We start from the raw sequence: 576,716 nt of genomic DNA on the forward strand, positions 1-576,716 counted from the left end.
TTTTCAAAAAGAGGGGAGTGTTCCTTTAAGAGAAAAAAAGAGGTTTCATTGATTTACCTGCTGCTTTACTATAACATAAAATTGCCTCTTCAAACTTCTCCTTTGCCACCAACTGATCTGCCTTTCGGCCAAAATGATGGGCCTATGAAAAAACAACTGTCATGCTTTCTGTGGAAATACAGTTACATGATATAAATCAAGATGATGCCTGAGTCTTAAACAGTGATTAATACCATGAACAGAAATCCAAAATAGCACGTGACAATTATAACATTTCATAATTCTTGTGATAAAATCCTGCAAGTGATCCTGGTTATGACAAATGTTTGTTAATCCTCTTTTTTGGAGGGGAGGGGGGTATATAAATGTAGCTAAATGTAGCTTAATTTATATATTTATTTATTTAGTCATAAGGGCCTGACCAATTAACATTTGGTAATCACAACACATTTATGATGGATATTTAAAAGTTTAAATACGTTGATCCTCAACAGAAAGACTTGTATTTAACTGTAAAAGCAAATGTTACCGTAACATTTTATATAATACTGTGATTAAAAAAAAAGACAAAAAGATCACTTACACGATTTAGAGGGGAATAACCATTACTTCCATTTCTATTTCTCGCAGCGTCTCGAGCGCTCTGTAGTGACGCGACACGTGTTCGAGTGACTCTACACAGTGTATGACGCCATCTGCTGGACAACACAAGACACGTCACGGATCTCTTATCACAAAAACACGCTGATAACCAAACAGCGTCACGTGTTCAGAATGCTTCACGTGTGTCACAGATAATGTATCTAAAACAACAGATACTGTACTCAGTCACATTATCTGATATATACATCTTTTTGAAGTGCTATACAAATATACGTTCCATCAAAATATCAGCCTGTGTGTACTGGTGACGTCCAGAAATTAAATGTCAAGCTCAGTAGTTTAAACTAAAGAGATGGTTCGCGCTAGAATGTATGTTTTTACAAACCTGTGTGAGTTTCTTTCAGCTGTTGAACACAAAGCAAGACATTCTGTAGAATGTTGGTAACCAAACACTTGCTGGCAGCCGTTGACTTAAAATCCTATGAAAGTCAATGGCTACCGTCAACTGTTAGGTGAAAATGATGATTGGGATTTTCATTTTTGAGTGATCTTATCACATTATCTCTTTACCTGGTGGGGAATGTGGTTGTTTACAGTTTTCTCTTTGCACAAAAAAAAATAATTTGTCACAACTGATCTGATCAGACTGAATGTCAAACATACTGTGACAAAGTTTAAATAATGTAATGTTCTACAGTTAAAGACAATAAACAACTTTTGGATTAGTAGTAATAGTTTAAGAAAAGTATAAGTAAATGAGAGCTGTTGTTCCAAGGCATGTATTTTATTTTTAGTCTCTTTTCATCTAACATGTGAGATTGGTTTAGTCATGTATATTGTGATTGTACTGAATATGTGTGCTCCAGCATGTGCTCATTCACTGGGGGTGGATGTTTGGTCTTTAACCGTTAAAGAATCGTTTGAGGAGCCCTGAGTAATATCTGCTGACTGAACAGGACAAGGCTGAACGTCTGAAACCAGACATAACATTAACAACATCTAATTAACTCCGCTTCTGTCATTCATGTTCTGAAATTGAAACACATGCTACTTTCACACAGATGAACAGCATGAAGGCAGTGTTTCAGCTGGTGATCCACGCTCCCGTCCTCTCCGTGCTGCTGCTTTCTGTCTTTGTCTCTTGCTGACGACATGGGCAATACCATCAGACTACAGGGGCTTTCTCATCCATCTTCCTGCTTTTTCCTCCTACGCTCGGGGAAGTCTGCGTGATGGGGGTTCACTGATCCCTGAGAAAAAGCTTCCTATCCAGAAATACTTGGCTTGGGTTATTATTGTATGCCTATATCTACTTAGAATTTGTTAAAATTATTCAACAATTCATCAGATATCACTACAAAATTGGATTCAGCATTGTATGTATGTATGTATGTATATATATATATATATATATATATATATATATATATATATATATATAAAAAATAACATTTCTAAATTAGTTATATTATATAGTTAGTAATATTTCTAAGCTGAAGTACTAAAATTATTACAATTAAAACAAATTTTGAAAACTATATTATTATATAAATTATATATTTATATATTGGATTTTTATAATAATAAATAAAAAATAAAAAAAGCTAAAGAGAAATATATATGTATGTATATATATATATATGTATATATGTATATATATATATATATATATATATATATATATATATATATATATATATATATGCTGTACTGCAGCTTCGACTTTTATTTCCGTTAGTAGGAAATAAAATCAATGACCAAAAATATAATTAAAAATATATATTTTAACTGTTTTAGTTCACAATTATATATGTATATATATATATATATATATATATATATATATATATATATATATATATATATATATATATATATATATATATATAATTGTGAACTAAAACAGTTAAAATATATATTTTTAATTATATTTTTGGCCATTGATTTTATTTCCTACTAACGGAAATAAAAGTCGAAGCTGCAGTACTAAAATTACTAGATTTTTATTGTATTTTATATTTTAGTAATTATAGTATTTAGTATTAATATATATATATATACACATACACACATATATAGATACATATATAAATAAATATAAAAAATTTATTTAAGCTAAAAAGAAATAAAAGAAATCCTAATAAAAATAAAAGCACTAAACTAAAAGTCAAATTAAAATGAAACCTGAAAATATAAAAATTAAAAGCGTATTAAATATTAACAAATACTATAATACAAAACACTGAAATAATACATTTTATACATTATGAACATTTATAGAAATCTTCATGCATAATGCATAAACTCTGTCTTATTTAATTTAACAAAACTTTTATAAAAAGGTACATTACATATGAGCATCTGTGCAACATTCACTCTGCCATATTTTATAGACTGACACTAAATAAATTACAATCTATTGCCCACCCAGTATAAACAACTAATGATTCTGGTATAGTAGTGTCACATGAGACAAATAATATGTATTGCTTCACTTCCTAATTGTTAATTACAGACTGTCCCTTGTTCTCTGGCAGTGGATTAAACAGTAATTTAGTCCCTGCATCATCTCCAGCTCCAGACATGGAAGCGGTTCTTTGTGGTTCTTGTTGGATGGATCAGCCAAAATCTTAATAAAGTAAATCAAGTAAATAGATTAGGCTATGTCTGAGTTTTTAGTTTATATATATATATATATATATAATTATCAGTATTTATAAAGCTCTCCAGTCAGGTGTTTACATAGAATGTTCTCCTAACGTTCTGACAACCTAAAAAGAACGTTCTATTTCCTTTAATGTAACTTTACTGGCTAAACATAAACAGACCCCCAAAACATGTTCTCAGAACATTCCGGGAATCAAAAACGAACATTCTCAGAATGTTCAAAGAACCAAAAACTCGTAGCTGGTTTGCTGTTGCCCTGGACCCCATCACTTGAGGGTCAGCTGTTGGGACGAGAGTAACATGCTTAAACCAAACCCTCACACCTACGCCGCCCCCATCCCGACTCAAAGAGATGCTCTCTCGCCCAATCCGCTGGCCTCGCCAAATCTCTCTCATTACCATACCAGCTCCAACTGTGCATGTGTTTGGAGGTGGGAACAAGTGCATTGTCCGGTTTCTAAATGAATGGAAAAGCTCCTCTGAGAGATGTAGAGGACTATATCAGTGTCGGCTGTGTTTGGGCGAACAGCAGAAGAAAGCCGTGAAGAACCTGCACAAGAGAAAAGCTCAACGCTGGTCATGAAAACCAAACACGCGTTCAGCAGAATGCAGCCGTCAAGAATGGTAAGCGTTAAACTCTCCTTTCAATTGTGCAATGTTGAAGGAGTGTATGGGTGTGAGAACTCTTCTTTTCTTTTCTGAGAGTTAAGAAAAAGTCAAAAAGATATACACTCAAAAGTTTAGGGTCAGTACTTTTTAACTGGATGTGTAATTCTGTTCAGCGAGAACTAACACATTTATAACATTACAAATTATTTATATTTCTAATAAATGTTCTTTTGAACTTTCTATTCACCTGAGCAATCCTAATATATATATATATATATATATATATATATATATATATATGTGACCCTGGAGCACAAAACCAGTCTTAAGTCGCTGGGGTATATTTGTAGCAGTGGCCAAAAAAAAAAATATTATGGGTCAAAATGATAGATTTTTCTTTTATGCCAAAAATCATTAGGATATTGAGTAAAGATCATGTTCCATGAAGATATTTTGTAAATTTCCTACTGTAAATATATCAAAATGTAATTTTTGCTTAGTAATATGCATTGCTAAGAATTCATTTGGACAACTTCAAAGGTGATTTTCTCAGTATTTAGATTTTTTTGCACCCTCAGATTCCAGATATTTGTATAGTTGTATCTCTGCCAAATATTGTCAGATCCTAATAAACCATATATCAATGGAAATATTATTTATTCAGCTTTCAGATGATGTATAAATCTCAAAACAATTACACTTAACACTGGTTTCGTGGTCCAGGGTCACATATATATATCATGGTTCCATCAAAAATATTAAGCAGCACAGCTGTTTTTAACATAGATAATATTAAGAAATGATTCTTAATTAGCAAATCAGCATATTAGAATGATATCTGAAGGATCATGTGACACTGAAGACTGAAAATTTCACAGGAAAAAATTATAAAATACATAAAATAAAAAATAGAATAACAATTTAGATGGAAAAAGTATTTCACAATATTATCTTTTTTCTGTAAAATCTGACCAAATTTTGAAATGCTCATTTTTGGATGTAAGAAACTCGAGTGTCTGTTTCTTTGTGAATAAAACTACTGATGATGTAAATGATCAGGGTCAATTTCTTTGGCTAGATTCAATAAGTGTAAAGATGCAGATGGAAGTGTGTACAGAACTGAAGGGGTGTTTTATCAAAAAAACTGTGCATTTAACAGAGACGTTTGGTTATTATAAAAAAGCAATAATGAGTTTTGGAGAAATCACAGAGTGACGTTTGATTAATCGTCGTGTGCAGGGGTCACCGAACCCCCACGCATCACCAAAGCCAACGCAAACAAAATGGGCTGTGAACCCATCCCAACGTGGCGCTGCGTGGGCGTGCGAGGCACAGAGGGCATGAGAGGGGGGCACTAAACAACCCGCCAAAATAATAACCATCTGCTATGAAGAATTCATTCACTTTAATTAACAATATAATATAATGATCAGTTTGATCAGGCTGAAATGGCAATAAACTTTTTTTTCATTATTCATTATTATCAATCTAATCAGTTATTTTTAATATTGTAATCCGATTTTTGATCATGTTTCTGCTATAACTGGTTGTCTTGTGAGTTATATAAGTATTGTGTCTTCCACAGCTGCAGTTAACTTTTTCTGTTGAATAGCAGCACTGACACAATGGCAAGAAATGTTTGTGTCTGTAGGCGTAAGACAAAGGGAGCAAACATTTGCGCTGCCTCCAACAATTTTGAGAGTGAATAGATGGTTGGCTTTTGTGATAAAAATGTGGTTCATTTAATAAGACACCTGAACTCACACACTGAGCTGAACAACACGATGATATCCTGTTAAAATGTTGCATTAGAGGGCATCAGATTTGGAGCAGGTTCTTGCTGACGGCAAACATCTGATTCTCTGAATGACAGCAGGCTTCTGTTAAACGGCTCTGACTGACTGCTGGAGGATGTAGCAGAGCTGACGTGGCCACGTTATCAGAGCTACATCAGAGATGACAGGAAGGCAAGTGTGTGTTTAATACCGAGGAACTTCATTCTTATTAATTAGACGTCATTCAAACAATGGTCCTCACCTACAGTGTAATCAGCTTTAGTAGACCGTCCATGTATAAAAACTCAAAATTAGGGTTCTTTACACAGTTCCAAAAAAAAACAATGAAACTTTTTGGCACACGAAAAAAAGATAACTAAATAAATAAGTTAATTAATGAATTAATAATAATAAGTCTCTAGGATAAGCAAGTAAGTAGATAAATAATACTGAGCTTTTGGCACAAAATGTACCTGAGACCAGTAATTTAATGAATGAATGAATGAATGAATGTTACATTATTTTAAGTTAATTTGTAAAAAAAAAAAATACACATATACATTGTATTTTTGGCACAAATATTAAAAAGTAAGCAAGTAAATAAATAAATAAACAAGTCTTTTTTTTGCACAAAATGTTCCTGATGTAAAAAATTTAAATTAGTAAAAATTAACATTTTGCAAAAAAACAAGCCTGAGCTTAAAAAATATATATATGAATGAATGAAACATTCCTGAAGTTAAAAATGAAACAAACAAACATAAACATAAATAAATAAATGAACAAACATGCCACAAAACATTTGAGGTTAAAAATTAAACATAAATAAATACTTAAATAAACATGCTACAAAACATTTGAGGTTAAAAATTAAACATACAAACATACATACATAAATAAATAAATAAAATATTTTGACAAAAGTTTCTAAAGTTACAAATGAAACAAACACACACACACACAAATGCCACAAAACATGAGGTTAAAATAAAAAGTAAATAGATAAATAAACATTTCTGAGGGTAAAAAAGGGTTTGCAAAACAAACAAGCAAAAAAATTGAATTTAGATAGATAGATAGATAGATAGATAGATAGATAGATAGATAGATAGATAGATAGATAGATAGATAGATAGATAGATAGATAGATAGATAGATAGATAGATAGATAGATAGATAGATAGATAGATAGATAGATAGAATATAGGTAGATAGATAGATAGATAGATAGATAGATAGATAGATAGATAGATAGATAGATAGATAGATAGATAGATAGATAGATAGATAGAATATAGGTAGATAGATAGATAGATAGATAGATAGATAGATAGATAGATAGATAGATAGATAGATAGATAGATAGATAGATAGATAGATAGATAGATAGATAGATAGATAGATAGATAGATAGATAGATAGATAGATAGATAGATAGATAGAATATAGGTAGATAGATAGATAGATAGATAGATAGATAGATAGATAGATAGATAGATAGATAGATAGATAGATAGATAGATAGATAGATAGATAGATAGATAGATAGATAGATAGATAGATAGATAGAATATAGGTAGATAGATAGATAGATAGATAGATAGATAGATAGATAGATAGATAGATAGATAGATAGATAGATAGATAGATAGATAGATAGATAGATAGATAGAATATAGGTAGATAGATAGATAGATAGATAGATAGATAGATAGATAGATAGATAGATAGATAGATAGATAGATAGATAGATAGATAGATAGATAGAATATAGATAGATAGATAGATAGATAGATAGATAGATAGATAGATAGATAGATAGATAGATAGATAGATAGATAGATAGATAGAATATAGGTAGATAGATAGATAGATAGATAGATAGATAGATAGATAGATAGATAGATAGATAGATAGATAGATAGATAGAATATAGGTAGATAGATAGATAGATAGATAGATAGATAGATAGATAGATAGATAGATAGATAGATAGATAGATAGATAGATAGATAGATAGATAGATAGATAGATAGATAGATAGATAGATAGATAGATAGATAGATAGATAGAATATCGGTAGATAGATAGATAGATAGAATATAGGTAGATAGATAGATAGATAGATAGATAGATAGAATATAGGTAGATAGATAGATAGATAGATAGAATATAGATAGATAGATAGATAGATAGATAGATAGATAGATAGATAGATAGATAGATAGATAGATAGATAGATAGATAGATAGATAGATAGATAGATAGATAGATAGATAGATAGATAGATAGATAGATAGAATATAGGTAGATAGATAGATAGAATATAGGTAGATAGATAGATAGATAGATAGATAGATAGATAGATAGATAGATAGATAGATAGATAGATAGATAGATAGATAGATAGATAGATAGATAGATAGATAGATAGATAGATAGATAGATAGATAGATAGATAGAATATAGGTAGATAGATAGATAGATAGAATATAGGTAGATAGATAGATAGATAGATAGATAGATAGATAGATAGATAGATAGATAGATAGATAGATAGATAGATAGATAGATAGATAGATAGATAGATAGATAGATAGAGCGCTTATAGTTGAATCTTTCATATTGACTCCATCTGTGATCTGTATATATATCTGAAGAGTTTGCATGGACTGTAATGTGTGCTCCTGGCGTGCAGGAGCTCAGTCAGATGCAGTGCTGCGTGTGTGTGTGTGCGTGTGTGTGTGTGTGTGTGTGTGTGTGTGTGTGTGTGTGTGTGTGTGTGTGTGTGTGTGGGCGAGTGTGAATGGGAGCAGGGCTGGGGGAGTCAGTACACAAGTAACGCAGATCTATTCAGAGAGGCTCCACTTTCGCTAGGACTCCATGGAGAAGGGGCTGTTCCAGAGTGTGGGTGGCTATGAATTAGGCCTCAGTCGCACATCCAGCACACGCTCTGTTGCTCATGCTGCCATGGATGAAAATAGAAGAACAACAAGTGACGAGAGAGATGATGAAGAGCCGAGGACGGCCTTACATGTGTCAGTCATGATGAGCGAGAACAAGGAGAATAAGACCTTATGACAGAGGGCTAAATTATAACCATGCTAAATATATAATATGCAATATTTTTAAACAAATGGAAACTAATAGTGCCTGCATTAGTTAACATATTTCTTATCTACTGTGACAGTTTCTAAATCTACTTTGAGATGTCCGAAAGCTTCAAAAATACAGGCCTAGTTAAATATTACAATTAAAATTGTTTGCAACTCCTACAAGATACACTCTGTAATTATCAGTATATATATATATATATATATATTAAACATTTTATTTTATTTAAAAAAAATGTTTTTGTTAATTTACCTGTATTTTGAGTTTTACACTTCATTGTTTTAAAGTGAATAGAAATGCTAGCTAGAAATGCTTAGCTAAAGTCTTTTTTTAGTAATCAAGATGTTTAATCGCAATGATCTTGTTACCAAGGGAAAACCCCCGTTCTGTAGTCTATATATAATAAATCTGTTTCCTTAACTCTCTAGAAACTAGAATAACTTTCCAACATATTCAGATATCAGTTTCCTGGATTGAGTTTTATTACGGTTCCTCTGTGGGACGTGAACTCGGCGTGGCTCGTTATTTTCCGTGTCGAGTTTCCCGGATGCGTCCCATATAAGTCAAAAAGGGCGTGTTTGAGATTACCGGATGATATCCATTTATGGGATGCGCCCTAACCGGAATTCCTGATAATAACATACAGCAAAAAGTCAATAAATATGAAAAGCCATCTAACTGTTTCACAGACCACAGATATACGTCGACGTATTATCAATATATGCACAACAAATTAAAGTTGTAGAAAAAAAGTCAGAGATCTGTCTAAAAAGAGCGCTCGTGTCGTCACACACACACACACACACACACACACAAAAGCCCAACCCGGTTTTTTTTTTTTGTCCTGTTCTGTCCTTGTATGGTCAGTGACGTCACGGGGCATTGACAGGCTCTTCTTAAATGCGTTCTACGACACAAAGTTTCACTTATCGCGGCGGCACAAATGAAGGAGCTGGTGAGCCGGTGCGCGCGTTTATGATGACTACACCGAAGTGAACATATTTACAACACATCACCTAGATCATTAAAGCTCTGAGAACAACTACATAAAATCAACTTCTTTAAAAAAAAAAACGATCAAAATCGAAATGACAGCGACAACTAGCAGGGATAAACTGAGCGCGTCTCTGAGTGATCTGATGCGCTGTCTGCCTTCATCACACGGACTCTGTCTGGATGCGTCCCCCGCGTCACGCTCGGACCAGTTCAGCGAGGCGTCGGGAGGTAAGACAATATTAGGATGCTTGCGAAAATAAAATGCTAACCGTAAGTTTTTGAGTTTAACAAAAATACCCGTTTGTCCTGTGCTGGTTTGCTTATTTTTGGTTGCTTGTTTATCAGACACCAAGTTTAAAACTTTATTGAATTGGAATATTTTCATAGTCTCCATCATCACATGGAATAGTTGTAGAGTAAACAAATGAGAGCCTGAACCGTTGTCCTCTCAATGCATAGGCTATGCTTTTTGTACATTTGCACAATTTATTAATTTCTACTTTTTACTTTTTCGTTGTTCTTATTAATTGCATGTGTTCATGTTGTATTGTGTAGGCTATGTATTGCGGTAAAAAGCCTAGCCTATGATAATCTGTTTTATATAGGGGCACGTTGTCGCAAACTGAACGTTTGTTCAATTAACTGGTTTTTTTTATTCAACAGTAAAATCCAATAGCTACTTATAGGCTATGAGGAAATATTCAGTATTTTTGTAGCCAAAACTTTAAGGCACGTGTCTATACACAAGCTGACTTTAAAAACAACTCACATTGGAGCAAAAAGGTTTTCATAAGGCTATAATCTTTGTATAAAACTCTGAATATGCTGTTTATATCTCCTCTCCGATTCACTTAGTGGAAGAAAATTCAGTATTAGAGACAAAAAAACAGACTATTTTACTGCGATATATTTGGTCCAACCAGAATATCAAGAGATACCCGCATAGCCTATATTTTGCCAGCTACTTTGAAAACAAATAGCTTACTGCCGAATGCGTAATTTGATGGAAACGCACGCAATAAGAGGGACTTGCTCAATAGAAATTGTTTTCGCTCCTACAGGTGGCTTGAGCACCGAGGGCTTCGGCGTGGATCAGCGGGGTCTTGAGCTGACAGACCCGAGCAGTATTTCTCCGCACAGCGCGCCTGTCGCCTATACAGGGAGGATCTCCATCGACGCGCAAGGAAGCTGGAATCAGGAGGGAATAATCAACTTTGTCAGCGCAGGAGTGCAAGACAGGCCGCCTTCCCCGGGATCATTCTCCACGGGCTCCCCCTCAGACCCAGACTGCTCCAAAATAGCTCAAACCCTTGCCAACATGGAGCACATGTACACAGCCCCGCCCCCTTACACCTGCAGCGCCGATGGTTACCAGGACCCCTCGGCTTACCTATCGACCACCACGTGCCCCATAACTTACACAACTCCGTCCTACTCCACCCCAAAGCCATCTATAGACGGGACGCTTTTCTCCATCATTCCAGAATATGGGGGCTTTTATCAGACCAGCAGCAGCCAAAGGGACAACATGGCTGTGTTTCAGGACATCAAGCCATTTTCGTGCGCTCTGGAGTCTATCAGAGTGCCTCCGCCTCTGACTCCCTTGAACACCATCAGAAACTTTACTCTGGCGTGTCCGGTTGAGGGGCCGAGGCCGCCTGTGGATTGCACCAATCCGCAAAGCGTCCCACTCAGGCCGATTCTGCGGCCACGGAAGTACCCGAACCGACCGTGCAAGACGCCGGTCCACGAGCGGCCGTACCCCTGTCCCGCGGAGGGATGCGACCGGAGGTTCTCGCGCACGGACGAGCTGACGCGCCACGTGCGCATCCACACCGGCCACAAGCCGTTCCAGTGCCGCATTTGCATGCGCAGCTTCAGCCGCAGCGACCACCTCACGACGCACATACGCACACACACCGGAGAGAAGCCCTTCTCCTGTGACTTCTGCGGAAGGAAGTTCGCCAGGAGCGACGAGCGACGGAGGCACACGAAAATCCACCAGAGACGGACAGATAAAAGTGGCTCCGCGCCTCCCCACAGCTCGAGTGCCGGCGGAACACCGACGTGAACACCAGTGTAACCCGCTCCGACTGCTGCGAGAGCCAGTCGTTGTCCCATTTAAACCTGGAACTCTTTTTGTGTGTGCGCACGCACAAATATACGAAGGCAGCTTATAATTTAAGTGTTGAATGTGGTCTGTTGTAGTACCTAGACTACGTCTTTACCAGAGAATATTTCATGTGGTGCAAATTGCAGTTGTTATAAATATAGTGTTTACAGTGAGTCTTTTTTATTGGCATTATTATCGTTGTGTCTGAATAAAATTATTATAATAAACAAGGTGTATTCTTTTGAGAATCAGTGGAAGGGATGCTGGCATTACGACGTTATAACACTAGAGGTCGCACTTTAATAAACTAAAGGCAGGTTGCAAGTATTTTAACATGATTCTTTTAGAAAGAAATTGAGTTTTATTCAGCAAGGTAGCATTACATTGGCAGTAATGAGATTTGTAATGTTACAAAATGTTTACATTTCAAATAAATGCTGTTCTTTTGAACTGAATATATTATGGTAAGGCTATATTCAGCAAAAATATTATGAAGCATTGATAATTATAAGACGTGTGTATGAGCCCCAAATCAGCATATTAGCATGATTTATGAAGGATCACGTGATTCTGGAGAATGGGTACAATTTAGCTTTGCTATCACTGGAATAAATTACATTTTAAAATATGTTACAACAGAAAACTATTACTGGAAATTCTAGTATTTTTTTAAAAAAAAGGAGCCTTGGTGAGTATAAGAGACCTTTGAACTGTAGTGCATGTTGGCTGTTAAGAATGTAAAATGTATTTAAATAATTAACAAGACCAGTTTCAATTGCATTATATATCAGCCAAAGTCTGTCTGAGGAAAAACAAAACTTTTAATTTTTTATGCAAAGTTCACATCACATTCTTCAGTTCATATTGTCTTATTAATTTCCATTAGTTAACTTGTCGTCCTGGCTAAGTGCTTTACTGTCATAATAACCAGGAGTGTTCAAATAAGTATCCAGTGTTGCATATGCCAATTTGTCAAGTGAGTGTTGTCAAGCCTGTTGCTAAACATTTCAGTGTTCTGATCGCTTAATGCATTATTAACATAAAATAGCAATGAAAACAAGATGAGCAGATTCATACTCTGATAGGCTTTAACGCCTTTGTTAAACCAAATCTCACATCTGCTGCAAATATTTAAATATTTATAACATGCTATACAAAAGTGGATCCCGGCAACAGAGAGAGAACAGAGACTAGTTCTTTTGTCAAACCTGTCACACAAAATCAGAACACAGTTTGCATGCAACAAACTGGAAATGTATGGACAAATATAGCCAAAGGACATTTAAAGTTAGACAGCAGCTCTGATAAGTGCCTAGGTATTTCAATTAAAACAGCTGTCCTCTTGATACGGTAGCCAGTCTGTCATGTAACGAAAAGAACACAGAATCTCTTGATTAAGGCTGAACCCAGTTTAAAAAGTCAGATCCATCATAGGGACACTTTAGGCCCCGGGAAAGGTTCCCCACCACACCAGAATTCACTCGGCTGTGGGATCTCCATCAGCCACAGGTCATCCGGTTCTTGGGCTTCACTCTCTCTGTCTGCAGCCTCTGAATGAGCATGCAAAACTTTATAATAATGGCAGTCTCTCCCTTCATCCGGATCATATGGCGGTGATAAGATGTCCAGGAAAGCCGTGGGTCCGTCAACAGCGTCTATCTGGTGGATATTGTCCTTTTGGGGTGAGAGCACACACGGGCCGTTCTCCTCCGTGTATTCCCCGACCGACCTGAGCACCGAGGGCCGAAGAGAGCTGCTCTGGAAGGGCACGAGCGGAGGGCTGAAGTGCGCGCCGCTGGCACCGTCTCGAGGTTTATCCAACACGTCGAAACAGCTGATCCGCACCTTGCCGTAAATCACTTTCAGCATGCCGTACATTCCCGGATGATCGTGCAGCGGTATGGAAGCGCCCGTTTTTAGTAAAAACACCCCCATGCTGAACGTGTCGGTCTCGTAGATGTGCATGTATGTGACGGGAGGCGCCACGCGCGGTGACGGCACCGGGGCGCTCTCCATGGTCCGGGGAACAATCTTCAAATCCGAAGCTCTGGTCTCCGCCATGAGGCTTTTCAGCTTGCTCACATTCTCCAAAAACGCTTTGTTGTGTTCTCCCACGAGCGAGGGGTGGCGGAATGTCGCGAGGGCCTGTCTGGCGATCTTCTGGACCGTGGAAGTCATGTTGTCTCGTGGCATCATAACGCGCAAGAGTCCGGCGTCAACTTGACTTTCAACTTCACGCGCCTTGCTCCTTCTGCGACAGCAAGTGCAAGTCCCGTTTTTAGAGATTACTTTCTTATTTAAGCCATCAAAATCGACACCATGCGTAAAAGCTTAAGCGCAGCCTTGGGAAAAGCGTTTAGATCAAGTAATTCCTGGCCATAACTACTCCATATACAGGCAACTGATTCACACGTACGCTATGTCAATATTGTTATACGTCATGCAGAGAATTATGGGAAGTGTAGTTTTTACGTTATTGTGAGACTTGAGTGAAACTACAAAACGAATGATGCCAGAACTCGCACTTTAACATTTGTAAGCATTAAGCAAACTCGTCTATCACGAATAAAAATATCTTATTAAGTTCATATACGGACGTTGCATGAGATATTACAAGTTAGCCGGTGACTACAACTCCCAAAACATTTCTCTTCGGGGGGCAACGACACTTCAATCTTTCACCGCCACTCAGACAAGCAATACTCTGAAAATGCTGTGCTAAGTGTTAGACTGAAGAGAAAAGGGGTCATGGACGATTTGTCACCACAAAAAAAAATTGATTTGGATGTATACAACTTTAAATACCATCGCATTAAACATAAAATAGCTATCAAACCAGGTTGTATTTATTTTTAAGAAAGACGGTACAAGCACAGAGTTTTTATTTCACAAAATACATTAAGGTTTCACCCACTTTAACAGGCTAGGCTAAACGACCTGTGCCTTTTTCTTTCTGGCCCAAACATTAGAGCACGGAAAATTAAAATTGAAAGGTATGACATATAAAAAACAATGGACTGGACTCCAGTTATGTTTGGTTGCCAACATTCTTCAAAATATCTCCTTTTATTTTCCACAGAAGAAAGAAAGTCTTTAAACTTTGAAACAACATGAGGGTGAGTAAATGATGATCTACAGAGTGAAAAATCCCTATATTGCAGTTATAAACTCCTTCCATGATGAAAACAAAAAAAAACTATTGGAAACCATCACGTTTCAACTACAAATACCATTACAAACCATCAACTTCTAATCATTAAAACCATAAAAAATGGTTTCTGTAGTGTGTTTTGGGACATATTCCATTAGGATTTACTGGTTTTAACGAGGCGACCAATTATCAGAAACCCACAGAGACCATCACAGTTTCTATTAAAACCATTACAGATTCTGTGATTGTGTCTGGGGTTTTTTTTCCATTAGGGCTGACAAAGGGAGACCTACTGTATTCACATATGCATTTAATAAAGGTGCCACTTAAGTTAATTATGCAGAAATATCCCTGAACCGCTTACAAACACTGTCACTAAGCAGTCTATGGAAATGTGACCGCAAAAGGTGAGCTGTTTCATTTGTTACATGAATCACATTCGAAATTACGGGCAAGAAATGAATGAAATGATGGACTGCGTTATAAATTGACGAACCAGTAATCTCATTATCAGTGCAGAAGCAGACTGTTGACACGCTGTCTGTTGCTTAATCAATCATGACTCACAAACATGTTTGCATGACATTGTTTAACAATATATATTTATAGATAAAGAGACATGTGGACAGTTTAGTCATCTGTGGTCATGTTATTCCTGCATACTTGGCCTAATCATTTGTTGGCATAAAAACAGAGCATCTATAAAAAGCTAAAGCTATGTAACAGGATGCAACACTCCCGCCTACTCCAGTCCTCTGAGCTCGGAAAACCACATACACACTGTGTGTGTGTGTGTGTGTGTGTGTGTGTGTGTGTGAATCACAATATGACTGTAAAGAAACACTTCAGATGACATCACAAGGACGCTCCACCATGTCATCCGAATTCACACCAGACATTAATAAATGCACACACTCTCCAGTCCGCATTATGTTATGACGCGTATATGACTGAAAAACACTATTAGATAGAGAAACAAGTGTGCTTTCTAATAATATTGGTCTGCTTATTCACTTTTTCTGTCTCCTTTCTAATAATGTGGCTTGTAAACTTTCTTCATAGCCAACTCAAACAAACAGAGGACTCGCAGAAAGAAGTTTACTGACTTGGCAGGGAACTTTTGCAATTTTTTTATTTTTTTTTTAGAAATGACCACAAGAGCTGTGATTCCCAATGTGATTAGATTAGTTTAGACTGGTTTCTTTCAAACTCATGAAACAATAAAATATTACAATAAGAGGACAGTAAAGACATTTATACATTTACAAAATATTAGTATTTCAAATAAATGCTCTTCTTTTGCACTTTGCATTCATTAAATGATCAAAAAAAAAATCTAAATCAAGGTTTCCTCAAAAATGTTAAATGTACTTTATTATGATTTAGTACATTAGAAATTGTCCTGTTTAAACCAAAAAATCTATATATAACATCTTTGACCCATATAGGCTTCTGATTAGAGTATTGAACACAAGAACATATCCACAAGTTGTACTCCATGTCAGGCCGAAAGGGTCATGAATGGCCTCCGTTAGACGAAAAACCTTCTGAATAATGTAAATCAGAGAGGTCATGTCCTCAGCTTTCTAAATGTAATGACTGCAGCCATTAGAGCCCTTAATATGCTCACAAAGATGACAATCAGAGCCAACCAATCAAAAACGCCACCAAGTGATTCTACAAGAACACGCAGAAAAGAAACGCTAACATGCACCATCTTCTTATTTCAGCTAGAACCACCACAGCTATTTATTACAAGATCGACACTTTTTTCACTCTCTGGCCTGTTCCTAGAGGATATCTTTGTTTGTAGCAGAGAGGTCTTCGCCCTTTGACCACAGATCTATGCAGTCTGGTTAATGTGTGTTTTCATTCGGGAGGTTTATTTTCCCTGAAACGCAGCCAAACTCTCTGAGCATTAATGGCCCCAAAGCTCTTCTCCTCGACAAATCTCTGAAGCATTCTCTGAACAAAGTCTTACTCAAAGAAATATTTCACACCAAAATGACATCATTTCAAAAAAAGTCGATTTTCTTTCTTCTGGTGAAAGCGACTTGGGTTTGTTGTGACAAAAATCATTCGGTTCCTCAGAAAGTTGTCACTTAAAGAAGACTTGGAAAATAGGACACAATTTCACTATAAAAATTTCTTTTTAAAAAAGGTAAATAAAAATTGTTAACAATTCAAATACTCACAATTGCACTCTGAGCTTGCATGAACAGTCAAATCAAGGATACCCTCTGGTGTTCATCCTTTGCATTGCAGTATTAAAAAAAAAAAAAACTGAAGACATGTGAACATGAATGTAAAATCTCATCTAATTAAGGAAAGTCCAAATTTGAGTACGAGTTAAAAATCTATTATAAATCTAAAACATCATATGGAAAGAAACACAGTCAAACTTAGTCAAAAGTTGATCTGATCTGAACACAGTCAAACACAGTCAAAAGTTGATCTGATCAAAATAAAAGACCATTCAGATTTTAATAATGCTGCAGAGATGAAAAACAGGAATAGCATTAACAAATCAATCTTTAATGATGAAAGCTAATCTCATTTCTATTATTCAGAATATCACATACAGCAGCAAGGATCGCGTGAGACTTCAGATCTCACAGTATCACAAGTGTAATGCAGACGAAAGGCACAAACATTCAAATAAATAAGTCTAGAAAACACAAATTCAATATTTTTGAACAGAAGACAACATGGAACAACATATCCATACTTTCAAAAGAAACAGCAAACAATAGAACAAAAGACCTTTAAGCTATTTAGCTTTGTTCTGCTTCTGATTGTCACATCTATAATGGCACATCTACATTTCCAGGGACCAACCTAGTTCACAGAACTATTCGTTTTAGAAAAGCATCATTATACCTATTTTTATGATTCAACAGCTGATATTTATTTTAACGTAACAATGAAGTACATAGGAACACTGTCTCAGATTCAATTATTAATAAATAAACAGATACATAAATAAAATCACGTGTGAAGTAGGTTGAGCCCTTGTTTGAGCCTAATATGTCTTTCAGATTTCTTCTGTACAGTAGCGTTTGAAAATCATGAAAATACTGTCACATATTGCACAAGCCACTGGTTTAAAGCATTATAGCATGCTCACTCACAATAAAACACTGATGGATGTGAACTACCTCATGCTCACACAGCACTACAGTACTTTAGATCTCTTTCAGACTGAACACAACTTAAACGAGAGACACAGAAACATGAAGAGACCACAAAATCAGATTCCAATCACAGTGTCAGAACTGAGCACACAATGGAGTGGATGAACAAAACAGCACGAGCAGAGTTTAAAACAAGAATTACAACTCGGCGTTTTTATACTTTCGTCTTCTGAACTCAAAGTCCAAGTGCCATTTTGGTATTTCTGCTGGGCTTTTTGTATGTACACATTTGTTCTAAAAAGGTAAAAGTCTCACACGTGAAGCCAAGAGGTCGTATTTAGCTGGTCACATGCAACTTTCAGAGCTTCAATTCAGAGCTTAAACTGAACAAAACAAGTAGCCTTAGCTCAAATGTAAGTTAATTTTTTCCCCCTAAAACTGACTGGGTTCTCATCAAGACTAAGGTGTGGTGAATGAGATCTACTCTGCGTCTCGCTAAAAATACATGCTAATATTTAAAAAACACTGATTTTGAATACCGTGAAGTCGAAGTGTTGTGAAGTTAAAGTCAAATAAAGGTTATACCTATTAACAATACCAAAAGCACTACCCTGTTGCATGCATGGCTAAGAAATTAATTTGGACAACTTTAAATGCAATTTTCTCAATATTTAGATTTTTTTGAATTTCAAATAGTTGTGTCTCGGCCAAATATTGTCCGATCCTAATAAACCATACATCAATCAAAAGCTTTTTCAGCTTTATTCAGTGTTCAGGTGATGTATAAATCTCAATTTCCCAAAATGTACACTTAAGACTTAAGGTTTTGTGGTCTAGGGACACATACGGATATATTGGAGAGGGGTGGAGTAGCCCATTATTATTTAAAGAGACATGCACTGAAACGTCAATGTGAACACAACTTTTTTATGAGGTAAAAATTTAGTCTCCTTTAATGGACTTTGGTAGTATGCCACTATTGTCTGAATTGTTATTTCACAGTTTTGCCCAGGATGAGATTAAGTGCTACTGGTCCAGTTGTATAGAGCCGAGAATGAACTGCCTGGGAATTAAAATGTTCAGTTTTTTGTACAAGTTAAGCTTTATGGTATCTGTAGGGTGGCCATTCATACGGGACACGTCCCAGCCAGGATTTTAATACTGCCTAAAATATCCAGGTTTTGGCTATTTGCACTGTGCAGGTTGATCGTTGTGTAACATTCATGAGAGCTATATGAGCAGAGCAGACGGCTCCTTATGCTTTCGAATCACTTACATGTGTTTGTTCGTTCGTTTGACATGAAGCGTTGTGGCACTTTGTTTTTTTGGATTTGTGCGCAGTGACGCTTCAAATCAATCGAACGAACGAACAAACACATGCGCATATTTGCATCGCTTTGATCGTTCCCTCTAGATCTCACCTTCTCACACGCAGCCCCACGATTGGTCGATTACGTACAATACCTGCATGTTATTGGTCAAACTGCTCTGGATGTCTTAGGCATTATTAAAATCCTGGCCGGGACGTGTCCCGTATGAACGGTGCATATGGTCACCCTAGGTATCTGTAACATGCTACCGAATGCCTCAAAAATGAATTGTGACTTTCCTTTAGCTTTTAAAAAGAACGGTAAAGCCAGAACAGCCAGAAGCTGTCCAGTTTTATACTAAATATTCATTTGATTTCAGTACTAGATGCAACTTAAGGACTTAAATACTTGTAATAATTATTATTTTAAGGGATAGCTTACCCCAAAAATGAAATTTCTCAAAATATCTTCACAGGGCACTATGGTGAGTAAATGATGACAGAATTGTCATTTTTGGGTAAACTATCTCTTTAAATGAAAGTGCGAAATAATTTCACAGTTCAGCCAAAGACCATAAGTGCTATTGCATGGCAAAAAGGACCTATAATCAAACTTCTTGGCAATTAATTTAAGAACACTTAAATTTAAACACTTAAACACTTCTAACGAGGCTGGCTAACATGAGCAAGGAAATGTATATTCATCCATTAAAATGTAGCACCACTGTTAAAAATACACAACAGCACCTACCTTGTTATCGGCTTTTGTAAAACTCATATTTACATACAGTGGTGTCCAAAAGTCTGCTTCTAGTGAAAATGTAACATGAATATCAACATTTCTTAGCTTTTGGCAACCTGAAATGATTTTTGCACGTAAAAACAAAGATACAGGCAGACTGCAGCAGTAAAGAAAACTAAATCAACATCTGACTCACCTCCTCAACTGCAAGTTATCATTACTTTAAATCGTTTTAATTGTTAGAAATGTCTTTACCGTCACTTTTCATCAAATTTAATGAATCCTTGTTAAAAAAACAAAAACAAGTATGTGCTACATAAATAATAATAATAATAATCATAAAACACTACCTACCTTATTGTAATTACCAGAAAAATAAATATGAATTTCAATCTGGTTTCAGACTTTTGACTCCACTGTATAATTATTAATAGATTCAACATAATTCAGTAATATTTGAAATAGTGTTATTTGCATGTACAGTCATTGCTGAGCTCCGCCTCTGTCCCTAAACCTCGTACCCATCTGACCTCCTCCTCTGGGACCAGCTGTCGTAACCCAGTCTCCCAGAAGCACCTTTCGACAGACCCCATCCAGACTGACCGGGTAACTGCTGCTCTTCGTCCTGCTCAAGATGATCTCCTGAAGACCTGATGACGAAGAACAGCAAAATAAGACAGTTATCATCACCCAGTGCACATATGAAGTGTTTTCAATATTTAAGACTGATGAAATGGAAAAGAAGGGTAATCATTATTTATGGCAGGGGAACATGATCTTCTACTGTCTTGATAGGATCTCATGAATTACTTCGAGGGGACATCTTTCTACTACAAGCCAAAGGACATGATTTATATAGAAGTGCTCTGAAAATGTTCTGCTGGTTGTGAAGTATAGGAAACTAGAGGTTAAAGGGTTACATGAATCACTCATAGCTGGGGTAATGTGAATTTGCTTCTCAAAGTAAAACCAGTAATGCAATACCTGTTTTGTGTTATTCTATGTGGACCGAGCTCTGATGGCAGAGGCACCTGAAATAATGACAAATTAGAGAAATGCATGGAGGACTGACATATTTCTGAAATAGAAGGTAATTATTGCAATCCTGGAAAATCATACAAGTGGGTCATATCAGGCGATTCATTATTGAATTTCCTTTTTTGCATCAGTACATGGCTCAATGACTTGACACTCTTCCTCATTTAAAAATACACTGAAAATGCAATTCATATAAACATGCATATGAAAATGCTTTTTTTATTATTATTTCTGAAATATAAGCCATCTATCATTTTTGGAGGTTCTGAAGTGAAAAATGGTGGTGTAACTTTGGAGATTGTAAAAAAAAAAAAAAAAAAAAGGTAAAAAAAATTTTAAATATAGGCATGGACTTTGTTTTATTATTAATTAAATTTTTTTAAATATTTATAAAATGTCATTAAAATTGTTTTTTTTAATTATCAGATTTGACCTTTTTATGAGAATGCATTTTGTTTAGGACAAATGGAATAACCTAAAGAAAACTTAATATTCAAAAATTAATTATATTTTAAAAACAAATTAAATAATTAAATAAATGACGGGTGGGGGTTGTTAGAAAACCATAAAAATATATATATATATATATATATAAATGTTATAAAAGCTGCAGTCTGTAACTTCAGGCGCTTTAGCGGTTAATAAACAGATCTGCGTGCGTCTTGTGGAAGAACATCGCTGCCGGATCTACTTCTCTCTGTTTATGTCTATGATGAATCACGCAGGTACTGGGATACTCCACAGCGACACCTACCCGAACCAGTCTAAAAATAGTCCGAATATAAACACTTATTATAGGTGTAGGCTACCGTAGTGATTCAGGATAAGCCAAATACACTGTTTGGAAAACAGATTAATGATGTTCTCGCTTATTCTAGAAATTTGTCAATTTTGGACACAAAAAAAGTTACGAATTGCAGCTTTAAGGTATGAGATACACATTTTTATTTTTATGGAAATGTTGGTGACATACAGAGTGAGCCGTGCAATAATGCCTGTGAGGGACGCTCTGATAATATTCCAGGAGTCTCTCAGCCAGAGAAATCCTCCGCAAGAGGCCCTCGATGAACCGACGCAGACGAACCTTCCCGCACATCTCGTGCTGCGCCGCTGCTTCCAGAAACCTCTGGATGGTCACAACTTCCCTGAAATTAAGAAAAAGGTTATTATTTTCCCCTAAACAGTCATAAATGTTTCCTTGTTTCTTCATCGCCATTTCATCATAATACACTCCCCCTCATGTTCCAACCTTATAACTTTCAATTTCTCTCACCACTGGAACACAAAAGGAGACTTTTCAAAGCGTGTACAGAGCAGCTCGTACAGTTTATTAAACATTTCCTGTTGTGTTCTGTCGAGGACATAAAGTAAATGTGTACTGTTCTTTTAACCCTGTTAATCCTGACATATGTAATAACAATCTAATTATTATTATTTTTTGTAATGGAACAGTTTAATGAACTGACAAAATACAAAAATATGGCTCATGTAATATGACACTGAAGAATAAGAAAACACTCACAAATATTCAGAAGTCCAAACTGAGCAAAAATATGCAATTTAATAGATTTGCTCATATTTACATGGGCAAAAAGTGAGCTGAAATTCTGATGTTTTGTAATCAATGAACTCTTTATAAAAGTATAACAAACTTACATACAATACATATAAATATCAGTTTATATCTATCAATAATATGTCTTAATGAGACAGTATTTAGTGCTTGGCTTTATGATCAAAGCTCTGTAGTTTTTATTGTGTATATGTGTGGAGGGAGACATATAATTCGATGCAATGGAGTGATGATTGAAAGACATAATTAAATAAACATTCCTCAATGGTCTAATGCATCACATCTGTTACATTTAACATGATTTGTTGTATGAATTAATCAAGAAAACTTAACTTGCTTCAGTCCAGTAAATCAATTTAAAACTTAAATGTAAAAGTTATTTTTACATTTACTTTCCTAAAATCTGTAAAGCTTTCACAGCAAAAAGACATGTGATATTTTTATATTTTGATACTTATACTAAATGAAGTATACGTATGATTACTTGCTACAAAGTACAAACTATCCAGCAGATGACAAAAGGCATGGAGGAGATTATGTACAACAAACTTTTAAACATTTAAATCTTCCACTCACTGTTCTCTCCTCTCCAGCTCGTGCTCTGAGACGCTGAGCTGTTGTCTCAGTGTGGCGATCACCAGAACGGCGGTGTCTACCTGTCTGCTGAGCGCCCGCTCTCGCTCCTGCACTTCCTGTTTCTCCTGGGCCAGGTGATGCGAGTGAGCGCGCTCACACAGGATAGCCGTGTCTGTCTGTGCCAGCTCTGAGCTCAGCCGCAGCAGACGTCGCTCCATGCTGCTATTGGCTGTCCTCATCATCCCCTCCAGCCTCTTCTCCACTGATGCCACAGGAGCCGAGAGGGGTCCGGCTCCAACGCTGAGGCTCCTCTCTGGGGGCGGGAGCTTTTGCTCTGCGGGCTGCTGCGATGGAGTTTGGTCAGCGCTGAATAAGTGCTTGTGCTCTCCTCTCGCAGTGGAGTTAGTGTTCGTGCCGACGCCACGTACTTCATGCATGTCCGTATTGGAGAGTTTGCAACTTTCCATGTGCTCTGTGTTAGAGAGATCCCTGGCGGACAGGAGGCTGATGTCATGTTTCGTGTGGAGTGGGTGACTGTATTCTAGGTGAGCTCTGAGAGAAGAGAGACTGTGGAAACGTTCATGCTCTCCACATCGAGGGCAGCGGAAAGGATGCTGAGGAGGGGCTCCAGCTCCACACACCTGCCCGTTCTTCACAAACAGCGCTGTGTTGCGTGTGCACACTTTCTGCTGCATGACACAGATAACCTAACAACAAAAATATTACATATTTAGCATCCCAGTGCTTGGATACAAAAATACCATATCGCAGAGATACCCAAACCAGGGGACGCAGGCCAAAGCTGATGACCTTTGATTAGCCCCACCACAATACAAGAGGGGAAAATTTGTCTTTTTGGTTGACCTTTGTTCAGAAATATAGAGAATATAAAGGGATTTGACATTCTAAAAAACAAGTATTTTAATGTAATAAAGTTGTAATAATGCAATAAAAAAAATGTATAATGCATACCTAAATTAAGCTTTGTAGTATTAAAAATGTAAAAAAAAAATACATTTCTAATCTACATTAGCAAACAAATATATCATGCAAGCTGTATAATTAATCTGTTTTTTGTGATAAAGTGTCTGCATAACTGATTCCGAGTCAATGCATATTGTTTATATATAATGCAAATATTATTTTTGAGTAATATATAAACAATTATCTTGTCAATCCACATTATTTGCATATAATACAAATATTAGTATTGATTTTGAATACAATGTTAAAAAAATTTTGTCCATGCACATTATTTTCATATAATGCAAATATTTATTGCAATTTTTGAGTAATATGTTTTTTATTTTCCATTAATACCAGTATGGGTGAAGCTGTCACCAACTGGTCAAGAGTTGGTTAGCAAAGAGCTGTTTAGCCTCTGCAGGTAAAAAAATAAATAAATAATAATAATAATACAGTAGCTTTCCATTTATGAATTATTTAAGACCTGGGTTCAGTATTAATTAAAGAGACGTTTATGTGTTTATGTGTCTTTTTTCCTAGGCAATACTCTGGTGGAAATGCTCAAGCGATTTTTGTAGCACATTCTTTAGTGTATGTTCTTATACAGAAATTGATTTAAAATGAACCTAAGCTGGTAAATATTTAATGGAGTAAATGTGTGACGGTTTGCTCCGGACAGTATAAATATTATATCGGCCAACACTAGATATCGGCATGGTCATTGAAAAACCCATATCGGTCGACAAAATCTCTCTCTCTCTCTCTATATATATATAGATATGTGTATGTGTGTGTGTGTGTGTGTGTGTGTGTGTGTGTGTGTGTGTGTGTCAGAATAAAACAAGATCATTTCCATCCTCTGATAACCACCAAATCGCTATTGAGTACCGTTAGCTCTAAAGCTTTAGCAAATCAAATTCATGCACCTCGGTGGTGGTGAAATCAAATGCATTTGTTTCAATGGTTTACTTATATGCTTAAATCAACCGACGATCGTGTCATCCCATATTTTAATGACTCCTAATTTTTCTATACCTTCTAAAACTGCCATGGAGAAATGTATGCAAATCTTCTCATGCAAGCAGGCGATCAGACAGGTAGTCTGCTGACGTTTTCCTATAACACCAAGCATGCGACCATACCTTAATGAACGAGCTCCAGTGGGACTGTGTATTGTAACCTTTAATCAAACTGTTGATCCTTCGGATTATTTGTTGCTTGATATTTCTGTCCGAACCTAATGGTAACCCTCTCTGATTGAGATAACGTTACAGTTAAGCGATATCTAGGTGTATGAAGTCATCTGGTACTAACGACGTTGTCAAGAATGAGCGTGACAGAAGCGAGAGAGGAGGCACTGATTTCTTTACATATGATGCTGAATGCAGTTTTCGTGTGCAAAATGTCATCGCATTATTTGTTTAATTACAGTCGATCTGAAAAGATTCAGAAGCCTCGCTCTCGCTGAAAGGATTCGGTCAGAAGATCGAGGATTCATTAGAATGCAGTGCGGCAGACCACCAGTTTAAACTATTTAAAGACAGACGGGGGAGATGAAAACAAAAAATAGTGATAATGCAAACCCACTTCAAGACCATTTTAATAAACATGCTTAAAATTTATTTTACGTGCTGATTAATTTGAATGTTACAAAAACGTATTAATTAATCCAACGTATAAATGCAAACCTACTTAGCTGTATCGCTATTCCAACCCTTCCGAATTTAAAAATGGTATCGCCCAACTGTTCGGAGCGCTTTGAGAGAAGCTGATTGGTCGGTTGGCGCTTGTGTTATCCGTTCATCCGTTGGTTTGTTGCACGAGAGGGGCTTGTCTCGAGGAAGAGGCCAGTATGGATCCGTCGCGGGATATTCAACATTTTAAACGAAACATCGCCACTCGGTCCACGGTGTCGTCGTGTTCCTCTCTCGCCATGGAGATCAAGAGAAAGAAAATAAGAGAAAGCGTGTTTCTTCAAAACGAGGTCAGTTTGTTTTGCTGAAATTCTCGTGTCTGTAATGTGTTCGTTATTATTCAAGACTAACCGACACATTAAATACCTTCTCAGGCCAAAGACAGACATAAGAAGCAACGCACAAGTGTTAATGACACGCAGCAGATGAATTTGTTGTAACGTTAACGTTACATTTCTAACAGACTAAAGGTAGTCTGTGTGTGTGGGAGCGTGTGATTATGTTTCACTGATATTCTGTGTGCTGTATTGAAATGCCCCAATGGGGTAAACAATTCAATTATTCGGTGCAAATAAAAACAGTCTTGCCGTATTTAATTATGAAACATCACACAGCTCTAACATTAAGATTCACAGAACCGTTCCGTTCACGATTCTGACTGAATCATTGCGAACAGTTCTCGGGTCAACAAGTCATCCGACTCATTTAAACGAAAAATCGATTGAAGTCTGATTCCTCTGGACCCAGATTTATTTTTATTAAAAATGACCATCTAACACTAGTGTCCTCTATTAATTTTCTCTTCTGTCTACTTGTTTTCTTTTTATGTGATAGTGATACTACGTATTTGATTTGATATTGATGATCTACGTTATTATTTTTCATTTCTATTTGCTTGTTTTCTTATATATATAGTTGTCGGTTTTGGTTGCTTCTGTTTTCCTCATTTGTAAATCGCTTTGGATTAGTCTCCGCTAAATGATTAAAATGTAATACACCAGGGTCAACATGATTATGGACAAAAGAATCACTGATCGAAGTTTTAAAACACAGTTCAAAAGAACCGATTCACAGAATGAGTCAGACTTTCATTACTTTCACTCACTTTCGTCGGTTATCAGAGACCCGCTTTTTCTTTTCTAAGATAAGAGCTAAGAGGAGAGTGAGCTCTCTTCTTTTCTCTCTTCCATCTGTTTGGGTGTTACTTTAATTCATCTTTTCATTTCTTCATTGTCCAGCGTCAAACCAGTGGTTCCCAATAACCATATCTCATCTCTTCATGAATCATTATGCACCTGCTTTAGGAAATATTGTAGAATAGGTTATTTGGTAGAGCTGTTCTCTCCCAGTACTTTCTTCCTCTAGTCTTTATACCCAGAACTGTGTTTTGAGAGCACTTGTCCATAAAGCTACTGACTGACGGATTGCATCCTTTCAATAGGACTGCGATATTCAGGAAAGGTTGGAGTTTGAGATGCGGATGAGAGCTGGGGCTTACAAGCTTCTGGTTGCCAGTACTAAAAAAGAGCAGGTGTTGGATGCTTCCAGGAGTCTGTTAACCTGTAACGCCCGAATTAAAGCTTACATGAGTGAAGCCCAGAGGAGAATGCAGCAGCAGGACATCAAAAGGTAAGGTTTTATTTTTAATGTGAATTATTATCAGACAGGCATATAAGAAATAAATGGATATTAAAATCCTTGTTTCTTTTATTTAAGGTCTTCAGACTCTCTGGACCAAATCCCTTGTAAGGGAAAGGTAGCCATATCTGGTAAGTTAACAACTTTTTTTTCTCTTTTTTTTTTTATAACCATGTCTGTTATATGTATTAATATATCAGTTTGTCTTAGGTTCATGTATTTTTCTTTTCCAGGTCTACGGATTCCATTGTTCTGGAAAGATACAGAACATTTTAACAGCAAAGGGAGTAAGCAATTTTATATTGTAATTATTATTAAAATGTTATGGACAAATGGTGCCTGTTTTGATTAATCGTAATGTATGGTTTTGCTTACCATTTTAAAAGTTTTAAGAAGTTAATAACAGGGCATTTAATTGATCAAAATAACGGTAAAGACATTTATCATGTAACAAACACTTTCTATTTTTTTAATTGAATGCTGCTCTATTCATCAAAGAATCTTGAAAAAAATTGATTACCGTTTCCTCAAAAATATTAAGCGGCTGTTTTAAAAATGAATGAGAAATATTTCTTGAGCACCGAATTAGCATATGAAAATATTTTCTGAAGCAATGTGTGACAATGAAGACTGCAAGAATTAAGTGCTTAAATATTAAAATGGAAACCAGGAATATGTTCATATAGCCGTTTATGCTGATGTCATGTGTATCTGAACCCAACAGATGTGCAGCGGGTTGCAGTTTTCTGTTTGATGAAGATAGGCTCAGAGATCTTTGACTCTGAAATGGTGATTGCAGATCCCTCAATGACTGATATTTGCTTTGAAGGTGTCCAAAGTTTGTAAGTTCTCAGCTTTCTCTTTCTCTCTACAAGACTATAGTGATTTGAGAAATGTATGAGAACTTTGATTAAACGAGCTTGAATGGCCTCTGAGCTCAGTTTCAATATTTTCAACAGCTCTGAAGCTAAGCCGGACTTTGAACTGACATTTGAGCTGTATAGCTGTGGACTGGAGGAGGAGACAACCTTCGTCAACACTCCAAAGAAACTGGCCAGGAAGCTGCGCTCCTCTTTTGGCAGATCCTCAAGCAGGAAACTCTGCCCTCTTCTGGATGGAGGAGACCCTGACACTTTCCTCCAGTCCAACCCAATACCAGTGTATGCAAGGATGGATATTATGCTCATTACCTTAAAAGTATTTTTCATGAAATTAGTAAAATATCTGTTTCTATTTTTGTGGCAGAGGTGCTCGATACTCATTGTTGGCATACACCACGCTGGGTTTGGAGCAGGCAGAGGGATCTTTCCAGTCTCATTCCCTTATAATCCTGCAAAACGGTAAGAGCAAACAAGTCACATTTTAATAATTGACCTGCATAGTGGTTCTGATTGACTTTCCTGCCATTGGTCTATCAGTGGAGGCTTCGTCATGGCTGCCGTTGTATGGTAACTTGTGCTGTAAGCTGGTGGCACAACCTGACTGCATGACACAAGACATGATGAGTGGATACCTGAGCCAACAGGTAAGACAGGAACTAGGAAGAATATATGCCACAACAATTCAAACTTATATTTCTAAATAAAATGACATTTGTAAAATCAGCATTTTGATTTTCCACTTAGCAAAGCGTTGAGGGTTTGCAGCGCCGCTGTAAGCTTTACTGTGTGCTGAAGGCCAGACAGATTTCATGCTATTATTCACCTGAAGAAATCCAAGCAAAAGTGGAGCCCAGCCTTATTATTCCTATAAATAAGGTAAGAAAATTTTTTTAAATGGCTTTTTTTAAAATTATTATTTCACAATGTGTTTTTCTTGTCTAAGATCGTGTGTGCTATTGTGTTTGAATTTAAAATCAAAGTAAAGCCTTTGCTTGTGAAAAAATCCAATGTTATCGTTTCTCTATGACTGTATCTTTATAGTATGAACCTATATTCTATTCTTTAATATTGAGAATGATTTATAGAGCTATATATCGTTATATTTATCATCCTTGGTGTGAACGGGTCTTAAAGGTCATGGCAATAATAGCAACAGACAAAGCTTTACCTCTTGGGATACATTGCTACATGATTCATTAAACTGTAGAACCATAATAAAATCTGTAGTACAGAGTTTGTGTGTGTGTTCATGCAGGACACCCGTATTCGTGTGGTAGGAAAGGACCACCAGAGTACTGGCACTAGACTCAACCTGATAAACCCGGGAAATGGAGACTCTACCAGTCATGTGTTCATTACTGAAACCCCTGATGTTTTACAGGAGTGGCTGGACGCCCTCTGGCAGCACATTTATGACCAGAGTAAGTTCACCTGACATCTGTCAGAAATCTTTTCTTGCTACTAAACTGTATGTCTAACAATTAATATGAACTTATTCTTTAGGTCAGTGGCAACACGCATGTGACAAGCTTATGGAAATTGAGGTTTTGTCCCCACGCAAACCCCCGCTCTTTCTCACCAAGCAAGCTGACTCTGTTTATAATGATCTGAGTGAGTGATGAAGGATACAGTTATCATTGATTTGATTGAATTGGGAGGAGTTATAGTCTAACTTCCTGTTATTTCTGTTAATTGCTTGTTTAAAAATCTGTTCTTTTCAGGCATCGTGTCTCCTGGGAAATTTGAGAGCTTGACTGACATAATTCACAATAAGATTGAGGAAACTGATGGGCGCTTTCTCATTGGTCAGGAGGAGGACACAGAGCCTCCTAATTGGGCAGCACTGTTTGAAGGATCCCGGCCAATGGCGGTACAAAAAACTGTTCTTTCACCAGGTAAAGAAAGCAATCAGTCTTTTACAAGTCCTGTCACGGCCAGCAAAAAGAAGAGGAGAGCACCTCCACCCCCTCCTGATAAATTACAGTTTATTCAACCTACCAGCTTATTTTCCAATCAGGAGAAAGAGAACTGTAAGGGGGCAAGGCCTCGGACGGGGCGACCCTCCCTCGATGCTAAATTCTCTGCCATCATTCAACAGTTGCAGAAAAGCCACACATCCACTCGCAAAACCGCACCCCTTGGACAGATCGAGCCCTGTCAGTACCCTTGTGTTCCTCAGAAAAGAGAAGATGAGTCGGATATACCTGAAAATCCTGGGAAAGAACAAAGTCAGGCCCCTCAGCCACCTGTGCCGGCCCCCAGGAACAAACTGAAGATGTCATTCAGAGAGAAAATCAACCCAAAAGCCTGGTGAATTAATGAGAAATCTCTATAATTAATGATCTGCTATGAAAAGATAAAATGTGCTTGGATTCATAAGGAGATAAACTCCCTCTTGTCCTTTGATTGATCATATCAAGGGGCCAAGAGAATGTATGTATGGCCTTCCTTGTTTGTTCGAGCTTAAACAAACACCCAGAATCAGACAAAATGTGCTTTTTATAAAGTCTTACTATTTTAATTGTTTTTAAAATAAGTTTTCAATTTTCATGATTTTATTTAGTTTTAAAATTCACTTGAATATCATGTCTTATAAAGCTAGCTTTCTGTAATATCTACTCATGATGTAACCACTACAAACAAGCACTTTTGGCCGGCAGCACCTGCATCAGGTGTGTGAGTTTTTACTTTCACCTTTATATGACCGATAATGTCAAAATATGTGTCTGTAGTATGAAAACAGGTGCATGTTTTCTAGTTTTTCTCAAAATATCAGTAGGTGAAGAAAGATGCATCAGGAACTGGTTAATTATTTTCTTTTATTAGATTTTATACAGTTAAAACCGCTAAACAGGTAAATAACATTTTTACTTTTTTATTTTTCATGTTAGACACTAAGAGTTTAATCTTAATACTGGATCAAGTAGTTAAAATTAGTAAATTTTTATACAAGATCTGAGCACTATGAAACACTGTACGTAGGATACAGTGTGTATGAAAATATCTTGTTGGGTTAATTTATGATTTGTTTACGATCATTGGTATTTATGTACACTTCTGAATGTTTAAGTAGCACATACACAATGCATTCCTGATGCATGATGTTGTAGACTGTTTACAAGATAATTCATTTTTTTATGGTACTTCTTGTGCAATGCATGGTTTCTGTTTGGAACTGTTCTATTTCAGTTGTTTTAGAGTAATTCACTCTCTGTCAGCAATTTTTCTTTGGGATTTAATCTTGGAAAATATATTTTTAGTCATTTTGCTAAAATGAAATACAACAATATTAAAAGTTGTACTAAACTGGTTTATTCTGATGTCCTTATTCAATATAGAGAAGGCCTTTTGTTACTGTAGTACTTTGATTAGAAATATTTCAGTATGGGAAAAAACTTGTGCAATCATTTAGTTTAATTTCCACAGCAAAAACACCATTCTCTCAACAGTAAATCTGCTTTTCTTCCCAAATCATTTGGGTAACATCAACCAGGCCTGTGTAAGATGACCTAAAAAGCAACTTAAAATATAGATAAAATGCTTTTATACCAAGTATCATTACTTTTTATATAGTTTCTATATATTTTAAAATATCGATTTCTTCTACTTGTTCAACAAAAGTATAATTTTACATGTATCCGTAAACTCGCCTGTGATTCTGACCAGCACCATTTTTTTTAGATGACTGTTGTAAGGTCCCGTAAATCTGTTGTTCCAAATTGCGCTCCAACTCCTCCCAATGCTGTTCCTCAAGAAACTGCTGCTTGTATAATTTAATGACAACATATAACACGATATTAAACATCTGAAGTAAGCAAAATTTGTGACACATGGAGTGAGGTCTAGTCTATTCTCACCTTTTTGTTGAGAGTGGTCTTCACTGTGAGTGGAAGCACCTGCTCATTTTTCTTCATACTGTATTTTCCGGTCTTTCTCTTTTGTCTTTCCTGTTGTTTTTGCTCCAGGGTCTTCTGTAGGGTCAGCACTCTCTCATCTCTACTGACAGCCTCCCGCAGTTCATTTCTCATCCTTTTCTCTTGACTGTGAAACAAAACCGAAATCAGTCAGACTATTTTTTTTAACATATTTAACTCTTTGCATTTTTCAAATTTGATAAAAAAATTTTTTTTAAAAATCATTGTATAGCAGCATAATAATAGGTAAAAAGTTAGATCGAAGAATTAACGTGAAATTTAGAACCAGATCTTTAAAAGGGCAAAGGACCCAATACAGAGCCTTGTGGCATACCATACTTTACCACTGTAAGATCAGATGTCTGTTCCTTTACCCAAACAAAGTCATAGTGATCTAGGAGGGGATTTCAGCCAGGCTAGTGCCTGTCCATAAATGTGATCATCAGTCTTGTGTCTTTCTCCCCCAGGTTTAAATAGAAAAAACAAACCTTCTCAATGCCCACTTTTTCTTTTGGACCAATTTTTATGTTGATGCAGGAACAGGGGACCGTTCTTTGTATGTCGCTAACTCAGTTAGCTAGATTTGATTGTTGACGATTTGGCATGATCTTGGATTGTTTGGTTCTTTGATGTTCATCCCGGAGTTGGTGTCATCGCAACAGGTCCGTAAACTTAAACCTGCTCTGGAGCAGGCTTATTTCATGTAAATGGGGTTAGATTGCATTTTTAAGCAGAACTGATGCTTAAAATCTGTCCGCTACCACTGCTATTTTATTACAAGAGTATCCTACTGATCCAGGGACAATAATTTAAAATAATAATCATGTAAAAATTAATTTCAATATAATATAATAATGTTGTTTAATCTTTAATAATATTGACATAGTCTGTTTTAATCACTTTAAATATTTATTTGTCATAAAATTATTACTTCATAATTGTATTGGAGTCTTACACACATGCTATACAGATAATGTAGAGTTGTGCATTAATTTGAGTGGTGACCGCTATTATGGGAGTGGCTTGATGGAGTGCAAGAGATGCAGATAACATGATTTTGAACCTTAAGAAAACTTGTTTTTTTAATGCTGTCACGTAAAAAAAACTGTTTAAAAATAAAATTAAATAAACTGCTAATTACTACATTGAAATAAAAACGTACAGCCTGTTCAAATATTAGAAATTGTGAATATAAATAATTGAATTGTGTAAAAAAAAAAAAAACAGTGCACATTTTAATTATCTATTGTAACATTTATGTACTTTTGTTCATTTGGCTGTTTCCTTATAAAAGTCTAGAAATTTGTCAAGTGTTTCGTCAGGTGTCTTTTTTAATTATATGATGTCATACATCTGGTTTCAAGGTTATGTGGTCCTGAGTATCGATACATAACCCCTTTTAAACCAACTCCTGAAAGCGCAATTATGTCAGATAACTCAATCCAGCCATACTAATCGTCAACAAAAGGTGTGTTCAAAGAACCAAATTAGCCAGATCCTGGTTAGCGCGATGATATAATCTTGGATGTGTCATTTGATCTTGGATGTAATAAGTGATGTATGAAAAAACGGGCCCCAGGTGCGGTAGGGCCAGTATGTTACCTGCGCAAAGCAGCCTGTTCTGCTAGACTTCTTCGTAGAGCAATATTGTCCAGCTGTTCTAGCAGTAGCTGCTCTTTGAGCTGTTTCTCCTGAAAGATGCGCTGTCTTCTGTCCTCCAGCTCACACTGCTCGAAATCTCTCAGACGTGCCAAACGCTCCCGCAGCTCCGCCAGAGACATCTCACACAGCAAATCATGACCCGCAGTCTGAGTTTATAAAGATCATGAAATGTAAATTGTGTCCATTGCATCAAAATCACTGACTTGTAGAGTATATAATACATTTTTTGGTAAATGTAAAAATATAATTAACTAACCTCAGTGTCATCCACAAACTTTTGTCTGACCAGAGGTACTGACTCAAAAGCACGAATCTGACGGATAAGCTCCATCTTCCTGCTTAGCTCAGCCTGGGCTTCCTCCAGAGCCTGACTGAGGAGTTCCCTGCTGTGCTCGGAGACCTCCTTAACTGTTGCAAAACAACATAGTATGTATTTATTATCATTTAATGTGTGGTGAAAATGTTATGCTATACGTATAACACTTTTTGTACCTATTCGTTGTTTAATTTCTTGCAGCTTAGCTTTGGCGGCTTTGGAGTTCTTGTGACCATCGGCCACTTGTTGCACCAGCTCTCTCATTTCCTTCTCCTCCTTCAGACGTTTCTCTGCATACTTGCGCATGAGCTCAGCAGTCTGAATCACACATTTAATCATCATAAACATAATAGACTGAGTCATGTATTGCTGTAAACACTGATGTTTGTTATGACATCACCTCCTCTTTAGTCTGCTGAGCTTTATTATGGTTACGCTCCAAGACACGTTCTCGAGCAAGAACTGCCTCCTCATGGCTAATCCGTCCCTCCAGTCTCCGACGCTCCAGCTCAGCTAGTTCTTCCTGCAGATCCTTTTCCTTCATCTCCTTCTGCCACTGTAGGAACGTAGACGGCTCACTTGCACCCTGCGATAATCGCTCTAATCTGAACACCCAAATACATATACATTAGAACACACAAGGATTTTTCCTACACTGTGGCATGAATGTTGTTGAAAACACTCTATGACTTTTATCTAATCTTATCTAATGATTTTCTAAGTAGCCCTAGAATAATCATAAATGTAGTCCAGACAACTCAAGAAACAATGGCCTATTGCGATATTGATGTCAGACTTGGTGTCCTAGTGTGATGTTTCCATGTGTCGTATTTAAATATAGGTATATATGAGATTTTAAAATATGATCTTTAAAAGTGCAAAGGTCCTATCTTTGAGCCTTGTGGTACACCTTAGATTACCACTTTAAGATTAGATTTTTGTTCCCTTACCCAAACAAAGTTGTACTGATCTGAGAGGATCTGTACCAGCAAGGAAGCTCCTATTGTACAAATGGGCCAATGCCATATATTTCTTTGATAAGTCGCATAGAAATATTAACTATATACTAGACAGTTTATGGTGCTTCTTGCCTTTTTTTAATGTCTTCTTTATGTCTAAAAATATGTTTTGTAAATGTGAGAGATTTTTTTTTTCTTGGGTTATTTCTTTAATATGCTGTTAGTTGCTTCTCATTTCTTTGGAATAATAATTTATAATTGTAGATAATTAGTCAAAATAATTTGGAATTCATTTGAGTAATTGCACAGAGAAAAATAAGAAAATCGGATTCCCATTGAAGAGTGTGACTCTACCTTTGTAACTCTTCTTCCAGTTGACGATTATATAAAGCTCCCTCTCGCAGTATGGCTGTTGTGTTCAGTCTAACAGGTAAGCTGTTTATCTGTACCATCATAAACAGAGACATTCACACACTTTTTAACAGCACATAAATCCGCAGTAGTAGAAAACAGGATCAAAAGCACATGGTGTATGTGTCAAGAAACTTTTATCAATGCATGTTTTATCTATTCCAAATTACCTTTTGGGTGGCAGGGCTTCCAGAAGTATAAAGCTTATCAAATTGGAGTTCAGCATCATGGCTTTGAAGAATTTGGGATATCACATTCTGTTTATCAGGAAATATAAACATTTATAGCTTTTGAATTTCGGGATCCTAAGGCATTGAAGAGAAAAACATTAGCTCAGTTCAGTTGTGCTATAAAACACTAACCTGAGTTTTCTCAGACTTCTGTGGATTTGCACATCTGAACTGCTGAGAGTTTGCTTCATTCAGGATTTGCTAATGGTGAAAGTAAAAAACATCATGAGGTAAGGCCTGAATGCAAATTAACGTAATAACTGCAACAAAACTAAAAGCAGTTTGCTTCCCAGTATCTCTCTGATTCGGCTTACTAAAGCTTTCTGCCTGTTCCTCTGCTTCATATCATCCAGAATCTCAGGTTCCTTTGGAGATTTGTGAGTGGTGGTTGGTACCTGAGGAAGGAGGCAAGCAAATGCCACACTCAACATCATTTTACCATCTAAGTGAACTATTTCATAATGCAGTGGTTCTCAGCCATTTTGACTCAAAGGCTCCCTTTGCCCAACACAATTTTTGAAAGCCACTCCTCATATTTCTGCTGTAATTATGACAAAGCTGCTTGTTTTAATCTTTTAATTAATAGAAACTGAGAGTATTAATATATCACATTTATGAACCATTATTTATTTTTGGATTCTAGATGTTTAATAAACCATATGCTCTTAGATAAAATCAATAGTTGTTTATTTTTAATTGTTAGTTTTGATGTAGCAGTTTGTGTTGGTCTAATATCTGTGTCACTGATTAAAAGACACTATGTGTCAGAAGGTTTTAAGTCACTTATGAATCTTTTAGCCTTTTACCAAACAACCAATCATGCAATAGTACAATTATGATTGGATTAATTGAGTGAGGTGGGGTTTTTGTTTTTCAACAGACTCATAAATTAAATATTCCATTATTTCATGCATTTATATACTTGCCGGCTTGGGCTTGGGCTTGGGCTTGTCCTGCTGTTGAAAGACTTCAGGAGCAGGGAGCGGTCGAGCTTTGGGCTGGGTCAGATCAAATTCCCTGGGTTTAGTGTTCTTCCTGGGAAATTTTTTTGGAAGATTTCCTCTGCCCATTTTTTGGTCAAGCTGATCCAACAGCACCTCAATCTCAGTGCACCATCTGATAATAAGAATAAGGACATCAGCACAATGCTTGCTAACAACTATTCATAAATAACAATAAGAAGTGCAAATCAGCTAAAGGTGTCATTGAACATATGCATCACTGTCACTGTCAAATAATGCGATATACAACACTAATAAACACTCTTTATTGTTTATTATTATTATTTTACCTCAGCAAAGGGGTGATCCAGTTATTATCTACAACAACAGCATCATAGATGTGACTCCATTCCCTCTGGATGTGTGTTGTGAGGTTGCTGATATTAAAGAAAAAACTCAGGAACTGAGACACCAGACAGAAAACAAAGAATGAGTAAATGTACAATACAATGCTGAAATATCAGTACTTTATACTCAGTTACTATTCATGTTCACTGTAAATTACATTTTCATTCTCTTTTTCTAGATTAATCTGATGGTCCATAATAATAAAATAGTGCACATAAAGGATTGTTGTGTATAGTATATGTTTTGCTTACTTTGTGCATTTTTGAGATGTCTAGAGACTTGATAATTCTACTGAAATGCTCCAGGCCAAGATCATCGAGACAGAACATGGCGAGATAACAGACGACTGAGAAAACCAAACACAAGACAAAATTAGATTCATTACCTTTCTTAATGCCTAAATCTAATTTAACTTCATAGCAAAAAGAAACCATAGTTGGGTTATAGTATATATATAGTATATTTGAGGGGGGAGGGGGGATATTATGTAATACAATTTACAAAATATATTTACCGATGAACAGGTCTCGATCCACTCTGAATAATTTTTTTCCATGGTGATTGTAAAAGATGCTGACCACAGCATCCAAAAGCTTTTTGTGCATGATACATCCATACAATGTATCAATAATAAACTTCTGGTCAGAAGCAGAGAGATTCTACAAGACAGAAGACATGAGACTATGATTAATATCAGTCTCTAGTGAAGAAGTGATTAATTACTAGCTACTAATGACATCTTCATGTACTAATTACTTAATATTACTGTTCTAATTCCCATATAAACCCCAACCAGTACATCAATACAAGGATAGGCATTAAACTGCTCTAAAATAAATCATAAAAAATAAAAGTGCATACATTAAACAGACCCAAGTTCTTAAAGGGAGAGTGGTACATTAAAAACATAACATTAATTGATGTTAAATACATAAATGGAGGAGAATAGGCCTGTGTTAGATAAGAATACCTTAAGATCCTTGGCAGTGTCCTGTGTAAAACTGTCAATACATTGTTTGTCCTCGTGAAACCCGTCCAGGAGCCTTGTGACCTCGCTGACAAGCTCTTTGTAGTTCATCCTCACTGGATTTCAGAGCCGAATTAAATATACTTGACCAGTGTGTTTAAAAAATATATATATTTCTTCAATTTGGTCTTGAACGGGTTTTCATATAAGACACAGTCCTGTGAAAAACACCCACCCGACAGTAGCGACAGTGTTTTGTTGTTGCCTGGCAACAGCGAGGCGGTCCGACTCTTCCTGAGAGGAAACGTCATTAGCCTATTCTCTTTTGTTCAAAAATTAATCATTTGGTGAAAAAAAAGTAATGATAATAAAATCAGTTTAAATAGCATTTAATTAACGTGAATCGCTTTACACACTAAAAAGGAAAGTTATATAAATGTGTAGTCGTGTAGAAAATAATATAACGAATGATGTGAATGACATGATAGAAGTATTATTTTTTTTACATTACGTGTTTATTAGATTGATTAAAAAAAATAAAGGCTACTTAATCATTTAGAAGAAAAAATTATAAGTGTTTGTCAACCCCAGCGTAATCGATCGAGCAGCGCAGCTTCCGTAGTGACACCGAGCGGCGAGCGCGAGCTCAAGAGCTTAGTCATGAGCAGCCTGTGTGTTTTGGGACAAAGACAGCCGCTCGCCTGCTGGATATAAGGGCAGAGTCCGAGCCCGTGGTTAACTAATACTGGATTAACACCGTCCGCGTTTATTTTTTGGCCCCTACTTAACACTGTCAACACGGTTTTGTGAAAGAGAGGCGCTAGCTTAGCTCGCTAGCAGTGTGTGTGTGCGGGTTTAAAGATCCGGTTCGGGTTTGTACGGAACTGTCGCTAAACTGGCCAGGTGACCAAGGATGAATCGGTTCCGAAAGTGGCTTTATAAGCCAAAGGTAAGCTTGCCATTAGTTAAATTGCAAAAAAAAAAAAAAATTACTCAACATATAGCTTTATGATTAAGTGTATGTGTTCCAAACTGTCTAGTTAGACTGCATTCGGGACATCATGTGACGTGGGCAGCCTACCTACACAATATTCTGGGCCGTCGTGTAATAATACAAGCTCTATAACAGCTATTTTGGCATCACACGATGCGAGCTGCCTACATAGGCAGCATTTTGAGCGTCATACAAAGTGACCAGCGTGCCTTTACAACAGTCTGGACATCATATGAAAAAAAATCAATCTAGATAGTATCTTCACTACGTTTTGAGACACAGCTCTTTAGTTTTTATTCAGATGAATTCGTCCCTTTATAATGAATGGGCTTGTTCACAGCTGTGTGGTATGCTTGTAGCTATTTAATTGTATTCTTTGTTAAAACAACACGTATGAAAACGTATATTAATATATTTAGATTGCATCAGATATATCTCTGTACATTGGCTCTTCTAAAACCACACTTCACTATAGTTAACATTGTGTTTAGTGATGAAAGATTATTGCAATCCACACTTTGGGCAACTGATTGTGTTTTTGTTTAATTCAGTTGTTGTTTAATGCCTTAAATACTTTCTGTTAAAAATTAAGGACACTTTTCAGTCCATTTCTGGTAATGTGTCTCACAGGATGTTAGAGCAGAAAATGTTTCGTTGGCATCGAACCCAAGGTATCCCTCAAGGTATACACTCATTGTCAAAGAAGCCTTGGCCCATGGGTGCAGTTCTGCCTCAATGACTGTGACTCACTACATTCTTCACAAACATGTCTGTTGTTGTCATCAGGAAATAACTGCAGTGTCAGACTCTCACTAAAATGAACAGTTTTTTACAACATTAGTTAAATAGAAAATATTGGTCCTTGATAAAATATTCAGGATGTTTGGTTGAGGCTTAGAAAAGTATGTCACTGTCAGTGCATTACTTGACATTGGTCTTCATTATCAGTGTTACCTTAATTTTACAACTGTAACCATAAACCTTTCTGCGGACGCCATTTTCATCACTTTGAAGTCTGTTAATGTACACAGCCCAAATAGTCACCCAAAGCGATACCGTATTGATTGCTTATTTTTTTGTGTAGGCCAAGTAGTTTCCTGTGCAACTGAAATATTTAGTTCCTCATGTGTTTGGTGGTGATTTTGATCTCCAGTGGTTTGATTTCTACTGTGTGGGAATGTGGCTGACCCGTTCAGATCAGTTTATTCTCCGCTCTGGTCCATGTCCCAGCCACGTGCCACTTCCAGGCAAAATCATGTGCAGATTATGAACGGCCACAGTCCAGAAAACAGAGGCTTCCCAAACTGGAAGCACTCCAAAAACTATATCACAGTGTGTGCAGATAACACTTGACTATAGTTAGGCTTCATTTATTAGACAGTGTTGTTTGCAGACGGGGTCCTTTATATTTCTTTATCTTTAGGGTTAGGGGATTGAGCAAAACTTTGGTTTGCCTAGTGGAAAACAATATATAAACAAATCCTAGACTTGCATTAAAAAAAGATACCTGGGGCTCGTTCTTAGTACGTTGCTTATTACATCCGAGATCAAATGACACATCCAAGATGATTTCATCGTGCTAATCATAATCCGGCTAATTGAGTTCTTCGAACATACCTGTTGTTTATGATTAGTATGGCTGGATTGAGTTATCTGAGATAATTGCACGTCCATGTGTTGGCTTAAAAGGGGATATGTATCGATAGTAGAAACATTGATCAGCAATGCTGCTATTGGCTGCTCAGCGTGGCCAAAGAGCGCGCACAGTTTTTCTCCTCAGCAGAGCAAGATAGTCGAAGTTTATTCGGAATTTTAATGTTTAATCAAAAGTCTGCAAAAGCCAGGAGAGAGGGCTGGCAAAAAGTAGCAGACATTTTAAATCCGTTAGAAGTGGCCATGTTATATGTTTTTTATCACTTATCAGCCTATATTTTTGTATTTTAATAATTGCATAATTATTTTGTTCATTGTAATGTCAGAGTCACCACACTAGAACATGGGAACAAATAAAAGTGAAGTACAAAATATTCTACATGGTATTTTTTTGTTATATTATAGTCTCTTCTCTTCTATAAAAGGCACTGTTAAATAAATGGTTGTCTGTTTATAATAGCAACCAAGAAAAAGGCTGAAAAGATCTTCGTAGCCTACACTGTAAAATATTTTGCTGCATTAAATTAAGGCTGTATAGTCATTTCAACTGTTAAATCTTGAGTAATGATGAATTGCTTTGACTTGTGAAAGTGAAAACTGATAAACTTATGTTAATGTAAAACTATTTATTGAAGAAGAGTTCAAAAGAGTTATTGATCACATTTTTCCCAAGTGTAGTTCAATGTAATGACATTGTGTTTTCCTCTTTTGTGCACTTTTACATAATACACCTACACTTGTTAACTTAAGTGGACATTTTCTAACTTTCCAAAGGAAAGAAAGTATAAGACTTTGTAATGTCTATTTGTTTCCATTGCACTGGACAGTGAATAAACCCTCTCAGATAACTGTCATATGGAGGAACTAGCCTACCTGCAAGTGCATAATAACTTTACTTAATTTATACTTGTATGCTTTATGGCTGCGGTATAAGTTGCAGGATTCCACATCTACAGAAAGGCCTACAGAATAGTCTGCACAGACAGAGGAGACATAGGCCTACAGGTGGGCAGTGTATAGCCAACTTTGCCTTTTTATTTGTTCCATGAGGCATGTGTCTAATATCTCTTGTTGCAGGCACTTGACCACTGGCTTTTCTTTACAAAGAACAATTGAAATAAAACTCAAGGAACTAAGCATATTTGTCTTTTATTAAACATTTAATGAAAAGTGTTTTTTTGGCAATGTTGTGTAATATGTCACAGGCCCTGTCAGGTGTGCAACCCTCAGACTTTTCAGACACTGAAATCATCCCTTTAGATAGCCAAAGTTAATCTCATTGTGTGCCCTTGTCCTGGAGCTGCAACTGGTTTGGGTCAGGGAATGGGGTCATAAAACCCCTGTCTGCAGGCAGGAACATGTCATAATCACCTATGAAATAATGCAGTTCTGTTAGGATCAGCATAAGTGTAATATAGCTCGATATTTAATTGTGGAACTTTCCTTACCACTTTTCAAATAATGTGCATAAATGTGAATCTCTGCAAATTCTTAAGTCATGCACAGATCCTGGCCATTTGCTTTCACATTTGTGATATGGAAGATTTGTCAACTGCCTTTTTTTATTTGATATAATATTATTAATCTGTAATATTAAGAATCACAATAGTAATTGGGCTGCACATTTACATTGTGAACCCCCTTTCTGTTCACATAATCTCCTTCATTGAGGCCTTGATGGCAGTCTATGGTCTAGCATAAGCCTGAGTGACATATACTGTAATCAGCATGGCCATGATTGCATGATCTTCATTAAAAAAATATTTAAATAGTCTAATAAATAGTATAGTCGTCTAATAAATAAAAAAATAAAAAACTGCTTAAAAAACTGCTTTACAACTTTGGGTCTAAAGTGGCTTGGAAATGTCACCAAAAAAAACTAAAACTGTTTTTTAAACCTAAAAGTACCAGGCAAACTCCGAATGTTACGACAGACAGCACTTTCCATCAAGTTCTCTGCATCTCCAATAGTAGGCTATAAAGGAAAGAGCCACTCGCAAATAATCTTAGGGTACAGTTTGTTCTGTAGTTAAAGCCCGACTCCGACAAGTCGAAAATAAATGTGCCTTTCCAACAAATTAATAATGTAAACGACAATCTCAAGAGGCACAAAAAAAAAAAAAAAATTATATATATATATATATATATATATATATATATCAGAAAGTGCACTATCGCGCTGGACTTCCCGTATCATCTCCGTTTATGAGCCGCAGTCTAATCCTGTTTACATGAAATAAGCCTGCTCGCGAGCAGGTTTAAGATTGCGCACCTGTTGCTATGACAGCAAGTCCGGGATGAGCTTCGAAGAACCAAACAATCCAAGATCATGCCAAATCGTCAACAATCAAATCCAGCTAACTGAGTTAGCGATGTACGAAGAACGAGCCCCTGGGCTATATTGAAGAATCAAAATATCACAGAGACTTGGACTCTTGACTAGGAACACAATTAAACACTCAGAACACTTTAGTAACCACATGGCAATTACCCATAGCACCCTACTATCATTTTGGAGATTTCGCACTGACATGTATTATAAAAATAAATGGAACAAAAATAGAAAAATATTGTCAGTCTGATCCCCAAAGCTGCATTTATTTGATCAAAAACACAGTGAAAACAGTAATATGGTGAAAAAAAATATATAATTTATAATTATTATAATTATAATGGGGTGGTGTTGGTGCAGTGGATAAGACACATGCCTTTGGTGTGAGAGACCCGGGTTCGAATCCACTGTGAGACACTTAACCCCTAGTTGCTCCAGAGGCGTGCGACCTCTGACATATATAGCAATTGTAAGTCGCTTTGGATAAAAGCGTCAGCTAAATGAATAAATGTAAATAATTTTAAATAATTATTATAATTTTATCACAATTTATTTCTGCCATTGCAAAGCTGAATTTTCAGCAATAAAATTACTGTCTTCGTTGTCACATGATCAATCTGAAATCATTATAATATGCTGATTGGGTGCTCAAGAATTCAGAAAATGTAATGCTGTTCAATATTATTCTGGAATCATGATATAATTTTTTTTTCTAGGTTGTATGAATGGGAAGTTCAAAAGAATAGCATTCATCTGAAATAGTTATTTTTTTTTTTGTGACAATGTAAGTCTAAAAATTTCTGTATAAAAGTAATTTAGATACTGTGACCTCAGCAGTAGTGTCTGTCAGCTTTTGAAATACACCTTTTAACTTATACAGTGTCCCGTCTATGACTGAATTCACAGAGGATGTTCCTTGAGTGCACAATGGAGCAGAAGGGCCAGTGCTGACAGCTATAGCTACAGTCATTTAGTATCTTACATGCTCTTCTGATATTTTCACATACAGCTCTAGGTGTCCATCATACTACAGGACTCTGATACTTGCTTACTTTAGAACTAGTTTTGTTTAATCATACAGTCTTTGATTAGATTATTCAGACCATCTGTTAAATTTTTTTTTTTCCCATACAGAGGTCAGATCCACAGCTGCTAGCCCAGTTCTACTATGCAGATGAAGAGCTGAACCAAGTTGCCACTGAGCTGGACAGTCTGGATGGCAGGAAGGACCCTCAGAGGTGTACATTGCTGGTCAACCAGTTCCGCTCCTGCCAGGTTAACCATTTCAGTCCACTTACTTATCTTACAGTACAGAGCTTAGTCTTGTTTGGTCATTTTTTTATCAGCAGCTGTTTGTTTCCATTCTGGAATGTTGAAGAATGAGTCTGTTAGAATTTACTATTTGAATATATTTTAAATGTGACCTATTATGCCCCTTTTTATAAGATTTAAAATAAGTCTCTGATGTCACCAGAGTGTATATGTTAAGCTTTAGTTAAAAAAAACCCCCACAGATACCTAATTTTTATAGCTTGTTAAAGTTGCCACTGTTAGGGTATGAGCAAAAATGCGCTGTTCTTTAAATGCAAATGAGCTGGTGCTCCCACCCACCTTTCAGAAGAGGACGGAGCTTCAAGAGCATACTGGCAACAACAGAGCTGGACAATCTTACTCACTGAAAATGTCAGAAACTCTCAGGCCCTGTCCCAAATAGGGATATGCCGGTATCAAATTTTCCTGTTTCGATTAATTGATCATGCTTTTATCACGGTATACGGTATTATCACGGTATTGAAATTTTGTTTTAAAAGGTGGTCATAATACAGTATAACAGGTTAAATAACTTTTTTTTCTTATAACAAAAATAACTAAACATTTAAAACAATAAAGCAATACAGAAAAATATATAAAAGTTAAATGTTTTACACATTAAGGTGCAAAAGAACTATAAAAACCAATAGGTATCACTTTACAGTAAGACCTCATTAGTTAACCTTAGTTAATGCATTAACATGCAAGGCAAGGCAAGTTTATTTATAGCACATTTCGTACACAATGGTAATTCAAAAAGAAAGTAAAAAAAAAAAAAAAAAAGTCATGAAGAAAAATAATCACAAAAATAAAACAAGCAATTCAAGAACTTGAAAATTAAAATGATTTAAAAATTGACTTAAAATGAATTTAAGACAGTTTAAAAATAGAAAATGATTTTACATAAAATACAGTGCAATATATAAAATATAGTGTAATCAGCTCGGACATCGCATAGTGCTCATTCAATAAATGCATAGCTAAACAATGAGCAATAGCTACATTTGATATAGATGTTATTAATCTTTGATAAAAAATCTTAGTTCATGTTAGCTCATTAAATAACACAGTTGCAACTTTTTAATTTTAACAATGTGTTATTAAATATTGGAATACCTAAGAAATGAATGTTCAGAATAATTTTTTCATTGGCAGTTTATGTTAACTAATGAAGCCATAATGTAAAGTGTGAATGAACAATTAAAGATCAAAACACTTTCAAACAATATCTAGGGCATTTGTAGTCCAGATTAAAAAAAAAAAGAATGATTGAAGATAAATAGCCTATTAAGTCTAAATATTTCAGTAGTTGGCTCTGTAATAAACACCATAGGGAAAACACAAATCTGAATGGTTATTTAAGATTATTTTTGTTTACAGGGTAAGACTGAATGTGCTTTCATTCAGCATCTCTCACGTGTTCCTCCATGTGCTTCTCATGCGTGCTTGTTTACATCAGAGCACACAGAGTCTTTCAAGCAGCATACAGCGATGTTGTGCATTTTAAGCAGCTAATGGGAATACTATTCTTAAAATGCATTCCAAATTCTGAATAATTTGTAATGTATATTTATTCACGATAACAATATCGTGCATATTAATCACTGCAATATATCGCATTACCGAATACCGGCACAAGTCTAGTCCCAAATGGAACAATTTACTGTGTACTTGCGGTCTTACGGACTTACAATGGCCGCCACATGTGCATGTCCATTATGTCCACGAGACAGTGGTGTGTAGGGCTGAGGGCTGTCACTTTTTATTCGATATTCGAATATGCATTCGAACATGACGTGAAATATCCGTAATCGAACTATAAATAAAATATCCGGTTTTTAAAATGCCATGTGTAGCGCTTTTTTTACAGTCTATGATTAGACCGTTTCATTTTTATTTTATTCTTTGCCATCTTATCCAGTAGAGAGCACTCTAGACGTATTGTAGCGTAGGCCCATGACCAAATCAAGTGAATAATAGCTAGTAGCCAGTAAGCCTGTGCGCTCCGAACGTGTGTTCTCCACCGCGGGGAACTTTGTAAATAAAAAGAGAGCCGCACTTGATCCAGATCAAGTTGATAGACTGGTGTTTCTTGCAAACAATATTAAGAATGAATTAGGCTAGACTACAGTATATGCCTTACTCCTGCTGCTGTTTAAGTTGTCACGTTATTGTTTGTGCCTGTTCTGAATCGTTTTTTTTTTTTCTTTTTTCATTTAGCCTAATGTGAGATATGCATAGTGGCACTTCATATAAGTTGATATTCTAAGTTGATAACCTGCTGTTGCAAACATCAAGTAAAAAAAAAAATCCACATAGTCCTGTTTATGACTCACTGTTAATACATTTGTGATTTAATCTCCATTATGCCAAGGTTTTTTTTTTTTTTTTAAATGCGCGGGGGGGGGGGGGTGCGGGCACATAGATTTTCGAATATATTCGAATACATTGCATGATATTTGATATCCGTTCGAATTAGATTTTTCTCAAAAGTGACAGCCCTAGTAGGGCTACACAATTAATCAAATTATGGATGCCACAATTACGTACTCGTTCAAACCGGCAATTAATCGTTCAGAGTCCACTTATGTTATTGATTTCTTTGATTTCATAATCACGCAAATATATTGTCTCCGAATGTTTTTTTTTTTTTTTTTTTTTTTTTTTTGGTGTAGCTTGTCAGTGACGACTCTGTGTAGTAAATGCTACTCCATCTGAAAGTACGTGATTGAGATTACTGACAAGATGCACATGACAGTCACATTCAATTAATCGTGCAACCCTACACATTTATGAACATTCTGGTAACACGTGAAGGCAGCATTAGGGCTGCTCCGATCACGATCGGCCGATCTGCGCATCTCGTCAGTAAAGCCGGTTCTCTAATCAGCGGTAAATTCCCTCAGGTGCGTGATTTCACATAGAGCAGCTGTTACTACACAGAGCCATTGTTAACTGAGAAGGTGCACAAATCCACCTCATTTTCAGCGTTTATTTGTGCATCTTCTCAGTTAACAAGGGCTCTGTGTAGTAACAGCTGCTCTATGTGAAATCACGCACCTGAGGGAATATAAAATATATAAAAGTCAGTTCAGTAGTGCAAAGTTTAGAGGTTACTCTTTTTTTTTTTTTTTTTTTTTTTTTTTTTTTTTTTTTTTTTTTTTTTTTTGAAGGATCAAAGTAAAGTTCTCCCACACTTTGGATGACTTCGTTCGATTAGTTTTATATTCCGCTTTTTTTCTTTTTCTTTCTCGAGCTTACTCCACTGCCGTCTGCCTCCACCATCTCACTGAATGCTGCAGAGAGCTGTTTGGGAAGCACGTGACATAAAACGAGGCCAGCTATTGGCTATTCGCTACTTCTTCTACTGTACTGGCTGAATAAAACCTCCAGTGGGTCATTACTGCCACACTTTGGTCTCCGCAGATTTAAAATATGCACGAAATGAGCCACTTACGGCAAATAAAAGTTATTTAGCAACTAATCGATGAACGAAATTAGTTGACAACTATTTTAATAATCGATTTTAATCGATTAAATCGATTAGTTGTTTCAGCTCTAGAAAAAACAACATAATATTTAAAATAATTATGAACAAATTATTATTAAGTTGCTTAAAGAACTATAAACAAAACCGCGTCATGAATGCATGCATTGTTAAATAAATGAAAAGAGTGGAAAACCAGTCACACAGAATAATTTTTTTTCATTTAAAAACATGAGATGCAGTGGGATGGGGAACAAAAACCCAACATAAAGTCTTGAGATATTTTTAGAAAATTAAATTAAATACATTAATTTTACATGTCTTTCTAAACATGCGGCTCTCTTGTGCGAGACGTGAGTCCAACGGTGTCCCTCTAGAAAATGCGCAAAATATGCGTTCTGTGTGAACGGCTTGGTTTCAGTTTTGATGTAAACAAGATCTTCTCCACATTGATGTTCTCTTTTTTTGTAGTGACTTCAACTGGATAGGCTAACATAACCTTATAATGCAATGTCACATACATCGTCATCGCATCTCGTGCGCCACTGATAAAGATCAAGTATACTTCGGCCGTCCGCACACTGTCTGCATTATGTCCTTTTCATTCATCATTTTTTGAGCGTACACTAGGTGAAAGATGAGACCGCAGATACTGTGTTTCGAGCTCTTCCGCCTTTGAAAGTTGAATGGAACATGGACTGTGAAGTACCGGGGCTCATAAGGCAGCTTCCTTAATGCACACCTAAAATAAAAAACCACATTCAAATGCAAAAACGTTGCATTCGAATGTGGATTATTATTTTATATTCAACGAATATTCGAAATTCGATTTTTTTTTTTGACAGCCCTAGAATCTCCTATGCGATTTTTTTGTTGTTGTTGACATTTCTAATCGTAAACACAGCCATGTTGTAGCCTGCAGTAAATGTTTTGCATTAGTCCACTCTGTCCACTCTGCTTATTGTTTTTCAAAAATGTTGCACTCCTGTTTGTCATTGTGCACGTAACTTCACGCCAATAAATCATTCATAAATATTGGTTGTTACATTCGTCCTGCCTGCTGTCCATGGATTTACCTATATTTGGTGTTATTTGCCATATAAAACCTATTTAGACATGCAAAATCGATTTTACAATCGATTCAATGAACACTTGTCTCTCAAATCAAACAGGATTTTTTTCACAAAAGTGACAACCCAAGAAAGCAAAGTAAACGGTCTCTCATTTGTAGGTTGCATTGATACGTAGCGGTGGATGCAAGTAAAACAGTATAACAGTACCTCATCTCAACTGAAATTCATGCAATAAACATGTTTTTGACAAAGATTTTAATTTATTTGTGGTCTATATAGCCTGCATCAAAATGAGGTTTGCAATTATGTGCCCGAAGGCACGGGTTGAAGACCCAGTCAGTGACGTCACGATATGCTAATTTGTTTAAATTCATACCTACGTCATCACCATCACCCAAATTTTCCTTTTTTTTTTTTTACATTGAAACTTGAAAAAAAAAAATATAGACCGACCTACCGACCCTTTTTTTTTTTTTTTTTTTTAAGATTACTGTTACTGCAAACCAAAATATTTTTATGGATGGCCTCATCACAAATGGGAGGGTTTTCTCCCTGCAATGATGTTAATGTAGGGAGGAATCTGGAATCGCATGTTCAGAGAGACTTTATAATTTATTAGGATTATAAATAATGAGTGGGTGGATATTTAATAGGCTGGTTATTTTCGCACACTGTTTGAACTGTTCATATACTTTATATAAGTGATTTTCGCATAATAGTTCCACTTTAAAATATAATATAGCGTATTCCTGTAATGGTAATGCCAAGATAGCCATTACTCCAGTCTTTAGTCATGTAATCTTTCAGAAATTGTTTTAATATGCAGATTTGATGTTCAAAAAATGTATTATTTTCTGCTTACTATTTTTTGTGGAAACTGTGACACTTTTTTTTTGATTATTTAAAAAGAAAGTTCTAAAGAAAAATATTTATTTGAAATGGAAATCTTATAAAAAAAATGTTGAAGTCTTCATTGTCACTTTTGATCAATTTAATGCATTTACTTTTAGTTTTTACATTTTTTTGTAAAACCTTACTTACACTAAACTTCTCAATGGTGGTAATTTTCCACAGCCAGGAAAATTGTAAATCCTGGAATTATCATTAAAATTATTTAAAAAAAAATATTGTTAAAATCATGAATTCTAGGCCTGGAAGAGTCATGGCAACTTGTTGAAAGCAAATCATGGGAATTGGTGAATGTAAATGTATTTAAAGCCTTTAAAGTAAATTTTCTAACCCAGCATGTCATGTTTCTTCACAATATTTGGACAGGACAATGTGTTAAACATCATAAATCAGATCATGGATGAATGCATTCCCGAAGACCGAGCCAACAGAGACTTTTGTGTGAAGTTCCCAGAAGAGATCCGCCATGACAACCTCGCCGGGCAGCTGTGGTTTGGGGCCGAGGTAGTGCACACTAACTGCTTACCTATAGAACAAGGCACCTTCCCTAGAGATCTTTCTTGTTAACTTTCAGTAGAACAAGACGATAAAGAACTTGATGATATTGATATTGCATTACAATATTTTACCAGCAGTGTATCATAGTCGTCAATTGTGGCACAGGGCGTAACCTATTAGAAGCAGTGATGATATTATTTTCACTCCTCTCTCCAGTGCCTGGCAGCAGGATCGATCATTATGAATCGTGAAATCGAGAGCATGGCCATGAGACCACTAGCTAAAGACCTCACCCGTAGCCTGGAGGAAATACGCAACATCACACGAGACCAAGCGCTACGAGATCTCAACAACTACACCGACCGCATGAAGGAGGCGCTACGTCAGTTTGACAGCCTCTTCGCTGAGTTTGAGCTCAGGTGCCTTAAAATGCTGTTTTGATTTCTGCATCCACTTATTTGACCTAGAGATGTTGTAATTATTATGATGCCTAGAGTGCCTTTATGCTTCTGGACAGTTCAAAAATTATTACAAGATACCTTTATTGGTAATATAGATTTTAATACACCAGATTATCTTTGTAAACCTGTCATTTTAGCAGCTTTAATGTCACAAAATGTGTTATTAATGTAATCATATCATGGATCTGTCTGTTGCCTGTTGTAGCTACGTGTCAGCCATGGTGCCTGTGAAGTCTCCTAAAGAGTATTACATCCAGCAGGAGGTTATGGTGCTCTTCTGTGAGACAGTTGAAAGGTGAATATTCAGATCTAGGATTGGGTATCACTTGCTAGCTCCCGATACAATGCACATAGTGATGCATTGCGTTATCAGTTGGGAAGAAACATGAAAATAATTGTACTGTATTCATGTTTATTTATTATACACACTATTAATAAGCAAATGTCTTGTTTTCCCATGTCAAGGGCCCTAAAGCTTGATTATCTCACACAAGACATGATTGATGACTACGAACCAGCTCTTATGTTTACAATCCCTAGACTTGCCATTGTTTGGTAAGTGATATGATCTTTTTGTTCATGTTTTCCACCTCTAAATCCACCTCAGAGTGTTAATTTTCATCACAATGTATATCTCATACTCTTTTCTTCGGTCTGCTCACCTGGTAATGCAACCTTTTGTCATGTTTTATCTTATTAGTGGCCTTGTTATCTACTCTGAAGGGCCTCTTAACCTCGACCGCAAACCAGAGGACATGTCTGAACTCTTCCGGCCTTTTCGTACTTTGCTGAGAAAAATAAGGTATGGTTACTGTTCAGAATAGTCATTCACTGACACCTCTAATTTGGTCATATTTAATTGTGTGATATTTGGAAGCAATGATGAATTGAAGGCTTACAACATGTCTACACCACACCAAAACAGCTCTGAACGGTCCATTTGTGCTGTTGTCAGAAGTAGCGCAGGCACGTGGAGTACGTCTGAAATAGTGTAATTAAGTGTCTCACTGAACCACATCCAATCTAGATTCATCCAATTCAAATGTCTTTGAAAGAACAACACCTTTAACGCTGGACACAAGCAGCACAACAAAATCAAATTCAAACAGTATACATTAGTCTTTTTTAGGTTATCAAAAAAGTGTTTTGATGCCTGAATTTATTTGTTCATGGATTATAGTTTTTCTTTAACACATAAAATTGCCTTTGTATTTCTTGTCAGCCATACCTTGAATATAATTTTCTTTGATGCCTTTATTTCTGTGAGAATTTAATGTGTCCATGTAGCTTAGCTTTGAAAGCACTTCCGCATGTGGAAAACTGTTGACTCTCACAGACGCGTCTTTATGCTAGTTGGATAGAACTGACATCCATATTTTAAAGGGATAGTTCACCCAAAAATTAATATTCTACCATTACTCACCTTCATGATGTTCCAAACCCATAAGAACTCCGTTCATCATCTGAACACAAATTAAGATATTTTTGATGAAATCTGAGAGTTTTCTGACCCTGCATAGACAACAAGGGAACTACCACAATCAAGGCTCACAAAGCTAGTAAGGACATCATTAAAATAGTCCATGTGACGTCAGGGGTTCAACCGTTAGGGCTGCACGATGTGTTGTTTAAGCATCGATATCGCGATGTACGAATCCACGATAGTCACATCGCAGGATGTGCGATGTAGGCTGTCATAGTTGATCCGTTATTCATTAACTGTACGGGCCAGCTACTCCCCTGCCCTTGACGAATGTGATTCGCAGATTAATTGCACAGCTTAACCATCATAGAGTGAAAGTTTATAATTGACAGGACTGAAAACCACATGCAAGTTTAACAGGGCAGAGAGAGAGAGCGCGCGAGAGAGACAGAGAGAGCGCGCGAGAGAGACAGAGAGAGAGCGCGCGAGAGAGACAGAGAGAGAGCGCGCGAGAGAGACAGAGAGAGAGCGCGCGAGAGAGACCGAGAGAGAGCGCGCGAGAGAGACAGAGAGAGAGCGCGCGAGAGAGACAGAGAGAGAGCGCGCGAGAGAGACAGAGAGAGAGCGCGCGAGAGAGACAGAGAGAGAGCGCGCGAGAGAGACAGAGAGAGAGCGCGCGAGAGAGACAGAGAGAGAGCGCGCGAGAGAGAGACAGAGAGAGCGCACGAGAGAGAGACAGAGAGAGCGCACGAGAGAGACAGAGAGAGCGCGCGAGAGTGCGCACGAGAGAGACAGAGAGAGCGCACGAGAGAGAGACAGAGAGAGAGAGCGTGCGTGCGCGAGAGACAGGGAGAGAGAGCATGCGCGTGAGAGACAGAGAGAGCGCACGAGAGAGAGAGAGCGCGAGAGAGAGACAGAGAGAGAGAGAGCGCGAGAGAGACGGAGTGAGAGAGCGCGCGCGAGAGAGACAGACAGAGAGTACATTAGAAGTACCATCAATGTTTATAGAAATGTATATGGATTTATTTTGCATGTAATTTTTTTTTCTTATGAATATATATGTATTTTTGTTTTGTTTGTTTCTATTCTGCTATGTACAATGCTTTGGCAATATGTACCTTTGTATGTCATGCCAATAAAGCAATATGAATTAAATTGAGAGAGAGAGAGAGAGAGACAGAGAGAGAGCGAGCAGTTTTCAAACAACACGAGCGCTGTCTTGCTCTCTCTCCCTCGCGCATATTAATCAATTGACACGATGGTGTCGATGTTTAAATCATTTAAAATGAGAATGTAAGTGTGCTCAAAAAATATCGCAATATATATCGCAGAAAAATAAAATATCGCAATGTCATTTTTTCCCAATATCGTGCAGCCCTACTATGAGAATACTTTTTATGCGCAAAGAAAACTTGTGGTCTTGTGAATTATGGTGGACTGACCCAGAAAAGAAAAAATTATTTAATGAAGTCGTTATTTTTGTTTTCTTTGTGCACAAAATGTATTCTCGTAGCTTCATAACATTACGTTTGAACCACTGATGTCACAAGGGCTATTTTAGCAATGTCCTCCTTACTACCTTTCTGTGCCTTGACCGTGGTAGTAACCTTGTTGTCTATGCAGGTTCAGAAAACTCTCAGATTTCATCAAAAATATCTTAATTTGTGTTCCAAAGATGAACGAAGATCTCGCAGGTCTGAAACAACACGAAGGCCAGCAATTAATTTCAGAATTTTTATTTTTGGGTGAACTATCCCTTTAATTGCTAAATTGCATCAGCGCTGAAATTTAAACCCTATAAAAGTTTTATGTAGCAACTGAAGAACATGGCAGATTTGTGTCATATACTTGTGCTCTTCATGTCAGGGACCTGCTGCAGACTTTAACAGGAGAAGAGCTCATGACACTGGAGCGCAGCCTCTGCATCTCCCAGGATGGAGAATTCCCTGCAGGCCCAAGTATTCCGTCGACCAATGACCAGGCCTCTTCCACTGGTCCTGAGAGCCATCTGGAAACACTGGAACAGGACGACAGAGTTGAGGAGGTGGTAGATCTCACACTTTGTGTAGCCCAGAAAGAAGATTCTGTATGGAAGGAGGATGAGGAGAGGAAGGGGCAGCCCGAGACGTCCAGTGAGTGTGAAGAGGAGGACGCCACAGATGCAGACTTGGCTTGCTCTGTGCAGTATGATGAAGAAGAGATAGAGCAACTTAATATAATGGTGCATCAAGTGGGGGATGAAATGTCTACGCTGCTTTCCCCTCCAAGTCAGAATCAGTCCCCAGCCCATCGGCCTCGGCCCTATAGGGGAAGTAGTCTTGAAGGTTCCAGTGCCGCCTCCAGCACTCAGGCATCTCCGCGGAGAGTCCCGGGATCCTACCACGATGATGAAAGAGTGTTTCTTATGGATGACCTGGAGTCTGGTGCCGAGCTGTGCCACGGACAGCCTACTCTTCCTACTCTATGCCTCAGATCCCCTGAGCACAGTCGTCCTGCCCCTTTGACTGACTCCTCATGTAACGGTTGGTTGACGGTCTGTCAATCAAGCAATGACACTAATCTGGGTTCCCAGTGCCAATCAGCCGAATCTGTGGGGAACTCCGAAAGGTCACCCATCGTGAACAGCTGGGAAGGATCTCAGGAAGAAGATAGCGTACAGACTGCGGATGAAATCGCCAATCGGACCGGTGGAATGAAGTTGTCCGCCACAGTTATTTTTAACCCTCATTCTCCAAGCTTGACTGACTTGGCCGTCGTCGTACCTCAATTGGCTGACGTTCCAGAACCCGGTGAGGGCGGGGCTTTAGTTGCCACTCAGTGCCTGCTTAACTCCTGCGTGTGCTGCACTGGCGGATGCGTAGACAACCATGAGGATGCCATGGAGCCTGCTGGACGGGGCATGGCACTGGGATTTGAAAAGCACAAGCTCACAATAACAAGCTCTGTATTCCAATCAGCAGTAGCTGCTGGCAGCCCAGGGAAGGGAAATGGACATTTACCACTCACTCTGCCCCCATCTCAGGCCCACCTCACCCCTTCTGTACCACACTGTTCGGTGCAGAACCAAGTGAGAGAAGATGAGGGCAGTCAGGACTGTTCCCACTATCCCTGCTGTGAGAAATGCGCCCCAGGGGTTCTTCTAGCTCAGGAAAGAGGCTCAGGACAAGGAGAGGGAGGACCTAGTTGCACCCACCAGGAGACAGGATGCCAGACGCAACCTAACACTACGATTAAAGGGAGATCGGAAGGTTTTGGAAAACAGCCAAAGGAGGATAACAGAAAGATCTCTAGGTTTGTTCACTTGAATTTGTTCAATTTCATTTTATGCATATGAATCAGGTTTTCTTGATTTGAGTCTTTTGAAAAGTTTTTTTTTTTTTTTTGGTTGCCTTTTTTGTAAATGAGTTGATTGTTCTTCTTTTTGGTTCTTGTATTTCATTTTCATCTGTTGCCCCGCATGTTTTTTTGCAATGGTCCGTAGCAGTTCTCAGGAGTCCCTTCTCAGTTCTGTCCCCAGCAGTGACATAGATGGTGTTTCTGTCACTACATGCAGTTTATCAAGTTCATACACACCCAGGTAAACATGTATAACTTTGGCTGATGGATTAAAGGGATAGTTCACCCAAAAATGAAAATTAGCCCATGATTTACTCACTCTCAAGGCATCCTAGGTGTCCAATAAAGTGCATCCATCCATAATAAAAAGTGCCTCACATGGCTCTGGGGGGTGTATAAAGGCCTCCTGTATCGAATCGATGCAATTTTGTAAGAAAATATCCACATTTAAAACATTATAAACAGTTGTCTCTAGCTTACGCTCACAATCATACACGCATTCATGAGAAAGTGCCTTTCTGTTGGAAGATGTAGGATGTACATGTAGCGCATGCACCGGTAATAAGAGACGAACATGAAAGTGCAGAGGAGGGAGTCAAACAAAACACCAGTCATGAATGAGAAGTACAAAATGAGGATTTGTATAAGGAAAAATTTTGGAGGATTTGCTAAAGTAAGGAAACTTTGCTTATTTTGCTCCTGAAAACAAATTTTGGTTCTCGCAAGACTAGCATATTCTCACTGGAGTTAACGCTATAATGATGTCCTAAGTCATCTGGCCGGAACGGCGATGAGATTACTATTTATAACGTTTTAAATCTGGATATTTTCTTTTGATTCGCAACAGGAGGCCTTTATTCACCCCCCAGAGCCCTGTGAGGCATTTTTTTAATTATGGATGGATGTGCTTTGTTGGACTTCTTTTGGACTATTGAACAATAACACCCACCTACTGCCATTATAAAGCTTGGAAGAGCTAGGACATTTTTTTTTAATATAACTCTAATTGTATTCAGTTGAAAGAAAGTCAGATACACCTATAATGCCTTGAGTAAATCATGGTAATTTTCATTTTAGTGGTGAACTAACCCTTTAAAGGTAGAATATGTGAGCACTGTTACTATAGAGTGCTGCAGGGATGGCGTGTTGTTGTATTCCAACCTGGAAGTTAGCGTGACTCTGGTTCAAAAGATTACAATTATTGTATGTTTTACATGCAAAATACATTTTGCAACTGAACACAAAGCTCATGAATTTTGAATCCTAAATACAGCTGGCAGTATTAAAAGCTAAAGGCTATAAATGGCAATAGACCACAGTCACATGATTCAGTGTCACCATGACTAAGGTTCTAACAACTTTATACATTTTTATTTAAAATTTACAAATCTGCAAGTTGAATAGTTTAGTGAGTAGATACATTTACCTGTTGAAAGTGATGGTTTAATGCCTCCACTGCCGTTTGTTTTATAGGCATGTAAAACTTTTTAAAAGTCATTAGTGATGTATTAAATATATCTTTTATGCTATGAAAAAAGTATAAATATTGAGTTTGTGTTAGTACAGACATTTCTTAGGCATCTAACCAAAAAACACAATGGAACAAGAAGTACAAAAACGCTAACTTGTATCTAGGTTTTAGGAATCATACTATACATACAGCACTCAATAGGTTATCTTTAGTTTTTGTGTGAGTGTGTAACTTTGGTTTTCAAACAAGTTTTTCTAATAAAAACTAAAATTAAAAAAAAAAAAACTCCCCCCTTCTGCCACTGGTAGTCCCACCCTAAAGCCAGTGGGGCTGTTTTGGTCTGATTGAGCTGTTCAAACAAACACAGCAATGTTTTATTAGCTCATATCACTGCCTTTCACCACAGGCAGTAGAGTATGATGTGAGCATTTGACTCTCAAATGCCTGGTCTGATTTAATGTGTACTTTAAAAGCTTTGGTTGAAGTTGGGGACTCTGGGGATGGGTTCTTTCGACTCTTTGACAACCGACATAACAATGCTATAAAAAACATCTCAGAACACTTGTTGCATAAAGGAATGCCCTTGTTATTACACTCAACTGCATTAAACTCATACACATATTGCTTAATTACATTTTAGCACCCATATAGCAGCACCTTGAAAAAACACCACTTTTGCTGGGGGAAAAGTGCATACTTTTTTCAGAAATGTTCTTTTAACATCATTGTGAATATCCTTAAAGTCTTAAAATTTGCTCTGTGAGTCCAGCAGGCTGTTGCACAAATCCCATAGTGTTCCTCAGACATAGGGTCACACTTTCTGGATTCAGGAAATTCAGGAAAAAACAGAGTTTAGAAATTGATTTGTATTTCAGTGAGTGAAATATGTATTTGATCCCCAGGCAAAACACGACTTAGTACTCGGTGCAGAAACCCTTGTTGGCAAGCACAGAGGTAAGACGTTTTTTTTTTTTTTAGTTGGTCACCAGGTTTGCACACATCTCAGGAGGGATTTTGGTCCACTCCTCTTTACAGATTCTCTTAAAGACTTTACAGTCATTTGGCAACTCGAAGTTTCTGCTCCCTCCACAGATTTTCTATAGGACTGAGGTCTGGAGACTGGCTGGGACACTCTCAAGGAGGTTCTCGTCCAAGACTTTACAGTACATGGCCCGTCCTCATTTGCCCCTCAATGCTGTGAAGTCGTCCTGTACCCTTAGCAGAAAAACAGCCCCAAAGCACAATGTTTCCACCTCCGTGCTCGACTGTAGGGATGGTGTTCTTGGGGTCATAGTCAGCATTTCTCTCCCTCCAAACACGGCGAGTCGAGTTAATGCCAAAGAGCTCAATTTTGGCCTCATCTGACCACAGCATTTTCTCCCAAGCCTTCTCTGAATCATTTAGCTGTTCACTGGCAAACTTTAAACGGGTCTGTACATGTGCCTTCTTGAGCAGGGGGATTTCAGTCCATAGTGTGTTACCAATGTTTTGCTTAGTGACTGTGTCCCAACTGCCTTAAGATCAGTAACAAGCTCCTCCTGTGTAGTTCGGGACTGATCCCGCACCTTTCTTATGATCATCCTTTCCCCGAGAGGTGAGATCTTGCACAGAGCTCCAGACCGAGGTCAATTGATGCCTATTCTGTATTTCTACCATTTCTGAATAATCGCACCAACAGTTGTCTCCTTCTCACCAAGCTTCCTGCTGATGCTCTTGTAGTTCACTCCAGCCTTGTGCAGATCTACAATCTTGTCTCTGACATCCTTTGACAGCTCTGTTGTCTCGCTCATGGTGGTGGGAGAAGCTGGGGTGGAAGATACAGACTGTGTGGACAGGTGTCTTATACACCCAATGAGCTGACATTAGGAGTAACTTCTTAAAGTGACCGGACTAAACTGTGTTCCACAGAGACACATGACCAATCTGTGGGAGCCAGGATTCTTGCTGGTTGGTAGGGGATCAAATATTATTGTTTCACTTACTGAAATGCAAATCAATTTCTAACCTTTATATAATGTGTTCTTTCTGGGGTTTTTTTTGGCTGGTATTCTGTCTCTATCCGTTAAAATAATCCTACTATAACATTTACAGACCCTTCATTTCTTTGTAAGTGGGCGAACTTACAAAATCGGCAGGGGATCAAATACATATTTTACCCACTGTAGTTGCACTTTATTTTTTAATCACATTTTATTTTTAATTACTGTTGTTCATTTTATAAAGATCAAGCTCAAGAAAATGATATCATAAAGTAGATTTGTTATTAGTTTTATTAGTATTGTTAATATTATTAATTTAACTTTTTAACCTAATAATCTTCCCTTTCATTCCTGTCGGTAGCCTGACCACCAGCTCGGACATGTCTGAGGATCTGGATCATCAGGAGATTCAAATGGCTTTGCAAGCTGCCAAACTTGCTGCTCACAACAAAATTCGCTCACGTTTCCATAGCAGTAGTGACCTCATCCATCGCCTTTTTGTCTGCATATCAGGTGTGTTACCTAATGATGTGTGAGATTTGTAGTCTGATGAAGGTTTTGCTTGGTAGCCTTTTTTACCGAATTACAGTGTAAATGAACATCCGAACGCAATAAACCTAGTTTGCATTTTCTGACTCTTTAATGAGATCCAGTCCTATAATTCACATCCATTTATATTTTGTTTAACATTTTGTTATTTCCTTCTAAGTGCACTGTAAAGCTAAGTGTAACATGTATCCTACTAAGCACACTGCCAATGCATAAAACATGGTAGGGTTGTCAAACGATTAATTGCATCCAAAATAAACGTTGGTGTTTACATCATTTATAGTGTGTACTGTGTATATTTTTGTATATATTTATAAATACACATAGTATCACTGTGAAGTGTTATCTACTAAGTGCAATATAAACTTTATGTATAACTAGCGCTGTAAAACAGTATTTGCCGTCTTTCATATATCTGAAGGTGTGGCTGATCAGTTGCAAACAAACTATGCGAGTGACCTGCGAAGCATCTTAAAGACTCTGTTTGAGGTCATGGCTACAAAATCCGACCAAGAGGACAATGAAAAGCCCAAGAAAGGTTGGGAGCCACACTTCTGAAACATAGATACTGTAACCACATGTTTTTATCACTCGATGTCAGACGTCATCAGTTTAATGTGCTGTTTGATATGCACCTCAGGTCCGTGTCTGGGCAGCGCTGTACTGGAAGACTGTGCTCTCTGTCAAGAGACCATCTCTTCATCAGAGCTTGCTGCCAAAGCCCGAGAGGGTCAGTTTGAAGGTCAGTTCAATACATCACCTATATGCTCACAATATAAAGAGACTTTTTATTTTCATATACATGATAAGACTCAGTTTCAAAACCTAGGCTGGCTCTGAAATTACATAGTCTCTGACTTGGCACTTTTTTTTTCAACAAGAATGTACTTTGTGACTGTTAAAAACTGTGACTGTAGAATGAAAGTGTGTAGGTTATCCATCCTCTATGAATCCTCACCCATGGCCATATGGGATAAAGTAATCTTTGTGTATTTCTCACCAGAAGTAGTAAGTAACTTTTTTTTTTCTAAAAGTTTTAAGATACACCATATAGCCAGATTATATGAACAGGTTTTTCTGTTCCAGTAATTTCTTTAAGGATAATACACTGCCCAATTATTTCCGGTTATGTATGTTTTCAATGTGCTGTAATCATCTAGTTGAGTTAAATGCTTATTAATATGAGAGTCCACTGGATGATTTCCAAATCCAGACATTTCAGAGACTGGAGAAGCGATATTGTGATGATTATTGAGAACAAAAATTTCCAAACTCGACAGAACTTTTATTCCAACACAAGCCGATCTGAGAAAGCGGTGGCTGGTAAACATACGTGATTGTTTCACCACCAGATGTCAGTGCTTTAAACTAATATCACAATACTGCAGTGTGTGCAAGATCTGATGAATAAGATCAGAATGAACCTTTATTTTTCTCTATTAAATATGATGTCACTATTCTGTCGTTTTTCATTCACAATCATGCACTGCAAAAAATATTAATAGCCTATTCAGGGTAGCCGAACATCAACAGTTACTTTTTAAAATTAATTAAATGTTTAACATTATTACATTTCTTTAAGGCAGTTACTGCACATTTATTCAGCCATTGATTTTAACCACTGGAATGGGCTAGTTGCATATCTCCGCCATCTTGGATTTCCGGTCTTGCGAGTGTGTGCGTAGATATTTCCGGTTGTGCTAAACGTCAGTGCAGAGAACCGGAGAAGTCCAAATATTACCTTTTATATGTTTACAGGATTTATAATATCACTTCAAATGCAAATAAGATATACACCGCTATTATCACTATACCATTAATGTTAACTGAGCCAGTGGATTTGAAACTAGTGTATGTTTGGGTCTGGTGAATGAATTAAATGCACTAATGTTCACTACTGTTCATGAGATTAAAGTTGAACTCGTGTGTATACACAGCTACATAATGTAGTTTTATCTTACCAAATATGTGAATGTACAAATTACTTATTTCTCAAATGTTTGCATTTTTTTTTTTTTAATGAAATATTTACCCCGTGAGACGTGGGCTGCGATTTATCTTCAGATGTATCCATTTCTCAATTGTACACATACATCAGTCTGTTTCATCGTTATTTTTACAACATATTTTATTATTTAACACAGTAAAAAAATAAATGACTAATTTTAATATCTGTTTTATCTGATAATTAATGCAAAAGAATAACAATATACATGGCTGCTCATAGACAGATAATGATTTATGCTGCAGGTCTTTCACAAAACAAATAAACATAGATAAAAACACACATGAATGCAAACAGCGATCTTTTATTTAATGCAAACCTACCATAATTATATTACGTTTAATTGTACAGTTATAAATTATCAAATAAAGTTAATAAAACATGATTTTTCAGAAATCTCTGTGCGTCTTGTTTGACAGTCAGAAACATTGATCTTACATAACAGTCAGAACAAAACCAGCTCGGGGTGGTGCTAGCGCAGTGGATAAGACACATGTCTTTGGTGTGAGAGACCTGGGTTCGAATCCACTGTGAGACACCAATGTGTCCCTGAGCAAGACACTTAACCCCTAGTTGCTCCAGAGGTGTGTGACCTCTGACATATGTGGCAATTGTAAGTCGCTTTGGATAAAAGCGTCAGCTAAGTGAATAAATGTAATGTAAAATGTCTTTGAAAATGAAAAGTATTGCGTATTTGGGTGGTTTGTGTTTGAAAGAAGAAATCCCTGTGGACCTGACCTGACGCTGATCCGCATAATCAACAGAAGAATAAAGCAATCTCCGCTTTGTATCTTGATGAATTTCCACACAGATGTACACAACAATGTAGGGAGGATGTTTCCCCATGTTTTTGATATACCACTATCCGCTGTTAAATTTGAAAATCATTAATTATATACATCTAGCCAAGTTTCGTATGCAAGTTTCCCTTACAGTCAATGCGAGCGTCGCAAGACCGGAAGTAAGAATGCACACACTCGCGTGGCTGAAGCTCACCGGCGCCATCTTGTGCACCTAGCCCATAAAGAAAACCAATGCACTCAAGCACTACAGCTATGAAAATGGACCATGGTTTTACTACAAATAAAACAAAAATATAGTTACTTACACTTACCATAGTTTAACCATGGCATTTGCAGTATAATTGTGTTTATAAAAACACAATAATGTTTTCGTAAGGCTGTTAAGTGCTGGACCTCTGCAGGTTAGTGGAGAAATATATATTTACAACTTATATAACTGCCAATTGCCAGTAGACAGCAAAGCAGGGTACTAGGTTTCAGAGCAATGCTAATATAAGAAAATAAACAGACAGTGCCTACAACACCTGACAGACTTTTATTCTCTCTTTCTCTGTTCTTCTATTAACATCAGACCCTCCAGAATGGGTACCAGATGAGGCCTGCAATTCCTGCATTGCATGTAAAGCACCATTTACAGTCATCAGAAGGAAACATCACTGCAGGAGCTGTGGAAAGGTACAGCAGTCCATCTTCAAGCCCTTGTCAGATTAGAGTCCAGTCATTTCCAGCCATAAAATCCCATTCATTTTCTCCATTGAGAAACCAATTTTTAACTTAGAATTCTTTCAAGACAGAGATATAAGGATATATAAATACACACACACACACACACACACACAGTATATATTTTGAAAATATTTACATGCATATACATTTATATAGTTTTATTATATATACAGTTGCAATCAAAATTATTCAACCCCCTTGACCTGCAAGACATTTTGCTGCAGAGAACAACATTTTATGAAAACAATTCAACAAAGGCATCAGTAAAGTATTAGAGAAAGTTTTTTTTAATACACTTTTGAGTGATTCTGAGAATGGAACATTGATGAATCATGATAAAATTCTAATTGGTTCTAAACATTCATGTTCAAAGTTATTCAACCTCCTTTGTGCAGAATCTTTTATTCTTTAAAATCACCAATAAACGCTGTCTGTAAGTGTTTAGAAGCTTCTGTCCCCTCTCTACTATAGTCTTGGCCCATTCCTCTACTGAAAAAGCTTCCAGATCACTGATAATCTTTGGTTTTCACATTGCCACTGCTTTCTTCAAATTCAACCAGATATTTGCAATAATAATTAAGCCTGGAGACTGAACAGGCCACTCAAGAACATTCTGTGACTGATCCCTGAACCAAGCAGTAGTAGATTTGGATGTGTACTTTGGGATGACTGTCCTAGGAAAGTCCACTGATCATCAGCTTCAGTCTTTGCACCAAAGGCATCACAATTCTTGTCAAAATGGCCTGATACGTCAAAGAATCCATGATGTCCTTCATACAGTCCTGACTTCCACTTCCTTCTACAGTAAAGAAACCCCATAACAGGACTGATCCACCACCAAATTTGACGATGGAGATGGTGTTCTGCTTATGAGCTTTGCCTTTTTTGCAGCAGACATACCGCTGATCCATGGGTCCAAAAATGGTAATATCACTTCATAAAACGTTCTTCCAGAGCTCCACGGGTCTACACAAATGAATTTTATCAAGTTCAAGTCTGCCTTTTGTTCTTCTTGATCAAGAGTGGTATTCTGCAAGATGTCTCAACATGAAGGCCATACTTGTCTAGTGTTCTTCTCACACACTGCATTGAAATGGTTTACCTTCTTTCATTGGAAGTCTTTGGCTGTACATTGCAGGTTTTTCTCAGTTGCTCTGATTAAACATTTTATGATATTGTGCTTTTTCTTCAACACCCTCAAAGGTTTTCTGGTACAACACATTTTAAGATAAAGAATAAGGCTGAGAGCTGTGTGTCTAGGAACTTTCAATGTCTTGGAAATCTTCATATAGCCTTAGCCTTTCTAAAGTAATACGATATTTATTCTCTTTAGCTTTTGTGAGATCTCGGTTGACATTTTTGCTACTCAACTTCAACACATGCATGGGCTAACTGTATGTGTAACAGCTCAAGCTAATTCTGTTTTTAATAGAGTTTCTAAAGGCTTAATTGTGTTTTCAGACCATTTTATTCCCCACCATGCAAATAAGTGATTTAAAAACAGCAATGTTGGATAGGGGTTGAATAATTATGACATAGCAGTAGTATTAAAAAAATATTATAACTCAAAAATATTACATTATATATTGAGACTCAGTTTTAATATGCCAGTGAAATGTTTATTTTATTTTATCCTGGATCTTCAGAAAAGCTTGTGTTTGTAAAGTACTACAGTCTCTGAGGGGTTGAGTAATTTTGATATTGTGTGTGTGTGTATAAACATATTTTTCTTAAATATAGACATGCATGTGTTTGTATTTATATATACATGATAAATATACACAGTACATCCAGTTAGTGAATAAAAAGAAAACAAGCAGAGCAGGGGCTCGTAACATGATTCCAATCCTAATGAGTTGATGATTTATTGCAGATCTTCTGTTCCCGCTGCTCATCACACACAGCCCCGTTGCCTAGATACGGTCAGATGAAACCTGTGAGAGTCTGCACTCACTGCTACATGTTCCACGTAACGCCTTTCTACAGCGACAGGACTGGTATCTGACCACAGCGCGCTCTCTCTCACATAAGCACACTACCACGAGTCTTACTGAGGTTTGAGACTTCAACGAGAACACACACACACACCATTTTCATCATCATCCAAAAAATGTAAATAATGCAATCACTTCAAAGTGCAAGAAACAGCCTTGACCAGGGAACAGTGAGAAGGACTATAACTGGACACTTGGAAAGACTTGTGCACATAATGGAAGTACCCCTTCTCTGTGGGAGCCAAAGTATTTATTTAGGGCTTTGCTTTCGAATAATGAGCTTACTTACAAATTTGCTTTAATCGAGCATGGAACAAGTGGGCTATTCAGTAAAACAGAACAAAATAGCTTGTTAACAGGATTTTGTGTGGCTTTATTAGCACCAGAGGTTCTATGGGCTCAGATTTCCAGAGTGATTGTAAACTGTGAGCACATTATTAATATAACCATAATAAAACTATGACATCATATATGAAGGTAATAATACTAACACTAACTGCACCATCAGTGACACCTTTGTGGCACAATATAGCACAGATGGGTTTTTTTTTCTCCAAATGTTAATAATGCTGCTTTCTGTAAAACAGAGAAGTGATATTTGGGGATTAGATGAATGGGCAAAAATTGATACGTGTATAGTTTGAAATGGATTTAATGTATCTTCCAAAAGAGGAGATTCTCTCATTTCCTCATGCAAATGAATGTGCAACATTTAGATCTTCTCTTCTTTATTTTTGTTTGTAACTTATATTGAACTGTAAAGTAATTGCCTTTTACAGCAGTTTGGGAGCCTTCTGATTTCCCTCTGGTACAAAAGAGCCCCTACCGCATCCCGTTTACCCCCTCACATGGCTCCGTCCCATTACATTATCCCTACACTACTGTCTCAGTCAGTCCTGACTGTGCTACACTAAGAGGCAGATGCCTTTATTTGTCAAGAATATGACATCTGGGTCATATTTTGCTGCAAAATAAGAAATTCTAAAAAAATGTTATTATTATTTTAATATTTCATAAAGAAAATTAATCCTTTTTTTTGGATTATTATAGAATATTAATTTTGCATTAGTATTAGGATAATTGAGCACCCTCTCAAAGATAAATATTCATATTTTATTTTAAATTGTGAAGGATTTGTACTTTACAGTATACTTGTGCTGAATTTAATTGATCCTACTTTAATTTAGAAAGAAACATAATAATCAGCCTGAAATTAGCTTCATTTTCTTTATGCAAAATATTGAATTTGTGGTAAAATATGACTTGGAAACTAACTTTTGACATTTACCAATGTAAGAATGAAAGATGATGTTCTGTTGGTTTCAGATGTCAGTATAATCAGAAAATAAGCTATAGTTAACTGCAAAACATCTGCTTTTGTAACATAGTCACCTTCTAGTAATCAAACAGGCAAGATTTGAAATTGCTATCGATGTAAGCAAGAACTGTGTAAATGCACTTTTGCGGTCGAGATCGTCTGAAATTGAGCACATGATATTGTGCTTCAAAACAGCTTTGCCCAAAACACTTCATATGAAATGTAATATTACAAACACTACTGGCTGGCATAAAATGCACTTTGTATAGCAAATAGAGGAGAATTTAAGAATGAGCTATAGCTGGCAAGCAATGCTACATTTGATGATTCTTCAAGTGTAATGATCTCAAGTCATTTTACAGTAATATTAAACCTGATTTCAGATGTTAACTACAAACAAAATTGTTTCTGAGATCTTACATAAGTGTTTAAACATTCTCTGTAGATACTGTTTTCCAACTCTAAAAATCGGATTGACACTGAAATAGTAATTCATCATTTATCATTTGTGTTATTAATCAGTTCCGAACACATTCCTTTTTGCCAAAGTTGTTATTGTAAATCATTGGCATCACTTATAACAGGTTTCTAGTAAGGTAAAGGTCTAATATGTTTGCATGCATCTTGTGAAGCAACATTGATTGATTGATTTGAGTGTGACTGGTTCTAGCAATATTGTAAGATACACACACACTTGAGGCAGTTTGATTTAATACTTTCCCTCTTTCTGTCTCATTCCCTAAATCTCCTCATTCCATCTACTGCTGCATTTACAGGACATTCACAACAGATATAAAGCTTTAAAACATACTGTAACTCTGCAAAGCAAACTGAGATTTTTGTGTTCCAATATATTTGCATCAAACATATTTAAAGGTTTATGTTCATGAATGGCAGGGTACAGTACATTTGGTTTACTTTGGCATAATTTGCAGTTAATTTGATTCTCTCCAGATTTCCTACTTTGACCACAGTTGGTTGTTATAATAAGATTGCTTTGGCTTTGTTCACCTGTAGTCAGCTGACCTGATTCTAGGACCTTCAGTATTGGTATAGAGGTCTACACCTGACACTGACACACTATGCCATTAAAAATACTGCAGATATAGCATTAGGATCACGACTGGGTAGATATGATATAGTGTTGTATACAGATATTCATTGTTATTTAGCGGTACGATCAAGTAGACATTTGCCAAATGGATCAAATCTGTCATTTTTGTGGTTGTTTCCTGTTTTGATATCATGACTGTTCCTCAGGATTGATTGATTGTACATCGACATGATACTGAGGGATTGATTGTATTTTGGTTTGAAGTGAGACCAAATGTCCAACACTTCCTCAGACGGCAGACTCAACTTCCAGCCTGTTGTGTTGATAAGCTCAGTTTCTGATTTGTGCCCTCTTACGATTCTCATTCTTTCTTTTTTTTTGCCTTGTTTTTATGTATTAATTGAAAAAAAAAATTATACAGATGTTTTATTTTACAGAGTACAAAAATAATGAAATTGAATGTGTACAAAATTATTTCTTCTGTATAAAGAGAATCACAATGAGAGAATTTACTCTATTTATTCAAAGCTTGTTCTTATTTTGTAATGGCCGGTTCAGTCTAATAAGATGTAAAGAAAAACTTTACGAAGTCTACAAAGTATTTATGTCATGCAATGAAAGTAATAAAGTTTTCTTTACAGAAACTGGACCTCTCTGCAATTTCTTGTTCTGAGTACAAATGGTGTCAAGATACATTATCTTATTCTGCAATATAGAGTACACCTTGAGATCACTTCCCCAATTTTTGTTGGACTATATGCTGAAATCATTATTGAGCTTTCATTAATGCACAGTGTTAGATTACAAGTTACCCTGTTTAAAATGTAATGAGTAGTGTAACTATTTCAGTTACTTTATTAATGTAACTTATTACTTTTTGATTAGTTTTCTAAATTTCTAATGAATGTTTTCAACTGTTTCAAACATTTAAACAGGCAAGGTAAACCTTACGGGCTTTAAAAATCCTTCTTTGCTTGAATTAAGGTTAAGTACGAAAAAAAGATGGAATTCAGTAGGATTTTCAACATCCTTGAATGATCCAGAGTCCTTTTAAAAATCTAATGAGTTTCCATATCTGTGCAACCAAAATTTTAACTTGTGTGTGTGTATACATATATATATATATATATATATATATATATATATATATATACACACACACACACAAACACACACACACACACACACACACACACACAGTACAGACCCAAAGTTTGTAAACATTAATATTTTTAATGTTTTTGAAATAAGTTTCTTCTGCTCATCAAGCCTGCGTTTATTTGATCAAAAATACAGAAAAAACAGTAATATTGTGAAATATTATAACAACTTAAAATAATAGTTTTCTATTTGAATATATTTTACAAAAGTAATTTATTCCTGTGATGCAATGCTGTATTTTCAGCATCATTACTCCAGCCTTCAGAGTCACATGTAACATCCAGTCTATCACATGATCATTTAGAAATCATTCTAATATTCTGATTTATTATGAGTGTTGGAAACAGTTCTGCTGTCTAATATATTTGATCAATAAAAGGTTAAAAAGAACTGCATTTATTCAAAATAAAAAATGTAATAATATATATTCTAATAATATATTTTCTTTACTATTACTTTTTATCAATTTAACACATCCTTGCTGAATAAAAGTATTGATTTTATTTAAAAAGAAAAAAATTACTGACCAGTAGTGTATATTGTTATTACAAAATATTTATATTTTAAAAACATAGCTTCTTTTTTTTTTTTTTACTTTTTATTCATCAAAGTATCCTAAAAAAGTATCACATGTTCTGAAACAATATTAAGCAGCAGAACTGTTTCCAACTTTGATACTGAATCATCATATTAGAATGATTTCTAAAGGATCATGTGATAATGATCCTCAAAATTCAGCTTTGCATCACAGAAATAAATGATCATTTAAAGTATAATACATTTAAAAACAATTATTTTAAATCGTAATAATATATCACAATATTACTGTTTTTTCTATATTTCTGTTCAAATAAATGCAGGCTTGATGAGCAGAAGAAACTTCTTTTAAAAAACATTAAAAATCGTAATGTTTCCAAACTTTTGGTCTGTACTGTGTATATAGATAGATTTGTTTTGCTTCAATTTACATATTTCTATATTTTATTTAGTTACATACTTCTGAAAATCCTGACCTTTCCACAAAAATGTTAAGCAGCGCAACTCTTTACAAAATTGATAATAAATATTTCTTGAGCAGCAAATCAGCATATTAAAATGATTTCTGAAGGAGACTGGAGTAATAATACTGAAAATGCAGCATTACATCACAAGAATAAATTAAGTTATTTTACATTGCAATCATACATCAGAATAAGTCTGTTTTACTGTATTTGAGATTGAATAAATGCAGTGTTGATGAGCGTAAGAGACCATAAGAGATAAGTCTTTCTGACCACATCTGTATAGTAGTGTATGAACTTGTTCATATTCTATTTTTGAGCCTCATGAAAATACAATGCACACAACTCAATATGTATTTGGAGTCATTATATGAGCTGCTCTTGTGCATTAGTGCTGATCATGAAGGGGTTTTCCTCTCTTATAGAGACCTTTCTGAGATGTGCAATTAGCATCAGATTCCCATAGTCCAAAATACATTTCCTCCATTTGTAGAGGCACTATGTACACCCACACTAGTCCCGGAAGCAGCAGATGATGGAGATGTGAATGTCGAACATGCATATCTAAATCAGTGTGTGCTCATCTGATTGCTCTTTGGGTTCTGCTTTGCTTCAGGGCAGGCACGTGCACACATAGACATGAAAGGGGGCTTGAGCACCTGTCCTTTTTATTCCTGGAGAGAAAGTGCCCTTTTTTCTGGGATGAAAAATAATATATATTTCTGTTTGCACACAGCTTCCCTGTCAAACAAATATATTTATTGAAACATAGTATCTAAATATCAGGTCAGGAGTTCTGAAGCGCTCCCTCTCCCTCTCCCCCGATTGTTAAACCCGATTGTATTGCTTCCGCTAAAGAAAATAGTCTGCTCCGCCTCTACGGTTAGAATCCTGTGAGTCCATAGCAACGCTCTGTTTTTCATGGCAACCGTCTGTTATGCTCCGCACAGCGGTCTGTTGGTTATAACAGACCGCATTCTACATTGGAATTCAACCAAGTCATGTAATAAAATAAGTTAATAAAATAAGCATATATCACCACCAGGTGATATGCTTTAGTTATTTTGTTTATCCTATTTACATGCATTTCCCTGTCAATTAGATGCAAATGTGCGCATTTTAACTAGTTGACGCCTAATTTGCATACAGAACGTCCCCAGTTATTGACTTACATCATGAGTCTTTCCCCCTGAAATGAAGAAATCTAAATTGGTGAATTTAGAAGAAATCTACAGATGCAAACAGATGGAGGATACACTCTAAAAAATGTAGTAAATCTGAGTAACTGCATCTGGTACATTAATAAATAAAACTGAGTAGAAATAAGTTAACATTAAACTTTAAAAATAACAATATTTATAAATTAACTATTTAAGTAATTTAACTTTTTTTTTATTTCCTCGAAACCTTTATAAAATAGTATTCCATACCACCACAAATACATACATGACATTGGCTTTTATTGAATTTTTACTCAATTATTTTGGTAAGTTTAATTTTAAAGTGTTATGTATTCTGATAACACCAAAATAATTAAAACGATGTAGTGCCTTGTGCAAAAATAAACAAATTATTAGTAAAACACGCCCCTCTGTTTGATGCAGTTATTTAGGTTATTCTAAATATGAAGAGTTCAGATGAAAAATCCTCTAAGTGCCATCTGAAATTTCCTTCAATAATGATCATTCTTATCAAGCTTGTATGTTTATGTTCACTTATTTCACATTACTGGCAATGGAAATTACCTATTAATTGTCATTTAAGTTAAATTACTGAACTTAAATACGAGCTTGAAAAAAAAAAGCTCATAAGAAAATTTCAGATGGCACTTAGAGGCTTTTGCATCTGAACTCTTCATATACTTGAAACTAGTAGCATAGAAAATGTTTTGTGGAACATGCACATTGTGGAATGGTTTCCTTTGCTGCTCTATAAACCTAGTGAATACTAAGGAGACCATGGTTTCTGTGAACTGATTATTTTGTAGACATCTTTTCAAAAAATGAAACAATTGCGTGAGTTTGAGGAAGATAAAATTAATTAACTTTTTAAATTATTTTTTTTTTAAAGGAAGTCAGAGTTGCGTTAATATATATATATATATATATATATATATATATATATATATATATATATATATATATATATATATATATACTTTTTTTTGTTTAAAAAAAAAAAAAAAACCTAATTATGAGAAGTGCCCTTTATTTCACTTGAGCCCCTGCCCCTCAAAATGTCTGTGCACGTCCCTGCTTCAGTGGATGTGTCTGCCTATACCAGTCAGTGTGTGTGTGAGAGGGTCATACAGAGCAAGGCTCTTCTGAGCATCAGTCTCTCAGCTGTTGATCATGAATAAACCACTAATGAAAGAGATGCACACTTTTGGGGAGCAGGAGACCAGTAACCAGTCGAGTCCCAGCAAGAAACCTACACCGGTGAGTCTATAGCCAAGTTCCTTGTAATATAGCGACATACAGTAGCTATCGGTTGTGAGTGAAAGCATTGAAGCTTGTGCTGAGCGCACCAGAGGTGTCTGCATTTGATAAGGGCTTTAAAAATACCCGCACCTCCTGCAGCGAGACACTGAGCAGACGCGATGACGCGAGCGTTTAGCTGCAGTGATGCTGCGGAGGAATTAACCTGTATTCAACAGCGGATCAGCAAACAGAATAACAAGGCAGCTTACAGAAGACGACAATGGACAGTGATAAAACCGCAGCGCAGACTTTGGGATGAGCGATTGAACGTTTATAGAAAAAAACGACATGAAGACGGAAGCACATGGGTAGCGATATTCAATTTGGAATGTAATATGCAAAATGACAATGCAATATGTAAAATGGCAATGCATTTCTGTATTTACATTTTCATTTTCCAATACATTTGTGCAACGTTTGGTGCAAAATGAAAATGAAAATTAAATTACATCATTTTCATTTGCCATTTTATACACCAGTTTTAATATGTAAAAAGAAAACTAATTTTAATGCTTTATAAGTAGCAAAATTAAAATGTATTACAGAAATTATTAGATATGTATAACATGTTCAAGCAAAAACTGTGGCAAAATTATCATTTAAATGCTATTTTTCTTAAATGCATTAACACTCAGTCAAGACACTTACGATTGCATTTTCATTCAGTGTCCCGCAATGAATGTAGCAAAATTCAATGTGCACATTGAAAATGCATTCCGAGCCGATCACGTGTCCGCCCCCTCTCGCCTTGTCAATCACTGCGTGAACAAGGCGGGGCTTGCAGAAGGTCAAGAGACTCAAATCTCAAGAAGAGGATTCAAGTGAGAGAACATGGACAAGACCGTTGGTCCGTGTACCTTTTGATCATTTCGGTTTATGGCTTCAATATTTCATTCGCACTTGTGGGCGGGGCTGAAACGCTGCTTTCATCTGATTGGTCGAATCGCTCCACAGGAGCAGGAAGCTTGGTGAGAAGGAGACAACTGTTGGTGCGATTATTCAGAAATGGTAGAAATACAGAATAGGCATCAATTGACCTCGGTCTGGAGCTCTGTTCAAGATCTCACCTCTCGGGGAAAGGATGATCATAAGAAAGGTGCGGGATCAGTCCTGAACTACACAGGAGGAGCTTGTTACTGATCTTAAGGCAGTTGGGACACAGTCACTAAGCAAAACATTGGTAACACACTATGGACTGAAATTCCCCTGCTCAAGAAGGCACATGTACAGACCCGTTTAAAGTTTGCCAGTGAACAGCTAAATGATTCAGAGAAGGCTTGGGAGAAAATGCTGTGGTCAGATGAGACCAAAATTGAGCTCTTTGGCATTAACTCGACTCGCCGTGTTTGGAGGGAGAGAAATGCTGACTATGACCCCAAGAACACCATCCCTACAGTCGAGCACGGAGGTGGAAACATTGTGCTTTGGGGCTGTTTTTCTGCTAAGGGTACAGGACGACTTCACAGCATTGAGGGGCAAATGAGGACGGGGCCATGTACTGTAAAGTCTTGGACGAGAACCTCCTTGAGAGTGTCCCAGCCAGTCTCCAGACCTCAGTCCTATAGAAAATCTGTGGAGGGAGCAGAAACTTCGAGTTGCCAAACGACAGCCAAGAAATAAAGGATTAGTAGAGAATCTGTAGAGGAATGGATCAAAATCCCTCCTGAGATGTGTGCAAACCTGGTGACCAACTAAAAAAAAAGTTTTACCTCTGCGCTTGCCAACAAGGATTTCTGCACGAAGTACTAAGTCGTGTTTTGCCTGGGGATCAAATACATATTTCACTCACTTAAATGCACATCAATTTCTAACCTTTATATAATGTTGTTTGGTTTTTATATAATGTTCTAAAATTTTGTTTGGTTGGTATTCTGTCTATCTGTTAAAACAAATCTACCATAAAAATTACAGACCCATTTCTTTGTAAGTAGACAAACTAACAAAATCAGCTGGGGATCAAATATTTTCCCCACTGTATCTTTCTGTCTGTCTGTCTTTTTGTTGCAAAATGTGAAATATATTTGATATAACACTCAAATAGTAACCAAAATTATATGGCCTATACCTCCAGTATGTAATATATTTATTCAGCCAAAGCCTCAGAATGCCATCACCATCGCCGTGTCCTCCCGTGCTCTCTTCAATATGGATCGAGAGCAGGACATTTATGAGCAGCAGGGAATGGAGGATTACCTGAAATATCAGATCCAACATGAGATCGAGCCATTTGCACCCGGACCTGCATTGCCCTTCATTAAGGTCAAACCTGTTCTATTGTATTCACACACATCAGTAATTAGCAATGATATCATTAATACGAATAATAATTAGAAAAAGTTTACAAACATCTCAACTTAAGGGAAGAAAATATTAATTTCTGTCATCCAGTTATCCAAGCTATGGATATAGAGGGAAATGTTCTTTTTCTGTGTTGTGTAGGCAGTGGAGGCAGTGAACACTCGACTCAGGGAGCTTTATCCAGACAGTGAAGAGCTCTTTGATGTGGTTCTGATGACCAGCAATCATGCTCATGTGGGACTTCGGCTCATAAATTCAATTAACCATTACCGTAAGTCAAAATATATCAGTATTTATCATCTAATTAGTCTTAATGCAGATTTCTTTCTTTCTGGTAAAAATGTGTATTAAGATACAGCATATCTGACAAAATCATTAATGGAATGTAGAGTAAGGGTTTATATATATAACAATGGCACAATGGGGTGTAATTCTACTGGGTACAATAATGGTATTTATATATTTATTTATATATATATACACATGCGTCGCTTTTGCCGCTGTCAGTAACAACTCAACGTGGCCGGAGAGAGTGTGTGAAACACGCATAATCGGCTCGGTAATAATTCAAATACAGTGAACAACACTTAATATACTCTCCTGGCTTCAGACTCTGAGTACTACTACAACAACACGGTCAGAATCAGATTACTCACTGACTGACACGTCCCCACCAAGCCTGAATGATATCTTTGCAGGTCAGACGCAAGCTAATGAAGTAATGCAGTAGCTCTTTCAGGTAGGGTGACCAGACGTCCCGAAAAATTTGGGACAGTCCCGAAATCTAAACTGTTGTCCCGAATCTGGCTCTAATTGTCCCGAAAGTTATTGTCTGATAAACATTAAAAACTGTCTGCAGAGGTTGAGTCGTCCTGCAACCAGCCCCCGCCGGCTGCTCATCAGCAGCAGCAACTTTTTTCTAAGTTCTAAAGAAAAAACGTAAGTGGCTAGGCACGAATTTAGATATTCATTTATCTAATTAATCTATATGCACAAAGATAATACGACCTTTTTGTCCCCTTTTTGTTTTAAAGCTTGATGAAGAGAGCGCAAGTTGCTGCAGCTGCGAGGAGGACAGTGATGCTCGCTGCACTGTGTACAAAAAATAAGTTTAAGCTCATTAGCATTAGCGTTACAGAAAGGTCTGATTTACGCACTTTTACAACAGTCATTGTTTTTTTTTCTTTTTACAATGACATTTGAGTTCATGATTTTAATGTTGTTGTTTCTTGTGGCAGACTAAAGAGTAATGACAGACGGTTGATCTTTGAATAAAAATATGTTTAATTAAGGTTTGAAATTCATTATCTTTTATTATAGGCTACGAAGTCTAATATCATAAGCCCCCCATCCCAAGTGTGTACGTCTGCAGACTGCAAGACGGGGGCGTAACTTGAAGTAGGAGGCGTAACTTGAAGTTGTCCAAATCACACAGAACATGCTATAATACAGCACCGGCACCTCTTTTGGGCCACTTAAAGCACTGGTTTAGAGACAGGAAACAGTTTGTAAAGTTGGGGGAATATTCATCTTTGTGCTTGAGCATTGCTTGTGGCATCCCCCAGGGGTCAGTACTGGGTCCAAAGTTATTTCTGCTTTATATAAATGATATCACCAAAGTATAAAAATGTGTAGAATTGAATTTGAAAGAGATATTGCAGACCATCACTTCAGAAATTACTAAATGAAAAATGTGGTTTTGATATAATTTTCATTATACATTAATAAAACTAAATTTATGTTATTTGGGAATTGTAAACAAATACACAAGTCCAAATACAGATAGATGAAGTGGATGTATAAATAATTCACTAATTGAGTTCATTGTAGTTATTAAAAGATATTATAAGATACTATCCTGTGTTGTTGTTTTTTTAATTTTATTTCCAGAGCTATTTATAGAGCGCTTTTGTATGACTGGTGGCAACAGTCTTATTGGGTATCTGAAAGCCTACCATGCCAACCTTTATCTGTCAGCTGATTCAATGAAAGTTAGAGAAGCCATTGAAGAAGGTGAGTGAAGTGGTTTGGGGAATTAATTAACTTTTAATGTTAGAATCATAAATATACAAATTTTGATTCAATATGAAATTCTTTTCTTATTAGGAATTGCAGCAGCAACAGTATTCTCACCTGGAAAAATCACAGAGTTGTCGGAGACTCAGCTGCGAGTGGCCTTCGATGGAGATGCCGTTCTCTTTTCAGATGAGTCAGAGATAATCTACAAAGCCCACGGACTGGACAAGTTCTATGAGCATGAGAAAGCCCATGAAAATAAACCTCTTGATCATGTATGTTCAACAATATACTGTGTTTAAACTCCACTGATGATGTGAATGATTGCTGTAAAACATCTACTGACACTTTTTCACAAGAAAACAGATATTATACATTTGACAACAGTGAATTATTATCTTACTATTTTTCATAGGGACCACTTAAGGGGTTCTTGGAAGCTCTAGGGAAGCTGCAGCAAAAATTCTATGCCAAAGGTCAGCGCCTGGACTGTCCCATCCGCACCTATTTGGTTACAGCTCGCAGTGCAGCCAGTTCAGGCACCCGGGCCCTCAAGACGTTACGCTCCTGGGGTCTGGAGACAGATGAGGCCCTCTTCCTAGCAGGAGCCCCTAAAGGCCCCATGCTGGAAAAGATCAGACCTCATATCTTCTTTGACGATCAAATGTTCCACGTGAAGGGAGCGGCAGAACTTGGGACTGTGGCGGCTCATGTTCCCTATGGAATTGCCCAGAAGAGTCAATCAAAGACAGCGAGGGATGTAAAAAAAGACATGCCAGAGTGAATACTGCTCTCCTCATCCTGAGTGTGAAAGTTTATATAAGGTTTTAAAGGGATGTTTCACCCCAAAATTTAAAATCTCTCATCATTTACTCCTAGATTTACACATCCAACCTGTGTGAGTTTATTTCTTCTGTTCAGCCCAGAAGATATTCAGAAGAAATGTTAGTAACCAAACAGCTGATGGTAGCCATTGACTTTCATAGTATGGAAAAAATAAAAGTACTATGGAAGTCAGTGGCTACCAGCCATTTTTGAGTTTTTTTGTAATTGGTTGGTTTCCAAAAGTAATTAAATAAAGTGTTAAAATAACCAGTGTTGCTTTTCCAGCTTCCAAACATAGGCCAGTTTGTTAGTGGCAGACCCTTTGCACTGAACATCATAGTTTTGAAGTTGTTTACTACATTATATCAAGCCATAAAAAAAGAAAACTAGGCAATAGTTGGTATTATACTGTTGAGTTAAATTGTTACACTTTCTGTTCTAATGTAATAGCAAATGTTATTTATTTTATTATGCCAGAGTCTAGCTAAAGCTAAAATGCACCAAATGCGTGTTGGATATCATAAATATAGCCTTTAGCCATGCACATTTTCAGCTTTTATATTATAATGGTCTGGTTTTGAATCACCATCTCTGTTCTTGTTTACTGTAAAGGGCTTTTTTACACTCTGTATTGAAACCTTTATGTGTGTTAAGACCTACATCAGTTCTTCAGTGTTTAAATCCATCAGTGTTACACATTTACACATTGGTTCATGTGTTTGTGAAATCCTGTGTGTTACTCAGGGCATGCTTAAGTCAGTGTTTTGCACTAATCACCATATTAAACAGTGAATAAACAGTATCTCTCTCTCTCTCTCTCTCTCTCTCTCTCTCTCTCTCTCTCTCTCATTTGAGTGCAAAATATTGAAGTAGTAGGCTAAGTAACAGACTTTCCCAGCTATCTGAAATGGAGCAGATTGGACAGTGAGAGAAAGTAATCCAGCTTTGATAGTTTTGCTATGTTGCTTGAGTAAACTAAGCAAAAGAAATGACCCTGTGGCGAAATGACAGAAATATCACTATTTCTTAACTTCTTCAAATAACCCCTAACGTCAAATTACCATTGTGTGTGTGTGTGTGTGTGTGTGTGTGTGTGTGTGTGTGAACTACATTTACCATAGTGACGCTGAGGTCCTGTCGCCCGTTTTAAGGGCGGGACTTCAGAAATGTCGTCGTCATTTCAGAAACTGTTGGACCTTTAACTGGCGTCGAGCTCGTTAATGTGTCACTCAAGTTAAATAGTTCGCTTAACTTCTGCATCGTGCTCAGTTTAGTTCATGTTTACAGAATGTTTGTAAATGATAGAAACAGCACGGTAACAGTGAATCGTTTCAGTCTTTGTTTAGGAATGTGACTAATCACATGATTAGTGTCATATGACATTGACTAGCCCACGAAAGAGGGAATGAGAGCAGAAATCTTCAACAGTTCACAATAATACACTAAGGATGTCGTCTGTCGTGATGAGTTCAGATGGATAGACAGATGTGGTAAACCGCTGGATCATGGAGCGATTGGGAGTTTGGTCTGTTCTCGCCACCGCTTGTGTTTTGGGTGAGTTTCCGATTCACAGCAGATTAACAGATAAATGTGACTTGACGCAATGTCAAAACGCATTTTAATATTTAACTTTTATCGTTGAACTGATATTTTAAAATACATCAAAATGTCATGATCGTGAAGAAAAAAAGTTAAGGTTTCACCTTTTGAACGGCAGCAACATTTCGCTTCGTGAATGAACCATGTACTGTACATATGTGTGTGTTTATATATATATATATATATATACACTGATTTTTAAAAACACCTAAACACAGTTTATCATATGTAGTCATATGTATGTATAATTGTGTTCAGGTGTTTTTAAAAATCAGTATCCACAATGCAAGTAAGTATTTGTTTGTTTGTTGTTTTTCAATACAGAGACACATTTATTACATCGTTGAGATATTTTACCAACAACATTCCTCCTGATTACTAAGACAGGCCAAAACCTGCAAATCTTTAGATCAAAATCAACAGCACAATATAGCTCTGCTGTTTAGTAAACATAGAGTAGTTGGGTTATTGGCATGTCATACAGTGACAGCAGTGTTCTGTAGACGTTTTTATGTTTATGAACTCTGATTCATTCATTTGTCAAACTACTACTTTATTAACAAGGCAGTAAGAGTAGCTAAACTATTTTCTTAAAAAGCCGTAAAAGCTTGGAGGAGAACAAACAGACACATGGTTTCTAGGTCCCTCACTTGTTCTTAGTATTTCTGGAGTGAAATCGAGTCATATGACCGTCTCCTCAGAACACTTGTATTTCTTCAGCGAGGAGCTTGTGTCGATGTGGGTGACCGGCCTCATGGCTAATGTGATTACATTCACAATAAGGACTCTGTTTGACTTTCTGCTGATTGTTAACATCCATGCGGTGCCATTTACAGTATACACCAACAGACAATAAACACACATACACAATCGAAGGAATGGGAGTATGATTCATGCGATGCTATTACAGTAGACCTTTTTAACAAAACACTCCAAAACCTTTAGCAGTATGTAGGCAAAATAGAGAAATCTTGTTATATTTACTAATAATAATTTAAAAAAACTCCTTTTCGCTTTATAAGACGTCGTTTACAGTTCACATAAGACTAAATTAGGGTCTGGTTCAGTAAAGATGACCATCAAAACAACAGTTTAAAAGATGGGTTTGAAACTGTTGTATATGTGTACTAAGGCTGCATTTATTTGATCAAAAATACAGTAAAAACAGTGATGTTGTATATAAGTTAATTTTTTTGAGCTTGTTCAGTGTCACATGATCCTTCAGAAATCATTTTAAGAGGCTGGTTTGGTGCTTAAGAAATCATTTATTGTTGTTATCAGTGATGAAAATGTTTGTGCTGCTTATTAGTTTTGTGGAAGCTGAGAGGAAAGAGGGAAGAATTAAAAAAATGTTCAAATAAAAAATATTTTGGTTCCATTCTTAGCACTAAATGGCTCACAGGATTTGTTTTTGTTTTTTTGCGCTTTGTTATCCTTTTTTGGTGCTTTAAAGTCACTGTCTGTATTCATTGTATGGAAAATAGAAGCATGAATAGAAGGTTGTTTTTTTGTTGTTGCTTTACATAAGAAATAAGACGAAAATAATTTGGATTTTTGAATCACATGTGGATAATTACACAATGACGGACTGTTTTGGGTGACCAACGCTGTTAAAAGCATAATTATGCTTTAAAGATGACTGTCATATGATTTATTTGAACCTAGTTTGTCCTCTATGGTTGTGTAGGAGTGGTGATGAGTCAGACAACACTCAGTCCTGCTGTGACCATCACCACAGTCAGTGTAAGCTTGAGCACTACAGGGCCCAGCTGCTCCGGCCTCAACACCTCCACCTGCACGGCCTGCGCTCCTGGCTCTTATTATGATAACGGTGGGTGCTTTTTGTGTGTTAAGAATGTGAATTTGGGTTCATTTTGGTTTCATGTTGCCTTAAAAGTTGAAGTTGACTCATGCACTTTCTCTCTCTGTGTTTTCAGAAACTCTGTTGTGCTCCTGCTGTCCCGAGGCAGGCCTGTGTGTGTTACCTGGAGCCTGTCTTCTGTGCGTCCAGGGTTTCTATCAGCCTCTAGCAGGACAGCAGGGCTGTGTGCCCTGTTCATCTGGGTTTTACAGCAAGTGAGAGGAGAAAGTATTACTCTGTTGTATATTTAAAGCATAAGCAATCTTTCTATGCCAAACTTGCTTTAATAATTTTTTCATTAGTGTCACTGGAAGCCCTGTCTGCCAGCCGTGTCCTACTGGGTCCTACAGCAATAACACAGGCTCTGCTTCCTGTACAGCATGTGCACCAGGTAACAAGTGATATGTCATTCATTCATTCAGTTATTTCTTTTTATTTTTATTTTTTGCTTTATGTAAATAAATTGACACATTGAGGGTGAAGAAAAAATATGCAAATACATATTAAAATATATTGTGGGGTAATTAGAATTTGTATTTCTTTTATTTTAATATATATGTGTTTAATATATACGTATGTGTATATATATATATATATATACATATGTATGTATGTATTTGTGTGTGTGTTTGTGTATTATGATATAACACTGGAATCATTAAAATTATTATTTTTCATATAAAAGTATACCTATCCATAAAAATATAAAACTACGTAAGTATTATATACCTTACTTTTATGAGATGTAAAATGTAATCTGAAATATTTTAATAAGCATTTGAAAATAAATAAATAAATTATATATATATGTTTTTTTCTCCTTATTGCTTCAGGTTTCTACACATCTTTGCAAAATTCAACATCCTGTAACCCATGTCCACAAGGCACATCCTGCAAGTAAGTTCCTTTTCTGAACATTGCAACATAAAAACTACATCTCAGGCTTTGAGTAATATGCACTTTTATTTTTATTTGTGTACACTTGTTACATTTTTTTTATGAAGAAATTAAACATTGTATATTTCATAACATTTAGTTATTGTATGTGTGCGCATATATATATATATATATATATATATATATATATATATATATATATATATATATACATACAAACTGCTAATAGGCCAATCACATGGCAGCAGCTCAATGCATTTAGGCCATAGGATTCGCATCATGGATGTGCAGCCGACAAATCTGCAGCAACTTCTTGATGCTATCATGTCAATATCCAACACCTTGTTGAATCTATGCCATGAAGACTTACATTTACAGTTACATTTAGTCATTTAGCAGACGCTTTTATCCAAAGTGACTTACAAATGAGGACAGTGGAAGCAAAAACAACAAAAGAGCAATGATATATAAGTGCTATAACAAGTCTCAGTTAGCTTAAAGGGTTAGTTCACCCAGATAGCAAAATTATGTAATTAATAACTTACCCTCATGTCGTTCCAAACCAGTAAGACCTCCGTTCATCTTCTGAACACAGTTTAAGATATTTTAGATTTAGTCCGAGAGCTCTCAGTCCCTCCATTGAAACACTGTGTACGGTCTACTGTCCATGTCCAGAAAGGTAAGAAAAACATCATCAAAGTAGTCCATGTGACATCAGAGGGTCAGTTAGAATTTGTTGAAGCATCGAAAATACATTTTGGTCTAAAAATAGCAAAAACTATGACTTTATTCAGCATTGTCTTCTCTTCAGTGTCTGTTGTGAGAGAGTTAAAAAAAAAGCAGCTGGATATCCGGTTCGTGAACGAATCATTCAGTTCACCAAATCGAACTGAATAGTTTGAAACGGTTCACGTCTCCAATACGCATTAATCCACAAATGACTTAAGCTGTTAACTTTTTTAATGTGGCTGACACTCCCTCTGAGTTCAAACAAACCAATATCCCGGAGTAATTCATGTACTCACACAGTACACTGACTGAACTGCTGTGAAGAGAGAACTGAAGATGAACTCCGAGCCGAGCCAGATAAGAAGAATCGAGGAGCTGATGTTACTGTGCATGTGTGATTCAGCGTGAAGCAGACTGACACACAGAGCGCATGAACCGAACTGATTCTTTTGGTGATTGATTCTGAACTGATTTTGTGCTAATGTTATGAGCGCGGGTAAACCGAAGGCTTGAATCAAGGGCAATCATCGCAAATGACGCCATTATACGTCAAGTGCAAAAGAACCGGTGAACCGTTTTCTTCAACCGGTTTATTGAATCGAACTGTCCGAAAGAAGTACTGGTGATCCGAAAACCGATGCCACCGGTTCTTGACTCGTGAACGAGTCAGTCTTTTGTTCATTATCTGGCTCGGCTCGGAGTTCATCTTCAGTTCTCTCTTCACAGCAGTTCAGTCAGTGTGCTGTTTGAGTGCATGCATTACTCCGGGATATTGGTTTGTTTGAACTCAGAGGGAGTGTCAGCCACATTAAAAAAGTTAACAGCTTAAGTCATTTGTGGATTAATGCGTATTGGAGACGTGGATCCAGACTGTTTTGTTTTGAACTCTCTCTCACAACAGACACGAAAGAGAAGACAATGCTGAATAAAGTCGTCGTTTTTGCTATTTTTGGACCAAAATGTATTTTCGATGCTTCAACAAATTCTAACTGACCCTCTGATGTCACATGGACTACTTTGATGATGTTTTTCGTACCTTTCTGGACATGGACAGTAGACCGTACACACAGCTTCAATGGAGGGACTGAGAGCTCTCGGACTAAATCTAAAATATCTAAAACTGTGTTCAAAAATAAACGGAGGTCTTACGGGTTTGGAACAACATGAGGGTAAGTTATTAATGACATAATTTTGCAATCTGGGTGAACTAACCCTTTAACACAGTACATGTAGCAAGGGCTTTTAAATAATATAATAAAATAAAACCGATAGAATCGAAAAAGAATAGAGCAAGCTAGTGTTAGAGGTCTTTTTTATTTATAATTGTATAATAAATAAAAAGAAAATAGAATACAAAAATATTAGAAATGTAGTTAGATTTTATTTTTATTTTTAAAGAATAGAATTAGAATAGTGAGTGTTAAAGTTAGAGGGTCAAATAAAGATGGAAGAGATGGGTATTAAGCCGATTCTTGAAGATGGCTAAGGACTCAGCTGCTCAGATTGCACTTGCAGAACGCAAGCTTCTAGAGGGCACATAAGTCTGAAGTAACAAATTTAGGTAAATGGGTGCAGAGCCAGTGTTAGTTTTGTAGGCAAACATCAATGCCTTGAATTTTATGCGAGCATCTATTGGAAGTCAGTGCAAATTGATAAACAGAAGTGTGACATGTATTCTTTTCGGCTCATTAAAAATTCATCTTGCTGCCGCTGTTCTGGATTAATTTTAAAGGTTTGATAGAATTGGCTGGAAGACCTGCCAAGAGGGCATTGCAATAGTCCAGCCACAGAACAAGAGCTTGAACAAGGAGTTGTGCAGCATGTTCAGAAAGAAAGGGCTTGATCTTCTTGATGTTGAATAAAGCAAATCTGCAGGATCGGACAGTTTTAGCAATGTGGTCTGAGAAAGTCAGCTGATCATCAATCATAACTCCAAGGTTTCTGGCTGTTTTTGAAGGAGTTATGGTTGCTGTGCCTAACTTGATAATGAAGACTTAAGGCAATTCTGAAGGCAAAAGGGGGTCCAACCCGGTACTAGCAAGGTGTTCCTAATAAAGTGGCCATTGAGTGTATGTGTGTGTGTGTGTGTGTGTGTGTATATATATATATGTATATATGTATGTATGTATATGTGTGTGTATGTTTATGTAGATTTAGTTTTGATGCAGTTTTGGAAAGGTTAAATTATATGGCTATTAATAAGCCACCTCTTTTTATACACTTGATGAAGTTCTCTTTGTTGACTTGTTAAATTTTAATGCTGTGCTTTGTATTCCTAGTATGTCAGTGGTCAGAATTTGTTGTCAAAGAGTTTTCTTTGTTCATTTGCTAGTTCCTCCAGCTGTACTCAGTGCCAGGTCTGTCCCGCAGGCTCAGAGGCTCTACAGACCGCTTCCAAAGAATGTACGCCTTGTCGCCCAGGTATCTTCTTCTTTTAGCCACATTGCTTACTCAAATTATATGAAAATCCAAGCTAATCAAATGTAGTTTTGTGATATAATCTCTGGAGACAGATAAATCCCAGTTACTCAGAAATATGATAGACATGATAAAATTGATCATATCAGCGTGATACAAGTTCAGTTCAGTGATACAAGTTTTTTTTTTTTTTTGGACAGGAATGCACAAGCCTTTCAAACAAACCAAGTGTCAGATCTGCCACAGTGGTTTTTATCAGATCCACTGGGGCCAAGAGAACTGTGACCTGTGTCCTGAAAACCACTACTGCCCAGTGAGTGATTAGTTCCTCTAAGCGCACACACACACATACACTCAGACAGTCTTTACTGTTAACACTGGACTTTGTGGTTTACTCTTTCTACATGCAATTTTATACTGTAGGTTTTTTTAATACTTCCTTGTTTATCCAAGAAAATAAATGTTCCTCTGTCTGTCTGTAGAGTCCTGATGTAAATCCGATCCTGTGTCCCACTGATGCGTTCTGTCCTGAGGGCAGCACGACTCCTGGTTACTGCATGGAGACCTTCTTCAGAAAGGCAGGGGAGACGTGTGAACTTGCTCCTGTTACCATTGCACTGCTTGTTATTGGAGGAGGAGGTATAAATGTTTACATCACACACCAAAATTAGAAAAACTTCAAGTTTCACAGATAAAAGTCTTTTTGCTAAGCTACTCCTCTTTATATACACACATCAGCAACATTTCGGCAGAATTTCAACAGCCACTGTGAAAAATCTGTGGTGTATATTGTCAATAGTGTAGCGATGGATAAAGCACAGTTCACACAGAAATCACTTTTAAACCAAGCAGCTTTTTGCTCGTCAATGAGTCCATGATTAACCGTTATGAAATCTGTTGGGAAATCTTTTGCTCTCATCATGCAAAATTACAGATCAAGAGTCCCTCAAACATTTGCTGAACAGTGGTGAACATACTCGGTCACACAAGCTGAAATTATTAAGTCGATCAGTATTAGATTTTAAGATTGATTTATGGTGGGGCTTAGCAAAAGATCAGTTGTCACTCTCTTAAATTCTCCTCCGCAGTGGGTCTTCTCTTCATCATCGTTTTGGTTCTGCGGAAGAGAAGAGATAATGACAGCGAGCTTTCCCTTGCTCGGACGCCCCTCCTGCGAAAAGACCACCCACCTGGCCACTTCTATGGGATCCCTTGTGATGCAGAGCCTGTTTATGCAGGCTGGTGACATTACCAAGTACACTGACCTGTTTTCAACTGCACAGACTTTGTTTGAAAGTTTCTATTTAGAACTTTATATTGGTAAGATACTATTAAATATTAAAAGAATGAAGAGACTTTTCTGCATTCCATTTTTAAAACCTGTTTACTACTGACCATGTTGTGGAGTTACGTCTCTTCTGATTCTGACTGCTTTTGGAGTCTGGAAATTATGATAAACCATTTGTTTTTGGGAGGGGGGTGGGTTGTGCACCAGATATGTTAAGCCATGGTACTGAAAGGATTTTGGACTAAATTGCTGGATTATGCTTCTTTTGTTCACAGATGTTTACTTTTTTTTTTTTTTTTTGGTACCACTGTTTGTTTACCTAGGGTCCTCAAGGTACATTGTATTATATTAATTAGCAGTATATCTTGTATTTAACATCTGATGTCACATTAGGCTACTTTTAAAACAAAATATTAAGGAAATTTTTCTAAAGTTGTACTGGAATAAACATCTTTTCACAACTTTGATATAAAAGTGTGATGTCTTGTTTATGCAGGTTTAATGGGCCATTCCTGAAACTTCCCTTCGGGAATTCCCAACATGTACTTTTAATATCTGAAATGCCATATGACATCATGTTACTGGTAATAGAGAAAATATCAAAGACACTTTTATAAAAACAGGAACATCATAAGGCACAATAGGTATATACAGTACACGTATATACCTATATAAAATGTGTAAAAACAAATGATTTTTAAGTAGACAATCTGCCATCGTCAGCAGTTTGTCCTGGATATGTTTAAGTATCCATCTACTCTAGGACAGTCAATCCAGACCTCTTCCACTGGAGGTCGCTCTGTTAACTCCTGCAAACCAAGGCCCCAGGGTTCCTGAAATCATCCAGTTTCTGGACTGGCACATGGAGCCTGATCACTGTTTGGGTGTCCTGAATTAGTTTGCCCTATGGCAAATTGTGACCGTTGAAGACAATAATAATGTGCTCACCATAGGACCACCATCATATATTAAACTTGCCTGATCATTAATAGAATAATATTGATTACTATATTATCGAAACAGTATTTTAACAATAATGGATTGGCCATATTCAATTTCATTGTAAGTGCCTGGCTGAAACCCATATTTTTGCTAAAAGGTGAAATAATTGAACATTTTGAAATCATTTTTGTAGTCATCAAATATTATGCCACAACTGCTCTCACAGGACTTAATTTACGCTGAATCTGCACTATTCCTTTGACAGCCCTGTGTGTTTGTCGGGGATGCTGGAGTCTCTCTACAGGGCATATCTCACACATCTGACATGTGACTTCCACTGGCTGATATTGCCTGTAACTTGTGGCTGTTTTGCAGTTGTACTTGTGAAAATCACTCGTGCTTGCTGTTCTGCCTGGAGAGAAACACCGGTCCTTGTCTGCTCAAATCCTGCTCTCCTAGTTCCCCTGATGCCATTAATCGGATTATCATAGATGTATGTCTGAGAGAAGAGATAGGAAAAAACTTCTCATTCCAGCAATACCAGACTGACTCTCTGAGAAGAAACAGTATAAAATATCAATGATTTAAAATCTGGTATCATTATTATTATTGAAACATGGGTAGGTCATGCCACTTTATGGATGTTTGAATTGGAAGTGGAGGAGTGGAGTGAAGTGGAACTGCTGTGTATTATTTGTAAATAATATAAAATATATTTATTTAGTGTGTGTGTGTGTTTTACATACCACTCATTAGCTGAACATCCTACATCACTGTGCTTTTATAAAAGAAAACCTAGGCCTATTATAACCGACCTTCAGTTTGTTGCAGCATCATTAAATGCTACCAAGCAAAAACGAGCATCTCAAGATCACCTCAAGCTGAATGGAATAGTGATAAAGCTTCGGGAGTCTGAATCAACTGAACCAATTGCTTCAAAAATTGATTCACTCTTTTTCAAAACGGAGTAGATGTAAACAGAGTTAAAGCGTGGGATCTGTAGCAGATTATGGATCAGTGGTTATAACAAATTCTATAAAACAAAAGTTTTCTGAAAAAGTGTAGCCTTTTAAATGAAGTATACAAATAATTGACTGCCATTAAATATGAAGAGTCCTTCTGTTATTTTTATATCTGATATATATTTTTTTAAACAGACACATGTTAGTTTATATTTGTATTTAGTTTATAATTCTGACTTTATTCTTGCATTTCCACGATTATATCTCAGTTTAATAGCCTATCATGACTGGCTTTTCCCCCTCAGAATTGACAAACTTGCTGTTGTTGAGTTAAATCGAGTTATAAAGTCCGAGCTAGGACATATAAATTTGTATTTGCAAGAAAAAAAAACATACATGTTATGTAAAATGTTAATAAGTAGGTTTAAAAATAATTTACACAATGCTGTCGTCAAAGATGGGAGCATTGTGTAAAAACGATTTGCATTCCGATTTTGATATTCAAAAGCATATTAGTAGTATTTTTTCCCCGTTTCCCTCGGTGAAGCCGTGACGTCTACTTTAAATTGGTTTACTAGTTGACTATATTTGGATATGGCATGGCATGGACCAATCATTTGATCACATTGTCCCACCATTGGCCACGCCCACTTTAATTTAGTCGCTTTACACCTCGTATTAGTAGTACAGGTCATTCGGGTTTTCAGAGTCAGACTTCGGAAGGATAGGAAGGGGATGGATGTGTTTTTTTAATTGCCCCTAAGGCCATTTGTTTGTTCGGAGGCATTTGACTGCGGATTGTTTTGTAAACGTGGTACAGTGATTGGAGAGTTCACAAAGAACCATTCATTGGTTGAAAGATGAAGAAGCCAACTGTATTGAATCTGACTGCAGCTGCATGCAAACCGTAAGTAAACTATTTCATAATGCTTTGTCTATAAATGACCGTTTTGTATGGACTTCTTTTTTAAACACTTATGCATGGATACAACTGGTCTATAACAGAGCTCATATTTACATTTAGGTAGCGGATGATACTATCGGATGACGTCAGACAATCATAACAGTGTCCTTTAAAAACTGATCGGAAAGATTCGGAAAGAGGGTCAGAATGACGGTTGAAAATAATAATGAGGGCTTGATTTGTTAACATTAAAGTGAATCTCAAGAACTATGTAAGTTATCACAATAATCACAGTTTAAAAGATGCGATTCTCGTCAACCAATCAACATCGCGAGAGAGAGGTAGACAATTTGAATATTAAATAAGAAGCTTATGCATTCTAAATTGTCTGTATGACGTAACGCGTCAGGCCGATTCACAGCAATGTAACTATTTAGGTATGGAAAAATAACGTGATTCAAATATGTTAACGTCCCGCCCCGCATCTGGACCTGTATGTCATTTTATACAGTTTTATACAGTTGACAAACGTGATACAGAACATCTATGTAGTCCATAAATGCAGTTATGTTTACCAAAAAATTATAATTATTATTTTTATTATGCAAAAATAGCGTTTATCACACGAGTGCAAAAGTGTTTTTACGAGTGATTTCATACAGAAGTTAAGTGAAAATAACAATACAGTGTTTTTCTCAGTTTGCCGACACAAATGTTACCTATTAAAACCACATCACATGTGTTGTGTGTCTCCAAGCACACAAAAACACAACATTTCTTAATAAGTCTGTGTATTGAACGAATGAGGTGAACTAATTACCCATTCATAAAGATTTACTTAATTCCTGAATTATCCATTTGAACAAATGTAATAAATAAATAATAATTGACTTATTCATATTAAGACATTTTACTGCCACCTACTGGCTGTTTTAGTTTCTTTTATAGCGTATGATTTCATTAAAAACGTGTTTACATAATATAAAATAACTATATTAATAAAAAACTAATAAAAGGGATTGTTCTCTCAAAAACTAAAGAAAGAAAAAAATTATTCAAATTTTTTGTAATATCGATTTCAAGATTTTCGCATGTAACACAATAATGGCTTTAAATTATCTATTGTGGGTAATTAAATGTGCGATTAATATGTGATTAATTAGATTATTTAATTGCCAAACTATGTAATTAATTAGATAATTTTTTAAAAATAATTGACAGCCCTAGTAGAAATACTGCGAACTCGATAGTCTTCAGTGACCTATTGATAATAAAATGTATAATAATACAAAAGCAGGACGTCCTATCAGAAGCCAGTGTCTCAGAGAATTGGTAGTTTTTGCATTACAGCTTCAATCATCACAGAGCTTGATGAAGCATCTCAGTGGGTGATGGATGGGCGTCTGTGTTCAGTTTCCCGTGGGATCACTGTCTTGGATGGTGATGTTGAGTGGTGTCCCTCCACACCATATCTATGGGAAGGAACCAAGGTGTCCGGTGGGGTGATGATCTCACTCACCCTTGCTCAGCTGAGTCACTCTTACCATAGCGAATACCTGCTTTATATCTCTCACTGACAGTGAAGATCAATAGTGAATGCCTCGCTCGGTGGGTGACGGTTGGGGTCCAGTTCAGCTTCTCGTGGGAGACTTACATGTGTTTGGGAGGTGTTTTGCTAAACCTGGTGGAGCTAGAAGGAGGCCAACACCTCCTGTGTGGTGGTGCATGAGAAATAACAACAACATCAATAATAATATATTTGCAAATAAGCTGTGATGCAGTGACTACCAATGGGAGAAAAGAAAGTGGTCGACCACCTGATACAGCTGGATATGGATGAAGACAAATAATAAGAACCAATAAAGAATAAGAATAATAGTTAAATAAGAATAATTTTAAATTATTAATATTAATCTGTTCAAACTTTAGTGTTTTTATATATATATATATATATATATATATATATAGAGAGAGAGAGAGAGAGAGAGTGTAGCTTCTCATATACTAAATGTTCACCAGCAATAACAATCTCTTTTGCTAAAAGCATCACAACAAGAAGGTTTAGTTGAACCCAAAGTGTATTTATTGACAGCTGGATCTATGCAGATATTGGAAATGGTACAATGGAAGGCACAACGGGTGAATAAATCAGGTAAAAAACACAACAGCAGGTGTGGGCAATGGTGGGATGAACAAGAAAGTAATTAAGCTGATAAACTGATGCAGGTAAACTCAATTGAGAGTGAAGTGTCCACATAAACAGTCCAGCTCAGATGTGAGTATACCGGAGATAACTGGAGACTTGAGGTGAGTACAGGAGATCATTCGAGACTTAAAGGTGAGTACAGGAGATCATTCAAGACTTAAAGGTGAGTACAGGAGATCGCTGGAGACTTGAGGTGAGTACAGGAGATTGCTGGAGACTTGAGGTGAGTACAGAAGGTCATTGGAGACTTGAGGTGAGTACAGGAGATCGCTGGAGACTTGAGGAGTACAGTTGAGATGAGTACAGCAGATCCCTGGAGACTTGAGGAGTACAGTTGAGGTGAGTACAGGAGATCCCTGGAGACTTGAGGTGACTACAGGAGATAACTGGAGACTTGAAGGTGAGTACAAGAGATCGCTGGAGACTTGAGGTGAGTACAGGAGATCGCTGGAGACTTGAGGTGAGTACAAGAGATCGCTGGAGACTTGAAGTGAGTACAAGAGATCGCTGGAGACTTGAGGTGAGTACAGGAGATCGCTGGAGACTTGAGGTGAGTACAGGAGATCCCTGGAGACTTGAGGAGTACAGTTGAGGTGAGTACAGGAGATCCCTGGAGACTTGAGGTGAGTACAGGAGATCACTGGAGACTTGAGGTGAGTACAGGAGATCCCTGGAGACTTGAGGAGTACAGTTGAGGTGAGTACAGGAGATCCCTGGAGACTTGAGGTGAGTACAGGAGATCACTGGAGACTTGAGGTGAGTACAGGAGATCCCTGGAGACTTGAGGAGTACAGTTGAGGTGAGTACAGGAGATCCCTGGAGACTTGAGGAGCAGTGTTGGGCAAGCTACTTGGAAAATGTAGTGAGCTAAGCTACCAGTTACTCTACAGTAAATGAAGCTTCACTACACTGAAGCTACCCCCTGGGAAATGTAGCAAGCTTAGCTACATCAACAGTAGCTTGCTACATCTAAGCTACTTTTAAAATTCAATTTTTATGTTGAACACGTTTTATTACAAGTCAATGCTATCTCAGTGCTCAAAACTGTCAGCCAAACAGATAGGCATGTGTAATTGTTTAGTTCAATTGTGTATTGTGTTCCTTATCAATTTGGCAACAAAAACAATCAAAATACATGTAATTCACGTAATAATACACACAAGTATGTGTACGCACCTGTTTGCATGGGCATGCTTAATATAGGCCTTTGGAGAACAAAATGCAATGTGAATGTCTTTGGAAACCCAGCCAAATTGATTTATTTTCTGATTTACTGTTTTCTACATTAAATCATCCTAAAGAACATTATGTGAAAATATAATCTTGATTACATTTAAATTATAATTAAATAATATAATCATATCAGTGATTTAAATCAAACTTTAATGGGGTTTTTAAATTCACAAATTCTTAATTTAGCACAAGGGCATGTGCTATTTTCCCCTTTGTTCACAATATATCTGAAATGTGATTTTCTTAACAAGGGAAAACGCTTTTTTTCTACCAACAGATAGAAAAAAAGATAGCTAGAAAGTGCTTAGTTTGTTATTGAAGACTGAATTGCGATGGTTGTATATTTGGGAATCAGTGTCATGTACTTGTCGAGGTACGGCCACGGTCGACTCGCTCCTCTGGATCAACTGTTCTCCGAACCTCACCCACTGCCATCATTTCATCAAGTAATTTTTTGCCTGACTGGCCAAGGAGTGGTACCGTCCGGAGCAGAAGGTGGCGGTAATGCATCATAAAGCTGTTTGGTTGCTATCCACCGTGAACAAGATGAAGTGGCGACGTCGTGTCACTTACTGATCCAGGATCAGTGATCTTAGCAGTTGTATTTCCCGATTTGAGTTTGAGCTTCAGAAATGCTTGCGAAAATGTAGCTTGTGTGGAAGCTACCGCGCTACTTGGTAAAAAAAAAAGAGCTTCGCTACAGAAAAGCTATTTGATTCAGAAAGCAGCGAAGCTACGACCACACTACTGAGGAATGTAGTTAAACTAGTAGCTTCGCTGCTTGTAGCGACGCTACTAGGGATGGGACGGTATGAAAATTTAATATCACGATTATAGTGACTAAAATTATCACGATTATCAATATTATCACGGTTTTGTTGAAACGAGATGAAAGTGTTCAAAAATAGTTGATGCTCACACTGAAAACATATCAGCAAGTTTTATATTTAATAATCAACAAACAACTAATAAAACAAGCAACTCTATGCACTTAATTTAAAGAAAGATTAAATTCTGTGGCATTTCCTTCCTTACAATGAAAAGTGTAGAAGCATAGAAAAGCATAGAAAAGTCACTGACTTTCACCATTCCTTCTCGAAAAAAAACAAAAAAAACATTGTGCGCTGCGCTTGCGTCAGACTGTTGCTGGCTGGACATGATTTAATAGTGAGTTATTAAAACCGCGATAATCAAACACGGTTTTAATGATAATTCATTTTTAAACGATATTACTAACCTTTAGCACATTTTATCACGGTTATCAATAAAACCGGTTATCGTCCCATCCCTAGACGCTACTGTCCAGCACTGTTGAGGAGTACAGTTGAGGTCAGTACAGGAGATCGCTGGCGACTTGAGGTGAGTACTGGAGATCGCTGGCGACTTAAGGTGAGTACAGGAGATCGCTGGCGACTTGAGGTGAGTACTGGAGATCGCTGGCGTCTTAAGGTGAGTACTGGAGATCGCTGGCGACTTGAGGTGAGTACAGGAGATCATTGGAGACTAGAAGGTGAGTACAGGAGATCATTGGAGACTTGAGGTGAGTACAGGAGATCGCTGGCGACTTGAAGGTGAGTACAGAAGATAGCTGGCGACTTGAGGTGAGTACAGGAGATTGCTGGAGACTTGAAGTGAGTACAGGAGATTTCTGGAGACTTGAGGTGAGTACAGGAGATCATTGGAGACTTGAAGGTGAGTACAGGAGATCGCTGGAGGCTTGAGGTGAGTAGAGGAGATCGCTGGCGACTTGAGGTGAGTACAGGAGATCGCTGGAGACTTGAGGTGAGTACACCGAAGATAACTGGAGACTTGAGGTGAGTACAGGAGATAGCTGGCGACTTGAGGTGAGTACAGGAGATTGCTGGAGACTTGAAGTGAGTACAGGAGATTTCTGGAGACTTGAGGTGAGTACAGGAGATCATTGGAGACTTGAAGGTGAGTACAGAAGATCGCTGGAGGCTTGAGGTGAGTAGAGGAGATCGCCGGATACTTGAGGTGAGTACACCTGAGATAACTGGAGACTTGAAGGTGAGTACAGGAGATCGCTGGAGGCTTGAGGTGAGTAGAGGAGATCGCTGGCGACTTGAGGTGAGTACAGGAGATCGCTGGAGACTTGAGGTGAGTACACCGGAGATAACTGGAGACTTGAGGTGAATACAGGAGATCGCTGGAGACTTGAGGTGAGTACACCGGAGATAACTGGAGACTTGAGGTGAATACAGGAGATCGCTGGAGACTTGAGGTGAGTACACCGGAGATAACTGGAGACTTGAGGTGAGTACAGGAGATAGCTGGCGACTTGAGGTGAGTACAGGAGATAGCTGGCGACTTGAGGTGAGTACAGGAGATTGCTGGAGACTTGAAGTGAGTACAGGAGATTTCTGGAGACTTGAGGTGAGTACAGGAGATCATTGGAGACTTGAAGGTGAGTACAGGAGATCGCTGGAGGCTTGAGGTGAGTAGAGGAGATCGCCGGAGACTTGAGGTGAGTACACCTGAGATAACTAGAGACTAGAAGGTGAGTACAGGAGATTGCTGGCAACTTGAGGTGAGTGCAGGAGATCGCTGGCGACTTGAGGTGAGTACAGGAGATCGCTGGCGACTTGATGTGAGTACAGGAGATCGCTGGAGACTTGAGGTGAGTACACCGGAGATAACTGGAGACTTGAGGTGAGTACAGAAGATCACTGGAGACTTGAGGAGTACAGTTGAGGTGAGTACAGGAGATCCCTGGAGACTTGAGGTGAGTAAGGAGATCGCTGGCGACTTGAGGTGAGTACAGGAGATCGCTGGTGACTTGAAGTGAGTACAGGAGATCGCTGGCAACTTGAGGTGAGTACTGGAGATCGCTGGCGACTTGAGGTGAGGACTGGAGATCGGTGGCGACTTGAGGTGAGTACAGGAGATCATTGGAGACTAGAAGGTGAGTACAGGAGATCGCTGGCGACTTGAGGTGAGTTCAGGAGATCATCGGAGACTTGAAGGTGAGTACAGTTGAGGTGAGTACAGCAGATCATTGGAGACTTGAAGGTGAGTACAGGAGATCGCTTGCAACCTGAGGTGAGTAAAGGAGATCGAAAATTTTCGCATGTAACACAATAATGGCTTTAAATTATCTATTGTGGGTAATTTAAATGTGCGATTAATATGTGATTAATTAGATTATTTAATTGCCAAATTATGTAATTAAATAGATTAAAAAAAATTATAATTGACAGCCCTAGTAGAAATACTTCGAACTCGATAGTCTTCAGTGACTTATTGATAATAAGATGTATAATAATACAAAAGCAGGACGTCCTATCAGAAGCCAGTGTCTCAGAGAATTGGTAGTTTTTGCATTACAGCTTCAATCATCACAGAGCTTGATGAAGCACCTCAGTGGGTGATGGATGGGCGTCTGTGTTCAGTTTCCCGTGGGATCACTGTCTTGGATGGTGATGTTGAGTGGTGTCCCTCCACACCATATCTATGGGAAGGAACCAAGGTGTCCGGTGGGGTGATGCTCTCACTCACCCTTGCTCAGCTGAGTCACTCTTACCATAGTGAATACCTGCTTTATATCTCTCACTGACAGTGAAGATCAATAGTGAATGCCTCGCTCGGTGGGTGACGGTTTGGGTACAGTTCAGCTTCTCGTGGGAGACTAACACGTGTTTGGGAGGTGTTTTGCTAAACTTGGTGGAGCTAGAAGGAGGCCAACACCTCCTGTGTGGTGGTGCATGAGAAATAACAACAACATCAATAATAATAATTTTGCAAATAAGCTGTGATGCAGTGACTACCAATGGGAGAAAAGAAAGTGGTCGACCACCTGATACAGCTGGATATGGATGAAAACCAATAAAGAATAAGAATAATAGTTAAATAAGAATAATTTTAAATTATTAATATTAATCTGTTCAAACTTTAGTGTTTTTTTTAAATATATATATTGAGTTTGGCAGTTTAGCGTCTCATATACTAAATGTTCACCATCAATAACAACTAGAGCTGAAACAACGAATCGATTTAATCGATTAAAATCGATTATTAAAATAGTTGTCAACTAATTTAGTCATCGATTCGTTGCTAAATAACTTTTATTTGCCGTAAGCGGCTCATTTCGTGCATATTTCAAATCTGCGGTGACCAAAGTGTGGCAGTAATGAGCCACCGGAGGTTTTACTCAGCCAGTACAGCAGGAGAAGTAGCGAATAGCCAATAGCTGGCCTCGTTTTATGTCACGTGCTTCCCGAACAGCGTCTCTGCAGCATTCAGCGTGATGTGGGAGTACTTTACTTTGAGCCTTCAAAAAAGAAGAGTAACCTGTAAACTCTGTACTACTGAACTGTTTAAGGGGACGTTCACATATCGCGTCTTTTGCGCGCTCAAGTTCGTTATTTCCAACACCGCACCGCATCGAGTTAAAACATTTCAACTTTTCTGAATGCAGCAAGCGCACCGCGGGTCATGTGACAAGAACTAACCAATCAGCTTCATCCTTTCCCGTAACAACGTTAAAAGCTCAGTCAAGATGAAAGGAACAGCTGATCATAGTTGTATATGGATTTCCATTTTGAAATAAATTTAGTAGCAGAGCTACTGCAAGCGATTTTTTTGAGCTGCAAATCCATTTATCCTTTGCTGAAATTTCCGCGTCTTCAAGGAGAGAGCACGTCATGGTTGCTTAGCAAAGACAGACGCCTCAGGGGCGCTTCTGCCCGAGCGCTTGGGAAAGGAGGAGAAAGCGGGTGCGCCTAGCGTTTTCCACGCGTTTTTAGGCGCGATATGTGAACGGCCCCTAAGACTTTCATTTGTGCAGATTCTCCAGTACAATGTTGTTTGCAAATGTTTAGTCGTAAAAGCTGATAACATTGCTTTTTAACAGTTAACATTTAAAGCTTTACAAACATGTTCTGTGATCAGTTTGTCGTTTACCAGTTCAAAATTCAGTCGTGCAGCCTAATTATGACTGAATGAGAGAGATAAATGTTTAAAGATATTTGAAATGCACTTTTTTCTAAGTATTCACTGCTCTTTTTCACACAGCAGGTTTTTTGTGTGTGTCCAATTTTTTTTTCTGGACAACCTTCTGATGGATTTTACTTTAAATTGTGAGTTCCATTCAGGTTTCATGCCATTGGCACTTTTTTCGAAGGATTGTTTACAATTTCACAGCAAAAGCTATAAAGCTGTTTTCCAGTAAATAATAAAATACAATGCACTGCAATTTTATTCTGTTTTATCTTTTTTCTTCGTGAAAATATGTTCTGAAAGATTCCTTAATAAGCTTTGTCCGGGATGTTAAACTACTTTAGGAGCTCTAAGGACTGCCATGGTGAAAACATTATTTGATATCTCCTTGTGAAATTTGCTAGAGTATGGGTCAGTGTTTTGATTGCAGAAGAGTTCGACAAAGGATTACTAACACAATAAAACAACTCCAGGTATATTTTTAATGAGGATATGACAATGCAAAATGGTTAAAATCTCTTAAAAATCTATGCTGAAGGATAAAGACCATTTATTAATAATTTACTTGGGGAAAAATGGGAAAAACTAAAATATAAGCACATAAACCGATTAATCGATTAATCGTAAAAATAATCGACAGATTAATCGATTGTCAAAATAATCGTTAGTTGCAGCCCTAATAACAACCTCTTTTGCTAAAAGCATCACAACAAGAAGGTTTGGTTGAACCCAAAGTGTATTTATTGACAGCTGGATCTATGCAGATATTGGAAATGGTACAATGGAAGGCACAACGGGTGAATAAATCAGGTAAAAAAACACAACAGCAGGTGTGGGCAAAGGTGGGATGAACAAGAAAGTAATTAAGCTGATAAACTGATGCAGGTAAACTCAAATGAGAGTGAAGTGTCCAAATAAACAGTCCAGCTCAGATGTGAGCACACAGGAGATTGCTGGCGACTTGAGGTGAGTAAGGAGATCGCTGGCGACTTGAGGTGAGTACAGGAGATCGCTGGTGACTTGAAGTGAGTACAGGAGATCGCTGGCGACTTGAGGTGAGTACTGGAGATCGCTGGCGACTTAAGGTGAGTACTGGAGATCGCTGGCGACATGAGGTGAGTACAGGAGATCATTGGAGACTAGAAGGTGAGTACAGGAGATCATTGGAGACTTGAGGTGAGTACAGGAGATCGCTGGCGACTTGAAGGTGAGTACTGGAGATCGCTGGCGACTTGAGGTGAGTACAGGAGATCATTGGAGACTAGAAGGTGAGTACAGGAGATCATTGGAGACTTGAGGTGAGTACAGGAGATCGCTGGCGACTTGAAGGTGAGTACAGAAGACAGCTGGCGACTTGAGGTGAGTACAGGAGATTGCTGGAGACTTGAAGTGAGTACAGGAGATTTCTGGAGACTTGAGGTGAGTACAGGAGATCATTGGAGACTTGAAGGTGAGTACAGGAGATCGCTGGAGGCTTGAGGTGAGTAGAGGAGATCGCTGGCGACTTGAGGTGAGTACAGGAGATCACTGGAGACTTGAGGTGAGTACACCGGAGATAAATGGAGACTTGAGGTGAATACAGGAGATCGCTGGAGACTTGAGGTGAGTACACCGGAGATAGCTGGCGACTTGAGGTGAGTACAGGAGATTGCTGGCGACTTGAGGTGAGTACAGGAGATCGCTGGAGGCTTGAGGTGAGTAGAGGAGATCGCCGGAGACTTGAGGTGAGTACACCTGAGATAACTGGAGACTTGAAGGTGAGTACAGGAGATCGCTGGAGGCTTGAGGTGAGTAGAGGAGATCGCTGGCGACTTGAGGTGAGTACAGGAGATCGCTGGAGACTTAAGTGAGTACACCGGAGATAACTGGAGACTTGAGGTGAATACAGGAGATCGCTGGAGACTTGAGGTGAGTACACCGGAGATAACTGGAGACTTGAGGTGAGTACAGGAGATAGCTGGCGACTTGAGGTGAGTACAGGAGATTGCTGGAGACTTGAAGTGAGTACAGGAGATTTCTGGAGACTTGAGGTGAGTACAGGAGATCATTGGAGACTTGAAGGTGAGTACAGGAGATCGCTGGAGGCTTGAGGTGAGTAGAGGAGATCGCCGGAGACTTGAGGTGAGTACACCTGAGATAACTAGAGACTAGAAGGTGAGTACAGGAGATTGCTGGCAACTTGAGGTGAGTACAGGAGATCGCTGGCGACTTGAGGTGAGTACAGGAGATCGCTGGCGACTTGAGGTGAGTACAGGAGATCGCTGGAGACTTGAGGTGAGTACACCGGAGATAACTGGAGACTTGAGGTGAATACAGGAGATCGCTGGAGACTTGAGGTGAGTACACCAGAGATAACTGGAGACTTGAGGTGAGTACAGGAGATCGCTGGAGACTTGAGGTGAGTACAGGAGATCGCTGGAGACTTGAGGAGTACAGTTGAGGTGAGTACAGGAGATCGCTGGCGACTTGAGGTGAGTACTGGAGATCGCTGGCGACTTGAGGTGAGTACAGGAGATCGCTGGCGACTCGAGGAGTACAGTTGAGGTGAGTACAGGAGATCCCTGGAGACTTGAGGAGGACAGATAAGGTGAGTACAAGGAGATCCCTGGAGACTTGAGGTGAGTACAGGAGATCACTGGAGACTTGAGGAGTACAATTGAGGTGAGTACAGGAGATCCCTGGAGACTTGAGGTGAGTACAGGAGATCGCTGGCGACTTGAGGTGAGTACTGGAGATCGCTGGCGAATTGAGGTGAGTACAGGAGATCGCTGGCGACTTGAGGTGAGTAAAGGAGATCATTGGAGACTTGAAGGTGAGTACAGGAGATCGCTGGCAACTTGAGGTGAGTACAGGAGATCGCTGGTGACTTGAGGCGAGTACAGGAGATCATCTGAGACTTGAAGGTGAGTACAGTTGAAGTGAGTACAGGAGATCATTGGAGACTTGAAGGTGAGTACAGGAGATCGCTGGCAACTTGAGGTGAGTACAGGAAATCGAAGATTTTCACATGTAACACAATAATGGCTTTAAATTATCTATTGTGGGTAATTAAATGTGCGATTAATATGTGATTAATTAGATTATTTAATTGCCAAACTATGTAATTAATTAGATTTAAAAAATTAATAATTGACAGCCCTAGTAGAAATACTTCGAACTCGATAGTCTTCAGTGACTTATTGATAATAAAATGTATAATAATACAAAAGCAGGACGTCCTATCAGAAGCCAGTGTCTCAGAGAATTGGTAGTTTTTGCATTACAGCTTCAATCATCACAGAGCTTAATGAAGCACCTCAGTGGGTGATGGATGGGCGTCTGTGTTCAGTTTCCCGTGGGATCACTGTCTTGGATGGTGATGTTGAGTGGTGTCCCTCCACACCATATCTATGGGAAGGAACCAAGATGTCCGGTGGGGTGATGATCTCACTCACCCTTGCTCAGCTGAGTCACTCTTACCATAGCGAATACCTGCTTTATATCTCTCACTGACAGTGAAGATCAATAGTGAATGCCTCGCTCAGTGGGTGACGGTTGGGGTCCAGTTCAGCTTCTCGTGGGAGACTTACATGTGTTTGGGAGGTGTTTTGCTAAACCTGGTGGAGCTAGAAGGAGGCCAACACCTCCTGTGTGGTGGTGCATGAGAAATAACAACAACATCAATAATAATATATTTGCAAATAAGCTGTGATGCAGTGACTACCAATGGGAGAAAAGAAAGTGGTCGACCACCTGATACAGCTGGATATGGATGAAGACAAATAATAAGAACCAATAAAGAATAAGAATAATAGTTAAATAAGAATAATTTTAAATTATTAATATTAATCTGTTCAAACTTTAGTGTTTTTTTAAATATATATATTGAGTTTGGCAGTTTAGCGTCTCATATACTAAATGTTCACCATCAATAACAACCTCTTTTGCTAAAAGCATCACAACAAGAAGGTTTAGTTGAACCCAAAGTGTATTTATTGACAGCTGGATCTATGCAGATATTGGAAATGGTACAATGGAAGGCACAACGGTGAATAAATCAGGTAAAAAAAATACAACAGCATGTGACGGCAATGGTTGGATGAACAAGAAAGTAATTAAGCTGATAAACTGATGCAGGTAACCTCAATTGAGAGTGAAGTGTGCAAATAAACAGTCCAGCTCAGTTGTGAGCACACAGGAGATTGCTGGCGACTTGAGGTGAGTACAGGAGATCACTTGAGACTTGAGGAGTACAGTTGAGGTGAGTACAGGAGATCCCTGGAGACTTGAGGAGTACAGTTGAGGTGAGTACAGGAGATCCCTGGAGACTTGAGGTGAGTACAGGAGATCATTGGAGACTTGAGGTGAGTACAGGAGATCGCTGGCGACTTGAGGTGAGTACAGGAGATCACTGGCGACTTGAGGTGAGTACAGTTGAGGTGAGTACAAGAGATCGCTGGAGATTTGAAGGTGAGTACCGTTGAGGTGAGTACAGAAGATCGCTGGAGACTTGAGGTGTGTACAGGAGATTGTTGGAGACTTGATGGTGAAGACAGGAGATCGTTGGTGACTTGAGGTGAGTACAGGAGATCGCTGGAGATTTGAAGGTGAGTACAGGAGATTGCTGGCGACTTGAGGTGATTACAGGAGATCGCTGGCGACTTGAGGTGAGTACAGGAGATCGCTGGCGACTTGAAGGTAAGTACACCGGAGATAACTGGAGACTTGAGGTGAATACAGGAGATCGCTGGAGACTTGAGGTGAGTACACCAGAGATAACTGGAGACTTGAGGTGAGTACAGGAGATCGCTGGAGACTTGAGGTGAGTACAGGAGATCGCTGGAGACTTGAGGAGTACAGTTGAGGTGAGTACAGGAGATCGCTGGCGACTTGAGGTGAGTACTGGAGATCGCTGGCGACTTGAGGTGAGTACAGGAGATCGCTGGCGACTCGAGGAGTACAGTTGAGGTGAGTACAGGAGATCCCTGGAGACTTGAGGAGGACAGATAAGGTGAGTACAAGGAGATCCCTGGAGACTTGAGGTGAGTACAGGAGATCACTGGAGACTTGAGGAGTACAATTGAGGTGAGTACAGGAGATCCCTGGAGACTTGAGGTGAGTACAGGAGATCGCTGGCGACTTGAGGTGAGTACTGGAGATCGCTGGCGAATTGAGGTGAGTACAGGAGATCGCTGGCGACTTGAGGTGAGTAAAGGAGATCATTGGAGACTTGAAGGTGAGTACAGGAGATCGCTGGCAACTTGAGGTGAGTACAGGAGATCGCTGGTGACTTGAGGCGAGTACAGGAGATCATCTGAGACTTGAAGGTGAGTACAGTTGAAGTGAGTACAGGAGATCATTGGAGACTTGAAGGTGAGTACAGGAGATCGCTGGCAACTTGAGGTGAGTACAGGAAATCGAAGATTTTCACATGTAACACAATAATGGCTTTAAATTATCTATTGTGGGTAATTAAATGTGCGATTAATATGTGATTAATTAGATTATTTAATTGCCAAACTATGTAATTAATTAGATTTAAAAAATTAATAATTGACAGCCCTAGTAGAAATACTTCGAACTCGATAGTCTTCAGTGACTTATTGATAATAAAATGTATAATAATACAAAAGCAGGACGTCCTATCAGAAGCCAGTGTCTCAGAGAATTGGTAGTTTTTGCATTACAGCTTCAATCATCACAGAGCTTAATGAAGCACCTCAGTGGGTGATGGATGGGCGTCTGTGTTCAGTTTCCCGTGGGATCACTGTCTTGGATGGTGATGTTGAGTGGTGTCCCTCCACACCATATCTATGGGAAGGAACCAAGATGTCCGGTGGGGTGATGATCTCACTCACCCTTGCTCAGCTGAGTCACTCTTACCATAGCGAATACCTGCTTTATATCTCTCACTGACAGTGAAGATCAATAGTGAATGCCTCGCTCAGTGGGTGACGGTTGGGGTCCAGTTCAGCTTCTCGTGGGAGACTTACATGTGTTTGGGAGGTGTTTTGCTAAACCTGGTGGAGCTAGAAGGAGGCCAACACCTCCTGTGTGGTGGTGCATGAGAAATAACAACAACATCAATAATAATATATTTGCAAATAAGCTGTGATGCAGTGACTACCAATGGGAGAAAAGAAAGTGGTCGACCACCTGATACAGCTGGATATGGATGAAGACAAATAATAAGAACCAATAAAGAATAAGAATAATAGTTAAATAAGAATAATTTTAAATTATTAATATTAATCTGTTCAAACTTTAGTGTTTTTTTAAATATATATATTGAGTTTGGCAGTTTAGCGTCTCATATACTAAATGTTCACCATCAATAACAACCTCTTTTGCTAAAAGCATCACAACAAGAAGGTTTAGTTGAACCCAAAGTGTATTTATAGACAGCTGGATCTATGCAGATATTGGAAATGGTACAATGGAAGGCACAACGGTGAATAAATCAGGTAAAAAAAACACAACAGCAGGTGTGGGCAATGGTTGGATGAACAAGAAAGTAATTAAGCTGATAAACTGATGCAGGTAACCTCAATTGAGAGTGAAGTGTGCAAATAAACAGTCCAGCTCAGTTGTGAGCACACAGGAGATTGCTGGCGACTTGAGGTGAGTACAGGAGATCACTTGAGACTTGAGGAGTACAGTTGAGGTGAGTACAGGAGATCCCTGGAGACTTGAGGAGTACAGTTGAGGTGAGTACAGGAGATCCCTGGAGACTTGAGGTGAGTACAGGAGATCATTGGAGACTTGAGGTGAGTACAGGAGATCGCTGGCGACTTGAGGTGAGTACAGGAGATCGCTGGCGACTTGAGGTGAGTACAGTTGAGGTGAGTACAAGAGATCGCTGGAGATTTGAAGGTGAGTACCGTTGAGGTGAGTACAGAAGATCGCTGGAGACTTGAGGTGTGTACAGGAGATTGTTGGAGACTTGATGGTGAAGACAGGAGATCGTTGGTGACTTGAGGTGAGTACAGGAGATCGCTGGAGATTTGAAGGTGAGTACAGGAGATTGCTGGCGACTTGAGGTGATTACAGGAGATCGCTGGCGACTTGAGGTGAGTACAGGAGATCGCTGGCGACTTGAAGGTAAGTACAGGAGATCGCTGGAGATTTGAAGGTGAGTACAGGAGATCTTTGGAGACTTGAAGGTGAGTACAGTTGAGGTGAGTACAGAAAGATCACTGGAGACTTAAGGTGAGTACAGGAGATTGTTGGAGACTTGAGGTTAGCACAGTTGAGGTGAGTACAGGAGATAGCTGGAGACTTGAGGTGAATGGTAAATGGTAGTGTGTGTGTGTATATATAAGTACAGTAATTTTGGAATGTCTTTGAAGGACATTGGTGAAGAGTTCTGGAGCGCAAACTAAGTGTGTTTAAGAGGACAAGGATCTCTTTGAGAAAGGACTGGTATGATTTCTGAACACAAAGGAAAAAGTGCTCTCTCCCTCATAAAGAGAATTAAACTGAATTTAGTTTTTTATGTTTTGTAGGCGCAGTTTGGCTGCAGGTAGAAAAAGATTGCCAAACTATTCTGCACTAGGACAGTTCTACAGGCAACGAACTATGCTAGTGAGTGCTTAAAAAAATGAGGTATGAATTTAGCCCATTTCCACATTACTATATGAATATCCATATGCTTTTGGTTAGGATATGTGGTCCTTTAAAATAAAATAAATATATATAAATATAGAAATCCAAGGGGGTATTTTTTTAAGAAGTGATTGTAATTGTGAAGTCTGTATCCAGATCAGATGGTCACTGCAGTGACCTGGATTCAGTCCAGATGCTGGATCAGCACCTAGAGATGACTGAATGTCAGAGGAGACCATGTCAACTAGATGAGCCCTGAAGACAGGTCTGTAGTAAAGACCTCATCATATATAGGATCATTGGCACAAAACCTCTGCAAAGACCACGATGAAAAACACCATGTTGGTTCGTCTGGCCAGAGGAGAACTGCCCCCCCCCCCCCAAACTTCAAACTGTTATTCAAACTGTTTTTCTCCATTTCTGTTGCCTTGGGCTTGCTTAGTTGGAGTCACTGCTCAGACACTTTGAATATAACTGAACTGAGCTGGTTTCACTGAACTGAGTTCACTTAACTGATTTCTTTAATTAAGACTACAGTATAATGCACATATGCACATTGTACATCCCTGTGTATCTTAATGTTTAAGACTACAGTTTACTTTCATGCACATTATTTTGCGTTCTATATTTAATTCTACAATACACATCTTTTTTTATATTTTATTCTTATATTTTTATTGTTTACTTTTATTTCATTCTTTCATAGCTATATTTATGTATATTTTCATCTGTGTTGTATTCTTTAATAATTGCACTGTACATGGATCGGACCTGACTCATATTTCACTGCTGATTATATATGCTCTATAGACGGTTTAATCGGGCGCACGCGCCTGGACCTAAGTTAACTTCCGGTCTGTGTTGTGTACATCGGTCTGGCTGCAGTGCCTTCTACAAACGCAGTTAAAGTCAAGGTGATGAGTAGACTGAAGTTGGGGTCAGGTGGTTGTGCTGCGGGATGTGTTTCCCATACATTTATTTATTTTTGGAGACTCGCCACAATTTTAAAACTGATCGATTTTAAAAAAGGCTTCTTTGAATAAACATGAGTGACGTTATTTACTGCACGTTTACAATAATAATTCCTTACATTTATATGTTTAAATATCAAAACGAGGCACAGGTGTTTTTATATCGCTGTATTTCTGAAGGAAGACTTGCATGTGCCTGATAAAGCAGCGTGTGAGCGTACGAGCTCTGCTTTGTTTACAGCTGTTACTGCGGAAACCTATTTCTCACGCTTTATGTCTATGCTTTAAAACATCTGCTGGCAAAGAATGAATTTACATTTTCATTAAGTCCGCCTGATCCACGCAGCAAACATATTTTGTTTGTTATCAAAAAATATCTACTCTAGAGGGACTTGGCTGTTGTTATTGATTCTATTTGGAAGTCTAACGGAAGTTAAGTTAGGTCCGCAAAAGCGCGCATGCGCAGTAACATTTGTTTATGTTGTTGCCGTTGAAACTGTCTATATATAATTGTGTATGTGACGAATAAAAAATCTTGAATCTTGACGTTTATTTGACTTGGGTTACAACTATGGACTGTATAAAACAGGTTACAACATACATTTCTGAAGGATCATGTGACACTGGAGTAATGGCTTGATAAAAATATCAAATTTAAAAAAAAAAAAAAAATTTGACACCACAGGAATAAATTATATTTTGAAGTAGAATAAAATAGAAAACTAAACGATAAATGTTCTCAATGGCGCTTTCCCGCCAAAATTATTGATATTATTATTTTGTTTGTACAAAGCCAGATCCATTTGCACGATGTATTATTCTTCACGGTTTATCCATAGCTAGTGTTTGGTGTAAGAAAAAGAGCAGACGAATTCAGTTATATTTCTCTTTTTATATTTGATTTCTGGAAATCAATTTAAGTTTTGGTAGGATTTTTTCCACTGCATATTCTCGCAGCACGTTTTGTTTGTCCTAACCCGGCCACTGTAGTTGATGCGTCGGCGGCGTTTAAAATGGCGGCCACCTTGACGAGAGGTTTGTCCGGTATGAAATGTGCATATTTACGATTTATGGTTAGAATACGCAGCTACATATGAATACGAGATTATATAGACGCCTAGAAGTTGGTGTGCGTTGGAATACGTAATCAAAGTTTCCTATGTCCGCTAAAGGACGTCTGTGTACTGGAATCGATGCTCCTCGAGTAGATGCAGTAACTGACCTTTCAGTTCATCTTGTATTATTCTTCATCTCATATATGTGTCTTTCTGTTGCACTGTGATTATATCATTGTGGTAGAATGTAAAAAATTAGACAACACAATATATCCAGACACTATACTGTGTTTTATCAGTATGTGTTGTTTTCATATAACGTTAGCTCCTCGTTTGTTGCTCAGGTTTGCTGAGAGCCCTGTCGGTTTCAGGCAGACACAGTCTCTCTCCTGCGGTCAGACTCACTCAGACAGCTCGTTTCTCAGCTGTAGTGCAGAGACATGTGTCCAGACCCCTGGCTGCACCCCCACATCAGACCGGCCTGCTGAAAAGGTGAGACCTGCTCTAGACACACCCACCTGTCTCTCTCGCACTCTCTCTTTCTCTCTCTGTCTGTGTACTACTCTGCAACAGTGGTGGACAAAATTATTAGAACATCGCTAGTATTGTCAGCAGCTAAAGATGGTTTCAAGTCAGTTATTTCAATCTTTTGCTGTAGTGTGTCAGTAGGAAATAATCAGTTTACATTTCCAAACATTATTTATGCCATGAATTGTAATAGTAATCCAGTGAGATTTTTGTCTGACAGCAGCCAGTGCTCCACACAGAGATCTGCTCTCTTCATCATCATAATCAGTCTGTGTGCAATAACATGAAGAAACAGAACAGAGACAGACTCAATCCAGAAGAACTGTGACAACGTCTCCGAGACGCTTCAAGAAACCCACCTCAGACTAGATTAGACCTGCTCTGACCTACATCAGCCCCTAGTATCAAAGGATATAGCTTATGTGTATAAAATTCATTTACTCCACCTCTGAGGAGCATTAGATGGTCCATGTAGAGACACCTAGATGTCACTTCTGTGCCACCTGTGCAATGTAAATTTAGCAATATTATGTTAATTTATTGTGGTAATTGGAGGTTCAGTATTTGTTACTGCATAGTTTTTTTTAAATGTTAAAATAACTTAATTCAGTGTTAAAAAATAAGGTGGATAAAAGCAGTACCACTACATGCTCTAATGCAGCGATAGATAGCCAACTTAGGTCCTGAAGTGGCTTACTCCAGCCTTGATAAAAACTCACCTGGCTTTTTCTTTCTAGTTACCCGTAGACCGTGATATGCTTGTTAAGGTGTGTTTGATTGTAGGTATTGAGGAGGGACACTGTCCAGGACCGAAGTTTGGCTTCTCTGATCTAAAAGTCCTGTCTGCTTTGCTGGCAGACACTGTATTGCATGTTTTGACTGAAGATTGTCTTGTTTTCTAATGGTGATCTTTGCTGTTCTGCAGAGTAACACCCCTCGTCCCTTCACTGAAGCTCCAGCCGGTCAGGAACTTAACATACTACAGTCTGAGGAAAGGCAAGAGGAAGTCTGTGAAGTCGGTTGTTCAGCGGTTTCTCAGGCTGCACTGTGGCCTGTGGGTGAGGAGAAAGGTAATCTCCTGCTTGCATATTATTCCGAAATATCCTAAAGTTATTTGGCATCGTGTTCGAAATCCAGTCTGGTATTTAAATCCAGCCTACACACCTGAACTGAAACTTGGTCTACATGTGTTAAAGAATACTGTTGTTGTTTTTTTAGGCAGGATATAAGAAAAAGTTGTGGAAAAAGTCAGCAGCCCGCAAGAAGCGCCTCAGAGAACATGTATTCTGTAACAAAACTCAATGTAAATTGCTGGACAAAATGACAACATCCTATTGGAAAAGAAGAAACTGGTACCTCAACGACCCATACCAGAAATACCATGATAGAGTGAATCTGAAAGTGTAAAACCCTCCTAACTTTATTCTGTTCATGAGACATAAAGTGTGTAATAAATTGACTATTTAAAAACATGTTGAGTATTCATGTGTAAATCAAAGCACCCAAATCAATTCTTTCAGTTATCATTTCAAAGTCCACCCACTGTTGGAGACACTGTTTTGCATAAATATGGAAGGAATATTTCTGCATTTGAATGAAGTGGTTTGCAACCGTGGTGTTTAGATTGATATAAGAAATTAATTCAAATAAAATTGATGAAACACTGATTATATGAACATTCATTTTTTTTGTGGTTCTGAGTCCAACTTTTAGCTAAAACTAATTTATTTTGGTACAACAAAATAAAAAATACATAATATAGATTCTACAACTCATTGTTTTGTAGTTTTTAATTATTTGGACTAGATCATGGACAGAAATAAAGGTTCATATTGTAATTTGGAGATTAAATAACTCACAAGACTTATTTCACATTCACCTTTTAATTGCTGAATGCCAAAACACTGTTTTTAAACAGCGATCATTTCACTCTTTAACATCAACTTCTGTCTTTGTCACTCGAGATTTATTCAGTAAAGGACTTTGAACAATGAGATACAGTATGTTCTGGCCTGCCAGACAAAACAGCTGTGGAATATGGAAATTTTCTTTTTTTTATGGAGATACTGCAAGCGGTTATGTTTTAAGAGGATAGTGAAAAGACATTTTGACTCTCCTAATCTGAACAAACTGGCACACACAGCTCAAAAGCACATGACAGCTCAGTTTCAGATGGATTTAACAGCTAGCCAGGACTTTTCTAGTTTTTAAAGGCGCAGCCTCTACTTAAGTCCCTGAATTTAAAAACACATCTTCACCCGATATGATTAAGCATGCATATGTATGTCTCACTTTCATATTCAAAAATTGACAATCTAGATGGTAGTCCACGAGATTCATAATTCACACCATTTTGTTGATATTAAAATGGGTTAAATTCATAAATAGCTGAATGACAGAACACCTAAATCCACAGCTAAACTGCTTTTCACATGGTATGAAATCTCAAAGCTTGTGCCCTTTAATGACCTGAATATTAAAAGAAGCAACAGTCAGATGTTTTTATATGCTGTAGAAAGCCAAAGATGGTTCCATACCGAGCACTTCAACGTCATACCAAATCACATAGAGATAATGCTGCGTTTTAATCTCACTGTAAATACTGGAAACACAAAGCCAACCAGATTATCACTATTCCAATGACTTCTTTAGTTAACATTGTAGATAATATAATCACAAGTCTAAATGAAATTGTGATAAAATTACGAAAACAGTTCCTGAGCCAGATATTTTTGTCAGTGAAGTTTGATGTAACCTTTCGAACAGCTACAAGATCTCAAATACAAATACATAAGATCTCAAATCTGTCATTTGGCAAAGCGTGTTTATGAGATTAGGATTGTCATCATTTTCACAGTATAAAACACACTGTAAAAAGCTTTCTAAATATAGGATGTTCTAAGATTCAGCTACAGTATGTGTTTGGATAGTTACTGCGCTGCACGACTACACTGATTAAAAGACCCGCTTTGTGTTGTACCAAATCACAACTAATGAGTGCTCATCTCTGATTAGGTACTTTAATACTAAACACGTTCAGAAAGTGGAGGCCAAAAATGTGAGACACATTCAAACTGTCAATGTGAATACATGTAACATCAAGCAACTGAAGACGTTTAAGAAGCCAGTCATTCGAAATGATAAAAATACTTTACATGCCTAATAATTCAGCAAGTAAAGTAAGAATGTCCATAAACGAATATCTAGGAAAGTTTCTAGTGCATTTATAACACAATGGATATTGATGAACGTTATATATATTTGAAGTTACAGCACAATATTTTAAGTTTATAATTGAACTATTGAACGTTTCAAAGAAGTGTAAAATCCATTGCACTTTGTCCATCTATTTTAAATCACGTCAGGTATTGTGGTTAATACCTTTTATTAAAAACTCCCTCTGTACAGATGATCCTTTGCATTTGTTGATAAATTATGAAATAAATGCAGTCAAACACACCTACCACACTAGTGCAGTACTTTTATACTAAGAACTACTGTTCTAAGAAAGGCTGATTCGGAAACACCTTGCTACTCAGTAGTAGTTTAGGGTGCTTTGGGTGACCCAAAATGAGTGTAGTCCCCCTAAAAATAAAGTATGCTCATAGACAGTAAGTATTATGTGCAATGATTATGGTTGAGTGACCAGAGGGACATGCATGTGTTTGTTTCTCCCAAAATCATACAAAGAAATCAAACAGTCTACACTCAAACATAACACAAATATATACAAAACAAGTTTAATAACCCCCAAAGAATCTCAGAGCAGCAGTAAGCACATGAACGTGTTACCTAAATGAAGCCCCGCCCCTTTGAGTGTCAAAGATCAGAAGCGAAAGGTTGCGCATCGCTTTGGTTACCTCATTACAGAGCAAGGCTGCTTTTGAATATTTCAACATTTTAGCTGCATTCCTTTACTCTCTCTCTGCCTTCTCTTGTTTCGTCTCCTCCTGTTGCAGGTAAGACAGCTAAAGCGCTCTCGGAGCATATGCACAGTCACATGGCTTCAGTGTCCGAAGAGAGGGCGGTCTTTGATCTGGATCTGGTGACGGGTCTTAGGATTCTAGGAGGAGGCTGAGAGAGAAAGAAGACGTATGTGAGAACAAATATAAATGAACGAGTCAATCAGTGAACCAGGAGGTCAAATCAGAGAGCAATGTAGCCTTCATGTTTACTGTTCACAATAAACATGATCACATGATCAGGTTAATGTGAGTAAGGACATATTTCTATTTCGTATATTTCTGTGATGTGTCAGTCTAAGGAAAGACTAACATGATTTGAGAATACATGACTTAACATGCTCTGTGTACAAAGGCCAGCTTTTAGTCAGTTAGGTTGGTTGTGTTTAAGGTATGCTCAAGGGTTAATTAAACTGGTCCACTAGCTTTGGTTCATGTAAGAATAAAATGATGTACACACAAAACAAAACAAAAAAGAAAAAAGCACATCAATACAAAATTATACATCTGTGGAAGCCTATTTCTCGCATATTATATACAACCACACACAAGCGATGCGGCGAAATCAAAGTACACCTATTATAATCAATGACAGTCTCCAGATTGGATGCGACACAGAGAGTAAATTAATGCCCCGTTTTATTTCTTACGTAGTCCACACACTTGCGCTACTAACGCCGACAGGACAAAATGCATTTGGGACTTTTGCTTTGACGCGTTTAGTGTAGACAGCCTCAAACTGTTGTGATGCAACAACAGTCCAGGCCAGTGTAGACATGGTATCTCATCTCAGTAAAAAAATAATGTAATTGTGAAGTTTATTTATAGATTATTAAAATTTAAATAAAGCGATTGTGAGATATACAGCCAAAATTGAGTGATTATGAAATTAAGAATTGCGAGACAAAGTTGCAATTACAAGAAATAATATCAAAATTGTGGGATATAGGCACAATTACAAAAATTTAAAATTGAAATTACAAGAAAGATGTTGTAGTTATATAACAAAGTCGCAATTACAAGAAATAATATCAAAATTGTGGGTTACAGTCACAATTACAAGAATTAAAGTTGACATTACAAGAAAGATTAAATTATATAACAAAGGTCACAATTACAAGAAATAAAGTAAAAATTGTAGGATGTAATCAAAATTACAAGAATTAAAGTTGAAATATCCAAGAAAGATTGTGAAACAAATTCACAGTTGTGAGATATAAAACTGCAATTACAAAATATATTCACAATTACAAGTACTTACAGAATATAGTCATTGTAAGAAATTATATGAAAAACGTCAGCATTGTGAGAAATAAACACTATAATGAGACATAAAATCACAAATACAAGAAAGAAAGTTAGAACTGTGTTTCCTGTAAGTGTTCCTACACACACGAGAAGTAAATATTTTTTATCATAGTGAGTATTTTTAGATGCTACTCGTGTCCTTCCACACATCTGTAAAAGGCAGCAGCATGATCTTAACTACAGGAATGTTGAAATGAATTAAAGTATGACATTATGGCATTCTTGCAGTCATTGTTACAGGACATTCACTCTTAAGAGTCACAACAGTGCTGAGCTGTCTCCATTTATAGACATTTACAGTGAAGTGATGAACATCATGGCCGTGAGAGATGCCTGTGTAGCTCTCCCAGCATTCTGCAAGTCAACAAGTCTTAATCTTAGGTGCACTGCGTTTTTGTTTTGTTCAGGACATGGTTCACATCAGACAAATCTTGTAAGCAGCAAACTCAGTTCTTTACAGGGCAGGGCTACTCTGACCATCATCTACAAATGAAATCCATTCCCATTTAATTCCTGGTCAGCTGACAGCTTCTGGAGAAGTCACAGTACCACCACCACCACAACAAAATATGGTCCACTGCAAGGGGGTGGTCAAGTCAAGTCGCTATTTCTACAGCACTTTATACAATAATGTTTGTGACATTTATAGAGATAATGAATTTAATCATGATTTAATCTAGCTTCTCTCTGTTTATAAGGAATAATTCTTTAAAATCAATAAATCTTCTACCAAGTGGTTTATTTAAACCTCCCAACCTGGCAACCATATGAACATGCACTAGATAGTCTGCTAAAATTATAGTATAATACAGTCTGTTTTCTTTCACACAGTTTGTTGTGACTAAATCTGCAAGTTGAGATTCTCTTGATTTGTACTTGTGTGAAAGTGCAATAATTCTGATGAAATAAACCGTTTTAAACAGTAAGATATTATGCTGTAACATTTCAGTTCCTCTCAGTGAATGTTTTTTATTTTATTTTATTCTTAGAGTGACATTTTAGTAATCCAAATAACCTTTTCCACTATAAAGAACTTTTTATCAGCAGTATAAGTAGCTAGCATTTTCAAACCTGACCTTTTGAGAGAATAAGTCTTATATTTATCTTATAAACACATACACTGTGTAACAATGTCTCTCATCCATCAAAGAGTCTTGAATCATCTTTCGCTGCCATTTTAGACAGCCACGTCTCTCCTATGACTCACCGTAACCGAATCCTAGTCGTGACCCGAGGTGAGAGTGTCTGACTCACTCAGCTGACTTTTACTGGTAAACAGCAGCACTGGTTAGTGATTTAAGCGTGTTAGTCACAACAAGCTAACAGTTAGCTCACCGCAGCCAGGCAAGTCAACAGCTAACCATCAGAAAACAGGGGTACCTCAGGGGCACGCCTCTTAAATCTGAATTGGACTGAAGCAGATGAGGCAAAGTCCTCCTTCTCCTCAGGCTCTTCTGATGCTACCGGTTGGGATGTGGGTTTATCCTGGAAGGACTCAGGAGTCGTGGGCTCAGGCTGGGGCAGAGTGGGCTGGGATGGGGCCGGGGTAGGTGTGGGTGTCAGCGGACCAGGAGGCTCAATGGGGGCATATTGCTCCAAGTTCAACATCTCATATTCGGTCATGTCAAAATCATGGCCTGTTCCGTTACAACAGCACATCAAAACAAATTGTGACTCCAACTGCACTTAGACTCTCTACTCTGAATATATTTTAATAATTAGCCAAGTATTTTTATGTGTTATCCATTACAGGCTAGACGTCATTATGGAAGACTCCAAAATCATGTAAAGCTGAACGACAGTAAATGTTTAGTTACTATAGTTAGTTTTTGACACTGTGTGAAGGACGATGCTGCTAAAAATGATTGGTGCAGCGGAAACAATGATAATCTGATACACTTTCTCATTCCTAAAGTGTGTTTTCACATGTGTAACTGGAATAGCAAAGGCCGGTTCAGACAAACACACACAGACACACAATAAAAACAGGTTTAACATCTATGATGGTGCAATTTGCCCTGATTTGCCATATATGTAAATGTGTGCAGACGAAAATGAGATTTGCGAGCTAGAGTGGGTGTGACAATTTCATTCTGTTCTTTAAACCACTGCATGACAACAGAGTGCTTGGAATGTTACAGACACACTACTTTTTGGATCTTTTTCTACAACATTTTGAAGCATTTTTGAACAACCCGTTGTCATGCACTTGAATTGTATGGAAAGGAGCAGCAGGAACATTCTGCCAAATTTTATTTTTGTGTGCTCCACGGAAGAAAGAAACTCATATGGGTTTAAAACAACATTAATTGTCTTTTTTCGGGTGAACTATCTGTTAAGCTAAATGCACGCTTCTCTATGATCCTTTCATTGAATCACAGTAATACGCAATATGTAAAGACTAGAGAATAATAAACTATTTCCTAATCAAAGATTTACCCGGGAAATTGGCAGGGCTACAACAGTCAAGTTAAAAATTAATTACATGTAAAGGATGATTGAGAGAAGCCGCTAAACCAAACAGGATTAGCAGAAATCTGATAGTAGCTGATAGTAGGATCTTCTTCAAAGGGTTAGGAGAAATCCAGTACTGACTGATCATTTGGCTTGGCTTTGCTTACCCTTGCTGTAACCCGTCTCTGATTTGCTGCGCATCATGGTGCGTGTTCTGTGCTGCGCGGCTGCAGGTTGAGTAGTTACAGAACTTGTATTCTTTGCCTGGCCCTCTGCCTGGAAAGATGACAGGTCCTGCATGCTGAAGCTGCGGAGGCGCTCGGAGAGGACACCTTGGCCCTGGTTCAAGAACATGGAGAGTCAGCTGGTCTCCTTCAGATGGTCTAAATACTGTCATGCTGTGTTTTAGACTATCATCAACAATCTGTTTTGTTTATAAAAAAATTGCCTGAAGATGTGGAAGCATGTTTTGTTTATCTGCTTAAATTATAATAAGGCATAAATATAGTATATATTCACTTCAAAAGAAACACATATTATCTAAAACAAACTAACAACCATTCGATATGGGATATGTAAACTACACCCAAAAGTCATATATCAAACTGATACCTTTAAGCAATAAATCCCATGTTCCCCAGATTTGAGTAATTTTGGAAACAGACTTAGGTAATTTTGGTAACAGATTCTGGTAAGTAATTTTGGTAACAGATTCTGGTAATTTTGGTAACAGATTTTGGTAATTTTGGTAACAGATTCTATTAATCTTGGTAACAGATTCTGGTAATTTTGGTAACAGATTTTGGTAGTTTTGGTAATTTTTGTAACAGATTCTGGTAATTTTGGTGACAGATTCTGATAATTTTGGTAACAGATTTTGGTAATTTTGGTGACAGATTTTGGTAATTTTGGTAACAGATTCTGGTAATTTTGGTAACAGATTTTGGTAATTTTGGTAACAGATTTTGGTAATTTTGGTAACAGATTCTAGTAATCTTGGTAACAGATTTAGGTAATTTTGGTGACAGATTCTGGTAATCTTGGTAACAGATTCTGGTAACCTTGGTAACAGATTCTGGTAATTTTGGTAACAAACTCTAGTAATCTTGGTAACAGATTCTAGTAATCTTGGTAACAGATTCTAGTAATCTTGGTAACAGATTTAGGTAATTTTGGTGACAGATTCTGGTAATCTTGGTAACAGATTTAGGTAATTTTGGTGACAGATTTTGGTAATCTTGGTAACAGATTCTGGTAATCTTGGTAACAGATTCTGGTAACCTTGGTAACAGATTCTGGTAACCTTGGTAACAGATTCTGGTAACCTTGGTAACAGATTTTGGTAATTTTGGAACAAATTTTGGTAATTTTGGTAACAGATTCTAGTAATCTTGGTAACAGATTCTGGTTATTTTGGTAACAGATTCTGGTTATTTTGGTAACAGATTCTGGTTATTTTGGTAACAGATTTTGGTAATCTTGGTAACAGATTTTGGTAATCTTGGTAACAGATTTTGGTAATCTTGGTAACAGATTCTAGTAATCTTGGTAACAGATTCTGGTAATCTTGGTAACAGATTTTGGTAATCTTGGTAACAGATTTTGGTAATCTTGGTAACAGATTCTAGTAATCTTGGTAACAGATTCTGGTAATTTTGGTGACAGATTCTGGTAATCTTGGTAACAGATTTTGGTAATTTTGGTGACAGATTCTGGTAATTTTGCTAACAGATTTTGGTAACAGAGTGACAGCCTTTGTACCATTTACATGGAAAGTGCCATTTCCTCTAACAGTATTAGATTACTACCTTAGTGGCAGCCATTACTGCAGCTGTTGCCGCCACATTCAGACCTTTCCTTCCAAAATGCATTAGGGTGTCGTAGCTTTTATCTTTTGCTTGGCAAAGGTATTCATCGATGTCCTAAGAAAGAGTCATAAAGAAAATTTCACAGCAGCTGTATGAAGAATTTTACGGTTTCATCCTGTTGTACATTTTCAGATCAGCATCATGTAAACCTTTTTATTAATCATTGCTCTTTAGTTGGTTTTGATTGCTTCCATTGTCCTCATTTGTAAGTGGCTTCGGATAAAAGCGTCTGATAAATGACTAAATGTAAATGTTATGAGTTTTCTTTTTCACTGTTATCAGTGTTTTGTGTTTGTCATATCCATTTGCACTTAGAGTGTACTCCTGACGAATTTCCTGCCCTAAGAATAAAAAGCAGAGGAAAGACTGTGGAAAATAACAGTACCATTTCCTTAACACCGCTCATCCTCGGTCAACCAGGAAAATCAACTCAAAAAGGTTACAGGAAAAGGAGTCAAAAGTTCTTCCTCCTCAACTCCAACGATTCGGTTTCTTAGCATTATAAAAGACTGGTAAGCTGAGAATTATTCACAGCTGTTAAGAATTATATTTTACATTTCAAATATTAGAATATGTGTTTTGCATTAGTGAAAGCTCTATTTGAATATTTATTCAGCCTAGACAGGATAAAAATAAATAGATCCTCACATCAAAAGGAGAAATCACATCAAATACTGTACCTTCTCCTTGGAGGATAGTGCAGGGTGGACAAATTTTCTATACAGAACACTGGATCCCTTTGTGTATGGGGAAAGTAACCACACCACAAAGGCGATTTTGAGTTCATAGTAGAATGGGAGCCTTCAAAAACAATAAAAGACAATCATACACTCATATGTCATGCTGGTTACCGCCCACATGCATCAGCAGAAATAAAAATATGACTAATCCCTGACAAAAGGATATGATGAAAGCAATGGCACCTTGTACTCACCAGCACAAAAATATATCCGTAATCACTTCAACTGTAGTAAAAAGTGCAAATATTATCCAGTACATCATCCATTTCACCTGTTTGAAACAGAATCAGTAGGCAAATAAACAATAAGGTTAATGAGCTCAACTGATGGAAATATATCAGAGCTGTACTTACATATTCTCTCACATCTTTTGATTTAACAGCTTTATAAGAGGAGTATGCCGGGTAAAGGGTACCAAATATGAGCCTGTAAGAAATGCAACAATCATACTTAAGATAAACATGCAGAAACAATTGAAATAGGTCAAGTGTATTTTTATTTTCAGTTTTATATGTTGTATTTTAAAATATATAATTTTATTTTATTAATTATAATTTATGCTGGCCACATAACAGTATGTTGCCTATTTGTTGTTTAATTAATTATTACATTTCACAGTTATTTAATAATAAATAGAATAGTCAACAAAGTAGAAGTACTGTAAATACTCTTTAAAATAGCTTATAAAGTCGTTTTGTCACATTTTATTTATTGATTACTTAAAATTTTATTGTCATTTGAAATATCAAATGTATTTTGTTCAGATCAGTGTAAATAAACAGCAAGTTCCCTCTGTGACAATTTACCCCAAATAGCGTATACCCCATATGCCCGGCTATATAATTAATTTCATTTTATTTTCGCCATTTAACTGATAGGATTTTTTTCATGGCCAATATCATGGGTTACTGACTTTCAGTAATACACTTAATAAAAAAAATTATACACAAAATACAGCAAATGCTTTTTGTCACCCCATCTTTGCATACACTCAAATCTCTTGAGAAAACAGTTAAGGTTAGGGTTGGTTTGTCACAGAAATTACATACATAATTCCCACCAAGGCCCTCCACTTCCCTGAAAGGAAACCGCTCCACTCCCTTTCCATTATTGATATTTGAGATAAGGGTCCTTTAGTAGGCCTAGAGTCTGATTTAATCAGCCCAAAAAATAATATTTCCCACTTCTTGCCTGTTGTAACGCCAGTGTCGCACGTAAACAGGCGGCATATCTGCACGACCCCGTTTATGCTCCAGGTTTACATTCTGCATACTTGATAAAAATAGACCTGACAAGTGAACGCTGGTCAAGGGCGCAAAGAAAACATCAGAAGCTAATGGGACGGAACGAATACCGTTAGCACGACTGAACGGGTTAAATATGAGATTGGAAAGTGCTAGATAACCAAAAGAAGTGCCCTGCACCTGTGTTAAAGCATTTCAGTTCAGTGTCCCCTCTTTCTTCTTCCAGCCCAGCAACAGCTGCCTCCGACCCGATCAAATGACCGACCCACAAACCCAATCCAGAGCCACCACAACACAAAACAAAACATTTCCTACTAAACAGAGCCCACTGCACACTATCTAGGGCACGCCAAGAAAAAACACCGGTTTGTTGTGTATTCTTACAGCTGGTTTACAGCACAAGGGTTGGCAAATGTGCAATGTCATTGGATATTGTGATCAAAAAAAGAATTGAACGGCTATTTAGAGATTTTGCACGCACAGCAAAGAGGACTGACAGAAGCCATAAAAAAAATTAAGACATTTAGGCTACATAAAAAAGGCTACATTCAATTAAATAAAATTGCGACAATTAAAAATAAACCTAATACTGGAAAACACATTGGAGATCATCAGATCCCATTGTTTTTAAGACACATCAAAGACCTGCTCTACTGTATGTACGACTCCGAACAATGACTCCATATTAACACCCTAAATTGTGCATTTCCATTATATTCAAAATTCTGCAATTAAAAGTGTTACATAAAATGAAATGCTTCAAAAGCTAAGCTATCTCCTGCATAATTGACCGTGCCACTTGGTGTCAGATTCTTATTTTGGAGAACCATCAATATCCATTAGCGTGCAAGCGTACAGTATCCTAAGGTAACCTTTGTAATAGCCATTCAACATGTAAACATAATAATCAAAAGACTAACCAGGATAAATCAGACCTGATACATAACCATATGTGATTTCATTCTGACTAGAATTAAGAGGTGCCCTAGAAACCCTTGCGTTTTTGCATTAAACAAGCGGGAAAATAACATACAACGTATAAACATTACACACTGAATTTCCATGCAACCCGATGAAAATGCTTTAGAAGAACAGAATAAAGACTTACACCACAAGCCTAGAAATGATCCAGGAGACCATTGCGCTGCTGAGAGCGGCGTGTTGTCCACAGGGAGGAGTTTCCTCGAGACTGACGGACGCGTCGGCGCAGGCGCTCTGCTCTCAACATGTGGGTTATAGATGACGGACAAAAATAATAAACACAACGGACAAATATATCACACGACCCACAAGTAACTGGAATGGTTTAATAACCAAGCGAGCTGCCTAACCAGACAGAATTTCCAAGTGCCTCAAACGCGGTTAACGTAGACCGATAATGTCACATGACGCTTAAAAATGCAGCCTGGGAAGGAAGCTCGTGAGGTCTGAGTAACAAAACTGTACCTGTACAAAACTGATAATAATCTTCTGACAACAAGCTGCAGAAGCATTCTGTTTGAATCATACTCGTAAGATTATAATACTCTAAACTCGCTTATTCAAGCTCAGTCATCTGTCTTTGAGACAAACACAGAGCTTCTATAGAGAAGTAACCTAGATTCAGTCAAAAGACATTAAAAAGATCAGGTTTCCTTCACAAAGCTGTGGATGAGTGGACAGAGAGGGAGTCAAAAGGAGAGAGACTGAGGAAAGTAAAATAACCCTCTGAGAGTCCCAAAAGACCTTGCTGAAGCAGCAGATCATAACACAGTTAATAACAACGAGCTGTATTACTGTTACTGAAAAACACATTAGCTATGCTAAATTATGACTTGTAGAGATCCTAACTTTTTAAACCATTGGTTTCAGCAGTGTTGTGAAATGTACTGTACTCCTTTTGCCTGTAAAATTTTATTAGTGTCATCAACATATTTTTCCACTATACAAAACACAGTTTTGTACAGATGTGAATGTTTTTCTACAACAGCAAATATCTGAAATGAAGCAGAATATTCAGTTTGGTTCATTCAGCAACATACGGAGCCTGGATTTGTACAAAATCTATGTACTTGTCACTCCAGACTGCACAATTTATGCCAAATAAGCAAATATTAATCGGTCATGCCATACTAAATTGGTCATGCCAAAACTAAAGTCAGAATACACCAAGAGTAGCTGTTTCATATGTAGACATAATAGAACTATAGCAAACGGACTATTCCACTGATATTCAACTTAAAATATAACAGAAGAAACTATAATATAAATTGTCAGCCATTTCCATCATCAGTGGAACATCTGTTATGTAAGCATTTCAGTCATCTAAGCAACATACAAATATATACATATGTGCATTTAAACCATAACAAAAGTCCAAAAGTAGCAGAAACAAAGACAGAAATGCGATAGAAGTCTGAAACACCTGGTGTGTAAATCCAGTTATTCCCAAAGCCTGTTTTATACCTTGCCGACAACTTTACTTACAAAACAACAATGCAAACGGATATATTTTTATGTTCAGTATTTGTACAAGATTTACAAGAAATGGCTTCCATGAATTTGTCTACCTACTCAGTAAAAACCAATGTACCAGATATAGGACAGAACTATTCACTTAGCTTTTAAATAAGGCTTGAGATAAAACTGCAAATTCGACAACACAGACAAAACGATAACGATCAACACTGATGTGACACAACTGCACTGCAATAGATTCATGGACAAGCTGCTTAACTATAGGCACAGATTCAAATGAGTGGAGTCAGAATATCTAGAAATAAAAGGGGCTTAAGTAAAAAGTCATCATCCACCTGCTACCACATAACAACTAAATATCTGACTTCACTGTTCTTTATTGTATGTCATATAGAGTTCATCTTATTTTTAATATCCACTATCCATATAGTTTTGTTCATTTTATGTGAAGTCCGAATTTAGTGCTGAATTTAATGTGCCAAAGTGTCTTCATGGGTGAGAAAAGCTACAGAGGAAGAAATATATGTTGTCTATGCCTATAGAGCTGAAGGGTTAAAAACACAGGTGTTTTAGCTCCTCAGCGCTGCTAGCCTGGACTGCATCTCCTCGATATTTTCTTCTTCTTCTTCCCCTTCTGAGGCTGCCGTGGCTCCAATTGGCACTGGATCAGGCAGGGCATCTGTGACTTTGCTGGGAGCTTTCCCAAGTGCACCTGTTATTAAAAAAAAGCAATAGTTTCATCTTTGGTTCATGTCATGAGTGCATAATGATGAAATGCTTTGAGCCGTAGGAAGTGAGATGAAATAGCCTTTTTTTAAAAAAAACAAACAACAAAAAGAATTTACCAACTTTTTAGGTTTTATGAAATGAACTTTATATACTGTCCATATTTCATTAAACTGATATAATATTAATATACCAACTTACTGAAGTACTAAAAGTAAATACAATTATTATTAAAGTATGTTTTATTACAATTTCATGTCTAATAAATGTGCTACCTGCCTTTTCTCTGTAATATTTTGTGTAATTTACTAGCAATTTCAGGGTGAAAATAGGCTAGTTTTTTTTTATTAGTGCAGGTGGTAATCATAAAGCCACGAGAAGAATCAAAATAAGTATCTTTTCCAGAAGCTGACGTAAATACATAACACTGACATTCACACTAAGATAACTCATTAAATATTTAACTATACAAAAAGTTATATATAACCTGAATGTACATAACTACTCAGAAAAACAGTTGTTTCAGTGAAGAACCATCAAAAATGAACCATCACACAGTGAATTCAGGGAATTTCAAAATCTTTTTCACTTCCAAAAGTGTAAATGTAACAGTATTTTACCGTACAATTTCCTGAAATTTTCCATTGGACTTATTAGTTTCCCACTGTATGTAATGAGGTAACTTCCTTTAACCCAACTGTATTTACATCTTTTATAATCATTTTTGATAGTGTGGGTGATAATTAAGTGGTTTCTTACCGGCTGTAATCTCAAAGAGGATCTTGTCCACCTCAGCCTCCGCTGCTTCCTCCATTTCCTCCTCATCATCCATCCCTTCCAGTGTATCCTCCAGCATCTCCTCTATGATTCCAGCCTGTGGAGTGTGAGGGCTCCACGTTAGAGATGTTACATGTGCTCTTCATGACTTTTCAATGCAGAATATTAGAAGAAGTGTTTATGTACGTACCTTCATCATCTCTTTTGAGAGTTCTCTCATGGTGGCTTGAATCTCTGGGATTTTAACCAGGCTGTGCATGGCCTTCATGACCTCTGTGCTCTTCTGCAAAGCGCCAGCCACTCTTAATACAGCTGGAATGGGAAGCCAATGAACGAATGCATGAGTGGCTATACATACCCAAAGCATAACACGTCCAAAAGAGACTTGAAATTATGTTCTTTTCATCACATTGATTCCTTTTTTTCCTTAAACGTACTTCTGATTGCAGCCAATTCAATTCAAGAATCAAAAAGGTTTTTCTGGGCAGTGACGAGTGTTCAAACTTCACATGCTTTTTTTTGTCTATTTAATGAATCCATGTCATCTGTCAATGCACATCTGTTGGGTCTCCAAATACAAACTAAACTCACACAGCTGATTTTTCATACTGAGCAGCACAGAGTTCATCTGAGCTTTGGAGGCATACAGCTTGTTGATGGCTTTCTTTGAGTGAATCATCTCTTTGGCGAGGATGATGCAGACATCTTTCTGTCCCTTCTTTGCAGCATCTTTGATCGACCTCTTCACCTTCTCCTCCTCTCTTTGGATATCTTTGGAAAAATTTAATATATACACACAATCAGAACTTCTGTTAAATACAGTTACCGAACTGAGCAATGCAATTACAAGAGACTGCATGTCAAACTGGTGTCTTAGGACCTCACCTCGAATCTGTCTGTCAATAACTCTCATTTCTTTCCTGATTTTGAGAGACCACTCGTTGATCTGTGGGAAAGAGATGAAGAAAGTTAGAGACCAGCTGCCTGTTGTGACTGGATTTGACCAACAGGCGTGTAAAATCATTATGGTTTTCCAAAACAACCCACGTGCACACCACGGGATTAGAGCAAAACTTTTTAAAGCGCTTCGTTTAAAGTGACATTCCGTCATATAACGCTAGCATGTTACCAACAAGTATTGCAAACGAGATATTTATAGGCCTGCTATTATTTACAATGGGACATTTAATATAAACCGTTAACTCCCGTTTCACTTAACGTACAAGGTCCTTCGGTGGTTTCTCTTGTGTTTTCCCAAAAAGGCCCATTTTGAGCTTGTAATTAGATAGTTGAACAGCGAGGAGCGCAATCAAAATAGTACATTACAAGTCCACTTCCTGATTCCAGCCTCTTCTTCTTCTTCTTCTTTTAGAGTTTAACTGGCGGTTGGCAGACCAACTTAAGGTGCATTTACCGCCACCTACCGGATATGAGTGTGGTCGTCGAGAATAGTCAGAGGGAATTATTCACCTATGCGCATTCCTATGATATAAATATTTACATATTAAATTCGGTAGAACAACCCCGTATTTTTGAGAAACCTCATAACTTGATTTTTAACACTTTTAGATACATCTCCTAATAGATTAACTAAAGTAAGCGCTTTCCCTTCTTTATATAGGACTGATGTTAAACAACTACGCTCTTCCATGTAATTATTACACTCTATTAGGACATGTTCAGCTGTTTCTGGCTGTCCGCAATAATCACAAACTCCTGTCTGATGTTTCCCTATACGGAACAAAGATCTATTGAGACCTGAATGGCCAATCCTTAAACGTGTCAACACTGCCTCTTCTCTCCGACTTCCATCCCTAGATCTACCCCCTCCCACATTTCTTTGCACACAGTAAAGATGTCTGCCAGTGTCATTACTATCCCACTGCTCTTGCCACATCCCAATCACTTTTTCCTGAATAATAGATTTTCCTTCAGCTTTGCACATAGGGACATTGATGTTAACCACATCCAATTTCAAGGCCTGTTTAGCTAGAATATCCACCTCTTCATTTCCATCAACACCTACATGGGCAGGGACCCAAACAAACTGAACACAAACATTCTCACTATGCAGCTGAAACAACATATGGTATATTTTGTATAATAGATCTAGTCTGCATGACTTTCCAGTTTTTATGCTCAATAATGCAGCTTGACTGTCCGAGGCAACTACTGCTCTGTTTATGCCCCCAATACAACTCATAAGCAACCAATTAAGAGCTAAAACAATGGCAGTGAGTTCCACAGTATACACTGAAAGATAGTCAGATGTTCTTCTTTTAATTTTGATGTTATACTGTGGAATACTCACTGCCGCTCCTGTTCTGCCATTGTTGGGATCTTTAGACCCATCAGTATACAGTACAAGGTGTTCTTTAAACTGCTCAAAATAATTTTGAACAACAAGCCATTCTGGGGTACCGCTACTTTCCTTTTTCAATGCCAGTTGTAGCTGCAAGTCCACTACTGGCATAACAAACATCCATGGAGGTATAGATGAACATGGTACAGTCGAACTGAACTTAAATTGCATCAGGCCTACATTCTGGGCTTTAATATCTCCGATCCACCCAAAGCTATAGTAGTTAGACTTCTGATGTTCCCAACAATCCTGCAACACAGCTTTTGCTGGGTGAACACAGCTATGACCCTGGAGATTGACCCAGTACGCATACATTAGCTTAACTCTCCTTAACCGCATCGGAAGTTCTCCAGACTCAACCTGCAAAGCAGCAACAGGAGACGTTCTAAAAGCTCCACAGCAAATACGCAACCCTTGTGATTGTTCTCTGTCCAACCTAATTAAGTGACTTTCAGCTGCTCCCATATATGATAAACAGCCATAATCAAGTGAAGACCTCATGAGAGACTGATAAATCCTCAACAATGCTCCTCTTGCAGCTCCCCAGTTCTGACCAGACAAACACCTCAACAAATTATTAACTTTTTTACACTTACTTTGAACATACTCTATATGCTGCTTCCAGGTAAGTTTCTCGTCAAATATAACTCCCAAAAACCTCACAACACTCACCTGTTCCAACTTTTGTTCATAAAGTTTTAATGTAATGTCTTTATGTCGTCTTGAAAAACAAATAACTTGAGTTTTAGTAACAGACATTCTGAAGCCCCACTTATTAGCCCATTCCTCCACCACCACAATTGCATCCTGCATCTTCTTTCCCAGGTACTTTAGATTACGTCCCCGCACCCAAAGGGCTCCATCATCTGCATATAAAGACTTGCCTATACTTCCGTCAATTCTATCAAAAATGTCATTTATCATTATGTTAAAAAGTACTGGACTGCAGACGCTCCCTTGCGGTGTACCGTTCTCTACAGCATATGTACTAGAATATGCCGTGCCAACTCTAACCTCAATTTCTCTTCCAAATAAAAAATCCAGTACCCAATTATAAAGCTTACCTCCAATACCAAGTTTCTCAAACTTCATCAACAATCCCTCCTTCCACAACATATCGTAAGCTTTCTCTATATCAAAGAGGACAGCAACCACTATTTCTTTGTTTGTCTGGGCTTTTCTCACTTCTGACTCCAAACATAAAATTGCATCCATCGTATTTCTTCCCTTACGAAAACCACTTTGAAAAGGACAGAACAAGTTTTTACTTTCCATATAATATGTCAGCCTATCTGTTACTATTCTCTCCATCGTTTTCCCTAACTGTGAGGTAAGCGCAATGGGCCTGTAATTAGAAGGGTCAGTTGCACTCTTACCAGGCTTCAGCACTGGCACTATAACTGCCTGTTTCCACCCACCAGGAATCCTTCCTGTTTCCCAAACCAGATTGAAAAGCTTCAGGACAACATTAAGAGATCTGTCAGTTAAATGTCCAAGCATAGAGTAGCAAATACCATCCTTGCCAGGTGTAGATTGTTTCACATTATAGACAGCCTTCTTCAATTCAAAAATTGAAAAAGGCATATCAAGATCCCGACTTGTGATTCTTTTCCGAACAATAACTCCTGGATTTTCAGCTAAAGCCTCCTCTCTACAGCACTTTACAGTATCTGACAATTTCTCAGAACTGTGTACTTTAACTAAAGTCTCCACCAACAACTCTGCTTTTTCTTTATTACTAACAGCAGTCTGCCCATTACAAAGCAAAACAGGCATAGAATGATTCCTTTTTACACCATTCATTTTCCTAACAACTCCCCATACATCTGACAACTTAGTTTCTCTCCCAATAGTATTACAATATTCCCTCCAGAAAGCCTTTTTTGCAGCTCTAACAGTCCTTCTAACAACAGCCTGTGCTCTCTTATACTGGACTAAAGCCTTAAGTGTATGATTCTTCCTTACCTGCTTAAATGCCTTACTTCTCTGTTTAATTGCAGCACTACACTGCTCATTCCACCATGGTACAGACTTTTTAACTCCTCTTCCACCAGTCTTTGGGATTGAAACCTCAGCCACCTGAAGAATATTAGACACAAATTCAGAGTTAAATAATTCCACATCCTTCAAACACCTTTCATCTAATTCACCACACTTCCTCTCAGCTAAAACTTGAAATAATTCCCAGTTGGCTTTATCTAACCTCCATCTCGGTACCCGCACTTCGTCTTCTTTAATTACATCAATTCCAACTGTTACAATTATAGGGAAGTGATCACTACCCATAGGTAATTCACTTAACACCTCCCATGATGTAATACCTGCCATTCCACTCGATATAAATGTTAAATCCAAATAACTCTCTGTGTTTCTACAACAATCATATCTTGTACCTCTACCATCATTAATGCAAACAAGCGAATTCAATTCAAGGAACTCCTCAATAATCACACCATTTGCATCTGTATTCAGGCTTCCCCATAATACATTATAAGAATTAAAATCACCGCACCACACTATCTTTCCTTGACTCTGCCCACTTACAGCACCTAGGTCCTCAATACTCAACCTCTTACTAGGATTATAAAAATTAACCACTGAAACTTGATCATTACCTATCCAGATTTTAACAACTACTGATTCATATTCCTGCCCCATATTTTCAACTTTATACCTCAGACCATCTTGAACAAATGTTGCTACTCCCCCACCTTGTCTATCCTTCCTATCATTTCTTATTGCTGTGTAACCTTGAATAATAAAATCTAACTGAGGTTTGAGCCATGTCTCCTGAATACATATTATATGGGGCCTATCTTCCAAATCAGAGATGTACTTCTTAAACTCTTGACCATTACTAATGAGACTTCTTGCATTCCACTGGAGGATAATTATCATGAGACAGACGGTACACCACTCCATGTTTGAGGTTGGGATGAAAATTGACTCTCATTTAATCTCTCTTCCACTAATTCCCAGCTAGTATTTTTAAAACCGAGGTACTTCTGCGCTGCTTTTACAATTATTTGAATTTTTTCCGTCTTCCTTTCAGCTTGAGCAGTACAATTAATAATCTCTACCATGAACAAAACAAAGTTATCTTTTCTCATGAGAAGAGTATCTTCTTTGATCTTACTGCATCCTTGACAAGCTGAACTACATGCCTCTACAGCCATTGTTTTGTTCACCTGTACAATTGGCTGAGCAGGTACTTTCCTAGCCGCTTCCGCAAATGAGACCCCAGTTTGGATTTTAACCTTCTGTACTTCTTCAGCTCTTTTGCTAACTGTACATCCCCTATAAGCTGAGCTATGCTCACCTCCACAGTTACAACATTTCAAGGCAGCTCCTTCCTCACACTTCCCATATTCATGATCCCCGGCACATCTCCCACACCTCTGCTTCCCCTTACATACTGCTGCGACATGTCCAAACTTTTGACATTTAAAACATCGAAGTGGTGGAGGGATAAACGGCCTAACACCATAACTCATGTAACCAACACAGACTTTATCTGGTAGAACCCTCTCTTCAAACTTCAACATGACTGAAAAACTATCACTCCTTTCCCCATTTCTGTTCATTTTTAGTCGTCTAACTTCTACAACCTTCCCTCCCGATACATTGGATTTAATTTCTTCGACTGGGACTTCAGGTGGAATGCCTGTAATGACCCCACGCAAATACTTTCCACTGTCAAGCAATTTTCCACTTACATTTTCACCCAAAACTTTACTCAAACTGAGTGCTCTCTCTTTGTGTTTGGCATCATTACAGATGATTAACAAAGACCCGTCCCGCAAGACTTTTGCACATTTCACTTTTCCAACCAGTGTGTTAATCTCTTTTGTAAGCTTAACCGGATTCAACTTACTAAACGACTCGCCCTCTTTAACCAATTTCACAACTACTTTAAACTCCGTTGCTACTTCTACTTCTCCTGCACTGTGTACCTCAGCTTTATCAGACTGAGACGATTCAGTTAACTTTCTAGTCTTTTTACGTTTTCGCCTAACTTTCTGAGTATGCCATATACCATCTTTTTCATTTTCCCCGCCACCGGCACCTACTTCCATTCCGATTTCACTTCCTGAAACATCACTTCCCTCTGCCATCTCTCCGACCATTCCCCCGGCTGCCGTTCTTTCACCAGCAAGCGACGACAACGGCTAATCGAGTCTAAATGGCGGCGTCTCCCATCTGATTCCAGCCTCTCGACGTGACAAAATAGGTGATTTCCGGTGTACTTTTCATAATAAAAGTACGGCTTGCTATGTGTGTTATGTCGAAATAGACAAACAGCATACAAAATAGATAATTTAAATGGTTTAAATCAAATATTAAGTGTATAATTAAATAATATATTTTTTTTCATACATAAAACATTCATTTATAAATACCATAGGCTAATAGGACAGTGATGTGAACAGTAAACATCAATTTGCAAGCTGAATACTTTTAAAGCTCATTTATTCTTTCTATTCATTCACTTTGTGTTATGTCTCATTGTGTGTGGCTCATTGGAAAATGCTTTGGACACAAGAGTGCAGAGCGCCCTTTGATAGAGAGACTTGTGAACTCTCTCCAGGCTTTGAACATTTGAAATGATCATCTGATTCTTACACGCATGAATTGTGATGAGGCACAGCTAAGCTGAAAAACAAAAAATCACTTCTGATAATAAGCATATTTAATAACAGATATTAACGAATTCATTTCAACCCGTAATGTAAAACACATCATAGAAAATAATCAAATAAAAATTGATTAATAAACCAACTGAGCAACGCATTTTTTTATTATAATCTCCTCTCAGTTATAGTTGTGTATCTTCGATTATAAAATTGACAGTGTTAAATATACCCTTTTATGTGCGTAGCCTATATGTATGTATGCATTTATTTGAATAACCAAAAAATAAACCCATTTGGCAACGCCTTCCTTTAAAGGGGTCATATGATGCAATTAAAATTTTTCCTTTCTCTTCAGAGTGTTACAAGCTCTTGGTGTATAAAGAAGATCTGTGAAGTTGCAAAGACTAAAGTCTCAAATCCAAAGAGATATTCTTTATAAAATTTAAGGCTTGTCCACACACCCCTAAATTGCCTCGTTTAACACGCCCCCACATCTTTACGTCACTATTTGGGAAATTTGCATAATGTCACCCAAATGTTCACGGAAAGAAAGAAGGCACCTTTTATTCTCGCTGTTGCCGCCGCCGCCATGTCATGGAGTTGCTGTGTGTTTCGTTGTGAAAGTGAAACTACTTTGTTTGGCCTTTCAAAAGAGGATAAGACTAGAAATTAGTTGAGTTGAATTTCAACACTGTTCCAGAACAGTCCAACCCAAATATTCAGATGTGTGCAGCACTTTTTATGGAGGATGAGGACTGTTTCCTGAACCAGTAGCCTGCAGTTCGTCTGTGGCACAATGGCTATTTCTATGAAGTTGGGCATTTCAAACGTTGTAAGGACAGTCTGGCGCTTCTGACTCACAGCCTGTAAGTATGTTTATTATATTTAAATAATTTGCCAATGATGATTCAAACCTGAGTTTTGAGCAGTTTGCAGTAGTGCCAGTTGTTTATTGTTTCTCAGATCACAAATGCAAACATGGTTTTATGTTTAAGCAGCGCTGGGAGACAGCATAGTATGTAAAGGGGTGTAACATTTCCGTAACATGCTTGAGACATTTGGCCATTCAGAACACACTGGATAGCTGGCCAATCAGAGCACACCTCGCTTTTTCAGACCGATGAGTTTAGTAAAAATCTACGTGTTTCAGAAGTGACATGACATTCAATTTACGTGACATTCAGCCAAGTATGTTGACCCATACTCAGAATTCGTGCTCTGCATTTAACCCATCCGAAGTGCACACACCCGGAGCAGTGGGCAGCCATTTATGCTGTGGCGCCCGGGGAGCAGTTGGGGGTTCAGTGCCTTGCTCAAGGGCACCTCAGTCGTGGTATTGAGGGTGGAGAGAGCACTGTACACGCACCTCCCCCACCTACAATTCCTGCCGGCCCGAGACTTGAAATCACAACCTTTTGATTGTGAGTCCAACTCTCTAACCATTAGGCCACGACTTCAAAATATACAAAATAATGTTCTTTTTAGATGTCATATGACCCCTTTAATATTAAAAATAATAATTTCCCCTCAGTTTATAGTCAGGTATTTTCAATCATAAAGTTGACAGTGTTAAAGATTTACTTTATTTATTAATTTGCCACCAAATAATAAACCCATTTGGCTACGCCTTTAACATAAAAATAATAATCTCCTATCAGCTGCAGTCTGATAAAGACGGAGGGGCAAATTAAATAATAATTATTATTAATATAATTCCTGTGTATTTATGTATTTATTTTCATCCGCACATCGAGTGATAGACCCCTGACTTTCTCATTTGTCGTTGAACTGCACGGTCATTCCCAGTGACGTAAAAATGCGAGCTTCTTTCGCCAGGTTCTAGATTTTTCGTCGTTATCTGAGATGCTGCGCCAATCGAACTGCTGGTTAGCGTCCAGTAGCCAATCAGAACCGTCCGTGGGCGGGGCTTGCCTGATTCCTAGTCTTTTGACGAATGGGCAGGTTTACCCATATTACCGGTTGACAATATCAGCGGAGGCTGCAAGGATGCAGTAGAATCATTCTCTGCTAGGATTAGAGAGGAAGAATTATCTATAAAAAGCCCGACTCTTCTAGCCACTCAGGCACATAACTGTAGAATAGGGGTGTTGTGTTCTCACCCAGCTGCACTGTTAAAACTGGACCGGAGGTGTTAAGAATAAAGAAATAAGGACTGAACATGTCTGTGGTGGGGATTGATGTGGGTTTCCAGAACTGTTACATCGCTGTTGCCAGGAGCGGCGGCATTGAAACCATTGCAAACGAATACAGTGACAGATGCACTCCGTGAGTATAGCATTGCCATCCCTGTAAAATGATGCTGTGTGTTGTTACGCAACGTTTGCTGTTGCCTAGCTGGCCATGTTCCCGATCCAGTGCATTTTGCTCCTGCGACTTTGTCCGACGGTTGCCAAGCCTCAGTGCATCTCCATTTTGCATGAAATCCCGAGCGTTAACCAAGTGCTATCAGTTTTAACTTACGAGTCTTATCAGTGTCTGCTACGCCCTGAAACGTGTCTCAGACCAATGCTAAAGTAGGCTTATTTGTGCTTTTATTTAATCAAATTATCTGATTATCACGAGAACGCCGATGTCCTTATTTGATAATAAAGTGAACACGAGACACACGGCGTAATTCCCAGCTGTCCTTCACACATCCAGTCGCTTGTGGAGTGGATAAGAATGAATGACTGTTTGTGTGTGTTCACTGCACGTGAACGATATGATCTGACACCCTTCATGGGGTGAATCCACGAGACTGGATGCAGTAGAAGCAGGTTGCTCGGTCGACAAATCCACACTCTCGCGTTTGGGCGCGGCAGCACATACAATCAAAAAAAAAAAAAAAGGTGTAAAACTAGATATTTTGTTGGACATGTTGCACGGACAATTGGTCTGAGAGGAAATCAGAACTGAGCTGTTGTAGGGGGTCACTGCGGTGCTCACTCAAATCGAATTATGTTGCTAGCGCATCCTCAGTTTCTCCTGCAGCACTTTCTTCTGAGGAACACAAAAGAATATATTTTGGAGAATGTTTATAACCAACTGGTTTTGGCCACCATTGACATCCTTTATGTTCCACAGATGAAAGAAATTCGCAAAGCTTTAAAAAGACGAGGGTGATTAAATGGTGGCTGAATTATATTTTAAGATCTTTTTTAAAATGTATTTTACCTGTTAGAATTTAAACAAGTCCACAATTGTAAAGGAAATGTTTGGGACAGCTTAATCTAAATGAATCCAAACAAGTTTAATATTTACATTTTCATAATTCTAGTGGTTATAAAATGCAGTAGTTGCTTTGCTGCCTCTTATATGAAATTATATTGAAGGCCTCTAGTTGCTAGCTGTCTTGATATGCATTTTTAAACCTCAAAAGCTCATTTCACACCATTACATGTTATGCGAGTCAGAAAAGACTTGTGATAAGCACTAGCGAAGACGCTGTCCAAGGTGCTGATCCAAACCCTGCACATCTACGTTCTATAATGCATCATTTTGGAAATAAAATATGGAGGGTGTCGTCACAATGTGTCGTACATTTATGAACATGTCATCTTTTCCAACAGAGCATGCATTTCTCTGGCCTCTAAAAATCGGACCATTGGCAATGCTGCTAAAAGTCAGGTACGAAATGCAGTTCATTTCATGCTTTCTAATTTATCAACATTTTAATTGTTTGCTAATCATAAAACTAGGTGGGATATTAACTAATAAACATGCTCCCTACAGATCATAACTAACTTTAAAAACACAGTTCACGGCTTTAAGAAGTTTCATGGTCGAGCGTTCGATGACCAATTTGTTCAAGGGGAAAAGTCCAAGTTGCCTTACAGCCTTCACAAACTGGACAATGGCAGCACTGGACTAAAGGTGATATACTGTGTTTTGCCATCACTTTGAAATTTTTTTGCCATTGTAGATCACAGTGCCAAAATTTAAGTTGTTCTGGACAAAAAACATGCAAAACATGCATAGACAGAACATGAATAGTTGTGTGCATATTAAATGATTCAGGAATCCGGTGTTCTCAAGAACACTGCAAAAAGCAATGGTGTTAAACGTCTTGAATGTTGGAGATTGTGTTACATTTGCATGGTCATAGGTTCGTTATCTGAACGAGGATAAGGTGTTTACCATCGAGCAGATGACTGCCATGTTGCTCACCAAGCTGAAAGAAACTTCTGAGCACGCCTTGAAGAAGCCTGTGGTGGACTGTGTGATATCTGTGAGTGCTTCTAAATCATTGAACCTAGTGTATTTCCAGTAGTGCTCTTGACATGGCTGTCATTTCTTTGACACCTTTGGCTTTTCTCTAGGTCCCCAGCTTCTTTACGGATGTAGAAAGGAGATCTCTGATGGATGCAACTCAGATTGCTGGGCTGAACTGTTTGAGGCTGATTAATGACACAACAGCAGGTCAGCAAAATTAAGCTGTTGATTTTGTATTTTTATGTTGTCATTATCTAACTAAACAGAAAAAAGATAACCTAAAAATGGTAGCATCCAAATGATCTGGTTTAATAAAAAAATATTATTTAACATCCATGAGTCAACCTAAATTGATTTATACCAACACAACTAATGTTTATGCATTAAATCAGGTAGAAATAACTCTTTAGAGGGATGTTTTTTCTTTAGTAGAAAGATTTTTGCTGAAACTGTGGTCCTTGGCGATTCTTAAATATCAAATGGCTACCATCACGTGAGTCAAAAAAAAAAAAAAAAAACATATACATCAAACATAAAATGAATACCTTTGTCTAGTGATGATATATTATGGTCCTATGACGCAAAATGATCAGTCTGTTCAAGAAATACAACATAATTACTTATGTTACATAAATACGTTTTTTAAAAAAATAATTCTTTTGAACTGGTTCTAGCTGAATCAGTTTGCCAAATCAGACTGAACTTTTTGAATGCAGCATAGATCGAAAAGTTACTCAATCAGTACTCACTTTCCGATATTTTCCATAATGAGCCAAAATACCAAAATAATATGGTCCTATGATGCCGGTTTTTGCCAACTCGTTCAGTGCTTAAGTTCCTCCAACAGTAATGGCACTGAGGAAACTGAGGAGACTTGGGCCCAAGACGAGCTGCTTATACGAGCAAGTGTGAACCGAGAGCTTAAATGAAGAGGTGAAATTAAAGTTTTCATGGTTTCTCCTGGATTATGTAAATAGGTGAGCAGAGAGTGAGTAAATTAACAACAAACATTCGTTTTCAGGTGAACTATCCCTTTAGGTTAACAAAAGTGAGGTACCAGTTTTTACAGTTTGCATGTTGTTGAAAAACTAACTACACAAATCAAATTTTTAACTACATAAAACAGGCTGCATGACTATTATGGAGATTCACTGTAAAAGTTGATTATTGTACATGTGTTAGGGGTTTTAACATGATATTAACTCTTCATGACTAAATAAAATAGATACACATTATATATAATAGGTATACATACTCTTTCTCTCTCTCTCTTGTTATTGCTTTCATGACAATAAGTACCTCTTCTTAGGTTGCCAATCCCCTGATCTAGCTAAATGTGTGAGGGTGTTGTAGAAGCAGAATTAATGCGTGATGACTGACAAAAATATGATTCATGAATCAAGTGATAACAGTTTCTTTCTCTTGTGTAATGATGTTTTCTTAGTCATTTTCAGCATCTTCGACAGAGTAACTGTTTGCAGTAATAATGCCGTTGGCCAGTGCAACTAAACAGTTGATTGTGTTATGCAAAAGTGGTTTTAATAACTGTATAGAGTGTTTTTTACTTCTAATTTCTCCTTCAGCCATCCTTTCATAAAAATTTTTTCAAGCAGGATATAAGCGACTACAGAAAATAAGTAATCATAAATAGGCTATTTAATGTTCATAGTAACTCAGTAATTTGAAACCAGCCAAAGTTGTTAAGGAATAATGTATCAGCTGGTGATTATCATAAAAAAGTTAAATATTATCATAAAAGGGAATAAATAGAAATTGTGACCACAAATTCTTAATCAAAGAATCATTTCGTGCCCAAATGGACTGTGTTCCAGTAGCGAAGTCAGAAAACCAAGATGGATATGTCCATTGTTAGCAATACCAGTCGATTAAGAATACATAAAAAGTGGTATTTTGTACATATAGTACAATAAAACTGTGTGCACCACTGAGTTTATTGAGAAACCGCCTAACTTAAGTGTTAATAAACAACATGTTGATGCCACTAACAGACACATTCGATTCTGAATTTGGAGTTGATGAAGATTCTGAGTCGGAATTCTTGGCTTGGGAGGGTGTTCCATTTAAAAAATTTCCTACGAGGTTTTATTAATTCACTTGTTTAGTGAAATTTAACCAAAAGCCACTTATCCACAGCAATTTAACCAAAAAGTTAATGAATTAGAACAAAGTGACCAGTAGTTCTATTTTGTTCCCTTGTTTTGGTTAAATCATGGCCCCTCATTGTAATTGCTAAATCGTGGCGACGTTGTGCTAATTAGTTCCCTGAATTTTTTTTTTATTATGACCACGTGAAGACCTTTATTTGGCTTCTATTGATGCTAATAGTACAATAGATGTACAGAATGGTTGTTTAAAATGTTAATTGGATATTTTGACGAATGAATTTTTGAAGTACTTTCACCTCTGTCTATTATTACAGTCCACAAGGCCTTTTCACACGCTGTTATTTTTTGGTATTCTTGTTGCAGTGGCCTTGGCCTACGGCATCTATAAACAGGACTTGCCAAACCCAGAGGAGAAACCCCGTAATGTTGTGTTTGTTGACATTGGGCACTCATCTTATCAAGTCTCTGTTGCTTCCTTTAACAAGGGAAAATTGAAGGTCTGTGTTGTTCTTATCTTTTCATGGGATATGTTTACTTCAAATAATTATGTTTAATCCTTCACAAAGCTGTTATCAAATGCATTATAAAACCCTTCTTTCTTTCAGGTGTTGGCTACAGCATTTGACCCATATTTGGGCGGACGCAACTTTGATGAAATGCTTGTGGAATATTTCTGCGAAGACTTCAAAAACCGTTTCAAACTCAATGTTAAAGACAACCCAAGAGCTCTTCTAAGACTCTATCAGGAGTGTGAGAAACTGAAGAAACTCATGAGTGCAAACTCTTCTGATCTCCCTCTAAACATCGAGTGCTTCATGAATGACATTGATGTCCATGGGAAAATGAACAGGTAGTTCAATTATTTTGTTTTAGTTTTTATGTTTTCCCCCAAAATTAGCATAGAGTTTAGACTACTGAAGTACTTTTACCTCAATGTTCACATAACCTCTGTCGTAAATACTAGAATTGTTACTGGCTGTTATAAGTAGGTGCAAAGGGATGGGAAATGAAATATGTGCAAATGAAGCATTTCGGGCTTAATAGAAAATAGTTGGATTGATGGTTTGAGCAGAAACATGTCATTGTGATTGGACACAGGCCTCAGTTTGAAGAGATGTGTGCTCATCTCTTGATGAGAGTGGAGGCGCCTCTCAAATCGGCCATGGAACAATCAAGTAAGCAGCAGCCGATGGCCCAGTTCACCAATGAATCAGTCACCACAGATGTACAATCTAAATCCATTGCTAATTTGCATTCGTCCTGGTACAGAGCTTAGCAGAGACGAGATCTATGCCATTGAGGTGGTGGGCGGAGCCACCAGAATCCCGGTCATAAAGGAGAGAATCTCAAAGTTCTTCGGGAAAGACATCAGCACCACACTGAACGCAGACGAGGCTGTAGCACGCGGATGTGCCTTACAGGTAAAACAGACTCTTAAAGGTGACATATCGTGAAAATCTGACCTTTTCAGTGCTATAATCGGGTCCACAGTCCATCCACCAACCCAGAAAACTTGAAAAAGAACAACCCAGTAATTTGTTTTCGGTAAACCTTTCTCTGCAAACTCAGTTTTCGCTCCCCCCGTAATGTAGAAAGGATGTGGGGAGCACCAGTTCATTTTAGGGCTGGGGGATATGACGTTATAATCGTATATCAACGATGTCTCATAAGTATCACAATGTGGATGTCAGCAGTCAGGTAACAGATGATTATCAACATTATCAGGAAAATATTTGATAATTGATAAACCTTGTAAGTTTATGCTAGTCACCGTACAGGTCTTTTTGCATGCAAGAATGAAATAATTTAGTAGGAGGGTTGAGAATCAAAAAGCTAGGCCTATTCCAATTTTGGAAATCAGATGCGTAAGGTCAGGAATCAAATTTCTTGTTATAAAATTACATTTTGATTCTTCTTCTCGATTTCTGTATGCGCATTTATTGTGATTTCAAAAGATTCAGGTGCAAGAAGACGAAATAGAACTCATTTCTGCTCTCGCGCGCTGTTTTCTGCGCTATGCACACACACACACACACACACACACACACACACACACACACACACACACACAAAATGCTCGCACAAAAGCCGCCTCTATACGCGAACACTGGACTGAGCTCTCTTTCTTGCATTCTTACACATTCGAATGGACAAATACACAAAGAATAATATCAAAATATTCCATAAATACAATCGGTAATGTCTTAAGTGAACGTAAAGAGTTGAGAAAGAAAACAAGGGTGTATTGGATCCATGCATTGACAGCAGCCGTTGCCGCCAGTCATTAAAATGTTAAACAAAGAACAAAATAAACCAAAATCCCCCACTGATCTTGGTTGAATCACTTTTGTAGCCTCAGTTTATATTTTATTTACTACTGTAATGGCAATGTGCATCTGTGTATTCGATTATTTTGGAGTTGTGTTCCAATATAATTTATCCTTATTTAGGGCATAGGCCTATTCTATTTTGATCTGCAGTTTAATAAAAGTTAAACAGAAAAAAAGACAAAAAGCAGCACTGCATGCATTTCTGAATATTTATTTAAACAGACTGTATAATGATGAAAAACCACAAGTATGACAGGTATAATTAAAAGATGCATCCTTCGGCGCACATTTCCATGTAATATTTTTTACAGATTTTTAAAAGAGTGTATAATATAATTATGGTTAATTAAGCTGAGATATAGCACTATAAACTCTTAATTCATTTGCAACAAAACTATAAAGTACACTAACCAGAACTGTGTTCTGCTTCCATTCAAAATAGGAATTTTCAAAATAACATATAGCAATAACAATATAACAAATGATCTGTGGGGTATTTTGAGCTGAAATTTTAAATATAAATTTGACACATTCTGGGGACACCTGAAACCCACTTTATGTTACATATTGTTAAAAGGGGCATAATAGGTCTCTTTTGAAGACATAAAATTCATAAATCCCTATCAAAAAAGACCATAATCTGAACAAATCAATCAATAGCACGCCTTGATAACAGGCATTATAGATGTCAGCACAGAAACAGCAGAGGTGTGAGAGTGTGATACAGAACAGTTGAACAATACTTGTGCCAGTTCCCCGGGGAGTCTGAAGAGTCTGTGGAAGAGGTGTAGAAACAAGATTAAATCTGTGTGATGCATGCTTGGATTGCCATGCAACGCTGTCTCTGACTCCATACACTCATACCCTATTTAGACAGCTAAAACTCCATTTGTTTGTATATCATAAATGCTAATTCTTTTTCTGTGTGTGTGTGTGGTTAGTGTGCAATCCTGTCTCCAGCCTTCAAAGTCAGAGAGTTCTCCATTACAGACGCTGTTCCCTTCCCGATTACGCTTCGCTGGAAGTCTCTGACAGATGAAAGTGTCGGGTAAGAGCCTTCATATTCAAACCCTTATACTGTCTGAATCCAGGGCAAGGTATCTGAATTAAGCATATTGTGTTCCACTAATTCTTTTTACAAAGTGATTATTTGTTGTGCTCACAAAGCAAAGCATAACTTAAAATACAGGATTTTAACAAACCACCAGCCTCAAGAATCAGTGAATATCTCAATGAATGATGCATCCAATCATGTGGCTTATTACATTTCTTGGCAATCACAATTTGATTTGCACCTGGTGGGCCATAAAAAGACTTACATGGCAGAAGGGACCCAAGCCATCTAGGCATGAGAAAATAATACAGACCAACAGACAAACACCTAGCAACCAACCATATCATCGTAGCAGATGAATATTAAAATGTGCTGTAAACCACAAGAAAGCAGCCACGCACTGTAGCAATGAAACAATTCAGCAGTGTGGCAGCATTACTTACATTTTAGTCAGGAAATTCAGTATTTATAGTATAGTAGTCAGTATTTATTTGCATATCTGGGGTAATTTATATACTGTATCTTATATTGTCTTAATAAAAACCTTAACAATAAATGTTTCTATCTAATATTTATTTATATTATTTTTTTGCAGTGATATGTATTATTTACACTGAAAAAAATTGTAACCTACAAATTTAAGTAAAAAACAAACAAAAACAAAACAACAACAAAAAACCCACCACTGATTCATTACTTTTGCATCAGTGAATTAATACATTATTTTATACCATCAACATTTGTATGGGTTAAATCTGGCAGAAATTACGAATTGACAGTTGCAGGTTGCCACTTTGTACAGTGTAGTATTATAATGCTGTAATGCTTAATATTTGAAACACAATACATTAAATATTAAATTAAATATTAAATTAAGTATTAATAATTTAATAAAAAAGATCATTAAAATGAATGAAATAAAAATAAATGAATGAATGAATAAATGTATTTAGAATGTTTTATCAAGAATTTGAATGTCTTTAAAAGTTTTTATTTTGAGCTAGAAAAAGTTGAAACAAATAAGGAAAAAGGTAAATAATTGGTACATCATTTTTGATTGGTAATTGCTGCAACTTGCACACGTGGGTGACAGGTTGCTTGGGGGAGATATTTAAACTTGTCTGATTGAAGATTATGAGGGCACATGAATTATAAAAAACAACAACAACAATAACAGAAAACAACATTGTTCATAAATATTCCACAAAAGAAATACAAACTGTTATTTTTGATTCTATTGTGACTCGTCTTCAGGGAATGTGAGGTGTACAGTAAGAACCATGCAGCACCTTTCTCCAAAGCCATCACCTTCCACAAGAAGGAACCTTTTGACCTGGAAGCATTCTATAGTTCTCCACATGAGCTGCCCTATCCGGATAGCAGAATAGGTGGGTATTATTGTGTGACATCTTCAGTACCATGTTGATTACATTCTGTAATTGCATTCTTAAACTTTTTAGACTTTATTTAAACTTCTTTAGGAATCAGTATGGAATGATTCATTAGTATGGAATGATATTGCGGACTTTATTCAAAAGGCATTGCAAATTGTATTTGCAATTGCGTTTTCAATTTGTGGACGCATAAAATGTGACATAATCCAAACGCAAATGCAAATCGCGCATTACCGTTTTCATTTTCGATTAAGTGAACGCACAGTGTCTGCCAAATTTAAAATGGAAATGCAAAGTCCGTTTGCAATTGTGTTTCCCATATCTTACGAGATATGAGCCTGTCATATTTAAATAGCAATATTAATTACCACATTTGCCTTTTCACTCTCTCTGCACTGTGCATGTAAACTGCCAAAACTCAAATGGAATCGCAATTCCTTTTGCATTTGAATTTCCAACGTCTACACGGAAACCTTTCAATCAAGTGACAGGGGTGGGGCCATTTTATTGGGCGTGTTTGCATTGGGAAGTGAAGATCGTACTAAAATGTACCATGTTTTTACTAGGGTAAATATGAGTTAACGATAGTGTTTATAATTAAGTCACAGTAGCCACAAATGTACAGTTGTCTGAGACGTTATGAAATGTTCTTTAACATCATGAACCATAAAATGTAGTCAGTGTTCTGCTATTGTTTATTTTCATAATAGGTAAACACAGGTCACAAGTTAACACGGTCACATTTCCTTGATTCAGTAGCTGCACGTTGTACAGCCGCGAGTCCTGTCTTGAATCTAGAGATCTGGTGCTGATTCAGTGTAGCTTGGTAGCTCAGTGGTTAGTGACTGTCATCTCTCACGGCATACTGTCTTTTAGCGCGTGTTCGAAAACCCGGGCCAACACAGACGTTCTTTATTTTTTTGTTTATCCTTCTAACTTCAGCCGCTGATTTCGGACTTGCATCCTCAGTAGTTCTGACTTTGTGCATTCGACTCGGGAGTGTGATGTCTGCGAGGACGCAGGTCCGGTAATTCTGCAAACAGCAGTGTACCTGATAACATGTCAGCTCGCCTTGACTACTGCAATTTTCCTCACTGTATGATCGCCCGTTTGGCGGCTGAAGTTAGTAGGATAAACAAAAAAAATAAAGAACGTCTGTGTTGGCCCGGGTTTCGAACACGCGCTAAAAGACAGTATGCCGTGAGAGATGACAGTCACTAACCACTGAGCTACCAAGCTACACTAAATCAGCACCTGTAGATTCTCTAGATTCAAGACAGGACTCGCGGCTGTACAACGTGCAGCTACTGAATCAAGGAAATGTGACCGTGTTAACTTGTGGCCTGTGTTTACCTATTATGAAAATAAACAATAGCAGAACACTGACTACATTTTATGGTTCATGATGTTAAAGAACATTTCATAACGTCTCAGACAACTGTACATTTGTGGCTACTGTGACTTAATTATAAACACTATCGTTAACTCATATTTACCCTAGTAAAAACATGGTACATTTTAGTACGATCGTCACTTCCCAATGCAAACACGCCCAATAAAATGGCCCCACCCCTGTCACGTTGGAAATTCAAATGTAAAAGGTATTGCGATTCCATTTGAGTTTTGGCAGTTTACATGCACAGTGCAGAGAGAGTGAAAAGGCAAATGTGGTAATTAATATTGCTATTTAAATATGACAGGCTCACAGCTCGTAAGATATGGGAAACACAATTGCAAATGGACTTTGCATTTCCATTTTAAATTTGGCAGACACTGTGCGTTCACTTAATCGAAAATGAAAACGGTAATGCGGATTATGTCACATTTTATGCGTCCACAAATTGAAAACGCAATTGCAAATACAATTTGCAATTCCTTTTGAATAAAGTCCGCAATATCATTCCATACATTAGCTCTAGCCTAATTTACGAACAAAATGAGAACTAATCACTCTGGTGCGAAGCATAGGGGACCCTTAAATAGTCGTTCATGGCCTCATTTGATTAAGAATGCCCTCAGCATTGTGATTCATTGTGTCCGAGCACCTGTTATATCTTTAACACACTAACTGAAGTGGGTTAGTGTCGGGCCTAATCTCAGGGGAGTGTCACACAGGTGTCAAAATACACCTGCCAGCCAGGTAATTAGGATTGAGACATGACGTCCCCAAAGCTCTCATTCCCTTCACATCATACACCCTCTTCATTCTGAGTGTGTGAGGGCCTAATACACTCCCCATATGGCAGGGTCAGAAATGAACTTTTCCTTTGTGGGGCAATATTTTCCCCAAACCTATTTCCATTTTGTTTTTTTTTAAGTGCAGGTGTTTGTTTATTTAGGAAATACATGTAAAATAACAGATTTTTGTTTCTATAAAACATTTAATAACAATTTTTATACAGGTTTTTACACTTTATTGAAATTAGGATATTTACCTTAATTTTAATTTTTTTGTTTGGCAGCTGTAGCTACCAGTCATTTGACCATTTTGTATGACTTATATTATTCAGTTGAATATTATTAGTTATTAGGATTTTTTCAACACGTTTCCTTAGTTTCCACATTTCACTTTAATCACTACAGTCATGATAGATGTAGTTTAATTGTGCAGGGACAATTTTTCCCCCCATATTGAATTTGGTGGGCATTTTTGTTAACATTTAACATTTAATCATTAAGCATTCACTTTTATCCAAAGCAACTTACAAATGAGAATCAGACCAATCAGACCAACGAGAGGACAACAACAGTATACAAGTGCCATGTCAAGTCTCAGTTATTCTAGCACAGAACACGTAGCTATGTATTTTTAAAAATTTTTTTCAAGAATAGAATAAAATAGAATAGAAAATAACAGGTAAGTGCTAGTATTAGTTGGTCAAGTGCTGGCGAAAGAGATGTGTCTTTAGATATTTTTTGAAAATGAGTAAAGACTCAGTTGTTCGAATTGAGATTGGGAGGTCATTTCACCAGCTGGGCACAGTCCAGAAAAAGGTCAGTGAGAGTGATTTTGAACTTCTTTGGGATGGCACCACAAGGTGTCGTTCATTTGCAGAACGCAAGCTTCTGGAGGGCACATAAGATTTAACCAGTGAGTTTAGGTAAGTTGGTGCCGTGCCAGTGGTTGTCTTGTAGGCTAGCATCTGTACCTTGAATTTGATGCGAGCGGCTACTGGTAGTCAGTGTAACCTGATGAGGAGAGGAGTAACGTGAGCTTTTTTTGGCTCATTGAAGACAACCCATGCTGCTGCATTCTGGATCAATTGCAGAGGCTTGACAGTACATGCAGGAAGGCCCACCAGGAGAGCATTACAATAGTCCAGTCTGGAGAGAACAAGAGCTTGGACAAGAAGTTGGGTTGCTTGCTCTGACAGGAAGGGTCTAATCGTCCTAATGTTGTATAAGGCAAATCTGCAGGACCGGGTCGTTGTAGCAATATGGTCTGTGAAACTTAACTGATGATCCATCACAACTCCTAGGTTTCTGGCTGTCCTGGAAGAAGTTATGGTTGACGAGCCCAGCTGTATAGAGTAGCTGTGATGAAACGATGGGTTAGCTGGAACCACAAGCAGTTTTGTTTTAGTAAGTTTGAGCTGAAGGTGATGGTCCTTCATCCAGCTAGAAATGTCACTCAGACAGGCTGCAATGTGAGTAGCTACCGTCGGGTCATCTGGTTGGAATGAGAAGTAGAAGTAGAGTTGAGTGTCATCAGCATAGCAGTGATACGAAAAGCCATGCTTCTGAATGACAGATCCTAATGACATCATGTACTGTACAACCCGAATTCCGGAAAAGTTGGGACGTTTTTTAAATTGTAATAAAATGAAAACTAAAGTAATTTCAAATCACATGAGCCAATATTTTATTCACAATAGAACATAGATAACGTAGCAAATGTTTAAACTGAGAAATTTTACACTTTTATCCACTTAATTAGCTCATTTAAAATTTAATGCCTGCTACAGGTCTCAAAAAAGTTGGCACGGGGGCAACAAATGGCTAAAAAAGCAAGCAGTTTTGAAAAGATTCAGCTGGGAGAACATCTAGTGATTAATTAGGTTAATTGATATCATGTCTGTAACATGATTAGCTATAAAAGCTTTGTCTTAGAGAAGCAGAGTCTCTCAGAAGTAAAGATGGGCAGAGGCTCTCCAATCTGTGAAAGACTGCGTAAAAAAATTGTGGAAAACTTTAAAAACAATGTTCCTCAACGTCAAATTGCAAAGGCTTTGCAAATCTCATCATCTACAGTGCAGAACATCATCAAAAGATTCAGAGAAACTGGAGAAATCTCTGTGCGTAAGGGACAAGGCCGGAGACCTTTATTGGATGCCCATGGTCTTCGGGTTCTCAGACGACACTGCATCACTCATCGGCATGATTGTGTCAATGACATTACTAAATGGGCCCAGGAATACTTTCAGAAACCACTGTCGGTAAACACAATCCGCCGTGCCATCAGCAGATGCCAACTAAAGCTCTATCATGCAAAAAGGAAGCCATATGTGAACATGGTCCAGAAGCGCCGTCGTGTCCTGTGGGCCAAGGCTCATTTAAAATGAACTATTTCAAAGTGGAATAGTGTTTTATGGTCAGACGAGTCCAAATTTGACATTCTTGTTGAAAATCACGGACGCCGTGTCCTCCGGGCTAAAGAGGAGGGAGACCTTCCAGCATGTTATCAGCATTCAGTTCAAAAGCCAGCATCTCTGATGGTATGGGGGTGCATAAGTGCATACGGTATGGGCAGCTTGCATGTTTTGGAAGGCTCTGTGAATGCTGAAAGGTATATAAAGGTTTTAGAGCAACATATGCTTCCCTCCAAACAACGTCTATTTCAGGAAAGGCCTTGTTTATTTCAGCAGGACAATGCAAAACCACATACTGCAGCTATAACAACAGCATGGCTTCGTCGTAGAAGAGTCCGGGTGCTAACCTGGCCTGCCTGCAGTCCAGATCTTTCACCTATAGAGAACATTTGGCGCATCATTAAACGAAAAATACGTCAAAGACGACCACGAACTCTTCAGCAGCTGGAAATCTATATAAGGCAAGAATGGGACCAAATTCCAACAGCAAAACTCCAGCAACTCATAGCCTCAATGCCCAGACGTCTTCAAACTGTTTTGAAAAGAAAAGGAGATGCTAACCCATGGTAAACATGCCCCGTCCCAACTATTTTGAGACCTGTAGCAGAAATCAAAATTGAAATGAGCTCATTTTGTGCATAAAATTGTAAACTTTCTCAGTTTAAACATTTGCTATGTTATCTATGTTCTATTGTGAATAAAATATTGGCTCATGTGATTTGAAAATCTTTTAGTTTTCATTTTATTAAAATGTAAAAAATGTCCCAACTTTTCCGGAATTCGGGTTGTAGATGGAGAAGGGAAGTGGTCCAAGTACTGAGTCTTGAGGAACCCCAGTAGCAAGAAGTTGTGACTTAGAAACCTCACCCCTCCAGGACACCCTGAAGGAGATACCCGAGAGGTAGGACTTCAACCACAGGAGTGCGTTTCTAGAGATGCCCATCTTTCTGAGGGTGGACAAGAATCTGGTGGTTAACTGTGTCAAAAGCAGCCGGCAGATCATTTTGGTGGCATTTTTGCATGTGGCTCAATCAAAAGAAAGTTCTAAAAGTATTACTGTCTGATTCTGATTAGCATGCTTTTCCTCTTGCGGTCAGGCCATTTCACCATACAGAATGTCATGGCACAGCCTGATGGGGACAGTTCAAAGGTCAAGGTGAAAGTGCGTGTGAACATGCATGGCATCTTCAGTGTATCCAGTGCCTCTCTGATAGAGAAACAGAAAGGAGAGGCAGAAGAGGTGCAGATGGACACAGAACCGACTGTACAGAATGAGGGCAGGCCTGAGGAACAGGTAGGTGACACTGATTGGCAAAATGTATTCATTCTTTAGATAAATAAGTTTAATTTAAAATGAATCTAATTCTGGGTTTGTGGAATTTTGCCATTCCATTGATGATGAGACTGCCAAGAGAAATATTTAAATGATTAGTTCAACCAAAAATGCTAATTTTGTCAACTTCTTGTTGTTCCAAACCTGAATGACTTTCTTTGTTCTTGAAACATGAGTAGATACACAGGCACAGCATTAGGGTTCTAACCAGGAGAGTGTTTTTACTCTTTGTCACTAATTTAAGCTCACTGCGTTTGGCACTGAAAATGACACCTCTGTCCTAGAAGAGGAGGACTATCATTCTTACTTTAGGGGTTACTTTATTTAGCTTACAAGGGTTCTGACATGCCATCAACAGCTGTAATTTGGCACAGCAGTTTTTAAACTAGGCCAAAATCTAAAATATCTTTATATGCTGGAAGGTAAGTTACTGGTCGGGTACAATTATAACATCAATCAATCATTACACACACTGTGCACTGTATTAAACTAATGCAAGATGTAACACATGTAGGCATAATTTATATCTTTCTAAAAAGTAGACATTTGGCATTTGAATTTATTTTTTATTTTTCATGAGAAGCCTAAAATCATTGTTCCCAAATAACTGATTGTGTATGTATTTAGAAAAAAATCTAATACACTACCATTTCAAATATTGGTTGGTATTGATTTTTTATGTTTTTGAAAGCATCTAAGGCTCATTAAGGTTGCATTTATTTGATAAAAAAGACTGTAAAAACAGTAATGTTGAGGAATGTTATTACAATTTAAAATAACTGTATAGATAATTTTATAAAACTGTAAAATCTAATTTATTCCTTTGACGGCAAAGCTGAATTATTATTTATATAATGTTATTGTTATGGAAATAATTCTTATTCTTATTAAATATCCAAGTATGCAATACAATACAGATTATTGCACAAGGCTATGCAAACTAATGACACATAATACATGAAGCCATGGCTTTATTTGTTTGTTTTGTGAATGCGACAGAAGGATGCCTGTATTGCAGTGATTTATATGGCTCTTAGCCTTAGCTGTTCAATGGTCCTTGTTTATGAAGAATATTTAAAACAAGCAAATACATTCAACACTTGTGACCTTTTAAAAATGAATTTTTGTGGACAGTGAAGCTGCAGGATCAGATCACTCATGCTGTGTTTACACTTTTGTTAATAGAATAAAATGCAGGTGGACCAGGAAGGCCAAGGAGAACAGCTCGCTGAAGAGGAACAGATGAATAACTCTGGTAGTAAGGTACAATTTTTCCTTGACATATATGTAAATTAGTCTATCTATCTATCTATCTATCTATCTATCTATCTATCTATCTATCTATCTATCTATCTATCTATCTATCTATCTATCTATCTATCTATCTGTCTGTCTGTCTGTCTGTCTGTCTGTCTGTCTGTCTGTCTGTCTGTCTGTCTGTCTATCTATCTATCTATCTATCTATCTGTGTTTCTTGATAACTGTGTATATTATCTTTTCAATTTTCTTATTTTCTTAAAGGATGGTGATAAACAAGATCAAGGTGCCAGCAGTAGCAAAGCGAAGTCAAAAGTGAAGAGTGTTGATCTGCCAATTCTGGCCAAAACCACCAGACAGCTGGATAGAGATGTGCTCAACAAATTTGTAGAATATGAAGTAAGTCATAATTCACTTTCAGTCTGTCAGTTCCCCGGAGAACATGTGGAGTGTTGTGAACTTGCGATTAATTTAACTCAGCTCAGTTCAAAGCAACACTCTTTTTCCAACCAGTGCATTTTTAATTCTCATCACAAATTGGAGCCCCATTTTTTGTACTTTAAGCTGAATTCATTTTGTTTATATGTACTCACTATATCTGTCTCTTGGTAGCTACTGTTTATAACACTTGCCAGCTGAACCAACTGTATCTTGTACTGTGCATGTTGCTAAACTCATATGAGGGATTTAGCGTTTGCCCTAAATATATATGACAGAGCTTAATTCAGACCTCAGGGAAAAGATATTAGTAGATCATTTCGTCAGTGATGCGACAGCACTGCTCTAGGCATTAGAATCATGTCCTACACTTACTAGTTCAGCTTTTAGCTTTAAAAAAACACACAGTGTGTAATCTCACTCATTAAAACTCTTTAAACGAGGCAGAATTTTGGCATTACAGCTTTATGCTATTGTATTTTTGTTAGTCTACAAAGAATCATGAATTGACAAAATTTCTTAATTCTGTACGCTCTTGGTCTTTTTGTGCACAATTCATCTGTGCTTGTGATTCCAAGGCAGAAAATGTTTCTCTCTGTCTTTTTTATTAAAAAAACGAAACTTGTCTAATGTCACCTAGTCCAAAACTGACAGATATTGATAAGGTTATTGCATACATACATATACACATTTACACATTGCATATACACATTTTTTCATTATGAAATTGCAATTTATAACATTTAAAAATGTATTGACTTTAAATGTAATATTGAATAACAGTACAGTTAAATTATAATTGAAATATTATTATAACAAAGCCCACTTTCTAAAAATGTTCTCAAGTGTAATCTCACAAGTTACAGTTTTTAAAAAAATATACTTTTAAGATGTGCACATTCAATAAAGTTCAGCACAGTTATTTTTCACAAGGGTATGTTTGATGTCTCATTTATAATCTGAATATTAGGTTATAGTTTATGCGAATTGTCCTTGTTACAGTGTAATTTCATATGTAAATACTGGGTAATAGTTCAAATGTACTTACTGTAGAGTTGGGATTAGGGTTTGATTTAGGGTTAGTTGCATGTAATTATGCATAATTTAATGTTATTACTATAGGAAGTACATGTAATATGCAACAAAGATACTGTAAAATAAAGTGTGACCCTGGATAATCTTAGCGTTTGAGAAATTTTTGTGACTTAATAGTGTAAAAAGTTACAATGATCCAGTTTATAAATATATATTCACTGCATTCTCTCTTACAGAAAAAAATGATCATACAGGACAAACTGGAGAAGGAGAGAAACGATGCTAAAAATGCTGTGGAGGAGTATGTTTACGACCTGCGAGACAAACTGTGTGGCATCTTTGAGAAATATGTCACTGAAGATGTGAGCAGAAAATCTCTTATGTTATGTGGAGCTGTTGTTCTCAGTCAGGACACTTGGGAGCTTATGCTTTGTTTTCTGTATAATCTACCCCAGTTCTGCAGTCCACAGAATCATTTTATACTTGGAAAAGTACTTAGCTAACAAAATGGAGCTCAGGTAAGACTTACTACGTATGTGTGTTGATGTTCTTCCTTTGCAGGAAAGTAACCGACTCACCATAATGCTCGAGGACACAGAGAACTGGCTGTATGAAGAAGGAGAAGACCAGGAGAAAGAAATCTATCAGGACAAACTGTCTGAACTCAAAGTGGGTGCTTTAGTGTTCGGGTCATGCATGTTTAAAACCTTTGAATGAATATGCACTTGTATCTTGAAAGTGCATCTTTAAAAACAGTACTTGCAGAAACGTATACTTCATATAAGTGTATGTAAAGAGAGTACACTTCATGAATGTTTCTTATACTACAATATATTTTCATTTATTTGCAATTAACATCCAGTTAAGTGTATGAATATCTTACATTGGTTTTGCCCTTAAGTATATTGCCTTAAAGGAACAGTTCACCCAAAAATGAAAATTCTGTAATAATTACTCACCCTCATGTTGTTCCAAACCCATAAGACCTTTGTTCATCTAAGGAACACAAATGAAGATATTTTTGATCAAATCCGAGAGCTTTCTGACCCTGCATAGACAGAAATGGTCCATCCACAGTCAAGGCCTGAAAGGTAATAGAAATAGTCCATGTGACATCAGTGGTTGACTTTCATTTTATGAAGCTATGAGAATACTTTTTATGTGTGAAGAAAACAAAAACAACGACTTCTCTTCCATATTTGTCATTTGCACACGCATATGTGGGACTGTCGTGAGCATGCATCGAAGATTGACACGCAACAGAAGAAACTGTTGAATAAAGTCGTTGTTTTTGTTTTCTTTGAGCACAACAAATTTCCATTTTTGGGTGAACTATCCTTTTAAATTACACTAGTCTTGAAAAAAGTAGTCTGTAATAAGGCTGATTAATCCCTTGAAATTGTTATTAAATTGTGATTAAATATGATTATCACTATTTATATTAAAAGAATGAATGATGTTTTGAATAGTTGTTATGCCATTGATTGATGTCAACTATACATTGCTTTGGGGTTCTTTTTTAACATAAAAATGTAAAAATATGCATGGTATTATAATGTTATACTAAAACTAAAATTAAAACAATGGTAAAAAGTCCCTTAAACTGTATAAAGAAAAAACATCTTAAGCATGCAAAATAATGCAACTAGACTTTTTCTTGAAATTGCTTCTAATTGTGTCACCTATAATTGCAATAACTATAGAAATTCAAATTAAAAGTTATTTAAAAGTATGCTAAAGTGTGTTTCTTTTGGGTCAGTTCGTTAAATGAAAAACTCATTTGCATGAAATGTTTTACAGCAGGGTGTTTGTCTTTGTCTTTTGTAGAAGTTTGGTGAGCCTATTGAAGAGCGGTATAGAGAGCATGAGGGTCGACCCAGAGCGTTTGAGGAGCTAGGCAAGAAAATTCAGCTGTTTATGAAGGCGGTGGATGTCTATAAACAGAAGGTAAGCTGCAGTGCTTGATGGCACAGTTGATATTAATGTAGCGTTTTGATACTGAATAGTTCTCTTAATAGAAAATGTTTTTCCGACTAGAAAGCACAGTTCTTGCCTTTTGTGGTTTTATTTGGGATTACTTCTTTGCACAGATCTTCTGGCCTACTTACTTTGATAGCATACACTTTTACACACAATCTACAAGTTATTTAATGTCTCCCACTATTTTAGGGGTAAAACATTCACTTTACAAAAAGATGTTTCGAGTGTTTGCATTTGTATCAGTTTCTTTGGTCATTTATGTTGTTATTACAAGGTGACATCTTTGTCAGATTATTTGTGTTTGTAAAAGCAATATTAAGCAATGTTCAGATTGGCTTATTTCTTCTTAAGAACATTTTACATTAATTAGAATTGATCATATATTAATGATCGTCATTGATATTGATGCACTTAAAGATAATATTATGTTAAGCACTGAAAATGATTTTCCTGAAATGCGTTAAATGGTTTGACCAGCAGGACGAGCGCTACCAGCACTTGAGCGCTGAGGAGATGGGTGTTGTTGAGAAAAGTGTGAGGGAAGCTTCAGGGTGGATGAATTCAAAGATGAACGCCCAGAGCAAACTCAGAGTCGCTCAAGACCCAGCAGTCCAAGTAGCAGAGATCATTCAGAAGATTCAGGTTTGTGCACTTTTACAGTAAAACTACAGTCAATGCATGTTACAATTACATCCGTCATTAGAATGATCACACCAGGTGTTTTTAAATAAATAATGAATAAGAGTGGATCTCACAAAATCACGTCCAAGCTACATTTTTAAAAAAAGGCATATTTTGCATGAAGAAAAAGCTAGCATTTTAAACATTTTCAAAATTACTTTATTGTTATTATCACTGATGATTATGTCTCTTTTGCCATTGTTCTGAATCATGACCGCAAGTTTAATATGCAATAATTAAATTAATTTAAACACTTACAGTATATATTTGTTATTTGCCCTGGAGGGGCGTGATTGGGAGGAACGGCCCCCCTGATCTGAACCCGAGCGGTGTTCAGTTATTGGACTTCTGTGCTAGTTACAGCTTGTCCATAACGAACACCATGTTCAAGCATAAGGGTGTCCATCAGTACACGTGGCACCAGGACACCCTAGGCCGTAGGTCGATGATTGACTTTGTGGTCGTTTCATCCGACCTCCGGCCGTATGTCTTGGACACTCGGGTGAAGAGAGGGGCGGAGCTGTCAACCGATCACCACCTGGTGGTGAGTTGGATCCGATGGCGGGGGAGGAAGCTGGACAGACTCGGCAGACCCAAACGTACTGTGAGGGTCTGCTGGGAACGTTTGGCCGAGTCTCCTGTCAGAGAGATCTTCAACTCCCACCTCCGGCAGAGCTTCGACCGGATCCCGAGGGAGGCTGGAGATATTGAGTCCGAGTGGACCATGTTCTCCACCTCCATTGTCGAAGCGGCCGCTCGGAGCTGTGGCCGTAAGGTTTCCGGTGCCTGTCGAGGCGGCAATCCCCGAACCCGGTGGTGGACACCGGAAGTAAGGGATGCCGTCAAGCTGAAGAAGGAGTCCTATCGGGCCTGGTTGGCTTGTGGGACTCCAGAGGCAGCTGACAGGTACCGGCAGGCCAAGCGGACTACAGCCCGGGTGGTTGTGGAGGCAAAAACTCGGGCCTGGGAGGAGTTCGGTGAGGCCATGGAGAAGGACTATCGGTCAGCCTCGAAGAGATTCTGGCAAACCGTCCGGCGCCTCAGGAGAGGGAAGCAGTGCCCTACCAACGCTGTTTACAGTAGAGGTGGGGAGCTGTTGACCTCAACTGGGGATGTCGTTGGACGGTGGAAGGAATACTTCGAGGATCTCCTCAATCCCGCTGTCACGTCTTCCATTGAGGAAGCAGAGGCTGAGGGCTCAGATGTGGACTCGTCCATAACCCAAGCTGAAGTCACCGAGGTAGTCAAGAAACTCCTCGGTGGCAAGGCACCGGGGGTGGATGAGATCCGCCCTGAGTACCTCAAGTCTCTGGATGTTGTGGGGCTGTCTTGGCTGACACGCCTCTGCAGCATCGCGTGGCAGTCGGGGACGGTGCCTCTGGGATGGCAGACCGGGGTGGTGGTCCCTCTTTTTAAGAAGGGGGACCGGAGGGTGTGTTCCAACTACAGGGGGATCACACTTCTCAGCCTCCCTGGGAAAGTCTATGCCAGGGTACTGGAGAGGAGAATCCGGCCGATAGTAGAACCTCGGATTCAGGAGGAACAGTGTGGTTTTCGTCCAGGCCGTGGAACACTGGACCAGCTCTATACCCTCTACAGGGTGCTGGAGGGTTCATGGGAGTATGCCCAACCAGTCCACATGTGCTTTGTGGATTTGGAGAAGGCATTCGACTGTGTCCCTCGCGGCGGCCTGTGGAGGGTTCTCCGGGAGTATGGGGTCCGGGGCCCTTTGATAAGGGCTATCCGGTCCCTGTACGAACGGAGCAGGAGCTTGGTTCGTATTGCCAGCTGTAAGTCAGACTTGTTCCCGGTGCGTGTTGGACTCCGGCAGGGCTGCCCTTTGTCGCCGGTTCTGTTCATGATTTTTATGGACAGAATTTCTAGGCGCAGCCAGGGGCCGGAGGGGGTCAGGTTTGGTGACAACACGATTTCGTCTCTGCTCTTTGCGGATGATGTTGTCGTGTTGGCCTCATCAGGCCAGGACCTTCAGCATGCACTGGGACGGTTTGCAGCCGAGTGTGAAGCGGCTGGGATGAGAATCAGCACCTCCAAATCCGAGGCCATGGTCCTCAGTCGGAAAAGGGTGGCTTGCCTACTTCAGGTTGGTGGAGAGTTCCTGCCTCAAGTGGAGGAGTTTAAGTATCTTGGGGTCTTGTTCACGAGTGAGGGAAGGATGGAACGGGAGATTGACAGACGGATCGGTACAGCTTCTGCAGTAATGCGGTCGATGTACTGGTCTGTCGTGGTGAAGAAAGAGCTGAGCCGCAAGGCGAAGCTCTCGATTTACCGGTCAATCTACGTTCCTACTCTCACCTATGGTCATGAGCTTTGGGTCATGACCGAAAGGACAAGATCCCGGATACAGGCGGCCGAAATGTGCTTTCTCCGCAGGGTGGCTGGGCGATCCCTTAGAGATAGGGTGAGAAGCTCAGTCACCCGGGAGGAGCTCAGAGTAGAGCCGCTGCTCCTCCACATCGAGAGGGGTCAGCTGAGGTGGCTCGGGCATCTGTTCCGGATGCCTCCTGGACGCCTTCCCGGGAAGGTGTTCCGGGCACATCCCACTGGGAGGAGACCCCGGGGGAGACCTAGGACACGCTGGAGAGACTATGTCTCCCGGCTGGCCTGGGAACGCCTCGGTGTCCCCCCAGAAGAGCTGGAGGAAGTGTCTAGGGAGAGGGAAGTCTGGGGTTCTCTGCTTAGACTGCTGCCCCCGCGACCCGGCCCCGGATAAGCGGTAGAAGATGGATGGATGGATGGACAGTATATATTTTTTCATGAGATATTTAACATTATGGCTATGAAAATGTGTGGGGAAAATGTTTTATTTTTACTTTTACTTTATTTTTCCTAATATGTGTAAATATTTTTGCATTAAAGCAATGAGAATGAGATTTTTTAAATATATATTTTTTCATTTTAATAAAAACATTTTGGTGAATTTTTTTTTGTTTGTTTGGTTAAATTTGCATGAATAAAGGGCAGCAAAACAAAAACAACCTTGATGTATAAATTCTCAAAACGAACTAAAGTTAATTACATTTTATAGCATCCTTAAGATATCAGCACACAAGTAAGACTTTTATTTTGACAGACTCTGTCTAGTTATATGTTGTAATATAATTAAATTAAATATTTGTTGTGTATTTATTTTGCATTAAAGTATTTTGCATTAAAGTAATGAGAATAATTTAAAAATAATATTTTGCATTAATTTTTTTTACATTATGGTAATGACAATATGCTATGACAATATGTTACTGTTTGACAGCACACTACTGCATCATTTAATAAAAAGTGATTTACCGTATATAAACATGAATCCATCTGTTTTGTGTTGAAATGCAGGAATTAGAGGATGTTTGCAATCCTGTCCTCAATCGACCCAAACCCAGAACTGAGGAGCCCATAGAAGAGGGAGACCAAAACAACGGGGCACACAATGGCCCCGCAGCACAGCAAGGTGCCGACAGCAAAGGCAACCAGCAGACGAAGCCTCCGCCTGGAGAGATGGAGGTGGACTGAGCTCTTCCACACTCAACCAACCATCCGTTCTGCTGCCATTCTCACTTAAGCCACAATTAAACCTTGTCGACTTACACTGAACCAGTAGCTGGAACCATTCTCTCTGTGTCCACCACTCAGTTGGCTGTATTTGTGCATCTGTTTGTTGAAGTCTGCTCCTCTGTTGGTTTTCTCTTGTACCTAGTAAAGGACTGGATCAGACTGTCCTTCGAATGTTACTGCTGTATTGGAAATGCAGTCCGCGATTAGACGACCATGATAGGATCATATAGAATAGATGTAGTTCATGACAATAGATTCTTAACAAAAAGCTTTCCCTAGAACAATGTGATGCATTCTGGGAGACCCGAACTTATGGGAACATGAATCAAAATACTGTTTAATCATTCGATAAGATTGAGGGAAAACAAGCAAATATGTATGCAATACATATAAATATATGGTTTATATTTGTATTTAATATACACATTTCCAAAAGATGTGTTGTCTAGAGCCTGTAAATATTATTTTAGTAATTTGAATTGATGGGTGCTTAGATATAGGGACATGGTCCTGTTGTTGACATCGCAATGCTTTCAGCTCCGAAATGTCATATGAAAGTAGAATGTACTGAGCCGGTCATTACATTTTTTTCCCAGTTTTCATGCAGTCTCATATCAAGTCTTGAGGTTTGATGATCACAAATAATAAAACATGCCTTTATGACTGAATGTGTTGGTTGCCATTTAAATTATTGTGCCAGTGCCAGAAATTTGATTTGATGTAATTCTATAGACACAAAATCTATACAAGAACAGGAGGGCTTGTAGAAGTGTTTATATGACTTTTATTTTCTTATTTAAATTGGATTTATTTTGTAAATATGGTGCAATTTTTCATAAAAATACATTACATTAATTTAAGTAATCAATAAGTCACAAGACATTTTTTAATTGATGCGCCTCAACAATTAAACACAAGGTTTCCCAAACTGGGATAAGTGCAGTGGAAATGGAGGGGGTTCTGAGTTCATGTAAAGCTAATATTAATATATAAAAATGTAAAATAAATGCTTATACATAAATGAATAATTTTACATAACTGGAAAAAAAAAGAAAAAGAAAAAGAAAAAAGGACTTACTGAAAAGGCCAACAATACACTATATGGGTCAAAATTATTGATTTTTCTTTTGTGCTGAAAATCATTAGGAGAATAAGCAAAGATCATGTTCCATGAAGATATTTTGTAAATTTCTCACCGTAAATATATAAAAACTTGTTTTTTGATAAGTAAGATTCACTGCTAATAACTTCCTATTTAGATTTTTTTGCACCCTCAGATTCCAGATTTTCATCTCTGAAAAATTTGCATCTCTGCCAAATATTGTCAGATCCTAACAAAGCTTATTTATTCAGCTTTCAGATGATGTGAATTATTCTTGAAATATAAAGTATAGGTTTTCAACATTGATAATAATACTACTACTAATAATAAAAGAATCGGCTTAAAACACATCTCTTCCATCTTTATTTGATCATCTAACTGTAGCACTCTATTCTAATTCTATTCTTTAAAAACCTTGTCCCTTTTAGACTTGCACATTTACTGCTTGTTTTCTTAAAAAAACATTTCTAATCTTTTCCTAATTTGTATTCTGTCTGTTTTTTTTTCTTTTTAATTATTATACAATTAACAAAAGCAATAAAAGGCCTCTAACACTAGCTTGCTCTATTCTTTTTTCTAGTTTATGTTTTCTTTTTATAGCACTTGCATATCATTGCTCTTTTGATAATTTTGATTGCTTCCATTGTCCTCATTTGTAAGTCGCTTTGGCTAAAAGCGTCTGCTGAGCTAAATGACAAAAGTTTTATTGTATAAGTACTGAAAACTTGATATAATCATAGTAAACATCGACTTTTACTTTGACAGACTCTGGCTGGTTCTGTAATCTGATCACCGATTGGTCAGTTTGCGCAGCGACGTCGCTCACGTCATCACGCGTGCTACGGGCGGACTTTTTCAAAATGGAGGAAAGGCAAACATTTTGGAGAGGAATACAAATATACCGATTAATTGCATTTTTATACATCATGTTCAAGTCAATCCATCTCACATTTACGGAAAAATAAGGATAGGTTGAAAAGAACTACCGAATCTTCGTTCTGAAGAGGTTATGAAGTGAAAATGAGTGTTTCAATCGGTGACAAGATTGAGGTAAGAAGCGCGGCCGCTTGCAGCCCTAAAGACTATTTAACTCAATTCTGAGGTTCTGTGTATATTTTAAGTCCCCCAAAACAGCTAAAAGATTCCCTTGTACGTCTTTACTTAGGTTTGTTTTACGTTACGTTTCGTTCTTTCAAGTTTTGGACACATTGAAACATAATGTTAAACAAAGACGAAACTTCAATTGATAATGTTAAAGCAGCCAGTCGTTCTGGAGCTCGCTTCTGTTCTTCGCTCCGCGGTTTAACGTTGTTGAGTGCATCAGAAGTGTTTTGGGAGTTGAGCGTGGAGACGGTTGCTAGGCGACGCGCGTCAGCGTCGGTTGTCAGGTCGAGTCGCGGGAGGAGAGCGGGAGAGTGACGAGCAGATGTCAGGTAACGAGCGACGCGTCAACAGAGACCGCACACTGTCGCCTTCATCCGTGATCGAAACACCATGTTGACAGCGATTCATTCATTCCTGCTAGATTTGACTACAAAAGCGAATGATCCACATGAGGACCGAGTTTTGTCTTCATCTGTGGATCTCAGAATCGAGGTAGGAGACTTAATTCTGAGATTCAGTGGCGAAGAGACTCTCAGGGGACAAGATCAAGCTCTAATCTCCCTCTGTGTGTTGTTCTGCCATCTAATGCACGCACTTATTTTGTGTTTCAGGACTTCAAGGTTCTCACCTTGTTGGGTAAAGGCTCTTTTGCATGCGTGTACAGAGCAAAATCTGTAAACACAGGCTTGGAGGTGGCAATCAAAATGGTAAGAGTACACTGTGCGGTTTAATTAACCTCTAGTGCCAGGGTTGTGGTGGTGCAGCATCTGTTCAGAACCGTTCACTGTGCCCCATGTGTATTTGCAGATTGACAAGAAGGCCATGCACAAAGCTGGCATGGTGCAGAGAGTCATAAATGAGGTGGAGATCCAGTGTCGGTTAAAGCATCCGGCTGTTCTTGAGGTGAGTCCTAGAGCTTCATCACAGACTCACTGCGGTTCAACTAATGCTTGTGTAATGTCGTGTACAATGAGTCGGATCCGTTGTAATGACAGTTTGTTTTACTTTTAAATGTAAAAGAAGAATTGTATAGTTCTATACAGGTCATTAAAATTCTAAAATGTCACATAAAATGCTGGAAAATTGTATATAGTGGTATTATTTTGCTTATTTCATTAGCTATAGTCGTGGTTTTCAGCCTTTTTGACTGTAAGGCCCCATTATCCACATAAATTGTTCCATAAATTACTTTTTAGGATGAACTTTTTTTAGAGCTGATTGTTTTTTAAGTTTTCCAGTCTTTTTAACCAATGAATTTGCATGACTTTTCCAGCTGTTGCTGTAGTAGTTTCCATGTTTCACTGTATCAATATCAAATCAATTTGACCGTGATTTAATCCCGGATGATTGTAATCACTATAAATTCGTTTGTCTTGGAAACACTAGCGCGTCTCCGACATTCTCGAGGCCGGACATCCGGGACTTTTACTCCCATAATGCACTGCGCGCGCATAGCAACCGCGGCGAAGGGTAAAACAAACAAGCGCTCGCCATTAAGCAACACGAAGCGGAAGACAAACGAGCGCAGAGCTGTCGAGAAAACTGCCGAGACTCATGCCTAAAAACTGTTGTGTTGTTAGTTGCACAAACAACAGCGTAAAGAATAACAAAATAATACCACTGCAGAGATGGCCACTCAATTTTCTGTTGCTATGTTATGACATTGCTATGCATAATGTTCGGCAGCTCTACACTGATAAGCAACAATGAAATGCACTAGTTGTGTGGGGAATAAGATACGTTTCTGCAGTTAGTCTATTTTTGCTTTTTTGAAAAAACTGTGTCCCTCACTGACACTGTACAAGCTGTGCCACTAACAGACTGAGCTCATTACAGCCATTGTGTAACACAGTGCTTTTGAATAAACATCTTTTTTTTTTTTTTCTAAATGAACATAGTTAATGTAATCGATGCTTGATGGGTATTTAAACATGACTGCAAGTGTAGGACACATGGTATGTACACATGGTGTTCACACCAGGGGATTTGATGAGGTAATTGTATATGTCTGGATACTCGAGCCTGGGCCATGTCTTTGGGTTGTTCTCCCAGGACTCAGCTGGATGTCGATAGGGACAAGATTGTAACGTTAAACCTACAAGCGACAGCTTTCTGTGGTACCTGGTCAATGCAGGCGCAAGTAGACTTTCTATATATTGATAAGACATTCTGTAATAGAAGAAAGAAGATCTGTATTTGTATAGCTGCTAGCGCCTTTCACATACATGTAACGTTAGCTAACGTTAGTCACAAAGCGCTTTACATGAGTGTTTTATTACATTCACTTCACTTCTCACCACCGACATACATTCGCATACACAGATATCATTCATCATTAATACAAAGTAGTCCGTTAGTATCCATAACTGACATAATCCACAACAAAACTTCTGTGAATAGATACCTTTTTGATTTTCCTCGGGCTTTGCCTTGATTGCCTTCGGTTTGTTTTACCCTTCAAACACGGCGGCGACTTGTTGCTATGCAGGTCACATGATTTGTGACGTAACGCCGACCAAGAGAATAGTGATAACACTCGTTGCCTTCTCTAGTGCAGCTTAACCAGGTCTCATCCCATTCGTCGGTTTTTGTGATATCACAAATCCCGGAAAATATGCGTTGTATTTCCAACGAGTCATTTGTCGTAGTTTTTGAAAAGTTTTTTTATGATCAAACAGCAACATTACAGACTAAAGTTGAAAAAGTGAAAAAGCATAATAGGACCCTTTTGATGATTTTGTGCCATATAATGTAAAAATCACTTTTATAAGGTGTTTGAACAGAGTTGTGTGGCCGCAGTGTGTGAAAACAACCGGCCTATAATGGTAAGAATCCACCCACTCACGGTTTTATACTTCTAATAAATCATAATCAGTCTCTCTACACGAGCAGTTCCAGATTTCTCACTTCTATGACGTCATATTCAGGAGAAGTCCCACCCATTTGTGACAGTCTTTGCCTTTTTAGCATTTACACAGCCCTGAGTGAGAAACTGGTCCGTCATTACTGTTTTCTTGCTGTAGCTGCTGGAGGTAAAATGTCAGCACAAAAGAGCCATTAAAAGTGTTGTGTTGGGATGCATCAACGAACATAGGAGTCTCCATAGACTCTGGGGACATCAGAGAACAATTTTAAATATTGTATCAATGCATTCTGTGGACCTTTAAAGAATATATATGTTTTTTTACTCACAATTTCTACCTGATAAAATGTTTTAGGGCTTGGCATGACTACAAACATTTTTATTAATCTGAAAATGTTAATAAAAAAAATAAATTATTTAAAATTATAAATGTATATATCAATGATATATACATTTTATATATATATATAGTACTTCTATGTTTTTTAAACACACAAGTATTATTTATAATAAAATGTATAAATGAGATAAAATAAGATTAATAAAAATAATGAATTATTCGATAAATAAAAATGATATTCGAATTTCGCAAAAAAAAAAAAAAAGTTTACAATAAAACCTAATTTGGTCACTTTCTGTGATTCTCCGCGGCATATTTGAAGGTGTATGCAAGCAAAAAATTAATGAATGAATGATTAAGGGGCCATTCACATATCGCGCCTAAGGCGTGGAAAAGGCTATGCGCTCCGCTTTCTCCTTCTTTCCAAAGCGCTCGGGCAGAAGCGCTCCTGAGGCGACGCGTTCTCTCAATGAAGACGTGGAAATTTCAGCAAAGGATAAATGGATTTGCAGCACAAAAAAAATCGCTTTCAGTAGCTCTGCTACTAAATTTATTTCAAAATGGCAATCCATATACAGCTATGATCAGCTGTTCCTTCATCTTGGCTGAGCTTTCAACGTTGTTACGGGAAAGGATGAAGCTGAATGTTTAGTTCTTGTCACATGACCTGCGGTGCCCTTGCGGCATTCTGAAAGTTGAGATGTTTTTAACTCGATGCAGTGCGGACGCGCCTGGAAAAAACGGGACCGCGTCGCACCGCGTGCGCATCGCCACCGCGTCGCTTCCATTATGAGCGCGCATACCGCGCGCCTACATTGGAAATAACGAACTTGAGCGCGCAAAAGACGCGATATGTGAACGCCCCCTAAAAGAACTGCGGTCTTCTACAGTACTTCAAATATGCCGTGGAGAATCACAGAAAGTGATCCAAGAACATTGTTGCAGCGTCTCTCGGCACAAACATCTCATGTTTCTCGATGAAAACATGAGAGAAGTAAGAAAAAAAAACTTTTTTGAACATTATCAGAACATTTCCCTTGATGCGAGTGGTGCGGATGCAGTCGCCACGATGAAGAGGATGCAATGCCCACTCGTCGGAAAAGGCTGAGCCAGTTCTCCAGCGATTATTACAGAGAGTCCAGCCGAGACGAGTGGGAACAGTTCTTGCTGGAGCCATGTATTCCACCAGATGAGGATCCCATTCAGTGGTGAAACGAAAACACGAAGCGCTTCACAAAACTTTTTCGCTTAGCGTATTCGCGTTATTTGTGAGTCCCGCCAACGTCTGTGCCGTCAGAGCATGTTTTCTCCGCGGTCGGCCTTATTGTTAACAGACTAAGGAGCCGACTTTCCCCCGATCGTGTTTACATGCCCATTTCTTAACAAGAACATTTGAAACAATAGAAAAAAAGCAAAAAAGATTTGCTGACAGTTTAAAAGTTAAGTGTAAACTACATTCTGTACAATAGCCTAATTGCTGCAGGCTGCTTTACGTTTTTTCTTTGTTCACTTTTTTTTTTTTGCTTTTAATCTGTACTTTTGTTTGTTTGCACGCATTGTTAAAGGTTTTCAGCTACAAAACACGATGTGTAATGTTCAAGCTTATTGTAAGCTTGTTCAAAATGACGAAAACAAACGTTGCTGAAAAATAAAGTCTGACTCATTGAACTTAATTTAAATAAACGAATATTCGAATATGATATATAATCTATATAATTTTTTGTGAGCTCAAATATTCGAATGTGATATTTATGTTTTAGCCGTTTTATATGTTGAGAATTAGTGGTTTAGAAATAGAACAATATCAGTCTTTGTGAGGATCTTATTGAAGACATTAGAACACTTATAATTATTTAAAATTAAAATTAAATTAAATTAATGCATTTAGCAGACGCTTTTATCCAAAGCGACTTACAGTCCATTCAGGCTATCAGTTTTCACCTATCATGTGTTCCCGGGGAATCAAACCCCCAAAATGGCACTTGATAGCGCAATGCTCTACCAATTGTATAATAAAATTATTCCATTGTCCTCATTTGTAAGTCGCTTTGAATAAAAGCTTGACTTTGTTTCTACTAGCAGCACTGCAATACTCTCATATCGTTATGGATTGAAGAAAGAACTAGATGCAGCATGTGCATAACTTATGCAGCAATTGTGGAATATGATATTATTGTGCATATTATGAATTTTGCAGTATTTGAAGGAATCCGCCACCCTGAAGGATTTTCATTCAAAAAGTAGATATTGGCTAATCCTCTTATTTTCTCTTTCCTGACTCCCTGAAGCTATACAATTACTTTGAGGACAGTAATTATGTGTACCTGGTTCTGGAGATGTGTCACAATGGGGAGATGAGCCGCTACCTGAAGGAGAAGAAGAAACCTTTCACCGAGGAAGAGGGTGAGTTACTCCCTTTTGAACAATCGATTATTAATATATTAAAATAATCAAAACTGCAAAAAATCAATACATTTTGTTTTAAATTGAAGGACGGTTAAAAAAAGCTTTGCCATAATTACAGCCAAAGATATTGCTCTGTCTTGCCTTTAAATACTCATTTCAGGTTTTATTTAGATTTTTGTGTATCAACAGCAAGGCACTTAATGGATCAGATTGTGAAGGGAATGCTGTACCTCCACACTCATGGGATCATGCACAGGGACCTGACCTTGTCCAACATCCTGCTCACCACCAGCATGAACATTAAAATCGCAGACTTTGGTTTGGCGACGCAGCTCAAGCTTCCCAGTGAGAAGCACTTCACCATGTGTGGCACTCCAAACTACATTTCACCTGAGGTGGCTACACGCAGCGCTCACGGCCTGGAGTCAGACGTTTGGTCCCTGGGCTGCATGTTCTACGCCTTCCTCACGGGCAGACCTCCCTTTGACACGGACACTGTGAAACACACCCTCAATAAGGTGGTTCTGGGAGAATATCAGATGCCCACTCACATATCAGCTGAAGCTCAGGACCTGATTCAGCAGCTCTTGCAAAAGAACCCGGCCCTCAGGCCAAGTCTCTCCACAGTGCTGGACCACCCTTTTATGACTCAAACGGGGCCCACCACAAGCAAAGACTCTGGGAGCAGTGACGGGGGGTCCATAGACAGCGGCATAGCCACCATATCCACAGCCTCCAACGCCACCAATAGCAGCAGCAGCAGCCGGCTACAGAGAAAAACAAGGCAGGTGATTGGACAGCCCTTGCCCAATCGCTTGGCGCCGATCCCCAGCCACTCCCATCATTCCACCAGCTCCAGTTTCAAAAGTGGGCAAGATTGGCAGCCACATTTGCAAGATGATTTATCACGGATGGGTATTAGTAGAGTTCCCACGGGTGCTGACAGCGGAAGGCCTCATTCTCGCTACTTGAGACGGGCTCATTCATCAGATCGATCTGGTGCTGGGTTCAGCAACACTCCACAGGAGGCGGAGCTGGAGAGATGCCACTCGGAAGAGATGCTTCCAGGGTCCAGACGATTATTTCCATCAACCTCCAGCTACAGAAACATGCCCCATGGCTACTCTGCACATGGGCTCCTGCCTTCTCCACCTGTAAAACAGCCGGCAAAGTAAGAGGCGGTGTGATACCATCAAAATGAATACAGTTTACTAATGAATTGAGTGCAGTTGGCATATTTGCATTTCAGCATTATTACATTATAAATAAGTATTTTTTTTGTAATTAGAGTTTTTGTGTTTATTCTTCCTCAGTCTGGGATCATCTTTCTCTACATCCACCCATTCACTGAGACCACAAATGTCCGATTCTCAATCGCAGGCCTGGTTCAGCAGTGATGGTAATATTCCCATCTAAATTCTGAGCTGTTCTATAGAACACAATGACTTCAAACAAAATATACTATAGTTATTTTATTTCAGCCAGTTGCCCAGAAAACACTTCTAATTTTCATTTAGTTTAACTTGCTCTAAAATGTGTACTAAAGCATCTAAAACTAAAACTGAAATAAATAAATCACTTTTTAATAATACCACAAAACTAATAAAATGAAATAAAAAGATTGTAAAAAGTTACAAAACAGTAACTAAAATTAACAGGAAATATAAAAAAAACTTCAGTAGATATTGTGGCCATAAATTAAGTATGCATGACTTTGTTATTAGTGGTATTAAAGTGGTATTTTAATTGTTTGATTATTAGTTTCCTTATTTAAAGGGTTAGTTCACCCGAGAATGAAAATGTCCATCTTCTACTCACCCTCGAAGCATCCTAGGCAGTGGCGGCTCCAGACAATTTTGATTGGGGGGCATTTCAAGGGGGGTCTCATGAAAACCAACAAAAAATACAGTGGACACCGCTAATAACTGCATATTACTGCTACTAAACAACAAAAACAACACAGCATATCAACTACTTTGTTTTTAATTAATTAATCAATTGCAGTTTGCAAACAATATGCTCAAACTTTTAAGGGTTGTTTCACCCAAAAATTGTAATTGTGTCATTAATATCTCACCCTCATGTTGTTCCAAACCAGTAAGACCTCCGTTTATTTTTGTGTAACGATATCAACCTTCATATTCATCCGGAAGAAGGAGGCGGGAACCGGCGGACAATCAAAAACATTTTAATAACAAAATAAACACAAAACAGCGCACCAGCCCCTCACGGACGACTGGTGCGCATAAAATAAAAACCAAAACACAACTAAAAGCCCAGGCCTGGTCCTCTCTCGTCCTTCACTGTCGTCGCTCCAGTTTTATATCCTTCCATCTCCTCCATGGGCCTCGAGACCGGTGGGACGAACAGGTGTAGTTCATCTCCAATCACTCCCCCGGCCTCGCTCCCATGTCCCTCGGCCCCGCCCCACTCGTCACATACCCCCATCGCCCCTCGCAGGCCGGGGGGTACTCCCGAGACTGCGCTCTACTCCCCCCCCCCCCTCCCTCCGGGGGGGCCGCTCCCGGGGACCTGCGGGAACCTGGGGGTAGGACAGGCGAGGCGAGAGAAAAGGAGATGGAAGGAGGAGCGACAGAGACGAGAGAGGGGAGAGAGGAAAAAAAAATAAAAAAATTCCAGTTCCCAGACGCACCGCTGCTCGGCCCTCCACCAGCTGGGTGATCTCCTCCGCGGTGCCTGGCGGTGGCACTGGACGGCCCTCGGCGGACGGCACGACACTCCTCCGCCGCCCGGTGGACGGCGACGGCTCCTCCGGTTTTGGGCAGCCGGCAGGAGTCCCCCGTTCCCTGCTCCTCCCCGTTCCGGCGGAGGCAGCAGGCTCCGGCCACCTGGCGAACGGCGCCGACTCCTCCGCTCCCTCACGGACGGCAGCCGTCTCTCCACATCGTGGGCGGCCGGTAGCGAGCTCGCCCGTCCCCGGCAACTCACTCCAGTCCACCGCCTCGAGCGTCCATGGCGGCACACTCCTCGCCAGCTCGATGGCACCGCGGATTCACCACAGCGGCGAGGGATCTTCAGCAGCGCGTCCCTCCTTCTCCCGGGCTTCGGCACCACTGTAACGATATCAACCTTCATATTCATCCGGAAGAAGGAGGCGGGAACCGGCGGACAATCAAAAACATTTTAATAACAAAATAAACACAAAACAGCGCACCAGCCCCTCACGGACGACTGGTGCGCATAAAATAAAAACCAAAACACAACTAAAAGCCCAGGCCTGGTCCTCTCTCGTCCTTCACTGTCGTCGCTCCAGTTTTATATCCTTCCATCTCCTCCATGGGCCTCGAGACCGGTGGGACGAACAGGTGTAGTTCATCTCCAATCACTCCCCCGGCCTCGCTCCCATGTCCCTCGGCCCCGCCCCACTCGTCACATTTTGGAACACAGTTTAAGATATTTTAGATTTAGTCCGAGAGCTCTCAGTCCCTCCATTGAAGCTGTGTGTACGGTCTACTGTCCATGTCCAGAAAGGTAAGAAAAACATCATCAATGTAGTCCATGTGACATCAGAGGGTCAGTTAGAACTTGTTGAAGCATCGAAAATACATTTTGGTCCAAAAATAGCAAAAACTATGACTTTATTCAGCATTGTCTTCTCTTCAGTGTCTGTTGTGAGAGAATTCAAAACAAAGCAGCTTGTGATATCCGGATCGCGAACAAATCATTCGAAGTAACCGGATCTTCTTGAACGAGTTCACCAAATCGTTTTAAACGGTTCGCGTCTCCTATACGCATTAATCCACAAATGACTTAAGCGGTTAACTTTTTTTAACGTGGCTTACACTCCCTCTGAGCAGGGCCGTGAAGAGACCTTTGGAAGGGCAGGTGCTCAAAGTATAAAAGGGGGACATGGAACAAGGCTTTAAATGGCGCTGTTCAAAATATCAATACAGCAATATATCGTGATGCATTCCTTGCTGATTTGCATATCAATATGGATGATTATGTATTGATACAGCAGCAAATGCTTTGATGCAGTTTTGAAAGAAACAATAGAGAAGACAATTTTAAGTTTAAAATAATAATAGTTCTGGGATTAGAAACTGAAATGTCTTAAATTGTCCCAACCTGATGGCTTTATCTTCTCTGTTCTACAGAATAATTAAGAACAGCGGTTATAGTTAAAACTATAGAAAACACTTGTGCCTCTACATTTCCCTCTTTCTCACCAGCCTCTGTCTCCTGGCTTGCTGTTCCCTGCTCCCTTTCTGTCACTTGTGCCTCTACATTTCCCTCTTTTTCTTCCTCTATCTCCATCTCCTCATTTCATCTATTACTTTCCACTCTCTGTCCATCTAGGAACAAGGCTCAATTTACTATTTCAGCATTAATCTATTATTTTAACCATCACTACTACTCTTGCACCTGATCAATAAGTCCACCTTAAATATTGATACAAAACATTAAAAAACTGATACACTGGAATTTAGTGATTAATATTATTATTACTGTTGTAGTTGTCTAAAATTGAACACCTTTGCAATGTAAACAAATGACAGGCTACATTTGTTATTCATATCCTTCACACTGCACTTTGATGTCAGATCAGGTATATTATGCATTTTTTATTGACATTGATATTTTTATTTTTATAATATTATGATTGGGCGTGGGCAGGCATTCACAAAAGGGAATGTTATTACAAAAAAATTCGGGAAAATTTCACTTTGACAAAAGGGCACTTAAGGGGCAAAGGAGCAGGTGCTCAAGTGAACCGGTTCTTTAGGACAGTTCGATCAAATAAACCAGTTGAAAAAAAAATGGTTCACCGGTTCTTTTGCGCTCGATGTAATGTCATTGGCGATGACTGCCCTTCATTCAAGCCTTCGGTTTACCTGCGCTCATAACATTAGCACAGAATCAGTTCGGTTCAGACGCTCTGTGTCAGTCTGCTTCACACTGAATCACACATGCGCAGTATCATCAGCTCCTCGGTTCTCGAATCGGACGCGTCCGACAGAAACGCTTCTCGGTTCAGTGTACGAATAAATGTCGAAATAATTATTATTTATTATTGTTCTGCGTAGTTTGAAGAGAAACATTTAATCTTTTTTTGGCAGGGTCTTGAGACCGCCCAAGACCCCCCCTGGCACCGCCGGTGATCCTAGGTGTCATGTTTAAATATATACAAACATAAATGAGATTTTAAGAGTAAAAAGATACTAACTTACATATTGATTTTATTCAAAGCTTTTATTTAGCTTCATAAGGCTTGAAAATATAATTCTTAAAACATATATATTGCGTTTATGGTTGTATGGAAAACATCACTTTTTTTGCTGAATGGAAGAAAGAAATTCATACAGGTTCAGAAGGACATCAGTGAAGGATGCTAGAATGTTTTTGTTTTTGGGTGAAGTATCTCTTTTTTTAAAACTTATTTGAAAAGTTTTCCATATTGAGACTCCATATTTAAACCTCAAAACATCTGTACTTCTAGGAGCGTTCAATAGGCCGACGGACCTGAGCAGTCACAGCAGCAGTGGCAGTGTTCACTCTGGACGAGGGCCGGTCGGGACACAAACCTCCTGCAGTGACAAGCCCAGCGGCCGTCACTCTCAGCAGCAACCAAACCTTTTCCCCCACAACAATCCAGGGCCCTGCAGGGAAGATGGGTTTGGATCAGGACACGTGTCAGAATCTCAGGCCTACTCAGACACACAGTTTCTGGGTCCACCCTTCTCCAAAGGCAAAGCAAACGTAGAGAAGGAGAAAGTGTGCCCTAAGAAGAACTTCCCTCCACTCTGTGCTGCCAGGCTTAAGCCTATTAAACAAAAGACCAAAAGCGCTGTGGTGAGTGAAGCCATTTATGTCTTTCTTAGTGAAACCATACGCCCTGCTTGTGCTGGGCCTTGTAAGTTATATGCTAGAGTTGTTGGTTTAGTACATGATGTAACAGGGTGTGTATTTCCTCTTTAGGTCAGTATCCTGGATTCTGGAGAGGTGTGTATGGAGCTGCTGAAGGGACAAGGAGCTCAGGAGAGAGTCAAAGAAGTACTTAGGATTTCCTGTGATGGATCTATGGTGAGGGACTAAAAACTCAATAATTATTTTAATGCAATTGATGTTCTGATTTCTGGGGCAGTAAGAATATTATTCAGCAAAGATCCATTAAATTGATCAAAAGTGCCTGTAAGGACAAGTATAATGTTATAATGTAAGATTTCTATGTCAAATAAATTGTTCTTTTAAACTTTCTATCTATCATCAAAGAATCCTGGAAAACTTGTAAACAGTCTCCACCAAAAAATATGGTGCACAATTGTTTTTAACATTAATAATAAGACATGTTTTAGTATTAGAATGATATCTGAATATATAAGAAATCTTTTATACTCACCAAGGGTGCATTCATTTGATCGAAAATAAATTTTATTTTAAAAATGACCTTTTCAGCAGCCGTTACTCCAGACTACGGTGTCACATGATCCTTCAGAAATCATTCGTATATGCTGATTTGCTGCCCAAGAAACATTTCTATGAATGGTTATTATCAATGTTGTTTATCAAATAATTTTATTTTCAGAACATTTTTGTAATTCATCTATTTGGATCACAAAGCAGATTTGCATATTGCATTTATTATTGTTGTTGCATGAATAATAAGAAGGGCAAAAAAAAAAAAAGAATGCATATTTTGTTTTACTATTGTAGCCTAATGATTACAAATTCTATAGAGATTTGACAGTCTCTAATTCATATGCTCTTTTTGTTATCAACTGTGGTGTTAGGTTACAGTGTATCAGCCCAATGAAGGGAAAGGCTTCCCTGTGCTGGACCACCCCCCCTCACCACCTGAAGACATTCTCATCTGCAGCTATGAGGACTTACCAGGTACAGCAGCACACAAAACTGTTTGGAAGTGTGATGTGTTTCAAATGCACATTATTATTATTCAACACCGTTTCTCAGCTAACTCTATTAACAATGGAAAGCATTGCATTAAACTAGCTTGCATTTACTGCAGAAAAATACTGGAAGAAATATCAGTATGCCACCAAGTTTGTCCAGCTGGTGAAATCAAAGACCCCTAAAGTCACACTGTACACAAAATTTGCCAAGTGCATGCTGATGGAGAACAATCCTAATGCAGACCTGGAGGTGTGCTTCTATGATGGTGAGCGGCACAGAAGATTCAGCGTGTAGTGCAGCGTGTAGCCGATTTAGGCCTCAAGAACCTTTTGTTTTCATCCTTTAGGTGCAAAAACCCATAAGACGAGCGAGCAGGTGCGTGTGGTGGAGAAGAACGGGAAGTCGTATACGGTGAAGGGTGACGTTGGGCTGAGCGGACTGAATCCTGAGTGCAGACTCTACATGGAGCTCTCTGAGGAGGTACTGCATCCGTGCATCATGTTTTCATCTTTTTGATAGGTGCACATGCTTGCATGTTCATGTTATGGTACATTCAGGTCAGGTGGTGCATTGCTCTTCCTGCTGTTATAATGCTAACCAAGATTCAAGCTTGCTGTTTGGTGTTTTTCTCAGGGGCATCGAATGTGTCTGTCTTTGGAAGCGGCAATCACTGCCGAGGAGCAGAGAAGTGCTAAAAACACTCCATTCTTTCCCATCACTATCGGCAGGTGAGGCTTCAAATCTGTCACCACCAGAGCTAAAAACCCTCTTGGTTGAGATCAAAAGTAATGCATGAAGTCCGTTTCTCATTCACCATTTAATTCCTCACCAGGAGACTCACTAATCCAGCCTTTTCAGCTTCTCAGCCTCCGAGTACGTCTGAGTCTTGCTCAGCAGCACCTGCAGAGGTGGCTCAGGTGTGCCTCAGTCCGCCCCGGCCACCCCACATCACACCATCAGTACGTCATGCATGGACATTATCCCAATGCACATCAGTTCTAGGATTTCAGAGTGCATCCCACTTTCATTCAGTATCCTCTGTCTTTCCCTCTAGATGATTTCCTATGCGGGATCGGACTTCACCACAGCTAGTGTGGCTAAAGGCAGCTCACCCCAATCAGGCAAAGGTGAACGCACCGTTAACACAGGAAGGGCTCTCAAGTCCATTTTTGTGCCTAACATTGGCTGGGCCTCTCAGGTAAAGTGTTTGACTGGATAAGTTTAGAATTATTCTTTTTTTTAATATAGTTAAATAATTCTAATTAAAAATTTGTGTGTGTAATATATATGTGACCCTGGACCACAAAACCTATATAAGGGTCAATTTTCAGAAATTATTATATATATATATATATACATGTATGTATGTATGTAATAGTAGTAGCATTTAAGTGTGTTAAGTGTTCATCTATTTCTATTTTTAGTTAACTACTGGGGAGGTATGGGTTCAGTTTAATGATGGATCACAGCTGATGGTTCAAGCTGGTGTCTCTTGCATCACTTTTACTTCCCCTGATGGACACATCACCAGGTAAAGCTTGTTATTAGGAAACAAATATTAAACTGCATTTGCAATGTATTGAACTTCTGTACTGCATAATCCAATGGCACATATTTTGTTTAATTGCAAAACAAAGCCAAAGACATTTATAAAGACTGAAATTGAGGTCTGTTTGTGATTTTATGATATGTTTAATAATGAATGCTGGCAAGAGATACTGTTCTGAATTCTTGTGTTTTTTGTTTCCTCTCAGGTATAAAGAGAATGAGAAGTTACCAGAGCTGGTCAAGGAGAAGCTCCACTGTCTCTCCAGCATCCTGGGCCTCCTCGCCAGCCCTGCTGTCAGACGCTGATGAGCACTAAACACACACATAAACCTGTTCATATGACCTGAGCATCGCTGTCCGGAGCACTTCTGCTTTTTTACGTCATATTCTCTTGAATGTGCTTTGTAAATACATTTTTTTAACATTTGTACATATAGTCCCAAAGATTATGAAAATTATATATTTTTATGATGTACATAATGGGCTTCCTTGTCTTCGTGTTGTGTATTAAGTTTGTGCGTAGTGCCTTTATTTGTGTGTACCAGTTCGACTCAGCACTTCAATGAAATGTTAGCTATACAAGCATTAAACATCTGCTTCCTGGTGTATTATTGCTTTTTTGTGTCTTGTGTGTTTATACAAAGCACATGTAGGCAGGATTTATCATATCAGCATATCAGCTGGTTACTGACAATGACAATGCAAACTGACAAGATATTGTAGTCTTTCACGCTACAATCTAGAGGTGTATATAAGATGTATATATAAATATATTTCAGTGTCCTGTTGCAATGCAAAAAAATCTCAACCTTTTTTATTATTGTTTTTTGAAAAGTACATTTGTGACACTTGTAGTTATATCATGGTAGTGCATTTCTAAAAAAAATACATTGTAGTACATTTGAGTTAATTTATCAAATAATGTTTAAATATTAAATAAGTAAATTCGTTCAACATTTGTAATTGTAAATTTCTATTTATTATCCAGACACCGAAACACAAGAACTCCATTCGTTTTAGGATCTTAAGATAAACCAATAAACAGGAAAATGTAAATATTTTGTATACAATAAATACAACACCTGTTTGTCAACTTTTATATAAGACACTTTGAACAAATGTTTTCCATTCCGCCGCGCTGGCGCCCCCTTGCGGCACAATTCACAGCGGCACAGACCTGTCAATACATGCATTAGGAGGAACAGACAGACACGCGCGCGATCCGGACTGAACTGAGCCCAGCCCCACCTCAGGAGGAGGCTGTGCTCGCTCTCTAGGGGTCTGGATTGAGAGCAGACCGCATTCGATCCATCTGATCATCACCAGAGCGTCTTTAATTCTCAGTCTCAGCGACAGACACACAGCAACACGAGTCATGGAGACCAGACTGCCCTCCAGCTAGCTTACTGCTATCCGCTCGGATCCCGAAAACATGCGCTAGACAGGTATTTACCCTGCTGCATCTGCTCTTTCTGTGTGTCCACAGGGGAGAAAACACGACTTGAAGATTCCTGACATCCATCAGTGAGACTTGAGATGATCTGAATCTGGAAGTAGGTGGAGTGTTAGCTTGTTCGCGCTGCTGTTGAATGGGTTGTTTATGGCGGATTTCACGAGTCCATTCCGGGGTCTCTAATATTGCTTTCTGTTTTCAGAAATTAACAGAATATGTATGAAGGGCAGATTCAACTGTATTTCTTTTCTAAAACAATGATACAGTGAGAATAAGACTTAAACTAGAAGGGAATCATGGGCTGTGTCTTAAATACTAGCGAGCTGCCTTCCTGGACAGCACTGGTGGGCACCAGGGCGCTTTCTAACGATCGGAAAGTTTGAACTCCCTCTTGAGCATCGAATCTTCGAATCACAGTCGACCTGGTGTGTGATTCATCAAATGGTCGAATCTTCCGTTTTGTCGATTATTCGACTGGAACCTTTAAACTTGCATTTGATGCATTGACTTATTTTTAGACTGAAGCTCCATTTCAATGTTTAAACTCCCATGATAAATAACATGCTCGAATTAATTTTTAAATGCTTGTTGTGAATGGAATTTTTGCTAATGCTTGTTATGACTCAGTTTTTATTTTTAACTTGCAAATGCTGCATTGAATGTTTAAATAGAAAGTTCGAACTTGCATAGACTTTGATTCATGGATGTTGGACTTTAATGTCTGGATTTGCAATGGCAAATTATGAATGGAATTCTTAAAAATCTAAATTTTAAACTCTCAGATGATCGAATTTGTTTCATAAAATGCTTAAATAAAATATTTCAAATTCACATAAAGAGGCATTGTGTTTGAATAAAATCTTAAAACTTAAAATATGATGCATCTAATGTTCAAACTGAACTTTAACCATTATAATCAGCTTGAAATCTCTTTTACAGTTTACATTTGAAATGGGTATAATGCATTGTGTTGTAAGATCAAAAGTTTTTTTTAACTTGCATGTTGCGTAATTTTTTTAAAATCAAATTTTGTATTAAACCTGTATGTTCCATCTAATATTTACATCAAACTCGCATGTTATGAATCTAATTTTGAAATCTAAAGTTTTAACTCGCAAATGTTGCAGCAACGTTTTTGAATCATGCTCTGAATTCACCTATGATTCTTTGAAGATTGCATTGATTTTTTTAAACTGAAACTTTACACTTGAATATGATACTTTGAATGTTTGAATCAAAAATTTTGAATTCGCACATAATGCACTGGATGTTCGAATGACGGTTCATCCAAACATGAAATTGTGTCATCATTTTGCAGCCCCTCATGTCGCTCCAAGTTTCTCTCCTCTGTTGACCACAAAAGAAGATATTTTGAAGAATGTTTGTAACCAAGTGGTTGACGGTACCCATTGATTTCCATAGTATGAAAAAAGCACTATGGAAGTCAATAGCAACCAGCAACTGTGAGGTTACCCGTATTCTTCTTTTATGTGTCTGTGTTTAATAACAATGAAAAATTATGCATCCAAATTCAGACTGAACTTTCGCATTTTTGCACATTTGCATTAGCTTTTTTAATGATTCAGATGTCTGAAACAGAATATATAGTGCATTGTTTTGCATGATCAAAAGGAGTTTTTGAACTTGACTTTGATGCATTACACTTTTGAATTAAACCTTTGATTCCCATGAGCTGAATGTTTTAATGGCACATTAACTTTTATATGACTCATCTGATGTTTAAAAATCAGTTCAGCTAGGAAGTTGACTAGGTCAAAGCCATGGAGATTCACAGCCCAACCTGAGCACTTGTTTGGACGGAGCCTGTTTTTTACATTTACAGACACATTTGAGCCGGTTTATTGTTCAGTGCCATTTTTTTTTTGAATGTTTGTAATTCTAGGTTCTGATAATAATCTCTGTTGGCTTTGGTTCGACAGGGTTTTATACGAAGACTGTTTTCTGTTTTCACTGGAGTGACACTGCTGTCACATCTGGCATCAGTAGCTGAAGATGCAGACTTTCCTGAGAGGCAGACGAGTGGGCTACTGGCTCAGCGAGAAGAAGATGAAGAAACTCAATTTCCTGGCTTTTGCAGAGATGTGCAGGTGAGAGTCGACCATAGATCCATCGGCCTGCATCTCATCCTGCATGTGTTTTTATGTAAGAGCACAGCAGGTGCCTGTTGCTGTTGGGCATTCGCCGCACTTGTGGTCAGTGGTTCATCCAAAGCAGCTGTTTTCTCTGCCTGCTTTTGTTCCTGACGGATCGGTGGATCGAGTTGTTTGAATTAAAAGGTGTAACGGGCTTGCTCATACAGAGTCATGTTTTCTTCATTGTGCGTGTTAAAATGTACTTTGAACTGTGAGAAAACTGTTGAGAAAGACCCAGGAAGGTTGCTTGAGGTTGTGTAATACAGTGCTGCAGAGAGATACATATTAAGAGACTGGTTTTTGTAGAAGTGTCTCATAAGCAGAAATGGTTGTTTAGGTTGACAGGCTGTGCATCTGATTTAAAGAAGTTATCAAATTCTATGACTCTTGCAATGAATTAAAAACTTAGAGCTGCACGTAAAAAAAAAAAAAACCCTTAGTTCCAATTGTTTTCTTCTTGCTTGGAAAATGTTGCTTTATATTCATCCATTTATGATTTTTATTTATCATAAATAACATCCGAAAGCTACTTTGTTAAATCCTAAAAGGTAAGATGTTTAATATTTATAAAACTTAATTATTATAATATTTGTTACAAGTAATTCATATTACTACTACAGTATTGTCTTCCATGTCAGATTACTGGGTTGCCAGATAGTTACCAGCAGACCACCAATGATGGTTAATATTGATAGATTCACTAATTATTAAACTAAACTAGCTACAAATGTTGTTAAACCAAATGCATTCCACCCATGAATAACCTTTTAAAGTGTAAATAGATTAATTATTAATCATTTTAAACATTATTTAAAAAAGGTAAATGTATTGAATTTGTTGTATTAGAAGGCAACACCCCAAGCATTCTTAAGAAAATATTTAACTGCTTATGTGTTTTGTTTTAGTTTTTTTAGGACAAAGCTATATGTAGGTGCCAGAATATCATCTGCCACTGAGAACAACTTAGCAACCGAACAGGACAACTTAGCAACCGAACAGGACAACTTAGCAACCGAACAGCAATTCTCGGGCAACCACTTTCAACACCCTAACATTGTCAGCATGTATTTTCTCCCTCAGAACATAAAAATAAAAAATGTATTCTAAAGTGGTTTTATTTGTTTTCTGTCCTGTTCGCATTGCAAAACGTCAAGGGTAGTTTTCCTGTTTAAAAACAGAGCATGCTATCAAATATTTGCAGTATTTCCTTAAAACCTGTGTTTTGTCCTGCTCTGGATGTGTTTTGGCTAAAGCATCTCTGCTATCCAAATTTGATACCCTTGAATGATTATCCATGGTGTGTATAGGTGACTAATCTTGGCCTGGCTGTGTGTTAACACTGTGCCAGCACTTTTATTCACTATGACTTTGCAGTCAGGCAGATTGGCTTACTCATCATTGAAGGGCCCTGGATTATTAGCCAGCAGTCAGAGAGAGAGAGAGAGAGAGAGTGAGAGTTGGCAGAGCAAAGCACTCTTGGAGGCCATGCACTTGAGTGTTGTGTTTGTATGGGCCACGTAACCGGAGAAAACCGAACTGCTGGTCTGGCAAAGGGTTAAGGTTACACACAGAGCTTTGTGTGCATTGTAAATGTGTGTGTGTGTGTGTGTGTGGATGGTCTTTCGTGTTGTTATGCATTGCTCATTGTGACCCACTGTCACTGTCTCCAGCTGAATGAACAATTGTGTAGTGTGTGAAGCCAGCATTGCATTGGATTTCCTTAGTGGCTGTGACTGTGTGAGGAATTGTGTGACTGAGCTGGAGAAAGTGAAGGAAAGCGGGAATACAACAATGCGATCACTGTAAGCGGTCAACTCTGTCAGCCAGGCAACAAAGAGTGACATGTTTTTGCATGTTACACTCATTAGTACTGTTTTAAACTCCAAACTTGTTTGACTTTGAACACTGAGGAAATTTTCAAGACTTTTCTCTCCTGTTACAATGACTCATGCTGTTCTCATCAAATTAACACATTTTCTGAGCTGACAATATGATGTTAAACCTATGAAAATGGTTTTAAAAGTAAATGGCACCATACTTTCATCATGTTTTCTCTTGTCAGTGTTTAAGATAAAATGCAACGCATACACACTGCCGGACTCAAAACAAGCACTTTACAAGAGTTTATTGCTGTTACTGTGGCAAGTTTGTTTAATTAATTCAGTCCATCTTTTTACCTTATTTTAACATGGATTTCTACGGAGACCGGAACACAACAGCATCCAGGCAGGAAAAAGGTGGCTAGGCTTTGGTGACATCTTAGCTACTGACCATGAGCTTGGTGGAGGGACATTCTAGGGGTGCACGATAAATATCGGCCGATAATTAATGCGCATCTCGTCAGTAAAGCCGGTTCTCTAATCAGCTGTAAATTCCATCAGGTGCGTGATTTCACATAGATCAGCTGTTACTACACAGAGCCGGTGTTAACTGACAAGCTGCGCCAATCCACGCTGAACGTGATGGAACTTAGCGCTGATTAGAAAACCGGCTTAACTGACGAGATGCGCATTAATTATCGGCCGATATATATCGTGCACCCCTAATTCTCATAATGAGAACATTTGATTGGACGGAAATCTGTTTAGTGCAACATGAGTCATATGCGTTTTAGATTGATTTTCTGAAAGAGGATTTCAAATACTGATAAAAAAAGAGATGGGCACAATAACATCAAGTAATATCGGCAGAGTAATATCATCACTCCTGAAAACTTTCCCTGATGATATTACTGTGCCGAAGTCGAAGTGCTGCGAAGTGCTCTTATAGTTATAATTTTTTATCCGCTTTGAAAATGTATTGAAAATAAATACAATATAACAGACACAAATTAAATAAACTGCTTTTATAAAATACATTTTCAGGTACAGAAATGTAATTATCAAATGTAAAATAACACTGCATAGTATTTACTGTATAGATTAAATATAGATTATTCCTTATAAAAGTTATTCCGTCAATTTTATTTCTTTGACAGAAGTTTTCTTTTTATTCTGCTTTCACTTTAAGAAGGAAAGCACAGAAACGCTGATACACATGCGTTTTTATTTCTCAACTGTTTACGTTAAGACATAGGCCTAACCGACTGTGTTTTAAGATTTTCACCAAGGTGCACATGTTGATGTAATTTGATCTATTTGATCATCCATGCACAAAAAAAGCAGAAGAGAGCTCAATTAACTATTAGCGCTCTGTTGATGCAGCTGTTGCTATGCATGCACTTTGGATGTGTGTGCATTTCACTACGCACTGAAAATTGTTAGACGTTTAAACAATGGATCATTACACCCCTAATTGTCATATCACCTAGACCTACTCAAGAGAATGGCTCAAGCTATTTCACTGCCAACAGTAAAGATTAACTCCTGAAAATGCTGATATTTAGCTGTTAAAGGGCTCTATGGAGAATACAGAAACCCTGGCGATTTAGCAAAACTGGTGGTCGTTAAGTGAGCTGTGGTTAGTAACTTATGCTCTTACACACACTCCATAGTAGGCTTAATGCGAGCGAGTAATGGCTTGTGGGATTCACCGACATCATATTGACAGATGAGTTTCATTAAAGTTACACTGTAATGACCGTTTCACTTGGATATTCCCTTGGAGTTCTTCAAATAATGTTGTGGCCTAATGGTTAGAGAGTTGGACTCGTAATCCAAAGGTTGCAAGTTCGAGTCTCAGGCCGGCAGGAATTGTAGGTGTGGGGTGTGAATGTACAGCACTCTCTCCACATTGAATACCACGACTGAGGTGTCCTTGAGCAAGGCACTGAACGCCCAACTGCTCCCCGGGCGCCGCAGCATAAATGGCTGCCCACTGCTCCGTGTGTGTGTGTGTGTACTTTGAATGGGTTAAATGCAGAGCATGAATTCCGAATATGTCACGTCACTTTCACTTAATAATTAAATTATAAATTAAATTGTTTATGCATTTAGCAGACACTTTTATCCACTTACAGTGCATTCAGGCTAACATTTTTTACCTAACATTATTATTAATTAGTCTCTAGGTTTACATTTTTTAAGCTTAGTTACATGCTGCTCAGACACTGGCAATAATATTTATTTTAATTTAATACTTGAAGAATTTCAGTTTGTCTATAGAAACGAGTAGCTAACTTTTGCCTAGCAAGCTAACTTCATTAGACATACAGCGCCGTTGCCCTTTGGGCACCCCATGTTCGCATCCTGACTCAAGGAGCTTTCCCTAAGTCCCCCCCCCCCCCCCCCCCGACTCAAGGACCTTTCCCTAAGTCCCCCCCCCCCCCCCCCCCATCACTATCTGACATGCAATATGTCAAAAGAGAGAACAAAACGCATTTTATTCCATTTAATACATTCTGTTTTAACATCAACTGAATGTGGGTAAGTTTAATAAAGACGCAACATTGTGAACAGAAAGCTGAGAAAATTGTGTTTCTGTAAAAGACTACACCCGCATCAGATTCATATCAATGATGAAAACACAGATGCAATAGATTGCTTCTTCAACACCCCAAAGCTTCACACTAGTTTACCACTTCCTGCGTCGGTAACATTAGGCAGTTTTGATTTATATGCTGTTTGAAACTAGGCTGATCATGGAGATCTTTCATAGTCCAATTTTTATTCTTTTAATATTTTAATATTTTTTAAAGAATTTTTATTCTTTATTCTTTTCAGCTACTAATGCAATACGAAGAAACTTATGAACATCATATGAGATAATGTCATCTATGCAATGTTGTAATTAGGATTTTGCAAAGATGAAGATGTGCTGCAAGATGGTTCAAGTGGAGAGGGCATGCTCTTATGTTTGCCTACCAGGGCATGCTGACACTGGCACTGTGCAGATGAAGGATTAGGTATAAAGTTTTTATTCATAGAGAGGTGTAGGGGTGAGTGATATACTGTTTATGTTTAAAGGTGGGGTAAGTGATTTCTGGTAGCCAATGTTGATATTTCAAATTACCTAAACAACCACGCCCCTACCCAAAAGAGTCTCGCCCCTATTTTGATAGCTCCTCCCCACACATACGCACACATCCCAGGCAACGATTATGGAGGAATCTCAGGGATGTGATTCTTCCGGAAAAATCCGGAAATCCGGCTTTTCCGACCTGAAAATGATGCTCTCGTAAATCAAGCAAAAAAAAAAAAAAGTGCGGGGGTGGGGGGAGGTGGATGTCGGGGTGTAGGCGGTTGCGATGGGTCGGGTATTGGTAAACATAATGATCGCTCACCGTTGTCAACGTTTTTTGTGCGCCTTTGAATCATCTCGTCATGTCACTCCGCAAGTAGTCCAATAATTTGTCACGATTGAAGTTCAAAGTGTACGCGCACCATTCTGAATGCGCACACACCCAACCATCTACTCACGTGAACAGCTTCAGTTGACTGACGAAGACCGTGAACACGGGTGATTCATGTAAGCAAATCCAATATATTGTCTTTCATTTTTATATGCAGGTCTAGTAAAATTTGACCAATCAATTGATCACTTTTGTCATATTCCATAAGATTAATGTTAAACGATTCTGGGCTACCTTAGCAAAGTAACGCCATGTTGGTTATTGCTTACTTCTAGCTAGAAAGTTTAGCAGTTTCTACAAGGCTCGAAATTGCCAACATTTTTGTCGCATATGCTCCTGAAATTGAATCTGTGCGACCTAAAAATATATTTGGGAGTAACGTTATATGCGCGGAGCATATGAGCATATCTGTCCACTAATGACTCGTCCGATTTTCAAACTAATGACTCCTTTGAACCAATTCACTTTAATGAATGCTTAAATCTGATCTGGGTCAAGTTTCCCGATAACAATGTATCTTAGCTCTAAAGAGCGCTGTAGCAAAGTTCGTTGGTTGGAAGGAAGAGGACAAAGGGGTCGGCGGGACTGCTGACAGTTTTATTATAAAATAAAAAGAACTCAAAAGTTACAAACACCCAAACGGTGACTCTTATTCTGACAGCGCTAGTTCCGGGTTACTCTTTCCGGTTTCCGTTTTCGTTTCCGGCCTGGGTCAGCAGTCCGTCTCTCTCTCGCTTGCTTCCGATTCTCCTGGCGTTTTAAACTCTCTCCACGCCAATTACTAGAACAAGAAACAGGTGATGATAATTTCTGCCCAAACCACTCACTTACCGCTCGTCTCCTGATTCTCTCTCCTGCTGCAGACTTCGCTAAACCACGCCCCCCCTGCCACAAGCGCTCTCAATGTGCAAGGTTATAATTTTCGCCGCAATTCCACACGCTTTTCCCAAAAACTTTACTTGACATGAACGCGTTCTACATGCTACTTAAGAGTCGCTGTCCATTCGCGAAATTCGTGCTGGAATATAACCTATGGAATCGTATTCTGAACGTTCAACCTAATAATCGTCTTCTGTTGTGAATTAGCAATCATAGAAGTCTATAATAAAGCACTGACAAAATGGCTGAACAAAAACACAAGAAAAGATACCTTTCAAAAATATAGAGGCAAATAAAGATGTTATTTTTAATCTATGTAAAGGACACCATAGAAATAAGGAAAAACAAAACATCTGGGAGGACAAGAAATGCCCAATAAATGGCTAGTTTTCGTACACGTCAGCAGCAAGTTATCGACAGATTTTTTGGATTTCATCCCTATTTTGCCCAGTCTTTGAAGCATATTTCCCACATTACTCCTTTTTCAGATTTTTTTGTTCAATCATTTAATTTAGATGTGTATTTAAATTTTAAAAGTTAAAGTGCACCGTATAGTTTCCTGCTTTTTTGTCCTTTGTCGATCACACCTATGAATCTGCTTTGCAAGTCGGCCGAGGGTATGATGCCATCAATAAGCGAAAGCAATGTGTGTTTATGTGATAATAATACAGGTCTAATGTGTTTTGGTAGTACTGTGCTTTTACAGTTCATATATATGTTTTAACAGCATATATTAATTCTGTAAAACATAGCAAAACCAATGTTACTCACCTATTGAGAAGAAACAAAGCTACTTCAGTGTCCGATCGCTGGCATTCCTGCTCCTTGAGTTCACTCCAGCACTGGAAAGCTAATCCGATATTTACACAGGTCCTGCTTCTTGCCTTATTGTAAGCCTTCTTTTGATCTGCAGATGTTTTCCTCTTTTTTTTTTTTTTACTTTTTTTTTTTTTATCTGCCATCTCTATCTTTCTGTCGTCACTTAACTTGACTAATGTCCGTCCTGTGCACTGAGCGCTCTCTCGTCCCCATCATGAATAGACATGCCCCTTACTGCTGATTGGCTACAAGTTTGTTTTGGTACTCTGCCCGACTCAGTTTTCTAAAGTGTTTAAAAAAAAAAAAACATACACCACCTTTAACCGATAGAAACCGGTAGAGATTGTGGACTATCGCCTTCACGTTGCTGTGTGCCATGGTCACTTAGTTTTTTTTATTTGCACTAGTTTTTAAGCATTTTGGTTTAAAAGCGATTGATTGAGCCACGGGAGCCTGTTAACTCAAAAAAGGCACAGTGCTTTCTGTAATTGGATCAGATGAAGGTCGGGTCATGTTCACACCTTAATTCTTTTATTTTAGATTTTCTTTTATTTCACTCCTTCTTTTAGAACCAGACCGAGACCACCTCTTGCAGTTGTGACTTTATAACATAAAGAGCTATAGTCGAAATTCAAAACTGCAGTTGTAAAAAAATAGTATTTTTTCCACAGAATTGTAACTCACAATTGCGAGTTTATATTTCTCAATTCTTAGAATTTCTATTTGTATAGTTCTATATATCGCAATTCTGACTTTATAACATGCAACTGGGAGTTTCTATCATGCAGTTCTCAGAAAAGTCAGAATTGCAAGGTGTAAATTCACAGTTGTGGGAAGAAAGTCAGAATTCTGAGATAAAAAGCCACAATTTTTTTTTTATTCAGTGGCAGAAATTAGCTTCAGAAATGTAATTTGTTTAAAAAATTATTAGTTGTCCCTACTCAAGCTAATTATTTTGAGCATTAATGTTTACGGTGTTTTTTGTTATATAATACAAAGTTACTAAACTTGTTATTAGGAGGGCTGCTATTAAGTTTCTATCACCATGATAAAAGCTTTAAAATTTATTGCAAATTTGATATGGTCTCATCTCTAGTTGCTAGGACATTGGTTAGTGGTTAAACGGATTGTAGTTGATCCGTGATTCTTACGGACCAAGCCCCACGGTTCGGCACACATGTGATCCACAGATTAATTGCAAAATTTAACCATAATAGAGTGAAAGTTAATCAGTTGTACGTCATTACACACGCAAGCGATTTAAACCATTCTAGCAAAACAAAAGGTAAAATGGAACTTGATTAGTTTCTTGTAGTGCTGGGCGGTTTGACCAAAAATTTATATAATGTTTTTTTTTTTCAAAATTATACCGGTTTTCTGCTGGTTAATATTCTTGTTACTCTTTTTCTTGTTTTAAACCTAGCCAAAAACCCATATGACTGCGTTTCATTGTCAATCCATGTTCATTTTTCCCATGAACAATGCGTTTCCACTTTAATTCAGCACCTGCAGCACAGAAAAAATAGACTCAGTACGTTAACAATCGCTGCACTGCTGCAGACGCACCGCTCCTTAAAATGCACTGATGGACCGCAATCTCGTGCAGCTGGACAGTGTGTGAAACAGGCGTAAGGCCGGCGACACACTGGATGCGTGTCGCAATCGTCTCAGCCGCGCGGCGTGTCAGTTTTTAATTCGGCTCCCATGTTAACAGTTTAGAGCTTGCAGACTGCCTGCGTGAGTCGCGCGGAAAACGCCTGCATGCTAGAAATAGAACCGACGCCTATTTTTACCGCGACACGCGCGCGTGTTGGAAGCGTTTCCAGGCAAAATATAATAGGAAAATGTGTTTTATGTCATTTTTTACAGGAAATACATATGAATACATGATATTTTGATATTTAAAAAGTATATAGGTTGACATAAATTCAGATATAAATGTAATTAAAAAAATAAATAAATTATCGATTTTCAAATATTGCACCTGTCAAACATAATCTATTTAGCCGTCAATACTTTTGACGGTGTCCTTTATCAGTAGGCGTAGGTGTGTAAAAAAAGTTGATATTGTTGTCATGAAGACAAGAGCCTGGTCTGTCAACTGTCTCCCTCTACAGCAGCAGCGCGCCAGACACGCGACGCTCACGCGACGCAGCCAATGTGTCACCGGCCTAAAGGGTCCATCTGAAACAGTGTTGCGCGGCTGCGGCGCAGCATAACGTTCGTTCGTTAACGAAAATATACACCGGTTTTCGGTATGAACTGGTTTACCGCCCTGGAACTAGTTTCTTGCATGCTGTTTTCTATCACAGCCGCACAAACATGAAGCTTGAACACAGAGAGGCGCATTTAACTACTTGCGAACATCGAACTGAACCACCTTTCCTATCTCATTCACTCAATATACTCATAAAATTATGACAAAATACTGATCTCAACAATCATTGTGGCAAATGCAGTCTGTTGTGTTTTAAACGAGAACAGCTGAGAAATTGTGTATCATTAGGCTATATTGGATCTGTGCATCAGGTCTTAAAGGGGCAGCAGCCTAATACCTGTTGCTCTCATTATGCTCATCAAACCACAAAACATGTTTTTGACAAAGATGAATCTATTTTTTAATGTATACAGTAAACTATGCAGTTTCATTTTATACTTAATTATTACATTTCTGAATCTAAATTCTACCAACCTTATTTGTAACATTGTTCTGTTGTATTTATCCATGCTTATAATTTGTGTAGCATATTTGTTCTTATTTTTTACTGGCTGTTCACTTGTCTCTTTAATAATGTTTGAACTTTCTTAGGCTAAGAGTTTTTGCTGTGGTAACATACTTATGGAAAGCAAAGTTGCATAGTTTTTTTTTTTGCTGATCCGAAAAACGATCCGATCCGTGGCTTAAAAACCATACCACTAGCATAAAAACCACTAGCATTGCTAGATGGATACTTACAAGCCCAAATTAAAGTTAACAATTCTTTGATAATCTGGTCCCTAGATATCTCTCATCTGATCATGAAGAAAAGTAATAACATACTTCTCCCTAAGCACTCTACTTGAAGTTTTATAATTGTCCGCAGCACAAACACAGACTTTCTGCCTTCATCTTACAATTAATTGCTACACACTAACCAAGCAACTTTTCAGTTTGTTTGTAACCAGGGCGACAAGAGAAGCATAGCAGCAATGGATGAGTCAGGCCGAAGCAGTTTGTGTTTTTGGTAATCTCAAGTATTTTGCCCGCCAGCATGTGCAAGCGTGTGTGTGTGTGTGTGTGTGTCCCGTCCCGACGGTGATTGGTTGTGATTATTCCCTGCTGACGTAATAAGCAGTCCTCGCTCACAGCTGCAGGGATAAACAGTGGTCTAGAGAAGTCATGATTGTGCTTCCTAAGAAATGAGGTCACGATTTCACACCCCTTCATGTCCTTTACCGAATGTTTATTAATAGATTTGGTTTAATATTGAATAAGCCTGATACAGGATGGACGGATATGTGTTATGTGCTGTTGACATTCAGGGACTAGCTAGATATGCAGCCACTCAAAAACTGCTATTTGTCAGAATTCGACAGGAAGTTCAGGTGCAGTATTGCCTTGCCTATGTAATCAGTTTTGAGGAAGTTGGTGGAGCCATCAAGGTTGGTTGGTGTAGTTTCATGTGCGTTGTAGGTCTTTAACCACATGTGCTAATCTCACCAGTTCCAGGCCTGTGATATGAATTTTCTCACCGAAGCATGGACGTTGTCTCTGAATCACATGCAAGGCTCTGCTTGGACTTAACCCTCATCAGATTTGTTCATTTATTTTTATTTTTTTAACATTTAATCACATCAAGTTCAAATATTTCCAAATTGTATCTATGGATGTACTTCTTTCAAGGACTGATAATAACTTTTATATTGTGGCTAATAACTGTTAAAAGTTGTAAAAAGGTTTGTAAAAAAATAAATAAAAAACAGAAAATTGCTCTAAATTGCTCTAAATTGCTAAAGTAAGTTTAGGCACCACATTATAATGTACAGCTTAAAAAAGATCTTAAAATCTTAATTCTGCCTTTTAATAATTTAAAGCCTAAATAAGAGCAGAAAGCCTTAAATTCATTTTCCAATAAAAATATATTAAACTTTTTTAAATCTATTTACTTTAGATGCAAAATGAAGATAGTTATGTTTGACTGAGAAATTAAACATGAAGGGAGCTTATGTTCAGCCCACCGGCAGACATTTGTTATTTGTTATATATATATATATATATATATATATATATATATATATATATATATGTATATGTATATATATATATATATATATGTATATTGTAAGGGAAACAGGTCAATTTAGCTCAAAGGGAATCATTTAAGATTTTAAAGGGAATTTGAACAGAATCACTGTTTCACGGCTGATCACTGAGACGCCCTGCGATTCACTGAACGAGCCGTTTAACATCAAATCTGCGCTGGATATTAATATCCAAAGTATAGTGAAAACACTATCAATTAGCACAGTAACAAGATCGGCAGTTTAAGAAATTAACTTGTAAGCACAAAACACAAGATACTTCTCTTTTCAGGCTTTATTAGATAAATATAAGACAACTAATCTAGCACATAAACCCACGCACTCACATATTCACACAAGTTGCAGGAAGATCGAAAGTTAGGGAAAGATGAGTTTAAGAGAATGGAAATGTGGAATCCCAAGTTTACAGCAATACGAAAATTGCATAGACATGAACAACCATCAATCACTTAATTAGCCCTCGCATTGAGTTCCTCAATGAGGTTAAAATTATATTAGATACACCAGTACAAATGTTTGGAGGTAGTACTTGCGTCTCCTGTGTAAAGTTGTCGTTGAAGGGGGGTTTTCCAATGTCGCCGATTGGCTGGAAGTTCAGTAGTCGCTGAAGTGACGTCTTGGGAAGCCCGTGGTTGGGCGTTGGCTGAAGACGCAGAGTTGTGTGGCTGGTTGAAGTTGAACGGGCACTCGAGGTCAGACTCTGAGACACGGCGTTACAAAACTTAACTCAGAACACGAAACTCTCAAACGGAAAAGAAAAGAAGTAAAGTTTGACGAGACTAGGTGGTGTTTCTTCTCATCGTGGCTAAGTAGCAGCAGGTGTGCAGGCCGAAGCACACTGGAACCGCGCTCAAAGAACAGCTAACAGTGATGACTAACTGCATGGCTAAAAGCTAAAGCTAGGAAGCAAAGCTAAAAGCTAAAAGCATACTAAAAGCTGGCATGAATGATAGCAAAAGCAAAGCTAAAACTAAAAGCTAAAGCAGACATGACTGAGAGCAAAAGCTAAACGCAAGCTAAGAGCAAAATTTTATGGTGTCCTAAGTATTTAAACTGGCCTGTTGGCCACACCTCAAATGTTGTCTTGACCAATCAGATACGCTGGGACAACGCGTCGAGGTCATCGATGACGTCGACGCAAAAAATACGTCGACACAAAATATGCGCATCGATTCGTCTACCTGTTTTTATTTCTCTAAAAAACGTTTGCAAAATGTTTACCTTATGTGCGCTGAATATACGCGATGGCCGGATCAACATTCTGTCCAACGTTATATAACCAATCCAGGGGTTTTTCTGCATTGATCTTTTTTTTTGGCGGCTGTCAAAGCCTTATTTGATCGGTGAGTGACAGTGACAGAGCGCGTACGAGAGAGAGCCCGGCTGCGCGCGCACTCACAGTCTTCAAACAACACGAGCGCTTCTTGCTCTCTCCCTCCCTTGTGCATATTAATCAAAATCATTAAACACGATAGAAAAAGGGCGAAACACCAAAGTTTCACGCGCGCTCGCGCACTCACAGTCTTCAAACTACACGAGCGCTTCTTGCTCTCTCCCTCCCTTGTGCACATTAACCAAAATCATTAGACAGGATAGAAAAAGGGCAGAACGCCAAAGTTTCACGTGGAGCATTCGGAGATTTTTTTTTCTCCATGACAGGCTGCTGGCTCCCACTGTTAATTTTTTTTTTTTTTTTGTAAAAGCACTCTCTGTATTAGCTTAAAGCCTTCAAGTTTACATTGGTTACTGTATTCTTTCAATTGCTCTAAACAAGTATTTTGGGTGACCTTTTTTATTGAATGCTATTCCAAAAAAAAAAAAAAAAAAAAAAAAAATTAACAGTGGGAGCCAGCAGCCTGTCATGGAGAAAAAAAAATCTCCGAATGCTCCACGTGAAACTTTGGCGTTCCCCCCTTTTTCTATCGTGTCTAATGATTTTGGTTGATATGCACGAGGGAGAGAGAGAGAGAGAAAGAGAGCAAGACAGCGCTCGTGTAGTTTGAAGACTGTGAGTGCGTGAGCGCGCGTGAAACTTTGGTGTTTCTTTTTCTATCGTGTTTAATGATTTTGATTAATATGCACGAGGGAAAGAGAGAGCAAGAAGCGCTCGTGTTGTTTGAAGACTGTGAGTGCGCGCGCACAGCCGGGGCTCTCTCTCGTACGCGCCCTGTCAGGCGCCGCAGTCATTCACATCACTCACCGATCAAAAAGGCTTTGACAGCCGCCAAAAAAAAAGATCAATGCAGAAAAACCCCTGGATTAGTTATATAACGTTGGACAGAATGTTGATCCGGCCATCACGTATATTCAGCGCTCATAAGGTAAACGTTTTGAAAATGTTTTTTAGAGAAATAAAAACAGGTCGACGAATCGATGAGCATATTTTGCGTCGACGTATTTTTTGCGTCGACGTCATCGATGACCTCGATGCGTTGTCCCAGCCCTACCCCACACAGAAAAGTTGATTTGCACTGAGACTTAAATAACTCCTCGATGCGTTGTCCCAGCCCTACCCCACACAGAAAAGTTGATTTGCACTGAGACTTAAATAACTCCTGTTGTTTTCTTACAGAATATTAAATAAGGTCTGAAACTACCTTGTTCAAGGCCCAGAAAAGTAGTAAGGACATAGTTAAAATAGTTATAATAGTTAAAATTATAATAGTTAATGTGAAAGTGGTTCAACAGGAATTTTATGAAGTGACAAGAATACTTTTTTTTTGTGTGCAAAGTAAACAGAAATAAGTAGCTTATTATAAAGTTGAACCACTGATGTCACATGGACTATTTTTTGGGACTCACAGCTGAAAATGACCTACCTACCTTAAAAGTGTAACAGTTCCTGACAACATTGTGCTACACATACAATTTAGGTAACTTTGGAAAGAAGACACTTTAGGCTTTACTTTTCATCATCCAGAGTTGATAAAGCTCAAAAAGATAAAAGATATAGACATTGAAGTGCCTTGAAAAAACAACAACCTGTAAAACACTGAATGTTTTTTTTTCATATACAAATTCATGAAATCAGTCCTTGAGCAATCCAGTAATAGGTTTTAAGTCACGTGTCTTATGAGTTTATATTACAAATCTGAACAAGATACCATGAAAAATGAGATTCTTGCAACCATTTTTCTGAGACTGTTGCTGGTCATACAATCAGTAATCACACGCTGATGGCTGGTCATACAGATAGTAATCATACAGATAGCCTGCCATATAGTCAGTAGTCACACTCTAATGGCCGTTCATAAAGACAGCATTCAAACTGATAGCTTGTCATACAGTCTGAAGCCAAGCGAAGCGTTTGTGTAAGAAAACTTTATAAACCTTAATCTCTAGCTTCCGCTAACTGTCATACATTCGTTCATGAGAGTGGCGTCCAGTGGATGACAGCGGATTAGAATTGTCCATGTTACGTCTCATCACTTCAGAAAGCCTTTATTAATGGGTTAGTTCACCCAAAAATGAAAATTGGCCCATAAATTATTCACCCTCAAGTCATCCTAGGTGTATATGACTTTCTTCTTTCAGACGAATCCAGTCGGAGTTATATTAAAAATAGTCTTTGATCTTTCAAGCTGTTTAATGGCACTCAGCAGGTGTTGCATGCATCAGTCCAAAAAAAAGTTAAATAAAAAGCGCCCATCCAAAAAAAAAAAAAAGTGTCTCGCACGGCTCCGGGGGGGTGAACAAAGTAGCCAATCGATGCGTTTTTGTAAGAAAAATATCCATAGTGAATGAATGGGAAACACTGAGGTCATATTCCGAACTGTCACCTTTTTAACCTCTTGTGAATTTTCAGGTATGGTCTTTTAGTTTTTCTAGAAACACTAGGGTCGATTGAAACATTTGACTAGCGTTTGTTTTGTGACAGTTGCTCCTAGCTGTGCGTTGTCTAGATGTAGAGGTTTTCTATCAGCACAGGCAGGTTGATGGCTCTGATGTACGACGGTTTATAGCTCAAACCTGCCTCGGGTGTCGTTTCACTTCCTACGGCCAGTCAGGGCTCTCTGGATCTCAACTTGGTGTTGCTAGGCAACAGACATTTTTATCCAGGCTTCATTTTTATGTCAGAATTTAATCTTCTATGATAAATATCCTACATTTTAAAAATAAGTTTAATGTTCTATTCTTGTTAAATCCTTTTTTTTTTTTTTTTTTTTTTTTTTTTTGTTAAAACCTGTGGGATGAGCAAATAATGCTTTTTTTTTTTTTTCTTCTTCTTTCAGGAAAAGAGGAATAGAAGTTGTTCAGGTAAGTCTATCTTCAACTAAATTTGTTTCAGGTGTTTATCTAATGTGTGAAATCACAGACTGAAATCACAAACATTATTCTGGAGTCCAGAAATATTTTTTCCCATTCATTATCTCCATAGCCATTTCAGAATAATCTTTAGTGAAGATTTCCTGTGCTGTGTTTTTTATTCAACTTGGAATTTCCAGTCTTTCTTCAAACTTGTTGGAAAAGTTAATGATAAATATTCAGTTCTACACAAAAGAAAATCCATCAGTGACTTGAAGTTCCTACTTTACACAATAATAAAACCTGTTCCAGAGACAGGTGTGTAATGAAAAATGATCCTCTCAGTTGATAATCAGACCAGCAAAACAAATGCTAGCTCTAAGTAACGTAATTTAGTTCAAAATTAAGTTTAGTTTTAGTTCAAAGTTCAAATTAATTTTGTTAAAATTGTCATTCACAGTGCTTCATCAGTCTTGTAGCTTCTTCTTTTTTGTCTGATTTAAAAAAAATAAAATTCTTTCTTCCAGTAAAATGTTGTGATGGACCTTGTAGCTGGCTAGTATATAACACTTTAACAAAGACTTAAAAAAAAATTCCTATGGGAAAAATTCTTCCTGAGCAAAGACCACTGAAAAAGTGAGCGGGCCCTTAATACACTGTATTAAATGTTAAAAATAAAGTTGACTTGTGGCTTCTAGCTTATAGTAAGCCTTAACAACCACTGTGTTCATTATAGGTCTGTCTTAAAAGGTTTATAGGGAGAATGTTTAGTAGTAGTTTACAGTATAAGTAGAAATATGTGTTGGGTATGCAGCTGTTTGCGTATTACAGTGGACAGCTGAACTGAAAATGTGAATGAAAAGCTCAGGGCCTGTTGATAATCTTACTGGCTGTAGCTCTGTTCCTAATTCTTACGAAATTGAGCAGGTGTTTTGTACTGAAAAGTGCTAAACAAAATATTTCTGTCTCTTTTTCTGTTCAGTTTGTTTTTGAAAGTGGAAAATGTGGTTCGCTTGTTTTCATTAGAGAAACTGTTTTGATAGTAAAGCCCAAATTGTTCTCGTTGGTTGCGGCTAAGCATGCTACTGTTAACATTTGAACAATCAACAAACCCAAGGTCTGGTAAGTGTTCCCTTCACTATGAGACCACAGCGAAATCCTTCAAAACGAACATTTTGTTTCTGCAAATGACGACAATAATTACGAACTTTTAAAGATCGTCACAGACTTAGATGTTAAAGTTTATGGAGTCTCACTTCACCTTACAATTGAGCATCATGCTTTTGTTAATTCTCTGAAAACAGTTGTTTGACTTCCTTAACCTAGAGTGCAAAGAGAAATAAATTACAGTGACATGTTATGTAGATAGTTCCTCCAGTAATACCGGTTGGAAAGAACACAATAAGCTGTTGCTGGAACAAAATATTATAGAGGCTTAAGTAACCACCCAGCAGCCAAATAGCAAGAAATCAGTAGTTTAATTGTTGATAGTTTTTAACAGCAAGCATACATTAAATGAATTAAAGTGGCCGTGAGGACATTTAAACCCTGCTAAAAAAAACCCAATAAGCTGTAAAACTATCACAGCAAAAAAAAATGGGTTTCTGTAGTGTGTTTTGGGACGCATTCCATAAGGATTTAGTGGTTTTAACAAGGCACCAATTAAAGGCGACCAAATACAATTAGAAACCCAGAGGGTCAGGGGTCCATAGTCCCATTATAAAAAGTAAAACCATTAAGAATTTTGTGATGGTCTCCTCTATTGTTATTTTTCAGCAGGGAAATGTTACTAAAGAGTTCTATTTAATGTTTTTTTTTTTTTTTTTTTTAAACAGTATTTTTATCAAATAAATGCAGTCATGGTGAGTGTAAGAAAAAAAAACTTTTCATCAACCTCAAATATTTTAACAGTACAGCAATAAAATAGTAGTAAACGATGACAAACTTCAAACTAAATGTTGTAATACATTTAACCACATTAACCTGCACAATGACTTCATCAGGCTCATTTCCTTGCTAAACGCTACTTGATTCATGTTTAATCCTCCAGCTTTGAGGCTGTGAGACTCCATTAGTATGATGAATGTTTCTTGTTCCTCTTAGATGCATTTATCCATGAAGAATCCTCTAGGTTCTTTTTTTTTTCTTTTGACTGATGCATTTGTTTGGGCATGAAGTGACAAATAATTAGTCAAGGCCCTCTATAATGGTTTTCAGCCAATTACTCTGGTCATTTTCATGAGCTCCACATTATTCCCAGAGATACAAACTCTAGGGTACTTATCTTTCTTCACTGTGCTTTTTTTTTTCTTATTTTCTAAAATGGATCCATCAAACATGAACACTGGCTGGGAAGAGTGTCAATATTTCATGAATGAGGGAAGATTAAAGAGCGATGACATCAGCAGGGATAGATTTGCCTCATGAATCTGCTTCTTTCTTCTTTTCAAGACGGTTTTAAGTTATAAAAATGAAAGGTTTTACTATAGATGGAGCAATAAATAATTTTACTGTAGATGTTTATTTGAAAGTCAACCTGATGTTAAAATTAACGCTATTTAAGTCGTAATACCCATTCCCGGTTATATTGTGCGGTATTGATCAGTGCACATTATTCCAAAAAGATGTTCATCTTCTTAATTTTGCATCAGAATTTAACAACTAATCCACTTCCAAAATATTTTTATTTTCAGTTAACATCAGCGAGGTTATTAAAGGCTCAGTTCACCCCCAAAATTCAGAAGTTGTGTTCATCTTCGAAACGCAAATGAAGGTATTTTTAACGAAACCCAAGAGCTTTGAATGTTTATTTGATAAAAATTTGATGCTTCATAAATAGTGTTCGGCTGATATATCGCCAAGGCTGATAAATTGGCAAATTTTTTGCATTTTTGCATTCCGTTTAGCTGATGTGTTCGAGGCGGGAGTTTCATTTTGATGACGCTGACGTTTTGCACCTGAGCAAACAGCGCTTTCATTCTCCCTCTTGTTCGTTGTAATCATTTAATAGTTCTGACTAATACAGACTGAAGTCTGTCTAATAATCAGATAATAATCAGAACTTTTCAATTTAAGTTTATTTGTATATTGCTTTTCTCGATACAAATCGTTGCAAAGCAGCTTTACAGAAAATTACGTTTCTACAATATATTTAGTAGTAGCTTATCAAACTGTTTAACAAAGGAATTAAAATGTATACAAAAAAGTATTATAATAATTGCTTTTATAATATTAGAAATATAAAATTTAGGCGAAGTTGAAAGTGTGCATTTGAACAAATTATTTTCAAAGATTTTCAACTTTTACACCCAGCATCACTCATCAATATCAGATTACAAAACAGTGAACCAATCAGAAAACCCCAAAAGTGGGGTAAGTGTTGCGAGTAGGACTGGGTGATATGGCCAAAAAAATTATCACGATAGTTGATACCGATAATTATCACGATAAATGTAATATCTTTATTTCTTTCAAGTTTAAAGCCAGATTTTTTATCAAAAGTGGGAGCAAATATAATTGGGCTCATTATAATGATAAAAATAAAATCTAAATAGAAAAAAATAATTTCTTAGTTTCTGCATGTTCAAATGAGTGATTGTTTCAAATCAAGAAACAGGTTTGGGTTGCCTGATGATATTAATAATATAACTTTTTTTTTTGTTTCTTAGAAATGCACATTTGATAGTAGCTTGAGTTAGGATGCAGAGGTAAATTTGTGTTCATTATCAAAATGAGTAACATCTATAAAAATCCCATAGAAGCATACATTTAAATCATGATAAACACAGTTAAAACCACACATATAGAACCTCAATACCATGGTAAAAATATACATTTATGGTTTTTAGGTAGCCTATTTGTAAGAAAAACAATAATGTTTGTCTATAAACACTGTATAAATGCACACATGCTAATAGCTTAATCACAAATGCATACTATAATCATATACCATTACTGCTGTAATAAAATTCAATATCCCACATTTCTGCCACAATACCATGGTGCAGTGAGTGTTACTACAGTAAATCCATGGTAAATGATAGCGACGTGTAGATTGAAAAGCCTTCTGACTGTCTTGTTGCGCACAATTTTTCTTTCTTTTCTTTGATCCGAGCGGATAAACGGTCTGTGTGGCGCAATTCAAACGAGTCGTGCTGTTTCGTTCTGCTTTTGGTGCATACACGTTATATCTTCATATCATTTTATTGAGGACAATTATATCGCAATAATTATCGTTATCAAATTCTCACCCAGCCATAGTTGCGAGTTTTTGTTTGCAGTATCAAGTTGGCATGGCATCCGTTTTATTAGACAGCAACATGACGGAGGAGGCATTCTGCGCTGCACTTAAAAAAACAACAACTAACATTTATGAGCGCTGCATCTCACGTTTTTAGACACAGTTATAGTAGCCCCTTAGGTTTCATTCAAAATATCTTAATTTGTATTTGAAATAATGATAGATCTGAAAAAGAAACACTATGATTATGCTCCAAATATTTAACCGCTACCGAATCGGCCTAACCCAGGCAGAAATGCACTTCCTTGTGTTTTTTTTTTCTTCATTTTTCCCTTTGTGGTTCATTAATGGCTTACTTTCAAAGCTGCTGCTGCTGCTTCTAATCATCTCTAGTCCTGATTATTATTACTCTGAATGACAGCTTTAGGACGTAACCGGGCAAAAAGCTCTCCTAAATTCATTTTTGGGTTTTATTCTGCACGTCTCCCTCTGGCAGCCATCTGCGGGCATGAGTCATCGGTGCAGCGCCGGGTCAGTCTCTGACCTCTGCTTGCTCATTTCTGCCATCAGCTCTCAGAATTTTTTAGTTTAGTTTTTTAGAATTTTTTACAACAGGAGGAATCTGACATGCTGTGAATGGGTATAGATTTAAATGTGTTATTTATTTGCTTATACATTTCGTTTGGTTGCGTGTGGTTTCTGGGTGTATAACATAAAAAATAAGCTATGAAAGGCATTTTAAAGCAGAGACAGACATCACAGGTCGGACAGATGTTGGTGTTTTGTCACTTGTGTCTCGGATGGCATAAACTAAAGCATCATGAATAACTGGTTGGTCCTGTATCTCTACACAGACATGAATGGAAAAAAGGAAGTGGCTCTTGGCATCATGTATAAATAACATGACACATGATATTACCATTTGGAGAAGTATTGAAAAACTCAAACCTTGCACATTATTTGCCAGTGACTCGTTTCTGTGAAGAAAATTACTAGAAAAAGAAAACTAAAAAAACTATTTAAAGATAAAAATAAGAAAAAACTGCCAACCTTAGCAATTGATAATTTATTTAATGCAACTCTGTTTGGTTATAATGGACAGTTATAAATAAGATTTATCAATAAAAAAAGAATTGTAAGTACATGTAATTGTAATTTTTTCTTTTTTTTTTAATTTAAATGAAAATGGTTAAATAAATTCCATGTTTCTTCCCATTTTGCCTCAGTTGTACAATGGAGAGCAAAAAAAAATACTGTATCAAATCAATATAATTAATAAATTCATATAATATTTTAGACATTTCTAGTATTTTTCAAACTATAATCGGTATGTATACATTAAATTATACACCTGCTATAAATGTATATATGTATGTTTTTAGTAAGCTATAAATGCAATGAATGCATTAATTTTGCATTAATGAATGCAAAACTATATATAGAAATATTTTTACATATTTTCTACATATTTTACCTATTAATTAACGTATTATTATTATTAGGGCTGTAACGGTTCACAAAATTCACGGTTCGGTTCGATACGATACACTGGTGTCACGGTTCGGTTCGGTACGTTTTAGATACAGCAAAAAGAAAAAAATGGCAGATAAATTTCCTTGATTTTTTTTAAAAACGTTTTATTTATTAAAACTAACAAAGTATGATTTTTTTTTTTTACATTGAACAATGTTGGAGCTATTCTGTACCCATCTTCTATGGTGTTTTCTTAGCAGCATACTGTATAAAACAAAAACAGCTCCTTATAAAAAAAATTAAAATGTTATATTGTTGTAGTAGATATGAACAAATACAAAGATGTAACTCTTTTTATATGGAACTCTATAACTCTTTATATTGAGTGTGTTTTTACTCAATTGGTTCTCTATTTGGGCTTATGTTTTTTGAAACAAAGCAGGAATTACGGTCTGGCTGAAATGGGCTCATATAGGAATATTGTAACAGGGCTCAATTACATTAAGCGTGAGTGTCAGGGGCGTTGCCTGTTACGTCGTTTGGGTTATTGGGCTACCTTGTTGAACGCATAACATTAAATTTCACACACTTTTTTATTTACCAAATGTAATTAATTAGTCCAACGAACTGTTCGGTACATAATGCGTACCGTGTACCGAACCGAAAGCCTCGTACCGAACGGTTCAATATGAATACGCGTATCGTTACACCCCTAATTATTATTATTAATTCAATTCAAGTTTATTTGTATAGCGCTTTTTACAATACAAATCGTTACAAAGCAACTTTACAGAAAATCATGTTTCTACAATATTTAGTAGTAGCTTATGGTGGTGACTGTCAGTTTGTGCACGTTTGACAGGATTTTTAGACAATTAATACAAGACGTAGTCAGCTAGACGATGAACATTATTAATATTATTAATTAATTATTATTATATGATGCAGTCACACATGTAGCAATAATTGTTAGTTCTGTTTGTTGATTCAGGGTTAGCATCATCTGAGGTCCTCTGAGGGTCAGCATCATCTCTTCTCAGGTGTTCTGGATCCAGACTGGAGCTTGTGTAAATCCTAGTTACCACGGGATGTAAATCCCATGGCAAAACATAGAAACAAAATAGAGACATCATTAGCATAGCTGCTGATCCAACAAAGTAAAATTAGTTTAACCCAAGCTAATGAATAAAAATGCACATTTGATCAGATGCAACTACACTCACAATTTAAGAGATACATTATTCGAATGCTTGGCGAAAGAGATGCGTTTTTAATCTAGATTTAAACAGAGAGAGTGTGTCTGAACCCCGAACATTATCAGGAAGGCTATTCCAGAGTTTGGTAGCTAAATGTGAGAAAGCTCTACCTCCTTTAGTGGACTTTGCTATCCTAGGAACTACCAAAAGTCCAGCGTTTTGTGACCTTAGGGTGCGTGATGGGTTGTAGCGTGGTAGAAGGCTAGTTAGGTACGCAGGAGCTAAACCATTTAGGGCCTTATAGGTAAGTAATGATAATTTGTAACTGATACGGAACTTAATAGGTAGCCAGTGCAGAGACTGTAAAATTGGAGTAATATGATCATATTTTCTTGACCTCGTAAGGACTCTAGCTGCTGCATTTTGGACTACCTGTAGCTTGTTTATTGACGAAGCAGGACAACCACCTAGAAGTGCATTACAATAGTCCAGTCTAGAGGTCATGAATGCATGAACTAGCTTTTCTGCATCAGAAACAGATAACATGTTTCGTAGCTTGGCAATGTTTCTAAGATGGAAGAATGCAGTTTTTGTAACATTGGAAATATGATTTTCAAAAGACAAATTGCTGTCTAATATAACACCCAGATTTCTGACTGTAGAGGAAGTAACAGTACATCCGTCTAGTTGCAGATTGTAATCTACAAGATTCTGTGTAGTAATTTTTGGTCCAATAATTAATATCTCTGTCTTATCCGAATTTAATTGGAGAAAATTATTTGTCATCCAATCTTTTACATTTTTAACACACTCTGTCAGCTTAGATAATTGAGAAGTTTCATCTGGTCTCGTTGAGATATATAGCTGAGTATCATCAGCATAACAGTGGAAGCTAATTCCGTATTTTCTAATAATATTACCAAGGGGCAACATGTATATTGAAAATAGAAGGGGACCTAGGACGGATCCTTGTGGCACTCCATATTTTACTGATGATAAATGAGATGACACCCCATTTAAGTAAACAAAATGGTAGCGATCGGACAGGTAGGATCTAAACCATCTTAGAGCCTGCCCTTGAATACCTGTATAGTTTTGTAATCGATCTATGAGTATGTCATGATCTATGGTGTCGAACGCAGCACTAAGATCAAGTAAGACTAGAAATGAGATGCAGCCTTGATCTGACGCAAGAAGCAGGTCATTTGTAATTTTAACAAGTGCAGTTTCTGTGCTATGGTGGGGCCTGAAATTCTTCATACAGATCATTTTTATGCAGGAAGGTGCTCAATTGAGCAGACACAACTTTTTCTAAAGTTTTAGACATAAATGGAAGATTTGAAATAGGCCTATAATTTGCCAGTACACTAGGATCTAGTTTTGGTTTCTTAATAAGAGTCTTGATAACCGCCCAGCTGGAATGGTTTTGGGACGTGACCTAAAGATAACGACGAGTTAATGATATTGAGAAGCGGTTCTTCGGCTACAGGTAACAGCTCTTTTAGTAATTTAGTGGGTACAGGATCTAATAAACATGTTGTTGGTTTAGATACAGTGATAAGTTTATTTAGCTCTTCCTGTCCTATATTTGTAAAGCACTGCAGTTTATCTTTGGGTGCGATGGATGAAACTGAAGTGTTAGACGCTGTAGAATCTACATTCGCTATTGTATTTCTAATGTTATCTATTTTATCACTGAAGAAATTCATAAAGTCATTACTATTTAACGTTGGTGGAATATTTGAATCAGGTGGCATCTGGTAATTTGTGAAATTTAGCCACTGTGCTAAATAAAAACCTTGGATTGTTTTGGTTATTTTCAATGAGTTTGTGGATATGCTCTGCCCTAGCAGTTTTTAGAGCCTGTCTATAGCTGGACATACTGTTTTTCCATGCAATTCTAAAAACTTTCAAGTTAGTTTTTCTCCATTTGCGTTCAAGACTACGAGTTTCTTTCCTGAGAGAGTGAGTATTACTGTTATACCATGGCACAGTACCTTTTTCTCTAACCTTTTTCAATTTGTTGGGGGCAACAGTTTCTAATGTATTAGAGAAAATAGTGCCTATGTTGTCAGTCATTTCGTCTAATTCATGTGTATTTTAGGGTACAAATAGCAGTTGAGATAGATCAGGCAGGTTATTTGCGAATCTTTCTTTGGTGGCTGGAACAATATTTCTGCCCAGACGGTAACGCTGAGACATATATTTAATATCAGTTATACGCAGCATGCACGATACAAGGAAATGGTCTGTAATATCATCACTTTGAGGTACAATATCTATAGCAGTAAGATCGATTCCATGAGATATAATTAAATCTAGTGTATGATTAAAACGATGAGTGGGCCCGGTGACATTTTGCTTGACTCCAAAGGAGTTTATTAGGTCAGTAAACGCAAGTCCTAATGTATCATTTGTATTATCAACGTGAATATTAAAATCTCCCATGATTAGCGCCTTATCAACTGTAACTAGAAGGTCTGAGAGGAAATCTGCAAATTCTTTTAGGAATTCTGTATACGGCCCTGGTGGTCTATACACAGTAGCCAGAGCAAGAGATACATTAGATTTCTTTTGCATGTCTGACAGTGTAACATTTAGCAGAAGTATTTCAAAAGAGTTAAACCTGTATCCTGTTTTCTGGGTAACATTGAGAATATCACTATATATCCGAAGCGGTTCCGGATGGCGATCTCGAAGGCAGGAGGGGGAGAATTCGCCCCCCGGGGCCCGGGGCAGGCTTGCGTCCTCCACTGTGGATGCACCCAGGGTCCGTGGTGTCCCGGCGTCGGAGTTATCATCATCATTATTATTAATGATGATGATAATAGTAATTTTTCTTTTTTTTGTTATATAATTTTTTAAGCACTTTAAGATTATATGAGTGTAATATTGATATTAAAATATCTTTTTTATAACAACTCTGCTTTCAAATGTAAAATTCACTGTACAACAACTGTACAGTGCAACAGTTGAAATGAGATTTAATCATAAATGTATGATGAAATACCTGTACTGGTAAGAACTGATCTGATCTGATTATATCACTGTATCGTTTTTCCTCCACCCGTCTTAAAGTAAATTTAGAGTAAATTTAGTATATTCTATATAAGAGATATGTCTCCTGTTACTTTATAGCTTCTCCTCGTGAAGGAGGAGCTGCTGTTTAGCCAACAAACTGTCTGAGAGCTAGAGTTGTGGTGTTGTACCTTGCTTAGCGGCGACAAACACACAAAAGTAGGCCATGAGGGGAGTGTTTCCACTGTCCACATAGGGGCTTTGGGTGGACCGGCCTGTCCGTGTACGTTTTACTTTTCAAGTAAATTATGAGTCCTTATGTTAGTATTATTATATGCACGATATGAAAATAGATAACTAATATAGTGCCCCCTCTTCACTTTGCCCGTCTTCACTTTATGTGTGATAACTTGAGAAATATGTTGTCAATACTATTAAAATAAGAAAAAAGTAATGGTATTTAGGATATTATAGTTTTTGAATAATTACTATATTGGGCTTTATTAAAGTTTATGAAAATAGAATGCATGTATATTCATTTTATATTTATGCACATAAATGAAACATTTTCAAGTCTTTGAACAGATCTTGAAGTAATTGCTATTCTGTGACACCATCGTGTGGACAACATTAACATTGTGGCCTTCATTTCTGAACAACATTGTGAAAGGGGCCAATATTTTTTGAATGCTTACAAATATTTAATGATTAGTTTATTGATAATATAGCCACATTAAAATCTAATTGACTGATTCTGTATCTTATTACATGCACAAAAATTGGCACACAAATCTAGAGCATCAATTGTTATTTTGTATTGTAATGAAGAAGGTTTTTATGACAACAAAAATGGACATTACAAAAAATTAAACACTAATTTAATCCATAGTTTTTTTTCTATAGGTTAAGCACTTTTTCGTAAATATGGCTGTTTTCCAAGTTTTTTTTTTTTAGGATTTTACATAAAAAAAAAAAAGTAGCCTACTTCAAGCATTATAGGCAGCTTGAACAAAACCTGCTAATATTTATTATAGACCACTGTAATTGTCTATATTCTAACAAACAAGTTTATTATGAAAATAAAAGTGTGTACACCAGTTAAATCGGATGATAAAGAAATTGATAACAATAGTATAATAGAGCATATTTTAGGGTTTTAGGTGTTTAGATGAAGAAATGGACAAATAAAATGTAAAATAACAAAAGGCTGTAGTTTCTGTATGTGGACTTTTTCCCTTCAAGAGATGGGAGAATACATTGCGAGCCCGTGGGCAGATAGGCTGCCGCAAATCTTTAATTTTCTCACTTTAACAGCTCACAAACATCTGAATTTAGTTCTTGGTGTGTTCTAATGGGTGGATTGCGTGCAATCACCATAATATTTAATTTTTAAAAGGTCTTAAACAAGAATAAATTTGTTTGTTGTGAGCTCGTTGAGACCACAAGCGCTGATGGGAGCGGTGATTCTTCTCTCGTCTTTCTGATTGTTCTCTGGCCAGAAATCAATTATCAATAAGCCCTGACCCGTGTAATAATCAGATATGTCGGTTTAGCTTGTCAGTTTGAAGGAAATTTTGTATTTACTTGTGTTTTTAACCGATTTAAAAGTGAAACTAAGGCAGACTCCTCCCTTTTACACCCGGGAATTGTTCCTGTAGGGGCACAGTTTTTGTCAGACAATGGAAGTCTATGGGAATTTTTTATTTTTTAAAAATTAATAAACTTTAAGTCTGATCAGTCTGAAAAGATATAGCAACTCACTCCCCACCATGCCGCAGGTCTCTGCCGAGTTTGGGGCTTGTGGCTTTAAAGCCCTAGGAGGAGATACGTTTGCAAATTTAGTCTCAGAAGAAGTATTATAATATAATATTATAAAAACATAATAAAAGTAGTAATAATATTAAATGTTGAAATTTCCACCTTCTAATAGGGCCCTATGAAATCTGTTTAATTTTTTCCTAAATTTCATTTGATTTTTTTTTTAAATTCTGTTATTTTCATTTTAATTTCTCTTGATTCAGTTTTTTTTTCTATTTAAATTTTTCTCCACTCCTTTTTAATAGTTAAATTGAAGTTTATTAATCATAAAGCAATTCTAATTAATTAAAATCATGAAATATATACATTTTCACATCATTTTAATAGAAGTTTAAGAAAAATTACGTTTAGGGCCCTATGAAATGTTTTATTTTTTATTGTTACCGAATTCTGTGTTTTAGCATGTATAATTATTTGAATGCATAAAACTTAATTAATTTTATTATTTATTTATTTTTTCTTAAAGAAGCCAAAATTTTCCTCTCAAATTCTGTGTGTATTGAAATTTTTATTGTTATCAAATCAAGGCATGAAATATTAATTTCATACATCTTTTAATTACTGAAAATTAAGCAATCTTTTTTTGGCAAACAAAGGGGATTTACTTTTAAAATTCAAACATGGAAGAAATGTTGTGTGATTAATTTAAAAAATAATGTTTGTTTCATTTTAGTAGTAGTAGTAGGCTATGTACATTCTACTGAAAAATAGACTTCAAAACCGGACTTTTATTTTAACGTGTTGCCATGAATACCTTTACAATTCTGTTCATGTGATATGATGCTTTTGCTCAAATCAAACAGTCAAATGCTCATGAAGTGACTCTCTGTGCAGTTCTGAAGATGTTCTTCATTGTTTATTAGAGCTGTAATCAGGCCTTAAAAGTTAAGCCCGACAGGACCCGAGCCCGACAGGATTCGGCCCGAGCCCGACAAGTACATTTTGATTGACAGCTTTTTAAAATCCCGAACCCGTTTACAGCCCGACATTATTCAAATGTGCGCACACACACAGCTCTTTTTCCTTTTGTCAAGAATGAGTCATTTATACATGTTTTAACATATTTTATTCATAACTAACGTAGACTAGACCACTTGGAAGTTGGAATAAAGAAATAAAATAAGTCCTCTGTGACATCGTAACATCTCAGCATTCTAGACATGGGCTCATTTAGCCAATAAATAGACCAACGCACTAATAAAAACGAGTCATTTTTAACAAATTAAATATTTGGCAATAACGAAATTAAGATAAAGTCTCCGCTGGATTTGCTTCGCACTAGCAGCTGACATTTAATAAAAGAATAATGCCAATAAATACTCTGTCCACTCAATGAATATTTAGTTATCATTTGAAAAACCTTTACTCACAGAGATTAGGCTAGGTCTACATGTTTTTGTGGAGGAAAATTATTGAATCCACTGTACAGTCGTGGCAAAAAGTTTTGAAAATTACATAAATATTAGTTTTCAAAAAGTTTGCTGCTAAACAGCTTTTAGATCTTTGTTTCAGTTGTTTCTGTGATGTACTGAAATATAATTACAAGCACTTCATACGTTTCATAGGCTTTTATCGACAATTACATGACATTTATGCAAAGAGTCAGTATTTGCAGTGTTGGCCCTTCTTTTTCAGGACCTCTGCAATTCGACTGGGCATGCTCTCAATCAACTTCTGGGCCAAATCCTGACTGATAGCAACCCAATCTTTCATAATCACTTCTGTTTGTCCACCCGCCTCTTGAGGATTGACCACAAGTTCTCAATGGGATTAAGATCTGGGGAGTTTCCAGGCCATGGAACCAAAATTTCAACATTCTGGTCCCTGAGCCCATTAGTTATCACTTTTGCCTTATGGCACGGTGCTCCATCGTGCTGGAAAATGCATTGTTCTTCACCAAACTGTTGTTGGATTGTTGGAAGAAGTTGCTCTTGGAGGGTGTTTTGGTACCATTCTTTATTCATGGCTGTGTTTTTGGGCAGAATTGTGAGTGAGACCACTCCCTTGGATGAGAAGCAACCCCACACATGAATGGTGTCAGGATGCTTTACTGTTGGCATGACACAGGACTGATGGTAGCGCTCACCTTTTCTTCTCCGGACAAGCCTTTTTCCAGATGCCCCAAACAATTGGAAAGGGGCTTCATCGGAGAATATGACTTTGCCCCAGTCCTCAGCAGTCCATTCACTATACTTTCTGCAGAAGATCAATGTGTCCCTGATGTTTTTTTTGGAGAGAAGTGGCTTTGCCCTTCTTGACACCAGGCCATCTTCCATAAGTCTTCGCCTCACTGTGCGTGCAGATGCGCTCACACCTGCCTGCTGCCATTCCTGAGCAAGCTCTGCACTGGTGGCACTCCGATCCCGCAGCTGAATCCTCTTTAGGAGACCATCCTGGCGCTTGCTGGACTTTCTTGGACGCCCTGAAGCCTTCTTTACAAGAATTGAACCTCTTTCCTTGAAGTTCTTGATGATCCTATAAATTGTTGATTTAGGTGCAATCTTAGTAGCCACAATATCCTTGCCTGTGAAGCCATTTTTATGCAACGCAATGATGGCTGCACACGTTTCTTGCAGGTCACCATGGTTAACATTGGAAGAACAATGATTTCAAGCATCACCCTCCTTTTAACATGTCAAGTCTGCCATTCTAACCCAATCAGCCTGACATAATGATCTCCAGCCTTGTGCTCGTCAACATTCTCACCTGAGTTAACAAGATGTTTACTGAAATGATCTCAGCAGGTTCTTTAATGACAGCAATGAAATGCAGTGGAAAGTTTTTTTGGGATTAAGTTAATTTTCATGGCAAAGAAGGACTATGCAATTCATCTGATCACTCTTCATAACATTCTGGAGTATATGCAAATTGCTATTATAAAAACTTAAGCAGCAACTTTTCCAATTTCCAATATTTATGTAATTCTCAAAATGTTTGGCCACGACTGTAGATGGTTTCAGCGCGTTCCTGCGCTCACTGATGGTGTATCATTATTCACTCATTATTCTCATTATAAACACGGTCAAAAAATCCTTTCTACACCTCAGACTTTGCTTTAGTTGCTGGTGCAACCAAAACGTAATCACCAGAGGCAAAGATCTTCAGCTCTATTGTTTATGTCCTCATTTAGTGAGATGACAGATGCTGAATTCACCGTGAGCATCATACGCACTACACTGTGAATTACATTTTTATGAATGGATTCGGCAATATCGTCCACGTTTTCCGTATCGTGGAAAACATAGGGCCTTGCAATTATTCCAGCAGAATGTATACTCTCACACTTTACCTGCTTCTATCCTTGAAAACTAAATGATTATCCAATCAAAATAGAAAGAGCAGCGCTGAGTCTAGAAGAACTCACCGGTATCACACACACTCCGGACGCGTCGCGTTCAACTCGAGCTGCGGTCTAAAACAGTTTATTTAATCACCAAACGGACACAAGTTTGCTTCAAGAATGAACAATGAGGCATAGATAAGTTTGAAGTTCAGTGTTTAAAAAAAATGAAGCAAAAGGAAAGAGCGATATTATAGCTCTATAAATGAAGCATACAGACATTATTAGAGCCACAGAAAGACAAACGTTTTGATGAAAATGCTCAATATACAATTCATTAGGGGTGCTCCGATCACGATCGGCTGATCGTTAATGCGCATCTCGTCAGTAAAGCCGGTTCTCTAATCAGCGGTAAATTCCCTCAGGTGCGTGATTTCACATAGAGCAGCTGTTACTACACAGAGCCATTGTTAACTGAGAAGCTGCGCAAATCCACGTTCATTTTCAGCGTTTATTTGCGCATCTTCTCAGTTAACAAGGGCTCTGTGTAGTAACAGCTGCTCTATGTGAAATCACGCACCTGATGGAATTTACTGCTGATTAGCGAACCGGCTTTACTGATGAGATGCGCATTAACGATCGGCCGATCGTGATCGGAGCACCCCTACAATTCATTATGTACATTAACAACGATTCGGGGCAAATACAATGAAATTTAATGAAAAACTATGTGATTGGCGCTCTGAGGCGCGGCAGGATTTTCTGTCAGCTGCATTTAAATCCGAGTCTGAAGTTTCTTGCTCTATTCAGTGTGCAGCATCACATGTCTAAACAAACAGCACGTGCTGTCAGTGATTTCAACCACTAGAGCTGCTCTCGCACTGACGCAACCCGGAAAATTATCGGCATGGATTTTGATAACCCATTGTTCCAGCAATCAACTATCGGTGCCGATTAATCGGCAAAACCGATACATCAGTCGACATCTATTATATATTCTGTTTTCAATTCCAGAATCACAACCAGCAGTGTAAATATTCTTTATAACTTAAAATAATACAAAATAGTCTACGATATTATATTTCATTGGTAAATAATGTCAAAAATAAATTATAATAAATATTAAAAATGATACATAATGTTCCTGTTTTGGTGTTAAAAAGTGGTAAAAGTGGAAAAAAGTGGTAAAATGCTGATACAACATTATCTTCTTATATTTTAAAGAACTCGTTCATGATGTTATTAAGTTCTAAAAATCTTTATTAGATTCATTCACCCAAAAATTTAACATTTGTCATGTTCTCACCCGCCTTTTAAAATATTAGATGTGTTCTCTGTATTTATACTTTTTTTTTTTTTGGCTTTTCAGTGGATGGACAAAATTGATAAAAAAAATATATATATTTTTTTTTAGATGATAACGTTTTTGGGGTTTGAAATGACACAAGGGTGAATAATGTATGACAGAATTTTAATTTTTGGGTGAACTGTCTCTTTAATACTGTTTTACAGTCCAGTCTGCATAAGTGACTCAACTTCAACACAATTTGTCATGTTGTTTTCATTGAACTCAAATTCGACAGACTTATTCATATTTCGGCCATTTGTTATTATTATTCTGGAAACAAAGACAGTAGAATCAGTACATGTAGTGTTAATCTGTATTAAACTCCTCATTGACCTTTGACCTTGTCAGCCCTGTTGTAGATTCATGCTCTGGCTGTAAATGATGACCTTTCCCGTTCTCTGCAGCTTGACCTGAGTCAGCCATTAGAGGAGCAGGGTCCACTGGATGTTATCATTCACAAGCTAACAGACCTGATCCTGGAAGCGGACCAGAATGACACCCAGTCCCTGCTGCTGGTCCAGTGTGTGCAGGTGAGAGGCATGAGGAGCGCCTGTCTGAGCATGTGTGCTATGGTCTTCAGCCCCTGCCTCCATCCACAGCTCTGATTAAATGCAGGAATTTCTGTCTGATTAAAGGCTGGAATACACAGCGAAACTTTTGCCCAGATTTTTGCCCCAATTAACTGTCTGGAGAAGTTGACACTTGTTGCTGATAGTCAAAACCTTAAATAATAGAGATGTGTTGGTACAGTTATACATTGACACAATGTAATAGAATTCTTTTAAAAATTCTTTACAGATTGTATTAGAATTTATGTATACATTCGTTTCCTACAGCTCAAAATTACACAATATAATATAATGCAATATAATGTAATATAATATAATGCAATATAATGTATATTGTTACAAAATATTTCTATTTTGAATAAATGCTGTTCTTGTTAACTTTTTATTCATCAAAGATTCCAGAAAAATGTATCACAGGTTCCAAAAAAATATTAAGCAGTGCAACAGTTTTCAACATTGATAAAATAAATCAGCATATTAGAATGATTTCTGATGTGACACTAAAGACTGGAGTAATGGCTAATGAAAATTCAGCACTGCATCACAGGAATAAATTATACTTGAAATATATTAAAAAAGAAAACAGTTATTTTAAATTTTATTGTTTTTTTTTAATCCAATATTTTTGATCAAATAAATGCAGCCTTTGGGAACAGATTTCTTTCAAAAACAAAAAAGACACTTAATATTTATAGTTATTCCAAACTTTTGACTCGTTGCAAGTGTGTGTGTATATATATATATATATATATATATATATATATATATATATGATTTTATTATATACTATGATAATGCACAAAAGACCTTTCTACTTTAATTCAGTTTCCCATTCTGCAACTTTCTTTTGGTTTTGTCGTCTTATGAAATGTAACCTCAGGAACTTACCTCTAAATGAGAACGTAAGAGTGCTGAGCATCTTAATGTTCTTAAACAAAGCTCTCTCGAAGACTGTGCTTTCATAAAGCATGCGCTTAATGTATATTACATATATTTACATAAGACCGAAAAAGGCTGTTTAGCCTTTTTTGCCCAATTAATCAAAGCTGGTAGAACGTGTCAGTTGATTTTATCTTACAATCAGTACACTAGGATCCTCAACTAAATGTTCCATTAATGAAAGTAAATGATTGATGGAAATGGTAAAATACACGAGAAAAGAATGCATTTCATCATATTCTGTCAAATGTGATCTTATGACTGGAGTGAATGGGGGCAGTGAGTGGTTATGTCATGCCAACTGAATGCAAGACTGTGAGGTTTCTTTTACATAACAGCAGTGAAACAGGCTTCATGTGTTCATGTGTACTTTGTATGTGTGGTGAGTTCATTCATGCATGCCAGTTTATACATGTTGGATAACTGCCTTTTAACAACACCTTTAATTAATGTTTGAAGATTTCAGTTAGTCATGTTAAACTGTCACATGTACCCCTTCCTTGTTATGACCTGTTCCACTGGTTTTGCAGGATTATATTGACGCTCACCCAGAGACCATCATTCTTGACCCACTTCCAGCCATCCGAACTCTACTGGACCGCTGCAAGTCCTACCAGCTGGTGCACAGGATAGAGGACTGCATGAAAGGTACCGTGATCCAGCACCCATTTTCAGGTTATACCAGTGAAGATCTGCCCAATACAAGAAGCACAGAGTTTGTAATTTTACTTGCTCATGCAAGTAAAACAGGGTTGAGTCTGACCTGCAACATGTACATATTCTGTTCTTTCTCTTTGCTTAAAATTCTTAAAATGATTGCAATGCAGTTTGTGGGCCAAAAAGTAAAACTAAACAAACAATGCATTGCAGAGTGTGAATAATAAATTAAATAAATATTGCACAGTATCGTGGTATAGTATCACAAAACATCCCAGCATTTTACCATTCATTGTAATTGCGTTGAACCAAAAAGTGACAAGTACATTTAAAATGTATCGTTTTGTGTTCCAGAAGAAAGCCATACAGGTTTAATGCACTGAAAGGTTGAGTAAATAATGACACTTTATAATGAACCAATTTTTGGGTGAATTAATCTTTTTAAATATTCTCCAGAACCCCATATTATAGCAGCCTCATCTCCCCTAAACAGAAAGCATTTGGTTCTTCTCTGAGCAGGCGTGTATGTTCATCTATATTTGTCTTTGTGTGCATCATGTGTGTCCAGGTTCTATTGAACCAGACGTGACTGATGGTTATGTAACAAAATCATCTGTAAGCCCCCATTCTGTGTCTCTCCTTTTCTTCTTTTGCCCTGATATTAGAGCATGCCACTCTTTATCTAACAAAAACCTGAAAGACAATGTTCAATTACACTTCAAACATTTAAATCCAAGTAATTACATGATATGGCACTGCTTCAAGATTAGAAAGTAGTATACCGTTCTTGTTTGTGGTTTACCAGTAAGCTCACAAAAAGCTTATAAAGAGCCATTTTCGTTTAGGTCAGGTGGTACTTGATGCATTAAATCATGTTAAACTGACAGCTCAGCGTTAAACATGTTGCAATGTAAATGTTAGATTGGATGGCGTTAGTACTTGCAGATAACACAACTACCAAATTACACCCTGGCCATCTGTCACCCTCTCTGTTTGTTTGGTCCTCTCACATTCACAGGTGGACACAACGTCGCATCTCTCTCTTTTGCAACAGTAAGCATGTCTGACAGTGGTTACTATAGCAACACAAGGGGCAGCCGCTCTAGATACTATAAGCATAGCAGAGTTTGCACCATATTGGGTAAAATAGTTTTCGGTATTGACTGAGATATATTTATAAATTAACATTTCTCTCATCTTCACTTAATTTTTTCACAAAATAAATTGCAATGCGTTGTGGGCTCGTTGTATGGTTTTATACAGCGGCAGTGTTATTGTCTGCTAAGAATGTGTACTGGCACTGATTTAAATTTGTTTTTTTTTAATATGCATAAAAATGCTAGAGTCTGCCATTGGATAGTAATCTCACACAATTAATGTAGTTTGTATTGGGGTATTATTGGTTGGTCTCAGGCCTGCATGATTAATTGAAATAAAATTGAAACTGTGATATGGCTTAGTGTGATTGTCAGATTGCAGAGGCTGTAATTGATTATATGTGCTGCCAGTAAAGTGTTTTTACATGTGAGCAGCTCATTATCTGCCAGTGTTAGCAGGATCTCAGAGCAGCTTGATTCACAGTGAATGCTGCTCCACACAAACATCTTTGCATGTGCTCTGAGTTCTTGTAGCTTTGACATACTTTTGTAGGGGAAACCAAACATACCAAATGTGGGACGAAATGTACCGTGTTACAGAACTCATGCTGCACTGACATTTGTACTGCCAATATATCCACAGACATGCTGCTGTCAACATGTAAGAAATACTGCTGCTGCACATATAACGTATGAAATAATAGGGCTGGGCGATATTACCTAAAATAAAAACCTCGATTAATTCAACACTTGACCTTTATTATAATTATTGAACAATTATTTTATTTTATTTTACTTATAATTTTTCCCTCATAGTTCATTAGGTTTGTACTGTAAATTAAAACTTGGTATTCTTTTCCTAATAAAAGAGTGCTTTCTTATCTTAGTGATTTTAAAATAATTGAAGGAAAAAAACTATTTATGGTTATTTGTTCAATATTTCAACCAATTGAAACCAAAGCACACTCAAATCTCTTCTAAATGAATATAATTTAAAAAAATGCGATGTGAAAAGTAAAAAGAAATACTAACTTGCATAGCCAGGAAACAAATGTTTAAATGAATGTAAATAGAACACTGCTATCTGATCTCGGTGATCTTGTCCTGTCACGCTATATGCGCAAATATGTATTCTACAGTGGGTAAAATATTTATTTGATCCCCTGCTGATTTTGTAAGTTTGCACACTTACAAAGAAATGAAGGGTCTGTAATTTTTATGGTAGGTTTATTTTAATGGATAGAGACAGAAAACTAACCATAAAATCAAAAAAAGAGAGAAAAAACGCATATAAAAGTTTAGAGATTCATTTGAATTTCAGTAAGTGAAATAATAATATTTGATCCCCTACCAACCAGCAAGAATCCTGGCTCCCACAGATTGGTCATGTGTCTCTGTGGAACACAGTTTAGTCCGGTCACTTTAAGAAGTTACTCCTAATGTCAGCTCATTGGGTGTATAAGACACCTGTCCACACAGTCTGTATCTTCCACCCCAGCTTCTCCCACCACCATGAGCGAGACAACAGAGCTGTCAAAGGATGTCAGAGACAAGATTGTAGATCTGCACAAGGCTGGAGTGAACTACAAGAGCATCAGCAGGAAGCTTGGTGAGAAGGAGACAACTGTTGGTGCGATTATTCAGAAATGGTAGAAATACAGAATAGGCATCAATTGACCTCGGTCTGGAGCTCTGTGCAAGATCTCACCTCTCGGGGAAAGGATGATCATAAGAAAGGTGCGGGATCAGTCCCGAACTACACAGGAGGAGCTTGTTACTGATCTTAAGGCAGTTGGGACACAGTCACTAAGCAAAACATTGGTAACACACTATGGACTGAAATTCCCCTGCTCAAGAAGGCACATGTACAGACCCGTTTAAAGTTTGCCAGTGAACAGCTAAATGATTCAGAGAAGGCTTGGGAGAAAATGCTGTGGTCAGATGAGGCCAAAATTGAGCTCTTTGGCATTAACTCGACTCGCCGTGTTTGGAGGGAGAGAAATGCTGACTATGACCCCAAGAACACCATCCCTACAGTCAAGCACGGAGGTGGAAACATTGTGCTTTGGGGCTGTTTTTCTGCTAAGGGTACAGGACGACTTCACAGCATTGAGGGGCAAATGAGGACGGGGCCATGTACTGTAAAGTCTTGGACGAGAACCTCCTTCCCTCAGCCAGAACACTGAAGATGGGTCATGGATGGGCCTTCCAGCATGACAATGACCCGAAACGTACTGCCAAGGCAACAAAGGAGTGGCTCAAGAAGAAGCACATTAAGGTCATGGTGTGGCCTAGCCAGTCTCCAGCCAAGAAAGAGAAACTGTAAAGAGGAGTGAACCAAAATCCCTCCTGAGATGAGTGCAAACCTGGTGACTAACTTCTAAAAACGTCTTACCTCTGTGCTTGCCAACAAGGATTTCTGAACAAAGTACTAAGTCATGTTTTGCCTGGGGATCAAATACTTATTTCACTCACTAAACCTTTATAAAATGTTTTTATTTCTTTCTTGATTTTTGCGTAAATGAACCTACCATAAAAAAATCATTTTTTAAGTGGACATACTTACAAAATCAGCAGGGGATCAAATTAATATTTTCCCCACTGTAATGTAAAAGTTTAAATGATTTATTTCAGCGTGCCACTCACACTGCAAAAGACACAAGCGATAATACTGTATGTTGCTTTTCTTATTTTACATGCAAGTATAGCCGAAATCACAGCACAGCAAATGTATTTATCTTATGTGTATTTGATTTCATCAGACGATGGCTCAATTATAAGTCAGGATTTTTGTGCAGATTATGGAGTCTTAAGGGTCACGTTTCAGTCACTATTTCATATTAATTTAGTTGTCTGACAAGAGAAACAGTAAAATATAACAATAAAGTAATGGGAACCTAGTAATTCGATGTTGTTTTTTTCATGTGTCTAATGGCCACGAACAAGTTATTTGAAAAACATCTGACCTTTGAAACATGTCTAGTCTTCATGCTCTAATGTTCACTAATAATAAACATACATTTGCATAAGCATTCATATCTGTCCATGCCCATGTTAATGAGAGTATTCAAATTTGAACAATAACAACAACCCACCGCAACAACCGCAGTACAGGGTGAGCTTTGTAGTACAAGTGTAATACTGTCTAGAAAAAGTTAACCATGGACACTGTTTATTTTCAGTAAGAGGGATGAAGTGACATGGAATATAGAGCTGTGAATAAAACTGAGGTGGAGTGCTCCAGGTCATATTCACCAAACATTTTCAAACATCCACTAAAAAAGAAGGTTGTGGGTTTTATTAATTTTATTTTGTACCTTTTAGTAGCTCACTTGGTTCGAGCTCTGATCTATCATTTGTGCATCAGTTGATGAATTCCCACCAGTGTTCACCAGTGCACAGGAAGTCGCCCACACACTGGTGCTGTAATGAATGCTGTTTGTCATCCGAGTCCACGCTTATTTCTAGTCTATTTCCTAGTGAGACGCCTAGTGGTTAGCGCCACTCTCATATATATGACTCATGCACATCCTGAAGAGCTTCACCTAAACACTGTCCTGCTGTCTTACATTCTGTCCGTGGAGACAAAGCAGGACACCATTTGTTTGTGCATGAGACGAGTGGTTTTAGACTTTATAAGGCAACGATCTGGATCTGCTTTCATAGTATTATGTTTTTTTAGCAAATTTTAAAACTACTCGAGATATATATATATATATATTTTTCTTTTCTGTAATTTGAACCAGATTTGGTACTGTTTTATCTGACACTGCATACTTTTTCCCTTTCCTTGTGAGAAAATTTGGTCACTGGAGATTGTTTAACCTTTAGATTTTTAGAGTACAGAGCAGCCAGAATGTCAGATTTTACAAAACCACCATCACCCGTAACAAAGGTATGAATGAAGGAAGAGGCTCATATGATATTAGACTTCCCGTCTTTGCTGTCCGGAGCCAAAACTCCATAGCAGTGCTTTATAAACGTGTTCTAAACATTCCATAAATGTCATATAAATGTCTCTGCTGGCTCCGGCCGGTCTGCGGAGATCTTGAAGTGTTTAGACAGAGTGGAGATTGATCCTGGACCCTTGCTGAGCCAAAAAACAGGACCATCACTAAGCGTTTGTACCTGCTGAAGAGGATCTCATTACTCTTCCCTTTTTATTTACAGAACATCTCTTGGTTAATTTAAATGGAATTTATATTTCTAATAATAAATCACGTATTAGCAGCCATCAAAACTGCCTAACATCTCTGCATTGTAGTCTTGTACAAATTTCTTGCAGAACTTTGCATCTGATTTACTGTTGAATGCCACAGAAAATAATTTTGACTTGTCCCTCAGTTTGTAAAATCAGACAAAAAACAGATGTTAAAAAAAAAAAGCATAATGCAAGTCTATGGGGCAACTGTTCCAGAAACATTAAACTCTACATTTTATTACAGCATTTACGTGAATTGGACAGGAAGAAAATGTTTATTATCTGATATGTATATCACCTCGATTGTCTTTTTTGAGCATCTAGGTTATGGTTTGCTTCGTCTAAACAGTACTTGTGGATAGTTGCGTAACTTCATAATTTGAGTGTATTGCATGAACGTTACAAGTTTTTACAAAATTTTTATGTGGTCTTGATACTTCCGAAATGGACGTTGAGAGAACGCAATTTTTAATATTTGCATAGACGTTGCCCCATGCTTCTATTGCAAGTGCATTACTATGTGTTTGTTTCAGTTTTTCAAAAACAAACGATGCTGGAAATATTTTCTTACCGAACATGTAAGTTTGGATTTCATTATGGTTGAAATGTTTATAGATGGTAAGAGTAGGTTGCTCAATGCTCACCCCACTAAACCACTCTTTTCTTTTCTTTTTTTTTTTAACTGGCTTTCATAACTGCTTATGTAAGCTTCCTCTGGAATAAGAGAACAAAAAGCTAGCAGCTGGATAAATGGACCAGCTCTGATAAGAAAACCAGCACAGTTCTCTATTTCAGCACTGCAGGATATCTCAGTAGCGATACCATCATTTACCAGCTCAATGGCGAGATAGACAAAACAGGAAGTGAATGGCCTGCTTGCGATTTTGTTCCTTCACGGGGGACTGTGACCTGTCAGCACTGACCCTTTTGGTCGACTAACTGTTTTTGTTGTTGCTCTTGTTCAATTTTGAGGAATTTGAGTAAATATTGAGTCAGTCCTCCACTATGCATTAAATTACGAATACACTACAATTCACAAGTTCAGGGTCAGTGTTAGCCGGTTATTACTTAAAAGAAATGAATACTTTTATTAACCCGAAGCTGCACTAAACTGATCAAAGTGAAAGTAAAGACCGATTTATATTTCAAATAAATGCTGTTCTGTCAAACCTTCTATTCATCAACTGAAAAAAGTATGGTTTCCTCAAAAATATTAAGCAGCACAACTGTTTTCAACATTGATAATAATAATAATAATAATAATAAATGTTTATTGAGAGCTAAATTGCTTCCATTGTCCTCATTTGTAAGTTGCTTCTGCTAAATGAATAAATGTAAATGTAAATCAGCATATTAGAATGATTTTTGAAGGATCATGTGGCACTGAAGACTGGAGTAATGATACTGAAAATTCAGCTTGGGCATCAAGCGAAAATAAACAACTTTCATTAATATTGTAAAATACGTTAAAATAGTAAATGCTAAGAAATTTTCATTTTGGCCATTTCTTGAAAAGTGAGCTGTGTAATTTAAAATGCTAAGAAATTTTCATTTTGGCCATTTCTTGAAAAGTGAGCTGTGTAATTTAAAATGCTAAGAAATTTTCATTTTGGCCATTTCTTGAAAAGTGAGCTGTGTCAAAGTGTTTTATAATGTGTACTAAAACCCTTGAGTCATGTTCTTTAGCTTTGAAAAGCATCTAATCATCAGTTTCGCTATCACACCACACAGGAGGTTTACCGTGATCATATCAGACTGCTGTGTCATCAGCCTGTTGAGGCTTCACTCTTCAAATCATTTCCTCTGCTACACTTAAAAAACCTCCTAAAACATGCCCTATCTGCCTAGATTACAGCATGACCGACATCCAGCTGAAAGCATGAAACTCTGCAACAAAGCAGATTCATTCACGTATTACTGGCCCAAGTCAGAAGAGCCTATTCCCAAGTTAAGCCCAGTATGCATCTCTGTTTTGATGATTCATCCCTCTCCGATAATGCGCCTCCTGTTGGAATTCGCAAACATAGCTTCTCATTCACAGCTATTGATGCTTTTGTTCCATCTATGGCTCTGTTTGCTCATCTGAGCGATACCCAGGACAGTAAGAGTACAGTATTTTCAAACAAAGCCTTGAACCCATAGGTCAAATTGCGGCTCTTCTGTTGACCGGCTCCTGCATTATGCAGAGTGAGTCAGGCTCAGTGCTTTGTGGCCATTGTTCTCCATTCAGTAAAATAAATAGGGAAGTAAAGGCAACCAGAGGGGGACTGATGACAGAAGACCATACACAAGTTGTTTAATAAGAGTCGTGAGGGATATGTATACAGTGGTCAAAATTATTAGAACTTTGTTTTCATATATATATATCTATTTTTATATTTATATTTCCTTCTATTCCTTGTTGTTCTGATGGACAACAGCTTGGCAGTTCACCTACTAAACCAGTGCAAAACCAGCATGGACCTCGATGAAATTTCATGCAGGACACTTCCTGTCTCTCGTCTCTCTCTCTGCAGATGTGAGGATCTGTTCTCCTCCATTTATGGTGCTGAACAGTGAGTGTGGCCCAGACACGCTGGAGCAGATCAAGCTGCACGGTCTTACATTCCCTTTCAGTAAGTTCCCGCCTTTTCCTTTATGAAACGGAAAATAATAATGTTTAACCAAGGGACCTCATTCTATAAATCCCACACTAAAGAAACAGTAACATTTACTAACATGTATAAATCCAGTCCTTTCAAAAGAAAATTCATGTGAGACGAAATGTTCAAGTTAGTCTCCTGAATTTGCCAAATCTTCTTGGTTTCAAAGTGGAAAAAAGTCTTAAATGTATTTTATATTGTAATGCGTTGGAGATAGCTGCGTATTTTATCTCCCTTATCTTTTTGAATGAGCAGCTGGTAGGAAAGCGACCTTTTTAAAATAAAGAGTCTGCATTATGTGTAAAATCTTTTTTTTTTGTGCTATTATTGGTATTTTGGTTATGCAATAAACTGTATCTGGTATTTAATAAAAAAAAGTTAAGTGACATTCAGCCAAGTATGGTGACCCATACTCAGAATTTGTGCTCTGCATTTAACCCATCCGAAGTGCACACACACAGAGCAGTGAACACACACACACACACACACTGTGAGCACACACCCGGAGCAGTGGGCAGCCATTTATGCTGCGGCGCCCGGGGAGCAGTTGGGGGTTCGATGCCTTGCTCAAGGGCACCTAAGTCGTGGTATTGAGGGTGGAGAGAGAACTGTACATGCACTCCCCCCACCCACAATTCCTGCCGGCCCGAGACTCCAACTCACAACCTTTCGATTGGGAGTCCGACTCTCTAACCATTAGGCCACGACTTCCCTTGTGGCTTCTCTCTTCACAAGAAGCTCTTGTGGCTTCTCTCTTCTTTCTCGCTGCTCTGTCACAGGAAGTAAACACTAAGAATATTATGAGACTAAGAGAAGTATGGGCACAATTCTCTTTTAATTTCTTTTCTTTTACCACATTATTCAAGTATAGGCAAAATCCAAAACCCATAGCTGTAATGCTACTTTTAATGCTATTTTTCAAATGTTATTTTTATATCCAGCATATTTTTAACATGAAAAAATTAACATGATAAGTGTGCAAAGTTTGCAGTAATTGTTAATATGGAAAACATTATTAAAAGCCAAATTGCGGTTTAAAATGGGCCAAATCTAGACTTAAACTCAACCCATGGCAACAGTGTAAACGTAGACACATTCTGTGGTTAAAAGTACAGACTTGGCAACACTGACCCTTTCCAATAAATATCTGTAAAGCTTAAATGGACTTTACTAAATGATCTTTTACTTAAATTAGATTTTAGACAGTGAGGGGACTGCTCCTGCCTACAAAGGCTCTGTTTTCACTCATTTCACTTACTAAACTGCTATTAAGTCACAGAACAAGATTTTACCGAGTTAAAGGTTTTAGGAGTTGCATTATTAACTAGAACAAGATTTTACAGAGTTAAAGGTTTTAGGAGTTGCATTATTAACTAGACAAACTCAATCACTACCTTAGAGTGTTTATCTTTTTTTTTTCATCTTACACAGTTTGCAAAACACGGGTTGCTCACGGAACTAACTCTCATGAGGTAAGAGACTTTTTGCTAACTCTGCTTTTGCAAAATGTGACCACAGAAGTCCCGAAACGCTAATACACACAAGGCATTGTTTCAAAACCCAGTGAGCTGCCTACATAAGCAGCTTCCTTTGAAGTCTGCATTCTAGGTGAAATTGAACCTCAGAAATAGCCAAGGAAAGTTCAACTCAACACCTATGATTTGGTTAGCATCCACTTGATATGCACAAAAGGTTCTTTATAGCAAAAAAAAAAATCTTCAGCTTCTCTTCATACCAAGATAAAAAAAAGGCTCTTTTAAGAGCTGTTCACTCGCACATTAAGAAATGTTCTTTGTGGAACCCTAAATGATGGTTCTGTGGAATTAACCCATTTTGGAAGCTTTATATTCAAGAGTGTATTCATCATTTTGAATGTTTAAGTTCAAGTTTTCTGTCTCTTCTCACTGTGTTCCTTTCCAGATGGCTATAATATTCAACGCAGAGGACCTAAAGGATGTGAAGCCACCGTGTGTGATTCAGAGTTTCATAAACCACAATGCCGTGCTCTATAAGGTGTTCGTGGTGGGCGAGTCGCACACTGTGGTGGAGAGACCCTCACTCAAGAACTTCCCCTCTGGACCGACTGGTAAACCTTCAGCCCACACTTCAGCTCTTTAGAAATGTTATTTCCATGAAAGGCCACTGCTGCGACATGGTTCGTTTCACTTCAATTGGACCGTTTAGTTTGTTTAGGCGTGATTTACATTACAACATTCCGGCTGTATAATCCAGATGACTTTGCATAGCTGACTTTGCAGTGAAAAGAGTTGATCAAATTTAGCTTCGACCCAGTCAGCAGAAGTCTGGTTTCCACTGCGGGCTGCTGTAAGGTATGGTGCGTTTGCATATGCTAATGTACTTGGAGTACATGCAAACCTGTTACGGTTACTAGGAAAGTGACCTGTTAGTTTAATGCAAATTCAGGAGGTCAGCTTTGTGCCTGAACTCGTGCTGAACTCCACAAAGCACACGCACACAGGCCTTGCCTTCAAGCAGTATTCCAATGAAAAAAGAAACCCGTTTAGGAGATTAAAACAAAGAGATAAAAAATGGGAGGTGCAGTGTTTCTGAAGGCAGATCAGGCTGGTAAGGATTTCTAAGAATTCTACTTAAAGAAAAAGGCTGATGAATTTCTTAAGCAATTTTGTGAAGTTCTTCAGTAAAATTCAGGAAATCAGAGTTTTATATATATATAAATAGATACAAAAATTGTGAAATATAATGATATGCGTTCAACAAGGTAGCCCAATAACCCAAACGACGTAACAGGCAACGCCCCTGACACCCCCGAAGAAGAAAAAAACACCAAATATGTTTATGTTAGGCTACTCAGTCAGGCGCTCGCTCACTCAGTAATACACGCTGAAGGCTCGTTGCAAAATGGCCAATGCATTTAACAGACCAGAAATAGAAGATCCTCCAATAACCAACAGGTCTGGTGTTTGGGTGCACTTTGGATTCCCTGTAAGCTATAATGTGATGGCAAGAGAGTGGTGGATAAAAAAAAACGATATGTCGCATCTAGGGTACACCAGCGGGAATACAAAAAAAAAAAAAAAAAAACACCAGCGGGAATACTTGAAACATGTCAACTCATTTACGCTGACATCACCTTAGTGTGTCAGTGTCTGGGAAAAGATGAAAAAAAGGAGAAACATACAAGAAACAAACTATCCCCGCAGCATTAAGACAGACATTTCCAACGGATTCAAACAGGGCAAAAGACATCACCACGGCGATTGGTAGGCTACATTTACGTTATAGCCGCGGATATGAGACCTTACTATTTACCATTCATTCTATCATCACCATTATTTTGGTGTTTGGGTGCACTTTGGATTCCCTCTAAGCTTTAATGGTGATGATAGAATGAATGGTAAATAGTAAGGTCTCATATCCGCGGCTATAACGTAAATGTAGCCTACCAAACGCCGTGGTGATGTCTTTTGCCCTGTTTGAATCCGTTGGAAATGTCTGTCTTAATGCTGCGGGGATAGTTTGTTTCTTGTATGTTTCTCCTTTTTTTCATCTTTTCCCAGACACTGACACACTAAGGTGATGTCGGCGTAAATGAGTTGACATGTTTCAAGTATTCCCGCTGGTGTTTTTTTTTTTTTTTTTTTGTATTCCCGCTGGTGTACCCTAGATGCGACATATCGGTTTTTTTTATCCACCACTCTCTTGCCATCACATTATAGCTTACAGGGAATCCAAAGTGCACCCAAACACCAGACCTGTTGGTTATTGGAGGATCTTCTATTTCTGGTCTGTTAAACGCATTGGCCATTTTGCAACGAGCCTTCAGCGTGTATTATTGAGTGAGCGAGCGCCTGACTGAGTAGCCTAACATAAACATATAAGTTGGTGTTTTTTTCTTCTTCGGGGGTGTCAGGGGCGTTGCCTGTTACGTCGTTTGGGTTATTGGGCTACCTTGTTGAACGCATTTCATTATATTTCACAAATCTTTTTTATTTTCCAAATATAATTAATTAGTCCAACGAACCGTTCGGTCCATAATGCGTACCGCGTACCGAACCGAAAGCCTCGTACCGAACGGTTCAATACGAATACGCGTATCGTTACACCCCTAATATATATATACTTTTTATGCATGCATATGTGTGTATATTTATTGTATGGGTATATTTATTTACTTATTTTTCGTTTAGTCTGAATAGGCACAAATTTAAATTGGAGAAACATTAGTTTTGCAGACTGAAATAATGTTTCTTCACAGGCATCAAGCAATGCAATGCATCTTTTCAAATGTATAATTTATATCCAAGTTTTGATGCAAATGTTTTTTAAAGCATATATGTCTTCTAAAACGACCTTCAAATAGACCGTTCTCTTTCTGAAAGACCATTTCCCGTTCAGTGGAACAACTCAGTCAAATTTAGAAGCTATACAGATGAAGAGTAATTTTATTAGGTTTAAAGATATATTTTCTCTGAGGATTAATAGATGTACATTGTGTGTATTTGGGGTGTTTTGATGTCTGCAGAAGGAAGGTTGCCATCTTTCTTAATGAATTTCTTTACTGCCATTTGAGTGGGAGGTCATAAATCTCAGCATCCTCATGGCCATAGATTTTTGTGTTTTCTCCTCCTCCTCCTCACTCTGTTTATTCTCCCTCTCCGCCTGGCGCTCCTGAAGCTTTGACTTGCTCAGCTAAACCACGACTCTCTGCTGCTGTCTGGTGGCTTCCTGTGCACTTGCACTCTTACACGTTCACTTTTATTCAACTGACTTGCAACTCAGTGTTTTTTAATGCCTTGCAGACAGAAAAGCGATTTTCTTCAATAGCCACAATGTGTCCAAGCCAGAGTCATCCTCTGACCTCACATCTGTAAGTTCAGTTCTCTTTAGTCTACATAATGTTTTGTGCTCACTAAAGATGTATACAACAAATCCTGGTGGGAATTTTAAGCAATGGGTATTACATAGCCATTCCATAATAACTGTAATAATTTTCAGTTCAGAAGCTCTTCATTCACCTCTCTTTCATTTGCATTTTTGACAGAGAGATAATGTAGAAGGGGTTTCGCAGCCACCGAATGATGATGTCATTAGGGAACTGTGTAAATCTCTTCGGGAATCTCTCGGTGTTTCGCTCTTCGGCATCGACATCATCATTAACAACCAGACGGGCCAACACGCAGTCATTGACATCAATGCATTCCCTGGTGTGTATCCGTCTAACTGCCGGATAGATTTTATATACACAACACATTTAATCATTTAAGCATTTGCGCACATATGCTACTGTTCAAAAAATTGGGATCGGTAAGATTTTTAGCATCACATTATTCTTCAGAAATCATTCTAATTTTATGATTTGGTGGTCAAGAAACTTTTCCTAATAATATCAAAGTTGAAAACTGTTTTGTGGAAATTACAACCAGAAATGTCAAAAAAACGCATTTATTTCAAATAGAAAGTTTTTGAAACACGTTATAAATGTCTTTACTTAAAGGGTTAGTTCACCCAAAAATGAAAATTAGGCTGTGTTTTACTCACCCCTGAGGCATCCTAGGTGTATATGACTTTCTTCTTTCTGACAAATCCAGTCGGAGTTATATTAAAAATAGTCTTTGATCTTTCAAGCTGTTTAATGGCACTCAGCAGGTGTTGCATGCATCAGTCCAAAAGAAGAGAAATTAAAAGCAGCCTTCCATAAAAATAAAAAAAAGTTAACTAATATCTCCTGTAAGACACTTTTTTTTTATGGAAGGGGCACTTTTTATTTCACTTCTTTTGGACTGAAGCAGTGCAACACCCGCTGACTGCCATGATAGAGCATGAAAGATCAAAAACAATTTTTAATATAACTCTGACTGGATTCATCTAAAAGAAGAAAGTCTTATACACCTAGGATGCCTCGGGGGTGAGTAAAACAGCCTAATTTTCATGTGTTACATCAATTTTCATCAATTACATGTGCGTGTATTTATTTGTCAACATATTTTTCAAAATCAAGTATTTTTTGTGTTTTCTTGAGGTCATGCAGTTTAATAACATGAACTTAATATATTTTATGTTTTTCTTGTCACACGACAACAAAATAGCTTTTTACATGTTACTTACACCACATTTGGCAGGCATTTCATGTATTTTAAAATAACATATTAATATCAAATGTTAAATTTGAAATAAATATAAATAATGGTCATAATCAAATCAAATAAATAGATAATAATGAAAAATAAACATTTAAAATAGAGCTGCCTAACTATTATTTAGGAAATAATATGATAAATAACGATATTAAGAAATAAAAAGAACATTACAAGTCGTAGTGACTGTCAGGCATGCCCCAAAAGTGAATTTTTATTGATTTCCATGTGAATCTCAGAGAGTTCATTATAATTTGGTGAACTGGTTCATCAAGTTAACTAAAAAGAACCAATTCAAAAGAACAATTTCTTTGCGAACGTGACATCACTACTAGGAACTTTGAGAAATGGAGTTAAATCTATAAACTCTACAAAGCCGCGACATCATTTTTAAATTGCGCAATAAACTACAACGACTTTGTAAAAATAGCGGTGCGGTATCTATTAACCTCACACACAAACAAACATACAACAAACTCTCAATTCACACAAACAGCAGCTCTGTCTCACACACATGCAAAACTATATCACACTCATACTACCATGAGAAATGTATTCCTTGCACAGGCCCATTTTTTTTTTCATGGCATTTTCTCTCTGACAAATTTGCATTCAGTGACCACAAATTTTAACAGTACAATTTCTTCTTACTCTTCTCAGGATATGAGGGTGTCCCAGAGTTCTTCAATGATCTCCTGAACCATATTATCAGCGTCCTCCAAGACCCCTCGGCCCCGCCCCCTCCCGGTCAGCTACCCGCTTTAGGCGCAGGAGAGCGCAACTGTGCCCCGTCCCAGGAGTGCTGCGGCATGCTCGGCAAAGAGTCGGACAGCAGCCCCTGGATCGTGGAGGGTGACGGTGGTCTGAAAGGCCCTCGTCAGAGACTGGGCTGCAACACGGCTATGTCCCCCAACTTCCAACAGCACTGCGTGTCCACGATAGCCACTAAAGCCTCGTCACAATGACTGCTGCCCCCCGTCCCGCCATCCTTCCCTGAACAAATTGTCAAGACAAACTGAATAATAACTATTATACTAGTAATATATCTGTAATCAAAAACCAACTATATTGGGAATAATCATGATGTTGATAATGGGCACTGGATTCTGTCTCCCATGCTTTTGGATATGTTTTATTTTTTAATTTTCTTTCTCTTCGGTCTAACAACTCAGTACTGTAATGTGAACTTTTGGGAAATGAACATTGATCAAAATCCATTTCAATTTGAAGCACAGTGCAAAATGAGTGGTTGTTAGTTCATTGAACACACTAGGCATGTTGGATATTTAAGCTGGAGAAGGTTCTAAAGTTTTTCCTTTGTTGCTGATGGAAAAGACAACACTGAACACAAACACGCAGAATAATCTAACAAACAGGACACCTAAAATGTCTTTGTGCTCTGTATTTAGCAGCAATCCTATATTGTGATGATCCGCAGTGTATATCGTTGTGCAGTGTCTACAAAGCTCTTGTAGGCCGTGTGCCACTGTGTTTGATCTTGTGACACTCCGTAATCTTTTCATAATGCTCTAGAAGACTTTCATCATCCTTCCATGAACATTGTTACACCTGATAATGTTCTTGTGCATCATATCATAAGGTGAACTGTCAAGTATCATTAATGTTTTGATAGTTTTATGAAAGTCGACTCTCCGAAAAGCTTCTACTGTTCTTCTAAAATTCTTCTAAATTGAAATTTCTTTTTTTTTGTCAATGTTGCGCTTGGCTGGACGGTTACAAGAGGATATTCTGACATTCCCTGTATTTTAGCAGACGGTCCTTTAAAAGTGCAGATGTTTTGTATATGATCCAGTTTTGAACGTCATATTTATGACTGTGCTTCAGGTTAGTACAGACCCTTGAAATATTTGAACAAACCGCATAAAATGGATGTTAATGTATATGTTGGGAGTATTTTGTCTCGTTCTAATTGCTAAAAAGAACGCATCTCTTCTACAAAGGTTGATTTGAAACGCTTTGATTCTAGGTTAGCATTCCTCATTTAAAAGGAAAATGGACAGATTTGTAACATATGTTCTTTATTATAAATGGAATAATCGCTAACTTCTTTGAAAATCACTAATGGATATAAAGTATTTGTTTTATACATCGTATTGTTAGCCAAACATTGCTGATTTAAATCGATCTGTGTTGTAAAATGCCATGAGGCAGTTGAAGCACTAATTCATTTCAACATTTATTTCGCACTAATATCAATGTCATTAAAACCATCTGAACAATTTAGCAGTACTTGACACATGAATTAAAAGGTAATAAAGCCAAAAAGTGATTTGCAGCTTTTTAGGTTGTTTTGGTAATGAAACATCCCACAGCTTTTTTTTTGTACAATGACAAAAATTATCATCTTATGTGTATTCGTGTTTATAAAAGAAACTTCGCCCACTTAGTGCCCATAAAGTGACTTGGATTACTCCTACACATTTGAAGACCTACAGAAAACAGCTTGTTTTTGTTCACTGTGAGAGGAATGAATGTGTGGAGATATTTGACAGACAGTGTCTTAATGTGGTAAACAATGGACTGCTGTCAGCAGCATCTGCTCCCATTCTGTTCAGTTTATATGAAGTGAACATTTAGTGCCACTCCACTGGCCCTTTGCACCTTATGTTAATGCTTTTCTTGTTCTGATGGGGTCCATTTTTTAAGATGAATATTTTCATAGGTATATCAAACTGTTTAATATCCTTTTCTATAGTAACTCACTCCATTGTTATGGAATACGAATTAAGTGATCATTATTGTTTTGATGCCATTTCAATAACAATTAGTTGTTTTTTATTTTTGAATGTCAAGAGTGTTGGAATATGTGTATATGATTAATGGGGAATGTGTTCAGATTAAGTCTTCGTTTCATTTACCTTTTGTCTCTGTACTTTTGCCTTCATTGTGATGTCAAATAGAAAATCTCACCTACTAAATGTTCTGTCTCTATCGTTTTTAATTGATTTCAGGTCTCATATGAGACTCCTCTTTCCTATACTGCATACACCAGGCCCAAAATTCATTGGGACCTCTGGATACATCAGTATCAGAATGTGACCCAGTGCTCGACATATTAAGGCCATCATATGCTATTCATTTATGTCAGATGCATCCATATGCCAGCAGAACCCTATTATTATGTTTTTATGTTACTTCAGACCTGTTAGAATAACTTTCTCCCATAAAACACATGCGTCTTTCTTTTTTCAGTCATGTCTTTCTGTTTAAAACTGTTTAAAGAGAGAAAACAAAACAATGAAAATATGTGAGACAGGGTTATTATAATGAACTAAAAAAAAAAAAAAAAGGTTACTTGAAATAAAGTATAAAAATACTGGTAATACTTTAGTATAGGAATGAGTGCTATCAAACGATTAATCGCATCCAAAACAAAAGTTATTGTTTGCATAATATATGTGTGAACTGTATATTTATAACATATATACAAATACACACACATACAATATATATTTAGAAAATATTTACATATATGTTAGTATTCCTTTAATTTATATTTAATATAAATATAATATATAAACAACATTTTTCATGCATGTATGTGTATTTATATACACATAGTAAATATACACAGTACACACACCTATTATGTATTATGTAAACAAAATTTGAATTATTAACATATTTAATATTAAATATATTAACTTGATGTACTAGATATACATAGTAACACTGGTACAGAAATAAATATCAATAAAAACTATACAGACATCAAAAAAGTAGATTAATATCTTGTCCTGTTTTCTGTCTTCAGCAGAAACATTCTGTATACTGGTTTTGTAAGGGTCAGAGTTCAGACCTCGCAGGGTTAAACTAGTGTACTGTAGTAGTAGGCCTACAACAAAAGCTATTAAACTGCCGTTTGTGTTTAATGAGCAGGCCATACACATCTTAGACGCCTTACGCCCTCCTCCTCCTGCTCACCATTGGTCCGTACATTTTCATTTAACTAATCCTCTCGACCTGATTGGCCAGATTTTCTTTCAGTCACTACCGCCGCTCGCGATTGGCCGGTCCCAGTTAACTAATGCGAAAAATCCATGTTCTCCGGTTTTGACATGTCACTAGAGCAAAGCCACCCATCCGATCAGAAGTAGAGAGAGTAGGTTCATGCCTCGCACATGTCACCAAGTAATCTAAGCCGATTTACAGCCTCGGAACAAAACAAAGCATTTGCCCTAACATTATGCAAGCCGCCTAAAGTTGTGCACTTCACTTGAACTGAAACATGTCGTCGATCCGTTCGTCTTTAGCCGGACGAAGCTGCGCTGAGAGCGGACTGAGCGAATAAACGGGACTGAATGTGACGGCTCGTCGCGTCGGTGAATGAAGAAGCACCAGCCGTTCGCTTCGAAGCAAAACACGACCGAACATGGCTGACAGAACAGCTCCCAACTGTCACCTACGACTCGAGTGGGTCTACGGCTACCGGGGACACCAGTGCCGCAACAACCTGTACTACACCGCCGCCAAGGAGATCGTGTACTTCGTCGCCGGCGTCGGAGTTGTGTACAACACACGGGAACACAAGCAGAAATTTTATTTGGGACATAACGATGACATAATCAGGTAGGGATATTCACGTGGATGTTTTAAGGAAATCCTTAAAAAAAAAAAAAAAAAAAAAATTATATATATATATATATATATATATATAAAATTATTATTTTGTTTACCAAATGCACGCCAACTGACAGTAGTAGTGAACTCTGGTTGTAATGCATTCAAGCCAGTGTCAGGCTGGCTAATGTTACTTATATAAGCCGTTGCTGTATATTTAATTGCAAGATCGTGGTACCATCACAAATATGCACATAATCACTTTCCAGAACATTTTCGTTCATCGTTCCTGGCTGTTGGATTGATCTTCAGACCCCTATCCGGAATACTGATTCAATGATACATTTGTCAAGCGATCGCTTTCATCACTATTTGACTCTTTTCTTTAATCCTTCCCTGTCTAGCTTGTACTTATTTGCACAATGCTCGAAACATGGTATTACGAGCACTTCCTATGTCTTGTAAGTCCTTTGGGATACAGTCGTCTGCTAAACGAAAGCATGTAAATGTAAGTGGTGTGAGCTGCTCCGCTGAGGCGCTGTCCAGCACGCTCGGCTGCTGAAGGTGATCTCCGTCCCTCAGCGGAGCAGCTCACCACACTGGAGGAGTTTCTTGCATTCTGTTAATGCTATGTTTGTTAGTCTGTGTCCTTATGCGGCAGGCGGACGTTAGCGTCGCGTCTCGCTGTTTTGTGGGAAGTTAAAAGTAGTTCAACTTTGAAATACGCGTCTGGAGACATCTGCTTTCTCTAGCACCCCTTTGCTCTCCGTATGGTTGTTTGTCAACGCAAAATGCGTTCTTTGTAAAAGGCCACTTAGACGTCCCCCACAAAAAAGTGATTGGCTATTTGTAAAGGTGCGGTCACATTTACCGTCGCCGGAGAAGTTAGTCATTTCAGTTGGATTCGGCGAACGGGAAATGTAGGGGAATTTACGTAGATTTCGCAACTGGGGATTCGTCTCATTAACCAACATCTGCTTGGTCTGAAAGTGACTTTTTTTTTGGAAGATGTGCGTCATTCATCGCTGTACTTCTGATATTAAAAATATTTGGCTCACGAAATTTTCGCGAATTTCGGCGAAATTTCGTGATCGAGCGGTTTGACGAAATTTCGTTAATGTGTGCGCATTTAAAACTTAAGAAATCTCAATACTTTCGAATGCACCTACTGTTGATTTTTTTCCTCAAACATATAGCCTACATTCCTCATGCACAGTACTGAGCGGGTTGTACAGAAGAGGGTGGAAACACACCTAAAATGGAACTGAACCAAAGCTTCCAAGAAGAGTGATAATATTTAGTATAACAGCACTGAAGCCCTTCATATTACTTCCTCACTTGTTTCTGATGGTTTGTTTCTTATTAGTGTTCAGGGAGTGTGAAATAGAAAAGCCGGAGTGGATCTTAACCAGTGATCAGTGTTGGGAAAGTTCACTTTCTACATGAACTAGTTCAAAGTTCAATTCACAAATTTTAAAATGAACTAGTTCAGTTCATAGTTCAAACTACAAAATTTTGAACTAAAGTTCACAGTTCCAAAAATGAACTAGTTCATAGTTCTTTTTTTCCATACGTTGCAGCTAGCTATTATTTTTCAAAATTATTGCCACAGCCCATATAGAATCACAGACAGCAATTATTTTATCAGTTTTAACAATGAAGCTATGCGTCAGATTTCATCTTCATATCCAATTTTGAATCCTTATCCAACCAGGGTTTACATTAGCATTGAGGGGACAGCATTTCCCCATTGTTGCTTTAATGCTTTGTCTCCCATTCTCACCGACCTTGTCATAAACATCATGAAATTCTTTTAAATGATCATACGCCTTCTTGCTACATGCTGCTGTCATTTGCTGTTTTTTTTTGATGACGCGTCACGCATGCGGCGGACGGCGGTGCGACACTGGTGGCTCGTGTTGCCAGATTGGGTGTGTTTCCGCTACATATTAAGACCCGTTTATGGTGTGTTTTAGCCGGGTTTTCGCCTGGAAGGCTCTATAGAAATCTGGCACCCTATTGAACGAAGTTAACCTGAGAGAGAGTGCCGTTCACAGACACCAGAATGAACGAGTTCACAGTAACGTTCATCAGGCATTAATACAGCACGTTCAGTTCACGTTCGCCCAAAATATGAACGAGTTCATGAACTATCGTTCAATGAACGCGTTCAGGCACAACACTGCCAGTGATTGCAGAACACTTTCAGCTCTGTTACTTCGCTTCACTCATATACAAAGTTCTAGCCGGCTTTCACGCTATTACTGTCATGATTTCCTATGAATTTTGTATGATTAAAAATAAATAAATATCAGGCAATCATATGAAAACTTACTAATTACGAATTAGCCACCATTTCGAATTTGAAAGTAAAATTTATTTAATATAATTTTATTTCTAACTACTAACTAACTTTAATTACTAAAATTATATATATATAATAAAGAGTAGCAAAGTTGCATAGGGCGATATTACAAAAATCATGTAATTTTATTTCATTTTTTTCAACATTATATGTCAATATATATTAGGCTGCTGTCACTTAAAGATCTAATGCATGGATCCATTATATTCACACACATCTGACTTCTTTTGCAGCTCTTTACGTTTACAAAAATATGTGAAAGGTAACTGATTTTGAAATGGATGTCTAAGAAAGTTTTTCAGTGTAAATTGTTTGTCTAAGACTAATTCTTACTATGTATTGACACAGAGTATAACCCCATATCTCACTGCATACCAAGACTTGTTTAGCTTTGTAGTTTAGCTTTAACGCATAAGATAATATACTATTATCCAATAGCCTCAACAGTTTAATGTCTCTATCTGAGGTCATGATTTTGATGGAAGGTTTTTTTGTATGCATTTGACATTCATCCAAGGTGTATCTATCTTAACCTTAATAGTATTTCAGTTATTTAGAGATAGCTGTATTCATATGCTGGCGAAGGTGCATTTAGCTGATGGTGAAGGCATTATAATTCAGTCACATGATCATCAAGGTTATGGCATCCTACAGGAGTAGGTGTATATGTGTGTGTCTGTGTTTGTGGGCGTGTCTGTCTGTATGTGTTATATATGTGTTATATATGTGTGTGGTGTTTTAGTGAGAGCTGGAGGAGGTGTTCTGCCTCACTGGCGGTCATCTGCCTCAGTTCTCCATTATTAATAAGGTGACAGAGAAACTGACCTTGGTTATCTTGCATTTGTGTGACAGTTTGACTGTCGTGCATGTGCTTATATTTGTACAGCATGTAGCATAATTCAAAAACATTATAAGCAAATTACAGTGCTCTCAGACATATAAAATTGGTCCAAATACCACATTTATGACCAGTTACATACATTTACTAACCCCCATCCCCCCACCCCCAGTGTATGTCCACGGTGTGCATTTGTGTGTCAAATGTCTCATAGGGACCCATCCATCTCTGGTTACTTCAGTATTAGAATGTGACCCAATGGGAGAGCCATTATATGCCATCATGCATATCAGATGAGTCCATATGTCAGCAAAGACCTATTATTAAGTTATCAGCACAGGTATCTAAATACATAGAATTCATAAGTGATTCATATGCATTCAGCACCAAAGAATTATTAGTACATTCAATACAAGACGGATGGACAAACAGAGTCTAAGAGAAAGATACTGAATAAAGGAGATGGTGTAACATTTAATTGTTATTGTTGCCAAATAACTGTAATTTCTATAATGCCATCACTTACTCTGTTGTAGTGAGGAAAATTAGTCAGGTGGAAAAGTGTATTACTATGGCAATCCAAAAAGACAATCCAGAAATATAAAACCTTTCCTATAATAGCATGAATCATGTAAAGTAAAAAAAAAAAAAGAAACTATATGCATAAAGGAAAAGAAAGCCTATTTTATGATAAAAAATAAAATAAAAAATAAATTTGCATTATGGTATTATTTTTTTCCATTCTCCTATTGTTTTACTTTTTAATTTGCTTGCAATGTTTATTGGAACACACATTTCATCAAAATTTAATATTGAAATATTTTTATATGAAATATAATTTATTTTCTATATTAATTATATTGTGAAATATTTAATCAATACAATTAATTAATAAAAAATTTCATTAAACAAACAAACATTGATAAGTCAAGAGGATATTCTGAATTATAATGATTACTATATTGTAATGATACTGAGAATCAAATGTGAATCATCCTGTTATATACAAGATATTAAAAACACCTCAGTTCATGTTTCCAAGTAGAAATATACTTTGTTTATGCCAGATCAAATCCAGATATTTCTTGTATTGGCTGATCTGGGTTGTTGTTGACATGGGGTTGGTAGTTGATGGTGGAGTTGGTTTGTATCCTCTGTTATTTGCCCTTGAGTAGAAAGCTCAGCGGGAGGTGGAGGATGGAGCCCAGTGCTGAGCTACAGATGTTGAACAGCAGCTTGTGTGTGTGTGTGTGTGTGTGTGTGAGAGTTTGTGTGTGTAACAGAGAGAAAATGAGAGACCCTCTCATACCTAACAGACATGATGTTGTTTATATCGCACTGTGAGTTGGTCTGTATCAACTCCATTAAGCAAGCTGTGTGACCATGCTGTGCTATGCCCAGAACTGCTGATATATGTCCTCGTTCTTAATAAATGTAACGTGACCATAACGTGACAACACTCACTCAGGTAAGTGCCAAAATAAGGCATAAAATACTGAACTTTGGGCTGAAACAAGCATTCCTCCAAATTTAGACACACATTTAAACATTTAAAGGATCCGTTTAAAAATGATTTACTCACACTTGAGACTGATGTAGTTAATATGCTGAATGTCCTTGCTATAAGACTGAGTGGTATGGCAAAATATACATTTTGCTGAAAATATGAACTGTGCATTGATGGAGATTTTGCTACACTGTGAATTCTGTTATAGGGTGTGCACACCAAAAGTGTGTATTTTCATCACGTTATCACACGTGTCAATAAGCTCTTTGTTTATTGGCTTGCGTGACATCGTGCCATGCAGGTTTTCTGCTTGAGATGAAATTTTGCAACTTGCGCGGAAGATGCGATTGAGGCGTGTATGCGTGTTTGTGGCAATCTGCCTTTTTTGAAACAATTCAATTTGTTTTTGGTGTACACGCACCATTAAGTAAATCCTAATAGTTCAATTCTGCTTAAAGTGGACATATTAGATGCATAAACATGCATAAATGAGAAAATGAAGCATGCTTGATAATAAAATCTTACGGTACGTCATATTTACCATTTTGTCCACAGGTGAAATCATTCATTTTTATTTGGAATGCATGTGATCATAAATTTTGCATAAAGGTGAAAGATTTCCCCATGCAGATTTTGAAGTGGGTTCAAGATGGTCACTTCAGTTCGTCGGGTTGAAAAACAGAAAGCTGCTTGGAAGCTGAATTTCTCATTGAGTTTCTTTGCTAATGTGACTATACCTTTAAGTGTGATAATCCCAAAAAGTCCTCATTTTCTGAACTCGAGTTGACGCTCTTAAATAGCATTTAGTTCACTTATTGAATTCAGTTCCCTTTTGCTCTTAAATGGTCAAATAAAGGAAAATTCTTTCAGAATTCCTGTTTTGTCGAATATTCATGTAAACATAGTTGGTTTTGTTGGTTAAGTGAAAATAGAAATGAAATAGGGGTCAAAATATTGGATTCATGTGTTAGGTCTTAAAGTGACAGCAGCCTAATATATCTTGACATTTTGGTCATATCACCCACCCCTACCTTGCATCTCTTTAAAAATTTTAAAAGGTGTCATTAAAGTCTTTTAATGCAGTGCATCAAGCATGTTGATCAATTTAAAGAGACTGTTATTGTCCATTTTTGTCCAGTCCCCATTCACTTTCATTGCATGGAAAAGAGCACCCAGGACCCATCTCCTTTCAAGTTCCTCAAAAGGTTAGTTTGAAATAACATTACTGAGAGTCAGTTGATAGAGAATTAAAATGTTCTACTATTCCTCACTCTAACAAAATGGCTTAAAACATTTTTTCCATAGCTTTCAAAATAGCGCATTATGATATCTTAGTGCAACCACTTTCGATATACAGTACATGAAGATTCATGATTTTAGCCTAGAAATGTCTGCATGTGAGCATTCATGAGTGCCACAGACAGGTGCATGCTGGTCATGCTCCTGAGGCTGTATGCCCTTAGATGTCTGTTTGTTTACTACAGGTGTTCAAAAAAATAATAGAGGGCGGATAGATACTGGACATGTCGGGCATTGAATGACTGGGAGTGACTGAAAAAGATGGAAAAATTTCTGTGTTCCATGTGACCACAGATAAGTGAATGTCTTTTAAGTGGATTTCTCTGTTGCTAATTTTTGTGTGCATTCCCCTTTAAAAGGTTTAACAGGAATATTGTGTTTCTGGTAAAAAATTTGGGAGGCTGAATACTGTAAAAGAGGTTCTTTTTTTAAGACGAGGATTAGGTGACTTTAGCAACATTTGCGTGATGTTTGGTGCGATGCCAACGTTCACGTATGAGCGTGTGTGACTGACTGACATGATTGCTTATGGGGGGGGGGGGGGGGGGACATTGTGTCTCGTTTAAACCACGTGATCTAATCAGATGGAAGCGCTCTCTCTTTCTCTCTCTCTCTCCTATTCTCCAGTCCATCTGTAAGCCATGTGCACTCACATGCACTCATTTTTAATGTAATCCTTAATCTGCGCTGCCTCCTGATGCTCTTACTCTAATAGTATCAATGAGTCTGACTGTTTGGATGTGTGTATTGGTGTGCAGCTCTGTGTGTTTGTGGTCTGGGTGGTCAGTTTTAGCCCAGATCATGTATGCACCATGCACGGATCTCAGGCAAGAGTTTGGGTTTGATTGTGATCCCTGTGTGTGTGTGTGCAAAAACTGAAGCTTCAGTTGCCACTGAGATTAAATGCAGGGGTTTTATATCTTCTATATAAGCCCCTCTGGGCACACTCAGCTTGTTAGCTATCTGTCAAAGGCCTTGGTAGCTCTCCACCTAACGTGATTGAACTATTGCTTTGTGGGCTTAGAGAGTAAAACCTCCTTGAGAGACAGAAATCACTGCCCACTGAAATAATGTCAGACAGTTGTGAGTCTCATAAAGTAGGGATGGAAGCGGTGAAATATTGGTACTTCTGTCATTTGTTTTAGAACGTTATAACAACAGGATGAATCCTTGTTTAATGCAATCTATTCTATGGGTTTTTGAGCTAGAGATTTTATTGTTTATTTAGCGTGAAAATTAAAGCAGATATGGTCCTTTCTAGCATGTAATACATGAAAATGTTTGAATCATTCAATTCCTAATGGAAAAAAAATCTGTATTTTTTTCAATAATATTGTATTTGAGCTCATAAAAACTAGTATTTGATTGTTTTTATTTACATTTTATTTAAAGTTTAAAGCTAACACTTTATTGTAAGGACCAATTTACTTTAATTCTATGTAACTATTACATGCATATTACTATCATATTGTCTGTGTATTAGTACTTACACTAATGCCTTATTCTGCATGATCATAAGTCTCTGGGGTATATTTGTAGCAATAGCCAAAAATACATTGTATGGTCAATATTATCGATTTTTCTTTTATGCCAAAAATCATTAGGATATTAAGTAAAAATCGTGTTCCATTAAGATATTTTGTACATTTCCTACCATAAATATATCAAAACTTAATTTATGATTAGTAATATGCATTGCTAAGAATTCATTTGGACAACTTAAAATATTTTGATTTTTTTGCACCCTCAGATTTTCGAATAGTTGTATCTCTGCCAAATATTGTCCGATCCTAATAAACCATACCTCAATGGAGCTCTTATATATTCAGCTTTCAAGAGGGTGTATAAATCTCAATTTAGAAAAATTGACACTTAAGGTTTTGTGGTCCAAGGTCACATATTTTAGATCTCTTAATCCTTCCCCTATACCTAAACTTAACAATTATTTAACTATGATTTTAGGATTTTCATTTTAGGGGGCTTAACCCCCCCAATGAGGGTAAATATATATTTAAATAAATAGATTAAAATAAAAATGGCAACAAAATTTTAAAGTATGCGTTCATATGTGCTTAATTTTCACTTGAGGAAACAATTTTGGTGTGATGAGGGGTGAACGAAAACTTTTGCTACCCCGTGAAATTTTATAAACTGTATATATGACAAAGAACTGCACAGATGCAGATATTATAACAATCTATTGATAAACACACTTGTCCTCTGTTTCTCACTATAGCCCACCTAAAGATGGCCTAGCAATGCCCATGGTAAGCAGCAAATTAGGAGTTTATTGAAGCAAACGTAATAAAGTAGTGAGATTTGGCCCTTAAAAAATAATTGTGGGAGTGTATTATTGAGACAGGCATTGTAAAATTATTTTTTAATTTGATATTGAAGATTTCAGAAAGGATGCATTAAATTGATTAAAAATGATTGCAAAGAAATTTTTAAATATTACAAAAGATATTAAGAAGCACAACTGTTTTTAACAATGATAATTGATTTTACTGTATTTTTTTGGTCAAATAAATGCAGCCTTGCTGGGCAGAAGAGTTTTCTTTCAAAAACATTGAAAGGTTTTATGACCCCAAACCTTTGTATAATGGTGTGTATGTATATATTGAAATATATCAAGCAAAGGCTAAAACAAATGCTTGTTATATGGCCAGATTATGTTTTTTATGTAAAATACAAATTCATGTGCTTTGTGTACTGTATGTGTCAGGATGAGCCCACAGCTACATTATGTTTGGGCTTAATAAGCATGCTGCATATATGTTGACAAGATGCATTCATGCGTGTTTGAGCCCATTACAGTGATGCTAATGCTGGGAGACAGGCGTCCTGTTCCTATTGGTTTCACAGTGATCAGCGAGGCTTTCCTCATCCCAGCCATGGACCGCCCCTCTGGCAGGGAATCCCCACCCTGTATATAGCAGTTCCAGTTAACACTATCACCCTCTCATTCATTATCCAAAAGCGGCTTATCTGACACATCTACACACATCATCAGCCTGACATACAAACACACACTAGCACATGGTAATGATGGCAGTGTAAATGTCCTCTCTTTGCAGAGTGCTGTTGGACTGTAAGAGGTGTCTCTTCCTGTGCCTGTTAGCCCATGATCCTTTGCAGGAGGTTTTCTATAATCTAACCATACCATTTCAGTTTCTTTACCAGCTGCCTATGTCCTTCTGTGTATTGATATATAATCTAGATTGTATTATAGAGAAGTTGCAATATATTTGCTGTTTATTGAAGGCGCGCACTGTCATTTTTGGTTAAAGGGAAAGTTCACTCAACAATTAAAATTACCTCATGACTTACTCACCCACAAGCCACCCTAGGTGTATATGACTTCATTCTTTTAGATGAATACAATAAGAGTTATATAGATAACATCCTGGCTCTTTCAAGCTTCATATTGGCAGTTGTTGGGATTCTGAAGCCCAAAAAAGTGCATCCATCCATCATAAAATGTGCTCCACACGGTTCCAGGGGGTTATTAAAAGCCTTCTAAAGTGTATTGATGCATTTATGTAAGAAAAAAGATAAATTTTTACAACTTTATAAACTAGCTTCTGCTAACTTCTGCTAATCTTTTTCGCAGTCAGATATGATTAATTAATAACATGAATGTAAATGTCTAATAACAGGGTTTACAAAAATAAAGCGGATAGTATTCATCTGATCATTTCAATCAATCAACCAATCAATCAATCAACCAATCAATCAATCAATCAATCAATCAATCAATCAATCAATCAATCAATCAAAATGTATTTATAAAGCACAATGAAAACAGTAGTTGACCACTGTTTTGTACAACCTGGCTAAAAAGACATAAATGTAAAGACCTTGTCTCAGAGGAGCACCAGGACAAGACCACAGGAAACAGATGATTCTTCTGCACAATCTGATTTTGCTGCAGCCTGGAATTGAACTACTGGTTTCGTCTGGTCAGAGGAGAACTGGCCCCCAACTGAGCCTGGTTTCTCCCAAGGTTTTTTTCTCCATTCTGTCACCGATGGAGTTTCGGTTCCTTGCCGCTGTCGCCTCTGGCTTGCTTAGTTGGGGACACTTCATCTACAGCGATATCGTTGACTTGATTGCAAATAAATGGACAGACACTATTTAACTGAACAGAGATGACATAACTGAATCCAATGATGAACTGCCTTTAACTATCATCTTTGCATTATTGACACTGTTTTCCTAATGAATGTTGTTCAGTTGCTTTGACGCAATGTATTTTGTTTAAAGCGCTATATAAATAAAGGTGACCGCAAATACACTAAAGAGGAGAAAAATTACTGATAGGTGATTCTTATACTCTAAGGACAATTATAAGGCTTGGAAGAAAGTTACGTTTTTAACTTAGATTTAAATTTGGATTCTGAAGGAACTAATCGGAGAGAGACTGGGAGACTATTCCACAGTTTTGGCCCAACAACTGAAAAGGCACGTTCACCCCTCAACTTCAGTCTAGATATAGGAACCATCAATACTCTTTTCTCAGAAGACCTCAACGGTCTAGCAGATATATTTGGGCTTAAAAGATTACTAAGGGATTTAGGAGCCATTCCACTTAGAGCTTTAAAATCAAACATTAAGATTTTAAATTCAATTCTGTAACAGACTGGCAACAAGTGCAAAGAGCATAATACGGGGGAGATATGATCAAATCTGCGGGTGCCAGTCAAAAGTCTGGCAGTCGCATTTTGAACCATCTGGAGTCAATTTATGTTTGATTGACTTATTCCCATATAAAGGGAATTACAATAATCGAGCCGTCTTTATCTGTATATCGAACTTGAGTGCGGAGTCAAAGGTAACACCCAGATTTCTCACAGACAGTTTAATGTAGGAGTACAGATCTCCCAATTCACAATCGGGGGCTCCCGAAGACCCAAACACAATGGCCTCCATTTTACTCTCATTTTGATGTAAAAAATTTGAGGAGAATAAGGACTTAATATCAGACAAACACTTATTCAGAGATTCCAAGCCGCTTTTATCATATTTCCTCAAGGGCAGATAGATTTGGGTGTCATCAGCATAAAAATGAAATTACACACCCCATGCTTGGTAAGAATGGCCCCCAGAGGAAGCATATACAATGAGAACAGAACAGGAGCCAAAATGGAGCCCTGAGGAACTCCAAAATGCAAGATGGAGCTAGATGAAGAAAAACCATCAAGATAAACAGAAAACATTCTGTATTCAAGATAGGATTTAAACCAGTCAAGAGCGCAACATTTAATGCCCACACATTTTTCAAGGTGTGATTTAAGGATTCTATGATCAATGGTATCAAACACAGCACTTAAGTCCCCTGAATCTACAGCTAATAAAATATCATTCAACACTTAAAAGTGCAGTCTCAGTGCTATGATGGTCCCTAAACCCAGATTTAAATAAAAAAAAAATATTATTCAACTTTGATTTTTTAAGCATGGGTTTTACAATTGCATGCTTTAGGTATTTTGGAACAGTCGCTGTAAGAAGAGACTTGTTTATTATAGCCAGAATACTTGATACTTGCCCAACAACATCGAAAACCTGGAGCAAGAACTGTGTGGGTATGATGTCTTGCGGACATGTAGTAGGTTTTAACTGCTTAATAATATCTTGAAAGGAGTTTAAAGAAATTTTCTGAAATTCATTTAGAGTAGAAGAACAAAAAGAGGGGACAAACCAATCACAATTTGAAGGTATAATATGCTGTCGTTTGTTAACTATTTTATCTGCAAAAAACTGAAGAGAGCTATCACATACTGCAGGTGATGCATTTAGACAGACATTACTAGTTTTTACTAGGATTTACAACAGAATCCAGAATAGTAAAAAGGATTTGAGGTTTATTACCATTTTTATTTTTAGCTATAATATCCGAAAAATATAGACATTTACCAGCTTTAACAGATTTTTGATACCTGATTAATGTTTCACGTAGTATTTCAAAAGATACTTGTAATTGATCTTTTTTCCACTTCCGTTCAGCTTTACGACATGCAAGTTCTTGTGTGGTACTATTTAACCAGGGTTCAGATTTAAGTTGTTGTCATTTTTCTCTCAGTGGAGCCACAGAATTTAAAATGTTATTACAAATTGAGTTTAACAATATGATATGTTCATCTACATTTGAGATGTTTGAGGGGGAATCAAGATTATACATTAGACAAGCCTCCTCAAAAAGCACAGAAAAATCATCACTCGATGAAGAGCTGAAAAATCGAGTCTGCTGTGGTAACCTCTTAGTCTTTGAAATGTCATTAGGAAGCAAGCAAGTAAACAGAACAGGCATGTGATCAGAAAAACTTAGTTCAAGGATTTCAAGTTCAGTAATACAAGATCTAAAGTATGGCCTTGCTTGTGAGTTGCACAATTTATTGCTTGAGTAAAATCACAAGAGTCAATCAAACTAATGAAATCCTTGGCCAGGGGGTTTGACTCAAAGCAAACATGAATATTAAAATCCCCCACGATCAAAAGTCTATCACAGTTAAGAACAATGTCACCTTAGTCCATATTTGGTTTTGGAGGACGATAAACAACAGTGATCGTTAGCTGATGTTCATTTAAAATTAAATAAAAGTACCTCAAAACTTAAAAATGATTCAGTCTTACAAGCTCTACAACAAAAGCTACTTTTAAACTCGGATGTAAGTCCACCACTCCTGCCACAAAGTCTAGGGTGGTTCAAAAAAGAACAGTTTGTGGGCACAAATTCAGAGAAGGGGCTTGTATCCCCCACATTCAGCCAGGTCTCTGTAACTAACAGAAAATAACGAAATATTGCAAAATGATTACAAGCAATTTTGCATTTACCAACTAAATCCTGACGTGGGCTGGATTGCAAGTCTGGCTGTGCTGCACGGCACAGAGAAAGCGAAGGATGGAGGGATTTACACCCCTGCGGCGAAGATGTGGTGTCCAACAACGGGAAGAGTTGGAAAGATGGCAGTCACAGGTACAATCCACTGATATGCCACCTCGAGCGAGTACCACGAGACAAAATGGCCACGTCCAATCCTATGTTGAAAGTAATCCAAACCATGTCATTATAGAGATGAAAGTGATAGACTCCACTTTAGTTTAACCACAAAACCCCCTCGTTTTCCTCTTCATGTGATCTCAACAGGATAGCCCCCTTTATGCACCTCAGTCCATGTAAAATAAAACAGCTTTTTTTGGCTACTGATATGCCTGTTGTCTTTATCTCATGTGAGTGTAAATCATTTTAAACAATTTTTATATTTTAAAAGTTTTATTAATGAGAAAAAATTGCTTAGTGAAACTTTAAGAAGCAAAGATTAACTGGCCCTGACACACAGCACTTGTAATAAAAAGCCTGAAGTAAAGTTTCATTAATAAATAATATTGAACATTCATTTTCATTTCACATTGAAAATACTCCTATGAAGAGGAGTCAGAGCCAATTTATTTTTATTTTTTTAAATAAGTCTCTTACACTCACCAAGGCTGTAAAAAAAGTAATGTAAATGAGCTGTTTTCCTTTTGTCTATCTTTTTTCAAATCTAATGTATTTCAGTGATGCAAAGCAGAATTTTCAACATCATTACTCAATTCTTCAGTGTAACATGCTCCTTCAGAAATCATTCTAATATGCTTATTTGTTGCTCAAGATCAGCAAATTAGCGTTTTTTATTATCCGTGTGCTGCTTAATATTTCGGTCCCAACCATGATACCTATTTTCAGTATTCTTATGAATAGAAAGTTTAAAAGAACAGCATTTATTTGAAATAGAAATGTTGTGTAATATTTTAAAAGTCTATCAATTTAAATCTAAATTTATTTTTAGAAATGTATAAGTTTCATCAAATCAATGCATCCTTGTTTAATAAATATTTAAAATCTCCAAAAGTCCAAATATCTAAACAGTAGTGTATATACATTTTATATTCTGTAAACATGATATACTGCTCTCTGCGGTGTAGTATACGACCGACATTCTTTTAAACTACGGTAAGTGTTAAATATAGTGTAGCATAAATATTATATTGTTTGTTATAAAATGGAAAGTACAGACTTCTAACCAGTGGCCGAGCTTGAATTTTAGGTAACACTTTACACCTGTTAGTTGCTTATAAGCATGCATATTACTAGAATATTAGCCATGTATTAGTGTTAATTAAGAACATATTAATGCCTTATTCTTCATGACCTTTTTCTACATCCCTAATCCTTCCCAAAACCTAAACTTAACAACTACTATACTAATTATCAATAAGCAGCAAAGTAAGAATTTATTGAGAGAAAAGTCATAGTTAGGTTAGGTATACTTTATTGTTCCAATGGGAAATTTGTTTTAGGCTCACGAATACAACCACTGCATTGACAAAAAATATAAAACAAACACTTAACATAATAATAGAGAAGAAAAATACACAACTAGAAAAAAAAAACCCTTACACAAATACCAAACTTAGAATAATAATTTCCACTTGATATTATTTAATAACTTAACAGCTGAAGGAATGAATGAGTTCTTGAAATGGTTTAGTCTACAGCTAGGCATTCGCAATCTTCTCTCCGATGGCAACAATTCAAACTCAGAATACAGGGTATGTGTTGTGTCATACAGAATCTTATTTGCCTCCCTCAGTATAGATCTTTCATATAGGGTCTGGAGATAAAAAGTTCTGTTCTGCCCATGATCTTCATGGCCGTTTAAGACGTCCAAGCCTAGATTTCTGATGTACTGATAAATTACCGTACCAAAGATGTATTCCATATCTGATGACATTCTCCAATACAGCCTGGTAAAACATCATCATAATCTTACTACTGACACCATAAAGTCTGAGCCTTCTCAAAAAATACATTCTTTGTTGTAGCAGAGTGCACAAAAGATTTAAAACACATTGCATTGTAGCTAACAGTTATTTTGCTTCATCCAACACCCTTTGCATTTGTGACATATGCACTGTATCTGGCACACCTGGACATTTGGGTGTTTTTGCAGACAGGTGCTGAGCATGAGGTGTTATTGGTTGTCAGGATTTAGCTTGCTCTGTAGAAGCCAAGACAAGCAAGATAAATACTGACTTTTGGAAATGTGCTAATCCTTTCCTTTCTGGTAATCCACAACAAGGGCAAGCAAGGTGACGGCTGCAGTAGCTGCTTTGACCTGATTTGGACACCATCCAGAATATGTGTGTGCAGGTCAAGCAGGGTCAAGTCATTTGACACAAACAAAAATGTCTCTGAGGGATGGAAGTTCAGTCTGTTTTGTCAGTGTTTTATGTTTGAATAATCAACATCCACAGCAGTAGATGGACTCCATTTTTATAGCTCACTGTCTTGTTTTCATTCGTGTCAAATTAAATACTGCTTCTGCTTTGACTGAAGTCAATAAAATGTCTTATATTCTAGTATTTGGCTTAATAAAAAATATCTTAGGCTTCCTCTTAAATGACTGTTGACCTTTTCTGGTTGGTTTATTGACTCAATCTCCGAGCTGAACTGAGATGTTTTGTCTTTTCACAGACTTTATGAATTGATTTAATGAGTGCAGTTTCTTTCCTACATATTTCATATTAAAGCAGGGAGTTTGGACAGAAGTTTTTTTGAACAGTCAGTAGTCATTATGTTTATGTGGCAAAACCATATTTGATAGCTTGCACCATGAATTAAAGCAATGAAGACACTTGACACATAATAATAAATGTCATGAATAAATTTCAGCCACTTTGCGGCCAATTGATTGGGGAAATAATAAAGTTAGACACTATTGAAACCATGATTTGCTGCTTGCTATAGCTAGTCATTGCAGACGTCTGTAATGCCTGGAGAAAGCTATTTATTCCCAATCATCTCAATGGCAGTTTCTTGGCTGGCGCATATGTTGTACAGTAACTTCTTGATGACATATTATTTTAAAGAATCTGCTCTTCCGAGTTATTCAAACAATCTGAGTTATTCATTTGTGAAATTGTGTTTATGTACTATTTGACCGTTAACAGTCAAATATCTTGTTAAATGTGAAATGTAATATGAAGTTATTCATTTTATATTAAATAGAAAATTTTCCACTGACTTTTTTCCGGTCAGAATTGGACTTTATAGCTTACAGTTAATATTTCATAACTTGTAAGTTATAATGTCATAATTGCTAGATATGAATTTGCAATTGCAATGAAAAGGCCAGAATTGCGAATTTATATCTCACAGTTGTGACTTTCAACTTGCAATTATGAGTTTATATCTTGCAGTTCTGACTTTTTTCTCGCAATCTTGCAGTTATGAGTTTATATCTTGCAGTTCTGACTTTTTTCCTCACAGTCTCGCATTTATGAGTTTATATATTTCAATTCTGACTTTTTTTCTCGCAATCTTGCAGTTATGAGTTTATATATTGCAATTCTGACTTTTTTCCTCGCTATCTTGCAATTATGAGTTTATATATTGCAGTTCTGACTTTTTTCTCACAATCTTGCAGTTATGATTTTATATCTTGCAGTTCTGACTTTTTTCCTCACAGTCTCGCATTTATGAGTTTATATATTTCAATTCTGACTTTTTTTCTCGCAATCTTGCAGTTATGAGTTTATATATTGCAATTCTGACTTTTTTCCTCGCAATCTTGCAGTTATGAGTTTATATATTGCAATTCTGACTTTTTTCCTCGCAATCTTGTAGTTATGAGTTTGAATCTTGCAATTCTGACTTTTTTCCTCGCAATCTTGTAGTTATGAGTTTGAATCTTGCAATTCTGACTTTTTTCCTCGCAATCTTGCAGTTATGAGTTTAAATCTTGCAATTCTGACTTTTTTCCTCGCAATCTTGCATTTATGAGTTTATATCTCGCAATTCTGACTTTTTTCCTCGCATTTATGAGTTTATATCTCGCAATTCTGACTTTTTCCGCAAATGTGAGTTTATATCTCACAATTAAGATACAAGATTCTGTAGTAATTTGTGATTAATTTGGTGACCATTAGGGTTATTACTAACCCTAATCTATTGATTATTTATCTGTGGAACTGCAAAGCGATTCGTGGCTGAATAGCAGTTCAGGAAAGCTGGTTTGTTACTTCTGCTGCTTCATTAACAACTACGATCTATTAAACAGACTTTGTATGTGAGCTGATCTCTGTCAGGTGGCACTGCAGACTCCAGCTGTCCAACTTTACATTTCACTTCCCAGTCGTCCTCTTGTTACCATGACAAGCTTCTGTTTCTCACCCTGAAGCTTTCTGCCGTTAGTTAGCGTGTCTGTACTGCAGCTAAACGCTTCCACCCACCTGCCCACTTGAGCAGTCATCCAAGAAGTCTTCCTTTAGTGAGAGACTCTGTCCAGCAGCGCTGCAGTCCTGCACTGTTGGCCTGTCCACCCACTAAGGGCCTCCACTGGACCCATTAGCTAATAGGCTGGGGTGAAGGTGGGCTGTACATCACAGGAACGGCACAGTGACAGCATTCCACTTACTAAATGAGCTCATTAGCTAATAGAAAGGTAATGCTGGAGAAAAAGGAAAGAGGGAGAGCTAGATATTTAGAGAGACACAAGAAAAGAGATTTTGATGGTTTGTTGGTCGTAGCTAATAAATTGAAGAGGTTATCTGAGGGCATTTTTATATCTGTGACTTATATCTTGATCACTTAAAGGCAGATTTAATATTAAGTCATTAAGAACGATTTACATGTCATATCATATCACCTTTTTGAACTAAACGTGTGATCACATGAACCATTATTTCCCAGACAAAGCTTAGTCAGTTCAATAGGGATCTGCACATGTAAGTGTATGGGGGAAAAAATATTCCCAAGAGACAATTTTTTTTTTCCAGTGAAATATTGGTTTGGTTTTGGTTAGGTTAATTTAGGTATAATTCACCCGTACTAATAATTATTATAGTAAGTACATGTGCAACAAGGACACTGTAAAATAAAGTATTACCCTGTGATGGAGAGACTTTGAAAATGTTTATCATCACGGGTTTCACTGTTAACCTAGGTGCAAATGTTTTGGTTTATTTGCTCTTTTTAAATGTCTTATTAATTGTTTTTATTTTTCTAAATCTTGTGTATATCATAAGAATCAAAGTCAAAGAGTTTTTATAAAAAAAATGGTATGTTCCAATTTGGGAAGAGTGGGAAAATTGTATTTAATTTTTATTTTAAAATTTGTATTTAAGATGGCTGCCACTAGAAGTTGGGTAAACAGATAGAGAGCTTGGACAAGATTGTTTTGCTGTGTAGCAAGGGAAACTCCAGCCTCAATGTTGTAGAGGGGAGTTGGTACTGTGTTTAGTACTTGCAGTTCTAGTTTTAGACTGTTTTTATTACAATCTTTGTTTTAAGCTCTTATACCTATTTATTTGCATATTTTGCACATATGCTTAAATAAATCCTTTGGACCCCAGCTTCGCTATTGATCCTCCTTGTGACTGTTCGGGTCGTTATCACATACACTTACATAAATAAAAAAAATAAAAAATAAAATAAAAATTATATATATATATATATATTGTGACGAGTCAGCTGCCTCCTCCCTGATTGTCACCGGCACCCCGTCCTAAATCGCCGCCCTTCACCAGGCTCCTGACTGGAGTGGGTGTGTGAGAGGAGGGGCGCTGGACGAGTCAGGGCTGGAGGCGTGTGATGGGGCACACCTGAAGGAAATGGAGCCTCATCACCACCGCTGTTTAAAAGCCCAACACGCCTCTCCTCGGGAGACCGGTCTCTTCACTATGCATGCACACTGGTGTCCTCGTGGGTCCAGGAAGGACCGCCAGACTCCGCCCCTTACCTGGACCCTTCCTCCATGAACAATGCCCGACCCACACGAACCCCGCAGCACGACGAAGACACCAGATTCCCTGTTTATTTTGGACACTCTTCCCTGTTTATTTTGGACACTCTTCCCCTTTGGCCACTTTTATCCCCTGTTTTATTTGATTTCTGTTAATAAAAGCCTCTCCGAGGCCTGACGCCACGCCCACTGTGTCTGTCTTGTGCTCCTCCCGCCGCAATATATATATATATATATTAGGGGTGTAACGATACGCGTATTCGTATTGAACCGTTCGGTACGAGGCTTTCGGTTCGGTACGCGGTACGCATTATGGACTGAACGGTTCGTTGGACTAATTAATTATATTTGGAAAATAAAAAAAATTGTGAAATATAATGATATGCGTTCAACAAGGTAGCCCAATAACCCAAACGACGTAACAGGCAACCCCCCTGACACCCCCGAAGAAGAAAAAAACACCAAATATGTTTATGTTAGGCTACTCAGTCAGGCGCTCGCTCACTCAGTAATACACGCTGAAGGCTCGTTGCAAAATGGCCAATGCGTTTAACAGACCAGAAATAGAAGATCCTCCAATAACCAACAGGTCTGGTGTTTGGGTGCACTTTGGATTCCCTGTAAGCTATAATGTGATGGCAAAAGAGTGGTGGATAAAAAAAACAACGATATGTCGCATCTAGGGTACACCAGCGGGAATACAAAAAAAAAAAAACTTGAAACATGTCAACTCATTTACGCCGACATCACCTTAGTGTGTCAGTGTCTGGGAAAAGACGGAAAAAAGGAGAAACATACACGCAACAAACTATCCCCGCAGCATTTAGACAGACATTTCCAACGGATTCAAACAGGGCAAAAGACATCACCACGGCGATTGGTAGGCTACATTTACGTTATAGCCGCGGATATGAGACCTTACTATTTACCATTCATTCTATCATCACCATTATAGCTTACAGGGAATCCAAAGTGCACCCAAACACCAGACCTGTTGGTTATTGGAGGATCTTCTATTTCTGGTCTGTTAAACGCATTAGCCATTTTGCAACGAGCCTTCAGCGCGTACTGAGTGAGCGAGCGCCTTATTTACTCTGTAGTGGAAAACGTAGGTTTTAAGAACATGCTTAATGTAATTGAGCCCCGTTACAATATTCATTCACGAGCTCATTTCAGACAGACCGTAATTCCTGCTTTGTTCCAAAAAACATAAGCCCTATAGAGAACCAATTGAGTAAAAACACACTCAATATAAAGAGTTATAGAGTTCCATATAAAAAGTTACATCTTTGTATTTGTTCATAAGTAATATAACATTTTCATTTTTTTATAAGGAGCTGTTTTTGTTTTATACAGTATGCTGCTAAGAAAACACCATAGAAGATGGGTAAAGAATAGCTCCATCATTGTTCAATGTAAAAAAAAAAAAAAACATACTTTGTTAGTTTTAATAAAACATTTTTTTTAAAAATCAAGGAAATTTATCTGCCAATTTTTTCTTTTTGCTGTATCTAAAACGTACCGAACCGTACCGAACCGAACCGTGACACCAGTGTATTGTATCGAACCGAACCGTGAATTTTGTGAACCGTTACAGCCCTAATATATATATATTATATTTATATTTATATATATATATATATATTTATTTGCAAAGCAACCTATTTCATTTTAGTTTAGCTTGATGTACTAAAATAAACTAAAACACAATAAAATGAAATAAAATTAAACTGACAACGGCAACTAATAAAAATGACCCAACTTTAATTGAAAATCAAATGAAAAAAAAACAAGAAATATTTCTAAATATTTTTGAAATCATAATATCTCACTAACACTAAAATCACTTTTAATCATGTGGGCAGGAGTTTCTCCCTTCTTTAATATCATGTTTTACTCAAATGTCACATGATAAACTAAAAGGCATCTATTAAGCAAATTGACAGCTTGTCATTTTTACATTTACAACAAGCCAAAGCTCCAGATTTCCAACATTCAGATGTTTGAGCACAAATTGGCAGGCCATCGTCTGATAAAATACTAGAGAGTAAATTCCTCTGAGCCCAGGTAGTGTGTGGGTTTGTGGCATCTGATCATATCAAATCAAAGCAGAAAATGTTATATGCGCAGTGACTATATCTAGTCACTGAGGAACATGCTTGTATCAGTGCAATTTGTATCTGACATTGAGCAAATACTTCTTGTTAAGTAATTCACATGACTTTGATGTATGAGTTTACTAATACCATTTGAAGCACTATATTCAAGTTTAACACACTATTACTACTAACCCACTAGATTTGACCCATCTGTCTTCTGGGCGGGACTGAATGAGAAATCTGGAGTTAATCCCTCCATCTTTCTGCTAATATGCAGGCTGCGGGCAAACACATACTTACCAAGCAGTCGTGAAGGATAAACAGACCCTCGCTGTAATCCACAGGCTTGAGCTGACCCTGTCTGTATGTTTAGAAACAGACTCGAGACTGATGACACCAGTCAGACTAAAAAGAAAAGAAAGAATGAATATGAATATGCGTATGTTTGTATGCTGGAACGTGCGTATGAGCATTAACGGAAGCTAGAGATTACAGTTAAGTTTTTATTATAAAGTTGTTATTTCATTATTTTTCTAATATTTCTTCTAATATATCGTGTACATATATAAACTTTGCATTAAAATCCCCCAGTTTCTCTCAAATCTTCCTGGACTCCTTAGCACTACTTTGCAGCGCCCAGACATGTGACAAGTTTGCACCGTTGCCAAATTTGCATAATTCCTTCAGTGAATTAGAATGCAGAAAATGTATGGATATGCATGACCCTATTAGCAGACACAGTCTTAGTGAATTTCTCTTCCAGAGTGAGGCAGAGAGTCTAAAGTATTCATCTCACTGTAAGAAATCAGAAGGATTTTTAAGCCCCTCTGGATGTGTGGGTTTCTTCTGGTCAATTATGAATACAAATTGCATGAATTATTTATATCTCTGACGTATTTAATCATTTTTCAGTCATATTGAGAGAAAGCTTGTGCTGGAGCTTTAGAGCCTTTGCTCTATTTTCAGTTATGTGAGATTATGTAATCCACAGAGAGAGGCGACTGACTCCAGGGTTCGTTCACTGCAGGGATGTGCAGGAAGCCACACAGCACCACTGATTTGTATAAACATAAAATGCTGTGGTGCAAAAAGGTTCTTTTGATATTGATTATCTGATAAAATGATCAGTTATATTATTAGAAGGATTTAATTTCAAATTAAGTTGCCTTCATTTAGAAATGTTTAATCTGTCATTTTATTACTGGATTTTGTTCAGTTGATATCGGTTTGATTGGCTGAGACATTGATGGTCTGTAAATATGAAAGAGTGCTGCAGTATATTAGATAGAAAGAAATTGCAGTCTTTGTCAGTTGAACTAAATATTTTGTTAATGGAAATAAAGCTGGAATAAAATATAATTATTAGAAGAAAATCTTGACATGCAGTACAAAAAATTTAATTGTATACACTAATTAATAATTCATTCCCTCATTTTACTAAACTGTCACAAGACAATACTAAATCGTGGCCAAGTATTAGTTGAATCAAGTAAAATGAAGGAACAAATTATGATGTTGTGCTCACGCTTTACTTTTTATTTCCTGCATGTCATGTGTGGGGCTCCGTAAACTTAAAATTAAAACTTAATAAAACTTAAAGTTTGTCTTGGAACTTAATCGAAATAAAGTATGGTCAAGCTAAGAAATAAAAAATACATTCATTAAAAAATTATATATATTTTTAATATATATTTATAAAAATAATTACATTGACAAAACACTTACTATGTGGGGAAACAAATAAAATAAAACATTGTAAATATAGACTAAAAGAAGTTCATTAATATTCAAGATACAAATAAATTATGTAATATTATAAATAATACTAAAATAAAACGGGTCTCTATCAAATGCATATCAAATACTTGTACACCGAACAAATTGGCAAAATGTATACATAGTATTTTGAATGTTACAGTAATTTATTTTAATTCATTAAAATGAAGTTAGCATTTAAAATAAGTCATGAAATAATATAAATATTATATAAAATGTAAAAACGACTACAAAAATCATGAGAATAGGTTTTTATATTAATCAAATGACAGTGGTAATGTTTGTATTTGTCTTTTCAAAGTTTGCCCTGAAACCTGCTCAAGCACTTGTACCTGTGGTTGAGAATTGCTGGTGTAGAAAGAGGTATAAGAGAAAAGAGAATCTGGGAGCAAGAGAGGCAGATTAAGAGAGACAGACAAGGCAGACACACAGCGATGTTCATGAGCGGTACAGCTCCCTCAGGGCTTTAATGTAGTCACTCCTCCTCACTGCCAAGCAGAATCACCCTGGCAGGCTTTAAAAGCTTCATCTGAAGGCTCAGACTGTGGGAGCTGGAAACTCTTGCTGAATATAAACACACACACACAGCATCAAGAGCAGGAGAGACAGGCACCAGAACTCCCTCAAGAACAGGGAGACATTTTGACAGATAGTCAATGTTAAACTGTTGGTGAAATTGTGTCTCTTGGACAGTTCAAAGGCCTAGATGAGATACAAACTCCAGATACAAGTTCCTTACATAGTTTATCAAAAACAGCCTTATTTCAACATTTCATCCACCTCAACTCACCCCTCTGCTCTTCAAAGTTTGAAACAGTGTCGAAGAGAAGCTAAAAGTAGCAATAGTAGCGTGACAGTAATTCATGGGGTTTTCATAATAGTGTAGCTTTTCCAGTAATGAGCTATGATTTCCAACAAGGAGTAGTGTAGCATGACAAAACGCTATGTTGCTATATTTTTGACATTTTGTATTGCACATGCAGCCAAGTAATCTGATTAACCTATTAGACAAAACATGTGTTAATAAACAGCATTCTGCCGTGTCTAGCTAAATAATAAAAATTAATATTGTATTCTGACCACTTCATTCAAAAAAGGCCAATTGTTTTATTCTAGCTTAAAGCATTCTTTTTTATCAACCCTTGAATACAGGTAGCTTTCATAAAAATGTATGATTTTGAGCAAAAAGGTGAGGAAATCAAAATTTTTATCAAAAACTAAGTCTGGATAATATTATATTATAATAATATAGTTGATTTATGAAAAAATAAATTCATTTAAATTGTTTCCATCAACACCTCTAAAGCTTGCACAGCCATATTCGCACTTTCTGGATCATCATTTTACTCCATAACATTATGCAGTTTTCATTTATATGCTGTCTATTGCTGATGATCGCATTATTTTTAATATGCATCTTCTGTTTACATGAGAGATTGCTTGTTTCTCCGTCCTGTTCACGTGTTTTTTTGTTCAGAAGGTTTTGTACTCGATCAGAAGATGTGTAATAGCACCCCCGAGTGTATAACAGTGAAAACACGGAAAGCCGTAAAAACTCGTCAATGGCAGGGAAGCGTTGTCTTCTAAATGATGAGATAACTCGTCAATGGCGGGGAAAGAGCGAAGTTATAAGTAATGAATTAATAATTAAAGTCATTTTAAATAATACATTAGTATAATATTCTGAATTCATATATTTGAAATTTCAAAACTTTTTTTTGCTTTGTTTTTTTTACATTTTTTTCAGATACTGTGACAAAAAAGATGATTCTTTTCATTGAATTGACTTTTTTCAAGCTCACTGTCCAACATCCTCTAATATTGTTGAAAAAATCAGGTTCTTTCAGTTACAGGCCATTAACACACACACACACACACACACACACACACACACACACACACACACACACACAAAGGTGACACGGGCTGTTGATCTAGTTATGCATTTTTTAAAAGCGCTATGTTTTAGAATGCTGTGTTATTTATGATTTCTTGAACTGAACGTGATGCATCTGGTGTGTGATACCTTTGAGTTATCCTAGCCACGCTTCCTCCCTGTGCTTCTTATCCAGTGTGCAACGGCTTTTCTGCTGATGATAAATATGGAAAATAGTGTATGTGTGCATGAAGGAGAAAGTGTAGTAAAGCTGGACAGATGTTACGCAACATTTGGACGCCTCTGGGATTTCCTAGGGCATGTGAAGGCAAGCCTGAATGAATTTGGTGGACTAGTGTGATGGTGAGAGAGAAAACTGCTCCATGAACCGCGATGACCTGATTTTTCCACCTCATGTCCATGCCATTTCTGCACCGGGGCATTATGGATAATGCTACATGCTTTGGGATAAAATTATAAGCTTATTACAAAAATATAGAAGAGACAAAATGAATTAATATATACATCAAAATCATACAGAACATGCTGTGTTGGGAGCGTTATCTGAGCCACAGTTTCATGAGTCTTAGGTTGCAGAAGATAGTGTGTTCTTCAGATGATCTAAAAATGATCTATAGCTAAAAGCCCTTCTCTAACTTTCACTGTTGGCTGTGGGAAATGATAATCAGTGATAGCTCACTTACTATAGGTGTCCATAATCGATCACCCTCTCTTAAAAGATTTTTTATCAGTTATCTGTATAAACCAAGGCTGGATTTTGAACAGGACAATCATCAAATATTGAATAATCTATTTCTGGAAAGTGTGATTGCAGAATGGCCAAAATTTGGCCCGTGCATTGCAAGTGTGCTTTCACATTGTAAATACATGATCTGTTCATGTGTTTCTTCAGAATAACAAACGTCAATACTCATAGAGTAACAGCATTACCTATAGATGCCTATGCCATAATTCCAGATGTGTTATTAATAAAAAGATAGCTCACCCAAAAATTGTCATTAATTACTCACTTTCATGTCGTTCCAAACCTGTAATACCTTCATTCATCTTCAGAACACAAATTAAGATATTTTTGATCAAAAACAAGAGCTTTCTGACCCTCCATAGACAGCAACACAACTGTCACAGTAGTAAGGCCAACAGTATGTATACCTTTGTTATATCCTGTCTTATACAGTCTCAATTATCGCAATATTGTTATATAATAATTAATAATTGTAAATTATTTGAAGCTACCAGAATATTTTTTGTGTGCTTAGTAAACAAAAATAACTTTATTTGACAATTTCTTCTCTTCTGCGTCAGTTGAAGCTAAACTTGTTAAAATTGACGACATTTATGCTAATGTGTGCTATAGTTCCCCTTGTGGCAAATCGTGAGAATGCACTGTGTATCTGTTCTGAATGTTCTGTTCATCCAGAAATTAAAACCCTCAATCGAAACCAATAAGATTTCATCTTCAGAACACAAATGACGAAATGTTTTTAAATGAAAATATTTCTCTCCCTCCATTGACAGTCTAAACAACTACTTCTTTTGATGCTTCAAAACATTTATAAACTGATCATAAAACTGATTCTTATGAATTGAGCCTAATCATTTTATATTATATTTAGTAAATGATGAACACTTGGCTACTTCATGCATTGTCTTTGATCGGATAGCTATCCAATCTTGAAATGATTAAGCATAAATGCTATCCGAAACACATTTGGATTAGGATTGCAATCAAATCACACAAACCACTGCACAAGGTGGCCACATACTTTGATGATTTGCCTCCTAATATTTTAACTTCACTGTAATTCTCTTTCCACAGTTTAGCCCTGCATCCAGAGCGAGTGCTGGTGGCCACAGGACAGGTTGGAAAGGAGCCGTATATTTGTGTGTGGGACTCGTATACTGTGCAGACGGTGTCCATATTGAAGGACATGCACACACACGGTATCGCCTGTCTCGCCTTCGACCTTGATGGACAGGTAAATGTTCTGAGCAATAACTACTGCAAAAAGAAAGATTTATCTTTATGCCAAGGAGCTGGCATTAAGAACTCTCTCAGTATGAGGTGCTGTAAGGTGCTGTGAAGTTTATTATTAGTTGCTGAAGCCACATCTGCAAACACACCAATGGTGTGACTCCCACAGTGTGACAGTGCATGTCTGCCAGAGACAGAAACAATACACACAGTCACAGTGATAACATTAACTGATGAACTCAAGAACATAAAGCAGCATTAAGGGTTTGACAGTGGCTAGAAGATAATGGCTTTAGAAACTTACATCATATACTGATATGTTCTTGCTGCACTTTCTGGATGACTACACTTCAGCGTTGTTCAGTAAAACTGTGTAACTTTAATTTTCAGAGCTGCACTTAGTAAGAACAGTGTTTTGTAGCTCATGATTGGCTAATCGGGAGCACCGGGAGGATTCCCGGTGGGCCGGTTTGTTTTTGTGTTGCGTGCCACTGGTTTGAACTATGCTGTACTTAGACTGCCTGCACTCACTCTTTTTATATATTATTTTTTCGCAGCCCATATTATGTTAGATCATATCAGTAATAAAATCTCTATTGATAACTAATCGTTCTTTTTGCGCAAATCATTGTTTTATTTGTAGGTGTGGTAGAAGGCTTTAAGACCAGGCAGAAAGCTGTATGTCTCATTTCTGTACACCTTCAGTGTTCTTCAGATCATTTGCAGTACATTCGTAAGACAGACGTAAGTGTCGTAATGTAACTGAAGCTTTGTAAAAAAAACTAACGGTTCAAAAATGTAAATATATAAAAATGTAGAGAGCAATGTTATGCATTTGCCGCCTTCTCCTGTGCCGCCGTTACTAAGCAACGAGGTAAACAGCTGCTGGCTTGATGACGCAAACGAACCGTGGTTTGGACCCAAATAACATAATATGAACGCAGTCCAGCGGGGGCAGGGGGAGGGGGAGCAACCGAACTCGGGTGCGGACCATTCAAGTGAACCAAGTGTGAAAGCACCCTCAGAAACAAATTAAGTGTATGGCTAAATAGATGAGTTATTGAATCATTCTCTCAGTTCGTTCAAAAATACTGGTTCTTTGAATCATTTTGTCTTTGAATCATTTACCCAACCGATTTTTAAAAAAACACTGAAACGTTCAGGAATGAACTACCACTGCTGCTGTGTCTTTCTTTGGATCTGTTTGCTTTGACAGAACACACAATTGTGCTGCCTCATTTTTAGCGCTCCAGACTATGACTGAATGGTTGGTTGACTATTTTCCTGCCGCTGGGACTGAATTTTGTTAAAGGTCACACTAGTGCCAAGTTGCCCTACTTTCTATGATTATACGCTGCTATTATTTTTGCAAATGAAAAAAATCTAATGGCAAACAAAAACAGAATGAAGCAGCATTATTCATTTGAATTAATAATCAGCGTCCCTACTGAATCACACCCACACTTTTTCCATAAACAGGTTACAAGCATATAGTGCAACAAACTATATAAAACACACACACACAAACACACACTGCATTAGGGAAGAAAGTATAAAAGCACATCTGGTACTAGTATACCATCAGAAAATAAGTACTGAAATCATTTCAAATAATTTCAGTCACTTTAAAATGGCAAATTTGCTGTATTATCCCTAACTGTAACCAGTCAAATTTAGTCAGAAATGCGGTATATAGATATGTTATTGTACCATTAAAATGTGCATTTTCACGAGTAATATTATCAGTAATTATACTTATTCACATGTTATTATTAAAATTATTTTCTGGTAAGTAGTTAGTGTGATATTAGCAGCAGGGAGCGCAGGGACCTCAACCAGCATCTAGAAGACAAATATCATACTGTGTAGACAGGTGTTAGTGTGTAATGCATTCAGTGTAAATGTGATATTGAATTCGTAACACTGAACAATAAAAGGCTAAAGTGGATGAGAGTTGGGTTACAGTGTCAATTTATCAAAAGCACTCCAACTCAGTGGAGGAGATGATAGAGGTATGGAATGAAAAATTGCACCTCTGAGATCGACATTTCACATTTCTTTGCTCTCTCTCATCCGAGAGAATTCACCCCCCCCCCCCAGCGGAGAAAGTGATTTGCAGAGTTACAGCAGGAAATTGGTCTCACCGTTTATTTCACACCGATGGATGAAAAGGCAAAGAGAGGAACGGCGAGATGCTGCCTAACAAACCCAGGGTGTCTGAAGCAACACTTTCTTCTCAAATTCATCAAAGGTTTAGCATCCCATTATTGACCGAAGGCAGTCTGTCTTAGCCTCAGCCAGCATGGTGCAACCTCAGAAGAAAACTAGTTATCAGGTTTGATGGGACAGAGGTGGAAAACAGCAAACTCACATCAAAGGGATGCTGAACTAATGAGGTCCCCTCAGCAAACATTTGATTTGTGCACAGTTTGAGAGAAAAATTTGGTTTTGAGAAGCTTCTGGCATTTTAGTTCCAGTGGTTGGAAATATATAGATGGTAGCAGATTCATGTTTTACAATGTTAAAGGCCATTGAACAGTGATAACTGTAACAATAACTATATTAATGGCCACACATATGCACAATAATGAAGTGAAGTGACATGTGAAGTGACATTCAGCCAAGTATGGTGACCCATACTCAGAATTTGTGCTCTGCATTTAACCCATCCGAAATGCACACACACAGAGCAGTGAACACACACACACACACACACTGTGAGCACACACCCGGAGCAGTGGGCAGCCATTTATGCTGCGGCGCCCGGGGAGCAGTTGGGGGTTCGATGCCTTGCTCAAGGGCACCTAAGTCGTGATATTGAGGGAGGAGAGAGAACTGTACATGCACTCCCCCCACCCACAATTCCTGCCGGCCCGGGACTCGAACTCACAGCCTTTCGATTGGGAGTCCGACTCTCTAACCATTAGACCACGACTTCCCCATAATAATAGAAATAATAGCGTTTAAAGCTTAATCTAAATCTAAAATGTATTGATTACCTAAACATTGATTTATCCAACTTCTTTATTATATATATATATTAGGGCTGCACGATGTGTCGTTTAAGCATCGATATCACGATGTACGAATCCACGATAGTCACATCGCAGGATGTGCGATGTAGACTGTCTTAGTTGATCTGTTATTCATTAACTGTACGGGCCAGCTGCTCCCCGGCCCTTGACGGATGTGATTCGCAGATTAATTGCACAGTTTAACCATCATAGAGTGAAAGTTTTTTCATTGACAGGACTGAAAAACACATGCAAGTTTAACAGGGCAGAGAGAGAGAGAGCGCGAGAGAGACACAGAGAGAGAGAGAGAGCGCGCGAGAGAGACAGAGAGGGAGAGAGAGCGCGCGCGCGAGAGAGACAGAGAGAGAGCGTGCGCGAGAGAGACAGAGAGAGACAGAGAGCGCGCCCGAGAGAGACAGAGAGAGACAGAGAGCGCGCGCGAGAGAGACAGAGAGAGAGCACGCGAGAGAGACAGAGATCGTGCGCGAGAGAGACAGAGAGAGAGCGAGCCGTCTTCAAACAACAGGAGCGCTGTCTTGCTCTCTCTCCCTCCCGCATATTAATCAATTGACGCGATGGTGTCGATGTTTAAATCATTTAAAATGAGAATGTAAGTGTGCTCACCCCATTTTTGTTTGTAAGAAAAAATATCGCAATATATATCGCAGAAAAATAAAATATCACAATGTCATTTTTTCCCAATATCGTGCAGCCCTAATATATATACATAGTACTGGGAGAGGTCAAAGCTGTCAGAGGGGAGGCTAGTTGGCTGAAATTGCGAATGAAACGCAGATAGAAATTGGTGAACCCCAGAAACCGCTGTAGGGCCTTACGGGAATCTGGAGATAGCCAATCTATCACAGCCTTAACCTTGTCAGGGTCCATACGTATTCCTTCGGACGAGACGATATACCCTAGGAAGGGAACAGACTGTGCATGGAATACGCATTTCTCCGCCTTGACAAAAATCCCCATTCTCAAGTAACCTCTGGAGCACTCGTCTGACGTGTTGAACGTGTTCCTGGAGAGATGAAGAAAAAATCAGTATGTCATCCAGGTAAACATATATAAACTTATGTACCATATCTCTCAACACATCATTCACGAGTGCTTGGAAAACCCCGGGCGAGTTGGAGAGCCCGAACGGCATCACCAAGTATTCAAAGTGCCCTCTCGGGGTATTAAAGGCGGTTTTCTATTCATCCCCCTTCCTGATGCGGACCAAATGATAAGCATTACGTAAATCCAATTTTGTGAATACAGATGCTCCCTGTAATCTCTCGACAGCTGAAGACATGAGTGGTAATGGATAAGTGTTCTTTATCGTAATGTTGTTCAGCTCTCGGTAATCAATTCAAGGTCGCAGAGAACCATCCTTCTTACCCACAAAAAAGAATCCCGCCCCCGCTGGAGAAGAGGAAGGACGGATGAACCCAGATACTAAGGAATCAGAAATGTATTTCTCCATGGCCGCCCTCTCAGGAATAGAAAGAGAGTATAACTTGCCCTTAGGCGGAGACTTACCTGGCACTAAATCTATGGCACAGTCGTAGGGACGATGCGGAGGAAGAGAAGCAGCACGGGACTTACTGAACACTTCCTTCAGGTCCAGATACTCTGCGGGCACGTTTGGCAATACCATGTTCTCCTTCTGAAAGACAGAAACCGGGACAACAGGACAAGCAGAAATCAGACAAGACTCATGACAACTTTCACTCCACAATGTGACTGTGTTGGAACCCCACTCCACTCGTGGATTATTGAACACACCTTTTGAACACGGTCGGATAACCCATGCAGGAATCAATCCCACTGCACTGCCTCGTTCCACTGGCACGCGGCCGCAAGGGTACGGAATTGAATAGAGTAATCCGTGACTGAAGATGTTCCTTGGCGAAGGTCTGAGAGCTGGTGAGCGGCCTCCCTGCCGGCCGCGCCTCGATCAAATACCCTCCTCATTTCCTCCGAGAGGGTGTGGAACGAGGCGCAACACGGATGTTGATTCTCCCACACCGCCGTCCCCCATAGGGCGGCCTTGCCCGACAGTAGCGTGAGCGTAAATGCCACTTTGGATTCCTTGGTGGCGAAGGTGCGGGGCTGCAAGGCGAAGTGCATAGAACATTTATTCAGAAAAGTTCTGCAAAAAGTTGGCTCACCGGAGTAGTTTTCTGTCGCCGGAAGTCGCGGCTCTGGCCGGAAGTGATCCTGGGGGGTCTCCCGGGGGACGGGCGGCGCAGGAGGTGCGACGGGTGTAGTGGGAGAAGTGAGCTGATGGATCTGCTGGGTGAGCTCGGACACCTGTGCCACCAGCACTTGGACAGCGCGTCCGGTGTTCGAGATGCTCTCCTGCTGCTGATCCATGCGTTTAACACTGTGGTGCATAAAGTCCGTGAGAGTGTTGGTGCTCGCTGCTTCCATGCTGGTGAGAACGTTCTGTGACGACTGGGTGAAGGAGGAGCTGGAAACAAGTGCGAGTTAACAATTTAATGAGAATTAGACAAACAAACAAGAGTACTAAGACAATGCTGGGAAGACGACAATCCAAGATGGTGGGGAGACGGTGAGTAATCTAGATGATGAGGGTGAGAAGGCAGCAGGAGAGGATGGAACAGGAACTGCGGGGAATAGAGCCGAAGGTAAGTCTAATGCTGAGTGAAAGTGCAAAATATATAAAATCATTTAAAAAAGTCACATAAAAACAATAATAATTAAGCCCAAAATATTGTATTTTATCAAATTTGCTTGACTTGACACTTGACTTTTTTTTTTTAACATTTACATAACGTTTCCTGTGAGTGCACTTCAGTTGAATTCAATATACAGTATGTTGTGTTGCTAAGCAACTATAAACAGCCTACAGCTATGAAATATCAGCTCAGAGTCTAGCCAGCCCTGCTTCTGGAGTGCTTCCTTTTTGTAGAGTTCACTCCAAAACACCTGCCTGCAGTGTTTCACCCTCCTAAGCTTTTGAGAAATTATTTTTGGTTAAGCAATCTTGAACTCTTTGGTTAGCTGGGTCATTGTGTCTAATTGTGGTTGAAGCTAAACTCTACAAGGGTTAGAGTTTATTTATTTATTTTTATACAGCTATGAGCAGGAGGTATAATTTGTTTTGTTTCTTGTGTTTGCAGTGTTTGGTGTCTGTGGGCTTAGACTCTAAAAACACAATCTGTGTGTGGGACTGGAGACAGGGGAAAGTTCTGGCAGCTGCTCCTGGTCATACAGACCGGGTAAGAACACACACACACACACACACGCACGCACGCACGCACGCACACACACACACACACACACACACACACACACACACACACACACACACACACAGTATAATGTTCTCTCATTATCTAGTGGACTATACAGTCCTTTAGATTCAGTCAGGATATATTGGGTAACACATATTCTACAATCACGTTACAAATACAAAACTGACAGCTATAAGCATGTTAGCAAGGAAGTGTTAGGATTCAGGGAGTCTGGGAATTATGCACTGAAATAATTTTTTTTTTTACATAAATTAACATTGGAACTAATGATGGTACATCCTTGGGGCCAAAACATATATTAGCACACACTTTCCATGACTTTGACTTCATTTTCTTTCCTGATTTCTCTGGGTCTGTAACAATCACAGATATAGTTTAAACATATTAAATAGCATTTCATTTTTACAACCACAGAAGTAATTTCTGCACAATCTCCTGAGGAGTTTTCTCTGACTACTTGTTTTGCATGTGTTTTGTAACCACACGTACCAAAGAGAAACTAATATTCTGAGTTGGGGGCATGTAATTACAAAATCAGGGCGGAAAATTGACAATGGGAATGATAAATTACATACTGCAAACACTAGAGTTTATACGGAGCCCCGCACATGACATGCAAGAAAAAATATTAGGCTAAATCGTGTGCACGATTTACTAATTCGTTCCCTCAATGTACTAAAACGTGCACGCGATTAGTATTGCATTCCCTCGATTTACTATTTCGTTCACTCAATTTATAAATTGTATAGTACAGTGAGGGAACAAATTAGTAAATCGTGGCACAATTTATTTATTTTTTCTTGCATGTCATGTGCGGGGCACTGTAAGTTTAAAATATTGTGGTTGGTAAGTTTTTGTAAAAAGTGTATCTCTTATAGCATTTGTTATTGACTAGCTGCTAACATTAGTGTGTTTCGAATCTGTTATACCTCATTTGCACTGCCTTTTAGTACACCAGTGCTAAACAAGCTTATACGTCATTGAGTACTGAAATACCTACATACATAATATATTATACAGTACTTTTTTTCTTTGTTTCTTAAAGATATTCGACATATCATGGGACCTGTATCAGCAAAGTAAGCTAGTGAGCTGTGGAGTCAAACATATCAAGGTACTGCCTTTTTTCTCTTTATATTAATTTTTCCTGCTCCTATATTCTTTTTGGCTTCAGATGGGTCTGTATTGACATTGTAAATTGCTGTTTGAATTGCATTGTAGTTTAATTATTTATTTTTTGGAATGCGTTAAATCAGATATGCATACCAGAGTCCTCTAAAACATTTGTGAGTAACGGATTTGGAATGTTAACATTATGAAATAAAGGAAGAGCGGGTTATAAAATTTTTTATTATGGATTAATAATTTTTCTTTGGATTAATTTGCTTCAGTTATTTATTTACAGTATAATACATTAATATAATACATGAGCAAGTATTAAGAGTCTAAATAGTCAGTCAATTTTGATTTCATGTTATCTTTCATTTCTAAGAAGCTATTCAGTATTAAACACAAACTTTTCCGTTTACTGTCAAATCCCATTGAGAAATCGCAGAAACCAGAAACTGGGATAAACAACGAGTCATTGAAGCACACCTCTTCGTCCCCTCTCTATTTCTTCATCCTCGGTTCTGAGAAGAACTTGAGCATCTCTTCAGAAGTGTTTGTGGAAGAAGGGGACTAGGACTAGTTTAAAAACACTTGATGCCAGTTCAGCTTGATGATTCGTCTTCACGTACAGGGCTGGCCTCCCTCTATCTTTACTGCGAGATGGTTCAAATGGGTTCAGAGAGTGTTTGATTGTCTGCCACCTACACATGCCTTTGTAAGAACACGTTCACACATAGAGCAATTTACAGCAACAAAGAGACTGAAATTCATTTTTAACAATGAGATTTCCAGAAACACAAACAGTGGTGATCATGAGTTTTGTGGGCATGTCTAATGGTGCAAAAAATTAGATTTTTTTTTTAACTTTATTCAAATGAATAGTGACACAACTTTATTACGGAGTATTACGAAAAATTATTGGAGCTCACATGATCCTTGTCCTGCGTTATGCTGTAGTCAAATGTCTATCTATTTAAAAAAGTATTAAAAAAAACGCAGAGATCTGAACCTTGACCTTGCACACTAAATGAAAACTTTGCTACCACAATAACGATTCTTATCATTAAAGAGTTATGAGTTCACACAATTTTTGTTACAATCTTTGGAACACAAATGAAGATATTTTTAATAGTCTCCCATCATTACTGGTCACCCATTGAAAGTTCACACAACCAAATTTTCAAGCTTCAAAAGCAAGCGTGGTTGAGCATGGTTACCATATTCTGTCTGCTTTATATTTTTGTGTTGATTCATATGGATTACTTTTATGATGTTGTCATGAACTTTTTGATGCGGTGCATTCTGTAATTGCCTTCTACAAGAATTTGACTCTACAGATGCATCTCAATAAAATAGAATGTTGTGGTAAAGTTAATTTATTTCAGTAATTCAGTTCAAACTGTGAAACTCGTGTATTAAATAAATTCAGTGCACACAGACTGAAGTAGTTTAAATCTTTGATTCTTTTAATTGTGATGATTTTGGCTCACATTTAACAAAAACCCACCAATTCACTATCTCAAAAAATTATAATACTTCATAAGACCAATAAATTAGAATATGGTGACATGCCAATCAGCTAATCAACTCAAAACACCTGCAAATCTTTCCTGAGGCTTCAAAATGGTCTCTCAGTTTGGTTCACTAGGATACACAATCATGGGGAAGACTGCTGATCTGACAGTTGTCCAGAAGACAATCATTGACACCCTTCACAAGGAGGGTAAGCTACAAACATTCATTGCCAAAGAAGCTGGATGTTCACAGAGTGCTGTATCCAAACATGTTAACAGAAAGTTGAGTGGAAGGAAAAAGTGTGGAAGAAAAAGATGCACTACCAACTGAGAGAGCCGCAGCCTTATGAGGATTGTCAAGAAAAATGATTCAAGAATTGGAGTGAAATTCACAAGGAATGGACTGAGGCTGGGGTCAAGGCATCAAGAGCCATCACACACAGACATGTCAAGGAATTCGGCTACAGTTTTCATATTCCTCTTGTTAAGCCACTCCTTAAACAGAGACAACGTCAGAGGTGTCTTACCTGGGCTAAGGAGAAGAAGAACTGGACTGTTGCCCAGTGGTCCAAAGTCCTCTTTTCAGATGAGATCAAGTTTTGTATTTCATTTGGAAACCAAGGTCCTAATGTCTGGAGGAAGGGTGAAGAAGCTCATAGCCCAAGTTTCTTGAAGTCCAGTGTTAAGTTTCTTCAGTCTGTGATGATTTGGGGTGCAATGTCATCTGCTGGTGTTGGTCCATTGTGTTTTTTGAAAACCAAATTCACTACATCCGTTTACCAAGAAATTTTTGGAGCACTTCATGCTTCCTTCTGCTGACCAGCTTTTTGAAGATACTGATTTCATTTTCCAGCAGGTTTTGGCACCTGCCCACACTGCCAAATCACCAAAAGTTGCTTAAATGACCATGGTGTTGGTGTGCTTGACTGGCCAGAAAACTCACCAGATCTGAAACCCAGAGAGAATCTATGGAGTATTGTCAAGAGGAAAATGAGAAACAAGAGACCAAAAAATGCAGATGAGCTGAAGGCCACTGTCAAAGAAACCTGGGCTTCCAGACCACCTCAGCAGTGCCACAAACTGATCACCTCCATGCCGCGCCGAATTGAAGCAGTAATTATAATAGGAGCCCCTACCAAGTATTGAGTACATGTACCGTAAATGAACATACGTTCCAGAAGGCCAACAATTCACTAAACATTTTTTAATTATTATTATTGGTTTTATGAAGTATTTCTAATTGGTTGAGATTGTGAATTGGTGGGTTTTTGTTAAATGTGCAGCAAAATCATCACAATTAAAATAACTAAAGACTTAAACTACTTCAGTCTGTGCGCACTGAATTTATTTAATACACAAGTTTCACAATTTGAGTAGAATTACTGAAATAAATGAACTTTTCCACAACATTCTAATTTACTGAGATGCACCTGTACAAAAATATCTTAATCTTTTAAGTTTCCTCATTAAATAAGTAAAATATTGCATGCTACACATACCTATTATAACTCAGTGGCATCCCTATAATTAGAGTCTCTTTGTCTCTCATCAGTTACCATTAAGCTTTGGCTTTAGGTTCCTGTCATGAAGTGATCCACAATCCTCATGGGCTACCTTTTAATCTTTATTTCGTTCTCTCTCTTTCTCTTTATTTCCCTCTCTCAACTCTTTCCTCAGATCACTGTGCATCCCCTATATCTCTTGCTGTGTCAGTATTTTTCTCTCATATAAGCCATCTCTCCATGTAGTTAGGACGGTCTAGCAGTTGTCTCACATAATTCTTCACCCCCCCACCATGTGACATCTGCTCCCCGGGCCCTCGCTCACTCTGCGATTATGCACTCAGTGCATGCCAGAGATTTAGCACACTGTAATCCCCCCTTTTCTCTCTATCTCTGTTTGAGAGCGCCCCAGAGAAACTGAAAATCTCTGGCGCCAGATGAAAAGCTACATTTTGTTTGGTTCTTAAATTTTTTTCAAGGCTTGTTAAAGATGGTGCTTCATTTATACAAATGGGCATACTCTCATATTACACAAATGCGCATAATAACTGAAATTAAACCTCATAAGCCCTGACACACATGGTGCTCTATGAGATCAGGCATAAACAGAACCGAACACACCTAAAAAATAAGATTCAGACAGTAAAACAGTTCTAAAATAATACAATTAAATCAAGAACCAATGATCTCAAAAATATGTTTGCTTCAGAGATGTGAACGTCAGTGATGAGGGATAAATCTTGGAAAATCTTGGAAAGAGTTTATTAAAACAAAATTGCAAATGTATTATCATTGGATACATTTTAGTTGTCAGAATGCTTTTGTATTTTGTGCTACACTGTGCCTTTACAAAAAAGATATTTAGAGGGAAGTACACATTTAAAATACTTTTTATGTACTTAATATACTAAACAAAGTTACTTTTAAGAATACATGGCTTATACTGATACTAAGTATATTTGGCCACTAGCACTTTATTTTACAGTCCTGTTCCACATGTACTTATTATAGTAATTACAATAATTGGGTAAAAACTAGTTAACAAGCTTGAACCTACCCCTAAACTTAACCTTAACCTATGTATAGTTACCATATACTATATACTACACAGTACTTTCTTGGGTATGTACACTGTAAGTACATATACTCTAAAATAATGTGTAACCATTTGACCTGTTTAAGAACAAGTTTAAGTATCAAATTAAAAACTAAATAGGAACCTGTAGTGTCCACAAAGTGCAAAAGTACCTATAGTTATACTTACAGTAATAGGTTATTTGAAAAATAATTCAAAGTGTGCTTTCAGAAACTAAAATGTGGGCTAGACATATATAGCTAGTAAACTAACAGTATACCTTCCTGGTATACTATATTACTTGGATTTTCGTGTACTTACAGTATTCTTGGAAAATATATTTGAACCCAAATTAATGTGAAGTATAGATTAAGTCAACAAATCATACCAGTAGAGTTCAATATTAGCATGTTGAAACTCCAAGAAAACGCACTGTACAACTGTTGAACAAATGCTCTTTGTGAATGTTTGTTAGAGGTACGGTTTCAGGAAACACAAAATCGTTAAAGGGAGGGTAAGCGATTTCAGAGAAGCTAGCAATATAGCAAGCTTAACTTGATTGCGATGTGAAGAGACTTTCAACCTGTATAACAAAATATTTTTGAACCAAATCACCTACCCTGCCTTTAAGCTATATTGGTAACAATGAAACTTAATTGTCACCATAATTGGCAAACACTGCTTTCGGGGGAAACTCATGCCTGTTTTAATGTTTCATTGAAAAGACTCAAATGAAGGATTTATGCGTGAATCAAACATTGCAGGTTCTGATTCTAAACATGGATTTATAAATAAAATATTACTGAGGCCCAGAATAATTTTACACTCTCAGAAATAAAGGTACAAAAGCTGTCACTGGGATGGCTACTAATACTAATAGGTATACTCCAGGTACAAATATGCACCCCCTTTGGGGTAAATAAGGTACAAATGTTTGAAAGGGTACTGCACCAGTGACAGATTTTATACCTTTTTTCTGAGAGTGTACTGCGAACATTAAAAATAATCTAGTGACACATCTGGTGACAGGATACTTAAAATGTTGCACAATATCTACTGCTACTACTACAGTGTATACTGTGTGGTTTTCAGTAAATGGAAACTTATATTCCATTCTGACAATGGCCATTGGCCTTGCTTGTGTGCGAGCTTTTGACAAATTTCCTGATGTTTTTGTCCGTACCCTCCAGGCTGTTCTCAATCCACTTAACTGCATGCAAGTCTCATGATGAGATCGTGTGTTTGACTGGAGCAAACTGAGGCAATCTGCTCAAAGAATCCCACTCACTGCCTCCCACCACACACAACATAATCACATCTTCACCCACAGTGCCCAACTAAACAACCATATTTACAATATGGCCATCAAAACAGTGGTTTAGAAATCAGATATGTGACAGGAGCCGCACACTATACAAATAGATGGAACTAGATTAAGGTGTAGTGGGCCACCCTGGTCTAATTATCCTTTTCCTTCTCGCAGTATGCTAATTATAGTTGTCTTGGTGACTTTAAGGCTGTTTGATTAGTCTAGATGTGCTGGATTTGAGGTGGCTTGCACACACGAGCAGGAGGCGGCTGTCCCCGTAGAGCGGAAAGACGGGGGGAGGACATGCCTCAGGATGAAAGCAGTCTGCCTCTAATGGAGTCTTGGCAGATGAATAGCACTGACTCATTTTGATTGTATTAAAGCTTTACTAGAGCACAGACCTGCAGAAACACAGGAGCCTGTGATTCACCGTGCCTCCGAATCTCCCTGACGTAATGCATCCTGCCTATCTGGAACTGTACCGTCTACCCCAGTGCAAGGTTGCTAATGGCCCAGCGACTTTCCATCTTTTCATTCTCTTTCAGCCAGCTTTTTGCCAGATGCCCTGACTTTCATAAAAAATAAATTTAGAGTAAATAAAAAAAACTGGCAGCTGTGATTACCAGAAATTCCCCATAAAAATGCAGTAAAAGGGTATATATATTTAAATTTTAATTTCAGTTCATAGCCATGTCTTTTAAAAGGACACTCTGAAATAACGTTACCGCAACTATTTTGGTGAAGATTTTTTCTCACTATTTCGAGTTTCTACCTCTTTCTCTCCCACTCTCTTCCTGTCAGATCTCCACTGTCCTATCAAGAAAAACACACACACACATTTTTTTTTTCGAGATTTCAACTTGACAAAAACATCAGAATTGTATGATATAAACTCAACATTTCATGTTATAAAGTCAGAATTGTGGAATAGAAACACGAAATTCAGAGAAATAAATTTCCTCCCTCAGAATTAATTGAATTTGCAATCGCAAAAAAAAAAGATTATGAATTATTATATATTAGAAATTGTGAGAAAAATTGTGAGTTTATATCACACAATTCTGACTTTATAACTCGCAATTGCACATTTGTTTTTATATTAAATATAAAGTCAGAACTGTGAGATGTAAACTTGCACTTGGGAAGAAAAAAAACTGAATTATGAGATTGTTTTACCTTATTTTTTCATTCAGTGGCAGAAATGGGCTTCCATAGTTATTCAATATTACATATAGTTAATATATTTCAGACGTACTAAATTGCAACTTTACCATTACAAATTTAGAATTACTAATATATTTAAATATATTACATACAAATTTCATAAAAATTACAGGCCCCACTGTCTTGGTTAAAACTTAATTTTTCATTAAATTTAAAATGACATCCTGTTCCACGGAAGGAACTTAGTTATATTGATTTGGAACATCATGACTAAATATATAATGACACAATTTTCAGTTTTTGGTGAACTATTCACAATGAGTGTAAAGAACCTAAATATCAGTATATCTGCCGCGAATTTTATCACACTGGCAATATACAATTCAGAAATCCATGTCTTGTCTTTGACAGCTCAGGTTTTCTTACAGTAGGCTGCTGAGGACAAGGTTGAAATAGATGAAATAGAGCCTCATGAAACAGAGCTCCAAGGAGACACGCACGCACACACACACACACACACACACACACACACACACACACACACACACACACACACACACACACACACACACACACACACAGCTGAACCAGAGTCAATGAGCCAATTATTATGCGCTGGCTGTGGGAGCTTTCTGGGTTTGCTCTGAACTAAGATCATGCCTGTGCATTTTAATGATGTGTTAAACGAGTGTTAGCATTAGTATGTTTGTGAGCATGCGTGCGTGAATGTTCTCAATGATCGCAAGGAAATTTATCGAGCTTGTGAACAGAAGTACACCTTTATGTATGCTGCTGTGCTTTCACAATATTAAGCTCAAGCTTAACTATATATTCAGTAAGGCTTATTCAATAGGCTTTTTGCTATAATAAATTTAGCAGGAAACAGCTATTGTCAGTTATACAAATCTTTACATGATATATTACTGCATGGGCACTGAATTCCATAATAAACCAATGAACTTATGAATCATGTTTCAAACCTAAATTATTTGCAACAGGAAGTACTACTATATTATGAGACCAAGGGCTAGGTTTACTTAACAGGGCAAATTATCATTCTCATAAAAGCACAGTTGTGAGTGTAAAGTTTTATTATTGATCTACTGACAATGTGCAAATTAAAGATCACTAATGTTTGACTGCTCTTTTTTAGTAAATTCAGATTTTTTTTTTACTGCCTAAAGTGGGTTAACACTGGTGCAAGCTATCTGCCGCATGTATGTTTATGAAATTCACACGTTGTTGATTCATACTGACTCTCAATTGCCCTCAGTTTTGGAGTCTTTGTGGGAACGCTCTGACCCCTAAGCGTGGCGTGTTTGGGAAGACTGGAGACCTTCAGACTATCCTCTGTCTGGCCTGTGCGAAAGACGAGATCACATATTCAGGTGCCTTGAATGGAGACATCTATGTCTGGAAGGGAATCAGTTTAATACGGACAGTTCAAGGGGCTCACGGGGTAAGTGATTGAACGTTTTCAACAGTGTCACTAGAATGACCTCTGTCCCGAGTCACATAGATATCTGCTTACAGTGATTTATAAATTGAGTTTGATCTATAAAATATCTTGCCTATCATAAGTTTTGTGATAAATATTGAAGGATAATATGTCTTTATTAATCTGTGATCTATGCTAATATTGCTTTTGCCAATGTAATAATAGTCATGAACTTTTATTATTATGTACCAGTCTCTGAGGTCCCCTTATAATTGTTATCAAGATTTTTATATCAAAAACATAATAATTTAGAGGTAATAGGCTCTGTCTATTGTTCTGTCTTTGTTTTGACCCCCTGATCAGAATGCTCTGTTTGAATATGGGTGGATCTTAGACTCGGAAGTTAAAGCTCAATGCTTTTGATTGGCTAAAACCTGTGAATGTTTAACAGCCTATGTCCTTCACAGATGGAAGCTGCTGTGTTTTAGGTTAAAAACACATAAATACTAAATATATAAAATGATCTGTAATAAAAGACAAAGCAATACTGACCACGTAATAAAGAAAGTTACTCACACTTACTATCGGATCTAATATAGTCATAGTAGTTTTACTATGTATTATCCTTTAATTTGGAGTACGATTTTTTTTTATTTTTTATGTTGACCCTTTAAGATCTTCAACTCTTTTCAACTTGATTTGACCCTTAGTGCCAGTGCTGTGGTTTAAGTTTGAGAGATTCTCTGATTGTTTTAGTTGTCAAAGACGTTCAGCCTCTCAGAGCTCCTGTGTGTGTGTGTGTAGTCTGGTATTTTCAGCATGAATGCATGTGAAGAAGGCTTTGCCACGGGAGGCAGGGATGGGTGTATCCGGTTATGGGACCTGAACTTCAAACCCATCACCGTCATTGACCTCAGGGAAACAGACCAGGGATATAAGGGTGAGTCAAGACTCTACAAACTCCCAGAATGCATTACTCTACACTGACATTTATTTTGTTTAATCCATTAAGTTGCCACTTATCTTTTGTTGTTAAATACTCAGGATCCCACAATGCAAGAGGCTTTTTTCTCTAACGGAGCTGTATCTCTTTTCTTCTTTTACTTTTTTTCCCTCTGACTCATCAGTAGCTAGAGGTGAAAACTCAAGAGGTGCGTAGGTCAGAGTGGTCAGTGTTCTTTATGCAGGCTGTCCGCCCTGTGTTATCCATAGCTCTTACCCCTGTTTGTCACCGATCCCAGATGTCTATATGTATTATCAAACACCCAAGCACCCTCTCCATCCTTGACAGTCTACAGTGTACATCCTTCAGTATGTTTCAGGATCATGTCTGTTTGCTTCCACAGTCTCCTTCATTGGCTTATTAAGTGTTTATGTGGTGGATCTGTGCAGGCCTGTCAGTGCGTAGCGTGTGCTGGAGAGGGGATCACATTCTGGTGGGCACGCAGGACAGTGAGATTTTTGAGGTGGTGGTGCATGATCGCACCAAGCCTTTCCTCATCATGCAGGGTCACTGTGAGGGTGAGCTGTGGGCCTTGGCGGTTCATCCTACCAAACCTCTCGCCATGACCGGCAGCGACGACCGCTCTGTTCGGTAAGAGCCAAAAACAAACTACTGTAATACTTAAAATACTTGTAATACTGTGAATCACTTAAAATTACAAATCTCTTTAATGGCCCAGTTGTTTATCCCTTGTGAAAGAGAAGTGCACTTAAAGTATACTTTTAACAGCACTTACTGAAGTAATGTACCATTTTTAAAAATAAATTTCTTCTCTCTTTATTTATTTATTTTTAACATTTATTTATTTTGCACTAGCCTATATGTTCGGCCCACAATATAAATATTAAGGAAGTAAATTAAAACATTTAGCTACTGTATATACCATTATCATCATTTGAAGTAGATTTGTCTTTCGTCGCTTTTAATGCAGTGTCAGAGGCCGAAAGCGCCGCCAGTTTTTACTTTCACTTTCTAGTGAATCGACTGAGATTGTTTTACTTCATTGTTCCAAAAAAGGATGGGGGGTTGCGTCCCATTTTAGATCTGCGTCTAGTGAACCGCTCAGTCAAGCGACTGAAGTTCAGGATGCTCACACTCAAACAGGTTGTGGCTCAGATCAGGTCCGAGGACTGGTTTGTCACGATAGATCTAAAAGATGCTTATTTCCATATCTCCATCCTTCCCCTACACAGGAAGTTTCTGAGGTTTGCTTTCGGGGGCGAAGCGTACCAATATCGAGTACTTCCCTTTGGCCTTGCACTCTCACCCCGCACTTTCACGAAGTGTGTGGATGCAGCCCTGGCTCCGCTACGACTCCAGGGCATCCGCATACTGAACTATATCGACGATTGGTTGATTTTAGCTCAATCAGAGCAGATGGCGGTTCGGCATCGAGATGTCGTTCTCGCCCACATGAGAGAGCTGGGGTTAAGACTGAACGCCAAGAAAAGTGTGCTTTCTCCGGTACAGAGAACCACTTATCTGGGCGTGGTGTGGGATTCGACCACGATGCAGGCACGCATGTCACCTGCTCGGATTGAGTCGATCCTCGCCGCAGTCGCGAAAGTGAGAGAAGGCCAGTCACTCACTGTCAAGCAGTTTCAAAAACTGCTGGGTCTGATGGCAGCTTCGTCCAACGTGATACCTATTGGCCTGCTGTACATGAGACCCCTACAGTGGTGACTCAAGACCAAGGGGTTCTCCCCGAGGGGAAACCCACTTCGCATGATCAAGGTCACGCGGCGCTGCCTACGTGCCTTGGATATGTGGAGGAAGCCTTGGTTCTTGTCTCAGGGCCCGGTGCTGGGAGCTCCTTGTCGCCGCGTGATGCTAGCGACGGACGCGTCCCTCACTGGCTGGGGTGCGGTCATGAGTGGCCACCCTGCCCGCGGTCTGTGGAGTGGTCGCCATCTGACATGGCACATCAACTGCCTGGAGATGCTGGTCGTGCTGCGTGCACTTCGTTATTTTCTCCCAGACCTAAGAGGTCACCATGTGTTGGTGCGCACCGACAACACAGCGGTGGTCTCTTACATCAACCACCATGGAGGTCTGCACTCACGCCGTCTATGCAAACTAGCGTACCAGATCCTTGTGTGGGCCCAGGACAAATTCCTCTCGCTCAGAGCGGTTCACATTCCTGGGCATATGAATATGGGAGCAGACATCCTGTCGAGGCAGGGGCCTATGCCCGGGGAATGGCGGCTTCACACCGAGGTGGTGAAGCAGATTTGGAGAGTTTTTGGCCAGGCTCAGGTGGACCTGTTTGCGACTCGAGTGACATCGCACTGTTCCCTCTGGTTCTCTCTGACTCATCCAGCTCCACTGGGGCTGGACGCCATGGTACAGACATGGCCGAGGCTTCGTCTGTACGCCTTTCCCCCGATTGCTCTGCTCCCAGGAGTTCTGGAGAGAGTGCGCCGGGACGGAGTCCGGCTGCTGTTAGTAGCCCCGTTCTGGCCGTGTCGAGTATGGTTCTCGGACCTGATTTTCCTCCTAGAAGGCTCTCCCTGGGAGATTCCCGTCAGAAGGGATCTCCTCTCACAGGCGGAGGGCACCATAGTCCACCCACGCCCGGAGCTGTGGAAGTTATGGGTGTGGCCCCTGAGGGGGCACAACTCGTGGCTTCCGGTCTCTCAACCGAGGTTGTTGAGACCATCCTCCAATCCAGAGCTCCCTCTACGAGGAAACTGTATGCCTTGAGGTGGAAACTTTTCACTTCTTGGTGCGGAGACCGCCAGCTCGACCCAGTTAACTGCCCGATTGGTACAGTGCTGGAGTTCCTGCAGGGCCATTTCTTCGCAGGGTTGACCCACTCCACCCTGAAGGTCTACGTGGCGGCCATTGCGGCCTACCACGCCCCTCTCGGTGGCCAGTCAGTGGGCAGACACCCCCTCATTACACGTTTCCTCCGCGGTGCGCTGAGGCCCCCAGTACGTTCTCGTGTCCCCACGTGGGACCTGGCTGTGGTGTTAGAAGCTCTCTGTAGGCCGCCCTTCGAGCCTATTGAGGAGATCTCTGATCGCCTTCTCTCTATTAAGACTGTCTTCCTGTTGGCGATTTCTTCTCTCAAGAGAGTTGGGGACCTGCAGGCCCTCTCTGTGGCCCCTTCTTATGTAGACTTTGGGCCCGGTCTGGCCAAAGCTTTCCTTTACCCTCGTGCGGGGTATGTCCCTAAGGTTCCCTCCTCTACACCACGGCCTGTCGTACTCCAGGCCTTCAGTCCTTCTCCCTTTAGGGAGCCAGACCAGAAGAAGCTTAATTGTATGTGTCCAGTGCGAGCATTGGACACATACGTCCACAGAGCTGCCCTGTGGAGAAGGGCGGACCAGTTGTTTGTCTGTTATGGTCCCCCTAAGAGAGGTCTTCCTGCTACTAAACAGACCCTCAGCCGGTGGATAGTAGATGCTATTTCTCTTGCATATGAGTCCTCTGACCTCCCCTCTCCCCTGGGGGTCAAGGCTCACTCCACTAGAAGTGTGGCGGCCTCCAAGGCCTTCCTAGCAGGTGTCTCTAGAAGTGACATCTGCGAGGCTGCGGGGTGGTCCACGCCTTTGACCTTTGTAAGATTTTACGGTCTAGATTTACCAGCCGCTCCAGGCCCATCTGTTCTCTTGTCCTAGCTGTGCAGTTTCCCACACTGGCAGAGATTTGTAAAGTCTGGCGGCGTGGGCATTCTCGTTCCCCAATCGTTCTCGACGCAGCTCGAGTTCCTGAAGAGGAACGTCTAAGGTTACGTATGTAACCCTGGTTCCTCGAAGGAACGAGATGCTGCGCCGCAGTGCCACACTTCCGGCATCTCTGACCGGCGCTTGCTTCATCCTTTGAGGCTGGTGCCGGCTGCGCCTCTCCTGTTTTTATGCTCCCTGGTCTCTGACGTCACCCGCCTATGACGTCTCACCCTTCCATTAGACTGATAACACACATGATTCAGAGACGTCACGCTGGGGGCGTTCCCCAATCGTTCTCGATAAAGCGTCTCGTTCCTTCAAGGAACCAGGGTTACATACGTAACCTTAGACGTTTTGCGCTATGCAACTGGACTCCATCCCTTAGTTAGCCTAGTGCCTGCTCACTTTTGCCCAAGCCCACCCAAAAATAAAATTCTGGCTGCGCCACTGGTTTGGTGTGTCTGGATTCGTTTTGAAGCTTGGAATGCAGTACGAAACAGCACGGAATTCTATTTGTTGTATTCAAATAAATTTTTTATTGATTGGAAGATTTAAATGACATAACATTTTTTCATTGTTTATAGAAATGATGTGGTTTGGTAACAACTGTTGTTAAAAATAAAATGCCAAGACAACACAAATGTTAGCACTTTTATTTATAGTTGGAAAGCATAAAAACAAGACATCCAGTTAATATGTTCCTTTGTGTGTTTCATAGCTTAAAGGGTTAGTTCACCCAAATAGCAAAATTATGTCATTAATAACTTACCCTCATGTTGTTCCAAACCCATAAGACCTCCATTTATCTTTGGAACACAGTTTAAGATATTTTAGATTTAGTCCGAGAGCTCTCAGTCCCTCCATTGAAGCTGTGTGAACGGTATACTGTCCATGTCCAGAAAGGTAAGAAAAACATCATCAAAGTAGTCCATGTGACATTAGAGGTTCAGTTAGAATTTTTTGAAGCATCGAAAATACGTTTTGGTCCAAAAATAGCAAAAACTACGACTTTATTCAGCATTGTCTTCTCTTCCGTGTCTGTTGTGAGAGAGAGTTCAAAACAGAGCAGTTTGTGATATCCGGTTCGCGAACGAATCATTCGATGTAACCGGATCTTTTTGATGTTCGTTATCTGGCTCGGCTCGGAGTTCATCTTCAGTTCTCTCTTCACAGCAGTTCAGTCAGTGTGCTGTTTGAGTACATGAATTACTCCGGGATATTGGTTTGAACTCAGAGGGAGTGTCAGCCACATTAAAAAAATTAACAGCTTAAGTCATTTGTGGATTAATGCGAATTGGAGACGCGAACTGTTTAAAACGATTCAGTTCGATTTGGTGAACTGGTTCAAATAGATCCAGTTACATCGAATGATTCGTTCGCGAACCGGATATCACAAACTGCTTTGTTTTGAACTCTCTCTCACAACAGACACGGAAGAGAAGACAATGCTGAATAAAGTAGTAGTTTTTGCTATTTTTGGACCAAAATGTATTTTCGATGCTTCAAAAAATTCTAACTGACCCTCTGATGTCACATGGACTACTTTGATGATGTTTTTCTTACCTTTCTGGACATGGACAGTATACCGTACACACAGTTTCAATGGAGGGACGGAGAGCTCTCAGACTAAATCTAAAATATCTTAAACTGTGTTCCAAAGATTAATGGAGGTCTTACTGGTTTGGAACAACATGAGGGTAAGTTATTAATTACATAATTTTGCTATTTGGGTGAACTATCCCTTTAAGCATTTTCAATTATTCTAAAGTGTTTAGATTAAATTACTAAACATGAGTAGTCTAACGAAATACGTTACTGATTTCTTTTTAACCCTTTGGAGTCGATTAACGCTTATACATGTAATGAGGCATTTTCTCCTGATAACCCCGAAAAAAACGTAAATTACACTTTCAGTTTTGATCGTACAGATAAGAGCAATACATCAATAGAATCTGTAAAGGGTCTACTTTTTTGTATACAGACATAATAACAACAAAACTTTATGCACTTATAAAATAAAGATAACAAATAAGGTGTGCTGTCTGCAGCCTTTTTCTGAGCTGATCTTCCTATAGACACGCGTCATTAAAATTAACTGTAACTCAGTGAATACTCAACGAAGAGACATGAGAGATATATCTATAGAAAGCTCGACATGTCTACTTTTAAACTAAACAAGTGATAACGAAAACAAATATTCTGTGATAAAGTAATCCATATGAAAACAACGCGATGTCCGTCTTTCATGTCTCCCTTCATTATCTTCTAATATGACCACACCCCCGCGCTGAACCCGCTATTCAGATTATAATATCAAGTCAACGATATCGATGTAGATGAAGTGACCCCAACTCAGTTGGGAGGCCAGTTCTCCTCTGACCAAATGAAACCAGCAGTTTAATTCCAGGCTGCAGCAAAGTCAGATTGTGCAGAAGAATCATCTGTTTCCTGTGTTCTTGTCCTGGTGGTCATCTGAGACAAGGTCTTTACAGGGGATCTTTATCTGGGACTATAGTTGTCCTGATCTCCGCTGTCTTTCAGGGATGTAGAGGTCCTTTCTAGGTGCCGATCCACCATCTGGTCTGGATACGTACTGGATCCGGGTGACTGCAGTGACCCTCTGATCTGGAAACAGACTGGATCTGGTGGCAACGGTGACCTCGGAATAAGAGAGAAACAGACTAATATTAGCGTAGATGCCATTCTGCTAATGATGTAGTAAGTACATAGGGTGTTATGGGAAGTGTTCCCGGGTCTGGTTTACCTCATTAATGCAGCCTAAAAATCCTTTAACGGATTTGGATATTAAAAGCATATTAGTATGTTATGTGTAAGCCAGGTTAAAGAGATGGGTCTTTAATCTAGATTTAAACTGCAAGAGTGTGTCTGCCTCCTGAACAATGTTAGGTAGGTTATTCCAGAGTTAAGGCGCCAAATAGGAAAAGGATCTGCCGCCTACAGTTGATTTTGATATTCTAGGTATTATCAAATTGCTTTTTGAGTTTTGAGAACGTAGCGGACGTGGAGGATTGTAATGTAACAGGAGCTCATTCAAATACTGAGGTGATAAACCATTCAGGGCTTTATAAGTAAAAAGCAATATTTTAAAATCTATACGATGTTTAATAGGGAGCCAGTGCAGTGTTGACAGGACCGGGCTAATATGGTCATACTTCCTGGTTTTAGTAAGAAGCTCTAGCGGATGCACTTTGGACTAGCTGTAGTGTGTTTACTAAGCATGCAGAACAACCACCCAATAAAGCATTACAATAATCTAACCTTGAGGTCATAAATGCATGGATTAACATTTCTGCATTTGACATTGAGAGCATAGGCCGTAATTTAGATACATTTTTGATATGGAAAAATGCAGTTTTACAAATGCTAGAAACGTGGCTTTCTAAGGAAATGATATTCATGATAGTTGACTCCTACTCGCAAATGACAAACAAAAAGTGTCTTAGATTTAAATCAATATATTTGTAAAAGATTTGATCTTTGAAAATATATATTTTTTTCAATATTTTAAGGCACACGGTGTCATTCACACCAACATAAACACGCTATCGTAATCACTTCCGGGTTACTTGTTTCGGGTCAGGTTCACTCGTCAGCAGTCCTTCTCTCTCTCACCTGTTTCTCCTGGCGTTATATACTCTCTCCACGCCAATTACTGAAACAAGACACAGGTGTTGATTATTTCCATCCAACCCATTCACTCACCGTTCATCTCCTGCTTCTCTCTCCCGCTACCGACTTCGCTAAACCATGCCCCCCTTGCCACAATATTGTTTTCTGTAAGTGAGTAAACAAGATGATTTTCACATAATTTAGAACGAAAAATTCTAGGCTACAAGCTCCAGTTCTCAAAAGTCCCAGGAACCAATGTTCTGTATGTGTTTTATGGCCTTATTCAAGTGTTTTAACATTTTTAGTTTATCACTAACCACGCATATTTTTTTTTCTCAAAAACACAACCATGTACATACATGCTGCTCACATATTATTATAGGCCAGTTTGTGCTGATTACAGTGATATTAGATTTTAGCCATTTAGATGTTTATAAGTAACTAAAAAAGCACAAATGTCAGGGCATGACAAAACTTTTCCAGGCCTCAAAAATACCCTTAGACTCCAGAGGGTTAAAGCTTGTATTTTGTAATCTGTAGTGAAATACATTTTAAAAGTAACCTTCCCAGCCCTGCACCCACCTGAACAAAGATCATAATTTAGTCATTTGAGAACTGCTGTCACTTCCTCTACATCTTCAGTCCCAGCAGCAGCGTAACAGATCATTAATTCATGTCCTTGCATAAGTTAGGTGATACATGCCATTTTACTCTCTCAGAATATAAATGTTTTTTCTCCGTTTTTTAAACTACACAGCACAGCAAGAGCACATTACTCCAAACTACACTACCCATAAATCATTTCACTCTGGACTATCAATCATAGATAGTGATCTTCAGCGATAACTCCTATTTCTCTTCTCATTGATATGACAACGATAAGCGTGTGCTTCTGATGCTGCGTGCAGCTGAAATCAACCAGACACTCATCTCAATGAAAAAGATCGACCTTAGAAATAACTAACCTGAACATATAATGCTGATGTATATGGCAAACCCTGTTGAAATGCATACACAATATGCATATTTCATTTAACCTGTTTCATGTCCGTTACTATCGGTGTGTCATCAGAGCGATTACATATGCTCTAAACTGCATTTTTCTCCAGCTGTATAAACACGGATGCTAAATGCTGCTGCTAATATGCTTAATATTTTGCTCCTGTATACAATGCAAACTGCTAACATATATTTGAATGTTGAGCAGAGAGCTTGTTGGCTACCAATACAGGAGAAAACCAATCAGCTGTGCTATGTGATGATGTCATTAGGTCAGATTGAATTAGACCTATTGGACTGCGCCATCTGGAGTTTCATGCCAGAATTCTGTATTTCAAATCTATTTACATATTTACTGACAAATAGCTTGAGACATAGTAATATAAAATTATAATTAAACTTTAGTGCGGGTAATACTCGCGCACAATGCACACTTCTTAACATTAAGCCTAAAATGTGTTTTATTATCACTGTCGATGAGAATTGTATCATCTTTGAAGAATATTGGTCTTTAAATGCAAGATTTTCAACGTGTACCTGAAGTTTACTTGCAATAGTTCCACTTCAGCACAAACATACTTCGGTATATATTTAGTTGGACTTCATCATTACTTCCACTCAATTAAAGTCCATTAAGTTGTTCCAGTTTAGCAGATTTTAAGTATAACTGTTTATACTTAAACTGTTAAAGGGGTATACTAAAAGTACAATTGCATGTTATTTTTATTAAGTACATAAATATATAAATGTATTTGTAGTATAAAATAAAATAAATGTATTATTAATAGATTTTTAAAATGATTTTTCACTAAGGCACATTTGTTTTTCACAAGGGATTACTTATGAAGTTCCTTTTGTACATTCTAGTGGCATGAAAAATTAACAGTAATTGACATTACACACTTCATGTGTCATGAGCTGTAATGAAACCTCTGAGCAATAGTGTATTAACCTCAGATTAGATGAAGGCTATTAAGAGCATGATCTTTTATATTCAATGCACTAATTTGTGTATCTTTATGGGTTATTACTTCCTCTTTTTCATTTTGTATTGGAGGATCTGGAGTCTTGTAGATCATGCACTAATAGCACGCTGCAACATGGAGGAGCCTATACGCTGTGCTGCTGTTAGTACGGACGGAATCCACCTCGCTCTGGGCATGAAAGACGGATCCTTCACAGTGCTGAGAGTCAGGTGATGCACTCAGGCAAAACACAGCAGAGCAGGGATACTTGTCAAATTTAGCCTACCAAAAGCTTACCAAAACTGCGTCACTGCTTAATATTTGAAAACTGCTTGCCATGCGCAGCAAACAACATGGAGGAAAAAACAGGAAATTATGTCATATATATATATATATATATATATATATATATATATATATATATACATATATATATATATATTTATATATATATATATATATATATATATATATATATATATATATATATATATAGAAGAGAAGACCCCTACACACCCTCATGTCCCTCAGTTGTCCTCAGTGTGAAAAGATGGATCTCAAAATAATACCGTCATCGTTAGAAAGGGTTCAAATAAACAAAAATATTGCAAAACCAAAGAATTTGTGGGACCTAAAGGATTTTTCTGAAAAACAGCGGGCAATTTAACTGTTCAAGACAAACAAGGGACTCATGAACAACTATCACTAAACAAAATATCATAGCTGTGTATCATCCAGGTGACAACACAGCATTAAGAATCAAGTGTGTGTAAACTCTCAAACAATCTCATTTTCATAAATTCATCTAATATTTTCTCTCGTGGACTGTATGTAAATGTCTTTTTTGGGAAATATCTTTTTCAGGTCAGTACTTAAAAAAAAAAATAATGTGCATTTTGTATGATCCCTCTTATTTTGGTAAAATAATTACCATTTAGCAGATTCTGAAAGGGGGATGTAAACTTTTGACTTCAACTGTAACTAAACTAAAAGGCAATTATTGTTATGAAGATTAAGGTGATTAAAATATGAGGCTGGTCTAAGACTGTTGGTTACTGATTGTTGGTTACTGCACATTTTAAAAAACAATCAAGTATTCACCAAAATCAAGCTTCTATTACTATTACCGGATAATTTTACTCAAAGGCCCCTGCTCACTCTGCACTTTCTAAAAGTGAGCTATGCAGTTTGAGTATCCCTGGTCCATGTGTTAGACCTGTACTCCTTTTACAGGGACATGACGGAGGTGGTCCACATTAAGGACCGTAAAGAGGCTATCCATGAACTGAAGTACTCCCCTGATGGAGCGCACCTAGCCGTGGGCTCTAATGATAACTCGGTGGACATCTACGGCGTTGTGCAGCGATACAAGAAGGTGGGCGAATGCGTGGGCTCCAGCAGCTTCATCACACACATGGATTGGTCCACTGACAGCAAGTATCTACAGACCAATGACGGAAACGGTCGGCGGCTCTTCTACAGGATGCCCAGTAAGAGCTCTGTGCTCTCTTAGAATTATGTATTGTTGCTAGTATTTACGCCTTGGATTGGATAATATAATTTCAACTGATTTTGGTATTGTTTGTGTTTAGGTGGTAAAGAAGTGACCAACAGGGAAGAACTGAAGCTTGTTCAGTGGTCCTCATGGACTTGTGTCCTCGGGCCGGAGGTGAACGGGATCTGGCCTAAATACTCTGATATCAATGACATCAACTCTGTAGATGCCAACTTCAATAGTCAAGTTTTAGTTACAGCAGACGATTATGGATTAGTTAAATTATTTCGGTACCCATGTGTAAGAAAAGGTGGGTCCTCTTTTACTCTTGGTCTCATTTTTGATAATGACATTCTATCAGTATTTATGCTTACCCAGTTTGCCTTTTTTACATCTCTAGGTGCTAAGTTTAAAAAATATTTAGGCCACTCAGCACACATAACCAATGTTAGATGGTCACATGATTATCAGTGGGTGATTACTATTGGTGGAGCCGATCATTCAGTGTTCCAGTGGAAGTTTGTCCCTGAAAGGAAGTCAAAAGAAACTCTTCATATAGCCCCTCAAGGTGTGAATCTATCTATCTATCTATCTATCTATCTATCTATCTATCTATCTATCTATCTATCTATCTATCTATCTATCTATCTATCTATCTATCTATCTATCTATCTATCTATTTGTCAAGTATAGTATATAAGTATAAAAATAAATAAGATAATGTATTATTGAAACAAAATGCAACTTTAAGGACACTTTTAAAAAGTGTGCATTGTAATGTAACAGTCCAATTAAATGTTTTACCTTAAAGTACATTACCTTTAAGTCCATAAATCTTTGGTTTAATAATCTTTAGTCGAGTTTTTAAAAAGAACACTGTATTATTATTCAATATTACATTTATAAATCATATATTTCAAGTGTACCGAATTGTGACTTTAAATGTGTAATTACAAATATATTTAAAGGCATGACATAAACCTTTTATTAGAAATTACATTAAAGTAATGCTTGGCAACACATTTTGCAGTACACTTTTACCATATTTTAAAGACAATCAAAGTAATTATGAGATATAAAGATGAAAAACCCTAATAAAACATACATTGATCTAATGTTCAAATATAAAATTAAAGTGACGGTTAAATATTTCTGTAAAAAACTTGGTCAAATGCTCACTGAAGAAATCATGAAACTTGTTCATTTATATGAACTGTCAGAACAAACTGATCTTTTGAAAAATGTAAATCTGAAAAGCTAATCTAAAAATCTATTGAAGGAACAAATAAATGTCAAGGCAATGGCTGTGCTGCTAAAATACGTGCTGGATTATATAAGCAAAGCACCGTTTTACTAATGCAAATTGATTCTACTTTTTCTTCGCATGTTGCTGCTCAGTCTACCATGTCACTGTTCATTTTCCTAATGGATTTCTCACTGCTCATGTTGGCAGTTCTGTTTCTTAGACATCAGCAGTTTTCTTAGAGATAAATCAATAAAGAGGAGGGGCAGCACTTAGAAATGACTAAGTTACTCAGGGTTTCTCGGGAGATCATGATAAATGGAATAGTTGCTAATTTGTTAATTCATTTATTTGTTTTACTTGAGTGGAATGCATAATCAGCACAGCAGTTCAATTGTTTTGCCTTTTCTGTCTTACAGAGACATTAGTAGACTCACACAGCGAGGAATCCGACTCGGATCAGTCAGACGTGCCTGAGATGGACTCTGAAATTGAACAGGAGACCCAACTTACTTACCGACGACAGGTTGTTTAAAACATGTTTATCAAAACCTGAGAGCAGGACCTCAGTTGTGTGTTTGGGGAGTTTTATGAGGTTTTTTGGTCCAGGTTTACAAAGAAGATCTACCTCAGCTGAAAGAACAGTGTAAGGAGAAGCATCGTGCCATGGCTATGAAGAAAAGGGAAAGAGCTCCAGCCAGTGGATTGAGGTTGCACTTTATACATGGGTAAGTGCTTCAACAGATCCCAAACAGCATTGACAGCCATCTTGGTTTGTTATATGAGGAGCTCTCAAAAGTACTGAACAGATAGCAAACAAATCATTACTCTCCAAAATCTGTCTCCCCAACATAAAATTAGTGTACAGTTTGTGCATAAACCAGTTACCATGTTACAAACAACTTGACCACTGTGACCTGCTTTTTTTCACAAATTTTTTTTTTTGTTAATAATTATTATAACTCTTGAGTAATATAATATAATATAATATAATATAATATAATATAATATAATATAATATAATATAATATAATATAATATAATATAATATAATATAATATAATATAATATAATATAATATAATATTTTAAAGGTTTTGAAGCATGAATTAAATGTTTCCGGTGCATTACTACATTGTGTACACATACAAAAGGGTTCTGATGTTTGAGCAAAAAGTTTTCTACAACTATGCCAAAGCAATTGACAAAAACAACAACCTTTAAATCAATTTAAAGTTTATGCATATACAGTTTATGGTTTATATGAGGTTAAATTACATTTCAAAGCCTATTCAGTGTTAAAAACAATGGCTTTAAATTATACTGCAGCACTGAATGGCTGTAATTAATGGCTAAATTGAAGGGGAAATAGAGACATCAGTAACAGTATTAATATTCATTACTAATAGGCTACTTAGTAAAAAGCTCATTAAAAATGCTATTAAATACATATTTTAAATAGACCAACTTGATGTTGTTTCTACATTAATTTGGAGATTCAATGTGCAATATAAATATAACATATTAATATGCAATTAACTGTGATTAATTCAGAAAAATATGTGATTATTAGCTACACTTTTTTTATCGATTGACAGCACTAAATAAAATAAAAGCCAGAAACATACTTTTTAATGCAGAAAGATTAAAATTCAAAGCATGATATTTATAAATAAACCTATGGGGATTGTAATGGGAGTGATTTAATTCTGAATAGACCACACATCTGGTAAAGACACAGTGTAAAGAGGTCTCCATATATTTTTCATTATTTATTTATGCACCTGCAAATCAAAAGTTTATTTAACTCTAAATATGCGTAACAAAGCTCTGGCAAGTGCCAGTTTCATTCCCAAAGATGAACTTTAGTCATCCTTAGAGACTATAGAGCAGTTCCTGTCAGTTCACAGATCTTCTGAAGGTTGTCTCCAGCTTGATTTGCTTTGAAGTTACCAATACTTTCAACATCAGCCTGCCTCTCTGACTCAGACAAAGCTCAGAGTGATGCATGTGGACACCCCCAGAGTCTGCTGCATTATTAGACCTATCTGACAGCCTCCAGCTGTGTTCTGGAGAAGATGGTGACCAACGCTCAGCTGTTTCAGGAACCGTGCTGTCTGCTTTCCTTTTCACCCTTTACATGGCAGAGTGAAGGTAGTTAAAACTATGCCCACAAGCTCATGCTTTCCAATTACTCTGAGATAAGTTTAAGTCAGGGGAAGAAAGTGAAAGACTGTTCTCCAGTGTAGAAGTTGTCTTGGAAACTGATCTGGGTTGGACTCACAAAACAGTTGCCCATCAGTTTTGGTCTTTCAACACTCAAACATGCTAATCCTTCTCAAAAACCCTCAGATCAACTCGATGGCCTGCAATAACAGCCACAGCTGCATTAAGATGAACTTCAAATGTGTAGCATTTGTTTCAAATGCATCCATAGGTCATTAGATGGACTGAGGATTACAGATTCAAGTCTAAGAACAGTACAGTTGTAATTGCAATGTTGCCCAGTGAAGCTGTGCATTGGCTGCTAGAATAGACTTGGATCTGCTTTTAGAGGATGAAGATATGATGCTGAGGAAAATATTTAGATGAGGTTAACTTAATGGTTTACAGAAGCAAGGCAATTTAGGTCACAGAATAAAATCCCATTTGTTTGTGTCTATCTATTTGTCCATTTATTGAAATAAGTAGAAACGACACTAATGCATTTATAGCACTGTAAGCGGAGACTAAAAAATTATGAAAAATGAAGATGATCATAAACAATTAAAATGATTTAAGGACATCATGAAATGTATTTAGGCTCGTGTTGTTTTACTGAAGCTTGATATGTTATGCTCTGCAGTTTTCAAAATGGATAAATAATTAATAAATATGTAAAAAGCTTAGTTGTCGTTTTTTATCTGAATGCTCAAAGTCAATATGAAATGAACATTCACCTTTTGCTGCTTTTTTAATACATATTACATTATTATATTATCTTATTGTGAACAATTCATCTGCACATCATCCATGACCTCATCAAAATTTCATAACTAGATGTTTTCTTGACAAAATGACAGAATTTGTAATAAAGTATAATAAGACTAGTTTCATTCATAAAAAAAAACAAACAAAAAAAACTTTTTTTAAAACAAGTCAATTGAGTGCCTTATTCAGTGGCTCACTCATGATTAAAAAAAAGCATTCACTTGTTGCCACCTACTGGCTTAGTTATGTCATTACATAGAAAACTGTTTTGGTGAATGGATTCAGAAGATTTGAAAATATTCAAATTAGCTTGAATAGAATTACATTGAGATACAGTAGATATGTCCATCCATGCATGCAAGTGATTTTAGTATAGGGTATAGGATGAGCTATGGTCGAGGAGACATTTGTAATGTGTGTGTGTGTGTGTGTAAATGTGTGTTTCAGTTACAGAGGTTATGACTGCAGAAGTAACCTCTTCTACACTCAGACCGGTGAGATTGTGTATCATGTGGCGGCTGTGGGAGTGGTGTACAACAGACAGCAGAACACGCAGCGCTTTTACCTGGGCCATGATGATGACATCCTCTGTCTGGCCATCCACCCCGTCAAAGACTATGTAGCCACAGGCCAGGTACAGTCAGCTGCACAAACGTCTCTCTTTGTCATCAATAGCACACAGAGCAGAGATGTTTCTCTTCTGAATAGATACAAATCACTTTAGTTCAGCTAATGGTCAGGACATATGAATTATCTGTGTTTGTTTCTTATCCAGGTGGGCCGTGATTCTTCTATTCATATATGGGAGACAGAGTTTTTGAAGCCATTGTCTGTTCTTAAAGGATTCCATCAGTTTGGGGTGTGTGCACTTGACTTCTCAGGTATGCACTGTGGAAAAAAGCCCCACTGAGAGGTCACGTCTGGTCTCCTGATTATTGGTGGCAACATTACTATTACTATTGATTAGGGAGTTTATTAAAGATGAAAAGAACTTCATGCTTTCATGTCAGTTGATTCATCGCAATATTTCATGTCAATTTAATGCATCCTCGATAAAAATTGGCATTAAGTTATTGAGTTAAAAAATTCCTACTGACCCCAAACTTGAATTATAGTGTATATTCTTTATAAAGTTGAGTGAAGAACCAAAGTATACTACAGAAAGAAGACTCTAGGACAGGGCTATTCAATTTTAATTTGAGAGCTGGATTATCGAATTGAAAATTTGATGTCTATGCTTTCTATGATTCTTGCCAACATCTACTGATGTTGTGGTGTCTCTCCGTTTAAGGTTAAAAAAATTATTTTCCATATAATGTACATTATTGTTTCTTCTTTATGCCCCGCCTTTCTGAAATGCGTAAATTTTTACAAAGCTCATCGGTCTAAAAAGGGAGGTGTGCTCTGATTGGCCAGCTATCCAGTGTGTTGTGATTGGCCAAATACCTCAAGTGTGTGACGGAAATGTTAAGCCCCTAAACACTGTGATGCTGTGTGGCGCGACGAGACAAAACAAATAAAACCCATTACAAACGAGGCATTCTTTGCATCCTGTGGGAACATAATTACTGATTATAATGACTTGTACCGTCTTTTTACGCGTTGCGTTGCATCGCGATGCGTAAACATAAAACCATGTCTCCATTTGTGATTGGAAAAATTACAAACAACAAGTGCTACTCTACACTTACAACTTTGAATCATCAGTGGCAAATTCTTTAAATATAAAAAACCTACTTCAGGAAACAGTCCTCCATAAAATGCGTTGCACACATCTGAATATTTGGTTTGAACTATTCTGAAACAGATACAACTTAACCAATGATTTCAAATCATGTCTCTTTTAGAAGGCCAAACAAAGTAATTTCCCTTTCACAATGAAACAGCATCACACATGGCGAGCTTGAGTGAGTGGAGTCCAGGTTGAGAATGCCGCGGCCAGCAAATTCGACGAAGGAGCTTGCGGCAACCACGTAACGACACCCGGGCTTACAGTGAAAGCCATCCGCCGATCCACAGCGCGGAGTTGATGTATTTCCTCAATGACCAGCATGGATCAGCTCTAGGCATGATGAAGCGGTTATCATCCTCCTTTTAAAGGCCAAACAAAGTAGTTTTGCTTACACAGTGAAACACACAGCTCCACAACATGGCAGCACGGCAACAACAATACTACACCGAGAATAAAAATCAAGCCTTCTTTCGGCTTTATGCAAATCTTCCCACATCATAACGTAGAGATGTAGGGGCGTGTTAAACAAGGCATTTGTGGGGGGGGGGGGGGGGGGGGTTGACTGTTAACTTTTATAAAGAATATCTCTTTAGATTTGAGACTTTAGTCTTTGCAACTTTACAGATCTTCTTTATACACCAAGAGCTTGTAACACTCCAAAGATAAAGGAAAAACTGAAATCGCATCATAAAACCCCTTTAATTAGTGCAAACACAATTTTAACACAGGAGATTAAAATTATCCTTAAAATGCTAAAATGAACAAATAGCTCCACTTTCTGACACATTTAAAATTGTATGACTCATGGTCTGAATAAAAGGTATGAATAGAATAGTATCTCCAGTCTGGTAAAAATAGGTCAGCCACCCTTTTATGTGTGTTGTTTTTTGTGTGAATAGAATCTTTATATATACAGTGTCAAACAGTTCATGCCACACTGTAAAAAAAAAATGCTTAATGCTTAAAATATATATATATATATATATATATATATATATATATATATTTTTTTTTTAAGCATTAAGCATTATTTTTTTTACAGTGTGGCATGAACTGTTTGACACTCAGATGATGGCATTTTATCTATCTGTAACAGCTCTGAATAGGATTTGTAACAATGGACTTCATAGTGAATTTACCTGAGCAGGTTCTCCATATTTATCTCTATTAAATTTATGCATTTGGCAGACCCTCTTATCCAAAGTAACTTACATTGCATTTAAGGTATACACACTTTTATTAGTTATTGCATTCCTTGGGAATCAAACCCATGACTTTAACATACAGACTTTGCCACATATTCCTGTTCATTTTATAGATTATTCTTCTTATTATATATCCTTTTAGTCTGCACCCCGACGTCCTCGTCCTCAAAGCTCCCAAACTTGCACGTGTCAGTGTTTACGAATAGATTAAATGAAACGGGACAAATTTAATCTTGACAAACTATGTATCATTATAAAGATCTAAGCCTCAAGCATTAGACAGATCTCTGTTTTTCAATGGAAAGCTTATAAAGACTGTATTTGCTACATTTGTGTAAGCAGTACACATAAAAACATGAACATTAGAAACGCAGTACATACCAGATCCGTCGTAATAACGAGTCATAAACACATCCACAGCTGTAAATCCCGGTTTAGTTAGAAAGGTAAGGGTCCACTGAACGACATCTCATGAAGCACGTTTAGTCCAAAAAAGCAATAAGGTTGTAATATGGATCATAATTCCTTTGTTTAAGTTTCAGTTTTTCAGGGACAGAACTGTTTGCGTCCGTTATGGAATAACTCACGATCAGAAACTACGTCTTGGTAGTAAAAACACGGCATGGTTTTGCAGCGTACAGTGTCACAAACAGAATGAGACGATCCACCGGAAAAAAAGAATGAATGAAAGATATGCGAAAAATAGTTTATTTGAATTTTGGCGCTCCCTCGTGATGCGCTCTGACGCACCTGTCAGCTGATGGAGGCGGAACTTATAGCGATCGCCTTTTTCTTTGTTTCTTTTATTTTTCAACAGTTTTTATATATGTGAGAGTGTGTTTTATGTTGAATGTGAATGTATCTGCATGATTACCATCTGTTTGAGTGCAAATCAGCCCAAATCAGCTCGCTGTTACTGAATGGTCACGGCTATCAAAGTGAACGCGTCTATATGAATAGAGAGAGTGGATTATTTACTTCAGTGGCACATTTGTGTTATTACCATCTGTATAAGTGGCCATCAGCACATCAGCACTTATTTGCATCGTAATTCATTGTAAATGCTGCATTTCTCTCAGGATTTTCTAATTGGCAAAGAAAGTTAAATCTTTTTTTATTTTTCTTATTATTCTTATTTTTCATACTCAAATTAATCGTATTGTATTTTTCTAGTGCTCAAATAAATCATTTATATGATGTCTAAGTTTCTGTCTAGTGTTTTATAATTGATAAAAACTCTGCAGTGGTATGTTTACTGACTAAATAGTTTGTAGAAGCCTTCAATAATATTGGGAAATATATTTTCTTATATTTGGGGGGTGGGGGGTGTAGACATAGTCTCATAAAAATATTTGCAGGAGTCTCATTTTTCATGATATCTTATTCAGATTTGAAATAGAAACTCATGAGACATGTGACTTTCAACCCATTACTTTTCTAGATTGCTCCAGGACTCATTTCATGTATTTTTATATCAAATAAAAAAATATTTAAGTGTGGTAAAAAAAAAATTCAAGGCACTTCAGTGTCTATAACTTTTAATATTTTTGAGCATTAACAAATCTGGTTGATAAAAAGTAAAGCCCAAAGGGTCTTCTTTCCAAAGACACCAAAATTATGTTTGTAACACACTGAAGTAGGAAACTGTTACAATTATAAGTTTGGTAGAGCACTTTCAGCTGTGAGTCCCATAATGGGGGCTGCTGGCTAACAGGTTTAAACTGCCCGTTTATGCAGGAATAGTCCACGTGGCTACTAGGATAAACCACCGATCATATTTATTTATTTTTGTATGTATTGATTCTGAAATCATTGAAACATTCTTTGTGAACAGATCTACAATTTGTTAAACGAGACACATTTCATGTTTAAAATCAAAGGTCAGGTGTATAGAAGAACTTCTCTTGGCAAAGCTAAAACAACAGGGCCTCCTAATATCTGTCAATGTCATGAGCCTAAGCATAAATGATTATCCTCATTAGATGCCATCTAACTGAAATTTCCACTGGAGCGATGCTGTCACATTGTATTACTTGAGACATCTTGTTTCCTTGTTCGCAGGGTGGAGATGGTATAGAATCATTACATGATATACATGCCGTTATTTAGCTGATGTTGAGTATAAACAGAGCTCTATTATGTCTGTCTCTGCAGCGGATGGGAAGAGGCTGGCTTCAGTGGGTCTGGATGACAATCATACCATCGTCCTTTGGGAATGGAGGAAAGGAGAGAAGCTTTCCACCATCCGGTGAGTGAATAATACCTGCTTTGCTTCATTAAAGTTGTAGTCCAATTGATTTTGCTTGGGGCAAATGATGTGCTAGTGTGCTCCTAAAAGATTTTGGCAGATATAAGCATGTATAAGCAAAGTAATTATCTTACAGGAAAATATGACTCAAAAATATCTGTCCAATAAAAGTTTAATCTAGGATGAATTCCCTCTTCCAGTATTACCTATATAAATGACTAGCAATAACTAGAAGCGAATCAGTGGTGTAAAAACCCCTATTGGCAGTTTAATAAATAGACAAGCAATTTTGATATCTCCCATCCTAAATGTCTGTTTAAACAGAACTAGATTAAAAGTAAATTGCATTCGTCAAACTATTTCTTGGGGATTTAAAAGAAACGTTGTACTTTCTTCACCAAGTTTTAATGACACTTTTTAATACTTTGAAACACTTTTTCCCAAATAAACTTTTTTCTTTTTTTCATGTTTATGTATGTCATCTAAAATATATTGGCATCAATCCATTATAGCAAATGAGTGTCTCAACACTTCTTCATCACATTATCCTGTTTATCAGTCTCTGTCACAGCATGATCATTATCCCTGGAGAGAATTGTGAAACTCACTGCTATCCTTTTCTCTCCCTACAGAGTGATATTCATGATACGGCTGGTTTATGTTAACTCAGGGACTGTTTTATCCTTCTGTCACTACATACTGTGTTAGATGTTATTTAAATTTGATTTAGTTATTTATTTATTTGCTGTGTTGTGTCTTTGTTTTAAAACTGGCTTTTAAAATCCCACACAGCGAGCCACAAGGGTCCATAGAATATTTCAGAGAAATGTGCTAAATAAATAAATGAATTAACTAAATAAAAAGGAACAATAACTTACGTTTAAACTGGTCAGAAAACATGAGAGTTGCACATATTCATGCTATTTTATTTTTTGCCAATATAAATGGGTCTCCTTTAAAACACAAGTTCTGATTTTAAAATCTATATAAACCATGTTCAAAACATTATTATTACTAGCCTTAAGTATTACACAGAAAAGCTCTGGCAAGCATCCACAATGTTCTTGGAATGTGATTGTAACAGAATTTCTTAAGAAAATTTCGAAATTTTGTGTGAAACAGTTGTAGCTAAACACTGTAAAACACTGTAATGCACATTCTCTCATGATTTAGGCTACTGTGGTAATATACCACATAATATACCTGCTCTTAGAGTTTGAAGCATTTGTATTGCCCTGTTTGGATGCTCTTGAGTTCATAGGTAGTGCAGAGCTCCAGCTGACTCCTCCCTGGGGCTTTCTCTGGTAGAGAGGATGCTTGTGCGGGTGGAAGTAAATAGGGCTTGACAGTGCAGTCACTGCTCAGTGCTCTGCCCGCTCCACATCGGGCCTAATGCAAAATCGCAGTCAGCCACTGTCCCCCTCGCTGCTAAATTCCCCGCCGGCACTCAGACAGTGGAAACAACACAGTAGACAGGTCAATTACAGCCCTATAGTGCCGATTGTAACCTTTAAACTCTTAAAAACGATTGAGGGTTGTTCAGTTCATCTTTTTTGGTGCCAGCAAAAGAATCCAAAATACATTTAACAACATAAATGTCTTTCTTTTTATTTACAGGGGAAGTAAAGACAAAATATTTGTCATTAAAATCAACCCGTACATGCCAGACAAACTGATAACCGCTGGAGTGAAACACATGAAGTTTTGGCATAGAGCAGGTAAGTCTATGGCTATGTCCATATGAATCTGGATGGTGCTTACATTTCAAAATGCTCTCCATCCAAAATGTTGTAAGTGTTTTCCAAAAGTCGCTCATTCAGATGACACAGGTCTTGGGGGGAAATTTACACCAAAAAATTCTTTTTATGCATTTTGCCCCGTTCATTTACATGACAACAGCATTTCTTGGAATAATTGTGTAAGTGTATGTTTCTGAAATCTATACTATTATTGTCTTTGTGTAAACTGTAAAAACACAAATCTGTGAAAACAATAGCTTTGCTTCCATCCACCTATGAGACAGGATAACTTGACTAACCAGTGGAGCGACCTTTTTTACAGCATCTATATGTTGTTTTGCTCATTCTGAAATGCCTGAGGAAAGTCTGTCATCAAAGTATTTCTGTATAATTACCGTCTTACATGACTGCGTCACCAAAGAGCAGCCATGCACCTCTATAAGCAATGACCGCAATTGTTGTGTTACGTCTGCTCTCTAGGCACAAGTAATTTTTTACATATGAAAATTATTATATTCACTCACTTCTTGGAGATATTTGGTGGCAGTTTATCAGGAAGTAACAATTTTGTTCTCTTTGACACATTGGATGGAAACGGTGCTATATTCACAAATGTTTTATGCAATATTCCTGTTTTGTGCATAAAGTATGTTAAATTTGCATCTTTGGATGGAAACATATATAAATGTCTTGCACATGCATATTATGTGTTTACATGACATCGGCAACTACTGGTATGGCATGCATAATACATCATTTTAAGTAATGGATAATTTTGACAACATTGTCATCTGTAAATCTTACCAATTTTTAGCATATCTTATCATCATATTATCTTGGGTAAAGTGAATAAAAGCCATCTTCAAACATCTTCAAAAAGGTCAATTTTTCAGGAAGGTGTATTAATGTGTACAAAAAGCCAAAACTTAGAGCAAAAGAAGTGTTTTCAAATTTATATGGATTCGCTTGAACATCTTGTGCATGTCTTTTGGAGTATGTGAATCACTACACTTCCCCAGTCAGAGATCATCTTACAAACCATTGCTGTTTTCAGGAGGTGGACTGATTGGAAAGAAGGGCAGCATGGGAAAAACCGAAACAATGATGAGCGCGGTATATGGCTGGACGGAAGAAATGGTGTTCTCAGGAACCTGCGCTGGAGACATCTGCATCTGGAGAGAAATGTTCCTGGTGAAAACAGTCAAAGCTCATGATGGGCCTGTTTTTAGCATGCACGCCCTGGAGAAGGTATCAGATTTAGCTTCAAATAGCAAATAAGATTGAGTTACTATCCCTTTAAATATTTCAGAAATATAATGTGAATGTATTGTTAATAAGGGTTTTGTGACGGGTGGAAAGGATGGAATAGTGGCTTTGTGGGACGACACGTTTGAGAGATGCCTCAAGACATATGCCATAAAACGAGCGGTGCTTGCCCCAGGCTCCAAAGGTGAAGACGTCTCTTGCATTATTTCAAAGACAGTCTGTCTGTCTGTGTATCTTCTTTTATTTTGTTGTACAGTTGTACAGCATTTTTTTACTGGAAAACAAGACAAAAATACTAATTAAGACACTGTTTTTGCTGTTTAGCTTCAACAGTGTGACTAACTTAAATTAAAAGCCATTGAGGATAAAAACCTCCATGCATTCTCAAAGAACATTCAGTGTGTTTAATAAATAGAAAAGCCAAGGTCATGGATGGGTTTTTATTTATAACACGTCCCTTCCTGCAGGTTTGCTTTTAGAGGACAACCCCTCCATTCGTGCCATATCTTTGGGTCATGGGCATATTCTTGTAGGAACAAAGAACGGAGAGATTCTGGAGGTGGACAAAAATGGGCCCATTACTCTTCTGGTTCAGGTAAGGCACAGATTCATTTGTCAGATTAGCATGACAAGCCATTAAACATTGTGTGTGTGTGTGTGTGTGTGTGGGGGGGGGGGGGGGGATGGGTTGTGTTGTGTTGTGGACTCTTTATTTAGTAAAATATTACTAAATAAAGGATTGTTTAAAGATTATTACTGTGTTTTTCCCTAATGAACTAAATTGGTGAAAATTAAGAGGCTTAACAGATTCATGCCTTCCCTCAATTACAGTAAATTATGCACTTGTGAATAAGCCATGTGCATACATTAAAGCATTAAGCCCAAGGAAGCCATGGTTTACAGTCATTTTAGGGAAGTTAATAGGCAGAATGTGAAGTTCTCCAGTAATGTTTAGCCAAAGAGTTACCAAGCAACACACAGAAGCAGCAAGGAACCAATACAGCTGTGCAGTAATACTGGTGTTTATAGGTCACAGGTATGTGTTTATAAAGTATTTTACAACAACTTGGCTCAGGCAATCATTAGACTAGGACTGAAACTGTCTGCATATATCTTGTGCAACAGCATGAATGCTTTTTTATTCAACTCAAAAAAGCCTCTGTGATATGTCTGACAACACCTGCTTCTGTTTATTATTATCAGTGAGCTGGAAATATGTATTACACAACCGTAAAAAAAAAAAAGTTTAATTCCCATTATAGTTTCTAGAAACCTATTGTGGCGGGAGGAGCAAACGACAGATGCAGTGGGGGTGGCGTCAGGCCTCTGAGAGGCTTTTATTAACAAAAAAGCAAAACAGGGAAAAAAAGTGTCCAAAGGGGGAGAGTGTCCAAAACAACAGGAATCTGGTGTCCTCGTCTTGCTGCGGGGTTCGTGTGGGTCGGGCAGTGTTCATGGAGTAAGGGTCCAGGTAAGGGGCGGAGTCCGGAAGCCGCACGCACTCCCCTCTTCGGTCCGGGGCGCGAGGGGTAGCAGCTTTTTCTAGCAGCTTCATCCCTCTCACTGGCCGCGGCGCTTGACGGGGATAGACGGCCTGGCATCCTGGCCTGATGGCCGTGTAAACGGGTGAGGTTCTCGTCCGGCAGCTCATGTCTTTGGTGGCGCAGGAATCCCTCAACGCACCCTTCCTGGACCCACGAGGAAGCAAGGGGAAGAGACCGGTCTCTCGAGGAGAGGCGCGTTGGGCTTTTTAAACAGCGGCGGTGATGAGGCTCCATTTCCATCAGGTGTACCTCATCACACATCGCCAGCCCTGGGAGCCTTTCAGGATCCTGGTGAAAGGTGGTGATTTAGGACGGGGTGCCGATGATAATTAGGGGGGAGGCAGCTGACTCGTCACACTACATTAAAACCTTTTAGAAGGCTGATGTTTCATTGGTTGATCTTGTGGTTGATAGTTTATATACTTTTATTACATGGCTTTGTGGAATACTTGATTCTGATTGGTTAATAGTGCCATCCAGCGGTATGTTATTCCCAGATAACAACCACCAAATTGAATAACACACTGCTCATCCAGGTACTACGAGTTATCTTGAACGGTACTACTTATATGCTTCACTCCGCTATCATTGGCAGTCTGGTGCTATCTTCTGACTGCAAACACTCAACCACCGCATGTTAAAATAGAAAACTTTAGCACTAATTTAAACAAATATGGTAAAAAACTAAAAAATTTTAGGTGTGTAATAAGCGGGATAATGTACATCCAGCCGGTTGTTATCTCAGAATAAACCCCTTCAGACTGATACAAGAGCCCTCCACTTGGCGTCAGGGGTCCGGATCACTCTGTCAGGGTTTATTCTGAGATAACAACTGGCTGGATATACATTATCCCCTACTTAGTATAGTAATTTTGTATAGTAATATCTACATTATAAACTTTGGTAGGGTGGTTTCAAGACATTTTTCTGTTGTGTTTAATTTTGTTTGAACAAACAATTTTGTTTGTTAAGAACAGATTTTTTAGAAAATTCAGGTTTAAGTTTGCCATCTGTTTTTGTCTTTAAAAACATTGGTCATATAATTGTAGTATTTGCATACTAAACTGTGATTCTTCTTGTAAATCTAATTTTTTTGCAGACTTTTTTTTTTTACTCTTTTCACCTTACCGTTGTCTTGCAAAAAGTGTTATTCTCTTTATAGAAATACAAATCTACTTTTAAAAACCATTTTTTCCTTACAACAGCACCCGTAAATGACCCTGAGAATGAATGAGTCAGTCAAGTGTCTGTCTCTCCACCTGCCCTCACCACTGAACCACTCTGTAATGTTGTGTTCTGCACAACAGAGTTTTGCCATCATCACTGGAACTAAATTGCTCTAGTTCCACTTCAGTGACAAAAAAATGGTCCGAGGCTGTTGTTATGTAATAAATTGTAAACGGCAGTAACTGCAGACTGAGCAAAACTAGTCATTTTCCAGTACAGTCGTGGCCAAAAGTTTTGAGAATTACATAAATATTGGAAATTGGAAAAGTTGCTGCTTAAGTTTTTATAATAGCAATTTGCATATACTCCAGAATGTTATGAAGAGTGATCAGATGAATTGCATAGGCCTTCTTTGCCATGAAAATTAACTTAATCCCAAAAAAACCTTTCCACTGCATTTCATTGCTGTCATTAAAGGACCTGCTGAGATCATTTCAGTAATCGTTTGTTAACTCAGGTGAGAATGTTGACGAGCACAAGGCTGGAGATCATTATGTCAGGCTGATTAGGTTAGAATGGCAGACTTGACATGTTAAAAGGAGGGTGATGCTTGAAATCATTGTTCTTCCATTGTTAACCATGGTGACCTGCAAAGAAACGTGTGCAGCCATCATTGCGTTGCATAAAAATGGCTTCACAGGCAAGGATATTGTGGCTACTAAGATTGCACCTAAATCAACAATTTTTAGGATCATCAAGAACTTCAAGAAAAGAGGTTCAATTCTTGTAAAGAAGGCTTCAGGGCGTCCAAGAAAGTCCAGCAAGCGCCAGGATCGTCTCCTAAAGAGGATTCAGGAGCTGCGGGATCGGCGTGCCACCAGTGCAGAGCTTGCTCAGGAATGGCAGCAGGCAGGTGTGAGCGCATCTGCATGCACAGTGAGGCCAAGACTTTTGGAAGATGGCCTGGTGTCAAGAAGGGCAGCAAAGAAGCCACTTCTCTCCAAAAAAAAACATCAGGGACAGATTGATCTTCTGCAGAAAGTATAGTGAATGGACTGCTGAGGACTGGGGCAAAGTCATATTCTCCGATGAAGCCCCTTTCCGATTGTTTGGGGCATCTGGAAAAAGGCTTGTCCGGAGAAGAAAAGGTGAGTGCTACCATCAGTCCTGTGTCATGCCAACAGTAAAGCATCCTGACACCATTCATGTGTGGGGTTGCTTCTCATCCAAGGGAGTGGGCTCACTCACAATTCTGCCCAAAAACACAGCCATGAATAAAGAATGGTACCAAAACACCCTCCAACAGCAACTTCTTCCAACAATCCAACAACAGTTTGGTGAAGAACAATGCATTTTCCAGCACGATGGAGCACCGTGCCATAAGGCAAAAGTGATAACTAAGTTGCTCGGGGACCAGAATGTTGAAATTTTGGTCCATGGCCTGGAAACTCCCCAGATCTTAATCCCATTGAGAACTTGTGGTCAATCCTCAAGAGGCGGGTGGACAAACAAAAACCAACTAATTCTGACAAACTCCAAGAAGTGATTATGAAAGAATGGGTTGCTATCAGTCAGGATTTGGCCCAGAAGTTGATTGAGAGCATGCCCAGTCGAATTGCAGAGGTCCTGAAAAAGAAGGGCCAACACTGCAAATACTGACTCTTTGCATAAATGTCATGTAATTGTCGGTAAAAGCCTTTGAAACGTATGAAGTGCTTGTAATTATATTTCAGTACATTTACATTTATTCATTTAGCTGACGCTTTTATCCAAAGCGACTTACAATTGCTATATATGTCAGAGGTCGCACGCCTCTGGAGCAACTAGGGGTTAAGTGTCTTGCTCAGGGACACACTGGCGGTTCACAGTGAATTCGAACCCGGGTCTCCCACACCACAGGCATGCGTCTTATCCACTGCGCTAACACCACCCCTCAGTACATCACAGAAACAACTGAAACAAAGATCTAAAAGCAGTTTAGCAGCAAATTTTTTGAAAACTAATATTTATGTTATTCTCTAAACTTTTGGCCATGACTGTATTTCTGTACTCAGACTGCCATGGTTTAGCAAAATTGTTGGTTTTTGGGCAATGATTAAATGTGTGTCTATCTGGCTTGAGTTTTAGAATCAGAAAAAGTGATAAATTACGGGTTGGTGCTTATTGAAGTCATTGTTTACCTACTAAATGTTCTGTATTGGTTGGTGCAAACCCTTCTTTACTTTATGTGAGCTTGTTAATCTATTAAGCATTAGTACAGTGTAGAAATGAACAAAAACAACAACAAAACTCTGCATTTAGAAAGCCTTAGTCATAGATTTTTATAGGTCCTACTTGCTGCTAGAAAACATTTGAGCTTGATTGAATTCTTATTTATTACTCTCTGAAATGCTTTTCCGGAAAACTTTTTATCGTTCCCTTGGATGTGTCCGACTAATCTTGGGCACATTTTCTAAAAATGAATTGTGCCTGCTGACAGAATTGTTTATTTGCTTGTGGATTATTTTAGCATCGGATTTGCTAAAAAGAAACGCAAACTAGGTATAGACTGTGAGGTAGAGAATGCAGAGGATACGGCAGACTATCATGATCTGGTGTACTTTACTAGGACTGTACAGCATCACTTCACCACTGTGTTCCTGGGTCCTGAATCAGCTATTTAACCATGTGTCTGGATATATGTCCAGTTATAATGGTCTTCTCCATCATTTGATGAATCACTGCCACCACGCTCACTAGAAAAATGTGGATGTACTCTTTTAAATAAAATTTTTCCGACAGAAAAAGCTTGATGTAATTTGCTAACTTTATTGTTAGCAACTTTATTGTCTGTCATGAGCATAAGAAAGGAGATGTGTTTGTGCTGAAAAGAATGACAGTTATGGTGATGTGTTAGTATTAAATAATGTGTCTGTGTGTATGGGCTGTATTTAGGGTCACATGGAGGGTGAGGTCTGGGGTCTTGCCACTCATCCGCATCTGCCACTGTGTGCCACTGTGAGCGATGATAAGACCCTGCGCATATGGGATCTCTCCCCCAGCCACTGCATGCTCGCCGTACGCAAGCTCAAGAAAGGTAAGAAAACGCTTACCAATACTCATTAGAATCTGCAACTTTTTCCATGTGTTCACAGGTCTTAATAAAATATTGGGTCACACTTTCTTTTAATGTGTCCGTGTTGCAGTGTAATTAGTGAGTACTGAGCAATAGTAATTAAGAGTGTGTATTTACTATAGGTTTAGGATTAGAGGTTTGTTTAGTGCTTGTTAATTGTAATCTTGTATAAATTAGTGTTATTATTAGCCAACTATAGTAGTGTAACAAGTACAATTACAAATTTAACAATGGGATAGGGCAGTCATATACTGAATAATGAATTGGGGGGAAGTCGTGGCTTAGTGGTTGGAGACTTTGACTCCTAACCCTAGGGTTGTGGGTTCGAATCTCGGGCTGGCAATACCACGATGAGGTTGTCGGGTCTCGGGGCTAATCACCTGTCTTTTTGGTGTGGGTGTGTGTGTGTTGGGATGGTGACAGCTCACCACATCTGCCTGTTTGTGTTTTCCCCGCCTCCCTTGTTCCCCGTTGTTAACCATAATTGCTCGCCACCTGTTCTCTATGTCCTTCTAATTTTTTCCCCTATATTATTCCCTGTGTTTCTCTGTCTATTGTCAGACTGTTGTTATTCGTTCCAATAGCTCCGATCATCTAGCAGTTCTTTGTACTCACCCTGTCGTGTCTTGTCCTCAGGCTCCAGTGTGTTTGGCTCATTTCTCTGCTCTAGTTCTTACAAGCCCAGAGCTCCTAGTAGCTTCTGCTGTTCATCCTGTCACTACGAGTGAATCCTGTGAAACGTGACTCATCTGCTGTTCATCCTGTCACTACGAGTGAATCCTGTGAAACGTGACTCATCTGCTGTTCATCCTGTCACTGCGAGTGAAACCTGTGGAGCGTGACTCTTTCTTCTCTGTCTCCGCTTTGTGAATAAAGCCTTGAGTTTACCCGCACCTGAATCCAGCCTGCTTTCTCCTGACAGAACAGTCTGACCATATCATGGATTCAGCGGGATCTGGTCCGCTTCGCGCGGCTCTCGCTCAACAGGGAGTGTTGATCGGGCAGCATGCCACTCAGCTCAACACCACCGCGCTGGATGTGGAGGTTCTCAGTGCCCGAGTCTCCGAACTCCTCACACGGGTGGACGATCTTCAGCAAGAGGCAACGAGCCGGGGTCCCGTTCCTCACACCGGTATGTCACACGAGTCCGAACCCCATGCCAACAATCCGCCGGTCTACGATGGCGATCCTAACGCCTGTCAAGCGTTTCTCTCCCAATGCTCGCTGGTGTTTTCTCTGCAGCCCCGGCGTTACGCTAATGAAGAGACCAAGGTGGCTTACGTCCTTACACTCCTCTCGGGCCGTGCCCGCGAATGGGGTATCGCCGTTTGGAGATCGCGGGCTCCCTGTTGTGCCACTTTCGCGGTTTTCAGTCAAGAGATGGCCAAATTGTTTGATCGCTCTGCTCAGGGTGACGAGGCGGCGGCCCAGTTATCACGACTGTCTCAGGGGAGGAGCTCCGTGACTGACTATGCTATCCAGTTCCAGACTTTAGCTGCGGCATGCGGCTGGAATGAGAGCGCGCTGCGCGCTCGTTTTCTTGAGGGGTTGGATTTCGCCATTTCGGATGAACTCGCGGCCATAGAGCTCCCGCGGGAATTGGATAGGCTCATTAGTCTCGCGCTCCGCATTGAGGGTCGTCTCAGCCGGCGCCGCAAACAACGGCAAACACCCGCCCCGTGGCGCCACCTAGAGTTCTCTTCAGCCAGTTTAGCCAGCCGACAGCCCTCGGAGGAGGAGCCCATGCAGTTGGGTCGTCTACGGCTTACACCACGGCAGAAGCAGGAGCGTCTGTTGTCGGGGGCGTGTCTATACTGCGGCAAGGGAGGCCACTTCGCCCTTCAGTGCCCATTAAAGGGCCAGGGTCCACCAGTGAGGCGGAGTGTCCTGGTGGGCACGGTTCTCAGCTCAAGCTCTCCTGCAACACGCACTCAGCTGCCGTTCCAACTCTCCTTCCAGAGTCATTCACACACTGGACTCGCCCTTGTGGACTCAGGGGCTGAGGGGAACTTCCTTGATGCTGCCTCTGCTCAACGTTGGAAGATCCCGCTTGTTCCTTTGGCTAGCCCCGTTTCAGCATGGTCATTAGCTGGCCGTCCCCTTACCACCATCACCCACGTCACTCCCAAGATAGACCTCCATATTGCTGGCAGTCATCATGAGCGAATTGAACTGTTTATTATTGATTCCCCTAAGGCTACTTTAGTTTTGGGACACCCATGGTTGCACAAGCACAATCCCCACATTGATTGGGTCTATAATTCTGTTTTAGCCTGGAGTCAGTCTTGTCACGTGTCATGTTTGGGTGCTGCTTTTTGTCCTGTCTCTGTGTCTTGTGTTCCTCAGGAGGATCCCTCTGACCTGACTGGTGTTCCGGCGGAGTACCATGATCTTCGGGCGGTCTTCAGTAGGGCCCGGGCCACCTTGCTACCTCCGCATCGCCCCTACAACTGTGCCATTGATCTCCTCCCGGGCTCTTCTCCGCCTAAGGGTCGTTTATATTCCCTTTCAGGTCCAGAGAGAGAGGCCATGGACAAGTACATACGTGAGTCACTTCAGGCTGGGCTCATCCGCCATTCCTCCTCTCCCGCTGGTGCAGGGTTTTTCTTTGTTCAGAAGAAGGACGGCTCCCTGCGCCCTTGTATTGATTACAGAGGTTTGAATGACATTACTATCAAGAACAGGTACCCCCTACCTTTAATGTCTTCTGCTTTTGAATTGTTACAGGGAGCTCGGGTCTTCACCAAGTTAGACCTGCGCAACGCCTACCACTTGGTGCGCATTCGGGAGGGGGATGAGTGGAAGACGGCATTTAACACCCCTTCGGGACACTACGAGTACTTGGTTCTTCCGTTCGGTCTGACCAATGCTCCAGCCGTTTTCCAGGGACTCGTCAACAGCGTGTTGGGTGACATGATTAATCAATTTGTCTTTGTGTATTTGGATGATATTTTGATTTTTTCTTCTTCTCTCCAATTACACACCCAGCATGTCAGACGGGTTCTCCAGCGGTTACTAGAGAACCAGTTGTTTGTCAAGGCGGAGAAGTGCGAATTCCACGCTGAGTCTGTTACGTTCCTTGGCCATATTATTTCTACGGAGGGGATCAAGCCTGATCCCGCTAAGATTGAAGCTGTTGCCCAGTGGCCGGTCCCTGACTCCCGGAAGGCTCTGCAGCGTTTCCTGGGTTTTGCCAACTTCTACCGGCGTTACATCCGGAATTTTGGTCAGATCGCTGCACCGCTGACAGCCTTAACCTCCACTAAGGTGTCTTTCAGGTGGAACCGGGAAGCGCAGGTAGCCTTTGACATTTTAAAGTCCCGTTTTGTCTCTGCACCTATTCTGATGGTTCCAGATCCGGAGGCCCAGTTCATTGTCGAGGTTGATGCTTCTGACGTTGGGGTTGGCGCAGTTCTATCTTAGCGTTCCCTCCATGATGGAAAGGTTCATCCTTGTGCATTCTTCTCTCGTCGTCTCAGCCCTGCAGAACGTAACTATGACATCGGCAACAGAGAGCTGCTGGCGGTACGATTGGCCTTGGGTGAGTGGCGTCATTGGTTGGAGAGGTCAGCGCAGCCCTTCTTGGTCTGGACGGATCACAAGAACCTAGAATACATCCGTTTGGCCAAGAGGCTGAGCTCGCGTCAGGCCCGCTGGGCGCTCTTCTTTGCCAGATTCAATTTCACCCTCTCGTACCGGCCGGGATCAAAGAACACCAAGCCTGATGCCCTCTCTCGCCTGTTCGGTGCTCCGGGGGGGGAGTTTGCGGCCGAGGCCATCCTTCCTGAGGGGGTGGTGGTCGGGGCTCTTTCGTGGGGTATCGAGCAGCGAGTTGAGGAGGCCGGTCGAGGGGTGCAGGTGCCGGGAGAGTGTCCGGCGGGCAGGTTGCTGGTGCCGGCTGCGCTGCGCTCTGAGGTCCTTGAGTGGGGTCACTCATCCAGGTTAGTCTGCCACCCAGGTATTCGGAGAACGTTGTCTGCCATCCGACAGCGTTTTTGGTGGCCTACTATGGCCGCAGATGTTAGACAGTTTGTGTTGGCCTGCCCCACATGTGCCCAAAGTAAGCCTGTCAATCGCCCTCCTGATGGTCTACTGCATCCTCTCCCTATCCCTTCCCGTCCTTGGTCACACATTGCCCTTGATTTCGTCTCTGGGCTTCCCCCGTCGAAGGGAAACACTGTAATTCTCACGGTGGTGGATCGCTTTTCCAAAGCGGTTCATTTTATTCCCCTGCCCAAGCTACCCTCCGCCCGGGAGACCGCCCAACTGGTGGTGGATCACGTCTTCCGTCTCCACGGGTTACCGGTGGATGTGGTTTCTGATAGGGGTCCCCAGTTCGTCTCCCGGTTCTGGAGGGAATTTTGTAGACAGATTGGGGCCTCTGCTAGTCTGTCATCTGGTTTTCATCCTCAGACCAATGGGCAGTGTGAGCGGGCCAACCAGGATCTAGGAAGAATGCTCCGCTGTCTAGCATCCAACAATCCGAGTTCCTGGTGTCAGCAGCTCTCCTGGGCAGAATACGCCCATAACACCCTTCCTGCGGCCGCGTCAGGTATGTCCCCTTTTGAGTGTGCTGTTGGTTATAATCCACCTCTGTTCCCATCACAGGAACCCGACGCAGTGGTTCCATCCGCCCTGGCTTTCGTCCAGCGCTGCCGTCGCACCTGGGAGAGAGTCAGGAGGATTTTGGTCCAAGCCTCTGACAGAACCAAGGCTGCAGCTGATCGTCGCCGGTCCTCTCCTCCTACCTATGTGTGTGGTCAATGGGTTTGGCTCTCTACCAAGGATCTGCCTCTCCGGGCGCCTTCTCGTAAGCTGGCACCCAGATTCATTGGGCCTTTCCGCATCACCAAGGTGGTTAGTCCGGTGGCGATCAGGCTCAAGCTCCCTCCTACTCTTGGTCGGGTTCACCCGGTGTTTCATGTTTCCAGGGTCAAGCCTGTGTTCTCTTCCCCCCTTAATCCTGCTTGCAGTCGCCCCACCCCCCCACCCCCTCGTCTTGTGGATGGATCTCCTACCTATACGGTTAAGAGATTACTCGATGAGCGGCGCCGCGGCAGGGGGTTTCAGTATCTTGTGGACTGGGAGGGGTATGGTCCAGAGGAGAGGTGTTGGGTGCCGTCCCGGGACATTCTGGACCGCTCGTTGATTGAGGACTTCCGGCGGCATCGAGGTAGGCCCCTTCCTAGAGCGCCAGGTGACGCTCCTGGGAGGGGGGGTACTGTCGGGTCTCGGGGCTAATCACCTGTCTTTTTGGTGTGGGTGTGTGTGTGTTGGGATGGTGACAGCTCACCACATCTGCCTGTTTGTGTTTTCCCCGCCTCCCTTGTTCCCCGTTGTTAACCATAATTGCTCGCCACCTGTTCTCTATGTCCTTCTAATTTTTTCCCCTTTATTATTCCCTGTGTTTCTCTGTCTATTGTCAGACTGTTGTTATTCGTTCCAATAGCTCCGATCATCTAGCAGTTCTTTGTACTCACCCTGTCGTGTCTTCTCCTCAGGCTCCAGTGTGTTTGGCTCATTTCTCTGCTCTAGTTCTTACAAGCCCAGAGCTCCTAGTAGCTTCTGCTGTTCATCCTGTCACTACGAGTGAATCCTGTGAAACGTGACTCATCTGCTGTTCATCCTGTCACTACGAGTGAATCCTGTGAAACGTGACTCATCTGCTGTTCATCCTGTCACTGCGAGTGAAATCTGTGGAGCGTGACTCTTTCTTCTCTGTCTCCGCTTTGTGAATAAAGCCTTGAGTTTACCCGCACCTGAATCCAGCCTGCTTTCTCCTGACAGAGGTGCCCTTGAGCAAGCCACTGAACCCCCAACTGCTCCCCGGGCGCCGCAGCATAAAATGGCTGCCCACTGCTCCGGTTGTGTGTTTACGGTGTGTGTGTGTGTGTGTTCACTGCTGTGTGTAAGCACTTTGGATGGGTTAAATGCAGAGCACTAATTCTGAGTATGGGTCCCCATACTTTGCTGAATACGCGGTGTCACTTCACAATGTGTTTTGCTGATACCCTAAAATTAAGATACTGTACAAAACAATCCTGTCACTGCGAGTGAAACCTGTGGAGCGTGACTCTTTCTTCTCTGTCTCCGCTTTGTGAATAAAGCCTTGAGTTTACCCGCACCTGAATCCAGCCTGCTTTCTCCTGACAGAGGTGCCCTTGAGCAAGCCACTGAACCCCCAACTGCTCCCCGGGCGCCGCAGCATAAAATGGCTGCCCACTGCTCCGGTTGTGTGTTTACGGTGTGTGTGTGTGTGTGTTCACTGCTGTGTGTAAGCACTTTGGATGGGTTAAATGCAGAGCACTAATTCTGAGTATGGGTCCCCATACTTTGCTGAATACGCGGTGTCACTTCACAATGTGTTTTGCTGATACCCTAAAATTAAGATACTGTACAATGTGGTTTTGCAATTAAATACATTTTTATTTGATCATTAATTTTCCTAAAAAATGCGTCATTGAACTAGCTTCACAGTTTCCTAGTTTCAGAGTGTTGAGATGGTTTTTTTGAAACTTCAGTGGAAAAAAATAATGGTAATTTTCCCTTGTGAAAAAGAAGGGACCACAAAAGCTATCATCATTTACTCACCCTCATGTCTTTCCAAACTTTCTTCCTTCTGTGGAGCATGTTTTGAGAAATGTCTGTTTTCTAGGTTTATTTCCATACAGTAAATGTCAGTGGTAACCAAAATTTAATTCTTATATAGTCTTCTTTTGTGTTCTGCAGAAGAAAGCATGCATGTAAAGACATGGGATCTATTCCATGCTAAGTGTAACTACTATGATGTAACAAGGAGAAATAACTGTATGACCAGCTACAGTTCTTCACTAGCTGGTTTCTCAGTGACATAAATTTCAAAGCACACATGCATTACTGTCTACAAAACACCCCTCTGTCTGATTATAAATATGCTTATCTATGTGCTCGTCTTGTGATTTGTATTCCAAGCTTAGCATACACAATGCTTGACCTCGTTATGCTTCAAAAACTCAATTTGCGCTGAAAAATATAACTTAAGTGAAGAACACTCAGCATGCAAATTAGCCCTAAGAGCATATTGATTGCCTGAGGGCAGAATCTCTAAAGGCGATGGTTGTAGTTTATTTTTGTAAAGGAACGACTGCTGTTCATACATATAGGATACTCTGTAGACCAGTGATTGAATCAAATAATGCTTGATAGACCAGAATCTTAAGATGAGCTATCGACTCTTCATCAACTTTAATTAAATTATTTTATGATTATTATCCTTAGAGTACACTGGGTCTTTGTATATTTACTTGGTTAACGAACAATGAAAACTTATTTGACAGCGATTAGAGGATTGTGTAATGGGTTCAAGAGATTTCACCCGAAAATTTAAATTCTGTCCACATAGATAATTGAGATTCTTCATAAGTTAGATAATAGTACACAATTTGACCTTTGTTCTTTCATCTTTTTGCAAAAAAACAGACCGATATTTACTGAAAGCTTCCCCTCTAGTTTAGTCTTCTTAATTTCTCATTTGCATTTCTGCATATTCGAACATGCCATGTTGGAATCAATCAGGTTTGGAGCCACATCAGTGTGTGTAATTAACGACAGAATTTCATGTTATGGCCAACATTACATTAATGTTATGGCCGATATTAAAATCCTATAAATAAAATTCAAAATAAAATCCGTAATTATAAATGCTACACATGAATTTATTGGATCTTATATAACCTTTATGTTGCGTTTTTGTTGTTGTTGTTCACAGTTGTTTATTACCTTTGGGGCCAAAAAACACAAGGCCCCAAGCTTTTTCGTTTTTTTTAAAGTTAAACTTATTTTAAATGCTGTGTTATTAGGACACCATGTCATGAACGAACTCGCAAGATGCGAGAGTGAAAGTCAAACATGTCTTTTTTAGCATGATACCTGTAACAAGGAGTCGGAGGTGTTCGGATCCATATGCAGCATTTATTCCACAGAATGGTAATACAGGCAGAGATTAGTAATGGCGTCAGGTGTGTCAGGGATAACCAGAATCGTAACCAAAAACAAGCAGAGATCCAGACAGGCAGCAGAGAATCAGAGTCGGAATACACAGTCCAAAGGTCAAAACACAGGAATAACAAACACAGGGAAAAACGCTCGGAAATGTCAGACTGGCTAAACAAGACTTTGCAGTGAGTGAGAGTGAGTGTGCTGCTTTTATGTGTGTGTGTAAATGAGGTGCAGGTGTGGCAAGAAAATTTGCTGATGAATGAGGTACAGGTGTGGCAGGGTGATTGTGATGCAGTGACTCATGGGTAATGTAGTTCGGGTGTGGTGCAACAGTTTGAGAGGTGCTAGTGTCCAAGTGACAACTGGTGGTGAATGGGTGGAATGGTCCTGACTGGAGTGTCCTCTACTGAAGCTCATGGGCACTCCATCTAATGATCGTGACATAGCCTCCCCCCCCAAAGGAGCGGCTTCCAGACGCTCAAAACAATCTAGGAGGGCGGTGGAGCGGAGGCGGAACAGGGGGAGGGATGGAGGGCCAGGTCCATGAAGAAGTGCCGTGGTCGGGGACCGGGGCAGAGCAGGCAGAACTGGAGCCCTTCCTGGGCCTAACTCAGGAAAACAGGAGCCCCTTCTGGACCTGACATAGGAGACAGGGGCCTGCCATGGGCTTAACTCGGGAACAGGAGCCCGCCATGGCCCTAACTCGGGAATAAGGGTCCACCAAGGCAGAGCAGGTGGTGTAGGAGCCCACCAGAGTGGAGCAGGTGGAGCTGGAGCCCACCAGGGAGGAGTAGAGGACCACCACAGCCGAGAAGATGGGACAGAAGCCCACCAGGGCGGTGCAGAGGACCACCACAGCCGAGCAGATGGGACAGAAGCCCACCAGGGCGGAGCAGAGGACAACCACAGCCGAGCAGACGGGACAGAAGCCCACCAGGGCGGAGCAGAGGACCACCACAGTGGAGTCGATGGCACCGGACCGCAAGTCTGCTCAGGTGGGACTGAAACAGAGAACATTGACAGGTTAATAGCGGCCTCCGTGGCTGTGATGAGATGGTAGCTGGCCTCCGTGGCCATTACAGGGCAGGCGGTTAGTTCATGGAGGACCTCCGTGGCCATGACAGGACATACAGAGAGTTGGTGGATGGTTTCCGTAGCCCAGACCGAAATGAATGAGAGCTCATTGACGGCCTCCCTGGCCGTGACAGGATAGGACGAGAGCTCTGAGATGCGACGAGGCTCTGGGAGTTCGGCTGAGATGTGACGAGGCTCTGGTAGATCTGTGGTGATTTGATTGGGTTCATGAAGATCAGCTGTGACTTGACTGTGCCCATGAAGATCGTTGGTGACTTGACTGTGTTCATGAAGATCAACTGTGACTTGATTAGTTCACGGAGGTTAATGGTGACTTGACTTTGCTCATGAAGATCATTGGTGACTTGACTTTGCTCATGAAGATCGTTGGTGACTTGACTTGGTTCCTGAGGATCAACTGTGACTTGACTTAGTTCACGGAGGTTAATGGTGACTTGACTTTGCTCATGAAGATCATTGATGACTTGACTTTGCTCATGAAGATCCATGATGACTTGACTTTGCTCATGAAGATCGTTGGTGACTTGACTTGGTTCCTGAGGATCAACTGTGACTTGACTTAGTTCACGGAGGTTAATGGTGACTTGACTTTGCTCATGAAGATCGTTGATGACTTGACTTTGCTCATGAAGATCGTTGGTGACTTGACTTGGTTCCTGAGGATCAACTGTGACTTGACTTGGTTCATGGAGGTTAATGGTGACTTGACTTTGCTCATGAAGATCGTTGATGACTTGACTTTGCTCATGAAGATCAACGGTGACTTGACTTGGTTCCTGAGGATCACCTGTGACTTGACTTGGTTCCTGAGGATCAACTGTGACTTGACTTTGCTCATGAAGATCGTTGGTGACTTGACTCGGTCCTTGAAGATCGTTGGTGACTTGACTCGATCCTTGAAGATCACCACTGACTTGACTCGGTCCTTGAAGATCACCAGTGACTTGACTTGGTCCTTGAAGATCACCAGTGACTTGACTCGGTCCTTGAAGATCACCAGTGACTTGACTCGGTCCTTGAAGATCATCAGTGACTTGACTCGGTCCTTGAAGATCACCAGTGACTAGCCCTGGCTCTGGAAAGTCCATGGTGACTAGCCCTGATTCCGGAAGGTCAACAGTGATTAGCCCTGACTCTGGAGAGTTCACTGGAACCTGACTCGACTCTGGAGAGTTCACTGGAACCTGACTCGACTCTGGAGAGTTCACTGGAACCTGACTCGACTCTGGAGAGTTCACTGGAACCTGACTCGACTCTGGAGAGTTCACTGGAACCTGACTCGACTCTGGAGAGTTCACTGGAACCTGACTCGACTCTGGAGAGTTCACTGGAACCTGACTCGACTCTGGAGAGTTCACTGGAACCTGACTCGACTCTGGAGAGTTCACTGGAACCTGACTCGACTCTGGAGAGTTCACTGGAACCTGACTCGACTCTGAAAATTCAACGGTCAACTGACTAGACTCTGGAAGGCCAACAGGAACTAACCCTGACTCTGGAAGGTCGACGGTGACTAACCCTGACTCTGGGAAATCAACAGGGACCTGACTTGACTCATAAAGTTTAACTGTTGTTTCACTTGACTCTTGGGTGTTAATGGTGACCTGACCTTGTTCTGGACGATCAGTGGAGACTTGACCTGACTCTGGAAAGTCGACGGGGACCTGACTTGACTCTGGAAATTCAACTGAGGCGGCCATCTTGTGCAGCGGCGCTGGGCTGGCGGCCATCTTGTGCAGCGGCGCTGGGCTGGCGGCCATCCTGTGCTGCGGCGCTGGGCTGGCGGCCATCTTGTGCAGCGGTTTTGGGGCTTTAAAGTCCTCTGCCTCTCCCACAGTGAAAGGAGAACCACATAACAAGAGTGCAAAGTCCATTATGTCCCTTAAGCTGCAATTAAACTCCCCTCTAGGCAACCATGATTTTACTGGTTCATTGAGTCCAAAATGGAATAAATCCTTAAACAAGACTTCATCGTCTAGAGGAACTCGATAAACCAATTCACAGAACTGTTGAACATAGTCCTCAATAGACCGATCTCCTTGCTTAAGATCTAACAGCAGGTCAACTGGATCTGTGGTTAGGCTGGATTGGTGAGATGCTGACATTAAAACAGGAACCGATACCTCAGTGACAAGGGGATACCGAGCTGCTGGATCCTGGTATGGCGAAGTCTTCTGTAACAAGGAGTCGGAGGCGTTCGGATCCATATGCAGCATTTATTCCACAGAATGGTAATACAGGCAGAGATCAGGAATGGCGTCAGGTGTGTCAGGGATAACCAGAATTGTAACCAAAAACAAGCAGAGATCGGGATAGGCAGCAGAGAATCAGAGTCGGAATACACAGTCCAACGGTCAAAACACAGGAATAACAAACACAGGGAAAAACGTTCGGAAATGTCAGACTGGCTAAACAAGACTTCGCAGTGAGTGAGAGTGAGTGTGCTGCTTTTATGTGTGTGTGTAAATGTGGTGCAGGTGTGGCAAGAAAATTTGCTGATGAATGAGGTGCAGGTGTGGCAGGGTGATTGTGATGCAGTGACTCATGGGTAATGTAGTTCGGGTGTGGTGCAACAGTTTGAGAGGTGCTAGTGTCCAAGTGACAACTGGTGGTGAATGGGTGGAATGGTCCTGACTGGAGTGCCCTCTACTGAAGCTCATGGGCACTCCATCTAATGATCGTGACAATACCATAGAAAAACAATGGAAAAGTGTTTTTATTGTTCGGAAGAGAGCATCGTGAACATTCTGCTGAACTTCTCTTTTTACATTTCACAGAAGAACGAAAGTCAAACAGGTTTGGAACAATATAAGGTTGAATAAATAAGGGGGGTATTTTAACTAACCCTTTGCTTACTACCCTGGCCATTGTTCGATATTCATATGTGGCTATAAATCTGTGTAGCTGTCATGCTTGATGAGACAGCATTTAACACTTACAACTTTGTGCAGGTGGGCGATGTTGCTGCTTCTCTCCAGATGGGAAAGCTCTGGCTGTGGGACTCAATGATGGCAGCTTCCTCATCGTCAACGCAGACACTCTTGAAGACCTGGTGTCATTTCAACACCGCAAAGACATCATTTCAGAAATCCGCTTCTCTCCTGGTTAGTTAACACACTAATATCAGTACAATACAAATGCTTTGAGTACTGAAAAACAAGAATTCTTTCATCTGATCTAGTCAGTATGATGTACATTCACATATGCTAATGTAATTAAATTAAATAAATTTAAAATTAAATTAAATTTATGCATTTAGCAGACGCTTTTATCCAAAGCGACTTACAGTGCATTCAGGCTATCAATTTTTACTTATCATGCGTTCCCGGGGAATCGAACTCCCAACCTTGCGCTTGATAGCGCAATGCTCTACCAACTGGGCTACAGGAACACTTAACAAATTAAACTTAATTAACAAATAGTTGCAGGAATATATTAACATATTGATAAGAATGTGATAGCTGGGTCGTGGGAAGGCTCAAAACTGAAAAACTGATTTTTGTTACAGTAACAGGCAAGTATTTGGCTGTGGCATCAGGTGACAGTTTTGTGGATATTTACAACGTGATGAGCAGCAAGAGGGTTGGTGTGTGCAAAGGCTCCATGAACTACATCACCCATCTGGACTGGGACAAGAGAGGTGAGATGGATATAGGACACAAACGCTGTATTTCAGAGAGCAAAGTAGTCGAGGGAAGTTTTGCTGCAATAGAGCGACCAGAAGTCATTCATCTTTAGTGTGAGTTGGGGATTTCAGGCAACATGAGTGATAGTGATGGATACAATGTATCTGATTTATATAGAACTTTATGCAATGTGGAGACTAGTTGAAGTAAAAACATCTCTTGTGTGTTCTCGTCACCCATGTTCTGTTAATTACTATGGTTTAGAGTATGCAAGATGGAAAACTAAATAATTGGATTTTTCGAGAAATTTTGATTCATTCGTTGATTTTACATCTTCTTGTTGTTCATGATTTGTTGTATTGTGCAATTGTTCATCTATGATTGAGTCTGATTGAAAGTCTAAGGCCCAATCCCAATTCTACCCCTTAGCCCTTCCCCTTTCCCCTACCCCTCCGTTTTGCGCGTTCACGTGAAGGGGTAGGGGTGTCTCGATCCTATTTTGGTTGGAGGGGAAGGGGTAAGGGGAAGGGCCAGATAGCCCTTCAAACGAAGATTTTTCGGGACCACACTTCAAACGAAGGGGTATGAATTATCTCGGAAACATGGCTGCTAAAGCGAACAAAAAGACACATAAATGTAAGCTTTTTTGGCATAAATAAAGATTTTAACGAAAAGTAATCAATTGTTTTATGTTACATTCAATTGTGAGTTCATATTAATGATCATGTTACTCAGATAAATGTTTGCAAAAAATCGCTAATATTTGCTAATGTCATATCATTACAGACTGTATGATAGTGCCACAGCATATGTCTGATCAGGGCGATAACTGCCGTGGACACTGAAGGGGGCTAATCCCCCCAATATTAGAAATCGCTAAACCATTTTCTCAAATATTGTCGATTCGAGAGAGAGGGAAAGAGAGAGAGAGAGAGAGATGGAAGTTGCGTGTATTCGCATCTGTGCGTTTATCTTTTTAGAGTGAGTTTACTTAATAACAGCGATTGTATCCTCTCATTGCTGGAAAATATAATGTAGCAAACTGTATTTAATAAAAGTCGTGGGGCAGCGATGACAAGTTTATTTTCTCCTGGATGTGTGAGCTGCGCGATTTTCGATATGTGTGTGTGTGTGTCAGTAAGCAGCTCATTAATACAGAACGATAATTAAAGGCTCTAATGCACACCAGCACACCAGTATATGTGTGTATTGTAAGAGCTAGACGACGAATGATGGCGTGTGTAACGTCATGGTAGTGGTGTCCCAATCCTTAGGGGAATATTTTCTCCCCTACCCTTTGACACTCTGTTTTAAGGGACAAGGGGCAGGGGTAGGCGGAGGGGTAGGGGAAGGGGAAGGGGTATAAAATAGAATTGGGATTGGGCCTAAGTTTAGGTCAAGGTCAATACAATCTACTGTATGTATAAAAAGTCCTTGAAAAGTAACAAAAATAAATTAAGACAGGAAAAAGTTTCGTTACATCTGAGCATCTCTTTTCTGTTTTCTTGTATTAGGGAAGCTTTTGCAGGTCAACACATCGGCAAAGGAGCAGCTATTTTTTGAGGCCCCTCGTGGGAAGAAGCAAACCATTCCTGCTACAGAGGTATGGATCCTGAACATCCCACCGTGTGTCACCCTGGAAGGGGGAAGGACACTCTTAAGGGCAAGAACATGTCCCACTTTTCATTAGCTTGTCTCTAAATTTGGTGGCAGGGAATTAGGCCGTACTTAAGGCCACGGCTACGTTGGGACAGACAGTGAATGCTTATGTTAATAACTTAAGATTTAGTAAGAGCTGACAATGTTTCTGATCTTCAACTAAGTGCACAGCTTCTGTAGGAGGCATTTTGGCTACAGTCTTTGTTGGACTGAATTGGATTTTAATATTGAAATTTATGCTGCCAATTCATTTTCATTAAAAGCGTTGCTCGAAGCCAGTTTTTTGTACAACATACAGCTTTAAAACAAACTCTACATATTTGTTCTGGTTAGGGGAACACTTGGTGTTTATAGGAATTCAATTAGTTTGTGTCTTGATGAATTTTTTTTTCTTTCCTCAGGTGGATAAGATTGACTGGAGCACATGGACATGTGTGCTTGGAAGTTCCTGTGAGGGAATTTGGCCTGTGGTCAGCGAAGTTACCGAAGTAACTTCTGCATGTCTTAGCAATGACAGGAAGTTGCTAGCCACTGGGGACGACCTTGGATATGTCAAGCTCTTTAAACATCCAGTCAAGGTTAAGAATATGTTATTTAATCACTTATTATTACTATCCCTCATACTTCATCATTCATCTAAAAAAATGTAAAATCTTTTTTAAGCTGTGAATTACAAAAGAAGATATTTAGATATACAGTGCCCTGCACTAATATTGGCACCCTTGATAATTATGAGCAAAATAAAATCTGCATTGTTTTAACAAGAATTCACAAAATTCTAACCTTTTATTGAAGTAAAATAAATGATAGTGGGGGACACTATGAAAATTAATGAAATTAATGTTTTTCTCCAATGCATGTTAGCCACAATTATTGGACCCCCTAGAAATTCTTATGAGTAAAATATCTATGAAGTATATTCCTATTCATATTTACAATTTTTTAGCATACCAGGGTGACTAGGAGTATGAAATTGTCCAGCCATGACTTCCAGTTCCACAGGATTATAAATATGAGGAATACAAAGGCCAAATTTCCTTTACATCCATCACATGGAGTAAAACCAGAGAATATAGTTCTGATGTGCAGAACAAGTTTGGCCATTTAAAGCATTGAAAATCCCCATTTCCACCATCAGGGCAATGATGAAGAGATTCCAATCAAGTAAAAATGTTACAAATCTGACATGTGTCTATATCGTCCTAATGCACAATGAAAAGGAGAGTTTGAGTTGCCAAAGACTCTCCAAGGATCACAGCTGGAGAATTGCACAGATTAGTTCAATTTTAGGGTAAGAAAAAAGTAATCAAACAGCCCCTACATCACCACATGTTGTTCTGGAGGGTTTCAAGAACAATTCTCCTCAATCATCCAAAAGCAAACCCCAGCATATTCAGTTTTCAGACACGAAGGGAACTTCAAATGGCGCTTCTACAGTCAGATCAAACTAAAAAAATATACTTTTTTGGCAGCAAAAAGTAAAAAGTAACTCAATGCCCACGGTTAAATATACTGCTGAATCTTTAATGTTGTGGGCCTGTTTTTCTGCCTGAGATCCTGCATATCTTGTAGATAGATCATGGATTCTATCAAATACCAACAGATAAAAAAAAAAATCTAAACCTTACTGCCTGTTCAAATCTGTAATGTATATCTGTAACATGCCATGGTTGGAACGTCCATCAGAACAATGATCCAAAACAAACATCAAAATCAACACAAAAATGTGTCACTGAGCACAAAATGAATTCCCTAATCCTGAAATGAGTGGGGAGAACTGAAGAGAAGAAGCACCAACACAGAACTGTGAATCTGAAGGATCTGGAGAGATTCTGGATGAAGGAATGATCTCTGATCTTTTATTAGTTGATCTACAAACTCTTCAGGCATTACACAACAAAACTCAGAGCTGTAATCTTGGGAAAAGAATGTTCCAATAATTTGGTGCCAATAATTGTGGCCAATGTGAGCTAGAGAAAAAACATTTATTTCAATTGTTTTACTTCAATGAAAGGTTAGAAATTTGTGATTTTTTTTTTTGGTGGTGAGGGGGGGGGGGTGAAAAAACAAAAAGTTAAACATTGCAGATTTATTTTCACAGCCAATATTTACCATGATATTAACATTTTATTTATTGATTATTTTATTTATTTTTATTTATTCATTTGTTTTTGTTTTTTCATTTTGGATCAAGATTCATTTGATTGTTAGATTAGATTATTATGTAAACTCTGAAAAATGATACTTTGGAAAAATATTTGTCACATACAAATATATTAGTTTTTCTCGAATTATATTCATGGTGTGGGTCAAACCTCACATTTTGACATAACCCCCCCCAAAAAACAAACAAACAAAAAATATATTTTATAATATATTTTATATAATACAATTTTTTTTTCACTTAGTTTAGAACTAACAGCATTTTGTTAGTCAATGTTTAATTTAGTTTATTTACTGTGAATACATTTTATCCTGATGTCTTTTTAGTGCTTTAGTTTTTGTTATTTACTACAAACTCTGTACTAAAAATTAGAAACCATGATTTTTGGCTATACTCTATATAAAAATGCACTTAAATAAATGACATAGATGTTTAACCTTTTTTGAGTGCAGGTGGCTCTAATTTGAGATATTTTCATATATCATTTACCTTCATACATGTTAACATTTTCTTGATCTTAATAGGGAAAATATGCAAAGTTTAAGCGGTACATGGCCCACAGTACCCATGTGACTAATGTGCGCTGGTCACATGACGACTCTTTGCTAGCGTCAGTCGGTGGCTCTGACACCTGTCTGATGATCTGGAGCCATGAGAACGAGGGCTGTCGAGAGGCCAGACAGTGTGACAGCGAGGAGTCTGATATCGAGAGCGAAGATGATGGAGGTGAAAAAGATCATTTATATATAACAGTTATTACTGTCGTCTGCAGTCATCTAGATTTAAAGAGGGTAGCCATCCATCATATGATAAAATGTTCATTTAAATGTGTGTCATGATATAAAAGTGAGGCGTCTCTCCATCTGTGTAGGGTATGACAGCGATGTAACTCGGGAGAATGAGATCATCTATGTAATCAAGGCCTTATCCACAAACATGCGACCCATGACGGGGGTCAAACCCCACTTACAACAGAAGGAGCCGTCAGTAGATGAAAGGTAAGTTAGGAATGACAGCCAATGTGGCGTCAATGTCCATAGCAACCCTGTGTACAGTTATTTATATATATATATATATATATATATATATATATATACAATGACAGTAAGTAGGTACAAAATTATGGAAAAACCTTGGCTGCAGCATGGATTGCTTCTCTTTTTTCATGTCCTAACCTTTCTTTGGCAGCTTAACGAATCGAACAGGGTTTAAAGGGATAGTTCACCCAAAAATGAAAATTATGTAATTAATAACTTACCCTCATGTCGTTCCAAACCAGTAAGACCTCCGTTCATCTTCAGAACACAGTTTAAGATATTTTAGATTTAGTCCGAGAGCTCTCAGTCCCTCCATTGAAACACTGTGTACGGTCTACTGTCCATGTCCAGAAAGGTAAGAAAAACATCATCAAAGTAGTCCATGTGACATCAGAGGGTCAGTTAGAATTTTTGAAGCATCGAAAATACATTTCTGTCCAAAAATAGCAAAAACTACGACTTTATTCAGCATTGTCTTCTCTTCCGTGTCTGTTGTGAGAGAGAGTTCAAAACAAAGCAGTTTGTGATATCCGGTTCGCGAACGAATCATTCGATGTAACCGGATCTTTTTGAAACAGTTCACCAAATCGAACTGAATCGTTTTAAACGGTTCGCGTCTCCAATATGCATTAATCCACAAATGACTTGAGCTGTTAACTCGTTTAATGTGGCTGAATCGAACTGTCCGAAAGAACTACTGGTGATCCGAAAACCGATGCAACCGGTTATTGACTCGTGAGTTAACATCTTAAGTCATTTGTGGATTAATGCTTATTGGAGACGTGAACCGTTTAAAACGATTCAGTTCGATTTGGTGAACTGTTTCAAAAAGATCCGGTTACATCGAATGATTCGTTCGCAAACCGGATATGACAAACTGCTTTGTTTTGAACTCTCTCACAACAGACACGGAAGAGAAGACAATGCTGAATAAAGTCGTAGTTTTTGCTATTTTTGGACCAAAATGTATTTTTGATGCTTTCGATGCAAATTCTAACTGACCCTCTGATGTCACATGGACTATTTTGATGATGTTTTTATTACCTTTCTGGACATGGACAGTATACTGTACATACATTTTCAATGTAGGGACAGAAAGAACGGGGGTCTTACAGGTTTGGAACAACATGAGGGTAAGTTATTAATGACATAATTTTTCAATTTGGGCGAACTAACCCTTTAAATAAGTACAGAATTTATATATATGTTTTATATATTTTGAAGGATGTAATATATGTGTTTACACCATATTAGTTATTGAGTGATGATAGTGATTTAATTTAATTGGATATTTATGCATGGCCGTTTCCCCATTTTTACATTTAAATTACTTTTGATAATCTAGCACCCACTTAAAGTTTATCTTTATTAACATGTATTAATGTAATAGCACTTATAAATTCAATTATATTAAATAGTCATAACCAAATGTTAAAGGAAATTATATCAAAAAATAAAGAAATTCTAAGACCTCAATAAACTGCTAATTTACTGCTTATTAATAGTTAGGTAGTTAGGGTTAGGGTTAGATATTGGGTTAGGGTTAGATATCAGGTTGGGGTTAGGGATGCTGGATATGCTTATGCAGAATATTTACTTTATAAGTACTAATAATTCGCTAATATGTTAATAAATGGCCTGCTAATAAACAACTAGGAAAAAATTGGTTCCTCTATACTAAAGTGTTAGCATGTATTATATTTTTATTTAATTATTTTTTTACTAGTACAAACTTTTACTATTGGACATTTATCCGTTGCATAAAATAGTTGTCTGCTTATCAGAACTTGGGTCTGTTTCCCAAAAGTTGTTGTTACCAACAGATTTCAGTAGAACTTTCCACCATAGTTAGCTAATGATGCTTTTGGGATATGCACGCCTGGCTAGGTTTTTGATGTGTTGGCGCTTTGCATACATGCAGTGTTCTCTGCCATAAATTAAATTAGCCTGCATTTCCAATAACATCTAAAGACATGATAATGAATATATTTTAAGTAAATTAGATTTTGAAATATAGTAACACTGTCAGAGATGTAACATGAAGAACTGAATACTCTTAGTTATCCACTTTATTTCTTCTCTAACCTCTTGTATTTCAAATTCACCACCACTCTAGCACTAATATACCGTGTTGAATGAGCTCATGTTGGTGGCACACTCTCTAAAGCCAAACGATTTACTGCTACTGTCGGAATACCAAACTATCTTTCCAAAGTGGAATATCAAACTGTCTTTCACAGAAAGGTTCCTGATTAAATATTTGTAACTCTTTTTTTTAACCATAGAAAAACATTTTGAATTGCTTATTGCATTTACAGTAAATCACTTACAATGGAGGTCTAAGGGCATATATAGGCATTTCATTGTGATTAGAATACATTCTGTTTCAAGGGTAAAACCAGGCTCGAAGCCAGCAGTGAGGGCACAGAGGTTCGGACCTTGGTAAATCTTTAATGTTCAAAAATAAACTTTGTTCTCTTTGAATGTCTAGTTTGCTGTTCAAAACTTTTTATAGGAGTGTCTGTGTTTAGACAGTTTGCAAGAAATGTTTAGTGCTTGTAGTATGAAATGATCCAGCTATTATAAGTGTTTTTAGAATTGTCTTTTTCAGTTAGGTTGACACTTTAGAAAGTTAATCAAGTGGGAAGTTGAAGTTTGGGGTCAGGGATTTCTTTATCTTATCTTATTTCAAGGATTTCAAATAATTTAAATGTATTGTTATTTATTTTTCTGTTTTTATTTTTTAATAGTAATATATGGAAACATAAACTGACAGTAATAAAAAAAGCCAAAGGTTATTGCTGACCACATTTGTTAAGGCAAATGCAAAACAATTTAAAGAAATCTGTCAGAAACATTATCAACACTGCCAAAACCAGTAGCATTTAACACCAGTACAAAGATTTGTAGAACAAGTAGGTTACAGAGAAAAAATGGAATAGCCTTGGAATAGCCAAGTCTATGCTATTTCATTCAGTAGCCTATAGTAGTTATATTTTCACAAAGTTATGTTAAAAACATTAATAAAGAGCACTAGAAAAAGTTATCATCAATGATTATTAATGTAAACTATAACAGTAATATGTATTGTTGCATGATTAATAAACAACTGATAAAATAATCCACCCTTATCCTACTACTATCCATATTTCGATGCAATAAATATGGTTTTCCTCCAAAACATCTTTCACAAACATCTACCTGTCTGTCCCTTCATATGTATTTAGTGTATATAATGAGTTGGATTTGTAGGGATTATTATAGTAATTCTTAACCCCACCCAGGACTTCACTCATTTTATAACCACAAGATTCAAATATTAAATGGGCTAACATGAAAACTAGGACCTTACTTACCAAAAGTTTATCCACTGAACAGTATGGTAAAAGGGAGCCCCAATAAGTCTGAAAATGAATTAAATGTAGTCATATTAACATCATCTTAATTAAAATGCAAAGGAAACACTACAAAGAATTGATGTACATCATTAAACTGACATTGTATTTTTGTGTTTATTTATTTTTGAATTACAACAGAAGTTCGGATATTTTCTTAGAATAGCCTTCGAATAATTTCTTGGACAAAGAGCAATCTTACAGTACAAAAAGTTTAAAAACCATTGATATAGACTGTTTTACAGTTCATATTCTGTTTCAAAGCTATAGCCACAAGATTTATACATGAAAGGGGTTTTATTTACTTTCTTTAGTTATCTTGCCTACAGATTTCCATTGTAATTGCATTACTGCATATGCAATTTTAGCTCTTAAGATTAATCAAAATTGAGATTACGTTGTATCAAAAAGTTTTATTAACAATTGTAACTAAAAAAGGGCATTTTGAACATTAAGAGTTGAACAATAGTTAAAAGCATTGAAAACAATGAGTGTGAATTCATGGAACACTTGTGCTTTGAGTGACATGCTTCCCTCATGTCTGTCTTTTCCAATTTCCCTTACTCCTCTGTCTGTCTCTGCACTCCACTCCTCTCTCTCACCATGTGAAGGCAGGGCGTAGTCAGGTAAGAAGACCAATGAAAGTGTTATTTCTCCTGCTCTTTGGATGTTTACTATACTGCATGGCAACAGCCATCAGATCCATAAACCTACCATAAACCACAGTCTGTCGCAAAGTTTTGCTCTTATTTTAAGCTCAAGATGGTTTAAAAGCAGGTAATTTCAGTCTTAGAGTAGATGGCACTGCATCATAAAAAGTGCTTTGCTGGCAGATTTTTTTGTCATTGCTTTGAAGTGACTTTATTACTGCTCTCCACCGCTAATTATTTAAAGTGTAACGCTGCTTCTTTGGCTGCTGGGAACTTTGCTCATGCTTTGCTCCCTGCACTCTCTCTCAGGACGATTAAAGGATTAGTTCACCCCAATTCAAAAATTCTCCCATCATTTTCCCTCTTGCTGTTCCAAACCTTACTTTCTTCCATTGAACACACAGAGAAATTTTAAATAATGTAGTTGGTCACTTATAGGCTCTAGTATCCCTGTGACATTAGTGATAAATGGTTTGGTTAGATGGTTAGATGAATGGTTTGTTCACTCTTTTTCATGTAGACTGAAGTTTTTAAGCTTCAGAAAATAACGCACAACATTGCAAAGTGTGAGAAACAAATAAAATTTAATGAGTTATTCATTTATAATTTTTAACTGTTGTTGAAGGATCAGTCTGAATACTTTTTTTTAAAATAACCTGATTTACCAGTGCAACGGAGTACAAACTTCATCATCACGGGAAGAAGGAGGCGTGAACCGGCAGACATTCAAAATGAAAACTTTAATAATAAAATAAACACAAAACAGCGCGACAGCCCCTCGCGGACGACTGTCGCGCACAAACAAAAACCAAACACAAAATAAAGCCCAGGCCTGGTCCTCTCTCGTCCTTCACTGTCGTTGCTCCTCTTTTGAATCCTTCCAATCTCCTCCGTGGGACTCGAGACTGGTGAGTGGCGCAGGTGTCGCTCATTTCCAAATCACTCCACCGGCCTCGCTCCGTTCCCGCGGCTCTCGGCCCCACCCCACTCGTCACAACCGGTTTACATGCAAAAAAATTTGCAATGCAAAGTAACTAGGTTTACATCAGTTTATTCTCCAGTGTTGATGTCAAAACATAAACATCTATGTATTCTACTCTTGGTACTAAAAATAAATTGGTACGCTTGAGTTGTGATGTTCAGTAAAGCATTACAAATCCCAGAATATTGTAAAATGTCAGCAGGAGACTTGCAAAGACTTATTCTCCTTTCACTCTGGACGCGCTTAAATCTGGCGTAAAGGATGCAGCATACATTCCTCATAGATGGATGCTGCTGTTATTTACTGTAAGTCAAAAATACATATCAAGTGATCTGCAAGAAGAGACAAAGCAATAGTGATCACGCAATGAAAACAGTTACATATAAAGATCCAATATAATCGGCAAAGCATAATCTTTTTTTAAATCCTGCATTGAATTGTGCCTGGTTTAAAAATGAATCCACAGTAAAATGAAGTGAACAAAGGACCAAGTTTTTACTTACGCGGGCTGGATCTTCATTAACAGAGGGGTCTTTAGATGTTCAGTTGTTGGTGTATAGGGAGAAGAGCAGTGGGGAGAGAACACAGCCCCGAGGAGCTCCAGTGCTGATTTGGGTGCTAGATGTGAGTTTTCCCAGCCTCAGACAGAGGTGGGCACAGAGCTAAGTTAGTTTGGACAGGAGGTGATTTGGGAGCTGAAATCCACAAACAGGATCCTCACATAAGTCCCTAGTCTGTCTAGGTGTTGCAGAACATAATGCAGTCCCATGTTGACTGCATCATCCACAGACCTGTTTGCTCTGTAGGCAAACTGAAGAGGATCCAGCAAGGGTCCAGTAATGTCCTTACGGAGGGCCAGCACCAGTTTTTCAAATTACTTCATAACCACAGACATTAGAGCCACAGGCCCGTAGTCATTTAGTCCTCTAATTTTAGATTTCATTTGAATGGGGATGATGGTGGAGTGTTTGAAGCAGGAAGAGACTTCGTACAGCTCCAGTGATCTGTTGAAGATCTGTGTGAAGATGGGGGCCAGCTGGTCAGCACAGGATTTCAGACAGGCTGGAGTATACAATCTGGGCCTGGTGCTTTTTTCCTTTTCTGCTTCCGGAAGACCCGGTACACCTCGTCTTCACTGATTTTGTGGTGCAGGTGTGGGGGAGCGGGGGGTTGCAGGAGGTGTAAATGGTTGTGTGGAGAGCTGTTCAGGACAGGTGTTGGGTGTTTTTTCAAACGTGCAGTAAAACTCATTCAGATCGTCTGCCAGTTGTTGATTCTCCACCGTGCTGGGGGATGGTGTCTTGTAGTTGGTGATCTCTTTAATACCTTTCCACACTGATGAGTCCTTATTTTTTCAGAAAAAAATTCCTCTTTGCCACTCTGATCTCCTTATCCAGTGTGTGTTTGGCCTGTTTATTGACTGAAGGCTGAAAGTCTGGAATTCATGGCAGTTTCACTGGCCAAGGCCTGCCCATGAAGCCATTTGATTGACATGTCAAACAACCAATCACAGTTTATTTCGTTCATCATCACGTTTTGGGGTGTAGAAATGTTGCCACAATAACAGAACAGTGTGTGAAACTCTCAGACGTATTTTAAAGATTCTGTACAGTCTACTTCCAGCATTTAGTTGATCCTGATAAGCACTTGTCGTCACAGTTGGAAACACGATGCCTTCTTTTTTCTTGAGGAGTTTTTGCATCACAGCATCTTTGTTTCCAGGTGGAAAGTTAAAGAACATGACACACAGGTCTACACAGAAATCAGAATTTCTGCATAATTCAACCAATCCGATGACGACTTTGAAACTCCTTAAACGCCATATGCATCAGACGTATAGCCAGCGGTCCGTGGGCGTGACGTCTGAGGCTGAGACTAACAGTACAATTTTGGTTTCTCAGTTTATGACCCCCTTTTAAAGTAATTTGACAAGATGTGTAGACATTTTGTGTCTACATTTTAAGTGTATTAAGAAACAGCTAAATGTTTTCACAAGGGGGTACTTCTCTCAAGAACTCACATTAATGTGTCATGGAGAGTTGGATGAACAGCAACTTAACTTTTTAGAAGACTTAAAATATAGCACATTATGAAATTTTTAAGGTAACTTTTTGTGATTTTGAAGCTTGGCATAAGATATTATTCAAAAATGCAACTTTTGTGTTATAAGGAAGAAAGAAAGTCATATAGGTTTGTGATGACATGGTGGTGAGTAAGAAGTTTGGGTGGACTACTTCTTTAAGTGTAAAGAAAATTACTTTTGCTAGTTTTATATAGAACTGGGGTCTCATTTATAAAACTCTCCATAGATTTAATCCTGAAATTGTATGTATGCATAAAAGCTAGATTTTGCGTATGTACAAAATTACCATGTGGACGCCATGCAGAATCTGGACAAAAATCCATTTTTAAATCCTGGTCAGGGGAAGATTGTGTGTACGTGCATCTCCACCCCGTCTCCTCCCCAAAATCACCATATATGGAGCTTACAACGTTTAGTTTTACTATGCATAACCTTATCTGCATAAAATTTCAATGCATATTCCCGTCCACATTACACCGTTTAACACCGTTAAAGGTTCAAGACATATTAAGGAAATAATGACTATAAATGCCATTTGTGCCATACATAAAATTTTCCAATATCCTTTTTTTTTTAGAATAAATGCATCTAAATATCCATAAAAACAAAACTGTTTAAAATAATTATTATATAAATATCTTAGAATAGAGTTGATCTCATTCTTTTACACTGGCCAAAGAGTATTTTAATTGTTTAAATAATTCAAATCAAATTAAATTTATGCAGTTTTGCTGATGAGGTGAACATCTTTCAGCTCTTTCTAGTGGAAGCATATAAGTCTATATTTATTGCAGTGTAAATACAATTGTCTGACTTGGCTCATCACTGACAAAGTATTTTAAAAAGGAAACGTGTAGATCTTACAGTTTTCTTCAAGTTGTATCCTTCAAATACGGTGGTAGGCTATTTTTCATAATGTTGTGGAGATGTCTTCACGTGACATCAACACCTCCGTGCAGCAGCAGTTGTACAGTAAGCTATTATCATTAGACCTAGTCAAACCAAATCCAACAGTATCTGCCATAATATTGAATATTTTAAATATTAAATTTTAGTGCTTATCTCCATTAACGAGAGTGGAATATTTCATTTAAGTGTGTATATCGACATGAAAAAAGAGTTTAAAATTGTTGTTTGCTTCATTAATTTTATCACTCAAGGAAAAAGAGTTTGTAAGCATGGATCAGAATTTGCGTGCAGGTGTGCAAATTTTCCCGTCAAGTTTGTTATTATAAATCCCACCTTTTGCGTTGGAAGTGGCATACGCCTTTTTCAGGACAGGTTTTGTACGTACGTAACGGTTATAAATGATGCCCCTGGTCTCTTGCTCCACCAGTTCTTTTGGCCATTTTGTGCTGTCAATTGAAAATTCTCATGGACAACATTTATATATTTTTATTGCATTTTTTGTTCTCAGTGTCCCTGTGTTGTGCTTCCTTGTTTTCTGGAGCACTTGAAGGAACTGCTCAACTGACACACTTCTAACGTTTTCTCTCTCTGTGTTAATGCTGCTTTTAAAGGGGATCAAGGTAAGACTAGACCGATCATTTACACCTCTTTCTACCTGATATATTTAAAGTTTTATTTTATTTTACATAAACTTAATTTGCAGAATTTTACAAAGGTTTTAGCCAAACGTTTATTGTACACCACAAACTATCACATATTAAACTGACGCGGTAACTTTGTATTTGTACTTGGTTACATGTTACAATGAAACCTTAAAGTGAAACTGAATCATGCCAGATGTCTGGTGTCCTTTTCACCTGGTCACTGTCTGACCTTATTACCTTTAAGACTGATTAAGTTTTTTTGTGTCTTTGGACAGACCCCCAGTGAGCAGGGCACCACCAATGCCAGAGAAACTACAGACCAACAATGTTGGCAAGAAAAAGAGGCCCATTGAGGTGAGTGATAGGCAGATCAGATCAAATATTATTCATTCATTTTTTTGTGGGCTTTCCTTTCCTTTCCTTTCCTTTCCTTTCCTTTCCTTTCCTTTCCTTTCCTTTCCTTTCCTTTCCTTTCCTTTCCTTTCCTTTCCTTTCCTGTCCTGTCCTGTCCTGTCCTGTCCTGTCCTGTCCTGTCCTGTTCTGTTCTGTCCTGTCCTGTCCTTCAAAGCACTTTCCTATCCTATCCTATCCTGTCCTGTTGTGTATTGTCCTTTTCCTTTATTTTTTTCCTTTCCTTTCCTGTCCTGTCCTGTCCTGTCCTATCCTATCCTTCACAGCACCATCCTATCCTATCCTATCCCGCCCTGTTGTGTATTGTCCTTTCCTTTCCTTTCCTTTCCTTTCCTTTCCTTTCCTTTCCTTTCCTTTCCTTTCCTTTCCTTTCCTTTCCTTTCCTTTCCTGTTCCCTTTTCCTGTTTTGTCCTGTCACTACACTACCCTATCTTTCTGTAGTACTGTATTCTTTAAATTACTTAGCAGTGTTTTGGTTTGTAGTTTGGATGTGGATAGCTTGTTCTATTATCTCCCATGTTCAGTCTATTAAATGTTCATTAAAGACTGCTCTGTCCCCTCAGTGGTTAGATGATCTTTCCTGCCTGTCTCGTTTGAACTGCAACACAGTTTCTCCATGCATGTCCTTTCACATCCTGAGAGCCAGATACTCTGTGCCGTTGTCATGGAAACGACCTCAGAGACCGCTCTTTTACTTTCTCTGCAGGACCTGGTGCTTGAACTGGTGTTTGGTTACCGAGGCAACGACTGCCGTAACAATGTGCATTACCTTAATGAGGGGGCAGACATCATTTACCACACTGCCTCAGTAGGGGTCGTCCTAAACTTAACAACAGGTGGGGAGAAAACCCTTAGGTACCTGCCATATGTAATGCATGTTTAATGCATTTTAATGTGCCAGAGTGGGCGTAAGTAAAAAGTGTGCATTAGATATGGATTTTATTCATCCAGTTCCTTCAAACAGACATGAAGACATGACAAAAATGTTGTGGAGAATCATTGTTTTTTTTGTTTTTTTTTACTTCAGCCTGTCAGAGTTTCTATTTGGAACACAGTGATGACATTTTGTGCCTGACTATTAATCAGCACCCAAAGTTCCCCAACGTGGTGGCAACTGGCCAAGTAGGTATGTTTGTGAAAACATTCACCTTTTTCTTCTCACTTTGACTGTTCTGGTATGTTTCTCATAAAATTAAATAAAAAAGACATACAGTTAAAGCTTAGAGAAGTTAATCTTGGACAACCAAGATTGCCTTGGAATTTTTTTTTTTTGTTAATTAAAAAAATAAGCAGTATACACAAACCCAACTAGGAAATAAAACAGTGATCAACTCCTGAAACACTGGTGTCTCATATTTTAGAGCAGTCACTGCAATTTGGGAAAAACATCTACCAAATCTGTATGTGTGTGTGAAAATATTCAGATGTTAACCCCCTTTGTAATTGTTAAGAGTTCGATTTTTAATTACAGAGTCTGGTTGTGTGTTTTGATTAATTTAATTAAAACATTTTTTGTGAGTATTGGATAGTTTGGTGCTACAACATACGTACATTTATGCACCAGTGTTTTTTTAAAAATGTGTCATTTAAAGTCTTTTTCCTACTGTTGCTGTCCTCTTAGGCGATGCTGGTGACATGTCAGGTAAGACATGTCAGGTTTTTTTATATAAATACTGAGTTGCCATGAAACATTGTCTCATACTGAAACTGGATTATCGAATCTCTGCCATGCTTCAGAATTGAATTTTTGAATACGGCTATATAACTTTATAAATCTAAGCAACAGTGGACAAAATAAAGTATTTTTGTATTTGCAGCCACATCTCCTTCTATCCATGTGTGGGAAGCCATGAACAAACAGACCCTCTCTGTGCTGCGCTGCCATCATTCTATGGGTGTTTGCTCTGTAAGCTTCAGTGCCACCGGCAAACTGCTGCTTTCTGTGGGTCTGGACCCCCAGCACACCCTCACCATCTGGAAGTGGCAGGAAGGTACAGGTCAAAACACACAGTATTCACTTAGTACTCTGCTTTTATAACAGGTCTGGGATCTGAAATTCTTTTCAAAGGTGCCAAAGTAGCAAGTCGGGCCGGTCACACCCAGAGGATCTTTGTAGCAGAGTTCCGTCCTGATTCGGACACTCAGTTTGTGTCAGTGGGGATAAAACACGTGCGGTTCTGGACGCTGGCCGGCAGGGCCCTGCTCAGTAAGAAAGGAGTGCTCAGCTCCATTGAGGATGCCCGTATGCAGACCATGCTTTCAGTGGCCTTTGGAGCTGTAAGTATTCTTCTGTTTCTACATGGTGTTCAGCTCATTTCGTATTTGTTGTTAGAGAGGGAGAAATAAAGGAAAAGTACACCTAAAATTAAAAGGGGGGTTTGCAGAATTTCAAAGTGGCTCTTTTCCATAAAATGAAAGCAATCAAAAAATTTGAAAATAAGCTCTAAATTGTGATGATTTTTGGCACACATTTAACAAAAACCCACCAATAAAGAACCAAAGACTTAAACTACTTCAGTCTGTGTGCACTGACTTAATTTAATACACAAGTTACACAATTTGAGTTGAATTACTGAAATGAACTTTTCCATGCACCTGTATGTATATATTACATAATTTATATATTTTTTTATAGAAATTAATAACACATTATATATTATATTATATATATAATTATATATTATATATATATATATATTATATATATATTTTTTTAACTTTCTGCGATTTCAGATATTCAAAAAAACTTCATTCTCTATGATTTATAAGTTTGTTTTCTCATGGGGACCCATACACACACACAGAATGAGATTTGAGAGTTGAAAAATAACTATTTCTGTGTTTCACAGTGCAAGAAAGTCATAAAGTTTAGAAACGAAATGAGGATTAGTAAGTGATGGCAGAATTGTTATTTTTGGGTGAACTATTCCTTTAAATGAATGTGGAATGTGTGTGAGTAGATATTTCTGTATACATGCATACGTGTGCATTTGTTTGTGCACTTGTGTGTCAGAGCTTAAATTGACTAAATCAGTAATTCATTCAAAATATTGTTTATGATCATAACTTCAAAAATGACGTTTTGTATCAGTGTATCAGTGAACGGATATGAAAATGCTGTGCTTTGCCATGTTTGTGCTGTTTTTCTCTTAGAGGTCACTAGATTAGTGCAGGTTTGTTTTCTTTTCAGAATAACTTGACATTTACAGGTACCATTAGTGGAGATGTGTGTGTGTGGAAGGAACACATTCTAGTGAGAATCGTGGCTAAGGCTCACACTGGACCTGTGTTCACCATGTACACCACATTACGTGATGGGCTCATTGTGACGGGAGGCAAAGAACGACCGTAAGTGGCTTGACCCCACTACTGTTCTCTGAATCTGCATGAGCATTCTCAAAAGCTGCTGTAGTAAATGAGAGGATTCGTGTGGGCTGCTCTCTGCAGGTCTAAGGAGGGTGGTGCGCTCAAACTGTGGGATCAGGAGTTGAAGCGATGCAGAGCCTTCAGACTTGAGACGGGTCAGATCATAGACTGTGTGCGCTCTGTCTGCAGGGGCAAGGTACAGCACTTACACAAAATCACTAAAAGAGGAAGAGGATGGGAAATGATGTGTATATTTAGTCGGATGCATTTACATTGTGACTGTGCCTCAGATGCAGTCAACAGAAACTCTGTAAAAAGGTGTAAACCAAATGGTCAATACAATTAGTCTCATAGACAGATCTTCGGGAGAACAGATAGGTAGGTAGGTAGATAGATAGATAGATAGATAAATAGATAGCAATAATACTATAGAAATAAAAGAAAATATATATATAATACATAGATACCTGCATGCATAAATTATGTTTCTAAAAGCAGCAAGAGCCAACTAGCCTTAATCAGAAATATCAAGCTGGCTATTTTTCCTGATAAATAGTATGGCTCCCTGTGTCCTCCTCCTTGGTGGTTTAGGGGAAGATTCTGGTGGGCACTCGGAATGCTGAGATCATTGAGGTCGGTGAGAAGAATGCAGCCTGTAACATTCTGGTGAACGGCCACATGGATGGTCCTATCTGGGGACTGGGAGCTCACCCCACCCGAGACGTCTTCCTGTCTGCTGCTGAGGACGGCACTGTGCGCCTCTGGGACATTTCAGAGAGGGTAAATTATTGAATGCCTGTGCACAGTGGTTTTTTCAGATACCAGATGATTCAGATGCTCTCTTGTATGGAAAAACAGAAGATGCTGAACAAAGTGAACCTGGGTCATCCTGCACGTGCAGTCAGCTACAGCCCAGAGGGTGACATGGTGGCCATCGGCATGAAGAATGGAGAGTTCATCATCCTCCTTGTTACCTCACTCAAGATCTGGGGGAAGAAGAGAGATCGGCGCTCTGCCATACAAGATATCAGGTGAGACTGATGCGAATTATGCAATATTTAATTTTATTAACATATCATTTAGAATTTATCATAATTTCAGATACTAATTTTTATTTTATTTTATTTTTATTTTATTTTTTATTATTATTTAGGGCTCAAACCTGAAGGGGTCAAGAGCCCTCTTGTTTCCCTTTGGTTTATTCTTATTTTTCTTTTTTTTTTCTTTCAAACTTTCGGGGCTTTTGGGGGGGCCTTAACATACTCAGAAACTCACATTGGAATCTGCGGTCATTAGGACGCCGCAGAGACTGGGACCCGGGCGTGGCACAGGGGCTCTACAGCGCCCCCTTGAACACTGTCAGAAATCTTGAACCATAGCTCACACATACTTCAATGTATTTACTTGAAACTCTGTACACTTATACATCTCATTGAGCCGAACAACTTTCACACTCTATGTCATAGGCTCCGCCCAACAGGAAGTTAGCTATTCAGGGCTGTTTAAAAAAAGCATGCTCTGGAATTTGATATACTCCTCTGAGGATTTTCAACCGTTTGCCTCGAAACTTGGTGAACATGATCTCAAGACATTGGGAATGCAAAATTGGCAAAAAAAAATTTTTTTTCTTTTTTTGAGAGTCATGTTTCTACTGCAGAGTACAAAAATGAAATGAAATCGCAATTATGAACACTTCCATTTCCATTTCAGGCAGAAACAAATTTCTGTATTGTTGTTTCTAGGTGAATGCTACTTTATTCTGACATGAACATGGTCTATTGACTTCTTCCTCAGGTTCAGTCCAGACTCACACTACCTGGCTGTGGGTTCCAGTGAGAATGCAGTAGATTTTTACGACCTGACATTAGGACCGCAGCTCAACCGCATCAACTGCTGCAGGGACATCCCTAGCTTTGTCATGCAGATGGACTTTTCTGCTGACAGCTGCTATGTGCAGGTACAGCATGTTGAGCTGTGTTTGTGTGTGTGTGTGGTTATTTGTATGAGACAAATATGTGTATGTGTATGTGAGACAAGTGACTATACGAAAGATTATAAGTGGACCACAGAGAACAGTACAAAATAAAAAACAGAGGCAGGTCATGAGCCCTTTAATGTCGTTCTCTGTTCTTTTTAGCATTAGATCGGTTCTATACAAAGTCACTCACTCTGTCTGCATGTTTTGCTCTCTGCAGTTGTCTACTGGTGCTTATAAACATGTTATCTATGAGGTGCCTTCTGGGAAGCAAGTCACTGAGCAAGCAGTGATAGACAGAATAACCTGGGCCACATGGACAAGGTAACGGACTGCAACACAGCAGCACTGCTGGCATCCCGTGAAATAAAAATGAAATGCACTTCTGTCAGTAAAGTCACTGTTCTCAATGGCTGCTGTAGTACTGGTTTGGGTGTCTCTGTAGTGTCCTTGGGGACGAGGTGGTGGGGATCTGGTCCAGGAACACAGATAAGGCTGATGTAACCTGCGCTTGTGTGTCTCACTCCGGCCTCAACATCGTCACAGGCGATGACTTTGGAATGGTAAAGCTGTTCGACTTTCCGTGTCCAGAGAAATTTGTAAGTGTACCCCATTTCTGCGGAAATAAAGTGTAGTTTTGTGTGAAAAAAGACATTTTCTTGTGATGCGTGGTGATTTAAGAATGGAAAATGAAGATTCTGTCATCATTTACTCACCCTCATGTTGTTCCAATCCAAGTTTTTGAGTGTTAAATTTAGTTTTGATTTATATTTTGTTGTCAGTTTCAAATGATTTCGTTTCGGTTATTTTGCAGAGTCTGTTTTTTGTTCATTTTAATTGAGGTTTTCAGCTAAGTTTAGTTTTAATGTTATTTTAGTTTTTATTTCTGTTTATATTTCACTTAACATACATGAGTAAATTACCTGGCAGGGACAACTTTCATAAACGAACACACCCTCAAATCATAAAACCTGAACAAATTAAAAATCATCACGCATCCTTAACCATGCTTTGAAACGAATTGCTACAAATTATGATCGTTTGTTAATCTTCTGTAACTTTAGACGAAGCACTAATTTTCATATTTGCTGTATCACATCTTTTAGTTCGACATGTTGATGGTAAAATTTTTTAATTAGCCTACTTTCTGTTTCTTATGACTACAGATGTGTACTGTAGGCATTTTATGGATGTTTAGACACACTGCCTCTCCTCTGTCCTCTTCTCCTCTTATCATTTTATACAGTTTCACAATAAAATCTTTAAAAATATTACAACACGCAAAAACAGAACACCTTTGTCCACATTTTATGGACCTGTGGACAACTTACATGTGTAACAATGATGTTTGCTTCTGGTGATCTTATGAATATTTGTACAAATGTAGGTGGGCTTCACTTGTTGATAGTATTTCATAATTGTTGAGCTTCAATTACAATTTTATAGATTTTTCCATAGAAAGATTGCAACTAAATTGACAAAAGTCCCATCTAGAGTTTAAAAAGATGTAAAAATGCACATTTAAACATTTAAAACGTCTAATAATGTCAAATTAAAAGATTAAAAGTTTTTAATAATCTTGCACGTTTTATTAATTTTGTAATTAATTTATATTAAACGGTTTTAAACAATATTAAATGGTTTTACCGCATACCTGCCAGCCAATCAGAATCGAATATCCAGACAGACCATTGTATAATTTATTTAGTATAAGTATTTTATTTTTGTAATAAGTTCTCTTTTTTAAAGTGTGCTAAATTGTACTTCCCTCCCCACAATGTCCAACAGTGCTGTTCCCACTGATAGAAACTACAGACTAATTTCCATGAATTCTGAGAATGCAATAAAATGTGGCAGTACATCACAAGACAGTAAAAAGGGCTGGATGTGACAGTTCTTGCCAACACAGATCAAAACATTCTCACAACAGCCAAAGTTCAGCTGTTTAATTGGATTTTTTCATGTTTATATCCATTATATATCCTTTCTCTAACCTGTGCTGCACACATTTCAGCTTTTTCAAAAATAAAATAGCAAATTGTCTGACTAGAATCTGTTTCCTCAGGCCAAACACAAACGTTTTCTGGGCCACTCTGCCCACCTGACCAACATCCGCTTCACCAGTGGGGACCGCTTTGTCGTCAGCGCCGGAGGCGATGATAGAAGGTGCTTGTTTTGTGACTCACGCATCTTGCTGTACTTTCTTCATTCTTCTTCTTTTTTTGAATCAGCATATTGAGACAGTTTCATTGGTTTGCTTCACTGCGTGCCCAGTTGTCATTTTAGTTGGGATACTTTTAACAAAAACGATTTTGTTCTGTTTTTAGACCCTGAACTATAAAATCTAGAAAGGATAGTGAAATATCATTGTTTTGTTCCATTAAGTTTTGATAGACCTTGAACACACACACACAAACACATCTATATATACATATATGCATGTATGTACATGTATGTGTGTATACAGACACAGATAGTATAATAAACAAAGTAAAAACTGTAACACTGTGAAATATTATTAGAGTTTTAACAAATTCTATTTAAATATATTAAAATGTAACTTATTTCTGTGATGCAAAGCTGAATTTTCAGTATCTTTACTCCAGACTTCAGTGTCACATGATCCTTCAGAAATCATTCTAATATGCAGTTGTGCTGTTTAATATATTTGCAAAAAAATTTATTTGTTTATAATTCTGTTTTTTTTTTTTTTTTGTAGCAATGTTGTCACTTGGTCAATGTGATGCATTAAAGTATTAATTTCTTTAAAAAATTAAATCTTACTAACCTCACACTTTTGAATAGCAGTGCATATACAGTTTTTAAATATTTTGGAATGACCCATGACTGTGCAAAATTAGCATCCAAAGTGAACTTTTTGCCATATTGCCAAGTGAAATTTGAATGAGAGAATGAATGAATAAAAAAATAAATTCATAAAAAACTTCACAAGTTCTATGAAGAAACAGACATGAAGTGGCAATGGTTAATAATACACTTGATTGCAGAATGCTATCATTAACCAATCAGAATCAAGAATTACTGAGAGCTGCACTAAAATGAGTATTATAAATGTTTCTACAATGATGTTGTTACATTTGTGATGTTTCCTTGTGTCTTTCAGTCTGTTTGTATGGCGGTGTGTTCACGCTCCTCACTGAGGGCACACAGTCTCCTCTCCTCAAGCCCAGCTGACAGCACGAGTGAACCGAACATCAGACGGTGGATTTCAGTCTTCACCACCGTCTGCATGCGTCTTAATGAGCCGTCACCCATACCTGAACTCAACCGTTTCTGAATGATAGTTGGGTCAAGGTGACACTTGACCCAGCGTACAGTATAAGATCCATCAGATGTGTATGTGTTTTACCCCTTTTTGTTAAAAAAAAAAAGAAGAAGAAGAAGAAGAAAAAAAAAGAAAATCCTGAGCTACAAGTTACAGAACGTACTTTATTTTGGAAAATCAATGTATCAATGTTTTTAAGATTTCAAGTGGAAATGAACTAGTAGCTAAGTACGATTAGCCTTAAACTACCCATGTTTTTGTTTATTTAGGTGTGTTTCTCTGTTGGAGATTCTGGTTTTATATTTTAACCTGATCGTTTTCTGTTGGTTTGGTGTTTTTTTTTTTTTTTGAGGTTTATTAGATCTCCCGTGGCCTTCTCCCTGAATGTAACACTGCCGTTATATTCTAGGATGTCAGCATGCCAAAGCATTCTATGCACTGTATACTTGACCTGCTCACTGTGGTAGTCCAGTGGTCTGTTAATGTCGATCTTGAACGTGATCTCCCTAAACCGTAGACACTCCTAACCTCATATGCAGCAACTTTAGCTCGATTAGTGAACTTGAGATGTCCGTTTGTGCGTCTGTGCGAGTAGGTGACCGTATGCTTTGATCGAAGTTTAAAAGAAAAAATGGAAATGCAATCCCTCAGAAAATGAATGAAAAGAGTTTGTTTCAATGCTGTCTTATCTGAAATCACTGTTCATCTTGCTGCTGAAGCCTTTACAACATCACATTCATTCTGGTTCTGAAATTTTTTAGTAGTTTTTTGTTTCATTTTACTGGATTGTCGAGGCTTAGAGTGAACTGAAGATAAGAAATGCAACGTTCTCTCCTTCAGTATCATTCTGATTGAAAGAGATGTGCTTAATTCATATTTTGATTTTCTTGCTATCAATGTAAATATCATTTGTAAAGACATTCTTTTGTATATTTTTGTGAAACGTTTCTTAAAAGCCAAATTTAATTAAAAAAAGCATAGACATATAATTCTGATTGATTATTAAGGCTTAATACAAATCTGTGACATATCAATTATAACACTTAATATAGTTTACACAGTTTTTATATATATGCAGAAACCATGCTTAACTTTTCTGAACCTAGAAGATTTCTTTAAAATCTTTTGATGATTTTTTGGCTTTGATCATCTTCAGGAAAAAACTTTGTCAGCATAAAACAAAGGACACATACTATGATAACGAACTTCCTTACGATCAAGACAACATGAGATTTACTTACACTCATTATAATGTGATCAGGAAGTATTTTGATTCAAATCTGTGATTAATCTATCCTTTAATAATAAAAACACATTACTTGCATTAAATCTGAGGTGTACCTTAAGAAATGCTGACCTATACATTATCACATGATTCCTCAGAACACTGTGATTCAAATCACAGAGTAATAGTGTGTGATAAGATACTGAGAATACTCCTCCCAAGAAGAAGAATCTTAACAGGCAATGGAAAACCATATATTATAACTTATATACACTCTTTCCTATATACAACAATTTAGTTTTTCTTCTATTATGTCATCTGTGGTCAAATTAATAGACTGATCAAATCAGAACCCCTAACATAAGCTTATTATCATGCTCTTGGCTGATCTTCAATAAGCACATAGCTATGCATGCACTAACAGCTTCATGTAACAGTGTGATGGAGAGAAGATGGGTGTCAGATTTGGACAGAGAAAGAAGAGCCGCATGAGCAGCCGTGTTCAGCCTGTGGGTTCTTCAGCACCTGGAAGGAAGAACGGATGAGCTCCTGACTGAAGTCAATGGTGGATCCTTTCCCAAACTCCAGACTGTCCTGGTCAACTATTATCCCAACACCATTCTTTTCAAACACTCTGGGGAAAAAACGAGACCAAAATAAAGACAAAAGAGCTACAAACTTGCATTATCACATCCCTGATTACCAACTGTGGTATGAACACTAAGACCTTGAATTTGGTAATAAAGGCACAAACTAGGGGTCAACCAATGTGCTCAGGGCCGCTGCTGATACAGATTATTACAGATCAAGTAGACCGATAACCGATATTTTGAACCGATATACAGTATATGGCACTTGTAAAACTGAAAATTAATGTCAAAATTAATAATGACAAGGGCTCTGACAAAAACTTTCTTTAAATTATTTTTTAATTATTTTATGGGCAAATAACACTGCTCTGTGTTTGTGTGCATTTCGGATGGGTTAAATGCAGAGCACAAATTCTGAGTATGGGTCCCCATACTTGGCTGAATGTCACTTCACTTTTATATATAAATCTAATAAAATACTAATGTAATATGGTATAAAATGTTTATTTAGCAATTGAAATGTTTTAATTAATTAGTAACACAATTTGTACCAGTGTTATTATTGTTAGCTAACACTAAGCCCATAAAAAGTTCCTGTACTCGAATTGAAAAAAAGAAAGGTAACTGAAATAAACAGTAACTCCAAAACAAAAAAGAAGAACAAATCCCGCACACTATCCTGAAATGCAATATGTATCAAAATATTTATTAATAAACAACTGCATCAGGCATGGTCATGGACTGAAACACTGTTTGTTTATAAATATTTCGATACATTTTGCAAGTCAGTATAGTGTACAGGATTCATTTTAATTTAAAAAAAATAAAAATTTGGACCTTTTTTGGTCATTTTTCCTACGCACCTATCAATGACATACAGGTGTGCAAGGGTGACTGTTAACTGAAATGTAGCTGAAACTTGTATTTAATAAATAAAATATGAAAAACAAACTTATTTCAACAAGTCTCCAAGGCAACATCTTTCATTTTTATTTAGTTTACACTAAATGTACTAGAATAATAAATCACTTAATGTACAAGTGAAAAAGTGAAAAAAATAAAATATAAATATCTAAAAACACACACACACACACACACACACACACACACACACACACACACACACACACACACACACACACACACACACACACACACACACACACACACAACAACAACAACAACAACAACAACAACAACAAAAAAAAAAATAGTTGACTGGTTTATCTGTTACTACCAAACATGTGATCCCTGAAGTATTTAATCTGCATTGCAGGTGTGATGATCAAACCTTGACATAGGATTGAGTGAGATGGATGTTGTCAGCTGCTGCTGCTGGAGGGCTTCTGGGGCTCTTCATTGGTGGAGGAGGCGCAGCTGTAGCGCGCGCTGGAGGCGAGAGGAGCTCTCTGAACTCTGGACAACAACAAACACTCACAATAACACATGGCTGATACGCACATCATATCAACAGGATTTTATTACAGAGAAAATAACCATAAAACAGATTAAAAAGTTTGGCATTGTATGTTTGTGTTAACAGAACGGATACGTTTGTAAGAAACTGAAAACAAACGAGTAAATAGTTAACAAGTTAGCTAGCTTAAGATATGTCTGTTAAATTCTGAAAAGGAATGCTTATTAATTTTAGGGTAAAACTAATAAATAAAGGAACGCAAACATAATGATAATGGTTTACCTTTCCAATATTTACTTTTCTGACAATCAGGATTTTTCAGTTTTAAATCACAAATGCATTTAAATGTTTAATTAAATATGCAGGTTTGATTGACAATAAAAAAATAAATAATAATTCTACAAACGTGTATTTTTTTTTGGCAAAAGGAAAAAAAAGACTCCTGCTGTGGTAAAATCCTGTTTAGATAGAAAAAAAGCTGATGTGTGTAATATTAATTATGACTCAAATATAAAATGTTGCCCAATCAAGCCTAACAGATGGCAGATTTCTGTAAAATGTTCGGAGTCGTTCGTTATTCAGTTACTGTGGCAAATGAAGCACAGAGTTTGTAGCGAGTGCACTACTTTGGGGACACATTTTTTAGCTGTCTTTTTTTTTTACAACAATTGAATTAAATTGCACATGCAATCTGTATTCACACTAAAAGTATGTAATATTGCAGGATCCTTTTTTTGAGGTATGGGAACATACAGATTCAGTAACAAATGAAATCTCTTGAGCGCAATTAAATCTGTTTTAAAACAAAACTATAACTTTAAAATTGTTTTCACCCTATATAATTAAATGTACAAATATGTTTATGATTTGTTGAAATTTACATTTCATTTAAACCGTTAGAAAGTAGAGGGACACCGAAATTGAAAGAGTAAAATTGTTTTACCTCTCTTTTTTTCAGTCTCCGAGCGTTTATAATTGCCTAAATAAGAGGGTATTGATATATCTGGCAACAGAAGGCCCTCCTCGTTTCAGACAATTTAATTGCGTCATTGCTATTGGTTAAGAGTTCGCCGACACTGCGTTTACGTCACGAGGACGCCCAGGCAGACAGTATTTGATTGGAGAGCAGTCAGTCTGCTCTTGTGATAAGGAGCTAAAGGTGTGAACACAGAGGGCTGAAGGAAGGGCTGGTAATCAAGCCAATTAAAATATACTTAGTTGGTATGTGTTTTTTTTTGTAAACTTGTCCACTGTATTGCTGTTTCCTTTGTTTTGTGTGTATTCAGTATTAAAGTTAAAATCTTCACAAGGAAGCGCAGAGATTCACTGTCATGTGACTGCGATGTAATGCTTGTGTTTGCACCGTGTGCTGCTTCTCTACAGGTTTATTTGAACCATGGATTATTACCGTGTGCTCGGCGTTGTTTTACTTTCTCTTCTGGCTTACATTAATGCCGAGCAGGTGAAATTTGCCGACTGTGGTAAGTACTTTGTTTGTGTGAAGTTCATATATTTAACAATTCGTTTGGTCTTAATTCCAAACTTTATTTTCCTCGCTTTTTCCTTAACAGGCTCAACAGAAGGAAAAGTTTCTGAGGTTAACATCCAGCCCTGCCCATCACAGCCATGCCAGCTTCACAAGGGACAGTCCTACACAGTCAATGTAACCTTCACCAGCAGTGAGTTGCTTTTCACATCTAGTGACCGCTCCGATAAACCAGATCTAATGCAGGAAATCAACAACTTGTTTATGTTTGCCCTAGGTGTTGCCAGTCAGAACTGCACAGCTGTGGTTCACGGAGTGGTCGCTGGGATCCCCGTCCCCTTCCATATTCCTCAATCAGATGGGTGCAAGTCTGGAATCCAGTGTCCTCTTGAGCCGCAAAAAGCTTACAGCTACGTCAACCAGTTGCCTGTCAAGACCGAGTATCCAGCAGTGAGTGTTAACTTCCTCAACTAGCTCTAGTTCTAAACAATGCTGTAATGTTGCATGCATTCCCTTCCTTATTTGTTGGTTTGTTTGTTAGATAAAACTGGTGGTGAAATGGGAATTAATAGACGACTCCAGCAAAGATTTATTTTGCATCAAGTTCCCTGTTCAGATTGTGAACTGAAGGCCAACAGTGAAGCCAAGACTCTTTCAAAGGGATACAATTAAGAACCGAGGCATCTGGATGTGTGCCTAAACACTTTTCTATAGACCCTTTTTATATCTAATATTGGTATGATTTATTCTTCTATTTATTTTTTTTATTTTTCTTCCTAACCATGACCAATTTAGTCATTTTAATGTATGGTCTTTAATTATGCACACCGTGTCCCTCTAAAGAAGTTGTCTAATCCTAGTTTGTTTCTAAAATTGTATTAATGATTCAGCAGAACGAGACTCTGACAAGCAAACAGTGGTCAGTGCCGGTGATTAAATTAGATCAAGTGTGCACGAACTGCTTCATGGCTAGACCGGTGTTCGAATGGGTCTAATCTGAGTTTCTTTAAACAATTGGTTGTGAATTTTTTTTACTTGCATTTTAAATCTGCATATTTAATAAAGACTGCATCTTAAAAAAAAAAAAAAAAAAAAAAAAAAAAAAAAAAAAAAGCTTATTTTAAGATCTGTAAATGTGGCCACAAGCAAAAAGCCACATTTGACATGTAGCTATGTATATTAATGTCTGAATTAAACTACTTTTTTTTTTTTTTGACCAACCATGATTGAATTCGGTCTTCGTTTTACATCCTGGATAAAAGGATAACAAAAATCATTCCTACTGGTGTATTACATCTTTGTGAAACTTAAAAAATTCGATGCAAAACTTGTGTTTGTCTATATATATTTTGGAATCATTAACTAGTGAACGAACTCCATCGCACACCTGTAAGTAATGGGTGCGTAGAAAAATAAGACCAGGTAGGTCGTTTCAACATATAAGGAACTCCCGCACACTATCTTAACAAAGTTTAATCGCACAATTTATTTTGCAAGTTAAGAGTGCGGGAGTTCCTTATGTTGGAATCATTAACTAGAAAATTAATTAAATTCATTACTTGTATATTAAAGTGTATTCATTTATATAAATTTGTAAAGCTGCAAAGTTGAAACAAGAAAATGCCATCTGTACAAAGGTTTATTTATTTGTCCATTTAAAGGAAACCGTCCACTTTTTTTCTTTCTTCCTGCTTCGGTTTCAGTTCTGTTCTCTCAGGTAGCAACTTTTATATTCCTTTTGAGAGGTCACCTGTCGTGTGTGTACAGTTGTGCTTCACCATGTAATACACAAATTTATGATGATCAAACAAGCTGTAAGAGATGACACCTTTGTCTTTAAATGATTTCTAAAGCTCCTGCAAAATATGATTTACTGGCTACAAAACTGAATCATGAAGCCAAAATAACATTTGAATGTGTGCTTTTTATTACAAGGAAACAAAAGCAAGCAACATTCCCTCAGGTACAGAAGTTATTTGTGCCATGTACATTTAAACACCCTCTTACTCGTTTTCCATTCTGTAAATTATTAGGATGTTTTTTTGGGACTGATATTGAGGGTATTGTTTCACAGTAATTTGCTAAAAGCAGAGGACCAATTCTGTTCACTGACCCTATTATCACCATCCCAAACCAGCTGGATACACATCAATTTCACAGGTCAAAATAAAAACCCAACATGAGGTAGAAACCCATCATACAACCACTTCCTGTATGCATTTATTTAAATGAATCTCTTCATTCTGTTCCAAACTGAATGTAACTTTGTAGCATATTTTTACGCAGCCCTTTCAAACAAAGTCAGAGAATGGCTGCTTTATCTCATTTAGTGCAATTCTGTGCAAGATCAAGCATTTTGTTTTGACCAGCCAATCAATGATTCATTCTACACAACATAAAATCTTTCTTCCGGAAAAACAAAAATCATTTAAAACCATATTTTAAAAACACCAATATTGGACAATACATATAACATGATATGCTTGCTGTTGCCACTATAGAACTGTCATTAACCATAATAAATGTCTTTTACTTTACAACAAGTCGAGCATTGACATTCATTCAAACATGCTGCTATGTAATGTAATTGCAGGGGAGAAGATTTTGCTCAACTCTTTTGAAAGTAAAAGGCATAAAGCTTCTTGTTTCAGAGCTGAAATGCACTGTTTTTGACCCTTGAGTAAGGTTTAAGAAACTGACAAATGTTTCCATTTTCTTAAAAAAATTAAAAATAAAATACTTTGGGGCTGGAAGTGGATATCACCACCATGTTTTGGCTTTTCAATCGTTTCTGCTGATTTCGACAGATGAAGCAACAGATGTGTTTTCACAATCTAAAAGGGAAATTATCTGTAGCAAACAAAAGGAAGAGAAGATACCGAATGTATCAGGATTTCTAAATAACTATCTTGTGGACAGGTTAAACTGAATTGTTAGACCTTTGAATGGACGTAGTAAGGCATCTGATATGTTTTTAAATGTTAATACTTTAAAGAGCCATGCTGTACAGTTGATGGAAGTACAGTATGGAGCTCTATTCTGCAGGACCCAGTTCATCCAAAATCAGAGCACTCGTGTGTTAACACAAAATACTTCAGTTCAAAAATGTTCCCATAGTCCTCACAACAGCACTGCTATTTCTCAGGGTTATTTCAAAATGTTAAATAAAAAAATGAAGTATTCACACGGGCCCATTGTGTCATAGCAATGACACCTCTCCAAATAATAGTAAAATACTTTAAAACGTCACAAGCAAGTCTTGCAAGTTTGTCAAATCAACACCAAGATCCGTTAAAACATATCACAGGCTAAAAGCTGGAAAGGGTAGCACTGATGCTTGAAGCTGAGAGCGGCACAGGACTTGGATGAACTGTTAGCGAGCAAAGATATTGTGAATGATACTGAAGCCCTCACTGTCCGTTCTGTTTGAGCCTCTCCAGTCTCTGTAGCAGAGCATTTCCAAACGCTTCTCTGTATCCGGGGCTGAGGGAGTCCAGCAGTGAGTAAACGGTCTCATGATACTGGGAGCTCAAGCCCTCATCCACCTGATCGAAGCCGTGTCCCACCACCTACAAGACAACGAACAGAAACATTCCTCAGATTCCTCTGCTATTCCTCATTTAGAGCCGGTCACACTTGTGATCCAAAACAGACCAAAGAAATTGATGTGTTTCTTAATGAAATTAATGTTGTACGTTATAGGCTTCAATAATATTTATTCTTTAATATTGTTTATCTTAAGGGGTTTTCATTGTAATTCAACATTTTTAATTCAACTGATTAAAATCCAAACCACTAGATATCTCAATAGCCATATCAATTTAACTATAAATATAGGGCTGCGTATTCTCTAGTTGCTTATTTTCAGAGTATTTTCCAAACATAATTGTTTACCTTTTAGGTTTTCCATGTGGATATCAAAAACTACTACATTATGGCTTGTTTTTTTAGATTTAATTATTCACTTTTGATGCCATACCAGCATTAAGGCTATTTTCATGTTGATCTCTGAATAAATTGTGGGTGATTTGTAGATGGTACTGACAAAAGCTGCACTGTATTTTAGTATGTTTTGTATTTCCCATTCATTTTCTACGGCAATCATGTTTTAACTCATGATTTTTTTATTTTTTTATTTAACTTTTCTATGGAGCCCCACACATGGCATACAGGAAAAAAGTAGGCTAAATTGTCCGCAAGTTTTACTATTTTCCTATTACAATTCTGATAAAGTAAATAAATAAAATATAAAAACATTAAATTATTTGGTCTAAAATGAACAAAGACAACCAGAGAGTTAGAAAGATTATCTTCAACATTGAAATAAATAAATAAATATATACACACACACACACGCCTGGTTTGAAGACTGCTCTCCAATTTTAAATAATATATATTTTTGGATATGCCATATTACCTAACTGACCACCATAGGTAATACATATGACCAGCTGTAAGGTTCGTAGATCAAAAGTAGAGGACCCCTCCTCATCCTCAGGAACACATCAAACTGTCAGTCTTGAAAGCCTTGTTTACATGTTTGGCATCACTCACCCTTAACCCTGCCTCGGTGAGCTCCAGCAAGTATCGCTTTCCCTCTCTGGTCTCCAGGTTAATGTAAGCCACATCCAGTCCACTGGAGAGACTGTGAGAGACGTGCATGTCTGTGACCGCGAAGAGCACATCACTGACCACCGCCTCGGCCTCCAGCCGCATGTCCTTCACCTCACCCAGCTCCACACAGCGCTCCTCATACGAACACTTCGACAGCTCCTCCGGCGTACAGTCCACATCCATCCCCTGAAACAGCCATCGATCATCAGACATCAGAGCTGCGCGTTCACAAACATCTGACGCCGCCTGATCTGATTCTGATCTCGAGCGGGCGCGAGCACGAGCACTCTTAAATCACGTTAGCACCTCTGACCAGTCACGAAGTACCTTTACTTTATAAAAAAAATTAGTACGAACAACATTTAAGGGGTTAGAAACAAACATTTAACACACATTTAAATGTGTATTGTATGAAGTCATTTGCATAAAGGCAATAAATTGTAGCTAATGCTGCCGATACAGGCTCTCGCAGCGTAAAGGTTCCATATAGCGCAAGCTCCCGGTCATAATAACAGAATAATTGTATGACCACATGAACAACAAGGTTATATGTTATATGATACAGTCTGAAACGGTTAAAATGTAGTTATTATCATCATTTTATGAGTTACTAACCTCCTCCGGGGATAGTTCGCCAGAACACTTCCGGCTCATGCCGGCTTAGGACTCAAGTGTGTCAATTAAGCGCATCTGTTGCGCAGCGCAGCTTCTGCGTATCCGCCTCGACAAACGTTACAGTATCTATGATTTTATTGGGGAAACATATTTTTACAAATATAATAGCAATTATAACAATATCTATGTATGTGATTTAGCTGTATATGAGAATACAAAACTAGTAGATAATTTCCTTATGTAACAAACTGTGCGGGTGGATTTGGGGGAGGAGGGGCTTCTAGATCATTCTTCATTCTCCACAAATAACATCAGTGATTAGTTACAGTCCAAAGAACTGAACACAGTTTATGAACTTCATTACATTTCATAACGTCGTGTTATTTTCTAACATTTGACTATTTTTCGTTATCATATCATTAAACTACATTCCAGTAGTGTTATTCACTCGCTTCTCCACAAGTGTTACTTCTGAAAATGGAAATGGATTTGATGCCATAAACATTTATTCGCAAACTTCAGAAAACTCGCCAACGAAACAATGACAAGATGCTTATTAAAATGAATTTATGTTTTAATAAAAAAAAAAAAAAAAAAAAAACGGAATGGAAATCAACTATGTGAAATTAAAATTGATAAGCAGAGGAGAATACATTGCATAATTTTGTCAGTTCAGCCCCTCAAATAAAAACATTATATTGTGGCATGTTGTTATCAGTTTGCTGTGTGTAAATACAGTGTAACAGATTTAAAGAAATAGACTACTATAAGACTTGACTTCAGATCATCAGCTAAATCAGTCACAGCATGCGATTTAAGCCTACTTACCATAAATAAAGCGATTTTCCTGTTCTTATCAGAAATTTTTCCAGTCTGTAGTGAAAATAACAGTCTCCTGTAGCTGCGTGGAAGGACTGTGTAGCAGCTGCGCAGAGCGGATGCTCGTGAACACACCGCGCGTGAGCGAGTGCGCAGTCACGAGTGTGTTTGTAAACATAATCATAAAGACAAACAGAGATGCTGCTTTCACACGAGCCGACTCCCATCTTCAGTTTAATATAGCTGTTATTACCGAGCGACGCATCAGTTGAGCAGACAAACTTGAATGAAGTTGGGTATAAATGATTGTGTTTAGCCAGCATGCACCCTAAGCCAAGGAACAACGGGTAGTCAGCTATTTTGTAATACAGGTAAGTTATTTTCCTTTGTCATTCTGAATTTAAACAACTACAGCCGAGACGGTTAAATTGTAGCCCCTTTTGGCTGCTGTGATGTGTGTGCCTCCGTGATTTGTCATTGTTAGCAGCCAAACAAACTCACCAACCTTTAGGGAATTGCGCAAACAGTGGTGGTCATCATTATACAGTAGATGTAGATACGGGCCAGACAGCAACGTCAGTCATGTCAGACAAATAAGCACGAATGCATGTCATTTTAAACGACCTCATCATGACCAGGCTTTCTGATCCTGCACTAGAGTGCACACACTGAATAGCTGAGTTAATGCAAGTCATTTGCTGTGAATTGATGGGTTTGCCAAAGTAATCTCAGGCTAGAAGTCCTTCATATCATTGTGTTGAATTACTTGTTTTGCAGATGTGATTTGTTCTGGCATCCACATCAGTTGTATATATATCTAAACTTAACTTAGTTTGGTGCCTAGGCAACATTTCTCTTATTTCTTTATGTACAAAAATAACTAAAACTAAATAAATCTAATAAATAAAAGTTAAGAAATACTTCATAGACAAAGTAAAAAACAAAAATGAACAAATTACTTGCTTACTTGCTCATGTACCACTGGACAAATGGGTAAGTTCAGTACATTTTGTGCTATTGACCCTTTTTTGTGTAAAATATCATGCACCCAACCAAGCTGGACACATCATTAAACTGATATTTGATTAAAGATGTCTTACCGGATTCTTTCACAAATGTAATCTGACATTTCATTACCGGATATAACAGAGAGTGGTTTTTTTAACAGTATTTACAACCTATCCTCAAGTAATAATCAAAAAAGTTTAATATCTGTGAATTTCATATTTCATGCTTCTTCAGTCCCTGAATGAGATCCTGGAGTCTGTGGATGCTCCACTCGAGGTGAGTGAGGGCTTCATCCAGGCCATATCTCTCACTGTGCAATGGGCCTCACTGCTGCAGGACAGCTGCGCACTGGAAGTGAGGGGCTTGGAGATGGTGTTCAGACCTCGAATGGGTAGGAAGCATCTTAGAAATCGGAATTCTTTTTCAGATGGCAAGCCATAATTTTGACAAATGTTTAATTGCTTGCTGTGTATTCTACAAAATGTACAGTGTGTGGTTTTTTTTTCTCATTTAAAATGTTTGCTCTATAATATTTTTTAATAAGTTTAGTGATATATTTTTCTATCTAATAATTTTATACGAATTTTAATAAATTAAATATTGAAAATATTTGAGTTTTTTTTTTTTTAATCTATCCATTCAGTAGAGGGAGATCTGAATGTGAGCTTGCAGTCATTTTGAAGAAAGAGGATGATCTGATTATGACATTTCAATTAAAAAGTACAAATATATATATATATATATATATATATATATATATATATATAGATATATAGTACAGACCAAAAGTTTGGACACACCTTCTCATTCAAAAAGGGACACACCTTCTCATTCAAAGAGTTTTCTTTATTTTCATGACTATGAAAATTGTAGATTCACACTGAAGGCATTTCTTTACACCTTTTGCTTTGATTACTGCTTTGCACACTCTTGGCATTCTCTTGATGAGCTTCAAGAGGTAGTCACCTGAAATGGTCTTCCAACGGTCTTGAAGGAGTTCCCCGAGAGATGCTTAGCACTTGTTGGCCCTTTTGCCTTCTGTCTGCGGTCCAGCTCACCCCTAAACCATCTCGATTGGGTTCAGGTCCGGTGACTGTGGAGGCCAGGTCATCTGGCGCAGCACCCCATCACTCTCCTTCTTGGTCAAATAGCCCTTGATGCCTTCAGTGTGACTCTACAATTTTCATAGTCATGAAGATAAAAAAAACTCTTTGAATGAGAAGGTATGTCCAAACTTTTGGTCTGTACTGTATATATATATATATATATATATATATATATATATTACAAATTAATTGTTCACAATAATATCATTAAGGTTTCTTTCTTTAGATAGAAAATACATAGGGTGATTTTCCATTTGATGATGAACTTAATGTTGTTCATATCCATTGTCAATCTTTTTTTAGCATCAGGCATGGAGCACATGTGCTGGTCCAGCTTCATGACAAGCAGTATGCAGCTGGCCAAAGAGTGTCTAAGCCAAAGACTCACTGATGATCAGGGAGAGAGCTTGCAACCTGTTAAATCAGATTTTGTCTTTCAGTGACTGATCCTTTCTCTGTTCTCTCTGTTAGTTTTGAGAAGAGTCAAGGTCACTTTTGTGGATACTGTCCTGCGGATGGAACACATTCCTGAAAATTCTAAAACTGGCATTGCCCTTGAACTCCGAATCAATAAGTAAGTTCTAGAGATGTAACTAAATATTTTTGACACTACAATATGATAGGTTTTCTTTTGAATCATCACCATGCTGTCTGTACGTTTTGTGTTATTTTGGATGGCTTATTGTGATGAGAGTGTGGAGGAGGGCTCCAGTGTCAATATCCATCAGCCCACTACATTTGCACGTAAAAAACTCACATTGGAAGGTCCCTATGTGTTCTGGGATAAGTTTTCAGAATCAGCACGTGCCGGCCTCAAATCATCCCCCTCTCAAACAGTGAGTATCTGTTCTGCTGTAATTAAAAATCATCTTGAACAAGTATAGCAAGTATGGTCGTGCAACCTTAGCCTAACTTGACCATAAAGTAGTACAATAACTTAAAATAAAAATAAATAATAAAAACAATTGTTGCTGTTTTGCAGTACAATTGAAAAGTTTGCTAAGACGTTTATGTTCTTTATACATTAAAGGAGACTGAACCCAAGTTTTCTCCAAGTTGGAACCCAAAAATCATCTGTGAGCCTCACCCTCAGTTCCCAGAACCTATGTCTTCCTGTAAACCGTTTGAGCCAGTGCAGGTGGGCTGCCTTAGGCCTTGTTTATACTTTCGCCTGGCTCCGCAGCGCGAGTCTCCGCAGACTGCGCGCGCACCTCCGCAAACGGACGAGGCGTTTATACTTGACGCGCTCGCCATTGTACTATTTTTTTAACCGACAGGGGGCGACTCGGAGTAATTCTCCTCTAAACCACCTGGAATCGGCGGCGAAGAAGTAGTTTGCCGGAACAACAACACTGAGAACATGGCGCCTCTGGCTCTGGACGTGCTGAATGCTGAAGAAGAGTTGTTGTGTTTGTTGATGTTAACTAAAAGACAAAGGAGGAGAAGAAGATGGTATGTCCGCCCTTTAAACACCACTCGGCAAAGAGATGGAGAGTACAGTGCTCTTATCAAAGAAATGCAGGCAGTGGATGAGCAAATGCACTTTGGCTACTTTCGAATGTCTGCTCAGCGGTTCGACGATTTGCTACACCGTATCAAACCTTATTTGGACCATAAAAGAACCCACAGTAGCCCAGTAAGTATGCAAGAGAGACTGGCTGTCACGCTTCGCATACTTTCATCTGGAAGTTCCCAAAAATGTGTTGCCTCCAGCTACAAATTGGGATCGACCACAGTCTCAGTGATAGTGAGTGAGGTCTGCCAAGCTATCTGGACTGCTTTAAAAGGTGATTTTGTCTCGCTACCAAAAAGCAACGAGTGGCTTGACATCAAGAATGAATTTTGGAGAGTGTGGAACTTTCCCAACTGTTTGGGGTGTGTGGATGGGAAACACGTCCTAATCAAGGCACCCCCAAATGCTGGAAGTGACTTTTTCAACTATAAAGGAACCCACTCCATTGTTCTAATGGCAGTCTGTGATGCCAAGTATCGTTTCACCATGGTGGACATTGGCTCGTATGGACGTGAAAGTGATGGTGGAATTTTCAAGGACAGTATTTTTGGTTCCAGACTTCTTAACAGCCCTCTTGAACTCCCACAGCCTGAAAACCTGCCGGGCACCAACATCAAACTGCCACATGTGTTCCTGGGAGATGCTGCGTTTCCACTCCATGTGAACCTGGTGCGCCCATATCCAGGTAAAAACAAAATCAAATTGTGCCATAAATTAATATAACATGTATTTGATATGAAAAATGCAAGAAAGAACATTATCTTTAATCTGTGCTCTTGTTTGTTTTACAGGTGTTAACTTGGATGATGCTCGTAAAGTTTACAATTACAGACACTCACGGGCCAGGCGAGTCATCGAGAACACTTTTGGTATCCTTGCTGCTCGCTGGAGGATTCTTGGACGGCCAATGGAATTTCATCCTGAGAAAGCTGTGGATGTTGTGAAGGCTTGTGTGGCTCTTCACAATATGTTAACCCTCACTGATGCTGCAACATCTACTGCATCCAAGTACATTCCACCCAATTTTGCAGATGGTACCACAGCAACGGGGGAACAGATGGCAGGAGAATGGAGAAGGTTTGTGTCTGGGGACAACGGCTTGATTGCAGCAGGAAGAATGTCATCTGCACGAGCATCCCGGGCTGCAGTTGCAGTGAGAAATGACCTGAAGTCATTTTTTAACACAGAACAGGGACTTGTACCTTGGCAGGACTCTGTCGTCAGAAGGGGCTGTCTACAGTGAAGTTGCAAACTAGCAACAAAGTAATTGAACAGTGTTGATGTTGTCTTGTGTTTGTTTTGTGTTTCACAATACCTATTTTCTATTTACATGTATATGTTATTACAACGTTTGTAATAAAACAAAAAAATGTAACGCAGAAGGTGTGTTTTCATTCTTGTTATATAAACAGTATCAATATGCTCATAGACCAATCACTGATTTGAAATGAGAACAAAATATGATGTTGAGAAGACATACATAGAACTCTTTTGATATTTAGCATCTCGTAAATGTAATGTCATTTAGTGTACAGTAGGCAACATTTGAAGTGGAGCAAAACCTTTCATCAAAGTTATACATGAATTATGACCAATACCTGTTGTTGTCTTTGGACAACTTTGATAATGTACTTAACAATGTACTTAAGTTCGTCAGGCACATTACTAGCTACATGTTCAACACTGTAAATGTATTATTTTGCTAAAAACATTTTATTAATTAAACATGAAACTGCTCTTTTAATTCCTTAAAACAAAAATGCAAAAAGTGTTACAGTGCATCATATAATTACGTCAGAACAAAACGAAATTAAATTACCCCCCCCCCCCCCCCCAAATGTGAGTAATACCTTGTTTTTCTTTTAAAAGAGAAAAAGTAATTAAACAAAAATATTGCTCACCTCAACTTCCACATTGGAATCGGTTTCACGGTGCTTTACAAACTGGAACAGCCAACCAAGTTCGTTTAATATCGAAGGATTGTTCTTGTATCCACCTGAGTCACCACTTCTTCCATGGACTTTTTTCTTTGCTTTGACAAACCTGTCTCTCAGATTTTTCCATACTTTTCGACAAAAAACTTCTTCCTTCCCCAACGTCTTTGCAATTTCTCTCCAGGAATTCTGGCTGTCTCTATGGTCCCGCATGGAGGGATCATAAATATGCTGGTACAGACGAAGCAGCTCGGACAAAGTCGCTTCGAAGTCGTTCATCTTCGGATGCGGCGCCGCGCGCGTTGTTACAAAAAAAGTGTCGCGCACACCGCCAGGCGAAATTGGGTCTTGCGAACCCAACGCGCAGGATCGCCCACACCGCAATGACGTCATTTTTGCCGCGCGCACCTTCGCGCTCCTGTGGACGCGTCGAGTAGAAACCAGGCTTTAGCGGTAAAGTGGAGCTGTCCGTGGTCCTGAAGCAAAATGAAGCTATGCCCGGAGCTAAAGTGGGTACATATACAGTACCACACAGTTACAAATATACAGTAGCTTTAATTATTTCTTTCTATAAAGGCATTGCACAGATAAGCCTGGCTTCCTTTGTTGAAATGATAATTCCTTTAGTGAATGTATTCCACTATGTTTGGCACTCATAATGCACTTGTAACTTCGGCACACACTCCTGTCAATCCGACAAAATGTGGGAACAAATGCGGAAGTTCAATCTTTAGTTTGAACAAAAACCAAACTGTTTTGCTTTATCTGTCTGACTTTTTCTGACAACAATATTAAAAAATTAAATAAATAAAGAATAAACTGGGATATCTGGCTGCAGTTAACACGGAGAAAGTGTACACATTGTTTGCTTACATATACTCACTATGTTGAAACAGTGCAAAGCTGGTTGAAAATCTAAATTTATCTCTTATATGTCCAAGTACATTGTAGGATGACTTTTTTTAATGGATTTGTCACAACAAAAAAAAGGCATGATATCTTTTTTTTTTTAATAAAATGTAATGACTGCTCTATTCACAGGTGGATATTGATGGGCAGTTTGATTCTCTAATCATGCTGCTTTCACCACAACAAGTTCACCCCCTACTGGACATGTTTGGGGTTTTCTCTAGCTCAGGTGATAATGTGTTTTATTTATATATGATTTTCCCTTTAGATTTCCTCATTAAATAAATTTGTCGATAAATAGTTTCCAGTGAATATGATGATTGCTTATATTAAATTGGTTATAAACAGCCGGACAGGAGTGGTCTGCTATAAGAAAAAATAGGAAGAGTCGGCCCATGCAACAGGAGGATGAGTATCACCTCCAGATGGAGCTCAACCGCTGCCTGAAGAAAGACACCATAATAGTTGCCACTGACCAGGACCTTTTTGAAAGTTAGACCACCAGAACGTTATCCAGTAGAGGTTAGTTCAGCACAACATGTATTTTATTTCAACATTCTGTTTTTGAATCGCTGAATACATATGTAATTTGTTTCTTGTTTGAACAGAGGACGTCTTTTTCTCCATGGCTGATATGGACATGTCACACAGCCTATCATCTATGCCCCCTCTTGGGGATCCACCCTCTGTGGATCTAGATTTGTCTGTAAATAGCAACTACTCTGCCTCCCTGGGGGAGTCGCCATCTGGAAATGTAGCTGTAGGTCACCACCTCTTACTTTAACGTTGAACTCCATGTTTCATAATTAGTGTTAAATGATCGGTTAGGTCAGCATTCATTGGCTTTTTATGATATTACAAGTGCAACATTTTTTTTACGCATTCCCTAGACTGTGTGGGACGAGTACATGGATGTTCCTAGACATAAGGAGGAGCAGACATTTGAGATGCCACCACATCTTTCCAGAGATTCTCAGCTTACACACAAGTTTCTCCGACAGACATGTATGTCTTATGATCAGCTTTGATTCATGGTAATTGTTGACCCTTATGACTATATTTAATAAATAATAACTCTACCCTATGTGTGATCTCTAGCTCACCAACTAAAGGCCACTGTGATGAGTCCAGGCCTAAGCTGGTTCTCAGGCTCGCAGTGGGCAGTCTCTGCCTGTCTGTCCTCCATATTGACCCCCTCCCACCTCCAGACTCCTCCCGCAGCCATCTTGCACCAATGGCTTCAGAGTTTTTCCATATTCTGTCTGTAAATCAACTCCCTGCTGGGAATTTCCTGCAGTCACGAACTGTCTTCGATGAAGCCTGTCCAAATGATCATCTCAGGTAAGTTTTTACTTTGAATTAATTCCAGAATACTATAGAACGGTTGTTTAATTATTTGTTATCAGCCTTCATTCAAATATCAATAATTTCATTTTAAGTCTGAAGTCCTGACACAGTTTTTAGATCAGAGAAACATCCTTTAGTTAAATGGCTGACAGTGGATGTCAGAGATGAGAAGAAGGTGGGACAGCAATAACTTTGTAATCTGTCTTTAATGCCCTTATTGCGCTCCAATGATCGAGAAATCTACTCTTTTAACTGGTCTAGAGGAAATTTAAACCTGTGGTTTAGTAGAATAACAAAAGCAGCATATCAAGTCACATATCTCATGGAGAGCATGAAGAAAAATAACAAAAAAGGACTTAAGACAGAGCCTTGAGGAACTCCATTCTTAACCTATATTTATTTGAGTATGTTTTTTGTATTTTAAGGTGCCACTGAAGACAACAGAAAATGTAAAATGCATTTTTCTTTATCTTCAGGTTCATTGGTCAGGGATTAAAGGTGTCATACGAGCACTGTCAAGGCTCCAGTGTACGTACGTTAAACACTGATCTCTCTCTGAGCCACTTGGAGCTTTCGGAATGCCTGTACTCTACTGACAATCATACTACACAGAGTGGAGTCCAATACACAGAGGTGTTTTTTGTCTGTTCAGAAACATTTATGTGCACAGAATAGTTCTCTTACATAATAATTATGAATTTTGTCTCTTGTGTCAAACATTAGCTTCTTACGTTTGATATCTCAGCCAGTAGTGATTCTCCTCCTCCTCTATGCCTACATTTACTCTACAAATTAACAGAATGCCGAGGCCTGCAGGTAACTTCCTGAAATATTGTGTCTTGCATGGTTCTGATGAGAGTACTTTCTCATACTACAGTAAATGACCATTTGATTATGTCCTTGACTGGACCAACTATATGATGTTTTTCTAGTTACATTAATCATTAGATTTTTTACCTTTATTTATACATCAAATTAAATATTGAAAATGGTAAACATGATCCAACTTTTTTCTCCAGGGTGGGCAGGTACGTCTAAGTGCTATACCTCGTAAGGCAGAATTGCAGGTGGAGCTGGGTAAAGTGCGCTCAGAGTGTGACGTCAGCATTGTGGATAGGCTTAACTCCCTTCTCCAACCTCAGAAACTGGTTACCACAGAGATGATGGCATCTCACATGTACACCTCCTACAATAAACATGTCAGTCTTGTGAGAAACATTAGCGACTATTTCTCTGTACTTATTTAACTTAATTTTCATTTACTTTTATGTCACTTTGCATCGTATTGTGGTTGTGTGTTTTCCTCACAAGCACAAAGCCTTTGCAGAGGTGTTCCTGGATGATAGTCACACCCCAGAACACTGCCATGTGTCTGTGTCAATAAGTGCGCCTCTACTGGTGCTAGACAAGATGCAGAGAAACTTTTACTTTTAGCTGATAGAAGTTGCATGATTCTATGAAAATATCAGTGGAAAAAAATGTATATACTAAATAGTTTAAATTTTTTTGTGCAAAATATGTATATATTTTCATTTTATTCTTTTGAATTTGGGATGACAGTCATTTCTTTCATGTTTTTGTGAGAGCTATCTGGTAGCATCATTCATTTTATTTCTACTACAATCATCTCTTCGCTAACCACACTATTAGCTGTTTAAATAAAAGACTGACTCATATTTGCACCAAATAGATTTCTTTGGCTTAAGCAACACAATGGTGTGTAGTGTTTCTTTTTCCAGATACTGTGTTAGAAACTAGTCTTCAAACATGTGCAATGTTTTGCTATTATTATTACCACTTGCACTTTATACTTAAGTGATCTCCGATATTAAACCTTTTACCTTTTTTTTTGTTGGTGTTGTTTTCATTCTATTAAGCTGACAGCATCTGCTTGAGTGACATTCCGTAAGTATCTGCATTTCACAAGAAGTCTTACGAATGGTGCATCTTTATTTAATGATGTTAACTGTCGAATAGACAAGCATTCAATCTCTGTTCTTCACAAATGTTAAAATGTCTTAGTCTTTTTTTGTCATCATTGCTGTTGTGTGAGTAAATGTTATTTTAATATATATGGGGAAATTGATAAGTAACAGCTAATTTTGGATTTAGTCCAAACACTTACTTTTCTCATTTAAATGAAACATTGATATTTATTTAACATTTTCTTTCAGGTGGTAATAACATTGATTGTACATAGATGTACAGGTCATTTTGCCCAGTTTATACGAAAACTTGTATTATCAAGAAAGGGAAATAAATTATTTAATGTCTACCAGTTGTGGCCTTTTTTTGCTACCTGACATTGCTTCCCAGAAAATGTTCCAAAAAGTTCATATGTGTGGCAATCTCTGAGAACTGACATCAATATATTTCTGGAATACACATTTTCTGATGTTTTCCATTGGTTGGTGTTGCCAATGGAATTTACTAAGTCACTAACAACAGGCAAAGGCATATGCTAGTTCTTTTTGTTAATTACACATTGCATTTAATATGACAGAGATACATTTACTTTTAGAACGTCTTAGTTTTAGGAGTGAACGGAGTAATAATTCACTGTATTAAAAATTTATTGACATAGACCACAACAAGTTTGCATCATGGGGGTAAAATCTAATATTATGTTTTCAAATACAGGAGCACCTCAAGGATGCGTTTTGACACCCATGTTATTTTCTGTCTATACAAATGAGATGCAAATGCAGAGTAAAAATGATAAATCGTTTAAATATGCAAATTATGTGGCCCTGGTTTTATTCTTAATGGAAGGATTGTGTTGAGTATGAAGAGCATGTTTTGAAATAAGAAAAATTGTGTAAAGCATGTTCTCTATGTTGGGAAGACAAAGTAATTTATTTTAAATCATCCAGAAGGAAACACAATGCATTAAGGTAAAAACTTTTTGAATTTAAAGATCAAGGTAAAAATGTTACTTAATTTGTCTTCCAGGAAACATGCAAGTATCTTCTGTTGCTTCCAAAGGGCAGTACTAAATGAAAAAGAGAAAAGATATTTCAGCAAAAAAAGAAACATTTGGACATCTTCATCCTGTTTAAAAGTTTTCACCCCCGGGCTCTCAATGCATCATGTTTCCTTCTGGAGCATCAGTGAATATTTGAACCTTTTTTAATAATTGAGTTTGAATCCCTCAGTTGTCCTCAGTGTGAAAAGATGGATCTCAAAATCATACAGTCACTGCTGGAAAGGGTTCAAATATGCAAAAGATTATGGAAAACTGAAGAATCTGGAGGGTTTTTCTTAAGAACAGAGCTCAGTTTAACTGTTAACAGTTGTCATTTTGAGATAAGGCTAGGTAAATCTGGGTGTCATCTCCCTAGCTGTGATGGGTTCTTTCTCATTATTTGACATTTTGGGAGCATATACAGGCTAAACAAGAGCAGTGCAAGAATTGAGCCTTGTAGGACTCCGCATGTCATGGATGTATGGACTTACTGACTTATGCTCTCCTATAATCACATTATAACCTCTACCTTCTAAGTATGACCTGAACCATTTGAGTACCATCCCAGAAAGCTTGACCCAGTTTTCCAGTCTCTCTAGTAGTATGTTATGATCTACAGTGTCAAACACAGCACTGAGATCTAGTAGTACCAGCACTGATATTTTGCCAGAATCAGAATGTATGCAAATATAATTTATTATCTTAATGAGTGCTGTCTCTGTGCTGTGATGTGGTCAGAAACCAGATTGAAAATTGTCCAGGTATGCATTTGAGTTTAAGTATTTGTTCAGCTGATTAAAAACTAACTTTTCAATAATCTTGCCAATAAAAATAAGATTTGATATTGGCCTATAATTGCTCAAAATGGTGTTATCAAGATTGTTCTTTTTCATAAGGGGCTTAACAACTACAATTTTCAGGGAGTTTTTTCAGAAAGAAGTTAACAGTTAAACACCCTTTTGAAAAAAGATGTGGGAACTGTGTCAAGGTCGCAGGTTGAAAATTGTAGGTGCTGTACTATTTCTTCCAAAATCTTGCTATCAATTGCTTCAAAAATAGACATAGTATCTTCTTTTTGATATTGCGGTCTAATCTGTCTGACCTCTGCATAACTTGAGGATGTGCTAATTGTCTTTCTGATATTATTGATATTCTCAGAAAATAAGGAAGCAAACTCATTGCATTTGCTGTCAGAGATAATTTCACTGGGAATCTGACTTGGGGGAGTTTGTCATTCTCTCAACAGTAGCAAAAGGAGTGTGAGTGTTGTTTAAGTAACTGTTTATAAGGTTTAAGAAGAAAGTCTGTATAGCTGTGGCTAGTTCCACATTGAAAGCATTATGGCTGTCTTTATAAATGCTATAGTGAATTTTAAATTTCATCTTCCGCCACATCCTCTCAGCTTTCCTGCATTTTCTGTAATGCTGTTGATTTTCTCCAAGCTGATTTTTGTCTGCCAGTCTTCTTTCTGACTTTCATAGAAGCAATATCTTCCATAACATTCTTAACTTCTGAGTTAAAGGAATCAAGGAGAAGATAAACAGAGTCTGCAGAAATGCTTGGTGTTAAACATATAGCCTTCATAAATAGCACACTAGTGTTCTCGTTAGGACATCTATTTCTGACAGAGACAAATCTAGATTTATTTGTAGCAGAGATCAATATATCAAAGAAAATACAGAAGTGATCAGATAGTGCTATGTCCTTAGTAACAATGGATGTAATGTTTAGCCCCTTACTAATGATTATGTCCATGATTGTGTGTGGGTTCATGCACATGCTGAATCAGTTCAAAAGTGTTTAAAAAAAGTTATCATTTCTTTTGAAGTTTTGATCTATGTGAATATTAAAATCCCCTGCAATAGCAAAACTCTGAGGAAATCATTTATTACATTTCTGTGAACTCTTCAACAAAGGCTGGAGAGTATTTTGGAGGCCTGTTAATGTATATTGATGTATATGATATGATGCCCTTTATATGATGTGTGGAACACCTTTCAGCACAATACCTAGATATTCAAAAGACAAGTACTAACCATATGACACTTGCTTGCATTGACAAACATCTTTAAATAGAGCAGCTACACCTCCACCTCTCCTAACAGTCATGCAGACACTCATGTAAGTGAAGTTAGGAGGGGCTGCTTCATTAAAGACTGTTGCAATCTTCTAGCCATGTTTAGTTTAGAAACATAAAATCCAGGTCGTTTGTGGTTATTAAATCACTTATTTTTAGTGAGTGAATGTTTAAAAATGCTAACTTAATGGCATTGCTTTGTGTCTTTACAGCAATCTTAGTTTAATGCATAACAACGTGGGAGAAGTGGGAGAGTTTGGTTCCAGCATACACTAATTCCTCCATTTTCTGTGAGGAGTTTAGAAGTGGAGATGCTGGCGAGAGTGATAATGTGTCTGGTGAGTGGGGCTGTGACTCTGGTGTTTCCAGTGACTGTGATATGTTGTCCTGGCTCCCCTGGCTGTTTTCCAGAAAGTCGTTCTTGGTTGCTGAGTCTTGGAACTGTTCTGATATGACACAGTCTGTTTGTGATGAGCTCTGTGGACAGGGCTCACCTGGGATAGTTTCCATGAGCAGTGCTTTTTGTGGCTGATTGGTGTTATCAGTCTCCTTGTGGGATGACTTGGACCAGGTGTGTGTGTGCTATTCACGCTGAGGGGATTGGCACACTCTGCTGAAGGATGACGGACGGGAAGTAGATATTGTCCTTAAGCACTCTTGCACCAAGTTTGTTTGGGTGGAGGCCATCCAGTTTAAACAGTTGTCTATGGCCCCAGAAAAGACTGTTGATGAAATTCAATCCTTTTATATCGCAAGATCATTGAACCATGTGTTCAGCCCAAGCAACCATGAAAACATATTAGTTCCCCTTGCTGGAAGTGGTCCACTGATGAACGATGAACGACTGAATTTTGGATAATAATCCAAAACTAATCCCCTATCTCCAGTCAATCAATTAATGTCTAGTGCAGTGAAACGTTACGTGTTTGTAAGAAACAATTCCATAATTTACACACTTTTTACACTTTTAACAATATATGTATTTCCTTTTTCAGTTTGCACAATACAGCAGATTACACATTTAGCAACAATCATGTAAATACAGCAAACATTTTACACCCTATTCTCCCACCCATCCCCCCATCCCGAACAAAAAATAAAATAAAATAAAATAAAATAAAATAAAATAAAATAAAATAAAATAAAATAAATAAATAATAATAATAAATAAATAAATAAATAAATAAAATTAAATAAATAAATTAAATAACAATTTTAAAGATACCTAAATCAAATAAAGAGTGTTTCCCAAGTCTGTAAAGATCATAATACACTACTCCCTCAGAGCTTGTTGTAGCAGGATATCAACATTATCATTGTGCCTTAAGAAATTAGTAAAAGGTCTCCAGACACCTTCAAAAACATTTTGTTTCTTTTTGACGATATACGTGATCTTTTCCATTGACATGTTTGACGCCATTTCTTTGACCCACTTTTCAATTCTCGGCTCATTAATATTTTTCCAATTAAGAGCAATTATTCGTTTAGCTTGTAAAATACACATTTCAATGAATCTGACCTCTTTACTTTGTAAGAGAGGACTTACAGTATATATACCCAAAATAAAAAGCTTAGGATCCATTGGTAATTTCTTTGACAGAATTTGGTCAATCAAATAAATTATACTTTGCCAAAAAGACTTCACTTTCTCGCATTCCCACATGCAGTGGTGCAGTGTACCTTTTGCCACATTACACTTTATACAGGTATCAGGAATATTATCTTTAAACTTGTGCAACATAGCCGGAATTATATATGTTCGCATCAGCCATTTATATTGTATGAGTTTCAAGCTACTGTTGACTGTCTGTATCTGAGCCTTCTTGGATGCCTCATTCCAATTCTCTAGAGATATTTCATCATTTATATCTTCTTTCCATAAACTTAGTTTAGATTCTGAGGATTCATTAGACCCAGATACAAACAGTTAATACAAAGAGGAAATTGAACCTTTGTCATAACAGTGGCCTATAATTGCTGCTTCTAATGGGGAGATGACAGGAATATTTAATGAATTATTTTGAGATGAGGATACAAAGCTTCTAATTTGCAGATATTTGAAAAAATGTGTCTTTGGAATGCCATATTTGGTTGATATTTCTGCATAGAACATGAATACTTCATCCTCATTGTACAAATCTTGCACTTTCCTTAACCCTTTTTCAGCCCATATCTGAAACCCTGCATCACATTTCCCTGGTTTAAAATTAACATTACCCCAAATAGGACTGAAATGTGACCATAAGGGGTTTATGTTCAAATATTTACAAGAATCGAACCAGATATTAATCATGTTCAATACAATAGGGTTGTCTGTGTTTTTTCTTAGGTATTTGTAATCTGCCGAATACAAGTATAAGTGCAGTGGTAACCTTGGAGTAATAGAGCATGATTCCAAATCCATCCAAGCAGGAATCAATTTCTTGATTCTAGTAAACAAAATAGTGAAATTTTGGAAGTATATTTATTTTTAGAATATTTATTCTGCCAATTGTTGAGATGGGTAAAGATGTCCAGCATTCTACTGATAAGGTAGTTGCTTCCAAAATTGGGTCATAATTTATCTGAGCAATCTTATTCACCTCATGAACTATTTTTATTCCTAAATATGTCAAATTATCTGTTGAATTGAAGATAGAAGCATAATCTTGGTTATTTTCCCTCTCTGATTCATTAAGTAACATTAAAGATTATGAAATGATTGACTTTATATCCAGATATTTTACCAAGTTTCAATTAGATCCAGGAGTGCGGGGACAGAGCTACTCAGATTTGACAGGAACAAGATAATGTCATCTGCAAATAATGCTAGTTTATGTTCCAAATTACCCTTTCAGATTCCATAGATATCATTATGCTCCCTCACAGCTATGGTGAATGGTTCTATTGCAAGTGTAAATAATAAAGGTGAAAGAGGACTCCCTTGTGGGCAGCTCCTAGAGATACTAAAAGATTTAGAGACTATATTATTGGTCAAAACTTCTGCAGTGAGCCCAGTGCAAAGTAATCTAACCCATCTAAAAAATATATCACCAAAGCGTGTGAGCACTTCAAATGAATTGCTGCTTTGTTAGCTGACAATTCATTGTACTATGATCTGAGTAGGAGTAATTGTGCATTTGCATCTATAGATTTAGTTTTATTATTGTAGAGATCTGTTTCGAGTTTTTTTTATTTTCTCATCTAATGTCTTCATTTCCATTAAAGTACTTTTTTTTTTTGAGCTGGTAAAACGAATTATTTGACCCCTAATAAAGGCCTTAATGCCTCCCATCTTATGCTAGCTGATGTTTGAGAAGTATTACATGCAAAATACAAGTCAATTTGTTTATCTAAATAATCTATTAATGTGGGGTCTGTAAGCCATCCTGGTTGAAGACGCCATTTCGGTGGATCCCTCACAACTTTAATATCTGTATAAATAAGTGATATAGCTGCATGATCTTGTGTTGTTTTAACAAAACATATCTGTGTAAAACGAACAGTGCCACAAATCCATTTTTTTTGAGTGTAGTAATATCAGATCATTGATCTGATATTACTACTATAATAACAGTCAACAATTTTTGAAACAAGTTGTGCTGAAACCTAAAAATAGTCTATATGTGAGTAAGATTTATAAGTGCTGGAGTAACAAGAGTCAAGTCAAGTCAAGTCACCTTTATTTATATAGCGCTTTAAACAAAATACATTGCGTCAAAGCAACTGAACAACATTCATTAGGAAAACAGTGTGTCAATAATGCAAAATGATAGTTAAAGGCAGTTCATCATTGAATTCAGTGATGTCATCTCTGTTCAGTTAAATAGTGTCTGTGAATTTATTTGCAATCAAGTCAACGATATAGCTGTAGATGAAGTGACCCCAACTAAGCAAGCCAGAGGCGACAGCGGCAAGGAACCGAAACTCCATCGGTGACAGAATGGAGAAAAAAACTTTGGGAGAAACCAGGCTCAGTTGGGGGGCCAGTTCTCCTCTGACCAGACAAAACCAGTAGTTCAATTCCAGGCTGCAGCAAAGTCAGATTGTGCAGAAGAATCATCTGTTTCCTGTGGTCTTGTCCTGGTGGTCCTCTGAGACAAGGTATTTACAGGGGATCTGTATCTGGGGCTCTAGTTGTCCTGGTCTCGGCTGTCTTTCAGGGCTGTAGAGGTCCTTTCTAGGTGCTGATCCACCATCTGGTCTGGATACGTACTGGATCCGGGTGACTGCAGTGACCCTCTGATCTGGATACAGACTGGATCTGGTGGCTACGGTGACCTCGGAATAAGAGAGAAACAGACAAATATTAGCGTAGATGCCATTCTTCTAATGATGTAGCAAGTACATTATGTTATGGGAAGTGTTTCCGGTTCCGGTTTACCTAATTAATGCAGCCTAAAAATCCTTTAACGGACAAGAGTAATCTATTGCATTAGGTTTACTATGCCTCAATATATCCAACAAATTTAATTCTTTAATACAATTTTTTATTGTCTTTCTCGATCTAGTGTGAGTATTATCTAAATCTGATGATCTATCTCGTACTGGATCTAATGTACAATTGAAATCACCAGTTATTATATATTGCCCAGGGAGATTTGAGACAGTCAGAAACAAATTGTTGTAGAATTTAGGGTCATCTTCATTAGGACCATACACATATATTAGATTTATATTTTCAAATAATAGCATTCCCTGAACTATGACCTGCTGGGTCCTTAATTATACTTCTACTCACGTCATCATAATCGTGTTGCATCTTGTGTATACCAGCAGAGAGGTCTGGATGAAAGCGGACCTGTACGTTGTTGTATAGAACATTCCCTTTGGTTCAGGCTGCCCTTAGTACCCGCTCCTTGTCTTTAAAGTTCAAGAACTTCATGATCAATGTCCTCGGGCGTGTCTTGCGCGAGTCGATATATGTCGGAGTGCTGATTCTATGAGCCCGCTCAATTACCAAGTTCTCTCGCGATTCCATCTCTCGAAAAATGCAATTGTGTCTTGACTCTCTGCTTTCTCCGGAAGACCCACCAGTCTGACATTGTTCCGTCGGCTTCTGCATTCCAAATCTTCGATTTACAAACTTTGTTTGTAAGAGTTTTAACTGTATTTTCCAAAACGCTCACGCTGGATATTAGCCCATTAACGTTGTCTTCAGCATCAGAAATACGTTGTTCCGCTTGTGCTATACGCCCTGTGCATTCCTGTATCTCCTTTCTTACCTCCGTGATTGTTGCTTGTACACCATCAATTTTCTTGTAAAGGCCACTTTTTAAGGACATTATGGCCTTCATAATATCCTGGTTGTTATTTTTAACCGAAGTTACTGCTTCGTCATCTCCTTCGTCAAGGCCATCTTCCGCAGCCGCCATGGCGTCGCTAATATCTTCACCCTCGGAATATTCATATTCGTTTTTGGCCTTTTTCTTTTTTGCCACCTTTGCGTGACATTTTAATTCCCTGATCTCTTATAGTCGTGTTGTTAGACCTTAAATACAATTTTGGTTGGTATTGTAGGATTAATTACGATTTAGCAGCAGAGCCAAAAAGTTGCGATCGCTCAGCACCTCGTCATAACCGGAAGTTATCCATAATTTACACTCTTAAAATAAAGGTGCTTCATGATGCCATAGAAGAACCTTTTTGTCTAAATGGTTCCATAAAGAACCTTTAACATCTAAATAACCTTTCTGTTTCATAAAAGGTTATTTGTGGCAAAAAAAGGTTCTTCAGATTACAAAAAGGTAAGAAAAAAGATTCTTTAAAGAACTTTTGACTGAATGTTTTTATTTTGTGATACAAAAAATGGTTCTTCTATGAAATCGCTTGAAGAACCTTTTGAAGCGCCTTTATTTTTAAGAGTGTTGGTGTTTAAACCTTAAACCCTTCTACTTCAGAAACATGAGATTGATTGAATTGTGGGCAGTTGAACACAAAAACTCCTGTTTTCCTGCTTTGTTACACCCTTTGTGTTTTAAACTAGATTTTTCTGTTTTCTCTGTCATTGACCCTCATTCCACTCTACAGATATACCGGTATTAAGCAAACATTAGTCTAACACAAAACAAGTTTAAGAAAAGAAGCAGAAAGATTTATCGTAAATGTCTAGTTTGTTTAGTGATATCAGTTTTGATAATTCGTCTAACGCTAAGTTGCTTTCATGGGAAGTATGACAGCTGCGCTACAGAAAGCCACTATCTGACTGACAGAAACACTTATGTAGAGAGGGAATATTTTGTTATAAAAATTATAGCGGCACTGGTTTAAATTGGCAGGACTAACACCCTGTCTACACCGGCATCAAAAAGCAAATATAGGCCATTATAATCAGTATACTAACTCTGTCTAAACATAATGTTGAATCGCTGATAGTAAACGGGTACCCCATTCTGTTTCTGACTTCAACACTTTTGCTACTTAAGACAAATGGATTTGAAGCGTTTGCTTTGATGTTTCCATGAATGTGAACAGCGTCAGTAATTTCAGCTCATCTCGCTGTGAATTTTTGTTGTGAATTCACCTTAAACCAGTGTCCCCCTTTTAAAACTATTTGCTTCCAGTGTCCCAGATGTTCTTTGAACTCTCCATTGAGAAAGTACCTTGCAGCAAATTTACTGCCCAATTAAAGTCTTTACTACATTCCAACCATTATTAAGCTATTTTACATCCATTGTACCATATAAATAATCAACAATCAAATGGCTGCACATTACTTGTTTTTACCAGGACTGTATATTTAATTTCAAGTATTTCATTGATTCTTTGTATATTAAACACATTCTTAAAAAAAAAAGGGGAAGTCGTGGCCTAATGGTTAGAGAGTCGGACTCCCAATCGAAAGGTTGTGAGTTCGAGTCCCGGGCCGGCAGGAATTGTGGGTGGGGGGAGTGAATGTACAGTTCTCTCTCCACCCTCAATACCACGACTTAGGTGCCCTTGAGCAAGGCATCGAACCCCCAACTGCTCCCCGGGTGCTGCAGCATAAATGGCTGCCCACTGCTCCGGGTGTGTGCTCACAGTGTGTGTGTGTGTGTTCACTGCTCTGTGTGTGTGCATTTCGGATGGGTTAAATGCAGAGCACAAATTCTGAGTATGGGTCACCATACTTGGCTGAATGTCACTTCACAATCACAAAAAAAAAAAACTTTGGCATTTAGAAGATGCACTGTGGGAAGAGCGCAATACTTTACATCTGTGTTATCTCGAGAACTGATAACGATATCCCTGCAGGCTTATTTATTTTCCAGCAAGCATATTTTCTGGTGTTTTCTATTGGAGAATGTTGCTCTAGGCTGCTGTATAAATAAAATCACGGAGATCACTCACCTACATGTTTCCTCCTGTCCTAAGGCACAATGAAGATCCTGATTCTGGTGGTGCTCTTTGGGTTGGGTTTGGCCCAGCACAACCCAAACATGAAAAATGGTAGGACTTCCATAGTTCATCTGTTTGAGTGGCGTTGGGCAGATATTGCTCAAGAATGTGAGCGATACCTGGCACCAAATGGCTATGGAGGAGTTCAGGTATGTTTACAATGATTTTCATGACCCCTGAGGCAGGTAAAATTATTAATTATTAAATGAATAAGAACAAATGTCTTTTGAACATTTTGTATTATTTATTTATTTGTTTGTTAAAAATGGTTCTTAATAAGGCTTATACTTTAACAGATCTCTCCTGCAAGTGAGCATGTCAAACTGTCCAATCCTTGGCATCCTTGGTGGCAGAGGTATCAGCCGATTGGCTACAATTTGTGCTCCAGATCAGGAACAGAGGCAGAGCTGAGGCATGATCACACGCTGTAACAATGTTGGGGTAACACAAAACTAAAGCTCATAGTATTGCACCTAATGACAGACCAATGACACACACAAAAAAGTTGTAGTAGCAGTGTAAGCATTACATTAAAGAGCTTTGTGTGCTGTAGGTGAACATTTATGTGGATGTTGTCATCAATCACAGGTGTAAATCAATTCATGGAGAGGGCACTCCTTCCAGCTGTGGCTCAAAGTTCAATGGAAACAAGGAGGACTTCCCCTCTGTTCCCTACTCTTATTTGGACTTCAATGATGCCAAATGTAAAACTGGTAGTGGGCACATTGAAAACTACCTTGACATTTACCAGGTTTATTTTCCATGTTCTTATCCTACAATAAACAGTATACAAATCATACCAAAAACTTTTATGTTCATACAAAGGAACATTTTAATCTAAGTTTCTGCATCTTGGACAGGTCAGGGACTGTCGCTTGGAAGATCTCCTGGATTTGGCCCTGGAGAAGGACTATGTTAGAGGAAAATTGGCTGAACATCTGAACAAACTGATTGACCTAGGTGTGGCTGGATTCAGGGTCGATGCTTGTAAGCACATGTGGCCTGGTGACCTTACTAATGTCTACGGCAGACTTAAGACCCTCAATACGAAATGGATTCCATCGGGCACCAAGCCCTTCATTTATCAAGAGGTATTTTGATTCCTTATTTGTCCCATCAACTTAGCTTTCTTGTGAATGTTTAATAAAGCATTAACACAACTTTTTATAGGTTATTGACTTGGGTGGGGAGCCCATTAAAGCCAGTGAGTATTATGGGCTTGCAAGAGTGACAGAATTCAAGCACAGTGCGAAACTGCTAAGCACAGCTAAGCTATCTGAAGTATGTAGTAGTATATAATACGTAGATCAAATATATCATAAACATGTTACTTATTCTTAGAATCATGCTCAGTAAAGTTTCCAAGTGTTATCAGAAGAGTATTTTGTCTCAGGAACTGGGGAGAGGGATGGGGTTTCATGCCTTCTGATTGAGGCTTGGTGTTTGTGGACAATCATGATAATCAGAGAGGACACGGCGCTGGTGGAGCTTCTGTTCTGACATTCTGGGACTCTAGGTAAAAAAGTTAAGGCAGTCTCTTTAAACTAAAACTGAGATTGTTTACTGATTCACTGGTTAAACTGTCAGTTGCTTTTCTCCAAGAAATGTAACATTGCATTTTGCAGGCTTTATAAGATTGCTACAGGGCTCATGTTGGCTCATCCATATGGTGTGACCAGAGTCATGTCTAGCTACCGCTGGGATCGGAAAATTATGAATGGAAAGGTAGTAGTGCTCTCCAAATCTCCCAAAAAACTTTAGTATTATCACTACACAGATAAATATAATTCTTAACTCCTCATGAGATTATCCAATTTCTTTCATTACACGTTGACACATGGCACAGGATGAGAATGACTGGATGGGCCCTCCCAGCTTTTCTGATGGATCCACTAAGCCAGTGCCCATCAACCCAGACTCTACCTGTGGGGACAACTGGGTATGTGAGCACAGATGGCGTCAGATCAGGTGGGTGAGTTTTAGTCCTTCTGAATTTGATACTAAAAACAATTCTCCTAATACTGTATTCCTCGCCCCAGGAATATGGTGATTTTCCGTAATGTGGTCAATGGCCAGCCTCTTTCCAACTGGTGGGACAACGGTAATAATCAGATCGCCTTTAGCCGTGGCAGCAAAGGCTTCATTGTCATCAACAATGATGATTGGTGAGAAACATTGTAATTAAATGTACAGTAATTCAAATTGGCTGATAACTGCTCCGTAACTGTATTTAATGAATGTCCCAGGGCTCTGAATGTGACGCTGAACACTGGTCTGCCCATGGGTACATACTGTGACGTGATCTCTGGAGATAAGAGTGGGGGCAGTTGCACAGGAAAACAGGTGTCTGTGGGATCTGGTGGACACGCCACCTTCAGCATCAGCAACACCGATGAGGATCCTTTCATTGCCATCCACGCTGACTCCAAACTGTAGATTCAGTCTGGATATAATTTATAATAAAGCAGGATCATTGAACTGAAATGTTTTTTGTTGTCTTGTGTTTTGAATACAGAATACTAAAGTATTAAATTGATTTCTTGAGAAATGCTGACACCCATGTTTACAATTAAAACTAAACAAGGCAGACTTTTTGAATTAGAATTTTAATTATGACCAAAACTGTTATCCTCCTCCTGACTAATTCCTAGTTGTTCACCAATCACAAAATTCCTCAAATTAATTTTTTTATATCCCTACAGAAATATTTAAATTCCAGTTGTTCAAAATAATAGTTTTAAATTATATAATAGGCCTATACCACCAGTGAAAATAGTCAAAGCATAATCAACTGTTGCATCGCTGAGCAATGCAGCCATTATTCTTATATAGTGCACTATATTTTGTGTATCAGATATTATATTGTGTTCAAAACCAAGGTGGAGATCATTGCACTCATTCAATGTAACATATTCACATGTACATTAGTTTATGGAGTCAAGCACTGAAATAACTTTAGTAAGGAGAAAAAACACATAGGGCCTATACTTGTGTGCATATAGAATTCAGAATGAGGACAGGCATAAATAAAGGACTCTGAAAGTTGGCAACTTTGCAGCTAGACTATACAAGATACAGCAGATGGGAGTGATATTGTAAAGACTCATAGTGATCACTCCTGATTATGAAGATCCAGACTTTAGAGATGCTGATATAAATAAATTTGAAGCTCATTAAAGTGCTCCTTAAAGTAGGTATTCAGTGAGTCAACACATTATGTCAATGTATGTATAAAATGGTATAAAAGCATTCTGTTTATGAAAAGGACAGCATTAGTCAACAGGTGGCAGTCTGGTACAAACAATATGCCACATGTCAGAACAGTCAACTGAATCAAAATGATTCATATTAAGGGTTAAATACAAGTTATTGTCTGTAGACAGCATCTCTGGCACGCTTTCAGTTACCATTACCACAGAAAATGTGCGATGGTGCGTTGGCAGCAGGAGAGTGTGACACAGGAACTGCGGGGGAAGAGCCGGGCTTACCTACATCAATCAGGGAGTGTTCCAATATGTCTCTAGCAGGTACCCAACTCCTCTCCTCCAGACCGTAACCCTCCCAGTCCTGGAACTGGAATCCTCGTCCCTTCCATCTCGAGTCCAGAATACGATTAACCGAATAGGTGGGCTCCCCATCTACGAGTCGCGTAGGTAAAACAAGGGGTTTGATTTTGGATACGTGGAAGGCGGGATGAGTCCTACTGTATGCCGGAGGTAGTTTGAGGCGGACTGTCACCAGACTAATGATCTTGGTGACAGGAAACGGGCCAATAAATTTGGGAGCTAACTTATTAGAAACAGAACAGAGCGGAATGTTGTTAGTAGAAAGCCACACTGTTTGACCCACGACTTAAACGGGAGGCTTCGACCGGTGGCGATCGGCCTTGGCCTTAGTGCGCGCTCTCACCTAGAGCAGAGTCTCGCGGGCTCTGGTCCAGGTGCGGTGGCACCGCTGGACAAACGTGTGAGCGGAGGGGACCGCGACTTCAGATTCCAGACTAGGAAAAACAGGTGGCTGGTAACCTATGCTACACTGAAATGGAGAGAGGCCCGTTGCTGACACTGGTAACGAGATATTAGCGTACTCAACCATAGAGAGTTGTTGGCTCCAGGAAGAAGGATTCTTAGAGACTAAACATCGCAACGTTCTCTCTAAATCTTGGTTGGCTCGTTCAGACTGACCGTTGCTCTGAGGGTGATAACCCGAAAACAGACTAACCGTCGCTCCTAACAACTTACAAAACCCTTTCCAAAATTTGAATACAAATTGGGATCCCCTGTCAGAAACCACGTCTACCGGGAGGCCATGTAACCGGAAGACGTGATCAATAACAGTGACCGCTGTCTCCTTGGCTGAAGGTAATTTGGGCAAGGGAATGAAATGTGCCGTCTTCGAGAATTGGTCCACCACGGTCAAAACGACCGTCATGCCATTAGAGGGCGGGAGGGCGGTAACAAAATCTAGTGCAATGTGGGACCAGGGTCTCGAAGGGACAGACAGCGGTTGAAGAAGCCCATCCAGAGGTCGGTTAGACGACTTACCACTGGCGCAAACTGAGCAAGCCAAAACAAAATCGTGAACGTCGCGAGCCATCAGTGGCCACCAGAATCGTTGCTTTACTAAGCACTTAGTGCGACTTATCCCTGGATGACAAGCTACATTAGAGCAGTGACCCCACTGAATAACGTCGGACCGTAACTCCTCCGGCACAAACAACTGATTCGGTGGGCACCCGGGCGGAGGCGTTACCCCTTCTAAGGCTGTCTTGACCTTCGATTCGACCTCCCATACGAGTGATGAGATGACTATAGTCTCAGGTAAAATGCACTTGGGAGTCACCCGGCGTTCGGAAGGATCAAAAAGACATGACAAAGAATCGGGATTGACGTTTTTGGAACCCGGGTGGTACAATAGAGAAAAATCTAAATGACCTAAAAAAAAAGTGCCCACCTTGCCTGCCTGGAATTGAGTCTTTTGGCAGTTCTAATGTATTCTAGGTTGTCATGATCGGTCCAAACGATGAAAGGTACCCCCGACCCCTCCAACCTGTGACGCCACTCCTCCAATGCTAATTTGATGGCCAACAACTCTCTGTTACCAATGTCATAATTACGTTCTGCAGGAGATATACGATGAGAAAAAAACGCACATGGATGCATCTTGTCGTCTGAGGCAGCACGTTCGGAGAACTTCACCTACTCCCACCTCTGATGCATCGACCTCCACCACGAACTGACGTGTGGGATCAGGGGCTATTAAGATGGGAGCCGAAACGAAGCGGCTCTTGAGGTTGGAAAATACAGTTTCGGCTGTATTAAACCACCTGAATGCAGTACTGGGGGAGGTCAAGGCGGTCAGAGGCGAGACTAGTTGGCTGAAATTACAGAAAAAACGATGGGTGCTACAGGGGAGTCAATGAGGAGCAGGGATAGGGTTTAGGTGTGGTTGCCAGATGTGAGAAGAGTTATGAGTTCAGTGTTGTGGGTGACGTGCGGCAGTTCCTGGCCATTGAGTGCGCTGACGTGGATCTGACGGGACAAGGGAAGGACAGGAAGGTTCAGGTAACGTGCAAGGACGGTGACAATGAAATTACCTTCGGCTCCAGAATCCAGAAGGATGTGACAGGTGTGAGTGTTGTTGCCCCACCGCAGCTTCACCGGAAGGAGAGTTGACGATGTTGTTGAGGACTTCCTGGCGGAGATCAAACTTACTACCGGGCTGGCTCTTTTACCGGACACGTGTAAAAAGATGATGATGGTTCTCCCACGTAGGAGATGTCCTGTGCCACCGCAGTATAGACATAGTCCTCGGGACCTCCACCTCTCTCTTTCCTCCCGGGACAGTCGAGCTCTACCCACCTGCATGGGTTTGTGATCGATGACGGGACCGACCATGTTCTCTCGACTCGAGTTACCACTCTCCGGAATGTTGAGAAGGCGTGTGTGACTGGTCTGCACCCCCAGGCGGTTAATCCGAGCATTCACGCAGAGCGCCAAGTCGATGAGCCCGTTGAGACTGGATGGCAAGTCGAGGAGGTAGAACTCTTTATGAACACGGTAGGCTAACCCATGCAGGAATCTATCCCACTGCGCCTCCTCGTTACACTTGCACACGGCCGCCAAGGTGCGGAACTTGCGGAACTTCCTTGCCGGCCGTGGCCCGGTCGAATACTCTCCTCATCTCCTCAGAGAGGGAGTGGAACGAGGCGCAGCAAGGATGATGGTTCTCCCACATCGCCATTCCCCACAAGGGTAGGGGAGGTCCCGGGGGCGGGGGGTGCGTGTGGCACAGCGGGAGAGGTCAGCTGGTGGATCTGCTGGGTAAGCTCAGACACCTGTGTCACCAGCGTTTGTACCGCGAGTCCGGTGTTGACTATACTCTCCTGCTGCTGATCCATACGGGTGACACTGTGATGGATAAAGTCGGTGAGAGAAGTGGTGCTCGCTGCTTCCATGTCGGGTCAGAGCGTTCTGTAACGATTGTTCAAGAAGTATGAGGAAGCAAGTGCGAGTTTAGAACATTTAATGAATAATTACACAAACAATGAACAAGAAGACAGGTGGTAATGGGAATCTTGACGGGAAGGGAAAAGTCCAGGAAGAGGCAGAGCTCACGGGTGATCCGAGGTGCGATGGTGCATTGGCAGCAGGAGAGTGTGACAAAGGAACTGCGGGGGAAGAGCCGTGAAGGTGAGTGAAGAGAATCCAATAGATGACAATCCAACGACGAGAATAACAAAAACAAGGACAGAAAAACATGAGATACACTGAGATCGACAAACAACGCTCTGACAAACACAAGACACCAGACAGGGCAATATATAGGGAATGGTAATGAGTAGCAGCTGGTGATCATGAACAATTAGCGGAGACGTCCACATGAAACAATCAGAGCTGACGCAAAACAGACACAACTCCACCCACATAGTGCAAAACCCGAGAACACGGTTTACCAGCCGTGACAAAGGCATTCATTTGATTCCCCATATTATAGATTCACAATCATTCTGAGTATCATATATTTGTGTTATAATTATTTATTTGTCTATTTATTTTTATTAATAATCAGAGCATATTATATGTTCATGTGGTTTGGTTCATTACTGTTACAACCCATGATGTCACATCGTCTTCAACAGCTAGAGTTTGGATCCTTTCAAAGGTTGGGACTCAGTGCATGCCTCACCAAAACTCAACATGACTAGGGGTTTTATTGCATTGATTCTGTTACTGCACTGGAGCCAAGGTAAGTCAAACTCTTTAACATCTCATTATCATGGCATAGCAACTGAAACAATAACCTGACACTCTCATTAATTAAATAGATTTTTTCTTTTCACAGGCACTGAGGGTGGAGATGATTTTATTCAAGAGCCTGAAATTCTTTGGGAACCGAAGAGCGGTTCTGCTTCTTTGAGCTGCAACCACACTAAGGGTATTTCATACTGCCAGATGTACTGGTACTGACAGCGTCCAGGAGAGACTATGAGACTCATTGTGTTCATGACTGTTATCTGAACTAGACTTTGGAGATGTTGACAAGAAGAAATTTGAAGCTCAAAAAAGGGATGCCGACAGTGGACCGTTGAAATTGAAAGATCTAGAGCCAGATGACAGAGCCATATATTTCTGTGCAGTGAGTGAACACAGTGTGTCAAAGGCTGGAGAGTGCTGTACAAAAACATTCTGTGCTGAAAAAGACAAGGACAGCATTAGTCAACAGGTGGCAGTCTGGTACAACTAATGTGCCACATGTCAAAACAACAAACTATTTTATTGTGGAAGAATTCACATACAAACTTCATTAAACGTTTCTCCTGAAATCAGATGGATCCAAGTTTTGTTTAACCTCTTTATAGCAGTCTGGTACATCCAATATGCTGCATATCAAAACAGTCCAGCTGATTTAAACTGATTCATATTTAGTAATAATGTTAATATGTATACAAAGTTTGTGTTAAATACAGATTATTATTTATAGACAGCATCTGTAGCATGTTGTCTATTAACACAGTAAAACTCAAAGTTTCAGTCTCACAGGACACTCAGTCTGCTGCATTCTTCGATTCAGCATGATTAGAACTGTAATATCATACATTTTAGCACTGTTTAGTGACTGTCACAGTGTCTGGTTGGTGTTCCCTGGGTAACCACTAGATGTCCTCATTCCCCACGATCTCTGTCTCCTCATTGCACTCAGCTGTCACTGGTCATTAATCATTGCACTCAGCCAATTCCCCATTAGCATTGTCATTTCCCTGTGTATTTATACCCTGTCTGTTTTAGTATGTGTCACGGAGTCCTTGTAGTTATCACGCCACTTCTAAGCCTTGTTCTTGCCCGTTTGTTTTGTGTTTGTTTATGTTTGATTTGCTACTTTGGTTTTGACCCCTGCCTGGACTGGATTATGATTTGGATTACCCCAATAAAAACATACCTGCACTTGGATCTCTCTCTCCCTGTGTTTCACTGGGTCGTGACCGTGACAGTGACAGACACATCCGTGCTTCTAAAGTTATCGGCCTATTGTAAGATAGCCTTTCAATATAATATTCCATACATTATCAGAGCATGGTAGACATAATTATTATATTATTAGACATTATTAGACTGATGAATTAATAGATTATATTTAATGTTAGGCCATGATGTTATTTATGATTCATAAATCTAAACATAATAAATCAGCATATTTATCATATACAATCTGGCATTTAAAACAGTTTAATAAGTGCTCATTTATTTAGATAAAAATGGAACAAATAATTACATAATGATGTTGTTCTAATTTAAGCAAATTTTAAACGAATCCCATCCAGGTAACAGCTGCAGAACCTTAAAAAAAGAGAGTAATAAATAATAATTATAAAAAATATATATATTTAAATTAAGAATAATAATATAAATGTGTTCTTTTGCCATTGTACATACTTGCAGGGGCGGATTTAGTGAATTGGGGGCCCCAGGCAAATATAGGAATGGGGCCTTATACATTTGCACACATTTACCTAGATCAACCTTGAGGTCCCTTTTAGTCGTGATGCTTGCTGCTTGCACAATGATTCCACATTGTTGTGTCCAATGTTTCTATATTTTTTATGTACATTTTATAATGGGATTCTTTCATTCACATGTACATTTAATCATTTAGCAGACACTTTTATTATTTCATGTTGTAGACCACGAAATAGCAATTAATTTAACATTGTTATAAAAGTTTGAACAAAAAACTAAATACATTTTAAAGTGATAAACCTCACAATTAAACCTTTAAACAATTTTTTAAGAAAAGGGATCAGAAGTATAAATTATTATATTATTTAAAATGTTTTTATGTGGGTGAATCTTATACATTGGTCTGAACAAAAACTGCAGACTGGATTATTGAATCCACAATGCCAGTAGGATGTGCTTTTGGAACCACAAATATAGTGTTTTCCCTGGTAACAGCTGTAAACAAAGCAGCGCTCAGCTCATAAATAATACTTTAGGGGGTAACCTAATTATCAACACCCTCACGCTGACTGACAGTGCAGTGTATTTCTGTGCAGCATATTACACAGTGCTCAGAATCACCTCTGTCTGATAAAAAACCTCTTTTAAATGGCTTACTTTAAAAAGCGTATTTGTTCATGCTCCTCTCCACACCTGTGGGTTTTGATTCAGTGCCAATACTACAACACCTGTAGGTCTGTGAGTTTTGCTTAAAGTGTTGATTATTATCTTGTGGCATGTGGTCAGTTCAATTCACATCCCAACTCAGAAACTTCTTTCTTAAATCCAGAATTTTGCTCCACCCTGAAATCATCATGATGTCACATCCTGTATTAGCATGCATCTAAAATTTGAATCATCATAGAAGATTATAATTTGATCCAGCCAGCCTCTACATGTCATGATGAGGAATATGATTCTGCTGATTCTGACGCTACACTACGGTCAAGGTGTTCAAACTATCTTTGTTAAAACATAATAGAATAACCTTTTAAAGTTGCTTATATATTTTTTATGCTCAGTTGCAGGTAACAGTGATGTTTCACAAGCTCCAAATGTTTTAATGGCAGTAAAAGGGAGTTCTGCTCAGATGAACTGCACACATAAAAAGGATTCAACATTTGTCCAGATGTACTGGTATCGACAGCGCCCCGGACAAACTATGACTCTAATTGTGTTCACAAGCTCTTTGAGCAGCAAACATGACTATGGTGATTCTGATCCAAAGAAATTTCCAGTTGTTAAAACTGTTCCAGAGAACGGATCTCTGACTGTAAACAATGTGGAGTCAGATGATAGTGCTGTCTATTTCTGCTCAGTCAAACAGCACACAGTGCAGTGAAGTTTGGCAAGAGTTGAACAAAAACAGCTGCCATACACAATTACAGTAACAGTGATCAACAGGGGGCAATGTGATTCCATAAATGTGAAGCCTGTTTAACTAAATTTGCTTTAATATGTACAACTAACTCAAATAAATGTTTCTTCAAACACTGCCTTGTTAAGAAAAGCTGATAATTTTAAGGGGTTTAACCCTTAAGAATTGTGTTAGCTCATACTATTACTAGAACTGTCTTTTAAAGAACCACTGCATGCCATTCAGTCCCCTTGTAAATATGTTTATCTTTGGCAATTTTTTAAATGAAATAAAATAAAAGGAAAATAACAACAAATATCATGAATAGTTAATATAAATTTCAGGATTTCTTAGTATTTAGTGTATTATATGTTTGCTTTAATGACAGCATGCACTCAAATTGACTTTACAAGCTCAAGTAAACATGTTTCCTAATGTTATAGTTCATCTTGAGACTTTATATTGTGTACTTACTAGAACATGCAATTACTAAACCTATTCAAAGTAAAAAAATAAAATAAATTAAATGGTAACCTAAATTGGTAACATCTAAAATAGCTGTATTTATTCAAGAAATTAATTACATATTGCTGAATCAACATAAATACATTAATTGATATCACCAAAACCCCAATGTATGGATTATGTTATGCTTTATATGAACTTTATCTGTAAATTAACAATTGCACATTACTAATTTTTGCAGTTCAGGTGAGGAGGATCATGAGACTTATTTCGAGACACATGATTTTTGGTAATGTGAACACTTCCTTCAGAATCAATCTCTGACCACATGACACGATGAACAACTTTTATGTCACTGTCGCTGCTGCTGCCCTGGGACTCACAGGTATTATATTTATTTTAATAAAAAAATAGTAAACCTTATTAAATTCATATCAGTGATGATATTTATCCTACCAGAATTTTTTATTTTTTTGCTTTCTCTCTTATTTTCTACTCAGGTTTTGTCTTCAGTTCTAAAGTTCATCAGAGTCCTCCAGATCTGTTTAAAATGAAAGGAGATGATGCACAGCTGGAATGTCAACACAGCATATTAAACAACAATGCGATACTGTGGTACAAACAAACCCCTGGCCAGGGACTGATATTACTGGGACATCTCATGTTGGGGATTAGACAGAGAGAAGATGATTTCATAGCCAAAGTTGAACTCAAGGGAGATGTAACTAAAAGCAGTTCTCTAACCATAAAATATCTTTCAGATAATGACAGTGCAGTGTATTTCTGTGCAGCTAGCCCACACAGTGATATAGACAGTCAAACCTTAATAGAAAAACTCTCTAGTCTTGTTACTCTTACAGCATGAGCTCTGCCTCACCTCCAGAAGGGCTCAGGGTTTGATTGGATCAAAATTTGATGATCTGAGATCCTGATACAATGTTCAGCAAGAATTACTGTAACTTGAAGTTTTATGCAGCTGTCAACAAATAGAGGACCAGATGTTACACAGTATTTTCTTGATATCAGTGCCCTCGGATATGACATAATTTCTTATATGAAGTGCCTTCTAGCATTTCATGCATAGAATTGTCATTGAGTACATAATAAAAATATGACTCTATTAAGTGTTTGTGTTTCTCTAGTATGCCTCATAGGTAATTATATATAACATTTTTAGTTTGCTTTTTTATTGTGTGAAATTGTGCTCCACTGCTTACATCATTTCACACTGTATATGTGTATTTTCTCTCATTACAGCTGCATGTTTTGGTAAAACTGTTTTCCAGTCACCCGTTGACCTCAAAATAAAGAACAAAGATGAATCTGCAGTGATGGTACAGTATGCAGTGATGAAAGTATACTTTGGTACAAAAAAGACATCATGGGCTTCATGTTCATGGGGTTTCTTAACAACCCTGAGCTGGAATTTAAAAACAAGATCAAGTTTGATGGAGACAGAATAAATAATGGCCCTCTGACTATCAACACCCTCACGCTGACTGACAGTGCAGTGTATTTCTGTGCAGGATATTACACAGTACTCAGAATAACCTCTGTCTGATACAAAAACCCTATTGTGATATGAAGCTCATTGGAGCTCCCCTAAAAACTTAAACTAAACCAAGACATATGTTTTAGAGATTTGTTATGTGCACACAGGCTGTGAACATATTATAAACATAAGGTTCCAGTGGCATCAGAGAATAATAATGATATTCATTCATCTTTACACTTTAATAATAGCATATTGTTAAACACTTAAGATCACCTTTCTGCATATTTCACATATCAAAACAGAAAAAATACTACCAAAAACAGGCACTCTGGTACAAAATCATGATTAAATTACACACTGAATTATTTCAGGGTCTGTCAGCATCAGCAAACATATGTGTCTGAAACATTTATACACTATAATATCTGAGATCATTATGATTTCATTTTTTTTGTATATACAGTGATTCAAGCATTGATTAACAAATATGGAGACAAACATTTTAACATTTTAATTTCTAAGCTTTCTTCACAGCTTAAATGCATGGCAGGAAATTGCAGCAATTACAAAACCTGTGGATAGATGGAGCCAAGGGTCCATAATATAAATTGTTAAGAAATACTTAGGGGTGGTTATGTTGCAACACTCATAAAGAGATCAAACTGAATATTTCCTTTCACTTAGAGTGTTTATCTAAATCAACATGTTCAGCATTCTCCTTGTCTTGCTGCTTTGGCTTACAGGTAACTATTTTATATTAAATTATGCTATTTTATATTAAATGATACTATTTTATATTAAAGGATTTAATAACATAATTACTTATAATTAAGTATAATGGACTTTTTATTTCTTTTTACAGGTTCTGTTGTTAATGACAGTGTTAATCAAAGCCCCTCAAATCTAATTAAATCTGAGAGAGACACTGCAGAGCTTATATGTAAACACAGCATACCATCTTACTCTAGGATCTTCTGGTACAAACAAACACTCAGCCATGGCTTAACATTTCTGGGATATACCTGGAATAAGAATTCTGTTCCAGAGGATAATTTTAATGAAAAAATCAAACTGGAAGGAGATGGAACCAAGAATGGTTCCTTAAAAATCTTAAAACTTGAAGCCAGTGACGGTGCAATGTACTACTGTGCAGCTAGTTTCCACAGTGTGATGAGCAGTTATGCCACAATACAAAAAGCTCAGAAAGCAGCAGTGCTGCACAATTAACCACAGCAGCTATTGGCACCTGCTGAAGGTTTTGGTTGAATTTCCTGCTAATATTTGCATCCTTCTGAATTGGGATGCACACTGTAATGGTAACATTCATGTGGTCTAAATATGAGAACTGGACAACATATAAACTGGTCAGCATTTCATAATAGGCCTATATATTTACATTTATTTACAGTGATATAGTGCAGTAATTATGTATCTTAATTAGAAAAGCCGGTTTATATTTATGAATCGAAGGTTAAAAAAAGTACAAAAACATATAGATTAATTTGTTCCCCCAAGTTGCGAGTGGCTGATATAGCTGACATCACTTCCTCTCACTCATATCATTAATGCACTGCAGAAGCACTTGGTGAAAGAAATCACGATGAACACATTTCTTAGTTTATCTGTATGCATAATGATATTTACAGGTAATAACAACAAGCAAATCTGCACTCTATGCATTAATATATCCTGTTTTACACCTTGTTATACACTGTTTTTTTTTTCTCCACAGCTGCCTGTCTTGGTAAAACTGTTCTCCAGACGCCTGACAACCTCATCAAGAAGCAAGATGAATCTGCTGTGATCACTTGTACTCACAATATACCGAGCTATTACAGAATATTATGGTACAAACAAAGTCCAAACATGTTGGGTTTCAAATTGATGGGATATCTTAATTATGATAAAGAGAATAAAGAGCTTGAATTTGAAAAGAAGATTAAGTTGGATGGAGATGGACAGAAAAATGGCACTCTGACTATCAACACCCTCACGCTGACTGACAGTGCAGTGTATTTCTGTGCAGCATATTACACAGTGCTCAGAATCACCTCTGTCTGATACAAAAACCTCTTTTAACCGGCTTACTTCTGTGAAAGGCATATTTACAGTTCTCTCCACACCTGTGGGTTTTGATTCAAAGCCAACACTGAACACAATAGGTCTAACAAATATAGCAATTAATTAAGCAAAAATAAAAATAAATAAATAAAAAATATCTAACTAAATAAATAAAGTAAACGGTTTTGGAATCTTCATATAAGGTATTAAGTATAACATATTTACAAATGAGTAAAACTAAAATATGTTATTGTTTTGTTGTAAAGCAATAATTGTTGGGTTGCACTAATTATTGTACTATTGTATGTCTGTGTTCACTTTTTAAGTATTTACAATATAGCAAATTTTTCACACTGTCCTTATCATTTAAATTCTAATTTAACATTCTCACTTGCAGTCAGTTCGGGAGGTCACATCCTGTACGGATAACTAAAATGTTTATCATTACAATTCATGATTTGACCCATCCAGCCTCAACTTGACACGACAAGGAGCAATATTTAGAAAATATATATATATATATATAATTCTCTATTTTTCAAGTTTCAGATAACAGTGATGTTGCACAAAACATCCTGTTCATCTAGACTTGCTTCATTATATAACTGACTCCCATGAACTGATCCTTCAGCCATGAATCATTTTACAGCATGAGGCTGGATGGTTAAGACTGAAACCCATTTTATGCAGAACCATTAGGTAAACACTGATGTTTAAACAGTTTGGTAAGATTTGCTGGTGTCTTTTTCTTTCAATTAATGCCTGATACGTGTTGAATGCATAGGACACAAACATTTTTAATGAACATCTGAGGAGGAGGAACTTTTATTCTTCTAGTATGCCTCACAAGTAATCTAACGCTTTGGGAATGCCTCTGTGTGACAGCGTACTAAAGCATGTGTGAAATCAGTCCAATAGTTCAAAAGCGCACCCAGTGTAAACAGTGTTAGCTTCTGCTTTTTCAACAAGCCCTCTGTGTGTACTGTCTGTCTGAAAAGTGAGCCTGAGTGTCTGTGTATAAAAAAGGAGCAACAACAGTGAAGGACGAGAGAGGACCAGGCTGCCGCGCTTTGTCTTTATTTTATTATTAAAGTCATTTGATTGTCTGCTGGTTCCCGCCTCCTTCTTCCCACGAAAGAACTGTGTTACATTGGTGCCGAAGCACAGGAAGAAGGAGGTGGGAACCGGTGGACAATCAAATGACTGCCGAATGGGATCTCTCCTGAGAGCCCAATCACCTTCGAGTCGTTACAAAATAAGCCAATGGTACCTTGGTCTGTGGAATTTGCATCGCGAGCTCCACCCCCCCAAGAGCGGGTATATAAGGAGTAGCGTGAGCAATTTGGATTTAAGTGGACATCACTTGACCCAAGGAGTGCACAGTGATCTTTGTCACCCGGAGTGCAAGGTCGGCAGCAGTTCGCGCCTCCTGCAAAATTCCCGGGTCAGCACTGTCCCCATGCGGTTGCATGAGCAGCTTGGCCTAGTAGACCTATAAGCCTTTGCCATCTGGCACTGTGGCCACTCGGCTGTACTCACCTTACTGCTGGTCATATTGGAGGAGGGGAATTAGAGCCCACACACAGTCACTCTACCTCGAGAGAGGAAGCTCGTACCGTTTTTCGAGAGATTTCTTTTAAATAAATTAATAAATGTGTTAACTTTGAATTCTTGCTGTCCGTATTTCTCTCTGGTACGGGGTAGCTCCTCAAGAAGGTGTGGTAGTTGGGTGTCGGTCGGTAGGTAGTGCCTCCGCACCTCTAGTTCGGGCATGACACTATCATTAAAAGCAAAGATGACTTGCATCATTACAAGTGTTTGTGTTTCTCTAGTATGCCTCATGGGTAACCATATTTACAAACACGATTCCAAAAAGTAGGGATACTGTACAAATTGTGAATTAAAACAGGATGCAATTATGTGGATATTTGACATTTCAATATTTTATTCAGAATACAACAAAGATGACATATCAAATGTTTAAACTGAGAAAATGTATCATTTTAAGGGAAAAATCAGTTGATTTTAAATTTCATGGCATCAGCACATCTCAAAAAAGTTGGGACAAGGCCATGTTTACCACTGTGTGGCATCCCCTTTTCTTTTTATAACAGTCTGCAAATGTCTGGGGACTGAGGAGACAAGTTGCTCAAGCTTAGGAATAGGAATGTTGTCCCATTCTTGTCTAATACAAGCTTCTATTTGCTCTTAGGTCTTTGTCGCATCTTCCTCTTTATGATGCCCCAAATGTTTTCTATGGTTGAAAGATCTGGACTGCAGGCTGGCCATTTCAGTACCCGGATCCTCCTTCTACGCAGCCATGATGTTGTAATTGATGCAGTATGTGGTCTGGCATTGTCATGTTGGAAAATACCATCACCGTCAGAGATGCAGGCTTTTGAACTGAGTGCTGATAACAACTTGGGTTGTCCTTGTCCTGTGTAGTCCGGATGACATGGCATCCCAGTTTTCCAAAAAGAACTTCAAATTTAGATTCGTCTGACCACTTTGCCACAGTCCATTTTAAATGAGCTTTGGCCCAGAGAAAACGTTTTTGACCTATACAGTTTTAGCTGGCAACAGCGAATGGCACGGTGGACTGTGTTCACTGACAATGTTTTCTGGAAGCATTCCTGAGCCCATGTTGAGATTTCCATTACAGTAGCATTCCTTTATGTGATGCAGTGCCGTCTAAGGGCCCGAAGATCATGGGCATCCAGTATGATTTTCCGGCCTTGACCCTTACGCACAGAGATTGTTCCAGATTCTCTGAATCTTTGGATGATATTATGCACTATGGATGATGATAACTTCAAACTCTTTGCAATTCTTCTCTGAGAAACTCCTTTCTGATATTGCTCCACTATTTTTTGCCGGGGAATTCCGGTGATCCTTTGCCCATCTTGACTTCTGAGAGACACTGCCACTCTGAGAGACTTTTTTTATACCCAATTATGTTGCCAATTGACCTATTAAGTTTCAAATTGGTCCTCCAGCTGTTCCTTATACAGTATAGACCAAAAGTTTGGACACACCTTCTCATTCAAAGAGTTTTCTTTATTTTCATGATTATGAAAATTGTAGATTCACACTGAAGGCATCAAAACTATGTATTAACACATGTGGAATTATTTATGGAATTATATACATAACAAAAAAGTGTGAAACAACTGAAAATATGTCATATTCTAGGCTCTTCTTCGAGGTTTGTTCATCATGTGACAGCCCCATTCGCTAAACCTATGCTCTTTTAGCTGGTGTCACAGCCACGCCATCATCTTCACTCACTCCACCCTCTCGTTCACTCTCCCCTGAATTCTAATCACCCTCACCTGGCCATCTCATCATCTCATACCCTTTATAAACCACTCTCACTCACCAGTCATCGTCTGGCCTCGTCAATACCACTGACAACAGACTCACTCGCGCTACTCACCTCAAGAGAAAACCACTTACCTTCAGAAGCCTTCATTCCCGTTCGTCAGCCGTCAGCCTACCGTCCTCCTTCTGAGAACCGTCCCGCACTCTTCCTCAAGCTCCTAAACCAGAGACTTGGGTTACCTCTCAGTTAAGTCGCAGTGAACGTTATCATCTACTTCATTACTCACCTTTGCATCCCGGTTCTGCTGCACTTGTAAAAATAAATCTCATTTCAACTCACCACCTGTCTGCCTCTTGTGATTACCTGACAGAAGGCCAGACCGATCACAATGCAAGCTGCATCAGATCCCGAGGATCCGCCGCAGCGGGACACATTCGCTGAACTGGTTCAAGCCGTCAGTCAAGCCATACTAAAAAATCCTCCTGTCATCGCTACTGACCGCCAAGATCCTCACTCACCTTCACTTCCGCAAACACCCGCTGCTTCGGTAGCTGCCTCTGCTAGTCCCATGGCCCGACCAGCGACATACTCAGGCGAGGCGGAGAACTGCAGCGGCTTTCTACTCCAGGTTTCTCTATATTTCGAGATGCAACCGCATCAGTTTCATAATGACTCTGCCCGTATTGCTTTCATTATATCTCTGTTATCTGGCCGCGCTCTTCAACGGGCCGAATCTATATGGAAAGCTAACTCATCCATAACCCAGTCTCTTTCCAGCTTCCTTCAACATTTCAAAGTGGTTTTCGGTGTGTCCGCTGAAGAACTCTCCATTCATGACCAGCTCTTCAATCTTCAACAAGGATCATCTTCGGTATGTGACTATGCTCTCAGATTCCGCACCCTGGCGGCCTCTAGTGGCTGGAATGAGACCGCTTTAATGACAGTGTTTCGACACGGCTTAAATTCGAAAATCCGGCAATTAGTGGTTGTTTATGATGACGCTATGGGTCTCGAGAATCTCATCCAAAAAACTATCCAAGTCTCTCAACGTCTCACAGCCTGTGGTCATACACCATCAGCCGCTGCCAGTTCTCCGCTCCCAGCACCCTCTCTCGCTCCTCCAGCACCAGATCCCATGCAAGTCGACTCCTATCATCTCTCCACCGTTGAACGACAAAGAAGGATTCAGAATCACCTGTGCTTATATTGCGCTTCTGATCAACATCTCCTCAGTGGCTGTCCTGTGCGTCCTCCGCGCACTGCGGTAAGCACCATTCAAGTCCCTCCTAAAATTGAAACTCTCAATCGTACTATGGTCTTACTCCTAACCCCTCGTCTTTGTGTCTCAGCGCAAGCCCTACTCGACTCCGGTGCCGAAGGGAACTTCATCTCCTCTCAACTACTCGAAAAATTGAACCTTCTCAAAACTCAAAACTCACCAAGATCTCCGAGTACAAACCATCCAAGGCAAACCCCTGGGTCGAGGAAGGATTCTTCACTTTCCCCAACTATCACTCTTCAGATTGGATGTCTTCATACTGAAAGGATCTCGTTTATGGTGCTGGAGGAGTCAACTGCCGAGCTCATCCTGGGACGCCCCTGGATGGTTCAACATCAACCCACCATCAACTGGAGGTCCGGAGAGATCTTATGCTGGGGTGAATATTGCTTTTCCAACTGCTTGTCTTCAATTAAGATACCTTCACCTCCCTCTTCATCTAAGATTGAGCGCTCGTTCCGAGTTAGTTCAACCACCGTCGAGAGCCCCGAAACTCAACAGTCTGTAGTGATTCCCTCTGAGTATGGGGCGTTCCAGGATGTATTCAGCAAGCAACTTGCAACCAAACTACCACCTCATCGGCCATGGGACTGTGCTATCGACCTACTACCTGGAGCCACCTTACCTAAAGGACGCGTTTACCCTCTGTCCATCCCGGAGCAGAAGGCCATGGAGGGGTATGTGGAGGAAGCCCTGAGTCAACAGTTCATTCGGACCTCAACCTCCCCTGCCGCTTCAAGCTTTTTCTTCGTGGGTAAAAAGGACGGAGGCTTGCGGCCGTGCATCGACTACAGACATCTCAATTCTCAAACCATCAAGTACAGCTACCCCCTTCCTCTGGTTCCAGCAGCCTTGGAACAGCTGCGTGGAGCTCAAATCTTCACCAAGTTAGACCTTCGTTCAGCCTACAACCTCATTCGCATTAGGCGTGGTGACGAATGGAAGACCGCATTCGTCACCCCCTCCGGCCATTATGAGTACCTCGTCATGCCCTTCGGACTATCCAACGCCCCAGCAGTCTTCCAGGGATACATGAACGAGGTCTTCAGGAACTACCTCAACAGGTTCGTCATAGTATATATTGACGACATTCTAATCTACTCCTCTTCACTCTCTGAACACCGCAAACATGTCATCCAAGTCCTAGAAAAACTGAGAGAACACCAACTGTATCTGAAGCTGGAGAAGTGTGAGTTCCATATTCCATCCATACAGTTCTTGGGCTACATCATTGACCAACACGGAGTACAAATGGACCAGAGGAAGGTGGAAACCATTCACAACTGGCCTCAGCCCACTTCGGTAAAGGAACTTCAGTGGTTTTTAGGATTTGCCAATTTCTACCGGAGATTCATCAATGGTTTCAGTCTCATCACTAATCCATTAACTTCCTCTCTGAAAGGCCGGCCGAAGTCTCTGTCCTTGTCATCTGAGGCCATCCAAGCATTCCACGACCTCAAAGATGCGTTCGCCACAGCCCCTGTACTGGTACATCCCAACCCCGATCTTCCATTTATCGTTGAAGTCGACGCTTCATCCACTGGAGTTGGTGCTGTATTATCTCAGCGGCAGGGTGAGCCTCCTAAACTCCATCCATGTGCCTTCTTTTCCAAAAAACTGTCCCCGGCGGAGCGGAACTATGATGTCGGTAACCGGGAACTTCTGGCTATCAAATTAGCACTGGAAGAATGGAGACACTGGCTGGAGGGAGCTAATCATCAATTCGAAGTCATAACCGACCATAGAAATCTGGAATATCTGAGAGAAGCTAGAAGGTTGAACCCTCGTCAGGCCTGTTGGGCACTCTTCTTCACCCGATTCGATTTCCGGGTCACCTATCGTCCCGGTAGCAAGAATTCCAAGGCTGACGCATTATCTCGTATTCATCAAGCATCCTCTGATGAAAACCCTCCTGAACCTATCCTCCCACCAGCCATCTTCCTCAACCCCATCTTATGGGACATTGATGACCAAATCGCCCAAGCTAACAATCTTCAACCCGCTCCGCCGGGAGGTCCAGAAGGCTGGTACAGAGTTGAGGTGGTACGAAGATGAGGCCTTCTGGACCCCCCGGCGGAGCGGGTTGAAGATTGGACTCAGCACACTCTACCCCGGGCTCTGGACATCCAGGTAGTAGGCGTACCCTCTTGCTCCTCCTTCAACGGTACTGGTGGCCATCCATCTCCCAGGACGTCTCACGTTACATCAAGGGATGCTCAGTCTGCGCCGTTACCAATACTCCCAGAAGACTACCGGAGGGTAAACTCATTCCTCTACCCATTCCTCAGCGTCCGTGGTCCCATCTTGGGATAGACTTCATGACAGATCTCCCTCGTTCCAACGGAAACACTTGTGTGTTCGTCGTAGTGGACCGGTTTTCCAAGTCATGCAAGCTGATACCATTGCCCGGATTACCTACCGCATTCGAAGCAGCCGAAGCTCTCTTCACTTTCGTCTTCCGAAACTTCGGCATCCCTGAAGAGATTGTCTCAGATCGTGGACCACAGTTCGTCTCTCGGGTATGGAAAGCCTTCTTCAAACTCCTCGGAGTCACGGTAAACCTTTCCTCTGGATATCACCCTCAGACTAATGGCCAGACTGAGCGGAAGATCCAGGGGATTGGACGGTACCTCCGATCCTATTACCACCAGTACCAAGACAGCTGGAACCAGTTCCTCCCCTGGGCCGAGTATGCCCAGAATTCCCTCCGCCAGAGCACCACTGGACTCACACCTTTCCAATGTGTTCTAGGTTACCAACCTCCTCTCTTCCCTTGGTCTGGTGAACCGTCTGAAGTTCCTGCTGTCGACTACTGGTTCCATCAAAGCGAGAGGGTATGGGACTCAGCTCATGTACACCTTCAGCAGGCAGTGCGGAGACACAAGAGACAAGCCGACCGTCGTAGAACCGAACCCCCTCAATACCATCCCGGGCAGAAGGTATGGCTCTCGACGCGGGACATACGTCTCCGCCTGCCCTGCAGAAAGCTGAGTCCTCGATACATCGGACCATTCACTGTGCAGAGGCAGCTCAATGATGTCACCAATCGAGGTCCCCGGTTGGAATACCTGGTCGACTGGGAGGACTATGGACCTGAGGAGCGCTCCTGGGTTCATCAAGATGAATTCCTTGATCCTACTTTACTCACCCAGTTCCATTCTGACCATCCGGACCGTCCTGCACCTAGAGGTTGCGGGAGACCTCGTCGCCATACTCGTCCCTCTTCTCAGTCGTCAAGAGCCGCCTCGGGAGGGGGGGGGGGTACTGTCACAGCGACGCCATCATCTTCACTCGCTCCACCCTCTCGTTCACTCTCCCCTGAATTCTAATCACCCTCACCTGGCCATCTCATCATCTCATACCCTTTATAAACCACTCTCACTCACCAGTCACCGTCTGGCCTCGTCAATACCACTGACAACAGACTCACCTGCGCTACTCACCTCAAGAGAAAACCACTTACCTTCAGAAGCCTTCATTCCCGTTCGTCAGCCGTCAGCCTACCGTCCTCCTTCTGAGAACCTTCCCGCACTCTTCCTCCAGCTCCTAAACCAGAGACTTGGGTTACCTCTCAGTTAAGTCACAGTGAACGTTATCATCTACTTCATTACTCACCTTTGCATCCCGGTTCTGCTGCACTTGTAAAAATAAATCTCATTTCAACTCACCACCTGTCTGCCTCTTGTGATTACCTGACAGCTGGAAAGAGACTTAATAATAATAACCAACTCTTCATTACCTTTGTTACCACATTCAGTGTTATGGAAAATAACCATCATGACAATTAAAAACTACAATTTGAGACCAGAAATGCATCACATAACTGTAAGAGTAAATAATAATAATAATAATAATAATAATAATAATAATAATAACTATGCCCTCGTTTGTAAGGAAATTAATTTGGTTAAGTTTATGGGGCTGTCACATGTTGAACGAACGTCTCAATCCCGAAGACTTGTCATATAAGAGGTGAGGTGAGCTAATCATATATAATCAAGATCATTATGAATTTATTTGTTTTGTATATTAAGTGACTCAAACATTGATTAACAAATGTGAAAGACAAAATTTCTTCACACTATGACCATATTCTTTGGTACAAAAAACACATCATGGGCTTCAAGTTCATGGGGTTTCTTAATTTCATAAATGACAACCCTGAGTTAGAACTTAAAAACAAGATCAATCTGGATGGAGATGGAGGAAATAATGGCACTCTGACTACCAACACGCTCACTGACAGTTAAGAGTATTCTGTGCAGCATATTTATTACACAGTGCTCAGAATCACCTCTGTCAAATGCAAAAACCCTATTGTGATATGAAGCTCATTGGATATATATGTTTGAAACATTTATTCAGTAAATTCAGTTAAAAAAGTTTATTTGTTTTGTAATTAAAATGATTCAAACATTGATTAACAAACATGGTGTGTATAACAGGAAATTGAAGTAATTACAAACCTCTGTGTAGGAGGCGCCAAAGGTCCATAATAGAATAGGGCGGTCAGGTGACAGCACTCATATAGATGAGAAATTATATCAAACCAAATTTTTTTACTGTAGTCTAAATCAACATGTTAAGTGTTCTCCTTGTCTTGCTGTTTTGGATTACAAGGTAACTATTTTATATTAAATGATGCTAATGATTTAATAAAACAGTTTCTTAAAATTAAGTTTAATATGCATTTTGTTTCATTTTGTTTTGTTTTCATTTTGTTTTCATTTTGTTTCTTTTTACAGGTTCTGTTGTTAATGGCAGTGTTAATCAAAGCCTCTCAAATCTAATTAAATCTGAGAGAGACACTGCAGAATATTTATGCGGACACAGCATACCATCTTACTCTATGATCTTCTGGTAAAAACAAATACTCGGCCATGACTTAAAATTCCTTGGACACATCTGGAATGAGAATTCCCCTTCAGGTACTTGAGCTGCAGTCGCAAAATGCTTTGGGAATGACCCTGTATTCCCATGCTCTGAAAAACGTGTGTAAACCTTCTGAGGAAATCCTGGATGACTTCACCAGCGGGGATGAGATAGGGACCAGGAAATATAAAAGCCGTGCTCCATTTATCCTCCTCTGAGGGGGAGCATGATGAGGATACCAACAAAGATGAATCTGTGGTCTTGGCACCACAGTCTGTACTGTTTGAGGAACTTTTGGAGTTAGTGAATAGATCTGTGGCCAAATTAAACATTGACTGGCCGACTGAAGTGCACTGATCTGATTGATCAGAGCATGGGATCAATCACACAGTGAAGAGTTGATCTTCACCGTTGGGAACGGCAGTACTGGCACACACATTTAAATACATATACATACACACATATCTCATTCCTACCCCAGCTGGTTAGCCATCAGAGAGCGGGTGCACACATAATCAGAATGGCACACGGACATTTCACACTCTCTATATCCCCTTTACAGAAGACATACCCCGGATCAATCACACAGACGCTCTGTTGCTCTCCAAACAATCAGGCGGCGCCCGCTTTTGACGTCACTGCCCGCGCCGCACCGGCGCAATGCCATTGTAGTCCGACAAAACCATTGTTGTTTCTGTGTGGGGGAAGGTGTCATCTTTTCTGCAGGAAAAGGGAAAATATATTGAATGTTAATTATTTGTGTTAGTAGGATATATTTTTAATAATGGGTTAATGTTTTTTTGTGTTAACATATGATTGATGTTTTATGTGAAGTTTATGGTTTAAAATGAGAGTGTAATATTAAATACTTACCTGCCAATGGTACCCTCCAGAAAGGGGGTGTAGCCTGGCCTATAAGAAGGGAGGCCAGGCTCAGAACAGGGGCTTGTTTACCAAGTCAGCGAGCGTGCTACTGAGGTGACGTGCGCGAAACTAAAAACGTATTGTATACTGTGGATACTCATTTGTACATATTATTTGTTGTTTATTTTGTTCTTTTATATTTGTTTTGGTACTTTGCTTTGTTTGGACTTAGCACTTGTGTAAATATTATATACTTGCGCCACTGGATAATTATCCGGCACACTGTAAATAAAAGTCACCTTTCATTTACTTCTACAGGTCAAGCCATCATTTACTTTTTATTTTTCCCTGGACCTAAAACGTCTCGCAGTAGGTCTGCAAGGGTCTACTGCATCACACAGTGGCATTCCAGCAATTTCTCCCTCGCCGCTCTCATGGGGCTGGTAGGCGGGACAAACCCCAGCCATGTACAAGCTCCTCTCACAGAGAAGTCCTAAAATGGAGCGTCACCACTCATACTCCCCTACAAAGAGAACAGGAGATGAGGTGGCACTCCAAGCTTAAGTCCTCCAGAGATGTGATGATTCTGAGTAATGCTATTAACAGCAGGAAGGCTTCGGCCAAGAAATCCTGGCATAATAACGTCAGGACTTCCGAGGCAGGCTCCTTTTGGGCGGAGCGGTACACACCTCATCACATGGTGCCCTTCTCTCCACAGTGCCCTCAAGAGATTGTTTCATTAACCCTGCCACCTCCAGTGCTTCAGGGAACAGCTGTCTCCAGCAAGTGCAGCTCTCAGCCTCCACCCAGAAATGTAGTGGTTTTAGGGGGCTCACTACCTCTAAGGAGATCTATAGAACATTTAGAATGTCCATTCCCTGCTAGTCTTCCGCTTCAGGGCACCAATTTAGCCATTCTAATTACAACAGATGTCAGTATCGAGAGACTGATTCCCTTAGTAGACTATCTGGCAGCATGGAAGCTCCTGCAAAATTTGTCAAAATGGTTCCTGCACACTGTAGAAAGAGGGTATAAAATTCAGTTCGGGTCTTGAACGGGGTGTTTCCCACTCTGGTGGGCCCGGAGCAGGCTATGTTTCAGTTCTGCACCTGTTGAACCTCTTAGTCATGCCGCTCAGTTCAAAATACTCACACTCAACCAAGTTGTGTCTCATCACTGTCACGATAGATTAGAAGGATGCATATCTCCATACATCCATCCTTCCTCAACACAGGAAGTTCCTGAGGTTTACTTTCGAGGTTCATTATCCGGTTCTTCCGTTCGGCCTTGCCCTCTCACCCCACGTTTACCAAGTGTATGGATGCTGCTCTGGCTCCACTGAGACTCCAAGGCATCCACATACTCAATTACATGGATGATTGGTTGATACTAGCTCAATCAGAGCAAATAAATATTTGACATTGAGATGTTGTTCTTGCCCACATTAAATTTAGACTTAAATGCAAAGAAAAGTATGCTTTCTCCAGTACAGAGTATGTTGGATTCGACCATGATGCAGGCATGTTTGTCTCCAGCTTAGTTGATCCTCATGGCAGTCAAGAGAGTAAAAGAAGGCCAGTCACTCACTGTCGTACAGTTTCAGAGACTGATGGGTCTGATGGCAGCTGTGTCCAACGTGATACATTTTGGCCTGCTGTACATGAGCCCCTTGCAGTGGTGGCTCAGGACCAAAGGGTTTTCCCCGAGGTGCAACCCATTTTGCATGATCAAGGTCATGCGGCTAGGCTCACTGGCCTTAGACATGTGTAAGAAACCTTGGATCCTGTCACAAGACCCATGTTGGGGGCTCCTTGTCGGGGTGTAACACTAACAACAGATGCCTCCCTCACGGGCTGGGGGGCGGTCATAATTGGCGGCTTTGCCCAAGGTCTGTGGGAGGGTCCCCATCTCTTGTGGCACATACATTTCCTGAAAATACTAACCTGGTTTCTAGCATTGAAACATTTTCTCCTAGACCTGAGAGGCCATCATGTTCTAGTTTGCACAGAAAACACATTGGTGGTTGTGACGAGTGGGGCGGGGCCGAGAGTCGTGGGAATGGAGCGATGCCTGTGGAGTGATTGGAAATGAGTGACACCTGCTCACCCACCGGTCTCGAGTCCCACGGAGGAGATGGAAGGATACAAAAGAGGAGCGATGATAGTGAAGGACGAGAGAGTACCAGGCACCGCAGTCGTCCGTTAGGGGCTGCCGTGCTGTTTTGTGTTTATTTTGTAATTAAAGCATTCATTTTGATTGTCTGCCGGTTTCGGCCTCCTTCCTCCCGATGATTATGAAGTTTGTTTGTTACATTGGTGCCGAAACCCGGGAGGAAGGAGGGATGCACTGCCGAAGATCCCTCGCCGCTGGGGTGAACCCGCAGTGCCAGCGAGCAGGGCGAGGGAGTGTGCCACCATGGACACTCGGGTGGTGGGCTGGAGTGAGTTGCCGGGGACGGACGAGCTCGATGCCGGCCGCCCGCAATGTGGACGGACGGCTGCCATCTGTAAGGGAGCGGAGGAGTTGGCGCTGTTCGCCAGGGGGCTGGAGCCTGCTGCCGTCCACCAAGAATGGGGAGGAGCAGGGAACGGGAGACTCCCGCTGGCTGCCCAAAACCGGAGGAGCCGTTGCCGTCCACCGGGCAGCGGAGGAGTGTCGTGCTGTCCACCGAGGGCCATCCAGTGCCGCCGCCAGGCACCACATAGGACTTCACCCAGCTGGTGGAGGGCTGAGCGGCAGTGCGTCTGGGAACCGGAACTAATTTTTTTTTCTCCTCTCTCCCCTCTCTCGTCTCTGTTGAAGGAGTGGATGCCGAGTTGCCATATCCTTCATACTGATATTAATTATATTATTAAATGATTTCTTGTTTGACTATTAATCAAGTTATGGCAAGAGTGAAATGTGTAACCTTATGTGCGCTTATGAGATATTAAATAATCCTGTTCTAACCTGTATTTCCTTTCCTCAAGATTAATGTCCACATATCATGTGTGTGTATCCAACCGTAATGATAAGACACTCGCCAGTGCTAGAAAGCCTTGAATTTTAGATAAGTTCTCTGTGTATGTGTGTTAGTATCTGTCTGCACAGGGAGATGCTCAGACAGTCCCAGGACAAACGATCAACTGCCAGTGTCCAGTGTATCATATATACGTCTTTGGAGAGTTTATCTAGGTTTTGGAACCAATCAGAATTTTGTTGACTTATGTATTGACGCAATTAGTATTCTCTGTCAGGGTATAACTGTGGTTGATTTTGAGTTGTACGGGGGCGGTCTACGAACTCCGTCTAGAGTATTGAAGCTGACTTCTGCATGATGAAATTGCAAACTATTTTCTTCAAGTAAAATTATTATTATTAATTGAACTCATCTCTGACTCCTGGTCTTCATTGCGACATATCTGGTCCTTGGGTTTTAACTGTAAATTCCCCTACACTGTTGCTCTTCATCCTTCCATCTCCTTTTCTCACCCCTCGTCTGTCCTAGCCCCAGGTTCCCGCAGGTCACTGTGAGCGGTCCCCTGGGTAAAGCGCAGTCTCGTGAGTATCCCCCGGCCAGCCCGTAAGGGGCTGAGGCGCTGTTTTGTGTTTATTTTGTAATTAAAGCTTTCATTTTGATTGTCCGCCGGTTCCCGCCTCCTTCTTCCTGATGATTATGAAGTTTGTTTGTTACAGTGGTCTCCTATATAAATCAGCAGGAGGGTTGGCGTTCACGCCCCTTTACAGGCTGGTGTGCCAGATTCTTCTGTGGGCCCAGGGAAAGCTACTCTCACTGAGGGCAGTTTATATCCTGGGGCACCTCAATTAGGAAGCAGACATCCTGTCGAGGCAGGGGCTGAGGCCTGGGGAATGGAGACTACCCCAGAAGTGTTGGAGCAGATATGGAGGAACAAGTGGATCTAGTGCAACTCAAGAGACTTTGCACTGCTCCCTCTGGTTTTCCCTCACTCACCTAGCTCCTCTTGGACTGGATTCTATGGTACAGATGTTGCTGAGGCTGTGCTTGTATGCTTTCCCCCCGAATTGCTCTGCTCCCAGGAGTTCTGGATAGAGTTAGCCAAGAAGGAGTTTGTCTCCTATTAGCCCCATGCTGGCTGGGCCGTCCATGGTTTGTGGACCTGGTAGCCCTACTTGAATACTCTCCATGGGAGACTCTTGTCCGACGGGATCTCCTCTCTCAGACAGGGGGTATCATTGTTCAACCCCATCCAGAGTTGTGGAAGCTGAGAGTGTGAAGACTGAATTATGCTGACCATCTCTTCCTTAAACAGAGTCATTGATCTTCAGGCTCCATCTTTCAGTGGCCCCATCTTGTCTTGAGTTTGTCCTGGCATGGCCAGGCCTTTCTGTATCCCATACCAGGGTATGTCCCTAAAGTACCCTATATTGTTCCAATGTCAAATGCGACATAGTTCGAGTTCCTGAAGGTGAATGTCACTTGGTTATGTATGTAACCCTAGTTTCCAGAGGAAACAAGACACTGCATCATGTAGCCATACTTCCTGAATCCTTCCTGAAAGCTTCTCAATCCAGACGCTGCAGCTGTCTCCACCACTTTTACACTTCCTGGTCCCTACGTCATCCCTGCCTGTGACATCACCCAGGATTTCCTCAGAAGGATTACACAACAACAACAACTGCAACAGGAACGATGCAATAAGTGAACTGTACCAGCACATCAGTGAGCAGCTGACAGCCCACCCTGATGGTTTTGTCATCATAGCTGGGGATTTCAACTATGCTGACTTAAAGAGTGTGTTTCCAAAAATACACAAACACATTAAATTTCCAACACGAGGTAATAACATTTTAGACTATGTTTACACCACACAGATCATTACAGACTACAAGCCCCCACCGCGGACCTGTGACAGCAACATCTCATGCTAGTCATGCACCATATCAAGTCACACTGAACACTGGGGCCCCCCAAGGATGTGTGCTGAGCCCCCTCCTCTTCACTCTGCTGAACCACGACTGCACACCGTCACACAACTCCAACCTCTTTATTAAGTTTGCAGATGACACGACTGTGGTGGGTCTCATTAGCAACAAAGATGAGACAAACTACAGGAGTGAGATGAGCCACCTGGCCGGGTGGTGCAGTGACAACAATCTCTCTCTGAATGTGGAATAAACGAAGGAGATTGTAGTTGACTTCAGGAGAACGCACAGCATGTTCCTCTGACTATAAAAGGTGTGAATGTGGAGAGAGTGAGCAGCACCAAGTTCCTGGGTGTGCACATCACAGAGGACCTCTCCTTGTCTGACAACACCACAGCACTGGCCAAGAAAACACAGCAGCGTCTCTCTACTTCTTCCGCAAACTGAGAATAGCCATCTCAGAAGCCCCCATCATGTACAACTTCTACAGAATCATCCCCCCAGAACCCACATCCCCAGGTCCTTCCCCCCGCCCCACTGACATACGTTGGCATGCACCAGTCACTTTGTGCAGCATTGGTCTGCTCACTACCTCATTCAGCATGGAACTGACGTCATTCTACCACCTCATCAGTCAGTTTAAATAAAATAACTGCTCTTGAGCCCTTTGTCACTTTAATCATATTGAATAAGCTTTTTTTTTCACTAAGAATCTTTTTATCTGCACTGTTTGTTCACTTCACTGGTTTGCACTCTATCTGCCATGTGCCTTGTGCTGCTTTATTTAACTTTATTTTTATTATATGTCTTTTTTACATGCCCTTATTGTATAGGTGTACCTTCTATTTTATATTCGATCTAGATTTTTAGGCTCTACTGTTAGTGTTATCTGTATGTACCGAGGGTCTGAGAGTAACGCAATTTAAATTCTCTGTATGTATGTACTGTACATGTGGAAGAATTGATAAATAAAGCAGACTTGACTTGACTTGAGGTGTGTCAAAGGCTGAAGAGTGCTGTATAAAAACATTATTGGCTAAAAAGATCAGCATTAGTCAACAGGTGGCAGTCTGGTATAACCAATGCACTGTACTGTATATCAGAACAGTTGATACAGGTGTAAGCCGAACTGATAAGGTATATTCCCAGGTGGAATTTATTTCAGTCTATAGACAGCTGATAGCTGAAAACCACAGAAAAGTATGTTGACTTTGGCCTCCATTTGTAGAAGATTTAAATTATGAGTACATAGGATTTAATTAAAAAGTTCTTCTGAAATTAAATGAAACCAAGATCTGTATCACATCCAGATAGAGGTAATTTTACTTCCTGCCAACATTTACCAACAACTGAATTAAGATGCAGTTACAGAAATGTGTATAATTAAATTGTTTATGTACAATATGAGGTTAAAACAAACAGACAAAAAAGTATAGATTAATTTGTTCCCCCAAGTTGAGAACAGCTGTGAAATAGCTGACATCACTTCCTCTCACTCATGCCATTAATGTGTAGCAGAAGCACTTGGTGAAAGAAATCACAATGAACACATTTCTTAGCGTATCTGTATGCATAATGATATTTACAGGTAATAACAACAAACAAATATGCACTCTATACATTAATATATCCTGTTTTACACTGTTATACACTGTTTATTTGTTTTGTTTTTTTCTCTTTACAGCTGCCTCTCTTGGTAAAACAGTTCTCCAGACGCCTGACAACCTCATCAAGAATAAAGATGACTCTGCTTTGATCATGTGCTCTCACAAGATATCAAGCTATTATATAATATTATGGTACAAACAAAGTCCAGACATGTTGGGCTTAAAGCTGATGGGATATCTTAATAATGATGCTAAGAATAAAGAGCCTGAATTTGACAATAAGATCAAATTGGAGGGAAATGGGAGAAATAATGGCAATCTGACTATTAACACCCTCAAACTGACTGACAGTGCAGTGTATTTCTGTGCAGCATATTACACAGTGCTCAGAATCACCTCTGTCTAATACAAAAACCTCTTTTAACCAGCTTGCTTCTGTGAAAGGCATATTTATTTCTCTACACACCTGTGGGTTTTGGTTCAAAGCCAATACAAAACAACACAACAGGTCTAACAAATGTAGCAAATAATGGGGGGAAAAAAAGGACGAAAAAAAAGAGAGACTTATTTAGTCTAAAATAATTCTGTAATAATTGTGTTGTAAAACTAATAACTGTTTTGTCTGATATTTCCACCAATGTGTGCCTGTCAAATTTCCTCATCCTTTCCTTTCCACTTAAATTTCACTTTAACATTCTTCTGTCACTTATGGGCCATTTTTGAATTAAAAATTTTGCTCATGCATTATAATGATGTCACATCCTGTACTGCCAACTAAAATGTTTGTCAATACAGATCATGATTTAAATGATCTAGCCTCAACGTGACACGATGAGGAGCATAATTCTGTACATCCTGTTGCTAGAATTTCAGAATTTCTCCTGAAAGACATTATAGAATAAACTATAATAGAGACCAAAAGTTCAGATTATTACAGAAATATTTTAGTTCTCTTACGAGAGTTCTCTCGTACTGCGTCTTAGCTAAGACGCTACGGGAAAAGTCTCTTTTCACGAAATACTGAAGCAAAAAATTATCCTTAATTTTGAATTTTTTCTAAAGCGCATTTGCAGCAGTACACAGCCATAGGTGAGACGGCTCGCTCGCTCATTGGCTGCTTCTGCAGCAAGTGCACAGCCTATCGAGCACAGGCTGATGCAATATCAGACCAATTAGGACGCTTCGCGCCCATCACGCCACTTCCCGCCGAAACGGGTGTGGCCCAACCCTATAAAAGGAGCTCGAAAAGGCTGACTCACCTGATTTTTTTCATCTCTTCAGCGAAGCTCACGCATCGCTGGATCACGGAGGAAGCAAGCGCCGTCTGAGAGGCATATCAGCGGGACGAGCCATTCGGAAGCTGCTGGCCTCGCCACCTTCTACTGCCGTTCCTGCTGCGCTGTCCGGCGCCCATATCCTTTAAATATCCTTATATCCTTGTGTGAGTTCGCTCCGCGACATACACTCTAAAAGAGCTGTGTCTTTTTAAAGATGCCCTCGTGCGGCTCGTGCAGAGCCCCGCTCAGCGAAGGAGATCGTCACGTCATCTGCGTCTCCTGCCTGGTTGAGGACCATGCAGCGCTCGCGCTCGCTGACGGCGGATGCCCTCAATGCGAGTTAATGCCTATGGTGACTCTGAGGACTCTCCGGGCGTTCTTCTCGAAGCCTGCATCATCCGCTGCGCCGCAGCGCCGTAAAAAGCGCCGCTCGCAGCGCCTTCCGGAACCGCCTCCAGCTCTGCCGAGCTGGCCGGTTGTCTCCGCCTCACCGGCCTCCCCTGCATAGCTTCCCGATGGTCAGCGTCCGCTGTCTGCCGCCGCGTCATCGGAGGAAGTGGATCTCAGGGCCGCGTCGGAGGAAGAGGACACATGCTCTCTGCTTGCTTCGGGCAGTGAGGGTTGGGCAAGCTCTGTGGATCTCGCGCCCTCTGCTCAGAGGCCCAGCAGACGGGCGGATATTGATAAGAAGCTGATGCGAGTGCTCTCGTTGGCCGCGGCGAGCCTCGGCCTCGAGTGGTCTGCTCCAGCGCCTCCTTCTCGTTCCCGGCTGGATGGTAGCTTTCTCCCGGAAGAGCGTTTTTCTCCCAGCTCAAAGCACACCCCCTTTCTTCCTGAGCTTTACGAAGAAGTGGCGAAAGCTTGGAACGCTCCTTTCTCGGTGAGAGTTCGGTCATCTGTTTCGCCAGCATTCTCCACACTGGACGATGCTAAGAGCAGAGGCTACCTGTCTCTTCCGCCGGTGGAACAGGCTATTGCAGCGCACCTTTGCCTGCCCTCTGCTGGACGGCGGACTAAGGCGGCGTTGCCATCCAAAGCCTGCCGCATGACGGCATCGCTGCTCGCACGGATCTTCTCTGCTGCTGGGAAGGCTGCGTCTGCGCTGCACACCATGGCCACTCTGCAGATCTTCCAGGGCGATCTCCTCTGCAAGCTGGATGAGATGGGGCCTGAAGCGATCTGTCTCGCGGATCTGAGGAGCGCTTCGGATCTCTCCCTCCGCGCTACTAAGTCCGCTGCACAGGCCATGGGACGGGTTATGGCTTCCGCTACGGTGGCTGAGAGGCATTTGTGGCTGACGCTCTCTGACATCAAGGAGTCGGAGTGCGCTGTGTTCCTCGCTGTTCTCGCTCTTCCAGCCGTCGCTTTGCGGTGAAGCCAGAAGCCCCAAAAGCATCCTAGCACCGCTAGGAAAGCGCCGGTGTATGAGTTCCGCTGCTGCCGAGCTCTCACCCAAGCGCGCCGCTGTTACAGTTCCAAGAATTGTGACTGTCTCAGCGTCTTCTGCAATGCACAAGCCTGCACGAGTGCCAGCTTGCCTGCACACAAAAGCCGTTATCACGGCTACCCAGATATTTCCCGAAAAGAGTGTTATTTCTGGTGTTCCGGCCACGGCCGATGGTGCTATAAATGTTGTGACGGTGCCCACTCCTCAGTGCCCATCTCCGCATATAAGCACAGCCCTGCACACAGGGCTCGCGCCTATAAGATCGACTCAGATCGGTCACGTGCACCACATAGTAAACGTGTCCACTCCTCAGTGCCCACAAATACTATGTCACACACGGCGCGTGGTTTCTGTAAAAACGAAGCCCGTGCTCGTACGATCTGCCCAGGCAGACAGCAAGTCAAAAGAAGTAAATGTGCACATTTGCAGCCCACAGTTACTCGCAGACATCATGAGTCCCATGGGACCCACTCAGCCCTCCCTCGTTAAGCGCCAAGACGGGGTCGAGGAGGAGCGATCTGCCCGCTGTGATCAGCGCGCTCCCCGCCTCAAATGCCACAGACGCGACACCCATGTTGCAGCACACCGAAGCGCCGCCGTTGCCCAGGCAACAGAGCGTGCTTCGCATCCAGCCCTTAGCCATTCATGCGGATGCATGGGTTTCGGATTGGGTGCTAGGCATTATAAAGAGAGGCTACTCGCTACAGTTTTGTCGACGCCCTCCGCGCTTTTTAGCGCGTGTCGAAACCACGGTAAAAACAGAAGTAGCACACATACTTCGGGCCGAAATATCAAAACTGTTGAGCAAAGGGGCTATAGAGCCTGTGTCTCAAGCTCAAAGCGAGGGGGGGCTGTACAGCAGATATTTTCTGGTGCCCAAGAGAGACGGGGGTCTCAGGCCCATACTGGATCTAAGACAGCTGAACAGGGCATTGAGGAAACGCAGTTTCAGAATGCTTACGACCAGGAAGCTCCTCGCGCATATTCGCAGAGGAGACTGGTTCATGTCAATAGATCTGAAGGACGCGTATTTTCAAATACAGATAGCGTCAAATCACAGGCGATATTTGAGATTCGCCTTCGAGGGCCAGGCATACCAGTTTACAGTCCTGCCGTTCGGCTTGTCCGTAGCTCCTCGTACGTTTACGAGGTGCATGGATGCAGCGCTCGCTCCTCTCAGACTCAGAGGCATGCGAGTGCTGGACTATTTGGACGACTGGCTAATTCTGGCTCAATCACGGGCAGAGCTCGTGGAGCACAGGGCCGTTCTACTCGATCACCTCTAGAGACTCGGTCTCAGTGTCAACTGGGCGAAGAGTTCGCTGAACCCCAGTCAGACGATACTGTTCTTGGGTTTAGCTCTGGACTCCCGTTCCATGACGGCGCGGCTGTCACCACAGCGCACGTTGAGCATGCAGCGCGCGGCGAATTCTCTCCGCTGCGGCGTGACTGCTTCGCTCAGAGAATGTCAGAGGATGCTGGGTCTCATGGCCTCAGCATCTCCGGTTCTGCAGCTGGGCCTGCTCCGCATGCGCCCCCTACAGTTCTGGCTGAAAGCGCCGGTACCTGGTCGACTGCGTCTCAAGGTCAATCAAGGCTGCGTTACAGCCCTGAAACCCTGGACAGAGATTGACTGGTACCAATCAGGTGTAAGCCTGGGGCCTTCCTCGACAGTGAAGATGGTGTCGACGGACGCCTCCACGTCGGGATGGGGAGCGCTGCTCGAGGGCAGACCGTCCTTTGGCCTGTGGTCAGAACGGGAAAAGCTCCAACATATCAACTGTCTGGAAATGTTGGCAGTGGGGAACGCGCTGACGCGTTTTTGTCCCCAAATCAAAGGCCACCACGTCTTGGTCCGTTCGGACAACATGTCTGTGGTGTCCTACATAAATCGCCAGGGCGGTCTCGGGTCCCGAAACCTGTACAGGCTGACGGAACGCCTCCTGGTTTGGGCTCAGTGCAACTTGCGCTCGCTGAGAGCAGTGCATGTGCCTGGGCTACAGAATCTGGGGCCAGACAGGCTGTCCAGAAACAACATTCCCACGGGCCAATGGTCTCTCCACCCGCAAACAGTCCGGCTGTTGTGGGAGAGATTTGGCAGGGCGGAGGTGGACCTTTTCGCGTCCCACGAAAACGCTCACAGCCCCGCGTTCTTTTCCAAGAACGAAAGCGCGCTGTCACGGAGATGGCCGTGCAGCCCGCTTTATGCTTTCCCTCCCGTCTTCCTCCTTCCACAGGTGATAGAATGGGTGAGAGAAACGAGATGTTCCATACTGCTTGTAGCACCTTTTTGGAAGAACCAACCATGGTTCCCAGATTTGATGCGGTTAGCAGATATCGCCCCGTGGCCAGTGCCTTGGAGGAGGGACCTCCTATCGCAGGCCAGGGGCTCGATTTGGCACCCTCAACCGGAGTTGTGGTCCCTCCATGTGTGGGCGCTCAACGGTTACCCGCTGATCTCTCAGTGGGAGTGCTAAATACTATCACTCAGGCTAGGGCTCCGTCGACGCGACGGCTCTATGCATCGAAGTGGTCGGTGTTCCCTAGCTGGTGTACAGCTCGGGGATGTTCACCCCTTAGTTGTGAGGTGACGGAGGTTCTCTCCTTCCTGCAGGAGCTGTTGGATAAGGGCAGAGCCCCATCCACACTCAAAGTCTATGTGGCGGCCATCGCAGCGTTTTCTGAAACGGCGCTGGGTCAGTCAATAGGAAGGAACGATTTGGTCATCTGCTTCCTTAAAGGAGCTAGTAGGCTGAATCCTCCCAGACCTCCGTCAGTCCCTGTATGGGACCTTGCGACGGTTTTGGAGGCCATGAAGGGTTCCCCCTTTGAGCCTATCCAATCGATTAGCCTCCAGCATCTGTCGTTCAAGCCGGTATTCTTGTTGGCTCTCGCTTCAGTGAAGCTTGTGGGTGACCTGCACGCGCTCTCGGTGAGCCAGTCGTGCTTGGAGTTTGGGCCTAATGACTCTAAGGTCATACTCAAACCTAGGCACGGTTATGTGCCAAAGTCCCTCAACACGCCGTTTCGGGCCCAGGTTATTGCCCTGTCTGCCCTGTTGGTGTCAGGAGAGGATGGAGACTCGAGTCTTCTTTGCCCTGTTAGGGTTTTAAGAGCTTATGTGTCTCGTTCTGCTGTTTTTCGACAGACTGAGCAGCTGTTTGTCTCGTTCAGTGGACGTTCCAAGGGAATGGCTGTTTCGAGACAGACTCTATCCAGATGGATAGTCGACGCCATAGCGTTAGCTTACGCTTCCAAGGGCCTTCAGTGCCCGCTGGGCATCAGAGCACACTCCACAAGAGGCGTTGCCTCATCGTGGGCGTGGTCTACTGGGGTCTCCTTGCAGGATATTTTTATGGCGGCAGGTTGGGCCTCACCGTCTACATTTATCAGGTTTTATAACCTGGAGGTTCCCGCCTTGCAAGCAAGGCTGCTGTCGGTGTAGCCGAATCAGGGCCCTGATGGGAATTCTGAGTTCGTGAGCGTTATGCGCTACCGACTGTTATATGGGCAGTATTGTGTAAGACCCGGATTGCCACATTGGTCAGGCCTTGCCTCGACTGTGTGATGGTTGTATTGCCGCATCTACGGGTGCCGCTAGATATGGGACGGAAGGCTTTCCCCCCCTCTCCTGTCCTGGGCTCTCTGTGAGTCCCTCGGGTGACTGTGCACTGTAAATCCTGGGCGTTGCTTCAGGTTTATTGGTGTGTGATCCCTGCGCGCACGGCGTTTTACATGGGGTTACCGTAGCTTCTTAGCTAAGACGCAGTACGAGAGAACTCTCGTAAGAGAACGTACTCGGCTACTTACGTAACCTCGGTTCTCTCTAGAAGAGGGAACGAGTACTGCGTTCTCTGCCCTGCGTACGATTCACTCTGGTTCGCTTTGGCGATGAAATAAATCAGGTGAGTCAGCCTTTTCGAGCTCCTTTTATAGGTTGGGCCACACCCGTTTCAGCGGGAAGTGGCGTGATGGGCGCAAAGCGTCCTAATTGGTCTGATATTGCATCAGCCTGTGCTCGATAGGCTGTGCACTTGCTGCAGAAGCAGCCAATGAGCGAGCGAGCCGTCTCGTCTATGGCTGTGTACTGCTGCAAATGCGCTTTACAAAAATTCAAAATTAAGGATAATTTTTTGTTTCAGTATTTCGTGAAAAGAGACTTTTCCCGTAGCGTCTTAGCTAAGACGCAGTACTCGTTCCCTCTTCTAGAGAGAACCGAGGTTACGTAAGTAACCGAGTACGTTTTCTTCTCAGCTTGCAGGTAACAGTGATGTTTCACGAGATCGTTGGCTTTGCTCCGTGTCGCGGTGATTATCTGCGGTCGTTCGTGTTGGTTGATATACAAGCTTTGGCTTTTCTCGGCAGAGGATGTGAAACATTGGCGGAGTTTCGTGCGCTTTCCAGGGTTGCCAGGTTTTCTCAAAACCGTCAGTTACTACTAAAAATAGCCCAATCGCGTCAAAAAAGGGTTTCTCGAAAGAATTCACATTCTAGGGGCTATGTATGACATTATTGGGGTCACCTCAAACCCCGGACAGGAATAGCAACCCGCAGCAAAAAAAAAAAAAAAACACGGTCTTGGCAACGCCGGTACTTTCCGAGATGTCGCGTCAGTGCTGCTTGGGTCTCAACACCTGAAAGGATTTTGGTCTCAATCAACAAATATTTCATCTGTACGCTCACGTGAACCTGCACGAATGAAGTCTCTCCGGACCAGCAGACAGAATCAAGGCTGCCGGTCTCTTTCGGCATCTCGCCTCCATTACTTCATCAGTCTACAGCATTATAAGTATCATTTTTGTTCTATGCACTTGTGGCGTTTGGGCATTCATTTTATTCTCTGCAAGGCTTTATACTCACACGTTCAAGATAAAGCACTGGGCGTTTCGTGCTTGTTTATCTAGCAGACTCGCACTGCATAATTAAGATGTTGATCATAGTGCATGTCACCTTTATTTTTATATAGCGCTTTAAACAAAAAAATGCATGCAATGTTTTGAATAACTCCTTCGTAATGAGACATTTTAAGGCTTGTAATAAAAGCTACAATCTTTTATACTGATAAGGATTGTTCGCATTTCTGTAAAATATGCTTCGTCTAGCACACTTAAGATTTGTTGTTTTAATCCTATGCTATCTTTTATTCAGTCATTGTTTCATTTTCGTCTATTCCTGAATGCTTCGTTCTGGAATGGGATTCTATGGCTGCAGATGCAGAGAACCGCTGCTCTCACCTCATCTTTACATGGCTTACTCTTGGACTAGTGCTTTTATGAACACTTGATCTATCAAGCTGATGTGTATATGGACCCTTTCATTTGAGTCGTAGGTAAGATTCGGCTCAATGCTCGGTAGGCATCTTAAGTCCATGTGACACTGAGTTGCTGCTGACTTTATTTCAGAGTAGTGACATATCTCCAGTTTGAACTGAAGATTAATTAGCGGGCATGGTTTGTTTGCGCTCCTGGTCTCCGTCTCACTCATAGCAAACTAACAGCTGGAGGGGTGTGTTAAGGAGGTTCTGCACATGCTGTCAAACTGACGTCATCAGAAAAACTATGCATTACAGAGTGGAATGTTCAGATTTCGATAAAGATTACGAAGACAAACAATGATTAATTGTTACATCAAGATTAGCAATGTGTGCTAGTAAGTTTAAGTCAATTTCGATTTTATGCGGACTTTAAGCTGCAATCTAGGCTTGTTTATTTCGCGCATCTACTGGTGTTGGTTCATTCTGTCTCTCATACCATCGATTTCAGTCTTACTTGGCTGTTGCGGCTTCACATTACACTTTCAGACTTCAGACAGCTGTGCCCCTCAGCCAACCCGGATCCTTCAATCTGCCCTCCGTTAGCAGACATAATACTAAACTAAACTACCTGCTTATGTCAGCTAGAAATCACATTTCTAAAGGCGTCGCTCCCTCTACACTCAAAGCCTACACGTCTGCATGGTCCGCTTTCTAATGGTTTTTCCTTCCAAATTTCTGTTTTACCTATTCTAATTTCGACCGTTTGCTCCTTTCTCGTCTTTAATTTTAAAAATCGCAATCTTAAAATTCTCTATTCGCAGACTCCTTGCGGCATCCAATTCTACGCTAAATTTTATAATCCTAATTTTCAAAGCCTTTTTCTGAATATTCCGTTCGATTACTACTTAAGGGGTTGGCTAAATCTCCCAACAAAATTAAAGACAAACGTCTGCCTATTACCCTGCCCATATTGCAAAAATTAATTACTTCTATCCGCTATGGCCTTCTTTCTAAGTACCTCAATATTCTTCTCGAGGCAGTGTTTTATCTGCCTTCTACGGGTTTATGCGTCCAGGGGAATTCACTTCAGAAACTAATTAATTTGATCCTGCTCGTGGCATTTCCTTTTCAGATCTACGATTCGGACCTAAATTCTTCACACTCTTCCTTAAGCACTCCAAACCGATGCGCAAGGTTCTGGTGCTACCTTAACAATTTCAAAAATCAATAATTTCTGTCCCTTCTCAGCCACGGTGAAATTCCTTAAAATCCGGCCTAGAACTTCTAAAAACGCACCGCTCTTTACTTTACCTAACGGAGCACCCCTTTCCAAGGCCTGTTTTAGAACTCACTTAACCGCTGTTCTCAAAAGCTGCAGTCTATCCCCCTCTCTCTATACCAGCCATTATTCAGAATTGGGCCAGCTACTTCAGCAGCTGAACGAGGAATCTCTACGCCAGCTATTAAGATCATGGGCAGATGGTCTTCCTCCGTGTTCGAATCATACATCAGACCTGACCATTCTCGAAGCTCAGCAAGCTCTCCTGTAACAAATCAGGTAAATTCATGCAATTACTGGTGGTGGTGGTGTTACTAGCGGTATATTAAAAAACAAAAAAAACAAAAAAAAGAACTATCTGTATGGTCTATTGAGGCCTGTCTATGTCTGACATATCGTGGCTATTTCTGTATGGTCTATCGAGGCCTGTCCGTGTCTGCCTATTGTGGCTGTCTGTGTCTGGCTATCGTGGCTATTTCTGTACGGTCTATCGAGGCCTGTCTGTGTCTGCCTATCGAGGTCTGTCTGTGTCTGGCCTATCGTGGCTATTTCTGTATGGTCTATCAAGGCCTGTTCATGTCTGAAAAAAAAAAAATTCATTTAAACATAGGCATATGAAGTTTAATCTAACGTTATCATACTGATCATTCCAACTCCCTCTTTATATCTATTATATCTTTTATATCTATATACTTTCATCTATTTATTTTGGGGGGAAGGCCGGCCCCGTCTGGTGGTTTCATAATCCACCTATTTTTGGGGGTCGGCTGCGCCCCTGCCTTCGTCTTCAGGCAGGAAATGCAGGTCCGCTACCCTCGGATTATGAACCATGGACGGGGCCTTCCGCCAAAGAAATTTATAATTATGCTTGCGGAGTTGTCAATAAATGTATGCTTAGTACGTTTATCTCCCGAGTCTTTCTGGTAGAAAGCTGAGAGTGGATCTCTGACTGTTAACAATTTGCAACCGGTTGATAGTGACACATATTTCTGTTCAGTGAGTGAAAACATATTGTATAAAAAATTTGTTTTTTGTACAGGTAGAGTTGTACAAAAAACAGGTGTCTTAAAACTAGAAGTAAGCATTGATCAACAGAGGGCAGTGTGATTCAAGAAAATTTCAGCCTACCTACAAAGCAAATAAGCAAATAAATAAAATAAAACCATTAGCTGTTTGCATAAAAGATTGTAATGAATGACAATGAATCATTATCACTCTCCACCTTCTGAAAATCAAAAACATGCACAGTCTGAGTTGCATATCAGGATTCCTCTTTTCTCCCAGGTTTTACCAGTAATGACCAAATGGTGCTTTTAGTTCAAAGCAGAAGCACTTGATGAAAGCAACTATTATGTTCAACAGAGTATCTGTGTTACTAATGATGTTTACAGGTATTAAACAAATATGCACTCAAATAACATCATACAGACATCCTACAGCTGCCTGTTTTGATAAAACTTCTCCCTGTTGACATATATAAACTAATTAGATATGTTTTTTTAGTTCAAAACAATTAATGTTCTAATATATCTATGTGCTTATTGATATGACTCGTCACCGCACTTCAAATCTCACAGGTGTGAGGAGGAACATAAATATGCTTTTTACTGAATAAAGCCATTTTTGTATCAGACAGAGGGGATTCTGAGCACTGTGTAAGATGCTGCACAGAAATACACTGCACTGTCAGTCATCGTGAGGGTGTTGATAGTCAGAGAGACATTTTCTCTTTCATCTTCATCCAATTTGATCTTGTTTAAAACTTCAGGCTCACTGGTTTCAACCTTATAATAACTGATTATGCATATCATATTACAAACACACATATTTAGTCAAAATACAATTATGACCAGTGTATTCAAATAGTCACCATAAAGACAAAAACAAACAAACCTTGGAACTGTTTTATTTTTAAGTCCCTGTCAATATTTCAGTTTGAGCTATCAGCGATATTTCATAAATTCCAAGTGTTTTAAAGACAGTAAAGCAGGAGTTCTGTTCAAATGAACTACACACACAAACATTATGACACTTATAGTGTTCAAAACCAATTTCAAATGTGCAAAGTGTCTTCTGCGAATAGAAAGAGCTTGTTCTACTGCAAAACTACACATCAGACACCTTAGTTTGAGTGTTGAATGTATAATCAATATTTAGGTCTGTTCTTTCACTGCCCATGTACCCTACAGATGACATCACTTCCTCTCTCTTGTGCCTATACTTCATCATAGCAGAAGTACTCACTTTGTTACAAAGAGCTGACACGATGAACACTTTCCTAATCAGATCTGCATGTCTGTTGTGGCTTACAGGTAATAGTAAAATATGTTGTGCATATGATGATTAACAAAAATGTTACTTCCATGTTATAATGATCATTTTATTTCAAACATTTCTAATCAGTACAATGTTATCTTTCTCTTTATGGACAGTGACAAATCATGCAAAAACTGTTCTCCAGAGTCCTGATGACCTCATAAAGAACCAAAATGACTTGGCTGTTATCGTCTGTTCTCACAGTATACAGAACTATGACCGAATGCTGTGGTACAAACAGAGTCAGGACATGCCTGGACTCAAGTTGATGGGATACCTTTATGGTGGTGAGAATATAGAGCCTGAATTTACAGACAAGATCAAATTGGAGGGAGATGCATCGAAAAGTGGCACTCTGAAAATCTACAACCTCACACCACAAGACAGCGCAGTGTATTTCTGTGCAGCATGTTACACAGTGATATAGACAATGAAACCTTAATACAAAAAGCTCTCTAATCTGTTCTTCTGCATCAGCTCTGCCTCACCTGCAAATGGCTCAGGGTTTGATTTACTGCCAACATTGAGGTGAGAACATGTTTCCCTGTATAGTCATGTACAGCAGTTTCTAAGAGTGTTTGAGGAATCCCATGAGAACAGAACTATCCAACCATATTTTGACTTCATTCAGTCAAGTTTTATAACCATCATCCCAGAAAAGTAGAGGGAGCTGTTTCTCCAGTAATGCTAAATCCAAACAGCACTGTAATTTCTATAACTCATTTTGTCACAGTGTCTGGGTTGTGTTCCCTGGGTTTCCACTAGGTGTCCTCCTTTCCCACGGTGCGAAGTATCTGAAGTTGATCGCCCTACGCCAAGAGGGCAATGAGGTGGGTGCCCTGGCACAGGTGTTCTGGTCCCTGGCCGAGGGCATGGGATACAATGACGCAGCCCTTAAAGACTATTTTAATGGCGGGCTGGATGATCCAGTGTCTCAGGAGGAGATGGCGCAGTTAGAGACACTGGAATTCTCGGATTTCGTGCGCTACCTGCAGCATCGGCTTTGGTGGGATGCCCAAGCCACTTCTGTCTCTTCCGGCGGGATGGTCGTCAGCCCAGCACCACTGCCCAGGATGGCAACCAGCCAAGCGCCACAACCCAAGATGGCCGCCAGTCCAGCACCACTGCCCAGGATGGCTACCAGCCAAGCGCCACAGCACAAGATGGCCGCTAACCCAGCGCCAATGCCCAAATTGGCCAACGTTCCAGCGCCACAGCCCAAGATGGCAGCCAACCCAGCGCCAATGCCCAAATTGGCCACCTGTCCAGCGCCACAGTACAAGATGGCCGCCAGTCCAGCACCACAACCCCAGATGGCCGCCAGCCCAGCACCACAGTACAAGATGGCCGCCTGTCCAGAGTCATGGCCCAAGATGGCTGCTTGCCCAGCGCCGCTGCACAGGAGAGTCGAGTCAGGTTCCAGTGGACCCTCCAGAGTCGAGTCAGGTGCCAGTGGACCCTCCAGAGTCGAGTCAGGTGCCAGTGGACCCTCCAGAGTCGAGTCAGGTGCCAGTCACCGCTGATCCTCCAGAGTCAGGGCTAGTCACCGCTGATCCTCCAGAGTCCGCTGATCCTCCAGAGTCAGGGCTAGTCACCGCTGATCCTCCAGAGTCAGGGCTAGTCACCGGTGATCTTCAGGGACTGAGTCAAGTCACCGGCGATCTTCAGGGACTGAGTCAAGTCACCGGTGATCTTCAAGGACTGAGTCAAGTCACCGGTGATCTTCATGAACAAAGGCAAGTCACCATTGATCTTCATGAGCAAATGCAAGTCACCAATGATCTTCATGAGCAGTGTCAGGCCAGCACCAATCTTCTGGAATCCAGTAAGGACACCAGGGGATTACCAGAGTTTCGTCGTCCCGTTGGTCCAGCCGCACGGAGGTCTGCTCCGCCCTGGGGGGCTCTGGTCCTGACCACATGGCTGTGGTGGTCTTCTGCTCCGCCCTGGGGGCCTTCCGCCCTGACCACACGGTTGGGGGGGTCTTCCGCTCCGTCCTGGAGGACTCTGACTTCGTCCACAAGGACATGGTGGTCTTCGGCTCCGCCCTGGGGGGCTTCCGTCCTGACCACACGGTTGTGGTGGTCTTCTGCTCCGCCTTGGGGGCCTCTCGTCCTGACCACATGGCTGTGGTGGTTTTCTGCTCCGCCCTGGGGGACTTCCGCCCTGACCACACTGTTGTGGTGGTCTTCTGCTCCGCCCTGGGGGGCTCTCGCCCTGACTACACGGTTGTGGTGGTCTTCTGCCCCGCCCTGGAGGACTCTGGTTTTGACCACAAGGACGTGGTGGTCTTCCGCTCTGCCCTGGAGGACTCTGGCGTCGACCACAAGGATGTGGTGGTCTTCTGCCCCGCCCTGGGGGGCTTCATGTTGTTGTTTTTGCTTTTTGTTTTTGTGTTCACTCCTGTCCCTGTTCCTTTCTGTTAGTCTGGCCCTCCGTCCCTCCCCCTGAACCTCCTCCGGTCCCCCTCCCTCCTGGTCTCCCTGTTTTGTGTTTTCAATTCTGGTGCCTGTTCCCCATGTTTTTCTTTTCTGGCCCTCCGTCCCTCCCCCTGAGCCTCCACCTGTCCGCCTCCCTCCTGGTCTCTGTTTTGTGTCTGACGTGGAGCGTCTGGGAGCCGCTCCGTAGAGGGGGGGGGTACTGTCACAGTGTCTGGGTTGTGTTCCCTGGGTTTGCACTAGGTGTCCTCCTTTCCCACGGTGTCTGTCACCTTATCACTTCCTGTTCCCTTATTTGGTCACCTTCCTCCTGTTTAGTAATTGATTGTTCCCCACCTGTCTCCTGTTCCCTCATTATCCTTCTGTGTATTTATACCCGGTCTGTCTGAGTCTGTGGGACGGAGTCCTTGTTTAATGTTTGAAACTCATGTCCGTCAGCTATTGTCCTTGCCTTGTGTTCGTGTCTTGTTTATGTTTGGATTTGGATATTCTGGTTTTGACCCTGCCTGGACTGTTTACCCCTTTTGGATTACCCTTTAATAAATGACTTACCTGCGATTGGTTCCCTCTCCTGTGTTATCTGTAACACCGTACGTGACACATTTATTGTCAGTGCCTTCAGAGATGCATTTAATTCACAGCACTGTCACTAAAAGGAAAGATTACTAGCATCATTACAAGTGTTTGTGTTTCTCTACTGTGCCTCACAGGTAACCATGTGTAATATAATTAATTTTATTATTAGTAATGTTTATTATCCGTGTTTGTTTTACACTGATAAGACAGCTTATCATTGTATATGTGTATTTATTTGTCTGTGGTAATATATTAAACCTTAAAAGGACCGTAAAAAACATGTTACATTTCAGATACAGGTTTTCACAAAAAAAAAGAAAAAAAAGAAAGAGGTTTATATGATGTTAAATTTCACATTTCAGCCTTTACACCATTTTTAAGGGAGGAGTCAAAATTATCAATTATTATATTAATTTAAACACCTATTATCAAACAATTATATACATTTATTAAAATGTAAATATATCTCAGTGTCTCAATTGTTTTGATATTTATAATTCTTTTCGATCCATGTTTACACTTACGACTGCATGTTTTCTGCTTAAAAATATTTATCGATTTTCATATTGTCTGAACAAAAACAGCAGACGGGCTGATTAAAAATGTAGATTCAATCTCTGCCAGCAGGTGGCACTTCTGGAATGACAGAAAAATAGCAGTTTCCTCAGTAACCGCAGTACACAAAGCTGACAGCACCTGACTTTTGAAATGTGCAGTGCTCAAATTGTCAAACACACAGGTCCGCTACCACCCGTCAAAATAAAAGTTCCATTTAACTTCAAATTATGACAGAAATATAATAGCATTCAAAGTTAGAATAACAACAATAATATATTTTTTTTTATAATAAAATAATTTATTTTTAACATTGTTTTCAAGGAATATCATGTTTTTATCCATATTTTAACATGGGCAAAAATAAAAGGAGCTGTACATTTTCATTTGTTAATATTTTAAAACATTAATCGCAGGAGAATTTGACACAGAATTACAGAAGCTACACAGCAAGATGCAAACCTCTGACCAGAAACCAAAAATAGAAAGGCAAGATTCTTCACAAATGTGGGCCAGTAGAGTTTTGGAACTGAGCTGATGGACCGATGAGACAAAGGTGAACCTTTATCTAAGTGATTGGAAAGCAAAAGTGTGGAGGAAAAAGGGAACTGCAAATGATTCTAAGCATACAACCTCATCTGTGAAGCTTGGTGGAGGTGGTGTCATGGCATGGGCATTCATGGCTGTCTCTAGAACAGGACCTCGTAGTTTTAATCATGACAAAATATATGATGGCAGTAGCAGAATTAATTTGGAAGGGTACAAAATCATCTTGGCTACCAATTTTCTAGAAAATGCCACCAAACTCATTAGAAAGCGCTTCATATTGGATCAGCACAATGACCCAAAACACCCTGTCAGTTGAGTCAAGGATTTTAGCAGGGCAAAGAAATGTAAAGTCTTAGATTGCCCAAATCAATCTCCAGATTTAAAATACATTTGAAAATTAATTTCACCAGCTGTAGAGGAGACTAAAAAAGAAACTGCCCAAAACAAGCAACAGTTGGAATTGGCTGCATTAAAGGCTGGAGAAAAACATTTCAAAGCATAAGACCAAGAGTCTGGTGATGTCCATGGGTTGCAGACTCACTGCTCTGATTACATGCAAGGGATCTACAACTAAATAGCTGTTAATCTTTTACTGTATATCTGCCTTAAATTCAACTGTTCCAATACTTTTGCGCACATCAAATAGTGGGATGAACTCTAAAAGTACTGTCCTTTTTATTTGGTAAAACTTGTATGTGTCGAAAGACCTAATAATAAAATGTGACATTCTGTAGTTTTTTTTTTATCTTTTAATCATTTTTGCAAATGTCTTGACTCTACAGCAGAGAAAGCAATTTTATTTTTAGTTGAAAATGATAATATAAATGCTCTGCATATCAGGTAATAAACACACATACTTTGTCAAAATACAATTATGTTCATAATTTATGTTTTGTCGCAAAAACTTGCTACATTGGTATTCATATAGTCTCCATAATAAATCTCTTGAAATTGTTTTATTTTTATATCCCTGTCAATATTTCAGTTTGAGCTATCAGCGATATTTCATAAATTCCAAGTGTTTTAAAGACAGTAAAGCAGGAGTTCTGTTCAAATGAACTACACACACAAACATTATGACACTTATAGTGTTCAAAACCAATTTCAAATGTGCAAAGTGTCTTCTGCGAATAGAAAGAGCTTGGTCTACTGCAAAACTACACGTCAAACACTTTAGTTTGAGTGTTGAATGTATAATCATCCTTTAGGACTGTTCTTTCACTGTCCGTGTACCCTACAGATGACATCACTTCCTCTCTCTTGTGCCTGTACTTCATCATAGCAGAAGTACTCACTTTATTACAAAGAGCTGACACGATGAACACTTTCCTAATCAGATCTGCATGTCTGTTGTGGCTTACAGGTAATAGTTAAAAATATGTTGTGCAAATGATGATTAACAAAAATATTACTTCCATGTTATCATGATCATTTTATTTCAAACATTTCTAATCAGTATAATGTTATCTTGTTTCATGGACAGTGACAAATCATGCAAAAACTGTTCTCCAGAGTCCTGATGACCTCATAAAGAACCAAAATGAATTGGCTGTTATCGTCTGTTCTCACAGTATACAGAACTACAACCAAATACTGTGGTACAAACAGAGTCAGGACATGCCTGGACTCAAGTTGATGGGATACCTCTATGGTGGTGAGAATATAGAGTCCGAATTTACAAAAAAAATCAAATTGAATGGAGATGCATCGAAAAATGGCACTCTGAATATCTACAACCTCACACCACAAGACAGCGCAGTGTATTTCTGTGCAGCATGTTACACAGTGATATAGACAATGAAACCTTAATACAAAAAGCTCTCTAATCTGTTCTTCTGCATCAGCTCTGCCTCACCAGCAAAGGGCTCAGGGTTTGATTTACTGCCAACATTGAGGTGAGAACATGTTTCCCTGTATAGTCTTGTTAAATTAATATAAATTATGATTTTATAGATACATGTACAGCAGTTTCTAAAAATGTCTGAGGAATCTCATGAGAGAACAGAACTATCCGACCTTATTCAGTCAATCAAATTAATACACAAGTTTTGTACTCATCTTCCCAGAACAGTAGAGAGAGCCCTTTCTCCAGTAATGCTTAATCTGAATGGCACTGCCATTTCTATAATTCACTAATCTATTGTCAGTGCCCCCAGAGATGATATAACTTTCTTCTCGAAGAGCCTTCCTGCATTTAATTTACAACACTGTCACTAAAAGCAAAGATTACTAGCATTACTACAAGTGTTTGTGTTTCTCTAGTATGCCTCACAGGTAACCATTCGTAATGGATTTTATTTCCTTTTCAGGTACTCGAGCTGCGTCGAAAAACGCTTCCATCGTGAATGCCTCCAACGTGACCGACTCTGAATCATGTGTGTAATCCGACTAATGGATGGGCGAGAAGTCATAGGCGGGTGACGTCAGAGACCAGGAAGCTTAAAAGCACGTGTGGCAAAGCTGGCATTTAGCCTCTGTCTTTCAGCGAGTGCTCTGTGTGTCTGTACCATATTCGTTTGTGAGTCTTATTTAGTGTTGTTTGGTCCTCCCAACATTTCAAAAGCACCTCAAAAGATCAAGCACAAACAAAATGGTGAGGGCAGGTGTGTTCCTCCCTGCCTGCGTTACATCACGGGTGGGGATACACACAGTTTGTGCGTTGTCTGCTTCGAAGCAGAGCATGCAGGGTCAGCTCTGGAGGGATCTGGCACTACTTCCTCCAGGGGAGCGTGCTCGACGCTTCACCTGTCTTCCTCCGAGGAGGTTGATGTGGTTGACGTCGATGAGGATTTGTCCCCTCAGTCACCCCAGTATGAGGAGCTGTTGTCCTATTCCTCCTGTCTGCAATAATGACCAGCTGACTGTACATTATATCACTTATAACATGGCTACTCGCCAAAAAATAAAATAAAAAAAAAGAATTAGATTTAAATTATATTTTTTTAGATTTAGGGTAATGTGCAAAGTTTCAACACATACTATAGATGTTTTTTAAAAGGCTGTACAAATTTAAGTGACTACAGTTGTGTTGGGGTCAATTTTTTTCCCTCCCCAACACAATGCCTTAAATTCCTCCTTTTAAGACATTTTTTTTGTCTGTGATTATCCAAATTAATCCAATTTAGTGCTGGCATTACCTTAAAATCCTCATTGTAGAACATCGGTCATTACCTAGCTGTTCCTAATATATAATTTTACAGAGGGAAAAGTCACAAGGAGCAGCCATGGTCGAATATTATGTCAGAATTAAATAAATGATACCTTTAGACAACAGATTCGATTCCTGTGCTGGAGGTGACTCCGAATCTGGGGCTATTCAGAGTCGACTCCCCATTGCTACTCTTCGTAGTGTTTTTCATAGTGTTGAATAAGTTCTACTTAATTAACATGATATTATCCAAATTAATGGCTTTTTATTACATAAAAATCTCATGAAATTCTTAATTTTTGTAAATTGTTCCATAATGTTTTTTTAAATTGGTAACTCTGGCTCAGGCCAAGTTGAGCATCGATTGGTCCACGGTAAACAAGGCTGAACCGCAGAAGAGCAATTTGGAAGAGAGCTCAGGAGGACCGCTGATTTGTCTCTCTGCGCTATCCAAGGAGACCGCCCATGCCATTGGGCAGTCTATGGCAGCGATGGTGGCTGTGGAGAGACTTTTTGTGGCTGACCGTTTTAGATACAGTATGAGGGACAAAGATAGGGTCTGCCTCATCTGATCGTGGGTGTATCTCTCTATTATTTTTATTGGATCTTAGTGCTGCGTTTGACACAATTGACCACAACTTTCTTTTGCATAGACTTGAACACTTTGTTGGCATTAATGGAAGTGTATTAGCATGGTTTAAATCGTACTTATATGACCGCCATCAGTTTGTAGCAGTGAATGAAGATGTATCATATCGATCCCAAGTGCAGCATGGAGTACCTCAAGGCTCAGTACTAGGGCCGCTACTCTTCACGCTTTATGTTACCCTTGGGAGATATCATCAGGAAACATGGTGTTAGCTTTCACTGTTATGCTGATGATACTCAGCTCTATATTTCTTTGCGGCCCGGTGATACACACCAATTTGAAAAACGAATGGAATGCATAGTCGATATAAAAAACTGAATGACGAGTAATTTCTTACTGCTAAATTCTGAAAAAACAGAGGTGTTATTTATAGGACCTAAAAACTCTGCTTGTAATAACCTAGAACACTGTCTAAGACTTGATGGTTGCTCTGTCAATTCTTCGTCATCAGTTAGGAACCTAGGTGTGCTATTTGATCGCAATCCTTCCTTAGAAAGCCACGTTTCTAGCATTTGTAAAACGTACTCGGTTACTAAACGTATCCTCGGTTCTCTCTAGAAGAGCGAACGAGTACTGAGTCTTAGCTAAGACGCTACGGGAAAAGTCTCTTTTCACGAAATACTGAAGCAAAAAATTATCCTTAATTTTGTATTTTTGTAAAGCGCATTTGCAGCAGTACACAGCCATAGGCGAGACGGCTCGTTCGCTCATTGGCTTGTTCTCCGGCAACTGCACAGCCTATCGAGCGCAGGCTGATGCAACATCAGACCAATAATGGTCTGATAAGGCTTCGCGCCCTTCTTGCCACTTCCCGCCGAAACGGGTGTGGCCCAACCTATAAAAGGAGCTCGAAAAGGCTGACTCACCTGATTTATTTCATCGCCGCAGCGAATCAGAGTGAATCGTACGCACGGCAGAGATCGCAGTACTCGTTCGCTCTTCTAGAGAGAACCGAGGTTACGTTTAGTAACCGAGTACGTTCTCTTACGAGAGCTCTCTCGTACTGCGTCTTAGCTAAGACGCTACGGAAACCCAATGTAAAACGCCGTGCGCGCAGGGATCACACACCAATAAACCTGAAGCAACGCCCAGGATTTACAGTGCACAGTCACCTAAAGAACTCACAGAGAGTCCAGGACAGGAAGGGGGGAAGCCCTCCGTCCCATATCTAGCAGCATCCGTAGATGTGGCAATATGACATCACACAGCCGAGGCAAGGCCTGACCAATGTGGCAATGTGGGTCTTACGCAATACTGCCCATATAACAGTCGGCAGCGCATAACGCTCACAAACGAGTTCCCTTCAGGGCCCTGATTAGACTATAACGACAGCAGCCTTGCTTGCAAGGCGGGAACCTCCAGGTTATAGAACCTGATCAATGTAGACGGCGAGGCCCAACCTGCCGCCATACATATATCCTGCAAGGAGATCCCAGTAGACCACGCCCATGATGAGGCGACGCCCCTTGTGGAGTGTGCTCTGACGCCCAGCGGGCACTGAAGGCCCCTGGAAGCGTAAGCTAACGCTATAGCGTCAACTATCCATCTGGATAGAGTCTGTCTCGAAACAGCCATTCCCTTGGAACGTCCACCGGACGAGACAAACAGCTGCTCAGTCTGTCGAAAGGCAGCAGAGCGAGACACATAAGCTCTTAAAACCCTGACAAGGCAAAGAAGACTCGAGTCTCTATCCTCCCTTGACACCGGCAGGGCAGACAGGGCAATAACCTGAGCCCGAAACGGCGTGTTGAGGGATTTCGGCACATAACCGTGCCTAGGTTTGAGTATGACCTTTGAGCCATTAGGCCCAAACTCCAAGCACGACTGGCTCACCGAGAGCGCGTGCAGATCACCCACACGCTTCACTGAAGCGAGAGCCAACAAGAATACTGTCTTGAACGACAGATGCTTAAGGCTTACTGATTGGATAGGCTCAAAAGGGAGACCCTTCATGGCCTCCAAAACCGCCGCGAGGTCCCACATAGGGACTGACGGAGGTCTGGGAGGATTCAGCCTCCTAGCTCCTCTAAGGAACCGGATGACCAAATCATTCCTTCCTAATGACTGACCGAGCGCTGTTTCAGAAAACGCTGCGATGGCCGCCACATAAACTTTGAGCGTGGATGGGGCTCTGCCCTTATCCAACAACTCCTGTAGGAAGGAGAGAACCTCCGTCACCTCACAACTAAGTGGTGAACATCCTCGAGCTGTGCACCAGCTGGAGAACACCGACCACTTCGAGGCATACAGACGTCGTGTCGACGGAGCTCTAGCCTGAGTGACGGTATTTAGCACTCCCACTGCGAGATCAGCGGGTAACCGTTGAGCGCCCACACATGGAGGGACCACAACTCCGGTTGAGGGTGCCAAATCGAACCCCTGGCCTGCGAGAGGAGGTCCCTCCTCAACGGTACTGGCCACAGGGCGACATCTGCTAACTGCATCAAATCTGGGAACCATGGTTGGTTCTTCCAAAGAGGTGCTACAAGCAGTATTGAACATCTCGTTTCTCTCACCCGTTCTATCACCTGCGGAAGGAGGGAGACGGGAGGGAAAACATAAAGTGGGCAGCACGGCCATTTCCGTGACAGCGCGCTTTCGTTCTTGGAAAAGAACGCGGGGCAGTGAGCGTTTTTCGTGGGACGCGAAGAGGTCCACCTCCGCCCTGCCAAATTTCTCCCACAACAGCCAGACTGTTTGCGGGTGTAGAGACCATTCGCCCGTAGGAACATTGCCTCTGGACAGCCTGTCTGGACCCAGATTCTGTAGCCCAGGCACATGCACTGCCCTCAGCGAACGCACGTTGCGCTGAGCCCAAACCAGGAGGCGTTCCGCCAGCCTGTACAGGTTTTGGGACCCGAGACCGCCCTGGCAATTTATGTAGGACACCACAGACATGTTGTCCGAATGGACTAAGACGTGGTGGTCCTTGAGTTGGGGACAAAAGCATATCGGCGCGTTCTCCACTGCCAGCATTTCCAGACAGTTGATATGATGGAGCTTTTCCCGTTCTTACCACAGGCCAATGGACGGTCTGCCCTCGAGCAGCGCTCCCCATCCCGAAGTGGAGGCGTCCGTCGACACCATCTTCACATTCGGGGAAGTCCCCAGGCTTACACCTGATTGGTACCAGCCGTTTGCTGTCCAGGGTTTCAGGGCTGTGACACAGCTCTGATTGACCTTGAGACGCAGTCGGCCAGACACCCGCGCCTTCAGCCAGAGCTGCAGGGGGCGCATGCGGAGCAGGCCCAGCGGCAGAACCGGAGATGCTGAGGCCATGAGGCCCAGCACCTTCTGACAGTGTTTGAGCGAAACGGTCGCGCCGCGGCGGAAAGAACTCGCTGCGCGCTGAATGCCCAACGCGCGCTGTGGTGACAGCCGCGCCGTCATGGAACACGAGTTCAGAACTATACCCAAAAACAGAATCGTCTGACTGGGGTTCAGCGAACTCTTCGCCCAATTGACACTGAGACCGAGCTTCTCGAGGTGATCGAGTAAAACGGCCCTGTACTCCACGAGCTCCGCTCGTGATCGAGCCAGAATCAGCCAGTCGTCCAAATAATTCAGCACTCGCACGCCTCTGAGTCTAAGAGGAGCGAGCGCTGCATCCATGCACCTCGTAAATGTACGAGGAGCCCGGACAAGCCGAACGGCAGGACTGTAAACTGGTATGCCTGGCCCTCGAAGGCGAATCTCAAATATCGCCTGTGACTTGATGCTATCTGTATTTGAAAATACGCGTCCTTCAGATCTATTGACATGAACCAGTCCCCTCTGCGAATCTGCGCGAGGAGCTTCCTGGTCGTAAGCATTCTGAAACTGCGTTTCATCAATGCCTTGTTCAGCTGTCTTAGATTCAGTATGGGCCTGAGACCCCGTCTCTCTTGGGCACCAGAAAGTATCTGCTGTACAGCCCCCCCTTGCTTTGAGCTCGAGACACAGGCTCTACAGCCCCTTTGCTCAACAGTTTTGATATTTCGGCCCGAAGTATGTGTGCTACTTCTGTTTTGACCGTAGTTTCGACGCGCGCTAAAAAGCGTGGAGGGCATCGAAAAAAACTGTAGCGAGTAGCCTCTCTTTATAATGCCTAGCACCCAATCCGAAACCCCTGGAAGCGATGACCATGCATCTGCATGAATGGCTAAAGGCTGGATGCGAAGCGCGCTCTGTTGACTGGGCAACGGCGGCGCTTGGGTGCGCTGCACCATGGGCGTTACGCCTGTGGCATTTGAGGCGGGGAGCGCGCTGATCACAGTGGGCAGATCGCTCGTCCTCGACCCCATCCTGGTGCTTAACCGATTGGGGGAGGGCTGAGCGGGTCCCGTGGGACTCGTGATGTCTGCGAGTAACTGTGGGCTGCAAGCGTGCACATTTACCACTTTCGACTCACTGTCTGCCTGGGCAGAGCATACGTGCATGGGTTTCGCTTTTACAGAAACCACGCGCCGTGTGTGACATAATGTATGTGGGCACTGACGAGTGGGCACGTTTAGTATGTGGCGCGCGTGACCGATCTGAGTCGATCTTATGTGCGCGAGCCCTGTGTGCAGGGCTGTGCTTACATGTGGAGATGGGCACAAAGGAGTGGGCATCGTCACTACATTTATAGCACCATCGGCCGTGGCCGGACGAACGTGCACGGGTTTCGTTTTTACAGAAACCACATGACGCGTGCGACATAGTGATTGTGGGCATTGAGGAGTGGGCACGTTTACTATGTAGTGCGCGTGATCGACTTGAGTCGCTTTTATGGGTGCGGGCCCTGTGTGCAGGGCTGTGCTTACATGTGGAGATGGGCACTGAGGAGTGGGCATCGTCACTACATTTATAGCACCATCGGCCGTGGCCGGGACACCAGAAATTACACCTTTTTCGGAAAACATCTGGGTAGCCGTGATAACGGTTTTTGTGTGCAGGCAAGCGGGCAACCGTACAGGCTTGCGCATTGCAAAATCCTCTTCCCCCGACGCGGCCCTGAGATCGACTTCCTCGGACGACGCGCCGGCAAACAGCGGGCGCTGCCCACCGGGAAGCGATGCAGGGGAGGCCGGTGAAGCAGGGCGAACCGGCGAGCTCGGTTGAGCTGAAGACGGTTCCGGAATCCGCTGGAAGCGGATGGAACGGTGCCTCAGCGCAGCGGAGAATGCAGGCTCAGAGAAAAAGGCCAGGCGAGTCCTCAGAGTCACCATGGCAACAGCTCGCAGTGAGGGCATCCGCCGTCAGCGAGCGCGAGCGCTGCATGATCTTCACCCAGGCAGGAGACACAGATGACGTACCGGTCTCCCTCGCTGAGTGGGGCTCTGACGAGCCGCAGGAAGCCATCTTAAAAAAGACGCAAGCTCTTTTACGAGTGTGTGTCGCTAGGCGAACACACACACATAAAGAACAGTTGTATATAACACAATTGAAAGGATATAGGCGCCGGACAGTGCAGCAGCAACGGCAGTGGAAGGCAGCGAAGGCCAGCAGCTTCAGAATGGCTCGTCCCGCTGATATGCTTCTCAGACGGCGCTTGCTTCCTTCGTGATCCAGCGGTGCGTGAGCTTCGCTGAAGAGATGAAAAATCAGGTGAGTCAGCCTTTTCGAGCTCCTTTATAGGTTGGGCCACACCCGTTTCGGCGGGAAGTGGCAAGAAGGGCGCAGAGCGCCCTTATTGGTCTGATGTTGCATCAGCCTGCGCTCGATAGGCTGTGCAGTTGCCGCAGAACAAGCCAATGAGCGAACGAGCTGTCTCGCCTATGGCTGTGTACTGCTGCAAATGCGCTTTACAAAAATACAAAATTAAGGATAATTTTTTGCTTCAGTATTTCGTGAAAAGAGACTTTCGTAAGAGAGAGCTCTCGTAAGAGAACTGCATTTTTCCATCTCAAAAATATATTTAAATTATGGCCTATGCTCTCAATGTCAAATGCAGAAATGTTAATCCATGCATTTATGAACTCAAGGTTAGATTATTGTAATGCTTTATTGGGTGGTTGTTCTGCACGCTTAGAAAACAAACTACAGCTAGTCCAAAATGCAGCAGCAAGAGTTCTTACTAGATCCAGGAAGTATGACCATATAAGCCCGGTCCGGTCAACACTGCACTGGCTCCCTATCAAATATCTTATAGATTTTAAAATATTGCTTTTTACTTATAAAGCCCTGAATGGTTAAGCACCTCAGTATTTGAATGAGCTCCTTTTACATTATAATCCTCTACGTCCGCTACGTTCTCAAAACTCAGGCAATTTGATAATACCTAGAATATCAAAATCAACTGCAGGCGGCAGATCCTTTTCCTATTTGGCGCCTAAACTCTGGAATAACCTACCTAACATTGTTCGGGAGGCAGACACACTCTTGCAGTTTAAATCTAGATTGCTACATCATTAGAAGAATGGCATCTACGCTAATATTTGTCTGTTTCTCTCTTATTCCGAGGTCACCGTAGCCACCAGATCCAGTCTGTATCCGGATCAGAGGGTCACTGCAGTCACCCAGATCCAGTACGTATCCAGACCAGATGGTGGATCAGCACCTAGAAAGAACCTCTACTGCCCTGAAAGACAGCGGACACCAGGACAACTAGAGCCCCAGATACAGATCCCCTGTAAATACCTTGTCTCAGAGGACCACCAGGACAAGACCACAGGGAACAGATGATTCTTCTGCACAATCTGACTTTGCTGCAGCCTGGAATTGAACTACTGGTTTCGTCTGGTCAGAGGAGAACTGGCCCCTCAACTGAGCCTGGTTTCTCCCAAGGTTTTTTTCTCCATTCTGTCACCGATGGAGTTTCGGTTCCTTGCCGCTGTCGCCTCTGGTTGCTTAGTTGGAGTCACTTCATCTACAGCGATATCATTGACTTGATTGCAAATAAAGGCACAGACGCTATTTAACTGAACAGAGATGACATCACTGAATTCAATGATGAACTGCCTTTAACTATCATTTTGCATTATTGACACACTGTTTTCCTAATGAATGTTGTTCAGTTGCTTTGATGCAATGTATTTTGTTTAAAGCGCTATATAAATAAAGGTGACTTGACTTGACTTGACAACCCACTTGTGTCCTCGGGCCTGTTTGGCGACGCCGTTCATTCTGTTGTCGACAGGTACCAGGAGGTACCTTGATTCAAGGCCAATAGCACAGTAGGTCTAACAAATATAGCAGAAAAAAAGAAAGCAAGAAAGAAAAATAGAAAAAGAAAGAAAAAGAAAGAAAAGTGTTTAGATTATGCATATTAGGTAATATATAATTATAATGAAGTGTAAAATAATAACTAATTAATTAATGATTTTAATTCAAAATAAACAAATTATATTATTGTTTTGTTGTAAAACTAATAATTGTTGTGCTGCACTAATGGCGGGTGTCACTGTTGGACAGTGTTATTCCTGCTTCCTGCTGGCCTTGCTGCTGTTTTGTGATCGTAGCTCCGTGTAGCTTTGTTTTTCTGTAGAACTGTAGCACTCGTTAGCTTGTCATTAGCATTTCCATTCGTGACTGTCGCTGTTTTCTTTCTCCTCTCCTCTCTCTCACTACTCTCTCTCTACAGTTTTTCACAAGTTCATCAAACAACTGTGGTAAGAATCTTTCATCAAGCACGGTGAGTAATGGCTTCTCCTGCTATTGTTATTTGCACCTCTTGCCACATGTACAGTTTATCTTTGTCTGTGATTAGGGATTCATTTATGTGATAAATGCAGATAATTAATTAGGCTGACAGAGAAGATTTCAGAATTAGAAAAATGCATTCAAACTTTAATTGAGGACAGTAAGAATGTGAGTGAGGGCTCTAGATACAGCTTTGGATACGTCTAGCTCAGGGAGTCCTGTACATTGTTCGGTTCCAGTAACAGAGCCCCCTCAGCTGCGGGGCAACTGGGTGACAGTGAGGCAGCATAGTCGCGGGTCAAATCACTGCTCTTCTGTTCCGACCAAAACTTTAAACAGGTTCTCTCCCACTCAGTGAGGCACTCACTGAGAAACCTGATGAAAATGCTCTAGTTATTGGCGATTCTATTGTACAGAACGTGAATATAGAGACACCAGCCACCATAGTCAAATGTTTACCGGGAACAAGAGCGCCTGAGATCTTTGCAAATTTAAAAATTCTGGCTAATGCTAAACGTAAATCCAGTAAGATTGTTATCGATGCTGGCGCTAATGATGTTCGACTTTGCCAGTCGGAGATCACTAAAAATAACATTAAAAAGGTGTGTGAACTTGCAAGCACTATGTCAGACACTGTAATATGCTCTGGTCCCCTCCCTGCTTACCGTGGTGATGAGATGCACAGCAGATTGTCATCACTCAATGGCTGGATGGTTAAGTGGTGCCCCGCAGAATAACATAGGTTTCATAGACAATTGGACGAGCTTTTGGGGCAGACCTGACCTGTTGAAAAGAGATGGTCTTCATCCCTCCTGGGGTGGTTCCGCTCTTCTCTCTAGAAATGTGGCACATAGTCTTAGAGTTTGTACTTGACTAACTGGGGCCCAGGACAGAAAGCAGACAGACTGGCTAAACCGATGATCTGCCTCATGTCACAGAAGTCAGTTAATTCTCAGCACACAGAGACTCTTTCACATAGATATAACACTATAGAGACTGTGGCTGAATCCGAAAACTTAGGCAGGTGACTTGCTGCCTCGCTGTCGTATCAGGCAATGACTTTGCAGGCAGCATTTTTGCACGAAGGCACCTCACGAAACTGATTTTGGACAGGCTTCTGAGGTATTGTAATGGTTTAATGATTAACAGGAAAATATAGAGAGCTTTGGTGATAACTAAGTGGTTATTTCATTACTGTGATATTGATTTCTCAATAGAAATGACATCAAAAGTTGAAAATGTTAATTAGAAACATACATTTACACACAAACTGACCAGCGACCGCAACTTTCAGGGACCATCTTTATTTTTTTGGTTAACTGTCACAGAATGTAACGCACAGGATTGTGGGATATCAAAGGCAGTGAAGGATACATCTATGCTGCCTTCAAAAATCGTCCAGATGAAGGCATCTCAGGAGACAGGAAGTGAAGCTAACATTGAATTCGGATGTGCCTTGACGCCTCACAACTTTGGAATGCGTCCTTCGAAGGCAGCTTTTTTCACTTTTCGGATGCAGCCTGTGTCTGTTACCCGAACTAGAAAATACAAAAAATGTCCAAACCAATTTAAGAGTAACAATTTAATTGAGGTTCAACAAATAAAAAACAGATGCAATACGGATAAACAAATGATAAAGCTTGGCTTATTAAATATCAGAGGGCTGTTCCATAAAACAAGATTAGAAAATAAGCCAGGCTTATTTTGGTTAGTCAGACTTATTGTCTGTGAATTCTGTTTCATAAAGCAAACTTAAAATAGTTCAAACTGAGTTACCCTGGAAACTTATGCTGGGAAACTAGCCTGGTCTGGGGCAGGCTAACTGTCAGGCTAAGCTTGAGTTGATGCTTAACCAGAATACCGTTTTAACACTGACCCACTAGGAATGTGATATTACATCGTACTCTCTGGCATGCTGCCATTTTATTTCATGTAGGCCTAACCACTATCAGTCCAACAATTAAAACAAATGCACTTTAAAAATAAATGTAATTCGAACATACAAAAAGTGAAACAAATGTAAAGAAGTAATTGTAGGCCTATTTGTTTAGTTGGTGTGATTTTTGTAATGAATCAATTAGCCTAAATGTCTATAAATAGGGAGCTCCACCCGTGTAGGAGGACGCATAGTCATGGCGTGTCCTTTCATTGATGAGGTGGTGGATGAGGGAGCGATAATCATACGCAGGGCATTTCAAAGAGAGCGTACTTTCAGGGACAGGGCAGACCCGTTGGCTTTTTCTGACTACTACCTGCATGAGCGGTATAGATTCTCGAGGGAAGGGATAGCATATATTTGCAGATTACTGAGCCCACACATCGCAAATAGCACAGGGCGCAATAAAGCGCTCACAGTCCCGCAGACTGTGTGCATTGCACATCGCTTTTTTGCCAGCGGAACATTTTTGTACACAGTTGGAGATGCAGGGAACATCAGCAAAGCATCGGTTTGCCGCTCTGTACGAATTGTGTACCGGTCTTTAAAAAAATTACTCAATGTGTTCATCACCTTCCCTGGCCACAGAGCGATTCACATACCTAAACAAGCCTTTTATGGAATCGCTGGTAAGTTAAAATAAGAACTATATAGAAAATGGAAATATTTATTGTCTGTTAATGTAAGACATGGCAATTGACAGACAAACACTTAAGTTTTGTAGCTTTCCCAAATGTTATCGGAGCTCTGGACTTCACCCACGTGCGCATAAAGCGCCCGTCTGGTCCGCATGAAGCAGACTTCGTTAATAGGAAATCATTACACAGCATCAATGTACAGGTACAGTCCCACTGAGATTATATTGTAGGCTAGAAGCGATTGTTCTTTACAATAAGCTGGGCACCTGTGTTCTATTCATTGCAAATGCATTTACAATTCTATATATATATATGTGTGTGTGTGCGCGTGTGTGTGTGTGTGTGTAAGTCCAGTGTAGTGACCTACATTTTTAATTATTTAGATGATTGGTGATGCAGACTGCATCATCACAAATGTAGAGGCAAAATGGCCTGGCTCAGTGCATGATTCCAGAATCTTTCGGGCCTCTTCTCTTTCCCACCAACTGGCACAAGGTACATTACATTACATTTACATTTATTCATTTAGCTGACGCTTTTATCCAAAGCGACTTACAATTGCTATATATGTCAGAGGTCGCACGCCTCTGGAGCAACTAGGGGTTAAGTGTCTTGCTCAGGGACACATTGGTGTCTCACAGTGGATTCGAACCCAGGTCTCTCACACCAAGTGCATTTGTCTTATCCACTGCGCAATCACCACCCCGTTTTTGCTATATGTTAGTCACTTAACATATAGCAAAAACTACAGCTTTAAAAAAAACTTCAAAATTTTTTTTTTTTATTCAGGTCAATTCTCAGGAGTTTTGCTGGGAGACAAGGGATATGCATGCCTGCCTTATCTCTTGACTCCCTATCAGGAGACGCAGACTGAGGCACAGCACAACTACAATATTGCCCATGCACGCACAAGAGCTCGTATAGAGATGGCATTTGGGCTCATCAAGTCAAGGTTCCAGTGCCTGAATTACCTCAGAGTGATTCCACAAAGGGCATGTGACATTGTAGTTGCATGTGTTGTGCTACATAACATTGCCTGCCTGAGGAGAGAGAGGCAACCAAGGATGGTTGTAGAGCAAGACTGGGACATTGAAGGCATTTTTGATGACAATGAAATAGGCAGGGTTATAAGAGACAGTTATGCCAATAATTATTTTAGTTAATACTGTCCAAACCATGTTAAAGGTTTTCACTTTCCCCTTAATTTACCAGACACACAAGTCATATTTTATTTTTTTTATTTTATTTAGGTTGAAGCTGCCTGTTGGGGGTGAAAACATACAATTAAATGTGGTCAAAAAACAAAAAGGTCATGTGTCATTGTTTTAAATATGGCAGTTCTACTTGCATTTTTCTCAAGCTGTTGGATTTCCAGCTCCAACTTTCTCATCTTGAGTTTTTTATATTGGATGTCAGTATCTATGGCCTCCATTTGTTTCAGGAGATACCTTTTGTAGACTCCCTTTATGTTCTGGGTCTTGTAGGAACAGAAATGTATTTTATTTTTTTCAATTTGATCTAGTGCTCTTGGCACTTTTTTGTAATTTCTTAATACTCACTTGGTCACATGTCGTCCCAGACTGAGAGGGCTCTAGAAGGGTGTCAGCATCCTGTTGCCAATAATGGAAATACACACAATTTAGCACCTCACAGGTAGGCTATTAAAAATATAATTTGCAAATTTGTGCCTACCTCAGGCCTCCTTGAACATACTGACACAGTTTCCTCGTCCTCCTCAACTGTAGATGGGCCTTCAACCTAAAACCATTTGTGACGAGTGGGGCGGGGCCGAGGGACATGGGAGCGAGGCCGGTGGAGTGATTGGAGATGAGCTACACCTGTTTGACCCACCGGTCTCGAGGCCCACAGAGGAGATGGAAGGATATAAAACTGGAGCGACGACAGTGAAGGACGAGAGAGGACCAGGCCTGGGCTTTTAGTTGTGTTTTGGTTTTTATTTGCGCGCACCAGTCGTCCGTGAGGGGCTGGTGCGCTGTTTTGTGTTTGTTTTGTAATTAAAGTTTCATTTTGATTGTCCGCCGGTTCCCGCCTCCTTCTTCCCAACGATTAGGAAGTTTAATTCATTACAGTGGTGCCGAAGCCCGGGAGAAGGAGGGACGCGCTGCTGAAGATCCCTCGCCGCTGTGGTGAATCCGCGGTGCCAACGAGCAGGCGAGGAGTGTGCCGCCATGGACGCTCGAGGCGGTGGGCTGGAGCGAGTTGCCGGGGACGGGCGAGCTCGCTACCGGCCGCCCACGATAGGGAGGGGCGGCTGCTGTCCGTGAGGAAGCGGAGGAGTCTGCGCCGTTCGCCAGGTGGCCGGAGCCTGCTGCCATCCGCCGGAACGGGGAGGAGCAGGGAACGGGGGACTCCTGCCGGCTGCCCAAAACCGGAGGAGCCGTCGCCGTCCACCGGGCGGCGGAGGAGTGTCGTGCCGTCCGCCGAGGGCCGTCCAGTGCCACCGCCAGGCACCGCGGAGGAGATCGCCCAGCTGGTGGAGGGCCGAACAGCGGTGCGTCTGGGAACCGGATTTTTTTTTTTTTTTCTCCTCTCTCCCCTCTCTCGTCTCTGTTGCTCCTCCTTCCATCTCCCTTTCTCTCGCCTCGCCTGTCCTACCCCCAGGTTCCCGCAGGTCCCCGTGAGCGGTCCCCCCCGGAGGGAGGGGGGGGGGGGAGTAGAGCGCAGTCTCTGGAGTACCCCCCGGCCTGCGAGGGGCGATGGGGGTATGTGACGAGTGGGGCGGGGCCGAGGGACATGGGAGCGAGGCCGGTGGAGTGATTGGAGATGAGCTACACCTGTTCGACCCACCGGTCTCGAGGCCCTCGGAGGAGATGGAAGGATATAAAACTGGAGCGACGACAGTGAAGGACGAGAGAGGACCAGGCCTGGGCTTTTAGTTGTGTTTTGGTTTTTATTTGCGCGCACCAGTCGTCCGTGAGGGGCTGGTGCGCTGTTTTGTGTTTGTTTTGTAATTAAAGTTTCATTTTGATTGTCCGCCGGTTCCCGCCTCCTTCTTCCCGACGATTAGGAAGTTTAATTCATTACACCATTAATTAAACTTGGTTTAATAAATAACCACTTGACAAATCAGTGCTTTAAACTCATACTGTCATACTCACAGGGTTCAGCATGATGTCTGGTGGATCCAGAAAGCACACAGAATTTGGCATCACTATAAAACAAAAATATTTAGTTAGGAATGGAAGAATAAAAATAAATAAAATAAACAAAATACCTTTTAAGTAGTGATCTCTTATACTAGATGGAATGGATCCAGATGCTGTTCCCCCCTCTATTCCCTCAATGACAGGCCTCCCTTTATTCAGGTCTAATGCCAGCTCCTCTGCAGGAGTAAAGTTGGCTGTTGGTGGCCCTCCCCCAGTGCCAGCAACCTCACTCTTCTTTTTGGCAGCTGCAATTATTAAACATCATGAGACTGGACAGTTGTACATCAAGCTGGCTATGCTTAAGTACTTACATAGATTTATACTTTATAATTAATACTTACCATTCTGAACAATATTTTTATATTTTATTTTCACCTGCTGCCATGTTCTTTTTTCTTCACTTAATTTGCTGCTGTAAAAGTTACACACACACACACACACACACACACACACACACACACACACACACACACACACACACACACTGTGACAACCATTTAATTTAACTTTAATAAAATATATAAAAAATATAGTAAAATAATAATAAAAGTAAAAAAAAATTATAGTAATGTAGGCCTACATTAATTGCTACTTACGCATTGAGACAATCAGTAATTTCCTGCCAGCCTTTTTCTCTCGTTTTATTAATTGCTGCCGTATTTCCTTTTTTTGTAATCATGTGTTTAAATTCTTCGTAAGATTCGAGAAGTAATTGCTGCTCAGTTGCCGTGAACATCGCTGCTCTCTCTTTCCCTTTAGTTGCCATGTTAAATTGATGAATCTATGCTCCACCATCAGGGCTTCTTAAGAATAGCGTGCACGCGCAATTATCTAGACTAGATAAACCTGGTTCAAATTAGTGAGATTGCGTGAACTTGAATTACCTTTTATGAAACCGCCTTAAGCCCCAACTGATTTGTTAGGTTAATTCAAGTCGGGTTTTGGAGCTTAATCCCCGCTTTTCTAAGCTTCTTTTATGGAACAACCCCCAGGTAATATGATCACTGATTATAATCTAGATGTGCTCTGTTTGACAGAAACCTGGCTAAAACCTGATTATTACATTATTTTAAATGAGTCTTGCTCCAATTTATAAATTTTTTTTCAGGATTTCTCATAGGGCAGGCTTCAAGTATAACTCGTTTGAAGTAATAGTGCCTCATATAACATTATCCAGAGAAAACAATGTTAATTATAAATCCCCTGTTATGTTTGTACTGGCTACTGTATACAGACCACCAGGGCCCTATACAGACTTTATTAAAGAGTTTGCTGATTTTACATCCGAGTTATTGCCGGCTGCAGATAAGGTTTTAATAGCTGGTGTATCCAAGTAATATCCATGTTGATAATGAAAAAGATGCATTAGGATCAGCATTTATAGACATTCAGAACTCAACACGTCTCAGGACATACTCATTGTCAAAATCAGACTCTAGATTTAATACTGTTACATGGAATTTATGTTGATGGTGTTGAAATTATGCAGCCAAGTGATGATATCTCAGATCATTATTTAGTTTTGTGCAAACTTCATATAGCTAAAACTGTAAATTCTTGTTACAAGTATGGTAGAACCATCACTTATACCACAAAAGTTCTGGGTGAACTAAGCCTTTAAGCAAGATTACAACATGATTTGGTATTTATTTTTCTATTGTTCATGTTAACTAATAAATTATCTAATATTACCAAAGCTATTGGTAAAGTTTTACTGAACAATAATAAAGAATCATAACAGTTTAAAATGTTTTTTTATAGTACATTTATAGAGAAAAAGTTTTAAATACTGTTCAGAAACAAAATAACTGGTTAAAAAATATTTTTCAAATTCATTATAAATATCGAAACAATTCATTGGGAATTATTACATTTTGAAGTCTCCACAATAACAATACTGACCATGTTCATTATCATGATATATTGTATTTTCATATAAAGGCACGTTTACTTGTCTTATAATGCAATGCAATTTTGTTATCTTTCTCATCAGGGCGTAAACGCAAAGGCAAAAAAACTCAAATCATGGAAGCCATGGAGAGAGGGATAAACATGTTAATTCAACATGACAAAGATACAACAGCAGCAGAAGTTGAACAGCGTCTTGACAAGGAGCACATGGCCTGGGAGAGACAGTTCCAGCAGACCAGACTGGATCTGGAAAGAGCACGTCTTGAATTTGAGATGAAGCGTCAGGAAGCTGAAGACAGGTGTGCTCGAGATATCCAATAATTCATGGTTCAAATTCTGCAAGTGCTTAGACCTGCAATGCCACAATATGGACCTTCAACTTCGTTGGCACAATATCAACATCCAGCTCAGCACTATTATCCATCTGATCCATTTGCTTTTCCACCTGGTGAAGCCTCACACCAAAATCTGTCAACATCAGTTGTCCAAGATCAACGTTCACTGTCTGACCAAATTACCACTAGATGAAATTACCACTAGATGTTCTGGGCATTGTTTTTTTGCATACATTATTGTGCAGTTGCACTTGTTTGTACAAGTTTAAAGAACTGTTCGAGGAACAAAAATGTTGTGAAAATATAGGAATTTTTTTTTTTGCACTATATTATGTTTACATTTTTGCACTTTAATGCCTAATGGTGAAACTTGAATGTTAAAATCAAGTTTACGTTAAAAGTAAAGAGACAAATGTTCAATACATGTCATAAGTTTTATTAGAAATATAGATTGTAACTTTTTTTGGTTCGTACAAACAGTTGTGTTGATTTTACAGAAGAACCAGTTACACAGGTGCTTGAAAAAAAAAAAAAAAAAAACTACAAAAATATTAAGCGAATATGTTTAATCACATTGCACACATCAACAATCACTGATTTTCAGAAATGTACCATACTAATACTTCACGGATTTTCTCTGCAGTAGAACTGGCCAGGTCAAGCTGCTCGGGTGTAACAATCTGCATGTTCCTGCTCTGTGTCTTCCTCCTCAGGAATCTCTGCTCTGCTCTGCTCTGCTCTGTTCCTGTGGGAAATCCAGCTTCCAAGACTCACAAAAGTTTTGTAGCACAATGCAAGCTGCAAACAACAAACTTAATGTTTGACTATTATTGCGCTTCATTAGGCAGCGCCATCTGCCCTTTAGACGGCCAAAAGCATGTTCCACATGAATTCTTGCCCTACTCAGACATGCATTGAATTGCAGTTGGGGCCCTCTTGCAACTCCTTCTGGGAACGGTTTCATGACATTACGAGAGAGGCTATAAGCAGAGTCAGCCACAATCAGCACAGGAATGTCAACACCTTGTATTGTCTTGGTGAGTGGTGGAAAGCAGGTGCCATTTTCCAGCTTTGCATGTAGTTTTGAGTTTTGAAAAACAAAAGAGTCTTGGCACTTCCCTGGCCAGCCAACATCAAAATCTTGAAACATGTACTGGTGGTCAACCAAGCCCTGTAGTATCACGCTGTACCACCCCTTTCTGTTGTAGTAATCAGTGTGAAAGCTGGAGGGTGCTAGGATGGGAATGTGTGTTCCATCCAGGGCCCCAGCACACATGGGAAACCCTTACTTCTCTTGAAATCCTTTGATTATGGTCTTCACGTCTTCTTCACTTTTTGGCATTCCAATAAACTTCCTTTTCAGTTGGCAGAGACCCTTACAAACCTCCCAAAACACATCACAGGCAGTGCTCACCCCAATTCCAAAGAGGTTTGCAACATCATAGAATTCTGTTGAGACATTCAGATGGTAGAGTCAGAATTTGGCGTAAACAGAATGAAAACATGGATCCATCATGCCTTGTTACCACTGTGTAGGCTGGTAGTGGTGGTGTAATGGTGTGGGGGATATTTTCTTGGCACACTTTAGGCCCCTTAGTGCCAATTGGGCATCGTTTAAATGCCACAGCCTACCCAAGCATTGTTTCTGACCATGTCCATCCCTTTATGACCACCATATACCCATCCTCTGATGGCTACTTCCAGCAGGATAATGCACCATGTCGCAAAGCTCAAATCATTTCAAATTGGTTTCTTGAACATAAAAATGAGTTCACTGTACTAAAATGGCCCCCACAGTCTCCAGATCTCAACCCAATAGAGCATCTTTGGGATGTGGTGGAACGGGAGCTTCGTGCCCTGGATGTGCATCCCACAAATCTCCATCAACTGCAAGATGCTATCCTATCAATATGGGCCAACATTTCTAAAGAATGCTTTCAGCACCTTGTTGAATTAATGCCATGTAGAATTAAGGCAGTTCTGAAGGCGAAAGTGGGTCAAACACAGTATTAGTATGGTGTTCCTAATAATCCTTTAGGTGAGTGTATGTGTGTGTGTGTGTGTGTGTACGTATACATGTATGTCTAAGTTTAACGTGCATTCATTCAAGTTTATTGATTCGTGTTTCTTTTGTTTCTTCTGTGTACTTTTATTTGTATTACTTTATCACAATAAATTACTTTATATCCTTACATAAAAATAGGCTGTGATTCTGTTTACAGCTGTAGCTACTGTTATTCTGAGGTAAAAAAAAATTACAAGCTAAATTTATATTTAGTAAAGGATTTACAAGCTGCCAACAAATGCGTGATCTGTGAGCAGCGGACTGTTAATTCAATCGACATAAAAACGCATACGAAAGCGGTATGAATAACGAAAAACATCGCTGATGTTCACTCAGTACAGTGGGCACTTTACATTTTTGCGCTGTTGTGACGACGTATGCCAAGAGACAATGTCAACATGGCAGATGCAGTATGTCCGAATTTCATTCATACTACCCACTACCCACATATAAAACGTACTTTTCTAACAGTCAAATAGTATGTTCAAATTCAAATGTAGTACCCAGTACGCAGTATGCAATTTCGGACGCACCGACTGTTTTCCTAATTAATGTTGTTCAGTTGCTTTGACGCAATCTTTTTTGTTTAAAGCACTTTGTAAATAAAGGTGACTTATATACTAATATACTTATATACTAATAATTTGTGACATTGTACAATTTCGCTCAGGCATGATAATGATGTCCTGTACTGCCAACTAAAATGTTTTTCATCACAGATCATGATTTGATTGATCCAGCCTCAACGTGACATGATAAGGAGCATTATTCTGTTCATCCTGTGGCTACATTGAAGCCAAGGTATTCAAACTCAATCTCCATGAAAGCCATTAAACCATAATAGAAACCAAGTGTTTTAATGGCAGTAAATAGGGAGTTCTGTTCAGATGAACTGCACAAATAAAAATAATTTTACATTCAACCAGATGTACTGTTATCAACAGCGGCCAGGACAAACTATGACTCTAATTGTGTTTACAAGCACTTCGAACAGAAAACATGACTATGGTGAATCTGATCCAAAGAAATTTCCATTCATTAAAACTGTTCCAGAGAGCAGATCTCTGTCTGTGAACAATGTGGAGTCAGATGATAGTCTATTTCTGCTCAGTCAAACAGCACAAAGTGCTGTGAAGTTTGGCAAGAGTAGAACAAAAACAGCTGCCATAAACAATTACAGTAACAGTGATCAACAGGGGGCAATGTGATTCCATAAATGTACAGAATGTTTAACCAAATTTGCTGTATTGTATAAACTCATTCACACAAATCAATAGTTCAGCCATGAAACATTTTACAGATGGATGGATGCCGAATCATCATTTCTCCACACCTCAAATGTATATCAGGAGTACTTTACAGTATGTACTACTGTATGCAAACTCTGAACTGAAACCAGCCTATGAACTTTTCTTGACAGATGGCTGTCATTGATCTAAACAATACAATTGGTTGTGGACTGATGTTTTTTCTGAGCTGTTAATATTTCATGTTTCCTGTTTATACTGCTTTCCCCCTGTGCTTTTATAACCTATGTTTCCTGTTTATACTGCTTTCCCCCTGTGCTTTTATAACCTATGATGTAATTTCCTGTTCAGCAATGGCTTGATCTTGAATCTTTTGAAAGGTTGGGACTCACTGTAGACCTCACCGAACTCAACATGACTAGGGCCATTATTTCATGGGTTCTGTTACTGCACTGCAGTCAAGGTATCAAAATCTCTTACAAATATCTCCATAGTAATTGAAACAATCTAGTCTTATGTTTTAGCCATATTAAACAGTGATTTTTCTACAGGAGCATTAGTAGTTGACTATGTTATACAAGAGCCTAAGATTCTTTGCGGACAAAAGACGAGTTCTGTTCACATGAACTGCACACACAATAAGGGCTCAAGCTACAGACAGATGTACTGGTACAGACAGCGACAAGGACAAACTATGAGACTCATTGCATTCACAACCTCTTTCACCGAACCACAATATGAAGATTCTGAGCAGAATAAATTTGTGGCCAATAAAACGGTTGCTGAGAGTGGATCTCTGACTGTTAACAATTTGCAGCCGGATGATAGTGCCACATATTTCTGTTCAGTGAGTGAAAACACAGTGAATAAAACTCTGGGGAGAGCTGTACAAAAAACAGGTGTGTTCAAATGAGAGATAATTATCTATCAACAGGGAGCAGTGTAATTCAATAAATTTTTCTGCCTACTCACAAAGCAAAACAAATGGAACTGTTTGTAGGAGAGTTCAATGGAGAGAGAATGAATGATGCTGAATCATTATCAGTGTCCACCTTCTGTAAATCAAAAGCATGCACAGTTTGAGTCTCTGCATAACATATTTATACCCACTCATGTGCAGTTTGAATCTTATTTTTCAAACTTTTTCCTGTTCTCCCAGGTTTTTTCTCCCAGGAAAGAATATTTATGTTTTGATTCAGTGCCAATAATACTGATAAAACTACAGTGAAGTGCAACAATGTTAAATGACTTATAAATAAGTACTTTTTATATTAGCATATTAATTGTTTTGACAAAAATTTTTTTTGAACTTTAAATATATCTAATTAGTTAAAAATATAAATATAAATGTTCTGCATATTAGGTAATAAACACACATGGCCAAATACAATTATGATCATAATTTATGTTTTGTTGCAAAACTTGCTACATTGTTTGGCCAAGGTATTCAAATCAGTCTCCTAATAGATAAATCTCTTGAAATTTTTTTTTGTCCCTGTCAATATTTCAGTTTGAGCTATCAGTGATATTTCATAAATTTCAAGTGTTTTAAAGGCAGTAAAGTGAGAGTTCTGTTCAAATGAACTGCACACACAAACTCACAAACTCACTGCTGTAGCCACACTGGGTCGTACATTAAAATTAACTCAAATGATATATAGGGAATTTTAATAATTAATCAGGAATATGATTAATATATATATCTCATATGACAGTTACATTAAAATGAAGATGAAAAATAGGTCAATTGTATATATCAAAAACTCTTTACAATGCACTGTGATTTACTCATTAATATGTGTCACAGTGTCTGGGTTGTGTCTCTGGGTCTCCACTAGATGTCCTCCTCTCTCACGGTGTCTGTCACCTTATCACTTCCTGTTCCCTTATTTGGTCACCTTCCTCCTTGTTGAGTAATTGATTGTTCCCCACCTGTCTCCTGTTTCCCCTTTATCCTTCTGTGTATTTATACCTGGTCTGTCTGAGTCTGTGTTACGGAGTCCTTGTTTAATGTTAATGTTAATTCATGTCCGTCAGTTCTTGCCCTTGCCTTGTCTTCTTGTTTGGTTTATGTTTGGATGGATGTTTTTGGTTTCGACTCATGCCTGGACTGTTTACCCTTTGGATTTGCCCTTTAATAAAGTCACATACCTGCACTTGGATCTCTCTGTGTTTCTTGTATCACCAGACGTGACATCTTCAGTGTCACATGTGACATCCGGTCTATCACATGATCCTTTAGAAATCATTCTAATATGATGATTTATTATGAGTGTTGGAAACAGTTCTGCTGTAATGAGTGTGTGTGTGTGTGTGTGTGTATATATATATATATATATATATATATATATATATGCTAAATCATGAACACAATGACAGGGTGAAATGGGCTGTGATGCATGGGGCGCCAGGTAAAATCTTGCCTAGGGCAGCAAATTGGTCAGGGCCGGCCCTGCTCAGTATGGCAAAATTACAGACAGTAACCTTTTGAAAGACAACAAGGAATCAGATCACCTTGAAAAGGTAATAGACAAACTTTAAGCAGCATTTACATCTCTCTAGAAAATAATAGTTGCCTGTGGTCTCTTTGTGACTTGCAAGACGAGCGTGCGTGTGTAATTCTTTTGGAGCTGGGCGTGTTCTCTCGTGTCTTCCGGGGCTTGCGCGACTCGCGCAATGTTTCAAAGTTTCACCGAACAAAATGAATCAGAGTTTGTCTCCCTCGTGTAGGGAGAGGCGAATATGAGAATAAACTTAGCGAAGAAAAACGGAGATGAAAGCTCCCTAAGGAGCCATGAAAACAGGCTGTTGGAGAAGAGGAGAAGAGGCAAGAGAACTTCCTGGGACAGTTCTTCTTATGGATTGATTGGTTCATGCCTCTGTTTGTGCGAACAACCAATGAACGTCCGCGATCTGAAGCGGGAAAAAGGTTCCTTTGTCTCTGGGGAAACACCCACTCGCGTGAGTTAATCATTATCAGAATCCAGCAGTTATATTCCAGCAATATGTAATTCCAGAATAAATACATTTTGCATTAATTTCCTTTACATAAGTGAGTCCGTCAAAGCATGACGTATAAACAGCAGTGTTTGGAATAACGGCATTTAAAAGAACGGCGTTAGGTAATGACGTTATTTTTTCAGTAACGGGGTAATCTAACTAATTACTTTTCCCGTAGTTACAACGCCGTTAACGTTATGGAATGTTAAATGTGGTGCGTTACTATGCATTGATTTAATATGCAATCCGAACGCACCCCTGGCTCACACAGCGAGTGAGCAGGTGGGTTAATAACGAGATGAGCGATTATGATTGGCTAAGGCAGAGTCATGTGTTTCATGGTAGCCAATCAGAGCCAGTGTTTTTACACACACGCGCCAGCAGCACCAAAAACACACACAGTCACACACATGCAACGCAAGACGCAACAGCTACACAGAGATTCGCAGCAGCAGGAGAAATGGCGAGTCAGGAGCAATCCGATGAAAAGTTGGCATTTTCAAGGTGGAGATATAAGCACTACTTCAAATTCATTGTAGTCAAAGGCAAGAACGTGCATGTAATGTGTGACACACGCATCTACAAAGCTAGTGGCCAAAAACACTTTTCTTACAAAGAGTGCAGGATAAAACTCTTGCTGTCTGTTGACGTGCAATAAATCTCGAAAGTTATGTACGAACACCTGTCTGTTCTACTTATTTCAACTGACTTGTGAAAACTGCTAAAAAAATACTTTGACATATAGCAACTTTTTTTTTTTTTTTACAGTAACGCAAATAGTTACTTTCCCTGGTTACGAGTTACTTTTATTATAGAGTAATTCAGTTACTAACTCAGTTACTTTTTGGAACAAGTAGTGAGTAACTATAACTAATTACTTTTTTAAAGTAACGTTCCCAACACTGATAAACAGATACCAAGAATGGCATATATAAATAATAGAAACATGAAGTTACATTCATATGCAGAATTACACACATTTAAAGTTTGATTGACACACGATAAAATTGCAGATACTCCAATTTGATATGGGAATACATCTAATGCACAAAAAGGCAATACTCAATACATTTAGAATACATTGAGAAAAGGTACTTTTCTCTTTCTTACAAGAATTCCAGTGAGCTGGCTTTCCTGTTCCGTTTCCCAGTTGGGTAATAAAGTTTTATGATCTGGGGCCTCATTTATAAAGCGTGCGTACGCACAAAACGGGGCTGGAAACGTACGTACGCCAGTTCCCACGCAAAGGTTGTGATCTATAAAAAACAAACTTGACGGGAGAATGTGCGCACCTTTAAGCAAACTTTGAGCCGTGCGTACGCACATTCTGGAGACAAAGGGAATTGGCGACACCGATGGTGAGGTCGTGAACTGAAGTTAGATTGTAGAAAATAAATGTGAGAAGAACGATTATAAGAATGAATGACATTTAATTTTCACTCCATTTCATACGTTATATCCACATTATCATGAAGATTAAATCCAACAGTGTTATTTGTGCCGATTGTTTTAGGCTATATACATCTAGTAAAATCCAAACGTAATTCAAAATGTATTAAAAGTAAAATAAAATAATAATCAGCGCTGCCTTACAGTCACATTGTCCACAACGGGAGCACAGGAGGACATGGCGCGATACATGTGATAGCCTACAGAATAGCATGAAATACCCTTTTATTAGAGAACTGCAGAACACAGTGTAAAAAGGAAATATTTTCCTTAATGTACATAGCCTATATCATAAAATGTCAAAGTCTGCAAATACAGTCATGAAGCACAATCGCTACTCATCATCGGTCCTAACTATTACGGTGTTCATTACAAAACCGTCAAGAAGCATGTGTTCACTATAACATTTTCGTCTTAAATTTTCGCCCACAAATTAATTAAGTGATTTTGTCAAGGTGTTAACGATCAGTCTATTTGCTAGAAACATATAAATTCTCCGGTGACCCGGGTATGTAATGCTTCATGATGGCACTCCTGGCACTGTTGGAGGATTACGCTAATGGCAGAATAAGGAGAGAACGAGTTTTCAGGGACCATGATGATTTCCTGGCCCATGATGATGACTGGCTAATAAGCCGATTTAGATTCCCTAGAGCTGTGCTCTTGGATCTATGTGCTGAATTGGGTCCAGTATTAGAGAGGGCAACACGCCGGAACCATGCCATCCCAGTCCAAATACAAGTCCTCACCACTCTGGGGTTCTTGGCAACCGGCTGTTTCCAGCGGGAATTGGCAGACAGGTAAATTAATAATATAAAAAAACAATAAGTAATCCTCAAATTTGTCTCTAAGACCTTTTTTGTATATGAAATAATTCTATTGGAATCTATCATCTCACCCTATAGGTCTGGTATATCACAGCCGTCCCTGAGTGCCATAATATCTGTCGTTTTAAATGGTATACTTAATATGGTTAGTCGATACATCAGGTTCCCCTACACTGTGCGAGAACAGGCCGAAATTAAAACGCAATTTGCAGCAATGTCTGGTTTCCCAAATGTAATCGGCGCAATTGACTGCACTCATGTTGCTATAAGGGCACCATCTGAAAATGAATTTGCTTATGTTAATAGAAAGCATGTGCATTCTATTAATGTGCAAATCATATGTGACTCCAACATGACCCTCACAAACATTGTGGCACGCTGGCCTGGTTCAACACATGATTCCTTTATCTTGACACATAGCAGTGTAGGGAACAGACTAAATGCAGGCGCAGTACGTGATGGCTGGCTTCTTGGTGAGTTTAACAATATTAAAAAGTAGAAACTGTAACAATTTTGTTTTTAATATAATTATAACCTGCAGGCGACAGTGGCTACCCCCTGAGACGCTGGCTCCTCACCCCATTTTTGAACCCGCAGAGCGCAGAGGAAACTCATTATAACGAGGTCCACTCTCGTGCCCGCGCAGTTGTGGAGCGTGCCATCGGCATCCTGAAATGCAGATGGCGTGCTCTGGATGCCTCGGGTGGCAGACTTTTATACCATCCAGCAAAAGTGTGCAAGATTGTCAGGGCGTGTGGTGTTTTGCACAATATAGCACTGAGAAACGGTATTCCTCTCCCTCCTGATCTCCCTCTACCCCAGCATTACGACCCCGAGCCACAGCCCCCTGGCCGACAAGAGGGATATCAACGAGGTGCAAGAATCCGTGAGGATGTCATGCGGCGTTTGTAAAGAAAGACAAAACTCAAGGTTCATGTTTTAACTGCATCTTTTAATGATTGTGCAATTTCTTGCATCACTTCTCTCATCTGCCGTAGCTCATCTGCAACCCTGTTGACAGCGTTTATTGTCTCTCGCTGTAACTGCAGGACTGCGTCAGTGAGTACCCGACCACTTTTGGACGTGCCAGACGCAGAAGGGGCACTGCTTTGAGCCGGACGCTGTGCATCTGCATCTGAGAACCCCTCACCCTGAACCTCCTGTTCATTTACAGCTTCAGACTCCGGAAGGACTGGAGGACAAACAATTGGCAACATTTATCCATTTATCACCCCACACACTCAAATGTACAGCGTTAATGATTAAAAATTGGTTTAACCTTGCTCCTCTGTGGTTTCAGTCACGTCAGTGTCTCCCTCCTTTTCCGACACAATACCACACACGCTGACCTCCCCAATTATAGCCGCGATTTTGCTGTCCACTGATGTGAGATCAGCTGTACATGGGCCCCCACCAGTTGCAGCCACGCTCTGGCGGTGGGAGGACAGTTTTCTCTTTGCCTCCACCTTGAATGAATGAGAATCTTTATTTCACATATTTTGCATACTGTAAGCACATGTAAATAAAACTTTTTGAAAATCAATATTGCTATTTATATAGGTATATAGCCTAATAAAACACAAATGTAATATGTTGGTAAAAAAAAAATTTGTATACCTTCAGGTCGGACCATTTTTTCTTTAATTCTGCAACTGTCCGTTCTGTCCCACTGACACAATTGACGGCAGAAGCAATACTTTGCCACTCGCACTGCTTCTTTTTATTAGTGACCCCACTGCTGTGGCCACCAAATAACACAGTTTTCCGAGCCTCCACCTCCCCTACAAGTGTTTCAATCTCAGTATCTGAGAAATTACGTTTTTTTCCTCTTTTCTCACCTGTCGCCATTATTAAAATTAGGCTAACAGAAATGCACGTTTTCACTTTCTTGGATTAATTAATTGGCGGGTCGCATGCCAGTTTTCCAGGTATATATGGGATTCCACTCTCATTTACATGCTGATCAGCAATCATGAGGTGATTTGCATTGACTATTTATGGTTAAAAATGGGCGTGTACAGGGCGGGATATGAGGCTGGTTCACGTACGCACATCTGCGGGTGATCTGTGATTTATAAAGGGAACATTGCTTACAGGTGTGCGTACGCACGGTTTTATAAATCGGAATATTTTTTGGCGTACGCCATTTTTGGCTTTTGGGCGCACGTAAACTTTTAGTAAAGATCCTACGCATAGTTTTATAAATGAGACCCCTGGTCAGGGGTAGGGTTACAGAATGATGACTCTATTTGAGAACATTAGTTAGGAGAAACATTTCCAAGTTATAAATCAGAAAATCATAACCATCGCATAACTGGTTAACCCAGCACAAACCTATCAAAATACATCTTATTAAGGACTTACATAAAGAGCGTAAAGAAAAGATTGTGTGTTTGTTTAGGAATGTGGGTGTTTTGTTTCTCCTTTGAGGCTGCTCACGTGGGTATCTCTGGACTCTCTCGAAGGCGTAATAAATGTCACCCCCCCATAGGAGGTTGTCGACATAGCGGCGCACAAATGGTGAATTATGTTGGAAGATGTTGTAAGAGGAAGGTCCTTGTTTACTCACGTTCTGGTCTTTGAGTGCAGAATGTGTTAGAGAGTCAGGATTCATTAATATGGAACAGATGGCTGAAATACCATCCGCTCATTAGTGTTACACTGCACATGCAAACTCAGTCTTCTGCGAATAGAAAGAGCTTGTTCTACTGCAAAACTACACATCAAACACTTTAATTTGAGGGGTGAATGTATAATCAACCTTTAGGACTGATCTTTCACTGTCCTTGTACCCTACAGATGACATCACTTCCTCTCACTTGTGCCTATACTTCATCATAGCAGAAGAACTCACTTTATTAAAAAGAGCTGACACGATGAACACTTTCCTAATCAGATATGCATGTTTGTTGTGGCTAACAGGTTATAGTAAAAAATATGTTGTGCAAATGATGATTAAGAAAAAAGTTTCTTCCATGTTATAATAATCATTTTATTTCAAACATTTCTAATCAGTACAATGTTATCTTTCTTCATGGACAGTGACAAATCATGCAAAAACTGTTCTCCAGAGTCCTGATGACCTCATAAAGAATCAAAATGAATTGGCTGTTATCATCCATTCTCACAGTATACAGAGCTATGATCAAATGCTGTGGTACAAACAGAGTCGGGACATGCCTGGACTCAAGTTGATGGGATACCTTTTAGTTGATAAGAATATAGAGCCTGAATTTACAGACAAGATCAAATTGCAGGGAGATGCATCAAGAAATGGCACTATGACTATCAACAACCTCACACTACAAGACAGCGCAGTGTATTTCTGTGCAGCATATTACACAGTGATATAGACGATGAAACCGTAATATAAAAAGCTCTCTAATCTGTTCTTCTGCATCAGCTCTGCCTCACCTGCAAAGGGCTCAGGGTTTGATTTGCTGCCAACATTGAGGTGAGTTATCTTGTTAAATAACATGCACACAAATGTCTAAGAGTGTTTGAGGAATCCCATGTGAGAACAGAACTATCCCACCACATTTTGACCACATAGTGTCAATTCACGAGTTCACCCTTACATCTAACCTGAAAGCTGTCCTGGGGGAGGGGTCTGGGCCCGGAACATAGCCCGAACCCAAAGAACTCCCCCTATCCCTAATTTGGGATAAAAATAGATTAGAAGTGAGGAGTTGGGGTGGAGGAGGGATATAAATGTATATATAAATATTTATATATATATAAAATATGCGTACTGAGAAGAGAGAAGGCACAGAGCGACGGGGAGAGCCCGTTCAGTGTTTGACAAGAGTTGTGGCTAACAACATTTTACTGGCGAGCCCTCCGTGCCGCTATGAGAGGATCACAATGCTGGATATTGAATGAAGGACTCTTGCTGTATCCAAAGGGAGCTGTGGCTCTGCTGCATGGGAAGGGAGAGTCCCCCATTGTGGGTTGATATGAGGCATGGTTTTATGCCTCAGAGGGCTCTCACAGCGTCTGAAGGGAGCCCGCGACTCAGTGTAACTCAAAATGACAGAAGGAAGGATCACAAGGGAGCTGCACCCTGCTGCGGAGGGGAGAGCCCTGTTTGAGGCTAAATAAGCAATGGAACGTGACTGATGAAGGGAGTCTTGCTGCGTCCAAAGGAGCTGTGGCTCTGCTGCACCAGAAGGGAGAGTCCCCCTTGCGACTGAATGCGAGGCATGGTTAGATGCATCTGATGGAGGGCTCTCACTGCGACCGAGGGGAGCCAGCGGCTCTACTCCACCGGAAGAGAGATCCCTGACCGCATTGAGCATGCAACATAACTCAGACGGGGGGTTCACCCTGCGACCAAAGGGAGTCGTGGGTCTGCTGCACCAGAAGGGAGAGCCCCGTCAGATGCTTAATAGGCTAGAAAATGCAGTTGATGGAGGGACTCTCGCTGTGTCCGAAGGGAGCTGCGGCTCTGCTGCACCGGAAGGGCGAGTCCCCCTTGTGACTGGAACGAGGCATGATTTGATGCATCGGATGGAGGGCTGTCACGATGACTGAAGGGGGCCTGTGGCTCTGCTGCCCCGGGAGGGACAGCCACGTCCATCATTGAGCAAGCAACGCAACTCAACGACAGACAGACAGACAGAAGGTTCACACTGCGACTGAAGGGAGCCACAGCCCTGCTGCACCGGAGAGCCCTGTCCAATGCTGAATAGGTGAGGAGATTTGTGATGACGGCTGAAAGGCCCTCACTTTGACCAAAGGAGCGGTGACTGCCTGCATTGGGAAGGAAAGCCTCTGATTAATCGATTAAACAAACAAAGTTTTTTTTTTTTTTTTAGCTGATCAGGGCTACATGGGCTGCCTTTATGTGGCTTTGATTGTACCTGATTTAACTTTTAAAAGCATCTGATGACCAACGACCGGGAGCATCTATCTGATTCTGAGAGAGGCCCTTTTGAACTGCTGTAGTAGCTGCCCCAATGCAGAATGAGTGGCTGAAAATTTTTTCTGTAGGAAAGCCTGATTGCGCAGGGATCAGCTTTAAGTGTTGACAAGAGCCAAAAACTACTAATGGGATGGTTAGAGTTGTCGAAAAAGAGAGGGTCCAGTGCGGATTTAGATTGGGCATTCCTGAGTTGGATATAAGAAAAGAGAGCCTGATAAGGTTGAATTGGAGATGGGAGATTGAAAATGTATATTTAGTTGCCTTTCTTTTCTTGGTCCGTCTTACTTTGTTTAATGGAGTAGGCAATAGTTTCGTTATCAAGTATGAACAAATCAGAGATTGTTGGGTGGAGTTTGGAGAGGTTATTGCAATTTCTGAGCATCTCAGAAAACCGAAAAAAGCCAATAGGAGCATGGCATCTAGGGTACGAGTGGTATGGATCGAATGGTACCCAGTGCGGAGATTTTGGATGCAGTTTGTAAGGATGTCCAGAGTTATGGGTTGTCTGGAATCCGGGTTTGATGGGCGAGCTCACTGAATTCCTTTGATTAGAAAAGAAGATTGAGAATGATTTATTTCGGAGGAGGGGAAGCCATGGATTAGTTTGTGAAAAAATTTAACACCACTTAAGTAACCTTTAATAGACCTTGCTTGGAGGTTCTTCACGGAACTGAAGAAGGAAATAAAATGAAGTAATTGTGAGGAGAGAAAAATCGGGAAATGGCAGGTAATAGGAGAGGTGAAAAGTTTTGAAACATCTCCACGCTGTTAGATACGAATGGATAGTTCTGGGAGAAACTGCTTGTAGGATAGTCAATGGATGCGTCAAGGAGGGGTTTGAGGGGATGGGCTATGGGAATGTGAGTTGAGAATAGAGAAGTACTGGGGTTGGTGATGTGTCTGCCTCTGGAGTCAGCATTCTGAATTTCTGAAACATGAAACGAGAGGGAGAATCAGCAATTACATTTTTGGATCCGGGAATGTGTTTAGCAGTTATGATAAATTGATCGCAAGCTGAAATCCAGATTAGACATTTTAGTAGTGGCATGAGAGTGAGGGAATGGGTACTCCCTTTATTTATGCAATGCACAGTCGCTTCGTTATCGCCGTATACCAAGATGCTGCTTGACATCCAATTTCTTCCCCCTAGAAAGACTGCGACGACTAAAGGGTAGAGTTCAAACAGCGCAGAGGATTGGGGAAACTCAAGCATCTGTAAGGGCCATGGAGATGCGAACCAACGCCCTTGATAAAATCCCCCGAAACCGATGAATAAGGCATGTGAGGAAGATGCGAGTGCGAGTAGATGAGAGATGAAGGCCTTGTGGGATTATGCGCATTGCAAATTTAAGATGACTGAGCAATAAAAGGAGATCGTGCTTTGAACAACTTTGGCACTCTGCCAAGGAAGAAACCAGATTATTCTATCGATTTTTTCCTTTGGCAGAGAAGCCTGTAGGTACCTTTTTGGCGGTAGGTGAATTATTATTTTCCAGAGTGCTGTAAAGATTATAAAGTTGATAGAGTTTGACAGCACTTGTCTCAATCCCGCGATGGTCCATTTTCCAATGGGTGAGATGGATGGTGAAGCTGATGCATATGATGATGTTGGGGATTGTATTAGCTGTATCAATGGTGGAGGTGAACAGAGACTTTGCGGCATCCAGGCCGAGAAGGAAGCGCCTTAGTGCCGGCAGAAGGAGGTGCCTTTGAGCCGGTGGCTTGCTGTGGAGTGTCCAGCTTGTTATCCGATGGGAAGAGCTCAAGTTCAGACATTTGGCAGACGAATGGATCCTGGAAAACTGTTGTAGGACAAGAGGTAGGAAAGCTGCATATATATATATATATATATATATATACACTTGTTGTGCTAGTTAAGATGGTTAGCTAAACGAGATGCACCTGTGCCAAATTGGATGATTATTTGATCGCGCACCCCCTGAACCTTGTTAATAAAACCTCATTTAAATTGATACACAAGTTGTATACTTAGCATCTCAGAACAGTAGAGGGAACACTTTCTCTGGCTTCCGGCTTCGCTACCGTTCGGACTTTCCTGCTTACTGCTCTGCTCTTTGCTTCTTATTTCTGTACTTTTCTCAGATTTTTCTAAGATTTTTACTTCAGCACATCAGCACAGTGCTCAAACAACAGATTTTTGGTACAAACTCTAAAACTATAATCTCTTTGGGAATGGAATAATACTACAAAAAGAAGACTTTGCCTCCCACTGCCAGCAGCTTAGATTCCGGAGACAGGAAAACAACTGCCTATATTCAAACAGAAGAGAGAGAAAATGCCTCCTGTTGATTATACTTGTTGCATGAACCGCTGCACATTTCTACAAAGGATTGCGGTTCTTTAAACAAAGTTACTTGCTGGACTTCCAAAACAGGCGGAACACTCAGCAGACCTTAGTCATGGACCCTCTCAGCATACAGCCCGTGAGTCCCATGAATCTACTGATTCTCAACAGTTTATACCAAGTGTAGAGAAACAAGCTGAAACTGATCGCCACACTAATCAATGGCACAAACAGGGAGCGAGACCCACAGGAACACGAGACATCAGATTGTCACAGGTTTCTCATATTGCTGTCATAGCATCCTCTCCCCCAGATTTGACTATGATAAGGCTTGTGAATACTGGTATTCTATCACCCCCTATACATCTTGAGAACAGATTTGAAGCATTAATGAATGTGGGTGAGGAATCCCCAAATGTGATTAAACATGAATCGGATTAGCCAGCAGCTAACACCATTACTAACAGGCGCTCAAGGTCGAGCAGACAGCGGCATTCAGCTCTGAGCGCAGCTGAGCCCAGGACTTTGATAGTGGGTGATTCTATTATCAGAAACATTAGTAGCAGGACTACAACAACATGCTGCCTTCCTCAAGCAACTATCTCTGATGTGAACAAGGAACTTCTGAACATTCTGTTGAAGCACAAGCCTGCAAATCTAATCATCATCCATGTCGGGAAGAATGATATTTGGAAAGAGCAGTCAGAACTCCTTAAGAAGGACTTCAGTGAACTCTTCGAAAACTCAAAGTTCAGTCGTTCATCAGTGGATAACTCCCAGCAAGGGGAACAAATATGTTTTCACGGTTGCTTGGGCTGAACACATGGCTGCAAAGATCTTGCAATGTAAAAGGAGTGAATTTCATCGACAACTTCTGTTTTTTCTGGGGCCATAGACAACTGTTTAAAACGGATTGCCTCCACCCAAACAAACTTGGTGCTAGAGTGCTTAAGGATAATATGTAGTTTTCCCTCCGTCATCCTTCAGCAGAGTGTGCCAATCCATTCAGCACACACACACCTGGTCCAAATCATCATGTGGTTGACACATCCCACAAGGACACTGATAACACCATGAAGCCACAACAAGCACTCCTGATGTACACTATCCCTGCTGAGCCCTGCCCATAGAGCTCCTCAAAGATAGACTGTGATATATCAAAACAGCTCCAAGACTCAGCACCTAAAGATGCCTTTCTGGAAAACAGCCAGGGAAGCCAGGGCAACATATCACAGTCACCAGAAACACCAGAGCCACAGCTCCGTTCACCAGACACATTATCCCTCTCTCCAGCATCTCCACTTCTGTGCTTCTCACAGCAAATGGAGGAATTGGTGTATGCTGGGACTAAACTCTCCCACTCATTTGCTGCAAGCCCCCAGATATCAACAAAAAATGGCAGGCCCCTCAACCAGCAAAGCCTGTGGGCCCTTCTCCTGTGAGAGCTCTCCGACCGCTTCCACAATGCCAGGGCCCAAACCCTCCATCTGCTGTAGGTGAACCAAAAACAACTGATAGCACCTCCCAGTGATATGTGTCGGGTCCACACTATAATAGCAGCAACATTCACAAATGTTTACAGAACAAGCAGGAAACCAGTGTGCCTGTAGCTTTCTCTATTTCAGTTTTATCACGTGATTTTTTTTTTTTGAAAGTGAAAAGTGAAAGTTTAAGGCCATCTCAAGCCGAAGGGCAAACCCATCTAATCTGCAGCCTATAATGCATCAAACTAAGATTGCTGTAAAGACAAAAAGCACTGCCATCAAGTTAGCATTTTTAAACATTCGCTCACTAAAAAATAAATCATTTCTAATCAATGACTTTATAACCACAAACATTCTGGATTTAATGTTTCTAAACGAAACATGGCTAGAAGACAGCTACAGTGCAACAGTCCTCAATGAAGCAGCCCCTCCTAACTTTACTTTCATGAGTGTCTGCAGGACTGTTAGGAGAGGTGGAGGTGTTGCTTTTCTGTGTCATTTGGTCAGTACTTTTCTTTTGAATATCTAGGGATTGTACTGAAAGTTGCTCCACACATTCTGTTTATTATTATTTACAGGCCTCCAAAATACTCTCCAGCCTTTGTTGAAGAAGTCACAGAAATGCCATCAATGATTTCCTCAGAGTTTGACTGTTTTGCTATTGCAGGGGATTTTAATATTCACATAGATAATGCAGAAAAACTACAAAAGAAATAATAATGGTTCTAAACACTTTTGACGTGATTCAGCATGTGAATGGACCCACACACAAAGGTGGACACACTCTAGATCTAATCATCAGTAGGGGTCTAAACATTTCATCCATTGTTATTAAGGACGTAGCACTATCTGATCATTTCTGTATTTTCTTTGATATATTGATCTCTGCTACCACTGAATCTAGATCTGTCTCTATCAAAAGGAGATGCATTAACGAGAACACTAGTGTGCTGTATATGGAGTCTATATCTTTAACACCAAGTATTTCTGCAGACAATTTAGTGATTTTACAATGAATGCACTTTTAAAGAATTATATACAGTATATCTTATTATTGGCTTGGATGATAACAAGAGAAAACCAATACTGTTAATTATGATTTTCTCTTTTAACCTTTTTTTTGTGGAATTTATATAACTCACTGTTTCACTCATTTGTGGTCAGTCCCTGGAGATGACATCATTTCCTACTAGAAGTGTCTTTCTGTATTTAATTCTGTATTTAACAGCACTGCATGTTTTGGTAAAACTGTTTTCCAGTCACATGTTGACCTCATAAAGAACCAAGATGAATCATATGTACACGCAGTGTACCAAGCTATGATTGTATTCTTTGGTACAAAAAAGACATGATGGGCTTCAAGTTCACGGGATACCTTAATCTTGACTTTAAATACCCAGAGCCTGAATTTGAAAGCAAGATCAAACTGGATGGAAATGGAAGAAATAATGGCACTCTAACTATCAGGAACCGAATTGCCAGTGCATGATCTGGCGTGACTACCACCCTCATTCGGGCTGAGTCGAGAACTGTTACCAGGATTGATATACGTGGGTGGTGGACAGGGCGCTCTTGGCAAAGTTGACCCAGAGTCCCAGGCACTGTAAGCAGCTCAGGAGTAAGGATCTGTGATTAGGGTTGGGTATTTTTTTAATTAATTCGATTCCGATTCTGCTTATCGATTCTGATTCTTATCGATGCCTAGTTTAGATTCCAATAAGATAAAAAAATCCAATATAAATTTATTTTACATTTAGATGTTTACAAACATTTTTTCAAAACATTCTGTTGCAGCTGAATTACATGAGTAAACATCAGCAGCCTACAGAACACTGCAAGAGGAATTTTGCCAATGCTTTAAAAAAAAATACCACAGCAAAACAAACGAAATTAATATACATTTAAAATATTAAAGTGTTAAATACAAGTAAAAAGTCAGTAATAAAATAGGAACAAGCAAATCAATTAAAAGCATAAATAAATACAGCTGAACCAAATTTCCGGTACAGAAACTCTAATTAAAATTTTAAAAACACTGCATTGTTTTCTTTTCATGAATAAAATATAGATTAATTAAAGTTATTAAATATATTTAGTCAAGATCAGCAGATTATATTCTTTTGTCCTTTGATTAACATTAATGGCAGGCAGGGCATTTATAGGCTGCTGTCTCTTTAACACCAAATGCACACGGATCTAAAAATACTGTACATGCATTTCCTTTCTCATCTGTTTACGTTCACTTAAGACAAAAATAACTGTGTTTATGATGATATACTGACATAGTTTTCTGCATACTGTCAGTTTTGGCCCAGAACAACCTTTTCTACAGTGGAAATGCACGGAACGGTCCGAGAATATACACAAACTGGGAACCCACAATGCCTCTTGGAAATTTGGAACCGGTTCTAAAAGTTTTTGATACCAAACCCTATCTGTGAGATAATAGCTTGTTCTCTGACTGGGCCAGGATGAGCCAGTTGTGGAGATAATTCAGGATTCGGATTCCCATCTGTCTCAGCGGGGAAACAGCCGCATCCATGCACTTCATAAAATTGCAGGGAGCTAGGGACAATCCGAAGGTAAGGGCTGTGTACTAATATTCCACTCCCTCGAAGGCGAATCTCAAGAATCGTCTGTGGTGGGGGGCTATCTGGATTTAAAACTAGCCACCTTTCAGATCCAGTGAAAAGAACCAGTCCCCTGGGCACACTTGCGAGAGTATCTGCTTCATTGTAATCATCCTGAACGGCTGTGGCTGAGGGTGTGGTTTAGGTGTCTGAAATTGAGAATGGGCTTTGGGCAGGCATCCTTTTTGGGGATGAGGAAATAACGGCTGTAGAAGCCTGACTCACTCTGAGCTGGGGGAACAATTTCTTTGGTACCTTTTGGCAGCAGAATTGCTGTAGACTTCAAACAAATTAATAATTTAATTTAGAGAGAATAGAGAGAATAACCTCATTCTATTATCCCCAGAACCCATCTTGACACCCCAGGGATGATCAGGTTGATGCCTGAGACACCTGGTCCTGCACTATCATGGGCCATGGTCCCTGGCACTTTGTGAATGAGTAGTGTTTAGCTCTGCAGGAGGGATGTCTGCAGTTGGTAAGATGGGCTTTGCGGGGATGCTGAGTCGGCGCCATCTTGGGGCAACAGGCGGCATCTGCAGAGCTGGAGTATTTTGGCAGAATGTGTTGCATTGCTTGGGATGACATCTGTGCAGCAGTGAAGCGCTCTGTGAACCCTTCGACTGCGAACCCTTCATCTTGGTGGCGCCGAAAGCCAGGTCGGTCACACTGTGTAGCTCTTTGAAAGCCATGGGGTCTGGTCCAGACGCATCCATTTTTTGGAGAAGTTTGGCCAGAAGGACCGGGAAGACCACCATGGAGTGTAGTGTCAAGACCGCTTGTCCAGCTGACAAGTAGGCCCTTTCAGCGAGTGCTGAAGTAATCCTGCATGGCTTGGATGGGTGGGCAGCCTTTGCATTTCAGCCGATGGCCATGGGCAGGCAGAGATGCTTGGCTACTTACTCATCCAGGAGAGGCAGCTTGTCATACCGCTTCTCCTCGGCGCTGTTGACTGTTGTCAGGACAGACAAAGAGGAGGCAAGCATCTGGTGATCTCTTCATGGACTTCCAGGAAGAATGGGTAAGCTTGTTTCCGAGGTACCTGATGGTGGGGGGTGGGGTCGAAAGATGAGCCCGACAGCTCCTCTGCATCTGAGGCAGCAAGAGACACACTGTTGTATATCGAGTCACACTCACTGCCACCGAACGAAACCAGATTTCTCACAGCCACAGAGGGATGCTGGTCAGGGTTCAAAAAGAGGATGGAGGAAAGTCTCTATGTGGAGAAAGTGAGGCATGCGGGGGCTTAGCTGGCATAAACTTGCTCGTCTCCGGGCACTGAGATCCTCTGCCCCGCTGCTTTTTCCTCACAGGCTCCTGGGAAGGAGAAAGTGGCAGGGCGTGAGGGGCAGATTGGCTTTCAGAAAAAAAAATCTATCCATAAACGCAGAGAGAAAAGACTCATATCCTTGCAAAAAATGACATTCCATCTCATTAAGTGCAGCTTCAGCATGGGCAGTGCTCAAGCATTAAATACACTGACCGTCACCATCAGCACAATGCAGGGGAGCAACAGTAGTTGCGCAGCATTTGAAACAACTCTGAAATTTGCTCTTATAGTCGCTGGATAGTGGGAGGGGACCGGAAGACCATGCTGCTGCAGATGCCGAAGGCAGCTGAAGAGCAGCAAAGTCAGCCAAGCAGAGAGAGGTCTTGATCTGCTGCCAGGCTTGTTCATGGTAAAGGCTTCTAGTCTCGTAGTGTGAAGATATTGTAGTCGTCGTTGAAGGAGAAGAAATCTGAGGAGTGTACTCCTGTATAACCAGATGCCATTCCCATATTGGCGTGCTCTGGCGGGCTGAGCCATTGGTTTGTTTTAAATACACTGTATGGACCAATAGTCCAATAGTTACACTGCGTGATTGAAAAAAGGCTTCAGTATTTGCCGAAAAAGGAGTTTTCCCATAGTGTCTTTAGCAAGACGCATATCGATAGTATCGATAGGGAACTTTTGTTAGCTGGAGGGCGCATATTCAAAATAAACAAATACAAGGTATTATTTCTAGGCGTAGTTTGATAACACAGTGACTGAGTGTGGGAAGCCTGAAGCATTGTAATACAAACAAAGCAATACGTGCCTATAGCAAGGGTCACATACTGAACCCGCATATCATTTTGAAACTGCCGTGAAATGCAAAGTGAGGTATGTTAAAACAAAATTAAAACAACAACAACAAAAAATTTTAATCCTGCACATATTTCTTATTAGTTAGGGTTTATATATATATATGAATCAGTAGCAGAGGTGGGTAGAGTACCCAAAAACTGTACTCAAGTAAAAGTAAAAGTACTTCTAGAAATATTTACTCAAGTAAAAGTAAAAGTTCTAGTCTGAATAGTTACTTGAGTAAGAGTAAAAAAGTATCAGATAAAAAAATCTACTCCAGTAGTTAGTTACTAGTTACTTTGGGTCATATATATTGAGCCTATTTTTATTTAGATATATAAAATGTATGTAATGTATGTGTGTGTGTATAAATGTATATATTTCATCAGCCTTTACTCCAATTTATTATAAAACCCTGTCTGTTTACTTAAGTAACAGATATAAGTGTCATGCCATAACATATTTTTTATATGACTGACTTTATTTTAAATGTGTATTTAACATTGAAAGTTAATGTGATATAAAATTTGCTACTAATCTTTCATTGTTCAGAAAGAGAGCAAATAACACTTACATTATTAAAGATCATTTTCATTGACAGTCTAGAGTTCAATCACTCTCAGAAACTCCCATTAAAATCACTGAAACTGTTAACAATGTGAAATCAATATCTTAATTATGGATTCGTACACACATCTCCAATTTGTTGTTTCTGACGAGAGAATTCGCCAGAAAGAGGTATTCAGTCAGCAAGCGAGTGAAGGAAGAACCGGCATTTTAGTGATGACTCATCTGAACGCCTCTGATTGGTCATTGCATTCAAAAGCTCAACAGAATCGTGTGTGATTGGTTATAATGAGCAGCGCTGTAAAAATGCATCTATCTCTGGCTCAGCGCCAGCAAGCGATCACAGATCTGAATTTAGCAGCTGATGATATGACTTGCTGAACGTACTCGCACCGGTGTGATTGTATTAAAATTAATAAAATCTTAATTGGCTATTTTTTGTCTTTTGGAAGCTGCATTCAACTTGACTCCCCTCTGTTATAAGCCACACACGTACAACAAACCAGGGGTGGACTGGCCATCGGGAGCACCGGGACATTTCCCGGTGGCCTGACGGTCATTCTGGCCTGCCGGCTGCCGCTGTGCAGTCGATCAGGCTGACGTGCAATAGGCTGGTATGCAACTGCAAATTAATTGACGGTCTTATGAATGTACGTCTCAGGCGATCGCGGAGTGAAAATGACACCACCACATGACCAAACATCAGCAAAGCACTGCCTAATTGGCTATATCCAGAGGCAGGCTTTATCTTAGAAAAGCGCGCAAAAAATGGAGCACAAACGCAAAGGAGGAGCAGAGACGGAGAAAAGCCCTGGCCACAGATGCAGCAAGTTGCTGCAAAATCCCAGCCATGTTCGCCAGAAAGGGAGCAGGTCGGTCAGAATTACATTTATAGCCTATTTACTATGGTTCACTGAAAAAACCGAACCGTTCAGTTCACCACCACACACGGTTTGACACGCGCTGGGACCGCTGTTCAACTTAAATCTGACAAAGCATCGGTAATATGGTTTACTATAAATAACACGTAAAACAAACAGGGTTCAAATAATATATGTTTCTGTTGATGCATACGCATTCTGGATTCCCAGACATTACAACAACAGTGATGAAAAATACCTCTAGAAATCATTCACTCTTGTTCAATACTAATACAAACACTGTATCAGTGCATTCTCTTCAAGTGACAGTCTTTATATTAATCGAACTGCAACAACTAAGAAATCACTCACTCCTCTTGATTAAAAAGCTTTTTTTTTTTTACTTTAATAAAGAATAATCTTTAATTTATAGTCCAAAATGCAATTCTGTTTTACATTTGATTACTCTAATTTCTGCACCTAAAAACTAATGCAAGACCTAGCCTACCTAAAAAAAACCCTGAAAGTCAGTTTATTTTATTTGTATCTTTAGTGTATTTATATGTGCTGTTGCTTTTAGTTAGAATATTCTTAATAATATGATAATATAAACGTATATATATATATATATATATATATTTTTTTTTTTTTGAAAGTATAGTTTTTCCATAAACATAGCACATACAACGGTACCGAAACCATGACTCTAAAACCGTGAAACAAACCGAACCGTGAAAATGTTGAACTGTTCCACCCTAATATTTACATAATCATTTGGCAGACAGACGCTTTAATTCAAGGGGATTTACAATAGATAAAATCTAATTTATATATATATATATATATATATATATATATATATATATATATTATTAATTTATATAATGATAGATGTTTTAAAAGAGCATCTTAATGACAAACTAGCACACTGTTTTACATATAAAGATACAGTATTTTTTTTTGTGCCAATATTGACTAGAAATTGATTTTCCATTTCTAGCCTACAATATGTAGCCTAGTGTACAATGCTTATTTATTTTGAAGGTGATGAAGGAAGCAACAGTAGCATAAGTGCTGCTAGTGCTCCTGCTGTTGAACAAGAGAGGGTGGACAGTTCAGCTTTTAAAGTCAGAGCAGGAACCTTCAGCTAAGCTATAAGCAAAACTAAACATGCTGGCTATAGTCTTAGACAAATATGTGCTTTTATGATTTATAAGGTCATCATTAGTAGGACTGTGATCATTGGGACATACAATTGATGGCTGCATAATTAATATAGATTATTGAAAGTCCTTATTTCATATTGCAGAGAAACTCAATGTGCAGAGTGAGAGAAAGGGGGATTAAGGGAAAGATGATAGAGACAGTGAATGCCTTGATACTTCTTGATACTTAATTGTATTATTTTGCCCGTCCACAGTCTAAGGATTTTGATTTATTTTTTAATTATAACCCAATTCAAACAACTGAAAGAGCCAAGGAATTTAGCAGTCTGGTGGACACATGCATTGGGTGGTGGTGACTGCAGCAACAGAGGTGGCCTGGGGTGAAGTCAAATTCCCGGCCTGATTTACTGTCCCAGTCCGCCACTGCAACAAACTAATGTCACAGTGGTATCGTGTACTGTAATCGAATGTAGCCCAAGTTATTACAGTAGACAGCACACGCGGTGTTCATCTAATAAGGAACTCCATCGCAAGCAAATAATAGCCTTTGCAGATTTGCTTTCAATTTAGTGCAGTTCCATAGCCACGTTTTCAACGGTGCTGATGTTCTTAAACGTTACAACTCTGAGTGATCCGCTTCAGACACTCAGCGCGTGCGGCAGGGAAGTGAACAAATCATTCAAACTGATTCATGAACCAATTCACTCGTTTGCCAATTGGTTTAATCAAGCATTTGAACAGAATTGACTCAAAAGAATGAATCATTAGCGAATGGGCATTGCTCATTGTCCAGAGAAAAGTAGATGGCGCATTTGGAATAAACTGAAGCATTTATAACATTTATTGCATTAAGATAAAGTAACGAGAAGAGCGTCGCCCACAGTAACGAAGTAAAAGTACAGATTTTCCCCCCAAAAATTACTCAAGTTAAGAGTAAAAGTACCCATCTTTAAATATACTCCAAAAAGTATTAGTTACCCCAAAAAATTACTCAAGTAAATGTAACAAAGTAATTGTAACTCGTTACTACCCACCTCTGATCAGTAGTGCTCCTTGTTTTGTGGAATTAAACTCAATTCATTGCTAGCACTAACCAGAGAGATACATATATACAGGAAGTACAATGAGACTTTATGTATCTTTGATGTTATAGTCCTAGTATTATAGAGTAAAGACATATGTATTTAGGGACCAAGCAACGAAAGTAGGCACCTATTGTATCCGTTAGGATTCTTATTATTCTGCTTCTTCTAAGTCTATGGCAGTCCATAGAACCGCTTGCGGGAAAGTTGTGCAATTTGGCACACTGATAGAGGACAATATCAACATTAACCACAGCACGTTTAGAGAGTCTCCAACTCTCTAGCGCCACCACTTGTCCAAAGATTAAATGTTTCTATGCTAATAACTGTTGAACCGTAAGTCACAAAAGTACAATTATTTTTCCTTTGAATCCTTGGCTTATGCCAAGTCAAATGAACACCAAAATTCAAAAATCGCAAGGTTTAGTTTTTTTGCTATATTTTATTGTTCGTAAAACCTACTTTTTCGAACTCGTCCTAGACAGTTAGCCCAATTTCCACAAAAATTGGCTGCGATCATCTTCAGACCATGCTGGCAAAAAGTTATGGAATTCAAGTTGATTCGTCAAACTGTTCTCGTATGACACGTGAACAAATTTGTCGAAAACCACGCAAAAATGTATGTGAGGCTATATCTCGGCAACGGTTTGGCATATCGAGACCAAACATTGTGTGTGTTATAAGAATCATGACCTGAGACTACATGCAGTGTTTCGCTGCAGCACCAACAAGTGGTCAGGAGATATGGAAAATGCATATTTTGGCTTATTACTTCTGAATGCTTTGGCCAAAAATCACACAACTGGTCTCTTTCGATTCAGTGAGTCATGTCAAGTCGAATGATATAAAATTTCCCTGTGTCAGCCATTTTAGGCGTCGGCCATTTTGAATTATGTTTTAAAATGCTGTATCTTTTGAACGCAGCATCGTATCGTTATGAAAATAATTACAAAAATATTCGGCTCCATGCCCTGAAGGTACTCAAAAAGTTTGGTGGCAGGGCACCTTGTGGTCAAGAGTTATAATGAAATATCACAAAAATGCTAATAACCTTTGAATAAATTAGACAATTGAAATGAAAATGTTCTCCATACATTCTGTTGGTCATGCCGAGAGCATCGATACCAATTATGTGAAAATTGGGAATACTTCCTGTCCGCCATTTTGATTAATGTTGAAAACCTACTTTTTCGAACTCCTACTTTTGAAGACCGTTAGTCCGATTTTCACCAAATTTGACATGGATCATCTTCAGACCATGCTGGCAAAAAAGTTATGGATTTCGTGTCGATTTACGAAACAGTTCTCATTTAGTGTATCAACAAATTTGCTGGAAGGGTGCCAAAATGCATTTGAGGCTATATCTCTGCAACGCTTTGACATATTTGCACCAAACTTTGTATGTGTCATCGTCACCTCACACTGGCCATGCCACATAAATTTGGTAACAGCGCCACCTATTTGGTCAAGAGTAATAAACCATTCCTTAATGGTTAATAACTAGACTTATTAAAATGCTAATAACTTTTTATTGCATTAGCCTATTACAATGAAACCGGTCTCAAAATATTCCCTGGCTTATGCCGATAACATAGATACCTAATATGCAAGAGTAAGCTGAACTTCCTGTCCGCCATTTTGATTTATGTTGAAAACCTTCGTTTATGAACTCCTCATCAACCGTTTGTCCGATTTTCACCAAAATTTAATCAGATGATCTTTAGACTGTGCTGACAAAATTTTATAAATTTTGTATCGATACACAAAACCATTTTCGCATACCACCGCAACGAATTTGAGGCATCATGCCAAAATGACACTTCAGCCTATATCGCTGCAATGCTTTGGCATATTGACACCAAACTTTGTGTGTGCCATTGTCATCTCTCAAAGAAAACGCCAAAATGATTTGATTACAGCGCCACCTCTTGGTCAAAAGTGATAAGCCACTTAATTATATTACTAGTGGTTGTATTTAGGATTTTTCAGCCATTTCAATTACAATCATCCTATAATTGCTGTAATTGCTCACTGTTGCATTTGATGTGGTCCTTCATGCCATGCTTAGCTCCTAAATTTGCCGGTGGAGTGCTTGGCCCCGTAATTGCTGCTTGCAGCTATATTTTAAAGTGTATTTATAAGCAGGCCTTTACAGTACATCATAATATTGGTTGTATGGCATTTGTTGCTCTTTTTAATACTATAAATAATGATGCTTTTCAGTATTGATATTCAAATAATCTTAACATCTGCAAATCGTTCTGTAGGATAAATTAATTGCCCTGTTTTCATTGTTAATTAAACAATATCACTTTTTCTTCTGGGTTTAATTCACACTGTAGCAGACACACTCAACACATAAACATAACATTCATAATATTCTATTATTTGTTTAATAATATTTAATATATTAACATTTATTTGCTTCTATTTCTATTAAATCCACCACAGATAGTGTAATATATTTTGAATTAATTGAAACCTTTTTAAAGAAAACATACACATTTTAGTTTAATGTACTGCTTTAAAGTACTTACATTTTCTGCAAGTATTTTAATATTTGCCACAATATCTCAAAATTGTGAGGCAATTATCTCTTGAATCTCTAGATGCATGGCAGGAAATTGTTGTAATTTTAAAACCTTTGTGTAGGAGGCGCTAAGGGTCCATAATAGAATCTGTAAACAAATTCTAAAGGCGTGGTAATGTTTCGACACTACAGTATAGAAATGAGGAATTATATTGAACTGAACATTTTTTTTCCTCCAGACTATTTTTCCAGTGAACATGATCAGAGTTATCCTTGTCTTACTATTTTGGCATACAGGTAAATATTGTATATTATAGTAAATAATATAATTAAGCAATAGTAGTGCTTTTATAACATGTACTCTTTTGTTTCTAGGTTCTGTTTGCAGTGTTCAACAAAGCCCATCAAATCTAATAAAATCAGAGAAAGACACTGCAGAACTTGTATGTGAACACAACATAGCGACCTACACCATGATTTTCTGGTACAAGCAAACACAAACAAGCCAGGGATTTACATTACTAGGATATATCTGGAATAAAAACTATTTTCCAGAGGATCATTTTAGTAAAAAAATCCAGTTGGAGGGAGATGGAACCAAGAATGGGTCCTTAAAAATCCTAAAACTTGAATCTAGTGACGGTGCAATGTACTACTGTGCAGCTAGTTTCCACAGTGTGATGAGCAGTTATGCCACAATACAAAAAGCTCAGAAAGCAGCAGTGCTGCACAATTAACCACAGCAGCTCTTTGCACCTGCTGACGTTTTTGGTTGAATTTCCTGTTAATATTTGCATACTTCAGAATTGAAAACTTAAACAGGTCATACTAAATACATGCAGGTAATAATCAGCCATCTAGTATTGTTTTGTTAATACATTGTATCATTGAATTAGCATTGATTTTCATTAGATTTTATTCATTAATATTTCTTCCTACAGTCAGTATGCATGTTCTCCAGACTCCTTCTGTTCTCCTGAAGAAAGAAGATGAGTTTTTTCAGAGATCAAATGTTCTCACAATAAACAAAACTACCATTTCACAGTGGTACAAACAAAGCCAGAGCATCACGGACCTTCAACTCATGTGTCACATTAATGTTAAACAAGAAACCACATGTACAGTATATGGCTCTTGATTAATTTATGTTCAAATTATGTTGCACTAATCACTTTTAAATGTTATTGCATTGCTCAATAACAATTCAGAATTAAAATGCAAAACACAGACCACTTTGTTTACATCTCAGTGTTTACTTGCACAGCTGTATTTACTTGCACAATCAAAACACCATTATTTAGTTCATCTTTATTATTTGAGATGTAAATTGGGCAAATGGCTTTTGCTACACAAATAAATATTGTTAAAAGAATAGTTTCCAAATAAATCATAATTATACAGATTTGGAGCTTACATGAGGGTATGTAGATAATAGACAAAATTTTGTGACAAACCATCCCTTTAACTGCTTCCAGCCATTCAATGTCCATTGATTTCCTCTTTGCAGATATTATTTGATAAAGCTAGCTTCTTTGCATCCACACATACTAATATTTGCTCTGCTCCTGTAGTTGTGGATTTTGAACACACCCAGAATGTTCTACACCCCTTTTGATGTAATGAAAACCCAGATTCAGTGGTAACACCTCTCCGGTTAGTGACAGCTCATAAGACATGTCACATTTTGTCTTGGAAAATCAGAAATGGTCATGCTGTTAGCATTATATTGAAACCAAGTGCCAAGATGAATCCAGGGTTAGTTTTTCTGATCATATCATTTCAGTGGATCACAGGTATTATAAGAATCAACGATAAAGCATTGAAATCAAATCTGATTTGCACTCATGTTTACTGTTGAGTATTCTTATCTGTATATTCAATACTTCTTTTGTCAGGTTTTGTAGATGTAAATGATGTTACACAATCTACGAATGTTATGTTACATGTTAAGGAAAATGCCAGTCTCATCTGTAATCACACAAAAGGTGATACTTAAACCAGAATGTACTGGTTCCGCCAACATCAAGGACAGACCATGGAGCTCATAGTGTACACAACAAGTTTTGACGTGGTGGAATTTGGAAAGCTGGAAAAAACTAAATATTCAGTCACTCATAAATCTGCTGCGCAGGGTGTTCTCACTGTGAAGAATCTGGAGTCTGATGACAATGCACTGTATTTGTGTACCGTGAGTGAACACAGTGAAACAGAATAATTTTACAGATGTACAAAAAAAACCTTTTTAATCTGTCATTACAACTGATATAAAAGATCACACAGACAGGTGGCACTCGTGTTCAACACATGCAGTCTGTCAAAATACAGCCTTATAAAAGGACTTACTGTAGATCTTTATGCATTTTGCAACTCACAGCTCACTTAGCACATTCTTTTTGACACATTCCGTTTAAAAATAACCAAATTAATAGCAAAACCCGAAAACATTTTCTTTACAACATGCCTTAAATGTGACTGGTTTTGTTTTCTATATGGACACTGCAAGATCACCCATTAATTTCGTAAATGATCACAAAATTCTCTTTACACATTAGGTTCAAATATATATATATATATATATATATATATATATATATATATATATATATATATATATATATATATATATATATATATTTATATATTATATTTATATATATATATATATATATTTATATATTACTTTTATTTATTTAAAACTCAAATATGACACATGAACAGCAGGAGGTGGTGTTAACCCTTTCCCATTACAGTCAGAACAAACTTTTATTGTTGATCACACTATGGTAATAAGAAGAAGGTGACATGAAGGTTGATCCACACACACATCTCTTCTTTGAACATTCAAGTGAACATGATCAGGACTGTCCTCAGTGTTTCTTTTCTCATCTGTCTCTCAGGTAGAAAATATTTGACTATACTCATCCTTCCCATTTTTTTGTGAAGTCATTGTTTAACACACTATTTAATAAATAGCTAAGTATTGCTAATATTTTTTATTATTATTCTTATTATTAAAAATAAAATGAATAAATAATTATTCAATAAATGTATTATGTATGAAATTATTAACATGTTTCCAAAATCTTTTGCAGGTATTTCAAATAGTCAATATATCCATCAGACTCCCAAAGACCTGATCAAAGATCCTGGACAATCTGAAGACCTCCACTGTTCTCATAGTTCATCTTATGATGTCATGCTCTGGTACAAGCAAAAACGTGGAGAACGTTTGGAGCTGCTTGGATATCTTTTGGGTTCTAGTGATTCAGTTGAGGATAAATTAAAAAAAAAATTAACTCTGGGAGGCAATGCAAATAAAAACAGTGTTTTAAAACTAGAGAGACTTTCATCCGATGACAGTGCGGTGTACTTTTGCGCTGCTAGTATTCACAGTGCTGTGGCTACCCTCCCTCCTCAGCAAAAACCCTGGTGTATTTCTTCACCACAGTGTGTAAACTGTATACCACCTCCTATTAGTGAAATACATGGCATAGATACATTTATAGCCAAAATTAAGGCCAATTGTAATAAATGTTAATAATTTCAGTTAAGTAATGTTATAATACTTCATGTTTGTCTAAAGAAATACATCATTAAAAAATAAATAAATAAATAAATATTAATCATATATATATATATATATATATATATATATATATATATATATATATATATATATATATATATATATATATATATATATATATATATATATATATATATATATATATAATTTTTCTTTGTCATTTGGGAACTGAGCAGCCTCAGGCTCCATTTAAAAAAAAAATATATATATACATATATAAAAATAGATTTACTGGTTTGAACATCAGTGAGTTAATTTATTTTTAAATAAATAAATATGATCATTAATTTTATAGTTTGAAATGTGAACAACAGAGGGCAGTGTTTCAATTGCAAATATTTCAGATTTTACCCAGAATCCCGTTCTCTTTTCATTGGCATGTAATAGCACACATCACTTTGTTCTTAAGGAAGAGTAACTTCTGTCAACATGAGTCAAATTCTGATTAAATTATTTTTTGCATCCTCCATTTGTTCTCCACTCTGGATTCAGGGTATGTATTGCTATTATTATTATTATTTATATATTATTAAATAATAATAAATATAAAATTATTAAATTAAATTATATTAAATATTAAATATATAACATTCATTCACTTATATGATAATAGCTAAGTACAGTACCTCACAAACCCAATCTGTTTAAACTGCCTTAATCATTTCAACCAATTTTTTTTTAATTTAATTTATTAATTTATTTTTTTTGTAGGTTCCACTCTGAGTGACAAAGTTGTTCAGAAGCCTCGTGACATGATAGTGCATGTTACAGATTCTCCAGAGCTGCAGTGTTCCCATAGCATCTCAAGCTATGACCGTATCCTGTGGTATAAACAAACCCAGGATGGACAGCTTGTTTTTTTGGGATACCTCCTTGGCACAGTAGTTCAGTTAGAAGCTGAAGTCCAAAAAAAATTCAGTTTAGATGGAAATGGGAATAATAATGGCAAATTAACCATAAAATCCCTGGAGTTTAATGATGCTGCCATGTATTTCTGTGCAGCATATACACAGTGCCACACATGTGGTCTATCATCTTTACAAAAACCTGCTGACAGGCTACATTTGACTACACAATGCTTATCAACTCACATTTGAATTGCAGTTTTAATGTTTCATGATTTAATCTGCATAATGTGGATTTCCATGCAAACATCTGCTGAGTCTGATGTCACATCCCGTGTCTCTTACTTCAAGTTGACTTCTGTTCAGACTGTAAAGTAGACTGTTTGACTATTTTCCAAGTCAACTTTTAAGTCTTAAAAACTGTACAGAAAAATTCAATTAACTGTCCTAGAAATGTTCCGTATGACTATTTTCCAAGTTTTTGAAGCAATACTAGCCTTTGGGAGTATAAATGTAAAGAAGTAACATTATTATTATTTTTTTTTTGTCATCTACAGCCTCAGGCCCTCAGTGATGTGGGTTTATGCTATCTTTATACTTCTTTTTAAATTATTTCTAATTTAAAAAATATTACCTTGACCATTTATCTTAAAGTTTGAAGTGTAAGCAACAGCTGACAGTGTTGTAATTGTGTCAAGTTTAGATTTTACCCCAAGATGTACATCCTCATCCTCACATTTACATCCTCGGTATAAGATTATACCTCAAACTGAATCTTAATCTCATTGGCATGTAATAGAACAAATCACTCTGTTCTTGAGGCAAATTAGCTTAACATGCGTTGAATTATGATTAAAATAATATTTGCAACATCTATTTTTTTCTCCACTCTGGATTCAGGGTATTGTTATTATCATTATTTAAAAAAAAAAAAAAGAATAATAATAATAAAAAAGTGTTACATTGGTTCATTAATATGATAGATAAACTACAGCTAATTTCAAACCCAATGTGTAGAGATGAAATTCATGATCACTTCTTAAACTCTGAATCATTTTGTCTTTTATCTCTCTCTTTTTTTCAAAGTTGTTCAGAAGCCTCGTGACATGATGTTACAGATTCTCCATTCTCCACAGTGTTCCCATAGCATCTCAAGCTATGACTGTATCGTGTGGAATAAAAAAAAAATGTTTTTTTGGGATACCTCCTTGGTGGTAAGTCAAAACAAATCAAATTTAGATGGAGATGGAAATAAAAATGTCAAATTAAAAAACATTCCCTGGAGTTTGATGATACTGCCACATATTTCTGCGCAGCATTTACAGTCTCACACATCTGGTGTATCATCTCTACAAAAACCTGCTGACAGGCTACATTTGACAACAGAATGCTTATCAACCCACATTTGAATTGCAGTTGTAATGTGGATTTCCATTCAAACATCTGCTGAGTCACATCCTTTGTCTCTTACCCCCTTTGTATTCAAAGATCATCGACGGCCCCATATTATTATTGTTTCACTTTCACAGCATGTTAAACATCACTCTCTTACTTGATCTGGACAAACTGTGCGTCATTTGAAAGTTTAAAGGCTCTAGCTTCTATATTTCAAATTTATGTCAGGAGTGCAAAATAATAAATCCGTGTTATGCCACATTTTGAATAGAAATTCACCACTCATTCATATTCAGTCACGTCTGCAGCGGTTTATTTGTGTTCACATAGACTCACTGAACAGCGTCAATAAGGATTTATAGACTAAAGATGCATATCTGCGGAGATATAGGGATATATTTACAGATGTTTACTTCATATTTCTTCAGACAGAATCATAATTTCTATTCAGTATCCACTGATTTACGCGATCTGATGATAAATAGCCTCTCCCAGCGATCTGTGTGAGTCTGCAGTCCTGTGTGCTCGAGCTGTGGCTCAGACAGACTCTGATTGGTCCCTCGTCTTGTTAATTTTACAGTCCCAAAACCGGACAGCCCAAAGTATAGGTCTCTGCAGGAAAGTAATGGGAGTTACCAGATCAGGGTGTTTTTACACCATGATACCTGATTGCTTGACGTCATAGTGACGTTAGGTTTAGGGGTGGGGTTGGGTAACGGGGGTCATTTAGATTAGAGGTCTTCACGGGTCCAAAAATTTGTGCCCGAACCCAAAAGAGACCCGTAATGTACTACACCGAACCAACCCGGACCCGTCTAATATTTCAAAAGCTGGACCCGGACCCGTGTAGATCCGAAAAATGCCTACCCGGACCCGACCCAGACCCGTATATTATTTGAAATCTGGACCCGAACCCGCCTGGGAAGACAGACCCGACTGGACCCGACTGTCACATATTCCACCTTAAATTGCTATTACAAGTCAATAGACCTGTTGCAAAAAAAAATACAGCTTTTTGTCTTACCTAATTTAAAGAGCCGTAGTCTCTCTTCCTTGTACCTGACTGACTGTGATGCATTACAATCCTCCGACAAGAAAGTTATTCATGTTATTCCTCTCGTTATTCCAAGTCCAAGCTGAATCCACTCATTATTTCAGCTTCAAAAGTCCTCTTGATGTCACGGTGACGGATGACAAATGCAACTGTGCACATGTACATTCTGACTCGAGTTAATTCGCATAATAACTTCGACTGTTTGCCCTTTTGAACTATAATAACGATCGCTCGTGCAATGCCATGGCCGCTGATGTTATTTATTTGCTATCATCTGATCTCTGTGCTCTCTGCTCTGCATCGAGTCTGAACCTGACCACTAAAACTTTAAGATTAAACGGTTCAATTATAATATTATAAAAATGGGAGAAAATGTAAAACGCGGTTTGGCAGTCGAAGTGTCCCTCACTGGTTGCCATAGAAACATGAAATGCGCTCGAGAGTGCACATGCGTGCTAGCTGTATCAACCTAAAATGCTTTAACGCAATTTGAGCGTCATAGAAAACATTCATGTGACAGTTCACCTCAGATTGTGTTGCTGATTTGAAATATATTAAATATGAGTGTGTCAAGTCTGCAAGCATTAATACCGTGCGTGCGAGTCTGCGTGCTCTGCTTCTAAAAGCAGAGAGAGAGAGAGAGAGAGAGAGAGAGAGAGAGAGAGAGAGATCACTTTTTTTGGTTCACTCTTTTCTTTTCCTAATTTTACAAGTTGCAAGTTACAAAAAACACAAGCAGTATTTGATCACGGCCGGGTGTTCTCCGAGTCTGATGATGATGATTTAAAATATAGACCCAAACCCGTACGGGTCCCGGGTCGGGTCCCGGGTCGACGGATCTCGGGTGCACTGTGAAGACCTCTAATTTAGATTGCATGATTTAGAAACACACAGCAGTTTGAAAACTCCACAAGGTGATAAACGTCACATCGTGTCACATGGTTCGTGCACACTTCCTGGTTGAGATCTGCCCACAACAACACTGATACACCTTTGTACACACAAAATATATGAATAATAAACCCGCGATTATGATAGTTTAGCTTGGTATGAGACTTTCTTGTGATCTGGGACATTTTTTTTTTTAAATAAAAAAATGTATACCTGGAATGCTAACAGCCATGTGCAGCGATGTAAAAGGCTTTAAATAGCTTATTTTTACAGTAAACAACCAAATCCCGCACGTGATCACAAAAGGAAGTTATTACAAACACTCGATCAGGATTTAAAGTGAGTTTTGAGTAAAAGTGTACTAATATTTTCATAAATTGTCTGATGTAGCTTGATGCTAACGTTAGCTCTAATGCTACTAATAGCAGGTGCATTTCTTTTTCATAATGCATTTTTGTCACAATAATTCACTTAAGGTCGTAAGAAAATGTTTTGTTGTACTTTTATAGTAAGACTCTAACTCCACTCATTCAACATGATCAGAGTTTTGGTAGTGCCTATTTGCTTCTGGTGACCAGCATCATAAATACCTTACACATTAAAACAATTTTTACATTATTCATAATGATTCCATTGTTTCCTTTTGTCCAGGACCTGTTAGAATTAAAGTTCACCAAGTACCTCCAGATCTACTTCTGAATCCTAATGACACATTGCATCTCAAATGCAGCAACAACCTTAAAGATTTTGTCACTATTCTGTGGTATCAGCAGCTGATTGGTGCTCCAGACCTTAAACTCATCAGATATGTGTATTATATAATTGAGAATGAATATATGGAGCAGCTCTTTGAACAGAGGGAAGAAGCACATCTTCACTCTCTAAATTTAAGACAAACTCAAGACCATGGCATATACTTTTGTGCTGCACGTCCACTGCGCTAAAAAAATGCATTTTACCTCACAAAAACCCTCAGCGATCTCATCTGTTACAAACAACATCCTACACATTTGCAAAGATCACAATCTATGAATTGTATTCCAACAACCTTGATGTTAGGCATCAGTTTCAATGGAAAGGTGTTGTTTCCTGTCAGTTGGGGGCAGTGCGTCTTCATGCATCACTTATTTTCTTTTTGACACTCTGGTAGTTTCTATACTCAATGAATGCACATCAGACCTGTCACTACTGCTAAGAACCCACTCACAATGTTCCTGAATCTGTTCATATACATAAGTTTGACACCATTAGTCTCAGGTAATTTAAATACAATTTGTATGTCATAATACTGTTCATAATAATACAACTTTAGGTTTTTAACTGTGATTTCTGTAGGTTTGTAACTTTAGGTTTGTAAATGTCATTTCTGTTGTTTTCACAGGGTGAAATGACTGTGCACCAGAAACCTCACAATCTGATAATAAATTATGGCGAATCTCCTGAAATTAAGTGCTTCCACAAAATCCCAGACTATGACCGCCTGTTGTGGTACAAGCAATCCCAGAGTCAAGAGTTAACATTCTTGGGAAATCTAATGGGTACCTCAGGATACCCAGAAAAAGCTTTCCAGAACAAAATTAAAATACGTGGGGATGCAAATAAGTTTCATGGCTCTTTAACTCTGATCAATTCTACATCAGAAAACACTGCTGTTTATTTCTGTGCAGCTTATTACACAGTAACACTAAATTTGTTCCTCCCATACAAAAACCCAGTACTAAGAATTATTGTGTATATTCATACACCTGTGACAAACCACTGCTAGATACTGTAAAGATCTTTTTCAAAGCCTAGTGATTTCCCTTACTACTTACACAGAAAGCTGCCATCTGTGGCATTCTGAACACTCTCTATAAATAGCTTCATATGAAGTGACTCACCTACAACTGATTTCAAGTACGATTATTTTGCAAGTGACACACACACACACACACACACACACACACACACACACACACACACACACACACACACACACACACACACACACACACACACACACACACACACCTCTACAGCCTATGTTTGCTGTCAATCAATGAAGTGTTTTTATACCTTTTTTTTTTTGCACACCTACTATTATCTTAGTTTACACACATAATTTAAACTTTTCCCACATTTTAAAAGGTTTATACATACAAAAACGAAAAAAAAAAAAAAAAAAAAAAACACATTACTGTATGTATAAACCTTTTTAAATGTAAGGGAAACTTTAAATTATGTGTGTAAACTAAGATAATAGTAGGTGTGCAAAAAAAAAAAAAAGGTATAAAAACACTTCATTGATTGACAGCAGATGAGCAGGTGCCAGATGTGAATCTGCATGTTTTTGTTGAGGTTATAGATAGAGTAACACTGATGTGCATCCTGCTTTGCACAGTAATAAACACCACTGTCAGTGGTTTATACATACAAAAAAAATATATATATATATATATATATATATATATCTGTATCTCGAGACAAACATAACTCAATTTAGAGTAAATTTAAAGTTTAAAAGTAGTTTAAAGTATTATAACCAGTAGGGGTCTCCTTTGAGCCTAAATAAAGTTACTGATCATCTTCTACACATCCCGTTCAGACCTCACACACACCGCTGTTCATTCATGTCATTCCTCCAGCACTGAAGCATCAACATGATATTTCTAGTATGCTTGATTTATTTAGCAACACCTCCATTCTGGGTCCTTGGTAAAATATTAAATTGTTTATTGTCTTTATTTGTTCCTCAAGTTTATGTCTTTCTGCTAATTTGTACTACTAATACACTTCTGTCTATTTTCAACAGGAGAATCACTAAGTGACCAAGTTCATCAGAATCCACCTCATCTCATAACAGATGCTGAGAAAACAGTTCAACTCAACTGTTCTCACACCATTAATGCATTTAGAATGATATTATGGTATCAGCAGCTAAAGGGTGATAGTGCTCTAAATCTTATTGGATATGTGTATTACAACAATCCAACCACTGAAGACCAATATAAAAATCAGTTTAGCATTACAGGAAATGGAGAAGAATCCTCTATTCTTAATGTAAAATTAGAAAGAGAACATGTTGGGAGTACTGCACTATATTACTGTGCTGCCAGCAAAGCACAGTGTTGAAGATCCTTCAATCAGACATACAAAAACCTTCTGTTAAATCGTCACCACAACATTATTAGCACCTGAATGCACCCATACACCCCCAAACATGATCACTCAGTGCAACCATATTAAGTTGTATTAAGCACTAAGCATTTAATTAATATATATAATTATGATATTTATTGTTTTTACAATTATTTTATATATAATTCAACTAACATCATTGCTGTTAATTGCTTGTCTTATCCGTTACTTATTTTCTTGATTTTGGAAAAAATGTCTCCACGCTTGTATTTTTTTATATTTTTTTTTGTAAATGGAAATTGATGAAACAGTCACTGTAAATATTTTCATGCATCTACAAAGTAGAAATGATTGAGAACACTTTACTTATTGTGTACGTTGTCTTTTAACTTTGAAAACCCTGCTTTGCAAAATAGTCATACTCATTTGCAATCATTTGTGAGTTGAGTTTCTTCACATAAAATTATAATAAAATGTCTTCTAATTGAAATAAACTATTTAAACATTTAAAATGCTTATTAAAAGCTTTTTTATCAATATTTTTTCATACTTAATGAAAGGTATGTTTCTCCTGATATGTTTGCCACCTTTGATGCTGGAATTTGATTAAAATAAGAAATGTAGAATGCAAGGCAGCACAGGCGACTGCTTAGTGGTGATGGATGACATGGCGAAAAAAAGATAAAATTCCTTAAACTCTGTCCCAATGTATGTCATTTGTTTTCTGTAGTAGCTTGTAACAGCCAAATACATTTTAAATTACTCAAATGCGCAAACACAGTGAACATGGCATGCTCTTCCTCGAGCGTGTTCACATGCATGTCACAATTCTGCCCCGAATCTGTTCAAATGTCTGAAAGGAAATATAATCAAATGGAAAATTACTGTTTTTGTTCTATTCAGGACAATGCAACCTGTTAATGGAAACCTACATGTGTTAATTTCCCTTATTTTTCTGATTTCAACAAAATTAACAACTCTTCAATCACATTTTTTTTTAAGGAAGGACTAATCTGTCAGCAACTATAGCTGCTGAGTTTTATTACATTACTTGAGGGGCCAGTTCTCCTCTGAGCAGACGAAACCAGTAGTTCAATTCCAGGCTGCAGTAAAGTCAGATTGTGCAGAAGAATCATCTGTTTCCTGTGGTCCTGTCCTGGTGCTCCTCTGAGACAAGGTCTTTACAGGGGATCTGTATCTGGGGCTCTAGTTGTCCTGGTCTCCGCTGTCTTTCAGGGCAATAGAGGTCCTTTCTAAAAATCCTTTAACGGATTTGGATATTAAAAGCATATTAGTATGTTATGTGTAAGCCAGGTTAAAGAGATGGGTCTTTAATCTAGATTTAAACTGCAAGAGTGTGTCTGCCTCCCGAACAATGTTAGGTAGGTTATTCAAGAGTTTAGGCACCAAGTAGGAAAAGGATCTGCCGCCCGCAGTTGATTTTGATATTCTAGGTATTATCAAATTGCCTGAGTTTTGAGAACGTAGCGGACATAGAGGATTATAATGTAAAAGGAACTCATTCAAATACTGAGGTGCAAAACCATTCAGGGCTTTATAAGTAATAAGCAATTAAAATCTATACGATGTTTGATAGGGAGCCAGTGCAGTGTTGACAGGACTGGGCTAATATGGTCATACTTCCTGGTTCTAGTAAGAACTCTTGCTGCTGCATTTTGGACTAGCTGTGTCACAACAGAAAACAGATAACAACATACCCTAATCAGAAGCCATGGATGAACAAGGAGGTGTGACTTCTAGACGGTGGGCCGAACGCTGCTATCTGCTTTAGTTTTTGAAATGATAGATCCTCGAGGATAGAGTAGCTGCTTTTTTCACATAAGCTAAATATTTTTTTTCTGAACACGTATCCATTTGTTGGCAGTGTCAAGTCGATCATATTTTTTTGAAAACTAAATTTACGTTTAATAAACGGATTAGGCAAACGCGAGGGAGTACTTTACATCTAACCAATGAAAAATGAATTCTATCGTCACGTGTCTAACGTCTTCCAATAATATTCGTTCAAAATATAGTCCCGCTACCACGACTGACTGTAGTGGTAGCACATGCGTTCTCTAGCTAGCCACAGTCATGAGTAACTTACATGCCTTAAAAGCGGGAGCACTTTCTATGGTATAAATCTTGGGGAAATCACCATAAAATCTTCTCTCAGAAAACTACACAATCAAACATGTTCCTGCAGGAATCCTATCCGAAGTCGAGAAACATTAACAGCGCCATCCAAGATTCCAGGTATAATGGCTCCGGTAAGTACTCCGTGTAACTGCTGTTTGTACCTGTCTTATAACGTTAGCTAATGTTAGTTTAGTGCATGAACTCTGTAAACCGTTAACATATAAAGTTATTCCGTATTGTGTTTGTATTTACAGGTAACGTTTCACTTGTTAGAAATTACACAACGTTACAGATCACAGAGAAGAAAACATTTGTTTTGAGGAGATGCAGAGCTCATGTGTTAGCATGTAAACATTAGCTAGATGTAATTTTAGCAGTGCATGTTAACGTTGACGTAAACAGTTATTCTATCAGGCTGTAGCGCCATAAATTAGGATATGAAAGACGATTACTAGACAGATTAAAGTGAAGAAGTTAACATTTATTATATAGGTTTACATCTACTAGCTACATTACCTTATAGCTAGTCATGGAAGAGATAACATGTAAGCATGTAAAGATGTAAGCTAGCTACATACGATTACATCGACTACAGGCAACTTAACATTACTAGCAAGACATGGAAGAGATAACATGTATTAAATAGGTTTACATCAACAGCAGATATCCTAATAGCTAGTCATGGAAGAGATACCATGTATTAAATAACATTACATTACAATATTTATCCTAAATGTTATACATTTAATCATCAAACAACAAAGTAATTAAAAATATATTTTTTTTTTACATTTCTCTTTCAGCTTGCTAGAAAGACGCCTACACTGATACCTAATTTGGGAAGTTCTCACAGTCCACACAAAGACACATGTCTGTGTAGGCTTCTTCATCTAATATAGTGTAATGGAAAAGATAAGGGAAAAACAGAAAAATTTGATGACTACATGGATTGTAGTAGTAATGCTACCAACTTTATAGTTTGACAACCTGTATATAACTAAGGGGGACAAAAAATATGTGTGTATATATATGTATATACATATACATATATGTATGTGTGTGTGTGTATATATATATATATATATATATATATATATATATATATATATATATGTGTGTGTGTGTGTGTGTTTATGTATGTATATGTATGTATATGTGTATATATATGTGTTTGTGTGTGTGTGTAAAATGTGTGTGTGTGTGTGTGTGTGTAAATCCGCATTTATTAGACGGTGAACCAATAATTTTACTACACTGTTTACAACTCTGCTAATCTGTTTCCCCAGGTAATCCCAGATCCTCAGCCCTGCTGTGACACATCTTCTTGACTTGATCTAACCCCTTACTCATCAATTCTGCAGAAACAATGAAAATGCCCTTTGTTTTTTACGGTTCATCATAAAACTCTTTTAATGTTTTGCTCATCTGATTGGTGAAGCACATTTTCACTTGCTATATGTTGAAAAATGTGTCCACTAGATGTCGCTGTGTCTATAGTAGCCTTTTATAAGAATAAATATATAATAATTAACTTAATATATATATTATTACATTATGTAATTATATCTGTATGATTTTTCACTATTTCTGAGATGTAAATATCAATAATTTGTTTGGGGTTAAAAGGATTCAAAGCATTTACACCATGATTTATCCAAACGTATGAGGTCAAACAACTAACTTACACTTAGGCTAACCACTATAAAGCTGCTTTACAAACCTTCAGCTTCCTGTACTGTCTTTTCTTTCTTCTTGCTGGCTCTCTCAATATTTCTTTTGTTAGCATACTGCATGTAGCATTCTCTATGGGAGCCAACATGAATTGGCACATCTGGAATGTGGCCTACTGTGATTTTATATTTTTCCACAGCTTTTTGGGCAATTTGGCTTTCTTTTGTATTTAAATTCACCCACTCTAAAGAACACTGCACAAACTTGATCCAACTTGTTACTGAAAAGGGTATGATGTTTGTTGATGTACAGCTAGTAACATGCACACAACACTCCATATCCAAGATAAATTGTGTCAAATTTATGTTAGATATATAAATATAACATTAGCCTACAATATAAAATATCGCTATGTCACTCCCGCCCATTTCGGGGTCCTAGTCTAGACTACATATAATTACTTAATATCGTACATAAAAGAATCGTATACTCTATCGATGGAGATCGATCAACAACACTAAAAACGCGTTCGGCCCACCGTCTATTCTGCTGAAAGCCTGCAACACTGCCTTCAGATCAGATGACGCTCAGGCCTACAGCAAATCCAGGGCTAACCTGAAAAGGGGAATCAAAAAGGCCAAGTACTGCTTCAAGCTGAAGGTAGAGGAACACTTTTCCAACTCTGACCACCGACGCATATGGCAGGGCATCCAGATCATCGGTGACTACAAGTCAAGCATATCCACTCCATCTAAGCAACTGTGCCAACTTTAAGTCCACATCCATTGTGCCAGTACCGAAACACTCCTCCCCAATGTGCCTGAATTACTATCGCCCCGTAGCACCCATCATTATGAAGTGCTTCGAGTGACTGGTCCTAGCACACCTCAAAGGCTGCCTCCCACCCACACTGGACCCACACCAATTTGCCTACTGTAGGAATAGGAGCACAGAGGATGCAGTATGCACTGTGCTGCACTATGCACCTACACACTTGGACAATAACAATACATATGTTAGGATGTTGTTTGTTGACTTCAGCTCAGCATTTAACACCGTCATTCCCTCCAAGCTGAGCACAAAACTTGGAGAACTGGACATTAACACCTCCCTCTGCAAATGGATTATGGACTTTCTGACCAACAGACCTCAGCATGTAAGGTCAGGCCACACCCACTCCACCTCCATCACACTCAACACCGGCATACCACAGAGCTGTGTGCGGAGCGCATTCCTTTACTCCCTCTACACCCACGACTCCAAGCCTGTGCATGGATCCAACTCCATCATTAAGTTTGCAGATTACACCACAGCACCTGGCCACTGGCTGACAATAACCTGTTCCTTAATACCATTAAGACAAAAGAGCTCATTGTGGACTTCAGGAAGAAGATGGGAAGCATGCATGACTACATGGTTGTTGAAGTTTCTGAACCACAGACACCTCCAGCCTGGTCAAGAAGGCTCACCAGCGCCTCTTCTTCCTCAGGACACTGAAGAAGAACCAGGTGTCTTCAATCATCCTGGTGAACTTCTACCTGTGTGCGATCGAGAGCATCCTGACCAGTTGCATCACAGTCTAGAATGGGAACTGCTCAGTGGCTGACCGCAAGGCACTGCAGAGGGTATTGAAAACTGTCCAACCCATCACAGGAACACCACTTCCTGCTCTTGAGGACATCCAGAGGAAACGCTGTCTACGACAAGCTCACAGCATTCTCAAGGACTCCTCTCACCCTGACCTTGTACTGTTTAACCTCCTGCCCTCCGTGAGGAGCTTCAGGAGCCTCCGGACAAGGACCACAAGATTCAGGAACAGCTTTTTCCCTAAAGCTGTCTCCTGGCTGAACTCTGCCCTCTGACATCCCTCAACACACCCCACACCACACACAGACACTCCTCTCTTCAACACTACATCTGACTGATTTATTTTATTTATTTACAACAAGCAAAAAACAGTAACTTGTTATTACTTGCACTACTGTCTGTTCATCTAGGAACACTGAATAATCCATTTGCACACTAGAATATTTTCTATGTACTTTACTGTCCATTGCAATAGTGTATGTTCATAGTTCTGCCTATAGTGTTCATACACTTTTATATAAAATCTGTAAATTATGTCCATAATACTTATCTGTATAGTTATCGTACATATTGTAGACCTTGTATATTCTGTACTTACTGCTTATAGCACTTCTGGTTAGATGCTAACTGCATATCGTTGCCTTGTACCTTACATGTGCAGTGACAATACATTTGAATCTAATCTAATCTAATCTAATCTAATCTAATCTAAAACTGGGAGAAGGATTTTAAGCAGAGAGCATCAGCTGTGAGGAACGGGGCATCTTTAGACCTGACTCTTGCCAAAATACAGAGCACTGACAGTGATGTTTATTACTGTGCAAAGCAGGATGCACATCAGTGTTACTCTGTCTATAACCTCAACAAAAACATGTAGATTCACATCTTGCACCTGCTCATCTGCTGTCAATCAATGACAATGAAAAATTAATTACTATAGGTATGAGTTGATGAAGTGTTTTCATACATTTGTTTTGCACACCTATTCTTATCTTAGTTTACACACAGAATTTAAACTTATATTGTAACAATGTTCGTTGTGTAGGAAGGAAGATGGCAGGGTCACCTTGACCCTGCCACCTTGAAGGCTGTAAAGCTAGATACCAACGAGTGATCCGCGCGTTGGTATCCTTCATGTGGTGGAGCCACTGCAGGGGAGCGTGGTCCGAACAGAGGGTGAATTCCCGTCCCAGGAGATAATAGCAGATGCGGTGAGGACGGCCCACCTGATGGCCAAACACTCCTTCTCCACGGTGCTGTACTTAGTCTCTCTCTTAGAGAGCTTGCGATTAATGTACAGCACCGGCCATTCCTCCCCCTCTATCTCCTGCGACAGGACAGCACCCAGCCCCCTGTCCGACACGTCCGTCTGCAACAAAAAAGGGAGAGAGAAATCAGGAGAGTGAAGCAACGGCCCGCCACATAGAGCAGCCTTCACCTGGGTAAACGCCTGCTGGCACGGCTCCGTCCACTGAACCGTATCTGGTGCTTCCTTTTTAGTGAGATCAGTCAAGGGGATGGTGAGGTCCGAATAATTAGGCACAGACCTTCTATAATATCCTGCCAGCCCCAAGAACTGTCTCACCTCCTTTTTGGTCTTGGGACGCGGACAGGTCGCAACCGCTGCAGTCTTATCAATTTGGGGACGCACCTGTCCATGTCCCAAGTGAAAACCAAGTGGTTTTAAGGTACTTTACCTCCACGCGCCCAATCGCACACTTCTTCGGGTTGGCCATGAGCCCAGCCCCTCTCAGCGATCTCAGTACCGCCCTCACATGTTGCATTTGCCGCTGCCAGTCATTACTAAATATAATGATATCATCTAGATAAGCAGCAGCATATGCACCATGGGGCCGCAACACCCTGTCCATCAGTCGCTGAAACGTAGTCGGCGCCGAACAGCCCGAAAGGGAGTGTAACAAATTGGTGTAATCCAAACAACGTTGTGAAAGCTGTTTTTTCTCTGGATAATGGAGAGAAGGGGATCTGCCAATAACCCTTTGCTAAGTCAAAAAAATGAGCCGTACCGAGCCGTACAAGCAATTCGTCAACCCGTTTGATTTTTATATATGCTTCGAATTTTGGCACAGCATTCACCTTGCGAAAATCCACACAGAACTGCACTGAGCCGTCCGTTATCGGAACTAAAACTAGCCCGGCTCTGTCTCGATATGGTGCTGAATGAGATTTGTAAGGCCAGGTAGGGGAGAAAACACGTCAGCAAACTCCACCTGTAATGTAGTCACATCAATGAGCTGGGAGGGCGAGAGATGATCTCCCCCTGGGGTCAGAGCGAGAGATTGAGAGATTTTTTTATATTCGCTTCTGGTCCAAGATCATCCTCTCCGCTAATCACCGTAGCAACATCACTGATTCTCCCTCATCCCATTATTTTAGGAGATTGATAAATTTGATGTGCTCCTCTCCTATCTGAGCGTATTACCTCATAATTGAGCTCTCCAACTTGCCGTGTGACCTCAACTGGTCCTTGCCACTTTGCAAGTAATTTTGAACTTGACGTTGGGAGTAATACAAGCACTTTATCTCCCGGTGCAAATTTACGCAAATTGGTTCCCCTGTTATACAGCCGGCTCTGTTTATTTTGGGCCTGTAACACATTATCCATAGAGTGCCGCCCCAAAGTGTGGAGTTTTGGTCTCAGGTCCATCACACACTAAATTTCGTTTATAGACTGAGAAGGTCCGTCCTCCCAAGTCTCTCTTATGACGTCCAGCACCCCCCTGGGCTGGCGACCATAGAGCAACTCAAAAGGGGGAAAACCCCGTGGAGGCTTGCGGGACCTCTCACACAGTGAACAACAGGGGGTTCCAACCATCTGTCTCAATTTTTGTTGTCTTCCTGAACGAATTTTTGATGAATCATTGTCTTAAGCGGGCGATTAAAACGTTCGACCAGCCCGTCCGTTTGTGGGTGAAAGACGCTGGTCCGAATCTATTTAATGCCCAATAATTCGTAAAGTTCGCGTAATGTCCGTGACATAAACGCCGTGCCCTGATCAGTGAGGATTTCCTTAGGAATCCCCACTCGGGAGATTAAAGAAAACAGTGCATCAGCAACACTCTTAGTGTAAATGTTGCGAAGAGGCACTGCTTCTGAATATCGTGTTGCATAATCCACAATGACTAATGCAAAACGATGTCCTCGAGCTGATCGCTCTAATGGCCCGATGAGGTCCATGCCAATTCTCTCGAAGAGGACCTGCATTAATGGGAGGGGGTGCAAAGCCGCTTTAGGGGTGGCCGTTGGGTTTACCAACTGACATTCACAACAAGCCGCGCACCACCTGCGCACATTCTCGTGAATGCCCGGCCAAAAAAAAATGGGTCATGAGGCGATGCAGTGATTGGCGTGGGGAGGCGATATATAAGTCAGTCGGGAACAAGCGGAAAAGAGAGAGAGCTGAGGACTCGTGGGGACATGTGGGCAGGAAGCCAGCAAGAGAAAGCTGCAGAGTATTGTAAAATAAAAAAGTGATTGGAAGTGTTTGAGCATGTGGCACGATTTGTTTTGTTCTTTTGAAAATATCAAATAAACTACCCACGAGCCTCAGAAAGCTGACCCCGATCTCCTTCCTTCTCAGCCAAACAAACTTTATATTATTACACATGAACACTCAGTTCACCAATATTAAGTTGTATTAATATTATAAGCTATTATGTCTCTAAGCATTTAATCCATACTGTATACAATTATATTTTACAATTATTTTAGATCTATTTCAACTAACATCATTGCTGTTAATTGCTTGTCTTATAATTGCTTGTCTTATAATTGCTTGTCTTATCCGCTTGCGAGCTATCTGTCCCCCGGGGCTACATTGTCTCTGAAGGCCCCGGTGCTGCCCTCCAAGCTGATTTCGGCTATGGTGGGCAAAGGGTATGCGGCAGCAGGTCAGGCAGGTGCGTGTCTGCACACCATGGCGGTGTTACAGATGTACCAAGCCGACCTGCTAAAAGAGCTAGACGAGGGAGAGGAGATCAAGTCATGAGTGATTGGGTGGTCTATGGCAGCTATGGTGGCCATGGAGGGCAGTCCCTGCTGGGGTAGAGAGGGGTACATCGCATTACACAGTGCCCGTCTCGCCTCAGTGCCCTCGGGAGGTCAATCTGCCAACCCTGTTAGAGTTCCAGGGTGCAGCGGCTTCCAGCAAGCACCACTCTCAGTATTTTCCGCCCGTGTGCTTAGCGGAGCTGAGAGGTTCGCCACCCCTTTCGGGGGTCTCAGAAACAGCTAAGTCAAAGAAACACAGATCTGGCTGTCTCAGTAACACCAGAGGTCAGTCTCAAGAGACTGATTCCCTTAGTAGATTATTTAGCAGCCTGGAAATTACTGTCAAATGTATCTCAATGGGTCCTGCGCACAGTAGAGAAAGGCTATTGATTCAGTTTGGCTCTCCACCGCCGAGATTCAACAGGGGTTACTCCGATGCTAGTCGGACCCGAGCAGGCTCTGGTTATGGAACAAGAAGTAAATACCCTATTAAGGAAGGAAGCCATCAAGATGGTCCCTCCTCAAGACAGGGAGTCCGTGTACAGGGATCTACGTGTACTAAATCGTTCAGTTATGACACTGAAGTTCAAAATGCTCACAACCATGCATGTTGTAGCTCAAATCACATCCGAGGAATGGTTTGTCAGAAACCTTCACAACACAGAAGGTTTCTGAGGTTCACTTTCGGGGGCGAAGCTTACCAATATTGAGGCATTGCACTCTCATCCCGGACGTTCACAAAATGTGTAGATGCGGCTCTGGTTCCTCTGCGTATGCTGGGCATCTGCATTCTTAATTATATAGACGATTAGTTGATTTTAGCTCAATCAGAGCAGATGGTGGTTCGACATCGAGATGTCGTTCTCACACACATGGGGGAGCTGGGTTTGAGACTGAATACCAAGAAGAGTGTACTTTCTCCAGTTCAGAGAACCACCTGTCTGGGCATAGTGTGGGATTCGACCATGATGCAGGCATGTCTGTCCCCTGCTCGTATCGAGTCAATCCTCATGTCAGTTAAGAGAGTCAAAGAAGGCCAGTTACTCACTGTCAAACAGTTTCAGAGATTGTTGGGTCTGATGGCAGTTGCGTCCAATGTGATATCTCTTGGCCTGCTGTACATGAGACCCCTACAGTGGTGGCTCAAGACCAAGGGATTGTCCTCGAGGGGGAATCCACTTCGAACTATCAATTCACGGCGATGCCTCCGTGCCTTAGACATGTGGAAGAAACCTTCGTTCATGAATCAGGGTCAGGTGCTGGGAGCTCCTTCTTGCTGTGTAACGTTAGCAACGGATGTGTCCCTCACTGGTTGGGGTGCGGTCATGAGTGGCCACCCTGCCTATGGTCTGTGGAGCGGTCGCCATCTGACATGGCATATCAATTGTCTAGAGATGCTAGCCGTTTATCGAGCACTAAAATACTTCCTCACAGACCTGAGGGGCCACCATGTGTTGGTGCGCACCGACAACACATCAGTGGTCTCTTATATCAACCACCAGGGAGGTCTGCGTTCGCGCCCTTTGTACAAGCTGGCACACCAGATCCTTCTGTTGTCCCAGGGCAAACCAATCCAGAGCTTCCTCAACGAGGAAAGTCCTAAGCTGTGCTCTTCGGATACACACTAGGCAGGGATTTGGTAGTCTGGCAGCGTGGGCACCTCGTTCCCCATATTGTTTTCGAAGCAGCTCGAGTTCCTGAAGAAGAACGTCTCAAGGTTAAGCATGTAACCGTGGTTCCTCAAGGGAACGAGACACTGCGTCTTGATGCCATACCCCCGGCACCCCTGCTGGTGCTCGCTGGTACTTGAAGCTGACTCCAGCTGCGTGGCACGTGATTTTATGGCTTCCTGGTCGCTTATGTCACCCCGCCCGTGATGTCATGCTCTTCCATTGGACAGGTTACACACGATATTCAGAGTGGCTCACGCTAAGCGCGTTCCCCATAGGGTTTTTGACGCAGTGTCTCGTTTCCTCATGGAACCATGGTTACATGCGTAACCTTGAGATGTTTTTGTTCTGTTCAGGACAATGCAACCTGTTAATGGAAACCTACATGCGTTAATTTCTCCTTTTTTAAGATTTCAACAAAATGAACAACTCTTCAATCACATGTTTTTTTTTTGAAGGAGGGACTAATCTATACCATCATTATATGTCCATTCCACAAGATGTCACATGTATTTATAGCTGCTGAATTCTATTACATCACTTATAACAAACAAAATATGCTCGGTTTACTGATTTTGCTTCTTCCATGAGGTAAACAAAAATAACTTAAGGGACCGTTCGGTATTTATGGAAGGGGCCACCGGAGGAAAATAGGGGAGGGTCATGTCTTTTTTTTCTTTGCTGAGGGGAGGGTCATCAAACTTTTTTTTAGTCTAGGGGGAGGGTCACTCAACTTTTGTATTCATGAAAAAATCAACATTTCAAAGTGGCTTTTTCAGTGCATATTTTCCATGTAGCTTCATGTAGCTCCCCTCAGCCCCCCCCCCCCCCCAATCGCTAGTAGATGGGTCTGACCCAACAAAAATCGCACCATCCACCCATTGATGCACAACACCTGACCCCACCCCAACAATCAGGTTTGCTTGCGCTTTATTTCAAAATGGATCACAACATTCTGAGGACGAAAGTACGGACCGCAAGCTGGAAGCACAACAACTTAAGGGTTTCACTCCAGACGCTCTCTGGTGAGGAAACTTTAAAAAAAATAGATTATTTTATAGATAAATCTGACAGTCCACAATTGCGGGGAGTCCAGAGAGTGTTGGAGGAGTTGCTGGTAACGTTACCCTATGAAGACAAGCCATGTGGTGTACTGCACATGGATTTTGCATTCGAACTGTTTGCGTCATTTTTTGAGAGACAAACAGTCGAAACAGAATGGTTCCGGGACTGCATACTGAATCCCGAGTATGGGATACCTGTTTTAATATATAGGCGAACGGGCAAGCAGTGGATTATATTGAACGACGGGTCGGCATCAATGGAAAACATTTTCCTGCAGCTTGTCAAAGACGACGACGAAAAACAGGACCAAGACATCGAGGACGTCAATACTGAAACGGTACGTACAGTTTGGTTTTGAGCTACTACGAATGTTTTTTGATGTGTCTGGTGTAACGTTGCGAGTATCACAACAGTACTGTAGCAGCTAGGCCTGTTTCACACAGCCTGGCCTAGTGTTATTTTGAGCCAGAGCTGCGGCTGATTCTGTTTTTACGTCGTACTCATCCAGGTCAAAGTGAGAGAGATTGGAAGGGAACTGACAGGCTGAGCCCCAAAGGAATTGTAATATTTTATGTTTTCACTTTCATTTGTCGATTTCATGACATCCAGAACGTATATGGATGACGTATACAGCCTCGGTGTTCAGATATGATCAGATCAATGGGGTGAAGAATCAGTCATTTCTTTGAACAAATCCTTAAATGTATCCATGTATATAAAACTCTTGTGGGATCACATTCTTTTTCATTAGATGATAGTGTGTGTGTGTGTGTGTGTGTGTGTGTGTGTGTGTGTGTGTGTGTGAGATAATTGTATGTATACTGACGTTCCTACAATACATAAAACGGATACAGATTGTTTTCCCTCCTTTCATGCCCTGTCTGTGTTGACACCCCTGCACAGTTTTTCCTCCGCATTTGCATTTAGTATAAAAGCAGCTCAGCAAATACAAAATGAAATTGTTCCTAGAAATTCAAACATGACAGAAATGAGTAACACTGCATGTGTGCTATTAAATCAGTGTACCGGTTTTACTGCATTCATACAATACTCAATATTGATATTGTTATTCTCTCCACTAGATACACTGGCTCATTGAATCAATGACCAATGAGTATGATCGAAGAGTTGCCACTGCTCTGTTAGTCTGTGCTGGAAAAATGCATGGCATGACTACCATAAGAGCGAGACAACTCTTGCAAGATCTCGAGGAACAACTGGACAAGTGGGAGGCCTGCAAATCAGCTGCAGAGGTCTTTGTCTCCCAGAGGCTTGATCATCGCATAGAGACCCTGGAGGCCAGGGTTAATGCTTTGACGGAGCAGATACAAATAGCTTCCATGAGATGGACTCCAGAAAGGGTTGGTGATCTAGAGAATGAGAGGAGCTTTCTGCAGGACACATTAGAGAATGTGAAAAAACTCAAAGTGAGTAGCCTACATCTTCAGAGACCTTTAAAGTGGAATAATCAGCACCATTTCATAATGATGCCTATTGAGTGTAATGTGTTGCCGTTCACTACAGATTAAAGATGATGCAATCTATTACCTGTTGTGGTATTAAGCATTTGTGCTATTTTTTCCATATACAGGCAGCTGAGACACCGTACACCAGGCAGTGTTTCAAACAAGCCGTGAAAAGGAAGGCAGACCAGATTGCGGAAGACGAGCGCATCAAGAAGAGGGCACGAGGTGCGGGTCACAAAAGCATGATGGATGCGGAGGATGAGAAGTGGTTGGGTAAGTAAATTGCATGCGTATTTGTTTTTTTTTTCCTAATAAATGTAAACCTTTATCATAATACTGTTTTTATAGTAAACTATGGCTATTGAAAACTATTAATGGAAGACTTGGCAACCAGGATTTTTGTATTCTCTGCTATTTTCAGAGGACAAAACAACAGTTCATGGTCGTCGGCATGAAAGCGTACTCTACACCCATCATAGAGTGAAGTCGCGGGATCTGCTGAAACTGACCAACTACAGAAGGCTGAGACTAGGTCTACCGTTGATTCGTGCTGTGTCCACAGTACATAGCAGAGCCAGAGCAAGACGTCTGAAATCCCTTCAGAGCAGGAGACATGTAGGTCTCAATATACATTTCTAGGGCTTTATTGTCTGCACATGTGAGTCAGTGTGTATGTGCGAATGACTGTATGTGTGTTTGTTGGTTAGTGCATGTGTGGTTCGAGTACTGAAAGAATGTGTATTCATTTAAATTGTTGGTGTATGCCACTATTTTTCATTAAACTGTGTTTAATTCTTTACAGATAAATATTATAGTATATTTTTGTTTTAATGTTTTCTTTAGAAGGGTTTAGGACTCTGGTGCTCAAAGAAACCTCCGAAAACAGAGGAAAGAGAAAATGAATGCACTCACCATCAGAGGAAACACGTTTCTCTTGCCAAAGAGCATCTGTTTGGAGTTGAGGCTGGGGAGATGAGAAAGTTTGCTGTGGCCATCAGCATGGACGACAAGGCTTACCTTCGCCCTGGAACCTCAGGTTTGTTGTTATGTTGAAACAGTATTATTAATGTGCACCACTGTAAATGGGTGGGTGAGTCACAACTACTTATTTTTTCAGAGGGATTTCATGGGTCAAGGAGACAATCGGTTCTCCAACCCACAGATGATCAGGTTGCAAAAAGGCTACCAGTTCACGACTTCCCAGAGCCTTCCATGTACATCACACCCTCTGCTTTCCGTCTGCTCAAGAAAGAACCTTCTCAGTTGGAGGCCACTACCTTGGTATCTTCAGATGATTCCAGTATGGCAGTAGTCCACCCAAAGGCCTACATCGGGACCCATGGGACAACTTGGGCCTCCAATTATATGCGTCTCAGGAGGGAGTGCCCGGATGATTTTGAGGTTCCTGGGACAGCGGTCCATAAGGATGTGAGAAAGCTCTTCTGTCGGACCAGAGATGCCACAAAATACTTCCTTGACACTGCAATGGAAGCTGATGTAAAGTGTGTTACAGAGGGACCAGACTGCCCTTTCCGCTCATACACCAACCTGCAATTGAAGTCATTCAAACAGCAACTGGAACAAGGCACACAGGACTGGTTTCAAGTCAAAGACTGTCTGTCTGCTGCTTGCATTGCATTAGGGAGTGAGGTCATTAGTCAGGTATCTGGTGTAGTGACTGCAGTTGAGAATGCTGTAGCGACACTGGCTTCCAGTTCAAAAAAGAATGCGTGGGACTGCTACAAGCCATTAATGAAGTCCTGCCAAGATTTGCTGAAACATCTGGATCTCACCCCAATGCCCATGGTTTGTCCCCAGATCATTGAGCTGACAGATGCTGGACCTGGAGTTGGTGTTTCAAATTTTGAGGTACGTTTTTCAGTCAACAGCCTACATACATATTTATTTCATATTTTCTATGTCTGTGAAAATGTCCTCAATACAAATATTGACAGTTTGAAAATGGAAATGTCTTTCAGGTACGTTTCAGAGCAGCAGAAAAAATCCGGATTCATTCAACGGACCTACTGTGTCGAATTCACAGAGCTCGGGAGGATTCTGGGCAAAATGAAGCTGAAAGACTGAATGCTTGCCTGGGTAAATGTGCTATAGTCCTATCCTACAAAACTCATTTCATCCTGATGGACCTTTCAAGCAAAATGGCCCGTCTATACTGTGTATACAAATTTCCTTTACAAACAGTTCATGCTCCCTGAGACCAAGGGGGAATTCATTGTTTGTGGAGGAAAAGAGGCGTGGTGGACAGAAGAGGGTAGTTGGTTAAGGGGTGCATTTAAAATTGTGTTTAAAAAAAAAAAAGAACATTTGAGAGTGAACTTTGTTAATTGCAGGTGAAGCAATATGTGATGGAGGTACAATCCAGTGGCAGATCTTTTCTGAGACCCATGGTTTGACAGAAACTGACATATCCACAATGACCAGATCAGCCCTTCAGGATCATGCACAGAAGATGATGGAAAACAATGCTTGGGCTGTGGCAGAAGAAGTCAGACTCAGAATTGACCAGTCACCTGCCCCAGCAGGATTTACCAGAGCATTCACTGTGGAAAAAACGGGTATGAGCTTCATTAATTCCCTTTTTTTTCCAGAAGGAAAATAAACCTTTGAGGTACACTGCGCTTTAGCCTCGATTCACAGATGAGTTTGGTGCTCACCATGGAGCAATAAAGTAATAAAAGCTTAAACAGAGTTCACGTTTGCAACACCAAGGTCATGGGTTCAATTCCCAGGGAAAGCAAGAACTGATAAGAACTTAAAATGTGTGTTGAAATGCAATGTAAGTCACTTTGGATAAAAGCGTCTGCCAAATGCGTAAATGTAAAACCTGGGCTTTTCAGCTCACTGACTACCAAAGTAAAAGTCTGGGGCACTCTGCAACAATCTGCTATTCATTATTGAACGGGGGACTACAGTCCCCTGCCCCAGATGTATTGACTGTGAGAAGTAAAGGACCTATATGTCTGTACATCTTTTTCAGAACTACAGTTCTTCTACAACCGTGAGTATCTACAGCGTTACATGACAAGTGGCAAGACCCAGAGATCAGCTGTTCCAGGCCATAATTACTTTCAGAAGATAGAAAGCTTCATTGACAGACATTTTGAGATTGGTGAACTGTACATGGAGTTCCTCAAGGGAAGTTGCAAAGGTGAGTTTGCTGCATAATTTCATTTGTCTGAATGTTAAGTCCATTATTTTCTCTTTCTAGATTTCCATTGGGGACCAGAAGTGACATTGTTTATTTACTGCAAAATGCGTATCTAACATTGCAACTAGAAAACAAACAAGGCCTATTCCGGAACGTCTATATTGTCATAATGAAAATAATAGTGCTGCAGCATTTTCCCATCCCTGTCTCTTGTTTGCCATCTCTTCCTATAGACACTATTTACAATCTTGGGGGGAAAAAATGAATTTGTTTATAAATAAGGTGGAAAACACTCTGTTGAACATGAGTTTTGTAAAGAGAATGTTATACTGACATTTGCTTTTTCCCAATCATCAGGGTCAGGGGCTCTCTGTGACTTCTGCTCTTCAAATCCCCTCTCTGGACCACCAATTACAAGGATCCCTAGACCTTATCCAGACCACCAACAACTGCCAGCTCTGAAGTACTGCCCTTACAACAGAACCCCAGTTGATGGTCGACTGCCAGATGACTTTCAACCACGTGCTCAACTTAAGAAGGCTGTTGGACGCAGGGACGTCCAGCTAGACAATCCAGTCTCCATCTCAGAATTCTCACAGAAGTATGTGGTCGAAGAGCGTTGTGTACGTGAATATGTGCTGCATATGAAACGCATGGACTTGATGAAAGCCAAGCGATTTGCTGAAATAGATGACAGAAAAGTACAGTCAAATGCGAAAACATATGATGACTATGACTGGGAAGAACTATACAGACGGGGTCAGTTATCTAAACTGCGCGTTTCAGACTTGGACAAGTATTTGTCCAAACATGGGATGCAACAGACTTGCAGAAAGAGCATCAAGCTAGAGATGGTGGGAGCTCACATAGGCAAAACGTCTCAGGTTACGACTGTAACCTATGTTCCCTGAGAACAGGGAACGAGACACTACGTCAGAATGACGCTTTGGGGAACGCCTCAGGCGTGACAGGTGTCTGAAATCACTATCAAATCACGGCAATCATAATGACCGGCGACAGCCCGTGAATCATTAACGTGAATGATTAACGTGCGACCTGCAAGTATAAAAGGGAGCCTTGCAAACATGACAAACATCCTATCGTCTGAAGGGACTGTTGCAGGCAGGCCCCGAGGCATGGCAGGAAGACGTAGTGTCTCGTTCCCTGTTCTCAGGGAACATAGGTTACAGTCGTAACCTGAGACGTTCCCTTTCGAAAGGGAACTCTACACTACGTCAGAATGACGCTTTGGGGAACGATATACCAACGCCACCATGCTAAGGGGAGTGCCTGCCAAGCGGCAGTGACAACTGAGAGAACTAGCAAATTCAAATGAAACGCTAGAACCACTCACCCTCAGGTCACACTGGGCTGTCAGTGACAGCACTCCCTACGGTCATAGCCCAAGCTATATGATACCACAGAAAAACCTCCATAAACATAGTTTTAGTGAAAGGTCTACCTGGGCCTGCTCAAGGGCCTAGGACCACAACTTCAACTTCTTAGAAGGGGTCCCTTCTAGGGAATGTGGCTAGGGAACCTGAGGGAACCCCAGCCAGTCACTATTCAGGGGAACGTGCCACCTGAAATGCCACCAGGCAGGCCTGACCTGGTGTCACCATACAAGACACTATAGTCTGGCCACTTCCTGTCTGTCCGAAGACAGAGCCTCTGGACACTTGCCTTTAGGAAGGCATCCAACCCGAGGGACTGCGAAGCAGGCAGTGAACCACTCGGACCGGATCTCAGAGACGGGATATCCTGGAGAGTATGACTCAGCATAGTGCATTACAACCCTTGCCACCGAGGGGAGTTTCTCTACTCGATCCATGGATCAACCCAGTGTTTGTGTTTCAAAACACTAAGGAGGCCTGTGAGGGCCTAAGGACTGATCTAACTGGGAGGCCTCATGAGAGGCCTACGACCGACTGATCAGACTCAGGAGACCACATACTCATACTGACCCTCAGTGAGGGGAGCATTAGATCTACCTGGTAGGCAACCAGGCTGTAGCAAGATAAAGAGGTTCCAGGAGGGAACCCGTAGCAGAGAATAAAAACTTGAGTCGAGCCAGGGCGCAAGCTCACCTTTGGTAGCTGCCTGATAAGGTCTGCTAAACTGAAAGTAAGCGGCCACTAGCTTACAAAACCCAGCACCACTGTGAAACTACTCAGGGAGACCTGGAGAGGCCTACTACCTGACCATCAGAGAGGCCTGGTGCAGCCTACTATCTGATAACCATAAAACGTGAGAGCTCACTTTCAGAGAGGCCTTGAGAGGCCTACTACCTGAAAAACCATGCTCAGTGGAACACACAGTAAGTGGGAGCTAACCTTCCAAGGAGGCCTGGAGAGGCCTACTACCTGATAACCACAGCGCATGGGAGTTCACTTACAGAGAGGCCTGGAGAGGCCTACTACATGACAACCACAGTATGCGGGGGCTCAACTCCAGGGAGGCCTAGTGAGGCCTACTACCTGATAACCACAGCGCATGGGAGTTCACTTACAGAGAGGCCTGGAGAGGCCTGCTACATGACAACCACAAAACCTGGGAGCTCAACTTAAAGGAGGCCTAGCTTTGAAGCCTACCACAGTACATAGGAGTTCGCTTACAGAGAGGCCTAGAGAGGCCTACTACCCATTACCAGAAAAACCACATTAAGTGGAAACTCAAAGTATGTTGGAACTCAACTCCAGGGAGGCCTGGTGAGGCCTACTACCAGAGAACCATGACATGAAGGAGCTTACTTTCAGGGAGGCCTGGAGAGGCCTACTACCTGAAAACCACAGCTGACAGTGGGCCAGACTGGCAGTCCAGTTGACTGTCTATGGGGCTTTGCCTTCAGGGAGGCCTTATGAGGCCTACTACCTGATAGTTCAACCTCAGGGCCACTTAGTACCACAGTATGAGGGATTCAGCCCTCAGGGAGGCCTAGTAAAGCCTACTACCTGATCTCCACAAAAAATGTGGGAGCCCATCTTCAGGGAGGCCTGAAGAGGCCTACTTCCTGAAACGGTCTAATCAGCTGGATGTGTACTGCTGCTGGGGACTCGCCTAACAGGGAGGCCCGGTCGAGCGTACTAGCCGATAGCGAGTCTTTCTGCTACTTTAATGAACACTGCTGGAACCATACTAATAAAAAACTTTCCTAAAGTTTTGACCTAGTGTATGCTCCACAATGTTGTGACCCACCTCCGAGGAGGCCTGTTAAGACCTACTACTCGGTAGTGAGTCTTCTGCCCAAACTACCAGGGCCAACCACCAAAGGTGAGCTGGCCTGGGAGCCCTATCTTAGGGGTTACCCAGTCAAGGAGGCCTGCTGGGGCCTACTACCTAACTGTGCAGCCTTCAAGGCAGAAAAACTGTTACTACAGCGCTTACAGCATCCTGGTACCTAATCACATGGCCAAAGGCAGTGTACTCAGCAAAAAGCAATACCCTCATAGCAGGGGAGTACAACATACGCCACTCTGCCTAGTGGAGGCCCCATTTTAAGGGCCTACCTACTAAATGCAAGGGCACCAGCTCATGGCAATGCTCTGGCTTCAAGGGAGCGGAGTTCAAATACCGGAATGAAATGTAGTTAGAACTCCCTGCTCAACCGGAGCCATCATGGTGTGAGGTAGATAATACAGAGCTGAGAATGGATTACTCAAAACTACCCTGCGTTAGCGGGGGAGTAACACCATATGCCCCTGAAATGTTAGACAGGGAGCGGGCCTGCAAGTGGCTCCAAAGGGTGACAGGGATTTGTCCTGTGCCCAGCCTGGGGGAGCGGAGCTTGCTTGCAAGCCAACCAACTTTCACCCATCGTCCGAGCGGTTCAGCTCAACGGACTGAGTGGAGCCAGCTCTAGAGGCCTAAAAACAAGTAGCTCTGTTCGGCAGGGTCTAGCAAACTATCACATCGCAGAGCGAAAGACAGCCTGACCCGCCTGAAGGATCATACCTCAACTACCACCCTGCATTACTCTATCACCCCTGAATGCAGTGAAAGGGGCGGGCTTTGGCCAACAACTCCCATTTAAGGGAGGAGGCTGAAATCTCGGGGAGGAAGCCTACACATAATAAAATGCGGCAGCTATACTTAGCAAAACGCCTCCAACATCCCAAACATAGCCTAGGCCAGCTACAGAGGCGGCCCGGGTTAGGGCCGACCTACAAGCATAGATCTACCTGAGAGCTCGGAGGAGCCACAGCCTACTTGATTGAGAGGCTGTGAAACACTCAACCTACTGCCAGGGGAGCGAAGTACTCAGGATACCAATGTCACAAACCGAAAGGTAGGACATAAGATCTATCTGAAGCGCCAGCGTCAGTCTAAACCTAAAGTAAAAAAGTTTTTTTTTTATTTTTTAGGAAGACCAACTACTCTACCCCTAGGCGGCTTAAGCCCTGAGGCTAACATAGAAATGAGTGGTGGCCCACCACGCATAAAAATGTCATGACAGGAAGGCCATCACCTACTCACACGGGAGTCAAATCTTTTTTTGAGCTTCTCCCTAAATCGTTCTAGCCACAAGCTGGGGGGGGGGGGCTTCAGGGCCCTGAAGTTCCAATACCTTACCTCATTGCTCCTCTAAGAATGACTCCCTAGGTCTATACAGGGAACAAGGTCTGTAGAGAAATACAAATCAGTGTTAGTATACACACAGAAATTATATTAAAAACCAACCAGTTCACCTGCGGCGTGCAGAGTGAAGACTCGCCAGAGAGTTCTCTATGAACCTGGGGGCCATCACTTTACATGCCTGAAAGAGGCGCTCTCACCAACCAAGCCGAGGCGGGCCATCAGAACCTTGTTCTCATCATAGACCCAGCCCCAGGCCTGGTGTAAGAAACGCCTGGGGAGTCGGGAAAAAGAGGAGAGGGCTAGGATAGTAACAGCCCTCCAGGAGATGATCCATCACTAACGCTGTGATCGTTTGTACTGGATCACCTCCCTCAGATCCTTCTTTTTCCTGCGGGAGTCACGCCTCCTCTGTGACCTGCTCCTACATGGAGGGGGTGCACGAGAGGCGACACTAGCTCTCTGGCCCTGTCTACGGCCCTCAGGTCGTGAAGGGCCAGGCTCTCCCGCCTGTCTGGGCTCGGATCCGGATCTCAGCGGTATACAGGTCTTAAACGCCGCTGAGCGCGCCTTCGCCTCCCTGAACTTTCCAACCACCGCCTCCACGGAGGTGCCAAAAAGTTCAGAGGGCGAAACCGGTGCATCAAGGAGAAAGGCCTTCTCTTTCTCCCCGATGCCAGCCAGGTTCAACCACAGATGCCTCTCCGTGGCCACCATTGCCGCCATCGATCGACCGATCGAAGCGGCAGTCTGTTTAGTGGCCCGGAGAGCAAGATCTGTGGTGCGGCGCAGCTCAGCCACCGCCTCAGGGGACAGCCCTGCCCCCTGGTCGAGATCCCCCAGCAGGTCGGCCTGGTACGCCTGCAACACCACCATAGTGTGCAGGGCAGCACCGGCCTGACCCGCTGCCGTGTATGCTCTGCCATTCAAACGCGCTGTGGTCTTGAGCGGTTTGGATGGCAGGGCTGGAGCACTCAGTGTCGACGCCCGCCCAGACACGAGATGGTTCGCAAACGTCTCGTCAATGGGCGGCATCGACACATACCCATACTCGCCGATCCCCTCAACATCAGCGAAACTAGCCCGCTGATGTCGGTGGATCCGAGCAGAGTATGGGTTCTTCCATGCCCTCTCGATCTCAGTATGGAGATCAGGAAGAAATGGAAGGCTCGCCTGAGCTGGTGGTCTATGGCCGGGGAGAAATCGATCGTCCAGCCTGCCACGAACAACTTCTCCCCTAACGCGCCGCCATGGCAGTTGCAACCTGTCAGTGGCGCGTTCCATTACATCCAGCAGCTCAGCATACACGGGGCAGGGTGGCTGAGAGGGTTCAGGGTCCACCTGAATGACCTCCTCATCATCCATCACCTGCCCGTCCTGAAGAGCATCTGTTGCAGGAACAGTAGGAGAAAAATCCTCTTCGTCATCCACCTGCAACTCACCCTCGTCATCCGCCGAATCATCTGAGAGGTTAACACCCCTCTCAAGACGATCGGCGAGATCCCTCTGGGAACCCCATGACGCGAGTCGCCGCTCTGCCTCAGCGCGAGCGGGACCTGAGCCACGAGGTACAGATGGTGAGCCCTCCTCACTCGAGAAGAAGGCTAGACGAGAGCGGAGCGTTTTCAAAGCAAAACGCTCACAGTTTGCACAGACCGCTCCCTCAAGAGCCGCCTGTGCATGCTCTTTGCCCAGACAGAGAACGCACAGTTCGTGTGAATCACCCGGCGTCAAATACCTTGGGCACGGATCCGCACACTTCCTGAAGCTTTCAGCCTTCTCCGTGCGTTTCATTTTCTTTGCCGACTTTTCCAGCGATATCAAACAGACAGTCCCTGAAGACGAAAAGGATGTTTGTCATGTTTGCAAGGCTCCCTTTTATACTTGCAGGTCGCACGTTAATCATTCACGTTAATGATTCACGGGCTGTCGCCGGTCATTATGATTGCCGTGATTTGATAGTGATTTCAGACACCTGTCACGCCTGAGGCGTTCCCCAAAGCGTCATTCTGACGTAGTGTAGAGTTCCCTTTCGAAAGGGAACTGTTTGCTCAAGTGTTCTCAGTGATCTTGCAGCTCTTCCAACTGATGACCCTGCTTCAGACACTGAGTCAGAGTTAGACTTGTCTAGTGACGAGAGTGAAGATGAAGTAGTTTTAGAGGTTGGCGACAGTGATGCTGCTGATGTTGACAGTGATGTTGTAGAAAAGGAGCCAAATGTATCTAGATTTGGTAGACTGAGACAGAAGGTAGTGAACACAGATTATATCTTCTTCTAAGGTTTTTTGAGACCTCTTATAATGCCCTCAGAATTTTAAAAAGATGTTAGAATTTTGTGCATTTTGCACTGTTGTATTGTTCATTATGCTGTGTTTGTGAACGCATTTGTCTGTATTTCTACAGATCTTTCCCAGACATGCATTACCTCTTAATAAAACTATATGCTTTACTGCACTACTGTTTCCCAATAGTTATTTGAGCTGTATCTCATATATTTAAACACTTGCTGCGTATTGTAGTAATGTTTGTAGGCTATTTTTTTTTTTCCACTGAAGCTAGGCTTTCCATCTCTGATTGCCTGATGTATAGACATGAGTGGACCATATTTATGGCATACAAAATTCTCATACTGTCACAAGACTCACAACAAAAGTGATGAGGACTCTCACACAACAATAGGCATACAGATGGATGACATCTGGCTTTAATCAGCAAAAAGTTGACCGGTGAATAAAACAAAAGAACATTTTGTCTGTTAGACCTTCTTCATTTTTACTATCACAAAAAGAGAACTTTAATAATGAACATTGCTTTGGGCTTAGTCTCGCTGGCCAGACTACTTTGGGCTCTTCTGGTTTCCCTCTCCTCATTTTTTTCAACTCTAAATATAAAGTGCAGTACTGTAAACAGTGTATCATTCAAATGAACGAAAAGACATTAACAAAAACACAAATGCTGAAACAAAACATTGAGTTTAGAGTGCTTTGATTAACTGTACTACTTCCTCTGCAAAGCAACCCTCTGAAAGTAGGTGGGCTAATTCTGCGGTGCCCTCTGCATTCTCAAAGACCTCTCTGTCCAGTTCTGCCATACCCAGCTGTGGCAAGCCTGTAGCAGAGGGAGCATACATGTTCCGGTGAGTCTGGCCCCCAAGGCTGCGGAAAAGAGCTGCAGCTCTTTCAAAGAAGGGTCACTCTTCAGACTCACACTCTCCCGTACATGTTGCATGGTAACTGAGATGAGCCACCTGGTAGCCTTGTCTACCTGTCTTGCTGAGGTTGGCCAGGATCATGGCATGGGCTTCTGTAGTGATGTTTAACAGTTTCATCAGATTGTAGAGGAGAGTGCCTTGCTGGTGGTTCAGCGCAGCCACAGCGTCTACGTACACCTGCTGAACACCAGAGTCAGACGCTTCTGGAAAAATGGCCTCAATCAATATCTTCTCCTGTTTCTCCCTCCGCAGAGCCTTCTTCTTCTCTGCCTTCTTCTTGGCTTGCTTCTTCATTCTTTTCACTCGAGATGGATCCCTGTCCTCAGAGCTGAAGAAGGTCTTGAGTCTCTGCAATGCAACCTCCAACCTTGCCCGGTCACTTTCGGCACAGGAAATCAGGCTGTTCATCCTGGCCTTGGCTTGGATATTGTACGCATGCTTGCTCTCTTGCCCTGCTTTGAGTCTTATCCCATCCTGTCTGAATAGTGAATTGTCATGAAACTGAATGTGCTGTCTGTCATCTTTTATTTCTGATATAACTCTGTCCATTTTGTCTAAATTATTCTCACAGGGGACTAAGTCATGCCTAGACTTAATGTTGAAGTCATTTTTAAGGAAGCGGCCCCTGGCAGCAGGATTATTTCCTCTGATGAACGAGAGTCTGCTCTCATGTTTATCTAGTTTTTCTAATATTTCAAAAGCTCGATTGCGTTCAATGATGAAGTCCTTTTTGAAAAGCTTGTCGTCAGGAACAGGGTATGAAGCTTCGTAGAAAGCTGGCAGGATCTCGTTGTTAAAACGGGTCTTTGCTGCCTTGGGGTGGGGAACCCATCCCAAAGATAGCTTCCTCTTTTCAGTGAGCTGTGAAAAGAATAGACCAAACAATTTAAATTTAAATGATCTATTAATATGGTATTTTTTATTTCCTTTTTGGGAAACAGCAATACAGCATTTCTTTTTATTCTAAATTCTATATAATCCAAACATTGCAACAGGAAACCAAATTAGTTGAAAACAGTATGATTTTTGGAATTGTTACATTGTCTCAATGAAAAAGTATTCATGTCCATATTCAACAGGATGCTCAGCCAATGGGAAAACTAGTCCAGATGCCATATAGCAACAGAGCATAGGCCACACAGCTGTTTTGAAAATTAACATTCCATGTAGGAACTTTACATGCACTACTATAGAGTTTTGAAAATCAATATTCTATGAACAGGTCTACAGCAGGGCTGTACGCACTGGCCTGGTGCTTACAGAGGATGAAAGTTTTGTAGCACAGGCCAAACCGTTGTAGCACAAGAAGAGGGTTGGGTGATATGGCAAAAATATCACATCACAATAGTTTTCAGGAAAATCCCAATTCATCATTTTATACAATTCTTTTTCATGATGGTTTAGCTATTTTGCAAGTGACTGAGCAAGACAGTCTAAAAACTGCTTTATTTTATTTTTTTCAGCTACAGGAGATGTATTTAACAGTAGCATTCAAGAAAGAAATGTATGAACAATATAGAAATGAAACGCTATATACTTCACTGTATACATTATACATTGGCAGGACCCCTTTAATGAACATTTGGTGTTGGTCTATAGGCATATAGATATGTCTGCTACTAGGCAATATGAAAGCAACACTATTTTGGAGTTGCTTTCTTTGAGAATGCAACCCTATAGCTAAACTGTGCCACCTGTTGCTGAAGTATCATTACTGACTTGAAGCTGGAATTTGACTAGCTCAAAGGTTTCATGTTGCCTAGCAACAAAGCAACAAACCAACAGCAGAAACGCTAGCAACATAAACAATATCAAATGTAGACAATTAATACCTGGTCGAATTTCTGGCAACTTTCAAATTTCTGACCCAACTCGGTCTCTGGGACTTGAAGGTGTTGTACTGGTGTCCATCCACAGTAGCTGCAGGCATTGCCCTGTGCTGGCAGGTCGTAATCCTCGCATTCTTCACACTTCAGGCACCTACCCCGTTGCACACCACGTTTATCCTTCATTTTCTTTTTTCACAAAGGGTAGAAGAGTAAAATAAAAGCCTCGCGCTGTGGGTTTAGAGTGATGAGATTGCGCGCGACCCTCGGGTGAGTCGCGAGAATTAAAAAATGGGTCGGTTTAATTTAAAACAATAATAAAAAATAATCTGTTTTTTAACAATAGTATTGATACTATTAAATTTGAATAGAATAACACCGAATGTTAGAATTACATTTTCAAATATGCTATATACTCCACATGTCACATGACCCACGTACAATCTCGTAAAAGCTCGTAAAAAAAAAAAGAGCGAATGTGATTTCTGGCGCCAATACGAAACTCTTCAAATGTCCCGGTGATTTGAAATTGTGCAAACGACAGCCTTTTCAACGCATTTGAGAAGGAAGGAGTACATGCAAGCTCCCAAATTGATGCGCGTCTGAGAAATGGAGTTTTGGATGTTCAACTTCGGCAGCTTTTAAAGGTAAATATACTGACTGAGGAAGCCTAGTTACGAGTCAATAGCAAATGTGTTAAATTTTTACAGTTAATAGTAATAGTTAATGTGTTGAATTTGTTATACCCATGTGCTTTGTTGAATGGTAATGTTTTGTTATATTTCATGTAACGTTAGATGAGTATGCAGAAAGTGTTGCTTATATTGTGTTTCCACAACGAGTAAATCTACTGTCTGAAATGGCCACAATAACAGTGGGGTGCGATGTGTAACGTACGCAGAGGTTTGACGTTTGTCATTGTTAAAAAACAGTGGCTTCTGAACATCTTTGCCAAGCGCAAACCAGTACAGAAATCAATTAATTATCGGGGAGGGTCATGCATTTTTTCACAATCATTTTGGAGGGTCATAGAAAAATTTATTGCTGGAGAAGGGAGGGTCATGTCTTTTTTGACAACAGATCTCAAAACTCCTCCGGTGGCCCCTTAAATAAATAACGAACAGTCCCTAAATTGATCTTTTTAAAGTCAGTGACACTAAAATTCCTTCCTTCTGTTCTCAGCTTCTTTTATAGATTTGGGATTAGAGCAATCACCTCAACTCTTTGTAACGAGGATCTCAGTTTGAACCTAAAGTGTTCCCAGATTGGAACATCACATAACAGCATGTACTGGTTCAGAAAAACACCCACTGAGCCACTGGAGCAGATTGGTGCTGGTGCATTTCTACATTAAAACAGAAAATTGGGAGAAGGATTTTAAGCAGAGAGCATCAGCTGTGAGGAACAGGGCATCTTTAGACCTAACTCTTGCCAAAGTAAAGAGCACTGACAGTGGTGTTTATTACTGTGCGAAGCAGGATGCACATCAGTGTAACCCAATCTTTAACCTCAACAAAAACATGCAGATTCACATCTGACACCTGCTCATCTGCTGTCAATCAATGAAATTCTACATTTTATAGGGATGAGTGGATTACGTATTTCTATACATTTCATTTGCATTGTCATGCTAGTGTATACACATTATTTAAACTTTTCCCACACTTAAAGAAAAATAAATAAAAATTAAGCATGTTTCATCCCATTAACGTACAATTAGTCTTATTTATGATTTTCAATCTTAGTCTAGGGTTGATTTGTTTATTTTTTTATTATAACCAGTAGGGGTCTCCTTTGAGCCTAAATAAAGTTACTGATCATGTGGAGTGAAACAGGCTTTACAAAACCTCACCCACACTGCTGTTGATTCATGTCACTCCACAAGCACTGAAGCATCAACATGATATTTATAGTGTGCTTGATTTATTTAGCAACACCTCCATTCTGGGTCTCTGGTAAAATATTTAATATTTTATTGTTTTTATTCGGTCCTTCAGTTTATTTTTTTCTGCTAAATACTACTATTTTCCAAATACACTTCTGTCTGTTTTCAACAGGAGAATCACTAAGTGACAAAGTTCATCAGGATCCAGCTCATCTGATAACAAAAGCTGAGACAACTGTTCATCTCAACTGTTCTCACGCCATTAAAGACTATTACGTGATATTATGGTATCAGCAGCTAAAGGGTGATAGTGCTCTAAATCTTATTGGATATGTGAATTTCAAGAATCCAACAACTGAAGACAAATATAAAAATCAGTTCAGCATTGGAGGAAATGGAGAAGAATCCTCTATTCTTAAGGTATCATTAGAAAGAGAACATGTTGGGAGTACTGCACTATATTACTGTGCTGCCAGCAAAGCACAGTGTTGAAGATCCTTCTATCAGTCATACAAAAACATCTGTTAAACCGTCACCACAACATTATTACCACCTGAATGCACCCATACATCTCAAAACTGACGGGCGACAGTTAACAGGTTAAATCCATCAAAACCTGAAGTGTGGTCAAGCAACTTATGCGTCATCGTTAAGATATACCATTGCTTTATCCCTCTCTTATATCTGCATTTTCATTTTGGCTTAAATTTCTCCACACTTGTGTTTTTTTGTAAGTGAAATTTATTCAACAGTTAATTTCCGGCATTTGAAAAGCAGAAATTGAGAACACTTTACTTGAATCCTTTATTTATAATACAGTGTAAATGCATTCACAATGTACATTTTAGTGCATTATATATTTTCATAAATAATTATAATCTGTCAGGAGAAACGGGCTGGATTCAGTTGCGGGTTACACTGAGCTTTATTAAAAGCAGATAAGACAAGGCAGATGAGTATTGTTCCACAGTTTAGCTCGTTCGACAGCCATGACCCAGAGAGATGAGAGCTGGAATCTTTAGGAATACTAGTAATACTGCATCCGTGAGAACAAAAAGGCATAGCAAAACAGCAAAAGACACTGGAGCCTAAAGACAAGACAAGACAAGGTGAGTACACAGACCAGCTCGAGCTATTGGTAAGAGTTACAACAGTCTGGCAATGAACAGAGAAACACAGGGAATTATAAAGGGAAAAAATTAGAAGAACATTGAGAACAGGTGGTGAACAATTAAGGTTAACAACGAAGAGACAAGGAGGGCAGGGAAAACTCAAATCAAACAGGCAGACGCAGTGAGCTGTCAAACCATCCAAACACACATTCACAACCCCAAAAGGCAGGTGATTAGCCCCGAGCTCTGACAATACCCCCCCTCCCAGGAGCGTCACCTGACGCTCCAGGAAGGGGCCTACCTCTGTGAGTTTGACAAGACAAACAGAAACAACATTTAAGGACAGGAAAAAACAGACAAGATACCCCCTTCAGATGGCTGACAACTAGCTTAAGCATCCTCCGAGGGACTCGTCAGAAGCAGAAGACAGCTGGTCTGGTATGATCTCGTGGGCGCAACCTCTAGAAGGAACAACCTCTGTGGGCTTGACAAGGCAAACAGGAACACAATCTCCACGGCCATGACCCAACTGGCAAAGACGACCTCAGGACATAACCGAACTGACAGGAACATTTTACATGACCATAACTTGACAGGCAGGAACACCGTCTACGGCCTTTACCCAATTTGCAGGAATGACCTCTGTAGGTCTGACAGGACAGGCAGGAACACTTTACATGGCCCAGATGTGACCGGTAGGAACAACACTTGAGGACTTGACAAGACAGGAACGAACTCTATGGCCAAACAGACAAAGTAGGTAGGGGCAACCTCTGAAGGTGTGATCTCTGGACACTTGACAACATCTGTGGACATGACAGGAGTAATCTCTGGACACTTGACAACATCTGTGGACATGACAGGAGTGACCTCTGGACACTTGACAACATCTGTGGACATGACAGGAGTGATCTCTGGGGACTTGACAACGTCTGTAAACTAAACAGGAGTGACCATGGGGGACTTGACACACGACTGACAGGAACATTTTCTATGGGCTTGACAGGCATTAGGATCGCCATTGTAGACCGGCAGATTGTTGGCATGGGGTTCGGAATAGTGGGACATACCGGTGTGAAGAACGGACCCCCGGCTCGTCGCCTCTCGCTGAAGGCTATCCACCCGTGTGAAGAGTTCGGAGACTTGGGCACTAAGAGCGTCCACATCCTGCGCGATAGTGTTTAGCTGTATGGCAAGCTGACCCAACCAAACTCCCTGCTGTACGAGAGCTGAGCGAAGTGGATCAGATCCCGCTGAATCCATAATTGGCCAGACTGTTCTGTCAGGAGAAAACGGCTGGATTCAGTTGCGGGTTACACTGAGCAGAGCAAAACAGCAAAAGACTCTGGAGCCTAAAGACAAGACAAGACAAGGTGAGTACACAGACCAGCTCAAGCTATTGGTAAGATTTACAAAAGTCTGGCAATGAACAGAGAAACACGGGGAATTATAAAGGGAAAAAATTAGAAGAACATTGAGAACAGGTGGTGAACAATTAAGGTTAACAACGAAGAGACAAGGAGGGCGGGGAAAACTCAAATCAAACAGGCAGACGTAGTGAGCTGTCAAACCATCCAAACACACATTCACAACCCCAAAAGGCAGGTGATTAGCCCCGAACTCTGACATAATCGGTACAACCCTCCTTTCTATTAAAGAACTGTACTTGTCCAGAGTGAGCAAAAGGGCTGGCAAAATCACTCTGGACCCCTCACATCCAGCACACTCCCTATTTGAACTGTAGCCATACGACCAGACACTTCAAACAACTATCTGACGAACACAGGACGAAAGACCGGGCAATAAGTAGGGAGCAGGTAATGAGTGGCAGCTGTGGCTGCTGAACAATTAACGGAGACGCCCACATGAAATGCTCAGTGCTGACGAGAGACACACCAAACTCCACCCGCAAAGTGCTAAGCAGAGATGATGGTCTTTTCAACAGTGACAGTACCCTCACCTCTAGGAACGCCTCCTGGCTCCACCAAGTACTGGCATCCTCTTCCCCTCCGTCTCGAGTCCAGAATGCAATTAACCAAATAGGTGGGTTCCCCATCTACGAGTCGCGGCGGGGGAGGAACCGGGGTAGGCGGATAAATATGCGAACAAAACACGGGTTTAATTTTGGACACATGGAAGGCGGCATGAATCCTCCTGTATGCCGGAGGAAGTTTGAGGCGGACTGTCACCAGACTAATGATTTTGGTGACAGGGAACGGGTCAATAAATTTGGGAGCTAACTTAAACCCGAATTCCGGAAAAGTTGGGACGTTTTTTAAATTTTAATAAAATGAAAACTAAAGGAATTTCAAATCACATGAGCCAATATTTTATTCACAATAGAACATAGATAACGTAGCAAATGTTTAAACTGAGAAATTTTACACTTTTATCCACTTAATTAGCTCATTTAAAATTTAATGCCTGCTACAGGTCTCAAAAAAGTTGGCACGGGGGCAACAAATGGCTAAAAAAGCTAGCAGTTTTGAAAAGATTCAGCTGGGAGAACATCTAGTGATTAATTAAGTTAATTGATATCAGGTCTGTAACATGATTAGCTATAAAAGCTTTGTCTTAGAGAAGCAGAGTCTCTCAGAAGTAAAGATGGGCAGAGGCTCTCCAATCTGTGAAAGACTGTGTAAAAAAATTGTGGAAAACTTTAAAAACAATGTTCCTCAACGTCAAATTGCAAAGGCTTTGCAAATCTCATCATCTACAGTGCATAACATCATCAAAAGATTCAGAGAAACTGGAGAAATCTCTGTGCGTAAGGGACAAGGCCGGAGACCTTTATTGGATGTCCGTGGTCTTCGGGCTCTCAGACGACACTGCATCACTCATCGGCATGATTGTGTCAATGACATTACTAAATGGGCCCAGGGATACTTTCAGAAACCACTGTCGGTAAACACAATCCGCCGTGCCATCAGCAGATGCCAACTAAAGCTCTATCATGCAAAAAGGAAGCCATATGTGAACATGGTCCAGAAGCGCCGTCGTGTCCTGTGGGCCAAGGCTCATTTAAAATGGACTATTTCAAAGTGGAATAGTGTTTTATGGTCAGACGAGTCCAAATTCGACATTCTTGTTGGAAATCACGGACGCCGTGTCCTCCGGGCTAAAGAGGAGGGAGACCTTCCAGCATGTTATCAGCGTTCAGTTCAAAAGCCAGCATCTCTGATGGTATGGGGGTGCATAAGTGCATACGGTATGGGCAGCTTGCATGTTTTGGAAGGCTCTGTGAATGCTGAAAGGTATATAAAGGTTTTAGAGCAACATATGCTTCCCTCCGAACAACGTCTATTTCAGGGAAGGCCTTGTTTATTTCAGCAGGACAATGCAAAACCACATACTGCAGCTATAACAACAGCATGGCTTCGTCGTAGAAGAGTCCGGGTGCTAACCTGGCCTGCCTGCAGTCCAGATCTTTCACCTATAGAGAACATTTGGCGCATCATTAAACGAAAAATACGTCAAAGACGACCACGAACTCTTCAGCAGCTGGAAATCTATATAAGGCAAGAATGGGACCAAATTCCAACAGCAAAACTCCAGCAACTCATAGCCTCAATGCCCAGACGTCTTCAAACTGTTTTGAAAAGAAAAGGAGATGCTACACCATGGTAAACATGCCCCGTCCCAACTATTTTGAGACCTGTAGCAGAAATCAAAATTGAAATGAGCTCATTTTGTGCATAAAATTGTAAACTTTCTCAGTTTAAACATTTGCTATGTTATCTATGTTCTATTGTGAATAAAATATTGGCTCATGTGATTTGAAAGTCTTTTAGTTTTCATTTTATTAAAATTTAAAAAACGTCCCAACTTTTCCGGAATTCGGGTTGTATTAGAAACAGAGCGAAGCGGAATGTTGTTGGTAGAAAGCCACACTTTTTGACCCACAACGTATACGGGAGGCTTTGACCAGTGTGGAGGGAACCGCAACTTCAGATTCCAGACTAGGAAAAACTGGTGGCTGGTAACCTATACTGCACTCAAACGGGGAGAGGCCCATGAATAACGAGTTATGTGCGTACTCAACCATAGAGAGTTGTTGGCTCCAGGATGAAGGATTCTTGGAGACCAAACATCACAATGTTCTCTCCAAATCTTGGTTGGCACACTCGGACGGACCGTTGCTCTTGGGATGATAACCCGAAGACAGGATAACCGTAGATCCCAATAATTTACTAAATTCTTGCCAAAATTTGGACACAAATTGGGAACCCCTGTCAGAGACCACGTCAATCGGGAGGCCATGTAACCGAAAGACGTGATCAATTACAGTAACCGCTGTCTCCTTGGGTGAAGGTAATTTGGGCAAGGGGATGAAATGCACTGCCTTCGAGAATCGGTCTACTATGGTCAAAATGATCATCATGCCATTAGAGGTCGGGAGGGTGGTAATGAAATCTAGAGCAATGTGGTGACCAGAGTCTCGAAGGGACAGACAGCGGTTGAACTACCAAAAAAAATTGAGTTGAATTGAGTCTTTTGGCAGTTGTAATATATTCTAAATTATTATGGGTCGTTCCAGACAACGAAAGGTACCCCTGACCCTTCCAACCAATGACACTCCTACAATGCTAACTTGACGGCCAACAATTCTCTGTTACCAATGTCATAGTTACGTTCGGGAGGAGATAAACGATAAGAAAAAAACGCGCAAGGGTGCATCTTGTCATCTGAGGCAGTGCGTTGGGAAAGCACTGCACCTACTCTAACCTCTGACGCGTCGACCTCCACCACGAACTGACATGTGGGATCAGGGGCGACTAGGATGGGAGCTGAAACGAAGCGACTCTTGAGGTTGGTAAATACAGCTTCGGCTGTATTGGACCACCTGAACATCATTCTGGGGGAGGTCAAGGCGGTCAGAGGTGTGACTAGTTGGCTTAAATTACGAATAAAATGGCAAACCCCAGAAACCGCTGTAGGGCCTTACGGGAAATATGGACTTGGCCAATCTATCACAGCCTTAACCCTCTGGAGTCTAAGGGTATTTTTGGGGCCTGGAGAATTTTTGTCATGCCCTGACATTTGTGCTTTTTTCGGTATCTGACTGTAATCAGCACAAACTGGGCTATATTAATAATAATAATAATAATAGAGCAGCATGTATGTACATGATTTTTTTAAGAAAAATATTTTTTATGCATGGTTAGTGAAAAACTAAAAATGTTAAATCACTTGAATAAGGTCATAAAACACATACAGAACTTTGGTTCCCGGGACTTTTGAGAACTGGAGCTTGTAGCCTAGAATTTTTTTTTCTAAATAATGTGAAAATCATCTTGTTTACTCACTTACAGAAAACAATATATTGATTTCAATTCTAACTAGTAAAATGTTTACACGTTATGTGAAAAATAGTACAAGTATATACATAAAAAAAAGAGACTTACTCATGTTTATGATGTCTGCTGAGTGCTTCATTCTTTTTTTCTGAGGAAATCCAAATCTTAAATCAACCACATCACATCTTTTTGGGGCGAATTATGTCTTATTCCTCTCAACGTGAAGCAAACAGTAAAAAAAAACTTGCAGAACAGTCTCGCTGCGTTGTCTTCTGTTGTGTGGGCGTATTCAAGTGCTTCAATGAAACGTTAGAATCTGAATAGCACGTTCAGCGTGTGGGCGTGGTCGCATTAGAAGATAATGAAGGGAGATATGAAAAACGAACATTGCTTTGTTTTCATATGGATTACTTTATCACAGAACATTTGTTTTCGGCCGCAGTTTAAAAGTAGACATGTCAGGCTTTCTATAGATATCTCTCTCATGTCTCTTCATGGAGTTAGTTCATTTTAATGATGCATGTCTAAATGAAGATCGGCGCAGACAAAGGCTGCAGACAGCACACATTGTTTGTTATCTTTATTTTATAAGTGCACAACGTTTCGATTGATAAAAGTAGACCCTTTTCAGATTCGATTGATGTATTGCTCTTATCTGTTCGATCAAAACTGAATGTGTAATTTAATTATTTTCGGGGTTATCAGTAGAAAATGCCTCATAATGCGTTAATCGACTTCAGAGGGTTAACCTTGTCAGGATCCATACATATTCCCTCAGACGAGACGATGTAACCTAGGAAGGAAACAGACTGTGCATGGAAAATGGATTTCTCCGCCTTGACAGAAAGCCCATTCTCTAGCAACCTCTGGAGCACTCGTCTGACGTGTTGCATGTGTTCCTGGAGAGATGAAGAAAAAATCTATATGTCATCCAGGTAAACATATGAACTGATCTACCATGTCTCTCAACATGTCATTAAAGAGTGCTTGGAAAACTGCTGGGCAGTTGGAAAGCCCAAACGGCATAACCAAGTATTCAAAGTGCCCTCTGGGAGTGTTAAAGGCAGTTTTCCACTCAGCCCCCTTCCTGATGCGGACCAAATGATAAGCGTTACGTAAATCCAGTTTTGTGAAGATGGATGCTCTCTGTAACCTCTCGAAAGCTGAAGATATCAACAGCAACGGATAAGTATTCTTTACTGTGATGTTGTTCAGCTCTCGGTAATCAATACAAGGTCACAGAGAACCATCCTTCTTACCAACAAAAAAAGAACCCGATGCTAGAGAATCCAAATATATTTCTCCATGGCCTCCCTTTCAGGAATAGAAAGAGAATAAAGCTTGCCCTTAGGCGGGGACTTGACCTGGAATTAACTCTGTGGCACAGTCATAGGGATGATGCGGAGGAGGAGAAGCAGAAGCAGCGCGGGACTTACTGAACACATCCTTCAGGTCCAGATACTCTGCAGGCGCGTTTGACAAAACCACTGCCTTCTCCTGAAAAACAGAACCAGACACAGAAGAACAAGCAGACACCAGACAGGACTCATGACAATGATCGCTCCATGAGGTGATGGAATTGGAACTCAAAATTATTCACACAGAAATAATTCATTTCTATTTTATCTATTTATTTTTAACTCTTAAGCGTTATGAAAATAGCCTGCTTATTCAGTCGAGTCTGTTTCTCTTTATTTGTAGCCTATAAGTCACATTTAGAATGAATGATAATATCTTTATTTTTATAAAAGCTCTCGAACAAAAACCATTATTATATTTTATGATAGGCTACGTGGAGCTAAACTCTCGAGACGAGACTTATGACAGATAATATAAGTTACTGAATAAATTCACGATTGTGATAGAGAATACGAAGCTGACGTCTGATTACTCCAAGTGGTTGCATTTACCATGTTTACCATGGTAACGTTAATGTTTAACGTGCACAGTCTTTTGCATCTCTTATAAATATTTCTGCCTTGTTTAGTCATTATAATCCACATTGGATCAAGTTATTTCAAACATTCGCTGATGACTGAAAGTGAGTTTTGAGCTCAACTTATTTTAAAAAGTCTTTAATACTGGTGTTAAAGCTGTTATCTTTCTGAAATGATCCGCAGCGAGAAACTCCGCCTTTGTTCATAACCACTCCTCTAGCCCCAGCTGGCCCGCTTTGGCCCAAGGTTTTTGTCGGGCCAAAAAATCCTGGCCGTTGGCCCCGAGGAAGCCCCGATGAGGCACAATCAAGCCCCGGAAGTGACAATGGAAGATGGTGCGCAACCTTAGAGTCTTCTGTCTCGAAGGTGCGAGGCTGCAACGAGAAATGCATGGAACATCTGGTAAGGAATGCTCTACAGAAATTCGGCTCTCCGGAGTAACTCTCAGGAACAGGTAGGCAGGGCTCTGGCCGGTAGCTGGACTTGGGGACAGCTTGGAGAACAGATGGTGAGGGCGGTGCAGCAGGAGTGGTTAGCTGTTGGATTTGCTAGGTGAACTCGGACACCTGCGTCACCAGCACTTGGACAGTGCTTCCAGTGTTGACGATGCTCTCCTGCTGTTGTTCCATACGGGTGACGCTATGGTGGATGAATTCTGATAGTGAGGTAGAACTTGCTGCTTCCATGTTGGTCAGATCGTTCTGTAACAGCAATGATGGTGAGGAAGCAAGTGCAAATAATGATAGATTTATTAGGAGAGTCAAGTGAACAGAGATGAACAGCAGGGACAACAGGTATGTAGACAGTTGATATCACAGTAATCCAGGAAGTGGCGATGAGGTGAGGCAGCAGGAGAGAGTGTGACTGCAGGAACTGAGATGAGCAATCCGATGTGGAGTGGATAGGGTTCCAGTGGTGAGAAGATCCAACGAAGGTATGAACAGAGAAGAAACAGGAATGAGAAACCAGGCATACAACAGCTTCAAACAACAATCTGACAAACACAAGACGAAAAACAGGGCAATAAGTAGGGAGCAGTTAATGAGTGTCTGTCACGTTCGAATTAAGGACAGGAAGCAGTTGCAAGTAAATGATGTTTATTATAGAAGTATTGCCAGTCTGGGTTGATGGTGGGTGATGCAGGGACCTCGATGGCAGCACAGACTGGTGAGGATGTGATTGAGTGCGCAGGTGGGTGATGGTGAGGGATCTGTATGATGACTGGTAATTCCAATAGCGACCGAACAGGAACAAGACACAAACGTTGCTAATCAGATGGAACACAGACAAGAATCACAGAGGACCTCAAACAACGATCTGACAAACAAGAGACAAAAGACAGGGCATTAAGTAGGCTGGTGGAATGAGCTGCAGCTGTGGCTGATGAACAATTAATAGAGACGCCCACATGAAACGATCAGTGCTGACGAGAGACACACCAAACTCCACCCACATATTGCTAAGCAGAGACGACGATTTACCAACCATGAAAATACTTCATAATGCAAAATATGTAAAGGCTTTAATTAAAGTGTTACCAATTTTTTTTTAAATTAACAATTAATTTTTCTTTCATGGAAAAGCAAGAAATATATGGAACAGGTCTGGAACAACACGAGTGTGAGAAAATTATGACAGATTATTATTATTATTATTATTATTATTTTACTTTGGGTGAACTGTTTAATAAGCTATGACATGACTTCTTGTCGATAGGTGGAGCTGTATCACAACACATTCACTGTGGAGGGGTAATGTAAATCTGAAACTGACATTTTACATTTTGAGAATATTTTCTGTGGCAATGTGCTTTACAGTCTTATTTTTGCACTAATGTTACAGGTTTATCTCTCAGAATGACATTTCTCCAATATTGTTTTTCAACATGAGAGTTGTCATCATACATCATTCCTGTCACACTGATCACTTTCTCAGGTGGGGCTTTATCTGCGGTTATAACATATATTCTAAAGTAATTCATCTTTGTTTTCTGATTAGATGTGAATATGTGCAGGGCCGCCGCTAGCCATTTGGGTGCCCTAAGCACAAATGCTTGGCGGTGCCACCCCAAAGGGACGTTTTGATGAGTTTGAGCTTTGAAAAGCTTCGCTTAACTGTGACAGGGAGAGTCAGTATATGTTTGTGTACTGTGTATAATTATTTTGTATATATAATTTATATAATTTGTATAATTATTTTGTATATATATACAAAATAATTATACACAGTACAGACACATATATCATGTAGACACACACTTTTATTTTGGATGCGATTAATCGAGATTAATCTTTTCCCAGCCCTAATAATTTGACAACTCTGTGAATATGAAAATATACAAACATTGAGATTGTGGGGTTTTTTTTTCTAATTGCAGTTTCACCAACAGATGTCGCCCTTGGCCGAACCTCTTGAAAATGACCGCATGCCATAGTACAACAACGAAAAATCTTTATCTAAGCGGTCTAATTTGGCAAAATCACATCACGTTCAGTTGCAGGGTTTTTCTAAAGTTCAGACTGAGGCAGATAGACATTGTATTGAAGCGAAAAAATTTCAATAGGGAACGTTCTGCACTAATAGCTATATAACGTACGTGGAAAATTAGCTTTATTTGTCATTCAAATATGACGATGAGGACCCCAACGATTGGCCTTCCTTTCCTTCTCAAACAAACTGCATCTTTAACAGCCCAAGTTTCACAATTTCCCCGGACCCTGTTAAAATAAAAGACTCAACATGCAGGGCTAAAAGCCCCGGATCTTTTGCACTACTAGCGACGCGGACGCCCCGACGCCCCTGGACATGCATACTACACGCAAGGGCTACAAAACTAACATTTTTATTTAAAACATTGTCTTACCTGCAAGCGACGCGCGAGCATCATCCCACTGTCTATTCTTTTTTCTTTTTTCCACCCCCGACACATGGTGCCTTTTCGAGGCCATGTCTGAGGTCAGTGTCTGCCAAATTTGACATTGATTGAGGCATAATCGAACAGACCACTGGGAGGTGGGGAAGGGGGGCACCAGAGGGAGACTGGCACAGAGATTCACCTTTTTCTCGACTAATTTGGTCTAGGCCTATATTACTTTTGTATTGCTTTTGTATATTAACATGCTTTTAGAAATATTTTATTTGTTATTTATAATAGTAGCCTATTGTGATGATTTTTTCACGACCCAGATTTTTTGGTGCCCCCCCAAGCACTTGGTGCCCTACGCGCAGTGCGTGATGTGCGTGTGCGGAGCGCCGGCCCTGAATATGTGATTCTTATTTTGACAGGATTTTCTCATAGTAAAAAAGTCGACCAGTTTCCACCAGATATAAATAAGAGACAAGGAGAATCAGCAGAGATCTGGTGTGTAACACAGTTACAATCAAATCAGCTGGTACAAACAAAACCAGGGTCAAGAGTTCACGTTCATGGGACATTTACATCTAACAAGACCGAACCCAGAAAATTATTTCACTACAAAAATCGAAATGTCTGGGAAAGGAAATAGCAGTCTCTCATCAAGTAAGAGTGAAGGTTTTTTTTGCACTGCTTATTACACAGTGTTTTAGATGCCTTCGGTTATCTTCTCTTTAATTCTAGTATGAGAAGAAGCAAAAAAACAAACAAACAAAAAAAAAAAAACTTAAATCTTATCATTTGCACCTGCTCCTGTGGTATTTACTGTATTTGAGATTATATTATTCTCAATAAACGAAAAATACAAAAATTCATAACAGTATATAAATATGTGCAAATGAGAGCTAGAACCCAGTTAAGCTGATCCAAACATCTGTAAACATGTGTAGAGTTTACATGACCATTTTCACAATTTTATTTGTGTCATTAGTGTCCTAGAATTTCTTAAATAATTAAATATGTCTTATTTCTTAAAGACTTTCTGTTTAATTTTCTGGTGTACTTAGGTTTTGAATCCTTGTACATTAATTATAAAATTACATCCAAAAGTCAATCCAAAGTGACACACAATGCATTTAAGGTTTCCCAATATTCTCAGTTGTTCGTTGACTGTAGTTTACTTCATCTCATATGTTTAGTTTAAAATTAATTAGGAAAAATAAAAATAGACACACATGACACTGTTGTTGACATGCAGAAAGAATATACATTAAATATTGTGAACATATGTATCACAGAACAGTTGAGGTATTAAAGAGGTCTCGGTTGAGACTTTTCTTTTCTTGGGGTGGGAAAACGTCACTTCCTTTCACACGTTGTGACTTGTTTTTTTCTTTTTTTTTGTGTGTTAGTATGCATTTAGCTTAGTTCCATCAAATACTGACTGTGTGCTGAATGTCACCATGAAAATAATGCTTGCCATACTCTTTGTCATGTTGCTAGGTAAGATTTTTGCATTAATTCATTTCAAGAAATAATTTCATGACCATGTATCATTCACCACTTTTTCTGATTAGGTCTCATACGAAGTAAGAAAGTTGACCAGACTCCTCAGGACCTGATAAGGAACCTCACAGAATCTACTGTTCTCAATTGCTCACATTCAGACAAGGGCTTTGAACTCATCCTCTGGTATAAACGATCTGATGACAATGGATTCATTTTTTTAGGCTATCTCAATAATAATTTTCCAAATCCTGAAGATGAGTACAAAAACAAAATCAGCTTGGCTGGAGATGGCAGAAGTAGCGCCACTCTTACAATAAAAGATCTGACAGAAGACGACAGTGGAGTCTATTACTGTGCAGCTCGGAGACACAGTGTGTTAAACCCTCACAACCCAACACAAAAACCCCCATATCACATATTAATATCTGTAGTGTGCAACAGGCGATATGGTTCACCTGCTACAAACCACAAAAAAAAAAAAAAACTACTTCTCCACCCCTCCATGCTTAGAGGTAAATATTTGTGACTTATAATGTCACTCAAAATAGTCACATTATTAGGAACTGATTATAAAACACTGACTATCACATCATGAAATAGGTCAAGTCTTTTGTACATCTCTGTGGAAACTGATTTAATAATACAATTTGGGTTTTAGCCTTCAGGGCATTCTTCACAAATAATTTAAATAAAGAAACATAAAGAGAGTATGTGTTCTGGACTACAAGCTTTATACTCAACACTGTACATCATAGTGTAAACAACCAAATAGTAGGCCTATATATACATAGAATTTGAAATAGAATGCATTTCTAACAAACATGTTTAATGCCAGTGTTTAATTCAAGGAAGTCTATTTATGGAAATAACTATTCATAAACATTCAATTTTATCTAGTGGCACTTCATATCAACCCATTTCACTCCCATTTGCATACAATCAAATGGGAAGTGATCTATTATCTATGATAATATAATTTATTATTTGCAATGCAAAGGTGCAATGGCTGTCAACGAAGAAAAATCCTTGTAGTTACAACATCTACCAGCAGAGGCTGACAAGTCATGCTAGTCAAACAAATTTTGACCACCTGATTTAAACAGGCTCATAGAAGAGTTATATGTTCTTCATATTTGCACATAGACCTACATATCAGTGATTTTTGTGGTGCTGTACTTTGCTGTACTGTTTTTTTATTAGATTTTCTTCTATACTGTGTGTCAACATGAGAATTGTCATCATATTTACTGTTACACTGATCAATCTCTCAGGTAATGTTTTTTTTTATTTATGTAATTTACCTTTGAGTTTAGAAAATGTTTATATATTTCAAAGTAATTCCACTTTCTTTTCTGTTTGTATGTAAATGTGATTCCTCTTTTCACAGCTTTTTCTCATAGTAACAAAGTCGACCAGTCTCCACCTGATCTTATTAAGAAACAAGGAGAATCTGCAGAGATCCGGTGTTTGCACAGTGTGTCCAGTTACAACCAGATCATCTGGTACAGACAAAACCAGGGCCAAGGGTTCACTTTAATGGGATATTTGGTTGGAACATCAAACTCCAGCGAAAAAGAATTCACAGATAAAATAGTCATGTCTGGGAATGGATATAGCAATGGACTTTTAACCATCAAAAATCTTGCATCTAGTGACAGTGTAGTGTATTTTTGTGCTGCATATTACACAGTGTATTATATCCCTGCTGTTCATTACAAAAACTTCTCTTAAATTCTGTGATCAACAGATAAAGCAAAATGAAAGAAAGCCTTCATTCACACCTGCTTCTGTGGTTTATATTTGAGACTTATCTGTGAGAGTTTTCAATGAGAAACACATTTTATACATTGTGTAGGTGAGAGAATGTGAATTATTGAGTTCAGCTGAAGTGTACTTCAAAGTTCACTAAAGATGTTTTGTGTCTGAATGTTCCTTTTTTATGTCTGTGGGAGTTGAAAGCCAGATTGAGAGGAAAAAAAACTAATTATAGGAGTTAAACTATTTCAGTAAAATAATCCAATTTTATCACAGTGAACAGCTTGATTGATCAGCTGTACTGCCCTTTGAAAAAAACAAAAACAAACAAACATATACTGAATGAATGCAATTACTATTAAGACCAGTAGGGGTCTCCTTTCAACCTGCATTTAGATGCATTTATGCATTATGCATAAATATATTTATAATGCATTTATGCATTATGCATAAATTTATGCATTATGCATTATGCATACATAAAGATGCATTTCTCAATGATAGTGTGAGATCTCAGAGAGCACTGGGGAGTATATTGTTAAAGGTGGTTTATTCTACACATCATTCTCACTGAAGCATCAACATGACTTTTACAGTATGTTTGATTTATTTCACAGCACTGCCATTATTGGTCTTTAAGTAGATCTTAAACAACCATTGTTTTCTGTATTTTCATATTTTCACAATAATTTTATAATGCTTGTCATTTTCTTTAAAATAGGGGATTCACTGAGTGAAAAAGTTCATCAAATGCCAAAAGACCTGCTAAACCCAAGAGCCTGTTACACTCACCTGATCTCACACAATACTAAACTATTACATGATATTATATTATGAGCAGCTAAAGGGGACAGTGTGCTAAATATCACTGGATATGTGCTTTATAAAAAACAAGCAACAGAAAGTCAATACATAAATTAGAGTTGATAAAAACACCTTGGCCAATCTTTTGTACTGCTCTATATAAAAAAAAAATGAAAAAAAAAAAAATGGTGTAATTACTATCAAAACCATTAGGAGTCTCTTTTCGACCAAATCTTAGTACAGAAACTTTAAAGGGAGTGGGACAGGCTTTATACTTATAGAATGCTGGGAATTCATTTGTTATGGGTGGTGTATTCAGTACATCATTCAGAGAGCTCCAGCACTGAAACATCAACATGGCATTTACAATCTGTTTGATTTATTTCACAGCACTGCCATTCTTGGTCTCAGGTACAAAATTGTTCTTTTTACCTGTTCATATGACTTTAGCCTTTCACACTCTTTTAATCATTTTCTTTATCTTTCAAACAGGGGAATCATTAAGTGACAAAGTTAATCAAACTCCAAAAGACAAGCTGGTTAAAGCTCAAGAACCTGTTAAACTCAACTGCTCTCACACAATATCAACCTATAACATGATATTATGGTATGAGCAGGTGATAGGTGCACTACATCTTATTGGATATATGCGTTTAGAAAGTGCATCCACTGAAGTCCAATACACAAAGCAGTTCAATATTACAGGAGATGGTAGAAAGTTCTCTACAATTGAGTTCAAGCTGAATGCATCTGGGAGTTCTGTTATGTATTATTGTGCTGCCAGCAAAGCACAGTGTTAGAGATCATTTCATCTGCCTACAAAAACCTGTTATTACCACAAACCAACAATTAATTTAGATACAGATATTCATATAGAGATTTTTTTTAAGCACTACATTGCAATTACTTTAACCAGAAATCAATGAAACAAACAAATAAATAATACATATTTTTGCAAGATTACTGCTTTACTGCAAAAAATAAAAATTAAATAAAAAATAATAAATAAACGTTAACATCAATTTACATTACCAATAAAAAATAAATAAACAAATAAATAAAAACACATTAGGCAAAATGATGTTTTCTTTTCTTTTCTTTTCTTTTCTTTTCTTTTCTTTTCTTTTCTTTTCTTTTCTTTTCCACAGTCCAGGAGGAAATCTTACTTCTCAGAGTTTGATCTTTCATGGACCAGGAGACATAATGTCTCAATTCTCAGTTCTTCAAATATGTATCAGCTTTGGATCAGATGTTTCTTCACAAATGTTTTGATGACAGTAATAGTAATGAGCTATACAATTGGCACAGCTCAAATAATTTATTCTTCTAAAAGTGTATTGAGAAATGTTTATATTGAAAATCTGAAAAGCATGTGTCGCTGTGTCTGTCAGTTTAACTGATGTAAAATTGATTTGTGATTTGTATATTAGATTATTTTTTTGGTGGGGTGGGGTGGGAAGGCATCACTTCCTGTCACTTGTATTGGCTTTTATTTGTTTTTTGTCATTGTTAGCAGGTGTTACAGTTTTTTCAACTGCTTACACACATTTTCCAAAGTTTTCCTCTTTTTTTCCAAAACTTAACATAAAAATTCAAGAATTGCACACACAAGATGCAAAATGCCTCACATCACTTTCAAAATGAAACACCACAGCCAAAATATCACCAGCATATTTCAAAAGCAAACATTTGTCTTACGTTGTAAACACCTTTACCATATTGTTATATTTTTGATTATGTCATATACACACTGTTATTCAAAACCTAAAGCTCTTCGTTTAAAAGCTCACATGTACATGATTGAATGTAATTGGGTGAGAGCTGTTGAATATATAAAGTAAGAACAAAAGCAAAATTTAAACCAAACTTTTTATTTATGTTTTAAATGTTTTGCTCTTTGTGGTTGTAAATGTATTATTAGTGTACACAGTTTGAAAAGAAAAAAAAATACATCTAAAATATGTAGTGTTGTAGCATGTAGTGTAAAACCAAACATAATTAGTGTGCTTGCATGTGGAGATGGTTGGGTGTATCTAGGCTCCATCTCTCCTCCGGGCTGGGTCCAGCCACAATACTTCATCCACGTCACATGGTATATTCTCTCTTGCCAGACACCGTGGAAAGAACCTTCTTGTATGGCGTATCCAACCTTGGATGGAGGCAGCATCAATGTCTCCACATGCCTCCTCCATTGCCTGGGGAAGTGTCATGTTAACATAGGGACGACGAGCGTACACTTTCCAGCGCCATGTGGAGAAAAATTCCTCAATAGGACTTAGAAATGGTGAATATGGAGGCAGGTAGACAACAGAAAAATGGGGATGCATAGCAAACCAGGTTTGGACCTGATGGGAATGATGAAACCTGACATTTTCCTAGATGATGAAAAATCTTGCCTGGTCTTCATTCTGCAGACCCTGAACAAGAATGTCATGAATAGTTTCCAGAAATTGTATGATGTGATCAGTGTTATAGGGGCCAAGTGTGGCGTGATGGTGCAGGACACCATTTTGTGAAATTGCAGCACACAATGTTTCCGCTGCGTTGTCCAGGGACATTGACAATGGCCCTTTGTCCAATGACATTCCTTCCCCTTCTTCTGGTTTTACTGAGATTAAAGCCCACCTCATCCACATAAATGTATTCATGGACAATGGCATGGGCATCCATCTCCAAAACTCTTTGTAAAAGACAAATGAATATAAAGATCAGTATATGCACAACCGAGTAGCCTGGTTTTGTAGGTGCAAGTCTGATATATTGGAGAAATACATACATTCACAAAGTCATGTCGAAGATTCTTGATTCTGTCACAGTTCCTTTCAAAAGGGACACGGTACAGCTGTTTCATTCTCATTTGCTTTTTCTGGAGGACACACTGTATTTTTGAGGCACTCACAGCATTTATGTTCGCAAAAATTGTGCCATCATTAAGGATATGGTTGCGTATTTCACGGATTGTAATAGCATTATTGGCCAAAACCAAATTCACAATAGCCCTCTCCTGCACTTCAGTGAACATGTGACCTTGCCCACCATGAATCCTTTGCCTTTCCACGCTGTAAAAGATTCAGGAACAGTAAGTGTGTGCCATAAACTGTAACAATATATATAATATTTAACAATATGGTCAGATTGTCTTACAGTAAAGTTGGCTGTTTTATTGTACAGTTTGATACCTTACCAAACTGTGACCAATGCAATGCACTGTAGTAAATGAATGCAAGGGTACTACAATAAAATATATTCATTATAGTATAGGCCTACTGTTTGTCATGGTAAAAAAGCTATTATATGTACATTAGAACATGTGTACATTACATTAGATTGTTACATACCTGTTCTCATTTCTAAAGGTTCGAATTATCCACCACCACAGTAAATCTACTCAAATTAGGCTCTCAGTCCAGCCTCTCTCATTGTTAAACCATGGTTTATCACATGATCGACTACTGTAGCCCTAATCTCATTTGAGACCACTCTGTTCCTTGTCCTCCTCCATTTCTGACTCGTCCTCTTCCTCCCCTTGCTCCTCTTCCAACTCCTCTTAGTCAAACTCATCCTCTGGCTCTCCCTCCAACTCCTCTTACTCTGTCTGCATTGTTTGCATCCATTGTCCAAAAGCTATTACTTGACCTTTGGCCTATTTATAGGCCACTACTAAAGTAATGATTGGTTCTTGTTAAGTAAAGCAACAAGTGTTTGCACATGTGAGGAGTTAGTGTGAAGCACTGATGAATTAGTGTGGCATTTTGATTGGTTGTGTTTATAAAAGGAAATCAAGAAACTGCCTGTCAGATTTTTGTGGGCTGCATAGAAAATTGTGTGTTGTGTTTTGCAAAAAGTGTGTTTAATGAAATTGAAAACTGAGTAAAAGGCCAAAAATTTGTGTATGGTTTTGCAGATTTAGTGTGTGGTTCTGATGTTTGAGTGTCAGGTTTTAGAAATTGTGTGACAAGTAATAATTTTGTGTGTAAGCAGTTGAAAAAAACTGTAATCAGTGCCGACTATGCTGAATGTTACCATGATGTTAATGTTTGCCATAGTCTTTATCATGGTACCAGGTAAGGTTTCCAGAACATGTTCCTTTAATGCAAATTAATAATGTTCTAAAAATACAATATAATTTCTTTCTGCTCTGATTAGAGTTGACCAGACTCCTCAGGACCTGATGAGAAAGATCACAGAATCTGCTGTTCAAAATCAGCTTGGCTGGAGATGGCAGAAGTAGCACCACTCTTACAATAAAAGATCTGACAGAAGATGACAATGGAGTCTATTACTATGCAGCTCATAGACACAGCGTTAAATCCTCACAACCCAACACAAAAACACATCCATCTGTTGTGTGCACTAAAGCATGGAAACCGTTCACCCACAACAAATGACTAAACCTGTTTGTAACAGTCCACATGTTGAGAAGACCAGATTAGACCATCATGAACATTCAATATGATCTTTCTGTTTATGCTGGTTGACCGGGTTTAGTGAGAACACCAGCTAAATAAAACACTGCCGAAACATCTACTAAAATATGACTAATTGTAATTAAATTAATGGGATCCACTTTATATTAAGTGGCCCAAACTACAAAGTACTACGTACTTCTATTTAAATTAATCATTTGATACAATGCACTTATAAGTTTTTACATTTTACTTATATTTGAAAATACTGTCCTGTAATCACATCTGTAATTAATTTCTGTACATCTATAATTACACTGTTGACCATGCCTCTACCATTTAAAATCAACCAGACGACCAAACTTGCCTCTAATCCACATTCCACCTCAATAATAGCGAATGTTTCTTGCAATTCAACATGAGCACAATAGGTACATTGTCCTTATTAATTAATTATATTATTTATTACATAGTATTTTAAGACACCTACTACTACAAAGAGGGACCAATTTATAAATGATTCTTTATGTTAATTATTTAAAATGTTATTCTGTAAAAATACAGAACTATTTTTGAATGGCTGTCAAGATGCCTGGGTTGCCAGGCCTGCAAAATAAAAACTAATCAAACATCTAATCAAAACTAGCCTGAAACTATAGCCCGATCACATTCGACCCATATATGTTTTTTTCTGTTGAAACAGCTCGATTTAACCTCCAGACTAAAATATAACCTTTGGCAATGATATAAAGGTAGCCAGATTCAACATTAAAACCACAGACTTGGCAACACTGCAAGATTCTTTGCTGCCAGATGTAGTTACAACATCTACCAGCAGGCGCTAGTGAGCTAGTCATGCTAACCAGTCAATTTTAACCAACCAGTTTAAACTGGCTCACAGAAAAGTTGTACTTCTACATATTAAAGTGGATATCCATGGCGCACATTATATTGTGATGATTAACATTGCTGTTGCATCAGTAATATTTTCACATAGTGTCAACATGAAAGCTGTCATCATATTTACTGTTACTCTGATCAGTTTCTCAGGTAAGGCTCTATATGCATTTATGCAAAGTCATTTAACCTCTCTTTTCTTTTTGTGTAATATGTGAATACTCTCTTCACAGGTTTTTCTCTTAGTAACAAAGTCAACCAGTCTCCAGCTGACCTGATTGAGAGACAAGGGGAAACTGCAAAGATCCAGTGTTCACACAGTGTGCCCACTTACAATCAAATCAACTGGTACAAACAAAACCAGGACGGCGGGTTCACATTAATGGGATATTTACTTGGAAGTAATCCAAACAAAGAAAAGGATTTCAAAGATAAAATAGAAATGTCTGGGGATGGAAATAGCAATGGAAATTTGAACATTAAAAGTCTGTCATCTAATGACAACGCAGTGTATTTTTGTGCAGCATATTACACGGTGTGTTAGATCCCTGCTCTTCGTTACAAAAATCTCTCTTTGATACTGAGGTTAATGGATGAAGGGTAAAAAAAAGTTTAATATTCACACCTGTTCCTGTGGTGTTCATGTCAGACTCTGCTGGTTGTTATGATAAAAAACGATTGTGCTTACTGAAATGGATCTGACAGACGTAAATCAAATACTGTCTGAAAAGGTTTTATTGAATACTAACTTTTATCAAGCATGCAGTGATGCACTTTAATAGGCATTGCATTTTTATGTAATAAAAGCAAAAAAAAACATTTTTCAGTTCATAAATTGAAGACTCACTGTAGTATGTACCTCATTGGTGCAATTACTATTAAGACCAGTAGGAGTCACCTTTCAACCTGATCTAAGACAGATTTACCAAAGAAGTGGGCCAGTCTTCATGTTTCTCAGACAGCACTGACAGTTCATTTGTTATAGGTGTCACTCTGAGAGCTCCAGCACAGAAGCATCAACATGACTTTTACAGTGTGTTTGATTTATTTCACAGCACTGCTATTCTTGGTCTCATGTACAAAATCACTTCTTTCTAAATTGTCATGATGCTTTAGTCTATGGCTTTAGTCAAAGTATTTAAATGTGCTTTCCTTGTCTTTCAAACAGGGGAATCATTAAGTGACAAAGTTCATCAAACGCCAAAAGAAAAGCTGGTTAAAGCTCAAGAAAATGTTACACTCAACTGCTTTCACACAATATCAACCTATAAAATGATACTATGGTATGAGCAAGTGACAGGGGATTCTGCTTTAAATCTTATTGGATACGTGCGTTACACAAATCCAGCCATAGAAAGTCCATACACAGATCAGTTCAGTATTACAGGAGATGGTTCAAAATCCTCTGCTCTTGATTTTAAGTCGAAAGCGTCTGGGAGATCTGTTATGTATTATTAGCTGCAAGTGAAGCACAGTGTTAGAGATCATTTCATCTGCCTACAAAAACCTGTTATTACCACAAACCAAAACTGTAGTAGGGACTTTTATTAAACAGTTTTACAGAAGCTACTGTACATTCCATGGTATAATCGTTTTTTTTATCTATTTTTGTATTTTTGACAAATGTCTTTAATGATGTGATGAAGAAAAAAAGTGTAAAAAAAAAAAAGTTATGTCATAATCCACACCTGCTCCTGTGATATTAATTTCAGACTGCCTTTGTTTTAATAGCAAACATTTCAGTTTCTGTAAGCTTTGTTTTCGACCTCAAGTGATTCGTAATGAAGAATCTATTTTAAAAAAATACGAAAATGTGTCATAACTGTGTATATTAACCGCAAACAAATTAAAGCACTGAACAAAAATTCAAGAGCTTGAGCTTCATGAACACAATGTTAAGCTTTCTTCTCAATAGGTGGGGCTGTTTTGCAACACATCCTCCCAAGAGGAAGGAGGAGGGACCTCACCACTAAAAGGGTTGATGAAATTCAGACGAATTTGCAACAAATAGAGCTATATGCTGTTTTGATATTGTATAAATACATATATATTTTCTAAACTGTTCTAAGAACCCTGTGTCATTAAAACTTTATAATCCAGTTCTTCTCTTTTATTTGCTCTGCGGGTATTTTGGTAAGTAAATTGAAATGTTTTCTTTTTTGGACACAACTTTCTGTGTAATCTTGTTACATTATCCGGTGAGGCCTTTTGATGAATTTCACAATGCTGTGAAATTACTGTTTCATTTTCATATTTTTACAGGTGTTTTGTTCAGCAGCGTTGTTCAAACTCCTGCTGAAGTCATTGTGCGTTCTGGCCAGGCCTTCACTTTATCCTGTTCTCACAGTATCTCCAGCTACAACACCATATTGTGGTGCGACCAGCATGAGCATGGTCAAGGAATGCACATTATTGGATATTCCTTTCATGGAACCCACAATGTGGAGAATGTAGATGATACAAAATATAAGCTGGTGGGAGATCGTCTCAGGTTACGAATGTAACCATGGTTCCCTGAGAGGGAACGAGACACTGCGTCCTCTGAGGGGACACTATGGGGAACACCTCATCGTGACCCGTGTCTGAAGCATACTTTGAAAAACGCCAACGTGTTGGCTGGCGACAGAATCTGACGTCACTACCAGCACGACTATAAATACGCGCCCGTAGGACCCGTCACTTATCTTCTTCGTGAAGCTTGCGTCCGAAGCATGGCAAGGGAGCTAGAGGACGCAGTGTCTCGTTCCCTCTCAGGGAACCATGGTTACATTCGTAACCTGAGACGTTCCCTTTCAAGGGATCTTCGAACTGCGTCCTCTGAGGGGACACTATGGGGAACAGTATACCCACGCCGCCATGCTGAGGGGAGTGCAGACCAGAATCATGGCAAACACTAAGTACCAACTCTACTGCTTCACCGGGAGTCGCCCCTGGGACGGTTTGACGGCTGTCTTATGACATTATCCCTTACGGCCAAAGGCCTAAGCTACATACCCAACTTACCTGTAGGGCCCTGGCCCGGGGTAGAGCTGAAGGCTTGGAATCACAAAAGATTCCTTTAAAGGGATACGGCTAAGAGCCTGGCACTTTCCTCTACCAAGTCTTTGCCTGTCACACAGGGGCTACTGCTAGCTTTAGCAAAAACTTGCCGAAAGAGCTGTCCCAACAGTACTCTAGTAGCGGCGCCCTGTTCTAGATAGGTATCAGCGGATACCTGGGTGGAGTGGTGCCCAAGATGAACGGGGCTTAACCGACTCAAGAAAGGGCACGAAGCAGCCGCGCGAAGCCCTTACCATATAGGATTTTAGAAAGAACGCAGAGTACTAGCGTGCGAACTTACCACAGTGTGGATTTCAGAAAGTGTGCAAAGACTTCACGTGCACACTTACCATAACATGGATTACAATACTGTTCTAAGGAGGGGCTCTCGTGGATCTCTGATAGAGCAGCTCGTAGATAGAATGGCCCGGGAGCAGAGCAATTTGAGGACGGAACGTACAGATGAAGCCTCGGCCACGCCTGTACCATGGCCACATGGAGCTGGATGAGTCAGAGGAAGCCAGAGGGGATAGTGTGACGCTCTCTCGAGCCGCAAAACCAATCCACCCAAGTCTGGCCAACCTCTCTAACTCTGCCTCAACACCTTGGTGTAAACGGCGCCATTCCCCGAGCCTCAGCCCCTGCCTCAGCAGGATGCCTGCTCTCACAGAGCGTCTCAAAACAGTATGTGGTACTGGAGCGCTCTGAAAGAACCGAGAATCAGTCTCCCAAGAGAGGAAGACTCCGAGCTCCGAGCAGCATGCTCATAGGTGACCCTTTCAGAAAAGGGGAGCGCTGCTGAACTACCCGAGAATTGCCCACACAGCCCCCCCCATGTTGAGGGGGCTTGGGGTGTACAATAAGTACACACCGGTTGGATGAAGCCCAAGGAACACCGGGGCTAATCATCTCAAAGAAAGGGAACGAAGTGGAGCGCGTAACCCTTACCATACAGGATTTTAGAAAGTGCGCAGAACCTTGCGTGCACACTTACCACTTACCGTGGATTTCAGAAAGTGCGCAGAGTCTTGCGTGCACACTTACCACTTTACGTGGATTTCAGACAGTGCGCAAAGCGTTAACGTGCACACTGACCACCATGTGGTTTTGAGAAAGTACACAGGCTTAGCGTGTGTACTGATAGGTACCTGACAACCACAGTATGTGGGAGCTCACATTCAGAGAGGCCTGTGAAGCCTGCTACCTGATAACCACAATATGTGGGAGTTCACCTCCTTTTATATGGAACTCGACTCCAGGGAGGCCTGGTGAGACCTACTACCTGACAACCACAAACCGTGGGAGCTCGCTTTTTAGTGGAAACGCACAGTATGTGGGAGCTAAATCTCCAGGGAGGCCTGGTGAGGCCTACTACCTGGCAACCACAGTATGTGGGAGCTCGCCTTCAGAGAGACCTGGTGAAGCCTACTATCTGAAAAACCACAATATGCTATTTAGTGGAACGCACAGTATGTGGGAGCTAAATCTCCAGGGAGGCCTGGTGAGGCCTACTACCTGGCAACCACAGTATGTGGGAGCTCGCCTTCAGAGAGACCTGGTGAAGCCTACTATCTGAAAACCACAATATGCTATTTAGTGGAAACGCACAGTATGTGGGAGCTAAATCTCCAGGGAGGCCTGGTGAGGCCTACTACCTGGCAACCACAGTATGTGGGAGCTCACCATCAGGGAGGCCTGATGAAGCCTACTACCTGATAACCACAATATGTGGGAGTCCACCCAGCCCCTCATGTTGAGGGAAGCGATGCTTGAGGTGTATAGCAAATACACACCAGCTGAATGAAGCCAATGGACCCCAGGGCTAATCACCTTAAGAAAGGGAACGAGGCGGAGCGCGTAACCCTTACCGTACAGGATTTTAGAAAGTGCGCAAAGTCATGCGTGCACACTTACCACTTTACGTGGATTTCAGAAAGTGCGCAGAGTCTTGCGTGCACACTTACCACTTTACGTGGATTTCAGACAGTGCGCAAAGTTTTCACGTGCACACTGACCACCATGTGGTTTTGAGAGAGTACACAGGCTTAGCGTGTGTACCAAAACCAAGCATCGCAGAGGCGCTGGATTGCACGGGAGAGATGAGCTCCAACCCTCAAGCGAGGGGAGCATCACCTGAGGCAGTACATACAGAGGACTCTGTAACCACCACCTCCCCGGATGCGCCAAACGGCCAGGCAGCCCCTCAGGGTGACCTGGCCGGACATCTATGGAATTCCATGCAGTGTTGTGCCAATTCTGATGATCAGCCAGGCTCCTCGGGAGGGGGTGTGGGATGGGTATTCGCAGAGCGCTTGCCTCCAACGCGCGGGTCTTACTCCGCGGTGGGTGTTGCGCCCCGGGGGGGCGGAACCCACGCGGTGCGGGCGCCTACCGAAAGCCTGTGATCTTGGCCACCTAGCTATTTACAGAGCACTGTAAAGGAAACTCACAGAGATAGTTAGTAGACATATAACCACCAGCAACATAACATCCATAAACAGGTAAAGCAAGGGTTACGTACTCACCCACCCTCCTGTACTGGAGCCCCGCTGCGGGGCGCCCCCTTCTGGTCCGGACCGACAGTAAGGCGGTTACTATAAATATAGAACCAACCAACACCTCATAGGTCCAGGAAGGAGACTGTTATGTGAGAGACTGTCCACCTAACGTCGATCAGGTGGAGAGCTGGTGGCTACAGGGGAATTAGGCAGGGGAGGATAAAAACAGAAGTTAAAACATAGGTTAAAAACATCCGGAGCTACTAGGTCTTTCTATCGCTCTGATCCGGGCGAGGACGCTGCCTCGTCTGAATCACGTCCCTCAGACCCTGCTTACCTCTCCGTGACCCGCGGTTCCTCTTGCCCCTGCCCTTAGGCGGGGGATGAGCGCGAGCCACAACACTAGCCTTCTGCGCCCGTCTACGATCCTCAGATCGAGATGGGCCAGGACCCCTTTGTTGTTCGGGCTCGGACCTGGACCTCCTCGCCTGTATCCAGGTCCTTCAGCAGGCCAGCCTGGTAAGCCTGAAACACTGCATCGTGTGCAACGAAGCCACCGCCTGACCTGCTGCTGGTATGATTTGCCATTTAAGCGGGATGCATCCTGGAGGGGCTTAGATGGCAAAGAGGGAGATTTAAAAGGGAGATTTAAGAGAGGACGTTTCCCCCACAGAGAGATAGCTAGCCAGCATCTCTCTACAGGGGGCATCCTCTCATAGCCGTTTTCGTGCATGCCTTCGATATCAGCATAACTCGTATGCTGAAACCGATGGATGTGAGAGGAAAACGGCCTCTTCCATTCCTTTTCGACTTCTGAATGTAAGTCAGGCAAGAATGGAAGGCTCACCTGGGCTGGAGGGCTATGGTCAGACAAATAACGCTCATCGAGGCGAGCTCGCGACGTTACTTTTCTGGCACGCTTCCATGGCAAAACTAATTTTGCAGCAAACAGCTCCCCATACGCAGGGCAGGAGGATTGAGAAGGCTCAGTCTCAGCTTCTTCGCCACTCTCAGAAATCTCCTGCTCTTCCTGGGTAAAACCCAGCAGAGCACTAACTTCAGTGTCAGAATGGGTTAATGACAACGCATCTTCCTCCCGAAGTTCACTCTCGTTTGCCGCTGGAGAGTGTGAAAGGAAAAAAGTCCCTCTCTACACTCCTCAGCGAGATCCTCATTCTCCTCTGTGCCTCGGCAACGGCGGGTCCTGAGCCGCGGGATCCAGATGGCTGTCCCTCTTTCCTCGAAAAGAGAGACAAACGAGAGCGGAGCTTTTTCACAGAAAAACGCTCGCAGTGCACGCAGATCGCCCCCTCAAGGACATTTTAGAAATTGTGTGACAAGTAATAATTTTGTGTGTAAGCAGTTGAAAAAAACTGTAATCAGTGCCGACTATGCTGAATGTTACCATGATGTTAATGTTTGCCATAGTCTTTATCATGGTACCAGGTAAGGTTTCCAGAACATGTTCCTTTAATGCAAATTAATAATGTTCTAAAAATACAATATAATTTCTTTCTGCTCTGATTAGAGTTGACCAGACTCCTCAGGACCTGATAAGAAAGATCACAGAATCTGCTGTTCAAAATCAGCTTGGCTGGAGATGGCAGAAGTAGCACCACTCTTACAATAAAAGATCTGACAGAAGATGACAATGGAGTCTTTTACTATGCAGCTCATAGACACAGTGTTAAATCCTCACAACCCAACACAAAAACACATCCATCTGTTGTGTGCACTAAAGCATGGAAACCGTTCACCCACAACAAACAACTAAACCTGTTTGTGACAGTCCACATGTTGAGAAGACCAGATTAGACCATCATGAACATCCAATATGATCTTTGTGTTTATGCTGGTTGACCTGGTTTAGTGAAACCACCAGCTAAATAAAACACTGCCGAAACATCTACTAAAATATGACTAATTGTAATTAAATTAATGGGATCCACTTTATATTAAGTGGCCCTAACTACAAAGTCCTATGTACTTCTATTTAAATTAATAATTTGATAGAATGCACTTATTGTGTACATACAAGTTTTTACATTTTACTTATATTTGAAAATACTGTCCTGTAATCACATCTGTAATTAATTTCTGTACATCTATAATTACACTGTTGACCATACCTCTACCACTTAAAACCAACCAGACGACCAAACCTGCCTCTAATCCACATTCCACCTCAATAATAGCGAATGTTTCTTGCAATTCAACATGAACACAATAGGTACATTGTCCCTATTAATTAATTATATTATTTATTACATAGTATTTTAAGACACCTACTACTACAAAGAGGGACCAATTTATAAATGATTCTTTATGTTACTATTTAAAATGTTATTCTGTAAAAATACATAACTATTTTTGAATGGCTGTCAAGATGCCTGGGTTGCCAGGCCTGCAAAATAAAAACTAATCAAACATCTAATCAAAACTAGCCTGAAACTATAGCCCGATCACATTCGACCCATATATGTTTTTTTTTCTGTTGAAACAGCTCGATTTAACCTCCAGACTAAAATATAACCTTTGGCAATGGTATAAAGGTAGCCAGATTCAACATTAAAACCACAGACTTGGCAACACTGCAAGATTCTTTGCTGCCAGATGTAGTTACAACATTTACCAGCAGGCGCTAGTGAGCTAGTCATGCTAACCAGTCAATTTTAACCAACCAGTTTAAACTGGGTCACAGAAAAGTTGCACTTCTACATATTAAAGTGGATATCCATGTCGTACAGTATATTGTGATGATTAACATTGCTGTTGCATCAGTAATATTTTCACAAAGTGTCAACATGAAAGCTGTCATCATATTTACTGTTACTCTGATCAGTTTCTCAGGTAAGGCTCTATATGCATTTATGCAAGATCATTTAACCTCTCTTTTCTGTTTTGTGTAATATGTGAATACTCTCTTCACAGGTTTTTCTCTTAGTAACAAAGTCAACCAGTCTCCAGCTGATGTGATTCAGAGACAAGGAGAAACTGCAAAGATCCAGTGTTCACACAGTGTGCCCACTTACAATCAAATCAACTGGTACAAACAAAACCAGGACGGCAGGTTCACATTAATGGGATATTTACTTGGAAGTGATCCATACAAAGAAAATGATTTCAAAGATAAAATAGAAATGTCTGGGGATGGAAATAGCAATGGAAATTTGAACATTAAAAGTCTGTCATCTAATGACAACGCAGTGTATTTTTGTGCAGCATATTACACGGTGTGTTAGATCCCTGCTCTTCATTACAAAAATCTCTCTTTGATACTGCGGTTAATGGATGAAGGGTAAAAAAAAAGTTTAATATTCACACCTGTTCCTGTGGTGTTCATGTCAGACTCTGCTGGTTGTTATGATAAAAACGATTGTGCTTACTGAAATGGATCTGACAGACGTAAATCAAATACTGTCTGAAAAGGTTTTATTGAATACTAACTTTTATCAAGCATGCAGTGATGCACTTTAATAGGCATTGCATTTTTATGTAATACAAGCAAAAAAAAAGCATTTTTCAGTTCATAAATTGAAGACTCACTGTAGTATGTACCTCATTGGTGCAATTACTATTAAGACCAGTAGGAGTCACCTTTCAACCTGATCTAAGACAGATTTACCAAAGAAGTGGGCCAGTCTTCATGTTTCTCAGACAGCACTGACAGTTCATTTGTTATAGGTGTCACTCTGAGAGCTCCAGCACAGAAGCATCAACATGACTTTTACAGTGTGTTTGATTTATTTCACAGCACTGCTATTCTTGGTCTCAGGTACAAAATCACTTCTTTCTAAATTGTCATGATGCTTTAGTCTATGGCTTTAGTCAAAGTATTTAAATGTGCTTTCCTTGTCTTTCAAACAGGGGAATCATTAAGTGACAAAGTTCATCAAACGCCAAAAGAAAAGCTGGTTAAAGCTCAAGAAAATGTTACACTCAACTGCTTTCACACAATATCAACCTATAACATGATACTATGGTATGAGCAAGTGACAGGGGATTCTGCTTTAAATCTTATTGGATACGTGCGTTACACAAATCCAGCCATAGAAAGTCCATACACAGATCAGTTCAGTATTACAGGAGATGGTTCAAAATCCTCTGCTCTTGATTTTAAGTCGAAAGCGTCTGGGAGATCTGTTATGTATTATTGTGCTGCAAGTGAAGCACAGTGTTAGAGATCATTTCATCTGCCTACAAAAACCTGTTATTACCACAAACCAAAACTGTAGTAGGGACTTTTATTAAACAGTTTTACAGAAGCTACTGTACATTCCATGGTATAATCGTTTTTTATCTATTTATTTTTTATTTTTGACAAATGAAGTGTTCTTCTTTCCTTTTTTTTTTGTTATTTGCAGGTCACATTAAGCAATATTGGTAATATTAAAAATTATATTAAATATGTTATTTAATATATTTATTGAATATATTTAATATATATATAGATATATTAAATATATTAAAAAGCCTTCAGCATTTATTTCAACATAAAATTTGTTATCATATGCAATGCTACAATTTAAAAATCCATCAGAAAATGTGATATGTATTTAGCAGCCTGGTCTTGTTTATATGTAGGTATTATGTAAAAATGTAAGGACGTTTTATAGAAATACATTTCATGTAAAATACATACTATTTATGCTGGGTTATCATTGATCATACGTTTTTAACAAGATTTGTAAATTTTTTATCATACTTCATATAAAACATGTTTCTTGATATAAAGAAAACTTAAAAAGGTACATATTCAGAGATGTGCTGGAAATTACATTGACTTGACTAATGTAAGTATTCTCCAGTGATGCATGTATATACTGACAAATTAAATAACTAATCTTATCCAAACATTACTACTCATAGAAACTGCGATTTCAACAAATTATTAGATGTTATAAAAGCGTCCTATTTGACTTTGTTTGGGTGACCTTTAAAAGTGTGTCAGTTTTAAAATCTTGCAGTCTGTATTGCCTTTTTTTTAATTAATTTTTAAATTTAATAAAAACTTAAGGGGGGAATTCCAGGAGTTAAGAGAAGAGCACAGTTGTGTTGCACAGTTGGGTTTTTGTGGGGCGCTATGAAGTCATCCATCATATTCTGCAGTCATGCACTTTAACAGTGTCAGAGTAACAATCACTCATGACTGTTTAGACTGAGCTCCTAAGAGCTAAATATCAACATGAGACTTTCCAGCATAATTACTGTCTCACTAATCTATCTCTCTGGTAAGGCTGTATTGTTAACAGACCTGTGTAATACAATACATAATAGCATAATATTTTCACTTTCATCTTTTATCTGACACAATGTAAACTTTTTTTTTTTTTTTTTTTTTGGCAGGCTTTTCTTATACTTACAAAGTTGACCAGTCTCCACCTGATGAAATTAAGAAACAAGGAGAATCTGCAGAGATCCAGTGTTCACACAGTGTGACCAGTTACAACCAGATCAACTGGTACAGACAAAACCAGGACGGCGGGTTCACATTAATGGGATATTTATACTTAACATCAAAGAACAAAGAAGCAGGTTTCACAAACAAAATAGAAATGTCTGGTAATGGAAACAAGGATGGATATTTGACCATTAAAGATCTCTTGTCTAATGACAGCGCAGTGTATTTTTGTGCTGCATGTTACACAGTGTTTTAGATCCCTGCTCTTCATTACAAAAACATCTCTTTAATGATGTGATGAAGAGATTAAGAATTTTTTTTTATGTCATAATCCACACCTGCTCCTGTGATATTAATTTCAGACTGCCTTTTTTTTAATAGCAAACATTTCAGTTTCTGTAAGCTTTGTTTTTGACCTCAAGTGATTCGTAATGAAGAATCTATTTTCAAAAATACGAAAATGTGTCATAACTGTGTATATTACCTGCAAACAATTTAAAGCACTGAACAAAAATTCAAGAGCTTGAGCTTCATGAACACAATGTTAAGCTTTCTTCTCAATAGGTGGGGCTGTTTTGCAACACATCCTCCCAAGAGGAAGGAGGAGGGACCTCACCACTAAAAGGGTTGATGAAATTCAGACGAATTTGCAACAAATAGAGCTATATGCTGTTTTGATATTGTATAAATACATATATATATTCTAAACTGTTCTAAGAACCCTGTGTCATTAAAACTTGATAATCCAGTTCTTCTCTTTTGTTTGCTCTGCGGGCATTTTGGTAAGTAAATTGAAATGTTTTCTTTATTGGACACAACTTTCTGTGTAATCTTGTTACATTATCCGGTGAGGCCTTTTGACACTGCACAATGCTGTGAATGGGGGTGGGGGGTGGGGGGCTTATGATATTAGACTTCGTAGCCTATAATAAAAGATAATGAATTTCAAACCTTAACTAAACACATTTTTATTCAAAGATCAACCGTCTGTCATTACTCTTTAGTCTGCCACAAGAAACAACAACATTAAAATCATGAACTCAAATGTCATTGTATAAAAAAAAAAAAAACAATGACTGTTGTAACAGTGCGTAAATCAGACCTTTCTGTAACGCTAACGCTAATGAGCTTAAACTTATTTTTTGTACACAGTGCCGCGATCTGTCAATCACTCCTGTACGTGTGCATCACTGTCCTCCTCGCAACTGCAGCAACTTGCGCTCTCCTCATCAAGATTTAAAGGGGACAAAAAGGTCGTATTGTCATTGTGCATATAGATTAATTAGATAAATGAATATCTAAATTCGTGCCTAGCTGCCAACGTTTTTTTTTTAGAACTTAGAAAAAAGTTGCTGCAGCCAATGAGCAGCCGGCGGGGGCTGTTTGCAGGACGACTCAACCTCCGCAGACAGTTTTTAATGTTTATCAGAAAATAACTACTCAAGGGACAGGCCCTTGTTATGTTCGGGACAATTAGGGCCAGATTCGGGACAACAGTTTAGATTTCGGGACTGTCAACGCATGCGCTTTTCACTTGTAAAACTAAAGGATGTCTGGGTAATGTAGTCTCTGCTCTCGGTGGGACGAATTAGGAAGCTTGCATTGTGAAGGGCGCTCTGAAAAGCGGCAGCACAGGCAAAAGATTGAAACCTCTATTAAAACAGATGTCCAAATGAGCGTACCGGTACGCTAAAAGCACGTTTTGGGCGCACGGAAACCAGGCTCAGTCGGGGGCCAGTTCTCCTCTGACCAGACGAAACCAGTAGTTCAATTCCAGGCTGCAGCAAAGTCAGATTGTGCAGAAGAATAATTTGTTTCCTGTTGTCTTGTCCCTGTGGTCGTCTGAAACAAAAAGCCCAAATCTTTTGTGCATTTTTCATTAACTTTCAAGCTCTTGAGTTGAGCTGGAATCCATGAGAGGAACCTGACAACTTAGTTTTGTTTTTCAAACTGACAAACATAGTAAGCAAATAGGTCAACAGAATACAACACTTACTTAAAATAAAAGTCCCTGCCTAAGCTTGGTTTCTCCCAAGGATGTTTCTCTACTACTTTGCTTTGTTTCTTGCCATTGTTGCCTTTAGCTTGCTCTGTTGGGATTAAAGACCCAATTAATATCCCATAACAAAATTGATTTGACTGCACTGACAATATTAGATAAAAAAAAAATTCAAAAAATGTAACTAAACTGAGCTGAACAGGAAGATGAAACTTTTGTCTTTTAAAGTTTCTTTATAACCGAATCAAATTTGTTTAATAATTGATGTACTATGACTTTTGCAACATTAACACTCTTATTTTTCAATTTATTACCGTAAAGCTGCTTTGGAACAATCTGTTTTATATAAAGTGCTCTATAAACTTGTACATAAATTGACTTAATTTCTGTGTATATATTTCTATTTCTGTGGAAACAGAATATTTTATAATAAAATTCAATACATTAATTTTTAGAATCAGTTAATTTCCGAGTTGAAATCATTCAAATGTACTTCTCTCTCTCTCTCTCTCTCTCTCTCTCTCTATATATATATATATATATATATGTATATATATATATATATATAAAGTGTAAATCATCTTGAATCTGGTTGTTTTGATTAATTCCCCTGTAAAATAATAATAATAATAATAATAATAATAATAATAATAAAAAATTTGAAAAAAAAAAAAGTGATATCCTGCCCATTTCACCATGACATCACTTCCTCTACTATGTTAGTGTCTACTACTTTACCCCAGTAGTTTTCCTCTGATATGAGCATCACACAACATGATTAGATTCAGTGTCATCTTCTTTCTGAGCTGTTTTACAGGTATTAGTGAAACTAATACATTTGCAGGGCCATGGAAGTATATTACATGAAGGCTAGAAACATTGAAATGCATCAGTATTTGTACCTAACAATATTTCTTTGGACTCTCAGGTCTCCTGATTTGTGAGAAGGTGCATCAGTCCCCTTCAGATGTGCTGTGCAAACCCAATGAGTCTGTCAGTCTTACCTGCAGACATAAAATTAACAGCTATGACACAATATTGTGGTATCAGAGGTCACATGGAGATTCTAGCCTGAAACTGATCGTTTATGCACGATATAGCAACATAAAGGAATTTGAGCCATCATATAAGGATCATTTCAGTTTAACTGGAAAAGGAGAAGAGGAGGTTACTTTAAAAATTCTTCAAGCTAGACCAGACCAGGACAGTGCAGAGTATTTCTGTGCAGCGTCTTATGCACAATGCCACAAATGTTCTCCTTTCATGACAAAAACCTTGCCTTCTAATCTTTAATGCATCACCTTACACCTGAATGAAACCACAATGAGTTCTAGAAAACATCATTGAACACAACTGAACATTTCATATTAAGTGTATTTGTGTACTATTTTAATGAACTGTTTGATATAATAACTTTATTGCATACAAACCCTCATCCTAACCCCATAGTACATGCAGTTATTTAATATTACTCAGTACTTAAATGTATAATTACACTGTAACAAGGACATCTTAAAATAAAGTGTAACCCCATTTTACTTATCTTAAAAAAAATCATGTAATTACATATGTAATTTATTTCTGTAATTAAATCTGGAATTACCCTGTAAACCACCCTTAAATCTAACCACCACCAAATATATATATACCATAAAACCGTATCCCACCTCAATAGCAGCAAAAGGTATTTTGCAATACGGAACATGAACACAATAATCATGCATTAACATTTCATTTCTTTATTCAAAAATAAAGTGGCTAAAGATACTTATAATATAAAGTGTGATCAAAAAAAAACAAACAAAGATAGTAGCAATCTGGTGGTTTGTGATGTCATTTCCTGCTAAGAAGACATGATCCCAATTCAGTTCAGCGCAGTTGAGAACTCACAATGATGTTTTGCCTCTGCATCCAACTTGTGATAGTGCTCTTGCTAGCAGGTACAATACTTATTAATACTAAAACTAAACCTAGTCAGGTTTAGTTTTAGATTTCATTTTTTCAATTCAAGTAAAAGCAATCAAGCTGTAATGCTTGCTCTGTGTTCTTCTTTTGTACAGTCCATGCTGTGTGTAAAGATGTCCAGCAGTCTCCAGATGCAGTCTTGTGTCATCCTGATGGTGTTCTTGAGTTAACATGCAGCCATAAAATCAAGAGCTATGACACGATATTATGGTATCAGCGCTCGGCTGGGGACACGGAACTGAAACTTCTAGCTTATATGTACTATACAACTCCAAAGACTGAAGATCCGTATGTAAATCACTTTAGGGTATCAGGTGATGGTGAAAAAGCTTCTTCTCTTCATATAACATGTAGCAGACAAGTCGACATCACAGCTATGTATCACTGCGCTGCCAGCATCACACAGTGCTGCAAGAGTTCAGCACTCTTTACAATTACCTTCCTCTTATTAGAAACCCCATAAACACCTGCACAGACCAGCACTGGCTCACAATCATTTGCTGATCACTGACAGTTCCTGGTGTCAAAGCAGGTGCTTCTTTGTAGAGAGCTAGAGGTAAGTAGGAACACATTATTCTAAATCAGTAGTGTCAAATTCAGTTCCTGAAGGGCCGGAGCCCTGCAAAGTTTAGTTGCAACCCTAATTAAACACCTCATCCAGCTAATCAAGTCCTCCAGGCTTATTTGGAAACTACATGGTTTGTGTGTTGGAACTAAATTTGTCACCCTGTTCTGAATGATAAGATCAACAGTGGCTATTGTTAGTATGTTTCACATGTTTTGGCACAGATGCTCTAGAGGCTGAACTAGAACTTTTGGTTCTACTTTATTTTAAGAAACAAATCTTACTATTAATTTACTGTTTATTAATAGTCAGTAAGGGATCTGAAACATGGTCACGCAGAATAAGGCATTCATATGTGCTTTATAAGTACTAACAAACAGCTAATATGCTATTAATATCTATGCTTATAAGCAACTAGTTAATAGTGACAATTGTTCCTTAATATGAAGTATTACAGCCCTAGTACTGCATTTTTTCCACCATTTACCCATTACTGAAAGTCCTGCACTGTACAGTATTTATTATGAATACTATTCATGTCTTACTCACTGTACAACATTTGGTAAAAAAAGCAATATAAAATATAAATAACACAAATTAAAGTAATACAATTAAATGAGCTGAAAAATTACATAATTACATATTATTGAATCAAATTAAATATCTCAAATTTCCGAAATCAATTAAAAGCCTCAGCCTCTCAGTAGCTGTTCTATGTTAAATATCAAAAAAAATTTCAACCACATCCTAAATATAAATACATAAATATTGGCATATCACAATTCTGAAGCACTATGTTATGTCCTTTTAAACAGAGGCTGAAATTCAATGGTGAAATATCAATAAATTCAGATTTTATCACAACTACTGCAGTAATTAGTATTTTATAATATTATTATATACCAACCCGGTATCACGCCAAAGCGTTGCATATACAGATTGTCACTGTATTTGTAGAAAATTCTAATTCAAACTATACTAATAATAAAGGCAACAATTTAACATTTTTGCTCATTACTTATTACTCATTACTATTTATAGACACCGCCCTTCAATAGACTTTATTTGTAGGAGGTGCAGCATTACCCATAAGCCACTTGCATCTCGTAGTGTGATATGAAACTGATTTCCCTCCATATCTGGTCTTTGACATACACAGAACATCAACATGAGAGGATCTCTTTTTTCTTCAACCACCGTGATCTGTTTCATAGGTAATACTATAACAGGTTTCTTTAAATTTACTTTGCCACCTTTAGTTATAATTATTCATTTTACACAATTAGTTACATAATAAAAGTGAAGCATTTGCCTTCATGTCTTCACAGGTGTTGTGTTTTCTAATAAGGTTGATCAAAATCCTTCTGCAATTTTTTGGAGTCCTGAAAGTCCGTCTGAAATCACCTGTCACCATCAAATAACTAACTATGACACTTTACTGTGGTACCAGCGCTCCCAGAAAGACACTGAGCTGAAACTCATTGGTTACGTGTATTATGAACAAAGAACTATTGAGAAATCATTTGAGAAGCATTTTAATGTGAGCGGTCATGGTAAAACAAACTCTAAACTTCATCTTATCCAGCTGAGAAAATCTGAAGACAGCGCTGTGTACTACTGTGCTGCTTATTACCACAGTGCTGTTTCCTCCCTTTCCATTAAACAAAAACCCACCTTTAATACTCACATTGCTTTACACAGATGTCACATGATTTGGTACATGATACATATTTTGTTTTCTTCCTTTTTGATAACAATGTTCCCCACACAAAATCAACAAAACAAGGTCTTTGAAAATCAACATATACATTATTTCATTATTTAATGATTGAGCAAACACAATAGCAATCACAATAGACAATAGCATAATTTGTACACCAGAGGGCCGAAATTGTTTGCTCACTTATGATGGGTTTCATTTCTCCCACCCAGCCATTTGTCTTAAGGCATCTGATCAGCACTGCTGTCTTGTTGCTCTTTTTAACATTCTGGAACAAAATTGTTAACAGAGTGTACAAATTATTTTCAAAGTTTTAAATAAAGATTACTGGAATGAGTTTTGCAAGAAAATACTGTTATGATTATTTCAACATATTATTTGTGACATTTCTGAGCAATTTTTTTTCAAAGTGAATACTATTTTTTTTTCAGTGTAGAATTTGTTAACAGTTTTGTCACAATACAAATGTTATTCTCTTAACCCTTTAACTGCCCCACCAAGAAAAAAGCATTTGAATTTTTTTTGTTTGCACTTCTTGTCTCCTTATGTTGCTAGTTACCACACTCAATGCATTTTTTTTTCAACACATCTCATAATTGTTTAAATATTGGCCTCTAACAAATGGTTGATATGTCACTTAATGCTACAAAATACTGGAATTCATACACATACTATAAAGATCAGAAAATATGAACTATAATACTAATTTATAAAAAACTAATCAAAATAAAATAGTTTTGTATATTGAATCTTCTTTATTTATTGAAGTATGCTATAAAATATTTCAGGTTTTCATTTTAACACAGGAAATTATACGTTTTCTTGTTTTTTAACAATAAACAAAAATAAATAACAGAAATAACTAAAAGTAACAAAACCAATATCATAACATTCTTTCAGCATTCAAAAAATCTCAAATCTCAAATCATCAAATCTTGACCTCCAGGGCAAGATTTGATGAAGGGGGCTCTATGTCAGTGGTTCTCAAACCTCTCCATGAAGTACCCCCAGCACTAAACGTTTTGTATGTGTCCCTATATCTGACACACACCCACTTCAGGTCTTGCAGTCTCCACTAATGAGATGATGACTTTAATTAGGTGTCATAGATGAGGGAGACATAAAAAAAATATGCAGGGCTGGGGGTACTCAAGGACAGATTTGAGAACTTTATTGGGTCATCCACATAACTGAAATCAGCATCAGAGTCCTTGGTGGTTTTCTGGTACATGGGCCTGAATTTCTTGTACCATAGAAACTGTTGAAATCAATCTAGTAATTGTACAAAACAACAACAACAAAAATAAATAACAATCTCTTACATTTTTACTTACATCTTACATTTTGTTAGTACTTCAGCATTTGTCATTTAATTAGTAATTGCCTCTGATAATTATGATTTCCATACATTAATTCTATGAATTCATTATATTTACTTCCAAAAATATCCAAGAGTGGCAAAAAAACACACATTTAAGAAATTATCTCAGTATTTTAATGGAGAAATAACAAGAGCTGTGTCATATTCATAGCTATGAATAATCAGAAGTTTATATTTCTCAGCAAATTGTACATTCTGAAAATATTAGCACAGCTTTTCTACGTTTACCATGAAGTGAAAAATCAACCATTTGGTTGAGCACATTTTTGAAAAATTATTAAAATCATACTAAAGTTTTTTCATGGCACCAAGTAACATAATTTTGTAAAGTTAGGGCTCTTACAATGTAATATGTTTTAATATATTCTTACCTTGCAAAATTTCACCAAGAAGGGCTGACATGGAAAGGGTGATTTCTTTGTGTCTGACATCCATATTAGAAGAAGGATTGTGACAAGTGCTGTTGACTGACACTCTGACATCTAGTGAATTTTTTGGGCATAACATACATCAACCAGATGTGGAGATGGCTCAATGGGTTGCTCAATTAGCTTGAGTCAAGTTAAGTACTCCTCATAATAAAATATAGTGTCTCAAAATGTGCTCAACCATTTGGTCGAGCAGACAGTTAAATTAACAGGCTTCTCAATGAACTCTATCATACAGACCCCTACTCATCTGCTGTCCAAAAACAATGCAGAAGAGTCTTCACTGTCCTCACAAAACTGCAAGCTTCAGTGTCATCCTCTGGTACAAGCAACCTCTTAGTGGAGAAATGCAGCTCATGGGGTATCCATACAGGAAAAACAAGAACTTAGCCAGATTTTGAGGAGACAATTGAGCTATTGGGGAACGGAGCAAGTAACAGCGATTTGACACTGAAAAAGCTTTCCTCAGACGACAGTGCAATCTATTACTTTGCTGCAAGAGAACACTGTGCTGTGGGTTTCCTTCACTTCTGCACAACCCCCCCCCTCCCCACTATACATTAGATCACAGTGTCACTCTTTCTTTATGTTAAGAAGGCATTTATGTTCATAGCATGTCAAAGGTTATAATCTACCTTCATTATAGTTGACCCTTGCATTATTGTATGATAGTGTTGTTTTGTTCACTTATGTAGTTGTATGTGTGTATTCAGTTTAAAAAAAGATCAAATTTGAGTTGTTAACATTTAACAGGATTAATTAAAGACAAGTTTGAACTAGTTCCCTGTCAAGGGAACTTCGAACTGCGTCCTCTGAGGGGACACTATGGGGAACACCTCGTCGTGACCCGTGTCTGAAGCATACTTTGAAAAACGCCAACGTGTTGGCTGGCGACAGCCTCTGACGTCACTACCAGCGCGACTATAAATACGCGCCCGTAGGACCCGTCACTTATCTTCTTCATCTTCATTGACTGTTTTGTTTGAAGCGTGCATCTGAGAAACGACCAAAATGGTAAGAGTGATCTATTATTGTTATCATGGCATCCACTAGCAAGGCGTTTAAACAGTGTGTGCATCCGTGTCAGCGTTATTTGACACCTGATGACACACACACTCTTTGCGTCTCTTGTTTGGACGAAGAGCACGCGCGCGATGTCCTCAAGGGGGCAATCTGCGTGTACTGCGAGCGTTTTTCTGTGAAAAAGACTGACTTACATGCAGAAGTCGAAAAAGGAATGGAAGAGGCCGTTTTCCTCTCACATCCATCGGTTTCAGCATACGAGTTATGCTAATATCGAAGGCATGCACGAAAACGGCTATGAGAGGATGCTCCCTGTAGAAGAGACGCTGGCTAGCTATCTCTGTGGGGGAAACGTCCTCTCTTAAATCTCCCTTTTTGCCATCTAAGCCCCTCCAGGGTACATCCCGCTTAAATGGCAGAGCATACGCAGCAGCAGGTCAGGCTGTGGCTTCGTTGCACACAATGGCAGTGCTTCCAGGCTGACCAGGCTGACCTGCTGAAGGACCTGGATACAGGCGAGGGCCTTTCAGCTGACCAGGTAGCCGAGCTGCGCCGCACCACAGACCTCTCTCTCCGGGCTACCAAGCAGGCCGCCTCCACCATGGGTAGGTCTATGGCGGCCATGGTGGTAACGGAGAGACATCTGTGGGTGAACCTGGCAGACATCGGGAGGGAAGAAAGGGGGTTTCTTCTCGATGCTCTGGTCTCGCCTTCTGAGCTTTTCGGTACCTCCGTCGAGATGGTGGTCGAAAAGTTCAGGGAGGCAAGGGCGCGCTCAGCTACCTTTAAATCCTTCATTTCACGAAGGTCCAGGTCCAAGCCCGAACAACAAAGGGGTCCTGGCCCATCTCGATCTGAGGATCGGAGACTGGCGCAGAAGGCTAGTGTCGCGGCTCGCGCTCCTCCCCCGCCTAAGGGCAGGGGCAAGAGGAATCGAGGGTCACGGAGAGGTAAGCAGGGTCTGAGGGATGTGATTCAGAGGAGGCAGCGTCCGGATCGGAGCGATACCTAGGAGCTCTGGATGTTTTTAACCTCTGTTTTAACTTCTGTTTTTATCCTCCCCTGCCTAATTCCCCTGTAGCCACCAGCTCTCCACCTGATCGAGGTTAGGTGGAAAGTTTCTCACATAACAGTCTCCTATCCTGGACCTATGATGTTTTGGTTGGTTCTATGTTCATAGTAACCACCTTACTGACGGTCCGGACCAGAAGGGGGCGCCCCGTAAGCGGGACTCCAGTTAAGGAGGGTGGGTGAGTACATAACCCTTTCTTTATCTGCTTATGGGTGTTATGTTGCTGGTGGCTATGTCTACTAACAAACTCTGTGAGTTTCCTTTACAGTGCTCTGGTATTAGGTGGCCAAGATCACAGGTTTTCGGCAGGTCACCCTGAGGGGCCGCCTGGCCGCTTGGCGCATCCGGGGAGGTGGTAGTTACGGAATTCTTCTGTATGTACTGCCTCAGGTGATTCTCCCCTCGCTTGAGGGTTGGAGCTCACCTCTCCTGTGTGATCCAGCGCCTCTGCGATGCTTTGGAACCTTTCTGTACACACGCTAAGCCTGTGTACTTTCTCAAAACCACATGGTGGTCAGTGTGCACGTGAACACTTTGCGCACTGTCTGAAATCCACGTAAGTGGTAAGTGTGCACGCAAGATTTTGCGCACTTTCTGAAATCCTGTACGGTAGGGGTTACGCGCTCCGCTTCGTTCCCTTTCTTAAGATGATTAGCCCTGGGTTCCATGGGCTTCATTCAACCAGTGTGTATTTGTTATACACCTCAAGCATCACTTCCCTCAACATGAGGGGCTGTGTGGACGTACTGTGGGGCCTCTCTGAAGACAAGCTCCCATATACTGTGGTTGTCAGGTAGTAGGCCTCACCAGGCCTCCCTGGAGGTTTAGCTCCCACATACTGTGCGTTTCCACTAAAAAGCGAGCTCCCATGGTTTGTGGTTGTCAGGTAGTAGGCCTCACCAGGCCTCCCTGGAGTTGAGTTCCAATAACTTTCAGTTTCCGGTTAAGGTGGTTATCTGGTAACAGGTAGTAGGCCTCTCTAGGCCTCTCTGTAGGTGAACTCCCACATATTGTGGTTATCAGGTAGTAGGCCTCTCTAGGCCTCTCTGTAGGTGAGCTCCCACATACTGTGGTTGTCAGGTAACCTTTCAGTACACACGCTAAGCCTGTGTACTTTCTCAAAACCACATGATGGTCAGTGTGCACATGAACACTTTGCGCACTGTCTGAAATCCACGTAAGTGGTAAGTGTGCACGCAAGACTCTGCGCACTTTCTGAAATCCTGTACGGTAGGGGTTATGCACTCCGCTTCGTTCCCTTTTTTAAGATGATTAGCCCTGGGTTCCTTGGGCTTCATTCAACCAGTGTGTTTTTGTTATACACCTCGAGCATCGCTTCCCTCAACGTGAGGGGCGGTGTGGGCAATTCTCATGGTAGTTTAGAAGCGCCCCCCTTTTTTCTAAAGAAAAAGGGTCGCCTATGAGCATGCTTCTCGGAGCTCGGAGTCCTCCTCTCATAGGAGACTGAATGCTCGTTTTTTTCATCAGAGCGCTCCAGTACTACATACTGTTTTGAGACGCACTGTGAGAGCAGACATCCTGCTGAGGCAGGGGCTGAGGCTCGGGGAATGGCGCATTCGCACCAAGGTGTTGAAGCAGAGTTAGGAGAGGTTGGCCAGATTTGGGTGGATCGGTTTTGCGGCTCGAGAGAGCATCGCACTATCCCCTCTGGCTTCCTCTGACTCAGCCAGCTCCATGTGGGGATGGACGCCATGGTACAGATGTGGCCGAGGCTTCGTCTGTACATTCCTTCCTCCAATTGTTCTGCTCCTGGGCCATTCCATCTATGAGCTGCTCTATCAGAGTGCCACGAGAGCCCCTCCTTAGAACAGTATTTGTAAATCCATGTTATGGTAAGTGTGCACGTAAAGTCTTTGCACACTTTCTGAAATCCACACTGTGGTAAGTTCGCACGCTAGTACTCTGCGTTCTTTCTAAAATCCCATATGGTAAAGGCTTCGCGGTTAAAGCCCCGTTCATCTTGGGCACCACTCCACCCAGGTATCCTCTGATACCTATCTAGAACAGGGCGCCGCTACTAGAGTACTGTTGGGACAGCTCTTTTGGCAAGTTTTTGCGAAAGCTAGCAGTAGCCCCTGTGTGACAGGCAAGACTTGGTAGAAGAAAGTGCTAGGTTCTTAGCCGTATCCCTTTAAAGGAATCTTTTGTGATTCCAAGCCTTCAGCTCTACCCCGGGCCAGGGCCCTACAGGTAAGTTGGGTATGTAGCTTAGGCCTTTGGCCATAAGGGATAATGTCATAGACAGCCGTCAAACCGTCCCAGGGGCGACTCCCGGTGAAATGGTAGAGTTGGTACTTAGTGTTTGCCATGATTCTGGTCTGCACTCCCCTCAGCATGGCGCTGTGGGTATACTGTTCCCCATAGTGTCCCCTCAGAGGACGCAGTTCGAAGTTCCCTTGACAGGGAACGTCTCAGGTTACGAATGTATCCATGGTTCCCTGAGAGGGAACGAGACACTGCGTCCTCTAGCTCCCTGCCATGCTTCGGACGCAAGCTTCACGAAGAAGATAAGTGACGGGTCCTACGGGCGCGAATTTATATTGATGTCAGAGGCTGTTGCCGGCCAACACGTTGGCGTTTTTCAAAGTATGCTTCAGACACGGGTCACGACGAGGTGTTCCCCATAGTGTCCCCTCAGAGGACGCAGTGTCTCGTTCCCTCTCAGGGAACCATGGTTACATTTGTAACTTGAGACGTTCTTTGAAATCAGCATACATATCCACTGCCTGAGAGAAAAAAAAAAATTATATAACTGTGATTTTTGACTTTTTATTGTCTTGTGGGACAAATAGCCCTGGGCCCTCTGATAAATTACAACTTTTTACATTTTACAAATTTCATGTACATCACATAATTTATTGATAACATGGCAAATGTTGAATGAAAGAGCTGTTTAGAAAGTGAATTCTATTGTACTTTTTAAGTAAATATCTAATCCAACAGGGGGCAGTAGAAGTAAAAACACAAAGATGTGAACAGAATAAATCAGGCTCCACCCAATTCAACATGAGTATATATGATACATGATATATACTTGCATATCTATGGAATCACTGTAGTTTTAATCTGTTTCTTTAATGGCATTATAGGACTGTGTTTGATGTTAAATGTTACACAGACTCCTAGAAACCTTTTCTTAGTCACTGGAGCGACCATGAACATCACCTGCAGTCACCATGACAAAACCTATGACAAAATCTTCTGGTACCAGCCGTCTAAAAGGCAAAATCTCAAGCACCTTGACTATCTTTCCTTCAAGCAGGACATGGTTGACAAAAAAGGGTTTCACAATAACAGGAAATGCAGAGAAAGAGGCATACCTGCTGGTGTCATCTGTGAAGGCTGAGCACAGTGCAGTCAAGTCAAGTCACCTTTATTTATATAGCGCTTTAAACATAAAGAATTGCGTCAAAGCAACTGAACAACATTAATTAGGAAAACTGTGTGCCAATAATGCAATAATGCAATTCAGTGATCATCTCAGTTCAGTTTAAATAGTATCTGTGCAATCATTTGTAATCAAGTCAACAATATCACTGTAAATGAAGTGACCCTAACTAAGCAAGCCAGAGGCGACAGAAGCAAGGAACCAAAACTCCATCGGTGACAGAATGGAGAAATTACCTTGGGAGAAACCAGGCTCAGTTGTGGGGCCAGTTCTTTTCTGACTTGATGAAACCAGCAGTTCAATTCCAGGTTGCAGCAGAAGATTGTGCAGAAGAATCATCTGTCCCTTTCAGTCGGTCACGTTCTACATTACGTCAGAAAGAGACTGATGAATGGGATCTCGCCCGAGAGCCCAATCACCTTCGAGTGGTACAAAAAAACGAGCTAATGGTACACAAAGTACCTTGGTCTGCGGAATTTGCATTGTGAGCTCCGCCCCGCAGAGCGGGTATATAAGGATTAAACTTTCAAACTTTCGCTTCGGAGCCGAACACATCATTGCTGCTTCACTGGAGTGCTACAAGCAAGAGTCACTGGTGTTGGTGTGACGGCGCGATTCAGCGGTTCATCTGGGTTTCCTGCTACAGCTCCCGCATTCCCCTGAGTGTTTCAACACCTCTGAAAGAGCTTTTTTCCTTTCACAAAAGAGTAACGGGTCGATTTGCGTCTTTTTAAATATGTCATTTCACCTGTGTGTTTCTGGGTGCGGTCGAAGGTGGGCAAAGATGCCCCTGTCATGCGCACGGAGGTCGTGACCCTGCTGGCAAAGGGCGCGATAGAGCCGGTCCCTCCAGCCGACATGAAGTCCGGCTTTTACAGCCCTTACTTCATAGAACCCAAGAAGACAGGTGGGTTACAGCAAATCCTGGACTTGAGTGCCTTGAACCGAGCTCTGCACAGACTCCCATTCAGGATGCTAACGCCAAAGCGCATTTTCGAATGCATTTGTCTGATGGATTGGTTTGCAGCGATCGACCTGAAGGACACGTACTTTCATGTCTCCATTCTTCCTCGACACAGACCGTTTCTTTGGTTTGGTTTCGAGGGGCAGGCATTTCAGTACAAGGTTCTCCCATTCGGGTTGGCCCTGTCTCCCTGCGTCTTTACGAAGGTCACAGAGGGAGCCCTGGCTCCTCTCAGGGAACAAGGTGTCCGTGTCCTCAACTACCTCGATGACTGGCTGATTCTAGCTCACTCTCGAGAGCGGTTGTGCAAGCACAGGGATCTGGTGCTCAGACACCTCGCCCGACTGGGTCTTCAGGTCAACTGGGAAAAGAGCAAATTATCCCCTGTGCATACCTTTTCTCGGTATGGAAATAGACTTGGTCACCATGTTCGCACGGCTTACGAACGAGCACATGCAGTCAGTGCTGAATTACCTGAGACAATTTGATGGCAAGAGAGCAGTTCCACTGAAACTGTTTCAGAGGCTCCTGGGGCATATGGCATCCGCGGTGGCAGTCATACCGCTCGGGTTACTCCATATGAGACCGCTTCAGCACTGGCTTCACAACCGAGTCCTGAGATGGGCATAGCAACAGGGCACGCTCTGAGTGACCATTATTCTGGCCTGCTGCCGAAACTTCACCCCGTGGTTGGACCAGCAGTCTTACCCCAGGGAATGGAGACTCCACCCCCAGTCGGTTCAGATGATTTCGTAACACTTCCGAAACTCTCAGGTAGACCTGTTTGCCTCTCCAGAAAATTCCCACTGCCAGTTGTTTTACTCCCTGACCGAGGACACTCTTGGCATGGACGCCCTGGCACACAGCTGGCTGCTGGGCCTGTGCAAGTATGCGTTTCCCCCAGTGAGCCTTCTTGCACAGAGATTGTGCAAGATCAGGGAGGACGAGGAGCAGGTCCTCATGGTCATGCCTTTTTGGCCCGGCTGGACCTGGTTCCCCGAACTTGTACTCCTAGCGACAGCCCCTTCCTGGCCAATTCCTCTGAGAAAGGACCTTCTTTCTCAGAGACGGGGCACCCTCTGGCACCAACGTCCCAATCTGTGGAACCTACATGTGTGGGTTCTGGACGGGTCACGGAAGGTTTAGGTACCTTGCCACCACATGTGGTAGCTACCATCACTCCAGCTAGAGCCGTGTCCACCAGACATGCCTATGCTTTTAAGTGGAACCTCTTAATCAATTGGGGTTCTTCACGGCATAAGGAACCCTGGAAATGCCCAATTAGGTCAGTGCTTTCCTTTCTTCAGGAAGGGTTGGAATGAAGGCTGTCTTCTTCCAACCTCAAGGTCTATGTGGCTGCCATTCCGGCTCACCATTACCCTATTGAAGGTAAGTCTCTTGGGAGACCTGAGATTCCTGAGAGGAGCAAGGAGGCTCAATCCGCCTTGCCCTCAGCAAGTCCCCTCTTGGGACCTCGCAGTGGTTCTACTGCGGCACTGCAGAGGGCTCCCTTCGAACCCTTGCTCTAAGGAAAGCTAAAGTTTTTATCTTTGAAAACTGCGCTCCTGACGGCTTTGGCTTCAGTGAAGAGGGTCAGGGACCTGCAGGCATTTTCAGTTGACGAAGCGTCCCTGGAATTTGGGCCGGCTAACTCTCAGGTTATCTTGAGACCCCAGCCTGGGTACGTGCCCAAAGTTCCCACCACTCCTTTAAGGGATCAGGTGGTGAACTTGCAAGCGCTGCCCCTGGAGGAGGCAGACCCAGCCCTGGCTTTGCTCTGTCCAGTGCGTGCGCTCCGCACCTACGTGGACAGAACTCAGTGCCTTAGGACCCTCAGACCAGCTCTTTGTCTGTCACGGAGGCCAACAGAAGGGAAAGGCTGTCTCCAGGCAGAGGTTATCCCACTGGATAGTGGATGCTATTGTCCTGGCTTATTAGGCTCAAGACCTAACAGACATCTGTAGAGCTGCGGGCTGGGCGACACCTAACACACTCGGGAGATTTTATAATCTCTGTGTAGAGCCTGTGTCCTCCCGGGGACTTGCCCTTTTGGGCCAGTAAGGACCTCCTCGGTGTCAATCCGCTTGCTGCGCCATTCCACTCCATGGACTGGATACGTGCGCTATTCCCCTCAGGGGAGTTCCTCAGTTCAGAACTCTGGGTTCCTCCAGCACTGTTGATGTTCAGCACTTGCGTACATGCCCCTTTGTCAGCCCTGTGTGGGACTAGGTGCCTCCATGTGTTGTGATTCCCCTTTCTGGGCAATCCTACGTGTGTATGTCCACAGTCTCTTCACAGCATGTGTCTTTCCCTTGGCAAGCCTCTTGCCAGCTCTGTCATTGAAACTTCCACCCTGTGGGCTGGGTACCTTAGAGTTCATGTGTATCACCACCTTGGTGGATACTTGCCTTCTGTAAGTCCTCCTACGAGCAAGCAGCCTGCTAGCATACGTACAGCTGGAATATGCTACCCAGTGTATATTGTGTATGCTATGGGCCCTCACTCGTGCTGGCCTCAGGTGAGATCCCATTCATCAGTCTCTTTCTGATGTAACATCTCCGTTACCACCTTAAGGGAATGAGGGTTACATATGTAACTGAGACGTTTTCTGTGGTCTTGTCCCGTTGGTGGTCTGAGACAAGGTCTTTACATGGGATCTGTATCTGGGGCTCTAGTTGTCCTGGTCTCCGCTGTCTTTCAGGGCTGTAGAGGTCCTTTTCTAGGTGCTGAGCCACCATCTGGTCTGGATATTTACTGGTTCCAGGTGACTGCAGTGACCCTCTGACTCAGATACAGACTACAGTCGTGGCCAAAGGTTTTGAGAATTACAAAAATATTAGTTTTCAAAAAGTTTGCTGCTAAACTTTGTACTGAAATATAATTACAAGCACTTCATTCGTTTCAAGGGCTTTTATCGACAATTACATGACATTTATGCAAAGAGTCAGTATTTGCAGTGTTGGCCCTTCTTTTTCAGGACCTCTGCAATTCGACTGGGCATGCTCTCAATCAACTTCTGGGCAAAATCCTGACTGATAGCAACCCATTCTTTCATAATCACTTCTTGGAGTTTGTCAGAATTAGTAGGTTTTTGTTTGTCCACCCGCCTCTTGAGGATTGACCACAAGTTCTCAATGGGATTAAGATCTGGGGAGTTTCCCGGCCATGGACCCAAAATTTCAACATTCTGGTCCCCGAGCCACTTAGTTATTAGATTAGATTAGATTAGATTCAACTTTATTGTCATTATGCAGAGTACAAGTACAGAGCTAACGAAATACAGTTAGCATCTAACCAGAAGTGCAAGAATATAGTGTTTTATATACATAAAAGTGCAGAGTAAGTGAAGCTATGATATATAGAATGTACAGTGGAGTTGCTATATACAGTATTGAGCAGAGTATGTACAGAATATAAATAGGAATGCAAATCCACAAATGTCACAGCCTCGGGGAAGAAGCTCTTCCTGAGCCTACTAGTGCGAGAGCGTAGACTCCTGTAACGCCTGCCGTATGGAAGGAGGGTGAAAAGTCCATGGTTAGGGTGAGAGGCATCCTTAATGATGTTCCTTGCCCTGCCCAGACAGTGCTTCTGATAAATGTTCTCGATGGAAGTTAACTGGGTGCCGGTGATCCGTTGAGCAGTTTTCACCACCCGCTGGAGTGCTTTGCGGTCAGATGTGGAGCAATTGCTGTACCATACTGAGATGCAGTTCGTGAGTATGCTCTCAATGGTACAGCGGTAGAATTCAGCAAGGATCCTGGAACTCAGGTGAACTTTCTTAAGGCTCCGTAAGAAGTAAAGGCACTGCTGTGCTTTTTTGACCAGAGTGGAGGTGTTATGGGACCAGGTGAGGTCATCAGAGATGTGGATGCCAAGGAACTTGAAACTCGACACACGCTCCACTACAGCTCCGTTGATGTAGATGGGTGTGTGTGCATGACTCCTAGTCCGTCTGAAGTCCACAATCATCTCCTTAGTCTTCTGGGTGTTTAGTTCCAGGTTTGTGGTGGCACACCACACAGCCAGGTGCTGGACCTCATCCCTGTAGGCTGACTCGTCGTCATCCTTGATCAGACAGATCACCGTGGTGTCATCTGCAAATTTTATTATGGTGTTGGAGCCATAAACAGGAAAGCAGTCATGGGTGAATAGGGAGTACAGGAGAGGGCTTAGTACACAGCCCTGTGGCACGCCGGTGTTCAGGGTGATGATGAAGGATGAGAGGTTATCTAACTTAACAGCCTGAGGTCTGTTCGTCAGAAAGTCTAGAATCCAGTTGCAGATGGGTGTGCTGAATCCAAGCTGGCTGAGCTTGGAGATCAGCTTGGAGGGGATTACTGTATTAAATGCAGAACTGAAGTCTATGAACAGCATTCTCACATGTGTGTTTTGACTGTCCAGGTGGGTGAGGGCAGAGTGAAGTGCCGTTGAGATGGCGCCTCTGTTGACCTATTGTGGCGATAGGCAAATTGGAATGGGTCTAGTGAAGCAGGGAGACAGGATTTTAAGTGGGATGCAACCAGTTTCTCAAAGCACTTGGCAATGATGAGGGTGAGTGCAACAGGACGGAAGTCGTTAGACACCAAGGCAGTGGAGTGTTTCGGTACTGGAACGATGGTGGAGGTTTTGAAGATAGTGGGGCCAGTTGTTTGGGCCAGGGACAGATTGAAAATGTCCCTGAAGACCTCAGCCAGCTGCTCCGCACAGGCTTTAAGCACACGACCAGGTATTCCGTCAGGGCCAGCTGCTTTCCGTGCATTCACCTTACACAGAGTGGAGTAAACATCTAAGGTGGAGAGTGTGAGAGGCAGTTCACTGGGTTGATGCTCAGCTTTGAGTGAGATCTCCTTGTTATTTTGATCAAAACGAGCTTAAAAGTTATTGAGCTTGTCTGGGAGGGAGGCAGAGTTAGAGGGGGGCACAGAGTTAGGTGGTTTGTAGTCTGTGATAGTTTGTATGCCTTGCCACATACGCCGGGGGTCTGAAGATTTAAAGTGTTCTTCAATCCTCTGTTTGTGTGTGAGTTTGGCCTGGCAGATACCCTTCCTCAGGTTGGCTCTGGCTGAGCTGTAAGCCTCCCGGTCTCCAGACCTGAAGGCTGCATCTCTTGTTTTGAGCAGGAGGCGAACCTCTCTGTTCATCCAGGGCTTCTGATTGGGGAAATGTTTTATTTTTTTGTGTGTGGTCACTCTGCCCACACATCTGTTGATGTGCTCCAAGACAGAGTTGGTGTAAGTGTCAATGTTGATCTGAGAGTTTGTGGTGGCCTGGGCAGCAAACTCACTCCAGTCTGTGTGCTGGAATTGATGTTGGAAAATGGAGTCAGCACCTTCCAGACAGATTTTAACAGTCCTTATTGTAGGTTTCACACGTTTGATGACCAGGGTATACTTGGGGAGCAGGAACAAAGAGAGGTGATCAGACTGACCCAGGTGGGGGAGGGGTGTGACTTTATAGGCATCAGTCACATTAGTATAAACGTAGTCCAATGTTTTATGTCCCCTTGTAGTGCAGGAGACATTCTGATGAAATTTGGGAAGAACAGATCTTAAAGTGCAGTGATTGAAGTCCCCAGCAACAATAAAGGCTCCATCCGGGTGCAGGGTTTGTAATTTGCTAATAGCAGCACAAAGTTCTTTCATAGCCATGTTAGCATTAGCGTCCGGAGGTACATAAACTGCAGCAGCAACAATGCAAGTAAACTCACGTGGTAGATAGAATGGCCTGCACTTGATAATCAGGAACTCCAGATCAGCAGAGCAGATGCTACTCTGTCAGCCCTGAAGAAAGAGCGCCCATCCATATGCACCACGCTGTTTGCGACATCGTTGCAGAGCCATGTTTCAGTAAAAAACATAACATTGCAGTCCATAAGCCATTTCTGTGTGGTCCAGATCTTTAGTTCGTCCATCTTGTTCATCAGAGACCGTACATTGACAAGGAAGATGCTGGGCAGAGCTGGTCGATGTGGGTTTAGCCTTAGCTTAGCACGCAGCCCTCCACGCTTTCCCCGTCTTTGTTTTTACGGTCTCGACGCCGACGCCGAGCTCTTCCGGTCGGTACGAGTGATCCGCTTGTCCGCAGTGATCTCAGTAGCTCCGCCGGGAGTTCGCTGAAGTCGAAAGGACGATCTAAACCTATGTTGGAACACCGTTTGTTGATGTCCAAAAGTGACTGTTTACTATAGCTGTACTTTGCACAACTGAATTGCGCGAACACGAATGAAATAACCAGGTAAATTAACACTATTTTCCGAAATCTGGTAAGACGCTGAGCCTCGCGATGTGTTCGCGCCGCCATCTTGGTCTGAATTACTATTCCAGAGAAGAAAAAGTGAGCGCTACCATCAGTCCTGTGTCATGCCAACAGTAAAGCATCCTGACACCATTCATGTGTGGGGTTGCTTCTCATCCAAGGGAGTGGGCTCACTCACAATTCTGCCCAAAAACACAGCCATGAATAAAGAATGGTACCAAAACACCCTCCAACAGCAACTTCTTACAACAATCCAACAACGGTTTGGTGAAGAAGAATGCATTTTTGCATACTTTCTGCAGAAGATCAATCTGTCCCTGATGTTTTTTTTTGGAGAGAAGTGGCTTCTTTGCTGCCCTTCTTGACACCAGGCCATCTTCCAAAAGTCTTCGCCTCACTGTGCGTGCAGATGCACTCACACCTGCCTGCTGCCATTCCTGAGCAAGCTCTGCACTGGTGGCACTCCGATCCCGCAGCTGAATCCTCTTTAGGAGACGATCCTGGCGCTTGCTGGACTTTCTTGGACGCCCTGAAGCCTTCTTTACAAGAATTAAACCTCTTTCCTTGAAGTTCTTGATGATCCTATAAATTGTTGATTTAGGTGCAATCTTAGTAGCCACAATATCCTTGCCTGTGAAGCCATTTTTATGCAACGCAATGATGGCTGCACGCGTTTCTTTGCAGGTCACCATGGTTAACAATGGAAGAACAATGATTTCAAGCATTACCCTCCTTTTAACATGTCAAGTCTGCCATTCTAACCCAATCAGCCTGACATCTCCAGCCTTGTGATCGTCAACATTCTCACCAACAAGACGATTACTGAAATGATCTCAGCAGGTCCTTTAATGACAGCAATGAAATGCAGTGGAAAGGTTTTTTGGGATTAAGTTAATTTTCATGGGAAATAAGGACTATGCAATTCATCTGATCACTCTTCATAACATTCTGGAGTGTATGCAAATTGCTATTATAAAAACTTAAGCAGCAACTTTTCCAATTTCCAATATTTATGTAATTCTCAAAACTTTTGGCCACGACTGTAGATCTGGTGGCTACGGTGACCTCGGAATAAGAGAGAAACAGACTAATATTAGCATAGATGCCATTCTTCTAATGATGTATAAAGTACATCAGGTGTTACGGAAGTGTTCCCGGTTCTGGTTTACCTCATTAATGCAGCCTAAAAATCCTTTAACGGATTTGGATTAGAAGCATATTACTGTGTTATGTGTAAAACAGGTTAAATAGATGGGTCTTTAATCTAGATTTAATCTGTAAGCGTGTGTCTGCGTCCCAAACAATGTTAGGTAGGTTAGAGTTTCGGCACCAAATAAGAAAAAAAATCTGGCACCCACCATTGATTTTGATATTCTAGGTATTATCAAATTGCCTGAGTTTTTAGAACGCAGCGGCCGTGGGGGATTATAATGTAACAAGAGCTCATTCAAGTACTGAGGTGCTTCATTCAAGGCTTTATAAGTAATAATCAAGATTTTAAAATCTATACAATGTTTAATAGGGAGCCAGTGCAGTGTGGACAGAACAGGGCTAATATGGTCATACTTCCTGGTTCTAGTAAGAACTCTAGCTGCTGCATTTTGGACTACCTGGAGTTTGTTTACCAACTGTGCAGAGCAACCACCCAATAAAGCATTACAATAATCTAACCTTGATATCATAAATGCATGGATTTACAGTTCTTCATTTGACATTGTAAGCATAGGCCGTAATTTAAATATATTTTTGAGATGGAAAAATGCAGTTTTACAAATGCTAGAAACATGCCTTTCTAAGGAAATATTGCTATCAAATAACACACCCAGGTTCCTAACTGATGATGTAGAATTGACAGAGCAACCATCAAGTCTTAGACAGCGTTCTAGGTTATTACATGCAGAGTTTTTAGGTCGTATAATTAACACCTCTGTCTTTTCAGAATTTAGCAGTAAGAAATTACTCGTCATCCAGTTTTTTATATCGACGGTGCATTCCGTTAGCTTTTCAAATTGGTATGTTTCGCCGGGCCTGGAAAAAATATAGAGCTGAGTATCATCAGTATAACAGTGAAAGCTAACACTGTGTTTCCTGATGATATCTCCCAAGGGTAATATGTAAAGCGTGAAGAGTAATGGCCCTAGTAATGAGCCTCGAGGTACTCCATACTGCACTTGTGATCGTTATGATACATCTTCATTCACTACTACGAATTGATGGCGATAATATAAGTTGGATTTATACCATGCTTTATACCATGCTAATGCACTTCCATTAATGCACTTCCAAGTCTTGTTTTCCTCCCGCTGCGCTCCATTTTCCGGGCTGCTCTCTTTAGGGTGCGAGTGTTCTCATTATTTTCCTTAACCTTCCTTAAGCGTAAAGGATATCAGGAAGATTACTTACAAAGCAGTCTTTTGTGGTAAAAGTGATGGTTCTACAATACTTGTAACAAGAAGTAGAATTTACAGTTTCAGCACAAAAGTAAATAATGATCTGAGATATCATCACTTGGTTTCATAATTTCAACACCAGCAACATAAATTCCATGTGACCGTATTAAATCTAGAGTGAGTGCCGCACAATGCTACAGGTTTATAGGAGCAGGTTTATAGGAGCCTACACTTAAAATCCCTCCCCCGTCACATGACACATTTGCACATGGGTTGACAACCCATTCAAATGTCTAGTCTTAGAGATTCACGATAGCTTTACTCTAATGACTGCAGAGGAAACAAATATTTAGAAAAGCAGCTGTTGCATTGTAATCTTATTTATTCTATTGAATGTTATAATCATGATCAGAGCAACCATTTTAACTATAATCAATATTTACTGGTTACCAGGTAAATATTTCTAGTGCAGTACAGTCTTCATTATTTAATATACATATATTGTTGTGCGCTCCTCACACTCTTGTAGTTTGTGTGGTTTGTTCTCCGGTCATTCGGCAGTCTCCTGAACATCTTCTACAGAGAGTTGAAGAGAAAGAGGCAAAGATTTCTTGTCATCATGGTGACAGCAGCTATCTATACCTGTACTGGTATCAACAAAAATATGAAGGTGGTTCTTTGGAGCTTATTGGAATGCTGACAGGTGATTCAGGTGCTCAAGAGGAAAAATTCAAACCTCGATATGCCCTCTCAGGACATGCTACAAAAGATGCATTCCTGATCATATCCAACATATCTCCTGAGGACAGCGCAGTGTATTTCTGTGCAGCAAGTAAGCACAGCCGTACACATCATTATAACCGCTGACAAAAAAACTGTTCACTTTGCACCTGTTTGATAATAAAAAAGCCACAAGGTTTCTTGTATCTTCATGCCAAAATTGGTAATAAGAATATTTACAAGTAGAGGGCACTATTGATAATGTGATGATTTTAGTATGCATCATCTGTTTAAATGTGGGCATTAAAGGAGAACAACATACAGGCCTTCTTCACAGATTTATACATTACTCTATTTACTGTATATGCTGAGTGGTTTTACTCATGGGGACCCAGTTTCAAGACAAACCTGGAACATGTCCAGTTTCATCTCTCTTACTTCAAATTCTTGGCACTTCCAGTTTAGTGTGCATGTCTTGCCTGCATGACTTATAAGCGTTCACATAATTTACATTTCAAACTGTTCTGCATTGCATTTGTAAGGTCCAGGCACTCGGCCCAAGGAAGGTATCCAGTGCTGGATGCAGGTTCCCTACGTGTTCGTTCTTTCAGTGCGTAAAGTTATTCAGTTCAGGTTAAACTCAAATCTGACTCCATTTTATTATTTAATCTGACTCCATTTTAGTATGACCTTGAATTTAGGTTGAAATGCAAATTGGTTGTATGCCTTTTTAATTAGTATTCTTCTGACATTTGATTATTCTAGTTAACTCCTACTTTTATATTAACTTGTTCATTCAGGTGCTCATGTTGCTAACACGGATACAACGTAATTTACTAGAGTCAATAATTACAGAGTAAAACAGAATAAAATCAAATGTAACAATTTATTATCAGTCAGGTAAATATATGTTCTGCCAATTACATATCCAATTGAAACATATCAAATCATAGCATTATAAAGCATCAAATTCTCAAAGATTAATCTAAAAGTAAAGTATGCATACCTGACCTTAGAAAATACATAGTATGAACTGAAGAGACACACCACACTACGGGCTTTCTGGCTACAGAATCGCCCTGATCCTTTTGCTGCAATCCTTTAAATACCTCAGACCAAGACAAACATCCCCCGGAGATGAAGTCAGAAACTACCAATTGGAATTTAATTAGGTCAGGTCCCAGACCAGGGTAGTTTACACCTCAATGGGAACAGAAGGTAATTTACATGGAAGACCCTGGAAAAGGGCACTCCCATTACAGTAATCAAAATATCTCTTAACTCTTAGGATCTGTATTATCTTTTAATCTACTTTTATAAGGTTTAGACCATTGTACCAGTCGCTCTGAGACAATGCAAATGACACCAAACATTACTGTAAATATCACTTGCATTAATGCAGAATATTATACTATTGGTAATTCTGAGTGAAACTAAGTGGAGGGAGTGTGATGGTAAGGTGTGAACTACTAGGTGTGGTGCTTCTTCGATGGCACTGTTACTTATGATGGAGGGTATTCAAGAGAGTGTTCAAATGTTAATTATCAGGAAACTCCTTTGTTTTCTTATGGAGAAGTAGTCCCTCAGTCCAGACGGTCCAGCTCCAGTCTTACACATTTCACATACTTTATATAAAGACAGCACTGAAACAGAGCAGAATTGACTTAATCCATCTTGAAATGTATCTAAACACAGAACCTAGGACTAATGCACTTACGGATATGAGAAAATTCAAAGTATTACAATTCATACTGCCCTATGTATGTGACAGACATGACTGATACCACAAATTGTGCAGGTATTTTTATTTGTTTATTTTATTTATTTATTTATTTATTTTGCATTAAGGTGAGCTTTTACTTTTATTAAATGATCAAATGTGTTATTCTCACATTCAGACGATTAAAGAGGATGGGGTGAGGGGTGGGCGTTCCCATCTGCTTGCATTGGAGGAGGATAAGATATGAGATATGTTTGAGAGCTGAAGAAACAGAGATTGAATTGAATATGAATTTAAGGTTGTTTCTTATGTTCCTTGGTTAAACGTTATAATCATGTTTAGAACAATTATTTTAACTTTAATCAATATTTACTGGTTACCAGGTAAGCATTTCTAGTGCAATACAGTCTTCATTATTTAATAAACATATGTTATTATGTGCTCCTCACACTCTTGTAGTTTGTGTGGATTGTTCTCTTGTCATTCAACAGTATCCTGAACATCTTCTATGGACAGTTGAAGAGAAAGAGGCAAAGCTTTCTTGTCATCATGGTGACAGCAACTATCAATACATATTCTGGTATCAACAAAAAAATGAAGGTGGTTCCTTGGAGCTTATTGGAATGCTGATAGGTGGTTCAGGTACTCCAGAGGAAAAATTCAAACCTCGATTTGTCCTCTCAGGACAGGCTACAAAAGATGCATTCCTGATCATATCCAACATATCTGCTGAGGACAGCGCAGTGTACTTCTGTGCAGCAAGTAAGCACAGCTGTACAATTTATTATAACCTCTGACAAAAAACTTCTCACTTTGCACCTGTTTATTTAAAAAAAAGTTTTCCACAAAGTTTTTTGAATTATTTGTGGCAAAACTGGTAATTACTGTTATTACAAATATAGGGCACTATTGAAAATGTGATATTTCAGTATGTATGGGGTTTGATGGAGAACAGCAGCATAATGGTCCAGCTTCAAGACCATTTTCCCTTTATCTTTCCTGAAACTTTTTTACTGTCCTCTCAAATAAAAGGCAAGTCAAAAAATTGCAAACTCAAATTTTGGCCATTCTGGCCATTTTTTAACCCTATTTATTTCCTGCTTGAAGATCCGCCATGTAAGTGTGGCACTCACATAGTTCTTGGAGAACCTAAATCCCAACTAGTTTCATCCGACTACGCCAGGCTGGTTGGGGGCCAGGGAAATACTCCCAATAAGGACACACAGGTACATCTTACCAATTGAGGGCAGGAAATTGAATGAAGTGAGATACGAGTAACAATACCAAAAAAAAAAAAAAACACACTTCATTATAAGATCATCAATAAAATTCTCTCTCCCAAGCACATACCCACAAGATTATAAAAATATCTCTACAGGGCCAGGCTTAGTGGGAACAGGGCAGGCTGGCTGCAACTCGGGAGGTTGTCTAAACCCACCTAGATTCAAACCAATTAAAATCACCACACTCACACCCTGTAGAGAGATCGCACAAATATACACGGCACGGTATATCCTACCTTCCCACAAATAGGAACAGAAAGGGAAATGCAAGGGAGAGGAGAACCCAGAATCATTAGGACACCATTACACCCATCAAAATAAGAGTCCTTAAATAGTATGGACGCTTTCACCTCATTGGTCTGCCAATCACATCCCAACCGGGGCCAAAAGAAGATAGGATAATTAACCTGCTACATTCTACCCCCTCTTTTTTTTTTTTTTTTTTGATCGGCATCCCGACGAGGACCCAACGACCCATACCCTTGGCCTATTCCTGTCCTGCATCCCACGGCCTAAACCAAATGGATATCTTATTAGACATTGGGCTTGGTATTGTGGCAGTTCTTGTGCCTCCCTCAACAGCCCATGGTAGGCGATGCAAATTTGAATGGTGGCCCACAGTGGTCCAGCCAGTTCTCCTCAAGGGAACACCATCCATACATAACTGGCCCTCCAGCAAACTAGCAGGGTCCGTGGGTGCCACTCATATAGAAATCAGGAACCTCATTTCCCCCCACAACTGGGGTCTCCCCACTGGACCATACCGGCCTACTCTGTAAGGAAGCACCCAGGGAAACTGGTACCTGAGAGACTAGCCTCTGACTCACTGGAGGAGTTGCCGACACCAACATAAGCAGATCGACATCATCTGACCCTTTCCAAGGCTATCAACTGGTGCAATGGTATATACAGACCCACCCGATTTAGGTGATTTTATGACAGACATGCAACAGACATGACTGATACAGTACCTCAAATTGTCAAATTGTCATTCTCAAATTATTTTTTTTTTGCAGCTATTACTTTTCTTAAATGATCAAATGCTCGAATTCTCTCTCTCTCTAACAGATGATTAAACATGAAGGGGTGATAGGTGGGCGTTCCCATCTGCTTGCATTGAAGAAGCAACCAGAGCTATTTATAGTAGTGACTATTGCCGCGTTTCCACCGCAGGAACTTTACCCAGGAACTAGCGACTTTGGCCTGGTACTTGGTGTGTTTCCACCGCAGGAACCAGGAACTAAAAAAATGCCCCTCAGAAAGTCCCTGCTGGCGTGGTAGTACTTTTTCAAAGTTCTGGAACTTTCGGGGGCAGGACTTGGGCGCTAAACATGCTGATTGGTTGAGTTCACGCAGCATTGGTTGAGTTCAACCACCATTTATTCGGATCATTTTCAGTGTGCATTTTTTATAGTGTCATGAAATGTAATTTTAAAAGTATTTCAGGTGAGAATGTAGTTGTTTAAAACTCAAATCTGTGGTTTATTTATAAAGACAGTGCCTGTTTAAAAATGTATTTCACTGATCTCGGAGACGTAAGCTCCACACGATCAGCGAAAGCTCAGTGCTCATGTATCCACATAGAGCAGCCTCACCTCGGCTAGACCTTCTGATATGTGACGCTGGCTCTGATGTCTCTTTAATGGTTAAACATAAAATGTAACTAGTTTGGGTAAATCTAACAGGTTATCTTTGGTCTGTATTCAATTTATCTATTTGTTAAAATGAAAATAAAAAAGGCAAATGTATATAATGTTTTGTTTCATTGTAATGGCTGCATATATACACAGATCCCTGAATTAAGTAAATTTCTGCAGCTGTTATTATGTTTAAATGAAAACGAAAGGAGACAGTGGTATTTGATATCCTATTTCATTTTATTGTAAATATACAGAAAGGAAAATTGCAGTAGTCAAGGCGAGCTGACTGATGTTATCAAGTTCGCTGCTGTTTGCAGAATTACCAGATTTGCGTCGCCGTGGACATCACACTCCCGAGTCGAATACACAAAGTCTGAACTACCGAGGATGCACGTCCAAAATCAGCGTACTTTGTATTGAGAAACGCGCACAGACCTACGTCACCAGTCTATTTGCCTAATCTTCCCGGTACTTTACACTGCGTTGGAAACACAGAAAGCAACAGGTCTGGGGGGGGGGGGGGGGGGGGGGGGAACTTCCTTGGGAAAAAAGTTTGATTTAAAAACAATAATAAAAAAAATCCACAAGGTTAATTGAGTATTTATGTCAAAGCTGGTAATAACTGATATTACACATAGATGACACTAATGAAAATTTGAGGTTTTAGTATGTATAGGCCTTAAAATGTAGAACAGCAGCATAAGGGTTCCAGGTTCAAGAGCGTGTTCTGGTCCAGTTCCATCTCTTTTTCCTTGTTCGTTCCTGAAACTTTTTCACTATCCTCTCAAATAAAGGCAAGAAGTCAAGTAGAAAATTACAAATTAATTTCTAGTAATTTTTTAATCCTATTTAATTCCTGCTTGAAAATCCGCCATGTTAGTAGCTAAAAGTCTTTCTTGCCTAATTTATAAACATTGCACATAGTTTACATTTCTTTATGCCATGGACTGTCTGAATACTCGATTTTGATTGGGTGGCAGTTGTTGATTAAATTTGTTTAACTGCACAGATCTAGGTCGATTTAATCACGTTCTATATTAATGCACTTCCTATAACATTGGTAACCATAGTTACATCTAACAAGTTGTAACTGATGAAAATAACCATCTTTTTTATCATTCCGGTCAAATTTTGCAGCACAAATATTATTAGCATATTTACTATGTGTATGCTAGCAAATGACCATGACTTAACCACGTTGAGTGGATCTTCGCCTCCATGTCATGCATTAAAATCATTTAATGCACACCTAGCCATTGATTATCAAGCCAAGTCAAGTCACCTTTATTTATATAGCGATTTAAACAAAATATATTGCGTCAAAGCAACTGAGTAACATTCATTAGGAAAACAGTGTGTCAATAATGCAAAATGACAGTTCATCATTTAATTCAGTTATGTCATCTCTGTTCAATTTAAATTGTGTCTGTGCATTTATTTGCAATCAAGCCAACGATATCGCTGTAGATGAAGTGACCCCAACTAAGCAAGCCAGAGGAGACGGCGGCAAGGAACCGAAACTCCATCGGTGACAGAATGGAGAAAAAAACCTTGGGAGAAACCAGGCTCAGTTGGGGGGCCCAGTTGTCCTCTGACCAGACGAAACCAGTAGTTCAATTACAGGTTGTAGCAAAGTCAGATTGTGCAGAAGAATCATCTGTTTCCTGTGGTCTTGTCCTGGTGCTCCTCTGAGACAAGGTCTTTACAGGGGATCTGTATCTGGGGCTCTAGTTGTCCTGGTCTCCGCTGTATTTCAGGGATGTAGAGGTCCTTTCTAGGTGCTGATCCACCATCTGGTCTGGATACGTACTTGATCCGGGTGACTGCAGTGACCCTCTGATCTGGATACAGACTGGATCTGGTGGCTATGGTGACCTCGGAATAAGAGAGAAACAGACAAATATTAGCGTAGATGCCATTCTTCTAATGATGTAGGGTGTTATGGGAAGTGTTCTCGGTGCCGGTTTACCTAAATAATGCAGCCTAAAAATCCTTTAACGAATTTGGATATTAAAAGCATATTAGTGTGTTATGTGTATGCTAGGTTAAAGAGATGTATCTTTAATCTAGATTTAAACTGCAAGAGTGTGTGAGAGAATTTGCATAAAGGTGAGCTATTGCTTTTCTTAAATGGTCAAATGTGTAATTCTCTCAAACAGATGATTAAACAGGAGGTGGGGGATGGGGGCTGGTTCTATCTGCTTGCATTGAAGGAGGAACCAAAGCTATTTATAGTATCAACAATCAGAGATACTGGGGAGTGGGCTCTTTTGACTTGGACCAATAAACAACCACCTAACATCTAGGTGGTTCCCTTCTGAGGCGAACAACTTTCTCAGCCTCAAGATATGTGATGAGATGTTTCAAAACCTCTTTTGAGTGCAGAAGAAACAATTTAGAAAGTGAATTGGATATGAGTTTAAGGTTGTTTCTTCTGTTCCTTGGTTAAATGCTATAATCATGATCAGAACAATTATTTTAACTATAATCAATATTTACTGGTTACCAGGTAAGTATTTCTAGTGTAATACAGTCTTGGTTATTTAATATACATATATTGTCGTGCGCTCCTCACACTCTTGTAGTTTGTGTGGATTGTTCTCTTGTCATTCAGCAGTCTCCTGAACATCTTCTACAAAAAGTTGAAGAGAAAGAGGCAAAGCTTTCTTGTCATCATGGTGACAACAGCTACACATACCTGTACTGGTATCAACAAAAAAATGAAGGTGGTTCCTTGGAGCTTATTGGAATGCTGATAGGGGGTTCAGGTGCTCAAGAGGAAAAATTCAAACCTCGATTTGCCCTCTCAGGACATGCTACAAAAGATGCATTCCTGATCATATCCAGCATATCTGAGGACAGTGCAGTGTATTTCTGTGCAGCAAGTAAGCACAGCCGTACACATCATTATAACCGCTGACAAAAAACTGTTCACTTTGCACCTGTTTGATGAAAAAAAAAAAAACGTTTTCCACAAGGCCACAAAGTTATTTAAATATTTATGCCAAAACTGGTAATAACTGTTTTTACAGATAGAGGGCAGGTGAGGTTTCAGTATGTATGGGCCGTTCCTGATTCAAGAGCATGTTCTGGTCCAGTTCCATCTCTTTCTCCTTGTTCTTTCCTGAAACTTTTTCACTGTCCTCTCAAATAAAGGTAAGAATTCAAGTAGAAAATTACAAACTAATTCTGGTCATTTTTGAATCCTATTTTGAATTCCTGCTTGAAGATCCGCCATGATATTAGCCAAACGTCTTGCTTGCATAATTTATAAACATTACACATAGTTTACATTTCTATAATTTTTTTAATATATAAAGTCTGAACTGGATTTACCTTTTTTTTGGGAATTGGATTGACATTTTTTTGTGAATTGAAATATATTTTAGATTTATCTTAAAACTGCACTAATGACTAATGCATTTGACCAAGCTCCTAATTAAAAAAAATAAAATTCAGTTCGTAACTCATCCTGCCCTGTTTATGTTACAGACACAACCGATACTATAAATTGTGCAACTTTAGGTTAGGTATTTCTATTACTAAAATATCAAACATTGTTTCTATGTATCAACAGAAAGGCAATGGTGGTTCTTTGGAGCTTATTGGAATGCTCAATTACGACACAGCTTCTCCAGAGAAAATATTCAAACCTCGATTTGCCCTCTCAGGAAATGCAACAAAAGATGCATTCCTGCTGATATCCAGCATATTTGCTGAGGACAGTGCAGTGTAATTCTGTGCAGCTTGTTTGCACAGCCATTCAATTCTCTATAAACTCTGTAAATTAACTGTTCACTTTGCACCTGTTTGATAATAGAAAATGCCAAGGTTTCTTGTATCTTCATGCCAAAACTGGTAATAAGTATATTTACAAGTAGAGGGCACTATTGAAAATGTGGTGATTTTACTATGCATCATTTGTATAAATGTGGGCGTTAAAGGAGAACAACATACAGGCCTTCTTTACAGATGTTTGGCATCTCCTCTAACATCATGTCAAATTTCTACCGCTGCACTATAGAGAGCATTCTGACCAGCTGCATCACTGTATGGTACGGCAAATGCTCTTCTTTGGACCGCAAAGCTCTTCAGCGAGTGGTGAGACCAGCAGAGCGCATCATTGGACATAAACTCCCAGCCTTCCAGGACATCTATCAAACTCGCTGCTGGAGAAATGCTCGCAGCATCATCAAAGACCGCACTCACCCTGCTCATCACCTGTTTGCTCACTCACGGACAACCAGACTGAAGAACAGCTTCTATCTTCAATATATCTGATACCTCAAATTGTGCAGATTTTTTTGCATAAAGGTGAACTATTACTTCTCTTAAATAAACAAATGTGTAATTCTCAAATGCTGTCAATAAAACAGTACTGCATTGGAGGAGGAACCAAAACTATATAGAGTAACGACTATCAGACACTGGGGAGTCATGGGCTCTTTTGACATAGATCAATAAACAACCACCTAAGGTTTTTTTTTTTTTTTTTTGAGAATGTCTGAATGGGAAGGACTTAAACAACAATCATCCAATCACAGATAAGAACAAGTCACAAGGTTGCTAAACAATTTACAGTCACCTTCAGAATCTGTAATCTCTCTTAAATGAGTCTGTCAGAATCAGACATTCATTTCAAGATGCAGCTTACCTTAATTTTCTTCTATGTGCTGTTCTGGTTTACAGGTAATTTGTGTACTCTTCTAAAGAGGACTGTTTATACTGCTGTAAAAAAAAAATAAAAAATCAAAATAAGATGATTTTTCTGTTCGATGGCATCAATGTGTTTTTCCCTCTAAAGCAATTTCTCTTGGTTCATCCATTGATCAACCTCCTGACATGATAAAGCATCTGGGAGACACTGTGAACATCAGCTGCACTCACACTTACAGCAGCTTTTTCTATCTTTACTGGTACCAACAAACAACACAAGGAGAATCATTCAAACTTCTTGGGCACCTTTACACTACAACATTCAATCCTGAGAAGGACAATGAACGCTTTCATATTTATGGGAGCTCACAAACCCATGGAACACTTTAGATCTCCAGAGTTACTTCAAAAGACAGCGCAGTATATTTCTGTGCTGTGAGCAACACAGTTTAACAAAAGTCTGCTGTGTACAACAAAAACACCTGTCCTGTTCATAAAGTATCATAGTAGTTCATGGTTAAAGGATCATAGTTGAGTCACATTTATCAGTATGGGTTTAAAGCAGTGAATCATCATATGTATGTATTTATTTATTTACTTGCCGAAACCTCACAAGTGTTCTATTGCATATTATTGAACTTAAGTAATATTAGGAACAATGGTAACTCTTCTCTTTTGATGGACATTATCCAGCATTTTAACAATTTCACACGGAATCATGTTTGCACTTTTGTATACATCTGATAAATTGAAACAGACTTGATCACATGAGTAACAATGCTAATTGGAAGCAATGCCGTCCTTGATTTACTTGATAATAATTCAGTAGTTTTTGCTATTTTTCTTTTCTTAGCTGTTTTTTTTTAAGTTATGTGGGAACTACATTAAAATGCGTTAATTATAATTAAATTATGATAATGATAATTATGAAACTGTAGATTAATTTCAATATCTGGAATATTCAAAACTGCAAATGGACTGTAATATCTTCTGGACACTTAACTGCTTGTTTATTCCAATTAAACCAAAAGTAGTGTTTAAAAAGGCTTTTTTTTTTTTTTTAATTTGAAGTACACTTCAAGTGCCCATTTAATACAATTAAGTACACTTATTTTTCACAAGGGTAATCATCAGCCATCTATGTTAACTTTTAACCAAACTTTTAACCAAAAAATATAAAATAAAATAAATAAAAAATATAATTTAGACAGCACTTTAAGTGTTGTTTTTGTAAGCATTACCATATTGTTTAACTGCACAATCTGTGGTAATTATTTCTGTGGTATTGTACTGTATATGTGACGACAGGGGGAGGTGTAATTCTAGTGAATAAACCTACAGTAGAAGTGCTGCTAATGCATTCTCATTGATAAGAGTCTCACTCTCTGTGCAACTTCTTGAGAAAAGGATGTTTCGTGTTGCTTATGGACTAGCCATTTTTAGCATCTTATTTGCACGTAGGATATTCTTAATTTATTTTACACTATTTCATTCTCTTTTAAAAAAAATCATTAATTTCACTCTCTTTATTCACTTTACATAGGTCTGTCAGATTGTATTCATTTTGATCAGCCTTTGTCTATATTCAGAAACCAAGACATAGAGGCAGAGATCTCTTGTACAGTAGACACGACGACAGTGACTTAGATGTCATGTTATGGTATCAACAACTCCATAACAGCAAATCACTGGCCCTCATCGGTTATAGTTATGGCAAAGCTGACCCAGCCTATGAAACTGATTTCCAAAATTCAAGATTCACGATGACCAGACATGACACCGTGACCGGAGCTTTGACAATCTCTAACCTGAGGTTGTCAGATTCTGCTGTCTATTACTGTGCTGCTAAAAGGCACAGTGTTGTACTCTCAATTACTTGCCTCACTAAAAACCTAAGCATTAAAATAGGAAATACAGCAGGATCTGTGGTATTTGGTGTAAAGTGACACTTACTTCCTAATCTGATAAAGAGTTTATAGCAGAGTTGAAATTCTGAACAAAAAGAGGATGATTACTGGCGACTATAATTGAGTGAATCTCACAATGCATTTAAATGTGAAGAAAAGTTCAAAAGAACTATATATTTATATTTTTTACATAAAGTTAGAAATGGAATAGGAAGTACAAATAAACTGTAATAATATATTATGATAAATTGAAAATTTATGGCATACAGTATCTAAAATGATATGTTTATATCTATAATGAATTTCATTTTACAGTATGCTGAATCTATTTAATATTGAAATTATTTCTTAAGTAATTTGTAACTTTAAATATTTTTTCATTTTATTTGAATTCAAAATACCTTATTTTATAGTAATAGTAATAAAATATAGTATTTTATTATTAGACCCAATTATATTACAGTTATCCTAAGCATGATGTAAAAAATGGGCAGGACTTTAGTTTTTCAAGTAGCCTACTGTGTATTGAGGAGAGAATTGGAGAACACTTCAGAGAGGAAATTTTAAATGGCAATGTTTGTCCTTCTATGCATGTCACTGCTTTTTCTGAAAGGTATTCATTTGTAATATTATGACAAGATTTCATTGGTTTTCCTCTGATGTAGATTTTTATGGGATGACAACTATCTGAACTATCTTTGTATTTCCAGCAGATTTCAGTGACGGTGTTCTGATCACTCAATGGCCGAAGCATATATCCAGTCTTCCAGGCTCATCAGTTGAAATGCACTGTTACCAGAATGATACTGACTATGATTACAAATTCTGGTACAGACAAATAACAGGAGAACAGCCAGTGCTTATTGGGAGCTACATTGTTAACTCTGCCTCGAACGAGAAGGGTTTTGAGACCAGCTTCACAATGTCAGGTACAAAGACAAAGCACTGGACCCTGAAAGTGGATGTTAAGGAGGGGATTGATGCAGTGTATCTGTGTGCTGCTAGTTAGACACAGTGAATAAATGGCATTCAATTATAGCACAAAAACTCTTTTGATGGCAACCATGCAATCACACCTGCCTCAACCACAAATAAATGTACCGATCTGTACAAACAAGTCAGTAGAACAAGAGAACTTGTGCAGATAGATTTCATTTTCATTTAATGACGTTACACTCCTCCCTTCTACCAAAAACACCTTTGCATCAAGGTCTCATTTATATTGTACAGTCAGTAGGGGGAGATACAACCGTTTATTTAATCAAGTTTTTTTCTCTCATTTCTTTAGCACAGAGGCATATACTTTCTCATCCCATTATTTTATTTGCTGCATAACCACAGTTTTTGTACACTTGTTTTAGAAGGATGTTTGCAGGTATAGATGGACTGTGCATATTTTTCTTATTCTACATAGGTAAGATTTCCTTCAGTTATTACTCTTTGTCATGTTTCTTATTGTCATTTCCTTTATCTCTCTTTTTTTATTTATTTATTTTTTGTTCACAGAGATGGGGAGAAGTGTAAACGTTCAACAAAACCTGAGTTCTTTATTAGTCAACAAGAATGATATGGCAGAGATACCTTGCAAATACGATGACAGTGGCAAGCCAAACATGTTATGGTATCAGCAGAAGGATACAGCCATGGTCTTGATCATGTTAAGTTATAGTGCTGGAAGTGTCCCCACCTATGAGGATGGATTTAAAGACCGGTTTAAACTGGACAGAACAGATACACTGAAGGGAGTTCTGAAAATCTCTGATCTCAGTTCATCAGACTCTGCTGTTTATTACTGTGCTGTCAGTATGCACAGTGCTGTAGTCTTTATTACCTGCCTGACTAAAAACCAAACCACCAGACAAACAGGAAATACACAAAAAAGCCAATCTAATGTTCATGAAGTTCAATTGTGACAATAATGAAAAGGCTTGTTACACCATTTCATTTCTAAATCAAATAATATTTTTGTACAGTTTTTAATAGAAAACACAATCAGATATAAGCGTTGCTCCCAAACTGAGTACAGGATCTACCCAGACAGCAGCATGTGTGCTGGCCAACTTAACGTAGCATTCACATATAATGCAATACCAGAATGCATTTCAACAGTATCTGTGAAACATCCAAGATGGTGGATGGAAAGAAAAGAAATGTTGCCAGTAAATACTTATATTTTGATGCATCACATCAATAAATTAATTAAACAATATTCCACCTTAGCAAGAGCGTTCTTTGCAGCCTACTATAGGTAAACATATATAGGTAAACTAATACTTCAGAATGTTTTTTTTTTTTTGCTCCATCAACAAAAATATTCCAATTCATATCCATAGATAAATATTCTGTTGTGCTTGTGTCTCCAGGCAACACACAGTAGTGGTGCTCTGAATGAACAAATTGATTGAGTGAATGATTTACTGATGCACTCATAAAGACAGTGGCAGTGGAAATGATGCATTTTGACTTAACAAAATGGCAACATTTGCCAAAAGGCAATGACTTTGTACCTACTTATAATTTGCACCCACAATAATTGTGTAAAATATATTTACCTTTTACCTGTAAGTTTACCCTGCTATGTTCCAAATATCATTGTGAAAAGTGTCCATATTCAAGGGTGTGCTATTTTAATCTCATTACAATATTAACTTAAAGCATGCTGATGCTGAACTCCGCTAGTATTCGTTGTGAATATCATGCACTGTTTTCGCTGTGAGCCGAATTGCCGAATCAATCTCTTAAAAGAAAGCAGTTGCTTATGTAGGCAAGAGCTTTTGTAACAGATCAAAAATGCCCTCTTTTTTTCCACCAATGACTAAGCAACAAAGGGGTGTGGCTTTATAAATATATGAAGTACTATCTTATTTTTTTTGTAATTTGCTGAACATCAGAGAACATTTCATAAAAAGCAACTCCAAATGGACTCCTTTCTTCTCCTATTCACATTGCTTTGTCTAAAAGGTATTAAAGTGTAACTTGAAATAAGAACTGACAGTGATCTTCATGGTTTAGAATAAACGTACTGTAGATTTCTAATGAAAAAACATATCCTGTTTATTACGATATCTTTGTATTTCCAGCAGATTTCAGTGATGGTGTTCTGATCACTCAATGGCCGAAGTACATATCCAGTCTTCCAGGCTTCTCAGTTGAAATGCACTGTTACCAAAACGATACAAATTATGAGTACAAATACTGGTACAGACAAATAAAAAGAGAGCTAGTGCTTGTTGGGAGCTACATTGTTAGCTCTGGCTCGACTGAGAAGGATTTTAAAACTGGTTTTACAGTGTCAGGTACAGAGAAGAAGAAATGGACCCTGAAAGTGGATGTTAAGGAGGGGATTGATGCTGTGTATCTGTGTGCTGCTAGTTACACAGTGAATAAACATTAATAAATTGTACAACAAAAACCCATTGGATGGCAACCTCTAAATCACACCTGCCTCAACCACAAATAAATAAACCCATATCTCTACAGACAAGTCAGCAGAACCTTACAACCCGCACATACAGTACAATTGCATTAATCATTTTACACCCCTCCCTTATGCCAAAAGCACTTTCACACAAAGGTCTTGTTGATGTGATGCAGTCAGTAGGGGGAGATGTGACTGTCTGTTTTAATCTACAGGTAATTCCTCTCTCTCTGTTGATACTAAAGTCTTGTACTCTCTCTCTCATCTTGTCAGATTATTTTTGCTGTGTGCATAACCAGAGTATTTTTTAACCCTGTTTTAGAAGGATGTTTAGAGCTGCGTATGGACTGTGCATTTATTTCTTATTATATATAGGTAAGATGCCTTTTGAGAGCAGAATGATCAAATTATTCTAACTATATTTTATATTACTTGTATATATGTTATTGGTCTTTGCTTTTAAAAAGAATATCTATTAAAACATATATTTTTATTTGATTTTATTGATTATATTGTCACAGGGATGGTGCGATGTGTGACCGTTCAACAGAACCCGACATCCATGTTAGCCAACAAGAAATCTGCGGTGATAAATTGTAGTTATGATGACAGTAACATGGATTATATGCAATGGTATCAGCAGAAGGATACAGCCATGGTCTTGATTGTGTTCAGTTACAGTGCTACTGCAGACCCCACCTATGAGGATGGATTTAAAGAACGGTTTAAATTGGAAAGAACAAATACACTGAAGGGAGTTCTGAAAATCTCCGATCTCAGTTCATCAGACTCTGCTGTTTATTACTGTGCTGTCAGTATGCACAGTGCTGTAGTCTTTATTACCTGCCTGACTAAAAACCAAACCACCAGACAAACAGGAAATGCAATACATAAAAAAGAGGAATCTAACCCCTCGTTTCTTTTTATTTTTTTTCAGATTTTCTTTTTCAAAATTTTTTTTTTTACTTTCTATCAGTTTTTAATTGAAAACACAATCAAATATAAGCTTTCCTCCCAAACCAGTAGACCTACCTAGACAACATTTTAAGGCATCATGTGTGCTGGCCAAATTTTACAGTAACATATCCTTCACAGATAACACAATACCAGGATGCACTGCGACAGTATCTGTGAAACATCCAAGATGATAGATGCAGTCGAGATAAATATTTCCAATAAATACTTACATTTCATGCAACAAAAACATTTTCAGTCAAATCCCCAGCAAAATATTCTGTTGTGTTGCATGCCACACATAGTAATGGGTTCTGAATGAATGATTTGGTTGAGCGAATGATCATATATAGTATGCCAGATAAATTTCCAAATAGCTTGAGTTCCAGTGATTAACCTGAATTTTGCATTTTCATTTATGGAAAACATCAGAACTGACTTTTTAAAAAAATAACTTTACACTGATTTTCAGTGTAATGATACTATAACTTTGGGGATGTTTTTGTAGTCCTTCAGGGAAATGTGACAAAGACATTTTCACAAAAGACTGACATTTAAATTGATTTATAATACAGATCTTCAGTTGGGTTGACAAATTCATATTTTGAGAAATTACATATTATGGCTCCCCAAATGTTCTTGAAATTTACTCAAAGGTGATGACTTTGTGCCTGTTAATAATTTGCACTTTGTTAATTTTTTTACTTTGTCATAGTGAGAAAAAAAGAAAATGAAATATATATATATATATATATATATATATATATATATATATATATATATATATATATATATATATATATATATATATATGCACAGTATATTAGATGGTTTCCCATTTACATGTATGTAAATATACTTTGCTATAGTATACAACCAGATTCAAAAAAAAAAAAAAAATGCAATTACATCCTGAATCACACCTGCCTTAACCATGAATAAATAAACCCATATTCGTACAAACCAGTCAGCAGAACCTGACAACTTGCACATTCAAATGAATTAATCATGTTACACTCCTCCCTTCCGTCCTTCCTCCCTTCTCTGTCTATACTAAAGACTCATAGACTCTCTATCGTCACATTATTTTTGCTGTGTGCGTAACCAGAGTATTTGTAACGCTGTTTTAGAAGGATGTTTAGAGCTGCATATGGACTGTGCATTTATTTCTTATTATACATAGGTAAGATGTCTTTAAATAGTAACATGAACAAATCATTATAATTTATAATTTTGGTTCTTTGCTTTGAAAGAGAACATCTCTTAAAACATTTTTTTTTTTTACAGGCATGGTGAAATGTGTGAATGTTCAGCAGAACCTAACACCCATATTAGCCAGTGCGAAGAAAAAAGCAGAGATAAATTGTAGTTATGATGACAGTAGCAAGCCTAACATGTTATGGTATCAGCAGAAGGATACAGCCATGGTCTTGATCGTGTTAAGTTATGGTGCTACAGGTGTCCCCACCTATGAGGATGGATTTAAAGACCGGTTTAAACTGGACAGAACAGATACACTGAAGGGAGTTCTGAAAATCTCTGATCTCAGTTCATCAGACTCTGCTGTTTATTACTGTGCTGTCAGTATGCACAGTGCTGTAGTCTTTATTACCTGCCTGACTAAAAACCAAACCACCAGACAAACAGGAAATACACACACACAACAAAAGCAATTCATAGACTATATTTTAAAGGGTGCAATTTCTGTATTAAAGAGGTCATATGATGCTTTTTTAAAGATCATAATTTTTTTTATTTGGTGTAACAAAATATGTTTAAATGCTATAATTAAAAAAAACACACACATTATTTTTCAAATACTGTACATTATTGTAGGTCCCCTAATTTCTGTCATTGTTTATTGACTCACGTTGGCCCAAACCTATACTCATTTATTTCTTGTACTGAACACAAAAGAAGACATTTTGAAGAATCCGTATAACCAAACAGTTGCTGGTCCACATTGACTTTGACAGTAGGGAAAATGCAGAAGAAGGAAACTCATTCAGGTTTAAAACAACTTTTGAATGAGTACATGAAGGTATGAAAAATAAAACACTTACCTATTTAAATTTTGGGATTTTTCAGTTAATTTAAATAAAACCTCAAAAACAAAGAAAAAAAATCACTCAATACTCTTGATTGAAAAAATTAAATACAGTTGCTTTAATAGGAATCAATGTTTATAGTGTTTTATTTTTATATTTATTCATTAAATTTTGAATGTTCCTGCTAAATACACCTCTTGAACCTGAAAATAAAACACTGTTTATTTTATTTGTATATTATGTGTATTTGTAATGAGTATCATTGCTCTCATTTTTTAATAACAAAGATAAAATTGTGAAAAAGATTTTTATCTACACCCACTTGAGCCTAAATATCTGCCATACCTTTTCATATTTTGTTTCCTTAAAAGGCTTTGTCTTTGTAATAGGGAAAATAGATTGGCTGTAATGCTCAAACAGCTTGCAAAAAACAAACAAACAAACAAACAAACAAACAAACAATAAACAACATATTTCTAAAAAAAAAAAAAAAAAAGATATTTTTGTGCAAGCGCATATTCATTTATTTGTGCTATTCTTTCTTAAGTAGTTTCACTTTCTTGGATTAACATTACAGCTAGAAAATTAGGTGCGGTCACTTTAAGAAACAATGCATCCAATTATGATACACATTCGATTTCTTTTTCCACTGATTAGTTTCACTTATGATATAACCAACATTTTTTTTCGAAAATACTCTCCAAGATGGGTATTTTGATGTAATTTTGAATGTATTTGTCAGTACAAGAGCAAGAAGTGGCAAAATCGTTGTACCAGCAATTTGAAACGCTTCTCTTCTGCGTGCGCCCTTGTTTTGTAACAGAAAAAAAATTGTGACTTATTTTTTAACATAGGGGTGTGGCTTATGGAAATAAAAACTAGTCTGTGTAGTTTGTCTTTGTGTAATAAACTGAAAATAAGAATCTAAATGGACTCCTTTATTCTCCTATTCACACTGCTTTATCTAAAAGGTATTATTTTAACTTTGTATATCTTGCAGTGATTCCATTTTCTACATGTTGACCAATTGTGGATTTCTAATAGAGGTCATAACTGTTTTTGATTTTGTATTTCCAGCAGATTTCAGTGACGGTGTTCTGATCACTCAGTGGCCGAAGTACATATCCAGTCTCCCAGACTCTTTAGTTGAAATGCACTGTTACCAGAATGATACTGACTATGATTACAAATACTGGTACAGACAAAAAAAAGGTGAAGGACTAGTGCTTATTGGGAACTACAATTTTAACTCTCCCACCTATGAGAAGGGTTTTGAGACCGGGTTCACAATGTCAGGTACAGAGACAAAGAAATGGACCCTGAAAGTTGATGTTAAGGAGGGGATTGATGCAGTGTATCTGTGTGCTGCTAGTTAGACACAGTAAATTAATTACAATAAAATGTACAACAAAAACTCTTTGGATGGCAACCTGCAATCACACCTGCCTCAACCACAAAGAAATGAACCCATATCTGTACAATCAGCAGAACAAGAGAACTTGCAAATGTAAATGTCATTCTTGATGTTTTGCTCAGTAGGGGGAGATGTGACTATTTGAATGCACAAGTTTTGCTCTCTGTCTTTGTTAAAGTCACTTTCTCTTGTCACATCATGTGTGGATGACCAGAGTTGTCATAACCCTTAGAAGGATGTTTAGAGCTGCAAATGAACTGTGCATATTTTTCCTCTTTAACCTAGGTAAGAATTAATTTGAGATAGCAATATTAGTTTTTTAATTATTACTTAATGGACATTTTTCCAATCGAAGTGGAATACTTCTGCTTTCTACTGCGACTATTTCCACAGGGAAATATTATTTGCAAATCAAAATGATAAAAACAGAGATAGTTGGGCAACAGAATATTTGAATCGAATTGAACTGCTAGCGAACAACAGCACATATTAAAATATTAAATGTCTGCACCCCAAGAAAAGCAGCATAGACAATCTTTTTGTACCCGCCCACAGACAAAGTGAACAGACTATAGATTCAGTAATGCCAAAATCAACATTTTTAAGTGTTTGATTAGTTCAAATTTGATTTAGTAATTTTTTGTTTTAGATTTTATTATATTATTCGACAGCAAAGACGTTCAGAAATGCAAATAAATATAAGTTCAGAATAGAAACATAACTGTGTGTGTGTGTGTGTGTGTGTGTGTGTGTGTGTGTGTGTGTGTGTGTGTGTGTGAAATAAAGAAAATTTATGTAAAGAAATATATGAAGTAAAGAAGAACTGGGGATGTTGTAAGGCCAACAGGGGGAGATGTAACTCTTAAACACTGGCTATGACAGTTACAATATATAGCAGTCTTCTATTTCATTCTCTATCACACAGTGCATCAGAGATGTGTGAGCTTACCTTTGGGCTGGGCATTTTCCTCATCGTGTTTTTAAGTATGATAATAAAGCAATATAAATAAGCTATTTAATCAATTTTGAAAGTTACTTTTTAGAATGCTTTCTAACTCGACTAATATTTTCTCCCCAGGGACTGCAAACTGTGTCAAATTTGAACAGACTCAGCTCTTGATTGCCAACCAAAGTAGCAAGGCACAGATCAGCTGCAAACATGATGACAATAACTTACTTACAATGTTATGGTATCGACAACAGAACATGTCTCTTGATTTAATCGGCTATAGTTACGCTACATCTCAACCAAACAATGAGCCTGGATTTACAGACCGGTTCACACAAACTAGACATAACACAGTGAATGGATCTCTAACCATCTCAAACCTTGTTCAGTCAGACTCTGCTATTTATTTCTGTGCTGCCAGTACACAGTGCTGCAAAATCAGTTTTTACTGACAGAAAAACCCTCTGCCCTATCTAAGATATGTTTCTCCAATTTATGTTTCTGTAAAATATTGAGTGGTTAACCACTATCAGGTGTTATAAACCATGACTAACTGCCAGTATTAAATCTCTTTCTGGTGCAGATAATATGAGAATATAATGCAAGCAAAATAATAACTATTAACATTAATTATGACACACTAACATTGTAAACAAAAAAGCAAGTGGGAATTCATTGAGAGTGAATTATGCCTGTCCGATTTACTAAAGGAATTATACAA

At 39.4% G+C, this 576,716-nt stretch overlaps 19 protein-coding genes, 1 long non-coding RNA gene and 1 pseudogene across 32 annotated transcripts in view; 15 read left to right on the forward strand and 6 right to left on the reverse strand.

Moving 5' to 3' along the window:
* Positions 1-9,708: 9,708 nt before the first annotated feature.
* egr2a (early growth response 2a) lies at positions 9,709-12,125 on the forward strand. The gene is made up of 2 exons (XM_059520779.1): positions 9,709-9,992; positions 10,826-12,125. The coding sequence occupies exons 1-2, from the start codon at positions 9,857-9,859 to the stop codon at positions 11,833-11,835; spliced, it is 1,146 nt and encodes a 381-aa protein (XP_059376762.1). The 5' UTR covers positions 9,709-9,856; the 3' UTR covers positions 11,836-12,125.
* Positions 12,126-12,643: 518 nt separating this feature from the next.
* On the reverse strand, positions 12,644-14,207 carry LOC132112999 (2-aminoethanethiol dioxygenase-like). The gene has a single exon (XM_059520778.1). The coding sequence runs from the start codon at positions 14,071-14,073 to the stop codon at positions 13,306-13,308; it is 768 nt and encodes a 255-aa protein (XP_059376761.1). The 5' UTR covers positions 14,074-14,207; the 3' UTR covers positions 12,644-13,305.
* Positions 14,208-20,236: 6,029 nt separating this feature from the next.
* Positions 20,237-25,765, reverse strand: znf365 (zinc finger protein 365). 2 transcript variants are annotated; one of them, XM_059521097.1, is made up of 6 exons: positions 25,509-25,765; positions 23,401-24,107; positions 22,225-22,396; positions 21,198-21,244; positions 20,582-20,863; positions 20,237-20,388 (listed from the first exon to the last, which is right to left on the reverse strand). In XM_059521097.1, exons 2-5 carry the CDS (start codon positions 24,093-24,095, stop codon positions 20,722-20,724), a joined length of 1,056 nt encoding a protein of 351 aa, XP_059377080.1. In that variant the 5' UTR covers positions 24,096-24,107; positions 25,509-25,765; the 3' UTR covers positions 20,237-20,388; positions 20,582-20,721. The 2 variants fall into 2 exon arrangements, with proteins under 2 accessions (XP_059377080.1, XP_059377081.1); XM_059521098.1 differs by lacking the exons at positions 20,237-20,388; positions 21,198-21,244 and having other exon boundaries at positions 20,708-20,863.
* Positions 25,766-26,157: 392 nt separating this feature from the next.
* rtkn2 (rhotekin 2) lies at positions 26,158-31,597 on the forward strand. The gene is made up of 12 exons (XM_059520799.1): positions 26,158-26,350; positions 27,502-27,689; positions 27,777-27,829; positions 27,932-27,985; positions 28,423-28,540; positions 28,658-28,858; positions 28,944-29,038; positions 29,117-29,223; positions 29,324-29,455; positions 29,835-30,000; positions 30,083-30,190; positions 30,301-31,597. The coding sequence occupies exons 1-12, from the start codon at positions 26,219-26,221 to the stop codon at positions 30,891-30,893; spliced, it is 1,947 nt and encodes a 648-aa protein (XP_059376782.1). The 5' UTR covers positions 26,158-26,218; the 3' UTR covers positions 30,894-31,597.
* A 378-nt stretch (positions 31,598-31,975) lies between these two features.
* cfap99 (cilia and flagella associated protein 99) lies at positions 31,976-38,527 on the reverse strand. The gene is made up of 15 exons (XM_059520803.1): positions 38,391-38,527; positions 37,935-38,079; positions 37,672-37,766; positions 37,363-37,475; positions 36,998-37,187; positions 36,386-36,466; positions 36,204-36,272; positions 36,012-36,098; positions 35,785-35,873; positions 34,872-35,076; positions 34,648-34,789; positions 34,412-34,563; positions 34,096-34,301; positions 32,437-32,620; positions 31,976-32,339 (listed from the first exon to the last, which is right to left on the reverse strand). The coding sequence occupies exons 1-15, from the start codon at positions 38,496-38,498 to the stop codon at positions 32,208-32,210; spliced, it is 1,998 nt and encodes a 665-aa protein (XP_059376786.1). The 5' UTR covers positions 38,499-38,527; the 3' UTR covers positions 31,976-32,207.
* A 470-nt stretch (positions 38,528-38,997) lies between these two features.
* Positions 38,998-66,321, forward strand: LOC132113010 (lateral signaling target protein 2 homolog). Of its 3 annotated transcripts, none has more exons than XM_059520794.1 (14): positions 38,998-39,336; positions 44,501-44,641; positions 50,513-50,650; positions 50,861-51,063; positions 51,311-51,400; positions 51,571-51,660; positions 51,806-51,907; positions 54,395-55,819; positions 56,010-56,105; positions 59,676-59,827; positions 60,285-60,401; positions 60,504-60,605; positions 63,243-63,346; positions 65,271-66,321. In XM_059520794.1, the coding sequence occupies exons 1-14, from the start codon at positions 39,301-39,303 to the stop codon at positions 65,400-65,402; spliced, it is 2,928 nt and encodes a 975-aa protein (XP_059376777.1). In that variant the 5' UTR covers positions 38,998-39,300; the 3' UTR covers positions 65,403-66,321. The 3 variants fall into 3 exon arrangements, with proteins under 3 accessions (XP_059376777.1, XP_059376778.1, XP_059376779.1); XM_059520795.1 differs by having other exon boundaries at positions 56,013-56,105; XM_059520796.1 differs by lacking the exon at positions 56,010-56,105.
* Positions 66,322-72,193: 5,872 nt separating this feature from the next.
* Positions 72,194-78,346, forward strand: nt5c1ab (5'-nucleotidase, cytosolic IAb). Of its 2 annotated transcripts, XR_009425065.1 has the most exons (7): positions 72,194-72,363; positions 74,497-74,664; positions 74,845-74,974; positions 76,594-76,716; positions 76,810-76,994; positions 77,135-77,757; positions 77,788-78,346. XR_009425065.1 is itself a non-coding variant. In XM_059520780.1 (6 exons), exons 1-6 carry the CDS (start codon positions 72,277-72,279, stop codon positions 77,501-77,503), a joined length of 1,062 nt encoding a protein of 353 aa, XP_059376763.1. In that variant the 5' UTR covers positions 72,194-72,276; the 3' UTR covers positions 77,504-77,768. The 2 variants fall into 2 exon arrangements, 1 of the variants encoding a protein (XP_059376763.1); XM_059520780.1 differs by lacking the exon at positions 77,788-78,346 and having other exon boundaries at positions 77,135-77,768.
* Positions 78,347-78,720: 374 nt separating this feature from the next.
* On the forward strand, positions 78,721-86,810 carry LOC132113002 (signal peptide, CUB and EGF-like domain-containing protein 2). Its single transcript, XM_059520781.1, has 9 exons — positions 78,721-79,098; positions 80,831-80,974; positions 81,081-81,219; positions 81,307-81,395; positions 81,838-81,901; positions 84,963-85,051; positions 85,249-85,361; positions 85,531-85,687; positions 86,137-86,810. Exons 1-9 carry the CDS (start codon positions 79,050-79,052, stop codon positions 86,292-86,294), a joined length of 1,002 nt encoding a protein of 333 aa, XP_059376764.1. The 5' UTR covers positions 78,721-79,049; the 3' UTR covers positions 86,295-86,810.
* Positions 86,811-88,944: 2,134 nt separating this feature from the next.
* LOC132113016 (uncharacterized) lies at positions 88,945-105,118 on the forward strand. Of its 3 annotated transcripts, XR_009425068.1 has the most exons (4): positions 103,807-104,139; positions 104,498-104,558; positions 104,773-104,940; positions 105,024-105,118. It is a non-coding gene; the product is annotated as an uncharacterized LOC132113016 (long non-coding RNA). The 3 variants fall into 3 exon arrangements; XR_009425067.1 differs by lacking the exons at positions 103,807-104,139; positions 104,498-104,558 and adding an exon at positions 88,945-89,147 and having other exon boundaries at positions 104,868-104,940; XR_009425069.1 differs by lacking the exons at positions 103,807-104,139; positions 104,498-104,558 and adding an exon at positions 99,029-99,079 and having other exon boundaries at positions 104,803-104,940.
* A 1,925-nt stretch (positions 105,119-107,043) lies between these two features.
* mrpl35 (mitochondrial ribosomal protein L35) lies at positions 107,044-109,149 on the forward strand. Of its 2 annotated transcripts, none has more exons than XM_059520801.1 (4): positions 107,044-107,138; positions 107,494-107,641; positions 108,603-108,747; positions 108,896-109,149. In XM_059520801.1, exons 1-4 carry the CDS (start codon positions 107,108-107,110, stop codon positions 109,082-109,084), a joined length of 513 nt encoding a protein of 170 aa, XP_059376784.1. In that variant the 5' UTR covers positions 107,044-107,107; the 3' UTR covers positions 109,085-109,149. The 2 variants fall into 2 exon arrangements, with proteins under 2 accessions (XP_059376784.1, XP_059376785.1); XM_059520802.1 differs by having other exon boundaries at positions 107,103-107,167.
* A 2,254-nt stretch (positions 109,150-111,403) lies between these two features.
* LOC132113003 (receptor expression-enhancing protein 1-like) lies at positions 111,404-120,883 on the reverse strand. Its single transcript, XM_059520782.1, has 8 exons — positions 120,362-120,883; positions 118,363-118,435; positions 118,204-118,280; positions 117,950-118,070; positions 117,210-117,323; positions 115,569-115,740; positions 114,328-114,584; positions 111,404-111,751 (listed from the first exon to the last, which is right to left on the reverse strand). The coding sequence occupies exons 1-8, from the start codon at positions 120,391-120,393 to the stop codon at positions 111,674-111,676; spliced, it is 924 nt and encodes a 307-aa protein (XP_059376765.1). The 5' UTR covers positions 120,394-120,883; the 3' UTR covers positions 111,404-111,673.
* An 872-nt stretch (positions 120,884-121,755) lies between these two features.
* Positions 121,756-124,563, reverse strand: LOC132113004 (charged multivesicular body protein 3). Its single transcript, XM_059520783.1, has 6 exons — positions 124,437-124,563; positions 124,099-124,159; positions 123,805-123,984; positions 123,404-123,525; positions 123,196-123,310; positions 121,756-122,422 (listed from the first exon to the last, which is right to left on the reverse strand). Exons 1-6 carry the CDS (start codon positions 124,479-124,481, stop codon positions 122,280-122,282), a joined length of 666 nt encoding a protein of 221 aa, XP_059376766.1. The 5' UTR covers positions 124,482-124,563; the 3' UTR covers positions 121,756-122,279.
* Positions 124,564-132,174: 7,611 nt separating this feature from the next.
* Positions 132,175-156,526, forward strand: LOC132113005 (heat shock 70 kDa protein 4L-like). Of its 2 annotated transcripts, none has more exons than XM_059520784.1 (19): positions 132,175-132,495; positions 133,779-133,836; positions 133,942-134,082; positions 134,315-134,437; positions 134,529-134,628; positions 136,911-137,044; positions 137,153-137,397; positions 137,646-137,722; positions 137,817-137,968; positions 139,819-139,925; positions 141,186-141,319; positions 147,012-147,208; positions 148,433-148,510; positions 148,769-148,903; positions 150,214-150,339; positions 150,539-150,646; positions 151,805-151,924; positions 152,435-152,599; positions 155,984-156,526. In XM_059520784.1, exons 1-19 carry the CDS (start codon positions 132,389-132,391, stop codon positions 156,158-156,160), a joined length of 2,484 nt encoding a protein of 827 aa, XP_059376767.1. In that variant the 5' UTR covers positions 132,175-132,388; the 3' UTR covers positions 156,161-156,526. The 2 variants fall into 2 exon arrangements, with proteins under 2 accessions (XP_059376767.1, XP_059376768.1); XM_059520785.1 differs by having other exon boundaries at positions 152,438-152,599.
* A 1,605-nt stretch (positions 156,527-158,131) lies between these two features.
* Positions 158,132-173,052, forward strand: LOC132113011 (serine/threonine-protein kinase PLK4). 2 transcript variants are annotated; one of them, XM_059520798.1, is made up of 16 exons: positions 158,132-158,354; positions 159,020-159,115; positions 159,216-159,311; positions 163,900-164,014; positions 164,207-165,188; positions 165,331-165,416; positions 169,479-169,831; positions 169,958-170,062; positions 170,770-170,872; positions 171,006-171,155; positions 171,237-171,370; positions 171,524-171,618; positions 171,723-171,849; positions 171,945-172,088; positions 172,315-172,421; positions 172,645-173,052. In XM_059520798.1, the coding sequence occupies exons 1-16, from the start codon at positions 158,325-158,327 to the stop codon at positions 172,742-172,744; spliced, it is 2,823 nt and encodes a 940-aa protein (XP_059376781.1). In that variant the 5' UTR covers positions 158,132-158,324; the 3' UTR covers positions 172,745-173,052. The 2 variants fall into 2 exon arrangements, with proteins under 2 accessions (XP_059376781.1, XP_059376780.1); XM_059520797.1 differs by lacking the exon at positions 158,132-158,354 and adding an exon at positions 158,422-158,900.
* Positions 173,053-173,649: 597 nt separating this feature from the next.
* Positions 173,650-225,461, forward strand: LOC132113013 (inositol-tetrakisphosphate 1-kinase-like). Its single transcript, XM_059520800.1, has 11 exons — positions 173,650-173,883; positions 175,832-175,999; positions 191,567-191,591; positions 208,357-208,482; positions 209,991-210,108; positions 217,932-218,030; positions 219,489-219,529; positions 219,978-220,143; positions 222,839-222,906; positions 223,081-223,243; positions 224,834-225,461. Exons 2-11 carry the CDS (start codon positions 175,905-175,907, stop codon positions 225,136-225,138), a joined length of 1,206 nt encoding a protein of 401 aa, XP_059376783.1. The 5' UTR covers positions 173,650-173,883; positions 175,832-175,904; the 3' UTR covers positions 225,139-225,461.
* Positions 225,462-228,109: 2,648 nt separating this feature from the next.
* On the forward strand, positions 228,110-336,929 carry eml5 (EMAP like 5). 2 transcript variants are annotated; one of them, XM_059520788.1, is made up of 44 exons: positions 228,117-228,763; positions 255,140-255,299; positions 261,444-261,542; positions 262,624-262,692; positions 270,526-270,711; positions 271,495-271,630; positions 272,083-272,284; positions 281,051-281,188; positions 282,192-282,448; positions 282,551-282,763; positions 282,854-283,021; positions 284,116-284,222; positions 284,306-284,424; positions 287,113-287,299; positions 287,441-287,546; positions 291,757-291,850; positions 293,468-293,568; positions 294,644-294,837; positions 294,928-295,039; positions 295,323-295,450; positions 300,501-300,642; positions 312,705-312,857; positions 313,262-313,393; positions 314,894-314,982; positions 315,440-315,616; positions 317,727-317,928; positions 318,074-318,200; positions 322,246-322,260; positions 326,870-326,878; positions 327,178-327,256; positions 328,020-328,149; positions 328,341-328,439; positions 328,935-328,955; positions 329,131-329,304; positions 329,382-329,590; positions 330,504-330,661; positions 330,761-330,875; positions 331,271-331,459; positions 331,538-331,710; positions 332,474-332,636; positions 332,875-332,978; positions 333,100-333,253; positions 334,720-334,820; positions 335,779-336,929. In XM_059520788.1, the coding sequence occupies exons 1-44, from the start codon at positions 228,567-228,569 to the stop codon at positions 335,813-335,815; spliced, it is 5,925 nt and encodes a 1,974-aa protein (XP_059376771.1). In that variant the 5' UTR covers positions 228,117-228,566; the 3' UTR covers positions 335,816-336,929. The 2 variants fall into 2 exon arrangements, 1 of the variants encoding a protein (XP_059376771.1); XR_009425066.1 differs by lacking the exons at positions 322,246-322,260; positions 328,020-328,149; positions 328,341-328,439; ... (10 more) ...; positions 334,720-334,820; positions 335,779-336,929 and having other exon boundaries at positions 228,110-228,763; positions 326,767-326,878; positions 327,178-327,251.
* A 3,370-nt stretch (positions 336,930-340,299) lies between these two features.
* LOC132113285 (NPC intracellular cholesterol transporter 2-like) lies at positions 340,300-341,419 on the forward strand. 2 transcript variants are annotated; one of them, XM_059521099.1, is made up of 5 exons: positions 340,300-340,362; positions 340,556-340,653; positions 340,744-340,851; positions 340,936-341,108; positions 341,200-341,419. In XM_059521099.1, exons 2-5 carry the CDS (start codon positions 340,569-340,571, stop codon positions 341,284-341,286), a joined length of 453 nt encoding a protein of 150 aa, XP_059377082.1. In that variant the 5' UTR covers positions 340,300-340,362; positions 340,556-340,568; the 3' UTR covers positions 341,287-341,419. The 2 variants fall into 2 exon arrangements, with proteins under 2 accessions (XP_059377082.1, XP_059377083.1); XM_059521100.1 differs by having other exon boundaries at positions 340,309-340,362; positions 340,483-340,653.
* Positions 341,420-343,586: 2,167 nt separating this feature from the next.
* Positions 343,587-346,859, reverse strand: LOC132113017 (GSK3-beta interaction protein). 2 transcript variants are annotated; one of them, XM_059520804.1, is made up of 4 exons: positions 346,716-346,859; positions 345,888-346,013; positions 345,213-345,458; positions 343,587-344,227 (listed from the first exon to the last, which is right to left on the reverse strand). In XM_059520804.1, exons 2-4 carry the CDS (start codon positions 345,924-345,926, stop codon positions 344,069-344,071), a joined length of 444 nt encoding a protein of 147 aa, XP_059376787.1. In that variant the 5' UTR covers positions 345,927-346,013; positions 346,716-346,859; the 3' UTR covers positions 343,587-344,068. The 2 variants fall into 2 exon arrangements, with proteins under 2 accessions (XP_059376787.1, XP_059376788.1); XM_059520805.1 differs by lacking the exon at positions 345,888-346,013 and having other exon boundaries at positions 346,716-346,852.
* Positions 346,860-366,684: 19,825 nt separating this feature from the next.
* On the forward strand, positions 366,685-369,405 carry LOC132113018 (alpha-amylase-like; annotated as a pseudogene).
* Positions 369,406-427,345: 57,940 nt separating this feature from the next.
* On the forward strand, positions 427,346-433,186 carry LOC132113397 (putative nuclease HARBI1). The gene is made up of 4 exons (XM_059521179.1): positions 427,346-427,778; positions 427,874-427,989; positions 428,171-428,282; positions 432,948-433,186. Exons 1-4 carry the CDS (start codon positions 427,346-427,348, stop codon positions 433,184-433,186), a joined length of 900 nt encoding a protein of 299 aa, XP_059377162.1.
* A 141,374-nt stretch (positions 433,187-574,560) lies between these two features.
* LOC132113398 (M1-specific T cell receptor beta chain-like) overlaps positions 574,561-576,716 on the forward strand; it is a 19,776-nt gene continuing 17,620 nt past the window's right edge. The window contains exons 1-2 of the mRNA XM_059521181.1: positions 574,561-574,603; positions 574,710-575,003. Coding sequence (XP_059377164.1) covers positions 574,561-574,603; positions 574,710-575,003 — 337 coding nt within the window. The remainder of the gene's footprint in view (positions 574,604-574,709; positions 575,004-576,716) is intronic.

The sequence above is a fragment of the Carassius carassius genome, chromosome 32 (assembly GCF_963082965.1).
Source record: "Carassius carassius chromosome 32, fCarCar2.1, whole genome shotgun sequence".
NCBI lineage: Eukaryota > Metazoa > Chordata > Actinopteri > Cypriniformes > Cyprinidae > Carassius > Carassius carassius.

Excerpts from the sequence above, each read along its gene's own strand:
- znf365 (XM_059521097.1), bottom strand. The coding sequence starts at position 24,095 with ATGCAGCAGAAAGTGTGCACACGCAACACAGCGCTGTTTGTGAAGAAC. Across the intron at positions 22,397-23,400 it reads GAGCTGGAGAGGAGAGAACA|GGAAGTTGTGACCATCCAGA; the intron begins GTGAGTGGAAGA and ends TCTTAATTTCAG. Across the intron at positions 20,864-21,197 it reads CATAGAATAACACAAAACAG|GTCTTCAGGAGATCATCTTG; the intron begins GTATTGCATTAC and ends CTTCGTCATCAG.
- mrpl35 (XM_059520801.1), top strand. The coding sequence starts at position 107,108 with ATGGCGGCCACCTTGACGAGAGGTTTGTCCG. Across the intron at positions 107,139-107,493 it reads CTTGACGAGAGGTTTGTCCG|GTTTGCTGAGAGCCCTGTCG; the intron begins GTATGAAATGTG and ends TTTGTTGCTCAG. Across the intron at positions 108,748-108,895 it reads GCCTGTGGGTGAGGAGAAAG|GCAGGATATAAGAAAAAGTT; the intron begins GTAATCTCCTGC and ends TTGTTTTTTTAG.
- egr2a (XM_059520779.1), top strand. The coding sequence starts at position 9,857 with ATGACAGCGACAACTAGCAGGGATAAACTGAGCGCGTCTCTGAGTGAT. Across the intron at positions 9,993-10,825 it reads GTTCAGCGAGGCGTCGGGAG|GTGGCTTGAGCACCGAGGGC; the intron begins GTAAGACAATAT and ends TCGCTCCTACAG.
- LOC132113285 (XM_059521099.1), top strand. The coding sequence starts at position 340,569 with ATGGATTATTACCGTGTGCTCGGCGTTGTTTTACTTTCTCTTCTGGCT. Across the intron at positions 340,654-340,743 it reads GGTGAAATTTGCCGACTGTG|GCTCAACAGAAGGAAAAGTT; the intron begins GTAAGTACTTTG and ends TTTCCTTAACAG. Across the intron at positions 341,109-341,199 it reads TCAAGACCGAGTATCCAGCA|ATAAAACTGGTGGTGAAATG; the intron begins GTGAGTGTTAAC and ends TTTGTTTGTTAG.
- cfap99 (XM_059520803.1), bottom strand. The coding sequence starts at position 38,498 with ATGAACTACAAAGAGCTTGTCAGCGAGGTCACAAGGCTCCTGGACGGG. Across the intron at positions 36,099-36,203 it reads AGAAGTCTGAGAAAACTCAG|AATGTGATATCCCAAATTCT; the intron begins GTTAGTGTTTTA and ends CCTGATAAACAG. Across the intron at positions 32,621-34,095 it reads GAACAGGCTGCTTTGCGCAG|TCAAGAGAAAAGGATGAGAA; the intron begins GTAACATACTGG and ends TTTGTTTCACAG.
- LOC132113005 (XM_059520784.1), top strand. The coding sequence starts at position 132,389 with ATGTCTGTGGTGGGGATTGATGTGGGTTTCCAGAACTGTTACATCGCT. Across the intron at positions 134,438-134,528 it reads TGGTGGACTGTGTGATATCT|GTCCCCAGCTTCTTTACGGA; the intron begins GTGAGTGCTTCT and ends GCTTTTCTCTAG. Across the intron at positions 137,969-139,818 it reads CACGCGGATGTGCCTTACAG|TGTGCAATCCTGTCTCCAGC; the intron begins GTAAAACAGACT and ends GTGTGTGGTTAG.
- LOC132113004 (XM_059520783.1), bottom strand. The coding sequence starts at position 124,481 with ATGGGCCTTTTTGGGAAAACACAAGAGAAACCACCGAAGGACCTT. Across the intron at positions 123,985-124,098 it reads TATTGACAGACAGATTCGAG|ATATCCAAAGAGAGGAGGAG; the intron begins GTGAGGTCCTAA and ends ATTTTTCCAAAG. Across the intron at positions 123,526-123,804 it reads CAGTATGAAAAATCAGCTGT|CTGTATTAAGAGTGGCTGGC; the intron begins GTGAGTTTAGTT and ends TTCCCATTCCAG.
- LOC132113013 (XM_059520800.1), top strand. The coding sequence starts at position 175,905 with ATGCAGACTTTCCTGAGAGGCAGACGAGTGGGCTACTGGCTCAGCGAG. Across the intron at positions 222,907-223,080 it reads CATCCTCTGACCTCACATCT|AGAGATAATGTAGAAGGGGT; the intron begins GTAAGTTCAGTT and ends CATTTTTGACAG. Across the intron at positions 223,244-224,833 it reads TGACATCAATGCATTCCCTG|GATATGAGGGTGTCCCAGAG; the intron begins GTGTGTATCCGT and ends TACTCTTCTCAG.
- LOC132113011 (XM_059520797.1), top strand. The coding sequence starts at position 158,799 with ATGTTGACAGCGATTCATTCATTCCTGCTAGATTTGACTACAAAAGCG. Across the intron at positions 159,312-163,899 it reads AGCATCCGGCTGTTCTTGAG|CTATACAATTACTTTGAGGA; the intron begins GTGAGTCCTAGA and ends GACTCCCTGAAG. Across the intron at positions 172,089-172,314 it reads ACATTGGCTGGGCCTCTCAG|TTAACTACTGGGGAGGTATG; the intron begins GTAAAGTGTTTG and ends TTCTATTTTTAG.
- nt5c1ab (XM_059520780.1), top strand. The coding sequence starts at position 72,277 with ATGAATAAACCACTAATGAAAGAGATGCACACTTTTGGGGAGCAGGAG. Across the intron at positions 74,975-76,593 it reads AAATTCAATTAACCATTACC|AGCTATTTATAGAGCGCTTT; the intron begins GTAAGTCAAAAT and ends TTTTATTTCCAG. Across the intron at positions 76,995-77,134 it reads AAAATAAACCTCTTGATCAT|GGACCACTTAAGGGGTTCTT; the intron begins GTATGTTCAACA and ends TATTTTTCATAG.
- LOC132113010 (XM_059520794.1), top strand. The coding sequence starts at position 39,301 with ATGAATCGGTTCCGAAAGTGGCTTTATAAGCCAAAG. Across the intron at positions 51,908-54,394 it reads ACTTTGCTGAGAAAAATAAG|GGACCTGCTGCAGACTTTAA; the intron begins GTATGGTTACTG and ends TCTTCATGTCAG. Across the intron at positions 60,606-63,242 it reads CCGAGAGGGTCAGTTTGAAG|ACCCTCCAGAATGGGTACCA; the intron begins GTCAGTTCAATA and ends TATTAACATCAG.
- LOC132113003 (XM_059520782.1), bottom strand. The coding sequence starts at position 120,393 with ATGGTCTCCTGGATCATTTCTAGGCTTGTGGT. Across the intron at positions 117,324-117,949 it reads CACTATCCTCCAAGGAGAAG|GACATCGATGAATACCTTTG; the intron begins GTACAGTATTTG and ends ACTCTTTCTTAG. Across the intron at positions 115,741-117,209 it reads CAGTAATGGCTGCCACTAAG|GGCCAAGGTGTCCTCTCCGA; the intron begins GTAGTAATCTAA and ends TTCTTGAACCAG.
- LOC132113017 (XM_059520804.1), bottom strand. The coding sequence starts at position 345,926 with ATGAGCCGGAAGTGTTCTGGCGAACTATCCCCGGAGGAG. Across the intron at positions 345,459-345,887 it reads GCGAACTATCCCCGGAGGAG|GGGATGGATGTGGACTGTAC; the intron begins GTTAGTAACTCA and ends TGGCTGTTTCAG. Across the intron at positions 344,228-345,212 it reads TCACCGAGGCAGGGTTAAGG|GTGGTGGGACACGGCTTCGA; the intron begins GTGAGTGATGCC and ends GTTGTCTTGTAG.
- eml5 (XM_059520788.1), top strand. The coding sequence starts at position 228,567 with ATGGCTGACAGAACAGCTCCCAACTGTCACCTACGACTCGAGTGGGTC. Across the intron at positions 255,300-261,443 it reads CCTTCGACCTTGATGGACAG|TGTTTGGTGTCTGTGGGCTT; the intron begins GTAAATGTTCTG and ends TTGTGTTTGCAG. Across the intron at positions 272,285-281,050 it reads AGCGACGACCGCTCTGTTCG|GATCTGGAGTCTTGTAGATC; the intron begins GTAAGAGCCAAA and ends TTTGTATTGGAG.
- LOC132113002 (XM_059520781.1), top strand. The coding sequence starts at position 79,050 with ATGGAGCGATTGGGAGTTTGGTCTGTTCTCGCCACCGCTTGTGTTTTG. Across the intron at positions 79,099-80,830 it reads CGCCACCGCTTGTGTTTTGG|GAGTGGTGATGAGTCAGACA; the intron begins GTGAGTTTCCGA and ends ATGGTTGTGTAG. Across the intron at positions 81,396-81,837 it reads CTGTACAGCATGTGCACCAG|GTTTCTACACATCTTTGCAA; the intron begins GTAACAAGTGAT and ends TTATTGCTTCAG.
- rtkn2 (XM_059520799.1), top strand. The coding sequence starts at position 26,219 with ATGGATCCGTCGCGGGATATTCAACATTTTAAACGAAACATCGCCACT. Across the intron at positions 27,690-27,776 it reads CAGCAGCAGGACATCAAAAG|GTCTTCAGACTCTCTGGACC; the intron begins GTAAGGTTTTAT and ends CTTTTATTTAAG. Across the intron at positions 27,986-28,422 it reads ACATTTTAACAGCAAAGGGA|ATGTGCAGCGGGTTGCAGTT; the intron begins GTAAGCAATTTT and ends TGAACCCAACAG.
- LOC132113397 (XM_059521179.1), top strand. The coding sequence starts at position 427,346 with ATGGCGTGTCCTTTCATTGATGAGGTGGTGGATGAGGGAGCGATAATC. Across the intron at positions 427,779-427,873 it reads AGCCTTTTATGGAATCGCTG|CTTTCCCAAATGTTATCGGA; the intron begins GTAAGTTAAAAT and ends TAAGTTTTGTAG. Across the intron at positions 427,990-428,170 it reads TACACAGCATCAATGTACAG|ATGATTGGTGATGCAGACTG; the intron begins GTACAGTCCCAC and ends TTAATTATTTAG.
- LOC132112999 (XM_059520778.1), bottom strand. The coding sequence starts at position 14,073 with ATGATGCCACGAGACAACATGACTTCCACGGTCCAGAAGATCGCCAGA.